Source organism: Homo sapiens, chromosome 1 (assembly GCF_000001405.40).
Source record: "Homo sapiens chromosome 1, GRCh38.p14 Primary Assembly".
Lineage (NCBI taxonomy): Eukaryota > Metazoa > Chordata > Mammalia > Primates > Hominidae > Homo > Homo sapiens.
Genome location: NC_000001.11, coordinates 117,737,144 through 118,313,859, shown reverse-complemented (window position 1 = coordinate 118,313,859; position 576,716 = coordinate 117,737,144). Strand labels below are relative to the sequence as shown.

Genomic DNA, 576,716 nt, shown 5'->3' with positions numbered 1-576,716 from the left:
TGGTTTTATGTCTAACATTTAAGTTGTTAATCCATCTTGAATTCATTTTTGTATAAGGTGTAAGGAAGGGATCCAGTTTCAGCTTTCTACATATGGCTAGCCAGTTTTCCCAGCACCATTTGTTAAATAGGGAATCCTTTCCCCATTTCTTGTTTTTTTCAGGTTTGTCAAAGATCAGATGGTTGTAGGTGTGTGGTATTATTTCTGAGGGCTCTGTTCTGTTCCATTGATCTATATCTCTGTTTTGGTGTACCATGCTGTTTTGGTTACTGTAGCTGTGTAGTATAGTTTGAAGTCAGGTAGTGTGATGCCTCCAGCTTTGCTCTTTTGGCTTAGGATTGACTTGGCGATGCGGGCTCTTTTTTGGTTCCATATGAACTTTAAAGTAGTTTTTTCCAATTCTGTGAAGAAAGTCATTGGTAGCTTGCTGGGGATGGCATTGAATCTATAAATTTACCTTGGGCAGTATGGTCATTTTCACGATATTGATTCTTCCTATCCATGAGCATGGAATGTTCTTCCGTTTGTTTGTGTCCTCTTTTATTTTATTGAGCAGTGGTTTGTAGTTCTCCTTGAAGAGGTCCTTCACATCCCTTGTAAGTTGGATTCCTAGGTATTTTATTCTCTTTGAAGCAATTGTGAATGGGAGTTCACTCATGATTTGGCTCTCTGTTTGTCAAAACAAACTGTTTTTTAATCGCAGACTTGGTCTGTACAAGAGCAGCACAGAGGGCCAGGCGCGGTGGCTTATGCCTGTAATCCCAGCACTTTGGGAGGCCAAGGCGGGTGGATCATGAGGTAAGGAGATTGAGACCATCCTGGCTAACACAGTGAAACCCCGTCTCTACTAAAAATACAAAAAATTAGCCAGGCGTAGTGGCGGGCAACTGTAGTCTGAACTACTTTGGAGGCTGAGGTGGGAGAATCGTATGAACCCGGAAGGCCAAGCTTGCAGTGAGCCGAGATCATGCCACTGCACTCCAGCCTGGGCAACAGAGCGAGACTCTGTCAAAAAAAAAAAAAAAAAAAAAAAAAAAAAAGGGGCAACACAGAAAACAAAGGCAAAAGTGGCATAATCTTACATTGGAAACAGCACTGGATGAAAAAAGCACCACAGGTTAACTTCCAGCTCTGCCTCTTCTTGTAATGGTGGGTCCTTATATAAGTCACCTGAGCCCTCTGGACCTGTGTCTTCACAGCTGTATATTCTGAAGACAATGGTATTTATAATACTTCCATCAGAAGTTATTCTGAAGCTTTAGTCCTCATCTGCAAATTGGATCAGAAATAATTTACAAAATGTCTAGCACATTGACAGTTATTTGATCAATAAGTTTTATGCCAACATGAGATAATGACAATATTAAAATGGATGTTTTTTCCCAAGCTAAAACAGCTTCAAAATACCTAAAGATGTTGGATCATAGTAAAATAGCTATTACCTTCAGCCAGCTTTACAGGATATTCTACCTTACCTAGCCTTTTCCTGACCTTTAAGGAGGGATAAAGCACAGGTATGACTGCCAAGCTTCCATCTTTCCCATACCTACCTTCCTGTCTTCAGAATACTTCAGTGTTGCCTGGGCTATTATTGCTACCAGGAGTGGCCAAGTTTCCATGCTGCTCTGCTGCTTTGAAGTGCCAACCCATCCCTGATATTTCATTGCTTTAGGTTCTGGGTGGAATCATGGTTTCCTTAGCATGGACCACAGCTGGGCTCTTCCCCAGGGTCTCCTGAGCACACAAACTGCACTCATTTGCCCAGCTACATCTCTCCTTCACTCCGCTCGTTGTTTTACTACCTCTCCCTACATTCACTAGTGGAACTTTTTCCCAAATAATGTTAACAAACATTCCTTTCCTGGTTTTAGTTTGCATGTCACTACATGATAACCCTAATCATGTCAACATGATGTGAAAGGATCCTCTCCAATCACACAGCCGAAGAAATATCTTCACCAGACCATTCTCTTCTTTCCCCACACTGATAAAGCCATTTGAATGCTAAAGTAAGTTCAAAACAAATAATCATATACTTTCACGGCTACATAATTCAAAGTGATTGCCCAAAGAGTCTGAATATGCGGCATATCAATTTAATTTAATAGCACATTTGTATAGTGTTTTACAATGAAAATAAACAGAATTTTTGAATGTATGATTTTGTTCTAATAACATACAAATTAAAAAAAATACGTATTTTTCACCCATTTTTACCTTTAAGAAATGTAGTGTCCATAAAAATTAAGTGATTTGTCAGACTTCTCATCAGTCAGTCAGACAGAGATATTTTTAAAAAATCCTCACCTATGTTGAATGCATAAAAATTTCTCTCTCCCCAAATATAGCAAGGATAACTAAATACAGAGCCAAGCTTGACAATGAAAATACCTAGGAACCCAAAAGGATGAGAGAATTCCTTGGTTTTATTAAATCAAAGAAGTAAGTGATACTAATTCTGAGGGGCTCACCGGGAAGTTGGAGAGCTACAGTTTTAATGCCCACACAGAAGGAGAGTCCCAAGAGTCTGTCCCAGACAAGACAGAGGGAGGAGGTGAGCAGCAAGAAAGTTAAGAATCTGCCTGGAGTTGTAAATGGAAAATGTATGAGAACTAGAAATTCAGTCTCGTGTAGTATGTGGATGTGAGCTTCATGTACTCATATGGTTAGAGTTCCCACAATTGGAAAATTAATTTGAAAACTAAAGTGAGTCCAGGGAACTCAAAGGGCTCCTACAGAATACCAAATACAGGAATGTTCCTCCAACCCCAGACATACAAAACTCCAAAAGAAAAGAAAGTATTTTTTGCTGAAGATGATGTTGCAAGTACATTAATTACAAATCTTATGATCAAATGAATCAACATTTGGAGTGACAGCAGATGCTTACTACAAGAGGGAAAATCTGCACGCCAAGAACCAGAGATGACAGAATAATCTGAATTAAACTATAAGTATGTCTAAAATGGTCACAGATATAAAGAAATGAATATAACATAAAATAGAAACAGGATGATTTTTTAAAGAAAGTAAAGGTAGATTTGAAAATTTAGTAAGTAGAATTGTAGAAATAATCATTGATATGAAAAGCTCAATATATGGCTAAAATAACAACTAGATACAACTGAAGATAGAATTAGCAAGTTAAAATGAAAAATGTAAGGGAATCACACAGAAATTCAACAAGAAAAAAATAACAGGATGGAAAATATAAAAGAGAAGTTAAGAGACAAAAAAGAAAGAAATGAAATTTGTTTTGTCCATCTGAATTCCAGAAGGAAAGATGAAAGAGAATAAAGAATGAACTTTTGAAAATATCATGGATATGGTTTTCCAGAATTAAAGAAAAATGTGACCTCAATGAAAAAGCACACTTAGTTTGTAGCAGGATAAATAAATTTAAGTCCACGTTTAGACAGGCTGTAGTGAAAGTACAGAGCATCAAAAATTCGAAAAGCCATCAGAGAGAAGCAACAGGTTACTCTCAAGGGGATGGCAATTAGAATGGCAACGGAATTCTCATCAGCAACAACAGATACAGGTTTAAAGAAAAATAAGAATATTTAAAGGGCTGAGGAAAAATAACTGTCCATCTAGAATTCTATAAGCAGCTAAAACATTGTTAAAGAATGCAAACAAAAATTGCATTTTCAGACATAAAAAGACGGCATTTACTACCCCCAGTTCTTTGCTAAAAGGATTATAAAAGATTATACCTTACCAAAAGGAAATTTTAATCTGAAAGGAAAAAAAGAGTTGGAAAACAAGGTGTGCAAGTAGCATAGAAATTGGTAAACAACTTACTAAATCTAAATACTTTGTATCTGTTAAAAAATGATAATGACCAAGGGGAATGGATTTAAACAAATGTGGAACTAAAATTTTAGGCTGTAATAATATGAAAGACGTATGCTGTCCTCAATCCTTATATTATTTAGGAATAGATAAAGATATTGGTTAACTTTAAACTCTAATTCTGCATGTTAAAATGTGAAGTCATGAGTGTACCACAGTGTATATATATATGGTCCCTGACTTATGATAGTTTGACTTATGATTTTTCAACTTTACAATGGTGTAAAAGTGATATGCATTTAGTAGAAATGATACTTTAAGTACCTTATAACCATTCAATAAATTACATGAGATATTTGACACTTTATTATAAAATAGGCTTTGTATTATATGATTTTGCCCAATTGTAGGCTAATGTAAGTGTCCCAAGCACACTTAAGGTGGGCTAAGCTAAGCTTTGATGTTTGGTAGGTTAAGCGTGTTAAATGCCTTTTTGACTTGATATTTTCAGTTTACAAGTCAATCCAATGTAACCCCATCCTAAGCATCTCCATATCCATTCTACTGTTTTTGCTTTGTTTTTTTGAAACGGTATCTCGCCCTGTCACCCAGGCTGGAGTGCAGTGGTGTGGTCATGGCTCGGCTCACTGCAGCCTCAACCTCCTAGGCTCAAGCAATCCTCCCACCTCAGCCCCCTGAGTTGCTGGGACTGCTAGGCATGCCACCACATCTGTCTAATTTTTGTATTTTTTTTTATGCAGACAGGGTTTCACCATGCTGCCCAGGATGCTCTCCAACTCCTAGGCTCAAGCGATCCACTTGCCTCGGCCTCCCAAAATGCTGAGATTACAGGTATGAGCTGCCACACCCAGCTCCATTTTACTGTTGATAGACATTTAAGTTGCTTCCGCTTTGGACTTATTATGAATAGTATTATATTGCTATAAACATTTGTGTGCATGTCTTTGGGTGAACATATGACACTCTATGGCAAAGGAAATGAATGCAAAACAGCAATTCACAACAACATAAGTTAATCTTGGAAGAAGGAATATATACTTAAATAACTTTTTTTTTTTTTTAATTTGAGACAGGGTTTCTGTCGCCCAGGCTGGAGTGCAGTGGCACAATCTCAGCTCATTGTAACCTCCACCTCCCAGGCTCAAAGCAATCTATGATTCCACTTTTTTTAAGGTGCTAAAACTAGAAGTCATGATAGTGGTACCTTGGAAAGGAGGAACTGACAGGGAGGGGTACTGGGGACTTTATGGAGTATAAGTAATATTCTATTTTTTGACATGGATGGTGGTTACATGTCTGTATTTATTTTATGATAATTCATATAGCTGTATAAATCTAATGTACATTTTTCTGTATGTGTATTATATACACTTCAAAAGACTTTTTTAAAGTCTGTATGTGTATTATACACACTTCAAAAGACTTTGAAAGATGGTGGTTACATGTCTGTATTTATTTTATGACAATTCATATAGCTGTATAACTCTGATGTACATTTTCCTATATGTGTATTATACACACTTCAAAAGACTTTGTTTTTTAATGTAAGATTGTCATCAAAATAATGTAAATAAATTGTATAACTTTAAAACCTAGTAGAGGAAAAGGAAGAAAAAATGTGATTAAACAACAAAAGGTAGAAAAGAGGAAATAAAATAGACTTTAAAAAGCAATACTATGGCACAAATAGTTTAAGCTCAAGAACTGCAGAAATGTGAACAGGTTACATATCTACCAAGAGACAGAAAGTGGTGAAATTAATTTTAAGAAACTAGCTAAATGCTGTTTATAAGAGACACAATTAATATGCAAAGAATATTTCAAAATGAAGAATGTTATGATATATATATTAGTTATCTTTGCTGCTGTAACAAATTACCACCAATTTAGTGGTTTAAACAAAACGAAAGTGTTACCTTCCTAGTGTGTAGGTTAGAAGTCCAAAATGGGTTGCACTGAGCTGAAATCAAGACACTGGTCAGCAAGACTGCTTTCCTTTCTCAAGGCTCCTCACTTTTTCCAGCTTCTAAAGGGCCTCCCACATTCCTTGGCTTGTGATCTCCCTTCCCCATCATCAAAGACAGCAACGTGGGTTAAGTCCTTATCATATCACACAATCCTGAACTTACTTCTGTCATTACATCTATTTCTCTGACTCTGTTCTTCTGCCTCCCTCTTCTACTTTTAAGGGTCCTTGTGAATGCATACCCAGAATAATCTCCCTATTTTAAGGAGAAATCTTGATTCCATCTGCTACCTTGATTTCCCTTTGCCATATACTATAACATATTCACAGGTCCTGGGGATTAGAATGTGGACATCTTTAGGAAGTCATTGTTCTGCCTACCACAGATATATTGGGCAAATAGTTACCAAAGACAGCTGGTATAGTAGTAGTACTATCTGGAAAAATTGTGTTTAAATCAAAATATATTAGTAAGAAAAGGGAGAAACTACAAAATGATAAAATCTACCAAGAAGATATACAATGTGATTGTCAATAAGAAGTAAAGCCAAGACTTGGACCTAGGTTTGTGTCTACTGGTCCAATGTTCCTACGAACAAAAACCTCTAAAAAACACAGACTAATAAAAACTTCTACTTGAAGCCCACTGTGCAAGTACTGGGAAATTTCTTGCCAAAAATGAAAATAATAATTATAACCTACACCATAGGGCTGTTGTAAAAAATACCTTAGGATTGAGGCACACTGCAGCTATCATATAAATGTTAAATAAAAATAATGTTTCCTGTATCCTTAGTAGGGTTGGGCAAATCCAGATGTATATTATACTTTTCACATATTTCAAAATATTTTCAAATGTTTTGGTTCGGGTTCAATAAAAACCTCAAGTACATTTTGCCAAGTGCTTTTTCCATTAATTATTCAATCCATTTGTATTTCAAGGGAAATTCAGTCCACATGTTTCTAATTCATTTAGCACTAACTCATCAAAATATTGTTTTTCTCAGTGCTATTTTCTGTCCAAAAGGCTTTTCGAGCCTTCTCTTCCTATTTTTATTTCTTAGAAACAAAAAGATAAAGCTTGCCAAGGGCAAACCCTAGTAAACTAACAAAAGATTTACTAAACACTGCCTCTAGAATTCATTGAGTTTGAAAAGACTTCTATCAATCCACCCTGGTCCATATCACTTCTCTCAGCGACTCCCCGGCTTCCTTGCCTTTTCCTTTCCTTTGACCAAGTTCTGTTTTGCTCATATTGTCCCATTACAGATTTCAGGTTTTCTATCACCCAGCATCCACAGGCCTAAAGACACCTTAATCCTCTTCCCAAATCCCTTCCCTTTAATAAAAACCATCCTAGGCTGGGGCCAGTGAAATAATCAATTTGTATCTCTTTCCAGAATATTCTCATGGGATCCATGGCCAGGCTTAAAAATAGATAACTTTTTTTTTTTAAAGTCTGATATTTTTATGTGTGTACTTTGTATGTGTGTGTCTGTGTGAGAGAGAGAAAGAGAGACAGAGAGATACCTTATGTGTGATTGATGTCTTAACTGTGCATAAAGGGCGCAGAAGTTGATGGTATCTTCATTCTGAATGCTCCAAAAACAGCACAAGCTGTACTTATGGTTCCCACATCATTTATGGAGTATTCTTGCCAAAAAGGTTTAACCTGAACTGAATCATAAGGAGATTGTGGAACATGCTACAAGATAACTTGTCTGAACTCTCCAAAAATGTGATGTCGTGAATGACAAAAGCCATCAGGGAATTCTTCTAAATTAAAGGAAACTAAAAAGACAATATAACTAATTGTAATATGTTATCCTTAATTGAATTCTGTATTTTAGAAAAATAGTTATAAAAGGCATTCTTGAGACAATTGGAGAAATTTTAATATGTTACATTTCTTAAGTATAATAATGATATTGTGATTACATAGAAGTGGGTCATTTGCTTAGAAAGTAGAGTTTGAAATATTTAGGGGTGAAGTGTCATGCTGTCTACAACTTTAAAGTTGACTGTTTCACCACATAATGCCAAGTACGATATGCATAAATGTTAGTTATGTTAATTACAAATAGTTTAGAAAATACATATATGTATAAATGTATATACATTTGTATATTTATGAAGAGAGAGTAAGTAAATATGAAAAAAATGTTAACAGTTGGTAAATCCACATATACCTACTCGCACGAACATACACCTACACCCACAACTATACACACACACATACAAAGGAAATGTGGTTGTAGACTTCTAACAGCAAATTTGTAAAATTCATCTCAAATCAGAAGTCAATTTGCCTTTTAAAAAAATTGAAATATTTAGATTTTCGAGGTTGACTGATTCACCATCTAATGGTTACTTGTAATATGCATAAATGTTAGGGTTTTAAAATTTATTTTGATGATAATATTGCAAATGAGTGTTGTTGCTGTATGTGCAAGTAGACATTATGAAACAGGTCATGTCAATGATTAATGGAGTGATGGGCTCCTAAAAGTTAAAGGACCACGTGGAAATATGTGTATATACATTTTTCCTGGTAGACTATACATAAAATTTACAAATGTACAAAGGAAACTAAGAAATGTTCAAACTGCTTTAAGTATCTAAATGGGTATTCTTTTTATTAAGAGAAATCTCACAAAAACCCCCAATTTGTCATTGCTAATAATGCTTGTGGCACTTTATAGCAAGGAGTTCACAGAAGCTAGTAGAAGCCCTTTAGTAAAACTGAAGCCCTTTCACCAGTTACACCCAATAGGTGTCAACATGTGTAGAAACTGCTTCTTGAGAGGCTCAACACATTGGAAAGATATTTAAATGATCACTTTAGGAGCCAGGAAAAAAGGAAAGGGAGATAGTGGGAAAATTAGTCAGCCAAGAGGTTGAGCTTGTGCCTTTGAAAGATTGCAGCATGCAGCCCCCCAGAGTATGAAAGGAGAACTGACTGTGCCTTCTAATTAGAACACGGCGAACCTTTGCAATGTGACTTTTCTTTTGGAAGGGGATTTGGGACATCACTGGTTTATGTGACACAATGTACACCAGGTGGTCCTAGTTAGGTGAGGGGTTTAATGTAAAAATAATCCTTCTTTGGCTTTATTCAGTACAATAAAACCACTAAGACGTTTTCCCATATGAAGTATTTCTACAGGCACATTCAAAATGTTAATCCCCTTTTTTATATGCATTTTTCATGACTCCTAAGACATTTACCAGGTTGGGAAATCTGCAAAAACTGGTCCCTTGACAAAGTCATGGATGCTTTTTACCACAACAGGTTTGTTTTGTTTTCATGTGAGTCCAACGTACTTTCATAACATCTTTGACTATGGATGTCACAAATAGGATCAAATATTATTATCCTAACCTTACTACTGAAGGCAAGGGTCTCACAGTGACTCATAAAGGCTATCAAATTCTGAGTTAGTATTGCACCTTCATACCGAAGAGAGCAGTCTAGAATTTGCCCATGCTGAACATTTTTGTAGCATAAATTTCTTCTAATGAAACCAGTAATGAACAGTTTTGTTCTACAAATATAAAATAATACAATATGTATTGTTCATATAGGTATATATGTGAACATATCTATGATACAATATTTGATATTTGGGTCAATCATCTGAGGTCCTGAGCATTTCTGGAGTGTTTATAGAATCTTCACTGAAAGATAAAAGAATAGTCAGGAGGGATTTACTTTTACATGCTGAGTAGAGTGAAAGTGATTCAGACCTAGATTTTAATTTTGAAGCCGTCATTATTATTATGTGACCTTGAGAAAAGTTATTCAGTCTCTTTGAGCTTTTTCTGTTTCCTCATCAGTAAAATGCCAAACACTGTGACCTCATTGTATTTTTATGAGAACTGAGTGAGACATCTTTTGATTACTGTCATTTAATTAGATTACTCAATTAATTCTTTTCCCAACATCCTTCATAGCAGAGTTCACCTGCATATCCCGGCCATTTAAAATAAAAATACATACTCTCTTTTCTATTTCAAGTGCCAATCATCCATATGAGTACATATGGGTATTTTAGGCACAGCAAAAAGAATGAAACTACAGCTTTTGTTCATGTCCTATACCACATTAGTAAAAGTGTCAGGAAACAGTACATATGATTAATGCTGCTGAAATGGGCAGGAAATTATTCAGGTGGATTCAATCAACCCAGCCAAACATATAGGTAGCTTATTAAAATTTAGACAAAAGTCTACAGGCACTTAATACATAACGATGACTCTAGATCTAAATTAAGAGCGCTCCCCACCCCCATACACCCCAGCCCTTGCAACTCACTTCCTGGAAGCAGCCACTCTTCTTATAACTAGAGTTATTGACCTGCTTTTCAACTTTTTTTTCCCTCTCTGAAAGAAAGACACGTGACCTTTCCTAAACCCTAACCCAAACCCGCTGCTGAAACACTGTGCCATTGAGCTGGCCCTTGAGGCTGTCTCTTACCATAGCAAAGGCAACATGAAATTGATGTGCTGCTTATTTTCAACTACACCTTCAGACCTGTGCTCTCCTCGATGTGGATGAGAATTTTGAAGAAAAAGAGGCACAGTATAGATTTAATGGAAAAAGATAGTTATCCTGGAAAAAAAAACAAACAAACATAGTTTTCTGGATAAGGGTTCTTGCACTTAGCTCACTGGATGTGCCTTAGATATTTAAAGCAGTCATTTCAGATACACAAGGTAAAGTGCTTTTCAAAGTTAAAGGTCTTGTGTTTACTATTACTGCAGCAGGAGGCAAGGGCTTTTCCCTTCCTGCTCCTTAGATCACTTCACCTAGTCTCAGGAGAGACAGGCCTCCTCCACTGGCCAGCCCCCAGCCTGAAATTCCCTTAATCATCACTAAAGAGTTCACTCCTTTTAAAATCAGTCAAGAAAGACAGCTTCACATGGCAGTAAAAGTCCAGTTCTGTGATTTACCAGGAATAGGACCTTAATAATAATAAAATGACCTGTCTGTATAAAGTGCCTCCCATTCAAAGAACAACAAATACATTTGTGCTGTGTGGGTCATTTGAGAATGCAAGAAGAGTAATGATTTTTAAATAGAAAATTAAATACAAGACTAATGGTTACAGTGTTAATTGACACATCAGTTGTAGACTCTGAGTAACTGTGAGGGTTAGATATGATCAAGAGCTGTGGAAAGTCTAATAGATCAGGTTTTAGTTCTAGTTCTTGCATTCACAAACTAGGTGCTCTTGAGAAACTTATTCAACCTCCCAAGGTCTCCATTTTTCTCATCTGTAAAAGGAGGGTATCAGCTTGGATCAGCATATACTAAAGTGTGTTCCCGGGAGCATGCATTCTACAAATTTTGCCTCCCTACCCTTACTTCCACCCCCATAAACATAAACAATCTTTTGTGACATCCATTTGTTATACAAACTTATGTTGTAAACATCCAAAAGAGGTATTTATGTTCAACATTTTCTAAAATTATTTTCCTACAAAATCATTTTTTGAACCAGGAAGGCAACAAAGTATTTAGCTGGCAGCATACCTATATCTGTACTAGTGAGGCTTTTAAAATTTGTTTTATTATAGTATTATTTGGTTGCCAGATATACTGAAAACAGAAAATGGGCAGTTTCAGCCTACTGCATTAGTTATTTTCTCCTCAGTTAATAGCAATTTTGATTCCTCCAAGCTGCCACTTGGCTTTGGAAGGTCTTCCTGAGTCATTCACCAATTGTCTCAGTTAAAAATAGTCCCCTGTCATGTGGGAGCCATCATGACCAACAGCAAGCATGACCTTATTTAACATTACACACGCAGCCCATGAGCTTCTTTCTCTTAGATGTCTTTGAAAAGACCAGCAAAATCTAAAAATTAACCTGGGTAGTGCAGATATAAGCCATTTTCAAGTAAGGCAGGAAAAGACTTTTCAAAAACAAAAAACACTCCTGACATAAGACCCTTGAAAATGGTGGGGGGCGGGGCAGGGGTAAGGTTGTAGAGGGAATTTTTTCTTGTTAATTTGGTTTTCCTGTTTTGTTTCATTTTGTCCTTAAACACTGAAATAATTTGTGTAACAAAAAGCAAATGCCGTTCTTTGATAGAATGGTATGGTGGTGGTTTCTGAGGGATGAAGGAAGGGGGAGTGTACTCTGCTGGCATGCATCTCTAGATTCTTGCCGAAATTTTACCACTTGCTCATTGTGGCTATGACCCAATCACCTGCCTTAGTGTGTATGTGTGAGTGTGAGTGTATTTTAATGATTTTTAAATTTTAAAGTATTAAAGTACTACAAACTCAACTCACAAACTTCAGGAAAAAGAGGAAAGACTCACTCTTAATACCACTATCTAAACACAGGAATTATGTTTGTGCATGTCCCTCAAGTCTTTTAAAATATGCTTATTATTTACATGGTTGTAATTCTAATGCATGTGAAATTTTCCATTTAACATTCCACTTACATTATATCTTATTTCATTTACGTTATGTCATACGCTTTTTCCTAAGATGGCACCCAAACCTCACAGCTATCATTTTATAAGGGCTATCTAAAATGGCATCAATTTACATTCTTGGCTATTCCTTTATTGTGGGACTTTTCATCTGCATCAAGGTTATAAATTACTATGCAATTAACATATTTGTGCGGTTGCCTTTTGTATATTTTTGGGTAATTTTTAGGATATATTTATGGGCATGAAATCACTGGGTCAAATGAAATGAACTATTTAGGGGTCTTGGTATAAAATACCAAATTGCCTTCCAAATTAGTTGGGTTATTTTAATTTTGCCACAGTGTTAATAGCCTTAGTTGTTAATGTTTAATTTTTTTTTTACTAACTTGAAAGCATCTTTGTTTTTACTTGCATTTCTTTGATTATTAACATGGGTATATTAACATTGAAAAGCAGGTCCTCACCCTATCACTGTAAAAATGGAGTTCCCTGGTAATGCTTGCCTTCTCCTTAACAGTATTTTAATAATTTGCAAGTCAGTAAACCCAGTGCTCTGACCCTCAGGCCAAAGTCAGGCCTCAAGTTACAGGGCAATCAATCAAGAGAAGCTCTAAGCTAGGCTTCCAGCCCTGCCCCCTGCCAGAACAGACTAAGAAATTGTTCTTTTCAAAGATTGCCCTGGGTTTGCAGCAAGGCACTATGCAGCTAATATTTTCCTAAAGTTTGATGTTTTTCTCTGCTCTTATTATGACATTTTAGTTCTATGTACTAAATACTCATGAAAATCTATTTTGGGCCAAATAGTGTGATAGGCCCTGTAGAGTAAAAAATGAATAAGACCTAGTCTTCCTCAACAAGATTAAAATCTAGTACAGTGGTTCTCAAATGTGGCTAAAAACAGAATCATCTGGGGGAACGTTCAAAAAAGTACAGTTTCCTGCATTCATTTCAGACCTGCCAAATCAGAAGCTTCAGTCTTCTGTATTTCTAACAAGCCACACTGAGGTACAGAGAGGCTCAGGATCCAATGACCTAGAGTCTGCTTCTTGGTATTGTTTTCCAGATAGCAATTCTAAAGCAAAAATATAAGCAGGCAACTATCTGTGGGAGGATGTGTGAAGGGAAGAAGGGAAAAATCAGCTTAATCCTGGAGGAATGATTGATCCTAACAGAATAAAGAGCAATTGCACAATGCCTATTAACTGTTTCCTTTGGAAAAGACCCTTTCAAACCAAAGGTAATAATTATTATTCTGTTGTAATAGAAAGAGTCCTAGACCTACCTTTTGCCTGGGCAGTTGAAATTATGTCTTTATTTTCTTTCCTCCATTGATAATCCAGCCTCCTTGCCACTAGAGTAATCCTCCAAAGCACAGATGGGATCCCCATTGCTAACCCAATAAACCTTCACCTTCTTAACCTGACAATCTAGGTTCTTCATTAGCTCTTCCCAAACTACCTGTCTTTCTTACAAGGATAAACTCAGTTGTACTATTATTGGATAAGTTTTGCTTAGAGGGCAACCTGTGAGCCCTCCATTTCAGCCCCTCAGTCTAAGTCTCAATTTCTGAAGATGCTCAGCACCCTCTCATCCCTCTGCACACCATTGATAAGGCCATCCTTGTCACCTTGAACGCCCTCTTCCCATATCTAGTCCAGCTCATATCTCACCTCCTTCCAAAGCTCTACATCATCCCACCAAGTACCTCTATACAAGTCCCTCCTTTTATTTTATCCACCATTGTTAGCTACCATTTGTTGAGTATTTATTCTGTTATGCACTCTACTAAAAGTTTTACACATACTAGTTCACAAACTTACCATGAGTTAGGTATGCCCATTTTTCAGATAAGGGAAAATAAAATCCAGAGACATTAAATGCAGTATATAAGTTTAACCTGCTACTAAATGACAGCATAGACTCAAACCCAAATCTAACAACAAAGCCTACACTATAATAATATTCCCTCTCTGCCATCCCAATCTCCTAGGACCTCCCATTGCTCTTTATTTATTTGAGAAGCATCACATCCACCTTATGTTAGAGTTAAGTTTAAATGAATTGGGCTCCATTTATGCATAGCAGTCTCTCAAGGGCAGGGAACTGAACAGGTGGTTAATGCTTAATATTTTCTAGAATGCTTATGTTTTGCATTTCAAGAAGTTCTTGGTGAATATATGCAAAATGAATATAGTCATACTTCCACCAATAAAATTTTGCTGTGAAATACACAAATTAACTACTTTTCTCTCAAATCCATTATTATTTGTCTTGTTTATTACACTGACTCAGGGATTCTTAATATATTTGTCCTTAAAATACAACAAAGCCAAAAGGCACAGTCTGAGACCAGAGTCAGTTTATAAGCAGTTATTACTCTTATCCTTCAACACCAGCATTATAAAAGGTCCCACTGGATTAGCACCTAAAATGTCATGCATTTAAATCACTGTAATATTTTTTCAAAGAGGCCTTGGCTATGATACCACATATATTCTGATTAATAAATAGAAAAAAAATAAAACGCTTATGTGAATAGTATCTACTATGAAATCTGAAATGAAATTTAACAAAATAAATTCTGTTCTCTCTTCCACAATTGAGGGCCCATATCGCATCTTCCATGGGTCTAATGTGCCGATGAAGGTGCAAGATTATAGAATCCCAGGGCATTACAGTCATCTCACTGTCAAAGTGACCACTTACTCTATGTTTTCCCAAACACAATGGTTTGAAATGCTTTCAAATTGTGTAAACTGTGTTTCTGAACCTTAAATGTTTCTTTGCCATTATAAGAAAATGTACAAAAGGGTCTGCTTATAAAAAAGAGAAAGAGAGAGAGAGAATGAGAGAGAGAGCCAACTCTCAAAGGCCAAGAGAATGCCATCAAGACAAGGGTTTCTTACAAAGGGAATAGTGTTGAGGCCAAGAATGGGTTAACCCTGAGTCACTCTCCTCCCACCTCTTCTTCTTTCAGCCTGGCAGATACCATACAGCTGTTGAAAAGTATCTGTCAACAAAACTATTACTGTCTTTCCTGGGATCAACACTATGTCCTGGACCCTCAAGGTCAGCAGAGCCGCCTTACGAACAAGGGCGGGCGAAAAGCAGAACGCTCACAAGACCAGTGAAACCCAAGCAATGCTGGCAGGTGGAGGGCCTTCCCCAAATGCTGCAAATTCTAAAGGAAAAGGTAGGGCTCAAAGGGCAGAGGCTACCCAATAAAAGAAAGACATATTTCCCCACCCTAAAAACTCTTTTCGGGAACAGCCCAAGTTCTTGGTTACCTTTTTTCCCTTCTCCCTTCTTGCTCCAGCTATTGCTTCCATTTACAGTTAAGAAAAAGAGTTGTTGCTAGAAATAAATAACTAGAATAGTACAGTAAAAATATTGGCTAGTGGTTAAAAGGCAGTTACTCTGTGTTCTGTGCCATGTTAAGCCCTTCCTATAAATCATCTTCACGCACACACAAAACCACGCACACAGACAAATGACAACAGCAAAAAATAAACCCATTGAGGTAGATTCGGTATTTTTACAGATGAGAAAACCAGTTTGAAGAGTTTAAGTAACTTGCCTGGGGTTTCTGAATTAATAGATTGTGGAGTTAGAATTTGGTTCAGTTCGCACAAAGAATTGATCCAAAGTCCATGCATTTAATAAGTATATTTCTGCCTTTCCTTAATTCTCTTCCACTGTGGGAGCAGGAGATGTCCCAGAGAGGGTTTAACATAGGAAACCCCAACCTCCCAGAATTTCTTGGGTAGCAATTTATGCCACCAGAAAGCTGTGATCCAGAGAGGACTCTCAAAGTCATAACATAACTACTGGTAAGATATAAATCATACAATCTTTCTAAAAGGCAATGTCCCAATAGTCATCAAAAATCCTGAATAATGTGATACCCCTTGACTCAGCAATTTATCTAAATAAAGTGAGAATATTCACAAAAGTTTAGGTAGAGTCATCCATTGATGCTGTTTATATTAAAAATCAAGGGGGAAAATCCCACTGTTAAAAATCAAGGTACTGGCAAGGCATGGTGTATCACATCTGTAATCCCAGTACTTTGGGAAGCCAAGGCAGTCAGATTGTTTGAGCTCAGGAGTTTGAGACCAGCCTGGGCAACATAGTGAAACCCCATCTCTACAAAACATTCAAAAATTAGCCCGGTGTTGTGGCATGTGACTGTGGTCCCAGCTACTTGGGAGGCTGAGGTAGGAGGATCGCTGGAGCCCAGGAGTTTAAGGCTGCAGTGAGCTTTGATCGCACTAATGCACTCCAGCCTGGGTGACAGAGTGAGACCCTGTCTGAAAAAAAAAAGAAAAAAATTAGGGTACTAGTTAAAGAATACATTGAAATACAATACTGTAAACTCATTTAAAAAAAAAGTTCTGGAAAAAAATAGATTGGCATGGAAATACATTTATAATAGATTGTGGTGATTAAAATAATTTATAAACAGCATATAAGTATGATTCTATTTAAATGTGTATGTGTATATATAATGAAGAATATATATATGCATATTCTAAACAGCATAAGTATAATTCTACCTTTAAATAGAATCATACTTATATACTGTTTAGAATGTATATGCTACATTATACACTAAGCCAACAACAAATATGGGTGGGTCCAGAGTTTATTATTATAGAATCAGAAAATCCCAGTTTTGGAAGATCTCTTAGACGTGTTTTAGTCCAGGAGTGCCCATCCCAGCATCCGTGACAGATAATACCCAGCATCTGACCAAGGGCTTCTACTGTCACAGAACTTATTAACACCTCCTTTGCCCAGTTCCAATGAATGATTATACAGCACATGTGGTTTACAAAATCTGTCTGTGCAGAACAGACCTACGTCAACATGCTTCAGTAGAAAAAGGAGGTGGCAAATGTGATCCTTAGAAATGATTAGCTGCTAAAAAGCCATTTTCTTCCATAACTTTCTCTTCACAGAAAAAATGTGGTATAAATCCAACTAAGTAAAGCTAATAAAACAATTTGAGCTTCTTCAGTCACCAGCAATAACAGTTCCAACATTTATAACCACGTTTGAATCTGTAACTGTTCTGATAACTGCCTCCAAAAGTCTTTATTTGTTTACATTAGTGATACTTCTGGAAAATTCTTCCAATAAAAACCAGGCCCCAACAAGAGAAAAAAAGGGCAAAAATAAGAAGCTTGCATTATTGAAAACCAAGAGCTGAACTAGTTCTTCAGGGTATGTGAGAATGTTCTTGAATTTTTAAATTTGTGTTCTTGCTTTATATTCAATGTATATCACCAAGCTCTGCAGCACAGCTGTAGCCAAAGTTCAACAGATTGTTCTGAAACTGGACATCTATGTCATAACAGAGAATTGTTTAATTTGGAGTGGCAAGGTAGGCATAGAATGACTGTGTGTTGTGGGAGGGAAGGTGGCATTGGCTCATGTAATTCATTCATTCATCCATTCATTCATCCATCTTTTTATGTGCCAGGCATTCATCTAGTCACTAAGAAATAAGGCAGGTGACCAACATTTTCTCACTTTGGGCAGTTTCCAATCTAATATAAGTGCTATGATGGCTAATCCCTGAAGGATGGAATGATAACATCCAGGAAAAGAGAAGCAAGTGTAGTATTTCAGGAAGAGGAAAACGTATCATCAAAGATCAGTAAACCAAAGTAATCATTGAATAGCCAGAAGAAATTTGGTGTTGCTGTGGAGAGAGAAGGTACCAGGTAAGCAAAGATCAGACCATGAATATTCTTGTAGGCCCAGGTCAAAGTCTAAATTTATGCTCAGGTTAATGGGAAGTCACTGGTGAAACAGTGTAGCATAGTGAGAGTCACAATTTTGGAATCAATTCCTGAGTTTGAAAACAATCTCTGCCCTTACTATCATCTTAAACCATATGAAATTGATAATATTTGGCCACTTCTTACTTACAAAAATGGCAATATTATAGTTCAAACAAATAAAAAAAAAAAGAAGAAGAATCAATTCCCATCTATGAAGTATTCAACTGAAGCCTGCTGAGGTCTCATTCATTACAGCAAGGAGTGGGAGAGCCCATCAGAAGTCCAGCCAAAAGGGCCAGGCAGGTCTGCTGACTCCTCTCAGAAAATGACACCCGCCTTTGCTGGTGGCACAGGGAGGCTATGCTTATGCCCGGGGAAGGCACTGATCTCAGCCTTCACTCAGTATCCTCGGAGCCCACCTTCCCTGCAGTGCCTGTGCCTGCTTCTCCTGTCCCTGTTTTGGGTCAGAAAATGTATAACTCTGCAGAGCCTGCTGCTTGTGTCATCCCCCAGCTATCTGATCCTGCTGGAGGAATTCCTGGCAAACAAGGCCCCATGCACACACAGGCCTCTATTTTTCTTTCTCTTGCTCATTCACTTTTTTTTTGGCTCAGGAATCTGCCTTCTCTGGTAAGGCAGGGATGAGCTTTCTGAATTGTGTTTATTTGCTGGCGCTCTGGTGTGAAAGCACTCCCCGTCAACTGCATATTAATCTTGTCATCAGTCTGTATCTATTTTCCTCTGCCTCCCTCCATTGGCCTAATTTATGACTTTCCCTTCCCTTACTTTCTATTGTCACAATGACAAGGAGAGCTCTGTTACGGGTGCTCAGGCCTAGGACAGCCACAAGACCTGTCCTAATAAGATGAGAGGCAGAGTGATGCAAAATCCTGCAATTTGTGTTGCTGGGCTGAATTTAGACCAGGCCTTCTCTAGTTGATTGTGTGCCACTGAGCCAAGTATTTATTGATGTCCCATAACATGCTACACACTTTGTTTAGTGCTATCAGCAAATAAAGAACTAGGAAATCTGGCCCCATCTTCTAGTGGAGAAGGCATCTGGAACAACACAAACAACACAATCAGAATGTGTATTTTAATTGCAGAACCACAGACATTAACACCACAGACTTGAGTTGTTTCAACAAAATGGGTCTAAGTTCCAGTTCTAACACTTTCCATGTGTGTGACTATTTTTGTGTCCATTTGTGATAAACGTGTTAATTATCCTTCTTTAAACCTCAGTTTCCCCATCTCCAAAATCCATGAAATAATATCGATGCCATAGAGCAGTTATGAGAATTACATGACAGAATGTAGTCTTAGCTCTTGTTTTAACGTGTTGCAAATACTAAGCACCCAATATATGTGATAATTATTATTTAAAAAGAAGAATGAGAAAAAAAGAGAAAGGGAAAGAATTACTGCTATAATTAGGAAATAGTTAATGTTTTTGAAGCCCTGCCAATTAACCGTGAGCCTTATGTTAATATGGAGTTTTTTATATAATTAGAACCTTAACAACAAACTGTGTGTTTGAAATCTTGACAAAATCTCAAGTTGGGCAGCGTCATCCTGTCACTGCCCCTGGAATTAGACTGGGGCTCAGACATTTAGTGTGCCTAAATCCTTGAGTGCTGTCTTCAAGGACTATGTATCTTGAACTGGGACTTCTTTATGACTCGTGGCTAAAATGAGTCCTCATGAGCTAAGTCAGATTCCATGTCCAAATCAGTGCTGCTCTTAGTATCAAGGTCAACTCGTGGCTATTTTTCTAGTCATCTTCTGTGACAAAGGTCATAGTCACTGTGACAGTTAATACTGAGTGCCAACTTGATTGGATTGAAGGATACAAAGTATCGATCCTGGGTGTGTCTGTGAGGGTGTTGCCAAAGGAGATTAACATTTGAGTCAGTGGACTGGGGAAGACAGACCCACCCTTAATATGGTGGGCACAATCTAATCAGCTGCCAGCGAATATAAAGTATGCAGAAAACCGTGAAAAGGCCAGACTGACCTAGCCTTCCAGCCTACATCTTGCTCCCATGCTGGATGCTTCCTGCCCTCAAACAGCAGACTCCAAGTTCCTCAGTTTTGAGACTCAGACTGGCTCTCCTTGCTCCTCAAGCTTGCAGACAGCCTATTGTGGGACCCTGTGATCATGTAAGTTCATACTTATTAAACTCATATATATATATATATATAAAGAATATGTGTATATATGTATAAAGAATATATATATATATATCCTTTCAGTTCTGCTCCTCTAGGGAACTCTGACTAATACAGCCCTGAATTAGACTAGCCCAACATGCTGTGAGGACTTAGCTTGGATTGCAGAAAAAGGGGACCCCAGTGAGTTCCAGAAGAAAGCTTCGGCACACAATATCTCCCTTGATGGGCCCTAAGCCCGTTTCCAAAGACCTGGTGTCCCATTCCTCCCAAGTGGCAATTTCAAACTGAGGTGTATGATTTCTCTGTGGAATCACCCTTTGTCTGAATGTTTTTGTGAAATTCTGAGAGACCATAGGAATTTGGATAGTCTCTGGATTCTGATAGTCTTTAATTTAAAATTTAAAAGCAATCCCGAAACTCACTCTGACACACTCATGTACGAGGAGGACAGAGGGAATGAGACAGACGGCTAAGCTATGCAAAGCTTGCCTATCTCTCTGGCCTTTCACAGAATATCCCTCTTGCTTTTCACATGTTCCACCCCGACCTGGCTGATGCTAACTCATCCTTCAGGTCACAGCACAGAAGTATTTTGGTTGAGGAAGCCTTTGCTGACCCTTCATACCTGCCCACCTGAGTGCACTCCACTTTCCCCCACATCAGTGCATTTATCGCACTACATCTGAATTCCTTGTTTGTTTTCCCCGCCATGCTGTAAACTCAGTGATAGCCAGGACCCTGCTTGTCATTCATAGGCATTATTTGCTGCTGCTCCTTAGTGTGGAGCCTGGCATTAGATGTATATATATTGAAGAAAGGAAGAAGGTGGGGAAAGGAGGCAGCATTATTGGATACATAGTGATCAGGCCTCAATGAGAGCAAAGCATCAACTTCTTCAATTCTGGGCCTGTGATGCTGACACCAGAGGATGGTCCCTACATGTCAGAAAAGCACCAGAATCAAAGGGTCTGAGCATGGACTTCCCTGGACATGATTGAAGTGAGGAACTATTGCAGTTTGTTTGTCTGCATATTGTACCTTTAGCACTAATCTCAGGTTGCTGCTAACTTGTATGCGAGTTTTTCTGTCATCCTGAGAAGTCTCATTCTGATTTCTAGTTGAAATTTTGAAAAGTATAATTATTTTTCAGTCCACTTTCCGCTCATGGCTAGGACTCACTTTTGACAAAGACAATTAAGAGGTGAGATATATGATTTTCTGGATGTTGATGGAAAAAAGCATTTGAGAAATAAGCAACACCCAAATTCAAAAGTAAATCGCTGTTCAAAAAAGATCTTTTAGTAACAGATCTGTCTCTCTCTCTGTGTGTCTCTCTCATATGCACAAAAACAACACACACACACAGAGTGGCAAATTAGAAGCTGAAAGACATCACAGAAAAAGTAGACAGACATCTAGATCCAAACTTACTAATTTTATGCCCCTAAGCAAGTGATTTGATCATGCTGTTTCTCAATCCCATCACCTATAAAATTAGGATAATCATGCCTATCTGATAGGATCGTTAAGAAGATTAAAAATAATATCTGTAAAGCACCTCACACACAGTAGGCACTCAATAAAAGGCAATGATGATGAGGAGGATGTCTGACACTCACAGGGAAGAAGCAGAAGGAACACTGAGTAACCTGGCAAAACAAACCCATTACAGCCTACAGGGAAATCCCAGGCTGGGACATGAGGTAAGTGAAAGCTCTGGATTCCTGAGACGGTAACGTGCAAACACCATGGAGACATCTGATTACATGACTTAGCACTGATTTGTGGGACTTGCAGACTGTCCAGAACTCGGGGGCCTTCTCTAGTCCTGGTCATAGCTGGCTGCGAGTGTTGGCGGAAGCCTCTGCACAGTGACACTTCAGAAGGCAAACTGGCCCTGGCTACTTCTTTGTAAGTAGTAATTCAGACATTCCCAAGGGGTTCGCAGCTCCAACCAAATACTTTAGTATACTCCATTTTGTCCATTTGTGTTTATAAAACTGGTGGCTTCCTAGCTGAGGATGTAGCAACACTTTCTCCTTCAAACCATCAACCCTGTAAGTTGTTGGCCTGCAGAAGTCCTAACCCACAAAGACAGACAGTCTCTGCCCTTTTCCTCCCCTCAGCTGAGATCCCTAGAGTCCTCAGATAGGATCATTCTATGTCTGAGATCTTCTCTCTCAGTTTCTTGTGACCTCCAGGAGTAACTCAGGCCCAGCTAATTTTCCTCTATCCTACTGCATATTTTACCTATATAAATATTGACAGAATTGAAATCAGAGTATATGTACAAATTTCCATCCTGCTTTTTTCATTTAACATGTTAGTGACCATCTTGCATCTTTTAAAACTTTTGGTACGTGTTATTTTTAGGACAGCATAATATCTCATCACACGAAGGATCAAAATCTACTCAACGTTTCTCTCCTATTGAATATCTAGGTTGCCACTCCTCCTCCTTTTCTCGCTAATATATTTAACAAAGTTTCTGCAGGGTCATGAAATACATGCAGATGTGTAAGCACCGAACGGGAGAGGATTTCTTTAAGGAAGATAATGGAAAGTATTGAGTGCCCTGATTTCACCGCCCTGTTATAAGAACTGGGGGTCATTTCATGAAGTAAAAGGACTCAAGTAATTAAAATAATTAAATAAGTCAAGTTAGTGTGAGTCAGTTGGTGTGATTTGCTCTCACCAGGGAAGTTCAAGTCAAGCACTGTACTAGAGTTTAAAAACAACGGAGTCATTTAAAGACCATTCCTTGCATTCATCTCAGGTCAACAGAGGATAAAGATCAGAGTAATCAGGGCTGAGGTTTCAGAACATGATGTGATTACGATGGTGTTCACCCTGTCATGTAGAGCCTTCCCAGCTGGCATTGGGTGTTACGAAATTCCCTTCCTCGGGCATGTGGAACCTTCACCACATGAGAGATTGGTGGGGACATCCCTAAGGCCTGACCTGTTACTGTGTTCTCTTAAAAGCATCATGGAGTTCAATGATCTCTTTTCCATCGAGAGAAGGAAAGCCTTTCCCCGCTGTGCCCCTGCCAAGGGCCACAAGGGACTTGATGGGGTAAAACACAAGGTCTGGTGTACGGTTTAGAAGAGGCTTGTGCCAAATTCCTTAAAACAAATTTGGAGTGATTCTAGCCCAGAACTCTCCTGCCAGGAGTAAAGGGAGACAATAAAAAAATCAAGTCTGCTAATCCTACCTAGAACTGCCCAAGACTACTTTGGGCTGGGGACACACATGCTCAGCCTTCAGAGATGCATATGGGTGCATTTTGTTAATCCCCATCACTGCGTGTCAGGGATAACTGATCTATGACTAAAAATAGTGTGAGGACAGCAATACCAACCATTTGGGGCTGAACTGAGGACACAGTGGAAAACTTGACAGCAACACAGTAGAATCTTCCTGGCCCCAGGCCACAGGCTCAAGGGCAAGAGTCCGGGTTCATCTGCTGGAGAGCGTGATTAACAGGCTCACCTTACAAGGGCAGGCTGATCTTCTAACACTACCGGGCACCTCTGAGTGTAGGGTAAAGTGATAGGAACTGGGCATGGCATGGTGTAAGACATAGTTCTCTGGAAAAATCCTACAACTGAGTGACACTTAAGAAGGATACAGAAAATAAAATAAAAATGATTCTGCTTCATTTCACTGATTTCAGTGTGAAACTTTGTCTCCACCACCTACGTGAACAGGGAAAGAAATCCAGACTGTAAGAGCAGAGGTCCATGCCCATTCTTGGCCCTGGTATAATTCTTTGGGTGGGAGGGAGGGACCTTGGTCAGAAAGAAGCCTCAAGGTCACATTTGCCAATCTGTTCAGATTAGTTACGCGTACTTAGTGCCAAAATTTACTGGCAATGTTTTCTGTATAATTATAGCATCATTGAATCTCAGTGTTTTTCCACTACATAATTATGACATGTCTATTGATATAGGTTGGATGTTGTCCCTCCAAGTCTCAAGATGAGACATAATCCCCAGTGTTGGAGGTAAGGCCTGATAGGAGGTGTTTGGATCATGGTGTGGATCCCTCATGAATGGTTTAGTGCCATCCCCTTGGTGCTGCCCTTGTGATAGTGAGTGAGTTCTCGAGAGATCTAATTGTTTAAAAGTATGTGGTACCTCCTCTCCCACTCTCTATTGTCCCTGCTTCTGCCGTGTGAGATGCCTGCTGCCTCTTTGCCTTCCACCATGATTGTTAAGCTTCCAAGGCCTCCTCAGAATCTGAGCAGGTGCGAGCACCATGCTTCCTATAAAGCCTGCAGAACCATGAACCAATTAAACCTTTTTTCTTTATAAATTACCAAGTCTCAGGTGTTTCTTTATAGTAACGCAAGAACATCCTCACACACCTACTATGTGCCAGTTATGGTGCAAAGAACATTTTTAAGATTGCCTTAAACCCTTGTTACAGTGATCTTACCCAAACTGTATTTAATAAAAGAATAGTTCTTAGGAAAACTGCTAGGTATTCTCAAGAAAGAGCCTCATGCCATATTCCCTCAGAATGGCAATTGGTGGCAATAATACAAAGTCACATCGAGACATCCCTTATCCTCCTCAGAGTTCCAGACATAATTGATAGTGACAAAGACACTCATTTTACTTCCCAGAATATAAAATCCTAAATGCTGTTGAACAAGGCATTCAATGGAGCTTTTACCTTCCTTGATGGCCTCAGGCCGCAGGCCTCGTAGAGTTACATAATAGCTTACTTAAACAAGTTCAAATTCAATTAAATAAAAAAAGTCATATTTCAATCATCAGTCAAACATTAGTGATTAATTATAACAAAGAGTATAGCTCCATTTTTTTATTCGACGATTGACAGCTTTTAAGCTTTTAAGCATCACCCCTGGTGTCTATTATCTGGGCAAGCAGAAAAAAAAGCTTGGGTGCTTCCTCCTTTCAGCACCCATGGGAGGTTCAAACTAGACAAGCCCCTACTTGAATGCAGGGACCCTTCTCTGGGCCCCACCCCATCACCCACCCGTTTTACCTATGAGAGTTTACCTACAAAGGCACTTAACACAGCTCCTAGCCCACAGTACAGTAAGTGGTATATAGGCGTCAGTCGCCGTGATTATTGTGATTGCTGTCGTTGTTGATGGTTTTATTGTGAGAGAAAAGGACTGGCTATCCCCTGACTTGTGGCTTTCACTTCAACTTTGTGCCATTCCTGGAAAGCATACAACATGATTTACTTTCCCAACTTCTGCTTTTCCCTGAAGATTAATCCCTTATATTAGATATGGCTGGTTATTCAATCTTCTAGTGGACAATAAATTCTTAAATCTCTTGGGGGAAAAGGCCTAACTTCACATCAGCCTCTCTGTGAAGCTTTTCCTAACTTTTCCTTGTGGAGTTCATCACAAGCACCTCCTTCAATATGGTCCCATGACCCTGCTCTATCAGAACATTTGCCACTCTGTGCTGGAGTCTTTATGTACTGGTCTCTTGTCCCCACCAACCTGTGAGCTCCTTAGGGAAGGAACTATGCTGGCTTATCTCTGAATGCTTTTCCATTTTTTTCACTGTGGAGAAAAGCAAAGGGAACAAAGCAAAAATGTCACTTTTATGCATGCTGAAATTGAAAGTTTTGAGATCTCTCACTCTCCTCTGTGTGTGTGTGTGTGTGTGTGTGTCTGTGTGTGTGTGTGTGTGTATTTCCTGATGAAAATATTCATCGAGCAATTAAATCAGGCTGGGGTTTGGAAACAGGTCAGGGCTAGAGATAACAATTTAAGGGTCATTTTTACACATTGCTTTTAGAAATGTTAGGAGTAGAAAACGTCACCGGTGATGAGATTTTAGAGAGAGAAGAGGAGGAGGAGAGGGTAAGAAAAGAAACCTAAGGAATCTGGAGTTTCCAAATGTTTGCCCCTTATCTCTACAGATAGAGAAAATTGCTCCTTCTTTGAATCTCTAACAGATTCAAGCCCTCTCTAAGCTCTGGGGCCAATTTTGACCTTAGGGAAATTTAAGAAACTCTGAATCCTTTCTAACCATTCATTCATCTCTGCAGCTAATCCCGGATATGAACCAGTCCTGGGAAGTGTGTCTCTCTTGCCTTGTTCTCCAGGGTCTCATTATGTATGATAATCTCTCTAGAATCTTAATTCGACTTTGTCTTGGCCATGAGGTGCAAGCTAGTCATGATAAGTGTGCAGGGTTGAGATAAGAGTGATTAAATGGGACCGGGGTGGACTGGTGATCCAAAACAAAAATAAAATATGAACAGGATGCCAAAGCTTCATACATTAATCAAAAACAAAGGAATGAGTATGGAAAGCAAAGGCTAATATTAGTTCCTGAGCTGTCACAACAAAAGGAACAGAGCACATATATAGCACGTGTGGGAGCTCCTAAAGTCAAGAGCCAGAAGAATTTGCCAGTATCAATACAACGTGAGAAACAAGGCACTCATATACCCTGCTAGAGGAAATGGTATCAACCATCTTGGATAGAAATAGGAAATAAATTGGGAGATATATTCTATATATTTTTTTAAATATATATATATATGTTTTAAATATATATATATATATATTTTAAAACATATATATATTTTTAATTATATATCAGAGAGAGATGGGTTCTGGCTCTGTCACCCAGGCTGGAGTGCAGTGGCATAATCTCGGCTCACTGCAGCCTTCACCTCCCGGGCTCATTCTCCTGCCTCAGCCTCCTGAGTAGCTGGGATTACAGGTACCACCACACCTGGCTGATTTTTGTATTTTTTTTTAATTATACTTTAAGTTTTAGGGTACATGTGCACATTGTGCAGGTTAGTTACATATGTATACATGTGCCATGCTGGTGCGCTGCACCCACTACCTTGTCATCTAGCATTAGGTATATCTCCCAATGCTATCCCTCCCCCCTCCCCCCACCCCAAAACAGTCCCCAGAGTGTGATATTCCCCTTCTTGTGTCCATGTGATCTCATTGTTCAATTCCCACCTATGAGTGAGAATATGCGGTGTTTGGTTTTTTGTTCTTGCGATAGTTTACTGAGAATGATGATTTCCAATTTCATCCATGTCCCCACAAAGGACATGAACTCATCATTTTTTATGGCTGCATAGTATTCCATGGTGTATATGTGCCACATTTTCTTAATCCAGTCTATCATTGTTGGACATTTGGGTTGGTTCCAAGTCTTTGCTATTGTGAATAGTGCCGCAATAAACATACGTGTGCATGTGTCTTTATAGCAGCATGATTTATAGTCCTTTGGGTATATACCCAGTAATGGGATGACTGGGTCAAATGGTATTTCCAGTTCTAGATCCCTGAGGAATCGCCACACTGACTTCCACAATGGTTGAACTAGCTTACAGTCCCATCAACAGTGTAAAAGTGTTCCTATTTCTCCACATCCTCTCCAGCACCTGTTGTTTCCTGACTTTTTAATGATTGCCATTCTAACTGGTGTGAGATGATATCTCATTGTGGTTTTGATTTGCATTTCTCTGATGGCCAGTGATGATGAGCATTTCTTCATGTTTTTTTTGGCTGCATAAATGTCTTCTTTTGAGAAGTGTCTGTTCATGTCCTTCACCCACTTTTTGATGGGGTTGTTTTTTTCTTGTAAATTGGTTTGAGTTCATTGCAGATTCTGGATATTAGCCCTTTGTCAGATGAGTAGGTTGCAAAAATTTTCTCCCATTTTGTAGGTTGCCTGTTCATTCTGATGGTAGTTTCTTTTGCTGTGCAGAAGCTCTTTAGTTTAATTAGATCCCATTTGTCAATTTTGCCTTTTGTTGCCATTGCTTTTGGTGTTTTAGACATGAAGTCCTTGCCCATGCCTATGTCCTGAATGGTAATGCCTAGGTTTTCTTCTAGGGTTTTTATGGTTTTAGGTCTAACGTTTAAGTCTTTAATCCATCTTGAATTGATTTTTGTATAAGGTGTAAGGAAGGGATCCAGTTTCAGCTTTCTACTTGTGGCTAGCCAGTTTTCCCAGCACCATTTATTAAATAGGGAATCCTTTCCCCATGTCTTGTTTTTCTCAGGTTTGTCAAAGATCAGATAGTTGTAGATATGTGGCATTATTTCTGAGGGCTCTGTTCTGTTCCATTGATCTATATCTCTGTTTTGGTGCCAGTACCATGCTGTTTTGGTTACTGTAGCCTTGTAGTATAGTTTGAAGTCAAGTAGTGTGATGCCTCCAGCTTTGTTCTTTTGGCTTAGGATTGACTTGGCGATGCGGGCTCTTTTTTGGTTCCATATGAACTTTAAAGTAGTTTTTTCCAATTCTGTGAAGAAATGCCTTGGTAGCTTGCTGGGGATGGCATTGAATCTGTAAATTACCTTGGGCAGTATGGCCATTTTCACGATATTGATTCTTCCTACCCATGAGCATGGAATGTTCTTCCATTTGTTTGTATCCTCTTTTTTATTTCCTTGAGCAGTGGTTTGTAGTTCTCCTTGAAGAGGTCCTTCACATCCCTTGTAAGTTGGATTCCTAGGTATTTTATTCTCTTTGAAGCAATTGTGAATGGGAGTTCACTCATGATTTGGCTCTCTGTTTGTTGTTGGTGTATAAGAATGCTTGTGATTTTTGTACATTGATTTTGTATCCTGAGACTTTGCTGAAGTTGTTTATCAGCTTAAGGAGATTTTGGGCTGAGACGATGGGGTTTTCTAGATATACAATCATGTCATCTGCAAACAGGGACAATTTGACTTCCTCTTTTCCTAATTGAATACCTTTTATTTGCTTCTCGTGCCTAATTGCCCTGGCCAGAACTTCCAACACTATGTTGAATAGGAGTGGTGAGAGAGGGCATCCCTGTCTTGTGCCAGTTTTCAAAGGGAATGCTTCCAGTTTTTGCCCATTCAGTATGATATTGGCTGTGGGTTTGTCATAGATAGCTCTTATTATTTTGAAATACGTCCCATCAATACCTGATTTATTGAGAGTTTTTAGCATGAAGGGTTGTTGAATTTTGTCAAAGGCTTTTTCTGCATCTATTGAGATAATAATGTGGTTTTTGTCTTTGGCTCTGTTTATATGCTGGATTACATTTATTGATTTGCGTATATTGAACCAGCCTTGCATCCCAGGGATGAAGCCCACTTGATCATGGTGGATAAGCTTTTTGATGTGCTGCTGGATTCGTTTTGCCAGTATTTTATTGAGGATTTTTTCATCAATGTTCATCAAGGATATTGGTCTAAAATTCTCTTTTTTTTGTTGTGTCTCTGCGTGGCTTTGGTATCAGAATGATGCTGGCCTCATAAAAAGAGTTAGGGAGGGTTCCCTCTTTTTCTATTGATTGGAATAGTTTCACAAGGAATGGTACCAGTTCCTCCTTGTAGCTCTGGTAGAATTCGGCTGTGAATCCATCTGGTCCTGGACTCTTTTTGGTTGGTAAGCTATTGATTATTGCCACAATTTCAGATCCTGTTATTGGTCTATTCAGAGATTCAACTTCTTCCTGGTTTAGTCTTGGGAGAGTGTATGTGTCGAGGAATTTATCCATTTCTTCTAGATTTTCTAGTTTATTTGTGTAGAGGTGTTTGTAGTATTCTCTGATGGTAGTTTGTATTTCTGTGGGATCGGTGGTGATATCCCCTTTATCATTTTTTATTGTGTCTGTTTGATTCTTCTCTCTTTTTTTCCTTTATTAGTCTTGCTAGCGGTCTATCAATTTTGTTGATCCTTTCAAAAAACCAGCTCCTGGATTCATTAATTTTTTGAAGGGTTTTTTGTGTCTCTATTTCCTTCAGTTCTGCTCTGATTTTAGTTATTTCTTGCCTTCTGCTAGCTTTTGAATGTGTTTGCTCTTGCTTTTCTAGTTCTTTTAATTGTGATGTTAGGGTGTCAATTTTGGATCTTTCCTGCTTTCTCTTGTGGGCATTTAGTGCTATAAATTTCCCTCTACACACTGCTTTGAATGCGTCCCAGAGATTCTGGTATGTTGTGTCTTTGTTCTCGTTGGTTTCAATGAACATCTTTATTTCTGCCTTCATTTCATTATGTACCCAGTAGTCATTCAGGAGCAGGTTGCTCAGTTTCCATGTAGTTGAGTGGTTTTGAGTGAGATTCTTAATCCTGAGTTCTAGTTTGATTGCACTGTGGTCTGAGAGATAGTTTGTTATAATTTCTGTTCTTTTACATTTGTTGAGGAGAGCTTTACTTCCAAGTATGTGGTCAATTTTGGAATAGGTGTGGTGTGGTGCTGAAAAAAATGTATATTCTGTTGATTTGGGGTGGAGAGTTCTGTAGATGTCTATTAGGTCCACTTGGTGCAGAGCTGAGTTCAATTCCTGGGTATCCTTGTTGACTTTCTGTCTCGTTGATCTGTCTAATGTGGACAGTGGGGTGTTAAAGTCTCCCATTATTAATGTGTGGGAGTCTAAGTCTCTTTGTAGGTCACTCAGGACTTGCCTTATGAATCTGGGTGCTCCTGTATTGGGTGCATATATATTTAGGATAGTTAGCTCTTCTTGTTGAATTGATCCCTTTACCATTATGTAATGGCCTTCTTTGTCTCTTTTGATCTTTGTTGGTTTAAAGTCTGTTTTATCAGAGACTAGGATTGCAACCCCTGTCTTTTTTTGTTTTCCATTTGCTTGGTAGGTCTTCCTCCATCCTTTTATTTTGCGCCTATGTGTGTCTCTGCATGTGAGATGGGTTTCCTGAATACAGCACACTGATGGGTCTTGACCCTTTATCCAATTTGCCAGTCTGTGTCTTTTAATTGGAGCATTTAGTCCATTTACATTTAAAGTTAATATTGTTATGTGTGAATTTGATCCTGTCATTATGATGTTAGCTGGTTATTTTGCTCATTAGTTGATGCAGTTTCTTCCTAGTCTTGACGGTCTTTACATTTTGGCATGATTTTGCAGTGGCTGGTACCGGTTGTTCCTTTCCATGTTTAGCGCTTCCTTCAGGAGCTCTTTTAGGGCAGGCCTGGTGGTGACAAAATCTCTCAGCATTTGCTTGACTGTAAAGTATTTTATTTCTCCTTCACTTATGAAGCTTAGTTTGGCTGGATATGAAATTCTGGGTTGAAAATTCTTTTCTTTAAGAATGTTGAATATTGGCCCCCACTCTCTTCTGGCTTGTAGGGTTTCTGCCCAGAGATCCGCTGTTAGTCTGATGGGCTTCCCTTTGTGGGTAACCCGACCTTTCTCTCTGGCTGCCCTTAACATTTTTTCCTTCATTTCAACTTTGGTGAATCTGACAATTATGTGTCTTGGAGTTGCTCTTCTCAAGGAGTATCTTTGTTGCGTTCTCTGTATTTCCTGAATCTGAACATTGGCCTGCCTTGCTAGATTGGGGAAGTTCTCCTGGATAATATCCTGCAGAGTGTTTTCCAACTTGGTTCCATTCTCCCCATCACTTTCAGGTACACCAATCAGACGTAGATTTGGTCTTTTCACATAGTCCCATATTTCTTGGAGGCTTTGCTCATTTTTTTTTATTCTTTTTTCTCTAAACTTCCCTTCTCGCTTCATTTCATTCATTTCATCTTCCATCGCTGATACCCTTTCTTCCAGTTGATCGCATCGGCTCCTGAGGCTTCTGCATTCTTCATGTAGTTCTCAAGCCTTGGTTTTCAGCTCTATCAGCTCCTTTAAGCACTTCTCTGTATTGGTTATTCTAGTTATACATTCTTCTAAATTTTTTTCAAAGTTTTCAACTTCTTTGCCTTTGGTTTGAATGTCCTCCCGTAGCTCAGAGTAATTTGATCGTCTGAAGCCTTCTTCTCTCAACTCGTCAAAGTCATTTTCCATCCAGCTTTGTTCTGTTGCTGGTGAGGAACTGCGTTCCTTTGGAGGAGGAGAGGTGCTCTGCTTTTTAGAGTTTCCAGTTTTTCTGTTCTGTTTTTTCCCCATCTTTGTGGTTTTATCTACTTTTGGTCTTTGATGATGGTGATGTACAGATGGGTTTTTGGTGTGGATGTCCTTTCTGTTTGTTAGTTTTCCTTCTAACAGACAGGACCCTCAGCTGCAGGTCTGTTGGAATACCCTGCCAACAGGGTGAGGTGTCAGTGTGCCCCTGCTGGGGGGTGCCTCCCAGTTAGGCTGCTCGGGGGTCAGGGGTCAGGGACCCACTTGAGGAGGCAGTCTGCCCGTTCTCAGATCTCCAGCTGCATGCTGGGAGAACCACTGCTCTCTTCAAAGCTGTCAGACAGGGACATTTAAGTCTGCAGAGGTTACTGCTGTCTTTTCGTTTGTCTGTGCCCTGCCCCCAGAGGTGGAGCCTACAGAGGCAGGCAGGCCTCCTTGAGCTGTGGTGGGCTCCACCCAGTTCGAGCTTCCTGGCTGCTTTGTTTACCTAAGCAAGCCTGGGCAATGGCGGGTGCCCCTCCCCCAGCCTCGCTGCCACCTTGCAGTTTGATCTCAGACTGCTGTGCTAGCAATCAGGGAGACTCCGTGGGCGTAGGACCCTCTGAGCCAGGTGCAGGATATAATCTCGTGGTGCGCCGTTTTTTAAGCCGGTTGGAAAAGCGCAGTATTCGGGTGGGAGTGACCCGATTTTCCAGGTGCGTCCGTCACCCCTTTCTTTGACTCAGAAAGGGAACTCCCTGACCCCTTGCACTTCCCAAGTGAGGCAATGCCTTGCCCTGCTTCAGCTCGCGCACAGTGCACGCACCCACTGACCTGCGCCCACTGTTTGGCACTCCCTAGTGAGATGAACCTGGTACCTCAGATGGAAATGCAGAAATCACCGTCTTCTGCATCGCTCACGCTGGGAGCTGTAGACCGGAGCTGTTCCTATTCGGCCATCTTGGCTCCTGTCCTGATTTTTGTATTTTTAGTAGAGACGGGGTTTCATCATGTTGGCCAGGCTGGTCTCAAACTCCTGACCTCAAGTAATCTGCCTGCCTTGGCCTCCCAAGGTGTTGTGTTGGGATTACAGGAATGAGCCTCTGTGCCCAGCCAGGAAATATATTTCAAAAGACCTGAAGATGTATATCCTCCTTAATTTTGTTATTCCACATCTAACCACTTAATGTAAGAAAATAATCTTTAGCATGGATGTTAATTTATAGGAGTGTTCATAGAAGATAGAATGGAGAAGAAAATGAAGTCAATTGCTAAATTATGTAAGAAGATAGCTGGGTCACTAGATAATATTAAGGAGCTTGGAACATTCCTCTTGAACATATCCTCATGCCTTTTTTCCTTGCCTCCTTTACGTCTGCTGAAATATGTCTCCCTTTCAATGTGGCCTTCCCTAAACACTCTCACCTCCCATCCCTCCACCCTATTCCTCTTTTCTATTTCATTTTTCTCTATAGCACTTATAGAACACTTTCTGTAGCACTTTCAAACACACTATAGAAACTATTTTGTCTCTCTGTCTGAATGGTAATCTCTACAAGAAAAAGGCCTCTTGGTCTGTTTTATTCACTGCTGCATTCCCAAAGCCTGTGAGAGTAAGGGCACGCAGGGCATTTCCAAGGTTCTTTGGGGGGCAAATGTGGAAAAGAAAAGTCTGCCTCCTGGGCAGCATTTATGAGTACAGGCAGTCTCACAGTTTTGGAGGTGGGGAAGACGGGGAGGGAATGGGGTGAGAAAAGTTTGCCCACCAGTGGCTCTGTAAAAGGGACTGGGCCTTGTTTCTGCCTCAACAACCCAAACACACAAACAATAGCCATGTTTGCAAGGGTTTGGCAGATGAGTGACTGTTACCTGAGTAACCTGAGGTTGGGAGTTCGAGACCATCCTAACCAACATGGTGAAACCCCATCTCTACTAAATACAAAGATTTTGCTAGTGTCTCCTGTCACACTTCTCCCCTCAGTCTCCAACTTTTTCACCTATAAGTCCCTCTCCCAACTCTTTTCAGCTTTTGCTGCTTATTCCTCTATCTCACGGGTTTTGCACAGAACCAAGAGGCAGTCTCTCCACTGGTAAGTTTCCCAAATCATATGCACATGCAAATTACGATTCCAAGGCTAAAGTTTTGCTAAAATCTTGGTAAAAAACTACTGGGTTTCTGTAGAAGAAATTTCATCAACACATGTAGGGAAATAATCCCCATGTAGGGGAAGCTTAGTTGGTTGATTATTCAGTCTTATCTTTTATTTTTCCTATTTGGTATGGAGGCAAGAATAGCTGGGAGGTAAGTGTTGGCAGCTTTGATAGAAACAGAGGTCCATAGGGTCCAATTATTCTTGGATGCCAAGAAAACTAAGGTGTTAACATTCCAGAAGGATCTAACAGAGCCCTGGTTAATCCATCTCATTCCGGCATCAGGCGAGTGAAATAACCAGACCTTAAACCATGTGTCAGCCATCTCACCAGTAAACTTAGATCAACCATTCAAGCACCCATGGCTTTGTGATTGTTCATCACAGAATGCCTGTGAAGTAATGTAATTTACACTTCTGGGTTCAATTAAATCAGGCATACCATAACTGCACGGACAGGTTAAGTTTCCAGGATAGTGACATCAATGATACAACTCCCAAATTCAGTTTACCTATTGTCCTTCTAAAATATTAAAAGGCACAGAGGAGCCAAGATGGTCAGTTTGGTGTGCAAATTGCCTGGACAAAAGTGGAATTTTACAGCTATGGATAATGTCATATTGTGTTTTCCTGTCATCAAAATTGGTCCCAGAGAACAGCACATCAGGATGTGTCAGTACTGTATGTAAGATGACTGCCAGCTGCCCAAAGTTTAAAAAATAAGATGAAAAATTTTTCTAAGAATAGTGCTTTATACCTTCTTCAGGCTTTCCATCAGGAAAAATCTCAAAACATTTGACTAAGTTATTTATCTTTAATTCTGTTTTTGTACCAGATTTCATAAAAAAAATGAACATTTATTGACTCTTGCAATTATGGAGGCTGAGAAATCCCAAAATGTGCTGTCTGCAAGCTACAGACCCAGAAAAGCCAGTGGTGTAGCTCAGAGAACCAGAGGCCCAATAGTGTAAGTCTCAGTCAAGGGCAGGAGAATACTGATGTCCTAGCTCAGCAGTTGGAAAAAGAACAAATTCTCCTTTCCTCTGACTTTTTGTTTTATTCGGGCCCTCAAAGAATTAAATGATGCCCAGCATATTAAGAAGGGCCATCTGCTTTGCTTAGTCCACCAATTGAAATGCTGATCTCATCCAGAAACATCCTTATAAACACACCCAGAAATAATGTTGAATCTGGGCATCCTGTCAAGTTGACACAAAAAGTTAACCATCAGAAACATCAAGAAAAAACTGATTCCATAAATTTGCACAACTTTCAAAGGAAATGATCAAAATCTCATACAGAACTCACGCACTTGCATGAGGGACATAAAAAGTCAAGAGGTATATATTTGAAGAAAATTTATTTGGAGAGAGCTGTGCTATGTGTCTCCCATCCCACTCCTCCACAGGAGAGATAGGTGAAGGTACCACTTCCTAAGCCCAGATCTGAAGAGAGGGGTTTTTAAGAGACCAATGTGAGATCTTAACAGAAGTCCTTGGAACTTAGGGGGATAGATATAATGGTTTGGTGTTTGAGCCACATCTGAGGAGTATAAATAAAAAAAAAGCTGGCTGAAACTGAATAGAGGGCTCTAGCATGAGAATCGACTACACTCCTAGAGTCAAGAGGAAAGAATTGTGCATTTTCTGTGAACCAGATGATTGGAGAGGACTGCTTGGAGAGAACATTAGACCTCAGCAGGAGGGAAGCTGGAGGTAGATTACTGGATACCTGGATATTATGCAAGAAGGCAAATAATAATACATGCCAGACAAACTTTAGGTGAGGGAACCCTAGTGATAGCCGAGGGTGGGGTCATCAAAGAATTTCCAAAAGCATCCAGGTAAGGAAGAATCAGGTCCCCAGAGTACCAACTTGGGGCCACATCATAATTCCTAATCCTCTCACCTCTGCCTTCTTCCCTCTGCTCTAACCCTGGGGAAACCAGAAGCACTAGTTGGAGAAGAAGGCTAGCTACATGAGGAAAGAAAACCAGCCAATTGTACCTGCCTTCAGGAACTGACTGCTTACTTCCTGCTCAAAGAGGACCTAGAGGCAGGAGGGTAGAAGCATCAAGTTTAAATAAATTTCTACAATTTTAATTCCTGAATTGAAACTGTATTTGTGATTCTAAAGGATGTAGCATATGTACTACCTACGAGTGATGAGAGAAGTAATGAGATCTGGAAGGCTGAATAATGGCCTCCTAAAGATGTCCACATCTTAATCCTTGGAACCTGTGAATATGTTACTTGAATGGCAAAAGAGACTTTGTAGATACAATGTAGTCAAGAATTTTGACTTGGAGAAATTATCCTGGATTAACAAGCATGGCCCAATATAATTGCTGGGGTCCTTATGAAAGTTATGTAGGAGGGTCATAGACACAAAAGGCAATGTGATTGCAGAAGAAGAGGGACAGCAAGAGGTGGAAAGATGCTATGCTGCTGGATTTGAAGATGGAGGATGGGACCACAAGCCAAGGAATTTATGCAGCCTCTAGACTCTAGAAAAGGGCAAGAAAACAGATTTTCTCCTAGAACATCCAAAAGGAACACACCCCTGCAGACCTGTTTTAGGACTTCTGACCTCCAGAACTGTAAGATAGTATATATGTGTGGTTTTAAGCCACCATATGTTTGGTAAGTTTTTAAAGCAGCAATAGTAAACTAATACATGCGATTTGCTCAAGTTTTCATGAAGATGCAAGGGAAAAGCCTTATTGACTAAAATTAAATGAACAGGAGGAAACAAAGGGAAAAAGGCTATTTTGTGATTTTGTATCTCACAAGGCAAGTTTGTTTAATGTAATAGGTGCACTTTGTCATCTCCATTAGTATTCACAATAACTTTGTGATTAGCTATTACAGTTCTCATTTTAAAATGGAGAAACTGAACATCAGAAGTTAAGAAACTTGCCTAAGGTGACACAGTCGGCAAGTGAGACCAAAATAGGGAAAGAACCTGCACTACTGGTGGTGCCCCTGCTGGTACAAGCACTCTCTCATCAACCTGGCTCCAAAGCCCATCCCTTTGTCATTGCACTATGCCATCTTTTAGGTGTTATATCCCAGTAAACCCATTGTTAAGTTGAAAATATTGTAAGTCAAAACTGCATTTAATATACCTAACCTTCTGAACATCATATCTTAGCCTAGCCTACCTTAAATGTGCTCAAAACATTTATATTACCCTACAGTTGGGCAAAACCTTATAACACAAAGCATATTTTATAATAAAATGTTAAATATTGCATGTAATTTATTGAATACTACACTGAAAGTGAAAAACAGAATAGTAATATGGGTACTCAAGTATAGTTTCTGTGAGTAACGCTTCTGCACCATTGTAAAGTTGAAAAATAGTCAAAGCATTGTCGAGTCTAGCACTGTCTGTTTATGTAATGTGGGTACAAGGAAACTCTGGGGAACGCTGGATATGCTCATGATCTTGATTGCAGTGATGGGTTGCTGGCTGTATACATGATTGAAACATTTCAAATTGAACATTTTAAATGTGTACATCTTATTATATGTCAATTATACCTCAATAAAGCTGAAATAGGAGAAAAAGATATATTCAAAGATATGTTCAACAATAGTCCTTCTGTCTCCTCCTTTCCCTGCCCTATGGTCTCTCCCTCAGCCACCCCATCTCTGGATTGACAGCCCAGTCTGAGCTGTGTACTGGCTCTCTTCCCAGTCTTTTCCCCGTAGGGGATCCCTGTCTTAGTAACTGTCTCCCTTCAGCTACAGCAGCAGGGACCTTGCCAGAGACAAATTGAACATTCTTCAGCATGCTGCTATGAATACAAAATGAAAATCGATCGTAAAATCTTCACAAAAGATGACGTTGTTTCAAAAGTTGTTACAAAGTACTATAAGCATCATAAATCATTTCGAAAAGACAAGTCAGGCTGGTGAATTAGCATTTCTGTGAATTAGCCATTTAAAAAATTGGTTTTCAGGGAACCGTCTTTTGTTAAATTAACTAGAGCTCCCCGGCATCAATATCCTTCTTTTACTGAGGGAAATAGATGGACTAAAAAGAGTATTGATCTTACATGAATTACCATAAGAATCTGTATGACCCTCCTAGAAGACAGATTTTGCATTTGCAAAAGAATCGAATATGTTATTATTTGCAAGATTCTCTTGCCTGAAATTTATATTTTATTGATTTATAAGGTTTTTATCTTTCAAGTTGTAGCTGGAGAGCCAGGTAAAGTACTAGAAGAATTCATAATTCAATGGAATGCTACTAGAGTTATTACCAGAGCTAACTGGTAAAGGCACCAACACATATTTAGAATTGTGACTAGAGCTGATCGAGATGATGAGAAGTGAAAATTCAAATATGCATTAAAGAAATAAATTCATTGAAAGCAGTCTGAATGGTGGTTTTTATAATTCTATCCACCTCAATTGGGTGAAAAACTTTGAATATGTTTGCGGAAGAACTAGAGAGAAGGGTACATTAAACATAGGGATAAAAGATGTGACATCTATCCCAACAAGGGATACACATTTAGTCTTTGTTGACGTAGGAACCATAAAGTAGGCTCAACAGGCCATCAGCACCTCTGGCAGCATCATCTTACATGATGTAGTACTACAGAGGTTCTATGTACTGGTCTGCCTAAAAAATAAACTGCAACTTGGCCTCATATATTTCCATTCAGTAATTGCAAATCTCCCAAGATGGTAAAACATCTGAAAGTGTGTTATTGATCATCTGTGGCACCAACAGAATTATCTTAGATATTTAAAACCCCATATCTCATATTCTTCTCTTGGATTCTTAACCTCTGCTTGAATGAGACCTCTGCTTGCTTAAGATAGAAAAATCATTCCTCATCATAATGAAAGTGCCTTTCAATCCTGAGAAAGATTAGAATTTAATATAATAATGAAGTAAATCAACACATACTACAGTATTTTTAAATGTTTTTAGGAATAATAATACATATGTTTGGTATTTAATATGTCTTTAATGTCCAAGAAAGTCTGACATATTAGCCAAACAAAAATCCAGTTACATGGTAAAGGAGTAGTGCCTTTCATAATAACTGTTCACACTGCTTTAGACAGTTTGCAAAAGGAAGCACAAGTCTTTTCTAACTTCTGATAGAATGGTAGATTAAAGATGGTTTGTGCTATGTTATTGCTTTATTCTTCTGCCAGGAGATTTTTGGGTCTCACACAGCTAACAGCATAGTAAACCTAATTGAAGAAATAGTGATAGATTGGAAAAATGTCATACAATTGTTGTTGTCAATGGAACTATCAAGATGAGGCAAATTAAGAATCACAAGCATAAGACATTTATTCACACCTTTCAACAGAGGGTTCAAAAGAAATTACAGCATAGCACAATATAGCAGAATCACAGGCTGACCCAGAAAAACAGCCACTATCATCAGTCAATTGAGTTTATAAGCATCTTGTAATATAAACAATGTTTAGAGAAGATGAAATCATAGCTAGTTCAAGTTAAAAAACGGTTCCAACAATGACAACAACAAATAGCCTGAACCTCATAATTTGTAGGTGGCAAGAGTAGATAGTAGAACTTAGCAAAAACAATAATTGCTAAAAGAAAGTAGTTTACTGAAACCTGCTGCAAAGTAATCAATCAAAATGCCCTGAGCATTCAGTGTTTCTTTCATGAATGCTGCAGTAAAGAACGTCCTATTGCTCAATTGCATTGATGATTTTAACATTACCTGCCTGCAAAGAAAACAGGTAGAGAGGAAAAGGCAGAGGTAATTCAGTTATCTTGAAACCCAGTGATATAGCTTCATTGCTACATTTCTAGATCAAAAGAAAAAAATCTCAAGCAATTGAGAAAAGCAGAAAGTGATTGCAAAAGTGTTAGAAATAAATTATAACTAAAATAATCATTTAAGTCTACTTCTGAAAATGTCCAGAAAGAATCTTTAAGTAGTACACAAAGCTTCCATTTTATTGAAGTAGTGCACAAAGCTTTCCCTCTTATTGAGGGATTTCTTCAATAAGACTGTCATAATCATTGGCCAAATCTTCAAGTTTAGAAGATAAAGAAAAGTTACATTTTTATTTTAGTTACTATTATAGAGATAAAAAAATCTTTGTAACTTGACCCTGCCAAAAAAAATTTTGCTTCTCCACTGATCTTAGTTAATAGTGGTTATCTCTATGGTGTCACAAATGAGTGGTATTTACCTTGGGAGTAATCTAACAACTAACATCTCCAGAAACAAACGGTTTCTACATTATGATGTCAAACTTTTCAATTTAACTAGTAACATTTTTTTTCTCATCATTTGGAATGTTGATACTTCAAAAAAAACTATCTTAGAGTAAGTTAGACATAGTTATCACATTCATCTTGTGCATATATGAAAGGAAAATATAAAGAAAATACATTGTCACCTATGACTTTCTGAGTCCAACTCATCTAACTCACTTTTTGTCCATATTTTGCCCGACAATATCACCTTCTGTACCATGGAGAATATATATAACGCAGTATTTCTTAAAAGAATGCTCCGTGATGCCCTTCTATTTGGTCAGCAGGGAGTTTCTGACACATTGATGTTTGATGCTTCAAGAACAGTCCTGCTCCACCCATGAAACGATTACATCATTCATCCTTATCTTGTTGCTTTGAATTTTCTATAATTTTTTCTAAGGATTTGGAGACTTCCCCTGCTTCAGTTCAATTGCTTGGAGAATAATAGGCAATCTTTTTGCACATACCTTTCCAACAAATATCACTCTCCTTTCATCTTGTGGGTATGCACGAATGATATTTTAAATAATAAATTACACTTTTTGAAAATGTCTAGTTTATTCTTATTCCAAAGTCACATTTGACTTAGGCCTTGATTTTAGTCAGATATTAATTTTAACTCCTAGCCATTTGGCATTCTGTCAAAATGTATATTTGGTACAACTCTGCCTTTTATGAACCCTCTTCTTTGCCATCTCAGCTTTCATTCTCCCACACTCTTTTTTTTATTTCAAACAGAATATCACTAAGTTGAGGTCTTCCCCTCTCTCATGCTGCTCATAAGACCCAGGGGAGGCAGTCTCCACCCTCAGCTTCAAGGGCGGGCCTAATTGGTCTTAGAAAAATCCGATTCCCCTTGTCAGTGATTGATTCAGAAATTAACAAATTACCTAAATCTAGCCAATGAGATGTGAGAAGGGATTTGCTGGAGGTTTGGGGAAATGTTTTTCTTCTGTCTAAAAGAAAGCCAAGGGCCAGGCACAATGGTGCATGCCTGTAATCCCAGCACTTTGGGAGGCCGAGGTGGGTGGATCACCTGAGGTCGGGAGTTCGAGACCATCCTAACCAACATGGTGAAACCCCATCTCTACTAAATACAAAAAATTAGCCAGCCGTGGTGACGTATGCCTGTAATCTCAACTAGTTGGGAGGCTGAGGCAGGAGAATCGCTTGAACCCGGGAGGTGCAGGTTGCAGTGAGCCAAGATTGAGCCTCCATCAAAAAAAAAAAAAAAAAAAAAAGCCAAAGGAGGCCTTTCTCCCTCTGCAGCTAGATATAAAAAGGAAAGTAGCCTCAACTGCTACCAGCAGCCATCCCATTGCCATGAGAGAAACATGACTTAAAATGAAACTGACATGGCTAGCAGCACAGCAAAAGAGAATGAACAGAACCATTGATGACAACATTCAGTCATTAGATGACCCGACTCCAAAGTCTGTCCTATCTTTGATCTTTCATTTATGTGAGCTAATCTGTTTCCTTAAACATCACACAGGTATTAAGATGCTTGTGGTTGAACCCATTCTAATTGATATAAACTCATTCTTTTTGGTTGATCAGAATGATACTTTAGGCTAAGTCCCTTCAATGATTTCTATACAATAGGGGATCTGAAATTATTAGCAAGGCAAATCAGAAATTTATCTGATGCTTTTTCTGATTTTAGCAAGATGAGATCTAGCAAGACATCTGGACTGCTGAATTCTGCCATCAATATTTTAACTTGGCTCTACCAATTAGATGATCTGACTCAATAAATGGCAAATTAGTCACTTAGGGTGATGGAGATAGGCCTGGTCTAAACATGCTTTGAATTTGAGAAGTTTACTTTATCTTCACCTCGGTGAACCGTTGTTTGCATTATGCTTCAAGTTGTTGTGACTTTGAGTCTAGTGATGTCTACATGTAGCTTAAATAGTTGTGTGAGGTGATGCTGACTTATCAACTTTCAAATCCAAAAACATTATATCTTTGTTTACAGTACATGCAAAGTCATATTTTACTTTCTGATTAAATTTGAATGACTTTTTGGTTCTCTAGTTTCTTCTTCCATGATTTTTTTCTCTTTTCTAACTCTTGCATAGAGCAAATATTTACTGATTTTCTGCTATGTGTCAGATATTCAGATTCAAAGATGAAGAAGATGATAAAGACCCACACCAGCCCTCAAAGCCTTATGGCCCAGAGCAAACCCAGAGATGCCACGAGAAAAGCACAGTGAAAAAGTGTAAGCCAGAGGCTGTAGAGAAGGAGGGGGCAAATTATCTCCCTGCGCCCATGTATATATATTTTCTGTAAATCCTTTGACTTCTGCCATAATGTGTTTTTTAATTTGACCAAGGATTTATTTAAATATTGATTATCTTCCCACCCTTGACTGCTCCCTCACCATATCTATTGAACAGAGGACAGTTTCTTCTAGACAGTTTCAAAAACAGCACAAACACTTAATAAAGATTGCATTCCATGCCTATCTTTCTCTCTTGGGCCTTCTTCTGGAGCTTTGGGGTGAGAACTGGTAAGAGAGTAGAAAGTGGGCTAAGAACCCTCTGACTATGAATCTTTAGTGTTTCTCAGACATAACTCATAGAAATGTACCTCTCTGCTTGGTGGACATGTCATACACTTTTCCCTTTTTTCTTCTTTAAGATGAAAACTATGAGAAGACCATCCATCCTCTCCATTAATATAGGTAAATCCAGTGTGTAGTTTTCTTCTGCTCTATTTTCAAAATTTCAATCACAGAAATAAAGGTACAGCATCTCAGTTTCTGCTCTATCTAAAAGAGCATGAAAGTAAGTTACCCTTCCTATAAGTAAAATTTTGTTATTCTGACAATCGTCATGGAGAGAAAAGACTCTTATTTTAATGGGGACTGTGTACCCTGACCAAGTAAAGGGCCTAGACTTCAAAATCCTTTGAGTGCTAACATTAACTCTTTCTTACTTGCCCCTTTAAAGTGAGTCCTATGCTTTAAAATGCTACTTCATTTGCTATTATGTGTTCCTGTTCTTACTTGCAAAAATATTTCCTTAGTTGCCTTAACCAGGCATGAGCGGTGTTGGGGAGACAGTAATGTCAGTGTCCACCACATTCAATGGGACCCTTTCCTACTTTAGAAAGTCTTGGGATCAAGCATGAGCAAGCTTTGTAGTAGGAAAAAAGGAGCAACCATGGGTTGGAAATTGCCCTGGTGGGTACAGACAACCAGATGAAGAAGGGGCTCTGGATGCTGGAAAGTGTATCAATATAATTACTGACAGCCCTGGAACTAAGGTTATCTTCTTAACTGAAAGAAAAGCATGAGTACCCCTAACTGCAAACAAGGGGAGAGAAAAAATAATGCAGCTATCAATAATGAATTCCACACTATGTGACAAGCACAGTGCTAGTCTGTTTCATGTATTTATTAATCTTCAAGTGCTCCAAGGGCTCCAAAATGCCTCCTAGCTAGTGACTGGCAGAACCAGGAATCAATCCAGCACCATCTGATGCCAAACTTACCTTTAAATTATCCTTTCTAAAGTACACCTCTCTGTGTGTTTATCCTTTTCCTGAACCTCAGGCAGCCATGTTTATCCAGCCCCTGCAAGTGTAAAATTGATGACATAATCATGTGATGGTGTCTATGGGACTATTACAGGAGGATTAGGCTATTATCAACAAATCAGGGACTAGTATTGTTTTATCAGCACGGGAGTGTTTTCAATTAATTTGTAATTAAATAAGGGAAGCAATTTACTGGGTCTTGGAGGAGTCAGGGCTGTGGAAGGTTTATCTCATCAGTCTCAGCTGTGCATTCCTCCTGCACCGGCTCATTGTTTAGGTCACAGCAGTGATACATGATCTGACCTATAGAAGTAATTCAATCAAACATCAATATTTTTCTTCCTTTAACCCATGGTGCTATGACGACTTGAGAAATCTGCGTTGAATAGCCTCCACCATGAGTCCGTCAAGAGCTATACCTCTAGCCTTACTGCTCTCTCAAGCTATTCCTGCCAAAGAACCTGGCCGTGTTAGGAATGACCAAACTCGTTTTGTCTAGGGTAGAAAACAAATAAGCTTCATGGGTTCAGACTTGTTTTAAATGTCTTTGCACCTAAATTTCCTAGGCAGTTTTAGCCTCTTTACACCCAAGATCCGATGCAATTCCCTCTTAATCATCTTGCAAAGTAGGCACTATTATCCCCATTGTATTCTATGAGCAAGTTTAGGTTAGTTGATGGCTAAGCCCGGGATAGTACCTAGTTCTGTAGCCCTCTCAGGGCCCAGAGCTTTTCCTGTTTGGTTCAGGCATACACAGACCATGAAGAGTGAAAATATGGCTGGTCCTCCCCAAGAACCAGAGGATATTGTCATCATTTCTTGGTGAACCCTTCTGTTATTTATACTATCTTAATCATTATCTAGTTATTCACAGGACTTGGCACAAATATTTCAGTAAATTTATGCAAAATAATAATAATCACTATAATAACAATAGTGATGAAAACAACAAATGCAAACCTGACTGTTTACTAGGTTCTAAGGACAATTCTAACTGCTTTACATATATTAACTCATTAAATCCTCATAAAAGTTTTATAAGTTAGATGCCTATTATTATACCCACTTTACAGATAAAGGACATAGTGACAAAGGAGTTAATCAATTTACCTAAGGTTACGCTCTTACTTGTGGTGAAATTGGGTCTCAAAACCAGGAAGACTTGTGGTGAAATTGGGTCTCAAAACCAGGAAGATAAGAATTGTCTATGGTAGAGGTCTTCAAAGTGAAACATTACTAAAAAGTATTAAAATGTATCATTATATTTACTATTTATGGTAAAGTTATTATATTTATTATTTATCTTTAAAATATCCACTCATAGTTAAAATACTGTTTGTATCAGTATCCTTGCTCAATCTGAATGTCTGGTAGTCAAACTTAATATGCAAGAAGCTATAAGGAAAGAATGCTAATCCCCCACACACACCTGAGTGAAGTGATATATACCCTCACTATACTGTCAGCTGACTGTAGTTTACTTGGACTTGGTTTAGTTGCATACACAAATTACAATATCTGCATTGATCTCAACCAATTCTCCTAAGGTGGACAAGTAGCCTTAAAAAAAAAAATGACTCCTCCAAGGAAACTTGGGTTTGAAGATAGTTCCCTTAATGCAAGCATAAGGAAACAAGAAGAAAATGGCAGAGTTGACACTTTTTCACTCCAGAGAGATAGCCACATTACAAAACACATCTAATCATATCTAATATGCTATGGTTTATTTTTGGCACATATAGATTGCAAAAAATGATTGAATCTTTTTGCACAAGAAGATTCAGAAACAAACATGAGTGACATTCATTTAGAAAATATATCATTTAATCTAAGTTAAAGTTCATGCTTCACAGAGTACTATATAATTGTACTCTGCAAAACTTAACTTATTAAATCATAAGGCCACAGTCTTCTTAAAATAACAACAAACTTTTGAGGGAGATGCTGATGTTTCTTAAGCAGATTGGAGTTTTCTGGTTTTATTTGGTTGCCATTCCCCACAGTGGACAGTAACTGTTTACAAACTTTTTTTTTTTGCAATTTCCACATTCGTCATCATCTTTCTTGAGATACAAATTTACTTCTTAATATTTCATTAAACTTACACTCCCATTTTTAACTTTCTGCTTCTCAAAAGGTTTACTGCAAAAAAAAAAAAAAAAAAAAGTCTTGCGGAACAATAACATAGTTGGAGACTTATACCACACAAATAAATGACAAAATCACTATAACAAAGAAACTTCAGATTGTTCTCCCTGTACTCTCTGACAAAGCTATTAGGTTATATTTTGTGCAGTTATTGCAGGGACACCTAACCAACGATTTTCCATGTTTCCACTTACTGTAAATGACTCTCTTTCATTGTCTAGTAGCTTTGAGCATCTCTTAAGTCATGGTATAGTCCATGGCATAACTAGCTGGTACACAAAGTAACTAGCAGCACCAGTGGCAATGAAAACTTCTTCCCCCACCACCAGACCAAAGGTGACCTTGGCCACATGAGCCACTCATATCCAAGAGCTCTGTGACTTATCAATAAGCAGCTTGAATGCTGTCCTGGGAAAGGTGATTTTGTTACATTGCACCAAGAAGGGTTAGGAAAAGAGAAACAGATTATTGCTAGTATCCTTCCAATTTTATCATATGTTAAAGTGAGAATTCTGTTTATTAATCAAGCTTCTCATGTACTAGTAAATGAGACTAACTGTGGTAGAATGTGGGAAGGCTGGGGGTGGTGGTTCACACCTGTAATCTCAGCACTTTGGGAGGCCGAGGTGGGGGGGATCACGAGGTCAGAAGTTTGAGACCAGCCTGGCCAATATGGTGAAACCCCATTCTACTAAAAATACAAAAATTAGCTGGGCGTGGGGCTCACTCCTGTAGTCCTAGCTGCTCCAAAGGCTGAGGCAGGAGAATCACTTGAAGCCAGGAGGCAGAGGTTGCAGTGAGCCGAGATCGCGCCACTGCACTCCAGCCCGGGTGATGGAGCAAGACTCTGCCTCGAAAAAAAAAAAAAAAGTAGAGGTCTACCAAACCCACCTTAGCCTACTTTAATAAAATTAAAATATGTCATTGAAAGAAAACAAATCTGGAATAAATGCTAAACCTGACAGGATGCCAGAACAACAGATGTCAACTGGGATTGTGCCAGGTAAACCAGGATATATAGTCACATTCTTTTTAAGGTCCCTTTCAAGCCTCAGCGACTGCAATCCGATGATAACTAGGAGTCAAACAACTACTCACCTCACTGGAATTCTGAGACCAGATGAGTCCCGAAATGACCTGAGTCTTCCCCATTAGTAGTCAACTTCCACCTATTCTTTCAAAACTTATTAAGCACCTGATTAGTAAGAGACACTAGACTAGTTTCCTGACCTCAGAGAACTCACAGCACAACAGGGAAATTAGAAAAGAAAGCCAGCAGTTCAAGTTCAGCTCACTGTTTTGCCCCATCTTGGATCTTATCACCATTTTTTGGTTTGTTTGTTTTCTTTACATTTTAAAATTAGGTTCTTTATTATTGAGAAATTCAAATCAAAATCACAATGAGATACCATTTCACACAAGACAGAATGGCTGTTATTAAAAAGTCAAAAAATAACAGATGCTCGTGTGGTTGTTGACATATTTTAAAAGTTAAGCATAAAAGTATTATGTCACAGATATCACAAATATATTTTCCAGTCTGACTTTGTATAGTCTTTGCTCAAAAAATTTGTTTTTCATTTTATGTAATTGTTATTCTATTCTTTATATTTTTCCAGTTTTTATTTTAGGTTGAGGGAGTACATGTGCAGGTTTGTTACATGGATAGATTTTGTGTTGCAGGGGTTTGGTAGCACACATTATTTTGTCATACAAGTAGTAAGCATAGCACCCAATAGGTAGTTTTTTTATCCTCACTCTCTTCCCATTCTCCACCCTCAAGTAAGTGCTGGTGTCTATTGTTCCCTTCTTAGTGTCCATATGTACCCAGTGTTTTGCTCCCATTTACAAATGGCAGCATGCTGTATTTGGTTTTTTGTTCCTGTGTTAATTGGTTTATGATAATGGCTCCAGCTGTATCCAAATTGCTGCAAAGGACATGATTTCATTATGTTTTATGGGTGTATAGTATTCTGTTATGTATATGTACCACATTTTATTTATTCAGTCGATGGGCATCTAGGTTGATTCTATGTCTTTGCTATCGTGAACAGTGCCGCGAAGAATATACATGTGCATGTGTCTTTATGGCAAAACAATTTTTATTTCTTTGGGTATAAATGGGATTGCCGTCCATTTTTGTTTTTGTTGCAATTGCTTTTGGAGTCTTGGTCATGAAACTTTGCTATGGCCTATGTCTGGAATGATATTTCCTAGGTTTTCTTCTAGAGTTTTTATAGTCTTAGGCTTTATCCATTCTGAGTTGATTTTTGTATATGGTGAAAGGAAGGGGTCCAGTTTCAATCATCTGCATATGGTTAGGTAGTTATCCCAGAACCACTGATTGAATAGGGGGTCCTTTCCCTATTGCTTGTTATTGTTGACTTCGTCAAAAAATGAGATGGTTGTGGGTGTGCAGCTTCATTTCTGACTTCTCTAACCTGTTACATTGGTCTATGTGTTTGTTTCTGTACTAGTACCATGCTGTTTTTGTTACCGTAGCCTCATATTATAGCTTGAAGTTGGGTAGTGTGATGCCTTTGGCTTTGATCTTTTTGCATGTATTGCTTTGGCCATTCAGGCTCTTTTTTGATTCCATATGAATTTTAGAATATATTTTTCTAATTCTGTGAAATATATTGTTGGTAGTTTGATAGGAATAATACTGAATGTGGAAATCACTTTGGGTAGTATGGCCATTTTAACACTATTGATTCTTCCTATCCATTAGCACAGAATGTTTTTCCACTTGTTTGTGTCATATCTGATTTCTTTCAGCAGTCATCCCCACTTTTTAATAGGTTGTGCTACCCATACACATTTACCTGGCAGAGTCTTTGTCTGTCTCGTTACCTCTGATGTATGCAGAACCCAGAATAGTACCTGGTGTACGGTTAATTATTCAATAATATCAATTTAAGGAATGAACGAATGGAGTTCTGACAGAGATAAACCCAGGTGACTTGGAACAGGCATCTAACTGAGGTAGGAAGTCAAGGAAGTAATGGGTGAGCTGAACGTACAGGGCAAGGAGGATTCAGCAAGTTAGGAAGGGCAGGAAAGTGCTTTCCAGGCATTGAGGAATAACATGTGTAAATGCCTTGACATAGCAGACAGTGTATGCTTGGGGAACTGCAAGTTATTCTGGATGACTGGGAAATAGGGTGGAGGCATAGTAGGAAATGAAGCTATGGGCGGGACCAGGTAAAGCTTAGGAATCTGGAATGGCCTTAGTAATGAGGAAATAAGCCTACAGTCATAACACCCTGAAAGCGCTCAATATCATCTCATCTCAGAAACTAAGTAGGGTTGGGCCTGGTTAGTACTTGGATGGGAATAATGAGGAAATAAGAGGTGATTTGGGATACCACTCAGAGATGTAAGCTGGTTTTCTGAAGATATGAAGTTCCAATTATACCCCAAGACTCCCTGGTCATGCAGAACAGTGATGCAATAAATAGAGGAATCTAGAGTAAATTTAGCTATTAACTCTTGGAAGGAAAAGGAATCAGACCCATCCCAAGTTCAACAGTAGCGGACCTTTTATGGAAAGACCCAAAGCCACATTTGTCTCAGTGCCGTGTGTTACATTTGGGTCAGGAATGGTGGAGGGTCTGCTTTCAGGCACTCAGCCTCTGTCTACAGAGAAGTAAATAGCTGAAGTAATTAAGTGACTAATTAAATTAAAGAGTGATGAAACTGATCTGAATTCTTCAGATTTTCTTTTCCCAGCATGTTCTTTGCCTAATTGCCTTGATTTTCCAGTGAATTGCCACCCTCTATGGAAGAAACCTTGACAACGTGAGTACAACTAAGCAACAGGAATTTTTTGCAAGTTTGAGTGAAAGGTGTCTGGGGGAGGAAGAGACAGAGAGAAGGTGCAGAAAGCAGAAACAGGAAATGTCTGTTCTTTTGACTGCATCTTTGTCTATACTATTTCAGAAATATCTCCAGCATTTTTTCCTAGTGTTATCTCTTGCTTAGAATAACATGAGAGTTTCCTTGTTAGAATTTTCTCTCCAGTGTCTAACCATTGCAATAGGGTTAGTTCTCAGAAAGCACAATTCCACTAATTGCATCCAGCTTCATCTCCCACCATCTCTTACTTTCACCCAACTCTCCGTGAGCCAGCCTGACCTAATTAGCATTCTCCAAACATACTCTGCACTTAAACACTTCCATATATTTGCTTTTACCACTCCATCTCCCTGCAATATCGAAATTTTGCCCACTTCAGAATGTGGTTTAAATTCTTTGAAAGTTTCTCTGATCTTTTAGCTAAAGGGGACCCATTCCTCTTCTCAACTTCCATGGCAGCTTACCTATACTTTTTCTCAGCACTTAACACTTCACTTATATTCAGGCTGTGTATATAACAGGTTTATTTCACTTACCTTTCCTTAAACTCTGTGCCTTACCCATGTTTGTATTTCTTAGACTTTTCTATCCCAGTGCCTGACTCATGTGGGAAGCCAATAAATGAATGAATGAGCCCAGGTGTCTGGAGACCTCCCTCTACCAAAGAGGTGTTTAAAGCTGATGGCATTTTTTAACAGAGATAGTCCAGCCACAGTGCATCTCTCCCCCAGCTGCTGGCTTATGTGGTACTAAAGTCCCCAGCTGCGCACAGCTGTGCCAGTTGGGGACCATCTGAGCATCTAGCTACATCTGCAAAATGAAAATACCCAGGCAGGGGTGGGGCTTGTCTTACTGATTACTATTTTTGCTTTAAATAGTTGCATCCCTGGGAAGTCTATCCACATTTCTCGCTTCTGGGTGGGCTTCTGAGCATTAGTACCACTTGTTAGCTACAGTCTGAAGAAGTGCTTTGGTCTTTTTTTTCTTTGTTCCCTCCATAAGAGAAATCCTAAGTCTCTGGGCCAGTGAATTTTCTGGATTCTCTGCAGATAGTGGCTGGTGTCATGATGTGCATAGTGAGAACACCTGTTATAGCGAAGGATTATTACTTAAACTGTGTCTTATTTTGAAAGAATTTTGTAAAAGTTACAAAAAAGACATGTAGTACAAAGGGAGGTAAGTGAGAAAATTAATGGAAAATAAAAATAAGTGTAGAACACTAAGGTGATTAATGATTAATATAGGAATGATTGATGTAAAACATGAAGGCCACAGGATCCTGTATATTTGCTGCAGGTAGACTGCAGATCTCACTCCAAGATTCTTAGAAACCAAAAATAAAATAGGGAAAGAAAAGAATTATATTATTGTCTATACCTTATCTCATAAACACTGTGATTATTAGAATAACAGTGTCCGTAAGATAAGAACAAATCAAGTGCTCAAGGGGAGCACCTCCTTCCCCGTACCCAAAGAAAACGTTATTTTGTGAAGTCACCTACATGATGCAGAAAACATTGTCCTTAGTAACACAACATAAAAATGTGAAAAACACCACAGCTGAGTCCCTGGGCCAGATTGAAATCTAATGATAAGGAACTGCTGTAGAGATCAGTGGTTTTCTCCTGCTCCTTACAATTTCAGCCCAACAAACATTTTTAGAGCTGCTACTCAGTGTCAGCCAGGAATAAAGGTTGCCAAGAGCCAGAGAACAGCAGAATATGCCAAAACCATCTGCATTTCCTCTTTTTTAGGAGGAATGGGTTTGTGGTAATCCAGTAACTCTCTTTCACTCTGATTCCTGGTGCCTCGTGGTCCCTATGGCATGAAACCAGGTGATGTCCAGAGGACAAGACAAAGATAACTGTCCCACATGTGGACAGAATCTGCATCTACCAAGGGTGGGCAGAATGGGGCAGTGTTTTATATAACAATAAAGTTATTATAGCTCTTAGGTTGTGCATGAACTGGGGAAGGGGGGTAATGGTACACAGATGAACCAGGTGCACACATCATTCTTAGAAAGCTCACAGTCTAGTAGGAACAGTGGAGAAATAGCCAAAGACACCAGTGTCATGTAGGTGTCGGAGGGGAGCCCTTGGCTAGACATGAGCTTTCCCACCACAGCTCTTTCAAACACTCACACAATGCTCCTCCACACCCAAGGATCTCCTTCTTGTTAGCAAATCCCACTTCCCCAGCTCAAGGAGAATAAGAGAACAGAAAGTACAAAAGCTCTAGCAAGACCTTTAAGGCTGAAGTAGAGTGAGTGAGAAAGAATACTAAGAAATGAGGCCAGAGAGATTTCTGGGGCCAGGCCGCAGGGGCCTTGCAGGCAGTTGTAAGGACTTACACTCTGAATGACATGGGAAGCCATTGGGGGATTTTGAACACAGCAAAAATATCTAGATTGTATTACTAAAGAATGCCTCTGGCTACTGTTTTAAGTATTCACTGTAGGCACGCAAGGGTAGAAGCAGGGAAAATAAGTAGGAGGTGATTTGGGATCATTCAAAGGAGACATGAGAGAGGTTAGAGTGGCAATGGTAAAGTGGAGTGAGAAGATAGAGCACACAGGACTGGGGAAATGAAAATCACCAAAATTGGGCTTCAAGAAAATTTATCTGACAGCGGGGAAAGAGGAAAGAATGTGTTGATAATGGGAAGAAATTGGAAGTCCTGAGAGACAGTATGTCTCAAAAGTGGTCCATAAATCGCCTATATTCAAATCACCTGCAGAGCTTAATATACAGATTTCTGGGTCTCCACCCAGAGCTACAGAATTATAATAATGATGCAGGAATCTTTGTGAGGGCCTCACTAGGTATTCTTTTCCATGCCAAAGTTTGGGAACCGCTGAAGTCCTTAAAACTAAAAATCAACACGGTGTTAATTGATTAAATTTCAAGTTCAAAGAAAATATTTTGTAACAGATGGATATTGAAGCTTTTTTCTTCTTCTTCTTCTCCAAAATAACATTTGTCCTAGTCAGTTTTGGTCACTATAACAAAATGCCACAGACTGGGTCACTTATAAACAATAAAAATTTATTTCTCACTGTTCTGGAGGCTGGGAAGTCCAAGATCGAAGTGTCAGCAGATTCAATGTCTTGTGAAAGCCCATTTCTCATAGATGGCTGCCTTCTCACTGTAACCTCACATGGTAGAAGGGGCTGGAGAGCAATCTGGTCTATGAAAGAACTAATCCCATTTGTGAGAGCTCCACCGTTATTACCTAATCACCTCCTAAAGGCCCTACCTCCTCATAGCATCACCTGGTTAGTGAGGGGATGTTATAATTTTAACATGTGAATTTGGAGGAGATATAAACATTTAGTCTATTGCAACACTACTTAATAGTCATACTGGAAGTTTGGTATATATACTATGTGCTAGATGCAGTCCTATATAAATTACCTAAGTACCGGGGAAAAATTGTGACAACCTCATCCCCACTTCCATCCCACCTATCTAAGACAAGTGGATGCTAAGAAGAGTCCTTTGCTTGCTGAGTGGAGTCATGGGTTTTGAACTACTGATTAGAGGCTGAGAGGGTGCAACAATGCTCTGCATAAGAAAAAGGGTAGAGAGAAATTCTGGGATGATCTGGGTTGGAGCCAGAGCCTCAGCAGAGCATGGGAGCCAGGGAAGAAATGAAGACCTAAAGGCTGGCCCTGAGGAGAGCTGGAGAGGGAGGAAAGATGAAGTGGCAAGGACCCAGAGAGGAGCTCATGGGAATTAGCGGAGATATTTAAACAGGATACAAAGCTTTAGGAACTAATTGTTTCAGTGAAATAAGTGCTCTTCCCCACCACCTCCTATCAAATTCTTATCAATATTACCTGTTAGATCTGTTTGAGGGATGCAATGACGTGCTTGGTTCTGCTATGAGGTGATACAGGCCAAGAACAGAGGCTGCCCATTTACCTTCAGTTTGCACCCCACCCACTCATTCAAGCTAATCCAACTCCACGGAGGTTGCCCACTTCACCCACATGAGACTGTCCTGCTCACCTCCACGTTCCCGCCCATTGAGCCCCTTGTGGCATTCCCGGAGTCTGTGTGTTAACTTTATTTATTGCCTCAGTGTTTTCCAGGTCGAGAATCTGGAATTAGCATAACCTTTAACCCACAGCAGCTGCTGATTTATCACAAAATCTGTTAGAGTCTCTTCCAGATGTTGATGTTTCTGATATTAAGCCATTTAATTTGAAATTGGCTCAGCTGCAAAATTAGGTTAAAGATTTTTATAGTCACAGTCTAAGGCAGAAATTTTACACTTTTTATAAATCCAAGGTGCAAGGGGTACAAAGCACAATTCAAAGACGATTAAATTCCGGACCACTCAATGTTACAGTGTATCTGGAAGAAGGCTAAAGGGTGGGAGGCAAATGGATTGTTCTTGCCTGGGGAGTCACGACTGAGCTTCAAGGATGGCTGCCAGATCTGTAAAGAGACTGCAGGTGTGTGGTGGCCTCGAGGTAGCTCAGATGAGAAGGGGCAATCCCCCACACAAAGAAGGAACATATACATTTTTTGTTCTCAACTCTATCCTGAACTCCTGGAATCACTGCTCGTGCTTAACTGCATGCCAAATTAAACTTTCCATCGTTAGGTTGTCCTGGGTACCTGTCCGAGTCTCTAACCTACTTAGTGTTATGTAAAAGTTCCAGAACCCCCACCCGTCCTGGAGCCCTGCCAGGAGAAGGTGAGTGGTAGTGGCTGTGGCTGTGAGGAGCAGTGAAGTGTGTTGGAAGGAGGCCTTACTCAAGTTTCATCAGAGAAGTGGGCATTTGAGGTAAGGATGATGAACATACCGATGAAGCAAAGACCAGGGTGGAAAGCGTCTCAATCTGGCCCCCGAGTGCCCCTCCTGCCTTGATATTTCGCTGCTAGCATCCAGGCAGAATCAGAAGCTCAGGGGAGGTGAGCCCAGAGAAGGCACAACCCTCTTTGTATTTAGGGCTTTAAGAGAAACATGAGCAAAATGGAACACATTTGGGGACAGAGGTGTCTGGAAGAGAGAAGTCTTGCCTGAAATTTCAAGAGAAGTGGACTGTAAGGGGTAAACTATGTGACAAATTTTTAAAAACATCAATACCAATACTTTTTACCAATGTGAAAAGACAACGTGACTTGTTCTGTGAGCGACAGAAGATTTCAGGGTTCAGCAAATGGCAGATACAGAAAAGTGAATCCTTAGGTAAATTAAAAAAAAAAAAAAAAAGCCATCTCTATCTCTGGAACTTCCAGAACTGCCTGGATAACCACTCAACAAATGTACCAGATGGGGAGCAGGCTGAGGCATTGGATGGGGATTTTCTTTAAAGGACCTTAGAGGTTCTTCAAATCTATGATCCTAGACTCAGGTCTACTCTTCTAATGTTTTCTACATTTTATGTGAAACTAAGCCTCTGGTTATCTGGTCATTTGATAAAAAAGTAAAACTCTTCACTCTAGAATATTGAGAATATGCGAAAGGTACTATATGGTTAGTGTTTTGAATCTTTCAGAATGACAATTAGTTCCTAAATGCAAAATATGTGTTTTTCATTTAATTATATTAGGGGACATGTTAGGCAAATTATGCAGACTGAAAGAATTAGATAGTGTGGATATTTTAAAATATTTGCCACAGCTCTTCTGCCAAGGAGGAGTCAGGTTTCTAATTCTTTCCCCTTTGAATGTTTTGCATCTGGATTTATTTATGCTGGGATAAATGCTCACTTCCTGACCCACAATTCTTCATGGTAACAATGAAGCATCCACCCAGGACAAGCATCTTCACCTCAACTTTGGTCAAACTCATGACTCAAAGGTTCTTTTAATGCAAGGGTTGAATCTACAAGACTCTACCATTCTTATAGACTGCACACAGTCAGACTATGGGAACTATTTTTTTAATTAAAGCAGTGTGATGAAAGTGTTGATTGTAGGGGGAGTCACTCATTATCCAGAAGTATTATCTGCACTGCCAAACATCTGGATTTGGTGAAGAAACATCTAAGTGGTTCAAGTGAATTTTTCTTTTTCGTTTGGGTGTTTTGGTGTCATGTAGACTCAGTCTCAGTCAAGACTTGGAGGAAAAACCTGGCAGAAAAAAAACAGAATGACTTAATGCTAGCATAACAATCTTAAAAGAAGAAAGATTTTTTGTTTATGATTGCCATGATGCAGGAGACACTGGAAGAGAGCCATTCTTCTAAATAAGTCAGAGAGTAATAACCAGGTCACAGAAGATAATGAACTATACCCCTAGACCTCTTTCTCAATTCTGGCAAATGAGTGGTAAAGTGGTATCGATGGTACAAAGTAGGATAAACTGTAAATCAGGTTAGCAGATATTTGGAAATCCTGAATGCATAAAGTTTAACCAAAAAAAAATACCTACAATCTTGAGCATAAATAGAACACATATGAAAGAAACCACTTACAGCCTTTCTGAAGACTAGCGAGGAATGGACAAAAATCCCAGGAATTGGGCTAAAAATAAATACTATTAGACCAAGCCGGGAAAGGAGGAAAGTGATTCTGAACATTATTCTTCGTTAAAAAAAGAACTCTTTAACTGTTGAAGATGGATAATCCCCACACTCCTGTAGGCCTCTTAGAGGCTCAAGAAAAGGGATAGAACTAGGCATGTGCACTGTGGATGCATTTCCATCAGGATGAGACTCTCAAGGTTAGAAAATTCAACTGGTACTGCAGTTGTGCAGCTTTATCAAAGCAAGGAAATTTATATTATTATTCCCTTTTCATTCATTCCCCATTCCTTGTCTTTTCCATACCATCTGCAGGTTAACACAGCTCTCTGTGTAACCTCTCCACTCATGATCTGGAAGGCCAGGACCTTGGGTGCTGGTTAGTCCCATACCCTGCCCTGCCAATTGCACATAACTTCTTGAGGCCTGTTTCTTCACCTTTAAAATGGGGATGTTAAATAATATTACTTTAATCATAGCATCCAGAAACAATAGGCTAGTATCCATAAGAACTAAGAAATTATTAAAGAAGCAACATTTGGAATATTTAAATGCATTTGCAATGTGATATTTCTGACCAAGAGGCAAGGGCAACTCAGAATCTAAGTACCATCACTGAGGCCCAGCATTGGTCTATAAGGTAATAGGTAAGGAGACATGAAGGAACATACTAGACCCAGTGTTCTTTAAAAAATATTAATGGGACATGTAGATTATACCAAGCTAGAAGAAGCAGACCCCAGTGTGGGCATGCAGTAAACACATGAATGATATTAAGAGATTATAGAAATGTGGGTGGGAAAGAATGAAATAGAATTCAACTTGGAAAAATGCAAAGTAATGTATTTGGGAGCAAATAACCAGAAACACATGAGTTTGCAGTGTTTTATGGCAACAGAATTAGCTGGAGACAGAATCATCCTGCCAGTGAATGGAAGATGGATGATCTCTGCACCCCTAGGGGAGGCCACACTTGGAATTCTGAGTTCAAATCTTCCCCTTCAAAAGTAAGAAATGAGAAAGAAAAATAAAAAAGAGGTCAGGAGAATGCCAAACTAATAATTAGGGAATTAAAGATGGTTGATTTAAGATGAGTTTTTAAATTTCACACCGGATGGGCTGGCAGGTATCAGGCTGTGACAAGAACATAGAGCATTGTAGATCAAGTTTAAAAACTGGTGTGAAATTGGGGAATATTAGAGAAGGAGGTGGTCTTAGAAACCTACTCCACCACCCCCACTCCATGTTACAAATGAAGCCAAGATTCAAAGAGTTCAGAAAAGGATGTCATTTATTAAAGTGATTTCTTAAACAATAGAACTGAATAGGAAACCTCAGGGCCTCTTGGTTATTGCACCCCTAGCCCAGTAATTGCACCCCTAGCCCAGTAATCTCTGAATGTGGCATCACTTTGATGTGTTCTTGCCTTTGAACATGAATTTATTCTGCCCTTGTGCTGGTTCCTATCCCCCAGGGCCCTCTCCCTGGTCCTCTGTTTTCTAAAGATTACCCTCCCAGGGCCCACACCATCACCTATAACATGAGCTCCTTCTTCACCACACAGGGAAGGTTCATGCACACAGCCTGGCTGCTGGTGAGGAAGCTTGTTTTAAACACGTCTCTCCTTCAATCAGAATTAGTTTTCCCTCCTGACTGTCCTCTTAGGCCTTTTCCATTTCCACTAAAGCAATGATCACACTGGGTTACAAATCTGTTCATGCTTCCACACCATGACATCTGAGGGGAGGGGCAGTGTCCCAGTCATCTTCACATCTCCAGCATTTAGCTCAAGGCCTGGCATAAGAAAATGCTTTCTCATGGATGTTAAATGAATGAAATATTCTGTTTTCTTCCCATCACTCACTTGCAAACCTCTGTTTCAAGACAGAGATTTTGGGAGGCTATGTGTAGTGGTGGTGTTAAAATGTGACATTATTCACTACTTTCAGACACTTAACACCATCAGAGCAGAAGTCTTTTCCAGAAATCAAACCTAATCAACCCATCAAAATGTATTCGCCCTCCCACCAGCACAACTGATTAGGCAATTCCATCATTTTGCTTTTTCTCAAATGTGTTTTCTATTTCACAATGTATTTCTCCACTAAAGGCAGATTCCATAGTGAAATAAATCAGAAACATTTGGTTAAACAGAAGTAACTTGCTTTTCTTTACCGTCCTGCATATTACGGATCTCAAAGCTAGGGGTTACCCAGTTTGATCTCAGAACCCTTTTCTCATCTGTTAATATATTAGCTTCAGGGAGTCATGTTTTGTGGAAAACATTTTGAAATATGTTGAGCTTTCTGGGCAGGTGACCATGTCACATGTTCTTGTAGTCGTATAAATAGCCAATGCTTACTGTGTGTCAGACCCTGATGCAATACTTTATGTGTATTAACTCATTTAATTCTCATAACCTTATAGGAACAGCTATTACTCTTACTTTATAGATGAAAAAACTGAGGTATAGGGAGGTGAAGAAATTTGCACACCATCACATAGCTAACAAGTGGCAGAAGCAGAATTTGATCCCAAAACTTTGGACTCTAGTGCCCAGTACTTTAAGCTAAAACCCCATTCCCTATAATTATCATCCCAAGTTGACCCCTGGGCACTGTGGAATGATTCCCAGCCCTTATGGCATGCAACCCATTTAAATATTTGAAATATTTCTGTGGCCTCTCTTCTCTGAATCTTCAACTACAATCTACAATCATTCCTCAAATGACAAAGTCTGAAATTCTTCTACCTTCTTGATGATTGGCCTCTGACACATAGAATAGATTCTATGTCCTCAGTAATTTTAGGTCTCAGAAGTAATCCAGCCAGCCTGATGTGGTTTAACTAACACTAAGAACAGTAAATAATTGCCTCTCTCTAGAAACACATTAGGTTTGGGGAGTCTTATTTGTATGTTTGTCTGTTTGGGGTATCCAAATTATAATACTGGCTCATGTTTAGCTAAATAGTAACTAAAACCCCAGGTCAGCAAAGCATGCATTTGAAAATATTTCACAAAAATTTTCACTTTTGTAAATGACAAAAACAATTAATGAGCAAAGACTGCCCCCAGCTAAATGTCCCCACTTAGGCAAATCTGCAAGTATCACATAGGCCTCACTTGGGACAATTCCTGTCTCCCATTTGCACAATTATGACCGTCAGTAACCAGCTGGCAGATGTTACCAGCCCTTTCTGAAGGGAATCATGAGGATACCAGTTATGGCCTGGGAAATGGTTATGTAAGAGGAACTGCTTTTAATGAGGCTCCCACTGACTTAATATTAGAAGCAGTGTGGGAGAGAGGATGAAAGAAGGAAATTAATAATTTTTAAAATTATTAATTAAATTATACAGATACAAAGAAACGTGGGTACAGCTCAATGGACACTCAGAAACATAGCTCCCTCTCTTGTTCCTCTAGAATCACTTAGTTCAGAAAAGCAGATTGTGAGTGGTCCATCACCTACGTAGAATGGTCAGCCCTCCACTTGAATGGGAATTTCCTCACTTGGCAGATGGGGATTGAGTGTCTGTTGGCTAACATTTTTCCTCTAATTACTAATTATACCAGAGAAAGGGGCTTTATGAACAGAGTCCTGGAAATGTGAAATTTGATCAGTAGAGATTTGCAGTAAAGACGGAAGATTGATGTGTGACGTCAGACAGCTGGCCAGGAGGCCCATCGGGCAAGGAAGCTAGCAGCTGCTTACAGCGGATTTGAGAGGGTGGAGGGAGAATCCAGGAAGGGGGGATCAAAACTGGATCTTGGAGAGGAAAGATAAGGAGAACCATGTTAACAATTTTGCTTCCCCCCCTCCCCTTTGTGTCCTTTCAGATAAGAATACATTAATCCTCTGAGTTTGAGGCTATGTCCAACAGGTGGCAAGGCCTATTCCTGCACAGGAGACAGCTGCTGGGACTAAGGGAAGATGCCAGAAAAAGGGAGCTTCAGGTGGGAATCCGCACAGAGCAATTAACCTTCACCCTGAAACACACCGGACTCCACTTCCACCACTCACAAAGGAGAGCACAACACTGAAGGCCAAACACTCAAAGCATTTCCTAGGGCAAGGATGCTGAAAGGGTCATCCAGGGACCAGCTGCAGCAGAATCCCACGCTCTTCTGTTTGACAATGCGGATTCCTGAACCCCAGCCCAGGCCTCCAGAGTCTGAATATCTGTAGGTGGAGTAGTCGCTGCTGCCAGTCACTTTCTCTTACATCATCCCATGTATTTTCTTCTTCACAACTAAACCATTATCTAAAATGATATCATTCATTTACTTGTTTTCTGCCTTCTCCACGTTAGTGTATGCTCCCAAGGAGCAGGAACAACCTGCTCAGAACAGTATCTAGCACAGAGGAGGAGCTTAATAAATAAATCAATAATAGGTGAATTGAAGGGAAAGAGGGAGGAAGGGAGGAAGTTCAGAATGGCTTCCCTAATTAATAATAAAGCTGAGCTGAGCCCAATTCCTATGCCCTGGGGATCTTCAGGGAGCAGAAATCAGGGCAACAGCCAAGAGAAAAGGAGGTTGCTGCCCATCAGGCGTTAAAAACATCAACATAAAAGACTGAGGATTTTATATGAGTAATGAGCCCTTAATGTTCCCACATGCACCCACACACACCACAGACTCCTGCAGGGAAACATATCACCACAGCCAAACACAAAGACCCCACCGCAGCCAGGCAGTGTGCATGGACCAGCCCCTTGCACCTTTGTCTCCGGAAAGCCTTTAGTGCACACCTGTCATTATTCTGAAGTTGCCCTTAAGGCATCAATATGAGGCAAACATTGACCCCTTTAATTTTATTTAGTTTTGTAAAATATTTTTAATTTTAATTTTTCTGGGTACATAGTAGGTATGTATAATTATGAGGTCCGTGAGATGTTTTAATATGGGCATGGCATGCACAATAATCACATCACGGAGAATGGAGTATCCATCCCCTCAGCGTTTATCCTTTGTGTTACAAACAATCCAATTATACTCTTGTAGTTCTTTTAAGCCACCCCGAATTTTAGAACAACAGAAATTAAGGCACTAAAAGTAATGATAGTTTGCACAAAGACAGAAAGTGGGGAAAAGTCTAAAACCTGGCTTTCTTGCCTCATAAACCAACTGTCTCTTCCAACCTTACTGCTTCCTGCATTTTCTCTGATGCTTATTCTTGAAACAGCTACATGCTGTTTGAGGCTTACTTTTGTAACTGGCAAGAAGGGAGGAGGATGTTAGCGTCATACCATGCTCAGTAACACACATTAAATTTAATCTTCCTGTGAACCTTTTTTCCTACTTTTATACAATCAGGTTGATAATATTGATAATACTATCTAAGGAGATGACTAAAGCACTCACAAACACAAGCTAGTGCTCACAAATACGGTGTATTAAAATGTAGCACCTTTCTTATATATACATATAATGCTTTCTTATACTCCTATTCTATTAAATCAGTTTTTCAGATCCCCATCCCCTTGTAATAAACGTAGCCTTCTCCTGATTTGAGTCTCCCATAAATGGGAGGCTCAAGCATCAAGGGCTCTAGGATCTGGCAGGGCTCTGAAGAACCATACAAGCTAAGTCCTCCCCTCCACACTGTCCTGGACAAGGCAACAGAGGTCCAGACACTTCACATGGCATGGGAAACGACATGGCCAGTTCCTGTTTTTTGCATCCAGGACTTCCCATAGGAACCCCAGTGTCTGGCATAATAACTTGGAACACTGAGGCAGGACTTGGTGACACACCTGATATTTGTCCTCTTTATTACTGACTGATTAGACACTAAATCCCTATAACCCCGAGGCTTTAGACATCTTTAGAAATGTCTGCATGTTCTTTTGTCACTACACATATTCCTTCATCCTTAGGGGAGCTATACCCATGTAGAAGCAACCAGAGTCATGGTGGTTATGAACACAAGGGAGTTGTAGGGGACCCTTACTGGGACAGATGTGGAGAGCTGAGTGGCTGAGTTTGCTCTTGCTCCTCCTAAGAAGCTGTGTAAGAAAGACCTCCCTCTCTAATGGGTCGGAGAAGGAAATTTGAAGCCTTGCTCCTGGGAAGGTGACGCTCACTCCTCAGACGCTGCACTATCCTCTTCCACAGCAGCTCTGAGAGGCATCATTGTCACAGCTGTATCAGCCCAGCATCAGCACAAACCAGGAGAGGATAAAGAAGCAGGCCATAAGCAGGTCCTCTCCTCTCATTTGCCAAGGGAAGAAAACTGACAGGCATTCCCTGGTGCAGGACAAAGGAGGCATCAGAAGGCCAGGAGCAAGTGGCTCACTCCTGTAATCCCAGCAGTTTTGGAGGCTGAGGCAGGAGGATCACTTACACCCAGGAGTTCGAGACCAGCCTCAGCAAGACCCCATCTCTACAAAAAATAAAAATAAAAAATAGCCAGGAATGGTGGCACATGCCTGTAGTCCCAGCCACTCAGGAGGCTAAGGTGAGAAGGATCCCTTGAGCCCAAGTTCAAGGCTGCAGTGAGTCACGATTGTGCCACTACACTCCAGCCCAGGCAACAGAGTGAGGCCCTAACTTAAAAAAAAAACAACGACAATAAAAAAGTTATAAGTCTAATGTAGCACCATTCTTCCATTGAGCTGGAGAGCTTTGATAGTCATGGAGCTGGGCTACCAAGTTTGTTGTGTTTTATGTATCTGCTCTCAAAATATTTTTGAGAGCTAAGCAGGATTCAAAATTATTATCTTTTTTTGAGGATAAAACAACTAGGAGTGTCTTTCCCCCTTCTCCACTCAGGAAATTCCTCTTAATTCCTTACAATTCAGCTCATTGTTAAGGACCTCTGGGATGCATTGTCAAATTCCCCTACACAATCTTCTGAAAGGAATGAGTCTCTTTCCTGTGTGCTCCCACGACATTTGGCATACTCCTCAGTGGCAGTGCTGTCCGGTGGGGTGCTAATTATTTGCTTTTCAAGGCTATTTCCTCAAACTGTGCTTCTCTCCAGAGCAGGGGTCAGGTTTCCTTTATCTTCGTAGGCTCTTCCCCTCCTCACCCACCTACCTTTACCTCCCTACCTCCAAGTCTAGTTTTAAAGCCTGGCATATCAAAGGTACTGAAAGAACAGGAGAAAGAAATAAAAGAAGGAAAGTTAAGTAGCTTACCCAAAGTCACACAGAAAGTCAGCATCAGAGTTCTGACATTTACTGCAGCACTCAATTCTAAACTAGGCTGTCATCAGGCTGATTTGATGGTTCACAAAGAGTGATATATTTTTAAGAATGATTTTACTACTAAAGAAATGAAGAACATACAGCCCAGGCCAGTAACTTTTTAAGTATGATTAGATGATGGCTTATGGGCTCCATCTAAGCTTTAAATCAGGATCATTTTCAGGTCTAATGGAAATTACATGGTGGCTTTGGCTTCACAGGGAAGGAACTTGGAGCTAATCAGCCTCGGGAATGCCACCATCTGAGATGCCAGGGCAAAAACAAAGAAATGCCATCGATTAAGAGTCTCCATCAAGAAAGTTCCAAGGCTGCGAGGCTGCTGAGATGAGATGGGACTGGAATCCTAGCCACAGGCTTAATTGCTTTGCAAGAAGCCACAGCTGTTGCTGCAGGGAAGCGCAGGCAAAATCTTGTTTTCTTACTTTCAACTTTCTGCTGACCTTGTTAGAGATTGCTTCTGAACTGCCTGATGCCCATGCCTATCTCGAATGGTATTTCTTCAGTGTCTCGTGTCTTCTCTTTGCTTTTCCTTCTATGCCCAGCACTTAATGTAGTGCCCGAAATGTAATACTCACTTGAGAAATACCTGTTTGATTAATTAAGCACAAGAAGAAGAGTTTTAATACCAAATGACAGTTCCCTGTCACCCAAGAGCAGTACCCCTTTACTTTTTGAACCAAGATTCCTCTTAGTCCTTTCACTAGAATATAGGAACATGAAGAAAGGAGAAATAGCATAAAAAACATTGGAATTTTCTTCAGTCTATGACTGTGTCTGCATCAAAATTTTCCACCCATATTCCATGACCAAATCAACTGTTTTTGAGACTTCTTTCTTTTCCTCTTGTAAATGACAAGCAATCCTTGAATAACAAATGACTTATCCCACATTTGTAAACTCTCTGGCCTTTGAAATAGCTAAAATGACCTAAGGCCTAACAGAAGAGTGGCATGTATGGACTTTACCAGAAGTTGGACCCATGGGGTAAGATCTAGAGAGTTATTGGCTTAAGTGGTGTTAAGCAGCCTATGATTGGAAAATGAAATGAAATAGAATCCCCTCATAGAATCAAGAATAGACAGGCCTCATCCTAAAATAAACAGGCCAAAGAAGCATGGGTGGCAATGGCCTAATCCTCAAACCTGTTCTTCCCCCTTTATTTCACTTAGGTTTCCAAACATTTGTTTCTGCCTTCTATCTGTAGCCTTAGATCCAAACATGTTTTAAGACTCTCTACTCTTAACATTAAGCAATCTGCTGAACTCCTTGTAAAACTCAGTACAGTAGGAAAAAGCTCTGGTTCATAATGAAAATTTTTGATGACTTTGGTTCTTCTGTGTTGTGAAAGGATTTCTACCACTTTATACATTTGGAAATTGGGGTCATCTTTTCCTTGTAGATGAAAAAAATACACTCTTTAGTATATTGCATAAATAATGTTTTTGCATTCACTTCACCAGCAATACAAAAATATTTTCTCTCTCTCCTCTGGAGCAAAGAAAATGATTGGTTTCACCTGGGTCCTCTGAGCGCTACGGGAACTCCAGTGGTTCCCAATGCTTTCCTGGACACGATACAGGGGAAACTTAAATAAAAGAAATATATTCCTCAGAAATATATTCTCCTATAAGTCTACTACATAATAAAAATAGTAATAAATAGCTTACATTAATATAGCACTTTATAATTTACATCATTAATGTTTTGTCAATTGATCCACATCAAAGGAGCTAACTATAAATCATATGGTGTAGACAGATTTTATGGATGACAAAATTTATGTTCTGCAAGCTTAAGCTACTTGCTAGAGATACACAACTAAGCTGAACAAAATTAAAATTCACATTTATTTTGGCCGGGCACAGTGGCTCATACCTCTAATCCCAACACTTTGGGAGGCCGAGGCAGGAGGATCACTTGAGACCAGGTGTTCAAGACCAGCCTGGGCAACATAGGGATACCCTGTATCTACAAAAACTTTAAAAATTAGCTAGGTGTGGTGGCATATACCTATGGTCTCAGCTACTTGGGAGGCTGAGGCAAGAGGATCACTTGAGCCCAGGAGTTTGAGGCTGCAGTGAGCTATGATTGTTCCACTGCACTCCAGCCTGGGTGATAGAGCGAGACCTTGTCTCTAACAACAAGAACAACAAAATTTGTAATTCACATTTATTTTGTTATTCTGGGGATTGTTTCCCTGTTATTTTCCCAACTGTGATAAAGAAACTTAAGAGGATTCATGACGAAACAAGCACATGTTGCCATCAGTGTGTTCTAGGTGAGCAGGGAGTGGGAGGAAGAAAAAGGCTGTATTCCTGAGACAATAGCTCAGATGGTGGTATTGTGTGGCATCATCTGGCCTATTGGTGGCAGCACTGTTTAGAGAGCAAAGTGGATACAGCAGGGCAGGGAAGATACAAAAGGACAGATATTTGCTCCCTGAAATGTTTGATAGTTAGACTTGGCCTAAAAAGCAATGGAAAACTGATACTCAAAGCCTGTCTTTCATCGTGTCTCAAGTCTCTGAGATCAACAATGTCAGGGCTCTGACTTTCTACTTCTAGTTTGGGATATTGCTTCAATATTCGTTTACAGCTGCCACCTCCCGCTGACAGAGCATCACGGATGAAATGAAAAATGAAGACTCCAGCCATTTGTGGTTATTAAAGGCTGTGTAGTACCTTTTACAAGAATTGGGTGATTAACATTCACAATCTTGGCCTATTTCCAACACAGAGGAAAGAACTGTGCTTCCTCATTGCCTGCTTACCCTGCAATTTCCACTGGGTCTATTGCACAGAATCACAGTGGAGGGATGTAGACCCTGGTAGACTGGTCAGGGTAGCGTTGTTGTGAAAAACCCATTCTTACCATGTTTTAATTTAGGACATCTGAGGACCACCTGGATGCAGGAAACCAAATTTACTCCTGCCTTCAAAGGAGGGGAGAATCAAGGCTTTAGGAATAATTTACTTCAATCAATTTCAACTTCACTTCCCTGGGCTGTTTTGTAGAACCAACACCTTTCTCCTCACTGTGAAAGACTCTGACCCTGTACAAGAAGCAGATGCATTTTTCAGAACACCTGGCAATACCTACCTATAGAAGAGGCTTCACTCTAGGCCCTGAATGGCAGTTTTAAGGCTAAAATATTACACCCATATTTTAGTTTCTTTAAAAATAAATCCTCCTAGAATTCCTCTAAATAATAATAAATAGCTTGCCAAACAGCCAGATGACTCTTAGATTATATCTGCAAGTGTAGAGAGAGGGAAAAGAGAAGGAGAAGCAAAAGAGAAATTGTGCCAAGCTTGGGACTCACTCAGATATCATGTGTTTTGAATTTCAAATCTCCTGGTATATCAGTTTGCATATCCTTGGCAAAAAAAAATTGAATCACTCTTAGTATGACATATTAAATGCCTTACTGGACATCAAGCATTACTTATTGAGTGACCTGAGTTGAGTGTAAATGATTCTGAAACAGTGCTAGGTTCAAACTATTCAAGGTTCACAAAGGGAAAACATTATATAGAACATGGGGTTGGGGAACTAAACATATTCCTAGGGATAAAGTAACCCCTTGGCTGTAGTTAGTAAAGTGTTAACAGAAAAGCAGATGCAACCCTAAAAGATTTTGACTTTGGAAAATAAATGTTCACTGGAAGAGATTTTAATTTGTTTCTTTAATAGAAAGACAATAATAAGAATTGATGGTTATTGGTCAAGCAGTTAACTCCCTGGGCTTTTTAATAGCTAATATTTGTGAAATGCATACAGAGTGCAAATTTCTCCTCTAATGATAAAGAAAGTTGTCAAGTCTGTTAATTTTATTGCCATTAATATTATTTTTGAGAAGCAAGCAAATGATGTCAAATTTTCTCAGTAAGTGCTCTGCTTCCTTACTAATTTTTTCCTTTTCATAAACTTCTAACTAAAATATCTTTGTATGCCACTTGGCGGAGTTTTCACCAGGACCACAAAATGATGTCCACTTCAATAATTTTGTTCTGGTCTTGCTCACTTTTACCTGTGCTACTTCCTCCTCTTCCTACCAATGTCTGTTTCTTTTTCCAGTTTGCTTTATGGCATATCTATTAAATACAGGCAACTATCTGCAAAATATTCCCCCTTATCATAGGTTCACAGTAAAGCAAACCCACAAATAACTAAAAAGTAGCGTAGAAAACTTTGAGCACCAAGAAGAGGCCTATGAGACATTATTTGATATTTTTCCCTTTCACTATTGACTAAAAAAAGATGTAAGCACCTTTGGTTGTTTCTTCAATGTCATTAGATTTAGTGTGTAAGGGTTGCTCATAGAGAAGGTCCCGTGTTCTTTTTATATTTCAGAATGATGTTTTTATCAAAGTTGGGCAGTGCATTGGGGGCCATTCTTCCATGCAATGAAGTTCTCAACAGTAATTTTACTGTTCTTAACTAAAATGAGATTGCAGGAAAAAAGTAATCATCTGAAATAAATACATCAAAATTCTTTTTGCTAACAATTAAAATTTTCTTGTCTTTCATTCCTTCAACAATACACATTTTAAAACTGCAATCATAATGGGTCTCTTGAAGCCTGAGTAGAGAGAAGGAAGGAGAGAGGCAGAAGGAACAATTTTAGACATGAAGTACATGGAAGATCTCTCTTCTAAGAAGACAGCTGAAAAGGAAAAACTTAAAGAAATGGGAGAAAAAGCCACAAAGATAATTAGACAAAGAGCATTTGAGGGAGGGGAAATGGCACCTGCAAAGGCCCTGTGGCAAGAATGTTTGTGACACGTTGTAGGAACAGAGGGAGGCCCATGTAACAACAGTTGAGTGGGCAAGGGGAACATAGAAGACTAGAAGGTCAGAGAAGCCTCAAGGGACAGATCACACTGCACCATTAAGTCGGGATAAAGATTTTAGATTTTGAGTGAGATGGAGTGCTAGGTAAGGATTTGAGGAAGAAAGAAGACATGCACGGACAAATTTTAAAAATATCACGTTGGCTACAGAATTGATCATTAGGGAGCAAGGATCGAAACAGGATGAGCATCTAGAAAGATAGCACAAGTCCAAATGACAGAGGACGACGGCTTTGACCAGAAAAAATGCCATGGAGATGCTGAGGTGCAGCTGGAGTCTAGATACCTATGAAGGAAGAACCAGGAGAATTGCTTTGGGTTGGATGTGAGAAGTGCTTGAAAGAGAAAAGACAAGTATGATTCCAAGGTTTTGCCCTGAGAAACTGAAGAAACATTTATGGTATGAGGAAAAATACAAAAAAAACAAGGGTGGAGGCCAATTCAAAGATCAAGGGTTCTATTTTGGGCAAGACAAATTGAAAATGTTTATTGATGTTTAAACAGAGAAATCTATATATAGTTCAGGGGATACATTTGTGAGTCTTCAGTGAAGAGATGGCTTTTAAAGCCATGACACTAGAATGAGACCACCTGAGAGTGACGGTAGTCAGGGAAGAAACCTAAGGACTGAGCCCCAGAAACCCCAACATAAAAGGAGATGCTGAAAATGAGAAGAAACAAGCAAAAAAGAAAGAGTAACCAGACAGAGAATAGAGTGACCAGAACCTAAAAAGGAGTTTCAAAAGCCAAGACAAGTATTTCATCAGAAGCCAGGTCAAATATGCTGACAAGTGAGGAAGATGAGAACTAAGAGGAGCCCGCTTAATTTGGCGACGTGAGGTCACTGCTGAACTTGGAAAAGGCTGTTTTGATGCAGGGGTGGGCCTGAAAGCCATACTGGAGTTGGTTCCAAGGAGTCTGAGAGGGGAATATAAGGAGCAATGAGGAGAGACTACTCACAGTTTCCTGTGAAGGGGAGCAGAGCTGGGCGGTCAACATGAGGTCAAGGCAGCACATTTTTCTAATAATGGAATACAGTATAGCTCATGTGTATGCTAATGTGAATAGTTCAGTAGTGAAGAAAAAATGATGATGTGGGGAAAATGTGAAGGATTTGAGGAGAGATGCTGTATTATTTTGCTGGGCCTGCCATAATAAAGTGCCATAGACTGGATGTCTTAACAACAGAAATTTATTTAATCACAATTTTGGAGGTTGGAAGTTCGAGATCAAAGTGCCAACAGGGTTCATGTCTTCTGAGATTTCTCTGCTTGGCTTGCAGATGTACGTCTCCTTCTGTGAGAAACAAATTCACCTGTCCAAACCAAAGAATGGACTCAGAGACCCCGAGAGCACCGAAAGTGAGACTTTTAGTTACCATCTTGCAAGATCAGGTGTCTGATGGGCAGGCACACCCAGCACAGTTACAACAAGCAATTTATCCCCTAGTGCACAAGTCCCTCCCCCAGTTCCTCATAGGCTGAGTACTATGGGGTTACAATCTTCCCAGATGACACCTATCAGTTGTTGGGTTGGGGCTTTAGGTGTTTTTTGTTTGTTTGTTTGTTTGTTTAGGGTTGTCTTGCTGCATTTTGTTGCAGCCCACAATGCATTGCAATGCTAATCAGCTCAGGAGCTCTTTAAGTATTTGACTTATGACCTAAGCAGCTGAGCAGGTTGATAAGAACAGACAAAGTGAGCTATTTTTCAGGCTAGTAAGTTTTCATCTTAGACTAAACTTTTTTGGTTCGGATGAGGGCAACTCAGGGGGTTGAGGCAGGGGGTGCCTGACAAGCAGGCGTTGGCTATCCAAGCAGGTGCCTAGTATATCCTATTTTTTCTGTAGTTTGCTGACCTAAGCTGATTTAAGTCACTTTGTCTTGGAAAATGACTACTGTACGCATTATTTCCTTCACTTCTGTCTTCACATAATCTTTTTTCTCTGCATGTCTGTGTCCTAATCTCCTTTTCTTATAAAGACACCAGTCATATTGGATTAAGAGCCACCCCAATGACCTCATTTAACTTTAATTACCTTTTTAAAAACGCTTTCTCCAAATATGGTCATATTCTGAGGTATTGGAGGTTAGGACTTTAAGAATATGAGAGTAGATATATGTAGCTTCATAGGTTTGCTAGTGGGAACATATATCTGAAGACAGTCTGATCAGTAGCTGAGAAGAAAATTGGAAGAGACATTAGAGGTTTCAGGAAAAAGAAAAAAAGGTAAAATAGTCACCTGGGATGTGGTGAAGTGACCAATAAAAGGAAATGGAGTGGAATTACTGGGCAGCACCAGGGCTCACCTGAAGTTAGTGGTCACAACTTGAAGGTGAGACCAATCCATAAGGTTGTGTATGTGTGTGTGTCTGTATTCTTCCTCCAGTTATGTTCAGCTGCTTAGGAATGATATGAAGCAGGAAAAGATTTGGGTTGAAGTAGAGTTGTTTTGGTTGAAGCAGAGTTGGATTTTGCTAGATGAATGTGCTGGAAGGAGGGAGGGACAAGTGAGTCGAGTATATATACAAGGTCATAGTTATACCGATAAATCATGGCATCAAAATCAGGAGGAAAAGAGGTGAAGAAGGATAATCAGCAGTGAAAACAGAGTAGGAGCAACAGAGCACAGCTTCCTGTGGAGCAGAGGAACTGTTGGAGACAGAAAACTAGGGAGAGTAGAGAGAATGGGTTAAAACAACAGGACATGCTAGATGTGAAGAGGAGCGATTGAAATGAGGTCTGGAATAGCTGTAGTTATTGATCATGACAACTCTGCACTATAGAAGAATGAGTGGCTTAGTAAGAGTAGGGGAAATCAGAAAACAGATCATTCAGAGCATGCATTGCCCCTAAGGATTTGAAAATGTCATGAATTCTTAGGTGCATAGTTTAAAGAAAGGGGAAAAAATATCCAAGACATAAAGGGGAGTGAGCTATAGATCTGTAGCTGACTCCAACAAGACAGGGTAGTGTTCAGCAGAGCATGACAGCATAAGCTTGCAGTGGGCTGGGCAGGGAGGGCTGGTAGGAGGAAGGAAGGGAGAATGGTCTGGAGGTGCCAATGAAGACTAGTTAGGAAAGAGTAAGGAGGACACCTCAGTCTGCATGGGTGAAGGATAGAAAACAGGCACTGCCTGAGAACAATATAGGGAAAAAGTCCTCAGGGAAAGGCCAGGTTTTGGTAAAGATAAGAAAGTGAAGGCATTGAGAACTGGAAGTTTTTTGCTGAAGACAGTGAGTTTCAGAGGGTGCAGTGAACGTGTCTGGGAGGAGAACTTTGTAAATGGGTCAGTCTAGGGGAAGAGGATCTAGTGACAAGGAATGATCTGAGAGCCTTGGGCCTCCAGTCTGGTTGAGGTACAGGGACATGGGGAGAGAAGACATAAATACTGGCAGTCCCTAATACTGAGATGGAAGGGTTTGTGTTTGGAGTGGAAGGTGGGCAGAGGGTAGTGTGGAGGTTGCTACCTGGCTGCTCCCCTGACACAAATGCCAACTAGGGAGAAGGGGGAAGCAGCAGCATGAGTTAGGTGTCAAGTGCCAAGTGCTGGAATGCAAAGATGTTGCTGCACTTAAGAGCCCAGAGAACCTATGAGAGAAAAAGAGGGAGGAGTCAGGGAATTGTTCAGCCCTGATCCCTATGGAATTACTGTACATTCAACAGTGAGCTGCAGTCCTTCAGAGCATAGATAACAGGTCAAAACAGTGTTGACTCCATCTGTGTGCAGGTGTGACTATAGAGTGGTGAGGATTTTTTTTAATTTTTTTTAATTTTTAATGTTTTATTTCAATAGGTTTTTGGGGAACAGGTAGTATTCAGTTATGTGAATAAGTTCTTTAGTGGTGATTTCTGATATTTTGGTGCACCCAACACCCAAGCAGGGTACACTGCACCCAATGTGTAGTATTTTATCCCTCACCACCCCCCAGGTTTGCCCCCTGAGTCCCCGAAGTCTGGTGTATCATTCTTATGCCTTTGTGTCCTCATAGCTTAGCTCTCACATATGAGTGATAACATATGATGCTTGGTCTTCCATTCCTTAGTTACTTCACTTAGAATAATAGTCTCCAATTCCATCCAGGTTGCTGCAAATGCCATTATTTCATTCCTCTTTATGGCTGAGGGTATTCCTCTTTATGGCTGAGTGTATTCCATGATATATGTTTGTGTGTGTGTGTGTGTATATATATATATATATGTATGTATACATATATACCATATTTTCTTAATCCACTCATTGATTGATAGGCATTTGGGCTGGTTCCATATTTTGCAATTGCAAAATATGTGTTAAACATGTGTGTGCAGGGTATTTTTTTTTACCTAGTAGTGAGATTTCTGTATCAAATGGTAGATATACTTTTAGTTCTTAAGGAACCTCCATACTGTTTTCCATAGTGGTTGGTACTAGTTTACATTCCTACTAGCAGTGTAAAAGTGTTCCCTTTCACCACATTGATGCCAACATCTTTTTTTTTCTTTTGGGCCATTCTTGCAGGAGTGAAGTGGTATCATATTGTGGTTTTGATTGGCATTTCCCTGATAATTAGTGATGTTCAGCATTTTCCCATGTACTTGTTGGCCATTTGTATATATTCTTTTGAGAATTGGCTATTTGTGTCCTTAGCCAACTTTTTTATGGGATTTTTTTTTCTCAGTTTGAGTTATTTGTAGATTCTGGGTATTAGTCCTTTGTTGGATGTGTAGACTGTGAAGATTTTCTCCCTCTCTGGGGGTTTTCTGTTAATTCTGCTGATTATTTATTTTGCTGTGCAGAAGCTTTTTAGTTTAATTCAGTCCCATCCCATCTATTTATCTTTCTTTTTGTTGCATTTGCTTCTGGGTTCTTGGTCACAAAGTCTTTGTCTAAGCCAATGTCTACAAGGCTTTTTCCAATGTTTTCTTCTAGAATCTTTATGGTTTCAGGTCTTAGATTCAAGTCTTTGATCTGTCTTGAGTGGATTTCTGTATAAGGTGAGAGATGAGGATCCAATTTCATTCTTTTACATGTGGCTTGCCAATTGTCCCAGCACCGTTTGTTGAATAGCATGTTCTTTTCTCATGTATGAGTCCGTTCTCATGCTGCTATGAAGAAATATTCAAGACTTGGTAGTTTATAAAGGAAAGAGGTTTAATTGACTCACAGTTCTACATGGGTGGGGAGGCCTCAGGAAACTTACAATCATGACAGAAGGCACCTCTTCACAGGACAGCAGGAGAGAGAATGAGCGCTAAACAAAGGGGGAAGCCCCTATAAAACCATCAGCACTCATGAGAACTCACTCACTATCATGAGAACAGCATGACAAAAAGCCACCCGCATGATTCAATTATTTCCACCTGGTCCTGCCCTTGACATGTGGGAATTATTACAATTCAAGGTGAGATTTAGGTGGGGACACAGAGCCAAACCATATCATTCTACCCCGACCTCTCCCAGCTCTCATGTCCTCACATTTCAAAACATAATCATGCCCTTCCAACAGTCCCCCAAAATCTTAACTCGTTCCAGCATTAACCCAAAAGTCCAAGTCCAAAGTGTAATCTGAGAAAAGGCAAGTCCCTTCTGGCTATAAACCTGTAAAATCAAAAGCAATTTAGCTACTTCCTAGATACAATGAAGGCACAGGCATTGGATAAATACACCTGTTTCAAGTGGGAGAAATTGGTCACATGCAAGTCCAAAATCTAGTGGTGCAGTCAAGTCTTAAATCTCTGAAATGATCTCCTTTGACTCCATGGCTCACATCCAGGTCACACTGATGCAAGAGGTGGACTCCCATGGTCTTGGGCAGCTCCATCCCTATGGCTTTACAGGGCACAGCCTCACTCCCAGCTGCTTTCATGGGCCAGTGTTGAGTGTCTGCAGCTTTTCCAGGAGCACAGTGCAAACTGTCATTGGATCTATCATTCTTGGGTCTGGAGGATCATGGCCCTCTTATCACAGCTCCACAGTGCCCCAGTGGGGACTCTGTGTGGGGGCTCTGACCCCACATTTTCCTTCCACATTGTCCTAACTGAAGTTGTCCATGAGGGCTCCACTCCTGCAGGAAACTTCTGCTTGGACATGCAGGTGTTTCCATACATCCTCTGAAATCTAGGCAGAGGTTCCCAAACCTCAATTCTTGCCGTCTATGTACCCACAGGTCCCACACCACGTGTAGGCCACCAAGACTTGGAGTTTGCACCCTCAGAAGCCACAGCCTGAGCTCTATGTTGACCCCTTTTAGCCACAGCTGGGATGTGGGGCACCAAGTTTTGAGACTGCACAAAGCAGCAAGGCCCTGAGCCCGGCCCATGAAACCATTTTACCACCTAGGCCTCTGGGCCTGTGATGGGAGGGGCTGCCATGAAGATCTCTGACATGTCCTGGAGACATTTTCCCCATTGTCTTGGTGACTAACATTTGGCTTCTCATTACTGATGCAAATTTCCACAGCCAGCTTGAATTTCTTCTCAGAAAATGGGTTTTTCTTTTCTATTGCATTGTCAGGCTGCAAATTCTCTGAACTTTTGTGCTTTACTTATGTTTTAAATGTAAGTTTCAATTCCAAACCATATCTTTATGTGTACACGGAACTGAATTATTTTAAGAGCACCAAAGTCACCTCTTGAATGCTTTGCAGCTTAGAAATTTCTTCTGCCAGCTACTTTAAATCATCTCTCTAAATTTCAAAGTTCCACAGATCTCTAGGGCAGGGGCAAAATGCCACCAGTCTCTTTGCTAAAGCATAGCAAGAATCACCTTTATTTCAGTTCCCAAAAAGTTCCTCATCTCCATCTGAGACCACCTAAGCCTGGATGTCATTGTCCATATCACTACCAGCATTTTGGTCAAAGCCATTCAACAAGTCTCTAGGAAGTTCCAAACTTTCCCACATCTTTCTCTCTTCTTCTGAGCCCTACAAACTATTCAAACCTCTGCCTATTTCCCAGTTCCAAAGTTGCTTCCATATTTTCAGGTATCTTTACAGCAATGCCCAACTCTCTATGGTACCAAGTTACTGTATCAGTTCATTCTCATGCTGCTATGAAGAAATACCCAAGACTCAGTAATTTATAAAGAAAAGAGGTTTAATTAACTCACAGCTCTGCATGACCTGGAGGCCTCTAGAAACATACAAACATGGTGGAAGGCACCTCCTCACAGGGCAGCAAGAAAGAGAATGAGTGGCAAGTGAAGGGCAAAGCCCCTTAAACCCATCAGCTTCATGAGAACTCACTCATTATTATGAGAACAGTATGGAGGAGACTGCCCCATGATCAATTATCTCCTTCTGGTCAAGCCCTTGACAAGTGGGGATTATTAAAATTCAGTGTGAGATTTAGATGAGGAAACAGAGCCAAAACATATCACCCCACGTTATGTTTTCATTTGCTTTGTTGAAAATCAGTTGGCTGTAAGTATTTGGCTTTATTTCTGGGTTCTCCATTCTGTTTCATTGGTCTATGTGCCTGTTTTTATACCAGTACCATACTGTTTTGGTGACTATGGCCTTATAGTGTAGTTTGTAGTCAGGTGATGCTTTGTTTATGAAGGCTCTTTTTGGTTTCATATGAATTTTTGGATTGTTTTTTCTAGTTCTGTGAAGAATGATGATGGTATTTTGATGGGAATTACATTGAATTTGTAGATTTCTTTTGACAGTATGGTCATTTTTACAATATTGATTCACCCATCCATGAGCTTGGGATGTGTTTCCATTTGTTTGTGTCATCTGTGATTTCTTTTAGCAGTGTTTTGTAGTTTTCCTTGTAGAGGTCTTTCACATCCTTGGTTAGGTATATTCCTAAGTTGTTTTTTGTTTTTGTTTTTGTTTTTTCTTTTGCAGCTTGGTCACTGTTAGTCTATAGCAGAGCTACTGATTTGTGTATGTTAATTTTGTATCCTGAAACTTTGCTGAATTCCTTTACCAGTTCTAGGAGCTTTTTGAATGAGTCTTTAGGATTTTCTAGGTATACAATCATATCATCAGCAAACAGTGACAGTTTGATTTCCTCTTTACTGATTTGGATGCACTTTATTCTTTCTCTTGTCTGATTGCTCTGGTTAGGATTTCCAGTACTATGTTGAATACAAGTGGTGAAAGTGGGCATCCTTGTCGGGTTCCAGTTCTCAGCAGGAATGCTTTCAACTTTTCCCCATTCAGTATAATGTTGGCTGTGGATTTGTCATAGATGGCTTTCATTACCTTAAGGTATTTATCTTCTATTCTGATTTTGCTAAGGTTTTAATCATAAAGGATGCTGCATTCTGTCAAATGCTTTTTCTGTGTGTGTTGAGATGATAATGGGACTTTTGTTTTTAATTCTGTTTATGTGGTGTTTCACATTTATTGACTTACATACATTAAACCATCCCTGCATCCCTGGTATGAAACCTACTTGATCATAGTGGACTACCTTTTTGATATGCTATTGGATTTGATTAGCTAGAACTTAGTTGAGAATTTTCACATCGATGTTCATCAAGGATATTGGTCTGTCATTTTCTTTTTTTATTATGTTCTTCCCTGGTTTTGGTATTAGGGTGATACTGGCTTTAGGATGATTTAGGGAGGATTCCCTCTTTCTCTACCCTTTGAAATATTGTCAATAGGATTGATAACAATTCTTCTTTGAATGTCTGAAAGAATTCAGCTCTGAATCTGTCTGGTCCTAGAGTATTTTTGTTGTTGTCCATTTTTTATTACCATTTCAATCTTGCTGCTTATTATTGGTCTGTTCAGAGATTCTATATCTTCCTGGTTTAATCTAGAAGGGTTGTATATTTCCAGGAATTCATCCATTTCCTCTAGGTTTTCTAGTTTATGCACGTAAAGGTGTTCATAGTAGACTTGAATAACCTTTTGTATTTCTCTGGAATCAATTATAATATCTCCCATTTCGTTTCTAATTGAGCTTATTTGGATCTTCTCTATTCTTGGTTAAACTCACTAATGGTCCATCAATTTTATCATTTCAAACAACCAGCTTTTTGTTTCATTTATCTTTTGTAATTTTGTTTTGGGTGTGGATTTGGATTTGGATTGTTTCTGTTTCTCCAGTTCCATGGTGTGTGACTTAGGTTGTCTATTTTTGCTCTTTCAGGCTTCTTGATGTAAGCATTTAATGCTATGAACTTTCCTCTTAGCATTGCTTTTGCTGTATCCCAGAGGTTTTGATACGTTGTATCACTATTATCATTCAGTTCAAAGAATTTTTTAATTTCCGTCTTGATTTCATTGTTGACCCAATGATCATTCAGAAGCAGGTTATTTAATTTCCATGCATTTGCATGGTTTTGAGGGTTCCTTTTGGAGTTGATTTTCAATTTTATTCCACTGTGGTCCTAGTGAGTACTTGATATAATTTCAGTTTTCTTAAATTTACTGAGACTTGTTTTGTCTATGGTCTATCTTGGAGAATGTTCCATGTGCTGATGAATAGAATGTATGTTCTGCCGTTGTTGGATAGAATGTTCTGTAAATATCTGTTAAGTCCATTTGTTGTACAGCATAGTTTAAGTCCATTTTTTGTTGTTGTTGTTGTTGTTGTTGTTGACTTTCTGTCTTGATGACCTGTCTAGTGTCTCAGTGGAGTATTAAAGTCCCACACTATTATTGTGTAGCCATGTATCTTATTTCTTAGGTCTAGTAGTAATTGTTTTATAAATTTGGGAGCTCTGGTGTTAGGCGCATATATATTTATAATTGTGATATTTTCCTCTTGGACTAGTCCTTTAATCATAATATAATGTCCGACTTTGTCTTTTTTAACTGTTGTTGCTTTAAAGTTTGTTTTGTCTAATGTAAGAATAGCTACTCCTGCTTGCTTTTGGTGTCCATTTGCATGGAATATATTTTTCCACCCCTTTACCTTAACTTCATGTGAGTCCTATGTGTTAAGTGAGTCTCTTGAAGACAGGAGTAACTTGCTTTGTGAATTCTTACCCATTCTGCTATTCTGCATTTTTTAAGCACAGCATTGAGGCTATTTACATTCAATGTTAGTATTGAGATGTGAGATACTATTTTATTCATCAAGTTACTTGTGGCCAGAATACCTTGTTTTTTTAATACTGTGATATTGCCATATAGGCACTGTGAGATTTATGCTTTAAGGAGGTTTTATTTTGGTGTATTTCAAGGATTTGTCTCAAGATTTAGAGCTTCTTATAGCAGTTCTTGTAGTGCTGGCTTGGTAGTGGAGAATTCTCTGAGCATTTGTCTGGAAAAGACTATATCTTTCCTTCATTATGAAGCTTAGTTTCACTGGGTACAAAATTCTTGGCTGACAATTGTTTTAAGGAGGATGAAGATAGGGCCCCAATCCCTTCTAGCTTGTAGGGTTTCTGCTGAGAAATCTGCTGTTAATCTGATAGATTTTCCTTTATAGGTTACCTGATGCTTTTGCCTCACAGCTCTTAAGGTTCTTTGTCTTGATATTAGATAACCTGATGACTATGTGCCTAGGGAATGATCTTTTAGTGCTAAATTTCCCAGGTGATTTTTGAGCTTCTTCTATTTGAATATCTAGATCTCTAGCAAGGCTGGGGAAGTTTTCCTCAATTATTCCCTCAAATATGTTTCCAAACTTAGATTTCTCTTCTTCCTTGGAAACACAATTTGTTTTCAGGCTTGGATGTTTAACATAGTTTCCATACTTCTTGGAGGCTTTGTCTATTTTTTAAATTCTTTTTTTCTTTGTCCTCGATGGATTGGTTTAATTTGAAAGTCTTGTCTTTGAGCTCTGAGGTTCTTTCTTCTGCTTGTTTGATTCTATTGCTGAGACCTTCCAGTGTATTTTACATTTCTCTGTGTCCTTGATTTCCAGAAGTTGTGATTGTTTTTTATTTATGCTATCTATTTCACTAAAAATTTTCCTTTCATGAACATTCTTCTGTATTATGGTTTAGACTCCTTTCTTGGACTTTACCTTGGTCTAGCATCTCCTTGATTAGTTTAATAATTGAGCTTCTGAATTTTTCTTCTGGCGATTCAGAAATTTTGCCTTGGTTTTGATCCATTGCTGGTGTGCTGGTATGATCTTTTGGGGGATATTAAAGAACCTCATTTTGTCATATTTCCAGTATTATTTTTCTTGTTCCTTCTCATTTGGGTAGACTATGTCAGAGGAAACATCTAGGATTCAAGGGCTGCTTTTCATATTATTTTGTCCAATGGGGTGCTCCCTTGATATGTATTCTCTCCCTTTCCCTAGGAATGGGGCTTCTTCAGAGCTGAACTGTAGTGATTATTATTGCTTTTCTAGATCTAGCCACCAAGTGGAGCTAGCAGGCTCTGGGCTGGGTACCAAGGTGTGAATGTCTGAAAAGAGTCCTGTGATGTGATCCATCTTTGGGTCTTTCATCCATGCATATCGGCATCTGCTCTGGTGGAGGTAGCAGGGGAGTGAAGTGGACTCTATGATGGTCCTTGGTTGTGTTTTGTTCAGTGTGTTGGTTTTGTGTTGGTTGGCCTCCAGCCAGCAGGTGACGCTTTCAAGAGTACATCAGCTGTCATCCTATAGGGAGGATGCAAACTTGCCCTAGAGACACCTGGTTAAGTATTCACATTTCTCAGGTGGTAGGCAGGGCCAAAGAACTCCCAAGAGATTGACCTTTGTCTTGGCTACCAGGGTCAGTAGAGAAAGACCTCAGGTTGGGGCAGGGATAAGGGTGTCTGAGCTCAGCCTCTCCTTGGGTAGGGCTTGCTGTGGCTGCTATGGGAGATGGGGGTGTGTTTCCCAGTCCAATGGAGTTATATTCATTCGCAGGGGGATTATGGCTGCCTCAGCTGAGTCATACAGGTCGCCAGAGGAGTTGAGGGAAGTCAGTAGTCATAGGTCTCACCCCACTCCCACACAGCCTACAGCCCTAAAGCCCAGTCTCACTCCCACCATGACCCTGCAACAGTGTGTCTGGAGTTGGTTCCTTCCAGTGGGTTCATGGTCTCACTGACTTCAAGAGTGAAGCCACAGACCTTTGCGGTGAGTGTTACAGCCTTTAAAGGTAGCACAGACCCAAAGAGTGAGCAGCAGCAAGATTTATTGTGAAGAGCAAAAGAACAAAGCTTCCACAGCATGGAAGGGGATGCAAGCAGGTTGCCACTGCTGGCTGGGATGGCCTACTTTTATTCCCTATTTGTCCCCTCCCATGTTCTGTTTCTGTCCTATCAGAATGCCCTTTTTACAATCCTCCCTGTGATTTGCTACTTTTAGGATCCTGCTAATTGGTACATTTTACAGAGCGCTGATTGGTACATTTTACTGAGTGCTGATTGGTGCATTTTACAATCCTCTTGCTAGCTACAGAGCACTGATTGGTGCATTTTTACAGAGCACTGATTGGCTCATTTTACAATCCCCTTGCTAGCTACAGAGTGCTGATTGGTGCGTTTTTACAATCCTCTTGTAAGACAGAAAAGTTCTCCAAGTGCCTACTCGACCCAGGAAGTCCAGCTGGCTTCACTTCTCAATCCCCCCTCTAAACAGGACACCCCAACTGCTATTGGGAATTGGGCGATGACTGCTCTAGTTACTTCCTGCTGGATAGGGGCAAAGAAGGGGCCCTGCAGTTGTAGTGTCCTCCAGAGGGGAACTACCTAGGCCAGTCAAAGGGCCAGTGGGTCAATCCAGGAATCCTCAGTAGAAGTTGTGAGTTGAGCTCATTTGGGGTTCCATTTGTAAGACCATCTGTAGCTTGATGCCCTTGATCCTGGAGGAAACAAATTTGACAAGGAGGTTAAAAATAGAGGGCCCAAAGGCGAGTAATAGCAAGATAGCTGTCACCGGACCTAGAAAGGGGAGAAGCCATGTCACCCATCTCTAGAGTTTGGCATAAGAGTTTGAGAGGAATTGTCTGATTTCAGAAGCCTTTTGCTATAAATGCCAGGTGGTGTCTCTTACTATCCCTGATTGGTTAGTGTAAAAGCAACACTCTTCCCCTAAGAAGGTGCAAAGTCCTCCTTTCTCAGCAGTGAGGAGGTCTAGGCCTTGGCAGTTTTGGAGAGTCACTGCTGCCAAAGAGTCTATTTGGGATTCTAGAGTAAGGATAGATTTTGTTATTTCTCACAAACTGTCTGAGAAATCCTTTGAGAGTGTGTGGTAGTAGGATAGTGAAATGAACAAACCAGCTATTCTAGTTAATGTAGCAATGGCCATTCCTAACCATATAAGTAGGGGTATTAGTTGTATGGCCCTGTGCTGATGGACTTGAGCTTTGAGGGGCACTGATAGGGTCTGATTTCCTGGGGCAATGTCAATGTTGGGACTTAGGAAGACTAAGGTCCGGGTGCCTGTCCAGTTGGTGGGGAGGAAGATATAGGTTGAAGTTCCACATAAGAATATGCCTTGGCTGGATAGACAGAACTGGTTGTGTATGTTAAAAAGGTGTGTGAGTTTGTTGTTTTCATTTTCCCATACTCCTAGAATACTTGCAAGGTAGCTCCGGTGAGCAGCTGGAAAGAGGATTGGGAGCAAACCGAGTGGTTTCCTGTGTTCTATTTTCCCACTGGAGAAAAAACCGTTTTGTATCTACTAGGAACCATTCAAGAGAGTAATTGAAAGAGGGGATGAGAAGGCATTCACTAGTGGTGGGGGCACTGCTTCAGGGGGTCCAGAGGTCCAGAGGTGAATGGTGATACAGGGAGTATGTTTGCCATTACAAAACACAGGCTGTTTGTTAAGCAGGGAGGAAGTGATGATTTTTGGGGGCCCTGAGAAGTGGGCAAGCCATCTGAATGTAGCTGTTTGGGAGACTCGGAAGTTACTATGACCAGCAGGGGCTGGAAGTTGTAGGGTGTAATTACACTGATGGGATAGTAGGTGTCCTAGAGGCAGGCCTGATAACAGTTGCATTGGATGCATAAAGGGGCTTGGAAAGTTAAGATGGTATTCATGGTTACAGGGCAGTGTATGGTTTTTTCATTGCTCATGTAATAGGTGATGTTGGCTAAATGCCAGTCCTCTGTGGGATAGTGCCCTATTCTTTGTTCCCCCAGAGGGTCCTTATGGTGGACCAAGAGATTATTCCTTTGGCACACCTCACAGGCTTTGACTACTTGTGGGATGGTCCAGAGGAGATTTGGCCCTGTAAATAGGGATTCAGCCACTTGAGTGTTCTCAATACACATATGAAAAGTTTAGTGGAGGGTTTTAAGTATTTTCCACTGGCTGGCTTCGGGTATGAGTGCCTTTCCCTCTTCTGTCATTAACCACCCTGAGGGGAGAAAACTATGCCCCCGTGAAAGTCCCCATTCTATTTCAGTCAGGGAGTACTGGGGCTTAATCTCTTAGAGATGGTTGTTCCATACCAAGGATCTTTCCATAGGTATTTCTAATGGGAGATTCCTCCTGGCAGCAATTTTGGCCTCAGTGTCTGCCTGACAGTTTCCTTCTGCCTTTTCTCCTTCACCATTTTAATGGCTTTGACAGTGTAAGACTGCCACCTCCTTGGGTTTTCACACTGCATGCAATAACTCCATGATTTCCTTGTAGTATCTAATGGGGGCTCCCCCAGAGGTTAGGAACTCCCTTTCTTTCCATATTGCAGCATGGGCATGTAGGATTAGATAAGCATACCTGCTATCTGTATACACATTTATTCTTTTGTCCTTTCCCAGTTCTAAGGCTTGGGTAAGCACCACTAGTTCTGCTAACTGGGCACTGGTCCCTGTGGGAAGAGGCTTACTTTCAACTACTGTTACATCACTAACTATAGCATAATCTGCCCTTCATATCCCATTCTCCACAAATGAACTTCCATTGGTATGTAGGTTAAGGTCAGGATTAACTAAGGGGACTTCTAAGAGATCCTCTCTGGAGGCATAAGTCTGGGCTACAATTTATTGGCAGTCACGTTCAATTGGTTCTCCATCTTCTGGGAGAAAAGTGGCAGGGCTGAGGACTGCAAGTGTGCATATTTGAAGCACCAGTTCCTCAAGGAGTAGCACCTGGTATCTAAGCAGGCAGTTGTCTGATAGCCATAAACTTCCTTTGGCACCTAGTATGCCATTTACATCATGAGTAGTCCAGATGGTGAGACCCTTTCCTTGTGTTATTTTGATAGCCTATGATACTGAGATGGCCACTGCTTCAACTACCCATAAACAGTGAGGCCAGCCTTTTGCTACTACTTCAATTTTCTTACTTAGGTATGCCACTGGCTGTGGGGTTGTCCCACGAGTCTGAGTAAGGACTCCAAGAGCTATTCCCACTGTCTCTGTGATGTATAAAGATAAGTTCTGTCCTGTGGGAAGGCTTAAGGCTAGAGCTTGTACTAGGGCCTGCTAAGGTTTTGAAGGCTGTTTCTGCCTCTGATTCCCATTCTACTAGATGAGTATTTGCCCTCTGGGTCTCCTTGATTATAGAGTGGCCTGGCCATCTCACTGTATTCGGGGATCCATAGTTGGCAAAAGTTGGTGATTCCAAGGAACCCCCACAACTGTTTTAATGTCTTAGGGTGAGGATAAGCCAGTATAGGCTGTATTTGTTCCTTGCTGAGGGCCCTGGTTCCTCTGGCTAAGATTAGGCCTAGATATTTGACTTGTTGTAGGCAGAGATGGGCCTTCAATTTAGATGCCTTGTACCCTTGATTAGCTAGAAAGTTCAAGAGATCTAGAGTAGCCTGCTGGCATGAGGTTTCCAAACTGGTAGCCAAAAGTAAATCATCCACATACTGAAGGACCAGAGTGTCTGGACTTGAGAAGTGGTCTAGATCTTGGGCCAGTGCCTGACCAGACAGATGAGGGCTATCCCTAAACCCTTGAGGCAAGATCATCCATGTGAGTTGGGCTGTGTGGTCTGTGGGATCCTCAAAGGCAAAGAGAAACTTGGAGTCAAAGTGCAGGGAATGCAGAAGAAGGCATCCTTGAGGTCCAGAACAGTGAACCATTCTGTTTCCTCTGGTATTTGAGATAGCTGGGTATAGGGGTTGGGTACAACTGGATATAGAGGAATTACTGCCTCATTGATGAGTCTAAGATCTTGCACTAGTCTCCACTGACCATTCAGTTCTTGTACTCCTAGAATTGGGGTGTTGCAGGGACTGCTGCATTTTCTTACTAAGTCTTGAGCTTTTAAATTTCTAACAATATCCTGTAATCCTTTATGAGCTCCAGGCCTTAAGGGATATTGCCTTTGATAAGGAAAAGTGGTGGGGTCTTTTAGCCTGATTTGTACTGGCTGGGCATTTTTTGCCTTTCCAAATTGTCCTTCCAATGCTCAGACTTCAGGGTTGATTCCCTCCTTAAGTAGGGAACAACAAATGGGTAACTTGTTCCCCATATTCATATAGATAAAAGCTTCAGCTTTGGCTAATATGTCCCTCCCTAATAAGGGTGTTGGACTTTCAGGCATAACAAGAAAAGCATGTGAAAAGAGAAAAGTCTCCCAATTACAACTGAGGAGGTGGGAGAAATACCTGGTTACAGGCTGTCCCAGGATTCCTCGGATGGTAACAGACCTTGAGGACAGCCATCTGAGGCAGGAGATTAACAGTGAGAAGACTGTGCCAGTGTCCAGGAAGAAGTCAATTTCCTGGCCCTCAATAGTTAAATGTACCCCAGGTTCTGTGAGGGTGACAGCATGAGCTGGTCCTTGCCCTGAGCACCCTCAGTCCTATTGTTGAATCATCTTGTTGGGGGCTTCTGGCCCAGAGAACCTTTGTCCTCTGGGGCAGTGTGCTTTCCAATGATTGCCTTGGTGTAGTGGACATGGGCGAGGGAGCAGCTAGTTTTTCTTTGGACAATCTTTTTTTAAGGTGTCCTTGCAAACCAGACTGATAACAAGCCCTACCAGGTGATTGGCCTGTCCCATTTTCTGTACTCTCTTAACCACCAAGATTTGTTTGTCTGAGGGCCATGACTAAGGCTGTGGCCTTTCTCCTATCTCACTTTTCCTTTTTGACCTGTTTCTCCTGGTTCCTATTATAGAACACCAAGGTTGCCAGGTTTAATGATGCCTCCAGATGTTGTTCAGGGCCCAGGGCTAGCTTTTGGAGCTTTCTCCTGATATCTGTGGCTGATTGGGTACTAAACTTATCTTTTAGGATCAATTGACCCTTGAGAGAGTCAAGTGACAGGGGAGTATATTTACTTAACGCCTCCCATAGCTGCTCAAGGAAGGTGGAGGGATTTTCTTCCTTTCCCTGAGTTACGGTGGACATCATTGAATAATTCATGGGCTTTTTCCTAATTCTCCTTAGTCCTTCTAGAACACAGGTCAGCAGATGTTTACAACTCCAGTCCCCATGATCTGAGTTGAGGTCTCAGTGGGGATCCATACTGGGCACGGCTTGCTGACCAGTAGGGAATTTGTCCCTTTATTCAGCTGTCCTTCTATAATTTACTAGACTAAGATACCAGGTATCTCCAAACTCTCAGGCTGCAGCTAAAGCTGCATTCTTTTTGTTAAAGGCCAGGGTTTGATTTAACAATAGCATGACATCTCCCCAAGTGAGGTTGAAAGTTTGCCCTAGACCCTGTAGGACATCTATATACTAGCAGGATCATCTGAAAACTTCCCCAGGTCTACCTTGATCTGCTTTAAATCGGAGAGGGAGAAGGGGACATGTACGCGGGTTGGGCCAAATTCCACCCCCCCAAACAGCTTGAAGGGGATATAACTGATAGCCCGGGGGGTTTTGTGGTCCCTTGGAGATTTCTTTCCTTGTTTCCTTCTTGGTGGGGGAGATTAGAGGAGGCTTATCACTAATAGGAAGAGGAATTGTAAGGAGGCTAGGATGTGGAGGTAAGCTGAGATGTCCTCCTGTGGGATGTAAATTGTAAGCTTTGCATAGTTGTGGATTATCCTTCAATGAAAAGAAAGCTTGGACATAAGGTATTTCACTCCATTTGCCTTCCCACTTACAGAAAAGGTCAAGCTGCAGGATAGTGTTATAATTTATACTTCCCTCAGGTGACCATTTTTCCCCATCAGAGAGAGAATATTGGGGCCAGGCCAAAGGGCAGAAAAAATAAGCTGCTTCTTTTTCAGGATTTGTGGGTCATTGGTCCCAATGGCTTAGGATGCATTTCAAGGGTTAGCCTGTTGATGCCTGAGTGTTTCCCATCTGAAAGAAAAAAACACCCATGTTTTTTTTGTTGTTGTTTTTTCCCTGCCCAAGAACCTGCAATGGTCCCTGGACCCTGCTGTTCAGAATAGTTGCACTCACCGAAGCAGCAGCAGAAACACTAGTTTTCCTCCTAGACCACAAAGAGGACTGAGGAAGGTCAGATTTAGTGGCCCTTACCAATGCTTTCTCAAAAACCTGCACCTTTGCCTTTCCTCTTAGACCACAAAGAGGACCAAGAAAAATCGGATTTAGTGGCCCTTACAGATGCATTCTCGAAAACCTGTTAGAGTCCTAAACGTTCTCTCCTGTTAGTATTGGGACCTTACCCTTGTCCTATAAAGATGATATGCCTTGAAATGGAGTGGAGAGCCATACCTGAGGGAGGGAAGGGATCAGGGTTGAAAGAGTGACACCTTTTGTCCTCACTTCTCACCATATGAATAGGAAGGATGTCTACCCCAATTTTGGAGTCTATAATTTCTGAGGCTCCCCATACCCTAGCATTGGGAATAGACTTTGTTAGGCCTGCTAGTCTGAGGAGGAATCCTAAAATTCCAGATAGTCCCCCTACTGACAAGGCTTTGGGCAAAAATTATGTCTTTCTGATTGGCGAGGCTGAGTGCCTAAAGAAGGGAACAGGGTCTGGAAATTTATACTAGAAATCATTCTTATAGGAGAAACTAGAAAAGCACCAGAGACAGGGAGTGTTTTTTAGAAGCAAGACTAGCCTCAGAAAAGAGAAGCAGGAGGAAGTTTGTCTGACAGGCTTTAGGACCCAGGAGGCAAGGGTCAGGAAAAATAGGATAGATGGACAAATCTTGTTTGAGACACGTAACTTTGAGAGTTCTGCTCATGGCTGTAGGGCCAACCAACTTTTTATCAGGACCCCAGAGCTGAATGGCTTTCCTCTTGGTCTACCCTCAGCTCAGCCTGGAAGTACAGAAAAAGTGGAAGCTGGTTCCAGGCAAGCCAACACTCCCAACTCTGAAAAGTTGGGGGTTGTTACAGAGCCCTTTCCCAGAAAGCCTGACACCCATGTCTTTAGTCCAGCAGCCATGCTAGTCACTTTTAACTGGCCGACAGGTGCCCGGTGGTTAGCCCCTGAATTCTAAGTAAAAAAAGACAGAATAGCAAGTGAAAGGGGTCCAATGGGACTCACCGCATGGTGATATCCTAGACAAGCCCCTAAGATGTGTCCAGAGTTGGTTCCTTCCAGTGAGTTGTGGTCTCTCTGACTTCAAGAATGAAGCCGTGGACCTTCATGGTGAGTGTTACAGCTCTTAAAGGCGGCATGGACCCAAAGAGTGAGCAGCATCAAGATTTATTGTGAAGAGCAAAAGAACAAAGCTTCCACAGCTTGGAAGGGGACCTGAACGGATTTCCACTGCTGGCTTGGGTGGCCAGCTTTATTCCCTATTTGTCCCCTCCCGTGTTCCATTTCTGTCCTATCAGAATGCCCTTTTATCAATCCTCTCTGTGATTGGCTACTTTTGGGATCCTGCTGATTGGTGTGTTTTACAGAGCGCTGATTGTTGCATTTTACAGAGCACTGATTGGTGCGTTTTACAGAGCACTGATTGGTGCATTTTAAAGAGCACTGATTTGTGCACTTTACAATCCTCTTGCTAGCTACAGAGCACTGATTGGTGCATTATTACAGAGCACTGATTGGTGCGTTTTTACAACCCTCTTGTAAGACAGAAAAGTTCTCCAAGTCCTCACTGGTATGTTCCTGTGGTAGGTCTTGGAGCAAAAGTTCATGATGTGCGTCTCCACACGTTGGTTGCTCTGTCCTTCTGAGCATGAACTGCAAGGTAGTACTGCCTCCTATCCTCCATCTTAATCCAGTGGGGATTATTTTTAATGTGGCTTATCAATTTTATTTATTGCCATTCTTTGATGTTCCCATAAACATTATGATTGCCTGCCAGGAAATTATACTCAAAATAGGCTTATGGGCACTTAGAATAGTGCCGAGGAAAAAATGATAATTAATAGTACTGAGCTAAAGGTAAGCCTTTATCCCTTTCCAAATGTGAGGCATAGATGTCCTAGTTGGTTTTTTTTATTTTTTAAAGATAACATTCAAATGTTGCTACCTTTCTGCTGAATTACTTGAGTAGAACCACTTCAGCAACTTGTATGTGCATGTGTGTGTGTGTGTGCATGTGTGTGTGTGTGCATGTGTGTGTTCATGTGAAACATTCAACTAATGCTCAAGCAGCCCTTACAGTGCTTGGAACTTACAAATGAAAGCTTTCCTCTAGGAAGCATCTCTCAGGGAAATAGGTGCAAGAGGAATACTGATATTTTAACCTTTGCCTCACCTTAAATTTTCAGCAAAGCACAGTGTTACTTCCTTTTAGTGCTAATTTTGGAGTAGTTACTATTTGTCTTCCTTATATCCTGCTTGATATTTTCCTTCTACAGTTGGGAATTAGGGATTCCAAACACCAGGAGGAGAGGAAAAGCTTCTATTCTCCTCCAACATTGTACTCGAGAACAGACCTCTCTGAATGTAGCTAGATTCTGCAAACTTCCCTAGCATCCAACTTCCTCCTCCAAAAAAAGGAAAACAATACAGTTATGTATTTATTTATTATGTTTACTTATTTGAGACAGGGTCCTGCTCTGTCACCCAGGATGGAGTGCAATGGAGCAATCTTCAGTCACTGCAACCTCCACCTCCCTCTTGGGTTCAGGTGATCATCCCGCCTCAGCCTCCCAAGTAGCTGGGACTACAGGCACACACCACCACATCTGGCTAATTTTTGTATTTTTTGTGGAGACTGGGTTTTGCCATGTTGCCAAGGCTGGTCTCAAATTCCTGGACTCAAGGGATCTGCTCACCTCAACCTTCCAAAGTACTGAGATTATTGGCATAAGCCACCATGCCCAGCAGTTACTTAGATGCTTATTTTATGTTCTTGCATATCCTGCTAAAATATAAACTCACCGAGAGCAAAAGACACATATTAGTGTTTTGTAAGCATCCCCCATTCCTCCACCACCCTCAGAATATGCTTAACAAATATGTTTGGAATTCAATCTGCATTAAACTGCTGATCTATCAATAAAGAATCCATCCTCATTCTTATCTCCTTGAAGAAAGGAAGGCAAATCTATACAGCAAAAAATGGATCAAACCAAGGATCCTCACAAGACCTTGGCTCTTAGAGCTTCTAGAATCAGCTATTGAACAACTATCAACTTAAGTGGATAGCTGATGCATAAACAGTTAAGAGAACCGCAGGTATTCAAATATTCCCAATGCAGGTATTTGAATGATGTTGTTAATTGTCCCAAGTGTGCATTTTTAATAGCATATACTCATACATATACAAACACAATGAATATACATAGTTTTTATTCCCTCAAACCCAGGGAAACAGATTACTGTGAATCTACTACTCTAATCTCTCACCTGTGGTCACTTGGTGGCCACAAACACCTGTTCTTCTCTAGGTCTCACTGAAAATATCTACAAGTGGTGGAACTGAGATTTACAGCTATCAACCTTGACAGTTTAGTCACCAATAAAAGCAGCTCCTCTATGCCCCACACTCACTCCACCCCAGGCTGAGTCCATCAAAGGTGCTGTGTATTTCATGCAAATTTCCATGACAGCAGCTCTATGTGGTCCACGCATAGTTTGCCTGAGCAAGGGACAGAAGGTCTATCCTCTTCCTCCCAATGAGCTGATCCTATTTCTCCTAACAACTGGTATGGGGCTGCCCCCTGGAGGTTTAAGAAAGCCTGTTCCCTTCAAGGCAGGCTAGAGGGTCTAACTAGAGGCATTTCAGATGTTGAAACTGGCAGACATCATCTGACCACCTAATCCAACCTTTCAGAAATGAGGATATCCAAGTTCAAACATAGGGAATCAACATGCGCAGATGCAATACTTTTCAAAGAGCCCACCGAGCAATGTGATCACCAGGAAACTAACTTACTGCAGCTTTTTAAAACTAGGGAAAGTGGCCTTACATTACCTACTTAAGATCCAGATTGTTCAGGGAGTTCGTTTCTTGATAGCATTTGTTGAACATCTACTGTAGATAAGACCATGACCTCCAAATGTGTATATATGCTATGCCTAGAAAAGCCATTATGTTTGGATATCAGTGATTTTCTCCAGCTGGCAGGATAATAATTGATTTCTGTTTTCTCTGAGAGAATCAATGAAGAAAAAGAAAAGGAAAAGAAAGCACACTATTGGAATCCTAGGAGGCAGATTCCAGTTCTTCTTAACTGGTGAGTTTGAAACCAACACAAGCATTAAAGAGAAAGGAAAAAAAAAAAGGCATTGGCCTGTAACTGGTGCATATAAGATTCTTGTGCTCCCCTATAGAGGGAAAAAATGATTTAAGATTTGTTATCATTTCTAAGCAACAACATACTCTTGAACTCATTTTGAAATAGCTACAACTCTATTTTTTTAAGATGTAAGTTGCTGGACTTTATTGCACATTGACTTAAACTGAAAGTTGTCCAAATGCCTTTGAATAAGAGATTTAAAGATGAGGGCCATACCACTTTCAGAGGGAGACTTTCCTTCTCAGTGGAACTAAGCGGTATTTCCAAAATATCTGGCTGGATCTTAAAAGTCATTCATGACAGGTGATAATTGATTACATATTGAGTTTTGCCAGAAACTCTAATGTCATTGGCATATAGAGACATAGCATTAACACAGTGTGTATGTGCAGAGGACTGGAACACAAATAGAAGGCTTCATAAATTAAATTTAATGTTTCGTAGCTCTTCTTTAAACAAAGTAGGTGTGGAAATTATTTTAAGTTAAAATTTATTTCTGTGCAAAACAAAAATCAGTCTCTAAGTGTATATGGGGAATAAGAAAGCAGAATTTAAGGTCAAGTGTAACACTAATTGAACGTTAAAAGAAAGAAAATATGTTTTAATATTTAAAAGAGTCAAATATTGAAATTTCAAATAATTTCAAACATGGGCTACACATAAAATAATAATAAGATAATTATGACAATAACAATTACACATGCACATACCATTCAATAGAAAAATTGTCAGAGGGTGACTTTTGATTGGATAAATTGATCCATGCAATTCACCTGAAACTTAATATCATCATTTCTATTTTATTGAAAGGTCAAATGTCTCCTGTCATTCAGAAAAATTTCTGCTAATATGCCTAAAAAGAGAAGAATTTGGAGATAGATAAGGTAACTCAGTGAGTTAGAGTAAAATTAAACTCTCACATTTAAGACCATTGCAATTCATTTAAAACATCTTCAATTGCATTCTGCCTTTTAGAACAGAAGTGACAAACCAACTGACCATGGGTCAAATTAGGCCCAGACTAGCTTTATGAAGCCTACACAATAAATTTTGTTTTGTTTTGCTGTTGTAATTTTTGTTGTTCCTTTTTAAGACTTTTTCAACAGCCTTACAAAGACTATATACTTTATCAATTTATCCACAGGCTAACTATTGTCATATCCAGGCAAATTCACATATTTATAATAACTGGTTTCTATGTGCATTTTTGTTTGTTTTTATTTTGCTTTGTTTTGATGTCTGCTCCAGAGCAGTTTATTTCTTAAACTGCCAGCTCCGATTCATTTGAGGCTGTGAAATATATTCAGTGGTTCCTGGATCAGCATTGTTTTCCACAAACTAGAATAGAGTAGAAATTAGCAGAGCATCACAGGTATAAAGGTAAGCCTTATTTTCAAAAACTGTCACCTCGTGTGTGTGTGTGTGTGTGTGTGTGTGTGTGTGTGTGTGTGTGCATATGCACATAGATTATATACATAAGGGAAAATGCAATTCTTACACTGGCCAATAGTCCACAAAGCCTAGAAAACACCGTTCTAAAGAGTCTTAGAGGGATTAAGATATTCCTTAAGATTATATTCAGATTATGTTTTAAAAAAGAAAAGAAAAGAAAGAAATGCAAATTGAATGCTGGCTCAAGTGAGCTCAGAAAAGTCTTAAAAGAGCTTTTTACTGTAAAGTCACTACTATCGCAGGATTTAAAATTTTTAAGTCATTGACATAGATCCAAATACAGACAAGGAAAATGTTTACCTTTGTAACATATCAGCTCTCACTTAATGATTTATGGTAGCAAAGAAAACACATCTGGAACCTTGGAGAGAAAAAAAAGTCTTCAGATACATCAAATATTTTAAAGTGGCAAAGGATAGTTGCTCGAGAGTTTGTAATAGTAAAACATTTTATAATAATTTTAAAAACTGATTATACCTTCCACAGATTATACATTCTACAAATTATATTATTCCACAAATATAGTACAGATTATATTCAGTCCACAAACATTTATTTTCTACTACTACATAGGCCAAGAATTTTTCAAACTCTTCTGCCTTCAAGGAGCTTATATTTATAAAGCTTGGGATACATTCTTAAAATATTTAATTGTCTACAAAATCCTTTAGCCTTTTCTCTTCTCCAATTTAAGTTCTACCCACTTTCTCTTTACCTTCCCTATCAATTCTCTCTTGGTCACCATGGCTAAAAGTGAAGAACTACTTCTCTTACTTCCTGCCTAGGCCACCCATTTAGCAGTTATTGCATGAGACTTTGTGGCACTTCTTCTATTGCTTTAATAAATAGCATTTAAATCTTGTTGATAAGCACAAAAATCCCTAAGTATTTGCAATATTTTCCTTCCCTTCCCTTCTAAGGAGGATTCTTTGTTACACTGCTTGCCTGTTGAGTCCTAATGTGCTGAGCAGAGTAACAAGACAAGATGCAGAACTCAAAAAGGGGACAGAATGCTATAGACTAAGTTACATAAGAAAAAGCATTACTGTATTCTGACAATAAGAGAAAAAAATCCAAAAAGTGGGGGAAAGGAGTTGCAAAAGAGGGAATGATGATGAATTAATTAGGAAATCCAGTTTGTCTAGAGTTTGGTTGAGATAAGTAAAGGAGTTTTTTGGAAGTTTTCTGAATGTTAGGAAATTTCTCCTTTGCTACCTGTTCAAGAGACCTTCGGGGAAGGCTTTTTATTACATTTCAATACTTTTTACAGTCATATTTGTGGGGTTTTTAGCTACTGCACTGTGGCTCTAGGCACTCCAAATTTACTTGGGTTGTAACTATATTACTTAACACTTTTGAGAACTGTGCTCAGCCTTCCCAGTTAGTTTGTGACGTTTGAAGAAGGGGTTTTAGACTCTTTTTGCTGGCCCATGACACTCAACTTGTAGGATTCACACTTTTTTTCCTCTGTGGTGAAGGTTCAGGGCATTCGAAGGTAATTCTCAACCTACCCAGAGTACAGGGTTTTGGCCTTTGACACCTGTAAAATCATCTGGGAAAAGACTGATCATACCTACATATTTGTTGCTTAACTTGCCTATAAGTATTTCAGAAGAAAGAATCTATAAAAGTCAACAAAAATATAATAGAGAAATTACTTACAGCAGCCGGCACACTATCCTTTCCTACCTTGCAATATGTCAAAGAAAATTCATATATTTAGATTTATTATCCATAAATCTTTTTAGTATTCTGTCCCATTCTCTAAACTCAATCTTGAAGACCAACCTCTTATATAACATCAAACAGAATCATTCTTGGAATAAGGCTCTCTGCATTAAAAAGTGGCATGTCACATGATCCTTCTAACACTGCAATCCCATGTAATAGCACAAAACATGTCAGTCACCACATGTAACCTATGAGTTCAGGAACAATAATCTATCGAGTATGTGCAATGCTATGTGAGAAAATCTCAGAGAGATGCTCTTATCATATTTTAGGAAACCATTCTCTAGCAAACAGAACCAAAAACACTTGATATTTTGTGTCTTAAATCCATCTTCTACTGAAGGACTTTACCAATATAAACATTAACTGTATACTTTGTAATCATTTATTGTTATGATAATATTTACTGCTTTTAGGATCTCTTCTTAGATGAATTGACATCTCTAAACAACTAATTCCATTTCTTTAAGTTGTTTGTATCGTTCAGCACTAGCCAGTTACCAGGATAATAACGGGCTTTTCTTTGATGTACCTCAATCTGCACATCTGCTTCAACTCCTCCACCAGATGTTCTTATTTATTTATATTCATTGCTTAAATTTTTGAGATAATTCTGCTCTGGGGAAAGACATATTAGTACAATAAACTCAATAAACTATATTACACAGGATGTCAAAATAGCTAGTATAATCACCAGAATAATCATAACTATCTCAATCAACCAAAAGTGATATGATTCTAGAATATTCTTAAATGTGTATTTATAATAAATTTCTAAATCCTTTTTTAATTCATACATAAGGTGACAATAATATTGAAGTACCCATTGGCCCAATGCAAACAGCCTTTTAAAATTGTTTCAGCTGCTGCAAATTGTCTAATATAATCAGCCCAATTACATCTATCTGTGACCATTTAGTGCCTATAACTGTATCTGAATCACCTCTAAAATTATTTCCATAGCAAATAATTCCTAGTGTTGGTATATACTGAGCACTTACTATATGTCAGGCACATGATATACACATTACAAACATTTCATTGAATCCTCTTAACACTCTCTTGGTGCAAGTGCCATTATAACCCCCACTTTACAGATGAGGAAACTGAGGCTCCATAAGGTTACGTATCCAGTAAATGGCAAAGCAGGCATCAGGCCTAGGACCACCTGGTTCTCTCCTAATCTCTGTGTTTCTATTGAACACCACTTCAATATCAAGTAGAATAATTTCATCTATAAACTAGACACAAATTATTAGGTACAACTAATGAGAAAATAAATTCCTTGTAACACCTCCATGCATGAAGTCGCTTTGGTTTAATTGGTGAAATTTGAGGTAGGAGGCCAGTTGATGGAGTTCCCATGGACCCTTGTTTCTCAAGCTGGGGCACACACACTTATGGATAAAGTGTATCCTCTTGGAACATACTTTTTCCCCAATGATAGGTAGCTTAAAATAACAATTTTTATTAAAACAAATACAGACATATTATGGAATGAGTCAAAGAATTTCTTGAATTTTTACATTAAAAGTGAGATTTCCAGAAGCTTCCTCTCTTGAGGAGAATTGCCCCAGCTTTCCTAGGAGGTAGGTATTTGCACTCTTCTGCATTCAGGGTATACTGACTGACAGCTGTAGGAGCAGGGGAGCCCTTAAAAAGCCTTAAGTAGTTTCTTCACGGGCATTCCATTCTGGTAAAGACTGACATGAAAGAAACAAGACCAGAGGCAGAGGAAAAGTTAGAAAGTCCGACAAAAGGGCAAAACACAGGTAAAGGACAAAAAGCAACACAGCTCTCTCTCTCTCTCTCTCTCACACACACACACACACACACACACACACACACACACACACACACAGCCTGCAAAATGAAGATGTAAAAGATTTAAAGGATGCATATCCAAATCTCACCTTGCATCCACCTTGCCCCCACCACCTACTCTGGCTCTTGCTTCCTCACATTAAGCATGGGCCATGTCAGTGTAGGCTTGGCCTGGTTTGCTTGTTCAGCCTGCCTTACAGGCAGAACCCCTCCAGCAATTATCTTGGCCTAACATTTTCACACCCTGGGCACGTTTGCTGTGGTCCTTCGGCCACGGCCAATTATGTTTCTGGACAAGTCATCAAGAAGTTTGCGATGTCTGCATAATGGTGCTCTCTATAGTCTAATAGGAACACATGTTTGGAGAAAGAGAGTTTCACAGGGGAAAGAAATGTTTTAATTTTTTCTCCTTTTCAGCTGAGGGTTGTTGTTTCAGGATGTGAGTGACTTCCATTGGTGAGAGAGATTTATTACTTCCTGGAGAAGGCAATTTTCTCTCAAGTGTGAACATTTAGACAGGGGCATCCAAAAGAGTCACTAATTTTTGCCTTTGTAACTTAGAAAGAGAAATTTAAATGTGCCCAATTTCCCCCTCTCCTCAGGAATTAGCAGTGATGTGCTCCCCAAAGCCACAAGGCACACAGGGCCACTGTGTTCCTTCCTTGCAGTGAGAGTACAGGGTCACCAGCTGCAGCAAACAGTCTCTGTAACCACAAACTAACACAAATTCTTTAGTGACTCTTGTAAATTCATTGCAGCAAAGACACAATAACATAACTGCTTACACAGAAGAAACCCTAGGCACGTCTAGTACTACTTCCCTCCTTATCCTGTCCTCCAGCATATCCCAATGGTGGCTACAAAGCTGTGTTTTTGTATTATGATGGTTTTACTGAAGAGTGGCAAGGAGCTTTCAATAGCCACTAAGCGTTCTTTCTCACTCTACACCTTCCCTCCCTGGGAAATTTCATCCATAGCCATTGCTTTCTTATCACTTACAGGCAGATGATTGACAAATCCATGTTCATATCTATATCCATCTCTCTGTGCTGAGCACCAACCCATACACCAGCCTCCTTAGCAGCCATCTCACCTCAGATATTCAGACTCTTCAAGTCAAAGCCTGAGCTCATCACCATCCTTCCCAACCCTTTTTATTCTGCTGTGTTCCATGTTTCAGTGATCAGCACCACTATCCTCTCATTTTCTCAATCCAGGAACCCTGAGCATCCTATTCCTCTCTCTCTTAACACCCAACTTGTTCAATTGGTCTTCATCCCAGGCAGCTCCAACTCTTAAACAGTTCTAGAGGCCGTTTGGTTTGCTTCTCTATCCCCACCACTACTCAACTGGTCTTTCTGCCTCCAGCCTCTTTTCCTATCTAATTCCTTATCCCTGTCTCCATACTGCTACCGGAGGAATCTTCTTTTAAAAAGCAGATCTGGTCATACTACCTCCTTTATAAAGAAAATTCCCTGATGGATACCCATTAACGTAAGAAGAAAGTTCAAACACCTTAACATATTTTATAAGACACTTCTGACCTGAGGTCCTGTTTATTTCCATCATTCACATCTACAACCTTAACTCTACTTCCAAATCCAGACATTATGAAATTATGTGCAATTTCCTGAAGTTCTGTCTTTTGTCCCCTAAGCCTTTGCACATATAGTTACAGAACAGTTTCTATCCTCTTGCTTGTGGCTAAACTCAAGCACACTGTCAGATTACAACACACTCAAGGCCTGGGAATAAGGTGAGTGCCTGCTTAAATGTAATCCCAGCACTTTGGGAGGCCGAGATGGGCAGATCACTAGGTCAGCAGATCGAGACCATCCTGGCTAACATGGCGAAACCCCGTCTCTACTAAAAATACAAAAAAAAAAAAAAATTAGCCGGGCGTGGTGGGCGCCTGTAGTCCCAGCTACTCGGGAGGCTGAGGCAGGAGAATGGCGAGAACCCAGGAGGCAGAGCTTGCAGTGAGCCGAGATCGCGCCACTGCACTAGCCTGGGTGACAGAGCGAGACTCCGTCTCAAAAAAAAAAAAAAAAATTTGTACCAAAAGTGTCTCTCTTGGCACACCCTAGTTCTAGCCCTACATGTGCTTAACATCTTCTTCTTCCTTGACGTCTATTATTTTCTTTCCCATAAATGAGTTAGGTGCCCCTCCTATGTCCTCCATTTGTACCCACTCTTCACTCCTACTGTATGTAATATTTATTCTGCCGTGTTGTAATTGGATTTTTACTTGTTTGTCTTCCTCATAAGACAGTAAATTCTTTGAAGTCAGGAAGCTCATATTAACCATACTTATCACAGTACTTGATATATAGTAGACAATGTGTAGTGTATAAATTAGTAAATGAATATACTTTTAGCCCTGTATGTCTGTATAATGGCATACCTGTACAATCAAAAACAGTTTGACTTGAGAGAAACCCCATAAATCATTAGGTCAAACCCCTCATTTTACTAATGAAGAAACTGAGGTCAAGAAGGTCAGGTCAAGGCTGTTTCTCAGAATTTCATATGCTGGAAAGATATATCCTAGTATCTGATTTTTAGCAGATAGCAGTTGCCAGTGTAATGAAACATAAGCTATTCACCAATGATATTTAATATTCAAGCCAAACAATGTAATATGTCAATCAAAATTATTTCATAACTCCACATGAAATGAAATAAATCAGGTTTTCATAACACATCTTTAAGTGCATATGTAAGCCTCCCTTACTACACACCCACCATATTTCACAGTTGAAACAACAGGGAAAATGCCAGAAAGAATAAGTAAAGATGCAGCTAGAAAGAAGAATGTTTACTACTTTGTGATACTATGTAGGTAAGCGAGACCTTTCCCCCTACTTTGGGAGATGAGGGTACAGATAACATTGGCCAATCTCTGAGTCATTACTCCTCTTTAAAGTCTAGAGCCATGATTACTCTAAGAGTGTCGCTAACAGAAATAGAGGATGAGGGCAGAGGATTTTCATGAGTATGCAGTCAAAGCATGGAGTTTCTTATACAGAGTACTTATTTTTGTATGTGAAAATATTAATGTAAGTATTATATTAAGGAATTAAATCTTTCATATTTGGAACCCTCAAGCAAAGGCATTAAATATCATTTAATGAGTAATGATTTGTTAGGCTTTTAATTGTATATCAAACTCCCAACAAATCAAATTGGAATCTATTAGTTTTGTCCTCATGAAAGAGGATAGTGGTGACAATGTGGAAAGATACATGGAATTTTTTTAATATAAAAGAATGCTGGAAAAGAGAAGAATGCTGAATTAAGTGCTTTCTACATTTACATGCCAGCAAGTCACAGCTGATCAACTTCCTTATCAGCTAATTCACTTGAAAATCTAAAGGGCACAGAAGTCTGCTAGATGTCATTGACTAAGGTAAAAGATGCTTTTGGCAAAGATAACAGCTAGAAAAAAACAAACTCAGAAACATGATCAAAGCCAAATACAATAAACCCAAAGTTGGTATCATATTGAATGGGAAAAAAACTGAAAGCCTTCTCCTAAGGTCTGAAATAAAATAAGAATGCTCACTTTTACCACTTTTGTTTAACATAGTACTAGAAGTACCAGCCAGAGCAATTAGACAAGTGAAAGAAATTTAAAAAGCATCCAATTTGGAAAGGAAAAAGTAAAATTATCTTTGTTTGCAGATGATATGATCCTATCATATCCTAGAAAAACCTAACAACTCCACCTGAAAACTTTTAAAACTGATAAATTCACTAAAATTACAAGATGCAAAATACACATACAAAAATCAGTAGCATTTCTTTTCTTTTTTTTTTTTTTTGAGACTGAGTCTCGCTCTTTCGCCCAGGCTGGAGTGCAGCAGCGCGATCTCGGCTCACTGCAAGGTCTGCCTCCCGGGTTCATGCCATTCTCCTGCCTCAGCCTCCTGAGTAGCTGGGACTACAGGCAGCCGCCACCACACCTGGCTAATTTTTTGTATTTTTAGTAGAGATGGGGTTTCACCGTGTTAGCCAGGATAGTCTCGATCTTCTGACCTCGTGATCCAACTGCCTCAGCCTCCCAAAGTTCTAGGATTACAGGCATGAGCCACTGCACCTGGCCAAAAATCAGTAGCATTTCTATATGCCAATATTGAACAATCTAAAAAAGAAATCAAGAAAGTAATGCCATTTACAATAGCTACAAATGAAATAAACTATCTAGGAATAAACTTAACCTAAGAAGTCAAAGACCTCTACAATGAAAACTGTAAACATTGATGAAGGAAATTGAAGAGGACACAAAACAGTGGAATGACTTTCCATGTTCATGGATTGGGAGAATCAATATTGTTAAAATGCCCATACTACCTAAAGCAATCTAAAGATTCAATGCAATCCCTATCAAAATACCTATGACATTTTTTCACAAAAATTGAAATAAATAATTCTAAAATGTATGTGGAACAACAACAGACCTAGAATACCCAGAACAAAACTGGAGGCATCACATTACCTACATCTAAATTATACTACAAAGCTATAACCACCAAAACAGCATGATACTGGTATAAAAACAGACACAGACCAATGGAACAGAAAATAAATTTTACAGTGAATTTATCTTCAATGAAGGCCCCAAAAACATACTTTTGGGAAAGGTCATTCTCTTCAATAAATGGTGCTGGGAAAACTGGACAACCATATGCAGAAGAATGAAACTAGATTCCTTTCTCTTACCATATATAAAATATATAAAATAAAAATATATAAAAATAGACTCAAACATATATAAAACATATAAAATAAACATAAACTCAAACATATATAAAAATAAACTCAAAATGGATTAAAGACTTAAATTTAAGACCTGAAACTATGAAACTACTATTAGAAAACACTGGGGAATTACTCCAGGACATTAGTTTGGGCAATGATTTCTTTAGTAAGACTTCAAAAGCACAGGCAACCAAAGCAAAAATGAATAAATGGGATCATATCAAGCTAAAAGCTTCTGCACAACAAAGAAAACAACAAAGTGAAGAGACAACCCACAGAATAAGAGAAAATATTTGCTAACAATTCAACTGGCAAACGATTAATAATAAGGAGCTCAAACAATTTAAACAGAAAAATAATCTGATTTAAAATGGGTAAAAGATCTGCATAGATATTTCTCAAAAGAAGACATGCAAATAGCCAACAGGTGCATGGAAAAATGCTCATCACTAGTCATCAGAAAAATGCAAATCAAAACTACGATGAGCTGTCATCTCACTCCAGCTAAAATGGCTTTTTTTGAACTAAAGTCTTGCTATGTTGCCCAGGCTGGAGTGCAGTGGTGTGATAGCAGCTCACTACAGCCAGAAACTACTGAGCTCAAACGATCCTCCCACGTCAGCCTCCTGAATAGCTAGGACTACAGGAGCATGCTACCATGCCCAGCTAATTAAAAAAAAAAAAATAGCAGTAGTGTCTCACTGTATTCCCAAGGCTGAATTCAACTTCTAGCCTCGATAATCCTCCTGCCTCAGCATTCTGAGTATCTGGGAATAAAATGGCTTTTATCCAAAAGACAGGCAATAATAAATACTGGCAAGGAATTAGAGAAAGGAGAACCCTTGTACACTATTGGTGAGATTGTAAATTAGTACAGACACTATGCAGAACAGTATGGAGGTTCCTCAAAAATCTAAAAATAGAACTACTATAGGATCCAGCAATCCCACTGCTGGATATAATCCAAAAGAAAGAAAATCGGTACATCAAACAGACATCTGCACTCTCATGTTTATTGAGCACTATTTCAATAGACAATATATGGAATCAACCTAAAGGTCCATCAATGGATGAGTGGATAAAGAAAATGGGGTACATATACCTAATGGAATATTATTCAGCCATAAAAAAGAATGAAATCCTGTCATTTGCAACAACATGAATGGAACTAGAGGACATTATGTTAAGTAAACAAGGCACAGAAAGACAGATATTACACATTCTCACTCATATGTGGGAGCTAACAAAAACAATAAATAAACCCTTAGAGAGTAGAACAATGGTTACCAGAGGATGGGAAGGGTAGTGGGGAATGGGGATACTGTGGGAATGGTAATTGCTATCATCTCACTCCAGCTAAAAGGGCCATTAAATAGAAATACAAAAATATAGTTAAATAGAATGAATAAGATCTAGTGTTCTGTAGCACAAATAGGGTGATTATAGTTAACAATAATATGTTGTATGTTTTTAAAAATAACTAAAAGAGTGGAATTGAACTATTCCTAACACAAAGAAATAAATGCTTGTGATGATGGATACACCAATTACCTTGCTTTGATCATTATACATTATATGCCTATATGAAAACATTACATATACTCCATAAATATATACAGTTATTATGTATCAATAATAATTTTTAAAATATAAATTTTAAAAATGAGCTAAAAATTCTGATATTTAGGGTGTTCTGGCAAAGACATTATTTTGACTGCCTATTTCATGATTTGGAGAAAAACATACCTAGTAAGTTATCTCTCTACCAAATTTTTTCTCTGCAGAAATTGGGAAATAATTAAGAAACTTATGGAGTTCTCATTTACTAAGGGTCCTACTGTTTCATTTCCAGCTGCCACCTTGACTCTCTCTGTAGAGACTTAAAATCAGTGACGTGCTATTAAACTTTTTCTTCCTGTGTCATAATTTTGCTGAGGCCTGGCTGCTTGGTTTTTATAAATAATTTTTAAATTTTATTTTTAATTGACAAGTAATAATTGTATATATTTAAGGAGTATGATGTGATGTTTTGATATGAGTATTTAACAACTACCTTGCCAGGAAAAACAAAAATGCCATGATTTGTAACATTAGACAATTTCTATGGTGTAAATACTTCTACCATGGCCAATGACAAGTTATCAAGGTGATGTCATTAAACGTAGAGTTGGGAAAAAATGTGCACAATCCAGGGTAACAAGCCAGTACAAGGCAGCTCCATACACCACACAACTGCCTCAAACCCCGGGGCTGCCAGATCCTAAAGAGAACGCTGCTCTCACCAGAGCAGGTCTTCAGTCTTCCTTGCTTCAAGCCCAATTATCCCTGTATTAGTCATGACTAATTAGTCACAACTAGGTTATGCTGCATAACAAATTAGCCTTGAAATCTTAGTGATTTAAAATAACAAAGGCTTGTGTCTCATTTATGATGAATATCCAGCATAGGTCCATGGGAGAAGGATACTCTGCTTATCAAAGTTACTCAGGGTTCCAGGCTGGTGGGGACTTTGCCATCTGGAAAGTGCTGGTGTCAGTGAAGGAGAGCCTGGAGATTTGCACATAGGCTTTTCACCAGTTCAGCTTATGTTTCATTGGTCAGAACTAGGCTCATGGCCCCACCTAAGTGCAAGGGATTTGGCAAATGCGAAACAGCAGATGGAATGTTTGGTGAGTACCACTGTCTCTATTACACCCATGATGATTTCAGCAGGCATCAGAACCTCTTGATAATTCAGGACATAACACATTCAGGGGAACCAGTAGGCTTAAAGGAAATAAAGGACCTGACTGTGAATGCCTCAGGAAAATGAGAAACTCAGCAAGAATCTTCAAACACTCATTTTTTTACTCTTGATAGATATTAATGTGCTAAACCAATCATTCTTCTTTGACTGGAAAGGAAACTTACAGCTCAACAAAAATCCTAGGAAGGTTTTGCCCTGGTCCACTTTGCCATACTTGCAAGATGATGCAAGTCATCATGAATTTGCTTGTCTAAATAATAAACTAGCAATTTGAGGTTTTTCTAAGTCTAAAGCCCAGAGCCCCTTTGCAGGAGGATAGAATATTCCTGGGAGAAAAACTCCTCAGAGTCCCAGTCTCTTTGAGACAGGGAAAGTCTAAGACTGGAGAGACTGTGGGGTCCCAGAGACTCTTTCCTAAAACCACAGTGTTTCATTCCCATTCAACAGACGTGTATTTTGCTTGCATCCGCCTTGCGCAGTGTTGGTGGGGGAGGGTTATGCTCCAGGAGTGCTCTGTGCATACACTCACTTGCTCTCGCTCCCTTGTGAGCATGCCAGCGCCTCTCCTCTGCCCAGGCTTGCATGGGCCCTCCACATGTTGCTCCTGATCTGCTGGTTTACTGTTCAAGTTCCAGCATGTATTCTTCACAGTGTGATATCCCACCCCAGGGTGTTCTTCTTCATGAAGCAAAGGGTTGAGTTACAAAAGCCTGCAGTTGCGAAAGGGATGTGGAGGCTTCCTCTAGGCCATTTACAGATGGGAGAGCATCAGGTTCTTCAAACTCTTTCAGTTTTTCCTATGTCTCTGGGTTGATCAGACGCGGCAATATTTTAATTATCTCTATTCTGAAAGCAAATAGCTACAAGTCTAGAGCTAGGAAAATACACCAAAGCAGGTATGAAAAAAATAGTGATTTCAATCTAACTTCAGCCCTTAATTAATTATGGGCATGTGGACAAGCCTCTAGCATCTCCATTTCCTCATTTACACATTGAAGGTTGTACTACAGTGATAGTTTTCACACTTTCAGGAACGGATTTGCATAAGGGAAGAGAAGCAAGTGGGTAGGGCTTCAGGACCCCATCCTGATTTTCAACCCAAGCAGATAACTTTTTTTTACCATATTAGGTTTTAGAGTACATTTTTGTTTTGTTTTTAAAAATGGCATCATAGCTTCATAAAAGTTGTTCTTAAGAAAATGTTTCTAATATTTTTTAAGTTTAAAAACCACTGGAGTAATTCAACTGCCCGAGAGAGCTATAGAAAATAAAGTGGACTTGTAGCACATGTGTCCCAGGAGATAAGGCTCTATGGCTTACGTGGCACTCAGGTAAGACATGTCCCTCTCTCACATAAATGGTCAGCCAGGCTCCCAGTTCTTCCACACTGTCCAGACTTCCATAATTGCAGGCTTCCAGTCAAGCCTCTTCATCTACACCCTGCCAGCATGTTACAAAGAAGCTCAGACTATGTAAGCAACATGAAGCTTAATGGGTAGTAGGACTTCCCTGAAATTAAGGTAAAAGACCGCAGCCTGCCCAGAGCGCATGTGGTTTGGAATATTTCCACTGAATATTAAATCATACAAGAATTTTCACTCATCTTCATCTTGGAGGTCACAACATGACTTTCCTCTAATGAATTCTTTATATTGGCAGCTCTTCTGTTTTCCTCCCTTCCTCCCCTGGCTCCTCACTTCCACCTCTACCCTCCTCCCCGTCTTGCTGGGAGCAGCCCTCTCTTTTAGTCTCTGTGTGGGAACATATGGTAATACTTTCCCTTGATTTAGGCCTTGAATTTGGTCTACACCTGTGTAGACCTTCAAGTAATGGCTCAGCAGGCATCGCAGGAGGGTCATGCTCCAGAAGTGCTCTGTGCATACACTCACTTGCTCTCGCTCCCTTGTGGGCATGCCAGCACCTCTCTTTCTCTCCCCAGGCTTGCATGGGCCCTCCAGATGTTGCTCCCGATCTGCTGGTTTACTATTCAAGTTCCAGTGATGTATTCTTCACAGTGTGATACCCCACCCTAGTGTGTTCTTCATAAAGCAGAGGGTTGACTTACAAAAGCCTGCAATTGCAAAAGGGAAACAAAAAGAGAACTGAAAGATAAAAAATAATGGAAAGAATTTTTTTTTTTTTTTTGAGACGGAGTCTCACTCTGTCTCCCAGGCTGAAGTGCAGTGGCATGATCTCCACTCACTGCAACCTCCGCCTCCCAGGTTCAAGCCATTCTCCTACAAGTCCTCAGCCTCCCAAGTAGCTGGGACTACAGGCGCCCACCACCACGCCCAGCTAATTTTTTTGCATTTTTAGTAGAGACGGAGTGTCACCATGTTGGCCATGCTGTCTCAAACTCCTGGCCTCAAATGATCCACCTGCCTGGGCCTCCCAAAGTCCTGGGATTACAGGTGTGAGCCACTGCACCTGGCTGGAAAGAAATAATTTGTACTGGGGGAGTTTATCTACCACAAGCACTATCCTGACTTAATCTTGTGAGGGCAACATGGTTTGCATCTCATAAGTGAAAAAACAAAGCTCAGAGAAGTCAAATGATATGTTCAAGGTCACAGAGCCAAGGAGTGGCAGAACCAAGATTTAACAACAGACCTTCTTATTTCAAGCCAAACATTCTTTCTTACTTCCCAAGCAGTAGTTATTTATTTTTGGAGCTATCCAGCATATAATAACTATAAACCCAGGTACTATAATAGGTGCCTCGGAGACATGCTCTCATTTTTGCAATAGCACAGCAAGGTGGGTTTTAGTATAGTCAGCTTATAGATTTTACAGAAAAGGAGCTCATACAGGTTACCTGCCCAAGATCACACAGCCAAACACAGAAATGATCATGAAGCTTTCTTCCCCCAAATCAGTCACTCTCCAGGATTTTCAGGCATCAACAGACCACCATCGCATTCAATGCTTTCATACCAGTGAATCCTTACCTTAGCAAACCAGGCCCATCATGATCTGGTTTCTGTCCATCCTTCTTTCTGTTCCCCCATTTATACCAATCTTTCCCACCAGATGAAGCTCCTTGTGGTTCCTCAAACTACTGTATCACCCTAGTACATTATACATGCTGTTTCCTCTTTCCATCTTTGTCTACTGCTAACTTCTACAATACTCATCCTATGCCCCATTTTGTCAGAAGCCACCCACCATGTGTCTCACCACCAACCATCTCATCACAAAGGCAGACTTCATTACCAGTCCTATTGCTCTTGCAGCACCCTATGAATACCTGTACCAAAGCACTGAAAACACCATTGTGTGATTGTCTGCTGAGTCAGCTATCACCACCACAAGGCCCAATCCTCCTTGAAGGTATAGGACACATTTCATTTAACTTTGCATTCCCAAAGCCTACCATAATACCAAAAAGAAAGTAGAATTTAGAAACTTTATTAAATGAATAACAAAATGGGAAGGGAAGGGAAATAAAATAAGAAGGGTAAAAGGGTAGATGTGAAGGACTAAACTCAGGTCTGTCTGATTCTGAACTAGACAAGACTACTACCATTCCATACCCAACCCAATGCTCCCCACTTTATCAAAGTTGTGACTCTTCTCATTCTCCCTTCTCTTTTTAAATTCTTTTCTTCTTTCCTTTTCTTTTTTTTTTTTCCTTTTGAGACATGGTCTTGTTCTGTCAGGCTGGAGTGCAGTGGCACAATCACAGCTCACTATAGCCTTGAACTCCTGGGTTCAAGCCATCCTCCCACCCCAGCCTGCTAAGTAGTGAAGTTGCAGGTGCACACCACCACACTCAGCTAATTTTGTTTGTCTGTTGTTGTTGTTGTTTTGTAGAGACAAAATCATTGCCCATGTTCTTCTCTTTCCACTCAGGTATGGAGGCCTCCATTCTTCTCTATGGCTGTCAAGACAGCACATGTGGCTTTGCTCATCATCAACTAGCTCCCTTCTTGGATTTTCCAGAGTTTTCCATCTGACTTCTTTTTGCATTTTTCTGTTTGAATCCTTCTATCCAAGAGAGTTCATCTAATAAAAACAAAAATAAGTTAGATTCTGATATTACTAAAGGACAATATCTTAACAATGTCCTCGCCAAATAAATATTTAGGGTTGAACAGGATTTTTAATTTAGAAAACAACCTAATATAGCTTTTGGCACTTCAGATTAATTTATCTGTGGAGTATCTTCCTTGCAAAAAAAAGTTCTGTATTTTAATCTTTTAGTAACAAACTGCACTTTTAAACCACTTTCACTATATTTTTCATATTATAAAATATTATGTATTTATTGTAGAAGATATAAGGTATAAATATACACAATGAAGAAAATTCTAATAAATCATAATCATACCATTCAGAGATAATCACTCTTATTTTAGTATTATCCCTTTTATGCATATATAATTACAGCCATGCATCACTTAATGACAGGGATGCATTTGAGAAATGCATCAATTGAGCAATTTTGTTGTTGTGCACACATCACAGAATGTAGTTACACAAACCTACTTGGCATAGCCTACTACACACCTATACTGTTATGGCATAGCCTATTGCTCCTAGGCTACAAACCTGTGTAGCATGTTACTATAATGAATGCTGTAGGCAATTGTAATACAATGGTAAGTATTTGTGTATCTAAACACACAGAAGGTATGAATTGCCCTGTGATGTTGAGATGGCCACATCACTAGGCGATAGAAATTTTTCCACTCCATTATAATCTCATGGAAATGCCACCATACATGGAGCCCACGGTTGACCAAATGTTATGTGTGTATGACTGTATTATAAGAATAGCTAATATCTACTCTAGGAATGCTGTGAGCCAGCACTGTTCTAAGCATGTTATGTGGATTATTTTAGCCCTCAGAACAATCTCATTAGATTGGCAAAATTATTATCTCCACTTAACATATGGAGAAACTGAGGCATAGAGAGGTGGCTTGCCCAAGGCTACATACATATTAAGTGGTAGAGCTGTTACTTGAACAGAGGCAACCTAGCTCCTGAGGATGTGCTTGTATCCCATAAAATATACTGCCTCCCACACTGATATAAACTTGAGATCAGACTGTGCAATCTATGTTGGTAACTTGCTGATTTGTAGTTAATATACCTTGAAAAGTTTCCATGTAATTTAATATTCTTCTGAAGCATCATGTTAATGAGTGCCTAATCTTTCATCATTTTGATGTGCCATTATTAATTAAACAAGTTTCTATTGTTAAAAGCTTAGTTTATTTTCCAACCTACCATAAACATACTGCGACCAACAACAGTACAACTAATTTTTTACTTACAACTTAGAATTGAAATTATTGGGTTAAAAGATAGCAACTTGACACCTACCCACCACTCACAGCCTCCAATGTAGCTCAAAAATAAGTAAATAAATAAATATAATGAAATATCCCAGTAATTGACCACTACAGTTGCTGACTAGCACAGCCTGCATTCTGGGGCTTTTCTGCCAAGTTCTTCCCTATTCTTGGAGCTGGTCATAATAAATGGATAAAAAAAAACATCCTAAGCCAGGCATGTGCTGTTGTCAAAGACTGTCCACATACTTCTCCTTGGACCAGTGCCACCACCTGCTGCTGGGGAACATGCCTCTCTCTGCCTTTCTCCTCTGTCAACACCACACCAGAATGAGTTATCATTTGCAGTTCAGCAGTTGGTATCACCAACATAGAGGCCCTTCCCATTTGGAATCCTTACCATTGGAATGACAGCAGGGAAGAGGAGGTGCAGAAAGTTGCTAGAGGAGAGGGGGATCCCTCCAAGTCAACCTGTCCCATTAACCTACATAGCCTATCCATGGAGGACTCAGAGGAGGGAAACAGCAAAGGCGACTTTTAAAGAGACACTCCTTGGAAAGTGGTGATCCTCATTTAGGACAAGGAGATCATGTAAAATGACCTCAGCGACAAAAAAAAAAAAAAAAAATAGAGATAAACAGCACAGCATGTCTGAGTGTTAATTAAGATGGTGAGGATCTTAACTGGAGAGCACTTCATGACCTAATTAAAATGAAGAAGAAAAAAATTTAGAAAACAACACACTATGAAAGAACACAGCAAATACCGATGAGGTGGCTGGCATCCTGTGAGTTTTCTGTCAAACCATTTTGTCATAAATTTTAGAGCCTCCTCATCTGGATGCCACACGTGGAATGATGAGTAATGCTCTGACACATTTATTCAAGCATATTTTATTGAGTCTTTAAAACTAACCAATCTTACCAAGCACTTTATAAAACTCTTTTCATACACATTATCACGTCTTATCCTCCTAACAACTCTGTGGGGAAATTACTATTATTACTTAATTATTATTTATGAGTTACCTGAGACTAACGAAAGTTAAGTAGCTTACCCACAATCACACAGCTAGAACTGGGATTTGAACATGGGCCTCTTGACTCCAAATCCTCCAACACCTACTATGTGCCTAACAAGGCAGGCATCAAAGACCAGCGAGCCCTTAAAGAGATTGCATGAAAGTCCGTTGTGGGAGGAGACTGCCTTTTCTGTGCTTGGGACCAACACCCGCAGCAATCAACTGAACGAACAGTAAGCCCGGAGTTGTACTGTGTGCCTGACACTGACCCAGGAACAATGGAAACAAAGAGAAAGAGATTGTAACAACTGGGGGATCCTTCCCTTAATCATTAGGATTACCCAATTAAGACATTGAAGCAATTACCAAAAAGAGAAGTTGTTAATGTTGGCTAATTAATGAACCTTTCGTAAAGGAGGCAAGGCTTGATGTAAGAACAAGAGAGAAGGTATCATTTCAATGATGGATCAGCATGAGCAAAGTCCTGGAAATACTGACTAGCTGTGATGCTGCGCAAGGGATGAGGAAGATGAAGAGCTATGATGTGAAGAGCTATTATTCAAAGACAAATTTAACTGGAATACAGTGAATGTGTTAAAGAGAAGAAAAGAGGGATGGGGAGAATGGGACCAAATTATAGAAGGCCTAGAAAGCAAATGAATTCTATCCTTTCAACAAAGATTTACTAGGTTCCTTCTATATGCTAAACCCTGGGGATAAATAAATATGAATAGAGCATGGTATCTTCAGAAGTAAGGAGTAACAAAATGAAAGTTTATCTCCAGATAACGTATAATCTCATAACCAGTAGACAGAGCAGAAACAAGTAGGCAACAGAAATGTTACAGATCCACCCAGAATGGCAAGGTGGTTTTGGGGATATTCTCTATGGTAGGCTACAGGTAGTACTTTCAGAAAGAATTGGGTATGAAAGAGTTCTGGTGTCAGTGAAAGGAACTAGCTTTTACAGAAAGATTCCAATGTATGGGAATATCAAAGAAGGCAGAGTAAGGGGCAGGAGAAGCTGGAGGAGAAAGGATTCCAACATGAGAGGAATGTAGGAATGTATTGTTACCTAGATCCTGAACAGAATAAGAACCCAGGAATGGGGAAGTAAGGTAAAAACCCAAATACTAGAATTAGGGCAAAGGAGCAGCTCTTGGAACCAAGGAACGAGGCAAAAGCCTGGTGATGGGAAGCTGGCTGCAAAGTCAGTCCAGTCCCAGAAGCATGACTGTCCACTGGACATGTGTCCCTGCCCAAATCTCATGTTGTAATATAATCCCTGCTGGGCACAGTAGCTCACATCTGTAATTCCAGCACTTTGGGAGGCAGAAGCGGGTGGATCACTTGAGGTCAGGAGTTCGAGACCAGCCTGGGCAATGGCTTAGTAGAAACCTCATCTCTACTAAAAATACAAAAATCCCAGCTACTCGGGAGGCTGAGGCAGGAGAATCACTTGAACCCAGGAGGTAGAGGTTGCAGTGAGCCGAGCTCATGCCACTGCACTCTGGCCTGACCAATAGAGCAAGACTCTGTCAAAAAAAAAAAAAAAAAAAAAAAAAAACAAAGGAAAGAAAAGAAAGAAACCAGAGTTTGAAGGTTTCTTTTTCTGAATCAGAGAACAGTTTCACCCTATCCTCCCACTGATCAGCTTCTTTATTGCTATAACTTAGAAAGAAAGAAAGAGAAAGAAAAGTCCCCAATCCCCAAAAGGTGAGACCTGGTGGGAGCTGAATTATGGGGGTGGATTTCTCATGAGTGGTTTAGTACCATCGCCTTGGTACTATTCTCATGATAGTGAGTGACTCCTCATGAGATCAGTTCATTTAAACGTGTGACATTTCCCCCTTCATGCTCTTGCTCCTGCTCCCACCATCTGAGATGCCTGCCTCCACTTCAACTTCTTCCATGATTGTGAGCTTCCTGAGGCCTCCCCAGAAATAGATGCTAGCATTATGCTTCCTGTACAGCCTGAAGAACCATGAGACAATTAAAACTCTTTTCTCATAAATTACCCAGTCTCAGGTATTTATTTATAGCACTGCAAGAATGAACTAACACAGCCTGGGTCAGAACTGAGTCTCTAGATGGAGTGTAGGCCTATTGGAAAGCCTAACAGAATTCCAGACCCAGAAGTCAAACCCATCATGGTGCATATTCCTAAAATTTTCCAAGAGGAGCTTCTGTAATCTGTCTTAACACTGGCGATTTTATATCTGGCCTGTCTTTATTTGAATGCATTCTTGATTCCAATCACACTGTACTCATTGCTGTACCCTACCCACATGCCAACTGACCAGCACACCACACACACACACACACACACACACACACCACAGTAATTTCCTCTTCGAAATTTTGCTTGGGCCAACTCTTTCACCCATGCAATGTTCTCTATCTTCATTCAAGTCCTTTCTAGCTCTTTTCTGAAACTACCAGAGTTTGGAGGTTTCTTTCTCTGAATCAGAGAACAGTTTCACCCTATCCTCCCACTGATCAGCTTCTTTGTTGTTATAACTTAGAGAACGTTTTATAAGCCTGAATGTTGCTTCCTCATTTTGGTTACTGTCATTTAGATTTAGTTTCTAGGGCAATTCCTTCTGAATTTCAACTTGGGAGATTGGGAAAATATTTATCCCTTCTCCTTTCCCAGGCTGAAACAGGGAGAGGAATCCTTTTTTCCTGACATTAAAACAGCATCCACAACAAAAAACGAGATAGATCCCAGTGAGAAGCGAGAGGTCAGAAGAGGAGATAGAGAAAGGGAGGTTTCTGACTAATATGGGAGATGAAGTAGAAGCATTAGTTGCTAGAATAAAATAAAACAGCCACGGAGATTTTATATGTGTGAGATAGTGTTTATCAGAGACCCTCAGCACAACCTTATTACAAGTTACTGGTGAAATATATTTATAAGGGTAATGGAGAAGAGGGAGGAGGAGGAGGAGAGAGAGGAGGGAGAGGGGGAGGAGGAAGGAGACGGGGAGGAGGAGGAGGAAGGGAAAAGAATAAAGAAGAAGAAATGAAAATGAAAACCTAATATTTACTGAATTTATATGTGCTAAGCACTGTAATAATGTTCCTTTTACCAAGGCTTCCTACAATCTGTTTTTGGCACTATGGGTAAATGGTGTTTTTCATAGTATATGTAAAAATATTTATTGAAGTGAGAACCAGTAATTTGGTCTTCTTTTTGGTGAGTGTATCCCTGTGAAAACTTATAAAAAGATTTTTCTCATTGTGCCTGCCAACCATAATCAGAATCATGATTTTAACCAAAATCATGGTGACAATATGCAATACATGAGGAGGGAGTGACTAACTCAATTTCAGAGCTGCAATATTCTGAATTGGATATTTCAGCTGAACTTAAGTCTTATGAATTTCTGCAAAGCAAAGTTTTGAACTCTTATTTATCTCAGCGTGAATCCCAATTAGCAAGAATTAAATTGTGTAAGTACATGTCTTTTCAGATAAATACCTATCTTAAGGCTCTAATGAAAATGAAAAGGGTAAGTAAAGTAAAAAATAAATATTCACTTTATGTAAAGCTGGGAACATTCTGAATTTGAACTTAGGGGTTTGGAAAATATCTGTCCTTTCTCCTTTCCTGAGCTGCTAAATAGAATCTAATAAGTATAGAACTATCCGTATTACAGTTGTGATTTACAAGTATTTCAGACAGATACTTTTACATCAGCATTTCAATGGACACTGGACATGCAACTCATTGAGAAAAGTCAGGTATTTCTAGTTTAAGAAAGTTTGACAGGAAGTTGAATAGAGTTCTTCGATTATTCCATACTATGCCTGGATATAAATGCAGAGGCAAAAGGCAATTATAAAGGGAATCTGAATCAAGACAAAATTAGTTTCCCCTTAGCCAAACAAAGAAAATCCAAAAAGCTCCCCGACATTCCTCCACTTGGTTGCTACAACTAGTCTTTCTGTTTTGAAAATCTAAGCCCTAGTACCTTCCTCCTCATGCTTTTCGTACTTTTCTTTTCTGCTCTCTCCTACTTCAAAATGCTCAAGAAATGCAACACAGAGTCATTATACCACCAGCAGCCCACTCCATCTCTTTCTAACCACCCTCCTTCATATTTGTTAGTGCATTGTTCATTTCTCAAAGGCAATGTAGGGCCCAATACACCAGAAAAAAAAAAAGAATAAATCCAGTGCATAGTTCCACTCAAATCTGAATTTTTATATCTATGTTTTTCCCACAGTAAGTGACTTTGTACAGTTTGTTGCTTAGTAATGTGTGACCTTTGACTAAAGGATTTCCTCTGCCCCACATATGTGCTCAGTATCCCTCTCTCATGTGGTAGATAATGTCTTTGATGGCAATGGCATTTATTCCACACTGAGATTTATTCAATCTCAGTCTCAGAAGATCCTTCTGTTGTATTTTGGCTTATGTGTGTTGTCTAATTTTTGAGAGGGAGGGGATTAGGGTTAAAGACCTTGGGCTCTTCCTAGGAATAGTCCTATGGTTGAATTTTTTAGATATTTTACCACCTTATATAGGTTCCTCCCTTATATCCAAATATTTCTATCATTGGACAGAATTAGTTCATTTTTAGGGTGGAGAAGCAAAGTATAAAAATCAATTTAAGGAAAAATAAATTCATGCAAACAAATTCACATTAAAATATACATACTTTCTTGGGTGTTATAAATACACATAAGCCTGCAAATATTGAAGCAAAATTATCAGACTTTCACCAATTGGTCATAGGAATTCTTCAATGTGGGGATAATTAATTTAAAAGGAAAGCAGTTACATTCTGTTTCATAGTTTTATTGTTTCATTTTTAAAGCTGCCTTGTCAAGGATAGACAATTTGAAGAAAGATTATAAAATTTATGTTTCTGACAGCATGATACACTAAATACAATGAACAACCTTCTTCTTACAAAATACTTTATGATTCTGAATAAAATAATTTTTAAAAATATATAATTGAGCTGACAAGTATAGAAGGGAATTCATCAAAGGCCAAAAGACAAAGTGAAAGCAGGAAACCAGAAAGATAAAGAAGCATCAAAGTGACCATGAGCTTCCATTTTGGCAACCCTGAGAAAAGTGGAGGGACTAGAGAAAATAGCCATAGCCTCTACACATAGGCAATCTATAGCAGACTCCCACATAGAGCTGAGACCCAAAGGAGTATATATACCCTTAGTAAAACGGAAAACTGAAATGCATACGTACATAAATCCCACTCCACAGACAATGACAGCAAAGAAATTTGCTTGTCCCAGCTCTGGAGCAGAGTGAAAAATAAATTTTTCCTGAGATTTCAAGCCCACCTTCACACAGGTTTGTAGTAAGTGATCCACAAAACTTCAAATCAAGAATTCGCATACACATATTTATGAGAGAAAGACACCTTCAATCCAGGCCTGAAATATTTCATTAATATTAACTTATAGAAAATAATAATAAAATGCACAAGGAGACAACAGTCCTTGAATAAGAGTAGAAACAAAGAAGATATATTCAAGCACACCTAATGCTTCTAATGGTAGAATTATCAATTAAGAATATGGAGTAAGTATGCTTAATATGTCAAAAGAAATAAAAGAGAACAGTAAGTGGATCAAGGAATAAGATACTCTCTAAACAAAGTACCAGGTAGATTTAGAAAAAGTGAATCATATAGAAGTACAAGAGCTGAAATTTTAAAAATAAATAAATAAAATACAATAAAATGTTAAACAGCAGATTAGACAGATAAAGAATTCAAAGAACATCATTTTAAAAAAACTATTCATAACACAATTAAATAGAAATCAAAATTAAATAGATAACTGGGGGAAACTCACCCACATTTGAAAACAAAATCAAAATGCTAATAATTCATGGGTCAAAAAATAAATTACAATGAAAATTAGAAATTGTAAAGCACTAAATAATAATAAATCCTCTATATATTAATGCTTGTGATATGAAGCCAAAGTAGCAATTAGAGGGAAACATGAGGGCTTAAATGATTATATTACCAAATTTAAAAGGCTAAAATTAATGTGCTAAGCGTTCAACTTTATAAATTTGAGAACAGAATATAGAAAATAAAAGTAAGGAAATTAAAAAGGGCAAAACATAATGAAACAGAAAACAAACACGCAATAGAGAGGATCAAACAAGCCCAAAGTTGTTATTTGAAAGACTAGTAACATTGACAAATTTCTAGAACATTTACTCAAGAAAAAAGAAGGCAAATATAATGACCTTCAGAGTGAAAGAGATATAATGATAGATTTTCAATGAACAGCAAAGAAAAGTATTAAAATCATTAAAGCTTTAAAAGCATGAAAATCTTTTCAGTAAACAGAAAAGAGAAGCATTAAAATCAGAGGTACTTTACAGTTTTGCATCAATAGAGATTGTCTTCATAAGAGAATAACACAGGTCCTCCAATTCGAGATAGCAGTAGGTGATAACAAATCCCATATGAATTTACATGTGAGTGGCAATCATAAGATGCCACCCTAAACAAAGCACCTTGGTAATACCGTATGATTCTTTACATAATCCTATACTCAAAAATGAGATGTGAAAGACCTTTCAAATGTGCAACACAACTGGGAGGTACACTAACACTACTCTTATTTAGCACTAAGCCACTCTTCTGCTGGAGTGTTTTAACGAAAGGTGAAAACCCCACAGGGCAAAGAGCTGACAGAGGAGAAATGAGGGTAGAGAGGAAAACGAATGATTAATAGAAAGTAGTGCCATCTTGGAAGTGGGAGAATGGACTATGGTGGGAAAATGCAGAGAGATATGGAAATAGGCTGTTGTGATTGATGTCATTCCTTGGTAGTACCAAAGAACTAAAGTAAAAATGTAACATGTAAACTGGATTCTAAGCTACATGAGAGTAGGGATAGTATCCGCCAGACTCTCTAATCCTCAGTGCTGAGCACAGGGCCTGGCATATAATAGACACTCAACAAAATTTGTTCAATGAATCAATAAGTGAATGAATGAATAGCTAATAAAATATTAGCAGGCTAGAAGGAAACATGTGGTACTGGATTAGAGTGGGAAATATCAGTGTGAACTCGTGTTTACCTTAATATAGACAGAAATAGATAAAGAAGTAATTTTGTGTATATATATATATGTGTGTGTATACATGGGTTATTTCTTAAATCAGTCCACTGAGAGGGCCTAGAAACAAAAGATACTCCAGTAGCAATCAGCATGTTCAACCATTCTCCAGGAAAGAGAACCAGGGCTCCTTGGAAAACTGGCTGCTTCTAGGACAGGGTCAGGTAATATGCAAGATGAATGAGGCTGAAGCATCTGTAGTGCCAGAAAATAAAGAAAAAAAATCCAATAAAGGGGTATATTAAGGAGACGCAGAGCCAATTAAAAGACCTCGCAAATATCAAAGCTAGGGCAACTGACTGAACAATAAAGTAAATAAATATTATAGTACATTGGGAATACAACCCAAAGGATAAACATTCATGAGTCATTACTGAGGTAAGCAAATGACTGAATAAATAAATTAATGAGGTAGAAAATTTCCCATACAGAAAAATTTCAAGTTATTTATGTAGGAATAGATACTACCCCCCTAAAGCATGTTGGAGTGTAACTTCCCATACTTTAAGGGTGAGCTGCACGTAGTGACTTCCTTCCCAAAAACACAGTAAGGAAAGGTACGGGGAGGGGAGTAACTTTGTAGAGAAAAAGCCTAATAAACTACCTCAGCCAGGACATCAAGGTTAACATCATCGATGTTAATTCATGTTAACAGCATGTACCCTTGACATGATGTGATGAGAATGGCACTTCACATCTTTGGTCTTTTTCTCCAACCTTGTAACTCCAGGCTAAGCATGAGAAACACTTCACAAATTATCATACCACCTCAAAATTGTCAAAGTCATCAAAAACAAAGTTTGAGAAATTGTCAGTCTGCAGGAGCCTAAGGAGACATGACATCTGAATGTAATGTAGTATCCTGGGTGGGCTCCTGGAACAGAAAAAGGACATTGGGTTAAAACTATTCGTTAGCATATTAATATTAGTTCATTGTTGCAACAAATATACCATACTTAATTTAAGATGTTACCAATAGGGGAAACTGGATGCGGATACATGCAAACCCTCTGCACTATCTTTGAAACTTTACTGTAAAACTACAACTATTCTAAAATAAAACATTAATGTTTAAAATATTAGCTAACATTTATCAAGGGCATAGTATGTGCTATGAACTGTTCTAATCATTGATAGCTACGACTTTCACCTTCACAACAGTCCTACAATGCAAACATAATTATTCCCATTTCATTTTTAAAAACAAAACAAAAAAGTGAAGCAAAGAGGGGTTAAATAATTTGCTCAAGGTCATCAAACAGCCTACAAGGAGCGGTGAAGGGAATTGAACCCAGGAGAAAGAATGTTGTTCTCTTAGCACAAGATGCCCTGTGAAAGTGCCTCTCAGCCCTGTGATTGGATTCTCCAATTTTTAATTAGCCTCCTGTGTTGAAGAAGGAGTATATGACAAGTTGAACAGCTAATATCAGGAGGAGTTTTAGAAACTGTGATAACAAATAGCTTAATAGGGTTTCAAACGACTACCAGACTGAACAGGGAGGGAGAAGAGATTATGGGTATAAATGTGAGTAACTTAAGCTTTATAAAAACAATTTCCATAAAATGAGGAATTTACTTAGTGGGATAAAATTGGCAATGGTTATTACCCAAAAGTATAATAGTGGAAAATAGCCACACTCTAAAGGATTAAGACAGCCGGCTCAGGTGAAGTGCATACAGTTATTCAAAAATAATCATAAAAGTTTTAAAATGTGGATTATTGGCAAATTGTGTAACTTGATTTTGAACAAAAATAGAAGCCTAAAGATTATAACTAACCAGCTTTAAGAAAGAAAGAAAGACAGACAGAAAGAAAGAAAGAACCATGGGAGCATAAAGAAGGTACTGCTATTTACAAAACAAAAAGTAAAGCACAAAAATCAAAGCATAACAGACAATGAAGTTTTGTTTAATATAGTTGAAATATAAGAAAGAGCCAATAAAGCTGTTATTTGGGTGGGCAGAGTTAGAAACAGTTGGCTCCCATAAAGGAAATGGCAGAAGACCTGAACAGATTCATTCAGAAGTGGAGCGAGACAGAGAAACCAGCCTACACCACCACCTTTAGAAGCATTATTTGTTCTGCTGATAGACTTGTGCATTGGCTGAAATTTTGTTTTTGAATGAGTCTTTTCTTAACGTTTTCCTTTGCTTCCTACTGTCTGACTTCAAGTGCTTTCTTTTTTCTCATATCCTTTCCTTATATTCATTTTTGTCAACCAAATGGTAAAACTTTTGTTGGACGTTTTCTGAGAATGTGTATTTGAAAGCGGACAGAAATGCAATATAGGGCCTTTCCCTCAGTATGACATAATCCTTCCTCCCTTTTCAGACTGATGCATTCACAAAACATGCTTAAAGTAGATTTTAATAAGATGATTTCCTTACTATTACATTTTAAAACTTAAAAGATGCCAGTGTTGTGAAAATTTCTTTATACTGTGCATAGAAGCCAGTGCTCACTGATATCTTTAAAAAATTACAGGCCGGGTACGGTGGCTCACGCCTATAATCCCAGCACTTTGGGAGGCCAAGGCGGGCAGATCACGAGGTCAGGAAATCGAGACCATCCTGGCTAACACGGTGAAACCCCGTCTCTACTAAAAATAGAAAACAATTAGCCAGGTATGGTGGCAGCGCCTGTAGTCCCAGCTACTTGGGAGGCTGAGGCAGGAGAATGGCGTGAACCCGGGAGGCGGGGCTTGCAGCGTGCTGGGATAGCGCCACTCCAGCCTGGGCAACGCAGCGAGACTCCGTCTCAAAAAAAGGAAAAAAATTACAAATAAGAAAATGTATACAATAAAAACTGTGTATTGTAATAGATATGATTTTCGCAGTTTACACGATTTAAACAAAATTTTTATTTTTATATTTTAGGGATACATAATATTTGCACATATTTCTAGAGAACGTGATATTTTGATACAAGCATACAATGTGTAACGATCAAATCAGGGTAATTGGGATATCTATTACCTCAAACACTTATCATTTCTTTCTGTTACAAACATTCCAATTCCAGTCTTCTAGTAATTTTGAAATATAAAATTAACTATAGTTGCCCTATTGTTCTACCAAACACTAGATTTTATTCCATCTATCTGTATTTTTGTACCCATTGACCAACGCCTCTTTATTCCCCACCAGTCCCTACTACCTTAATCAGTCTCTGGTAACCATAATTCTACTCTCTATCTCCATGAGATCAATCTTTTAGCTCCCACACTTAAGTGAGAATATATAATATTTATCTTTCTGTGCCTAGCTTATTTTGCTTACTGTCCTCCAGTTCCATCCATGTTGTTTCAAACAACAAGAGTTAATTCCTTTTTATAGCCAAATAATATTTCATTGTGTATATGTACCCCATTTTCTTTATCCACCAATCCATTGATGGACACAGGTTGATTCCATATGTTAACTATTGTGAATAGTGCTACAATAAACATGGGCATGAAGACATCTCTTTAATATACTGATTTCTTTTCTTTTGGATATATACCCAGCAGTGGGATTGCCAGATCATACAATAGTTCTGAGATTTTTGAGGAACCTCCATACCGTTCTCCATAGTGTCTGTACTACTTTACATTCTCACCAGCAGTGTACAAGATTTCATCTTTCTTTACATCCTCACTGGCAACTGCTATTTTTTGTCATTTCGATAAAGCCATTTTAACTGGGGTGAGATGATGTTTCATTGTGATTTTGATTTGCATTTCTCTGATGTTTGGTGATGTGGAACAATTTTTCATATACCTGTTGACCATATGTATGCCTTCTTTTGAGAAATGTCTATTCAGATCTTTTGCTCACATTTTAATCCAATTATTTGACATTAAAAATTTTTTTTGCTATTGAGTAGTTTGTGTTCTTTATATAGTTTAGCTAACAATCTCTTGTCATTTAAATAGTTTGCAAATATTTTCTCTCATTCTGTGGGTTGTCTCTTCACTATTGACTGTTTCATTTGCTGTGCAGAAGCTTTTTAACTTAATAAGATCACATTTATCCCTTTTTGCTTCTGTTGCCTGTGCTTTTGAGGTCCTACTCAAGAAATCTTTGCCTAGGCCAGTGTTCCAAAGCATTTCTCCAATGTTTTATTCTAGTGGTTGTCCAGTTTTCCCAGTGCCATTTATTGAAGAGACTGTCCTTTCTCCAGGGTATGTTTTTGCAGCCTTTGTTGAAAATAAGTTCACTGTAAATACATGGATTTGTATCTGGGTTCTCTATTCTGTTTCATTGGTCTATGTGTTTTTATGCCAGTACCATGTTGTTTTGATTACTATAACTTTGTAGTTTAGTTTAAAGTCAGGTAAGGTAATATTAATACCTCTGTCTCTATTCTTTTTGCTTGGGGTTGCTTTACAGCAATTCAGAGTCTTTTGTGGTTTCATATAAATTTTAGGATTTTTTTTTTCTATTTCTGTGAAGAATGCCACTGGAATTTTGATAGGGATTGCACTGAATCTTTAGGTCACCTTGGGTAGTACGGACATTTTAACAATATTAATTCTTTCAGCCCATAAATCTACCACATATCAAACTATCAGAAATGTAATTTTTTTAAAAAAATCACTCTTACAGATCAGTTTGACCCAAGAACAGTAGGAAAAATTACCTTCATAGGAAATGCATTCAAGTGAATGTAGCTAAAGTGGAGTAGGTAACTACTGCTGACCTTTTCTTCCCTAAATCCAGCAAGCATTTTTCAGTCTTTCTCACTTGACCTCTCAGTAGCATTTAACACTGCTGGACACTCCCACATTTTAGAAATGCTCTCATCCTGTCCTTTGGCTCCAGTGACACACCTCTTTGGTCGCATATCTATTTTCTTTCTCACAACCACAGTCTCCTAAAGGTTCAGCTCTAGATTCTGCTCCCCTGTTCATTTGGTGGTCTCTCCAGGCAAACTCAACCTCATATGCTGATGATTCACCCATGTCTATCCCTGCTGTGAGCACCAGGCCCACATATCCAATTGCCTGAGACATCTGGATGTCTCAACGGTACACACACTGAACATGTCTAAAACCAAAATCATAATTTCCTCACCTACCACCCAACCCCTCCAGAACCTTCTTTTTCTAGCATTCCCATCCCTCTAAATGGCAACACCGGTCAACTAGGAAATACAATTTTATTTAATCAGATAAACATTTTCTTACCAAGAGATGAATATAGTATAAAATACTAAGAAAGAGCATTTTATAGTTATTAGGTAAGCAAATGATCTGTGAGCTTGAAATATAGGAGGAAATGAAGTAATTGGGTCCTACTGAATGATAACCCCTTCTCAATAAGTGGGGCACTATGGTATCCTACAGCCTTTGGTTGGGGTTCCCTCCATAACAAGATATTACACGAAAATTGGAATCTAGCAAAGCAAAATTAATTCATGGAACTATGGTTTGGCATACATGGTAAGACAGAAAAAGGTGAGTAACACAGTTGCATTTAACATTTACAAGATCATAGTCAGAGACAAACTTCCTAGGAAGTCATTTGGAAATCTTCCTAGTGGTATTCTGAATTTTTTGAAGAAGGCTGAGGGTTAGGCTGGAAAAAGGAATGAGAAGTTGAAGACGGATGGGTAAGAAAAGTGGTAGACACCACTCTTCACCTAAGCCACATATACAGTGCTACCAGGTCCTCAGAGCCCCATTACCAATCATCTGTTCTCTCCAAAAGAATGTTCCATGATCTGGCATAATATTACTTGGTGTAGTCTGTTAGATTGGAGTAGGTTTACCTCAACTATAGCTTTTGGACCTTGTATACAGCAAAAAGAAAGTTATTATTTAACATAGCACACATTTATAAGTAACAGACATCTGATAAAACATTAAGAAATCAAACATTTAGGTAAGCATTTAGAGAAATAAATTACATGAGTTATGGATTTTGAAATGGTTCCCTAAGGATTCAGGGCAAATCCCTTCACTGAAGATATTAAAATTAGATTCAAAGAAGGACTTGAGAGAACACTAGAGTGAAAACTCCCACACTAACAAATATGAAACAGATGACTTTTAGCTTTGTCTATTTTTACTATGTACAGTTGTTATTTTTCTGATTCATTAAATGTAGATTTGGTATTCTAAACTCTCTCACTACAAATAACATAAAAATTAAATCAACAGCACTTAATTATGGTTCCAGACACTTACAGATATATGACAAGACATTCAAGGCCAAAACTATAAACTACAAATACTGCTTTTATCATTGACAGAAACTGAGGGTTCTTAGGGTAGTTCTTCTCTGGAAAGTGATCTACTCCCAGGCTCCCCAGAATTCACACGGGATTACAAATTGCAAGCACTGCAGCTGATTTTAATTGCCACAGTGATGCATAGGGAGAGATGTGATATCTGGAGTAACTGGCTTCTAAACAATGAGGGGTTTTAAAGATTAAAGTCAACACTTTAAATAGCACTCAAAAATAAATAGGAAGCTAATGCTGACCATAGAATGCAGGTATAATATTCTCCATATGTTTTGGACCCTGTAGCTGAAAGACACCTAGCCCTTTGTATCACACACAATAAAAACTCAAAGACAGGGCATTATAGCACTCTATTTTGAAGGTTAGAAATGCAAAGATCATGGTGTGAACAAGACATATGTATACCGAGAGGTGTTCTTGGATGTAGGATACCAACTGGAGAAATCAGTAGACATCTGTGAGGCCTTCTTAACCCAAGGCAAGTTGGTTGCTGCAGCTAAATGGATTTTGAATACCTGGAATCCTGGCCTAGAAGTGACTTGGTCTATAGTTCCTGCTGTTACCTGACAACAATGGAAGTACTGGATGCATCAATAGTTGGCTAAACCTTTCAAGTATGAAAAGTAATATGGCTGACTTCACACCTGAGTAAGAGTGAATTATAAGATCAAAGCATAATACTTGAAGAAATAACTTATTTAGTAATCATAGCCTAAAGAAATCATGCATCCCTGAAAGTGGACAGTCTTTGGTAAGCTAAACATATCAAATGCAAACTCATACTGGAAAAACTAAATCAAACAAACCAGGAGTAACCCTGCCAATGTGAAAGAAAATTTTCCAAATAGTATAGTTTTGTTTTAGCCACTGACATATGGGAAAATTTATGTAGTAAAGTATATGCTTATAAAGTTTCAACTTATATTTAGTGGGGGAAACAATTTATTATACCAAAAAAGCATAAACGTATGACAGATGGTAATGCTTTTTTTCTGTTCTTGGCAGGGTCCTTTTTTGGCTGAATGACTTTTGCTACTTCAAATTGTGAACATTGTCATTCACACCTATTTTCTGAAATTAAACAGACCAATTCTATGACGAAACCCCTTATAAATTTGGTTACTGTATAATATCTTCCCATTTTGTATCATAAATTATCTAGAGCACCACTTTCCCTAGAATAATGGAAAAGGCCAAAACTGGGCAAAAAGCATTCTGTAATAAAACCTTTATTTTAAACTCCTTAAATCAATTTTGGAAAACCTTTTATATTTAAATGTTTTCTGGTAGGACTTTACCAAGGAAACTATAAAAGATTATATTAGAAATACACTCTTCCATTCTGAAATATTTATTTTTGGCTTTTAAAATGTTCAACTCCTTTAAATCATTTTCAAAATTATAAATGATGTATATGGATAGCTAGGTGATGGATCTAGTTGGTTTATCTTCCGAAAAATAGGAACATTTTTTCCTAAGTATAGGTGATATAAGACTAGTTTCTTGTATTACTTAACTATGCAAACCATTTGTTTAAAGTAAGAAATTTATTTACTAGATAAAGAAGCGAAAGAATGTACTGTATATGCAAATGGAAAGCAAGGTAAAGGGTGAGATCGAGATCTCACTAGATGCATGGGGTAGTGGGGAGGTAGGGATTAGATCTTCCTGCCTCTCACAGTGGCCAGCATTGTGTATTGCCTCCTTGAAAGTAACAAGGTTTTTCTCTCAGGCAGTTTCAGAAAGGCTGGCTGGTGTTAGATTTATTAACAGGTGATTCTCAGATGAAAATGATAAAAAATGTTAGGGTAGTTACGGTAACCCTTGCTGCTGTAGCAAACCCCAGTACTTCAGCAGCTTTAAGAAAAATGTTTAATTCTCACCTACATAATAGTCCCAAGCAAATGCTTTTGGTGGGAGGAGCAAGATGATCTTCAGGGGAAGGAGAGACCTCTGTGTCACAGCAATCATTCAGAGATTCAAGGTTTTCAATGCCACCCCAATATCAAGCAAAAAGGGTATGAAGAATGCTGGGGGACATTTTTCAAGGCCAGGCTTGGCTAGAACTCAGTCACATGTTCACATCTAAGAATAAGGAAGGCCAAAAAATGTCTGACTCCCATATTAGGAGAAAATAAAAGGAAATGTCTGATGAACAACTGGATAGTTTCTGTCACAATAAATATTGCAAACATCTTACTGCTGCCAATATTGTGGTTGGACAGCTGTCACTTGTTAAAAAAAATGGCTAGTGACACTATCTCTGCAATTTTTAAATAACACTTAATTTTACTTTTTTTCTGCTTATTCTATTTTTTCCTCTTCTTATCTGCAACGTATTTTATTAATCATCTGCTAGTGATCTGGCAAAACTGATTGCAGGTAATGGTTTATTTTGAAGTGTGCGTTCACATTCAAGAAGAAAGAATATTAGTAATGTAGCGAGACACGCACAAACAGCTAAATTTTTTAATAAAATATCCCGGAATGCCAACAAACTTTTTACTACGTTTTAAATAAAAAGGCAGGACTTTTTTTCCCCCAGTTTAAAACTATGAGAACTTAATCAAAATTTAGAATGATCTAATTAATGATTAGGTAGATTTTTTTTTTTTTGGTCTGAAAGAGACTCAACTTTATTTTCTAGCCATAATACAAAGAAAATTTTCATCTTACAAATGCTGAAAAAATTTTGGTGAGGAACAAAATTTTGGAGAAAATGCTATGAAAATTAACAGCAGCCTCGGTGTTGTTATAGACTCTCAGGAAAATTCTTTTCTGGCAGATCTCTCTCTGGCATTACCATGCATCAGTTATTTTATTTTCATGACAAAAGAGGGCTTCCAGATGTAAATTATTTAGCCTATGGCCAGGCTGCCATAGGATCTATCTATTCCCTCCCAAGAAGATGAACTGTATTTATTCCAGCAAGAAATAAAAACTCGTATTTTTCTGTAAAGTTTCTGTGAAAGACTGTTTCTAGAAATTATTTTTCTTTAATACAATGGTCCCTTGGTATCCACAGGGAATTAGTTCCAGGACCCTTCACGTTCTCAGATAGAAAAATGTCTGATATTCAAGTCCCTTAATGATGTGTCTGCATTTGGTTCCTGCCGGTGGGTTCATGGTATCGCTGACTTCGAGCATGAAGCCCAGGCTTCCACGGTGTTATAGCTCTTAAAGATGGCATGGACCCTGTCCGGGTGCGGTGGTTCACGACTGTAATCCCAGCACTTTGGGAGGCTGAAGTGAGAGGATCACGAGGTCAGGAGATGGAGATCATCCTGGCTAACACAGTGAAACCCCATCTCTACTAAAAATACAAAAATTAGACAGGTGTGGTGCTGGGCGCCTGTAGTCCCAACTAGTCAGGAGGCTGAGGCAGGAGACTGTTGTGAACCCAGTCTGCCTCCGCTGGGAGGCAGAGCTGGCAGTGAGCCGAGATCCACCATTGCATTCCAGCCTGGGAAACAGAGTGAGACTCCATCTCAAAAAAAAAAAAAAAAAAAAGATGGCACAGACCCAAAGAGTGAGTGGTAGCAAGGATTTTTGTGAAGAGTGAAACAGCAAAAGCACAAAGCTTCCACAGCATTGAAGGGGACCCAACAGGTTGCCGCTGCTGGTTGGTGGTGGACAGCTTTTATTCCCTTATTGTCTCCGCCCATGTTTTGTTTTTGTCCTATCAGAGCGCCCTTTTTTCAATCGTCACTACGATTGGCTACTTTTAGGATCCTGCTGATTGCTGCATTTTACAGAGTGCTGATTGGTGCATTTTACAGAGCACTGATTGGTGCATTTTTACAGAGCACTGATTGGTGCATTTTACAATCCCCTTGTTAGCTACAGAGCACTGATTGGTGCATTTTACAATCCTAGCTACAGAGTGCTGATTGGTGCATTTTACAATCCTGTTGTAAGAAAAGTTCTCCAAGTCCCCACTCAACCCAGGAAGTCCAGCTGGCTTCACCTCTCAATAAAATGGCCTAGTATTTGCACATAACCTACGCACATCCTCTCCTACACTTTAAATCATATCTAGATTATTTATAATATCTAATATTATGTAAATGCTGTAAAATAGTTGTTATGCTGTATTTTTATTTGTATATTTATTTATGTTTTAATATTTTGGATCCAAAGTTGGTTAAATCCAGGGATGAAGAACTGTGATGATGGGAGGGCTCACTCTAACTATATTAAAGAATTAGGGTGGAAAGATAAACTTCCTTTCATGGTCCAAATTACGAACAAAAGTTGAAGCATCATCATTAAAATTTGCCCCCAAATGAAAAAGGATGCTAGTGGCTGGATAGCACTATCCTCCTTCCCTCAATTTATTCCTCAAAGAAATTAAAAGGGTTAGCAATTAAAAGGTTTAGAACATCCCCCGTGGAAGGTCACCCGTTCATCAGGTTGTGCCCAGGGAAATTAAGTTTCTGGCTTGCATCACCTCACTCATCTGGGCCACTGGGATAACTGAAGCATCTCACCTCTAGGCAAAGTGCAGGGCCTTAATGGCTAGTTAAGCCCTGGTCAGTGCTGAATTCCATATGACTAATGAGACCGCAAGGCACCTTTGGTTGCGCTCTGCCCCAGGGTGTCCTCAAATTTGTCTCACTGCAATAAAAAACAAAAGTAAATCTAGCTCCAGAAGGGGGTATCCCTCATTTTGGCAGGCCTAAAACAGTAGTAGACAGCAGTGTAGCAGTTATGCACACTAGATCTGTGACTCAGATAATCCTGGGATCTAATCCTGGCACCATCAATCAGACACTGTGGGAATTGGATAAGGTGGTTGTGAGAATTAAATGAAATAATCTTGTATATAGCATATAACCAGTGCCCAAGAAACAATGGTTTTTATTACTATCATTATTTTGGGAAACTTGTCCAACCAGGATATTTTAGATATTGATGAGTGCAGGGTGGGAAAAAAGGGGAAAAAAAAGTCTACTTACCAATCAATAAAAGGCAGTTTAAAGGACTGGAGCTGTTTGGGCAGATAAGTACATTAATCCCACCTACAGTTAGATAAGGGGTCACGTGGAAGGGTGATTGGACTTGTTTAGTAAGGCCCCAGAGGCGGAGGCTGAAACAGTGCAGAGGGTAGAGGTCAAGGAGAGACAAATTTGGATTCATATAAGGAAGCATTTGGGGCAGATTAGAGCGGTTGGGAAAAAACGGCATGGGCTGCCTCCTGAAGGGGTCAGTATTCCAATCTTGGTTACTCAGGATCGGAAGAAATCTTGATGGAGGAGTCCTGGATGGGATTCCAGAGATTTTGAGTTTCTAGACAACGCCTCAGACCGTAGAAGAACGTAGCCCGACCTGCGAGGCCAGCCTCGTCCTGCCCTCCTCCAGTTGTGCAGCTTTCCTGCTGAAAAGTCCTAAAATTTGACCGGGGGACTGGGAACCCCGCCCCCAAGCTGCCGCGCGCTCTGAAACTCCGTTGCTGTGGAGACGGAGGCGGTTGACCCAAGGATTCCGAACGGTGTTGGGGGAGGGGAGCCGACGTGGTTCAGGAACTGGGCGTGGCTTCGGTTACTGTGGTAGCGGGGACGCTTAGGCAGGGCCTGCGCCCAGTTTAGAGGCCAATGCTTCTCCCGTCCTTTGCATGGCACCCAAGAAGGAGAAAGGAGGAACTGTGAACACCAGTTCTAAGATATGGGAACCCTCGCTCATAGCTGCACAGTTCAATCAGGTGAGCCTTGAGCCCTTTAAGCCCTCCCTGCCCCCGGCAATGCCAGAGGCCCGGCCAGACCCTCCTAGGCGACGCCTTAAGGCTCGCCCTCTCTTCCGTATCTCTCCGTGGCCTGATGGTTCCAGGACCCAGGGTCCCAGGGACAGGAAGTGCTTGATAAACGAACGGAACTTAAGGGAACACCCACCAGGTGAGTCAGTGTGATTTCAAAGGTTGGTGAGAACTGCCTAGTGGGGAAGAGAGGAGGTGTCGCTCTGACACCTCCAGAACCTTTTCAGTGAAGTCGTCCAGATGGCACTCCACAATTGTACTGGAATTCCTTTTATGGACTTTTTGTTTTCTCCTGAAACCTTCTAAAGGATGAGAATCGCATCAAATCATCTGTGGCCTGGCCCATAATAGGGCTTTAATAAATGCTGAGTGAAAACAGACACGGAGTGCCTAGAATTACACTGTATTTAGTACAAGCGAGCCTTGTATAGATAGGAAAAGATGATTTTTTAATGTAATGCCCTGATCCCACTATATTAAAGTTTTGACATATTTTTAAGGTGTGGGAGATCAGAGCAATGAGGGGTTGGCGGCCAACTTACCCACAGAATGCCACAAAGGCACCAGGCAATCTACAAACCACCTACCACAGGACTTCAAAGTGCATGAGATCCCAGAATTCACTGGCTCCCCACCCAGCTTCAGTAAATGAGGAGCCCAATAGCTCTTGTCACCTGCAGCTGGAAATCCCCTTCTACATTAAGCTGTTTCTACGTACAAGTTAGCATTTGGGAAGAGAAAAGTTGTTTCTGGAAATTCCAGCCCGCCATTATGAACTACTTTGAAAAGTGGGGAAAAAAAATTTTTTTTTCATTTTATATATGTCTGTATGGTGCACTAGAGAGTCAGTACTTAAAGGGAAAATGGATCTAAAGTCTTGTGTTGCCTTCATGAGAAATTTTTACCTGTCTTTATTTTCCACTATAACTGTTTTTTTTTCCTATTAACAGTAATTCTGTTTGATAAGGAAATTAGTCCTGATGAAGAATTTCATGAAAGTAGTTGTGATACTCCTGATGCTGATGTGATGTCATGGAATTTTGGGTCCTTTCTATAACTTTAGTAATGCTGGATGTCAACTCAGTAATCCCCAGTTACATTCTCAAATTCTCAAAGATGTTTTTCAAAGCACTTTGTAAAAGCACCCTCTCTTTTGCTTTTATAAGTCAGCGCTAGCCAAAATAATTTTTTCTCCATTTTCTTTGAGATTGTGTAGGCCAAGTTTGGTCTTGGAGTGAACATTTCTGCTTGAATTATAAACTGCTGAACAACGGAGTTTGATGGAGGTGCTGACACTGCATTAGCTTTAGTGTTGCAAATATGAAGCTATAATTTTCCTAGTTGAATGGAAAACCTAAAGGCACTATTTGTCCTTATGGCTTGAAAACCTGAAATAATATTCAGCTTTCTTGATCCTACTCAAACAATATAACTTCAATAAATCTTATGTATTAATAGAAAGAATTTGAACTCAAAGTAATATGTAGTTTTAACTATAAACAGTGAACTCAATTTTCTTCAGTTTGTTGGAATACACATTTTCTTATTGCAGGAAAAAGACAACTACCCTCCACCTCCTCTCTCATTTTTCTCTGCTTGATTTCATGTCTGATCTAAAAGAATAATTCCCAGATTAACCCAGCAGTTCAATGCCCAGAGGCGTGCCCTAACCACCAATGAAACGGACTCTGAATTTAGGTTATAGATGACTGTGGGTGTGTGAATTTTGAGCACACGTAGTGTGCTCTATTGTTTTAGTATCCAGAGAGTTTCTTTCCATACACTTGTTACTCATGTCCAAGTATGTGTGGTTGAGTGTGTGTGCTAGTTTATGTGTTGTATTATGTGTGTGTGCTGGGGGTGAGAGAGAAGGAAAGAATTCCTCCAGTCTTCCATAAACAAGTTTTTAGAAGTAACTCATTGGATAACCCAAATCAATAGTATTTTTGAACTCATGTTCATGTTGGGTAGGCTTTAAAGAGAATAAACAAGTTCACATTTTGGTTTTATTGAATTTACCTTGTATCACTGTCTCAGGTTGTCCTTTCAGGCTGGAATAATTATCAGTTGTTTCATACATTTTAGTTGGTTTTAAAATATAAAATGATAGCAAATAATACAAAGCATTCTATCACTAAGCACTAAATGATTAAATAGAGACTAGAGGTTAGGAAGATGAATATGGGCTGGGATAGTCAGGAAATGATTTGTAAAATATTTGCCTTCACCTGGGCTCTAAATAATGGGTGGAATTTGAACAGGTAGAATGAAGAAGCATGATTATTTTAAGTAGGGAGACTAATATGTGCACCAAGTAAATCTGATACATTTAGATTGGGAGAAAAATGTACGTTAGACCACTTCTGGGTCTACGTTGCTCCTAAATTAATTCCGTCAAGGAAATGGTCATTTACTATCTTTGCTATCCATATACCAAAATATTTAACTTACTGATATGAGTGAAATATCACATCTCAAATTATATAAAAAGAAAATAGGTACATTGGCAATAAGATAAAAATACCCTTTTGTGTTAGTATGTATGTGACATAGACATTATATTTATGATCTCTAGCAGCATTAGAAAGTCAAAGATGCCTTGGTATCATAGAGATTAAAATCTTTCCATGCAATGGTCAAGGCAGGCTCTATTGGCCACAGTGATAGGAAGAAGTGTTAACCTTAGCACTCGGTACTATTTAAACAATATTAATTCCCCATCCTTCCCTCTCCTCACCCCCTGGAAGCTGCCATTGTACTTTCTTTCTCTCCAAATTTGACTACTTTAGGTACTTCATGTAAGTGGAATCATGTAGTATTTGTCTTTTTGTGACTCTTATTTTTACTTAACATAATGTCTTCAAGGTTCATTCATATTGTAACATGTCTCAGAATTTCCTTACTTTTTACATTTTATTTATTCATTCATTCATTGATGGGCACTTGGGTTGCTTTCACCTCTTGGCTGTGGGTGTGCTAAAATCTGTTGGAGTCTCTGCTTTAAAATCATTTGGGTATGTGTACAGAAGTAGAATTGCTGGATCATATGATAATTCTGTATTTAATTTTGTTTTGAGACGGGGTCTGTGTGGCCCAGGCTGATCTCAAACTCCTGGACTCAAGCAATCCTTCCACCTCGGGCTTTCAAAGTGCTAGGATTGCAGGATTAAGCCACTGTGCCCAGATTTAATTTTTTGAGGAACTACCATATCATTTTGCACAGTGGCTACATCATTTTGCATTCCCACCAACAATGTACAAGGATTTCCATTTCACCACATCTGTGCCAGCACTTTTTATTTTTTATTTATTTATTTTTTGGTGAGGTTTGTTTTTGTTCATTTTTTGGTTTTGTTTTTGATTTTTTAATAATAGCTGTCCTAACAGATATGAGATGATAGCTCACTGTGGTTTAGATGTTCATTTCTCTAATGATAAGTGATGTTGAGTGTCTTTATTCTTTGTCTCTTGTAACAACTTTTGACTTAAAGTCTTTTTTTGTGTGTAATAGTTGCTTAACTTCCCCTGCTCTCTCTTGGTTACTATTAATATTTGCATGGAATATCTTTGTCTGTTCCTCACTTTCAACCTATGCATATCCTTAGAGCTAAAGTGAATCTCTGCACACAGCATATACTTGGATTCTGAGTAGTTTTGTTTTTTTTTTAATCCATTCTGCCAGTCTCTGTTTTATTATTGTAGGGTTTAATACATGTACATTTAAAGTAATTACTGGTATGAAAAGACTTACTTTTGCTAGTTTATTATTTCTTTTCTATATGCCTGACAGATTTTTTTGTCCTTTGTTACCTCCATTGGTGCCTTTGTTTAGTTGATTTTTTTGTGTGACATGTTTAGAATGCCTTTTCATTTTCTTCTGTGTATATTCTATAGATATTTTCTTTGTGGTTACCATGGGGATTACATATATCATAAAATTATAATAATCTGTCTTAAATTGATACTAACTTAATATCAATTGCTTATATAAATTCACTTTACAGCTTCACCTTCTGCATGACTTATGATGTCACAAATTACATCTTTATATACTATGTACCCATTAGCATAGATTTATAATTAATTTTATACATTTTTCTTTAACTCCTGTAGAAAATAAAGTGGATTTGCAAATCAGATTACAATAATACTGTTAAAAATAAATTTGTCCATGCATTTTTTTACCAAAGAAATTTATATTTTTTATAGCTTTCAGCTACTATCTAGCATCCTTCATTTCAACTTCAAGGACTCCCTTTAAAATTTTTTTATCAATTTTATTTTTGTATTCATACGTAATAGAGGTACACATTTTAGAGGTACATGTCATAATTTAATACAATCATATAGTTTGAAAAGATCAAATGACTATAAGTAGGATATTCATCACTTTAAATATTTGTCTTTTCTTTATACTAGAAACATTCCAATTATTCTCTTCTAGCTTTTTTGAAATATATGATAGATTATTGTAAATTATAGTCACTCTACTGATCTATTAAACACTAGGACTTATTTCTTCTATCAAACTCTATATTTGTACCCATTAAGCAAACTCTATGCCCTGGCTTCGCTACTTTTCCCAGCCTCTGATAACTGTCACTCTACTCTTTATCTTCATGAGATCTACTTTTTTATTTCCTACATAAGAGTGAGAACATACGATATTCATCTTTCCCTTATTTCACTTAACATAATGAACGCCAGTTCCATCCTTGTTGCTATAAAGGACAAGATTTCATATTGTATGGCTGAATAGTATTTCATTGTGTATATGTACTGCATATATACAGTTTTCTTTATTGATTCATCTGTTGATGGGAACTTAGATTGATTCCATACTTTGGCTATTGTGAATACTGCTGCAATAAACATGGAAGTGCAAATCTTTCTTTGATACATTGATATCATTTATTTTGGCTATATACCAAGTAGCAGAACTGCCGGATTATATGGTAGTTCTACTATTAGTTTTTTGAGGAATCTCCCTACAGTTTTCTATAGTGTCTGTACTAATTTACATTCTCATCAGCAGTATACAAGAGTTCCTCTTTCTCCACATCCCTGCCAACACTCATTATTCCCTGTCTTTTTGATAAAAGCCATTTTAACTAGGGTGGGATGATATCTCATTGTAGTTTTGATTTGCATTTATCTGATGATTAGCGATGTTGAGCATCTTTTCATATACCTTTTGGTCATTTGTACATCTTTTTTGAGAAATGTCTATTTGAATCCTTTGCCTATTTTTAAATCAGATTATTTGGGGTTTTTTCCTATTTAGTTGTTTGAGCTCCTTAAATACCTGGTTATTAATCCCTTGTCAGATGGATAATTTGCAAATATCTTCTCCCACTCCATGAGTTGTCTTTTCACTTTGTTGATTGTTTTCTTTGCTGTGCAGAGCTTTTTAACTTGATATGATCCCACTTCTCTATTTTTGCTTTGGTTGCATATGCTTTTGAGGTCTTACACAAAAAAATACTTGCCTAGACCAATGTCCTGAAACATTTCTCCAATGTTTTCTTCTAATAATTTCATAGTTTCAGGTATTAGATTTAAGTCTGCAATCCATTTTGATTTGATTTTTGTTTATGGAGAGAGACAGGGGTCTAGTTTCATTCTTCTGCATATGGATATCCAGTTTTCCCAGCATTTATTTCCCATTTATTGAAGAGACTGTCCTTTCCTATTGTAAGCTCTTGGCACTGCTGTTGAAAATGAGTTTACTACAAATTCGTGTATTTATATCTGAGTGCTCTATTCTGTTCCATTGGTCTATGTGTCCATTTTTATGTGAGTCCCATGCAGATTTGTTTACTATATTTTGAAATCAGTTTGATGCCTCTAGCTTTGCTCTTTTTGCTTAAGAATCCTTTGGTTCTCCTGGGTTTTGTGTGGTTCCATGTAAATTTTAGGATTTTTTTTCTATTTCTGTGAAGACCGTCATTAGTATTTTAATAGGGATTGCATAACTGTAAATTATTTTGGATAGTATGGATATTTTCACAGTATTAATTCTTCCAATCCATGAGCATGGGATATCTTTTCTTTTTGGTGTATATCCTCTTCAATCTCTTACATCAGTGTTTTCTAGTTTTACTTGTATAGATCTTTCATTTCTTTGATAAAATTGATTCCTAGGCATTTTATCACTACTGCAAATGGGCTTACTTTATTGATTTTTTTTCAGATTGTATGCTGCTGGTGAATATAAGTGCTACTGATTGCTGTATGTTGATTTTGTATCCTGCAACTTTACTGAATGTTGATTTTGTATCCTGCAACTTTACTGAATATATCAGTTCTAACAGTCTCTTTGGTGAAGTCATTAGATTTTTCTAAGTATGAAATCATGTCTGTGAACAATGCTAATTTGACATATTTCTTTTCAATTTGGATGTCCTTCATCTCTATCTCTTGCCTAATTGTTCTGGCCAAGATTTCCAGCATTATATTGAATAAAAGTGGTAAAATTCAGCATCCTTTTCATCCTATTCCAGATCTTAGAGGAAAGGCTTTCCATTTCTTCCTGGTCAGTATGATTTTAGCTGAGGGTTTGGCCTTTATCATTTGAGGTATGTTTCTTCTACACCCAGTTTTTTATGGTTTTCATCCTAAAGGGATGTTAAATTTTGTCAAATGCTTTTTCATCATCTATTGAAATGATCATATATGTTTTGTTCTTGGTTCTGTTCATACAATGTATCATGTTTCTTGATTTACATATGTTAAGCCATCCTCGCATTCCTGACATAAATTCCACTTGATAATGGTAAATTATCTTTTTAATGTGTTGTTGAATTTGGTTTGCTAGTATTAGGTTGGTGCAAAAGTAATTGCGGTTTTGGCCATTTTAATGATATTTATCACTTTATCAGTGATACTGACCTATAGCCTTTTACGTTGTTGTTTCTTTATGTGGTTTTGGTATCAAGGTAATGCTGGCATCACAGAGTAGGTTTGGAAGTATTCTCTTTTTCTCAATTTTTTTGAAGAATTTGAGTAGAATTGGTAAGAGTTTTACTTTAAATGTTCAATAGAATTCAGCAATGAAGCTGTCATGTCCTGGGGTTTTATTTGGTGGGAAATTTTTTATTACAGCTTCAATCTTATTATTCATTATTGGTTTGTTAAAATTATCTATTTATTCATGGTTCAATCTCAGTAAGTTGTATGTGTTAGGAATTTATCCATTTCTTCTAGGTTTTCCAATTGTTGGTGTTCAGTTGTTCATAATAGTCTCTCATGATTCTTTGCATTTCTGTGGTCTTAGTTGTTATATCTCCTATTTTGTTTCCAAGTTTATTTACCTGGCTCTTCTCTCTTTTTTCTTAGTCTAGCTAAAGATTTGACAATTTGTTTATCTTTTCAAAAAAACCAACTTGTTTTATTCCATTGATCTGTATTTTTTTAGCTTCATTTTCATTTATTTCTTCTCTGATCTTTATTATTTTCCTTCCGCTAATTTAAGGTTTGATTTGTTCTTGCTTTTCTAGTTCTTTGAGATGCATGACTGATATGGTTTGGATCTGAGTCCCTAACCAAATCTCACCTTGAATTGTAATCCCCATAATCCCCATGTGTCAAGAGAGACCAGATGAAGATAATTGAATCATAGGGGTGGTTTTCCCCATGGTGTTCTTGTGATAGTGAGGGAATCTCGCAAGATCTTATGGTTTTATAAAAGGCTGTTCCCCTGAACTGGCTCATATGCTTTCCCACCTGCTGCCATGTAAGATGTGCCTTTGCTTCTCCTTCATCTTCCACCATGATTGTAAGTTTTCTGAGGCCTCCCCAGCAATAGAGAATTGTGAGTCATTAAACCTCTTTTCTTTATAAATTACCCAGTCTTGAGTATTTCTTCATAGTGATATGAGAATTGACTAGTATAATTATTAAGTTGTTTTATTTGAAGTCTTTCTACTTTATGGATACAAGTGTATTCCAATAAACTTTCCTCTTAATATTTATTTTGCTGTATTCCATAGATTTCAGTATGTTGTTTTTCCATTTTCATTTGTTTCAAGAAATTTTTTAATGTTCTTAATTTTTTCATTGACCAATTTATCATTCAGAAGCAAGTTGTTTAATTTCCATGTGTTTGTGTAGTTTTTGAGATTTCTCTTGTTATTGATTTCCAGTTTTATTCCTTTGTGGTCAGAAAAGATGCTTGATATGATTTCCACTCTTTTTAATTTGTTGAAATTTGTTCTGTGGCCTAAGATTTGGTCTGTACTGGAAAGTGTTCTGTGTGCTGCTGAAAAGAACGTATATTCTGCAGTATTTGAGTGAAATGTTGTGTAAATATCAGTTAGGCCTATTTGGTATAGTGTGTATTTTAACTCCAACTTTTTTTGGTGATTTTTTGGTCTGGATTATTTGTCCATTACCGACAATAGGTCCTCTATAATCATTGTATCATAATCTATCTCTCCCTTTACAACTATTAATGCTTGCTTTATGTACTTGGGAGCTCTGATATTGAATGCATATTTATAATGGCTATATTTTCTTGTTGAATTGACATCTTTATCATTATTTAGTGACCTTGTTTGTCTCTTTGTGCAGTCATGATTTGTAATGTATTTTACCTGATATAAGTATAGCTATTCGTGCTCTGTTTTTGGTTTCAGGTTGCATGAAATACCTCTTCACTTTCAGGTTATGTGTGTCTTTATAGGTGAGGTGGGTTTCCTGTAGGCAGCATAGAGTTGGGTCTTTTTTCTTTATTCATTGAGCCATTACAATTAGAGAATTGAGTCAATTTATAGTCAATGTTATTAAGGACTTACTACTGCCATTTGTTGCTTGTGTTCTTGTTTCATAATTCCTCTTCCTTTCTGTCTTCCTTTGTGATTAGGTGATTTTTCTCTGGTAGTATATTTTAATTTGTTTCTTTTTATTTTTATGAATCTATTATAGGTTTTTGCCTTGTGGCTACCATGAGGCTTACAAATTATTTTAAAGAGATGATCACTTAGCTTAGAAAAGTATAGAAACAAACAATTTAAAAAACCTTCACACTTTAACTCACCCCCCATTTTGACTTTATGTTGTCTCAATTTGCATATTTTTAATATTGCCTATCTCTTACCAGGTTGCTATAGCTATTATTGTTTTTAATAGATTTGTGTTTTGGGCTTCATACTAGAATTATTAGCTGATTGCACACCATAATTACAGCATTACAGTATCCTGGGTTTGTTTGTGCACTTAATTTTACTAGTGGGTTTTATACCTTCAAATATTTTCTTTTTACACATTAGTTTTTTTTCTTTCACATTAAAGAACTCCCTTTAGCTTTTCTTTTAAGATGGGTCTGGTGATGGTGCATTCTCTTAGCTTTTGTTTATTGGGGAAAGACTTTATTTCTCCTTTGTATTTGAAGTGTAGCTTTGCTGGATAAAATATACTTTGATGGCAGTTTTTTTTTTTTTTTTTTGTACTTTGAAAATGTCACCCGAATCCCTCCTGGCCTATATAGTTCCCATTGAGAAGTTTGTTACCAGATGAATTAGAACTCTTATATGTTATTTGCTTCTTTTTTTTCTTGCTGCTTTTAGGATCATCTCCTTGTCCTTGACCTTTGAGAGTTTGATTATTCTATGCCTTGGGGTAGTCTTATTTGTGTTGCCTAATGCAATGAACTCCCTCAGCTTTTGGTTTTCTGGGAATGTCTTCATTTCCAGCTGGGCGCAGTGGCTCACGCCTGTGATCCCAGCACTTTGGGAGGCTGAAGTGGGTGGATCACCTGAGGTCAGGGGTTCAAGACCAGTCTGGGCAACATGGTGAAACCCCGTTTCTACTAAAAATACAAAATTAACTGGGTGTGGTGGTGCGTGCCTGTAGTCCCAGCTATTTGGGATGCTGAGGCAGGAGAATTGCTTGAATCTGGGAGGTGGAGGTTGCAGTGAGCCAAGATTGCGCCACTGCACTCCAGCCTGGGCAACAGAGTGAGGCTCCATCTCAAAATAAATAAATAAATAAATAAATAAGAGTCCCCTTCCACCCAGACCTTCCAATCTATTCACATATCTGCTGCCAAGTGGCTATATGAAGTTTTAGATATCATTATTTAGAGTGGCTTAAGGTAGCAGAGGCTTGACTACCTGGGACTGTCTTCATTTCTTCTTCATTTTTGAAGCACAGTTATGCTGAATGTAGGATCCTTAGTTGACAGTCTTTTTCTTTCAGCACTTTAAATATATCATCCCAGTGCCTTCTGGCCTGCAGGGTTTCTCCTGAAAAATTTGCTGATAATCTTATAGATAATCCCTTATACATAAAGGGTCACTTTTCCCTTGCTGCCTTCAAAATTCTGTCTGTCTTTAGCTTTTGATAATTTGATTATGTGTCTCTTTGGGTTTATCATACTTGGAGTTTGTTGAGCTTCTTGGATTTTTATATGCATGTCATTCCTCAAATTAGAGATGCTTTTAACCATTACCAATAAAAGTAATCTCTCTACCTCTTTCACTCTCTCTTATCTTTCTGGGATTTCCATATGCATCTACTGGTCTGCCTGGTGGTATCCCTTAAGTCTCTTTTGCTCTATATACTTTTCTTCATACTTTTTTCTTTTTGCTTATCAGACTCTATAATTTCAAATGGTCTGTCTTCGAGTTCACTGATTATTTCCTCTGTCTCATCAAGTCTTCTGCTGAATCCCTCTAGTGAAATTTCCAGTTTAGTTATTGTATTTTTCAGCTCATGAATTTCTGTTTGGTCCCTTTTAATAATTTCTTTTTGTTGATATTCTCATTTTATTCATATGTCAGTTTCTGGATTCCTTTAATTCTTTAATTGCATTCTCCTTTAGGTGTTTGAACATATCTAAAACAGTTTTCTTTTTTTAATTTTGTCTTGTAAATCCAATGTGTGTATTTCTTCAAGGACAGTTTCTGAAGATTTATTTTGTTGATTTCAATGGGGCCATGTGTTCCAATTTATCTGTATGCCTCATTGAAAATTGGGCATTTGAAAAAATAGCCACTTCCAGGTTTTGAAGATTGGTATAAAGATTTTTCACTAATTAGTGGGTTATGTCCTGAGCCTTAGCAACAGCCCAGGATAAAGGCTTAAAATCTTCCCAGGTCTTTTCTGGGCATGCATGCATTCTTCCTGGCTCTGTGTGTGTACTTTTTTTTTTTTTTTTTTTAGACAGGGTCTCGCTCTGTCACCCAGGCTGCAGTGCAATTGCACAGTGTTGGCTCACTGCAGCCTTGACCTCCCAGGCTCAAGCAATCTTCCCAAGTCAGCCTCAAGTAGCTGGGACCACAGGTATATGCCACCACACCCAGCTAATTTTTGTATTGCTTTGTAGAAATGGGGTTTATTTTAATAAAAACAAAGTTCTCCCATATATGACTGCTTTTAAATATGTCTTAATTTCCTAGTGTCTCACAACAGTTTCCTCTCAGGGCCTTAGATGTGTCGTTGTATTCCTCTGCCCATAATCTCTTTCCTCAGGCATCCATGAGTGTGCCATTGCCCTGAAGCTTTCATGTACCGAAAAGCATGCCACTGACCACAGCTTCTGCCAGCCTGAGTTTCGAGCTGTCCTGCTGTTCCCTGTCTGAGCTCTGAGTCAGATCAGACATAAAACAGTCCCTTGGGCTGCCCACTGAAAGCTTAGAACATTGCAAATAAGATATACTCTACTCCTCTGGCTCACAGATGGGAATCAGGAATTGGGCTGCTTTCTCCCATCCATGATACCACCACACCACCTCAGGGAGGACATGAAGCAAGGGAGAGTAAAAGTGCCACAAAATTTTCTACTGTATTACGTGTTGAATTTTCTTGATTGGTCATTCATTTGTTAGATCTTCAACTGATTTCATAACTCCTATACTGCTACGTTAGTCTCTACGGTTTTTTTTTTTAATGGTGGGCAAAGAGGGACTGGAGCTTTCTAGCCTGCCATCTTGCTGATGTCACTCTGATCTAAGATTTTTTTTTAATAAATTCTGATTTTCTTTTTCATTTTTTCCAAGCCTATCATATGGGAGGTGAAGCTGGGAAGAGAGAGATGAGTAAAAGCTTTGTTCATGACAATTTATAAAAAATTTCCAGACTTGTTTAAATAGTATAGCCATTCCCTCTAGAAGCTTATGGATTGCACACAAAGCCTATCTCTGAATAATGCAAATGTTCAGAGATGGCAAAGCTATATATTTCAGTTAGAACTCTGTGTTATGGTCAGAATTTCTGTGCCAACACAAGAAAAAAAAATCACACAATTATTAATGTTAAGTGAAGCATGGTACCAGTAAAGAGAATATCCATAGACCAGACGTAAATTTTTTTCATTAAAATATGGGCCTTTTGTTCCCATATGTGTTCTTCAGAATACCAGGATTGCCTGGAAGCTTGTTTAGGTTCTTTAGACATCTTATAGGTAGAGTTTAGATTGGAGTTTTGTCAATTTTAATCATTAAATACTTTTATATTTGCAGATTATCTGAAGCTGGTATTTTTTTTCTTCCTAACATTTGAAGTCACATTTTTACATGTAGCAAAAGGGCATCTATACTTGTGAGACCAACTATTGGCATGACAGTTATTCCATTCCTTTGCTGTGACACTACAGGAAACATTAAATGCACAGAAAAAAGTTTATGGCAACCCATGCACCTCTTAACCCAGCCCGACCCACTACTCCAGTATTCATTAATTTCATTCTGCAATGATGATTTCAGTTTCCTAATACTCAAGGGATTGAAAACTCCTATTAGTATTTGCCTAATTTTTATCAAGAATTTACTTTATGATAAAGCTTTTAATTCTTCTGTAGTATAAATATCTACATATTTTAAAATATTTGGAAACATCTACTATAATATATTGAGGTCCTAACTGAGACTGCTAGGTCTTGCTTCCAATTTCTGTATTTTCATTCTCAGTGTAGGGTTGCCCTTTTTTCAAATAAGAGATAATATTTGCATAATTATTACTTTTACAGGCTGAAAAACACAAAGTGATTCTACACATTATAGTGCTGTCCTTTACAATACTCATTCAGAGATGGAGACTCCCAGGGTATCTAGGCTAATTTGATCCTTTTACAAAACTGACAATTTAGGAGTTTCAAGATCGGGTCCAAAGACATGTAGTGATTTGTCACATCAGGAACCAAATCTTATATTTTCTCACTATTCCATTCTTCCTCCTTAACAGTAAGTTGTGACGATCATAACATTTTACGTGGACCTTGCAATTCAACACAAAATGTTAAATATTTGGTCTCTTACGTCACTCTCTACAGCAGTGCTATGAGGTAGATATTATTAGAGTAAAGGAAGTTATTTAATAAATGTCTATTGAAAATTTTTCTATTAATACTTAAACTTGATATTAAAGTGTCGCTTAAAACCAATAAATAAGTATGAAAAGAGCACTTATTTTACCTGCAACATCGGACTTCATCCTTAGTAAATCTTTTATCCTCTGACTTTCACATTTAGAGGACAGAAAGACCATAGCATTTTCTTGTTTATACTCAACTTGTAGGCTTCTTACTGAGAGCATCTAAATAGAACAGATAGAGATATTTGAGTTTATAACTCCATACTCTATTGTGAGACACATAAATTCTGGTTAGGAAAAAGTTATTTTTCTAGCTCCAAAAAAGTACAGAAAATGGCCCTTCTGATACTTGAAAGCATGCCATATTCCCTGGTTGTGCCAGCCAAAACTTGTCTCACATCAGGAACCAAATCTTATATTTTCTCACTATTCCATTCTTCCTCCTTAACAGTAAGTTGTGACAATCATAACATTTTACATGGACCTTGCAATTCAACTTATTATACAACTCATTGACCATGATCTTTCCCCATATTCAGTCTGCCTCTAAGTCCTCTTGATTTTTTCTATAACATCTCACTTCTACCTCCTCCTTGTCATTCTCATGCCTTCATTATAGCCTAGACTCACATCATTTGATCCCTAGGTTTTTAAAAGAGCCCTTTACTTCTACTCATCTTGGAATTACCTATTTCTCAAACCATTTATCTTTCCTAAACGCTGCACACACCATGTTAATTCCCAGTTTAAAAATTGAAAGTGACCATCTGTAATCCCTTTGAGCAAAGTCTAATTAGCCTGCCTGCTTCTGCTCTTTCTAGTCTGGCTCCAGACTAAAGCCACAGGATATCCCACAAGATAACCAAATTGAGTTGTTACAGGCAAGATAGTTCCCTCACTGCTGTATAGGCACATAAAGGAGGCAATGAGCTCCTGGAGAAAGTTCCACTTTGGGTAAGACAGATATTGATATTGAATCCTGATTGTCAGCCATGTAACAGGGTAACCTCGAGCATCTTTCTTACCCGCTCTGAGATTTATTCTCCTTTTGTCAGATAGAGACAATAATATCCACGTCAAAAGCTTGCTGTGAATATTAAATGATGTTTATTTCATTTCATAAATATTTCCATAAAACATGGCATCTAATACACCTTCAATAGATGACTTATCTCTCTCTTTTCTGCTCTCTCACCCAGTCTCCTTGCTTGACATGAACTTCTACCTTTCCACTCCTTGCTCATCCATCCAATCTTTGAGGCTCTCTTAAAGCATGTCTTGCAGCAAGCTTTCCTAGCAACCCTAACCCACTGTTTCTCTTCCTTCACCTTGGTTCTAGGATCTCTCTTATAACTTAATACTTAGTTACAGAATGTCTTGAAGTAGTTGCTATGTATTTCATGTTTTTTAGAACACAAGTATTAATAGAACATGAGCTGCTTAAAATCACATCTTACTCTTCTTATATGTCCCCCAAAATAATTAGCATGGTTTTAGGCATGTAGTATACACCCAAACTCTATACTGAATTAATTCACTGATTTACTTTGAAATATGAAGAAATGTATGTTTTGGGAACCAGGAGAGCTAGTTGAATTAGATGTTTTACAGAAAACATTTGTATTAAAGGCATCACAGCAGATACATAGGATGATTATGATTGTGTCCTGAGAAGAACTATGCAATGACCCATTTCACTTTTCAGAGATATTTCATCTGCCAACCAGAAGGCATTTAAGTTAAAGTTCTTTAGAACATTTAGTTTACAGCCTTTTCTTATTATACTTCTAGTTGAGGAATCACATTTTAATTTTTAATTTTTTTCTATTATTAAACATAGCTTAGTGACAATAGCTGAGTTGTGCTTAACTTAGAAAATAGTAATGGAAGTTCCTAGAGTTTTGAACAAAGCTTCTAATTCTTATAAAGGGCTGGAAAGTGGATATGAGTTCAAGATAGGTATTGTTGAAATGTTAATATCACAGTCCTCTTAAATAAGGAAAGTTATATATAGATGATAAACTGGGTCTAAGTAGGATTTGGGAAGGAAGAGTTCAGTTGAATTGAAGTGCATGAAACCCTTATAAATGTAGTTTATCAAAAAGGAAAATGCATTTTATTGGACATAACCCTTGAGCAATTTTTGAGAGGCAGCAAAGAGTTTTTCAACTTTTTGATCTTAAACAGCAAGCTATTTCTTATGTTAATGTGTATTTAAGACTTACTGGAAATACTCATAATATGAGCTGAAGACTGATGTCTGGCAGCAAGCAGATTTCTGGAATTGAGTTGGCTTTTATTACTATATTTTCTGAAATATGCTTTCATCGATATTTACAAAACAAATTGCCAGTTCACACAAAGGTTGTTTTAATGAAAGCCAATGAAAACAACTGAGTTGCTAGGAAGAATGTTAAGAGGGAAATGGACTTTTCATAACCTCACATTATAATTCCACTTTTTGGACAAAACTGTATTATTTGAATGAGTTTGGAACTGAAGGGAATTAGTATGTCAAAATATCCACCTAGATGTTATATGTGATCATTTGTATTGCAAGTGAAAAATATTAAATATAAGTAAAATATAAGTGTTGCCAGTATGAGTTTGGCAACATCCTAGGAAAATGTTAGTTAAGAAATGGTGACTATTGACCATGTTTCAGCTCTAGCCATAGAAACCATCAGTAGCTCCCAGTTCCCACAGGATAAAATCCAAGGTGTTCTGCCCAGCTTTCACAGCTCTGCCTAATGTGGCCTTTCTCTGCCTATCTATCTTTATCTTCCTCTACTCCAGTCAAATGGTCCCCAGGTACATGCTGACTATACCCATGCAGTTTCCTGGCCTGAAGATTTCCCTGCCTCCATCTCACTCTTTCTCATTAAAATCCTCTCCTGTATCTTTGAGAAAGAAATTCAGTTCACACCATTAGGGCCCTCACTGACATCCCTGCTTTCACTAAACTACTTCAATGATTGTTACCTTTGTTATCTCCTTTAGTTGTTGCCCAAGAATTTAAGTGTCATCTACTGTGTCTATATTCTCTTACAGAATATATGTTCCAGCACTGCTAATGCCTGGGACCTAGCAAAAGTTTAGAATTTTGAATTCTCTCCTTGCTGGCTATAGCACCTGATAGTGATAAGCACATAGTGGTCTTTGAAAAATATCTACTGGATTAAATTCACTGATTATTTGTTACTACCGTAGCCTCATGGCCTGTTTTCTTTTTTGAGCTCCAGAATCAGCCAACTCATTGGTCACAGTAACTTAAATTCAATATCTCCAAATCTTAGTTACTGCATCTATAAATCAGGAGTGTTAGTCATACCTCTCTTACAGATATTGAAAACGTTGCTGAAAAGAATTAAAGGCATCTAGATCATAGTATCAAAGACCCAAACTCCAACTTTTCCCTTAAAACCTATTCTTTGCAGAGTAGTCACCTTCTCATTGAATGATGTCACCACTCACCCAGACAGACACTAGGGCCCAAGCCTTCCATTCATTATTTTTTCTCTTTTTCTGTACCCATAATCAATTCCTCAATTCATCAATATAAGCCCATTCTTGTATTGCTATAAAGAAATACCAGGGACTGGATAACTTATAAAGAAAATAAGCTTAATTGGCTCACAGTTCTGCAGGCTTAAAGGTAGCACAGCAGCTTCTGCTTCTGGGGAGGCCTCAGGAAGCTTCCAGTCATAACAGAGAAGGCAAAGGAGGAGGAAGTGTCTTACATGGCAGGAGCAGGGACAAGAGAGTGAGCGGAGAGATGCCATGCCACACACTTTTAAATGACCACATGTCACGAGAACCCACTCACTATTGTGAGAATAGTACCCAGAGGATGGTTCTAAACCATTCATGAAAAATCCACCCCCATGACCCAGTCACCTCCCACCAGGCCCCACCTCCAACACCGGAGATTACAACTGAGCATGAGATTTGGGTGGGGACATAGAACCAAGCCATATTAATCAGTAAATCCTGTTGACTCTGCCTTTGAAATGTACCTAAAATCTCTACTCCTGTATCTAAAATCTATTCAAGTTAATTATCATCCTCAAATTATTACTTCTGATGTTTAGTTTTACTTTTATTTTAATTATAATGCAATTCAATTTTTTGTGTGAATAGTTTTTAATACACATAGTATATAAATGTAAGATTAAATATTTAGAATGAAAACCCACAGTAAAGAGACTTCAAAATTTGGTTATTTTTCTTAATGTTTCTTTAAGTATCATAAATAGGTAAATATTCTAAATTTCAGGAGATTAAAAGAAAAAATCAGTCACAACTGGAGGCATGTTCTGATATTGTACAAAAATCATTATAACATAAGTAAACAATTTGTATTTCTAAAATGAAAAACAACCTGAGTCTACTTAAAAATTGATTAATTTATTATTGCTAATGATATAAATGTTGGATGGAAATTAAGTTCAAATTCTATGTTGTTAGGAGCTGAACGGCAAAACACTTTTAAAAAAATCAGAGAATTTGTTAAAGCTCATGTTTCTAGTAAAGAAATTTTGCAATCATTAATGAAAGAAAACTTAAAGAACATCATGTATCAGCTTTATGCATTAAAGTTTTTGAAATAAAAATTTTATCAAAGTGTATCAATAAAGTAATTAAAAGACATTTTTGAACATATCATCAGAACTTTTAACATAATGTGTTATGTAGTTAAACATAAGTGAGCATTGTCAGACATGAAATATTTAGTTGAGCCTCAAAAAGTAATATCTACACAGATGTACCATTGCAATGTAGATTTATGGTCCTGACTTTGTCAAAGCATTTGTCTACTGAAATAAGAAAGCAAACTTTTTGGAAAACGTATAGTACAGTGAAATTTTAATCACTATTAATAAAGCTTTAAATATTTTATGTAAAAGTATTTTAATAATATTTAACATGCAAAATTTTAAGATGCTGAAGATGGTAAAAGTTTTTTGTTGATCTGGTGGGGCTAGACAAAATAGCACCTGCAATAGCTCAAACAATATCATTGATTACCAAGAAAAATGGTTTCAATGATAAGTATTTACACAAAAATTGTGCCAAGGTGGTGACATGCAGAAGGTCTGGAGTTTTAGCCTGCAATTTTAGAAAAAAAAATTAGACAAAATGACAAGGAAATAAATCTTCCAGCACTGAACCCTGTGCTTTTAAGTTTTACTGTATAATTTATTTCATGTCTTGTATACAAATAGTTAAATAAGATCCATCTATGGATGATTTCCAGGGATCCCCACTGTTAACATTTCTCTGTCCAGAGAAGTGCCCAATTAACCTTACCTTTGTCTTTAAGCCAGTTTTCTAGCCATGACAAAACATTTCCTATACTTCCATGGTAACTCAATATTTTTCATACAGAAACTTGTAAAATGCTTTCAAAATGTTTGAGTGAATTCTGTTTCCTGGCTTTCCCTTGTCCTCACCCTTCACCATCATTATTCTTTGTGTTGTTCTTAGTGTGTTTTCTGTTAAATATGATTGTAATGTGCCGGTTTGGGTGGCATAGACACTGTAACACTTTCTCCAGCAGCATATATTGAGTAGAAATAGAAAGAAAACCTCCACAATTATACAAACACCAATGAAAAAGCATGTGATCCTAAAAATGTATATGACTTCATGTATGTATATAATATTTGGGTTTTTGTTAAACTAGTTTAAGGTTAGTAATATTAAGTTCAACCACCTCTGTCTTCACATCAAATATTTAGGATGCTAGGTAAAAAGAAAGATTTCGGCCGGGTGCGGTGGCTCACGCCCGTAATCCCAGCACTTTGGGAGGCCGAGGCGGGTGGATCAGGAGGTCAGGAGATTGAGACCATCCTGGCTAACACAGTGAAACCCCGTCTCTACAAAAAATACAAAATTAGCTGGGCATGGTGGCGGGAGCCTGTAGTTCCAGCTACTTGGGAGGCTGAAGCAGGAGAATGGCGTGAACCCGGGAGGCGGAGCTTGCAGTGAGCCGAGATCGCGCCACTGCAGTCCAACCTGGGTGACAGAGCGAGACTCCGTCTCAAAAAAAAAAAAAAAAAAGAAAGTTTTTTTTTTTTTAATTTACACTTGTTGTTACTGTAACTGTCAAGTCAAAGCACCCTCTAAAAAGCCTATTGTTTAACTTGCCATGCATATCTTATGAATTTGGCACCAACCTAAGAAAATATGTGAAAAATGGTTTATTACAGTCATATTTCAACTCTTGATGAAGTAGCGTCGTTGTCTGGGGTAAATACCCGAGGTTCTTTGCCTCATGCCAAGGAAATCAAGGACACAGACACACATGGAGTGAGGTTAAGAGTGGAGGTTTAACTGGTAAAAGAAACAGAAAGGAGAACAGCTCTCTCCTGCAAGAGAGAGGGGCGCCCAAGTGGGACTTCTGGCGCCCTTGCACCAGAAGTTTCGGCATCACTTGGGAACTTGTAAGAGATGAAAATCCTTAGGCCCCAACCTAGATTTACTGAATCAGAAACCCCAGGACGACCGTGATGATTTGTGCTTTAACAAGTGTGAAACTGATCCACACTAGCACTCAAGACATGCTCTAAGGCCGTGATCACAGTGCAAGTATTGCATTACTTGTGTAATACAGACACTAAGTTTTCATAGGCAGGCAGAGGACACTGTTGGGCTGAGACACTTAGGGAAATAGTCACAGGTGAGGCAGGACTTTGACCTGGAAGGAGGGCATTCTGAATAAAAGGACCAGGCTGAGCAAGGCAGAGAGCTGGGAAAACACAGGACGTGTTTGAAATACCACAGGTAACCACTAACAATAAAGTGTGTGCTTTACACAATGGTTATTCCTCAAAACAACCAAAAAAGTAGTATTCCCATTTATGTGAAGAAATTCAGACTCAAGAATTTACACAGAGCAATTTGCCTGAGAGCAGTAAGAGTTTAGAAAAGTAATGAAGATATGGTGTTAGAAATATGTTAGGAAGAGAATGTAAAGGGCTTTGAATTCCACACTTCAGAGTTTGGGCTCTACATGAAGGAAGACACAGAATGATAAAGTTTATGTCTCAGAAAAACTAATAGATTGGAGATGAGAGTAGCTGGAAGCTTAAACAGACCCTATAGATGGTGTTTTCAATAGTTCAGATTCAAAGTGGTTATAGGTAGAACTAGGAGAATAGTGATGAGAATAAAAAGGAAGAGACAGATTCAAAAAGCTCTTGGAAGAGGGCAACTGTGATTGCATATCTGAGAGAATAATGGGGGAGGATTTTAAGTTATGATGACTGGGAGAAATGGCCAACTTCAGACTGACTGACAAATTTAGTAGAATGAACTTAGTTTTTATTGTTTGTGATAGGGAGGTTTTTTTGTTTGATTGTTTTGTTATGTTAGGGTTTGGAGAGATATGAAGAGCTCAGTTTTTAGACATGCTGACTGTGAGATTATGGCAGAACATTAAAGTAGAAATGTTCATCAAGAAGTCAAAAATACGGACTATATAGCTCAGACTGCAAAGTTGGAGATGTAGACTAGGGAATTGTCAGAGCAGAGGCAATAGCATGGGAGTAGTTATAATATCCATAGCTAATATGTGCCAAGAGAACAGAATTCTGTGGGATACCTAAAAGGTCCTTGTTTATGGGACAGAAGAAGAGAAAGAGCCTGATGGTCAGAGAAGGAACAGCCAAAGGAATAAAGACAGAATGAGAACGGGGTGGTGTCATAAGAGTCAAGTTAGAGAGAAGGTCACAAAATGGCAATTCAAGTCCCCAACATACAAACACCTTGGGAGAATAGGCAAGGCAACCATATCTGGTAATGAGGACATAATCAGTGATCTTCCAGAATGCAATTTCAATAGGGTGTATGGTGGTGGTGCTGGTGGTGAGGGAAGAAGTGTAGTGGGAGTGTGGGGATTAAGGACATTATGGCCTTTCAGGATGTGGGAGCTTTTGGTGTAGGTCACATGTTTGGGGGAGTTTGACTATGAAGTAAAAAGGTCATAAGGGAAAATGGTTAGTGGGGAGTCTGGGCTTAGGTGAAGATGGCCATGTATGTGTGAAGTAGGGATAGAGAGGAAAGAGGAGTGGATTGAAAACAAGGCGAGGCGAGGGAGAGATGGGAAAATTGAAGGAACACAGTTAGAGAAGAGGTCATTTGCTCTAGTAAAAAAAAAAAAAAAGGAAGAAGGAATCAGAATGTCTTCTTCAGCCCAACAAAAAGGAGTAAGTTCTTGGGGCCAGTGAAGGATGTTTTCAGATGGAAAATGTAAAAAGGAGAGGAAACCGCGGCAGGAAAACCTTGTGCTTCTCAGGCAGTGGGAATGAGGTCACCACATAGACAGACAGTGGACAAGCAGGACATGGACAAAGAATTCCTTCCACTAATTCTTCAAGTGACCTCTGCTCGTGAGGCTTTTCCTAAGACACAGGGAGAGATGGGTTCTAGGTCAATGCGTATCACCTTGTATTATAAGTGTTTCTATATCTGTTTCCTCTACTAAACTGTTGGTCTTTTGAGAGCAGACACTTTTTTTCAGTACTTTTTTAAATGCAGAAAAGCACGAAAAGATAATGTGGCAAGCACATTTGTACCCTCACAAAAAATTATTTTCTTTTTTGAAATAAACCTGTAAAATTAAAGCTGAAGAACTCTTGTCCTCACCCCCATTCTATGTTCCATTTCTTTCTCTTTCTTCTCAGAAGCAAACACTAATATGGATGGAATACATATCCTCTTAGCCTATGTATCTATTTATCTATATTCATGAATAACATATAGTATTGTTTATTGTATGATTTCACTAATAGTTAATATTTACTGTGTGAGTACTTATGTTGCATGTGCTGCCCTAGAAATAAAGGATGTAAACATAAATAAGACAAGAGCAATTAAAATAAATGAACTAAATCTGTATATCTCAACATGGATAGACATCAAAACATAATGTTGAAGGAAAAAAAACAAATTGCAGAATTAGTTAATACAATATGAAACAATTTGGGCTCCATGTTATTCAATTTTGCATCCTTCATTTCTAGGGCAGCACATGCAACGTAGGTACCCACGTAGTAAATATTAATTATTAGTAAATACATTTGGATGAACAATATGATAATAGAAATGAACAATTTGTACAGTGCTTCATAGCTGCGAAATACGTTTACATGTAATCTCTTTTCACCTTTTTTGTGTATTTCTCTTCCCAGGCTGATGCTGTTTAAGGGAAGTGATTATGCCTTATGCCTATTCCCAATGCCATGCCCATTTCAATTTTTGTAACCCCTCAGTAAATATTAGCTGAATGAATGAAGGACTTTCTGCTCTAAGTATTATTATTATTTTGCTAAGGTCCAGGTTGTGAGTACTTAAATGTTTTTCCAAGGCCATGTGGTTGGAATCAGGACTAACAATCAGGTTTTCTGATACTAAATCCAGTGCTCTTTTTATTACACCATTGAAAGAGCTATTGTAAGGACTCTATTAGGGAATCAATATGAGAGGAATAATTATAATGAATTACTGCCCTAACGTATCCAATAAATAGATTCCATGTACCTGTGTAATTGGAGAAAATTAAGAACCATAACCAGATCTAGGGCTTGAAATTTATTCTAATCATTGACTGGGGATACTTTGTCACGTGGTCCTTAAAGGGGTTTTATATTATGAAGGAGATATGTGAATTATGAGGGTGTGTAGGATTACACAAGTGAGGGAATGAGTGGGAAGCAGTTTCACTCAAGTAGAACTGCTCTTGCTAAGGTCAGCAGTGACCTTCTAATTGCCTTTGACTACATACACCATTCCTCCCCTGGCTTTAGTGACACCTTCCCCCCAGTTCTCTTTCACCTGTCCTTCTTGTTTGCCTCCTAAGAAACCCTTCCCTGGCCGGACGCCGTGGCTCACGCCTGTAATCCCAGCACTTTGGGAGGCCGAGGCAGGCAGATCATGAGGTCAGGAGATCGAGACCATCCTGGCTAACACGGTGAAACCCTGTCTCTACTAAAAATACAAAAAATTAGCCAGGTGGGGGCGGGCGCCTGTAGTCCCAGCTACTCAGGAGGCTGAGGCAGGAGAATGGCGTAAACCCGGGAGGCGGAGCTTGCAGTGTGCCGAGATCCTGCCACAGCACTCCAGCCTGGGCGACAGAGCGAGACTACGTCTAAAAAAAAGAAGAAAAAAAACCTTCCCTATTAAAAAAAATGATAATTGCATGAAACTCTAAAGAAAGTTACAAGCATTCTCAGAAGAAAGATCTCAGGAACTACTTCAGACACCTCCACCCTCCACAATTTTATCTTCCCTCCCACTAGGATTGATTGATCTTGATTAATACTTTTACCCTCCACTTGTCTGTTTAAGGTCTGACCTCATTTTCCTTACCCTATGACAGGTCTCCACTGCCTTTTACTTTCCTAGCACAATTGCTATGTCCTGAGCAGCTGGAGAAGTCAGGATTACTGCACAGCTCCAGCTCTGGACACTAATTCCCTCAGTAAAACCCAGTCAGGGCCACTGATGTTAAATAGCCTTTACAAGAAATAGTCTCTAGAAATTTATTTCATGATACAAGCATTGTTTGCTCATTTTCACACTCCCATCTTAGTCATTTTGTGTATCCCTTAGTTTGTTACATCATATACATTTAGTCATACTAATGTAATAAATGCTTGTTGAGCTGCACGACTACTCATTTTTGTTGAATTGAGGTAGGGCACAGATTCCCTGACACTATTCTTGCTCAAGTTACAGTCTCATAGTTTTTCTGACACACCCCTAGGGAGTTATTGGAGAAATTCCCATCATTCCCTGCTAGCATAATACAAACTCAGCTCCCTAGAAGATCTGGCACTGCTCCCTGGATCCTCTTTCTTTAACTCTTCTTTCTCACCCTATCATTTGAAGACCATATTTGTAGACCTAAAAATCAGAACACATGGTCAGACACATCCTGCTTTCAGATATTAGGGATATTATGAGATATGTAATTGGGCTGCCAAAATATTCCCATTGCTTGGACATTTTATTGAATTTGGGGAAGAATAAGATAGAGTTAGTGTAATCAGGGCAATCTTGTGTTTGTAGAAGTAGCCCTGGATATGCCCCACTCAAGATGGATGTAGAAATTAAATTATATCCATGGCTTTGTAGTAAACAAGGGATAAATGAAGACGCTTGTATTCACTGTAAGAAAATAAGTTGTCCATGAGATTGAATTAACCAAGCAACAGCATGGATGGCTCATGAGAATGAGTATTGGTCGGTTATTTTGTTTCTTCTGGGTAGCCCTAGTGCCAAGGCACAACAAATCCATGAAACATACACAAAGCTTAATGTATAAATGACATTTACAATACAGGAAGGAAGATAGAAAAACAAAGCAAAAGGGCTGCAGTAGAGTAAGTAATGAGCTAACATTAAGTCTTAAAAATATATCTTATTTTTTAATGTGGAAGATAGTGATGCAACATTGAAGGAACTCAATCAAGGTCAAAGAAGGTCTCGTGCTTGAGGAAGGAGTTGATGAAAGGTTGTAGCTTTTAATATATGATGATGAAAAGAGATCTCCTTTTAGGGCGGGTGAGTCTCTGATTCCAGTTTTACATTTCTGGAGCAATTAGCAGGACTCCTCTTGGCTTTTCTTGGTCTCCTCTGTTAGAAGAATGTCTCTGATATGTAATATTTGTTTCAAAACCCAAAGAAGCTCGTTTCCTTTTGAGGTTTGCCTTACTTTTTATGTTCTGAAGTTCATTTTGAACCTCAGATTTTGCTCCAAGCCATAAAACTGGTTGGATTGTACTAACATAATGGAGCCGTAATTTCAGCCCACTGTTGGGGGTGGGGAGATAGTTAAGGTGTGTAGTGGCTCTGTGGTTTCTCTGTGGAGTAGAATTCCCTGCAAAGCTTTTCCATGTGGTGTTTTAATAGCTGTCTTAAAACTCTCTGATGCATGGAGCAAAACCGAATTAAGCTCATGTGCTAGATTGGTGGGATGGGCCAAGAACTCTGTGAAAAACGAAAGAAAAACAATCAAACAGCCTAAGCCAGAGGCTACACGGTACAAAGAAGATCCCCAGGACATATCTAAATTCAAAATTCAAAATTACTGCAGCAGTCACCTCTTTTAACCCATTTTTGCAGAACTTTCTACAGGAAATTAGAATATTTCCCTTGCATATATTAATATTTTACATTTATGTGGTACTCAACAAATTTACAAAAGGACCCTAAGTGTATTCATTCTTGGGTCCTGCAATAGTCTTTTGAAAGTTGTATTAATAGATTCATAATTTTAAATGAGAAACTGAGTCACAAAGATAAGCCCAAGGTCATTTGGCTAAGAAACCACAGAGGCAGAATTTGACACTACCCAAACCTCTCTGCATACCTACACCAGAACTTCAATAATTTTAATTAGTCACATTTAATATTTATGAAGACAAGGAAAACCAGCCAGACAGTGTATACATGCACAGTAAAGCTGTTTCTAGACTACTGTGTTTTCATCAGTGAATATAAGCCATGTACAGTGTTGTCTAAACATCAAAGGAATGCGCTCTTTCTCTAATTCAAATTCTGGGTGATTCAGAGGCATGACTCCTTCCAAAGTGCTGAGTTTGGCTGATAAAATGCCACATACTCAGTCAGCCCTCCCATGCTAAGCATGTGTAAAAGTTCTCTTTAGTGTGTGGTTTTGGCTGCTAAGTTCAAGAAACATTTATTGAATGCTTCTATATGCTAGGCACATGGGTGAAGCAGGAAGTTGTCTAGGGGTCTGTTCTGGTATAATTCTAGGGGAGCCTTTTCCACTGGACCAGTCCACAGCCTTAAATACCGCCATTAGCAGGGCATCACTTTGAGTTAGTCCAGGAGTCACTGGGATTCCTTTTTGGAAATGCAGATATTAGAAGAAATACTTCAAAATGGTCCTAGCACTAAAGCCTCTGGGTGTGTATATATATATCTATAATCAAATCAACTCTTAAGACTCTGAGCTGAATAGCAGGTAATACCTAGGAGAAGGAGTTAGTAGATTCTGCTAAGGTCTGTAATGAGCCCTGTGAAGCCAGAATATAGCGGCAGGCCAGGAAACGTGTCTTATTGCACTAAGGCTCCCTATCAAAAATAAACTTCAATTTATTTCTTTTGTTTTTATTTTAAGAACTAGCGCTGCATGACATCCATGTTTTAGACCTTGATGCCCAAAATTGATCAGATTAATATTTGCAGTTCAACCAGCAAACAACTGATTCATTTTCATATTTTTTAAGCCAAGTAAGCAGATCCACATCTCTAATGAAAAGTAGCCTGAGGCTGCTTTCTTCCCCTAGTCCTCTGTATGGCCACCTCAGAGGTGATCATCTTCATAGTCAGCCAGTGCACAAAATCTAAAACTCAGTGTCTTCTCATTTGACTCTAATTGATAATTGGTTTGTTTCTATGGTTGGTGATAGGTTAATGTCTCTGGCAGACTTGCACAGGGCACAAAATGACTTGAAGATTTCTCCTGCCACACTCACATTCTCTTCCATGGCTCTGAAAAAATTATTATACATTCCTTTAGAATTTTAAACATAATATGTTCATGATTCTGGCCCTCTCTTCCAAGGACCCAAAATACTTTAGAAACACGTCAGTTAACAAGTTTATTATTATCCAAGAGAAAATTATTATACAAACTCTTGTTCAAACTCATATTTGCCTTTTTGTGATGCAACTGTTGATATTCTGATTGATTTTTTTTCCCTGGGTCTCCCATAAGTTCTTCACACATGAAGCAGCTTGCATGGACTAGCCATGTTTGTTCTAATGACCAACAAGAGCAGAAGCCCCCCAAAATAATATCTTTAAGGATGGCTAGGATTATTGCTAGGTGCTGTACTGAGAAGGGCTTTCTATAGGTTTTCTCATTCAATCTTCACAACAATCCCAATAGACAGGTACTGTCATTATCTTCATTTATGCATGAGGCACAGAGAAGTTAAGTAACTTGCCCAGGGACACACAGCTGGTTTACTGAGATTCGAATCTGGGCTCAGTGAATCGAACCCAGGCTCCTAATTACTGTGCCACAGTGACCCATGCTTCTTCAAGGGGCCACCACAGTATGAAGGAATCTAGTCATTTGTTGGCAGGGGGTGCTTAGGGATCTCCCAGATCATTGGCCCCATTGTGCAGATGCCTGAGTGGGGAAGTAGGGAAATGGTCAGGAGGAAAGGAGAGCCCTGGAGTGGTTTGCCCCTGCTCCTGTCAGTGGTCTCTATACTTGCCTTGTCACCTGCTTTTCATAGAGCCCATTTTGAAGGATATTACTTAAGGCTAGGTCACACTTGAAGCAACATCAGCAGACTCTTAATTATAGATCCACATAGCGCATTGCTGCAGAGTGTGTCTTTGGGATGGGGGTGGGGTTTGTATGCAATAGAGGGAATAAATCTGCTTTGCCCTCCTTAATATTTTCTCTGAGACAGCTTTGGTCTTCCCAATGAAAATCATAACTAAGTCAGTCTTAGACATGCAGCTCTTCCTGGGATGGCAGCTGTGATATGCTGGTAAATGTTTAGTAACCTTCTCCAAGTGAACATCTCTGATTTGTAGTGTTTGTCATCTCCTTAGTTTGAGTACTCCTACTGTAGCATATTTCAAATTATTAAGGCAATCACACTGAAGAGAGTTGGGAAGAGCCATGAGCAATCGGCTTCAACACATCGCTAAACAGAGGTCAAAAGATTAGGGTGAATCAAGCAGTAGTTGCTGCAGGAGGCAGATGTCAGGTTATAGCCCTCTCCCAGATTATGGAACATGACAGCACACACTGTGTGCTGCTTCAGTCTGCCTCCCTTCTCTCCCCACTCCACCTTGATATTCTTCCACCATAAATCAAACTCATAAGAATTTCTAAGGCACCCTGAAAAAAAAAAAGAAATCACAGAATTTGCAGCCTATAGGTAGTAGGTTGAGAAAGGAAGAGGGAGCAGGCCATCAAGATGCCTTCTAATAGGAGACGGGAGAAAGTAGGAAGGAGAGAGAGGGGAGGAATGGTTTTATAGGCAATGCAGATTTGGATGTGAGTCTTTGGCTTTTTTCTCCTATCTGGAGGAGCATCCTCCTTCCCCTGACATCTGCTTGCATGTCTAAGTCACTCCTGGGAAATATGTCTAAGCAGAGAAATGGCCTCAAGGCCCAATTCCCAAACCATTGTTACTGACCCCTGGTATGGACCATGTTAGATCAGATATAGTGTATTCTCCTCCTAAAGGACTCCAGGGCCATGGACTGAATACCCTGCAGTTTCCTGACATGCTACATTCTAGCACTTTATGATTTGAGGGTCAAAACCATCTCAGGATCCAAATGTACTCCCTGTTGCTTTGAAATATCAGCCAACAGATATTTATGTATAGAGCCCTGCTCCATTTCCCATTCACTGCCAGGCACCACAAAGTGCAAAAGCATAGAAAACATCATTTCTGACCTAATGAGTTTACAGTCTAGATGAGAAAACATGACAGCCACATATGTGGTCCAATTCCTAAATAAGGATTACTTTAACAGTATTATCTAATTAAGTGAAACTATAGCACTTATAATAAATTGTGTGAGATATATAATTAGAGTCTATCATAATAACTACTTGTTTAGTAAAGACAATAAAAAGATTAGTGCATAGCATGGTCGTTAATAGTATTCTTGTTTATTATATAACAACGTATGCCCATTTTAAACATACATTTTCAACCTATTTTACAGTTAGAGTCACACAAATATGATTGTAGCAGCCAGTTCTATGTAATAAAAATATTTCTTCTGCTGGCCAAAAGCCCATACCAACACTCCTTGCTGATGGAGATCCAAGACTTTTTTTGAAGGAAAAACCTGGTATGAGAAAGACATTCACAAATCCCTGTCCATTTTGCAGTAAATCTGCTTAACAAAAAGGTTATCGTCTCAGCAGAGTATTGACATAAAGTACAGGTTTGCATATCTGTACAGTGTTAAGTAGCTCTTAATAAAACCAGACTTTTTGAATGTTGCATTGATTTTACCTGGGGCATTTGTACGTCTTCTCCTAATAAGGGCGCTGACCACTACTGGTTCATATAGCTTATCAGGCCCTGTTCAGTTCTGGGTATAGGACTGTGAGACTCTCATCTCGAGTCCTTCAGGGACACAGGCGCCCTATCATACTAGCAAAGGCAGCAGAAGAGGGCTTGCAAGTCCTGCCCTTGTCTTTCCCTAAATCAGCAAGTTGCTGGTGCTAATAGAGGGAAGCAATTACAATCCGATTGTCCAAAAGCTACTTTTCACTTTTGAAAAGGCTTTTGCAATTGTTTAAGAATATGAAATGCCTAAGTAAAATTTGGAGAATTTGCAATATATGAAAGAAAAACAGTTGTAAATTTACCCTGTGTCTCTGGGACAGTAGGCTTATATGAGACAGCCAGTTTCTCTGCATTTACATGAATACTTTCCTGCCTTAGGAGACTACTATGTAAGTGTCTGGGTTAAGAAGCCCTCCTGCTAGGCCTCAAATTAGGTGAGACTGGTAAAGTAAATAAAAGGAAATGGATTGTGTCCATACATGACTTCATTCCATCCTTTGAATGGCTTTATCAATCACTAGGAGGGGTGAGACTCAGCAATGATCATGTACAATACATGCCTCCAGGTCATAGACAGCTGACTTGATTTCCTAAGCAGCCGACTTGATTTCCTAAGGTGCTTTCGGTGTGACAGACCCAGACCCTCTTCCTTCACCATTGGATATATCCAGTATAGCTTTTCTGAAATTATTAGTCTTTTCTTTCTCTCAGCTCTTGCTACTAATTACACCCAAACTTCTTAAACTATCTTAAACTTAAACTTCTTAAGATAGTTTAAGAAGTTTGGATGTAATTAGTAGCCTGTGGTGAATTGGGTTGCACACATTATACTTTCATTTGCCCACAATGGTCTACCCTTGTTTTCTCCATACTAAATTTCTTTTTCTGTCCTGTGAACTTAAATTTAAGGACTTCATTTAGCTGCATGTTGGGATAGGATATGGGTGGAGGGGTGTTTTTGATTGTATTTTGCCAAATCTAATCTGTGTCTGATTTTTTTCAAGTTTTTTATTTCTAAAAATGCCGCCAGTTGGTGGAAGTTTGGAATCTCTGGTTACCCTGAAATACTAAGAGAAACACTCAGAAATTGTATTTGCAGAGAATTGCTTATTTAACTATGCTGTCCAATTAGACATGGGGAAATGACTTGTTCTTCATTAGTTGAATATTGCACATTTGCTAGCATCTTACTGCCCCCCTGCTGCAGCTCACAATGAGTGCATCCTTCTCTGTAGGCATTCTCAGTTTGTGTTATTATTGTCTGACTGGTCCCTGTCATGTTTGCTCAGGTTCTGGCCATGTGATTAGACACTAAACCATAACTCTGACAAAGTTATGAGTCCTGTTTTGCCACATAGATGCAATTTTAAAGCACACATTTAGTGGGCAAGAGACCATAGATGGGAAACTGGGACAGAGCTCGACTCTTAAGACCCCTTGAAATGGGGAGACGTGGCCTGGAACCCAGCTCTCCTAGAGAGCTCTAAACAAATCTGAACGTGCTCTCGCCTGGGCAGACTGTCTCAGAGTGACTTCAGGGACCCGTGAGTTTCGGTACTGTGCCATGACTTGGAGGAACAATTTTATGTTAAGATGTCTCCTGGAGCAAAGGAAGGAACAAGAGCTTTGCGCTTGAGAGAAAGAACCTTGGGAAATTTCTTTAACCTCTTTGATCCTTTGTAAAATTATAATTTTTAAAAAAGTAATTATATGATGTTTTAAGGATTTAATATCTAATCTCTTTTTTTTCTTTTTTCTTTTTCTTTTTTCTTTGAGACGGAGTCTCGCTTTGTCACCCAGGCTGGAGTGCAGTGGTGCGATCTCAGCTCACTGCACTGCCTCCTGGGTTCATGCCATTCTCCTGCCTCAGCCTCACAAGTAGCTGGGACTACAGGCACCCTCCACCACACCCGGCTAAATTTTTGTATCTTTTAGTAGAGATGGGGTTTCATCATGTTAGCCAGAATGGTCTCGATCTCCTGACCTTGTGATCTGCCCATGTCAGCCTCCCAAAGTGCTGAGATTACAGGCATGAGCCACCATGCCCAGCCTACCTAATCTATTTTTGAAGGCCTATACACATGTATACATTTGAGATAAATATTTCCCTGATAGTTTTATTATGGCCAAATAGTCTGTTAGGTGCAATTTAAGGATTATGGAAAGACATTCTGAGCCCAAAGACTTATTCCCAAAACTGTTCTGAAATGATCACAAAGTTGTAAGCCATGTCTGTGGTCTCCATGAGGTTCTGCCAAAATGACCTTGAACAAGTCATTTAACTTTTTTGGACCTTTGTTTTTCCATCTATAAGATAATAGTGAACCTATCTTGTAGGGTAACTTAGGGATTCAATGAGATAACATATGCCTGACGCATGGCAGATTCACAATAATTGTTAGTTCCCTCTTGCCCCTCCTCTCTTCTTTTATTTTCTGGTCTGAAATGGTCAACACCTGCCTTGACACCAAATACTAATAAGTAGATGGGTAATGGACTACAATACCCTCTTTCTCAGTTGCCCCCCAAAGAGCAGAAAGACAGCCTTTTCTTGTCACCATTAACTTTCAAATATTGGCAAGGAAACTTGCAGTGGACAGCGGGATAAGGGGGTAAAGGTGGTTATTAAAATCTTCAGTTTTGGAAGGTGTAGTCATCAGGAACTTCAAGGTATTGCCTGTACTGTAACTGTGTGTACTTTATTGTGAAATGAAAGAGATTTTTCCCCTTTAATGATGACTACAGTTGCAGCTTTGACTGAGGAAGCAGACAAGAGAAAAAAGGCATCTAATTCAGGAAAGGTCATTACACATTATACATATCATATCTACTTTTAAAAGTCAGAATGTTTAAAAAATAAATGGTCAGTCTTCCCCTGGTGAATTTAGAGACAAAAGAATGTTTTCAACTCATTATAACAGAGGAAACCACACAAAGTCACACCTACCTGCATGCATGCATGCACACACACACTTTGCAAGTAAAATATACATTTTTATGCTTTTACATGTGTTTTCTGTTTTGGTGGTAGCCTTGAGAATTGGGTGAGTCTTGTTAGGTAGTTAGTAGACTTCCATGGAGCTAAATAAGAAGGATTTAAGGACAATTGCTCTTTGATGGTAAGAAAGAATTAATACTAAAGTATTTTCTCCCACCTATACCCTAGTTTTGTCGTCAACCTGATTATAAAGTGGGCAGAAACCAGAGGAACCAAATAAAATGATGCATTTTATTAAATTTGTGTGACCTTTTCAAATCTTAGACATTGTTTTGGTATTCACCAGGAGACCATTTTACTATATTTGAATCAGACCTCTAGAGAGGAGCTAGAGAGTTGCTTAGATATTGCCCTGTCCAACCCCTTTATTTTATGAATGGGGAAACTAAGCCCCAGAGAGGTCACATGACTAGAGTGCCCTCCCTTATTATTCCCTCTCTTTTCTGATGTCTTTATCGTGTTTGTTTGTTTCATCTCTCCCTAAAATTGTTAGTGTTCAAAAGCAGGAATACTGATTTGCGTGAGTAGCTTTCCCCAGCATCTCACAGTTGGTAATGTGAGGTAATCCAGTGAGCGCCACTCTTAATCTCCCAACAGAAATTACAATTACAATAAACAAAGAGAAAAAAGTACTGCATGTAATTCTTTAGTAACTAATTTTTTAAAATTATTTGATGCAAAATTTCATGTCCAAGTGTAATATTTTTGCCCATTTCTTGGGAGTGTAATTAGCAGTAAGATTCCTGTGTTACATTAAGAGAAAAAGATGTGGTTCAGTTCTCATTTGGCAGCTCATCCAATATGACCCAACATTTAACAGTTTTTTTCAGCTGCTTTTATATTCCTACCACTATTTAGAGTCTTGGGATATACCAGGGAACAAAATAAAGATTCCTGTTTTTTGAGACATCTTAATGTATATTTGTGACATAGGAATGAATGATTGCTTTCCAACACCAGATTATTCTTGGACAACATTCTAGTGAAAGTGTCGTTTTAAAAAATTGTCTTCCTCAAAATAAAAGGACTAGTTTCTCCAGAAAATTGTTTTTTGGTCAAGTTGCATGAAATTTGGCACAATACTGCCGCCTTGCGGCTACTTCAATCAGAAAACCACATACATTACAAGGTCACCTCTGTCTTTCAAGTAAGATTTACAGGAAAATTATTCTGCTTCTCAGTGGAAATATTTGACACGAAATGACCTATTCAGGAATATTTAAAATCTAATTCCGTCTGATTTTTAATAGAACGATTGGCAGGCCTCCATTGCTTTTGTGGTTGGGAACCAGATTGAAGATGATCTTCTCATCCAAGCCCTTACCGTGGCTGTCCAGGTCCCTCAGCGTAAACTCTTCAGTATGGTGTCGTGGCAAGACATTCTCCAGCAGGTACCTGTCCCTTCCTACCTCAAAGCCACCTGAAGACTTTTTTACTTAAAATAATAGAATAGAATTATAAAATAAACTATCATATTCTTGGGCTGTTTTGTAAATTTTGATGGATTATTTTAAGTAACTATTTAGCCAGAATAAATTTGAGTTGTTCAATCTGGAAGAATTTATTTTTGTTTATTAATTTTGTTAATTCAATATTCATTTATTTGACAAAGATTTCTGAGGTCATACCAGGCACCATGCTAGGTTCTGTGACAAAATATTTAATTCAAGTTAAATAATTATAAAAGACTAGACTATTTAAGATTCCAGGGAGGTACATGACTAATTGGAAAATGAAGGCTACAGAGAATCATAGCTGTCAGAGGTCAGAGGACAGCAATAATATAGAAAAGATCTGCCAGGTGGCACATACCCATACAATTACTGACAGCTTACGAAGTAACTATAAATATTTTACCTAATTCATGGGTACCTCTTTCTTGCTAGGTTCCCCAACCCTTCAGATCACCTAGATATTTGAAAGTTACATATATCTAAGTATTCTTCAAATAAGGCTTTTTTCATCATAAGTAAATTTAATTTTCTTACAGATTAATGAAATAAATACACTTGTTGGATCTGCTTCATCTAAAAAGGCAAAAAAACCTGTAGGTGGTAATGCTCCTTTATATTATGAGGTAAGTGAAAGTGTTTATAGAAGATATTTTTGTGTTTTTAGAAAAAAGAATTGAAGTAATAATTTGATAGCCATTTTTAAATTTCATTCTTTGAAAATAAATGCCTGCTCCTCATTGGAGATATTTGTTCCTGATGGTGAACACACACAAAAAAAATCTGCCTCCTTTTAAAATTTTAAAATTTCAAAATTTCCCTTTACAAATACAATTTCCTAGATCGTTTATACCATCATTGCATCTAATTGAAATAATTGAAAAATATAAATCAGAAACTTCTATAGACACAAAGTATTGGGTCATACTTTCTCATGATAATTGCTGAGTATGTGACAGCATTAAGGAGAGTCATATGATCAGTATATTACAAAGTGTTAGTTTCTCGAAAAAAACAATGTAAAAATGCGCCAGAAAGTGTTTCTTGTATAAGACAGAGGTACAGCTGCAGTGATTTTCCATCAGTTTGTGAACTTGGTGCACGGTTTATATCCCACTTTAATCGATATGAAAATAATGATACTCTTCGGATTAATGGTCCGTTCCATTTCCAACAGCTGCTTAGTATAAAATCTGGCTTGGCTGACCCAGTGGGCTTGTGCAAAGGACGTAGGACTCATTCTCCGTATAAGGGGATTTCTTCTCACCCTGCCTTGTTAATATCTAACTTACAGCTTTCAAGAAACTATAAAAATCCAGTGATTAATTAGAATATCACTTAAAATTTGTCAGGCACTGTTTTATGGAGCAGCCGACCTAAAACATAAAGAGTTTTGAATCTTTCTAAGACGAACTTGTTTGCACTTTATTTCAGTGATGACTAATAAAGTTTTTATGTGTCTCAGGTCTTGGGTGATTACATACGGTCTATTTAGTATTGCTTGAGTACTATCTGAACAAGTTTCATTGGATTTATTCACAATAGACAGTGCTGTGAATTTTATAGCATTAACTCTTGCTACGCGGCGCTCACCATCATGCCAAAGTTATCTGTGCTTTTGCAGTCAAATAATATACTTTGTCTCTTTTTTATAATGTTCCGAATGTGTGTGCTCCACTTGAAACATTATGTGATACGTGGATTTAAAATACTGGAATTTTTCTTGTGAGTGGCTATAGAAATCCACATCCAATTCTCAGGCCTGGGATCAATTAACCCCCCAAAAGATTCTTTCTTCTTCACAGATACTCAGTAAAAATCAGAAATGATAGCAGCCTAGTTTTGATGTCTAGTCTGGACAGGCATTCTGACTTGGATGTGGGATAGCACAAGATTACAAACCCAGAGTTAAGTTAGAAAGCCATTCCTCTCCAATATGTGCTGAGACTCTTGGTTGCATATTCTTCACTCAGGGGGTCCATTTCACATCTGGCTCTACCACATTCTTCCAGTGGAGCATTTGGGCAATAAGCCTCCCACACTCGCTCACATACACTCTTCTGAATGGTTCCAGAAGAAAAGAGAAGGTGGGTGGAGTGCCATGGAGACTGAACCTGAGGTGCACCAGACATTCATTAATGCCAGTCGCTGAAGCAAAACTAATAAAGACCATAAAACAAATTCAGGCTCCTTGTCAGCATCAGCCAAGGACAGGTTGCACATCTGGAGAAGAGGGGAATATTTCCCATCTCAGTCCCTTCACATTTAGGACCTGCTCAAGCACTCTGCTACCTAGTACCTCTCATCCCAAGACAATTGAAAAGTCACTGGCAACCCCTGCAGAGCTGCATGGTAGTTGCGAGTGGTGGCCATGGAATAGGCCCAGAAAGTCTCTTGGGACTTCTGGACCTTTGAGACATGTGGACAGTGTGCTCATGAATCTATTTCTGTTTAGAATCTTGCATGGTTGTACCAACTAGTGAGAGGTGAAGCTGCCTAGGCTTCTGGGTCGGGTGGGGACTTGGAGAACTTTTCTGTCTAGCTAGAGGATTGTAAATGCACCAATCAGTGCTCTGTGTCTAGCTAGAGGATTGTAAATGCATCAATCAGCATTCTGTAAAAATGGGCCAATCAGCACTCTGTAAAATGGACCAATCAGCAGTCTGTAAAATGGACCAATCAGCGCTCTGTAAAGTGGACCAATCAGCAGGATGTGGGCAGGGCCAAATAAGGGAATAAAAGCTGGCCACCTGAGCTAGCACCTTGCAGCAGGTTCGTGTACCCTTGCCGAGTGTGGAGGATTTGTTTTTTCGCTCTTTGTGACAACTCTTGCTGTTGCTCAGTGTTTGGATCTGCACCAACTTTAAGAGCTGTAACACCACGAAGTCAGTGGCTTCATTCTTTGAAGTCAGTGAGACGAGGAACCCACTGGAAGGAATCAACTCCAGACACACTAGGACACTTGATAGTGGTAAACTCCTGAGGAGCGAAAGTCTTGCAACATCCCATTTCTCAAAGGAAACTCTGCACTGTGGGAGAAGAGATAAAAGATAATCTAACAAATTCCTTTTGTTACATGGTAACTTTTTAGAAACCTCCATTTTGGAGATAAGGAACTCACGATATAACAGCCATGCATTTAAACACCTGTATTTACTTCTACTTGTAGGGTACTCTCGTTAGCTTTAAATCAAAGCCTAGTTATTCTTATTTTAAACACAATTTTAATCAATTAGGCTTTCTGGTTTCCTAGCCTGTGGTTGATTAGAAGCAGCAAACTAAAGTGAGACTTCTGTATAGTATACTTCATCCATGAGTAGTAAAATAGTGTCAGAGCCACATTGCATATTTCCAATAATGACTCCAAATGTCTGGGCTAGCAAAGACCACATTCCTAAGTGATTTGCTCAAGTTTTCATTTGGATGGCATGGTGTTGTGTACACACAGCCTCATTATGAGATTGTGTAATTTCCCCTGAAACCTTAGAATTTCATCTAGCCATGGCATTGTATATATGAAAGTCTTTATTTATAAACCATAGTTCTTTGAAAAGCTGCTTAGATTTGTGCTAATGTAATTCTGTAGAGACGTAGCTGCAGCTCATTTGTTCATTCACATTCTCTTTTTGGAAAGCATGTTTTGCTCTACTAGGAACTGTTTCAAGAACTCATGTGGGAATGAGAACAGAATATTATTATTTGTGTATATTCTCAGGAATGTTGGCTACTGCTTTATCATCTCATTATTATTTAATAATGAGGATGAAGATGAACCCATGCACTGGCATATAAGCACCATTTCCCACATGTGAATCCTACTTGAGGATATGGACACATTTGAAAATATACGCTTATTGCCTGCATTATATAGTAGCCGGTTTTACCGAATATTAACAAACATACTCGTTAAAGCACTAGTGCCAGGCACTATCAGACGATGAAGAGAGAGGAAGGAATATTAATATTATAAAGACTCTAACCTCAAGAAGCAAAGACTCTAACCTCAGGAAGCTTAAGAACAAGCTAGAGAGAAAAAAGGACAAAATGTATATGGACATAAGCCTGGCGCGTGGTAGGCATTCAATAATAGTTGCTGCGTAAGTGAATAACACAATGCAGAAAATAGTGAAGTTCTTGAGAGACAGGTAAAGTGTATAAGAATTCAAAGGAAGATGAGATTATCATTAGCTGGGGTAGTTGGCAGGGAGGGGTGAGACCCAGAGACATTTTTGTGGAAACATTGCCATTTGAAAGGAAAGGTCCTGATAGTTTTGATCTTTTACATATATTACATCAGTTAGCCCACATCACAATTCTAAAAGGAAAGATAAAATCTCCATTGTGTGCACGGGGAAATGGAGGCATAGAGAAGGTAGGAAGTCTGCTCACTAGCAAAATGAAGAATTTGGATTTAACCAAAGGTAAACCTATAGCACCAAGTTTTTCTACTTTATCACCAACCAAGTAATCTTTCACTGGTCTACCCCTTGGATAGGTAGATCTTGACTTTCAAATGTGGAAGAGGGCATTCTAAGAAAAGGGAATAGCTCAAGCAAGGCCATAGGAATGAGAGAAGACCGAATTAATGTGTACTACATTTGTAGTTATATGGTATAATATATGCTAAATAGGAAAGATGAATTCCGTACATATTTTGATGGCAACTTTAAAATCCTAAAGATGGAAATCTATGAGGAAACATTTCAAACACTGGAAAAAGTACATGGTTTAGATTCATGCCTGAACTTAAGTATACTTGCTACCTATGCACAAATAATTTTCTGTGTATGTATGCTTTATGGCCCACATAGAAAATCTGACCTGTTCATTTACAGGTATAGTCAGTCCTGACCAAAATTAAAAAGGAAAATATCAGTAGTCATTCAAAACCAACTGAAATGTTCTCGATGAGAGAGTTCTACGTGTACCATAGATGCCAAGATTCTCCCAGTTGTGACTAAATCTGATACACAGTAAGTGAACTTTATGGGATAAATGTGCAAATTTTAGGTTTGACATTATCACTTTGGTAAATCAGAAAAAGCTACTAGTTGATAGGGGTTTACTTATCCAATTTATCTGAAATCAGAACCAACCATCCTAAAAGTTTTTAAATTCCACTTCATGTTTCTTTTCATTTCATGATGGTGGTCACCATGCCTACCAACCAGGAAATGAGCCTTCATCCACACAAATGGGCCGTGATTTATGTGCCTGTGACTTATTTATAAAAGACGCATTAGGTCATCACAAAATGAAAAATAAAAAAAATGAAAAGCTTACTGAAACAAAAATTGTCTATAAAGAATAAAAGTTCTTATGCTCTAGTTGATGACTCACTTATTTCAAAACAATTTTCCAAGTTTCTGTACAATAAAGAACTTGAACTATCCTAAACATTATGTGATATGGTGCAATTTTGTAAATGCAAATAATTATTAATTTTTTTTTTACTCCTGTCAGTAAAAAAATTCTCATATTTTTAAGAAAATAATTTTTAAAATAACTTTTTAACAAATATATCTTAAAATATTTCTACGGGCCTTTCTATTGCAACCGGGAGACCATCAAATGTGGAAAGATTTTTCTGATATTAGATTTAAAAATAATGGACCAAATGCAGTTTAATAAAATGTAGAATGCAAATTAGATCTTCAGATCTAATGCATTTCACCATACTTTAAGACACTATGCTAGTGCCTCAGATTAGTATGCCCAGATGTAATAGTTCCATTTTTTGACTTCTGTTTCCTGGATGTATAGAAATTTTTCTCAGGTCTTTTCCAACATGTATTTATTAGTAATTGACAAGTGAGAACACAGGCTTAATTATAATCTATTTTGCCACTCTTTTTCAGATTCCTGATATGAAACTCATTTTTTAAACAGTGCCTTGAATTAATAGTCAATTTAATAGAATTGTAAGCCCTTATATTGGGGGTGGCCCTTGTCAGAATGAAAAATGGAAAACTCATGCTTCAGAGATAGGTACAAATAATATGTGAAAACATTTAAGAGGTTTGAAGTTATTAAAATGGCAGCTCTACTGGGAACAGAGAGAGCAGTATGTCATGGAAGAAACGAAGGAAAAGGGAGACAGGAAGCATTCTCTGGCCTTTTCAATCCCGCGCTTTAAAACAAAACAAAAAAATTCTGGAAGAATTGGAAGCTAGCCAACCTAATGCCGTTATTTCATAGAGCTTAGGGACACACCAGGAAATTGCAGGCCAGTTAGTTTAACTTCACTTGTAGGAAAAGTATTAAAAACTGCTGCAGGAGATCAAGTAAAAGGATGCTTAGAAAAGCACAGCTTGATTAAGGCAAGCCTGGCCAACGTGATTTTCGGAAAGGGAAGGTCATGTCTTAGGAACTTGTTGAAATTCTTTGAAGCTATTATGGCCAGTACAGTCTTCAAAGAATACAGCAAGACTCAGAATCTGCGGATCTTTCCGTTCCACATCAGTCCTTCAGGGATGCCTACAGAACGTGGCCCACACCAGGGCCTCGGCACTCCACATTTAGAAACCACTATCAAAATAGCAGAAATAACCCCTGATGGAACATTTTTTAAAGCTGGAACCAATTAATACAACCTGATATTTATAAATGTAAAATAATGAGACTTGGAACAAAATTTGGGAATATCAAGCTGTAACAAAGAAGTGCTACGTTGGGACTATAAAAACAATCTAGGAGTTCTTGTGCCAAAATCTGGGTTTTGGAGGCATTTCTTACCCGAAGAAGGAAAGAAGAGGAGAAATAGTAATGCTAGAAACGGTTACAAAGGGCTATGAAGAGTTACAAATGAATGACTTTTGTCAAGATGGGGAAAAGAGCAGTCAGATGTGTTAACAGCCCTGGGCCCCCACATTTCTGGAGGGCACCAAAGCAGCTCAGCAGAGAAAGTCAAGTTCAAGCTAGTCACTGAGGGGCAGAAGGTCAGGGCTCCATTGCTTTAGGAATGGGCTCCCAGGGTGTGAATACGTTTGCCTCCCAGATCAGAAACCTGGAGTTCTATTTTCAAAGAAAAGCAGAACTCAAGTAAAGGCATTCAAAAACAATTCAAATCATGCCCCAGCTCTCTTCCACCCTGGGGGTCAGGCAGCTGGCCAAGCCCATGTGGCAAATAGTTAGCAGTCCAGGAGAGGGGAGGTAGACACTGGGGAGGTGTGGTGGTGATGCAGTGGAGCCGGGGATCCAGCAGCAGGAAGCCCATGCCACACAAGGACTGGGTTGCTGGCTAGGACCTGCAGGCAGTGGGCAAGGCAGGAATCTCATCAGGAGTTCCAAGACAGACCTCAGTGGAGGGCCAGCCACAAGAATAAAGTGAGGTTCAGCTAATGAAGAGAAGTCATCACAGCTTCTCCTCCAGGTCTGGGCTGGGGTGGTTTCTGAAACCTCTTAACACCCTATACTCTACAGACACCAGGATTGGAGGGGTGCTGGGGAAGGAATCAAGAAGATTGTATCATTCTGTTTCTGTATTTAAAACTGTGAAAAATCAATAATTACATATGGTGATAATAAAAGTTACCACTTATTGAACACATGTATTCCAAGTCTTGTGTGCTGGGTAGTTCATATATATCAACTAACCTAATCTCTTTTTTTTTGGCTGGCTTTTTTCTTTTTGTGGGGAACAGGAGCGTGCTATGTTGCCTGGGTAAGTCTTGAACTCCTGGGGTTCAAGCTATCCTCCCGCCCCTGCCAGCCCAATTACTGGGATTATAGGTGTAAACCACTGCACCTGGCTAACTTAACCATCTTAACAACCTTTCAGATACCTATGAATGATGAAATTTGAATCAGACTGGTTAGGTAACTTGTTGATTCAGAAGTCTGTTTTTTCTACTTGCATCACACACAAGCTGAGAATAAATAGTTTAAATTCTGGAAGTGACTGTTGTGGTTTAATATGTCTTCAATATAAGCTACTGCTAGTTACTTAGAATTAAGCTTTAAATCTCTCAGTAGTTCTATGATATGTTTATTACTTTTCCTTCTACTCAGGCAAAAACATGAAGGTATATCTGCAGATGATGAAGAGATCAAATAATTTCAGTTGGAGCTTTTAAGCCACTTCGATGAGTGGCTTTTGCCCACATGTTTGGGTCAACAGGGTTTTTTAATTCTTATGGTTAAGATTTATATGGTTAAGTGACCATGTCTTTTCTTTGGAGGATGAAAGAAAGAAAGATGGAAAATAAGAGGGAAGTTAATACATATTCAGCAGAGATCAAAGTGTGGAGAGACCTTTCTAAAATCTCACTAATTAAAACTAATTAGAGGTAAATTCATCTCCAGAGTACCTACCACTAGTTTGGTGAGCGATATACCTAGTGGTTAAAAGTATGGAACCAAACCAGACTGCCTGGGATCATGTCCTGGTTCCACTGCTTGCTAGCTGTGTAATCTTGCACGAGTTACATAACCCTGCTGTACCTCTGTTTTCTCTTTGTAAAATCCTCGTAAATGATAGTATCTATCTTATAAAGCTGTAGTGGTGATTACATGGGATAGTAAATATAAAATACTTATTACCTGGCACAGACTTAAGTGTCCATAAAGTTTAGCTATTACTATTACTATTATTTTTAAAATTTCTATTCTCAGCAATATTCAACATCAGAACATGAAAATACTAGAAACCCATTTATGAGCAGGCTTTAAATTTTTTTTATTATGGTAAAAATATGTAACATAAAATTGCCATTTTAACCATGTCTAAGTGTATAATTCAGTAGTGTTAAATATATTCACTTTGTTGTGCAACCAACGTTCACAACTTTTTCATCTTGCAAAACTGAAGCTCTATATCCATTAAATGACAACTGCTGATTTCTCCTGCACCCTGGCCCCTGATGACCACTGTTCGATTTTCTGTTTCTACGAATTTGACGACTCTGGATACCTCATATAAATGGAATCATATAGTATTTGTCTTGTTGTGCCTGGTTTGGCATAATGTCTTCAAGGTTCATTCATGTTGTACCATGTGTCAGAACTTCCTTCTTTATTAAAGCTGAATAATATTCCAATATGTATATACCACATTTATCTTATGCATTTATCCATTAGTGGACACGTGGGTTGCTTCCACCTCTTAGCTCTGCTATGAACGTGGGTGTTCACATTGTGAGGAGGTTTTTCTCTAAGTGGAGTATGATTACTGAAAGTTAAGTAGACATTTAATTAAGCAAGTAAGGGAAGAAAAGAAGTTAATCAGTGGTCAAAGGATATTTGCAGTGTCCCATTATACTAGTCCTCATGGCCGTGATGGAGACTAATATACATTATTCTTCTTTGTTATGTCATGTAAGGGGTCAATATGACGGAACACCTTAAGAAACAAACAGCAGTAGTAACCATTTCTAAAATAAATAATTTTAAAAATAAAATTTCATGTTTATGTAAAAAGATGATTTTCACACTGCTTATTAAATCTTCACGTGAACTGGGCAGAACAGTTAAAATTAATCTCCATAGTGCAAATGAAGAAATGGAAGCCCAAAAACTTAAATGATTTGTTCACAGTCACCAATGGAATCAGCGTCAGTTCTTCTAATAGTCTAGAGCTTGCTCTACACCTGGCAGAAGGGAGTTCTCATTCATTAAAAAGTTCTTGCTCATTTATTTACCACAAGAAAATTGTATATAATGGATAAAGATTTGCTTTATTACCTAGACATTTATTTTAATGTGCATTAAAAAATAAAATTAGACTAACTTGCAACTCCCCCAACACTGTGCTTCGGACAGAGCTACCTTATTTTTTTAAAACTTGATTTACAGTCAGCTTAGAGAAAATGATTAGGTTTATAGTACAGGTGGTACATAGCTTTGGCTAAATCATCAAATGATAGTCAATGACTAAGGTTTAGGAAATGTTTCATTTTCATGCATTCCATAAATATTCAAAGGTCTATTATGTACAAAATCTATGATTGGATTGACCTTGGTGAACAAAATAGTTATAACTGCCTGGCCTCATATAATTTACATTTGAATGGGGGAGACGGACATTAAGCAAAACTCAAAACAAGCAAACAAATATATACACAATTTTGAGTTAGTTTCATTGCTTTAAATCAGAGAGAATTACTGAGGAAAACACTGTAGGCTGAGTGTTTGGAGATGAATGAAAGGAAAAGAAGATCCAACTGAAAAGAGCAAGGGAAAATATTCAGGCAGAGGGTGCAAAAACCCTAAGGCAGGAATAAAGAAGGCCCGGGTGCCTGTAGCACTGAGAGTGGGAGACAGGAGAAGCCCAAAGAGGCCACATCTGCTGGCTGGTGAGTCCTTGTTAAAAAGGAGTTTGCCGTTTTATTTCATAGGAAATTAGAAAGCCATTAAGACTTTAAAGAGGAGAATGACACAATTAAGTTCTTTTAAAAAATATTTTCTGGCTGCCAAGTGAAGAATAAATTAGGATGAAGGCAGGCAAACATGGAAATGAGACCAGTTAGGAGGCCACTGGGGGTATCCAGGTGGCAATGGGGAGAGCACACAGATTCAAGGAGAATATTTAGAAGGAAGAATTTGGCAGATCGGTGCCCTTGTGAGATGTGAGGGGTGAAGAAGAAGCTATCAAGAGTGAATCCCATAGTTCTGGCCTGAGAGACTGAATAAAAATATCCTTTTTTTCTTTCTTTATGTTTTATAGTTTCATTCCTTTTTATTGTAAATTGACATTTATAATTGAATACATTTATGGGGTAAAAAGTGGTGTTATAATTTATGAATACAATGTGGAATAATTAAATCAAGCTAGTTAACATATCCATTACCTCAAACATTTAACATTTTTTGTGGTGAGAACATTTGAAATTTAACAATTTTGAAATGTACAATTCTCTATTATTAACTATAGTCACTACACTGTGCAAATTTAAAAAAAGAAAAAATGTATTTTTCCTTTTAAACTGAGATTTTCTACCTTTTGACTATTGTCTTAGTCTGTATTCTGTTGCTTATAACAATACCTGAAATTGGGTAATTTATAAAGAAAAGGAATTTATTTTTTATAGTTAAGGAGGCTGAGAAGTCTCAGGTCAAGGGCACCCATCTGGTGGGAGCCTTCTTCCTGGTGCGACTCCATGCGGAGTCCTGAGGTAGCACAGGAAATCACACGGCAAGGGGGCGAATATGCTAATATGCCAGCTCAGGTCCCTCCTCCTCTTTTTATAAAGCTACAAGTTCCCCTCCTGTGATCATCTATTAATCTATTAACCCAGTAATCCATGAATGCAAAGCCCTATCTGGTCACTTCTTAAAGGTCCCACCTATCATACTGCCACAATGGGGATTAAGTTTCAGCATGAGTTTTGGAGGAGACATTCAAACAATAGCAACCATCATCTTTCCATTCCCCCCACCCCCCAGTCTCTGTAACCACCATTCTACTTTCTGCTTCTATGAGTTTGATTTTTAGATTCCCCATGTGAGTGCATGCAATATTTGTCTTTATATGCCCAACTCATTTCACTTAGCATAATGTTTTCTGATTCCATCACAAATGAGAGTTTCCTTCTTTTTTAAGGCTGAATAGTATTCCATTTAATGTATATACCATATTTCTTTATCTATCCATATGTTGATGAACGCTTAGATTGATTCCATACCTTGGCTATTGTGAATAGTACTACAATGAACATGGAGGTGCAGACACCTCTTTAACAAGTTGATTTCAAATCTTTTGGGTAAATACCCAGAAGTGAGATTGCTGGATCATATAGTAATTCTATTTACAGTTTTTTGAGGACCCTCCATAGTGTTTTCCATAATGGGCTGTCGTAACTTATATTCTTGCCAATAATGTACAAGGGTTCCCTTTTCTCCACATCCTGGCTGACACTTGTTATCTTTCATCTTTTTGAAAAAAATTATCTGACAGGTGTGAGATGATACCACATTATGGTTTTAATTTGCATTTCCCTAATAATTAGCAATGTTGAGCATTGTTCATATATCTGTTGTCTATCTGCATGTCTTCTTTTGAGAAATGTCTATCCACCCCAGGTCTCTTGCCCATTTTTTTTAAATTTTTTTTCTTGTCCATTTTTTAATTGACTTTTTTGTTTTCTTGTTATTGAGTTGTCTGGGCCTTTTATATATTTTGGATAGTAACCCCTATCAAATATATGGCTTACAAATATTAAAAATATCTTCTATTACAGAGAAAATTAAAGGAAGTCTAAATTTGGGGGAAGTCTGAAAGTATAGTTTGAGATAGTTTAAGTCACATATGTCTGAGGGGTATCTAAGAAGAGATATCAGGAAGAAAGATATTTTTAGTGTATTTTTCATTTTTTGTATCCTTATGTGCCTAACTCAGTGCTGATACATAGTAAGTATTGTAGAAGCGTTTGTTGTCTGAAAGAATTAACTTACTAAGAACTAATAACAAAATACCATTAAAGACTATAAGAAGTAAATAATGAGCCATTTTAACGGTAGTAATTCAGTAGTAATTGCTGGTGCTTTCCTGGGTACCAGCAATTTTGGTCCTTTCCATTTTCCCTTTATTGGTTCCACATTTTCTACAATGGTTTGTATATGTGGGTGGCATCCCAGTGGTTCACAAAGAAATTTGGTTGGTTTCAACTAGCATGTGTGTATATGTGTGTATATGTGTGTATATGTGTGGTTTGTGATGTAAATAATTTTTCTTCTATAAATATAGGTCAACATTTTTGAAAAAACACTGCCTTAGAAACCTTGAAACCTATTCTCTATTACATTTCCTCTCTCAGCCTCTCACTTAATCCTGGGCTAAATGATACAGTGTTCACTCATCCCCAGTCTTTCCTCACCCAGCAGACATTTGCTGGGTTTCTATTATCTGCTGGGTAATGGGCACAAGATTGAGTTAGACATGGTCTCTGCCCTCAAGAGCGCATAGTCAATAATTTTGCAAACAACGTATTTGTTTCCTATTATTTTGTGACATTTTATCATAAGAAGCCAGATATAAAAGCTGTATATTTAAGCCGTGGTTATAATTGAGTCTGTTCTTCATTGAGCTCTGTGGCTGACCTCACTTATTGTTCACAACTTCCAGCCAAAAGGGTCATGATCCCCAGACAGAGTATATTGGAAAGGAGAAGGAGGGAGAGACAGAACACTTACCCAAATAGTCAAAGATGCAACAAAAATACAGAAGGCCTTGTTTCCTTAGAGGGGGAGAAAATACAGTTGCAATTGAAATATGGTAACAATTTTCATGCTTCTGCATGTTTTTAATGTGACCTCTATTTCTGAAATTCTTTCTCCTCCATCTTCAGCTGCAAGAAAAGGAAGAAGAAATACCAAAGTAAACATGGGTATAGGCTGGGAGGATTGACTATTGGATAGAAATTCATTTATATATTGAAAAGGTACTGTGCATATTATAGGCACTCAATATTAATTTGAATGAATGAATTTCAGATATATTTATACATTAAAATAATTTACTCTTCTATTTCACAAACATGATTGGCCAAAAAAATCACTCTGCAAGGTAATTGAAATATGATTTCTATATTGCTTCAATAAATACTTTAAAAATAATTACGGATTTAGTAGTTTGAAACACAGGAAACAAATCCTACACAAACTCTTACTCAGAAAAACTGAAATTGTTCAATAAATGCCTTCCTTTAAAAGTTTATATTTTAACTTCATACATATTTGGATCACAGTGCTCATACCATTTGAAATCTGCAGAACTCTAATGGTGAGCTAGGCCAACAGGATGCCCTGCATAGTACCTGGTACCCATGAAACACTCTTACACTAACAAGCTTATCATTGTCCTCATGAGCCTTTATCAGAAATTCATATGGAAAGACATTCTATCTGGGCTTACTCATTCATCAGGCAATCCTTAGTTAGAGATTATCCTCATTATCAAATGAATCACCAAATTATTTTCATTATTTTGAATTATTATTGTTTCATTTATCCCTGGAGTTGCAGAGAAGCCAGAACAGTCTAATAACATGTCACATAGTCACAGGCCACCACTGCCAAGACCTACATCTTTTGTGAAGAGCTACTCTTGTTGCATGCTCAAAGATCCATTTTAGGAATATCATTGAGGGAAAAAAAGATACAGGCTCTATCTGGATTTAATGCAAAGGCCTAATATATTACATTTCGTAACTAATGAGATTTTGAGGAATGACAGCAAATTTCTGATTTGCTCTTTCCCCCAGTAAAATGTCTGCTTTGAGTTATGCAGAAAGAATTCTTCTTCCTGCCAACTTGTTTCAATTCCCTATGCAAAAGCATCCACAGAACATTGTCAGGGCTTTCCTATGGAGGTTCATTTCATGATTCCTCCATCATTAAAAACACACACACACACACACACACACACACACATACACACACACACACTTTACCCCTTTCTTTAAAACAAGCAAAGGAAAATGCATTGGTGAGGTTTGTATGTGGTGCTTTCCCTTTCTGAAAGCAGAGACAAGTATTAGTCATCAGATGGGGAAAAGAGTTTCTCCGTTTCACCCTGGGCCAGCATCCTGTTTTATGCATGCAGGCCCGCCCTGTGTGTAGGTGGAGAAGGCAGTTGCCGTGTGATGTGATTTAAGAGGTGCTGGAAGTTCTGCCTGTCCAAAAATAGCCCCCACACCCGCCTGTTGAATTCAGGCACAGTGTCCATAAAACCATGGTTTAAATGAAATGAAACTGCATTTTTAGAATGTTAACCCATTATATTCGTTATCCTTTCAGTATGCATTTATTTATCAGAGATAAAAGCTGGATCCTGAGGGGATGTACATGCATTCGGGGAGAGTGAGGAAGCGGTTAGCAAAGTCTAAGGCTAAGAGTAATGATGCAAGTCACTGGAAGCAATTTCTGCATACCACGAGTGCATTTGTTAAAATTAAACTTCTTCCATATTCATTCAGATGGTCCATCAGTCTTTTTTGAATCAATATTTTCTGGAACATGACATTTTCTCAAACAGGCAATGCTCTTTGCTGGAACCCCTAAAAAGAATTTAAGAATGATAAATAACACACATTTGGAAGATGGTTTTTAGAGTCCAAAATACTTTCACAGTATGTCAAATTTTGATCCCACCAACAACCTTGTATGGCAGATTTAAGGCTTACTATGCTCATGTAGAAAATGAGGAAAGAGCCTCAAAGAGGTTAAGTGACTTGCCCAGTGCCTGCAGTTATTAATGACAGTACCTCGCAATGGAACCCAGTCATTCTGACTCCAAATCCAAAGTTTGCTCTCTTCCTTCAAGCTCTTCAGGACACAATCCCTGCAGTCAAGGAGCTGACAATTAACTTTAACCTGCTTAAAGCTATCTGTCTAAACTAAAGAGCGAGACCTGGAAGCTTTTTCCAGTAGTAGTAGTAAGAAAGTGTTTCCCATTGTCTTAAAATTTCCAGTTGCACTGTGCCAAAGACTCTGCTCACACACATTTGGCCTCAGAAATTTGCGTGAGGTTTTACAAGTTTACTCATAGCATTCCCCATGCAGAAAACATCTCACATTTAGAATACTGACCACTTTTCACAAACTTGTCAAATACAACAGTAAACCAAGTCAGGGAAAATAAAAATGTGAATGGTCAGAAATTAACTTAAGATATTCTCCAGAAACACTTAGAACCTAGGGGTGATTTTGAGAGTGGGGTTAGGACCTGAAGTGACTGCGAAGCCTAGGATTTCTTTATCAAAACAGATGTGCTTTGCTCCATAATTGAACACACCATACCCCACACACACACACACACACATACACACACACACACACACACACACACACACACACACACATTGCTTGAGCTGATAAACCACAGTTTTGTAGTATCTCCAGCTCATTCCTCCTTTGGTTCTGGCACAGTAAGTTCATAGCACTTCCCATGACACCAGACACTTTTTTCTGAACTAGTGAACTAGCACTGCTTGCTTTCCTGGCCTTTCAGCAAGCCTGGTTTGGTGAGAGGAGGGCTGGCTGGATGTCCGCCACCACCTGCTGATCACAGGGGTCCCGTTTATAATACAAAGCATAACCCACACAGCATTTGCAAAGATCTGGGTAATTTGTGTGCTAATTCTTTTATTCAGCACATATTTTACTGGTGGCCTTCCATGTGCCAATCACAAAGTTAATTCCAGCCTTCAAACAGCTTCCAGTCTTATGAAAAACAGATAGGGAAATGAACAGTTGTATCACATTTTAAAAGGTGCAATGAGTGCACCGAGCAATGCTTAAATCTTTTTAAAGTTTTGAGAGTCAAATTTTAGGAAAATGGCTTGAAAGCTGAATGAAGAAGTCATGAAGGAGGAGAGGAATTCTAGGCAAAGGAATCAGGCCATGCAAAGTCAGGCAGACAGACAGCAAGGTATGACCAAGGAACTCTAGATGGTATCTCTGATGTGTATAAGGAGGGAAATTGGAAGGAGTAGCCAGGAGTTAGTCTGGACAGGTGGCTCAAGGACAAATCATAAAGGGCCCTAGTATGCCTTGCTAAGGAGTGTATGGTTTATCCTTTAGGTATGGGGGGCCATTGAGGAATTCTGAGCAGGGGAGTAATATGCTAGGCAAAGATGTTAGAACCACAGTACGGGAATAATTCCATGGGAAGTTGGAGGGGTGGCACTGTTAAAAGCAGTTCATTGCTGGATGCATTTAAATTGTACATATATTTTATTAGCTGTTTTATTATTATAGCAATGCATGTTAACTGCAGAAAATTTGGAAAATATAGAGAAAGCATACCTCATATATTAGGTAGGTACTTAAGTAAGGAAAATATTCCACCACTCAGAGATGTATACTTCTTGTTATAAAATAGGAATTATATTATATATGCTCTATATCATATCATTTCCACATACTGTGATGTTAGCATTTTTCTAAATCCTTATTCAGTGTATATATAATAAAAAGCATGTTTTTCTATTCACTAATTTATTTAACCACTCCCCCTTTTGCTAAATTTAGACTGTTTACCAATAGCAATGACCCTGATTGTTTCCTTATGAAAATTTCATAAAGTAGAATTACTGGGTCAAAGCATATAATTCTTTTTAAAGCTCTTGACATATCTTGCCAAAGTGCATTCAAGACAATTTGTATGAATTTACAGTCCTTCTGATAGTTCCAATTTATCCATGCCCTCTTCAACCTTTTATTTTTATTCTAGTCAATTTGACAAGCAAAAATTATAAGGTTGAACATTTAATCATATTTTGATTGGCTGTGTTTTGTGAGTATGGAATTCTTTAAAGTGAAATGATGGTGTAATTTTGTTTTCAGACTCCTTGAGATAATGGGAGGGACTCTGTATTGTCAAAATTCAGGCTAGGGAATATTTCCTTTAAGTAATTTCACAACAGATATTAGGTGCTGTGAATAATACAAAAAGGATAAGCCATCGTCCGGGCCCTGCACAAGCTCACAGCATCCTTCAGAAGAAGGACATGCAGGCAAAACTTCTAACAAAGGCTCAGCTGCAGGAGGTGCCTCAAGGGAAATATGAACAAGGGCTGTGGCAATGGGAGCAGGGAGAGTGATCCCAGATGAGGAAGTCTGAGGGGGTTGATGCAGGAACCTCTTTGGCATGAGACCATCTAATTTCCAACCTCTTCTTGCCTCCTTGTACCAGTGGCATGCCTCAAAAATCACCTAAAGAGTTTGTTTAAAATGCCAATTCCAGATCTTAGCCACCATGATGGGGATTAGGAGTATCTTCAGGAGAATCCAGGAACATACCTTCTGAAAAAGCACCTAGGTACTTCTGAGCCTGCCCTTCTCCAAGGGCAGCCACACTTACGTCCACTTGCCGCTCACAGTGCCAGAAGGGGGATTGCCCTCCTCAACGATAAACTCTCTCTCCATCTGCACTCTGGGCCCCCTCGCGACCCACCCAGAACTGGACTGTGGCACTGCTTATCAATTTCCATTGCCCATCATGCATTCATTCAGTCTTTCCTTCATTTTTGAGCACTTGTGCTGGCCACTGTTCTAGTTGCTGGAGGATATTCATGCCTTCAGGATATTCACATTCTCCAATCTGTTGGAGCTCTGCCCAACTCACAGTGGTCAGCGAAGGGTTAGAAAATGTTCATGCTGGCTGGGCATGGTGGCTCACACCTGTAATCACAGCACTTTGGGAGGCTGAGGTGGGCAGATCACGACGGCAAGAGATCGAGACCATCCTGGCCAACATAGTGAAACCCTATCTCTACTAAAAATACAAAAAAATAGCTGGGTATGGTGGCACGCACCTGTAGTCCCAGCTACTCAGGAGGCTGAGGCAGGAGAATTGCTTGAACCCAGGAGGCAGAGGTTGCAGTGAGCTGAGATTGCACCACTGCACTCCAGCCTGGCAACAGAGCAAGATTCCATCTAAAAGAAAAGAAAAGAAAAGAAAATGTTCACGCTTTGCCTATTCCCCTGCTTTGCAAGGCAAGGATGGCACTGCCTGCATGCCCAGAGGTACCTAATGTCTTTGTCTTACAGCCTCTGTCTAAATTAGAATACTTCTGCTAAATTAAAATACTTCTGCTAAACATGCATGCTTCCAGTACTAGGTGTAGTTTACCATTACACAAAGCTAGAGGGGGAAGATACATAGTGGAAGCTCTGAAATACAGAAAGATTTTGAAGTTTGCCATGGGTTACCAAAATATCTAATAAAGCCTGGGGTTTTGCTCATATGAAGATAAATAAAATGCCTAAATTCATAAAGAGATTATATATCTGATCGTGTCACCCTTGGTTACCTCCCTCCAGTATCAACCTCATCCCCCAGCCCAACCCGGCACCCACAGCCACTTTCCAGTTTCCTGAATATGCTACTTTCTCTGGCCTCAGTCCTTCTTCCTGGGTCACTGCCTTTCTCTGGCCTCAGTCCTTCTTCCTGGGTCACTGCTCTCCTCTCGTCACTCTTCCCCAGTCTCATACCACCTGACCTCAGTCATAGCCACCCCCACTGATCCTTCACATTTCAACTCAGGAGTGACACCTGCAGGGAGCCTTTGCTGACTCTCCCAGTGTGGAGAAGGCACCCTCTGGGGCCACCACAGCACCCTCGCTTACCTCCACTGCTGGGCACAGCATGCGATACTGTCCTGAATGCTCCATGTGCCTTGTAGATGATCTCCCCAACTCCACGAAAAGCTCACTATGGGCAGGGCCTGCTTCTTTTGTCTTTGAATATCCAGCATTGGGAATATAATGGGTGCTCTGTAAAAGTTTGATGAATTAATGGCAAGGGGAATCCTTAAAGTGTGGGCCAAGTTAATCCATAACCAAGAATGGCTCCATCTCAACAGTTCATGAAAAGAGGACATCACCAGGTTGCACCACAGGAAGAGTCCAGCTATAGAAAATCCTCTGAGTAAGGATGAACAACATCAACAGTGCACCCTTCAGGGGACCACAGTTACCTCAGATTTGATCCAGGCCAACCAGAAAATCCAAGCATGGGGGACTCACAATAGGAAAAGCTCTAGGTAGTGGTGAAATTTGCAGTTAAACAGCATAAAACATGGTACACAATGGCCATCTGATTTCATTCAAAAATTATCTAATCATCTACTATGCTCCAGGCTTTGAATTTAGATCAACGAAAAATAGTAGATAAAAGCCAATATCCTGGCAGGACTTACTTTTTAATTGGGGAGAGGAAGTAATGGAAGAGATAAATAAAGTATGTATTATGTTAGATGGTAATAAGAACTACAGAGCAAAAGGGAGGAAAGGGTGAGAAGTAGAAGAGTTACTAATCTGAGTAGCCAGGGGAGCAAAACTGGATGGTGACACTTGAATAAAAATCTGAAGGAGGGGATGGAGCTATGTGGTCATCTGGGGAAGAGCCTCCCGAGCAGGGGAAACTGCAAAAGCAAAGGCTCTGAGGCACATTTGGTGAACATCAAGAAGGGAGTGGAGCTGAAATGGAGTGATAGAAAATGAAAGCAACAAGAGATGTGGCCAGTCCATGTAGGAACTAATCTGAAGCCACAAAAAGAATTTTGAAAGGAACCTCAACCAGGCAGTATGAGTGCTGGGTTCAGAGTCTAATCCTAAGGAATCTATATCCTAAGGAAGTGTCTAAACTGTGATCTGGCTCACACCTCATAGCTCATTGTGGTTTGAGTCCATGATAGGAGTCCACTAGAGAAAAGACTAGTCAGTTCCAGAAGTTAGAAAAAGGTACACAAAAGAGAAGCAGACATCACATTGGCTGGAAGAGCAGATTCTAAAAACATGGTGCTGTATCTAAAGATTAGTACCACCACTATTTAACCCCTGTGTTCTTGGGAAAGAATCTTGGTCTCTGAACCCCATGAAATAATGTTTGTAGTACGGTGTCTAGCATAGAATATGCACTCAATAATCCACAGTATACTAAAATATTTATCATTAGGTTATTGGATCCTGAATAAGAGATGAATAACCATGTTGGACATGGCCTCCTGGTGGGGGAATTAATGTCTTTGTTGCTTCTGATAAGATTGGCTCAGAAACTGGGGTGAACATGAGGCTCTGGGAAGGTCATCAGTGGATGAACTGGAAGGACTGGGGAAAGTGGGGTTGGGGATGGAGTTAACTAATGCCATTCTACCGCAGTCTTGAGATGGCTCCCCTTGAACTTGCTGTCTCAGGGTGGCCAGCTGTCCTGGGTGCCAGGGACTATCCCAGTTTTAGCACTGAAAGTTCAATCCCTGGAAAACCCCAGAGTTGGTCACCCCAGTGTCAATATGTAAATGACCTTTGCATAATTCTTAAACTCAAAAGTACTTAGGAATCCCTAGAAAGCTTATTAAAATGTCATACTACTAGGCCCAAATCAATTCCAGAGATTGATTTAATAGTTGTGGGGTAGATCCCAGGTAACCCATATCTTTAACTAGGTTCCCAGAGGTTCTGGGGTAGGTGGCACACAGCATACACTGGAGGAAAACTGTCCTATGGGAAACTATGCAGCATCCATCTGCTCATTAAGGGCTTTCCCAGTAGTCAGCCAGGAGACATACCCTGTATGCCTCCTAGAGCTAACTAACAAGTCAAAGAGATTAAGGGGGAGGACAAGGAAATTCAAGGAATAAGCCCTTTTATAAGCAGATTTCATTCAGATTAATACTTAGAAATTAACAACAGCCTAGAACATCATCCACATCAAGCTGGAGAAACACTACAACTTTTTGATAATTGTGGAGAAACCAAGAACTTAGGGTAAATGAAGACAGGGCTGATACACTGAATACATTCTTTGTCTAGCAGGACATTAGCAGAAATCCCACTCCAGGACTCCAGGCTGTCCTCTGAAAGGGGCAGCTTAGTAAGTCTAAATGGAAGAAGAAGAGGAAGAGGAGGAGGAGGAAGAGGGAGAAGAAGAAGACAAAGAAGAGGAGGAAGAAGAAGAAGGAAAGAAAGAAAAAGAAAAAAACAAAGAAGGAAAGAAAAGAAAGGGAAAGAAAGAAAAGAAAGAAAGAAGGGAAGAGGAAGAAGAAGAAGGTAGAGAAAGAAGAAGGAAGAGAAGGAGGATGGGCAGGGGGAGGAGGAGGAGAAAGAAATTAAGGAAATATAAATGCATAACTGAGAGTTAGCAAGGGCAAGGGTGAAACTGACAATATGTGGGCTAAATACATTATTATGAAAGGCCACATAAGAAACCAGGTACAAAACAATGGTTCTCAAATCTAGCGTATATCAGAATCACCTGAGGTCTTGTTAAAAGCAAACACTGCTGGCCCTACCCCCAGAGTTTCAGATTCAGCAGGTCTGCGTTGGAGCCCAAGAGTTACGTTTCTAACAAATTGTCAGGTGATACTGATGCTGCTAGTCTGGGAAACACATCTTAGTATTGTCTGGTTAATTTTTAAAATTCTATTAATTAGAAGGCATAAATCTCTCCATATCAGTATCAATTTGTTCATCTTCTAAGTTAACAACAACAAAAATTAAAGTTGGCTTAAACAATTAGGAAATGTACTGGCATGCAGACGTAGAAGTCCAGGCAGGCTTCAAGGTCAGCTTAGTTCAGGGGCTCCAGCCCACTTCCCTGCTGTGCTCTTACCCCTTCCTTCATCTGTGTAGGAGCTTCAGCTTCCCGAAGAAGGTAAAGTGGCTGCAGCAATCTCATCCCTTAAGACTCTTCCCAGAGCTTTGTCATGACCAAGGAAACCAGATCAAGCAGCCCCAGAAAACCATGCCTCATTCTACTGGCCTGAACAAAATCACATGCACCTCTTGAACCAATCATGGACAAGGGGGGTTAGGATTATTTTTAGTGTGAAGGGGCCCACCCATGGAGCTGTGTTTCCCCTGAGTCACATGAGCTGAATGAGAGAGAGGGCAATGCCTGAAAAAAAGTCAGATTCTCCTATGAAGGAAGGTGACATGATGGAGGAGCAATCAGCAACCTCTAGTCTGAGAAGTGGAACATGGTATCCAAACCAAAGGCTAAATTAACACATCTAGTGCTCCAGTGTTGGGGTGCAGGAAGTTCAGGGACCAGCCATATTCAGATAGCTAAGCAGGCAGCATGAGTCAGTCAGTAACTAGTAGGGTCTCAATCACTAGTCTCAGACTGAAAGCAGGATTTTTAGGAAAATGATTTAAGATTTAAAGAGAAGGAAGGTAGAAAATGGAGGTGGCTGCCAGCCTGAGTCATTTCTACGAAGCAGGGAAATACTGAAAGCCTTTCCTCTAAGAACTGGAACAAGATAAGGATGCCCACTCTCACCACTTCTATTCAACATAGTACTGGAAGTCCTAGCCAGAGCAATCAAGTAAAAGAAAGAAATAAAGGGTATCAAAATTGGAAAATGGGAAACCAAGTTGTCCCTCTTTGCAGTCGACACGATTTTATACATAGAAAAACCTAAAGACTTCACAAAAAACTTTTAGAACTAATAAATTTGGTAAAGGTGGATATAAAATCAACATACAAAAATCAGCTTTTCTATACACCAATAACAAACTAGCTGAAAAATCAAAAAAGCAATCCCATTTGCAACAGCTGCACAAAAATAAAGTAAAATGCCTAGGAATCTTTTTTTTTTTTTCTTTTTGAAATGGAATCTTGCTGTGTCGCCAGGCTGGAGTGCAGCGGTGCGGTCTTGGCCCACTGCAACATCCGCCTCCGGGATTCAAGCGATTCTCCTGCGTCAGCCTCCCAAGTAGGTTAGACTACAGGCATACGCCACCATGCCCAGCTAATTTTTGTATTTTTAGTAGAGACAGGGTTTCACCATGTTGGCCAGGATTGTCGCAGTCTCTTGACCTCATGATCCACCCACCTTGGCCTCCCAAAGTGCTAGGATTATAGGCATGAGCCACTGTGCCCAGCCACCTAGGAATCAATTTAACCAAGAAGATGAACTATCATTACAATGGATACTACAAAACACTGTGAAAGGAACTGTAGAAGACACACAAAAAAGAAAAGATATCCTTTGTTCATGGATTGGAAGAATGAATCTTGTCAAAATGACCATACTACCCAAAGCAGTCTACATATTCAATGCAATCTCTACCAAAATACAAATGACATTCTTCAGAACGAGATAGTTTAGATATTTGTCCCTACCCAAATATCATGTTGAAATATAACCCCCACTGTTGGAGGCAGGGCCTGGTGAGAGGTGTTTGGATCATGGGGTTGAATTCCTCATGAATGGCTTGGGCTATCCCCTTAGAGATAAGTGAGCTCTTGCTCTGAGTTCACATGAGATCGGGTGGTTTAAAAGTGTGTGGCACCTCCCCACACTCCCATCTTGCTCCTGCCTTCACCATGTGAAGTGTCTACTCCCACAGTTGACTGTGAGTTTCCTGAGGCCTCCCTAGAAGCTGCGCAGATGCCAGCACCCTACTTCCTGTACAGCCTACAGAACTGTCAGTCAATTAAACCTCTTCTCTTTATAAATAATCCAGCCTCAGGTATTTCTTTAGGGCAGTGCAAGAAAGGCCTAATACACAGAAATAGAAAAAAAAATCCTAAAATTAATATGGAATCACAAAAGACCCCAAATTCTCTAAAGCGATACTAAGCAAAAAGAACAAAGTGGAGGCTTCATACTACCTGACTTCAAAATGTATCCCAAAGCTACTGTCACCAAAATAGCATGGTACTGGTATTAAAAGAGATACACAGACCAATGGAACAGAATAGAGAACCCAGAAATAAATCCATAGTTACAGTCAACTGATTTTTGACAAAAGTGCCAAGAACATACAATAGGGAAAGGAAACTTCTTCAATAAATGGTGCTGGGAAACTGGATATCCATATGCAGAAGAATGAAAGTAGACCTCTTTCTCTCACCATACACAAAAACCAACTCAAAATGGATTAAAGACTTAAATGTAAGATCTAAAACTATAAAACTAGTAGAAGAAAACATTGGAGAAATACTTTAGGACATTGATATAAGCAAAGATTTTTATGCATAAGACTTCAAAAGCACAGGCAAAAATAAAGTAAAAATAGATAAATGGGATTACATCAAACTAAGAAGCTTCTGCACAACGAAGGAAACAATCAACAGAGTGAAGAGACAACCTATAGAATGGGAGACAATATTTGCAAATTATTCATCTGACAAAGGACTAATATTCAGAATATATAAGGAACTCAAAAACTTAACAGCAAGAAAATCTAATTAAAAAATGGATAAAGGAGGCCGGGCGCGGTGGCTCACACCTGTAATCCCAGCACTTTGGGAGGCTGAGACAGGCAGATCACAAGGTCAGGATATCGAGACCATCCTGGCTAACACGGTGAAACCCCGTCTCTACTAAAAAAAAAAAATACAAAAAAATTAGCTGGGTGTAGTGGCGGGCGCCTGTAGTTCCAGCTACTCGGGAGACTAAAGCAGGAGAATGGCATGAACCCAGGAGGTGGAGCTTGCAGTGAGCCGAGATCGCGCCACTGCACTCCAGCCTGGGCAACAGAGCGAGACTCTGTCTCAAAAAAAAAAAAAAAAAAAAGGATAAAGGATCTGAGTAGACATTTCTCAAAAGAGAACATGTAAGTGGCAACAGCTAGATGAAAAATGTTCAACATCACTAATCAGGGAAATACAAATCAAAACCATAATGAGATATGATTTCACCCGTTAGAATGGCTATTATCAAAAAAAAAAAAAAACAGAAAATAACAGAGGCTGGTGAGGATGCTAAGAAAAAGGAACTCATAGACTGTTGGTGGGAAAGGTTTTTAGTGCAGCCATTATGAAAAACAGTATGGAGATTTCTCAAAAAAACTAAAAATAGAACTACTATATGATCCACCATTCCCCTATTAGGTATTTATCCAAAGGAAAAGAAACCAGTATATTAAAGAAATATCTGTACCCTCCTGTTTACTGCAGCACTATTCACAGTAGCCAAGATATGGAATCAATCTGTGTCTGTCAACAGATGAATGGATAAAGAAAATGTGTTATTTATACAAAATGGAATAGTATTCTGCCATAATAAAGAATGAAATCCTGTCATTTACAAAAACATGGATGAGCCTGAACAATCTAATGTTAAGTGAAATAAGTCAGACACAGACAGATAAATACCACATGTTCTTACTCATATGTGGAGCTAAAAGTGAGCTTATAGATGTAAAGAGTGGAGTCGCAATTATTACAGTCAGGGAAGGGGAGGAAAAAGGGGAAGAAAGGGAGAGGTTGGTTCATGGATACAAAATTACCACTAGATAGGAGGAATAAATTCTAGTGTTCTATAGCACTGTAGGTGAATATAGTCTAATAACTTGTATGTAGTTCAAATAGCTAAAAAAGAAGATTTTGAATTGTTCCTAACACAAAGAAATGATAAGTGTTTGAGGTGATAGATATGCTAATTACCCTGATTTAATCATTACACACTCTACACATGTGTAAAAATATCACTTTGTATCCCGTAAATATTTACCATTATTATATGTCAAAAATATATATATATATATGAATACAATAAAAAATAATACAAATTTTTTAAAAAATTGATATGTGCTCAGGCCAGGAGACGAGCAATAGCTGGAGCTATCAGGACTGAGGGTCCTGAGTCACAGGTCCCCACTAGGTCTCAGGAAAAAAGAAACAGCTCAGCTATTTAGAGTTGAGGCATCAGGTAGGAGCAAAACTAGTAAGGGTAGCAAGAATATTTAAACATAAAAACCTGGGCTAAAAGGCTCTCAGGCTCTTGCAGCTAAGATGGGGATTGGCCATGGAGACTGGGGAGGGACTAGGACACATCCATGCCCAGGAGAAGAGGGACCGTGACCCAAGATGGGAGTCCAGTAGCTCCAGCTAAGGGGTGAAAAGGCCCACTGTGAGGCCACACAATATGTTGACTAGAAACAGGATTCTGGAACCAGATAGCCTGGGTTCAAATCCCATCTCTACTAATTACCGGCTGTGTGATCACCAGGCCTCAGTTTCTGTATCTAATAAAATAGGTGATAGGAATACTCACCTCAAAAGTGTAGGTGAAAATTAAATGGATTGGAATATGTGAAGTGCCTGGAACGGTCCTTGTCCAGCACAGGGTGTGTGCTACATAACCATTTGTGTGTTACACAGTCTGAGCACCTACTACTACTTGAAATATATTCCTAAAGCTTTGTAATTGCAGCTATAAACAATCAAAAACATTTACCTTCAAGCCAAACAACAAAAAGCTCTAGAGATGCCATTCTTATGTTTATTTAAGGAGTGAATATACTGTTTGTCTATATATGCATCAGATTCTGTGAGGGGATTTCAAAAGATGAATCTGAAAGGATTTAACCTTCCAAGCTAGTAGAGGAGACAAACCCTGTGCACAAATAATTTTAATACAAGAGACAGCTAAATCCCTTAGGAAATATACAAAAAACGTTGTAGGGTTGTTCAGAAGGGAAGGTCACTACAACTGCAAGGACCAAGAATGACTTCAGAGGGGTGGGAGCATCTTAGACTAAGGAAAAGATCTTAGTCTAAAAACCAAAACAAAACATTGCCATGATAGTAGAATCGTTTGTTGCTAATACACACCTAAAGAAAAGCCCTTAACTTGGTATGTCATTCTTCCATACGTTATCACATTCAGCTTCATGTGCCTTTATACATTTTGCAAGTATACAAAAACAAAAACACTCCTTAATAAAAAGGAAGCTTTGCTTTTTCCTTCTTTGAAGAGTAATTCCAGCAAACATTTCTAAAATAGTCCTGTGCTTTTTGACATGCACATATTGGTTGTTCAAAATGTACACCTCCCGTAGGAAATTCATTACATTTTAAATTATACATGTCTGTTAAAGCATAGATCTGTTCTACCTTCCATGTATTTGTTATTGCTGCTTCTGAAACTTCCTTACAGCCCCAAAGAGGTCTTAATCCCTGTCAAATGTTATTATGTTACCAACTTTTATGTAGTCTTGAAAGGGGTTGTTTATTTAGTTTCAGTGACTCCTTGTTACTGCCAAATATTATTTCATTTCAGCACAGATGTAAGGGGTCCAATGACTGGAATTATTTTACAGCCCTGACATTGTCGAGAGATGGATACCAGTTTAATTATGGACAGCTGAAAATGATCTAGGAGTCACCTGCTACAGATATTTATCATCATTATGAATTTCTCACCAAGCTGTGGTCTGAGCACTTTCATAACGTTCCATTTGCGTTAGACAGACAGTATGATCTATATGGAACCTATATCTTCAGTCACCTTTAAATTTATGTATAGACAGTTTAATATTGCTTATTTTCTTTTCCTCTTCTCAAAGTGAGAAAATATGTTTCAGTCATTCCTGTTCTTTTTCTTCTCTTTTTTTCTGTTTCTCTCCATAGCCCCCTCTCACTGCTACCCTTATCCTTTCAGCTGTTTTTCCAATTATGCCTCATTGGAAATTACTCATTACTTAAAGAATGTGAATTGGATAGACTAGACACATACAGGATCAAGTAATGCAATAACTACAATATAGTTGGCCCTAAATAAATGCAGAAAGAATGAAGGAGGGAAGGGAGCAGAGGGAACAGGAAAGGAGGCTGTAAAATTACAGAACACTATTGATGGAATTCCTCCATCTCACATTTGAGAAGAAATTAATAGCATATTTTTTCCTCTACATCCTCCCCATTATACACTGCACCAAAATAAAATACATTTTTACACCTTTTCTTTTTATCTCTGCTTCTCTCTAAAGATATCTCAATTTGTCCTTTTCAGATTGGACAAAGGGTTAAATAAAAGGGGTAGCCAGGTTATGGCCAGTTGATAATAAATTCAGGTCACTGTCTCACTGCCCAGTTGCTCCTCATTCCATTCCATTCTCTGCTCTCACAACTTGGGCTGTGGAATCTTCAAGAATCCCAACTCTGTCCTGGATGTATGAATAACCATAAGTACTGACTTTAGTGAACATTTATCATGCATATGTCATTCACCATGCAAAGTATTTACATGGGTCATCTCATTTAATTCTGGGTACTGAATTATGAAGTCAGCACTACTCATATTCTCTTTCTGTAGTTCTTTCTGTTCTCAGTTGGGACAACTTTGCCCCCAAGGGAACATTTGGCAATGTCTGCAGATCCCTTTGATTGTCACAGCTCGGTGGAATACAGGGATTCGCTAAATATCCTACAACTCACAGAAAAACCTCCTATGGTAATTACCTGGCTCAAAATGTCAATAGTGCCACCATTGTAGATGTTAAAAGGATGAGGTTTAAAAGGGTTAAGTAACTTGCCTGAGGCTCTGCAGTGTTACGTGGGAAGACTGGAATGCAAATAGAGCCTGTACTTTTGCATTAAGTTGCACATATGTAGTTATGGCTTCCGCAACTGATTAATCATATCTTGTACCAAAGGAGCTAAAGTTCCCCATTGGAATCTTATGTGAGAACATCTCAATACAAGTGGCCCTTTTCAATCATTTGCAAATTATCTGCTCTTCCATCATTTTCATCAAATGTGCAGAATCGGGCCCATCTAAACAGCCTTTCACTCTAAACAGAAAATTCTGTAAACACACACACACACACACACACACACAGACACACAGACACACATTGGGGCAATAGTTCCTCTGACTTTCTAATGATATAAGCAAATATAACAAGATGTAAGATAAAAGCAGAATGTATATCATGCTACCTAAGCAATAAACTTTAAAGATAGAATATATGGCAACATAGCTTACTATGATGAATAAATTGCATGTATTTAATATGACATATTTAATAATAAACATAGCCCCTTGTATGCTGCAGGATAATTAGATAGAAATGGTAAATAGTCATCAGTATTCTTTTTAAAATGCCAATAAAAAATATTCATAATGTTTTTCTCTTTTTATCAGCTCTTCAATATGTGCAAATCAGTTTTGACAGTGTTTTTAGATATTGAGTATATTTTAATAATCTGAATAAACATCAAAGGCAGCTGTGCAAACACACATATTTTGTGCACACATGGACATGCACTCATGTACACCAGTGATCCCCAACCTTTTTGGCACCAGGGGCTGGTTTTGTGGAAGACAATTTTTTCACAGAGTGGGGAGCAGGATGATTTCATGATGAAACTGCTCCACTTCAGATCATCAGACATTAGATTCTCATAAGGAGCACACAACTAGATCCCTCACACACAGTTCACAATAGGGTCCACACTCCTATGAGAATCTAATATCACCACTGATCTGACAGGAGGCAGAGCTCGGGCAGTAATGCTCCCTCACCTGCCACTCACCTCCTGCCATGTGGCCCAGTTCCTAACAGGCCATGGACAGATTAGGAACTGGCCCTAACCAGGGGATGGGACCCCCTGATATATATCACTAAAGTCACACACCACATGCCCACACACCTATACAGGCACGCATAGATAGGTCCCAGATCTTACTTGCCAGAGCAGATTTCTTTTGCCTTTACTCCTCTCCCGCAATACAGAATTGCTGCCTCCCCTTTGTTTGGCTCCAGCCCTCCACCCACCCTCTCTGATGCTTATCCTCCTCTGACCCTGGCTGGAGGGGAAGTTCCATTTTCCCTTCAGAGCCTTTCCCCTGAATAAGCTAGTCCTAGAATGTAACAGCAACTCCAGGCAGGGAAGCCCAGGGGTGCTGCTCTCACCCCTGGCCTATAAGCACCACAAATGCCAAAACTATGTTTACCCAGAGCCAGACAGGCATTTCAAATTTCCAGATTACCTCTTACCCCTAAATTCTAAACTGCCACACCTGTTACTTATTGCTCGAAAATACTTCATCAGCCACTAGTTCCTTTCATTCTATAATAAATAAAAATCTCAAAATATAGCTAAACCACTGGTATAAATAAACTTTATTCAAAGTGAGCTACCAAGTTAAATATTTTCTATTTTCATGGCAGGAAGGATTTAGTAAGCAAAAAGGTATCTGGTAGCTAGAAGTGGGAGGGGTGTAACAGAGGGATTTTAAAAGGTAACAGAAAGGAGCCAGAAGCAAATTCTGTATTCTTCCTATTCTTGCCCCATACCAGCCCTGTTTATCTAAATCCAAACAAAGACAAGTTTCTTGTGTGGCCACAAGCAATATCTTAGCTTGGAAGCCATAGATTTTCCTTACTCCTCACCTTTAGCACTGTATAAATCTGAGTACGCCATTGTTATTCAATACATGTATGTAAGCATCTCCTGCATTAATAAAATTTGCCAAGGATGGTGCTGAAAAGGTATCATTCCTTTCAGTTTGGGCATAAAATAAGAGGGATAGAGTGATAGGATGATTAAATGAATATTATTTTAAATGAAATACTATATTTCACTTTTCCCTATCATATAGACCTTCTCTGACCAAAACAGTAGCCACTAGCCACTTGTGGCTATTTACACTTTAATTTTAATTTTAATCAATTAAAAACAAAATTAAAAATTTGTTTTTTTTTAATCTCACTAGCAATATTAAAGTACTCAATAGTCACATGTGGTTTAGTGGCTACCATATTGTACACTACAGATAAAGAATATTTTCATCATCACAGAAAAACTATTAGCACTAATATCAACAAATAAAAGTTGGAGAATACTCATTGTTTATATGGGAAGTGGGGGAACGGACCCTTTCATACAGTTTTGGTGGGAACAAAAATGCTACTAACAAAAACACACATGCACTTCATAGAAAAAAAGGAAAACTGAAATTGTTTAAATGTCTGTCAATGGGGAGCTAGTTAAATAAATGAGCAAACACCCACACAATAGAAGACTATGCTATTTATTAAAAACCATATACGTAAGCAAAACTTATCAGCACAGAAAGCTGTCCTGGATGTGTTTTTATGTAAAAACACAAACCACAAAGCACTTAATATGAATAGTATAATCCCATTTGTGTTTGAATATACATATATGTGTGTATATTTTTTACTGTGGTAAAGAACGATTATACTCTTACTTTAAGTAAATTTGATCAATCATATATTAGAGAAATGAGCTACCCAAAAGAATGTGTGCTGAAAGCCTGTTTGCCCAGCCTTGTGCTAGCCTAAATTGAGTCAAGCTCTAGCTTATGGATTCTGCTTCTGTTTGCTGAGGTCTTCATATATCCAAAGCAATCCTAAGTTATTCACCTCCCCAAAATAGGTTGAATATGAAGTCATATGTTGTGAATTTTTACAGTTACTGCAATAAACACCATGGGCCTCCAAGAAAGTCCCTGAAGCCAAAGGATTCTTTTAGTCGGAAACTGGTGGATATTTGGAGCTCCTGGAGGGAAAGTGCTCTCCCAGGCCATCTCTCTTCTACTACCCCTCTTCTCTCTGCTTCACACAACCACAGCTTGCCCTTTCCTCTGCCACCTCACTCCCATAACCTGTTCCAAGCAAGAGAAATCCAGATCCAAATCTTTACACAACCTCAGAATTCACTCGAGATTGAATATGCAGCAGGTTAAGCAATGATTCAAGCTGCTTCATATGACTTCTTGTCAACACACAAGGGAAATCATACAGCAGGCTTCATGGGAGTCCATTCTATCTCTCTCTCTCTATCTTATATATGCACATATATGCATATATGTATAAATGTGCATATGTATATATGTATGCACACACACATACATGCATGCATATATTTGGTTTCCATGAGAGCGCCTAGGGCAATTCTAAGCATTGGGCTTGTGCTTACTAATGTAGGGAGGTTCTAGAGAGAAGAGGAATGCTTAGAAGGAGAGAGGACACTGGTGTCTGTAGGTGGACCTGATCCTCAGGCAAGGAAATAATTTGGCTCATTTGGTATATTTTTGTTGGATCAAATCATTAGATAGTAAATATGATGTAATTCTTTGAGCCAGGACAATGATAAAGGAAATATTTTTATTTCTTAGTGTGTACAGAATTACAAGCTCCCTAACAGAAAAATAGCATCTAGACCCCTTAAATATCTTCACACAATACAACATGAACATGGCTTCTGCCTCAGCTGCACTCTTTGAAGCTTAATTTCCTCATTCACCAATCATTCCTGGAACTGAGTGACCTTTGGTCTTTCAGCGTAGAGCCTCTCTCCGGTCCTGGCAGGCCTCTCTGCCTGGAGAGCTGACCTGAAGAGGTCAGGAGACACAGGCCTTGCCTGGCAACATTTTTCTCCATTTTAATAAGTCTCATTTGCCCGTTAAGACTCGTGCTTTTTTGAGTTCCTGATTCACGCCAAGCACATTTACTTGGCATTTTGGCTTAAAGAGAACTAAGGTTTTAACCCATTCAGGACTATTTTTCTGACTAGTTCTGGAAGCTTAAATTTTTGCCTAATTACTCCCCAAGCACTGCCAGCTCGCTGCTCACATGTTCTCTTATGTCTCTCATCCCCCCTATAACTATAGCCCTGGCTAGCTTACCCCCCAGTGCACACACATATGCACAGGTACGCACACTTATTTTGACATAGATGATGGGCAAATTATCTTTACAGTGCTAGAATGTTGGAGATTTATTCTTTTAATTAATACAACTAAGGCCAGGGAGGAGAAACCTTTGGAGATGTTATGTGAAAAGGTACATTTCCTTTAAATTCTGTCTCTTTAATTTTTTCTTCCCTCAAAAACTTGTCCTTCAAACAGATTCCTGAAAGATTTGTTTTTCATCTGAGACCAAACTACTGGCTACTGATAGGGTAGAATTGTTAATTATGGGACATCAGAAGAAAGAATTTTGAAATGAAATTAATTTGTAAACATTTTTCTTTTTCCGCCTCTTTTGGGAATGACCCATATACCATGAAAATGTTGTCTCAGATTTTGAGTTCAGCATAGACTTTCATTTTCATTAATTATTCCAATAATTCACAATATCATTCCCTTTGGGAGACGCACAGAAAGAAAGTGGCATTTAGAGAGTCAAGCCTTTTCAGAGCAACCCTGGGGGAGGCCAAGTATGCCTGGCCTCTGCCATTCCTAGTGGTGCCAGGGGCAGGCTGTGCCTTTATGCAGGATGTGGCGCATCAAGTCTGCCTCCATGTGGGCCGCCCCAGGGCAGTTCGGGAGGAGGACACCACCCAGGGCACTCCTCAAGGCTGCCTGTCCACCACTGCTCTCTCTCTCTGTGTCTGTATGTCATGAGAGCATGTGTGCCTGGCAAACTGGTGAAGCCCCTCATCTCCTGTCTCCCCATGTCAGGGCAGGACCTCACTGTTACTTTGATGCTGTGCCAGATTTTTGTTTGAAACCACACCCCACAGATAGTTTTAGACAAACCAGTAATAACTATTATGACCTGCAAAATACTTTTCTCTCAGGATGTTTTGTTATGCTTTGAATACATTTTAATACAGTGAGGTAACATTCATAGACTCCTAGAGAAATCACCTCCAGAGACATCCCATCCATTGCCATGACACCAGGCAGGCTTCACCCAAACCCCCCAGACATAGGTGAATATCCTGTTTTCACAGGTCGTCAGGAAAAGAGACTCCACAACCACTCTGGGGTAACACTTTTCAGTGTTGACTTCCCTTCAGCGCTGTCATTATCTTTGTATTAGAGGGAAACACTAGACTGCCATGACCTTTAAAAACCCACATTTGAATGTTTTGAATCAGATGTCACAGAGCCTGATTGTCAGCACAGTATTTAGCTGGCATTGAAAAATGCAAACCAAATATTGACATCTACTCTTGGGGTTGGACCCAGTCAGACAGCTTTCACTTTACAGTAAACGCCTGACCTCCATCCCCTTAGGATCCCCTTCCACGTGGGATCTGGTCATCATTAAATGGTGAGGTTCTGCAGGTGTACTGCTATGTTTTTCTGCTCCCAAAAATCACAGCCATCATGTCTCTTTCCCTAAATTGTGTTAGCAGGAGCAGAACTGCCATAAAAAGCAAAGCACTGTATTTCCTAGAGTCCTTGCAGGGATTTCTGACTTGCAAAGATTTCTGACACTTGGTTAGTTCCTTTGGTTTTTAGAAAAGGCAGCTTTAAAGGAATCCTTTCTCTGGCCTTCCCCTTCTGTGATGCAATGCGGGAACCCCAATGTGATCTCTATGAGGTCCAGTTACATTTTGGCACATGGTAATCCATAGAGCCTTCTGCAGTTAGAAGAAAATAGGTACCTCCCTTTCTTCCGGCTATTTCCCTTGGCGAAGTAACAAGTCAAAAGCAACTGGACTGGTCAGGAAAGTCCTGACCAAGAGCTCAGACAAGACACAGCTCCGTGAGATGCAGTGTGCACAGTCATTGTCTGAGACCAAGGGCCTGAAATTGACACCATATGCGCCCCAGGAGTGATTACTCCAAGGGGGGAGAAAAGCAACATGTCAGAACATTTTAGTAACACCTAATTCATCCCAAGGTTATAAATAAATATGATGCTTGCTTAAAAACAAAAGTCAAAAAATACTTCAACTAGATTACTTCTGTGACAATGCTTCAGGCAGAGGTGAACTTTATTAGGGAGACAACATGAATAAAGAGAAACACATAACAACTTTTTATGGTATATTTTACGTGATTTTATTTTTTTTGCAGTAAATAAAGTGGTTATAGGGCTCCAAGGAAAAGGGCCCAGATGTTAGAGCGTTGTGTGAAATTTAGGGGAAACAAGCTGTAAAAAACACAGTCATAAAACAGGCTGTCAGTGCCACACATCTGGACAATACAGCTGTATGTTCCTAGTGGCTGTCGTCACCCAAAGAAAACTCAATAACCTTATTTCACCCCAATTAGGCTGCATACCAACATGATCAACATTAAGTTGCAAGGGGGAGCAACATTCATATGGCGCCTTTGTGTCAAACAGCTTTTATCTTTCATTTGAATTTAGTTACAAAGAAATAAAAGACTGCTAACATAGTCATTTCCACTATTATAAAACCCTGTTTAATTTATAATATCCTAATAAGTCAAAGTTTGACAGTTTGGACTACTGGCTATGCCAAACAATAGACTTTCTGTAGCATGAATCACCCTATCAGTCATCCTAAAATGGAGCCCAGCCTATCTTTTCTCTACCCTTTTCCTGGAGTCTGAGTCTAACACCATCGTGGGAAGCACTCTGCCTTATTGGAAAAAGAAGTCGATATTCAGACAATCCAATTTATTTAAAGTAGAGGGTAAATGCCCCTCTCTGTAGCATTGAGGCATTTTTTTCCCTAACTTTTTTTTTTCAGCCAGCAATGAAGTATCTTTCCAGTATGACAAATAATATAAAATTTCCTTTCATCTTTTCATCACTGACAGACTGTGCCAAAGGTTATAAAACATCACTTTTTCTAATAATTGTGTTTCTGTATAGGTGTTAACGGCAGCAAAAGCAATTATGGATAGTGGAGAGAAATTAACCTTACCACTGATAGGGAAACTCTTGAAATTTCAACTTCTCCAGATTAAATTTAAGGACCAACAGCGACGGGAAAATGAAAAGAAGGTACTGTACGATCTGGTGGGTTTTCTAAAGAGGGCAAGTGGTGAATGAAATGGAGCCAGGTTTCTCCAGGGGCACTTCCTCTCTTCTTAAGCCTACCATTAAGTGTTACCTGGCAAATTTGGCTGTCACCTCAACTTCTTAGGGAAAGGCTGTCCAAAGATCTGGAGGAATTATGATAAACCCATTAAAAATAGGTTCCGTAAAATATGAAAGTAACAATATTCAAAGCATGTGCCCAGGATTGTTTCTATGGCAGTATATTTATATAATAAAGTTGTAGCCAAGAAGGGACCCAAGGAAGAGACAGGGAGTCGGGAAAACTAAATATGAAAAGGACAGTTGGGGGGAACCCTCACAGTTCGGGTCTAACTATTTAAGATAGTTTATATGATACTCTATAGAAGTGCCTTTTAAAATAATAGGCATATCTGCACCTTCATAATAATCTGAATATTTCAGCAGCAATCCATCACTTCTACTCCTATATTGCACATCTGATAATTTCTTCATACCTGGATTTTTCATTTAATTTGCTTATAGAAATCAATCTGTGTGCTTTCCAAAGACTCATATTTGCATATGAAAAATATTTTAAAATGCTGTTAGCAAACTACTACCAGGTTCACATCCATGTGCTACCATCATAACCCAAAATAAGATGTTTTTCTTATTTTCCAAATCATGCTGAATTATGTTTGGAAAGCCAAATACTTCAGTATATACATATGTAATGTTTGTGTGTGCATGTGTATGTATGAAATGGATTTGCATATGAAGTCATTTCTTTATGCCTTAAGTGGAAAAGGCAAAATCAATTCACGGAAGAAAAAACAGAAAAGTGAAAATGCTCCAATAGTGCCTTCTTCACCTTTGCAAGACCCCCAAAATCTAGGTTTCCTATTTGAATTGGCCCCTCAACAAGGTAATTGTAGAAAAAAATAATAATGCCACCTTCCATTTTCAATATAGGGCTTTATGTTTTTTAGAGATATTTCCCATATAGCATGTTATTAGTGTGGTACATATTGTGCCTAGAAAAATTCTATTCATATTAACATAATTGATAGTACAGTTTTCCATCTAGTGAAACTCTTTCCATCGTGTTGGGGGAGTTGTACCTTAAGAAATACTCAGGGTAATTAAGACTTGACAGAAGAAAAATTGGAAAATTTGAAACTAGTATAGAAACATCTCTTGCCTGTTTAAATTCCAATGCCATATGGGAATCTGAATTATAAAAAGTAGACTGTAATTCTTGCAAAAATTTCTGCACTTTCTGTTTGCTTCGCCCTTTCCCACAGCAGTTAGAAATAGTGTGCTAAAGAGCGTCAATTTACTTGTTTACCACTTATTATGTCACTAATTGTTTATCATAGGAGTAGACTGTAGATTTCCTTTAACAAATTTTAAGTAAAAGCAAATAAAATATTCTAGTAGCTTGGAAAACGTTTTTAAAGCTTGCAACAATATAAAAATATTTTTGCACCATTATTTTACTCAGCATTTCTTTGAAATGTGAACTCTAATAATACAATTAAGAGGTTCTAAAGGTATGGAAATAATCTTTATCTGTTGAAAATTTGAGAGTCCTGGGTAACTGGGGCATGAACCTTAGAGTTTTTATTTTCTTTTAAGTATTAGATACAGTGAGAGAACTTTTGAGCAATTAAGAGCCAATGATTACATAATCTAATATGACATCTCCATTATTTTGGGTTCCCAAAGCACCAACCCCAAATCTCTGAGTCACAACCATATGAGTAAGTGCTAAATAAATTGATGAAAACTCATTGGAATGGAATACAATCGGGAAAATACTCTTGGTAAAGGGGAGATGAAGGCAGTTGTTTGTGGGATGATATCATTGATGTTCATTTCAACCACACTGCCTAAGAGGTCAGTTGAAACAATCAAGGTTAATGCTTGTCAGCCAAGGAGTTTGGCAATAAAGAAAACAAGCAGAAAGTATGTAAAACTGACACCATGCTGTGGATTAGAATATGAAAAAAAGAAAAGAGGACTTTAGCTAATCTTTTCATCTTTCCTGAACCCACAGTGAGATTCCGAAATTTCTACAAGGTTAGTGACTGACTCCTCAACTTTTTAACATCAACATATCTGTGTAGATGTTGTCTTTCAAATGTTAATTAATTGCTTACCTCTGTACAACCCAGAGTGTTTTGTATCTTCTATGTTTAATTTTTGAAATTGTATTTTTAAGAATCAGTGCTTGAAAAATATCCATAATAGAAATTATAGAAAATCTTGGGTGAAAGTGAGGGCAAAAATAAGTAATATAGCTAGGTACCTGTTCTAATGTTTTAAGGTATCACTACATATTTGATCCTGTTTTAATCAATCAAAACTTTTTAAAAAAAGATAAATAATATAGTTTTAATTGCCAAATACAGTGAAGAAATATCATTATTTTCAACTCCACTACTTTTAATAACATTTTAAACTGGGCTATGGTTAACATTGCTTTTGCTTTCTGCTTTGCAAGAAAGCTTGCTGGGTAATTCATATTATAAGAAATACAAGAAAGATATTTCTAAAATGAACAGTGTTAATGCCTTCAGCATGTAAATTTCTGGGATACAAATGCCGGCCTCTAATTGCAAATAACTTAAATCTATCCGAAAACATTTATTTATTTGAAAATACCTTGTTGATGAACTCCAAATATAAATATCATGAAGAAAATGCACTGTATTTCCATAAATATATTTTAGTATTTTAGAACTTCTGAATACGACTTTCTCACACAATAATTCTAAATTAGTTTGATTTTATTATATCTTAAAACTTAAAGTGTTTTGTTTAGAAATATATTTTCTTACATCCTTATCGCAACATTTGCTTTTGCATTTTTATTTCTATCTGTTAATAATTTATCAATTCAACAAACATTTACTGAAAGAAACATTTACAAAAGCAATGTACTGAACAAATATATTCTCATCATGTTCCTTATAATTTTAAAATAAATTGTTTGGTTTCCATTCTGATCCATTTTAATTTAGTCATTATCTGAATATTATATATCTACTCACATTTTTGTTTCTTTTTAACTTCAACTTTTGTATTATATATTAATTATGAACACATTTAAAGTCAAGACAATTTTGAACCCAAATATTTTATTATATTGAGAATTCAACTAAAAGAAAACACTTGATAATTAAAAAAATGAAAAAAAAGCTTCGATACAAAAAGTCATTAACTATTTAAATAATTGGCCAAATAAAATCTAGTCTTAGGTTCCTTTGTGTTTAGTTCAGAATGTTTGTACAGGTTTTGGGAGAAGATCCAAATATATTCCAACTGTGCTTTTAATTTATGAATTCAAATAAGTCGTCCATATTTCCTTAGATGTTTTTAGAAAGCATATCTTTTCTATAAAAAATTAGTTCTTTCTTTTGCTAGCTCATATGCATGGTACAAATTGCCCTATTTCCTGATATACTATAATTGAAGAGAAGGAAGATAGGCGGTAAAGAACTAGGGTAACTTTTTGTAATACTGGTAAACTATTCTTAAAACAATTCAAAATTAAAAGTGCCTACGTTTGATAATACATCATGATGAAGCCACAAGCAACCCAGAGCCTCCTCCAAAAGAGAGACAAAGAGAAATGAGAGTAGTTTTCACAGACACCTTCCAGCTTCCTCCAGTCCAAACTCCGAAACACTGGAAACCAGCCAAGGTAATGCCATTTGTGTGTGTGTGTGTGTGTGTGTGTGTGTGTGTGTGTGTTGTTTTAAAAGAAAAGCCATACGGACATACCAGGAAATTACAGGCTGGTTAGTTTTGATTCAGTTGTGGTTAAAATCTTCAGAAACTATTTTAAGAAATCGAACAGAGAAAGAGCAGGAACTCAGTTTAGAAGGACCCGTGTGGTTTCAGGAAAGGAATAACTTGCCTCACTAACTGGATGGAATTCTTTGAGGGTGGATTATCGAAATGAGGATCCCACTAAAATGGATGTTGAATCTAATGAGCTTCAAAAGCCAACAATTCAGGAGAAATAATAAATGACCCCCCCAGATGGCTTATCCATAAAATAGAGTAGTCCTTTCCTAATTGGCTTGCTTTTAATTAATGAAAACTTTTTACAGACTTCAGGAAAAATGCAAAGAAACATACATCTTTAACATACAGTAGTACTTTAAAATATGGAAAAGCTATGATTATAGCAGCTAATAATTATAGTTAGCTATCATTATTGACTATTTGGCACAGAACTAAGCCCTTTGCACATGTTATATCATTTAATCTTTTAAATGACTTTATGAGGTACAGAGTATTATTCTGAGTTTGCAGATGGGGAAACTGAGGGTATGAAAAGTTAAGGAATTTTCCCAAGGCCAAACAGCTACTCTCAGTGGAAGAGCTGGGATTCAAATCCAGAACTGTCAGACTCCAAAGACCATGCTCTTAACCCCCATACATATCCTTCCTAAGTGTGTCTCAATAATTATGAAATGGCACTCTTGGCTCACAATCAGTAGAGTGCTTGCCCAGAGACATTTCCCTGTAGGACCAATGGCTGTGCTCAGTGATGTACTCACAACCATCTGGTTCCATTAATTACATTGCATTTAACATCCTCAGGTTAAATAGGGGGACAGTGGTCAAGGGAAGGAACAAAACTCACCAAGGAGGAATGCCCTGAGCTAACCAGCCACTGATTCCAAAGGAAATCCTGACTTAATTTCCAGTCCTGCCCCCCACGCAGAAATGGCTCAGTCTCTGGGGGAATCTCTTAAAACTGGACATCCAGAGATTATTCCTAATGTCCTTCTGCATGGTAAGGTAGGATAGCATTGGCTGATCTAGTACTAAAGTCTTTCATAGACTACATAGAAAATACAGAGAAAGAAAAGCAAAACATTTGCAATGTGTAACCCTATTATAATTAATGTTAAGATTTTGGCATTTTTCTTTCTGTTTTTTTCTGGGATTTGCTTCTTTACGCAGCTGTAATCATTGTAAAAATGCACCCCTTTTTCAGTTAAGATAGATTATAATTTCTACTCATTATCACAGTGTCCACTCTATCATTATTACTGGTTTTGTGATGTTTTATTGACTATCATAATTTTCTTAACCATTTCTCTATCATTGAGCATTTAAGTTATTTCAATTTCTTTTCATAATAAACCATGTACTTTGCAGTATAGAAGTCTCCATATTTTGGATAATATTCTTAGCATAGATTTATTAAATTGGATTAATGTTTAAAAATGTTCCCATAACCTTGTATGTTCAAAGTGAGCCCTATGGCCACTTAGACCTAGTTCTCCATTTAAAAAAGAAAAAATGGCTCCTGGTCAAATGAGCATGGAAATCACTGTGTATTAGATACAACTCTTGAAGATATTTAAGAACATAATAGCTAATTAAAGATGAAGGAGTTTTGTGAAAACCACTATATTTAATATTGTTTAACCTACGGTCTCTCAAATTTATGTGATCTTATACCTTTGTTTAGCCTATCTCTTGTCCCCTATGATAGCTTGTTTATGAGATAGGGTGATATCTTGAAAGAGAACTAGAGGAACACTCAGAAAACCCAGTTTCTCATAAACTACATAATAGAGTGAATTAGTTACAAACTCTGTGAGTATGTTTTCTTATCTATATCCTCAACAATACTATTCTGAGGATCTTATTATAAATTTTATATGAAACATTGTTATACATGAATATGTATATGCATTATTATTATTATTATTATTATTATTATTATTTTGAGACAGAGTTTCACTCTGTTGCCCAGGCTGGAGTACAGTGGCACGATCTCGGCTCACTGCAACCTCTGCCTCCCAGGTTCAAGTGATTCTCCTGCCTCAGACTCCCAAGTAGCTGGGAATACAGGCACGCGTGCCACAACACCCGGCTAATTTTTTTTTTTTTTTTTTTTAGTAAAGATGGGATATCGCCATGTTGGCCAAGCTGGTCTCAAACTCCTGACCTCAGGTGATCCACCCACCTCAGCCTCCCAAAGTTCTGGAATTGCAGGTGTGAGCTACCACACCCAGCCTACATTAGGCAGGAGAATCGCTTGAATCTGGCAGGCGGAGGTTGCAGTGAGCTGACATCGCGCCACTGCACTCCAGTCTGACAACAGAACAAGACTCCGTCTCAAAAAAAAAAAAGAATAAGATGAAGTATAGATATATATCATCAGTTTCACTGACATTTACCATTTATCTTCCTTTCATTGTAAGGAATTAGGAGAATGAATACTTATTAATTATATTTGAATTTTGACATCAAGAAGTCATTTAGAAATAAAATATGATCTAAAATATTTTGAAGCATCCAATAACTAGGTTGCCCTATTATAGAGAAGGAGAATTTTTTATTTTTCCCTTTAAAAAGTGAGAATAACTTAAGATTAAGTGTTCTAGATAGGTGTCACTTTATATTCAACTGAATATGTGAAATGCCAACACTTTTTTTGGTTATTGCTGAGACAAGAATCTCACATATGCTATGTAACTTAACCGGTTAAGAAATCTCTGTGCCTATCCAAAGCCGTCTCACAGTAGGAGGCATCTAGATGCTTTCTGCACATACTGCATTAAAAAAAAAAAAAAGTAATCTGTGGCAAACTTGACTCTTCCTTCATATGCTGGGGAACATGTGTTCCTCAAACATCGTGGAGAGAGGCACTTTTTGGATATGCCCCTCCTAAAATTTGCCTTGAATTGACAAGAGTTCCCTCTGAATTTTTAAAGTTGTGAGCTAATGACCTTAGTATGGGAACATGCATGCCATGTTATCCAGAAGCAAGAAAGGCCAGAGAAAGAGTTTGTATGAACTAACTTGAGTTTATAACTTAGGGGGTCAGCTTTGCTGAATGCGCCTGATCTGGTTAACTCCATTCCCACTCCCAGATTTCAAGACATAAACCCATAAGTGAGAAGGGTTTACTCAGAATGTGAGAAAAAGGAAATGAAAGATAGGAAATGATTTTCCTATGATTGGGGCTTGGTACAAAAGGATATTTCACTTTGAAACCAAGGTAGAATTCTAGGGGCCAACCAGTCAATCACTCTCCAGAATTAAAGGGACAAAGAGACTGTCCTGGTTCAACTTCAGTATGAAGGATGGGAGGAGTGAGGGATAGACTGAATCCAGGAGAGGAATAAGTAGACCACCATTATGGTCAGCCATGGGGAGAGAGCAGAATGCACTGGGTAGGGTAAAGAACATGTTCAAAAATCCACCAAAGACATCTCGACCTGGATCCGGAACCCAGGAAGACCTAGGTACTTCCATTCAGTTTTATTGTCTACATATATTTTCTCTGCACCAGAGAATCCTTTCTTTACCCAGGAAATTCTTTACATAGTAATACATATTCTACCAACTGAAGATATAACACTGTTAAATGGAAAAATGCAGGACACCAAGTTATATAGAGAGAACAATAACAGTTATGTAAAAATGATGCAGAAAGTTAATTCAAAAGAATGCATTGCACATCTTCTTCACTCATCTTCCCCAAGTGGTAGAATTGTGGTGGCTTTTGTAAGCTCTTTATATTTTTTTCCAAATTTTTAGTAATAATTTTTATAAGAAAAAGTTATTTACAGAAGTAAATAAGGATTTATAAGGGTCCTCTTTAAAAATACTTTTAGCTGGGCATGGTGGCATGCAGCTGTTGTCCCAGCTACTCGGGAGTCTGAGGTAGGAGGATTTCTTGAGCCCAGGAGTTTGAGTCCAGTCTGGGCCACAGAGTGAGACTCATCTATAAAAACTTTAAACATTTTTAATACTTTTGCGAAGGTGGGGGAGGTAAATATTGATAATTTTAATGTTAATGGAAATTAGTTTAAAATATACTGTTCTCCAGTCTCCCAAGTTTGGCCTTGCTAGAGGAATGCAAAGGCAAAAAGAATGGGAGAGAAAGGAGAAGTGAGCAGAGAGAGAAAGGGAAGTGAGCAGGATGAATGGCTGAGGTGGGTGGAGTGCTCTGGAGAAAGAAAAGGGCATCAAGCAAGTGTGATTCAGCCCCTGGGAAGACAGAGTAGAGGGAGGCAGACAGGTATGGAGAAATCAGGAGAGCATCAAAGACAGACAAGAGTATCATGGAAATAAAATGAGTTTAGGGTTTGAAGTCAGACCAGCACTCTCTACCACAGTTGTGTGTCTTCGGACAAACTCTGTATTAATTTATAAAATGGGGATAAAATTACCCATCTTACAGGTTGCCTTGTGAGATCAAATTAAAGATGATGATGTCTGGAAACTATACTCTGCTACTAGAATTTAGCACTTCCTTTGAATGTTTGGTTGTAGTCCGCCCTCCTTTCTGCAGAATCCCAGAATCCCAAGAACCAAATAGAAGAAAGGGCCAGAGAGTTCCTGAGCTTCTAGAACTCCAGTCTTTGCTAAAATGGCTTCAAAGGGATGAGACTTATGTGGCTGCACAGGCTCTCACACCCTACCTAGGAGAACCTGGAGGGCCAGAGGGCCTCTTACTGTCTAACACATGATGGGGAGGAGTATCTGTGAAATGATGAAATGAATGAATGAATGCATAAATGAATTAATGTTTATTCTTCCAGGTAAACTTTAAAATAATTTAATCTAAAATGGTTTCATCTTTTTAGATCAAAAGATCACCCTGAGATTTTATTTAAAATTGCAGTTGTAAAAGTTTCTGGTATGTTTTTGATGGCTACATTGGAACTTTTCTGTAGCAAGGCCAGCTGTCTACCAACATGTTGCACAGGGTGTTGCAAATTAGTAAATTTGCTATGATCCAAAGCTTGGCTGTTAGAGAGCCCTGCATGAGTCTTACCAGTGCTTCCAGGCCAACTGCACTCAGGGGCACTGACTTGTGCCTTACAAACCCATTAAAAAAGAGCATGGGTGACTGGCCTGGCTTTGCCACATATTAGCTTTGAGTTTGAACAACTACTTGCCCTCACTAAGACTCAGTTTTCTCCTCCGTAAAATGAAGATGGTGCTCTACCTATTGTAGTTATTGTGAAGACTTGACGAGATAGAATATTTGGACTATAGTAAGAATGTAATAAATAGAAATGTAATATTGATAATGATAAGGATGATAATAATAGTGACAATGACAGCCATGATTAGAATAGCCCCTTGCTAATTTACTACAGTAAATATTACTGTCAGTTTTGTGGGACAGACCCATCAGCATTAACTGAAAGTTTTCTCCCTGTAGACAAATTGTACATAGGAAGGCAAACTGTCAGAAACTTATGTAGTACCTCAAGTCTTAACTAGGGAGTTAGTTTAAAGGTTTACAGTCCTGATGGCCTGATGCAGCCCCCTGACCACATGGCTGTAACTCCCAGGTTACCCAGACCCTCCTATCTGTCTATCAGGAAATCTCTGCCCTGGACAATTTGGAATTAACACTGTTATTCTCTGCCTCTCTGATTTCTCTGATTCTTCTTTTTTTTTCTTTTTTGATGTTTTTTATTACTGAGTAATGCTCTTCTTACTGGCCTCTTAGTTCTCTAATGATTATTTCCTCCACTCCACCTCAGCCATTGCCTCCCTTGAACCTTGTCATCACTGAAGCCCTCATCACCTCCAAAGTCTTGAGATGTCCTGTTCTCTAACCTTGGAAATTTCCTATCCTTGTCTCTTACTCATAATCCAATATCCTCCTACATAATTTCTTCAACCACATTATAAATCCCAGTCCATAAATCCCAACACTTTCTATTCATTGTCCTCTCCTGCTATTTGTTTGGCTTAGGTTCCATGATCCAATCAGTATTATCGTTTCTCTGCTTACTCTTGATTCCCCTTGCTCTTCTCTCCTTCCATCACAATCATTTCGCAAAACCCCTCCCAGGATGAACTCAGTGATCCATCATTTTCATTTCTATTCCTGAGCAGCTAAACATAAATGGAGGAATTCACACAATTAAACAGACTGATTTCATGTAAAATTAACAATCTCAACATTTTCAATAAGTTCTCACCACTGGCAGAGTCCTACCATATTACCTCGGTAAGCTTGCTCCCCCACTCTCTGACATAAGATAACTCTTACGTCATCTTCCCTATTCAAACCTCCTGCCTCTTTCCTGCCTTTTCTCAGTTGATGACTTTGCCTCATGCTTCACTTGAAAAAATTGAAACATTTTCTCAACACCATCAAGATGTCTCTGTTTCTGGCACCCAGCCTCTTCCTGTTGTTCTTAGTTATGAAACTAAGAAATTCCCTCTCCTTCTATCAAGGTCCAGTCATTGGCACATTCTTTTGTTCTTATCCCATGTTGACTTCTAGAGAACTTCAGTCTCCTCAGCCCCGTATCTTCACTGTCTCCTTCTCTACTGGATCATTCCATCAGCCTGCAAGCATAACATCTCTTGACTTTACATATATACATACCTTGACCTCATACCCCCTTGCATCCACTCACCCACTGAACAACTCAGAGCTCTGGTTCTGCTTCACAACCAAACTTCCAGAAACAGTTGTCCATAAAAGTGGTTTCTCTATTGATACTGCCCTCCTATTTTCCACCTCCACACTCCACCATAATTGCTCTTCTTCATGTTACCTACAACTGCCAATTCTTGTCTTTTTGACCTTTTTGGTTTCTTAGTTCTCTAGCTTCACACTATATATTTTTCCCTATCTTTTTATCCACTTCGCTGTCTCTTTCTGCTGGCATCTCTCCCTATACCCATTGGTAAGCATTGGAGTCTCTAGCATGATCTCGGACTCAATTCTCATATTTCTCAAGAAACTTCACCCATGGTGATTCATCTCTTCCCATGCGATTATCTACTATTTGTATGTTATGCACACCTGCATTTGTAACTCTAGCCAAATTTCTCTTCTAGGGAGAGAATGTGTGTATTGAACTACCTTCTTGACCTCTCAAGAGGCATCTCAAAGTTGACATAACACTGTTAATATTCTGTCCACCTTAAGTAAAACTCATTTATCACCCAGTCTTCTCTATCTCTGTGACACCATCAACCACCCAGTTGCTCAAACTAAAATCCACAGCACTATCTTAATGTACCTTCTTATTCAGACTTCATATCTAATCTTTCAACCCATGAAGTTTCAATATCCAAGATACATCTCAAATCTATCTTTCTTCACTCTGCCAACACTTTAATCTAAGTCACTATTGGGTTTTCTCTGGACTATTGCGAGAGTTTCCTTACTAGTCTTCTGGTTTCCAATCTTGCAAAATCATAGAGCTCCTCTACTTAAAACCCTTTAAAATCTTCCCATTGCATTTTAGTTAAGACATAAACTTGTTATTTCTACCTCCAAAGCCCTGGATGGCCTGGCCCATGCTGTGCCTCACACACCTCATCTTGGGCTACTCTGCACCTCCACTGCTAATTTCCCTGCTGGGCTCATCTCCTTTCAGTTCTTGGAACACACGCAGCCTCTTATGCCTTAGGATCTTCACACACACACACACACACACACACACACACTACATTTTCCCTGCTTCTCATGTGTATGACTCTTGCCTTTGAGATCTTCGCTCAAATGTCACTTCCACAGAGAGTCCTTCATCACCTACTTATGAAAGTGTTCTCAATTGTGTTTCTATAACGACACTGGGTTTTATTCTTCATAGCAGTCACGAAAATTTATAGTTACATTTTTATCTGTTTGTTTGTATTTCTTTTTCTCTTTCTTTCCCCATAGGCTGTGAGCTCAAGGGGCAGAGCCGAGCCCCATTTTAGGCACCAATTTATACCTGGTGCAGAGAGAAATGCTAGGACCCTTTCACTCTTCTGTACCTTACCTGTGCTCTCGTTGCTGCCTCTACCCAGTGTTTGTGAGTGATACCTGCAGCCTTTACTGATGTTTCCCTCTGCTGCTGAGGAAGGCTGGGACAGAAACTGAAGCTCATAAAAATATTCACTGAATGAATGAATGAATAGATGAATACCAGCATCCCATACATTTTCAGAACTTCCATTCTCATTGAAATTCTATTGTTAAGATTACCGCATTTGTGTCATTGGGGATCGACTAAGGGAGATGTGTGTAAAGCCTGGCAAGCTTGACTTTGGCAATGCCCTCTTTTCCTTCCAATCCCCTTTTTCTGTCTGGCATGGAGCGGTTTCCCTGGACCTCCACTTCCACTCCAGGGATGTATTTTCTTCTTCGCCCCTAGCTCTTCAAAGGAGTTAATTTTACCATTTACATATGCTCTAGCCAGTTGGATTTTTCTTCACTTTCTAGAAATGGGTGAGGCCATTTCATAGTCTGTACCTGCCTCCACCCCAGGCTGTGAGTGACACTTGAAGCCCCTGCTGATGATGTCCCCTTCTGCTGAGGAGCAGGTACAAAGGGTGGCAGTTTCATCACCACTAGAGCCATAGGTGCTAGAAGCCATGGGCCCCTCTGGGTGCCAAAGCTAAGAGCCCTTAACATCCAGAAGCCACATGGAGTAGTGTAGGGGAAGTGCTCCTCTCCCCTTCTGCGTTACATTCTGTTAGCTGGATGTCAAAGCAACATATCTTCTCAGTACTGCCACAACATTTCAGTGAGTACAACTAATTTGTATTAATAAACACATGAACTGAAAGTGTAATTACATTATGAAGTACTGCACAACATTTTTGGCAACTGTTGGGAAAGAAAGAAAAGCGGGGTGTTGGGGCGGAATTAATGTTTACATGGTACATGCCAATCTAAGCATGCCCCAGAGCATCATGGAAGGAATTCATCTTGCCAACTGATGTTTTATTCTGACCCCATCTTTGAAGGCATCAAATAGCAACCATTGGTTATGTCTGCACATTCTTCAGTAGGATTATAATAAAAATACTTAGTTAATGCTAAGTTCCCCAAATAATCTTTTAATCTTTATTTAAAAATTGGTCAATACATTACTTGTACTATGAAATGCTTTATCAAGGAGATTTTAGCAAAACATCTATTTTCCTTTTTATTTTTAATTCTTGTTTTGTTTTTAATAACCAACCCCACCTCTCTCTGAGACTCAGACAGAGGCTCCCCAGGGCTAGACTAAAAGATAAACCTAAATTCCTGACACCATTATGTACTCAGAATTATCTTCCCGCCCTGCCTTCAAACCACTGGGGTGGCTTCTTAGGCCACACTTGGCTCTCCCATAGGACTGATTCTCTTCCAGAAGTCTCTGTGTAACCAGCTTTCTGGCACCCACTCCTCCAGTCCTCATGCATAAATGTGCCTTGTCACAACTTAGTCTCAAGCTGGAATCTCCACTATGCTGACTTATATAATGAATACCTAAAAAATAAAGAGTATACAAGTGATTGAATGAGATGAAGAATTAATTCACCTGGCAGTAGAAAAGCCATTGCTTGCTCACTGTTTGATTTGGAGAAAAAAGTGTTCTCTCATTCCAGGTAATAGAAGACAAACCTAAGTTAGAAAAGGATAAAGGGAAAGCAAAATCTCCCAAGGAGAAAAAGGCTCCAAGTGCCAAGCCTGCCAAAGGAAAGGGAAAGGATCAGCCTGAGGCAAATGCACCAGTGAAAAAGACCACCCAGTTAAAGCGGAGAGGAGAAGACGACCACACCAATCGTTACATTGGTCAGTAAGGTGCTGCTGCCGGCGGTGCCTTTCACGAGTGAAACACAGTGGCAATAAAATGAGACCAGTTAATTTGGTGACTCACATAGAGCGCATAGTTTCCTGACGCCAATTCCCCCACAATCATTTTGCCCTAGAGACACTAGAATTTTCCTGCCTCATGAACTGTGATGCGATTGGAGCAGTCATCCCAATAACTATGCTTAGTCTTTCCCAGCCTTTTCACTCATTAGAAACATAAATCACTTACTCCCATGACACCCTGAGAGAAAAAGACTTCTATTTGCAATTCATTTGTGTCTGCAAGCAAATTTTTCTTGAGACAGGGTCTTCCTCTGTCACCCAGGCTAGAGTGCAGTGGCACAATCATGGCTTATACTACAGCTTCAAAATCCCAGGCTCAAGCCATCCTTCCACCTCAGCCTCCCCAGTAGCTGGGAATACAGGAACATGACCATGCCCAACTTATTTACTTATTAATTTATTTTGTAGAGACAGGATCTCTCTATGTTGCCAAGAGTGGCCTTGAACACCTGGGCTCAAGTGACTCTCCCTCCTCAGCCTCCCACAGTGCTGAGATTACAGGCATGAGCCACTACACCTGGCTCTCTTAAACAAATATTTATTAAGCATGTGTCTTGCTAGGCACATTTACACAGTGCAAATAAAGGCTGAGATAGCCAGTTGACTGTGCTGCCAAGGAGCTTACTATCTTGTTGGGCACATATAGGAAAGTCAGACATAATTATAAAGCAAAATAAAAAGTGATTATGGTCATGAGTGAAACACAGTGGTAATAAAATCAGATCAGTTAATTTGGTGACTCACATAGAGCACATAGTTTCCTACCCCAACTCCCCCACAATCATTTTGCCCTGGATAGAGACACTAGAATTTTTCTTTCATTTTAGTTTCTTAATATAAAAATGATTCATCCTAGGCAGCTGTAAGTAATTCATTCCTGCCTTCCCTTGAATGCAAATGAGCTACCTGTTGTTATCTGCATATTTAAATGAGATAGCAGAGGGCTTTCCCATCCTTTACCAGTTGACTCCCCTCATGCATCTCTGCTCTAAATCCAGTAGACTTGGAAGAAGTGATATTATGAAGTCCATGGGCAATATCAACATTGATTAGTTTAGTGATAGAAGAAAAGTCATAACTTAAAAATGAAAAGTTGTGCCTCTGTTGCACTATTTATATATTGATCTTAATGGGCTTTTGTGAAATGTAGTGCTTTTTTGTACCATGTGCTATCAGTATTAAAGTATAACAATTATTCTTACCCTGCAGAATGTCACATTCTAAAATAAGATCATGTCTTAATATTAATAAAATAGTATAACCAGGGCCAAATAAAGGAGAAAAATGTTAGGAAAGTAAGTGCACACTATGTATTTTAAATTTTTAATGCAATAAATACATAGTTACTACATAATCCATACTCGGGATTCACACCCATTGACATAAGTGCATACAACACTTTTTAAGGGAGCATGTCCATATTCATTATTTCCCTCTCCTGTAAACACCTCTACTTATAAAATACCACAAAGCTGTAGCTATTTCTAATTCAGGAGTAAAGCCAGATGTTGCTCAAAAGAGATTAGAACCCAAAAAAGTTACAGGCTAAACTCTTAACAAAAACCCAAGCACACATTTTATATGACCACAAGCCCCATATAGGTTTGTCCTTCTATTACGCCTATGTCGCATTTGCAAAAGTGATTTAATATTTTGTAAAATAGTCACAGCCGTCTTACTGGAAGGGCAATAATGAAAAACAGTCAACATGACTGCATTCCAGCCAACTGGATCATTTTTGGCAAGCCAGAGGGATTATAAATGCATGCATAATGTATATAGCCATTGAACTGGCTGAGTGCAACCTGCTCTCTTTTACAATGATGGCTGCTCTTCTTTATGGTATTTTGAACAGACGATGAGCCAGATGATGGTGCCCAACATTACATTATAGTTGTGGGCTTTAACAATCCTCAGCTATTAGCAATTATGGCTGAGCTTGGCATTCCTATAACCAGCGTGATTAAAATATCTTCAGAGAATTATGAACCTCTGCAGACACACCTGGCAGCAGTTAACCAGCAGCAGGAAGTTCTTCTTCAGTCAGAAGGTATGCAGTCTGCTACACAACTTACTGAGTCCTTCAATATTACCCACTGTCCTTAAAGTACAAATATAATTTTCTGTCCAAAACATAGTCTTACAATTAGTACATTATTAAATCTTTTCAAGACTTTGATTTGCCATTTACTCTGCTTGCACCAGCCAAGTGTTGTAAATTTTGCAAATTAAAATCATACCCTGTATTTATATCCCCTGTATCATACCCTGTATTTATAGCCACAGAAAACAGACTGCAGTTCAGAAGACTTGGTTATCCAACTGCCTTTTCTGGAGTATTTGATCTATAAGTTTTACCTAAAGGATGCGCTGGATGAATCACTGTTAATAATCTGTTCTTGCAGAAGTCACAGTTCAAGTAGCCCAAGGGAGGTCACAGCCTTAGATTCTTGCCCTGTTCTGCTATTGTCTTATTATGAGAAATCACTGGGGTGCTATCTTCCTAGCCTTAGACTAGCAAGTTGTGGGATGAAGTTCCAATCATGCTACCATTTAGCCATTTTGAGCCTTGAGGTCTTCATCTAAGAAGATTATCCTAGATGACTTCTGTTGAAGGGAAGCAAAAAGCCACTGTATACTTTAGGAAATAGAACTAGAATTTGGTGTAAGATTGTGTTACCAGATGCCCAAGTTTTTTCTGCCATATGCTGTTGCTTTTATTGTTATTTATTAATAATATCATTTGCACAGTGTTTTGTATCTTATGCAGCCACATCCCAATTTTTATAACACTACATTTTTAAATTGCTGCTCTATAAAGTTAGAAATAGCTACCCTTGATAATACTAATAGGTCTCATATATTGGGCACATGTCTTGGGACTAGGCTCAATGCTAAGGACATTAAGTACATTGATTCATGTGGTTTTCACAACAAGCCTAGGAAGTATGTTTTATTGTTTCCATTTTACAAAAATGGACTCTCAGTCTAGAGGCAGCTATTAAGTTAAAAAGTTGAGGTTCAAACCTAGGCTATTCCTGATGATCTCAAAGGATAGTTATAATACTAAATGGTTTATTATTGAAGTGAGAAAATGCTGCATAAGCTCCAAACACAGTCTCTCTGTAAAAATATTTAATATATAAAAATAAAATATTAAAAAATAGACTTTATAATAGAATAATGAGATCTTAGTAGTAGAAACTACTATTTAATTATAGATGTAATAAGCATAAATATTTCGGGCAAATTTTTAAGCATAATTTTATGGAAATCTGTCATTATTTTACAGTAAAAGTACAAATACCCAGAGAAGCCTATTGCTATTTAATGTGACCAAAAGGTAACTGAAACATACAACATTGATCCACTCTGTTTTCAGCAATATAAGAAGGAGAACCAGATAAACTGCATTTGTAATCAGTTATGTAGCAGACACTAAGTTGATTTAAAAAGTGATATGGCAGAAAAACTGGTCCTATGTAGATTGTCATCTAAGAGTGATGGAAATCTTGAACATATTTAGCTCCCAAAATGTGTGACGTAGTCATAATCTTCCTGGGCCTCAACTATAAAATGAAGGCATGAGATAAGTTCATATTTAAAATGAATCTCAGAAATAAAGTTCTCTGATTTCACAATTGTATACTCCGACTTCAAAAATTTATCAAAATTACATTCCTTTATTTACATTTTCTGGTACTGTACAGATATCTTGCAATGCATATGACTCACCATGTTCACTTAAAGTGGGAAAACATTTAACACTCTCATTTGGTAATATAAACATGTTGCTATTATTAGATCTAGAAGCAGAAAAATTGAAGAAAGAAAATGCCATAAAAGAGCTTAAAACTTTCTGGAAGTACTTGGAACCAGTCCTGAATAATGAGAAACCTGAAACAAATCTCTTTGATGTTGCTCGACTTGAGTACATGGTCAAAGCAGCTGATTTTCCTTCTGACTGGTCAGATGGTGAGATGATGGTTAGTACACACATTACTGAGAGTGCATGGTTTTAACATGTGACACAGTGGTTCTATTTGCTCCATTTATTCATCACATAGATAGTTACTGAGCGCTGATTACAAGGCATTGAGCTAGGCTCTTTTATCTTCAGGATAATGATAATATGGAATGCTCAATGATAGTTATAGTCTGATTCATTAGCTTTTAGTGTGTGAATTAACAACAAATAATAAGATGTAGTAGATGAGGATCAAAAGGATGGTGATTCTTTTATATGGTGACACGTGGCTTTGTTTTAAAACTCAACAATGTTCTAGACAGTAATTAGAATCTTCATATGTATTAATTTTAAAATAGTAAATTTCATAGTTTGTTAAATTACATGTCTGACTTTTTATGTTTCAGTTCATACATTGCTTTTCTAAGCCCTTGCTTTTATTCCCCCCTTTTTTTTTTTTTGAGACAGTCTTGCTCTGTTGCCCAGGCTGAAGTGCAGTGGTGTGATCTCACTGCAACCTCCGCCTCCTGAGTTCAGGTGATTCTCTTGCCTCAGCCTCCCATGTAGCTGGGACTACAGGCACGTGCCACCATGCCCAGCTAATTTTTGTATTTTTAGTAGAGATGGGGTTTCGCCATGTTGGCCAGGCTGGTCTCGAACTCCTGACCTCAGGTGATCCACCTGCCTTGGCCTCCCGAAGTGCTAGGATTACAGGCGTGAGCCACCATGCCTGGCCCCAAAATCTTATTTTTAATATATTTGGCCAAGAAGGTCTATCCTAATAGGATGACTTGACTTTGGCCCTGTAGTTATCAGGCATTTCCCAAGAGTGGGGTTTACTGGCCCCTGCTATTGAGGAGTTTGCAGAGAGGCAAGACTAAAACCGTGAAACAGAGAAGCAGTGGTCAAGGACCCACATATCTGGTGCTCAGTTATGTGAAACATACTCTAAGTTTCCTACTAATTCAGACAAAGAAAAAATGGAATGATTGGAAAAGTAGTGAATGACAGATGCATGATGGCTTTTTAACAAAACGGAAGGTCAAATGACTACTTATCGAAGATGTTGTGGAAAGTATTCAGGCATCCCTCTGCTACAGAAAATCTCTCAGGTCTCTTTCTAGTTGACCCTTATCCCAACTAACAGGGGCCTCGGAGTGTTGAATACCCTGCAGGACGATATATTTCAGCGTTAAGGGAGCTGAAATGAAAGCAAAGTCCTAGGGAAGGACCATATCAAGTGAGTGCTCTGAAAAAGGCTGGGCAAAGTGGAGTGTGGAGGGTGGATGGGTGTCTGCACAGTGACTGTGGGTAGCTGACAAGAAAAAAAAAAAAGCCGACTGTCTAAAAGAAGAGTGAGATCAAAGCCTGGAACTGTTTCTACAGCTGAGGGTAGGCTATGGGGCATGGACACTTCTGACTCTGAGTGTCCCTGGTTCTATTACCTTGAGATGGATATGCACTTAATGAAGTAAGTGAAAACGCTGAAGAGGGTGGCCAGACTTGAACCCTGAAGGATGGACAGGACTTGAATAAGTAGTAATGGAGAGATCAGTTTGAGTTATAAAGACTCTCAGCACAAGGCATTAGATGTCACTATGTAGAAACACCACACTTAAGTCTGATATCCTGGTGAATCTCAGCCTTGTTCTCTGCGTGGAAAATGAAGCTGAATGTAGAAAAGCTGTGATAGAAGGCAGAGCTGGTTCTGGGAAAGACTAGAGACTCCAAACTCCCTTTGTCCTTGCCCCTCCCCACCCCTTCATCTAGATGTGTTCAGCTTTCCTGCTTTGTCTTCCACTCTCCTGCCTCCTAAACCTGACCTCAGAGAAGGACCCACTGTCCTCTGTCCTTCACTATTTCATGTTGCCTTGGGTCAGTATGTTTCCCTATCCTGGAGATATTGGCATTCCAAGTAACATATGAACATTCCACCCTATTTTCTTGAAACTCTAGATTATACTAAAAAAAGTGACATATTTAGGGGGAAGAGGCTATTTCCTTGGGATCCTGAAATCCCACCTCAAATCCAGCTTCTTACTCTCTCTTCCACAGACCAGCTGTTCTCCCAAGCATGTAAAATCTCTGGTTAATAAAACCCACATCCACAAATTTAAATTTTGGAGAAACACTGCTCCTCTCATTTGGGCCAAGGCCTGGCTACATACCCTATCAGGAACTTGTGTATATTTTTTGTTCAACAAGACACAGGAGATCCCAGCCTTATAATCCCTGAACCATAATTCATTCAGAGGAGGCTGCTTCTAAGTCAGCCTCAAGCCAAGTACCTTTTGCTCCATCTCTAGCTAGGGCTCCCTACTGTGTGTCTTCTTTACTTTCCAGGCACAGGCTGCATAAAGCTGAAATGCAGAGTCTAAAATCGTGTACAGTCCATTGCATCATCAGAACATAGATGTGAACACTGTGGTATACAATGGCAACTTCAAAGGACCGAGCACCATTTCTAGCACTCTGCTTCTCACTGCAGTGTCCACATTTTAATCACTTCCTTTTAAAGAAAGTGGTAGTGGCTATATTTTACTTTTAAAAATACAGAATGGAACAGTTTAAATGGCAATTAAAGTTCAGAAAAATTATTTTATGTGGAAAAATATTACCAGTCTAGTTATGGTAGAACATTCCTGACTTCAGAATTGAAACATTAATGTAAAGGGTCTCTAGTTGGGCCATGAAGGTAACTGTCAACAATGAAAACATTCAGGTCTCTACAGAGCCAATTAGGTCTGTGTTGCCCAGCTTCCCAGACTGATCTATTAGTCAATTTGCAGGTATTTACTGAATGTCATCTTATACCAGGGCTGTGGTCTGGGTCCAACTGTAGTAATCTTTTAAAGCCCATGCATGCTTCTGTAAGATATGGTTTGTGAGTGAAGCACTCAGCATTGAGGATGATGGGGAGGGAAAGTCTTGAAAATGGTTCAGTCATTAAATTGGATTCTAGAAGAAAAGGCCATTGAATTTAATAGGTAAGATCACAGTTCATTTTAAACAAGATCATTTAATAAGCATAAAAATTATAATCTACCCCTAGTAGAAGCAGATCAAATGCATAGTGTCACACTTTAAGCTATATCTGTAAATTGATAATGGCTTCATATCCAAGATAGGATCCATCCAAGGAGCCCTCTTCCCCTTTGATTGGCGGAAAGCATTTGCAACCTTTCCAACCTTTGGCTGCAAACAAGCAGGCTATATTTCTGTTGAACCAAGGTAACAAAAGCTTTACATCAAATAAATGCCCTTCAATGCATGATAACTGTCCCTGGAAGACATTGGCAACATTTCAAGTTAAGACCCTGGTTGCTGAAATAATTTGTTGTCCTTAGCATGTGATTTGCTGTTTCATTTTAAAATGAATTAACTAGGTTAAGCTAAGGGATCATTGGGCAAAAGCTTTCTCTATTTCCTAGAAATAAAAACAAAAACAAAAACATATTTCTATGCCAGAATTTGGGCAAGCAATACCAGATTGAAGCTTGACTGAAGAAGCCTTGGTCTTAGTGGGAATGGGAAGCCAGCCAGCAACCAGGTGCACCATAGTGATTGGCAGAGCTGTGCACGTCACTGGACTTCTGCATACAAGGAACCATCTCATACCACCTTACTTCTTGAACTCAGACATAGGATGAGCCTATTTCATTCTTCTTTGCTTCCAGGCAGACAGACCCAGCCATCACAATGCTTTCCTACTTCTGGAAACAAAAGCCCAAGTAATAGAGGTATCTGAGCTACAATTTGCTTGTCAGCTCATAAAACTTGTGGGTATTATAGAAGCAATAGTCTATTAGGATTTCTTAGTGTTTTGCTGTAGAGGTAGAACAGGTGAAAGGAAAGAAGTGGAGCTTGGAGGAAAAGAAGAAATACTGATTGCCCACATACTTGTGTAGATGCAACGTACTTGGGTAGATGATCCACAAAGCAGAGTCAGTGTTTCCATTGTGTTCCTTGCATAGCCAGGTAAGAAATCATCTATAGCTTGTCACTGGCTGAGGATATTAAAGTTACCTAACGTGTTTAGGATTTGAGATACTAAGAATACAGGCCACACTGCTGAAACTCATGACTCAGTTATATTTCTTTTAGTTGAAGCATTAATTAGGCTCTTAAAACATTAGGCAGCCATACGGCCCTCCAAAGGAAACAGTCCATATTGCGGTAAACAAAGAAGAAGAAGAAAGGTTCAGGAATATAAATGGGGTCACCATGGTTGGGATTCAGTGGTTTGGAGATTTAGGGGTTTGCTTTCCTGTATAAAGTTGATGGGCATAACTGTTAAGAGATATATACCATATATCTGATTCCAACAGTGTAAAACTAGTAACCAATTGCCATTAAATCTCTCACTTGTAGCTGAAATTGGGCACTGATATTTTTGAAAATATTGCCTGCTTGATGTATGACATCCTGGATTGGAAAAGGCAGCACCAGCACTATTTGGAAAGCATGCAGCTTATTAATGTTCCACAAGTGGTTAATGAGAAACCTGTATTAGAAGCCATGCCAACTTCAGAGGTAGGCATGGGCTCAATGTCTTTAGTGGGATGAATGATTCACTGAACAACTTTATTTTCATATTTATAAGGCATATGAAGAAAAAGTTACATAAATACTTACATTAAGGTCATACTGCCTACTGGCATAAAAGATAGCTACATGATGGGGGCTTTGTGAAGCTCCTCAACTACCAGACATTTACAAAGGCAAGGATGGAACCTTCTTGTCAGCACTTGGTACAATGAATAACATCTGTGACAGGAAAGATATTGACAAAGTAATTGCAGTATTTATTTAGCACCTGGCTATGTGCTAGAGCTGTGCAAGATGCTGGCAATACAATAATGAAAACTCATTCCCTGTCCTCCTCATTGAGGTTAACTTTTAAAGAGGATGGCAGTCAAGTCAACAATGATTTCAACGTAGCATGATGAATGCTGAGAGCAGTCATCTCAGCTTGCAGTAGAAGAAATAAACTTGGTCACCTGATCTAAACAGGAGTAGAGCAAAGAGAGGGAAGTCAGGAAAACTGAACCAGGATTAGCGATGTGGGGAAAGATGAGTATGAAGTGCCTAATGGAAAGCATGATAGGGGAAAGGGATATAATGATATTCTCAAGACAGGGGCAAAGATGTACAAAGATATGGAGGTCAAGGAAAAGCAGTATTATGGCACAAGCCAGGAGCACAGGGTAGTTCAGTGATCCCAGGCTGCATGTGCAAAGTGAAGAACAACAACAGAAACTAAACCTGGAGAGGCAGGAGCCAGGTCATGAATCTCCTTTGGTGCTAAGTTGAGAGTCTGGTTTATATCATGTAGGCAATGGAGAACTGCTGAAGGATTGGGAGAGGGAGAATGGGATGACTCTGAGTCACCCAGGGGAAAAAAGAAAAACCTGTTTGATGCTCAGTGCCCCATCACCCCATCACTTTCTCCACAATTGCTCAGTGGGTTCTGGTAGGAAAAACTGAATAATGTCTATACCATTACCTTCTTTCCTTCATCAAGCAAAACTCTTTTCCTTTGGTTCTAATATTAGCAGATGATTTTGTGGTGTGAACATAATTATACAACCTGAGTATCCTGTTGGATCTCATCATACCAGCATTTGATGAGGGCATCTCTCAGCTGGGTATCTCAGTTGTTTCTTTTTAATTATTCTTTTTCTAGGCTCCACAACCTGCTGTACCAGCTCCTGGAAAGAAGAAAGCACAGTATGAAGAACCGCAAGCTCCACCACCAGGCATGTATGAAATCGGCTGCTGGAGGATCAACACCATGAGCTGGCACTTTAAGAGATAATGACTGCCCTCCATATTACTTTCAGCCTCCCTTCACCTACAGCTCCTGCATTTATTAGTGCATAGTCATAGTTTGAAATTATGCATGAAATTTTGATGGAAATAATGGAGAACACAACTTAATTGGGCAATGGTATTTTCTATATTTTACAGTGACTTCAGTCATCACAACTGAAGTAGACATGAGATATTACAATTATTTGCTGAATCCAATTCGAGAGGAATTCATTTCTGTGCCCCTGATACTGCATTGTATGCTGGAACAGGTGGGGAGGCTTTTTCCCAGGTTGTATACTTGAGTAAGTCGTTTCATCTTTCCTGGCTTCTGTTATTTTTACACTATTTTAAAATTATACTCATAATACCTAAGTGCATTCTCCTTTATAAAGATTAGAATAGTTCAGATGAAACTAAAGTCTGCTTAAATCTTCAGCTTCAATTCTCTTTTCTTTTGCTATGCTCTGAAGCCATTTATGTAACATTCCCTGAAGTTTTGGTAGAACATATCCTCAATACTCTGTGTCTGGTGTCATTTTAATGGAAGAGGAAAAGGAAGAGAACATGGACAAGTGGGTGAGGTTGTTAATAGTCTTTATCTTTAAAATTTCTTTCATGCTTGTAGATTTAACTAGATTTTTGTATTTCTGAGGCCAATTTTTGTCATCAGCTTTTTTCTTAATGAATATGTCTTAATAAGTATTTTATTGGAGTTTTAAATCTGATACAATGTGCTTTACACTATTCACTTAAATATGTTTTAAAATTTCCTCTGTATCTGGTCATGTACCTTTCCTCATGACTGATGTTATTTATTTGTGCTTTCCTTTTCTTGATCATGATTGTTAAGGGCATAGCTATTGTATTGGTCTTTTCAAAGAACCAGGATTTGGTTTCATTGATCAACACCTTTTTACTTTTTATTTTATTAATCTCTTCATTAATTTCTTCATCTATTTATTTATATATTTGTTATTTATTTAATTATTTTTAAGACAGGGTCTCTCTCTGTCCCCTAGGCTGGAGTGCAGTAGCACAATCATAGTTCACAATCTCAAACTCATGGGCTCAGTGTTCCTCCCACTTCAGCCTCCTGAGTATCTAGAACTACAAGCATGCACCACCATGCCCAGCGAATTTAAAATAATTTTTTTGGAGAGACAAGGCCTTGCTATGTTGCCCAGTATGGTCTTTAACTCGTGGCCCCAAGCCAACCTCCCACCTAAGCCTCCTAAAGCACTGGGATTATAATCATGAACCACCGTGTCTGGCTCATCTCTGTCATTTCCATCTTTCTACTTTCTTTGGATTTATTTTGTATTTCATTTTAATTGAAAGCTTACTTCATTTATTTTTAGTCTTTTTGCTTTATTTAAGGCTATACATTTCTTTTCGAGTGTTTCTTTGTTTGCATCCTGATGCTTTCAGTGTATTCAATTCTAAATCTTTTATTTATTTACATGTTTAACCCATGAATTATTTTGATTTCCATTATTTACTGATGATTTCTAATTTTTTAACATTATAATCAGTAGGCATTTTCTGCAAGTTAGCAAATTCAAATTTCCTGAGGCTTCCTGTGTGACCTGATGTAACATGGTCATTGTGAAGGTTCTATGTGTATCTGAAAGAGTTTGTGATTCATACTAGTAGCACATATGTAGCACTTACAGGCGCCAGGCACTGTTCTAAATGCTTTCAATATGTTAACTCATGTAATCTTCAGAACAATCCTATGAAGTAGGAACTGTTTTTATCCCCCATTGTATTAGTCCATTTTCACACTGCTGTAAAGATACTACCCCAGACTGGGTAATTTATAAACAAAGGAGGTTTAATTGACTCACAGTTCCGCATGGCTGGAGAGACCTCAGGAAACTTACAGTCATAGTAGAAGGGAAAGCAGGCACCTTCTTCACAAGACAGCAGGAACAAACTACCACTTTTAAAACCATCAAGTCTCATGAGAATTCCATCATTATCATAAGAACAGCATGGGGGAAACCACCCTCATTCTCCCATCACCTCCCTCCCTCGACACGTGGGGATTACAGTTTGAGATGAGATTTAGGTGGAGATACAGAGCCAAACCGTATCACCCATCTTACAGATAAGGAAACTGAGGCACAAAAAGTTTTTCAAGTTTGTTCAAGTAATAAGTAGCAGAAATGACTTAAAACCTAGTGAATCTGCACAGAAAAGTATTTGGATGCCATTTCTGCATTGTCGTCTTCCTTTTAATGTTGCTGTTAAGAAGTCTGATGTCAATCTGATACTTTTTTCTTTGAAGATAATCTTTACTTTTCTTTCTAGCAGCTGTTAGGGTTTTCTCTTTATAATTGATAACACAAGACTATGTCTAGGTATGATTTTATCATACTTGTCCTTATGGTGTAAGGGAATTATCATCTGATTTCCAGTCACATTCTGTGTGAAATAAAAATTCCTTACACTGTCCCATAAAGGCCCTAAAAATAGGGTTCTGAGATGTACCTGTCATCTCACCTCCTACCTGCCACCACACACACACACACACACACACGTCATCTACATAGGCCTTCTGGTTTTTCCTCAAATATGTTGCTTAATTCTATCTTAACCTTTTACTCTACCTTCTCTGCCTAGAAAGCTTTCTCTCTTTCTGGAGGGTCTCCAGTAGAAGTGTCAATCCTTAGAGAGGCCTTCTCTGACCACCTGATCTAAAGAACCCTCTCCCCACACAACACACAGCACTCTCTACCACATCACCTTGTTTTATTTTCTTATCAACAGCTTTTCTTTTTGCAATATATTGATCAGCTATTTTTTTCTTCCCTTCCCCGTCCTCCTACTAGAATATAAACTCCATGCAAGCAGTAACAATGTAGTCTTGTTCGTTGCTGTATGCTCAGCACACAATAACCACACCTAACCCATAGTAGACACTAAATACATATTTGTTAAATTCAGAAGATTCTAAGAAAGTCTTCTATCTTCAAATATCATTTTTCCTATCGATTTACCTTAATTATTATTGAATGGGTGTTGGAGTTTCAGGGTTTTTCTCTTTGTCTTTTAAGTTTTCTTTCAATTTTATCCCTTTGGGAATTCCAGCTTAACTTCCTACTAATGCTTTCTTCAGGGAGTCCAGTCTGCTATTGAAGTTTTGTTTTGGCAGTAATGTTTTTAATTTGTAAATTCTCTACTTTTTTTTTACAATTGCCTATTCTTGTTTTTAGTGCATGGATGTGACACATTTTTTCTGTTAATACATAAAAGGTTTATTTTAAAGTCCTTTTCAGACTCTATCATCTCTGATACCTCCCATATACATTTTTCTGGTTTTTGATTGTCTTAGTTTTCTAACCAATTAGATAATCACACTAATATTTGCCTTTAATTGCTCCATGAAGTTTTTAGAAGATCAATAGTTTTATTATATCAATAAATGATAAAAGTACAAAAGCTCTCTAGAACTTGCAGTATCATTATTTTATTTATCTTATCCTTTCTTGTTTTATTTTACTAAACTTAAAGCAACAAACATTTATTAACCATCTACTATGTTCCAGGTACCAAAGAAGACAGTTAATGAGCTCGGCGCCTAACAAATAGAAGTCAACCAGTAGATCCATGTTGAATGAACGAAGGCTTAATAATAATAAGGGGATGAAAAAACTGAAATATAGGAGTGATGGGATGATACTTTATAGGATGGGATGTTAGAATTGGACATTTCAGAGAAGAAACAGATTTGAGTGATCTTTTATGATTGAAGTGGGTCAAAGAAATGATCAGAGGATAGAAAGTGGAAACAGTGAGTGACTCTTCTGACAGTAGGGTGTTTCTACAAGGTAAAGAATAGGATGCAATTTTGTTATTCTAGAGCAGTGGTTCTCAACAGGAAGTGATTTTGTTCCCAGAGGACATTTGGCTATGTCTGGAGATATTTTTGGTTGTCACAACTGGAAGGGTGCTACTTGCATAAAATGGGTAGACACCAGGGACATTGCTAAACATCCTATAGTGCACAGGACAACCCCCCACAACAAGTAATTATCTAGGCCAAAATGTCATTAATGCCAAGGCTGAGGAAACTTGTAGAGGGATAGGAAATCATAGAGGATGATTATAGGATATAGGGTAAAGGGAAAAGCTGTAAATTAGGTGCCTAACTTGATTATGTTTCAACCTCTTTTACTTGTTTACCATGAAAAATTGAACAAGGCACTTAATCTTTCTAGACCTCACTTTCCCCACTTAAAGGAGACACTATTACATTTACTGATCTCATAATCTAATAACTTTTCTATTTTTGAAGAAAGAATGAGGATTGGGCCTGAACCCCAGTTTCTTCCACTCAATATCCTTGAGCTTTGGCCAGTCACCCTAGTTTTCTCCTCTATACAATGGAAAATAATATCTGTCCCCACAAGATTGCTGTGAGGCTTAAATGATCACATGTGAAGATGTGTTACATAGTACCTGGCTTGTGATAGACACTTAATAAATATTTAATGAATCCAAAGTTATATGAGCACTCTTTCCACTGCTTTAAGATAGAGTAAATATTAAGAAAAAATGTTATTATTCTATTTGACTAGAATCTTCATGAAATATTTTTATCAAAAACTTATTGTTACCATTTTCATGTTATCTATTTTAATAGAAATATTAAATTTATATCTACCTTAATGCATGGATTGCGAACACTTTTCCTTTTACTTGGTGATCACTGATAGTTTCCTGCCATTTTGTGTCATCAGTGGTACTTGGGTCCCAGAAATGGACTGGTTCTTACTAAGCAGTGGGAATGCAGCAATGAGCAGTGAGTATCACTAAAGAGCGGACCCTTACACCAATTCCTCTCATTGTTGATTTCAACAGGTTGTTGCAACTGAAGAAGATCTCGTCCCACCCAGTCTGCGGGAGCCATCCCCCAGAGCAGACGGGCTAGACCACAGAATCGCAGCTCACATTGTGTCCCTTCTGCCCTCACTCTGTCTCTCAGAGAGGGAGAAAAAGGTCAGATAGCCTGAGATAGCAGAGTCTTCATGCTTTGGAAAAGTATAGATCCTCTCTTTAAATCAATATTGTTTCAATTTGCATAGAATCTTCATGACATATTTTTATCTGAAGAAGAAAATGAAAGCAAAGCAGTGCCCAAAGGCCCCCTCCTACTGAACTATCATGATGCACACGCCCACAAGAAGTACGCACTACAGGTAATAATAATCAGGTTAGCCCAAGGAAAACCGATGTGGGAAAGTGTGTTTATAACTATTCAGTTGAAAGAAGCTAATTAGATAACTTCATCAACACTAATTAAAATGTAATGTACAAAATAGATACTTGCATACAAAGTAGGACCTGGAAAATGGACCTAGATACAGAGAAAAATGATGTCAGCCGAGGAAATTTGCCTGATTATTGAGGTCTAATTAACAATTCAATTAATTGTTACCACCACTAAATTTTCATTAAAACCTTATAATTATTTGCTTCAAATATCTGCTGCTATGAAAAACTAGTAGAAGCCAGAAAAGGATCTCAAAAGAGAGAGATGAATATATATGAGACTTTGGCAGTTTGTCACTGTGAATGAAGAATCAGTCATTTTTGTGCACCAGGAAATCCTGGCAACATAGGAACTAGCTTTTTGACCTTCAGCAAAATCCCAAAAGTTTGTCTTTCCCAATTACCATTGATTTCCCCTGTTCCCAAATAATGAGGGTGAAGGTATCATGTTTAGCCTTCTCCATATGCATAAGGCACTTAACAGCTTACTCTAATGTCTTCTGTCATGTTGCTCTTTTTCATCAGGACCAAAAGAATTTTGATCCAGTTCAAATTGAGCAGGAGATGCAGTCCAAGTTGCCACTGTGGGAATTTCTTCAATTCCCTCTACCCCCACCATGGAACAACACTAAACGTCTAGCTACAATTCATGAGCTTATGCACTTTTGTACGAGTGGTGAGTCCATTGCTTTGTCTTAGCTTAAACTCAATTTAATTAATGGTCATATATGCCTCTTAAAATTACACCCTTATTTACAAAAAGTATTTTCATTATTGAAAGACCTTTCAGAGGCTAAGGTGGGTATTTTGATTGACTACAACTTTCTTGTTTGAATAATGTCATTAGCAATGTTATCATAGCTATAATGCATAACACTCTTCAATTTGATACACTGGGGTTTTTTTCCCGTTGTGTTTTCTTAACCACAATAATTCCCTTTTTTCCTCGTTTTCCCCCATCTCTGTCCCAAATACTCCCATTGACGTCATTGGAGATGATGTGGTAATCCCATCCTACTTACAGAGAAGTAAAGGGCTGTGTGTGTGTGTGTGTGTGTGCGCGCGCGCACGCGTATGCACGCACGCATGCACGCATATAATTTCCAGGACAATGCTGTCCTTCTGTCTTCTGCCTGACCACTGCACTCTTTTATCATCATTGCAAATCATGTAAAAATTACAGTAACATTGCAGAGACATTATCTGGAAAGAGGGAAGAGCAACCTGGACCATGCAACTTTGCTCCAATTCAGCGATACCTGTCTTTGAATTTTCATCTTATATCCTCTTGTTGCAGCCACCCACAATCAATAAAACACAGGTTCCAGAAGAATTTTTCTTCTGTCTCTTTCCATTCTGTCCTTTCACAGTTCTTTCTTTTTTTAATTAGAGAAGAAAAAAAAAGAAGAGGATCGAGATAATCTGAATTTGGCAGGAATGTTCACCAGGGTAAAACTAATGTGAGCACTACCGTGGACCATCTCTGCACATGAGGACAGGAAGGAACTAAGAAAGAGTGTGACTTGGGAGGCAGATGTAGATATCTTGTAACCAGTGCTACTGGAAGCTCATATTTAATCCTATCTTGAGAGAAAATTCTGAGCACACTATTTATAACCAGAAATTAAATTTGTATCTAGAAAGATGAATCATAGAACCATAAAATTTCCTAACTGAAAGAAACCTTGGAATTAATCTAATCGAAATCTATTTTCAGATAAGAAAGCTGAGATCCTAGCAGGGTTAAATTATTTGTTTTAGGATTATAACAGTGGTGGAAAAAAAAAGAAAACATTCTGGTCTCTGGATACCCAGTAGAACACAATTTCCTTACATTACTGAGCAGGAGTCAGGAAGAAAGCCACCTCAGAAGTCTGATGGTACAATCTGCAATTTTAAGCACCCGCTCTGCACCTAGAGATACACAGATGAATAGAGAGCCCACTGTCAGCATGTTGCTGAGCAGGAGTTGACTCAAGCTAACAGCTTCTCACAGCAGGAAGAGCCATTTTATGCTCTTTGAAGACAGTGGGAAGAGGGGTCATTAAGATACAATATCTAGAATCACGTCTCATCTGAGTTCACTGGGATTTTGTGATATAGGCAGTCATTTCCCAAAGCAAATTCTCATTCCCACTTAAGGGAATATGTAGATACTACCTATAAGAAAGGACATTAACTTCCACAGACATCTTTACTTGACAAGGAAGCATTTGACCTAGAAAAGAAAAGAGCATGTGCATATTCTTCCTTACCATTTCCTTTGTAAGCCTAACCGAACTAAAAAATATTTTTATCTTGATTTCTTTTTCCACTTTTAAGTAGGCTTAGTAATAGAAAAAGCCAGGAACTTCTGAGTCCTACCATTGACTCCTGGACATGCAGGGTATAGCCTCGAGGGCCTGGTATGTCATTTCTGTTGTGCACATAACTACCCCCTTCCTGAGTAGGGGGTGAACTTCTGTCCTTTTTCTGTGTCCTGCCACCCTCCACTTCTCCTTCTGGCTTAAGATGTGACTCCATTCTCCCTTCAGCTCAGCTCTCTACGCAGCACAGCATTTTTGTTCCTGCTGCCACCATTGAAACCTCACACATATGCTGCTTACATGCCCCATCCTGGACCCTTGGTGCTCCTCCCCTCTTCCTCTTTTCCCTTTTGCCACATCATGCTTAACAAGTCCAAAACCAAGCTCTTGATTCCTCATCCCTAAATTTGTCCCTTCACCATCTCCCTTATTTCAATGAATGACAACTACTTTCTATCGAAAACCTTGGAGTCATCCCTGCTGTCTCTGTTTTTGTTTTTGTTTTTTTGAGACAGAGTCTCACTCTGTCGCCAGGCTGGAGTGCAGTGGTGTGATCTCAGCTCAATATAACCTCCACCTCCTGGGTTCAAGCGATTCTCCCACCTCAGCTTCCTAAGTAGCTGGGATTACAGGCGCACGCCATCATGCGCAGCTAATTTTTGTATTTTTAGTAGAGATGGGCTTTCACCATGTTGGTCAGGCTGGTCTCGAACTCCTGACCTCGTGATATACCCACCTCGGTTTCCCAAAGTGCTGGGATTACAGGAGCGAGCCACCGCGCCCCACCGCTGTCTCTGTTTTCTCACACACTGCAATCAATCCCACCATACTCCTCACTACCATCCCAGCCCAGTCCCCCACCACCCCTCAAGTGGACTATTCCAATAGCTTTCCAGCTGGTCTACAGGCTTTCAATTTTTTACCAACAGTCTTTTTTCCACACAACCACCTGAATGGCCCTTCTAAAATGTTGGTTGGATCATGTGCCTTTGTAACTGAAAACTCTGCAGCAGTCACCCAGAATAAATCCTAAACTGGGCCAGGTGCTTGGCTCATGACTATAATTCCAGCACTCTGGGAGGCCGAGACGGGTGGATCACTTGAGCTCAGGAGTTTGAGACCAGCCTGGCCGACATGGCAAAACCCATCTCTACAAAAAATACAAAATTAGCCGGGTGTGGTGGCACGTGCCTGCAGACCCAGCTACTTGGGAAGCTGAGGTGGGAGAATCACCTGCACTCCAGCCTGGGTGAACCTGTCTCAAAAAACAAAACAAAACAAAAAGCAACAATAAGAACCTAAACTGTCTGCCACCTACTTTTTGAGCCATCACCTATCAAGCTGTCATGTTCCATTCTCCCTCATCTACACTGGCCTCACTGTGATTCCTTGAACATGTAAGTCACACCCCTGCCTCAGGATCGTTGCATTTGCTGTTTTCCCTTCCTCAGTCACTTTCCCCCAGATATCCATACAGCTTGCTCCCCTACTTCCTTCACATTTTTGCTTAATTGTTCAGAGGACTTTTCCATGACTGCTTTATATAAACTAGAAGCCCCTCCCTGACTATTATCACTTTTTGTCCCCTCAGCTGGCTTTATTCTTTTTGTCATCTCTTTTATCTCTTACATTTATCTGTTTCCAACGACTAGAATGGATATTCCATGAGAGCAGGGAGCTCACTATTTTGTTCACCATTGTGTTCCCAGCTTTCATTATAGTTAATGATGCCTAATAGGGGCTCAAAAAATATTTGAGAAATGAACAAATGAGCAATCTCTCCTTCCTTCTGTAACTCTTTTACCTCTTCCTTGTCTCTCTTCTGAATCTCCCTGTTTTTTCCCAAAGGACCTGCTGCTTTTCTCATCTTTGCTGGAGAGAAAATGGAGGTTACTTCTGAATTATTGATCTGCATCATTTTATTTTTTTCTGATTGAATTCCATGTTTATTTGTTAATTCTACTTCTCCTTCCTCTACCTTGGAACTTCTAAAGTGTAAGAGCCAAATCTTGATTCTTTCAAATCCCAGGCACCTGTGACAAAGCCTAATACGTAGAAAATAATAACCAATGAAAGAGTGAGCAAGTGAATAAATGCTGTAAAAAGGTAAATACACAATTATAAAGCCTGCTGAAAGCTGATAAACTTTGAAGTGCAATTATGGAAAATACTGCAGCAGTTTATGTGCACAGGAGGAAGCCTTTCCTGAGCCCAAATCAATAGAAAAACTCAGTCAATATAATAGCCTATATTAGGCATAAGTAAATAATTTCTCTGTTTTAAATTACAACAGGAGAAAAGGGTGCTTTCACTCAAAAATAATAAGTTGTGTAAGCATATTCAACCAATATGGTACCCTGGAAAGTCCATGCAAATGAATCTGGACACCTAATATTGATTGAGCTATGAAGCAGTTTGGGAGCATTATAATTTGCTAAATTTTATCTTTACTGTGTTGTTTGCTTATCCTCAGGTACCTTTGATATTTGCGGCAGACTGGGGAGCCAATGTTTAAAATCAGCTCAACAGCCATTGTGGCGTGACTCTCTTGTCTTTCTGGTAGACAGACTCCCTGGTTATCCCTCTGTCAACCCTGTACCATGTGCTAATAAGAACATTTCCAGCAGCACTGGTTCTGCTTTCTTACAGATGTCTTGAGCTGGAATGAAGTAGAACGAGCCTTCAAGGTGTTTACTTTTGAGAGCCTGAAGCTCTCTGAGGTTGATGAAAAAGGGAAACTGAAACCTTCTGGGATGATGTGTGGGTCAGATTCTGAAATGTTCAACATACCGTGGGACAACCCTGCCAGATTTGCTAAACAGATAAGGCAGCAATATGTCATGAAAATGAATACTCAAGAGGCCAAGCAGAAAGCAGGTACACTGCATGGAGGGAATGGAAAGCATTCTTGTATTTTATGATCGTCAATTTTTCTCATATTGTATCTCATGGATGTTCCTTACACTGAATAGATATTAAAATCAAAGACAGAACACTATTTGTGGATCAGAATTTGTCAATGTCTGTGCAAGATAATGAAAGCAACCGAGAACCTTCAGATCCTAGTCAGTGTGATGCTAACAATATGAAGCATTCTGACTTGAATAATCTCAAACTCTCAGTCCCTGATAATAGACAGCTGTTAGAGCAGGAGAGCATCATGAAGGCTCAGCCCCAACATGAGTCTCTGGGTAAGTTAAAGTGTGTGTGTGTGTGTGTGTGTGTGTGTGTGTAAGACACTATTATAGTACACATAAATCAAAAAATGTTTAAGATGCATTATTTGAATTTAAGTTATTTGGTTAATTAAACTTTCTTACTGAGTATTGTTGTTCCATAAGTTCTCTTTATTTCAACCCTTGTTTTTAAAAATATCTTAATTCCTCTTAGTCCACACTTAACCTTAGTAAATTTAGCACAGCAAACATCATTAAAACTTTCATCATTAGTGTTACACAGTTATTGTGATTGTGTGCTAAAAATTATAAACATTCATCTGCAAAACAGAATGAAATGTCCAGTACAGAGCTTGGTTCAAAATCAATGCTCAGTGAACATCATTTCCCCTCCTCTCCCACTTATGGCTCAGGCTATTACTGTCATTGTAGACTAGCATTAAAAACAGTGCTATATTAGTGCTATATGAGGAGGTGCAAAAGAAGGATATTGGTCTAAATTTATACTGAGCTACCTTACACATCACTGTCAGATTAATCTGTGTAAAATATAGCTATTTTGTTTCTCTACTTACAGCTTTCAAAGGCTTCCTACTATCTGCAAAATAGAACACAATTCCTTGGCCTACTTCTCCAGTAGTATCAAATTACTTTTCCCAAAACCTTTTTCCATCTTTTTGCTGTTGCTCACACACTCTGTGTTCTAGCCCAACAGAATTAGGCCTATTTACTCTGCACAGCCTGCTCTTTTCAATCTCTGTGGTACCTTTCCCTCACAATATATCCTCCACCCTGAGTTCTCTTTTTGACTATGACTAGGATTCAGTGGCACCTCCATGAAGTCTTATTGGATGTGTCCATATGGAAATGCCTCTCTTAGCATTCCAGGGTCATAATTAAGCTACACTTCTGGTGAAGTGCTGTGGCTCACTCCTATAAACCCAGCACTTTGGGAGGCCAAGGCAGGAGGATTGCTTGAGGCCAGGAGTTCAAGACCAGCCTGGGCAAAATAGCAAGACCTCACCTCTATAAAGAAAAATAAAAAAATTAATCTACACTCTCGTTATGGCATTAGTTATTTTCTTTCAATTTTATAATTATGTATATGCCTATATTAAGGCCTCCATTATACCATAGCGTCTTAGTGATTATAGGTTTATTTTAACATATTAAACAACACCTAAATTTAACACCTAGGTCAAACATTAAACAACACCAAATTTAACATATTAAACAACACCAAATTTAACACCTAGGTCAAGGAAAAATTACAATAGAAATTGGGAAATATTTCAAACCAAATGATAATGAAAAACTGAGTATCAAAACTATAGAATGCAGCTAATGCAAGAGGTACTCCAAAAGAAGTTTATAGCTTTAAATAAATATTTTTCTAAAAGAAGCTAAAGATTAATTAACTAAACATCAACCTTAAGTTAGATAAAGACAAACAAAATAAATCAAAATAAAGTGGAAGAAGGAAAACAACAAAAAATATTAAATCAAGGAAATAGAAAACATAGATGAAAATTACGTCAATGAAATAGAAAACATAGAAACATAGGAAGAACAAAAATGCAAAAACTTGGTTCTTTGAATAGACTAACAATATTGATAAATCTTTTATATAAGGTTAATCATAAAAACCCATGAATAACTCTATCGAGAATAAAACTATATCAGGAATAAAAATCATATAAGGAATAAAGAAACAGAGACTTCCCTCAGATTCTACAGAAATTTAAAAGATTGCAAGATAATATAAACAACTTTGACTAAATGTGAAAGTAAAATGGGCTGTTACTGGAAAAGAATAACTTACCAATAATGACCCAAGAAGAAATAGAAAACCTGAGTAGTCTTATATCCAATTAATTATATCAGTAATCAAAAATCTTCCCAAATAGGGCACACTTAGCCTGAATGATCTCATTGGTAACTGATACCAAACACTAAGAAAGAAATAATTCTAATCTTAACAAAAATTATTCCAGAAAATAGAAAAGTAGCATATCCTCCTCTATTCATTTTATGAAGCTAGCATAAACTTTATAAGAATACTGACAAGGATAGTGGTACAACTGAAAGTTAAAGTAATTCATTAAATTAAACTCATTCACGAACATAGATGCAAAAATTCTAAATAAAACATAGGAAAACTGATCTAACATATACTAAATGATAATCATATATCACAAACAGGTTGCATTTATAACAGGGATAGAAGGAAAATATATACATTGTAAAATCAATATAACATCAATTAACACATTAGTGAGAAAAGTCATATAATCTCAATAGAGCAGAAATAGCATGTATAACTCTGTAGCAATTTATGAAACAAATCTTATTAAACTAGCAAGAGAAGAAACACTACTCAATCATATAAATGTTATTTTTCATATTACTACAACAAACCTTATATATCAAGGTGAAAAGTTGAAATAATTCCCTTTGAGATCAGGAGAATATCCACTATAAACACTTGTATTCAATATTGCATCAGAGGTGTATGCCAACAAGCAAGACTTTTTCTCTTTTAGATAAAAGCATAAGGTTTGAAAAGGAAGAAATAAAACCATCATTATTTGTAAATACTGTGTATGTAGAAAACTCAGAACAATACACAAAAAAATTAGAATTAATATGAAAGTTTAATAAGGAGGCTGTGCTTGTTAAATGATACACATAAGATGTCTGGAGTGCTGAGACTTTACTGTTATAATTATTCATTGTATTAAACATTTGTGTTTCATGCACTTTTCTTTGTGTGTTATATTTCATAATTTTAAAAACATTTAAAAAATAAGTGGTTATGGGCCAAAATTGGATAAAAAAAGAAAAAATAAATTTTAAGAAAGTGATAACATGAGAGAATAAGTGTTAAGTTAGTATTGACTAATGGTCATCTTACCCTTTTCATTAATCTAGAGGTGGGTCGAAAAGGAAGTAATCAATGGAATAGGATTGGTAGAGGAGGCAATTGGAGTGAATGGAAGAGGGAAGAAAATAACATTTATTTAATATTGCTCTGCTATATCTCAAGTACATTAACTAATACTTACATAAACATCAGCCTATGACAAAGATACTATTATCCCAATATCCCAATTCTACAGATGAGGAAACCAAGACTTAGAAAGTTTAAATAATTTGTTCAACTACATACAAGTAGGAAGTCAGGATTTGAACAGAGGGCTAACTTCAAACCAGTGCTTCCTCCACTGTGTCTTGCAGCTTCCTGAGTTCCAGAAATTCCTGGTGATGCAGCTAATGATTTAGCCATGCTCCTAGTCTCATTCATGGTGATTTTTATGCTGATTTTGTTGCCTTTGGGATTTCCTTCCTTCTAACTAGGGTAGATTCCCTATTTCTTTGTCCTAAGTACCCTTACCTATTAGCCTACCTCTCAAAAAATTTAAGCCAATAAATTAACCTGAGTTCTTATGGCGATAGTGTATCCTATGGGACTACAAATGAATGACAGGGAAGTCACTCTGGGTTAATATAGAGTCAGAATAAGCCAGGAGAGGTGTAAGGCCCAAGGTGTTTTCTTTGTTTTGTTTCATTTTTTTTTCTTTAAAGCAGCTGGATAGTTTTCCTTAGGCAACTTTTGCCACCTGGTGGTCAAACTACATAAATTGGTGTGCTGGATTCTGGAATAAAGTAGATTATTATATGAATAGTAACTTCCTAAATTCTCAGGGTTGAAAATGCTATAGTGGACAGTGTATCCTAGAGGCCACGCAATCTGGAGGGTGGATCTCAGGGCCATAAGTGTTTCTCCGTGGTGCATTTTGACCTACTTCCAGGAGCCATTCCATTTGAAAGGGGGAGGGCATCTGGGCTTGGTGTCACATTGTAGCTGTTGTGAGTATGGGACTTTGTTGTTGTTGATGTTGTTGATTTTACATTTCTTTCCCTAACTCTGAATCATACTTACTTCAAAGCCGCCAACTTTAATTCTCTTTAAACAAGGCAAAAATCATTCATGTATTTCCTGCACAACCATTTTAGCATCAAATACATATAAAAGCCTTTTCCTGGACATAAAGGGCTGAATATTTGTGCTTTTCTTAACCAAATACTGGATTTCCATCTGAGACTATTTTTGAACTTGACAGGGCCTAGTGGATATTTATGAAAAACCTGAGAGTTGATAACCGCGAGGTTTAGATGTGCCCTTTATGCTTGTTGGGTGTTTTTTTAATAAAGTAACTGCTTTGCAGAGGGATCTTGTTATCTCTAAAGTAAAACAGATTAGGAAAGCTGTTTTTCAAAGGGATGAGAAAGCATCCATTTCCAGATGTGTCAAAAACTACTGAATCACACTGTCAAAGGATTATGTGGTTGAAAGCAAAAATCAGAAAAAGAAAAAAAAATGATTTTTACTCTACTATTAAATAAATAATTCAGATTACTTTTAGAATGTTCTTTCCTTTGACAAAATAACTGATGCATAATTTTTAGAACATATTTTCTAAACTGGAGACTTTTTCTGCTGGATCCTTAAACATAGGAGGGAATATCAAATCTCCCGGAAATCTGGCAGACCACAGAATAGAATAATTTTTATCCACAGATTTCATATCAATTGCTTCAAGGACACATGAGACATCATGGTCTATTTAGAGTTATAGTTGGCCTGAGTTTTCTCTTCAGTGGATGTATTTATATAAATGCTGAACTGAATTGGCTGTATGGTTTTCCCCTAAATCAAAATGGAACGTTCATGCTGTCACCTTCACCAGCCCAAGGCAAGATGGAACTAGTAGCAAAAATGTAAGTAGCTGTGCTCCTGAAAGAAAGAAAAACACTGGCCTGTCCTTCATAGGCACAATCAGCTTCTCCCTCTAGAAGCCCAAATATGGTACTCTTTGCCACAGAATAAAAAGTTGTCTTATGCTTGCCACAGAATAAGGCTTTGTTGTAGGTTTTTTCCCACATTTCTAATTTCTCTATATGGCTCTAGGTTAATTTCCACGTTTAATATATGATGTAGATTCTTCTCATTCAATCAAAAGGAAATATTTACTGAGTTCCTGCCAGATGCTGGGTGCTCAGAGTACAGTTAAAAATAATAATAATAATAAGATGAAGTTTCTATTCTCCAGGAATTTACATATGAGGTGGAGAGACAGACCATAAACAAGTAAGTAGCATTAGGCATAGATACATGCTATGATAAAAAAAACAAACAAAGCAGAGGATGAGGCAGAAGACTCTTGAGAAGGTGATACTCGACCAATATGAATGAAGTCAGGGTCTGAAAAAGGTGAACAGCTAAGGGCAAAGCATACCAGAGAGAAAGAAAGTGCAAGACCCTCAAGACACAGCAAGCAGGCCAGTGTATCTGGAGTAGAATGAGCAAGGGAGAGTCAAAGAGTTGTGCTTAAAGAGTTAGGCCAGAGCCATTTCCTGTACAACTTTGTCAGACATAATCTTCATTTATTCTAAGAGTGATAAGAAGTCAGGGCTGTTCAGTTGTTCAGCAGCATCAAAGTATATTCCCACAAAATCCACCTCCCACACACACATACTCTATTTCTGTGATCAAATTTGCAAAATGCTATATACATTATCCATTTCTCAATTAGAGATTCACAATAACAAGAGCAAATTACAAATTCTAAGACATTCATAGTGAGATGTTCGTTGATCTATGTTAAACTTATTTATCATGGAACTCTTTCTTCTGGTGATGCAGAAATCAACAATATGAATGTGTTCCTTCCCTGTTCATTCACATGGCTGTTTGCTTCATAGCCAAGGATGATATCACCATCCCAATCATCATATAAGTATACTCTGTCATTACTAGGAAAGCTAGTGTGCATGACTCATATTGGTCCATAGTGTGCATGACTCGTATTGGTCCATGGAGTCCAGGTACCGCTTCATTTATTTATTTAACTTTTGTTAAGCTTCATTTGTAAATTAGCAGATGCTCATTAAATAATTTTTAAGTTAATAAATGATTAATGAATGGAAGGGAAGCTCTGCAGAATGGTGAAAGCGTATCATTTTCCAATAGGAAGTGCACTTATCTGCCAGTGCCTCTTTGCACGCATGGCCTGCCCCCACCCTAGTCTGTCATCCACAAGATAAGATCCACAGAAATTTAAAAAGGCTTTGTGATAGTCACCAGCACAAGAAGACAAATCATGTGTACTAAGAAGTTGATTTAATCAGTAAATAATTACAACTTTTAAAGATAAAGGTATATTGTTAGAAGTGAATGATACAGTCTGAAAGCAGAATATCTGGTATGATTTAAGATATATCACACAAGAAGCTAGGTTCTTTTCAAAGAGCTTAGTATAATTTTTCTAGGTAGGCACAGATTTAGAATTATGGACACAAACACCTTTCTGGAGGCACAAAACATGCCTTTCAGGCATTGCCTTTTCAGCACAGAAACATAGATCATATGGGCAACAAAAAAGCACAGCATTAACCAGCAGGGCAAGAACAAAGCCAGAACACAACTGGATGTTGGTGTCTTTGATTTGCAGAGCAGACCACAAACAATGAGATCAAAGATGATGCAGTCACAAAGGCTGATTCTCATGAAAAGGTAAGGAATTATTTTTCTGAAAATGTAGATGACAAGATGATCTGAGAAAAACCATGACTTGGAGTAAGAAACACTGAAAAAGAAAAAAGAAGATACTTAGAAGGAGAATACTGAGGCTAGAAAAGAGGAACTATTCGGACATCCCCAGAGCAGCTCCAACTGGACAGAAAGGAGTTAATATTGCTAGGCGGCTTGCGCATAACTTCCCAGCTCCTTGCTCCTCTCTAGACAGTGTGGCTTGGCAACCTCACAAACACCTGCTCACCATACAGCCCTGTAGAGCTAACGTTGTCTTGAAGAGAGTTCAGAAAACCTGCCTGTAATTGCTAACAGGACTCAGAAGAGTATAACCTAACAATAAAAATATTTAGATTATGTTGCCCATAAAAAAAAAAGTCAAAGGCATACTCTTTTTGGCAGCAGCTCTCCTAAAATGTTGCCATATGGATTTATACATATGCAGATTTCCCCAATTAGATGGAGTACATACTGGTTAGTTGACGGAGCCCAAGAGGGCTCCATTTGGACTTAAACAAATTAAAGCTGAAATTGTGTTCCTATGATATTTTAGAAACCCAAGAAGATGATGGTGGAAGCAGATTTAGAGGACATAAAGAAAACACAGCAGCGCAGTCTAATGGACTGGAGTTTTACTGAACATTTTAAACCGAAAGTACTGCTTCAGGTATTTATGGACTGTGATTCTCTAGGAGACGGTCAGATAGGTCTGGAGAGTCTGCTGTGATTTAGAACAGTTCACCTCCAGGTCATTCTCTCAGATCTAGTTCAGATCAATAGTCTCCTTTACTTCAGCTATAAAATAAATTTACTCCCAGCTTGAGCTATGCATTCCCAGCGACTCTCTAAAATAGTTTAAAATATACTTTATGAAAGAATGCTTTTATAAAATATTTTAAGAAAAAAAGAAATATACAAGACTGCTGCATATATATATTTTTTTGCTGCTGCATGTATTTTCTAAAAACAAAGTAAGGTTTTATTGGGAAAAACCTTATTTTTTTCCATATTGTTTATCCATTCTACTCAATTTCACCACATTTCACAGTATTTTCTGTTTTGATTAACAGTTCAATGGAATCTGTGGTAGCCAACATTCATTGAGCACTTACCATGTGCCAGGCACTGATTAATATGTATTATTAGCTCATTTAATCCTCACAATAACCCTGTGAAGTAGAAACTATGTAAGCAGTAAGAAACTGAGGCACCTTGACCAGTAGTGACTTTTGTCCAAGGTAACATGGCAGCTAAGTGAGAAGCTAGATATAAACCCAGGAAATCTGGCCCTGGAACTTGTACTCTTAACCACTCAGCAAAATAACAAGTAATCCCAAACCTAAATCCTTTTGTTGTGTTTAGCTTTTACACAAAAACTTGTCCTCTTTTGGTTTTGTCTTTTTAATTTGATTTTTATTTTTATCAAAGTTTTACAACGTTTTTTAAGCCAGAAAGTTCTACAAAGTCTTACTATGAAAAATAGCAGCCTCCTTCCCCCATCCCCACCCCACTCCACCAAGCCGCAGTTCTCAGAGGCAAAAATCTTCAGTGCATTTACCCCTTTCTTTTGTTACTTTACTCGGTGATCTCTAAATAGCAAGTATATTTTGTTTAGTTTTAGTTTTGTGACATCATTACCAATTGATTCGCTCTTGAGAACACAGCTTTGCCCACCCCCATCCAACACACATGTGCATGTACAGGTACAGGCTCACCCACCCCCACATTCACATTAGCACTTCTCCATTCTCTGATACTGTTAACAATATCGTAATTTTTGGTTAGATAAGTATTCAGAACTCACTTTATTTCAGTTATGTAAGTGCTATTCACAGCTGAACTGTGTGGTATTCTATAATTACATTTCCTGTATGGGTACCATTTTTATTTTCTCTGCAGTTAATAATTGCCTCTTTTTCTATTTGTTTAGTTTACTATGTATTTATTATTAACTTATCCCCAAATTCTCTACTACTGAGTAAGTCACTCAATACATTCAAACATAACAGATATTCTATTAGTTTTATTGTATTAGTGATATCTCTCCCATATTCCCTAAGCTTGCTGCACAGCTGTGGTCCTGGGCCTCCCTTTACCGTCATCCGGGCCACACCCATTCCCTTCCTTTCCAGTTAGATACCTGTTGCCTTCATCCCATGTGTTCCCTCTCCGGTTACTCTCTTTTTTGTAGAGAATCATCTCTTCCAGTAGCTTCCTTAATTAAGATAGACGGGAAGTAAATTTTTGAGGCATTCAATATTTGAAAACAGCTTAATTCTATCTTTATATTGACTGACAGTTGGGCTTTATAGTAAATGCTAAATTAAAAAGCATTTTTTCTCAATACTTTAAAGACAGTTTTTGACAGTGTTCTGACTTCCCAGATTGTCCTTAGAAAAATAAATAAATACAATTCTGATTCCTAATCAGTTGTTTGAGTATGTTGTGATCCTCTCCCTGGAAGATTTTAAGATCTTCTCTTTGTTCCAATGCTCTTGATTTCCTGTTGATATGCCTTTGTGTGGTTCTGTTTCTATGTATTGTTCTGGCAAGCCGGTGCAATCCAGAAATTCCTGTATTTATATTTTGGGAAATTTTCTATAATCATTTCTTTGATAATCTCTCCTCTCCATTTTCTCTGTCCTTTTTTTTCTGGAAATCTTATTACTCTGGTGTTGGACCTGCTAGACTGAACCTGCAATTTCCCTTTCTTTTTTCTTTTAGTTTCCATCAATTTATCTTTTGGCTTTGCTCAATTTCCATTCATTTCTTATATTGAGCCCTTTATTCCTGTTATTATCATTCTGATTTCCTAAAGTTATATTTATAATTTCAAATTACCTTTTTAAAGAATCATTTCACTTTTTCTTTTTTTTGAGATGATGTCTCGCTGTGTCGCCCAGCCTGGAGTGGCATGATCTTGGCTCACTGCAACCTCTGCCTTCCAGGTTCAAGTGATTCTCCTGCCTCAACCTCCCAAGTAGCTGGGATTACAGGCACTTGCCACCACACCTGGCTGATGTTTGTATTTATAGTAGAGATGGGGTTTCACCATGTTGGCCAGGCTGGTCTTGACCTCCTGACCTCAGGTGATCCACCCGCCTTGGCCTCCCAAAGTGCCGGCATTACAGGTGTGAGCCACTGCATTTCTGATATAATACCTTCTCTTATCTCTATGAGGATATTAAAGTCCTCTGAAGTTGTCTTCTCCATGAATTATCTCTTTTTCCTCCAAGTTTCTTTTCTCATTTTTTGTCTTTTTTGTTTCGTCTTCATTTTTCACATTGGAGGGTAATATATAATATTGTCCTCTTTGCTCATATTAATAATGAAACAATAAAAATATGATAGGAAGTGCTATATGAGGTGGGGTGGGGGGTTGTCAATAACTGAGTTCATTGTTGGGTGATTTGACTGGGAGATTTCCATAGGAGACTCACCATTGTTGGTATGTCAGTTCTGTTTTCTTGGGCCATTTAAATTCTCCATGAAAAAAAAAAAGTCTAATTTTCTGTCTGAAAGACATAAGCCTTCCTGTCAGTGTTTTGAGAGCTAGGTAATGAGGGAAGGGTATTAAGCTTCTGACATTTATTATCTAGATCTGCATTATCCAGTGTGGTAGCCACTAGTCACATGTAACTTCTGAATACTTGAAATGAATCTAGACCAAATTGAGATGTGCAATAACTGTGCTATACACTATATAAGTGCTATTACACACTCAATTTCCAAGACTTTAAAAAGGTGGCATTGATTACTTTTACATTGTTTATATGTTGAAATGATAAGAATTTTTATCTATCAGGTTAAATATAATATATCATTAACATTTATTTTACTTGTTTCTTTTTACTTTTTAAAATGTGGCTACTATAAAATTTAGAATTGCACATGTGGCTCACATTTGTGGCTCACTTTATATTTCTATTGAGCAGTGCTGATTTAGGCTTTTACACAATTCCCTTTTTTTCTAGAATGTACTTCTCTGTCAGTGTGCGTTGGGTCCACTGTTCTTAGAACCCATTCATCTACCATCTGTAGTTACCCTCTTCCCCTCTGCTAGAGTGGGAGATAGGCAATAGCCCAGTTGCTCAGAATTTTAATGGAATCCAGGGGCCTAACTGCTTCTTAAAAAGATTTTAAACTAATCTTCCTATTTTCAGTGCCACTTTCACCCCACTTGCAGAGGTGACTAGTATTTCCATATCCTGAGACTTTCTATATTTCTGCACACAAATGGGGTTGCCTGTGGTCTCTCCTAAAATTAATCTTAGGACTTGGCTTTCTGTATTCTGCTAAGTCATTTAGCATTTATCCTTCTGCTTTCCAGCTTCTAAAATTCCGGTGCCTTTATCTCCTCTCCTTCAACAAGTTGAAGTTGGCTTTCAATTTTATGATATTAAAAAAACAAACAAAATGTTACTGTTCTTTTAATGAGGCGTTAGAGAGTGCAAATGTTCAATCTTTTCTCTGTAACTGAAAGTTTACTTCAGACTTTATACTATTTCAGTTTTTCTCAGTCCTTACTGCTCCATGAAGCTGCACTTTTCAAGGTAATCAATAATCTTTGTCTTGCCAAATCTAATGGACACTTATCTTTCTTCATCTTCCCTGACATTTTAACAGCATTGCAGAGCTTATCCCTTCCCCCATGAAACACTCTGCACTCTTGGTTTCCTCAGTGTTGTATTTGGAATTTTGTTGACTTTTCCTCCTTTACCCAGCATCTAATATGGAAGTGCCTCAAGGCTCTGGAGCCTCCAGGAAGCCCTAGAGCATCTTCTTGCCTCTGTAAACACCCTTCTTTGATGATCTCATCTGTTATATACTATCTAATGCTGATGCCCATATCTTTTAAATTATCTCTCTCTAGAGATTCACATTATTATACCTTACTCAAAATTCTACCTGAATTTCTGATCAAATTTAGTATCCATCTCAAATTTAGTATCCTATATGACACTCATATTTTTCCCACCTAAGCATTTCTTCCCTTGTCCATCTCAGAAAAGGTCACCATCATTCAAGTGCTCAAGCAAAAAGCCAGAATCATCCTTTGTTCCAACCTCTCCTTTATCCCTGATACCTAATCCATCATCAGTGTTTAAGGGGTATACCTCCAAATATATCTTCAAGCTCTTCTGCACCACAGCTACCACCACTTTTTTTTTTTTTTGAGACGGAGTCTCACTCTGTCGCTTAGGCTGGAGTGCAGTGGCATGCTCTCGGCTCACTGCAACCTCCGCCTCCTGGGTTGAAGCAATTATCCTGCCTCAGCCTCCTGAGTAGCTGGGACTATAGGCACGTGCCACCATATCTGGCTGATTTTTTGTATTTTTAGTAGAGACAGGGTTTCACCATGTTGGTGAGGATGGTCTCAATCTCCTGACCTCATGATCCACCCACCTTGGACTCTCAAAGTGCTGGGATTACAGGCGTGAGCCACCACACCCGGCCTACTTTTATATGACTACCACCCTCTAATTCCACCACAATATCCTCCTGATTACCTGCTTCCACTCTTGCCCTGCTCTAATCCATTCTCTATATATCAGATATTCCATTAATTTCATCTTTTCGGACACACCTCCTTCAACTCCAAAATAATCTATAAAGCCACAGGTCTGTAGTCCCAACTATTCAGGAGGCTGAGAGAGGAGGATAGCTTGAGGCTAAGCTTTAGGGGCCAGCCTGGGCAACATAGCAAGGTCCCGTCTCTAATTAACAACAACAAAAAAATCTTTATCATATTTTAGAGGAAAATCTTATCTATTTTGTTTATTTTTGTTTTCCTAGTACCTGCACAGTGCCTGCCACACAATAGGTACTCATTTTTAATGAAAAACTTAACTAAATAACTAACGTAACCAATAATATTAATACAGAATAAAAGACAAGCACCAATTAGTAAAAAAGGGGAAAATAAGATATGAAAACTTTACATATTGATTGAGAGCAGCTATAGTTCTGTGAAACTTAGTGCTGTATTTTTAGCACCCCCAAAGCAATATGAAAACCCAAAGATTTCAAAGCTCTTATTATCTAAAAGAAAGGATATATATTCATCATAAACGCAATGGTTTTCTGGGTTTATAGTGTGAGCAGAATTTGCTTTTCAAAAAAACATCAGTAAGTACTAGATGATACCCTACATAACAATATTTTAAAATGCAAAGATATTCACCACATGTATGTTTCTTATGTTGGCTCTGAGGAAACAGATGTAAAAGTGCCACTCCATAAAGACACTCATTCAGGGGACTAAATTGGGGAAGCAAATGTATTGTTTTGATTATGCTACCAATGTAGAATTGAAAGCAAAATTAAAGCAGCCCTTTTCTAACATTATTATGTTATATATATATATATTATATATATATCACTCCATGCCTTCAGATATGCAAACAATAGAAAACCAAAAGCTGCCTCAGCAAATTGATATTGAAAACAAAAACGAAAGCCCACAGCTGTCTAATTTATTTTTCCTATTGACAATTTCCTTATTGTTGATTGGCAAAGGAAACAGGATAAGCAGCTGCCCACTGTGTCTCTCTACTGGTAGCTACCACCGCAGTGCATGCTGAGGATGGTATGTTTTAGAAAGGGCCAGAGTTGGAAGGCAGGTAGAAACGGTATGTGTCAGAAAGACCACTCACTTCACTTCATCTAACACAGCATGGTATAGTGGAGAGAATGCAAAATGGTAAAATTTAGAGTTGGAAAACAGGGATGAGCCCTGGCACCATAACACACAGTGTTCTTGGACAAGTCCCTTACTCTCTCAGCCTCAATTTATGCTGAAAAAATGAGAATTCTAATATTTTGATATGGGAAAAATAATCATACCTACTGATTTAGTCCGCTTGGGCTGCCATGCCAAAATGCCATGCCTGAGTAGCGTAAACAACAGAAATTTTCTCACAGTTCTGGAAGCTGCAAGTCTGATGTCTGGGTGCTGGCATGGTTGAGTTTTGTTGAGGACTCCCTTCCTGGCTTGTGCCTTTGCGTTGTGTCCTCACATGGCAGAGAGAGTAAGAGGGAGTGGGGATGGAGAAGGGAAAGAGGGAGGGAGAGCAGGTTATCTGCTGCCTCTTCTTATAACGGCACTAATCTTATCTTGACGGCCCTAGTCTCATGACCCCATCAAACCTAATTACTTTCCCAAAGCCCCATCTCCAAATACCATCACACTAGCAGTTAAGGCTTCAACATATAAATAGGGATGGTGAACACAATTTAATTCATAGCATCTATTTATGTGGAGTTTTAAATGATGATAAAATTAGATGGTCTATATCAAGGCATGGAAAATGCTAGATAAATGACTGCTGTGCTTAATTATTACCTACCAACCTTAATGAAGAACACTTGTAGCAAGCGCCGCTCTGCCTGATGCCTAGTATTTGTTTTTCTAAAGTGTTGCTGAAATGCTTCCCAAGCTAGCTACCATTTATGCTCTCACCTTCTAGCAGCTAGGAAAGAAACCTCTGGGAATTTCAACTTGACTAACAATGTAGAGGTGAATGTAGGAAAAAAAGGGAGTAGAGAAATGCCCTAGTAGGAGACCCTTCTCTTGGGGAAAATAAAAAAGATTCTACAATGCAATTATTTTGATTTTCAGGTCCTTCAAGAAGCCCATAAGCAATATAGGTGTGTTGATTCTTACTACCACACCCAAGACAACTCTTTACTTTTAGTCTTTCACAATCCAATGAATAGACAACGTTTGCATTGTGAATATTGGAACATTGCTCTCCACTCCAATGTTGGATTCAGGTAACAAATTTGGAAAGTTTAGTTAATTAGTTAGTTGGGTTTAGTTAGCTTGCCAGTTACTTAGTTACTTAGGTGTTAGTTCCTTACCCTAAGCTAGGGGGTTCAGCTCAATGAAAACATTTGTGTAGTACTATAGATTCAATTCAGCTCACTAAATTGAATGTCAGCATGTGCTGGGCACTGTATGGGCATTGGAGCTATACCACTAAAGAAAACAGGTGTCATTCTTGCCCTCGTGGAATCTAGTGAGGATGTTGTTAAATTACATTTGATTCATTTAGATTCCAGTAAAACTGTCTCCAAAAGATTTCAAGTAGGAACTATAAAACATGACATTCTGCATGTTGGGTTTTTTTAACTCTATTTTATCTGGGGAACATTCAAAAATAGGTCAGCTGAGTAATATACCAACAGAGCAGTCAGGTTTCCAGCAAACTGAGAGCCTAGGGGTTAGTGATTTTTTCTTTCCAGCTCCTTAGTTATTCCCTTTTTCTCTTAGAACTTTGTTCTCTCTTCTCATTAAGTATGATGATATTTCACTGTTATTTCAATACTGGTTAATGTATTTTCAGTATTATTTGTATAGCATTTTTTTTAGTTTTAAAGAATACAGAAAGATTTACAGAATGGACTTACATAATAATTGGGGGAATATACTGTATGTGGGCACACACACATTTTAAAGTCATAAAATGACTTTAAAATGAAGGAATTTGGTAGATATACTAATATAACACCTTGAACAGTTAAGCTGTGTTTGTCTTTGTTTTGTTTTTCGTTAACAATAATTACGCATTTTATCCCTTTGCCTTATGTCTTGGCTAGGATCTCCAATTTAATTTTGAGGAGAAATCCTTGTCTTATTCCAGATTTTAAAGGCAATGTTTCGAATATTCAACAATTAAATTTTTTTTTTTGCTCTAGGATTTATGTAAATATTCCTTATTAAGTTAAAAAAACTATTTCTAGTTTGCTATGAGTTCTCAATGGTCATTAAGTCATATCAATTAAATGATTTTTCTGGATCAATTTAGGTGTTTATATTTTTTTCTTTAATCTATGAAAGTGCTAATTTCATTAACAGATATTCTAGTGTTGAACCAAACTTGCGTTCCTGTAGTAAGCCAGATTTGTCCATTATGTTATCTTCTTTATAATTGCCACATTTGCTTTGCTAATGTATTGTTTAGAATAGTTACATGTGTATTCATGGGCAAGATTCAGCTATAATTTTTCCTTGCTTTAAATATTCCTATTTGGTTTTAGTATTGAGATTATGTTAACCTCATAAATTAACTGGAGAATGTTCTCCCTTTTTATTTTTATTTTTTCATTTTCTGAAATAGTTTGTGGAAAATTAAGGTATATGTTCCTTTGGCATTTGGTAGAGCTTGCAGATAAAAACATACGGCCCAGGGAAGATGTTTGATTACTGACACGACTTCTATCATGGTTATTAGACTCTTCATGTTTTCTACTTAATTTTAATTAGGTTTATAATTTATATTTTTCCAGATATTTGACCATTACACCTGTTTTCAAAAGTATTGACATAAAGTTCATTAAAATATTCTTTTACCTTTTAAACCTGTGTTACGTGTGTCTATATTCTTTTTCGTTCTTAACATTTTTAATCTGTGATTTCTCTATATTTTTCTGGATCAAACTTGCCAAAGGTTTGCCAGTCTTACTAATATTTTTAAGAAATCTGTTCTTGCTTTCTAACTCTTTCTCCTTTTATCTCATTTAATTTTGCCAGCATCTTGTTTATTTCTCCTCTTTAATTTCCTTGGATTATTCTGATGTTCTTTAACTTCTTAAATTAAAATCCTATCTTGTGATTTTGAGTTGTTTTTTGTTAGTTTTTGTTGGCTTTTTCCTTATTAGCATTTAAGGCCAAATCCCTCCCTAAATACCGCCTTAGCAACACCTCAAAGTATCTGACTGATAGTATTTTTATTATCTTTCTTTTTTTATTTTATTTTATTTTATTTTTAATTTTATTATTATTATACTTTAAGTTTTAGGGTACATGGGCACAATGTGCAGGTTTGTTACATATGTATACATGTGCCATGTTGGTGTGCTGCACCCATTAACTCGTCATTTAGCATTAGGTATATCTCCTAATGCTATCCCTCCCCCCTCCCCCCACCCCACAACAGGCCCCAAAGTGTGATGTTCCCCTTCCTGTGTCCATGTGTTCTCATTGTTCAATTCCGACCTATGAGTGAGAACATGCGGTGTTTGGTTCTTTGTCCTTGTGATAGTTTGCTGAGAATGATGGTTTCCAGTTTCATCCATGTCCCTACAAAGGACATGAACTCTTCATTTTTTATGGCTGCATAGTATTCCATGGTGTATATGTGCCACATTTTCTTAATCCAGTCTATCGTTGTTGGACATTTGGGTTGGTTCCAAGTCTTTGCTATTGTGAATAGTGCCGCAATAAACATACGTGTGCATGTGTCTTTATGGCAGCATGATTTATAATCCTTTGTGTATATACTCAATAATGGGATGGCTGGGTCAAATGGTATTTCTAGTTCTAGATCCCTGAGGAATCGCCACACTGACTTCCACAATGGTTGAACTAGTTTACAGTTCCAGCAACAGTGTAAAAGTGTTCCTATTTCTCCACATCCTCTCCAGCACCTGTTGTTTCCTGACTTTTTAATGATGGCCATTCTAACTGGTGTGAGATGGTATCTCATTGTGGTTTTGATTTGCATTTCTCTGATGACCAGTGATGATGAGTATTTTTTCATGTGTTTTTTGGCTGCATAAATGTCTTCTTTTGAGAAGTGTCTGTTCATATCCTTCGCCCACTTTTTGATGGGGTTGTTTGTTTTTTTCTTGTAAATTCGTTTTAATTCATTGTAGATTCTGGATATTAGCCCTTTGTCAGATGAGTAGATTGCAAAAATTTTCTCCCATTTTGTAGGTTGCCTGTTCACTCTGATGGTAGTTTCTTTTGCTGTGCAGAAGCTCTTTAGTTTAATGAGATCCCATTTGTCAATTTCGGCTTTTGTTGCCATTGCTTTTGGTGTTTTAGACGTGAAGTCCTTGCCCATGCCTATGTCCTGAATGGTATTGCCTAGGTTTTCTTCTAGGGTTTTTATGGTTTTAGGTCTAACATTTAAGTCTTTAATCCATCTTGACTTAATTTTTGTATCAGGTGTAAGGAAGGGATCCAGTTTCAGCTTTCTACATATGGCTAGCCAGTTTTCCCAGCACCATTTATTAAATAGGGAATCTTTTCCCCATTTTTTGTTTTTGTCAGGTTTGTCAAAGATCAGATGGTTGTAGATAGGCGGCATTATTTCTGAGGGCTCTGTTCTGTTCCATTGATCTATATCTCTGTTTTGGTACCAGTACCATGCTGTTTTGGTTACTGTAGCCTTGTAGTATAGTTTGAAGTCAGGTAGCGTGATGTCTCCAGCTATGTTCTTTTGGCTGAAGATTGACTTGGTGATGCGGGCTCTTTTTTGGTTCCATATGAACTTTAAAGTAGTTTTTTCCAATTCTGTGAAGAAAGTCATTGGTAGCTTGATGGGGATGGCATTGAATCTATAAATTACCTTGGGCAGTATGGCCATTTTCACGATACTGATTCTTCGTATCCATGAGCATGGAATGTTCTTCCATTTGTTTGTATCCTCTTTTATTTCATTGAGCACTGGTTTGTAGTTCTCCTTGAAGAGGTCCTTCACATTTCTAATTTCCATTATCCTTTCTTACTTGACCCATTAATTACACAGAAATGTGAGTTTTCATTTTAAACACTTGGCTATGTGTTACATTTTTGTTAACAGTTTATAGTTTAAAGATATAGTGGAGATGTAACATATTCTATGGACTACTGAGGCTATGAATTCATTAATACTTGCTCTGTTGTTTAATATGTAGTCAGTTTTTTAAATGCTCAAGGTTTGTATGACAGGAAGGAATGTTCTCTAATTTCTGACCGTAGTGATGTATTTTTTAAATCTTCCACAATCTTTTGGATTTTTGAGGACTTGGTCAAAAATTCCATTAATTAATGGGAAAAAACATTTTTAAAAAAACCACAATATTATGGTGAATTTTTCAGTTTTTCATTATAATTATATCAGCTTTTGGCTTCATGCATATGGAGGTTATATTATTAAACAAATACAGTATTAGAATTGTTATATCTTCCTGATGAACCTTTTATCCTTAGGCATGTTCCTCTTTATTTCTAGGACTACTATTTGTTTTCAGGTTTATTTTGTCTGATAACAATGTTGATATGTTTGACATTAATGTATCTATATAGATTTTATGAGATATATTTTATCTGACATTGATAAGTTATACAAACCTTTTTCTTTAATTTTTTTTTTTTTTTTTTTTTGAGATGGAGTCTCGCTCTGTCGCCCAGGCTGGAGTGCAGTGGCGGGATCTCGGCTCACTGCAAGCTCCGCCTCCCGGGTTCGTGCCATTCTCCTGCCTCAGCCTCCCAAGTAGCTGGGACTACAGGCGCCCGCCACTACGCCCGGCTAATTTTTTGATTTTTAGTAGAGACGGGATTTCACCGTTTTTAGCCGGGATGGTCTCGATCTCCTGACCTCGTGATCCGCCCGCCTCGGCCTCCCAAAGTGCTGGGATTACAGGCATGAGCCACCGCACCCGGCCTTTTCTTTAATATTATATCTAGCATATCCTTTTCCACCCATATATGCCTTGTAAAATAATATGTGTACCTGGGATTTTTTAAAAAATTTAGTCTGACAGTATTTTCCTCTTGGTTGAGAATTTAGTACATATTTTTAGATTGATTTCAACCACCTAATTTTGTCCTTTTATTTTCTCTTTTTCAGTTTCTTTACTTTGTTCGAGTTCCATTTTGTTTATTCTCACTAGTGACAGTTATATGCTATGTTGTTTGATTCATTCTTTAGAAATCGTGATAAGTATTTTTTAGCTTTATTGAGGTATAATTGATATACATAAAATTGTATACATTTAATTTACACATCTTGAGAGGTTGAACATATGCATGAACATATACCATCACCACAACCAAGGTACTAAACATACCCATTATGTTAAAAAAATGTCCTCATGTCCATTTGCATTGTGGTTTTTTAAAAACATTGAACACGTGATCCCTTCTTTTAACATATCTTCAAGTGCACAATACCATATTATTAATGATAGTTGAAAAACAATTCCATACACCCATACCAGCCACTGTAAACCACCATTCTCTTCTCTGCTTCTATGAATTTGACTGTTTTAGATAACCTGTATAAGTGGAATCAGCCGGTATTTGTCATTCAGTGACTGGCTTATTTAACTCAGCATAATATCCTCTAGGTTTATACATGTCACAAATGGCAGGATTTCCTTCCTTTTTAAGGCTGAATGCTATTCTATCATATATACCACATATTTAAAATCTATCATCAGATACTTAGGTTGTTTTTTTATCTTGGCTACTGTGGAAAACATTGCAATGAAGATGGGGGTCCAGATAATTCTTGAAGATGCTGATTTCAATTTTTTTTGCATATATACTCAAAAGAGGGATTGCTGGATCATATGGTTGTTCTATTTCTAATTTTTGAGAAACTTCTATGGTATTTTCCATAGTGGCTGCACCTTTCTACATTCCTACCAACCATATATAAGGGTTCCAGTTTCTCCACATCCTTTCCAATGCTTGGTATCTTTTGTTTTATTTTGTTTTGTTTATAATAACCATCCCAGTATAAGTGAAATGATATCTAATTGTCATTTTGATCTGCAAGTCCTCGATGATTAGTGTTGAACACCTTTTTATATACCAAATCTAGCCAGTAAAGACTGGAGGAGGGAACTGCTTCTTAAATTGCAAAGACAGCAACAGAAAACTTCAAGGAACATGACGAATTCAGGAAATATAAATGTGACCAAAGGAACACATTTATAACACAATTGAGAATACTGTACCCAGCAAATGTAGCCTTCAGAAATGAAGGAGAGATAGTCTTTCCCAAACAAAAGCTGAGGGAGTTCATCACCACCAGACCTGCCCTTCAATAAATACTCAAAGGGAGTTGTCAAGTTGAAATGAAAAACACTAAATAGCAATGTGAAAACTTATAAAAGCATAAAACTTACAGGCAAAGGCAAGTATACAGTCAAATTCAGGATACTCTAATACTGTAATGGTGTTTCATAAATCACATTTAACACTAGCATAAAAGTTAAAAGACAAATGTATTAAAATAACTAGTTGTGATGATTCATTAATGGATATGCATTACAAAAATATGTAAATAGTGATGTCAATAACGTAAAATGTTGGGAAGGAAGAGCTGCAGCTACATGGGAGTCTTAGGCTGGAGTATCATTTGAGCCTAGGATTTGGAGTCCAGCCTGGGTAAGATATCAAGACCACATCTCTAAAAAATGGAAAAAGAAAAAAAAAACTTCTACAAATATGTGTTTTGTGTAAAATCAAAGGCAAGTTTTATCAGCTTAAAATGGACTGTTATGCATGTAAGATGTTTTATGTAACCACAAAGCAAAAATCTATAATAAACACATGAAAGATAAAGAGAAAGGAATGAAACAATAACACTGCAAAAAAATCAGCCAGTCAAAAAGGAAGACAGCAAAAGAGTAGGAAAGAAACAAAAGAACCATAAAACAAAATTGAAAATTATTCAACATAATCAAGTGGAATTTATAACTGGAATGCAAGAATGGTTCAATATATACAAATCAATAAATGTAATATGCTATATTACAGAATGAGGGTAAAAGAGGAAACAATGAAATAAATGGCAATAGTTTATTAATAATTACTTTAAATGGATTAAATTCTCTAATTCAGAGTGGACTAACGGATAATAAAACCATATCCAACTATACTCTGCCTGCAAGAGACTCACTTTAGATTTAAGGGCACAAATAAGGTGAAAGTGAGGAGAGAGAAAAAGATATTCCATGCAAATAATAACTAAAAGAGATCAAGGTTGTCTACACTTATATCATATGAAATAGGCTTTAAGTCAAAAATTGTTACAAAAGGTAAAGAAAGACATATAATGACTACATCATTATATAATGACAAGGTCAGTTCTCCAAGGAGATAGACCAATTGTAAATATGTATGTACACAACATTGAACAGCAAAGTAATATAAAGCAAATATTAACAGAACTAAAGGAGGAGTAAACAGTAATACAATAGCACTAGGATTGGATTCCTAATTTTAAGTGTTCTTACCCCACAAAAAATGATAAGTATGCAAGATAGTATGTATGTTAATCAATTCAATTTAGCCATTCCACAGTGTGTACATATTTCAAAACCACATGTTGTACATGATAAATATTTACAATTTTTATTTATTTAAAAATAAATTAAAATTCAAAAAATGGATTACTGTCTTAAAGTATACACAAAAATCAACTCAAAATTGGTTAGAGATTTAAATATAATTCCTTCACATTACTTCACAGGGAAACTCATTTTGAGCTTATGGCTTCCTAGGGGCTAGATGATATGACCAAGGAGAGAAATGGTAATATGAAGAGATCAAGGATCAATTGTCTGTAACTTTTTCAATTCTTCTAAAAGTAATCCTCTATTTAGATTTGTTAATTCTTCAATCAATTTGAGTAATTTCTGCTTTTCTAGGGAATCATGCATGACATCTAGATTTTCCAGTCTATTGGCATAAAATTAAACAGAGTATTCTCAAGATTAATGTCTGTTTATGAGAAGGATGTGTTCATATCTTTTTATGATTATGGATTTATCTACTCCCCTTTCTATTATTTTGACATGTGTAGCATGTGTGTGCAAATTTATTTTTGAATCCTTCTTAATTGAGGATTTTTATCAATCTGATAAAATGTCCCTCTGTTCCCTTTAATACTTTCTACCTTGTATTTAATAATGTTTGATATTAATATTTTTAGATGGTCTTTCTTTATATAAGAATTTATTGGTATAACTTTCCCAATCATTTTATATGTCAGGTAGGTATTGTATTTCACTAGGTTAGTGTAGAGTTGATTACTGGGGTTAAACTAAGAAGAGGATTACTTTTCTCCTGTAGCAAGAAATCTGGACTTGGGCAGTGCCTCAGAGCTAATACAACCACTTGTAAAAGTCATCAAAGACCTAGGCTTCTGGCTTCTTAGTCTGCCATCTGCCACACTTCTATCTTTCTGCATAATTTCGTTTGTATGTACATCTCTTTTAAATAGCACTTTGAGGCCAGCCCAGTGGCTCATGCCTATATTCCCAGCATTTTGGGAAGCCAAGGCAGGAGGCTCGCTTGAGAACAGGAGTTTCAAACCAGCCTGGGCAACATGGCAAAACCTGTCTCTACAAAAAATACAAAAATTAGCTGGGTCTGGTGGTGTGCACCTGTGATCCCAGCTACTTGGGAGTCTGAGCTGGGAGAATTGCTCAAGCCCAGGAGTTTGAGGCACCTGTGAGACATGATTGTACCCCTGCACTCCAGCCTGGGTTACAGAGCAAGACCTTGTCAAAAATAAATAAATAAATAGCAGCTTGCATTTTTTTAGTTACTCTGATAGCCTATGTCTTTTAAAGGATTTTCATAATAATTAAAAATAAAGTTAAGTATTTTAAATGCTAAAGAATTTAATCCATTCACTTACTTTTATTGAAAATGCATGTGGTTTTATTCTTACCATTTAATTTTATAAATAAATTTCTATGTAGTATTAATCTATTTTCTTTCATTAGACTGAATATTCTAAGTTTATTCTGAGTGTGTGATTTTTAAAAAGTTATACATTCTATTCATATTCTGCTAGAGGTTATACTTACCCTTTTAAATAACATTGAAATATTTTTATCTTATATCTGGAGTTAATGAGTATTAATATTATTTTACAAAAAAAAAATTTTAATTTAACATAATTCCATTTACCCCCAACAAATCCCTACTTCTCATTTTGAAGTTGTCTAGAACTATTGTTTCTCATTGTAAAGTAATAGTTTTTAATCACAAATAAGTAGCATAGTTACATTTAATTGTAAATCATACTGCTTTTTTTCTTGACCTTTTAACTTATATCCAATGTTGTCTTATTTCTCTGATTTATTTTTTTAATGCAACTGGAATACATTTGTGAGTAAATAGTTCAGAAAGTACCTATGTGTGATAAGCTTTCTGAATCATTGCATATTTAATATTTATTTTGTTCTCTCATTTGAAGACTGATTGAGCTGTATATGTAAGTCTATATTTCCTTGGTGTAGGTTACTTGTAAGTATTCTGATTTTTATTTGACATGCAGACTCATTAAAAAGGTCTGAGCAGAGGAAAGACATGATCTGATTAAGAGTTACAAGGATCACCCTCATTGCTATGTTGAGAATATACTTTGGGGGCCCAGGGTAGGAGCAGGGAAACCAGTTGGAGGCTATTGCAGAAATCCTAGCAAGAGATGGTAATGGCTTAGACCAGGCCAATAACAGTAAAGGTGGTGAGAAGTCAGCAGATTTTGAATATATTATAAATACATGTCTTTTAAAATTATTTTTAAATAATTTACAAAATAATTTAGATTTCCTGACAGATTGGAAGAATATAAGAAAATAAGAAGCCGGGCATGGTGGCAGGCACCTGTAATCCCAGCTACTCGGGAGGCTGAATCAGGAGAATTGCTTGAACCCGGGAGGCGGAGGTTGCAGTGAACCAAGTGGTAGCGCCACTGCACTCTGGCCTGGGTGACAGAGCGAGACTCAGTCTCAAAAAAAAAAAAGAAAGAAAATAGAAAATAAGAGTAATCAAGGAGAACATCAGGGTATTTGACCTGTTTAACTGGAACTGTAGACTTGCCATCAACTAAAAATGCCAGAGAATTTGGATGCTGCAGGTTGGAGTAGATCCAGAGTTCATTTGGGGACATGTTGAGTTTGAGATATCCATTACCTTCTAAATGAAGATGTTGGGTACCCCCATAATTCATAGTTTACATTTATGGTTTATTTCTCCAAAAAGGATGAAGAATTAAAGAAAACTATTAAACAACCTGAGTATATAAGCCATCTAGCTTTATTTTTTCAAAACCTTAAGCTGCACTTTCACATAATTTGACAATAACCAATTTTTATTGTCAAATTTAAATCTTATAACTAATGTCCTCAGAAACAACTCTCTTTGGACGTTCATATAAGTGTATATAATATTTAATTTAAATAATTACACTAGTCAGTATAAGTGATGTGAATGAATTTGGGAACAAATATGACTGCTGGTAAGCAACAAATTGCCAATGAAAGCATAAATGCACAAGCAGTTAGAGAATAGTATTTAAGATGTTCATATTCATAAGGTCAGTGAGTTTCATAGCAAAGCTATAGTGGTTTAGTTAATCCAGTGAGTATTAATTGGTCTCAATTTTAAAAGTTCCTAATGTGCTATAAAATTGCCCAAAAAAGAGATTGCATTGTATTATTCTCCAACTAACAGTGGTGAAAGTGATCATCTCTTCAAACTGTCATTAACTCTTGGTATTATTAAACTTATTAATCCTTCACTTCAGTGGAAAGATCTTATTTCTTTTTTTATTTCTTAAACCCAAAGCCTAGTGAGTCAGATGAAAGATCTCATTTTTAAATTTACATGTCTTTAACTGTTGATGAAGGGCAGTTTTCATATGTTCACTGGATATTTGTATTTGACTATTTTGTACAAAATACATCTAGGATGTATTCAAACTCATTATATTTTTGACATGAGCAAAAAGTTTATTTGCACAGTCAATATCCTTAGTATTTATTGACTTTCATAGTAACTCAATTGACGTCTGCTATTGGTTTGTTTAGGAATTATTTGGAACTTGTTGCAAAATCTATTCAAGATTGGATTACAAAAGAAGAAGCTATATATCAGGAATCTAAAATGAATGAGAAAATCATCAGGACCAGAGCTGAGCTGGAATTGAAATCTTCTGCTAATGCCAAACTTACTTCTGCTAGCAAAATTTTTTCCATTAAAGAATCTAAAAGTAAGTAACCAGTTCAACTTATACGTAGAATAAAATTCAAGAACGTTCTTCTCTCTCTTAATTTAATCAAGACTGTGAATATTTTCAATATTAAAAAGAATTACCCAAAAAAGTTCCTGTGACTCTTCACTTTCTCTAGTAAATAGAGTAGCTGCATTCCAAATATGGGATTGTACCTGAGTGCAATAATAGAGTATTTTTTATATTGACCCCCCACTTCTTGTCAAATCTGGAAGATTCCATCTGTTGTGCAGATCAAATGTTACATGTTAGAGAAATGCCAAATGCCTTTATTGGTAGGATTGGTAAATTAAGCTATCTAAGATTTGTTGACAATATAAGAGGTAAATTCAGAGTTAGTAGATATCTATTTGAATAATTATAGATTCCAAAATTGAGACTAAAACAAGATATTTCTTAGAACAGCAAACAGAAGGGTCCCAAGACTAACTGGGTGTAGGAATCTAAAGATAATGGGGAAAGAGATTTTTGGAGGCCTCTGGCAGGGACTTGACAGGATATTGGATCAATATATATACCTTTGTTGTTGATGATGTTGTGGTGGTGGTGATGTTGTGTTATTGTGGCCTTGAGGCTGTGGGCAGAAGGGGAAGATGGTGACAAAGAGAGTAAAATAGACTTTTAGAAAGATACTTGATAAAGAAAAGAAGTGAAACGTTGAGATAATTCATCTAGAAAATAATCATGTTTCATTAAGTTTGTGCAAAGGAAATGGACTCCTTGTTAATAATATTCATTTATTATAGCCAAAGTGAGAGGGATTTCTCATAAAGAAGCAACGCTACATAATTTCCAAAATTTTGGCAACCTCTATCAATTACCAAAGGAGTTTGTACATGGCATGATTTTAAAGTAAACCATATAAAAGCAAGTTAATGATGAAACTTTTACCATATTGACCAAAATGGTTGTATAATCTATCAATTCTGGGTCCTGATGGGGACCCAGAAGGAGAGCATTAAGTACCCCCCAAAAAAAGAAAAGAAAAATAAATAGATAGGACTATATTTTTTAAAAAAATGGGTAGGGCTGCCCTCTAACACTCATGTCTAGGGCCACACCTCCCTATTAGTAAGAAAAAAATGTGAGTTTACTGCCTTTTCTTTATAATTCTACTGAAAAGACCAAAAACCTGTGAAAATCTAGATAATGGTTAATTTGGGATTGGATGCACCTGATAGATATTGCATTCAATTTCAGGTCTCTCAAGTACGGAAAAGTATAAGTCTTCAAAACAGAATGACTACAATGGCAAAAGAAGGGCTTCAATATGGATGGAAATGTTAGATTTGTTCTGTGTAGTCTTAAAGTGGTAAACTAGGATTATTAGGTGAAAGCTTTAGAGAGAGAGAGAGAGACTACAGTTCAATAAAAGCTGCAACATATCAACACACTGAGAATGGAATGCACTGTCCCCAGAAACTTGAGTTCCCCATCACTGATGTGGCTCAGTCCCATTTCAGATGTTCATTCTAGAGATGGCAAGAAAAAAACCAGAGATAAATAAATGAGAAGTTGAACTTGAAAGCCTTTGAGATCTCATCTAACCCAGAGATTTGGGCCTTCTATGATATCTTATTTAAGAGTTACTAAGAAGTTTAATTTTATCTGATTATAGGTAACAAAGGAATCAGCAAAACAGAGATATCAGATCAAGAAAAAGAAAAAGAGAAGGAAAAGATTCCTTTCATTTTAGAAGGCTCTCTCAAGGTAATCCAGCTTACATAAAGTTTAAAAAACAGGCAAAACTAAAGTATTACACAACAGGATAGTGGTTGACTTTGGGGCAGTGGGAGTGGATAGTGATTGGGAAGAAGCATGAAGATGGCTTCCTGGAAGCTGGAGACCATCTCTTTTTGACCTGCTGATATTTACAGGAGTGTTTGATTTGTGCTATTTGTGCGTTTTTGTGTATATGTTATAGCTTATTTTTAAAAGGTTTTTAAAAACGCTGTCATTTTTTTCCCATTATGGTTTCAGGGCTTTTATGTTATTGATTCTACCGGGTTGATTCCACTTTGAGATATACATATATATTTTTATGCATTCTCTTAGAATATTTTTATAGATTTATTTTTTATATTCAGATATCTATCTGAAATGTATTTTTATATAGTATAATGTAAATGTATTACTTTTTCTTTGTCCAGATAGGCTATTTTACTAGTACTTTTAAATTAAATATAACATTAATTCTCCCCACTGAATTTGGGTGTTGATTAGATCACATATTAGGCACCCATTTATTCCTTGAATTCAATTTTGAATGTTGTGTTCTGTTTCAGTCACCTACTTAATTATTCCTATGCATGTACCATGATATTTTAATTATGATAGCTTTGTTGTAAGCTTTAATATTAGGTAAGCAAGAGCCAACTTCCCAACCCCCATGAGCATGCAATAAACATTTAAACAAAGTTGATTAATTTTGGTAAGCCTCCGGTTTCTGGATATTAATAGTAAAGAAAATTACATGCCATACCATCAACTTTATTGTTAATTGCTGCCAAACTTTATTAATTTTTAAACTATTTGTTTTGAGACTAACATTTGTTAGTTTTCCTCTTCTGTTGATATATTGAATTATAGAGATTGATTTAACAACACAAGTTGCATTTGCATTTCTATAAAAAACTCATCCATTGTTTCCTTAAGTTCAGTTCTCATCCTACATAACTACATATATCATAATCTCCTAAGGGTGTCTGGTGGGAGGAGGGTCTTAGTAAAATTCACATTCCTTTACTCCATCCTAACTGCATCTTTGAGAGTAGAACCTAGTAATTTTAATTTTAATAATCTCCTGGGAACATCTTTATGTACATAATAGATAAAAATTACAGTACTATATGTTCATGGCATATTATTATTTCCATAAAAAACTGGGTTTGATTTGATAGCATTTTATTTGGAATTTTTATATCCATGGTGAATGAAATTGGTCTACAGACTTTTGTATTGTCATTAACAAGCATTGTTATTAAGGTTATGTTGGCTTTTAAAAACATATTTTTATTACTTATTTTTTAACTGAGAAAAAATGGTATCTATTTCTGGTGTACAACATAATGTTTTGAATTATGTACATATTATAAAATGGCTAAATCAAACTGATTAACATATGCATTACCTCACGTAGTTATTATTTTTATGTGGTAAGAATACTTAAAATCTAATTTCTTAGCAATTTTCAAGTATACATTTCACTGTTATTAACTATAGTCATCATGTTGTACAATAGATCTCTTGAATTTTTTCCTCCTGTCTAATTGAAATTTCACATCCCTTGACCAACATCTTCCCGATCCCCTTTCCTGCAGCCCCTGGTAACCACCATTCTACTCTCTGTTTTTGTGAGTTCAACTCTTTTAGATTCCACATATAAGTGCAATCATGTGCTATTTGTGTTTCTGTCCCTGGCTTATTTCACTTAATGTCATGTCCCCCAGGCTTATCCATGTTGCTGCAAATAACAGATTTTTCTTCTTTCTAAAGGCTGAATAGTATTCCATTGTGTGTGTATGTTTATTATATATATAATAGTTTATATATTATAATAGTATATATTATATAGTTTATATATAATAGTATTATGTTATATTGTATTATACTATATATAATATATAAACCATATTATATATTGTAATTATACTATATATTATAACTATATATACTATTATATAATACTATTATATATTATGTATTTTGTGTATATATACATACATAATACATAATGTAGTATGTACATAATGTAATATATGTATACATAGTATTATATATATTATAATAGTTTATGTATTATAATAGTTTATATATTATATTATAATAGTTTATATATTATAATAGTACATATTATATATTATATATAGTTTATATATTATAATAGTTCATATATTATAATAGTATATATTATATAGTTTATATATTATAATAGTATTATGTTATATTATATTATACTATATATAATATATAAACCATATCATATATTGTAATTATACTATATATTATAACTATACATACTATTATATAATACTATTATATATTATGTATTTTGTGTATATACACATACATAATACATAATGCAGTATGTACATAATGTAATATATGTATACATAGTATTACAGAATATATACATAAAATAGTATTCCACTGTGTGTGTGTGTGTGTATCTCAAATTTTCTTTATTCATTTATCTGTTGATGGATGTAAGCGTCCTAGATATGGTTGATTCCATATCTAGGCTATTGTAAATAATGCTGCAATAAACATGGGCATGCAGATACCTTCTCAGGATACTGATTTCAAATCCTTTAGATATATACCCAGTAGTGGGATTGCTGGATCATATGGTATTTCTAATTCTAATTTTTGAGAAGCCGCCATACTGCTTTCAATAGTGGCTGTAGTAATTTATATTCCCATCATCAGTGTACCATGGTTCTCTTTTCTCCACATCCTCCCCAACATTTATTATCTTGTCTTTTTTCTCATAGCCATTCTATCAGGTGTGAAATGGTATCTCATGATGAGTTTAATTTGCATTTCCCTGCTGATTAGTTATGCCAGGCATTTTTTTTCATGAACCTGTGGGACATTTGTAAGCCTTCTTTTGAGAAATGTCTGCTCGGGTCCTTTGCTCATTTTTTAATTGGGTTATTTGTTTCCTTGCTACTGAGTTGAGTTCCTTAGGTATATTTTTAGATATTAACTCCTTATCAGTTGCAGGTTTTCAAATATTATGTCCTATTCCATAGGTTATTTCTTCGCTTTGTTGATTGTTTTCTTTGTTGTGCAGAAGGTTTTAGTCTAACGTGATGCCATTTGTCTATTTTTGTTTTTGTTGCCTGTGCTTTTGAGGTTATATTCAAAACATCACTGCCCAGAACAATGTGACAGAGATTTCTCTTGTGTTTTCTTCTAGTAAGTAGTTTCATAATTTCAGGACGTACATTTAAGTCTTTAATCCATTTTGTGTTGTTTTTGTGCATGCACATTAGAGTCTAATTTCATTCTTTTGCATGTGGATATCCAGTTTTCCCAGCACCATTTATTGAAAAACTTGGTCTTCCTCAATTTTGTGTTCTTGGCATCTATGCTGAATATGAATTGACTGTACATGTGTGGATTTATTTATGGGCCCTCTATTGTATTCCATTGATCTCTGTGTTTATGCCAGTACCATGGTGTCTTGATTAGCATAGCTTTATAGCTAACCATTTTGAAATCAGGTAGTGTGATACTGTTACCAGTGGTGAATCCATATGGGTCTGCAGCAACCTCAATTCTTGCCTCCTCAGAAGAAAGAATTCAACTGAGGGGCATAAGGCAGAAGGAGAGTCTGAGGTAAGTTTTAGAGCAGAAGTGGAAGTTTATTAAAAAGCTTTAGAGCAAGAATGAAAGGAAATAAAGTACAATTGGAAGAAGGCCAAGCAGGTGACTTGAGAGATCAAGTGCACAGTTTGACCTTTTGACTTGGTGTTTTAAATGTTGGCATACTTCCAGGGTCTTGCATCACTTCTCCCATGATTCTTCCCTTGGGGTGGGGCTGTCCACATGTGCGGTGGCCTGCTAGCACTTGGGAGGGGAGCATGCACAGTATGGTTTCTAGAGTTGTACACATGCTTACTTGAGGCGTTCTTCCCTTACCAGTCTAGCATTCCTAGAGAAAGGTCATATACCAGTTAAACTCCACTATTTTGCCTCTTAATGCACATATTTGAGCCCACTCACCCAACTCCTGAGGTCTCGCTGGGAAGCTGCTGATCACCAGTTTCAGGTGTTTTCCATCTATTGGGAGATGCCTCCTTCCCTGGCACCAGCTGTGACCACCTATTATTTTAGAGAGACAGTTAACAACTGCCTGGCCATCACCTGATGGTCATCTGGCATTCCTGCTGTGTGTGATGGGGGGCAGCCCACATCTGCCCTGCTCATGCCTGACTAGCTACCTACTGTAACAATATCTCTAGTTTTTTTTATTTTTCCTCAAGATTGTGTTGGCAATTAGGAGTCTTTGGTGATTCCCTACAAATTTTAGGATACTTTTCTATTTATGTGAAAAGATGACATTGGAATTTTGATAGGGATTGTATTGAATCTGTAGATCACTTTGGGTAGCACGGACATTTTTATTGTGTTGAGATACATTTCCTCTTTATCTACTTTGTTGAGAGTTTTTATTATGAAAGGATATTTGAGTTTGTCGTATGTTTTTTCCACATCTATTGTGATGACCATGTGATTTTTATCTTTCATTCTGTAATATGGCATGTCACATTTATTGACTTGAATAGGTTGAATCATCTTTGCATCCCAGGAATAAATCACACTTAATCATGAGGAATGAGCCTTTCAAATGTGCTGTTGAATTCAGTTTACTAGAATTTTTTGGAGGAGTTTTGCATCTAACATCACCAGGGACAACGGCCTGTCATTTTATTTTCTTGTAATGTCCTTGTCTAGCTTTGGTATCAGGGTAATGTTGGCCTCATAAAATGGGTTTGGAAGTATTCTCTTCCCTTCAATTTTTTTCATAGGGTGAGAAGAATTTGTATTAGTTCTTTAAATGTTTGAGAGAATTCATTAGTAAAGCCGTCAGGTCCTAGGCTTTTCATGATGGGAGACATTTTATAACTGATTCAGTCTCTCAGTTGTTATTTGTATGTTCAGTTTTGTATTTCTTCATGACTCAGTCTTGGTAAGTTGTATGCTTCTAGGAATTTATCCATTCCTTCTAGGTTATCAATTTGTTGATGTGTAATTATTCATAGTACTCTCTGTGATCCTTTGTATTTTATTTTTTATTTTTATTTTTTTTAGATGGAGTCTCGCTCTGTCGCCCAGGCTGGAGTGCAGTGGTGCAATCCCGGCTCACTGCAACCTCTGCCTCCTGGGTTTAAGCAATTCTTGTGCCTCAGCCTCCCGAGTAGCTGGAACTACAGGCATACACCACCATGCCTGGCAAATTTTTGTATTTTTAATAGAGAGAGGGTTTCACCATATTGGCTAGGCTGGTCTCGAACTCCTGACCTTGTGATCTGCCCACCTTGGCCTCCCAAAGTGCTGGGATTATAGGCGTGAGCCACTGCGCCCGGCTGATCCTTTGTATTTCTTTGGTACCATTTGTAATGTCTCCTCCTTTATTTCCAATTTTATTTGTTTGAGTCATCTCTCTTTTTTTTAGTTTAGCTAAAAGTTTGTTCATCATGTTTATCTTTTTGAGAAACAAACTTAGTTTCATTAATTTTTTAACAAAAAGTTGAATTATTTTATTTATCTTTTCTGGATCTGAAGGCTTCAGCCTGAAGCCTGGGTCTGCTGAGGTGGGCCTGGAGCTTAGGTCTGCTCTGACAAGCCTGGATCCTGAATCCGCAGCAGCCAGCCTGTCACCAGAGTCCACTGGGGTAAATCTGTTGACTGGGTTCATGGAGGTGGGCCTGGAGTCTGGGTCCTTGAGTGCTGACCTGACACTGAAGCAGACCTTGAGCCTGAGTCTGCAGGAACTGGTCAGAGACTTAGATGGGCCTACAAATAGGTCCACAAGGATGGGCATGGAGCCTGAGTCCATGGAGGCAAGCCTGGGTCCACTGGAGCCTGGGGCTTTCGGCACCAGCCTGGAGCATGGGGCTGACTTGGTGCTGAGCCATGAGGACAGGCCTGGGTCCTAGAACCATGTAGCCAGCCTGCACCTGACTCTGCAGAGGTGGCCCTAGAGCCAAGGTTCACAGGAACCAGCCCAGTGCTCAGGTCTATTGGGATGGGCCTGGAACCTCAGTCTGCTAGAGCAGGCCTGGACCTTTTGTCTGCTGGAACATGAGGCCTCGGGCTGGTCTGAAACCTGGTGCCACAGGGGTTGGCCTGGCACTGTGGAGTCTGTGTCCACAGGGGCCAGCCTGGAGGCTGGGTCTATGGATATTGACAGGTGCCGGGGGTTCCTGGAGGATAGGTTTTGCACTTGCCAGCCTGGAGTCTGGGGCTGCAGAGGTTTGCCTGGTATTAAGGCAGACTGGGTTCTGAGTCAGCAGTGGCCAGTCTGGAGCTGGAGAGCATGGGTGCTGGCCTGACAATGAGGAGGGCCTGGAAGCCGGATCTGCATGAGCCAGACTGAAGTCTGGGATCTGAGGACTGTCCTAGCACCAGGAAGGACCTAGAGGTTGAGTCTGCTGGGGCAGGCCTGAAGCCTGGGGCCATGGGGAGCCAGCTTGATGCTAGAGGCAGCCTGGAGTACGCGACCACTGAGGTGGGCCTGGCAGTGAGGTGGGCCTAGAGCCTGAGTCTGCAGGGGCTGGCCTGGCATTGGGGCAGGCATGGAGGGGTGATCTGCAGATACCAGCCTGGTCTTCTTAATTCCAAGCTACATTAAGATGCTATACTCTCTCACCTGGTTTTCCTGGCTCTTGTGAAGGTGTTTTCATGTGTGGGTAGTTGTTAAAATCTGTGTTTCTGTGAGGGATGAGTTCTGGAAAGTCCTATTCCACCATCTTGCTGATGTCACTCTGTGTTGACTTTAAAAAGAATTGAGGAAGTGCAGGTGTAGACAAGATCAGCATTGAAAAAAATCACTGGCATTCCTATTCACCAGCAATAACCAATTAGAAAATGTAACAAATAATAAATTTTATTCACAAGAGCAACAAAAACTATATTTTTAGTGTGTTTCTTGTAAACAAGGACTATAAACTAGATTTTTAAAAATCTTGTCTGATGAACACACGTTTAGCAGGAGAGTAGATTCCATTTATATCTATTCTGATTAATGACATGTTTGGGATTTCTTCAACTAACCTATTTTATATATTCTCTATGATCCTTTCTTTTCCTCCTTTCTTGCTTTCTTTGTATTAAGTTTATTTTCCTCTTTACATTTTGCATCAGTTTGATAATAGGAAACATTAATATTCACTCTAAATAAGTGAAATGTTATTCCCCCCACACACAAAAAAAGAATTCTATTTTTCTTGTTACTAAAAATTGTACTCAATTATTTGTCATAAAATAATTGTATAAATTTCTTTTCTCTCTCATTGCATAAGTACCTACATGGATGTCCTTGATTTTGCCTCTTGGCCCTAAAATATTGACTCTCTGGCCCTTTATAGGAAAAGTTTAATATGTAGGCACCTTTTTTTTCCTCCTAGTGGTTGCTCTAGAAATTTAACTTGTTATATCATTTCAATTTAACTTAATTTCAGTATAATTTAATAAAATCTAAACTTAATGAAATATTTTTTTCTTTCAGAACAATACCAGGAACTATTAAAATGATTTAAACTGAGGCTTAAGTTTTATCTTGATTTTTTTGTGTTGCTACAAATTAAACATTATCATTGTAATTGTTTCATTTATTTATTTATTTATATTTTATTTTTTGTTTTGGGAAAAGGGTCTCACTCTGTCCCCCAGGCTGGAGTGCAGTGGCGTGATTATAACTCACTGCAGCCTCAAATTCCTGGGCTCAAATGATCCTCCTGCCTCAGCCTGCCAAGTAGCTAGGACTATAGCAGTGTGCCACCATGCCCAGCTAAGTTTTTAACTTTTTGTAGAGATGGAGTCTCACTATGTTGCCCAGGCTGGTCTTGAACCCCTGGCCTCAAGCAAACCTCCTCCAGGGCCTCTCAAAGTGCTGGAATTACAGGCGTGAACCACCGTGCCTGGCCTCATTGTAATTGTTTTATATAGTCCATGTTGTTTTAACTTTGTCTCCGTGCTTACCATTTGTTTTCTTGGGCATTTCTTCTTTATGTTCTGGGAGTATTTGCTCTAGAAGTTCTTTTACTGGGGTTTGTTGCTTTGAACTGTTTTACTCACAATACTTCTGAAGTAAATTTGTGGGTGTTTTTTTCCCCACACCGACTGAATCTGCAACTTTCCGAACACCAACTGGGTGTCCTACAATTAAATTCCATTCTGATACTAACTACCCAGAGTTAGCACAGACCTCGTAGATTAACTCACTCCCACAAGACTGCTTCCTTTTCAGATGCCAATCACAAGTATTGGGTGCCTAGAGTATGCACACTTCTGTCTGACTTGACTACTCATTTGGAGGTTTCCACAATCACCTCCTTGGGTTCGATAACTAGCTAGAAAGCTTATGTCTCATAAGACTCAGGAAAACACTGTGCTTACTATTCTGGTTTATTATAAAAAGATATTATAAGGATACAAATGAACAGCCAGATAAAGTGGTAAATGCAGCAAGGTCCAGAAGAGTCCCAAGCACAAGAGCTTCTGTCCCCATGGAAGTGGAGTGTGTCATTCTCCCAGAGCATGGATGCATTCACCAACTTAGTTCAGAAGCTCTCCAAACCCTGTTGTTTAGAGGTTTTTACGGAGGTTTCGTTATGTGGGCGTGATAGATTATTAACTCAATCTCTGGCTCCTCCTCCCTCCTGAGGGGTTTGGGGATGAGGCTGAAAGTCCCAAACTTCTAATTAAGGTTTGGTCTTTCTGGACAGCCTACATCCTATCCTGAAGAACATGACAAGAGTTGCCTCATTAGAGCAAAAGATGCTCCTATCACTTATGAAATTCCAAGGGACTTAGGGGCTCTGTGCCAGTAGCCAGGAATGATGACCAAATATCTGTTTCTTATTATACCCCAATATCACAGTTGCTATTAAACTCAGTTTTTGCTTATCTGAAAAATGACTTTATTTTGCCCTTACTCATTAAACATAGTTTTCATTTATAAAATCCTTGGTTGGCTTTTTAATTTCCTCTTATCACTCTTGTGTTAGTCTGTTCTCACATTTTTATAAAGAACTACCTAAGACTTGGTAATTTATTAAGAAAAGAGATATAATTGGCTCACAGTTCTTCAGGCTGTACAGGAAACGTGGCTGGAGAGGCCTCAGGAAACTTATAATCCTGGCTGAAGGGGAAGGGGAGGCAGGCACATCCTCCATGACTAGAGCGGGAGGAAGAGAATGAAGGGGGAGGTGCTGCACACTTTTAAACAACCAGATCTCCTGAGAACTCACTCAGTATCATAAGAACAGCAAGGGGAAAATCTGCCCCCATGATCCAATCACCTCCCACCAGACTCCTCCTCCAACATTGGAGATTACAGTTCCACATGAGATTTGAGCAGGAACACAAATCCAAGCCGTATCAACTCTGAAGATATTTTTCCACATTTTCCTTGCTGACACATTGTGGCTGTTAACAAGTTGATTGTCCATCTAATTTGTCATTCTTTTATGGACAGTTTATCTTTTTTTTTTTGGAGATGGAGTCTTGCTCTGTTGCCCAGGCTGGAGTGCAGTGGTGCGATCTCGGCTCACTGCAACCTCTGTCTCCCAGGTTCAAGTGATTCTCCTGCCTCAGCCTCCCGAGTAGCTGGGATTACAGGCGCCCACCACCACACCCAGCTAATTTTTGTATTTTTAGTAGAGATGGGGTTTCACCATGTTGGCCAGGCTGGTCTCGAACTCCTGACCTTGTGATCCACCCGCCTTGGCCTCCCAAAGTGGACAGTTCATCTTTTCTCTCTAGCTGCTCTGAAAACATTCAGCGGTGTGCTGGTAAATGCTTAAGCAGTAGCTCTCTAGGAAAACAAAAGTATACATATATGTACATAAGTTATAAATGTTTCTGACACACAGTATATATAGTACAAAATTTACATATAATAATAAAGCATATAATATTATTTATGTAAATTCCATATAGCTACCCATAAATTCCAGATAGCATTTTGATTTCTACAAACTGATTTTTGCTAAATTGTTGTATCCTTAGCCAACCTATGATTACAATTGATAAATACATGTAGTTCTAATATGAATGTTGATATTTTTATTTATGTTAACAAGTAAGACAAAAGTGAAACAAAGAAAGGATATGTCTCACTCATTTGTCAATAACATTAGCAACTTTTTTGCTGAGTCAAGTAATAGTTTTTTAATACTGGACGAATATTTCCTCAACTTTCTGTGCTAGTAACAATATAACAGCTAGTCTGCATTATTAACATGATCTCCATCACTTCCTTAAATCTAGATAATAAACAATCAATCAGTCCTGACTTGTAGCATTTGCTGATATTTCTAGTATAAGTACCCCTACAATAGCTGATTTGAAGCTACCATGTGACAACACTGAAGTTGGCAGTGCTATGCAGTAGCACACCATTATATAATGTTGTCACGATACCATTACAATTGACATAAATAAACTCCAGAGCATAGACAATAGTGAAATGTCACAAAATACTTACGTTGTGGTAAGTTTTGAGTCTTTATTGCCTTTGTTTTTAATATTTTGCTTAATTGCAAATTTATATAATTTTTAGATGATGGTCATGTTTAACAGTTGGCTCACAAAATTTCTAAAAATTTAACAATAATCTCTTTTAAGTTAATGTGAGCTAGGTCCGATACACCAATGTTATTTCCTGTTTTTGATTTATTGGTCTTCCTTAATGTTAGGATGAACGTCTTTCTTCAACTCTCGAAATGTCTCAGGCATTATCTGTTCAAATACTGCCTTTTCAAAAATTCAATTCCATTTTCAGGAAGTCTTTCAAACTCACTTTGCCATTTTTGATAATCCTCTCTTTGTTACTTATGCTTTTAATACTTCTTTTTATTTATTTGAGCATGTTTTAAAACTTACCTTATATTCTCTATTTGGCAATTACAATATCTGTAGTCTTTGTAGATATGATTTCACAGTTTGTTTCTTACTCAAAGTGGTTTATTTCTGCATGTTTTGTGATTTTCATTTGTGAGCTTATATCAAATCATAATGTTAACGGTGGAAGGGTCCAGGTTCTTGGCGTCTTAACAAAGAACTGAACAAAATGCATAAACAAAGCAAGGAAGGAATGAAGGGATTTATTGAAAATGAAAGTACACACCACAGTGTGGGAGTAGTTCCAGGCATAGGAGCTCAAAGGCCCCACTACAGAATTTTTGAGAATTTAAGTACCCACTAGAGGATTCCATTGGTTACTTGGGGTATGCTCTATGTAAATGGAGAGAATGAAGTAAAGTTATAAAGTCGTTCACTTGGCCTACACCCTAGGAGAGGATATTTCCTGTCATAACTGAAGTGTGAATCAGCCTTATGTTCCCTGCCTCTAGACCCTATTTTCCTGCCTCGATGACTGTTTTAAAATAAAATGTTAAGGTAATCTGTATTTTGGCCACAAGTCTATGTGAGGACAGGCTTGTGGTTAGGAGTGCTTAGGGGAGACTTACCCTCCATCATTTTACCTATGTTATCCATCATTTTTGAATTATTTTATCCCAGGAATGTTTCTCTGAACATCTAGTCTTCCACACTGCTAATAAACTATCTTTAGGACCTAAATTAAAGATCGGACTCATGTGGAGGATAGGAGACTGGGAGACCAGTTAAGAGGCTGCTGCAATGGTCCAGGCTAAAGATAATGAAGACCTGAACGAAGGAAATTGCAAAATAAACCCTGAGAGAAGAAGCTGAAGTGAGGAGAGATCTCAAAGGGGGAATTGACAGGATTTAGCAGACAGAAGTTGAGTGAGAAAGAGAATTAAGGATGACGTCAAGGCTTCTAGTTCAGTATTTTGATTTGTCAGAGATACACTAACAAAAATCATGTTAAATATTCTTCAAAATGAACCTGAATGGAACCTATGTTTAATTCGTTTAAAAATCCTGTTAAATTTCTTAAATGTGTTTACAGGCATGGAAAGAAGAGCAACATCGATTAGCAGAAGAGGAGCGCTTAAGGGAAGAAAAGAAAGCAGAGAAGAAGGGTAAAGAAGCTGGTAAAAAGAAAGGCAAGGATAACGCAGAGAAAGAGGATAGTAGGTCTTTGAAGAAAAAATCACCTTACAAGGAGAAATCTAAAGAAGAACAAGTCAAGATCCAAGAAGTAACAGAAGAGTCCCCCCACCAACCAGAACCTAAGATAACTTACCCGGTAAACTCCAATTCTGTAAAACTTAGTCTCTTTGGGCTATTCCTAATTGTTTTGGGAAAATACGGTTATTATAAGATTCTTTTGTTTTCACTACCCCACAGTAGGCCTAGGGTTTCTTCTGGTATTAATGAGCTCAAACCTGTATTCCACCCCTGATACCTAGAACCTTGTTTCTAACCAATCATCAAGATGAAAACACCCTCAGGTCAGTTTTTATTTGAGTGCCACGAACCTAGCTAAGGTCAATAAACACAGAAATTTGACACAAAAGCATTCTTATAGATATATGTAAATAAGTGAACACAAAAGTTGGCTTTATCTGTCTCAGATGATGAGACTTGCTGACTACATTTTGTTGTCTCTGTGGGCAATCATGTTTCTGGCTTGTATGCTTTTGTAAAACCTTCCCTTTGCCAGTTCTCTCTCAGCTAGCTGTTATGAGGGAAACCTGATGGGAAAAAAAAATGGAAAGAAATCTAACATCCCCTGTGCTTTGTAGCTACTCCTCTAAAACAGTTGTTCTCAAGTTTTAGCATGCATTAAATCCCCTGGACCTCTGTTAGCAACACTCAGTAAAAAATGTCTTCTACATATGACCTCCTAAAGTGGAGTGTCCACTCTCCACAGCATCAGTTCACTTTAAACAGAAAATTAACAACCAGTGAATGGGAACTTGATTTCTTCTTGAACTGCCTTGACAACAGTATGATGATTCAGTTTTCACTAGGTTATGAGAATGTGCCAATGAACAGAGTTTAACATAATAGATCTTAATTCTGCCTGTTATAACACCATAGATGTTTCTAAAAATAATATGAACACTGGCCTCTGAGTCTGCAAAGTGACAGACATATCACTTAGCAGAAATTAAGCTTCTGGCAACTTTAGTTGGCTAACACTGATAAGTTGATTTTTTGTCTATTGCAGCTTCACACTCAAAGCATAATATTTTCTCTTCTAGTTTCACGGATACAATATGGGAAATATACCCACTCAAATCTCAGGGTCAAATTACTACCTGTATCCTTCTGATGGGGGGCAGATTGAAGTGGAAAAGACAATGTTTGAAAAAGGTACATTTTGAAAGCAACTGGTTAATGATTGGAAACATAATAATGCATTTCAGATAACCAGGGGCCCTCTACTCCTGAGTTTGATAGGCGAGAGTGTTATTCTGTCCCCCACAATACATTTAGGTGCCACAGTCAGCATTTTCAGACTTCACACTTTCTTCTATTATAATTGACTCTACAAGGCATAGGCCAGTCAAGGGTTTAGCTGGTACATGCTAATATGACCATTCCAGTTGTTAAAATATTAAAATACTTCCATACAATTGGTAAATAGTAATAGTAACTGCAATAAGCAATTAATTAATAATATTCATTACAGCACACCTTGTTATCCCAGAAGCCAAGTGCATTCTGTGAGTTTACAGCATTTTTCTGGTGTAGCTCTGGAGCACAGAGTTTGGGACCTGCTTCCAATATCCACCTATTGTAGCTCTTACTAAGATTTGCATATGCATACAATGCGTATAAGTTTCAGGTGATTCGTAGTAAATTCAATATTTTCTCCTAGTTCTGTCAATTTTGAGGGATGATAGCTCAATCCAAATTGAAAGGAAATAGCCAATTTTTTTAAAACAAAAAGAAGGGAAATGAGTCCAAACACTAAAAAAGAGAATGCGTTGTTGGAAAAATTTTTATTAACGACCACAATAATAATAGCTACTATAACATAATTTTTATAAGTTGCAAAACCATTTAACATTAATTATATCATTTGATGAATCATAACATTGATTATAGGCATACATTGCCTCAGCCAGTTCATTTTCTCTTCTGAAATTGAGTTTGAAATGTGACTAGAAGGCCTGCAAATACCTCCTTGGTCTACCTGCCATTCATGCCTGGAATTCCACCATTACTTTATTTCCTTAGGCATTCTTTTATAGAGGTGACATCTCTAAGCATTTCCTCTCCCTGGTTTTATATTCTATGCTGCCTTTTTATTTTCGTTTCAGGGATATCTATTCAGGTTGGTTCTATAGGTAAATTGTGTATCGCAGGGCTTTGGTATGCATATTATTTTATCACCTAGGTAATAAACAGAGTACTCGGCAGGTAGTTTTTGGTCCTCACCCTCCTCCCACCCTCAAGTAGCCCTGGTGTCTATTGTTCTCTTCTTTGTGTTCATGTGTGCTCAATGTTTAGCTGCCATTCCTAAGTGAGAACATGCAGTGTTTGGTTTTCTGTTCGTGTGTTTGTTTCTGTGCAGCATTGTGTAACCATCTTGTCGAGGAGCTTAATGTGGCATCCTAATCAGCCCATCTTCTATTCTATGGTTCCTCCTCAGGCCCAACTTTTATCAAAGTGAGAGTGGTAAAGGACAACCACAATTTTATGATTCATTTAAATGACCCTAAGGAAATTGTGAAAAAGGAAGAGAAAGGGGATTATTATTTAGAAGAGGAAGAAGAAGGAGATGAGGAACAAAGTCTTGAAACGGGTAAGCTGCTGTTTAGTGGTTTCTTTCTTCTGACTAATACTCCTGTCTCTGTCCACTCCACTCCATTAAATGAATGGCTTATTGCATGTTCTTTTTCTCAAGTTTCTACCAGTACACTCTCTTATTAATAGTGCATGAAGTTGCCTATTTTCCTGAACTGAACCCTAATGGATATTAAGCGTTATCTTTTTTCTTTACCAGACTTTATTTTTTATAGCAGTTTTAGGTTCATGATGAAATTGAACAGAAGTTACAGAGATTTCTCAATGCCCTCTTCCCGTACACATGTCCAGCCTCTTCCACTATTAACATGCCTCACCCAGAGCGGTACATTTGTTACAGTTGATGAACCTACATTAACATATCATTATCACCCAGAGTCTAAAGTTTACATTACCCTTGGTGTTGTGCATTCTAAGGGTTTGAACAAATGTATAATGGCATGTGTCTACCATTATACTATCATACAGAGTAGTTTCACTGCCCTGAAAATCTGTGCTCTGTCTATTCATCTCTCCCTCCTTCCTAATCCCTGGTAATCACTGATCTTTTTACTGTGTCCATACTTTTGCTTTCTCCATAATAGCATGTAGTTGGAATTATACACTATGTAGCCTTTTCAGATTGACTTTTTTCATTTAGTAATATGCATTTAAGTTTCCTGTGTGTCTTTTCATGGCTTGATAGCTTATTTCTTTTGAAAACTAAATAATATTACATTGTCTAGATGTACCACAATTTTATTTTCCCACCCACCTACTGAAGGACATCTTGGTTGCCTCCAGCTTTTGGCAATTGTGAATAAAGGTGCTACAAATATTCGTGTACAGGTTTGTGTGTGGACATAAGTTTTCAACTCCCTTGGGTAAGCACCAAGGAGTGTGACTTTTGGATTATAGGGTAAGAGTATGTTCATGTTGGAAGAATCCACCAAATCGTCTTCCAAATTGGCTGTACCATTATGCATTCCCACAGTAATGAATGAAAGTTCTTGTTGCTCTATATCCTCACCATTATTTTCTGTTTTAGATTTTCTCCATTCTATAAGGTGTCTAGTGGTATCTTGTTGTTTTAATCTGCATTTTCTGGATAACAAATAATATTGAACATCTTTTCATATGCTTATTTGCCATTTGTATCTCTTCCTTGGTGAAGTGTCTGTTGAAGTTTCATGCCCATTTTTTAATCAGGTTTTTATTTTCTGGTTATTGAGCTTTAAGAATTCTTCATACATTTTGAGTAATAGTCCTTTAACAGATGTCTTTTGCAGATATTTTCTTCAACTCTGTGTCTTCTCTTTTTATTCTCTTAAAGCATTACCTTTTGTTCCATGGTTCATTTGAATTTCCCAGTCTAAAAATTATCTTTGCATGAGTTACATTATTTTAAATCAATATTGCCCCATCTTTATTATCTGATAATAGAGAAAATGGTGAACTGAAAATAAAACAAGTCAGAAAATTCACAAATTCTTTACATATACCTTCAGATGTGTGTTTTCTATTCATGATAGCAAAGAAATGGAATCAACCTAGTTGCTCATTAGTGGTGGACTGGATAAAGAAAATGTGGTACATACACACTACGGAATGTTATGCAGCCACGAAAAACTAAAACATATACTTTGCAGCACATGGATGCAGCGGAGGCCATTATCCTAAGCGAACTAACACAGGAACAGAAAAACAAATGCTGCATTTTCTCACTAATAAGTGGATTTAAACACTGAGTAAACATGGGCATAAAGATGGGAATGACAGACAGTGGGGCCTATTTAAGAGGGAAGGTTGGGAGAAGGGTAAGGATCAAAAAACTACCTATCAGGTACTATGCTCACTAACTGGGTGATGAAAGTGTCTGTACACCAAACCCCAGTGACATGCAATTTACCCATGTAACAAACCTGCACAGGTACCCCCTAAACCTAAAAATTGAGAAAAGAAAAAAAAGTGCCTTAACAATTTTGTTTTAAAATTATGTTTTGACTGAAACAATTTTTAAATTCTTTAAACTTTTAAATGTTTTAAAATGTAAAAAAGTTTAAGTGTGGGAATTTAAGAAAATGTTTTAAAATGTGGGGAAACTGAAACTGAACTGATGGTTTTAATTTTAAAAGCCATGTGGATGACCTACCAGATGAATAATCTGCTTATGGATATGCCATCAACCGATTGATTTCCTCTCTTCACTTTAACCTAAGGTCCCTAAAACAAGAGTTTCATATTCTTGTCTTTGTAATTCCACCCTACCTCTAACAACCCTGAGTGCATGGTCAAGCTAAACCAATTATTTTTTAAGTTGATTGTGGTAGAGCAGCTATGAACTCCATTCCCAGCCTTCCCACTGAGTCTTAGTTATATTTATTTTGAATTAAATGAAAATGTTCTTGATTCGATTTTGTATTTTAGAAGTATCAGATGCAAAGAATAAAGCTTTCAGCAAGTTTGGATCTTTTTCTGCCACCTTAGAAAATGGAATCTGCCTCTCGATAAGTTACTATGGATCAAATGGAATGGCACCAGGTGAAATGAACACAACAGCAAGGATAAGTGTGCCCCACAGCCAAGGGTCCCTGCCACTGCCCATTCTCAGTCTGCTCACTTGTCAATAACATGTTATGATTTAATGCTCCTCATTGTTTTTCCTGCAGGATGGTAATAGAAGAGGTGTGTGTGTGTGTGTGTGTGTGTCTATATATGTGTGTATACAGTATATATATATATAATCTTTTATACATAGATACAAAATAAAAATGCTTTGACATTTTATATAATCTTTTATATAATCACTTATACATATAAGATTACTTGTGTGATTATATATATACATGTATGTATACATGTATATACACACATATATACCAGTTATCCTTGTTAACTACCCCATAAAAATGAGCCTTTTGGTTGGGTGTAAAAGAAAGCATAAATTGCCAAGGAATCCTCTTGGTTTTCTTTGTGAATCCTGTTATTATAGAACGGTTCAGTGTGCTTCAGGACGTTAGCCTTAAAGGAGCTATTCAGTGGACATATTGAAAGATTTCTGTACCCCACTTCCTTCCTTCCTTCTTTCCTTCTTTCCTTCTTTCTTTCTTTCTTTCTTTTTCTGAGACAGGATCTTGCTCTGTCACTTAGGCTGGAGTGCAGTGGCACAATCATGCCTCACAGCAGCCTCAAACTCCTGAGCTCAAGCAATCCTCCCACCTCAGGCTCCTGAGTAACTGGGACTATAGGTGCATGCCACCACACCTGGCTAATTATTTTTGGTAGAGATGAAGTCTTACTATGTTTCCCAAGCTGGTCTTAAACTCCTGTGCTCAAGTGATCCTCCTACCTTGGCCTCCCAAAGTGCTGGGATTACAAACGTGAACCACTGCACCTGGCCTTCTACCCCATTTTCAATAAATAAATTATCCAACTGGAAGCTGTTTCTTTACAAACCACAAAATAGGATATCACTTTACGAAGAATCAATTGGGAAATCTGTGGCTTCCCATGCATTTTAGAGGGATCTAACCACAACATATTTTCTTAAAGCATTATAAAATCAAAGGATAAACTCTATGATGTATAAACTTAAAACTTTATGTTAGAGTAGATCATAGTGATCCAATTACCTGTCTTTCTATATAGTTTCTTTTTTGCAGAGATAAATTTTCAATGGATGATTATAATCTTATTTCTTACCTTGTGTCAAATATCCTAGTACTCTACTGAGTTTGAGAGTCCATTAGATTTCTTAGTATTTTTGCTTTATTGGAGATTTTGTGTTTTAATTTTGCCTTTGCCTTTGATTTGTTGTTAAGTCAGCAACTGGAGAAGTCATTTGATGCCTAACGAATTACATATTAAAATCCGTTATCACTACCCAGTCACTAAAAATTCCTACCTCTTCTTAATATAGGTTATCATTATTTTGGCTTAAGATATTTATACCTGCTATCAATTCTGTTGCTCCTACTCCTGAGTGATTTTATTAATCTTGATTTAGTCCTTAAATTAATATGTAATCAGTCCATTTTAAACAGATGTTCCTAATTTCAAGTTATGAATATGGCATTTGAAAATGTTTATAGTGTAGATAATAAGTAACATTTTACATCCTATATGTTTTTTTAAAAAGTTGAAGGTATAAGTCTTTGTAAAAATTATATGCGTATGTATATACACACACATTTCCTAAGGATTCATATATAACTGATATTTAAGAACTTTTTCTGCTAATGGCTTAACAAGTTTCCATTCCAGTTCTCCCCCTTTAATTGGGTAGGCACAGCTAAACATAATTTAGTATCCTTTTGGACAAAGAAAAAGTAGACAGTACAGCTATGAAATAGGCAAAAATATAAAGAAACCCAATCAAATCTTTGGACATTACTTTGTACCTTCTTGCTAAGAGGAATAGGTCATTCTTGCTTCTTACTGCCTTTCAGGGTGCCTACTGAATATACCTAAAATTAAGAATCTTAATCTTAATCTTAATCAGGCCCCAACTTATGTTTTACATTCTTTACCCAAACCCTGGATGACAACGAACCCCATCTATTTTCCCATAGAGAAGTATACCTTCCTACCCTATTATTTCTGTGCCTTTCAGTTCCTTGAATAAACTATGCTGTCTCTTACATCTGCCCATTTTCTCATGCTGTACCACTACTCAGAATACTTTCTCCTGACATGTGCACCACTACTTTCAACAATTAAACTCCCTCCCATTCTGCAAGCTACAGCATAGAGGTGTTACTTGCTCTGAGAAATGCTTCCCAGAGCAAGTGGCAGTAGCATGTGAACTGAGTCTTTGGAGGTGAGTGAGAATTGCCTATGCAAAAAATTGAAGGGAGGGAATTCTAGCTACCAGGAATAGCATGTGTAAAAGTCCAGTAGTGTAAAAGCATAGAAAGGCTTTTCCATTTATGGAAAGGTGAAGTGTTCAGTATAGCCACAGTAGACTGTACAAGGACATTTTGCAGTAGATACCCTTCTTCTGGGTTCCTAAGGCACTCAGTATTTCCTCTATCACAGACTGAACACACAGCATTGTACCTGACGGGTTCTAATCTGAACTACCCACTAAATTATACCCTCCTTATCTGTCTCATCCATCATTGGCTATCCATTTCATGGTACATAGTAGTAGGTACACAATAAATATTTACTGAATATTAGTAAATGGATGGGGATGAGGAGGGGAATTTCCAGATGCCTGAAACTGAACGCCATTCACTTGTTTATATACTGTACTTTCTGTGGGTCAAGCAACTTGCTGGCACTGAGCCACTAAGATGAATTAATTCGTGGTACATCTACACAAAGAACTCACTGTCTAATGAACAAGGAAAACATAAATAGAGCAATAATATCTGTCTTAGTGCTGGAAATTATACATAAACAGAGTACTGGGGACAGTCAACACATACTTGAGAGAAATTGTAGCATTTCAGATGGGACTTTAGAGCTGAGTGGAACTATCCAGGCACAGAAACAAGGAAAGGGAATTCTAGAACTTAAGAACCATGTTAATAAACACACAATTGTGTCAAAACATGGCATCTTCACAGAAAGGTGAAAAGTTCAGTGTGGCTGCAGTGGAGGTAGGTGAAGACCAGATTGTGAAGAATGTTATATGCCCTACATAGGCAGTGAGTGGCAGAGGACTTTAAGTAAGGGAGGTGACATGATCATATTTTACTTTAGGAGCATAATTTTAGTGGTAGTTTGGAGAGTACACTGAAGTGGTGGTATTGGAAGTGCTATGGTATCAGTTAGCAAAACGCTGCAGAAGACCCAGCAAGCAATTATGGGACCCTGAAATAAGACAATGGGAATAGATAGAAGAGGCATAATTTGGGAGGAAGATCTTAGGCCTTGATGGCTGGTTGGATGTGTAGGATGAGTCAAAAAAAGTAAATGCAAATGATCTCAATGTCTAACTTGGGGAACAGACTGCATAATTGCTCATGGCATTAACTGAAATTGAGAATGTAGGAGGCTTAATCTGCTTGGGAGAAGAGAGACTTAATTGAGTTTGAAATGTCTGTAGCACCACAACCAGGAGATGCCTTAAAAAAGTGAGAAATATAGGTCTGGAACTGAGAAGGAAGGTCATGCCTTGAGATGTTAATTTTGGAGTCATTAGCATGTAGATGACAATTGGAGCCCCAATGGTGAATGAGATCATCCAGATCTAATATATGTAAGAGAGTTGCTCAGCCCTGGCTGTGCATCACAGTCACATGTAGGGTTTCACAAATATAAATGCCTGGGCCTCATCTTCAATGAGTCTGATTCAGTAGGTCAAGGTGGGGCCCGAGCATGTTGTTTTTCTAATTTCATGAGTAATTATTACAGGCAAGGAGGATTGAGAACATAATAAACCCTGCAACCTAAAAACATTTAGGGGATTGGCTGAGAATGGTGGTTCATGTCTGTAATCCCAGCACTTTGGAGGCCGAGGTGGGCGGATCACTTGAGGTCAGGAGTTCGAGACCAGCTTGGTCAACATGGTGAAACCCCGTGTCTATTAAAAATACAAAAAAATTAGCCAGGCGTGGTGGCAGGTGCTTGTAATCCCAGCTGCTCAGGAGGCCGAGGCACAAGAATCACTTGAACCCGGGAGGAGGTTGCAGTGAGCCGAGGTTGCACCACTGCACTCCAGCCTGGGTGACAGAGTGACACTCTGTCTCAAAATAATAATAATAATAAATAAAAATAAATAAAAACATTTAGGGGACTGACAAAAGAGTAAGTAGAGGAGATTGAGAAAAAAAATGACTAGAGGTAAGAGATTCAGAGAATGTTTTTCTGGAACCTAGAGGAAAATAAAATTCATGACACACAGGATGCTTTAGAGCTCCCCACATAATTACTCCTAGCATGAGCTCTCCTTTTAGAATTCTGGTAATCCCTTAAAACCCAGCAAGTGTATCACATACAAGTTTCTCTTCTGGATTTTCTTGTTTGTACCACTTATTTTATTTATATTTAGTAGTCTTTATGTTTGGTTATTTACACAGATCTTATTTAGACTATTTTGATGCTATAAGGACTTTTGCACATTTTTTTCATTATTTTCTGCTGCTCTAAACATTTTATACATAAGAAGAGCCTCTCAAATATTTCTCAAATAAATTAAGATATAGTTAATGCCCTATCATTAAGGAGTTTACAATGTAGATGGGAAGGCAAGAACATGAGAAATAGTGATTCAGTGAGGCATATCCAAGTAATAAATACCTCAAATTTTCTAACTACAATCCTGATTTGTAAACCAACTTCATTACTCCTGAAATCTATCCAACTGATAAATCATATTTAGCAAGGTAAAAATTGTTGTCAACTTGTGTAAATTTTTGAGTTGTAAATGTTATTTCACAAGGATATCAAATATGAATGTTGAATCAACTTCATTTTTACTTTTTCTGCTTATAGAAGATAAGGATCCTGATTTAGAAACAATATTGAATATCCCTTCAGCACTCACTCCAACAGTGGTTCCTGTTATAGTGACCGTTCCTCAAAGCAAAGCTAAAGGGAAAATAAAAGGCAAAGAAAAACCCAAAGAATCCCTTAAAGAAGAAGAACACCCAAAAGAAGAAGAGAAAAAGGTAAATGAACCTTGCCATAGATTCCCAAACTCTGTTTCTGCTTCAGTGTTAACTTTTTTAAAACCATGACTTATGTCAATAGTGTTATTATAGTGCATACGTTTTATTGTGCAGATACATTAACGTCCCTTGTAGTCTCAACTTTGAATAGACAAGAAGGATTTGTACCCAAAAGTTGGGTTACCACTCCAGGAGACATATTGTCATACATAAGTTGTCTCAGGTCATTCATTCTAAGTTTGGAAAAACTTAGTTCAACCTTTTTTCCACTCTATTTCTTGGGTTTTCTTTGCTTTTCGTTGGTCAAGTTTCTGCCATTCCTTATTTTTAATACTTTGTTTAGCTCCACTGTGATAAATAACAAATGGAAGAAAAATATATTTAACCAAACAATGGAAACAGTTTCATTTGGTAAAGTTGGTCTTAGATATTGATGTGCTAAGAATCTAACAAGACTAACAGCCCACCTCTGATTAAAGAGTAGTCCTCAAAAAAAAAAAAAAAAAAAAAAAAAGAGTAGTCCTCCTATTACCCCTAGCCCTTCATCATAGTAAACACACACACACACACACTTTGACTCTAAACAAAGATCTAATAAAACAAAGATCAAAAGATGGTTCTGCTTTTCCACTGTTGGTGGGAGTGTACATTAGTTCAACCATTGTGGAAAACAGTGTTGCAATTCCTCAAGGACCTAGAACCAGAAATACCATTTGACCCAGCAATCTCATTACTGAGTATATACCCAAAGGATTATAAATCATTCTACTATAAAGACACATGCACACGTATGTTTATTGTAGCACTATTTACAATAACAAAGACTTGGAACCAACTCAAATGCCCATCAATGATAGACTGAATAAAGAAAATGTGGTACACATACACCATGGAATACTATGCAGCCATAGAAAAGAATGAGTTCATGTCCTTTGCAGGGACATGGATGAAGCTGGAAACCATCATTCTCAGCAAACTAACACAGGAACAGAAAACCAAACACCACATGTTCTCATTCATAAATGGGAGTTGAACAATGAGAACACATGGACGCAGGGAGGGGAACATCACACACTGGGGCCTGTCAGGGGGTCAAGGGCAAGGAGCAGGAGAGCATTAGGACAAATACCTAATGCATGCAGGGCTTAAAACATAGATGTCGGCTTGATAGGTGCAGCAAACCACCATGCCACCATGGTACATATATACCTATGTAACAAACCTGCACATTCTGCACATGTATCCCAGAACTTAAAGTAAAATAAATAGTTTTGGAAAAAAAAAAAGAAGGTTCTAAAAGACCGGCAACAAGGAAACTACTGGTTAAGTCTTGACTATTGGTACTTACTACTAAAAAAGTACAGTGTACAAATAATCAACTACTGGAAGATAAAATGTTTAAAAATACCCAAGAACCTGGGTTTCAGACTCTGGCCTTGTAAAAGTTACAAGGTTTAAATATGTCATTGCCTCTGTACCACATTTACATAGTTATACTAGATAAAATTTCTCATGCCAGGCCCCTTGACTCTTGTTAAGTAAAAATGTTCAAGTGTTAAAACAGAATAACTCCAGGTAATTCATTTAAAATTAATTTGGCCAAAGGCATCTTGCTAGCAAACCAATTTGTTCACTTAACATTTTTAAAATAAATGATAATGGAAGGGTGAGGATGATACTAGTTTTATGTGTGCTGACAGATTTGACGTGGCAGGTTTGCATCTTTGAGCAGTTTTGTTCATTTTACAGAATTTCATAAGCATTTTTCTCTTATTTTTGCTTTGTGTTTTAAATTTATTTTTAGCTAATTATTTATGTATTTTTCCTCTGTTAGTGACAAAGAAAAGGCAGAACAACTTAAATGTTCAACAATAGACGACTAGTTAGAAAAAAACAAATATCCACAAATTGGGTACCGGTGGAGTGATTTTGGTGGTTAACAAAAGAGAACCAACTGGAAAAATTGAAATGATTATCATTAGGGAGTGTTTGAATGTTAACAAGTAAATTTCATTCTTAAGTACATATAACCAAACAAGGGATTTAGGCATAGCTGACATAAAATTAATTAGGATTTTAAAGTAAACACACCCAAACCCTCATTAATTTATAAATAACTTTATAATTGTCTTTTATTTTTATTACTTTCATTTGCTACAAAAGCAGTATGTGCTCATTATAGAAAACAAAGGACAGATATCCTAATAACATAATATCTCTAGCATCCAAATTGTAAGAATACACCAAAAAATATGTTGGAGATGTTGGTCTCTCACACACTTTTTCTGTATTAGTTTGGACTGCTATAAAAAAAATACCTTAGACTAGGTGATTTATAAACAATCAAAATTTATTGCTCACAGTTCAAGAGGCTGTGAAGTCCAATATCAAGATATTAGCAGATTTTATGTCTGGTAAGAGCCTGTTTCTCTTATTTTATTTTACTTTATTTTATTTAAGATGGACTTCTTGCTCTGTCACTCAGGCTGGAGTATGGTAGTGTGGGCTCAAACTCCTGGGCTCAAGCAGTCATTCCACCTCAGCATCCCAAGTAGCTGGGACCACAGGCATGTACCATCATGCCTGGCCAATTCTTTTAATTTTTAAAGAGACTGGGTCTGACTGTGTTACCCTGGCTGGTTTCTAACTCCTTGCCTCAGGTGATCTACCCAACTCACTCTTTCAAGTAGCTGAAATTGCAACCACACACCACCATGCCCAGCTATTCCTCATAGAGATGGTTCCTTCAATGTGTCCTCACATGGCAGAAGAGGAAGAGGCAAAGGTGTTCCCATCAACCTCTTCTTTAAAAGCACTAATCCCATTCATAAGGGTGGAGCCCTCATGACTTAATCACTTTCTAAACTGCCCCACCTTTAATACTGTCACATTGGTTATTAGGTTCCAACATACGAGTTTGGATGGGGGACACCAACATTCAGATGCCAGCACTGCCCTTATGCCTACATATCCAAACAGAGGCATCTTTCAAGGCCCACTTCAAGCCCCAATTATTCCACAAATCCTTTCCCAATTGTTCTTATTAACTTTCACTATATCTCTATTTTCTGAGAAAAGATGTGCCAACTGTTGTTACTGCCATTTGTCTCACCTATGTGCCAGTCTGCAAGTAGAATATAAATTGCAAAACCACAGAGACTCCTGCGTCCTTGCAGGGGCCACCTAGCTCTGTGCAAGTCATGTCCTGAGCACTCAGCATATCCTGGCTTAGTCAAAATAAATAATAGCTCATTAAGAAAATGACAGCCCATTATTCACATGCTGAATTATTTACAGGAAGAAGAAGTAGAACCAGAACCTGTTTTACAAGAGACTTTGGATGTTCCCACCTTCCAGAGCCTAAATGTGTCTTGCCCCAGTGGGCTCCTGTTGACTTTCATTGGACAAGAATCTACAGGTAAGTGCTATATGGGGTAGGGTGGGGAAGCAGGGAGCAAAATGTCACGTAGAAAACAGGAAATTGTGTATTTTCATGCCAGTTAAACATACATCTTGTTGATAATGAACAATAGACTGTTTTCACATTTGTAGCATTTACTATGGCCAGGCACTGTCTAAGTACTTAGTATATATGTCAAAAATACAAATACTGTGATCTAAATACTAACTACTCCATTTTACAAAATAAGGAAATCGAGGCTTCAGGAGGTTCAGTTACTTGCCCAAGGTCACTCAACTCCCAAGTGGCAGAGCTGAAATGCCATTCTCAGCCCAGTGATGACAAAGCCAGTGCTCTTAAAAACTTGTGTGTATCCCTGTGTTCTTGCCTCTACAGAGGGTCATGGGTGCAGCATGTTGCTGGTCTGACCAAAACAAATGACACTGGACACAAAGTACATAGAGATAGATGTAGATTAAATAGGTTAAGAAAATCAAGGCTTCATTTTCATGTATCTATATATAATTTTATAGTGTTGGTTCTGTACATGGCTCCTAACTTCTTCAGCTAAATAAATAAGTACAAGTAAGATTTCTTTAATTAACCTGATGAGGCATCTGCATTTGTTACTGAATTTGAATATATTTAAATAGAAACTCACTGTTGCAGTAGAAGTAGAAGATGCAACAAAGCAGGCACTGAAGTGGGAGTTGAGTTCTAAAGCTGACCCTGACACCAACGAATGATGTGTCCCTTTTAAGTTACTTAGGGTCTCAGGGTCATGTTTTCTTATCTGATAAATATTACATAACATCAGCAATTCTTTACAGTTTCACAACTTAATATCCTCTTTTATATAATTCCCTTATGTATACCACATTTGAAAAGTGTATCAAAGAAAAACGCTATGCTTATTTAAAAATAATTTAATGTTTTATTTACTTCCCAGCTCCCTCCCCCGCAAAAAAGCAGAAACTAAATGTTGAAGTTAAATTTCGCTTCTCCTTAGGCATTCTGAATTATTAAAAATAGCCCATGGACCCTGTTCCCTTCCCAAGCATCCCTAGTGGTCCAGGTTTTCCCACTGTGCTGCATGTCTTCACTGGGTGTCTTCCACTCAGACAGTCTTCACTGAGTGTCTTCCAGTCAAAGAGCTATGAGTGTACTCAAAGAGATGTTGCTTTCAAATTCAAGGATATATTTCTTTGATTGTTTGATCCTGTTATCAAACCCCAGCTTAATACCCCTTTCACCTGTCTTTTCTATTAGTTTCATTATCTATCCTAATATTTTCCTCCTTATGTTAGGGTAGACAATGTAGTTAATAATAGCTCATCTGTTTAAAATCTTCCATATACTATGAAAATCCTAATTCAAGTCTGAACATAACAACATAAATACCAAAGTAGCAATATCTTCATCGGGTCAGTCTTGGACTTTAGGGAAAGACAGTTATCGTAGCATAAGAGGAAAGAGCCTAGACTTGAATCCTTTCCTGAGTGACTTTTTATTTTTGGTTGTTAATGGTGGTTGCTTTTGTAATATAAGAAAATGATTCAAATCTTCCTTCTCTTACTTACTGGCTGTGCGTCCTTAGTGCTGGATGGTCACTAAGTGTCTTCCAAAGTTATAACTTGCTAAGTTAATAACCTCTCCAAGCCTCTATTTCTTCATCTGAAAACTCTGGAAAATTAAAGTGCCTATTTTAAAGGATTGTGAAGGCAGACTCAATAAAAGATACATATATAAAGCATTTAACATATAGAAATATCTCAATAAATGTTTATTGGTTTATCATTATTAGTAGTACTTCTGTGATTTAAGGGGTGCCATGATTTTCCCACTAGCCTGATATATAGTTCTTAAAATGCTATCATTATGTGTTAATTCCTTTGTGTTAAGGCTTTTTGGCCCCAATAAACCACATTATAAATTAAGAGGAATTTATTCAGTTAGCAAAGCCTGCTTAGGTACGGTATGCCAGAATTTCTCCATAATAGTGCTTGCTTTTGAAGGAGCTTATTAGGTGCTTTTCTCCTTGATTGCCAGCTAACAGCAAAATGCTAGATAAATCTGGATTTGGTTAGAGATGAGGGGATTATTTTAACGTTAACTTTGAAAGATGACAGATGACTTAGGAAAGGCAAGCCTGAGGGGGTGACTTCCCCTGGGGCTATGGGCAACCAGGAAACACCAGGGCAGCGTGTGTATCCAGGGTGGAAAGTTTAGTCAAAGATGAGAGATAGGCACCAGTGGGCAGGAAGAGGAAACACCTAATTCAGCAAAACTCGGCTTCCTTCATAATTTTGCCTCAATTTGTCCTGGATTTTATTAGAGAGAGTGGCTTACACATGGAGAAGGTACCTACTAGGTGTTGTAGATGACCTAATTTACTACCTTTGAATGTAACAAGGTCATCAAAGAACCAGTATTCTAGACCATCTGTCATAACATGGAAACTGCCCTATTATTCACATGCAGACAAAAGAAAATAATTAAGCACCAGGCATGGTGTCTCACACCTGTAATCACAGCACTTTGGAAGGCTGAGGTGGGAGGATCGCTTGAGGCCAGGAGTTTGAGACCCGCCTAGCCAACATAATGAGACCCTCTGTCTACAAAAAATAGAAAAACTTAACAGGGTGTTGTGGTGCAAGCCTGTAGTCCCAGCTGCTCAGAAGGCTTGAATCCAGGAGTTTGAGGCTGCAGTGAGCTATGATTGCACCATTGCACTCCAGCCTGGATGACAAAGCGAGACTTTGTCTCTATTTTTAAAATAAAGAAAAGAAAAGAAAAAGAAAATAATTAAGCAAGATGATAAAATCCAGCCCTGCAGCATTGTCCAGTTCACAAGAAGGCTTTATTCTTTTTTTAGGTCAATATGTTATAGATGAGGAACCCACCTGGGACATCATGGTCCGTCAGAGCTACCCCCAGAGGGTGAAGCACTATGAGTTCTATAAAACGGTGATGCCACCCGCAGAGCAGGAGGCTTCAAGGGTTATCACCAGTCAAGGCACTGTTGTCAAATATATGTTGGATGGATCCACACAGGTAAAAGAATGTGTTAGAGAAATTATTCTTCCCTGTTCCAAAGTAAAAGACAACTTATGGGTAAGGAACTGTTCTATAACAGGGAAAAGGAACAACTCACTAGAAAAAGGAATGACACCTTCAAATGACAAATGATAAATAATATAGTTAGAATTAAAAAACACTATATGCAGAGCAGGATACAAATAAACTTGTCATTTCTCTGCATGATGTAAGATTGCAAACTGAACAGTTTTTTCCTTTTCTCCCTCTCAAGCTATCTTAAACTAATTTTAAAAATTTAAATAGTGAATTCATAATGGTACTGGAGGACAACAAGGCATGTCATCAATAATAGATCAGAAGATTTCGATAATTTCTTTTAAAATGCAGATCAGATGAGATCAAACTGATGGAGAAATATGCACAAAGTTAAAACATACACAAGAGGAAAACATGCAGCAAAATTAAACATCGAAATGGGAATTCTAACACAAACATTTTGCACATGGATCTCTGAGCTCAGAAAATGAGGGTAGTTCCCCAGGTAACTCACTGTCACCCAGAGGATGGGAACGAGAAACCTTAAAAATCAGAAGCCATATGCCCTGCTCTTTCCTTCCCCAGTGATCACAAAACAGGAGCTCCTGTGAGTAGACACTACACCACCAAGAAGTAAAAGGGATTCTCAATGAGAAAGATGACCATGCACTCAAGAATCATAAATCTTGGAAAGAAAGCAATCCCATAAAAGTAAAGTACATAATTCAATATCTAAAAGAAATAGCACCTGAAATTAAATACTTTAAAAAATTAAAAGTTGGTAAAAGTGATATAGGCAGACCTGAGAGGTTAACAGTTCATAAAATAACAACTTTTTAAAAAGTCGCTAAGGAAAAATATCAAGAGTTCTTAGAAATTAGAAATAATTGTGAATGATCAAAAATGGGAAGGGGTAGATTTTGAGGGTGAGAAAAGCTGAGAGATATGGAAAAAGGGTCCATATGATATAATTTCCAGAAGAAAAAAATAGTAAGAATGAAGGGAGAAAAGAATCAAAGACATAACATAAGAAGTTTGCACAGAGCTTAAAAAAAATACTTCAGATTAAACAGGGCAACCGAATGATAATAAGAACTGATATTAATTATCTTTAAAGGATTACCTAAATATGCCATCATGCAATTTTAGGACTGCACAGATAGACAATCCCAAAAGTTTCCTGAAGGAAACAAGTTACCTATACAAGAATAAAAACCAGATAGACATTTGACTTCTCATCAGCAACAGTGACGTTGGTCCTTGTCATGTTTGTTGGGAGTGTCTAGGTACCAACAGCAGGTAGACATATCTGTGGTACCTAGAGACACTGTACAAACTAGATAGATATTAATAGAAACTACAAATTTAAATATGTGATAAAATTTTAAATACAGTTGTTAGAAAAATTGAAATAGAGTATATAATTTCCCAATCGCAAAGGAGAAAGGTGAAGAATGGAAAAAATAAAACTCAAATCAATCCAAGAAAAGATGGAAATAAAAAGAAAAGAAACAAAATAAAAGGTAAATAGAAAATAGAAAATAATATTATTATGGTGGTAACTAGGCTATTGTCTCTGAACTCCAAATCTACCTTTCTATAATCTACTTTGTGCTGCTGGGTCTGGAGGTCTGCAAACAGCATTTCTTCTGTGGATCATTTTGAAGCTATTTCCATTTGACACACAGCGTTTATTGTTAAACAACCTCTCTCTTGCTTCTGAGAATGCTGAAAACTTTTGTTCATTCTTCAGATTCTCTTTGCAGATGGTGCTGTGAGCAGGAGTCCCAATTCAGGTCTTATTTGTCCTCCTTCTGAAATGCCAGCAACGCCTCACAGTGGAGATTTGATGGACTCTATTTCTCAGCAGAAATCAGAAACGATACCATCTGAGATTACCAACACAAAGAAAGGTAACAATTGAAGCCTCTCAGTTTATTATGGATTTAGTAAAGCCTTCAAGGGCTTAATAAGTGTTCAATATTATTATTATTATAATACTTGCAACCTCTTCTACAAATATATTTATATATTCTTATACATACATACATATAAATGAATTCTTGCTATCACAGAATTACGTACTGTTTCATGAACTGTTTTTCTCTTAGTAATAAATAATTAACAGTTTCATATGTTGTTATACATTCTTGCACATCAGGTATAATGCCTAAGCTGCTGTTTTAGGGTTGACTGGGCAGATTGGTAATGTCAAGATTATGAATAGGCATCTCTGTGATTCTCTTGAACTTTTCCTCATAATTGCAAGAAGGTATATCAACTCCAGGCATGAGGTCCTCATTCAGCAACTTCCAAGAAAAGATGGCAAATAAATGCAAGAGCTTTCTTCAAGTGTCTCTGTTCATCAGGAAGCAAAAGGAGTTCCAGAACTCCACCTGTCACCCCAGCAGACCTGTCTTTATGTCATTGACTAGACCTGGCTGGGGACCAAGATTAGAAAAACAAGTATCTGACATTTTTGGCCTCTATCTCAGGAGACAGCACTACTAGCAGGGAAAAAAGAAGGTGAACAATACTTGGATAAGCAATGAACAGTGTCTGCCATAATCTAAATTGCAAGACTGCTGTCCTGAGAAGTGTTTTCAATGTATACCCCTACCACTACCACATGAAAATGTCTACTTCCTCATACCCTCACCAATGCCAGATATTATCATTCTTTTAATCTTATTCAACATGATAATCAATGCATCTTATTATGTTGATTTGCATTTCTTTAATTGCTGGTGAGGTTAAACATCTAAAGATGTTTCCTGTTTGTTTTGTTTCATTTTGTGAATTTCCTATTCATGTCTTTTCTTGGTTTACCATTGTGATGGTCATCATTTTCATCTTAATTTGTAAGATATATTTTTATATAGGAGGTGTATATTTGTGTAACAGGAAAAAAATCTGATATTTCAAATATTAAATCAGCTAATCCTCTGTGAGGCATATATTTTAATAATCCCCAATTTACAAATGAGAAAATTGAGGGAGAGAAGTTAAGTAATTTCCTTGAGGTCTCTTAGCTAGCAAGTGGTAGAGCTGAGATTTGAGTCTGGGTCCCTAACCCCTAAATTACGCTGCCTCTCCTGCCTTACAAACTTTTCTCAATTTCTCATATGCCTTTAATGATCTAGATTTAAATCTAGAAACCTGGATTTACTCCTTTTTTGTCAGTTTCACACATCTCACCACAGTACCCAGAAATATTGTGTGGAAGCAACTAGATTACTTTTTAATTACTCAATATTTAGTAAAACAGATTTTCCTTGAGTAGTAGCAGAAGGTTTCTGGTTAGAGAAGTATCCAGATAGCTTTCCAAATTTCTCGGCTCAAGGGTTCCCTCTTTTGTTGATACAGAGGACTTGATATAAGACTAGTCTGTGTAGCCATTTTTCTAAGAGCCTACCCTGGTTCTGGAGGACTTCTGCTTCTAGCACAGTGTCCCCCAGATTTCTTCACAGCCCTTCCATCCAAGATGATGCACTCACTTTTTAAATTAATAGACTATTTTTAGAGCAGTTTTAGGTTTACAGAAAAATTGAGTGGAAAGTGCACAGAGTTCCTGTTTACTCTGCTCACAGTTTCCCCAATTATTAACATCTTGCTTTAGTGTTGTATATTTGTAACAACTGATGAACCAATCTTACATTATTATTAACTAAAGCCCATAGTTTACATTAGGGTTCACTCTTGGTGTTGTACATTCTATGTCTCATGTATCATACAGAATAATTTTGCCAACCTAAAAATCCCTCTTCACCTATTCACCCTTCTTATTCCACCCATCCTGAACCACACACACACTACCCCACCAAACACCTGGGAACCACTGACCTTTTTATTGTCTGTATAGTTTTACCTTTTCCAGAATGTCATATGATTAGAATCATACCTTATGTAGCCTTTCTAGACCAGGTTCTTTCACTTAGTAATATGCATTTAAGATTCCTCCCTGTCTTTTTATGGCTTGATAGCTCATTTCTTTTTATCACAGTTTAATTGATATTAATTTAATTGATATTACATCAACTAAATGAAATATTATAGATAATATTTTATCAAAAACTTTTTAAGTTATAAAACCACAAAGCAACTGTTCCTGCTGAGATTCAGCCATTTTTCTTGAATTGTTCCTCAGATTGTTACAATTCTTTGGTTAATTTTCAAAGTTCTGAAAAAGTTTATTTTAGACTTTGTGGGCCATATGGTCACTGTCACAACTACTCAACTCTGCCATTGGAGCATAAAAACAGCCATGGGCAATATGTTATTAAATAAGCCTGTGTTCTAATAAAACTTTATATGCACTAAATATACTAAATTTGAATTTTATATAATTTTCATGTTATAAATTATTACTATTCTTTTGATTCTATTAGCTATTTAGAAATGTAAAAAGAATTACTACTTCACCGACTGTAAAAAACAGACAGCAGGCCTTATTTGTCCATAGTCCACAATTTGCCAACCCCTATTCTATATTTTTACAGATTTTTTTAATCTACTACATCAATTTACTTAGCAAAAGGATGTTTAAATCTCCTGAAAAGCTAGAATAATCTCTTTGGTGCTGCGTTCCTTATAATTTAATCATTATTTCTTAATTTGTGAAATAAATATGTCTTTTTTATAGTTCTGTCATTTTTCTTTATATATTTTAAGGATATGATGATAGATATTCATACATTTAGAATTATTGTATCTATCTTCACTAATTTAACCTTTCATCATTATGCAATGACTTCCTTTCTTTCTTTCTTTTTTTTTTTTCTTGAGACACAGTGTCACTCTGTTGCCCAGGCTGGAGTGCCAATGGCGTGATCTCAGCTCACTGCAACCTCCACTTCCCACATTCAAGCAATTCTCGTGCCTCAGCCTCCCAAGTGGCTGGGATTACAGGCACGTGCCATCAAAGCTGGCTAATTTTTGTTTTGTTGTGTTTTGTATTTTTAGTAGAGACAGGGTTTCACCATGTTGGCCAGGCTGGTCTTGAACTCCTGACCTAAAGTGATCCGCTTGCCTTGGCCCCCCAGAGTGCTGGAAGCCACTGCGCCTGGCCTGCAATGACTCTTTATTCTAGGATTCTTTTTACCCTAATGTCTATTTTGCTTATTTTATTATAGCTACCCCAGCTACTATTTAATACCTTACCGGTATAACTTTTTCCACACTTATATTTCACCTTCTGTGGTTTATGTTTAAATGTGTCTCTTATAAGCAGCAAATAGGTGAATATTTTAATAATTCAATTTGAAAACGTTTGTCTTTAGGGGTTTCAGTCCATTTATTGCATATCAAATAATTTCTAAAAATGTCTTTATGTTGTCCTCATTCTTGAAAGATAATTTCACGAGGTATATAATTCTAGCTTATAGATATTTTCTCTCAGTACATTGAAAATATCCTTTATACTCTCTTGCTTCCAATGTTGCTGTTGAAAAGTTGGCTATCATTTAAGTTGTTGTTGCTTTGAGGATAATCTAACGGTCTTTAAAATATTCCCTGTGATTTTTTATTACAATTTCAATAAATTTGACTAGGTATGGATTTCTTTTCATTTATCAAAGTGGGAATACATTGAGCTTCCTGAATCTGTAAATTTGTGTTTTTCATTGATTCTAGAGATTTCTCAATAATTATCTCTTCAAATATTGTTTCTGATCCATTTCTTTTTTCTTCTCTGCTTCTGGAATTCCAGTTAAACATATTTAAGAGGCCTTGAACTTTTATTTATTTTTTTTTTACTTCTATGCTTTGGTTCTCTGAGCTTCATTCTAAACAATTACTTTAGGTCTTTCAGTTCTCTTTTAAGCTGTGTTTTGTCTCCTGCTAAATCTGCATGTTAATTTTTTAAATTTCAGTTATTACATTTTTTAATATCTAACACTTCTTTGTTTTGTTTTATAATCTGTCTTCTTTTTAGTCATATTTTTGGCCCCTTTTTATTTCTGGAATCACATAAAGTATGCATTTTAGATTCTGTGTCTGATCATTTCAATATCTAAAGTATTATAGATCTAATTCCATTTTCTGTTGCTTCTTCTGGCTCTCACTTGAATTGCCTTGTTTCATTGTGTCTCGGTACTTTTTGACTATGAGATGATAATTTTTTCTTATTGCTTTAATTCTAAATTCTTGAGCTGGTATAAAAGTGCATTTTTTTTTTTTTTTTTTGAGACATGGTCTCACTCTGTCACCCAGGCTGGAGTGTGGTGGCATGATCACAGCTCACTGCAGCCTAACCTCCTGGGCCCAAGAAATCCTCCCATCTCAGCCACTAGAGTAGCTGGGACTTGTCTTTAGATGTTTTAGTCCGTTTATTATATACCAAATATTTTCTTAAAATGTCTTTATGTTGTCTTCATTCTTGAAAGATAATTTCACTAGGTATAGAATTCTAGCTTACAGATATTTTCTCTCAGTACATTGACAATATCCTTTATATTCTTTTGCTTCCAGTGTTGCTGTTGAAAAGTTGGCTTGCATCACCATGCAACAGGCATGCACCACCATGCTCAGCAATTTTTTTTTTTTTTTTGTAGCAGTGAAGTGTCACTATGTTGGCCAGGCTAGTCTCAAACTCTTGGGCTTAAGCAATCCTCCTACCTTGGCCTCCCAAAATGCTAAGATTATAGGTGTGAGCCACTGTGCCTGGCCAATAGTGCATTTCTTTATAAAGGACTTTGGCTTCAGAAAGGACTTTAGCAGTTGATAGGGGAACCAACAGTCTTGGATCACTTTAAATTATTAATTTAAGGAATTTCTGGGGGTGCCACTCAAGTGGTATGAATTTTCACTTCAAACCTATATAAGGATCTACTTGTGGTTATACAACCTCTTAAGTACTTTCTTGTTTTCTCTGCTCAGCACCAAGTTTGAACACAGGCAAGCTTTCTGACAGTTCTAGAGTGGGGTGGGAAAGGACACGAATGATTTCTGTTAATAATCCACACTTAGTCTGAGAGTGTAGTCATTTGAGGGCCTCATATCAAACCTTCCATCCAGATTGTGCAGGTTCTGGCATTCATTTCTGCCTAAGTCCCACAATGCTAAGAAAACAAATACTCAGAATCACACAGTTTGACAAAAACCCACTGGACAAAATCCAACTTCAGAGCTATTTTACCTCTTTGGCTTCCTACATTTACTTAGTCCATGGCTTGTGCTGATCTTACTTATAGTTGCCAGCTCAGAGACACTTTCAAGAAGACTGATTTAAAGATGTTTTCTAGCAGTTATGGTTCTTTTCAGTGGAATTATTGGTATCTAGTCTGTGATGTTGCTGAAAATGGAACTCCAACCCTGCTTGTTTCCTTCCTCTTACCTTTGAGCTGATCCTTGGCCAGTTTGCTTTGTTGACCCATATACTTAATGGAAGAAAATAGATGATTAAGATTTCAGGATCTGCATGTGATTCTTTCTCTTATCCTTTCACTGCCATCCTCATCCTTTCATATCCAAATTTGTTCCCCAATATACATTTGTATCAAAATTGTACCTGTTTATCTCTTCTGCCAACTTGAATTTCTAATACTTTAAAACCTTCTAACTGTTCTTCCTGCTTTTATTAGTATTGATTTTGCATCTTCCTGCCAAAAGCATGTAACTAATCTTCCAAATACCTCACTTTCTCTCTTATAACACTTTAGTTATTAAATATCACCTGTAGGAAAAATTCCAAGGTCTCTAACGTACTGCTAAAGTCCCCTCAATTGAATCAGTGCCTGCCTCTCCTGTCCCTTCACTCAACCAAAATCTGCTTGAAATGTATCATCTGGTCACACTGGTCTGCTAGTAGTTGTCTGTGTATACCATGCTATTCTTTACCCCATTGTATTTCTTATGTTCCTTATGTTGGAATGCCCTTTCCATAGCTCACCTTTTTTGATTAGAAAAAGTAACAAGAACAGAAGGAGAGGGGAGGGAAATAGGAGAAAAAGGGAGAATATAGAAAAAAAGATAATTCCTAAAGTACTTCCTACTATTTCTAGAGGAATTATTCTGAAAGCGATACCATTTTCACTCTCTACTAATATTCTAGAAGTATAAATATGTCCAAATCAAATTTTAGGGCAATGAAAAGGCTCAACCTGATTTATCTGCCTTTGGTTCTTCCCATTAGTTGAGTCCCTATCAGTTAGGCCGAGATGCATGCCCTGCTGCACATTTCATGGTCTGAATCTGGAGAATCTTCCAAGAGTTAACATTCCTTTACTATCATTACTTGCAATTTGTTTCAGGGTCTGAGTTTACCTCATCATTGAGATGTGATAACACTGTCAAGTCTCATCTACAGATTACTCATTATTATTCATGGAAATGGAGTATGTCTACCCTGATAGAGCAACTGAAATATTGGTCAAGGATTTCCATGAGGGTGTCTTCAGTTCTCTCCTCCTGTTCCAAATGAGTGGGAGGTAAAGGATGGAGAGGAAAATGTATCAGACAATTGTTGATGTACTAATTAAACTGCACAAACTCCTCTCCCCAGGGATATGCGTGGCTGGTGAGGTTTCCCAGATCCAGGGTTGAAGAAAGATGTTTCCTGTTATTACTGACAAAAGGGCAAAATCAGGGGAATCAAGAGTTAAAAATTTAGTAACTGTTATAGTCCAATATGTCAAAAGGAGGCTGAAAGTTTGACAGATAAGTGAGAGCAAAGGTAGGCTTTAAAAACCAGAATACAAAACCCAAAATCTGGGACCCAGAGAGAAGTATGCAAGACCCAAAAGAGTACAGAAGTTGACCAGAATATTTTTTGTGCCCTAGACAGTGAGCTGTGTAAGCATGTGTATGTCTGGGGGAAAGTGGTGGGAATTTAGCCATGGTTTAAGTGCTAAAATTACGCTATTCATAACCTGATACTTTTCCCTATTGAGAAATAATATAATTGATGAATACCACTTAGAATTGTCTATGCCACAGTATCTGAGGTAGTTTGTACTGTGTCAAAACATAGTGAATGATGTATATAATTGATACTATAGTTATATTGTTGTTGTTTGATTTTACTTGAACTTCACAGGAAAAAGTCACAAAAGTCAGTCATCAATGGCCCATAAGGGTGAAATCCATGACCCTCCTCCAGAGGCAGTTCAAACTGTAACTCCTGTGGAGGTTCACATAGGCACCTGGTTTACAACCACACCTGAAGGAAATCGGATCGGCACCAAAGGATTAGAAAGAATAGCAGACTTGACCCCATTGTTATCCTTTCAGGCCACAGATCCTGTCAATGGAACGGTATGACAAACTATTGTTTATTGCAAAATTTTCTAAGTCATTAGTATTCTGAAACAACACCCAAAAGAGTGCCTAGCTGATAATATTTTTTCAATAAATGTCTGTTAAGTAGTGGATGGATGGATGGGTGGATGGATGGATGATTGGATTCATTTTCCAAAATCTAAAAACATCTTGTGGTGTATTTGCCAAATGGAGAGTATCATTAGGGACTATTTTTGTGTGTTGTGGGCACAACCACGTCAGAACAAAATGCTAATTTTTGAGGTGAGCGGCAGTTCATGAGTTCTCTATGCCATTTTTAAGATATATGTGATTAATGATGTCGTCGTGTGCTTCCTTATGCTGAATGTATGTGTGTAAAATGTCTTATCTTCTGGAAGTGAGAGGCTTCTGGAAGTGAGTGTCTCATTACTACTTATTTGTGCCCACTTGCAGTTGGTGAAAGGAGTTTGTTCATGATCCTTTGATTTGGAAAAACTTATGGTATATTGAAAGAGATAAGACACACATTAAATAACTCAAGAATCCAAAACTCTAGAGAAACTTTACAAAAACTTTATTTGTAGCATAAGAATACATGACAAATTAGTGGTACAGAACATAATGGTTCTGTTTATTATATGAAAGCAAAACTCCTGGAATGAACAATAGCACTTTCTGTGTGCCAGGATTTTTTTTTTTTTTTTTTTTGACACAGAGGTTTGCTGTTGTCGCCCAGGCTGGAGTGCAAGCTCACTGCAACCTCCACCTCCTAGTTCAAGCAATTCTCCTGCCTCAGCCTCCCATGTAGCTGGGATAACAGGCACCTGCCACCACGCCCGGCTAATTTTTGTATTTTTAGTAGAGACAGGGTTTTGCCATGTTGGCCAAGCTAGCCTCCAACTCCTGACTTCAGGTGATCGGCCCGCCTCAGCCTCCTAAAGTGCTGGAATTACAAACATGAACCACCACGCCCGGCCCTCTATCTACCAGGATTTCTTTGGGGACTTTTATACACATTATCTCATTCAGCCCTCACACCAAATGTGTATTACACAGATGAGAAATTGAGCCTTAGGAAGTTAAGTAATGTGATCAAGAGTACATGTTCAGAAAGTGCTGAAGCCAGGATTAGAGCCAGTTGTTTGTGACCAAAAACTGAGCTCTTTCCATTCCTTAGCTATTCCTTTAACATCTTATATGGAGATTTGCAGCACCCTCTGAATCTAAACAAAATGAAGACGTTCCTAAGTGCCTTAACTCTTGTGTGTGAACTTCCTACCCTTGTTTAAAACCATGTGCTGCTGTAAAAAGCAAAATGCCAGCTTGCTATTAAGATGGATTACATGATCTAACCAAATATTTTTTCCTCTTCAGCCTACTTCTGAAATAATTTTATAATCTCTTACTTTGTTTGCTAGTTGCCTTTTTTTGTAAGACTCAAAGTACATATGATCTCAGAAAGGTTTTTTGTTCATTTGTTTCCCGAGGTTTTTTAATGTTTGTTTTTGTTCCTTCAAGTAACTCACTTTAATTCGGCCCCTGAGGTAGATTATTTGGCTTAATATGCAAGTTTGATTAACATTTCTTTGTTAACTTTTAATTTCCCTCATTCATCTCTATCACCATTTTGGAAGCATGAACCAGCATCCAAGAACCTGGATTCAAGCATGAATTAAAAACACCAAATGCCCAACAGAATAAGAGCAATAATAGTGATATTTACTGAGCACTCACTGTGTACTAGGCCCTGTTCTCTGCATTTTCCATATACTAACTCACTCAATTCTCACAACAAACTACTATTGTTTCCATTTTATAGATGAGGCAACTAAGCTACAGAGAGGTTAAGTAATTTGCCCAAGGTCACACAGCAAATGGTAGAGCCAGAATGTAGACCTCAACACTGTGTCCCAGATCTCAAGAAACTGGCATATGAAACAAAATTGAAAATGACATGAAATATTACATTCTAAAGGAATGAGCACTGCCCTTGGGGTGAGGCAGACCTGTGTTTCAAGCCCTAGCCATAGTCCTTACCAGATGTATAACTTTTGGCAAGTTTCTCATCTGGTTTCTTATTCATAAACTGGAGATAATAGTCATTACCTGTTGAGAAGATTAGTACCAGACCTGGCACTAACAGGCATTCAGAAATATCCTTGTTACTGTGTTATTGCCACCACTAAGAATGATTATCCTATTCTATGGTGACCAGAAAATGTCACTGTTTATGTGGCGTTACGAAATGTTTCAATAATTCTAAATCATAATATGTAAATATCTCTACTAGATAAAAAACCGCTATCAATAATTACTAACATGATGGCCAAGTGTGACGCACTTTACCAGCATCATCTCGTTTAACCCACATAACATTTCCAAGAAGATACTAGTGTTGGCTCCATTTTGTGGATGAGTAAACCAGACAACAAACAGGTTAAGCAACATCCCTAAGTCTACCCAGCCATTTGCGGAGTCGGGATTCAAACTCAGCTTAACCCCAGAGCTCATGCTCTCAACCACCACATTACACAGCAGTATTTCTTAGTATACATTCCTGGCTGAAAGCACCAATGATAAGAACCTAAAATAATGATCGGCATTCATTTCTCTCTTAAGTAGTGACTGCCACCTACCATAAAGAGCTAAACAGGTGAAAATCACCTGCTCCCAATAGCCATGAACTTTGGAGTCAGAAAACAGCTAGCAAACTCACTCTCACGTCCATCCAGACCTTCAGTGAAACATTATGTTCCTTAGAGTTAGAATAGTGTAAGTTTAGAAAATGCCCAATGATTGAAATATGCATTATGCAATTTACAGTACTGCAGTTGCAGGTTGAGCTTTCCAGAAGCAAACACTGAGGTGAAGTCCCAAGTGCAAGATTTTAATAGAGACATATATGTGAAAGGAGGAGGGAGAAAGCAGTAATGGGCAGAGGTAAAAGCTGAACTATGAGGCAAACACAACAGAGCCATGGTTAACCCAGTGCAGAGCTCAGGAGCAGCAACCCACGCACACCGCTTCTCATACCCCTCAAGCTCACAGGCATGCAGCGGCACTGAGCAGCAGATACATGCACAGGTCAACTTGACATAGAGAGGCTACAGCCTCTGTCCCCTACCAATCTTCAAGTACTGCTCTGATGACATTAGCCCGACACTTGCAGGCCATCTTGCAGTTCACCCCATCTGGGGAAGTTCTGCAGAGCAGAGGTTTCACAGCACACAAGGCAGCCACAATATGCCGCATTTATCATTACTCCGTAGTTTCCAAGGAAACAGGGCCTGTGGTCATTTTTCCAGACAGACCTGGGTTAACCCAGTCCAGATGTTAAGTGTTTCCTCAAATATGCCCTGATACTTACTTGCTGCATGACTTTCAGCAAGCTTCTCAACTTCTCTAAGCCTACATTTCCTCATCTATAAAATGAGGGTACCTGCCAAGATTGTTATGAAGGTTAGATCAGGTAGATGAGATAAAACTTTGCCTATAAATAAATAACTAGGACTTTGATGGTGCCATCTTCGTATTCAATGGATAAAAATAAGTACACTTGGGATGAACCATGTGGCCAAATGATTATGTCCTGCCTCTTCATGTTCAGGTTATGACAACTCGAGAAGACAAAGTTGTCATAGTTGAAAGGAAAGATGGTACTCGGATAGTGGATCATGCTGATGGTACCAGAATCACAACCTTTTATCAAGTTTATGAAGATCAAATTATTCTGCCAGATGATCAAGAAACAAGTATGTTTTATTTTCTGAGTACATGACAATATTTTATAACTCTTTAGCGTAAGTTAGATAGAATCCTCACTGACTGCTGAACATACACATAAGAAAAATAATTTTTTGGTAAAGTTAGCCAACTAAAGAAAACCCATGCCATCCAAAGCAGGGTCTATAAGGATTTAGTAGTATTATTATTATCATCATTACTTATTTTGATATTTGCTTTATAAAATTTAATTTATTCTTTTAATTGACAGATATTGTGTATATATATATATAATAAATAATATGATGTGATGAAATAAGTATACATTGCAAAATGACTCAATCAAGTGAATTAACGTATGCATTACCCTCAGATACTTATTTTTAGTTGTGAGAAAACTTAAAATCTGTCTACTTTCTTAGAAATTTTTTTTGACCAGCAGCACCCAGCAGCCAAAAGTTTCTCCAACACACTCCTCACTGTGTGTGTGTGTGTGTCTGTGTGTGTGTGTGTTTTATTTATGTATTCATTTATTTAAAACTTTTAAGTTAAGGGGTACATGTACAGGTTTGTAATATAGCCAAATTCATGTAACAGGGTTTGCCGTACAGATTATTTTGTCACCCAGGTATTAAACCTAGTACCCATAAGTTATTTTTTCTGATCCTCTCCTTCTTCCTACCTTCCAGTAGGCCCCAGTATCTGTTGTTCCCCTCTATAGGTCCATGTGTTTTCATCATTTGGCTCCCACTTATAAGTGAGATGAAGCGGTATTTGGTTTTCTCTTCCTGTGTTAGTTTGCTAAGGGTAATGGCCTCCAGCTCCATGCGTTTTCCAGCAAAGGATGTGATCGTGTTTGTTTTTATGGCTGCATAGTATTCCGTGGTGTATATGTATGCCATTTGCTTACTCCAGTCTACCACTGATGGGCATTTAGGTTGATTCCATATCTTTACTATTGTGAACAGTGCTACAGTGAACATATGTGTGTATGTGTCTCTACAGTAAAATGATTTATATTCCTTTAGGTATATACCCAGTAATGGGATTGCTGGGTCGAATAGTACTTCTGTATTCAGGTCGTTGAAGAATCACCACACTGTCTTCCACAGTGGCTGAACTAATTTAAATTCCCACCAGCAGTGTATAAGCATTCATTTTTTGCTGCAACCTGGCCAGCATCTGTTACTTTTTGGCCTTTTAATAATTGCCATTCTGACTGATGTGAGAGTGTATCTCATTGTGGTTTTGATTTGCATTTCTCTAATGTTCAGTGATGTTGAGCTTTTCTTCATGTGTTTTTTGGCCACGTTTATGTCTTCTTTTGAAAACTGTTCATGTTTTTTGCCCACTTTTTAATGGGGTTGTTTGGTTTTTTGCTTGCTAATTTGTTTAAATTCCTTACGGATGCTGGATGTTAGCATGTATGAACCTTTGTCAGATGCATAGTTTGTATATATTTTCTCCCATTCTGTAGGTTGTCAGTTTAGTCTGTTGATAGTTTCTTTTGCTGTGCAGAATTTCTTTGTTTTAATTAGATCTCACTTGTCAATTTTTGCTTTTGTTGCAATTGCTTTTGGTATCTTTGTCATGAAATCTTTGCCTGTTGCTACGTCTAGAATGGTATTGCCTAGGTTGTCTTTCAGGGTTTTTATAATTTTGGGTTTTACATTTTATTCTTTAATTCATCTTTAGATAATTATTCTATATGGTGTAAGGAAGGGGTGCAGTTTCAATCTTCTGCATATGGCCAGCCATTTATCTCAGTACCATTTATTGAATAGGGAGTCCTTTCATCATTGCTTGTTTTTGTTGATTTGTTTAAGATCAGATGACTGTAGGTGTGTGGCTTTATTTCTGGGCTCTCTATTCTGTTCCATTGGTCTATGTGTCTGTTTTGCTGTTTTGGTACAAGTACCATGCCATTTTGGTTACTGTAGTCCTGTAGTATAGCTTATAGTTGAGTAGCACGGTTACGGTTGCCTCCAGCTTTGTTCTTTGTACTTATCATTTTTAATTGTGAGAATACTTAAAATCTACTCTCTTAGAAATTTTCAAAATACAATATGTTATTTACTATAGTCACCATGTTATACAGTATATCTCTTTAATTTATTCCTCTTATATAACTGAAATTTTATATCCTTTGACCAACATCTCCCCAATTCCTCACCCCAATGGCTGGTAACTACCATTCTACTCTCTACTTGCATGAGTTCAACTTCTGTAGAATCTGCATATAAGTGTGCTATTTGTCTTTCTGTACCTGGATTATTTTACTTAAAATAATGTCCTCCAGGTTTATCCATATTGTTGCAAATGACAGATTTCTTTTTTTTTAACACTGAATAGTATTCTATTGCCTATATTTACTTTATTTTCTTTATTTTCTTTATTTTCCTTATTTATTCATCCATTGATGAACATGTAGACTGATTCCAAATCTTGGTTTTTGTGAATAATGCTGCAATGAATATGAGGATGCATTAGGACCTTTTATTATGATCATTATCTCAACAGAGATGGGAGTGATAACAGCTCTAGTTAGCTGATGGTTAGTAATAGTCTTTGATTGGTGGCAACTAAAACCTAATAACCATATTCATCTGTCCTAGATACTAGCTTTCAGATGTTTCCTTTGATCCTCAAGGCATCTAATTTGCATAAATAGGTGACCTCAGATAGGTCTTCAGTCTCAGCATGTCTTTCGTCAGAAAGGTGGCATCAGAAAAAAGGAAACGGTAGCTGCTAATTAACTGGAACCTGCTCAAAGACTCTAAAAGCCTTCCACTCTTCTGAACCTTAATTTAAGAAATATTTTTAATGAGAAGTTATTCCGTGAGTTCCCTTTCCTTAATGTCAATGTTTTTATTGGATATATTTAAGATGTACAAAATGATATTTTGATATCCATATACATAGTGGACTAAGTGAAGCAAATTAATATATCTCTTACCTCATATAGTTTGTGTGTGTGTGTGTGTGTGTGTGTGTGTGTGTGTGTGTGTTATGAGCACCTAAAGTCTACACTCTTGGAAAATCGTCATTATACAATACAAGTTATTGACTATAGTTTTTATGCTATACATTACATTCTTATACTTATTCATCTTACATAATTGTATAATTGTAACTTTATATGCTTTGACCTACATCTCCCCACCCCACCCACAAAATCATGCATATCATATTATGATGCACTAACTTTATTTCTGCTTATAGAGAGAGGGACACTCATACACATTTGCACAAGGAAACAAATACAGAGGAGTGACTTGCAGCATTGAGTATAATATTGAAATATTGGGAAAATATAAATGTCCATCAGTGGCAGAATAGAAAAACAAAATGTGGTAAATTCCTACAAAATAATACTATAAGGTTGTTAAGGGGAGTCATACACACACAAATAAATATATCTATGCACACATATATGTATAGATAGATGGATGGATACATATAGATCAAGATGGTTCGAGGTCTTGAAACTGTATTAAATGAAAAAAGCAGGTGTAGAATGACAGTACAGTAATTACATAAATACATAGAGTAACATATAGCTTACATACATTTAAAGCACACACATTTATATTGTTCATGATATATATGTACATAAAAGTGTAAAAATGAATTTCAAGATAGAAATAAGCCCAGATATAAGGAGAAACTTCAATATTATCTGTAATTTTTATTTTACATATGTATTAAAAAGTATAAATTTTAATTGATGAATATCTGAGTGCTTAAATTATATTTTATGCTTTTCAATTTTTCAAGTTGAAAAATCAGATGTTCTCAACTCCTGCAAATAAATAGTGAGAATAAGACAGCATACTAAATTAAGAAGATTTTTTCTGGAAGAATTATTATGAATTGACAAGAACAGCAGGCCACACTCCAACCCTGTGGAGTTCTCAGTACTTGCTCTAGACTTTACAATTGTGTTTTTTCCATGGGGAATCCAGACAGCCAGGAAACAGCAGCAAAATCAATAGGCTGAGGTCTGTTTTGCAATGTCTACATCCTATCAGATCTGCTTACCTTGCATTTGCTTGTAGCCGAGGGTCCTCGGACTGTCACCAGGCAGGTGAAGTGTATGCGGGTAGAAAGCTCACGCTATGCCACTGTTATCGCCAACTGTGAGGACAGTAGCTGCTGTGCCACCTTTGGAGATGGAACAACTATTATTGCAAAGCCACAGGGAACATACCAGGTAGGTCTACGAGGAAAATGAGAAGCGCCAAAGATGAGTGTCTATTCAGCTGAGAAAACCCACTTCTCTGGGGCAGTAAAAATGCCTGCAATGTACACTGCTGTTGCTTTCATTCTCTTATAATACTAACATCTTAGAATATACTTCTCAAACTCTTATTTATTCATCCCTTTTTACATCCCATGCCAGAAAAACATTGTCCTGCTTGTTTTGCAAAACTTCGGTAGTTTTGGACCAAGGTTATAAACCAAAATGTGTTAGTTGAGGATTTCTTATGTGCTAGGCACTGTGGGTGTTAGAAACACTTAGATGGTTTGGCTTGTGCCTAACAGACCAGCTTCACCTCCTGCCGCCTCGACCCTCATTCTCATTATCCATCCTTCCCACCTCCAGTCAGTCCTCACTACTCTACTCAAAGTCCTAGCAGCACAAGACAGAGCACATGGTGTGTGTGGTCCCTGGAGGGCAGTTCTCCTAGCTGAAGCAAAGCTCTGTCCTTGGAAGGCCAAGGAGGAGCAGTTAGCACCTTCCCTACCTTTCTGCATTTCCCCTTTAAACACAACCATCCAGTGTCAGCATGCAGTTCCTTTAGCCTTAAAAGGACTTGCTTTCAGCTTTTCACTTGCTGGAGAAAGGACACTAGAGCAAAAATATTGCAAACAATGTCACTAGATACTGAGAGCTAAAAGCTAGAAGATGATAGACAAAGATCTCACTGGCAAACATTTGTTACTGTGAAAGTTGCTGAAGTCAGTTTATCCCTCTCATCTCTTCTGATAATGTTATCCTTCCACCTCTTCATCCAGTGTAGATTATTATGGGGCAAGGAAGGTGCTGGAAGTGAGAGATGAAAGAAAACATAGATATAAATTTTCATGTTTTTGATTAGGCAATAGTTTCTTAGATATGATGCCAAACATACAAGCTTTACCAAAATCAAAAAAAAGTTTGTGATTCAAAGGACACCACCAAGAACGTGAAAAGATAAACTACAGAATAGAAGATGTTATTTGAAAATCATATAACTGATAATGGTCTCATGTACAGAGTACCCTACAACTTAGAACTCTCATAACTCAACAATAAAAAGACTAATAACCCACTTTAAAATGAGCAAAGGATTTGAATTTCTCCAAAGATATGCAAATAGCAAATAAGCCAAGAAAAGATGCTCAACATCATTAGTTGTGAGGGAGCTGCAGCGCAAACTGCAATGAGATATCACTTCACACCCACTAGAAAACTGTAATCAAAAAGACAGATAATCACAAGTGTTAGCAAAGGTATGGAGAAATTGGAACCCTCAGAAATTGCTGATGGTATAAGTCACTTTGGAAAGTGGTTAGTCACTTGGAAAATGGTATAGTCACTTTGGAAAACAACTTGGCACTTCCTCAAAAGGTAAACTTAGTTGTCATATGACCCAGCAATTCCACTCCTAGGTATATATCCAAGAGAAAACATACATCTGCACAAAAACTTGTACACAATATTTACAGCAACATCTTTAATAATAGCAAAACTGAAAACAATGCAAATGATGGCAACTCATAAGTGAATAAAGAAAATCTGATATAGCCATACAATGGAATATTACTTATCCATAAAATGGAATAAAGTACTGTGTGCTACAACATGAGTGAACCTTGAAAACATTATGCTAACTGAAAGAAGCCAGACACAAAAGGCCACAGAGTACATGCTTCCATTTAAATGAAGTATCTAGAATAGGTATATCCATAGACAGTAGATTAGTGGCTGCCAGGGCCTAAGGCCTAGTGATCCAGAAAGATTTCTAACAGGATCAGCGTTTCTTTGGGCGATGATAAAAGTGTTACGGAATTAGTGATAATGGCTTCACACATTTTTGAATATACTAAAACCCACGGAATTATACACTTTTAAAGGGTAAATCTATGATATGTAAATTATATTTCGGAAAAAGATCTGTTTGAACCAGAATTCATTACATGAAGTCTATTACTTAAGGACCGTGTCAGCCACCAGAGAGAGGAGAGATGAGTTTCTAAGAGCACTTATCGCACAGTTTTATACCCTTTCAGAGATGCTTCTTATCCAAGATCATGAGCAACCCCAAACATTTAGAATAGGATGAATAGGGCCAAACATGTATGTAACCTCAGCTAAAATATGTTAAATATTAGAAATAAGGGGGCATAAGACAATTAGTTAGAAGAGATATTAAAGCGAGCAGATAAGATATGAGGATACAGGAGAAATGATATCCTAACTATTCAGTTTGCCTCTTTATCGAGTAGCCCTTTCCAAACCTTAAGTCCTCCCTTGATTAATGTTTTCCTCCTGCAAACACAGTTTGTGACTAGGATCTATGGGTATTCTTTCTCCTAAAATGGTTTTCCAAGTCCCACATATTTAACAAGAAAATTTTAATAATTTCTGTCTTTCTGTTACTCTTTCAGGTGTTACCTCCAAACACAGGCTCTCTTTATATTGACAAGGATTGTTCAGCTGTGTACTGCCATGAGTCAAGCAGTAATATATACTATCCTTTTCAAAAGCGTGAGCAGCTGCGAGCTGGCAGGTACATCATGAGGCATACTTCAGAGGTTATCTGTGAGGTTCTGGATCCTGAGGGAAACACTTTTCAGGTAAAGTGCACCTTTGGTATGGAGAGAGAGCCTGTGGCTTTGCTTTTGAGATATTTCACACTACAAAGCTTCCATGTAGATTTTTACCTTAGTTGCCTTGGGATTAATTATCCACTTACTGCCAATACTTTGGGCAAGCAGTAATGAATGTCAATACATTTCCTTTGATTCTTAAGTGTACTTTCATGGAGAATGGCAAGCCGAATAATTGGTGGGATAGAAATGTTAGGGCTAAATAAATAATTAGAACAGAAAGGAAGAAACAGTAGCAGACATCTGAAAATAATGCCAACATAAAGAATGATGTGGCAATGGTCCTTATCCAAGTTGAAGTCAGAGCAAACACAAGACAGGAGGCAAGTTTCTTTGAGTAGTCACAGAGTAAGATGGTAAGAAGGATACAGTAGGGTTGAAAGTGGGGAAGTGGACCAACATCCAAGCTGAGTGCCAAATCAAGAACACAATCCTGAAGATGGCTGAATAGGAACAGCTCCAATCTGCAGCTCCCAGTGTGATCGACACAGAAGATGGGTGATTTCTGCATTTCCAACTGAAGTACCTGGTTCATCTCACTGGGACCAGTTGGACAGTGGGTGCAGCCCACGGAGGGCAAGATGAAGCAGGGCAGGGCATCCGCCTCACCTGGGAAGTGCAAGGTGTCAGGGGATTTCCCTTTCCTAGCCAAGGGAAACCATGACAAACTGTACCTGGAAAAACAGGACATTCCTGCCCAAATACTGTGCTTTTCCAATGGTCTTAGCAACCAACAGATAAGGAGATTCTCTCCCATGCCTGGCTTGGTGGATCTCACGCCCAAGGAGCCTTGCTGACTGCTAAACAGCAGCCTGAGATCAAACTGTGAGGCAGCAGCCTGGCTGGGGGAGGGGGTCCGCCATTGCTGAGGCTTGAGTAGGTAAACAAAGCAGCCAGGAAGCTCGAAATGGGCAAAGCCCACCACAGCTCAGCAAGGCCTACTGCCTCTAGTCTCCACCTCTGTGGGCAGGGCTTAGCTGAACGAAAGGCAGCAGACAACTTCTGCAGACTTAAACATCCTTGTCCAACAGCTCTGAAGAGAGCAGTGGTTCTCCCAACATGGCGTTTGAACTCCGAGAAGGGACACACTGCCTCCACAAGTGGGTCCATGACCCCCGTGTAGCCTAACTGGGAGACACCTCCCAGTAGGGGCCAACAGACACCTCATATAGGCAGGTGCCCCTCTGGGACGAAGCTTCCAGAGGAAGGATCAGGCAGCAATATTTGCAGTTCTGCAATATTTGTTGTTCTGCAGCCTCCACTAGTGATACCCAGGCATCCAGCAAACTCCAACAGACCTGCAGCTGAAGGACCTGACTATTAGAAGGAAAAGTAACAAACAGAAAGGAATAGTGTCAGCATCAACAAAAAGGACATCTACACCAAAACTCCATCTGTAGGTCACCAACATCAAAGACCAAAGGTAGATACAACGACAAAGGTGGGGAGAAACCAGAGCAGAAAAGCTGAAAATTCTAAAAATCAGAGTGCTTCTCCTCCAAAGGATCACAGCTCCTTACCAGCAACAGAACAAAGCTGGATGGAGACTGACTTTGATGAGTTGACAGAAGTAGGCTTCAGAAGGTCAGTTATAACAAACTTCTCTGAGCTAAAGGAACATGTTCAAACCCATCGCAAGGAAGCTAAAAACCTTGAAAAAAGCTTAGACGAATGGCTAAGTAGAATAAACCATGTAGAGAAGACATTAAATGACCTCATGGAGCTGAAAACCATGACATGAGAACTTCATGACACATGCACAAGCTTCAATAGCTGATTTGATCAAGTGGAAGAAAGGGTATAAGTGACTGAAGATCAAATTAATGAAATAAAGTGAGAAAAGAAATTTAGAGTAAAAAGAAACAAACAAAGCCTCCAAGAAATACAGGACTATGTGAAAAGATGAAATCTATGTTTGACTGATGGACCTGAAAGTGATGGGGAGAATGGAACCAAGTTGGGAAACACTCTTCAGGATATTATCCAGGAGAACTCCTCAACCTAGCAAGGCAGGCCAACATTCAAATTCAGGAAATACAGAGAACATCACAAAGATACTCCTCGAGAAGAGCAACCCCAAGACACAAGTGTCAAATTCACCAGGGTTGAAATGAAGGAAAAAATGTTAATGGCAGCCAGAGAGAAAGGTCGAGTTACCACAAAGGGAAGCCCATCAGACTGACAGTGGATCTCTTGGCAGAAACCCTGCAAGCCAGAAGAGAGTGGGGGCCAATATTCAACATTCTGAAAGAAAAGAGTTTTCAACCCCAAATTTCATATCCAGCCAAACTAAGCTTCATAAGTGAAGGAGAAATAAAATCCTTTACAGACAAGCAAATGCTGAGAGATTTTGTTACCACTAGGCCTGCCTTACAAGAGCACCCGAAGGAAGCACTAAACATGGAAAGAAACAACCAGTACCAGCCACTACAAAAACATGCCAAATTGTAAAGACCATCTATGCTATGAAGAAACTGCATCAATTAATGGGCAAAATAACCAGCTAACATCATAATGACAGGATCAAATTCACACATAACAATATTAACCTTAAATGTAAATGGGCTAAATGCCCCAATTAAAAGACATAGACTGGCAAATTGGATAAAGAGTCACGACCCATCAGTGTGCTGCATTCAGGAGACCCATCTCATGTGCAAAGACACACATAGGCTCAAAATAAAGGGATAGAGGAAGATCTACCAAGCAAATGGAAAGACAAAAAAAAAGCAGGGGTTGCAATCCTAGTCTCTGATAAAACAGACTTTAAACCAACAAAGATCAAAAGAGACAAAGAAGGCCATTACATATTTGTAAAGGGATCAATTCAACAAGAAGAACTAACTATTCTAAATATATATGCACCCAATACAGGAGCACCCAGATTCATAAAGCAAGTCCTTAGAGACCTACAAAGAGACTTAGACTCCCACACAATAGTAATGGGAGATTTTAACACCCCACTGTCAATATTAGACAGATCAATGAGACAGAAGGTTAACAGGGATATCCAGGACTTGAACTCAGTTCTGCACCAAGCAGAACTAATAGACATCTACAGAACTCTCCGCCCCAAATCAACAGAATATACATTCTTCTCAGCACCACATCACACTTATTTTACAATTGACCACGTAATTGGAAGTAAAGCACTCCTCAGCAAATGTTAAAGAACAGAAATCACAACAAACTGTCTCTCAGACCACAGTGCAATCAAATTAGAACTCAGGATTAAGAAACTCACTCAAAACCACACAAATATATGGAAACTTAACAACTTGTTCCTGAATGACTACTGAGTAAATAACAAAATAAAGGCAGCAATAAAGATGTTCTTTGAAACCAATGAGAACAAAGACACAACATACCAGAATCTCTGGGACACATTTAAAGCAGTGTGTAGAGGGAAATTTGTAGCACTAAATGCCCATGAGAGAAAGCAGGAAATATCTAAAATCAGCACCCTAACATCACAATTAAAAGAACTAGAAAAACAAGAGAAAACAAATTCAAAAGCTAGCAGAAGGCAAGAAATAACTAAGATCAGAGCAGAACTGAAAGAGATAGCGACACAAAAAACCCTTCAAAAAATCAATGAATTGCCAGGAGCTGGTTTTTTGAAAAGACCAACAAAATTGATAGACCATTAGGAAGACTAATAAAGCAGAAAAGAGAGAAGAATCAAATAGACACAATAAAAAATGATAAAAGAGATATGACCACGGATACCACAGAAATACAAACTACCATCAGAGAATACTATAAACACCTCTATGCAAATAAACTAGAAAATCTAGAAGAAATGGATAAATTCCTGGACACATACACCCTCCCAAGCCTAAACCAGGAAGAAGTTGAATCTCTGAATAGACCAATAACAGGCTCTGAAATTGAGGCAATAATTAATAGCCTACCAGCCAAAAAAAGTCCAGGACCAGACAGATTCACAGCTGAATTCTACCACAGGCACAAAAAGGACCTGGTACCATTCCTTCTGAAACTATTCCAATCAATAGAAAAAGAGGGAATCCTCCCTAACTTGTTTTATGAGGCCAACATCATCCTGACATCAAAGCCTGGCAGAGACACAACAAAAAAGGAGAATTTTAGACCAATGTCCCTGATGAACATCGATGTGAAATCTTCAATAAAATACTGGCAAACTGAATCCAACCGCACATCAAAACCTTATCCGCCATGTTCAGGTCGGCTTCATTCACAGGATGCAAGGCTGGTTCAACATACGCAAACCATTAAGCATAATCCATCACATAAACAGAACCAACAACAAAAACCACATGATTATCTCAATAGATGCGGAAAAGGCCTTCAACAAAATTCAACAGCACTTCATGCTAAAAACTCTCAATAAACTAGGTATCAATGGAACGTATCTCAAAATAATAAGAGCTATTTATGACAAACCCACAGCCAATATCATACTGAATGGGCAAAAACTGGAAGCATTCCCTTTGAAAACCGGCACAAGACAAGGATGCCCTCTCTCACCACTCCTATTCAACATAGTGTCAGAAGTTCTGGCCAGGGCAATCAGGCAAGAGAAAGAAATAAAGGGTATTCAATTAGGAAAAGAGGAAGTCAAATTGTCCCTGTTTGCAGATGACATGATTGTATATTTAGAAAACCCCATCATCTCAGCCCAAAATCTCCTTAAGCTGATAAGCAACTTCAGCAAATCTCAAGATACAAAATCAATGTGCAAAAATCACAAGCATTCCTATACATCAATAACAGACAAGCGGAGAGCCAAACGTGAGTGAACCACCATTCACAATTGCTACAAAGAGAATAAAATACCTAGGAATCCAACTTACAAGGGATGTGAAGGACCTCTTCAAGGAGAACTACAAACCACTGCTCAACTAAATAGAAAAGGACATAAACAAATGGAAGAACATTCCATGCTCATGGATAGGAAGAATCAATATTGTGAAAATGGCCATACTGCCCAAGGTAATTTATAGATTCAATGCCATCCCCATCAAGCTACCAATGACTTTCTTCACAGAATTGGAAAAAACTACTTTAAAGTTTATATGGAACCAAGAAAGAGCCCACATTGCCAAGACAATCCTAAGCAAAAAGAACAAAGCTGGAGGCATCATGCTACCTGACTTCAAACTATACTACAAGGCTACAGTTACCAAAACAGCATGGTACTGGTATCAAAACAGAGATATAGACCAATGGAACAGGACAGAGGCCTCAGAAATAACACCACACATCTACAAACATCTGATCTTTGACAAACCTGACAAAAATAAGAAATGGGGAAAGGATTCCCTGTTTAATAATGATGCTGGGAAAACTGGCTAGCCATATGTAGAAAGCTGAAACTGGATCCCTTCCTTACACCTTAGACAAAAATTAATTCAAGATGGATTAAAGACTTACATGTTAGACCTAAAACCATAAAAACCCTAGAAGAAAACCTAGGCAATACCATTCAGGACATAGGCATGGGCAAGTACTTCATGACTAAAACACCAAAAACAATGGCAACAAAAGCCAAAATAGACAAATGAGATATAATTAAACTAAAGAGCTGCTGTACGGCAAAAGAAACTACCATCAGAGTGAACAGGCAACCTACAGAATGGGAGAAAATTTTTGCAATCTACTCATCTGACAAAGGGCTAATATCCAGAATCTACAAAGAACTTAAACAAATTTACAAGAAAAAAACAACCCCATCAAAAAGTGGGCACAGGATATGAACAGACACTTCTCAAAAGAAGACATTTATGCAGCCAACAGACACATGAAAAAATGCTCATCATCATGGTCATCAGAGAAATGCAAATCAAAACCACAATGAGATACCATCACATGCCAGTTAGAATGGCAATCGTTAAAAAGTCAGGAAACAACAGATGCTGGAGAGGATGTGGAGAAATAGGAACACTTTTACAGTTGGTGGGAGTGTAAACTAGTTCAACCATTGTGGAAGATGGTATGGTGATTCCTCAAGGCCCTAGAACCAGAAATAACATTTGACCCAGCAATCCCATTACTGGGTATGCACCCAAAGGATTATAAATCATGCTACTATAAAGATACATGCACACGTATGTTTACTGCCGCACTATTAACAATAGCAAAGACTTGGAACCAACCCAAATATCCATCAATGATAGACTGGATTAAAAAAATGTGGCACATATACACCATGGAATACTATGCAGACATAAAAAAGGATTAGTTAATGTCCTTTGGAGGGACATGGATGAAACTGGAAACATCATTCTCAGAAAACTGTCACAAGGACAGAAAACAAAACACCACATGTTCTCACTTATAGGTGGGAATTGAACAATGAGAACACTTGGACACAGGGCGGGGAACATCACACATGGGGGACTGTCGGGGGTAGGAGGCTGGGGGATGGATAGCATTAGGAGAAATACCTAATGTAAATGACAGGTTGATGGGTGCAGCAAACCAATATGGCACATGTATACCTATGTATCAAGCCTGCACGCACATGTGCCCTAGAATTTAAAGTATAATAATAATAATAAAAGAACACAATCCTATTCACAATAGCCACCAAAAAATAAAATACCTAAGAATACAGCTAACCAGGGAGGTGAAAGTTCTCTACACTGAGAATTACAAAACATTGATAAGAGAAATCAGAGATGACACAACCAAATGGGAAAACATTCCATGATCATGGATAGGAACAATCAATATTGTTAAAATGGCCATACTGCCCAAAGCAATTTACAGATTCAAGACTATTCCTATCACAGTACCAATGACATTCTTCACAGAATCAGAAAAAGCTATTCTAAAATTCACATGGAACCAAAAAAAGAGCCCAAATAGCCAAAGCAATCCTAAGCAAAAAGAACAAAGGTTGAGGCATCACATTACCCAACTTCAGCTGTACTACAGGGCTGCAATAACCAAAATAGCATGATACCAGTACTAAAACAGATGCATAGACCAATGAAACCAAATAGAGAGCCCAGATATAAAGTTGCACACCTGCAATCATCTGATCTTCAACAAAACCAACAAAAACAAGCAATGAGGAAAGGACTCCCTAGTCAATAAATGGTACTGGGATAAATGGCTAGCTATATGCAGAAGATTGAAACTAGACCCCTTCCTTACACCATATACAACAATTGTCTCAAGATGTATTAAAGACTTAAATGTAAAACCTAAACTACAAAAACCCTTGAAGAAAACCCAGAAAATACCATTCTGGTCACAGACTCTGGCAAAGATTTCATGGCAAAGACACCAAAAGCAATTGCAACAAAAGCAAAAACTGACAAATGGGACCTAATTAAACTAAAAAGCTTCTGTACAGCAAAAGAAACTATCAACAGACTATCAACTGACTAAACAGACAACCTACAGAATGGGAGAAAATATTTGCTTCTTTGTCTTTCAACACCACGACTATCCCCTCACCTCTAGGTCAGGAATTGGCAAACTATGGCCACTTGTTTATCTATAGCCCATGAACTAAAAATGGTTTCATATATGCGTAAATGGTTTTTGAAAAAGCAAAAGAAGAAGACACAATAAAATTATAGGAAATACAAATTTCAATGTCGTTTTATAAAGTTTTATTGGAACACAGTCATGCTCATTTGTTTACATACTGTCTGTGGCTGCTTTGCACAATAATGGCAGAGTTGAGTAGCTGCAACAGAGAATGTATGGCCTGCAAACTCAAACTCTAAAATATTTACTATCGTGCCTGTGACAAAAAAGATTTGCCAACCATTGCTCTAGGCATTTATCTTTTTTCTTTTCTTTTTTTTTTTTTTTTTACTTCTCATTCAACAGTGAAATTTTGTCTATCAGCTAGTAGGTATGAAGTTATTTTTTAGATTTGGAGTTATACAACAGAATTCCTAACTTTGTTTTGATATGTAGATAAGCCCTGATCCAGCTTATTTTTTCTTTGCTAAGTAACTGAAACTCTTCACAGCATGAGTTCAAACTGACAAATTTCAATTTACAGCAAATTGAAGTAGAAACTTAAAGCTCAAAACCCTCTAAGCCAAGCATTTTTCTGGGCATTGATACTCCTCTTGGGCATCCCCTTCAGTGGTCTTGCAGCATGAATCACACCCCTTCCTGGAGAGACCCGGGCCATATTTAGACAGTAATAAAGGACTAGAACATTTTTTCTCATATTCATACTAAATCTATTTCCCAATGTATTCTACCCATGAGCCACAATTGTGTGTTTGACATCCCAGATTATAAGCCCCTTCCATTCAAAGGTCCTTGCAAATAATTCAAGACAACTATTGCATGAGTACCCATTCCTCCATGTTTAAATTCCCAATTTCTTGAACCTATCTTCACAGTATGAGGTTTGGAGTATCCTCCCCATCCTATTCACTTCATTCTGAATATGTTTCAGTCTGTGTTCCTGTTCTAGGTGTCATTTATAAGTAGAGTTATGCTGCTAGGTTTTTACTTTTATTAATGCAGTCTCTACTTAGTAAACAATACCTTGCAAATAAACATCTCCAATTTTGTGAGTAAACCCACCAAATCATCTGTTTTCTCAAATTGAATCAGCAGAAGTTTAAGCATTATGACTTTCTTTTCTTTTAGTTGCTTACATACTTTATCCCTTAGGTCATGGCTGATGGTAGCATATCAACTATATTACCTGAAAAAAAATTGGAAGATGATTTAAATGAGAAAACTGAGGGCTATGATAGTCTGTCCTCTATGCACCTTGAAAAGAATCATCAGCAAATCTATGGTGAACATGTCCCCAGGTAAAAGAATAATACTATAATTTTACTTTTAATTCTGAGTTCAAGGAGAATTTTAACGGAATACTTGAAGTGATTATATTTTTATTTCTTCAAATAGGTTTTTTGTTATGTATGCTGATGGATCAGGAATGGAACTTCTTCGAGACAGTGACATAGAAGAATATCTATCTTTGGCATATAAAGAATCAAATACTGTTGTTCTCCAAGAGCCAGTGCAGGAACAGCCAGGTAGAGGACCCATACTGTCTGGAATGCACGGTGTCTCTTTGCCAATTCTCATCCTCCTTACTATCCAGTCTATCTTCATGTCATCTTACTTTTTCCGCTTTGCTCACTTTTCTGCTCTACTTTGGAAAGTAGAGCAGAAATAAGTTGACATGAATAAGTCATGTCAACTTATTTATATAGCTACTTGAATTTATGTGTATATCAAGATACATCTGAGCACCAGTCTGCATACGCTGAGTATGTATCCCTCTTCTCCTATACGCAGATTTGTATCTGTGTTTAGGTATGTACCAAAGTTCTGATTTATGAGTTCATTTCATCTTGGTAAGAAAAAACAAAGAACAGTGAGATATCTCTTGTAAATTCATTTTTTGTCATTTTGAAGATATTGCTTTGATGAAATTGATAGGTGAGTTATAATGCCAACCTGAAATACCCGGTAACTTATATAAGCTACATTCATTGGGTACTTACATTGTTTTCATCAACTTCAAAGAAATTGGTGTTTGCCAGAGGTTAGAGATACATAAAACATTAAGTAAGAACCATCCAGTATATGTAATATGTGTATTTAAATATAGATATTAGCCTACATATTATCTGTGTACAAAACCTATGTGCTGTGCCTAGGTTTGTGTGTGTGTGTGTGTGTGTGTGTGTGTGTGTGTGTGTGTTATTTCATCTTTTTTCTGTGTTTTGGGATACATTTTGTGTGCATTTATAAATATGCCTGCATTTCTGTGCCCTTATAACTTTTAGTTTATCAATGCACATGTGCATGACATTAATACACCTTGCTCTTTGTGAATATGGAATATGGGGGACTCTGACTGACCCCCAGTCAGTGTGGTGCATGTATGGAACTGTGGGAGAATAAGAATTCATCTCACATTGGTTTGTTAGTCATTTAACTAACCTCTATTTGGCAAACCACCATGTACTAAACACTGGCTGGGTGTTAGGAATACAATGGTGAACTAAAACAGGCATGGACCCTGTTTCAGTGGAGCTCTTAGGTTACTGGGAGAGATAGATGTTAACTATAAAGTCACACAACTGTATGATTATAAGTTGGGATAAGGTCTCCGAGGGGAAAGAACATAGTTCTATGAGAGAATCTAACAGAAGAAACTGACATAGTCAAGAAGGCTTCCCTGAAGACACCTGAGCCAAGAGCTAGTGGGTAGGTAATGGTTAATTAAGGTAAGAGAGAGAGCTTTTTTGGAAAAGAAAACATAAAGGAGAAAGCATAAAGCATTGGAAAACACGGGTTGGGGGAAAGGCCAAAGTAGCTGAAGCACAGAGGGGAAGAATAGTACAAGTTGAGGTAGAGGCAAAAGAATGTTAAGGACCATCTTTTATCTCATGAGCGATGTGAAGGCAAAAAAGAGTTTTCATCATGGACTAACATAATCAGTCACCCTGACTGCAAGGGAAGGTTCATTCACAGAGTATATATAGGTGGCAAAACCAGTTGTTGCTGTAGTCTAGAGCAGGATCTTTTTGAGGCACATAAAGTAGGGTTCACAGAGAGGGAAAAAGATGGACTCAACAAGTTTATTGGGAGAACTGACAGAACTTGTATGTGGTTGGTGAGGGACGATGAGGTGTCAATGAATACTTCCAGGTGATCTAAATCTAGTCTCTAGGTGTCACAGTGCCTAAAAGCTTCATCCTTCTTATTTGATTGTAAGGTTCCTAAGTATAGTCATTGTGTCTCATTAGTCTTTCATGTCTAAGTCTGTTCAAAAAGAGCTTGTTGAATTTAGTCAATGCGTTTTCATTTTCTCTGAGTACTTTCAATGGGTAATGGTCTTCTGACAACTTTCTTTGAACCAGGCACCCTAACCATCACAGTCCTTCGCCCTTTCCATGAAGCATCACCATGGCAAGTAAAAAAGGAAGATACAATTGTCCCTCCTAATCTCCGGTCAAGGTCATGGGAAACATTTCCCTCAGTTGAGGTATATAATTTCTTCTAAAAAGTCATTTTATTAGCGTATACATCCATCCAAGGGCAATGGACCAGAGTCTTAAGTCTTCTCCCATATATTCATATATTTTCATTCTTATGTAAATTTTTAATGTGCTCAAGGAGTTTTATATTTGAAGATTCTAACATTTGTAGATGTGGCAACAACATTTCAGAGGAATACTCCTGGCTAGCTCATTTCAGTTTTATTTCTTTTATCCTGTATTGCAGGCTTGAACATCTTCCTATAATATGCAAACATTCTTTCTGAGTAAGCCAGGTTACACCTCTGTCATGGAATTACTGATATTATATCATACAGAAATCTTTCCTTCTATCATTTCTTATTTGTTAATTTTAACACACAATTTTGTGCCTTTTACTCTCCCTTTTTTTCTTCATATATTAAAAATGCACGAACTGACCATCTAAGAACAATATGAAGGATTTTACGCACATTTGCAATTGCAGTGTTAGAAAGTAAACATTGTAATTATGTCAGTTAAGAGAAGCTCCAGCTAAATTTTTTAAAAAAATAAAATATCTTGGGTAAGAATCAATGAAGTCCTGCATCTTGCATAATTTACCATTTCATTTTACAAGCAATTTATGTCACATGTCCAACATATTGTCAGGTGTTAAATAATTAAATCAGTGAAGCTATTGATGGTATGATCAGAGATTGATAGTAGTGTTAATTGAGATAATGTTTTTGATTGTCATCATTTTTGCTGTCCTACACTAAACCTTGTAATAGCAAACACAAATGATGAACATTTAAGATTACAATGACCTCCTAGCCCTGTGGTTAAATTTGGTGACTATAGTCAACATGGTAATATGAAGGTGACTTGAATTCTGGTCCTGATTCTACCCCTTATTAAAGTGGGATCTTGGACAAGTCACACTGGGTCTCCATTTCCTTCTCTGAAAATGAGGAGGTCACACCAAATGGCACACTAAGGCTATATCCAAATTTTAAGTACTACATGATGACAAAGGGTATGCCACATCTAAGATTATTGAAGGAAGTTTATTCTCATCCTCTGAAACCCTTATGCTCTGACCTTCTACATCTGGTAGGAGTGGCACAGGCCTGCAAAGCCCCTAAGTGGCTGTCACAGGCCAGGCCTTTTGAAATGAAGCACATCCAGCACACCTGAGAACATAGTAGGGCAGCAAAGCACACTATTCCTGAAAATCGATCACAAGTATAACATATAATGTGAGTTTACTCTAAGGTAGATTTTTCTGCCCCAGGGATCCTCAGACTCTGGAGGCATGCTTAGTCTAGATTAAGCTCAAAGATGGCCCAGATCTATGGAATTATTTCTCTTGCAAAGAATCTTTCTAGGTCAAAATCAACACAGAACCAGAAAGTGAAAGACTGCTCAGTTCCAAATGTCTTCAGCTACTTGTGGATACTAAGAAATAGCCACATCCATTTGTCATAAGCTAGGCTGCTATTACATTGCTTAGCACTCTTCTACATCCTACCCAGGACACCATGCAACAGGATTTTTAAATATCCAGTATCTTAGTAACATAAATAAAGAGGAAAGCAGGCCCAGTTCTGTTATCGATTTTCCTTATATTTGCAGAACTTTTTGAGGTTAAGGATTTTTTTTCACCACTGTGTCCCTAAAAAGTTATTATGATATCTATGTAATAAATGAACAGTTAAAAAAAATTTGAATGTGAAAACATTCTGATTTCTTTGGTGGTGTTATTGCTTTGTTTTGTTAACAGAAAAAAACTCCAGGACCTCCGTTTGGTACTCAGATTTGGAAAGGCCTTTGCATTGAGTCCAAACAGCTAGTGAGTGCCCCGGGTGCCATACTCAAGAGCCCCAGTGTGCTACAGATGCGCCAATTCATTCAGCATGAGGTCATAAAGAATGAGGTGAAACTGAGGCTGCAGGTTTCCCTTAAGGTAATGGAATCTAGGTGACCTGACCCAAAAGAATCAGAAACAGAGCAATCATTGCTTTTGGTTTCCTAAGAAACCTGAAATTATGTAATTCTACCAATATTTGTCTAGTGCAACACAAGGATGTCAGTCTTTCAGAGTAGAGGGTTGAGAGGTAGAAAATATTTAATGGTTCCCATAAGGTGTAGAAATTATTAAGAAGCCCCAAAGACATTGAAAAAGTAAGAATTTTTTGTAAATGATTACTATATAGTGCCCTCCATCTTTGTCACTGTATAGAAAACTGATATAGTGACCACTGGAAAAAGACAGAACTACATATTAATATATTTGTCCACAGAGTAAAAGCCTTTGGAAGCGGTCTAAGAATTTGTAAATATATAGTTAATTGTATGATCATGTCTATAACATCTCAAGTTTGTTAACTCCCTCAGTACAGGGATTATATGTGTTTTGTTTATGGTTATATACCTAGCACCTGGCACAGAGCAGGGTATTATTAGTTATAGAAATTGATCAAATACTTATGAAAAAAATAAAGTACGTTTCTCTTCGAAGCAAAGACATGAACTAGGCAAATTCCATTTACAGGTAAAATAAAAAAACTATACCTGAAAGGATCCTACACATCATCTAACCCAATTCTGTCCATTTTATTGATGAGGACACTTAAGTGCACAGTTAGAAACAGGGCCTCTCTGAGGCCCCCATGCAGTTCTATCCTGTGGCCCTTAAAGCTTTGCTTTTGCACTTCTCAGGTTTTTCCTATTAACATATTAAGAAAAAGTCTTTTCAGGTTGTTTGACTAGTAAACAGTTGTTGAGCACTGTAAACCTATATATTCTTCATTTTTTGTAATATTTCAAGTTGATGACCATTTTTGTATCTCTCTCTTCCTAATTCCTAGTTTTTGTCTATGTATTTTATTCTGCTGATTTAGGATTACATAAACTATATTCTAAAGAAAGAAGATGAGCTGCAGGAAATGATGGTTAAAGATTCCAGAACTGAGGAGGAGAGAGGCAATGCTGCTGATCTCCTCAAGCTGGTTATGGTGAGAAAATGCCTTGTATACCCATGTTCTTACTATTGTTTCAATATTAAATGTTTCAGGACAAAATATCGTAAGAAATAGCTGCTTCTGCCACTTCCATGAAGCATTTGCTCCCTCCTCATAATTTTCAATTTTTGTGGAAATCCATTTGTCTATATATTGCATTTTCCAAATACATTTTAGGCTCTTCATAAATAATTCACAAGGCCCTTAAATGAAACTTTTATTGTCTTCAAAAGAAATTGATATTTATTGAAATGCTGAATGAACTAATGAATGAAATAGGAAAGAAGAAGAAAAAGGAATTTTTACAAGTTAAAATCATTTCCATTTTTAGACATTAGTGAAGTAGAAAGAATGACCTAGAAAAATTAATTTTATATCAGTATTTTTAAACTAATTCATTTTATAGTAGTTTTTACAAAAGATCAGCTTGAGAGAATGTTTCTAAACAAAGTAAGTCTTGTAAGTAATATAATCATCATAAGTAATTCTATCTTCATTTCAGTCTTTCCCTAAAATGGAGGAAACTACAAAAAGTCATGTTACTGAAGGTAAGTTGCATTTAATATTCTTCTGCAGTATATTTACAAGTTTCAAAGGAATCATCTTAAATACACTTATCGGTCATTCTCTTATCTGATAACAAGACACCATGTACATATCTCCATTCTTGTATCGGCCATGTTGTGTTGTGGTGGTTTATATTTGTAAGTCATTCTGCCTGTATTGTTCTGCCTGAGCTTTGACATCCTAGAAAACCATGATTTTCTCTCATTCATCTTTAACTTTCATCCATTAAGTGAAAAATGTTGACATTTGACTTTTATGTTAGCCTCAACTATAATGAAGATATAGGAAGGAAACAGTCAACCAACCAACAGCCTGCCCTCCCACACACAAAATTTTTGAGCAACTACACTGTTATAACCAAAACTTTGCACTGTTTTACACTGTATGTAGTGCAAGTAGTTTACTCTTAGATCTCATTCAAAGAATATTCATTTGGAGGTATATATACACAGCCCTAACAAATGTGGTTAGATGGTTTCATAGCTCACAGCAAACAAGCAGTAGGAATTTGGTGCGTTTTTGTTTTGTTTTGTTGGCGATATGGCAAAGATCATAAACTGGCAGCCATGCGCTTCATTCAGCCCACAGATAGGTTCTGAGTATCCTCCACAGTGTGGGCTTGTACAGTTGTTTTTATTGTTGTTGTTGTTTATCCAGATTTTTCTCCTCTTGAAATCTCACATTATTACATAGTAAATTTGGCTGAAGATAATTGACAGCTGCTTCTTTAGAATGACCATCACAGGAGTCCATCACAACCCCCTATGTCTCCGTGTCCCTATACTCTGTGGTCACCCTTTTACCCTGGGCAACTCCTGTAGTAGGGTGGCCAGATTTAGTGAATAAAAATAAAGAAGGCCTAGTTAAATTTTAGATGAATGACAAATAATTTTTTTTAGTATAAGTACACTATAGTTTGGATGTTTGACCCCTTTAAATCGCATGTTGAAATTTGATCCCCAGGCCCGGCCTGGTGGCTCTTGCCTGTAATCCTAGCACTTCGGGAGGCCAAAGTGGGTGGTTCTCTTGAGCCCAGGTGTTGGAGACCAGCCTGGGCAACATGGCGAAACCCCATCTCTATGGAAAATACAAAAAAAAATTAGTCAGGTGTAGTGGTGCATGCCTGTGGTCCCAACTACTCTGGAGACTGAGGTGGGAGGATAGCTTTCGCCTGGTAGGTGATGGTTGCAATGAGCAGAGATCATGCCACTGTACTCCAGCCTGTGCAACAGAGCAAGACCCTGTCTCAAAAAATAGAAAAGAAAAGAAATTTGATCCCCAATGTTGGAGGGAGGAGGGGCCTAATGGGAGGTGTTTGGGTCATGGGGGTGGATCCCTCATGAATGGCTTGGTACCTTCTGTCCTCTTGGTGGTGAGTGAATTCCCACTCTATTAGTTGCCATGAGAGCTGGTTGGTAAAATGAGTCTGGCATCACCCCTCTCTCTGTTGCTTCCTTTTTCGTTATGTGATCTCTATACATGCCGGCTCCCCTTCCCCCATTTCCATGAGTGGAAGTAGCCTAAGGTCCTCACCAGAAGCAGATGACCGCACCATGCTTCTTGCACAGCCTGCAGAATTGTGAGCCAAAGAAACCTCTTTTCTTTATGAATTACACAGCCTCAGGTACTATTTTATAGCAACACAAAGCAGGCTGAGACACAGTGTGTCCCCAGAAGCCTGGGATATACTTATAATAAAAAGTTGTTTGTTTATTTGAAATTCAAATTTAACCAGGGGCCCTATACTTTATCTGGCAACGCTACCCTGTAGCTTTTGAATTTTTAACCTCTGGGACAAGGAACAGGCACAACAAAGGAAAACACATAGGTTTTCCAAAAGTGAAATACAAACTAACGTATTTTTTTAAACAAACAGTTCCAGGAAATAAACAGCTGTTGCATACCTGACATGTTAATTAAAATGATCCTAAATCAATATTTTCCCATAGTATTTCCTAAAACACTCATCTATGAGAAGACTCCACCAAAAATGAGTTTCATATTAAAATAAGTTTGGATAATGCTTCATATTGTCTTATTTTCTTAGTGAGTCACAATGACGTTAATTAATTAAAGATGCGGAAAAGTAGTGAAACCTATTTAACCTTGGATAAATCAGTGTTTCCCAAGCTCATATAACCGTGAAACATGAAAATCTTTTCCTCTTTTTAATCTCCCATTGACATCCCACCAAGAGCGTGTTTTGTGAATAAACTGAGAATCGCTGCCTAAATTGTTGAACAACCATTGTCTTATAATCATGTTCTTAGATTCGGGAACAGGAAAATATCCAGAAAAACAATTTCAATGTTATGGTTAATTTGTTTTAAGGTTTGCTGCTTCAGATATGAGGAAATTCAGTTAAGTAGAACACCACTTCCCCTAATAATATGGGATAAATGAGATATCACTGCATTTTACATTTTGACTATAAGTTGTGTGTTTTCTAGTAGGATATTTCATAAAAGTAGTCTAGTTTTCTGTTGTATTACAGCTTGGTCATGTAAGTCCTAGTAAACACTTGATAGATTAACTATATAGGCTCTTAACAGGCATCTCAAATGAGTAATTGTGTACTGATTGTGTGTTGCCCTATAAAGAAGTGGGGATAAAAGTTAAATACATCTATGTTTAAAGTTGCAGCTCACCTAACTGATTTATTCAAGCAGTCTTTGGCTACGCCTCCAAAATGCCCACCAGACACATTTGGTAAAGATTTCTTTGAAAAGACATGGAGGTAAGCTAATCCAATAATGTGTTCTAATTAGTATTAGGTATGCAGTGATTGAGGAAATGGAATATGCAGGTGCTATAACTTTTGGTGACTACATCAATGAATTCACAGCCCTTCATCTCCCATACTATTAATAATTCATCATATAGTGGTGAGGGTTTTTGGTTTTGTTTTTAAGCTGAAATCATTGCCCCTTTTCACCATACTTTCCTTTCCTTTCACATAGACACACAGCATCCTCAAAACGCTGGAAAGAAAAGATAGACAAAACGAGGTAATTATACCCCAAAACGCACATAAGGACCTGAAAGGGCCCAGAGTAATAGACTGAGAATGGGATAGGCCAAAATGTCCTGCCAGGCACCCAGATGTTATTTGATTCTCTTCTGCAACATGTCTACCAAGTGGTCATTCAGCTCTGTGTGATGACATCACTGTCTCTTGAGGAAACCCATTTGACCATTAGATAGATCCTCTTCCTCTCCTAAGCAAGAAAGCTCTCTAGGCCCTCAATGTGCTTTAGGTGATTCTGATATACTAATAAATATTCTGGAACTTAATGCAGAACACAGTCATAAACTTTCAAGGTTCTTATAATTCACAGGAGGAATGTGCTCTAAGCATTATATGGTTTGGTTTCCTTTTAGTCCTAGCTGGGGATTTCAACTCCAGCTGTCTTGTCAAAGAGAAAAGAAGCCAGATATATTTGTTGACTATGTAGCAGTACTCATGAAACTATCTATTGTACACATTTGCATGGCTTCTCTTCAGGATAACTTCAGGATTAATATGTTTCTTCATAAAAATGTCAGGGTTGTCTTGTGAAATGTGTTAGGGGAGTGCTGAGATAAGACTTTAAGCCTCATGGGTCACCTCCCCTATACAAGGTCAAACTAGAAGGGATATACTGTCTGCAGGGAGGATAGCTTAAGTTTTGCGTGACATGACAGTCTTTATAAGGAAATGAAGACCCAAATAAATGGCTAAACCTGAGTGTCTTTATGCTAGGTTTGATGAAGAATGGACACTCATGGAGAAATATGATAGGGCAAAAAAGCACAATCTAATGGTAATAAGCTGGGGGGCTATAGCAAGGTCTGTTGCTCAGATTCCTCTCTGTGCATCTGTGTCTTCAGAGATAAGGATGCTCCTTTCCTGTGGGTATTTCAAGGGCACCTCTCATGAGAGAGTCTTATGAGCTGCTTCAGGGGAAGGTCAGAAAATCCTTTCTAGGTTTTATGTCCTGCTTCAGGGAAGAAGAGCAGAGGGAAGGTGAGAGTAAATTTCCTGTTTCTGCCATTTTCTCAAATTCCTTCAGCTGAAAATATTCAGTGTGTCAAGGTGCCATATTTTAAGGTAGTGTTCCCTGAAGCACATTATTTTCAGAATATCCCTAAAGGCTTCTCCAAGAGACAGTGATTGCCTGAGAGGAAGGAGATTGAGAGATGGGGTATAGGATGAGATGGAGACTTCATTATTACATACTCTTGAGTGTTCTTTAAACTGTGTACATATGCCTGTATTATCTATACAAACTTTTTAAATTTTGAAACATTAACAATTTCAAGTTTTAACTTATAGGTATATAATGGCAAGCCAGTGAAAGTTTTTTGAAGAAGAGTGAAACATATAATTAGATGAGTGTCACAGAAATACAAGTGTTGGCAATGTGGAAAATGAACTGGGTCAAGGAAAGAGAAAGTTTCAAGGAAATAGAAGCTGGTCAGCAAATGTCAGATGCTGTAGAAAAATCAGAAATGGGAATGAAAAAAGGAATTTGAGTTTATCAGTTACAAGGTTGATTAGTTTCTTTTGTGAGAATAATTTTAAGAGAGTGGTGGGCAGCAGCCAGACTGCCGTAGATCGATGAGTGAATCCAGTGAGGCAGTAGAGATAAGAAACTTTTAATGGGAAGTGAAAGTTGTTTAAGTAAGTTTGTATTTTGGTCATGCCTGTCTGATATTTCCAGACAGGTCAACTAGTATAAGAGCACTGGTCACAGATCCAGTCAGTTACAATTTGATTACTTACAGAACGTATGATGCTGGCTGGTTGTTTCACTTCAGTAACATTTACTTCAGGAGTTCAGTTTGCTCATCAATAAACTGAGGCTAATTGGACTGCCAAATATCTAAGGTCTCTTTTAGCTCTCACACTGGGGGACTGACGGCTGACTAGCATGTGCAGTTGTCAAGACCATGGGTTTGGAGGCAAGCAACCTGGGTTTTAATTTAGATTCCACCCTTTATTGGTAATGTGATTTGGAATAGGTTACTTAACCTCTCTATGCTTTGGTTTTTCAACTCATAAAGTGAGGATAAAAATAGTAACTCACAGGGTTATTGTAAGATTAAATGTAAAATATTTTGCAAAACTTAAGTTTTTTAGTGCAATAAGCACTTAAAAATGAAAAGTATTTCAGGGAGGATTGAGTTCAGCTACATTTAACAGAAAACCTCCAAATCAGTGCTTGTATTAAAAAGGGGCTTATTTTCCTAACGTGAAAAAAGTCAGAGGTGGGCAGTTGATGGTAGGAAGCACCACAACATCATCAGGAATTCAGATTCCTTCTTTTTATCTGTTCCATCATTCTTAGTACATCATTTCCATGCTCAAGCTTACTTCATAGTTGCAAAATGATTGCTGCAGCCCCAGCCATTACATTCATATTTCAGGAAGTAGGGAAAGACATGAGGCAAGGACCAGGAAAAGTTTCCCAGTTGAGTCAGCCCTCTTTAAAAGCTCCTGGACTCTTACCCAATGACTTAAGTTTACATCTCATTGGCTTTCCCTATATAATGTCTCCCCAACATAGGGGTTCTGGTATTGGAAAGCAGTACTATCCTGATTGCTTTTCTTTAACTCTATAACCACTGACCACATTATTCACAAATCATGCCTCAAGTTTTTGTTTTTGGTTTGTTTGGGTTTTTTTGTTACTACTGCTACAGAAATTATGAAAACCAGTAGACTCTAGCTGTCATTTCAACCTCAGAGAATTGAAAAACCTCAAAAAGTTTAACCATTACAGGGCTATGTGGTTTTTAGCCTTTTGAGATCAACTACAAAATCAAACTAACACCTGGTATCATTATTTCTTATCTTACATGAGAGTCTGATTTTTGAAGTAGGAAATGTGAGTGATTCTAAAAGAAGAGAAAATTAACCAAAACAAGTTGACAAAAATATCTAATAAATTAATTCTTGTCAGTTTTATTGTTAGTGATTGCATTCATTTTTGTGGGATTTAGAGCTAAAGCACAAACAAACAACACTTTAAAATATTCTATGTCTTCTTTTGCATCATCATGGAAACATCAACCAGGAAGGAAATTGAGACAACACAGAATTACCTAATGGATATTAAGAACCGCATAATACCACCCTTTTTTAAATCTGAATTGAACCAGTTATATCAGTCTCAGGTAATTGAATATAATGAACTATAATCTAATAAAAGTTTTTATAAATTTGGTATATTGCATATGTTATTATGTAATCTGTCTTTCCTGATGCTGTTTAATTCTTTCCTGCATCGACCTGGCTGACTAACCTGTACCCTTCAAATCCATATTCTCACAAGCATGTGATAAGGAAGACTAATTTCAGGCCTTGCACCTAAGTAGAAGTTCTCTGCAATGTATAACTATCACTACCCCATCCTGCCTTTCAGTCTCACTATTACTTACCCTCTCCCATCTATGTTAAGCCTTTTTAGGCAGAATCTTTCCTATCATTGATTGTCCTCTGATAACCCATTTTGAAGTTTTTATTCAGTTAAAATTTCCTCACCCATCAGCTGCTAAGATAGCACTAAGAGATTGTGAGTTCTTGGAAGCTCAGGGAGGGAGAACGCTCTTCTCCTGTTCTATTTCAGCCTACCTGTAGGACCACAGCCCCGACCTTCCCATCACTGGCCAAAAGTTCATTAAAACCCTGAAGCAAAGCGAATATTTTCATATGTTCAGAACGCCCTGCATTTCTATGAAAATTTCAGAAGAAATTACAGGAAATTATGACTAGTTAACAAAAGCTAGAATTGGGTTAATCAGTCTCTTGTAGAATTTTAGTTTGTAAACTTTATTTTCAGGGCATTAAAAATATGTTTTCATTATTGCTTATTAATTTAACATATTTGCGACAGTTGAATTTCAGCCATGTATAAGTCTAAAATAAGTTTTTTTTTCCTTTCAGTATAATCACCTGGACAGTCTTTCCAAAAAACTGCCTTCTTTTACAAAGAAAAATGAAGATGCAAACGAAACAGCTGTTCAAGATACATCTGATCTTAATCTAGGTAATATGTTAGCATAGCACATATTCCTATTAAATGTCCGTAACTGAATAATACCTAACAGTGGCCTCTTAGGACATAACCAGTGATAGCTGATGACATAGCCTACAGTGACCTGCATATGACAGATCTGGCTGAGTTATATGAGAAAACAAATATGTAAATAACATTTAGTTTTCATCCTGTATGCTTAAAATTGGCCTAAATGCATTTAGGAGACCTGACTAATTTAAAAAGCAAGGAAGTAATGAAAGTTCACTGGGGAACAAGACATTCATAAGGTCTCAAAATATCAACCCACATATTACTTACAAATTATAAGGAGGAAAATGTATCTTTACAATGGAGACATTCAGCATTTTCTACCTTAACTAAGTCATCAAACTCCTACCAACAATGAGACAACCTAGCAGTAAGTGAGTTCTCATGTAATGCAACACAAAGTGCATAGATCCTTGATATGGTTTGGTTTTGTCCCCACCCAAATCTCGTCTTGAATTCCCATGTATTGTGGGAGGTACCTGGTGGGAGGTAATTGAATCATGGGGGCAGGTCTTTCCCGTGCTGTTCTCGTGATAGTGAATAAGTTTCATGAGATCTGATGGGTTTATAAGGGGCAGTTCCCCTGCACAAGCTCGCTCTCTATTTTCCTGCTGCCATTTATGTAAGACATGACTTGCTTCTCCTTGCCTTCCACCATGATTGTGAGGCCTCCCCAGCTATGTGGAACTGTGAGTCCATTAAACCTTTTTCCTGTAGACATGCCCAGTCTTGGATATGTCTTTATAAGCAATGTGAAAACCGACTAATACAATCCTATAGAGAATTCTTGCCAAAAATCCTTATCCAGAATCTAATCAAGAGGAAACAGAGAAAAATGTCTACCAAAATGCAGACATTCTATAAGACGACCAGCCCAGCCTCTTCAAAAATCAATGTCATTAAAACAAAAAAGATGGGATGATTGTTCTAAACTAAAACAGACTAAAGTGATATAAAAACTGAATGTGAAACCTAAGCTTTGATTGGATGCTTGATTGAGGAAAAAACAGCTATAAAAGATATTTTGGAGAAACTGCACAAGTTTGATTAGGAGACTATGTAAGAGAGGACATTGTTAAATTACTGTTAATTTCTTGGGTATGATGATGGTGCTGTGAATATGTAGGAGAATGTCTTCATTCTCAGGAACTGCATGCTGAAGAATTTAGGGATGAAATAAAATGTAGTGTTTCTCTCTAGTAAACTGAGTAGTTAAAATACCCAGATAGGGGGCCGGGCACGGTGGCTCACGCCTGTAATCCCAGCACTTTAGGAGGCCAAAGCGGGTGGATCACGAGGTCAGGAGATCGAGACCATCCTGGCTAACACGGTGAAACCCCGTCTCTACTAAAAATACAAAAAATTAGCCAGGCGTGGTGGCGGGTGCCTGTAGTCCCAACTACTAGGGAGGCTAAGGCAGGAGAATGGCGTGGACCCAGGAGGTGGAGCTTGCAGTGAGCTGACATCGTGCCACTGCACTCCAGCCTGGGCGACAGAGCAAGACTCCGTCTCAAAAAAAAAAAAAAAAAATAAGCAGATAGAGGAATTTTCTACTGTACCATACGATACTTGAAGTTCAGCTGTCTATAATGAACGCATACAATAGAAATATCTAATTATGACAGAGTTGGTAAACCAAAGATTAAGGCTGGAACAATGACTTATAAATGTGATGGGGAGAAATCAGGGATCAGAAATTGGTGGCTATTAGGTTGCGTCTCAGACCTCCTGCAGCCTGGGCAGTCAGCACTAACCAAACACTGCTTATTCTCCTCTTGAAATGGAGTGAGACTGCGGAAGTCTTTTCAGCACAGTACTTGAGGCAACCAGGACTATTCAACCAGGGTTGGCACACACACAAACTGAAATGTATTTGCCTCCTCAATCCTAGATAAATTTCTTTAAAATTTGTTTCCTATTGTACCTATTTCTTAAAGAGATACATTTAACAAAGAGCTACGTTTTCACAGTAATGAATGAATTTAAGTTTGGAAATTTCTGAAAAAAGATAACATCTCAGTTGCCGTTACCAGGTAAAAGTAGAAACAAATTACTTGGCCTCTTCTACATAACACAACAAGGTGACAACTCTACTATTTAGTCATAATGCCCATAAAGAACCAGCTAGCTCCTAGGGAGTACAAACTTTGCAAATACTTTACTGTTTGTTAATGGCAAACATTATATCATATTTTAAGAATCCCTGCCTCTTAATGGCTTTCTTATATTTAGTCTTTCTAAAGAGAGTGGCAGAAAAGGTACCTCATTCATTGTAAAACACCTTCTTCAATGTTTGTTCATGCAAACATTAGTAGTCATTATATCATTTTACAAAATATCACTTTATAAGGTTCATTTTGGGTTTTCTAGATTTCAAGCCACATAAGGTTTCAGAACAGAAATCCTCAAGTGTGCCTAGTCTTCCAAAACCAGAGATTTCTGCAGATAAGAAGGATTTCACTGCTCAGAACCAAACTGAAAATTTAACAAAATCTCCTGAAGGTATGGCAGTCTTTTTTATCTTATTGCTTCTTGAAACTGAACATTATGTCTTTTTGGCATATGGGAGATGGCGCTAGGAGGCGAGGTTGAGAGTTACAGAAAAAAATCGAGAGGGTCACGGATCCTGGAGCTATGCAGCTTTGCAAAGGCTTCTTAGCACATCGAAGTATCTCAAATAACATTTTTGAGAATGACTGCAAGTTCCAGACTGAAGGAAAGAAATACAAAGAAATCCTTTTTTGATGTTATTTTATTTCATTTTTACCTAATTTTATCCCTTTTAGTTCTCTGAGAACTTGTATGATTTATTGAAGATCAGATGACACTGATAGCTTTTCTTGAGTAACCAGAAATTTGGTACTTAGATTTACCTGTTATCTCAGTACTTTCTTGGTCCTGCAGGTGCTAGAAGAAAAATGTAAGATGTAGTCTCTATCTTACATAGCACATAATCTTATTGGACTAGCAGAAATTGAAATATAAAATAATACAGGATAATATCTAGTTACAGTGGAGTCACATTATGCTAATTTCGCTAAGATAATTCAACTAAATATAGTTGATCACAAAAGAGAGATAGAGAGACTAATTTGCATTGTGTAGATGATTTTGCCACCACTTGGTTCCTGTGGGCATGTTCCATGCTGAATGTGAGATGGGAATCTACTGATGGGTTTCAGTTATCTCTTATAGAGCAAGTATTTTGCCACATTTAAGTGTGAATTAAAAGATTTACCTGGCCAGGCACTGTGGCTCATGCCTGTAATCCCAGCACTTTAAGAGGCTGAGGTGGGCAGATCACTTGAGGTCGGGAGTGCAAGACCAGACTGGCCAATATGGTGAAACCCTGTATCTACTAAAAATACAAAAATTAGCTGGGCATGGTGGCGCTTGCCTGTAATGCTAGCTACCGAGGAGCCTGAGGCAGGAGAATCGCTTGAACCTGGGAGGCAGAGGTTGCAGTGGGCTGAGATCATGCCACTGCACTCCAGCCTAGGCAACAGAGCGAGACTCCATCCCAAAAAAAGAAAAGAAAAGAAAAAAGAAAAAAAAGATTTACCCCATACAAGACTTTTGTGTTTCTGACTTAAACTTCTCTCCTACAAGTTTTATTCATTCAGTGGATAATTACTCAATGCCTACTGTGTGCTAGGCATTGTTCTAGGCATGGATATACAATAGTAATGAGGGCACAGTCTGATGGAGCTAGACCCCTCCCATATCTGATGGAGCTAGACCCCTCCCATATTATGGGCAAACCTAGACAATATGTAAACAAATAAATAAGTCAGATAAATTCAGGTTGTAATAAATATTATGACATAATAAAACAGTACAATGTATGGACAGTGACTTGGGGAGAGGGGCAACATTCCATTAGGAGATTAGAAGGCCTCATTGTAAAAAAATAGTTGAGTTGAGACAAGTATAAGAAGGAGTCAGCCCTGCAAAGATTAGGAGAGCAATAGTTCATGTAGTAAGAATAGCAGGTAAGAAGTTCCTGAGGGGCAGAAACATTAAGGAGGCATGTAGCTAGAACAAATTGAGCAAAGGAAAAAGTAAAAGAAGATGAGGTCAGAGAGTGGGGCAGAGATTAGATCATGTAGTACTTCTCAGCGCAGTTTTATTCAAACGTCAGCGGAAGGTTTTGAGCAGGGTAGTTACATGGCTAATTTTTATTTTAAAAAGATCACTCTGTGAGGATAACAGCTCGTGGCAAGGAAAGGGAGGAGTGAGAAAAAGAGCAAGCAAGGAAGAAGCAACTGAAGTGGCACATGCGAGAGTTGCTGAAGACCTGGGCTATGGTGGGCGAAGAGGGAATGGTGAGAAGGAAATTAATAGGAACTATATCATGAGGGTGGAGCCAATAGAATTTGCTGCTCAAGAGGATGCAGGAGTGAGACAAAAAGAGGAATCAAGGATGATTCTTAGGTTAAACTGATTGTGAGGCTGAGAATTTGTAGTTTTGATGAGTTCACAAGTGGTGCTGATGTTGCTGATATAGGTTTATGCCTTGAGAATGGCTGTCCTGAGGCGAACTCTAGAAGGTAAAAGTCAGGCAGAGGAAGAGCTAGTAAAGGCCATTAAGAAGACGCCAGTAGGCCAGGCGCGGTGGCTCATGCCTGTAATCCCAGCACTTTGGAAGGCTGAGGCGGGTGGATCACCTGAGGTCAAGAGTTTGAGACCAGCCTGGCTAACATGCTGAAACCCCGTTTCTACTAAAAATACAAAAAATTAGCCAGGCATGGTGGCATGCACCTGTAATCCCAGCTACTCAGGAGGCTGAGGCAGGAGAATCGCTTGAACCAGGGAGGTAGAGGTTGCAATGAGCTGAGATCACGCCATTGCACTCCAGCTTGGGCAACAAGAGCGAAACTCCGTCTCAAAAAAAAAAAAAAAGAAGAGGAAGAAGCCAGTAAGGTAGCAGAAAAACAGGAGTGTGAAATCACTGAGTGTTTGGAGTGTATCAAATGCCCCTGCAAGGTCAAATGCCCCTCACCCCTGCAAGGTGAGGGAGGAAGATGGGATTGAACAAGATGAAGATCACTGGTGAACTTAACAAGGGCAGTTTCAGAGCATGGAGGGGATTGAAGCCTAAGTGAAGTGGGTAATAGATAGAATAGTGGCAGCACAAATGTACACAGCTTTACCCTAGAGTTTTGCTTAAAAGACTAGAGAAATGGAATTGCATATAAAAGAGGAATATGTAGTCAAGGAAGAGATATTTTTCTAAAGATTAGGCATACTAGAGCCTATTGATTTGCAAATGATGATAATTCCATGCCAGAGAGAACTTGATGATGCCAGAGAAAGAGGCACCTAAGGTGCAAGACCACAAGGTCCTAAAGAAGATGGAAGAACATGGCATCTGGGGAAAAACTTGAGTGACAGAATTAACCTTAGATATGAATAAGGTCACCTTCTCCATAGTGACAGGAGAGAAGAGAGAGAGTAGGGATACATTTGCAGGCAGGTTGATAGGTTTGGTGTGGGGAAGATGGATGAGGGAATTCCTGTCTGATTGCAAAGGAGTGGATATAATGATAGAGCATCAGATCTATTCCAGATAAGCAGGAAAGCAAAACAAGAAGGGAGGGACTGCTTGTGTAAGGTGAAGTGTTGGTGAGAGACCTCAGTGAGGTCAAATAATCGCCTGCTGGATATGACAGAATAATAAGCTAGAAGAATAGGAGGTGGTAATCCAGAAAGGGTACTGGAAACAGATTTTGAAAATGGTAAAATGATCGGGGTTGGCAAGGTAAAAAATGTGGCCATGAGACTCTGTGAGGTGGAAAAGATGAAGAAACGGTGTGATCAAGAATCAGATAAGACAGGGTGTTGGATGGATCATCCAGGTGATGTCATCAGGAAAGATAAAGTGGGAGACCCTCTCAGGTGTTAAAATCACCAGTGAATAAAAGGAATGATCGAGAGTGGTCAGTAAATGACAACCACTTGGAGAAGTAGTAACTAATACAGTCTGATGGCACAAGCTTCAAAGAAACAAAGCTTTGAAGGAGGAAAAATAAATTATTTGAAACACCTACTGCACCCCCAGATACCGAGGTACTTGAGATAAGGGACAATAATATGACTCCACTGTAAATGGAAAATTAAATTTTGATATAAAAAGTTTAAAGAAATTCAGAGTAGGAAGGAATTAACACAAAGCAGTGGAGAAAGCTTTATGGGAGGAATGGTCTTGAAAAATAAACAGAATTTCATAGATTTTAAGATTTAAGAGGTGAATCACCTACAACAACCCTCATTTTACTTAAGGAAACTGAAACCTGGAGAAGTCAAGTGACATCTAAAAATCATACAGCAAATTTGTGACTGAGCTAGGGCTGGAATGAGTTTTAAGACTCTTAATTCTCTATATTATGTTACACTACATTCCTGATGTAGGGAAGAGAAAAGAATATTTATTTTATTAATTTCTTTTTTTGAGAGGGAGTCTTGCTCTGTCGCCCAGGCTAGAGTGCAGTGGCACAATCTTGACTCACTGCAACCTCCACCTCCTGGGTTCAAGCAATTCTCCTGCCTCAGCCTCCTGAGTAGCTGGGATTACAGGCACCCACCATCACACCCAGCTAATTTTTTTTTTTTTTTTGTATTTTTAGTAGAGACGGGGTTTCACTATGTTGGCCAGTCTGGTCTCGAACTCCTGACCTCAGGTGATCTGCCCACCTCGGCCTCCCAAAGTGCTGGAATTACAGGTGTGAGCCACCGTGCCCAGCCTGAATATTTTATTTAAAATAAAATGAATGTGTTCAAAAGCTTGAAGGGAGAAATGAACAGGAAATCAGTGTAAGTAAATAAGAGAGTTTTTATTTGGTAATAATACAAGATGATGTCTGGAAAATACAATAGAGTCAGCTAGAGAAGGTGTGGACTTGCAAAATAAAACATGGGTTCAGTGCTGACTGTGATAATACTGCATGGAAGCACTGCCAAATCCTGTAGTGGCTTAAAACAACCAGTCTGAGGGCCTGTGGATGTCCATGGCAGCTCTGCCCCAGACTGGTACAAACCAGGGCAGTTTACCCTGGGAAAGGTAGTTGTTAACCATTCACCAGCACACCTCCGGCTGCAGGTAATGTTCAGGTGTATTCCAAGAATGCCACACTGTGGGAGCCAAGGAGCCACCACGTCAGGCAAGCCATCCTCACAGCAGAAGGTCAAAGCTCAAGAGAGTCCAGCAGAAGCACATGCTACCCCTCACAGCCTCTGCTCAGCCTGGCACACACTGCCATCCACAGACACATTTGTTGGTTAAAGCAAGTGCCGTAGCCAAGCTCAGAGTCAATGGAGCAGAAATATCTTCCACCTACAGGGAAGCCATCCTCAATGGGGAAATAAATAATTGTGAAGAAATAATCCACCTTCCTCAGCATGGTAACAAGGAACCACTACTGGTTCTTCACTCGGCTCAGGTCCAGCAGTAATATTCAGACGAATGCAATAGTTGGATTGTACCAGTTGTTCAAATACTAAAGGACCTCTGTGTCAGCTGGTAATCAGCCACTGCTCCAAGACCCTCAAGGACTCCCTCCCCCATTATCCTGATCCCTGGAGGGTAGGCTCAGTGGAATAATCATCTGCATGTTTTATGGGAGGCAGTCTAGTATAGAGCAGAGCTAAGAGTACAGGCTCTACCTGGGTTCACATCCGGGCTCCTTGTGTAATAGCTATGTGACACTGGGCACATTATTTAAACCCTTTATCTCTTCCTATTTCTCTTCTGTAAAGGGGAAATAATGCTATATACATCACAGGGCTGTGAGAATTAAATTAGTTAATGTATGTAAAATGCTTAGCACAGTGTCCAGCTCATGATAAACTCCATACCATATTTACTATTAATAATAATAGTATGAGCAACAAATTAGTACTTATTAGACTGATACATGCATACACACAAAGCCGTAGTACACATACGGCAAGGATATGAACAAAAACTATACCAAACTACTGGAATGCTTGCCTCTGCAGAGAATAGTGATCAAAGGGAATAAATACATAAAAACACTGATCACTGAGTTCCATTCCCAGATATTCTGATTCTGTTTTGGTCAGGAATAGGGCTTTACTGGCATGTGCCCTGGAAATCTCTATTCTTCCAAAAGCAGCCCAGCAGACGGTGATTCACGAATGGGCTTGGGACACCCGGAGTAGTAAAAGGAGCATGTTCCTTGTGGTTCCAACACACTTAGGTCCACATTCTAGCCCTGACCCTCATTATAGTTTGTTGGACAAGTTATTTAATCCTCTGATCCTCTGTTTCCCCTTTGGTAAAAACAAACAAACAAGCAAAAAAAACAGAGACACTACTACTATATTAGTTAGGACTTCTCAGTTTACAGCCATGAGAACTAAAACTCAAATTCACTTGAACAACAACAAAAAAGGAAATTTATTGGTGACCAAAAGCAAACCACAGAATAGTGGCTGTGTGACTGTGGTGCTAGCCCAGGGGCATTTGGCTTCAGGTACTCTGGCTTTCCAGGAGAGTATTTGTGTCTGAATGCCTGTTTCTCTCCACATCCCCCCTGCCTCCACCATGACCCATCCCTACTTGTTCCTGTTTGGTTTTATCCTCTCCTACAAAGGACAGGCTATTTCCATGTGGCAGAGATCATGACCATAAAGGCCTAAGATTCTGATTCTTCCAGATCCATAACCTAGTATGCAAGATGGGGTTATCGCTGTCCGCTTCAGTGGAAATATCCAGGGAAGGGCCCTCATTGACTGGGCTTTGCTCCTCATGGTTGGGACCAGGGACGTCCTGGCACCAGATGTGTGTGGCAGGAGTTTGCATAGAGATGGAGGATGGGAAGAATGCTGAGCAGTCCAAGATTATCACTGCCAGAGCCCCCTCATTCCGGTGTAAAAACATGTGTGGCACTCACCTGCAGATCGTGGACACTCAAATATTAGTCCCCTTCCTTTTCCTCTCTTCCTGATTTGAATGCAGGAAAGGATTTTTAACTACCATGATCTAAAATACTATTCTTATTTCCACCTCCTGGATCTGTGGAACAAAGACACACAGCTACTGCTGCATGGATTTCCTACACTTGCTCATTCCCTCATGTAACTGAGGAAAAGAACAACTCACCAAATTTAGTGATCTGAAGATCTAATTTTCTGGCTTAATTTATCTATACTTAATAAACCACTTTTTAAAACTATGAATATAGTAGTAGAATCAAAGAAATGCTTGGGATTTTTTTTTTACTCATTAGTTTTAATAAATCTTTCAGAGTTAATGTTGTATTGTATTATATAATGTTGATTTAATAGAAGGAACCTTGAAGATCTGGGTATAATTCAGTTCATCCTAGACAGGCCACTTGACTTCTTAGAATCTTATTTTTCTCATTTATTAAAAAAAAGATGCTAATAGCATCTGTACTGCCCACCTTATACGGTTGTTGTGAGGACCAGTATTAGGTCATGTATGTAAAATCACTTTCTAAAATGAAAAGGCATAAAATGAGAATTAACAGAAGACTTTTCTCCTTTTAAATAAGCTGTTTACACTAAAAATAGAACTACAATTTGACCCAGCAATTCCATTACTAGATATACACCCACAGAAAAAGAAATTGTTCTATCAAAAAGACACATACACTCACATGTTCACTGCAGTAATGTTCATGATAGCAAAGACACGGAATCAACCTAGGTGCCCATCAATGATGGATTGGATTTTTAAAATGTAGTACGTGTACACCATGAAATACTATGTAGCCATAAAAAAGAATGAAATCATGTTCTTTGCACCAACATGGATGCAGCTGCAAGCCATTATTCTAAGAAGATTAATGACAGAAAACCCAAAATCACATGTTCTCACTTCAGTAGGAGCTAAATCTTGGACACTCATGGGCATAAAGAGGGGAACAAGAGATGCCGGGGACTCTGAAAGGAGGGAGGAAGGGAGGAGGCAGGCTGAAAAATGTCCTATCGCATACTATGTTCACTATTTGGGCAGCATGATCATGCATTATACCCTTGTAACAAACCTGCAGTAAATCTAAAAGAAAAATTGAAATTAAAATAAAAATAAATAAATAAGCTCTTTGAAAAGCAAAGAAAAAAAGTTTCCAAGTTGGTTTCTGTTGTCATACATTCTGATATTACTTCAAATGTGTTTGAATAAAATGTCCATGTGGCATAATTTAAGCTTTCTCTCTAACAGAAGCAGAATCTTATGAGCCCGTGAAAATTCCAACCCAGTCCTTGCTGCAGGATGTTGCGGGACAAACAAGAAAAGAAAAAGTGAAGTTGCCTCATTATTTGCTGAGTTCCAAGCCTAAGTCTCAACCTCTTGCAAAGGTAAAACAAACATTGGAACAAATTCCCCACAGCCAATCAGCATTTGATGGAATTCTTTATTTTTTATTTTTTTCAATCCTGCTCCTTTTGTAGATTTTATGTAATTCTGATTCATTGAAGTTATTAGTTTCCGGCCACTGTGTACTGCTATTGACCGTATCTACCATCTCACCATGAAGCTCTTTAAACTTACATCTCACACATGTAAACTCAGATGGTGCTTTGGTGGAGCTGGCTCATACAGGCTGCTGGGAGAAATTTTATGAGCCAGTTATCAAACCACTGATAGCTTGAAATCAGCCATGCTGGGAGTACTAGCACCACAAAATTGATAAACACTAGAAATCAGAATTGTTTTCAGAGAGCCAGTTTACCAGCATACTACTACTGGCTAAAGGAATCATTGGCCACCGTTGCCATGACTCTTAGGATAAAATCCAAATGACTTAGCATGAGGATAAGGCCCCATTTGCTTCTTCACCCTCACCCTGAGTCAAACTCACTATAATTCAGCCATTGTAGATTTCTCTTCATTCTTTAAAAATACCAAGGTCCTTTCTTGCTCAGAGCCCCTAAGATTAAGATTCCATCCAGTTCTGTTGGGAAACCTTCTGGAGTCCACCAGTTTTGATAATTATCTTTTTTTTTCTTCCATGGCATACTGTGTTCATCTTCATCACAAAATTTATTGTAATATACATATATATATAACTGACAATATATAAATTACAGTACGTCTCAAATTTTAATGTGCATATGAATTACCTCGGGATCTTGTTAAAATACAGATTCTGACTCACTAGATCTGGTGTAGGGCATGAGATTCTGCAGTTCTAACAAACTCTGAGATGATGTCAGCACTGCTGATGTGAGGAATAATAAGGGCACAGACCAATGTTTCTCAAAGTGTGGTTGCCTGACCAGCAGCATTGCCAACACTAAGAACTTGTTATAAATGCAAATTCTTGGGCCCTGCCCCCGACCAACAGAATGAAAAACTCTGGGGGTAAAGTCAGCAATCTGTGTATTTATGAGTCCTCCAGGAGATTCTGATGGAAGCTAACGTTTGATGACCACTGGCACAGATGAAAGAGCACAGACTCTAGAATCAGGCAAACTTGAGTCTGAATCTTTGCTATGCCACTTACCACTTGAACAATTATCCATCTTTCAGTTCTCTGAACTTGACTTCCTTATCCTTAAAACAAAGCCTAAAATACGTCCTCACAGGACTGTTGTAAGGATGACATGAGACTGTAAACATTCATTTCCTCCAGCAACCCAACAGTTATTTTCCTCTGGTGACAGGGACTTTTTTTTTTTTAATCTTGGGAACTCAAAATAGAACCATTTTATTAATTTTTTCTTAATGCAAAGGTGCAAGATTCTGTTGGAGGAAAAGTGAACACATCCTCTGTTGCATCTGCTGCCATTAATAATGCAAAGTCATCCCTTTTTGGGTTCCATCTTCTCCCATCATCAGTCAAGTTTGGAGTGCTTAAGGAAGGACATACCTATGCCACAGTTGTAAAGCTCAAGAATGTTGGAGTGGACTTCTGCAGGTGAGGCCAAGGGACCAAAGGTCTGCTCAGGTTACCTTTCCCTACCCTGTGACTTGTCTTTGGTCACCTCCATCAATAAATGTTTATTGAACCGAACTGTAATTACTCCTTGAATCTTCACATTATTCATTCAGTCATTTACACACTAACTCATTCATTCATTCATCAACAAATCAGTGAGTGTTTATCGGGTTCCAATTATATGGTAGATACTTCCTTGCCCTCCTAGTCATCATTATTCATACTTTGGTAAAAGCAACTCACATCCTGATTTCTACTAGTGGAAAAAAAGGGGGAGGTTGTACAAAAGTGTTACAGCAACTAATGCACAATAATTGAAAGTCTTTTTCTCAAATCCACTAACTATAATAATACTAGCTGATGTTTGTTTGCACATTATGATCTGAAAGGTGCTTTTAATTACATTGTTTCTGCATAATGGAGGGAAAGACCTTAGAGACTACTATAAAAGGAGAAACTGTGTAACTTGTTGTAACATCTTGTCAGCTAGCAGAGGCCAGACTTCAGATCTCCTGAGTCCCACCATATACTTTGCTTTACTAATGCTTTGTTTTGTGTGAAATTTCAAACCTTTCCATTGGATCGGTAAACCATATACCTCTACCAAACCATTCCCAATTACAAAATGTCCACTATTGTATCTTGAATTAAACATAAGCATGGGTATTACTTCCATTAAAATGGAATATATGTTTATTTCAGTTGCAGCCATTTTCAGAGTTGAGTGGTAAGTCCTTCAAGAATGTTTGTGATTCTGGATTGATGATTGGAAATCAGATAAAAAAAAAACGATAGAAGCATCCAGTTTGAAAGATCCCTGTCCCATTTCAGTTATTTCAGTTGAGGCAAATCCCCAGCTTCAGGAATAACCTTTGCTTCCTGAGAAACAATCTGATGTGGAACTCAGGCCACCAAATCACACGATTGTTTTTTAGGTTGTTGCCAACAAAGTGGGTGGGAAGAAATAGACAGTCAACCTCGAACTAATAAAACTCATTCGTGCGGGTCCTGTCGCTCCAGTATAAAATTTTAGTTTTGGAGATTTCACTCCTCAGCTTGTTAATTCAGCCACGATAGAGCAGACAGCAAGGTTGATGGAGGAAGAAGCAGTGTTGGGGTCAGAGTGGAGGCAGGCTTTCCTTGGCATTTTAATTTACTCCAGGTCTTTAACCTTCAAGCAGACCCCACAAACCACAGGAAGGGAGAGAGATCAATAAGCACCATGTGTGAGCTCGGAGCTTTTCAAGTTCTTCGACATCTTCTGAGCCTTTCTGTTTCTCCTCTCCTCAAACATGCAAACCCCATACCAAGACAGAGCAAGGCTGGCTCCCATGCTCCACTGCCTTCCAAAAGAGCCTTTATTCTTCAACTTAATGACCCGGCTGCCAGCATTTGCGTTCATGCTGGCAGCTACGCTGAAATGCACGCACCAGCCAAACAGTCCCACTGCCCAAGCCTGGGCTGCTCGTCAGCAACCAGTAACAAAGGGTTGAAACTCAGGTTGGAGCCCGTTTTACGCTGATGAAAACTGTTGGAAAGGCAGTTGTGAAATGGGCCCCAGATTCTTCTCCCAATTGAATATTAAAGTTGTTTTTCTAATGGTATGGACCCCCGGCTCCTGTGTAGCAAATATTAACACCTTCCTTATTTTATAACATCCCAGCTTATTCATTGCTCATGGGTTTCATTATGTCATAAATTTATTTTTATCTTTCTGCCTTGTAGGTTTAAAGTAAAGCAGCCCCCACCCAGCACAGGACTGAAAGTGACTTACAAACCTGGACCTGTAAGTCCTATATGTCATCTGTTGTGTGTGCTTGCGTGCATGCAAGTGACTATGTATAGGTTTCCAGTGAAGTGGGCTTTGAAACCATTCTGCCCATTCCTTTTAAACTATGTATAAGTCTACTGTTTTTAATATCATAAGCAAAAGATTTCTCGTAGTGATACAGTATGTGGCTTGATGGCATTCATTCCATGTAGTAACCATGAGACCAATCCAATGCATAAACAGAGTTAAACTGCCAGCTATAGAAACAATTCTGAAGCTCACCTCACTTGTCCCAATATTACAGTTATTTACCATTGTATAAAAACTACCTTTTCAAAAAGTAAATCCTTATGCGAAGTGAAAAATAATTATTCCGTTCTTCATATTTTACGTAAATCTGGTTTGCTCTCTTGGTATTTGTCAGAGAATATTATTTAATGCCATACTAAGAAATCATATTTGTTTATTTATATTTATTTATTTATTTATTTTGAGACAGAGCCTCACTCTGTCACCCAGGTCAGAGTGCAATGGCATGATCTCAGCTCACTGCAACCTCTGCCTCCTGGGTGCAAGCACTTCTCCTGCCTCAGCCTCCTGAGTAGCTGGGATTACAGGCGCATGCCACCACGTCCGGCTAATTTTTGTATTTTTAGTAGAGACAGGGTTTCACCATGCTAGTCAGGCTGGTCTCGAACTCTTGGCCTCTCTATCCACCCGCCTTGGCCTCTCAAAGTGCTGGGATTACATGCATGAGCCACTGCGCCCAACCAAGAAATCGTATTTATTAAACTCATCAATTGCCTCATTTCTCCAAAGATCTCTGAAAATACAAAATACAAAATGTCAACCTGTTCTGACTTTATTTGATACATCCTCCAAAATGGCATGTTTAGTAAAAAAAAATGCATATTAATAGCATATTCTCACTTTAAATTATAATTTCAGAAATATAGGATGATGTAAACGTAAGTTCATCTTAAATAAAGTCACATTTGTCTTTATCAGTGCATCATCTGACTGCTTTAACACCCCTTTTACTTCATACTTCACTCAGCAAATTTTGAGTTCCTCCCATATGCCATTTAAAGTGGTCAGGGCGCAGAGGATGTTAAAAATGAGTAAGACACGTAAGCAGCTTACAGAGCCAGGCACATAGTGGGTACTCAAGAGAGGTGTGATTGAATGACAGAATGAAGTGAGTTAGTCTGGCAGATGTATGACCCATTCATCACAGATGCGAAGAGTGCATAGGCCTGTGAGAACAGTGCACAAAAGTATCCAGTCCTGTTAACAAGCACCCAATGCTCCCTGAGTCTGAAGCTCTTAAAGCAGCCCCAGTTATAGGCTCACACAGAAGGGTTGGTTTGGTGTAGCACCAAGTCAGTTGGCTTCTTGTCACGACTATGCCATCAAGCAGTTCAGTTAATGCTCTGAGCCTTGTTTTCCTCATCTGTAAAGTTCAGACCAGATTATTTCTTAGCCCCTTCTAGCTGTAATATGCTCTATAGAAAACAGTATTATACAGGCTGAAACTCCAAACAGAAACATTTTGGGATTATATCCACTAATTCATGAGTACTCTCCTGAAGTAATTCATCACTGTACTGTGTCAAGATTTCAGAACCTTCACAACATAAAGCAAAAGACAAAAATCAAAACAAGCCCTTCTTCCACTGTTCTGGGAAGTTAGCAAATCTCATTTTAATTTAAAGTAGGGATTATGCCAAAAGCCAAAATGGCTGTTGGATCAACTTTTATAGGTACTAAAAACCCAGCACGTAGTCTTTGAAGCTCACTCTATACCATAAGGTTTTTTTAGTTTATTTTTTTAAGTTTTTGATAGTAGGTTTTGGCTCTGGCAAAAAAAATATAATCTGTAGACTTCCCCATATGTAAATCTAACCACCGTTCAGCTTGGTTAGTTGCCAACACTAAATGAATCTGCTCAAAGCCTGGGCAAACCTGTATGATGGCAGTATTCCAGCTCTCTTCATGCTGAATTTCATCATTACCCAGCCCTGCTCCAACTGCTGGACTTGGAGGAGAAGGGTCTGCTGCTGGATATCCTCCAGTATGCATATGCTCACAAGTACATTGTTGAAAAAACTGTGAAACATTTTCCAATTCTACTATTTATAAAACTATATTGAAGAAAACATTCCATTTGTATCTAATTGCTTTTCATGTGGTAGTTTCAGATTTATTTTTTTCTAGATAACTGTTCCCAAGTCTGCTTTTTAACCCACCTCCTGGAGAGGCAACTTAGAAACATAAATAGCTCTCTCTTTGCTGGCTAGTGTTCTTTTCAAAGAACAAGGCAAGACGCCCATGCCTTGCTGTGTTCCTTCTTCCTTCTGTATCAGGTTTCTTCTTTGTTGGTGCAATCCTCTTCCACGGGTTTTCAAACTAAGCAGTTGGGCATTTAAACTAATTTTATCTCCCTCTACTGGTTTCATTATTTTATGCATCCTGCATTAGGAATACCCTAAAGTCACATTTGTCCAACCCATGGCCCAGGACGGCTTTGAATGCAGCCCAACACAAATTCCTAAACTTTCTTAAAACATGATGAGATTTTTTTGCGATTTTTTTTTAAACTCATCACCTGTCGTTATTGTTAGTATATTTTGTGTGTGGCCCAAGACAATACTTCTTCTTCTAATGTGGCCCAGGGAAGCCAAAATATTGGACACCCCTGCAAGGAACAGGGTAGGAAAGTTATGGTAGTCACCAAGTCTGTTAGATGAATTTTTTTTTTTTTTTTTTTTTTTGAGATGGAGTTTTGCCCTGTCACCAGACTGGAGTGCAGTGGCGCGATCTCGGCTCACTGAAACCTCTGCCTCCTGGGTTCAAGCAATTCTCCTGCGTTCAAGCAATTCTCCTGCCTCAGCCTCCTGATTTATATTTATATTAGATTAAATTTATCTTTGTCTGCAGTAGCCGCTATTGCAGATTTCACTACTGAAAGTCACTACCGACATTCAAAAACTAGCACAATTAGGAGTATTGCAAAATTTTGCCTTCAGTTCCACTTCCAATAACCTGGCATTTAGCTTCCTTATGCTTTTTCCTAAATAGCACCTGGTTTGCCCCTTCAACAATTTACCCTGGCTCCCCTTTACTTAATGGAATTCTACCTTCATTATGAAGTAATTCCGCTAAATGCTTATAATAACTACCATTTGTTAGTGCCAAATTTATAGATGAAGAAACCAAAGGTAAGAGAGTTTAAGTAACTTGCTCAAATTCATATTATTAAAAGCAAGGTTTGAACTCAGAGTTGTCTGGTCCTAAAGCTACCTTGTGTCTTATAGGTGGCAGCTGGTATGCAGACAGAACTGAATATAGAGTTATTTGCCACAGCTGTTGGAGAGGATGGGGCCAAGGGATCAGCACACATCTCTCACAATATCGAGATTATGACAGAGCATGAGGTTCTGTTCCTACCTGTGGAAGCAAATATCCTTTAAAGTTCAACTTGAGTAATCATATATAGTGCAGAAATTACACGAGTGAGGAAAACATGGAAGTCAAAATGCATCTCTACTTTATTAATTCTATCTTCAAAATCAGAGTTAAATTTATTAAGACAAAGAGCATCTTCATTCATCTTTGAAAGCACCTAGCCAAATCTAAAAAAATACCTGACACATAGTATATGTGCAGTAACTTCAGATTGAATAAATGTAAATGTTATTGGCTATCTACGGAATATCAGACAGAATAATAAAACAGCAAGTATCTATCACAAAAAAATTATAATTTTATGGAAGGATAGGAAATACCTTATTATTATAAAGGTTGGGTATTCACTGAATTATGCATGCATTCCTCCTTATCAGTGTCTTCAGCCAAACAGATATTAGATAGATATCAAGAACCTATTACCTCCAAGGTACTGTATAAAATAGTTTATCATATATAAAAATGGATAATTGGACTCTGTCTTAAAAGGTATTATATAATTTGTAGCAGAAATAAAGTCTTCACATTTTATTTCTATTTTGTACTTTCTCCAGTGGCATGAATTGTGTGCTGCTTGTGTTACAGTTCTCTATTTATTTGATTTTTGAGCTGGATCTTATAGAATGTGAAAACTTGATTGACGGGAACTTTAAGTAAAAATAATGAACAAAACCATGGCAACAGGAAAGCTCCAGGTGTTTGGGATGATTGGCAGGGAGTTCAACTTGCCAAAAGCTTGAGTATTAGGAATATAGTGGGAAAGTAGGTTGGAGTCAAGTTATGAAAGATCTTAAATCCTTGGCTTGAATTTTATTATTTAAGCAGCAGTGAACCACTGCAGATTCCTGACCCTGTGGGTGACATGATCAGCATATCTTTATTAAGATGAATCCAGGGTTATTGTGCAGGACATGTCAAAGGGGAACAACTGGATGTGTAAAAGTACCATTAGAAGTCTACCTGAATGGGCCATGTGTGAGGACAAGAACTGGGAGTGGGGGAACAGTCAACATAAAAGAGGGACATGAATGAAAGACATGGTGGGGGAAGGAAACTGCAAAATCTGAGGTAGAAGCCATTGATGGATGGAAGAAAGAGGACATCGAGTTCAACTTCAAAGTTTTGGGCTGAGGTAATGAATCATGTATATGTAATATTAGATCTCAACTGAGAAGTCAGAATTGGAGATATAATAATTTTAAGCATCGTTTACACAGAGGTGATGGCTGAATGTATGGGCAAGGAACAGAAATCTGGAGTCGGTTTAGGGAGCAGGAGGAAGAAGAGCCAGTGGAGACAAAAGCAGCAATTAGAAAATGGTGAAATACTTCAAAAGCCTTAGGAAGAATTTCAAGGAAAAGACGGACACAATTGACGGATGCTATTGAGATGTCAAAGAAAATTCAGATTTAAAGTGTTAAATTTGGTTGGGATAAAAACTAAATTGCAAAAGGTAAAGAATGACTGTATTAAGAAAGCAGAAACATTAGTTATGGATATTCTTTCAAGAAAATTTATTAAAGGAAAGAGCAAGAGAATATGTTACTCAAGGATGCAACAGAATATAGGAAGGATTTTCAGTTTAATGTAGACCTACATGTTTGTAGGCTGAAGAGAGTGGAGCAGAAGATATATATTAAAAATATGAATGAGTAGAAGTGATTGAAACTGCAATATCCAAAACAGGGCAAAAGAATAATAAAAAACAGAGCTGAAGGGTTAGTCTTGGCAAGGGAGAAGCTGAAGATAGCTGATGATTCAGATATTCCGAGGTGAAGGAGAAAGTTAAAGGAACTTGTGTCAGATAGCACTGATGTCAATAAATGAAGTTTAGTTCATTTGTTCATTTATGCTTTCAAAGATGCCGAAACGCCTGCCTTTATGTAGCTTACATTCCAGTGGGAGGACAGACAATACATAAAGTAAGTAAACCATAAACAATGATGGCAGTAAGTACAATGGAGCAAAATATAAAATAGGAAAGGAAAGTCCTCACTGGGAAAGTCTCTCTCCCTTCCTCTCACCTTCCTCCCCTCCCTTTTTCTCTTCCTTTGAGTAATGACAGGGTTTTTCCATTGTGACAGAAGGAAACTAGCCAAAGAACTAGTTTTTTCCTCTGGTAACTAAATCAAGTGCCCTTACCCTCTCCACACAGGTTATTAGATGCAAATACCTGAGTCACTGCTGCTGATCATAGCAATGAAATCATTTGTATTTATAATAAATTTTCTATTTCCCTGCTTATAGATTAGAGAGAACCTGTCAGACACAGATAAAGGGCAAAAAATCTTATCAGATCTTTTATCTACTTACTTACAGTGTCAACAATGATCTGTCCCTCTCCCCACCAAAAAAAAAAAAAAAAAGCATGAAATCTGATGTAGATATGGTTTGGGGCTTGACCATACTGATGGCTCCTTATAGAAAGCCAGTCACAGTTAGGAGAGAAATGTACACTAGGGAGAACAGAAGACATTCTAGACATTGGCATATCCATCCTCTAACCCCCAAGCCTGAGCATGCAGAATTTGCATTGGATAGACAGTTACCTAAAATTGAACTGATGTTGCCAGAGAAGAAATTCTATGATTCTAAAATGTTATTTAGGTTTATATATGCAAATAATTTAGTCATGAAAAGCACAGCCCTTAACAAGTATTTTACCTGTTTTAACAAGCAGCAATTATGATAAACGACCAAAAGACTTTCCCCAGGGAAAAGAAAATCCAATGGTCCAGAGAACTTCTACAATTTATTCCTCCACACTTGGAGTCTTCATGTCTCGTAAAGTTTCTCCACATTAGGTACAGTAAGTAATAAATGGGAATTTGATTGTCAAGCATTCAAATTTGAGGTATTAGACCCCAGGTTTCTTCCCCTCTTCTTATAGTCAGAAACCTATAAGCCACCTGGCCTGAATGAATGAAAATATTTGTTTAGGCCGGGCCCGGTGGCTCACACCTGTAATCCCAGCACTTTGGGAGGCCGAGGTGGGTGGATCACAAGGTCAGGAGATCGAGACCATCCTGGCTAACTTGGTGAAACCCCGTCTCTACTAAACAATAGAAAAAATCAGCCAAGTGTGGTGGCGGGTGCCTGTAGTCCCAGCTACTCTGGAGGCTGAGGCAGGAGAATGGCGTGAACCCAGGAAGCGGAGCTTGCAGTGAGCCAAGATCGTGCCACTGCACTCCAGCCTGGGAGACAGAGCGAGACTCTGTCTCAAAAAAAAAAAAAAAGAAAATATTTGTTTAAATAACTATACTAGTTGCTTCTTTATATATATTATAAAATGTAATGCTCATGCAAGGTAGAATTCAGTGCTTTATACCCTAATCTTGGAAGACACATCCCATTATATTTACTGTATTCTGTTCACTAGAAGCCAGTCACTAGGTCCGACCCCATACTCAAGGGGAAGGGATACACAAGGGCAACACTGCCAGGCCCTATGTAAGAGTTGGGCTCAGTGACTGTTACACAATGTGTACTGTGTTCTAAAAACATACCAGGGCTGCTTGGATCCCAAAAACCTCAGAAATAAAGAGAAAGGACTTGAATATATGGTGATACTACCTTTAAGAACCTTAGCCCCATCTCAAACTTAGGAGCTTAAATTGTGAGGAATGGGGGTGGATTGCAGACAGTAACTGTAAGCCAATGTGGTTTCTTCATTAAGCTTCTGCTCACAACCTCCCTCTCTTTCTGAAGACTAATCTGGCCTGAAAAGGCTGCATTGAGCAGGCTCATCATTTACAGCTAAGTGAATAGAGTCCTATATACAGTCCTGTACCTACCAACAGATACCATTGCTTTCCTGGGCACTGTCCTAGATCTCTGCTGGAGATTTGCTAGATATCTTTAGAATGAGATATAATTTATGACATTTGCCATTGAGAAACAATTTAATACCAAATATACAAAGCACCTAGCTTCCAGCCAGTGAATTTCAAAATTTTTAAGCATATTTTCTCTAAGTGGATGGATATATACATTTTTAAAAATAAGCCTAAATGTTTTACTCCCAATACATCATTCAAGAGCCTTTTTTTTTTTTTTCAATGGAGTCTGGCTCTGTTGCCCAGACTGGAGTGCAGTGGCACAATCTCAGCTCACTGCAATCTCAAAAGGCTTTTCTTTATGGTACTACAGAATTTCTATAGGTAACTTACTTCACAATATGCAAGAGATATTAGTCATTAGATGGTTTTTATATTAAGGATTATATACAGCCAATGGCTGACTAAGGCAATGAATACTGACTTAATGACTAGAAATTTGCCTGGCTTAAAATTTACTTTATAATGCACCTATTGACCTTAAACTTTTAGAGTTAAAGAGTTTCAAGTATTTTGACCAAAAATTGTAACTTGGCTAGGTTCTGTACATGTCACTTTATCATAAAAGTTCTCCTTCTCTTCGATTAGTATAACACTTAGCAGACAGAAACATCTTTACATTCCCTAGCACTATCAGGCTTTTGAGTTATAAATGGTGGCAAAGCTACGGGAAAACAGCAACTTTTAACATAAGAGTAATTATTGATGATGTATACATCTCGAATGCCCTCCTGGAACTTGTTTTGGTTTGGAAACCATCAAAAATGTTACTAGAAAGTGACATTTATGTTCTGATGAGCAACTCTAAGAAGGATATTGAATCAACTTCTGTTCTCATAAAAAATTAAATTTTTTTTCAAGAATTAACTCCTCTCCCTGGTGGCAGGAATAGCTGCCTAAACAACACTGACTCCTTGGAAAGCACCTAGAATGCATTATCCTGCCTGCCTATTCTCTTGCCTTCATAGTTATGCCTTCAGAAACTCTATGCCAAAATTCACTTATTTATTCTGCCCAACAAATAACACCACTGCATCCCTTACTCACTTCAGTGATTGTGTTATGCTCAAGAACATTAAGACTTGTGGTTTGGGACACAAATCGGCAAGCCACAAGGACTGCATATCTGAGCCTAGAAGAAAATGGTGGCCCCACAACACAGTAACTTGGTTGCAATGACCAAATTCAGACAGAAACCATAGTTTTAAATCTTTGGGATTAACAACAACAAAAAAGATAAAAAGCAAAACTGTCTCAAGAAGATACAGAACATCTAAACAGGCCTGTAACAAGAAGTATGATTTAGTCATTTATAAACTTCCCCAAAAGAAAAGCCCAGACCCAGAGGTATCTGTCAATATCTTTTCCTAGAACATTCCCCAAATCCTTACCATGAAGATATACAGTAGACAATCCGTTGAACATGGGTTTTAACCACTTGGCTCCACTGTTATACAGATTTTTTTTTACTATTATTATTTTGGAGATGGAGTCTCACTGTGTTGCCCAGGCTGGAATGCTGGTGGCACTGTCTTGGCTAACTGCAATCTCCGCCTGCCGGGTTCAAGTGATTCTCCTGTCTCAGCCTCCTGAGTAGCTGGGATTACAAGCGCCTGCCACCACGCCCAGCTAGTTTTTTGTATTTTTAGTAGAGATGAGGTTTCACCATGTTGGCCAGGCTGGTCTGGAACTCCTGACCTTGTGATCCGCCTGCCTCGGCCTCCCACAGTGGTGGGATTACAGGCGTGAGCCACTGCACGCAGCCCAGATATTTTCAATAAATATATTGGAAAAATTTTTGGAGATCTGAAACAATGAGAAAAGTTTCAGATGAAAAAAATTAGGAAAAAAGTAGTTATATCATGAATGCACAAAATATATGTAGATACTAGACTATTTTATCATTTACTGCCATAAAATACACGCAAATCTATTATCAACATTAACACACACAAATACAGATCATACATGGTGCAATTCACAGTTTTGGGAGAAATGTAAAATAATGTAAAGATGCAGTATTAAATCATAGCTGCATAAAATGAACTGTAATACACAGTATGTTACTGAAATAATTTCACAGCCACCTCCTGTTGCTATGCAGTGAGCTCAAGTGTTGTGCGTATGCACTTAAAATGCTGTGACACTAATCACCTGTGCATGAACAACTCATCGCCCCAGTAAACTGCATATCACAGTGCTCCCAAAAAGCAGAGAAAAGTCATGACATTACAAGAAAAAGCTGATGCTTGATAAGTACCACAGATTGAGGTCTGCGGCTGTGGTTGCCTGCCAATCCAGACAGACAATTCATTTTATAAACAGATGACATACACTTATAGTATTGATAAACACAGTAAATATATTTTCTCTTCCTTATGATTTTCTAAGTAACATTTTCTTTTCTCTAGCTTACTTTAAGAATACAGTATACAATATATATAATACATCAGTCAGGCTCCCAGTCAATAACAGGCTACTAGTACTTAAGACTTTGGGGAATCAAAAGTTATATGCAGATTTTTGACTGTGCGGGGCGTAGGGGTGGGTCAGTGCCCCTACCACCTGCATTTTTCAAGTGTCAACTATATATATGTATGTGTACATACACATACACATACACACACACACACACACACACACACACACACACACACGAGTGTATTAATTCCTCAGAAGCCCAGCCAGGCATCTTAGCTTGGCTACTTTTTAATTAGAAACAACTATTTTATTCAGAAAAGTATAAACAGTTAGCAATTAGAATCTTCTTATATACAGACATAACTTGCAGAAGGTTAAGTCTGAGGACGCTGTTCTGGGTAATTTTTACAGTCCTTTTTAGCTCTAAGATCCATGACACTGCATTTTTATGGCCAAAGGGCAATCAATTATGCACCTGGTTGTCTCAATAGGCAGTAAAACCTAATATAAATAAATGACAAATCATCTGCCATAAAAAAATACGAAAAACTTTTGAAATGTTAATTTCAACTCCAATGAAACAAATACCTAATTAAAACAATTATTTATTCCCTGCTAGAATATAAAGGGAACAACAAGCTTGAGCTGCAAGGCTCAAGCTTTGAGAGCACAGAAAGATTTTTAAACTAATAATGCATTTTAAGTCCAAGAAATGGAGCCAGCCCATAATCTCATGTTGGAATTCCCTCAGGCAAAGCTGGAAACCACATCCTGATATCATCTGCAATGCGATCTTCTGTTATTTGGTATTTTTAAGATGACGCCAACTCTTCTGTGCTTAGTTTAGGAGTCCTTTAAAGGAAAAAGTTGAAAAAAAAAAAGATACCACATTTCAGTTCTAAGTCAACGTTAGAATCAACTTCTCCCTCTTTTTCCTCTTCCTCTTCTTCTCTTCCAAGTGGCTAGTAGCATCAGCAAAAAACATAACTTCACTTTTTGCCTCGCATTCCCTCTTGAGATAATCAAGACCAGCCATATTGAAGCCGATAACATCCTGGAGTGCAATACAAGAAATATTAAAAAATTTTCTCCCACTTCAATTCATTATAGCAGCGTATGAGAGTTAGGGTAACCAAAGCTTCAGGTGTTGTTACTTATCTTTCCCTCATTAAGAACTTTTCTTGTTTGTTTTTTCTATTCCTACTAATTCTAACAAAAACTATCTCAAATATGGATTTATCGGTGGTGGGTATTGCTAAAGACAAAGCACAGCATACTATACTATTTCTAAATCACACTAGGAATTTGCCTCATTATTTTATCTCTATACAAAGACACTTACCCGGACTTGGCTGACTTTTGAAATAGTTGTTTCCCTTAATTTTTCTATCACTGGCACAAGCATTTGATTGCTAGTGATCTGTCCAAAGTGAATCCTGATAGAAAAACAAAACACAGCCATGTTGCAGAGAGGTTCTAGCCCTACTTAACCCTTCTAGAAACAGTAAACAGACACAATATCAAAGCAACAACAAAATATACATTATAGAAATGTTTCGAGCAAAAAAAAAAAAAAAAGCCAAAGAAGTTTCTTTCTCTACTATTCAGTTCAATTTGATGACAACTTAAAAAATACTGTCCTAAACCTTATGACACATTCAACTCATTTGCAAAGGCTCTTCTTCCAGCCCAGCAACCTGCCAGTGGCTACAGATTTTGACAGTGGTACTTTAAGGAAAACTCAAAGACAGAATGAGCCTTCTAAGAAATGCTAACTTAACAAAGATGCATTAATACTTCTAATAAAGCCACAGCAAAAAAGAGACATTCGTGAGATTCAAACTCTGACCTAGAGTACCAAGATATCCTTGATGACCCTACCATACCTGTCAGGTAGTACCCATCCATAAGCCTCTGATACGCTATAAGTATTCACAGTGTTACTCGTAGAACCAGCAACCCTAATTCAATAGCACGTATACCATAGCAGTAAAAAAAAATTGTTAGTAACATGGTTAAATATGAACTTATGTCTTTACAAGTTGCCCCAAATTATGAATATGGCAACAGAACATATTATTCTTCTTCTCTTGCTACTATCCTGGATAGAGTATAAGAAATGGAGGGTTAAGAATCATAAAACCAGGCCAATTCACCAAATACCTATTTGGTCAGTTCACTACATATACCTGTTTAACTATTTGGCATTGGCTGACCAGTTTTTGTCTTCATAACAGTATTTGAAGGAATGTTCAATTTGTCTCCATCCCTGTTCTCTGCTGTAACCGCTTGAGAATGAGGGTGAGAGATGAGAAGAATATCAAGCCTTTGTGCATATATTCTTCTCAACTACCTATTAACAGAATCTTCATAAGTAAGAATATAGCCTAATGAACATATTTGCTTTATGTTCCTTAGTTTACCTCTATATATGCCCCTACATTTCCATTTGCACCTGTAGAGACCAAGAGAAATAAACTGACTTTCTTAAAATGTTGGTAAAGGACAAAGCAAAACCTGTTAGCTTACACTAAACACTTTAAAACAGGAATGTCCATCCTTTTGGCTCCCCTGGGCCACACTGGAAGAACCGTCTCGGGCCACACATAAAATACACTAATGATAGCTGATGAACAACAACAACAAAGAAATCACAAAAAAATCATAATGTTTTAATAAAGTTTACAAATTTGTGTTGGGCCACATTCAAAGCCATACTGGGCCACATGTGGCCTGCGGGCCACAGGCTGGACAAGGTTGGCTTAAAAGAAACAACAAATGAGGCAAACTGGCCAATCATAATTGGCTTTTGGCAAACTGACTAGAACCAGAGCTATCTTAAGATTGTAACATGGAGGCCTATGACTGAGTAAGCATTCCTGAGCAATGTATTACCATGACTTCTTACTTAAAGAGGTGGGTCATCATGATCCTTGTTTTAAAGGCAAGACTGATTGCTTGGGCTGGTAGCAAACTTCTGGGCTCAAGCAATCCACCCACCTCAGCCTCCCAAAGTGCTGGGATTACGGGTGTGAGCCACCGAGTTCGGCATACTATTTCTTAATCCCAAAGTGTTGACAGCTTCAGTTAAGGTACTACTGAAGCAGTTCTGCTGAACAGACATGGTATTCTTTGGAAAAGGATGTTACCTAAGGAGGAAGAAGAGGCACCGGCATATAAGTTCAACATCAGAGCCCAGCTGAATGAATTCGTTAAAGAGTTTAAGAATGTCTGGGACATAAGAGAAAGGCAGCACAAGTAGAGATTCTTCCAGCTCACTGAAAAAGAAAAAATAAATATAAAAATGCCACATTTGTTAACGTTGTTAACATGGTCAATTTTTAAATCCTTCCCTTTATTATTTTTTCTACTGATTTTATACTTGGATACATCTTGCCTAGAGTTAAATATTCATCTGTAAGCTAGATGACTCTCTTTGTTTTTTGTATTTAATATCTTAATCTATTTGGAATGCATTTTGGTCAATGGCATGATGGGAAAATCTAACTTTTTTTCCTTCCAGATAAACAATATCTCCAAAGCCTTTTGTTGAATATTCCATCTTCATATGATATTCTTTTACCATATATTGAGTCCATTAGAGTCTATTATGATGACTGATCCTGACATGATGATTGATCCTGACACCAATGCTACACTATTTTAATTTTGCTAATTTTGTAGCCTTTTAATCTGGGAAAATAGTTCCCTCTAGAACTAGCTCAAGTATTATTATTTCATCAATTCCAATTTAAAATCTTAAGAGGATATCAAATGGGATTACAAACCTATTAATTAGGAAAAGTTAAATCTTTAAAACACAGAATCTTCCTATCTTGAAATGTATTGTAACCTCCACATTAATCAATTTTCTTTTACATTCCTGTAGTGAAGTTTCATCTTTATCCTAAGACAAGTGTTGTTTCTTGTAAGGAATATATATGTAGATATTGTGGTTCATTATGAAAATGATAGCCTTCAGTAGTTCAAACTCATAAATAAAATCAAAAGGAAAATCACAAATAATATAACAATTATTGCAAAAATGTATGACAAAGAAAATAAAGTATGGTGCCCAGGCTGGTCTCAAACTTTTGGTCTCAAGTGTCCCAAAATGTTGGGATTACAGACATGAGCCACTGTGCCCAGCAAGAATTCTTTAAAAACCAGTAAAATAATACTTAAGAGCAAAAAGAGGTAACTAAAAATTCACAGGACAAAATACAAATGGTCAACAAATATGCTGAAATGTTAACTTCATTAATAGTCAAAAGAAATGAAAATAATAAAATATTACCTTTTGGCTCACACACTGGCAACAAATTTTTTAAAGCCTGCTAAAAATCAGTATAATCACCCTGGAAAGTAATTTGGCAATATAAAACTTTAAAAGCTTATGCCTACTGGTCAGTTATTAGGCTGCTAGGACTCTTAAGAAAAATAATCAATAATGATGACAAAGATATATGTGTAAACATATTCAGTGAAGCCACTGATAATAGCCAAAAAGGAGAAACAAATGCAATATCGAGTAATTATTCATACAATGGAATAATTCTGAATCCAATGATTTTTTTTTTTTGAAGAATATGAACAACAAACAAATGTTCAGGAAATATGTGAAAAAGAACAGAATATAAAACTTTATATAATATTCCAATTGTGTATGTACATAGAAAAGAAGCCAAAATATAAAACAAATTAACAATTGGTGCTTCTAATTGAATTATATATTATTTCATCGCCTACAACATAAATCACTCCCCTTTATTTGTCCTTAAAAGCATCTCTCTTCATACTTTAGAAGGAACTTCCTAGTTCTAGCACTTCAAAAAGAACATTATAAATTATTTTCCATCAAAACTTTGATATAGTTAAACCTATAAGATAACCATCAATTATAATTTCTATTTATTTCCCGTTCAGATAAGCACTTCATAAATGTTTGCTGACAGATTACAAAAATTGTGCGCAAGGACTCACTCACCTCGACTTGATCCCTTTAAAAATCTCTAATACATAAGCTGAAGGCTATAAAGGAAGGATTAATACCATTAGTGATACTCTTGGTTGGTTTCTACTAAAGTTCTCTAATTTCTATCTCCTATAAAACAGGAACCCCTCCTTCTTACTTCAGAAAAAGTATTCTAAAATGGCAAGATCTGCATGAGTTTAGAGTCAGTCAGATCTGGGTTGACAACTGAACTCTGCCCCTTACCAACTATGCTACAAGTCAAGCCAGATTCCTTATCTATAAGGTGAAGATACCCTGACTCACAAAATTACTGTGATGAGACATGCAATAAAATACTAATTAGAGATTACTAGATAAACATACATTCTCCCATCACTCTTCCCCTCTCTCTCTTCTTTATCTCATCAGACTGATTTCTGTCAACTTTCCTTCTGAAGGCTGATTCAAAAGTTAATTTAGATTAACAGAATCTTCAGAGGGCTTTGGACACTGAACATAAACAGGCACTAGAAAACAGAAGAATGCCAGTCCAGTCCAACCAAAAAGGCTGGCTTGGGAAGTCACACTAAAGTGGTCCTTTTGAAATACAAAATATCCTAGAGAATGCCAAGATTCAAAAGAGACTTTTGAAGACAAAGTATTCCCAATAATCCATCCCCAAATCATAATGCCTCTACTTCCTTTCTTGTCCTTGTAAGTAACCTTTTAATAAACAAAGGAAAACCGTTAGACATTTTACTCACTGAGATACTGCCATAAGCCATTAGGATGGGGTTGCTGGGAAGTGGAACCTATGAAGAAATTATTAAATCAAGTCATTAAAAAAACTGAGACTTAGGTAGCACTTGTTATAGACAGAGTGGTAACTGTATTTTATAATTTTGAAAAGGGAAAAAAGAGACCCTAAAAAACTGACAGAGTGTAAAAGAATTATCAAACCTGTTAGTTTCTATAGTACTCATGAATGAGCTTGGACAATGTATTTTATCTAGAAATCTGAAATGGTTACCCTGCCTCCCAAACCAACATAGAACGTGGGTTTCTACTCAAGACAATAATCACCTCAATCTGTAATTTCCTTTCCTTCGCTTTCATTAAGACCAAGTTCCCTTCTTCCCACACTTCCTCAATTTCTTCTAATATAGTGAGTTGGAAAGATTCTATTCCATTTATTGCATATCCTGATCTTAGTTAATAAATCCCAAAACAATGGTTTTTCTCCTTGGGAATTCCCTTTATTGATACTGTAACTTACTGTACTCTCTTATTACCTCTTTCCCTGCAGCTTTACAAATGGCTTTGTGTTCCTTCATTTTTGCAGTTTCTTCTCGGTACAACTCAATAGCCTCCATAATCCTCTCAGCCTACAGAGGATGAGAAAGGAAAGAAGTCATCACAACATACTCCATCATCCCAGGACACTGAAACTGGAAGAACTGACCAGAAATTTGCCAAATGAAATAGCTTCAATCTGTTTAATAAAGACGTGCGAATAGAGTGCCAAAAAGCATTTAAAGACATTTTTGGTTTTCTTATTTTTTAATGTACAGGGAAGAGACTGAGTGTCATGGACTCAGGTGGGATGATATCTAGACACTCTGAATAGGGCAGGTCCCAGGAACACCTGAAAGGAGCACATATTGATCAAAGAGATTCAGGACTACTCCCATCTTTGGTTACAAGAGAAGGAAACAGGTTATAATCCCCATCTTTAAATCTCATCAACTTTTTGCCAAAAAAATGGCTTTCTGGTTGATACAGAATAAAACTTTTACTAAAAAGTTGAGATCTTATTAAAAAACGAGATACCACATTCTATATCAACTTACTGCTTTCACTGTTTCAATAGTTTTCTTTCCAGTAAAGTAACTGTCACCTTGAGTCTCTCCTGGAACCTGCCAGAAACAAAGAAATCCTTGAATAACACTGTTGACTGTTGAGTTAAAGAGCTGATAAATTAATCTTACATCCATATGAGAACAGCTATTATTATTTTATGAAAATACTAACAGTGTTATCAGCTACCAGTAACAGAACTTAGCATATGTATTATTGTAAGAACATCCTGCAAATGTTTAAAAAGAGAATATCCAAATTTTCTAATTTTTATTTTTGTGCTACAGTGAATAAAATAATTCCCTAAAGTCTCAATTGACAGAATAATTATTCAGTAGCAAATTTGGTCAATCACTTGAACCACAAAATTAGGATATACAGTTGAAGAGAAAGAATTACACAGATTCTTTATCAGCTGGTGATACCTGCAACTTCTAGCCTCAATTTTAATTCTATTAGAAATTCTGGACATTATAGTCAATTTCAATAAGATAACTATATATGGGGCATAATCTCAAGGTCCCCAAAATTTACTTACTGCTGGTTGGTCTTCTTTGGCCACACTCTCCTCATATTCTGCTTCTCTTTCCTGCCATGAGATAGATATACATTAATTTGAGAGAAAAAAACATGGTCTCTATATGAAGAGAAATGAGGAAGCGAGAAGCTGCTCCTTTGACAACATAATACCCTAATGGCATCTTTATCTCTGCCTAGCTTCTGAAATGGGTGACAATGGTCTTGAAAAGATCTCCTGAAGGTTCTTGGACTTGGCAATGCATCAGGTGTAACTGCACTAGACAGAAAACTTCAACTAGGACAGCCTGTCAGATACCTACTGGCATATTTGTAACCAAGCCTAAAGTTCTTACCATCTCCCTTTCTTCCTCAAGAATAAGAGGCTCCCTTGTTCTCTCCCAAAGTCTCAGAGATTTGTCATGGGACGATGATACAACATAGTCTCCACTGGGGCTTACAGCCAAACACCATATTTCCTGGTGATGACCCTGGAGGAGAAAAAAAAAATAAAGAATACCTCATTCATTGACCACTACTTAGTGGGTAATGTAAATATTCTTAAAAGTATTTCTTAAGTACCAAGCAAGCACAGAAGGCATGTGGTTACCTCCAGAGTCTGTATGTGTTCAAATTTGTCTGCATCCCACTGTTTAATCTTATGATCTTTTCCGGCAGTGAAGAAGAGGTGAGACTTGGGTACAAACTGTAGGTACATCACACTGAAAAGTGACAGAAATATTAAAATGTCATCAAATTCCAGGTTAGTAAAAAGAGTTTTACACACATAAATAGCTTTTGACTAGCTAGTTCTAGGGTGTCTGACTATATTTTAGAACTTGTATCACTGCCTGAGAACACTGAAAAATAGACACAGATGCTCAAGGAAAGTGATAACTTACAGGTGACTCAAAGGGAGACATTTGAAAAGACTATACATACCTGTCATCATGTGCAAAGAGAGACTTGTGGCAGTCCCCAAAGTCCAAACCCCAGATTTTCACATTCCTATCAGCGGAGCCAGTTGCTATGAGTGCTCCATCCTATGAGAAATAAAAGTAAAACACTACCTTGATTTTTGAATTCCGTATATGAATAAAAAGCTAACCAGAATATTTAACCCATTTCTTTCAAACACATTAAAATGAAGCCAAAAAACTGATTTTCATCTCTACTAAAAACACTGAATTCTTTGCTCTTACCTACAGAGGAACTTAAAAAGCTTGTTAAGTAAAAGCACGAACTCTGTGGCTTAAATACTTTCGTACTGTCACAGGGCAGTGCTGTGCCTTGACATAGGGTTATCTATTTACTTCGTTAGATAGGAAAAAGATTTTCTAATCTCTGGCATGGGATTTGGAAAGAAAGTGGGAGAAAGAAACAGAAGAGAAGCTGAGAAAGACTCTACTAGAATGTTTATGTAGCCCACATTCCCTATCAGTATTTCTCTTATCTCTCCTATTTCAATGCGTGGTCCAAATGGTTGTCAACATAAAAAAAAAAAAAAAAAGAAATACATTTAACATTGTAACTTAACTTTGTTAGTGCACTGACCACAGACAGCTATGAGGTCAACTCCTTTCACACAGAATAGACTTTTTTTTTTTTTTTGAGACGGAGTCTCACTCTGCAGAATAGACATTGTTTTTAATATACATTGCCACTCCTAATCAAAACTAGGTATTGGGAAATAAATGATTTTGGTCAAGAGACCAAAAGTCTACATAGTGTAAAATACCGTAACTATCCAAATATAAATCCGAGCTCCTCAGCAGCATTATCCTTCAGAATAAAAAGGAATGCCTTTTTAAAGTCTTTCATATTTTAGTGTACTCTACCAATTATAGTATTTTAAACAATAAAGTACTATTTGGGAGAGCTACAAGAGGGAAAGAGATAATATTTATAAGGATTGATTGAGATGATATTTGCAAAATTATTCTGAAAACATTAAAGTAATATATATAAGATACAATATATATTAATTTGAGACTGTTTTTGGAGAAAGATATATAACAGAATGATGATAAAAACAAATAATCTAAGATGAAGACATCAAGCCAGAATTAAGAAAGTATCTGCTGTAAAAAAGACAACATATTACTGAGACACTATTTAAACTACTTACATGAGAGATGTCCATGCATATAACAGGCAGTTTGTGTCCATACAGTGACAGAAAAAACTAAACATCAAAAAAACATAATTAATGTCTGTCTATAAAATATGGGTATAATTTATTACATGTAGGTCTAAAATATAACTTTAAACACATTTTTAAATTGCTTTATATCTGTATTTTCAAAGACAACCCACAAAAGACAGCTTGGCAGGAGTACCTGTGTCCACTACACAGACCCTCCATGTGCTTGCCAAGAATACTGCAGTATAGTGGAGGCAAGGAAGCCCCCAGAAGCTTACTGCCTCAGTCAGATCTCTGTATCTCCTCACTGAAAAGATTCCAGGGCATTTGTTTCACAAAAAAATTTCCCAGGCCCAACCTGGTCCTATCAACTCTCTGGGTATAGGGCTCAGTAATCTATATTTTTAAAAGCAACCTAGATGATCCTAATATATAGCCAAGTGTGAAATCACTGCCCAGGACACCTAGCAATGCTCTTATAACTACTTAGTATGACAGAATTTTCTGTCCACAAGATTTTTTGAACATATGAAATATAACTTGCTTTAAACAAAATTCATGAACCATAGAATTATTTTAAAATGCTAGCTTCCCTAGCATAGTTACATTGCTTTGATTCACACACACATTTTTAGAAATGTACTATCGCTGGGCACAGTCAAGGCCACTTCTTTATAGCCTCAACCCAAATTCTTAAGGTCAGTCAGTCAGAAAGGGAAAATATCCGCAGGCATAACCACTGTACCTTTAAAGTATCAACGTAGAAAATTTTCACAGTACAGTCCAGCAAAGACACAGCCAATAGCTTTTGATTGGGAGAGTAACTGACACACAGAACATCTTCATCTAGTTGCAAAGTTCGGGTTTGCTTCACAGAAAGTCTAGCACCACAAAAAACATCAAGAAAAAATAAATGAGTATACAAATTCAGACAAATCCTAACTCTTTAGAGCACAACAAATGATATAAGACGTCAAAAGGCCATTCCATAGCTCCCCATTTTCACTCCAAAAAATGGACACAAAAAATGTCTACTCACCTCTTTTGGGTACTATTTTCATCTTTCACTAACTCAAAATCCCAGAATTTGACAGATTTATCTGCACCACCTGTCACAAAGCCACGCTGAAAATCAAATGAAATTTCAATTAAAAACTATTTTAGCATAAAAACTTTGCTATGAAGATACATTTTAAAAGTCTAAGAAAGTATTTTTATTTAACGTCATGGGATAAAAATTAAGAAAAACGTGGTTCTCCCTAGCCCCTTTCACTGATCTTTTGGGTCTGCTGCCACAAACCTTATGTGAAAATTCCTACCATCGACTAACATAGGCAGAAATAATAACTAATGAAAAGTTCTAGTTATACTATTATCTAGCATCAAGAAGAAACAAAAACTCTCAGTAAACCAGTTTGAAAAATATACATAGAATGGATAATCTAGATTTGTTTAAAGTATTCACCTCAGAAGGATATAAATTTAGTCCTGCAATGTCCCTACTTAAAATAGTTTTGAAGCTGTTTTCCGTTATCAAGAAAATTAGTCTCATTACATGGCAGTGTTAGTGTAAAGTACATAGAACACTGGATCTCAAGTGTCTGTCCCTCATAGATTTATAACACAGGAAACAACCTTTCCGTAAATCCCTAGTTTTGTTGAAAAAAAGACCACACAGTTTATGGAAAAGATAGAACACTCTACAAATGCAAGATTTATTACTATTTTAGACTCACAGCTGTTTCGTTTGGACCCCAAGTGGTATTAAACACTCTAAACTTCAGTGATTTTTTCCAAAACTAAGTTCTACTTTCAACGGATGAAAATTGTCTATCATTGAGAATATTTAAATAAATGGGCCAAAATTTCTTAAGGTGTTGTCAAAAAAAAAAATCTCAAGATTTTCTAAGCAACAGCACCATTATTAGAATAAGCATACTTTTGCCAGGAACTGCTCTGAAGGTGAGCACATATTTATTGACTTGTAAGGGCTGACATACTTGCTAAAACTACTTAGCTTATACAGTCATAGATGTTTGTTTGAGGAAAAAAGGGGAGCAGCAAAGTCTATTCAGTTCTCTGCATCATGTTGCCCAAGAGAATATTCCCCCTTAAGAAGTATTACAAAACATTGGCAAAAAAATCATGATGGTAAGCAATTTGATGTCACGCTGCTGATAAGCAAAAGTAGCCAAACAAGATTTCATTTCATAATGACAGGTGGTCATTTATAAGAAGGCATCATATACAAACACTAAAGATTAGACCAAAAAAAAAAAAAAACCTCAGGCTTTCTTTAAAGAAACCCTGAGAGAAATCAGGGTAGCCACAGGGCTGAACTCCAGGGCTTTAAAATCTGGTTTAGTTACCTGATCTGGAGAGAGGGACATGGACCACAAAGCTCCATCATGTGCATCTATTGTCTCCAGCAGATTCCCTGAAGCCAAGTCATAAAGCTGCAGCTTCCCTGTCTGGGAAGACACAAAATGAGCACAGCTCCAATGAACATACGTACAACCTCCATGATTCATGACTGCACAATTTAGAAAAGACTTCATAACCAAGCTGCAAAAATGTGATCCATTGCTTAGGAAATGGATCCCACATTCCATGTTCTGTATTTCCTACCTGATTAAATACTATTAAATCCCCTACTGATGTGCTGGGTTAACCTTGGCAGGGCTACCATAGTGTAGAAGTATGGAATAATACCACCATGCAGTACTGGATGCATTACTTTCATTGGTTACACAACTTCACAAGGAAAATATCATGACCATAGGCAAATCAGAATAAACAAAATAGCAAATGCAAACCTAAAAGCCTTTAAAGTTTAGCCAATCCTTTAAGCGGATGATCCTCTATAGTTATTGGCTTAAGCAACCACCTCTTTTCCATCTGCTTTTGGTTTCCTCCTCTGCAATACATTGACAATAAGAAATGGGATCTACCTACAGCACTAAGGAAGGCAGTGAATTTAAAAAAAAATCATAATGGCATAGAAAGCAATCACTCTAAAATTCCTATTTAGAGGTCTGTATATGCCATAGTCATGGTGTCAGCATGTAACACACACAGAGGCAAAGCCTGTTTTACGATGAGCTTCTGCACAAGGTGGTACAGACAGCATAAGCTAAAAGACTTGAGTACCAGGTCTGCTTTGTGCCCATTGGTAAATTCATCCCCATGAACCTAGTTTTTCATCTGTAAAATGAAATTTATATCACCAATGTTTCAAAGATGTTGTCAGGATTAAATGAGATAATGTACATTAATTGCCTAGCACAGCCAGTAAGCCGACAATTGCATTTTAGCCACATGGGTAGTCTTAAGCAATTAAAAAACTACTTTCCCGACGGCAAATCAGAGATGGACATTTGTTGAAAGAGTGAAAAAGGAAGGAAAGTTTTGAGATGTGAATACTGTTTCCTGGCATTGTTCCTAAAATCTCTCCAGCCTACATTTTTTTGTTGAAGCAAGAAATATCCATTGTGATCCATACATTTTGTAATAAAACTCATGTACATATGGCTTTGTTTTATGGGAATAATAATGACAAATACTTGCAAAGCACTTTTCAAAACACTCCATAGACCTTGTTCCATTTTATTCTCACTACTGGTACAATCACTACTGCTATGTCTGCTACCAGCTCTATTATCGATTAGCTATTCGCTGCAGGCTAGTTTCTCTGCTAAGAGTTTTGTATACTTCATCTCTGTGAAATGGGTCAGTAACGTCATTTTCCACGAGAACACCAAGGCTAACAGGGTTAAGGTCACATAGCTAGTAAGTGCCAGAGGCTGGTACCAGTCCATCTGGTACGAAAGCTGCTGTCAAAAAGCAAGTGTCGTCATCCCATAATATAAAGGAACACACTATGAGCAGTTATGTGACTTGCTCCAAATTACTCATTTTTTTTTTTTTTTTTTTTTGAGATGGAGTCTTGCTCTGTCACCCAGGCTGGAGTGCAGTGGTACTATCTCGGCTCACTGCAAGCTCCACCTCCCGGGTTCACGCCATTCTCCTGCCTCAGCCTCCCGAGTAGCTGGGACTACAGGCGCCCGCCACCACACCCACCTAATTTTTTGTATTTTTAGTAGAGACAGGGTTTCACCGTGTTAGCCAGGATGGTCTCGATCTCCTGACCTTGTGATCCGCCTGCCTCGGCCTCCCAAAGTGCTGGGATTACAGGTGTGAGCCACTGCGCCCGGCCCAAATTACCTATTTCTAAAGGGCAGAAACTAAATCCAAATCCATATCTGCTTATTTCCACATGGTTGTCTCCCAATCTGACTAGCACCTAGGAATAAGGACTTGATCAGTTTGTCTTTACTGAATGCTTCTGTCTGCCAAGCATGATATTAGGTACTTAATATATTTAATTATTACCCTTAATATATTTTATCATTAATTAAAACACAATTACATATGCGCCCATAAAAAGACACATGAAAGGATGATCACCAAAATGTTAATGGTAGTTATCTCAGGGTCATGATTTTAATTTTCTTCTTCATAATTTTTAAAAAATAAAGTAAAACTTCAGTAAACAAAATATGTAATAAACTAACATCCTCCCAGATTACTTAGCTCCAGTCCATTTCCAATATGCTAAAAAGAAGAACCAGATTTCTTAACTTTATGAATTTTGAGTAGAAAAGATCCAGATATCCCAGAAAAAGTCTCCATTTACCTTTGTTCCTATGACTACCTGTCTATCACCAGGTACAAAGAATGAGCAAAGTGCATATTCACAGGTCATTGTGCGAATACACTGCAGTGTAGACCTATGAGAAAGAAAAAATAAAGAACTCATGTTAAGAGAATCTGCATCCCCATTTTAGAGGTCAGTGTGTAGGTTTCAATGCACTTAGACAGATCAACATAAAAGAAGATAAAAGTCTTAAAAACCCTTGACTCACACACAATTATAGTCATGGGAGAAAATACTAAAAAGCACCAAACTTTGTTTACTTTATAAGGCCTCCAAATCCTAAGGAACAGAAATCACACAAAAGCAGAGTAGAAAAGTGTCTGCTGGGCTCCACGGAGCCCAATCTGCCATTACCAAGAAGTGAGTGAGTCTGAAGGATTACAAGTCAAATTAGTACATCATTACATATCCCTACATTTTTTATAGGACCACAAACATTAATTAATTAATCAAATATATATCAAATGTCCACTTAACAAACATTTACTGAATGCCCACTACATTACCAGGTACTGTTCTAGGTGCTGGAGATACAACAGTGGATGAAACAGCAGAGGTTCCTAATCTCATAAAGGTTAACATTCTTTGGGAATAATAAATATCTAAATATTTGGTATATCAGGTGTTAGGTGCTATAGAGCAACATAATGCTGGGAGAAGAGGATGAAGAGTGCAAGGAGTAGGGTAAGAATGATAGGACTGTCATCTGATAAGACACAGAAAAAGCTTATGGATAAATGGGGAAGATGGATTCAGGCAGAAAGAACAGGGAGCACAACAGCCATAAGAAAGGCACATTCTTGTTCTGTTGAAGGAATAGCAAGAAGACCAGTGTGGCTCTAGTGGAGCAGAAAAGGAGAGTAGTAAGAGATAAGGTGTGTAAGGTAGGTAGAGTGAGATGGAACTACTGGAAGTGATCTAACTTCCACTATAAAAAGATTACACTGGCTACTGTGTTGAGAACAGACTATAGAGGGGCAAGCAAGAAAGCAGGGACACCAGTCAGGGGGCTTTACAATAACCCAGATGAGAGATGACAGTGGTTTGAATGGGGTAGTGGCAGTGCAGGTGGTAAGATGAGGCTGGATTTGGGATCACTTTTGAAGGTAGAGCTGATAGGATTTGCTAATAGATTGGATGAATATGGGATACGAAAATCAACAATGGGCTGGGTGCGGTGGCTCATGCCTGTAATCCCAGCACTTTGGGAGACCGAGATGGGTGGATCACTTGAGGTCAGGAGTTTGAGGCCAACATGGTAAAACTCTGTCTCTACTAAAAATACAAAAATTAGCCAGGCGTGGTGGCACACGCCTGTAATCCCAGCTACTCGGGAGGCTGACACAGGAAAACCACTTGAACCCAGGAGGTGGAGGTTGCAGTGAGGCGAGATCACATCAATGCACTCCAGCCTGGGCGACAGAGCGAGCCTCTGTCTCAAAATAAATAAATAAATAAAAGAAAATCAAGAATGGCTACAAGGTTTAGACTACAACTGGTAGCAAGTAATCATTTATTAAGATAGGGAAGTCTGAAGGAATAGCAGGTGGGAAGATTTTTGGAGACATGAACAACGTAAGTTTGGTTTGGGACACATAAAAGTTTGAAATGCTTAATTAGACATCCAAGTGGTGACACAAAGTATTTGTATATATGAATTTGATGTTTAGGGAGGAGGTTAAAGCTGGATATAAATTTATGTGTCATCATACAGAGAAAGCTACATGACAGATTACATAAAGTGAGTTTAGATACACAAAAGGTCCAAAGACTCTGCCCTAAAGCACTCTAACACTTAGACGTCATAAAGATAAGAAAGATGGAGCGAGGACTGAGAATAAACAGACAGCAAGGGAAGGGGAAATAATGAAAGTCAAAGAGTGTGTCAAAGACAGAAAGTCATCAATTCAAGGACAAAGCATAAAATAAAGCTTTTAGCTCAATGGATTTGGAAACAAGATCACTGATGACAATGACTGTTTTGGTGAAACAGTGGGGACAAAAGCTTGATGGGAGACAGATGAAGACAGAATGGAGAAAACAAATCAGAGAATGGGGTAGTAACTGGAGAGCAATGCAGGGGTGAGAGAGGGTTATTATTTCCTTTAAGGTGGGAGATATGATCATTAGCTTCAAGGTTTTGGAGGTATTTGATTTGACAACAGAAGCAAGGTATAAAACAGTCATCTGGGAAAGTAAAAGAAGGGTGAGAAATTAGGGTACAATTACTGGGCAGCAATAACAGCCTGCTTTTTATTAAGTTTAAAGAGTAGGTAGTATGGTTGTGTGTTTTTCTCTAGCCAAGTACAGTTACAAGCTCTAAACATGGAATAAGCTTGCCTTTTTTTTTTTTTGCACCACATTTTAAAAGGCAACTTTTTCTTCTCTAAGCTCCACAGGCTAATGGCCCAAATGCACTAAAGATAATTGTATTTAGGGCCTTAAGGAGTTAATAACTAACCCTTAAGAGTACCAAAAAAAATTAAAAGAAATACTACTAACTACAGCTATATAAAACATCATTTCACGAACCTGTTCCATATTTTAATGGAATCAGCTGCAGCTGAAAGAACAGCAATATTGTCTGAGCTGAATGACAAAGTCCGCACATCACTGCGATGACCCCCAATAGTGATTCTGCTTGTCCTGACAGGCTGAGGAGTAGGCAAGGATGGATTCAGTGAATACAATTCCACCAGGTTGTTCTGCAGCAGGAAGACAGCCTTTAACTCTCCGTGAGGTGAATGAATCAAGTCAAAGGACCTGTACAAGAAAATAATCATAAATGTTCTAGCTACCATCTTAGCTCACAAGGTTTACTTTTTCCAGGAAAAGGCTTTACAATGTCCTCTATCTATATAAAGTTTGAATAACTATAAACAATTTTTCAAGTAAGAGTGCCCTGAGGCTGGGTGCAGTGGCTCACGCCTGTAATCCCAGCATGTTGGGAGGCCGAGGCGGGTGGATCACTTGAGGTCAGGAGTTTGAGACCAGCCTGGCCAACATGGCGAAACACCATCTCCATTAAAAATACAAAAATTAGCTGAGTGTGGTGGCACAAGTCTGTAATCCCAGTTACTGCGGAGGGTGAGGCAGGAGAATCGCTTGAACCTGAGAGATGGAGGTTGCACTGAGCCGAGATCATGCCACTGCACTCCAGCCTGGGCAACAGAGCAAGACTCCATCTCAAAAAAAATTAAAAGAGTGCTCCGAGTATTGAGTAGTAGCTGAGTAGGCTTTTAAGTAAAAAAAAAAAAAAAAAAAAAAAACTAGGCTCAGATCCTGGTTCTGATACATACTTTGGTTCTGTGTATGTATTCTTTATAAGTGACCTTATATCCTTTCTGAACGTGGGACACACTTTTCTTTTTCTTAAATTAGCTGCAGGAAAAGACAGTAAATGACTAGCTAAAAAGGGTACTATAATAATCCAAATACAAGACAAAAAGTGGGCCCATGATTAGGACAACAGGAGCAGAGTGTGACACAGATGTCTCATGACCACCGTCTCCACATATATAATTCATACAGACAGCTTACAAATAGCATGAAAAAGCCAATAATACTTGGTAGCTTACTATTTCTATAACTTCAGATAATTTATTTTTACTCACTTGATTTTGGCAGAAGTTTTTATATTAGTCACCCGCTGGATTTCATCTTGCAGACTCATTTCAACATTAACCTCAGGATCTTCCTCCTCTCCTTTGCTAGAATGTAATCTAGAGGGAAGAAGAAAAGTATATCATGCTCTTATTTTTCTAGAAGCAGCTTTGCTCTTACTTGAGTTCAAAATCTGGCCCCTTGACCAACAAACTGTGTTATTCTGGAAAAGTCACTTAACCACACAGGATTACCATGATAATTAAACAATGTAGTATAAGTGGAAATGCTTTGTACACTACAATGTCATAAAGTATTATTTCACTTAATAGGTACCCTTAAGAAATGGATTCTGAATGCAATAGCCCATAAAATTTCTTGTAACAAGGTCCTTGTAATTCCAACTATTCCACTGAAATGTCTCCGGTTATTTTTCTAATTTCAGGACTTTTTAGAAAACTCATTAACCTGCACTTAACAATCCAACCATGTTAAATAAACCAGAATAGGTATCAAAAGATTTGCCAAATCAGATGATTTTCTGTCTCTCTGAGACTTGACAAATTTGGGTTATCGATACCTCACAAGTTCTTTAACTTTTAATGGTAATTGATAAGACAGTAAATATGAAAGAAGCCAGTTTTTTTTCAGTAACATGGGGCCTACCCAGGATACTTCATTATTAATGTAAGTATTAAGAAAACATACTTTGCTTTCTTTCTAGCTTTCTTCATCTTCTTATCCATTTTCTTCTGAATTTCCTTTTTGGAAAGGATACAAAACAATTCTAGCACAGAGTCAGTTCCCTAGAAAGGCAAAAGGTTAATGTGAGTCAAGGAGAGGTAATTTGTAATTTACCTAATTCTCAATTAAAAGTAAACAACAATATTTATTTTTCTTCCCTTAGTAGTTGTATTACCTTGGACAACTTAATCTCTCTGGGTTTGCTATCTCATCTGTAAAATGAGGATACCATTTCCTACTTGTAGCATTGCTCTGAAGGCTGAACAAGAAGTTAAATGCTCTTAAATTGCTTAGAAGAGCAAGCATTTAATAAATGGTTGCTAATAATAATACTGGTACAAAAGTAATTGCAATTATTACTTTTTAAATGGCAAAAACCACAATTACTTTTCCACCAACCTAATAGTAATTATTAATATTTTTGTTGTTATGCTAATAAAGCTAGAGATTATAGGTCCACACAGTACCATATAATGAATTATTAACATGAGTCAAGAAAAAGTCATCTTTACATTGAATATGAAAGAATGAGTGTTTGGAAGGAACAGCCTAGTCCTTGTTATTTTCTCCTAAGTATGGTACTCACATGGCAAGCAAGAATCCTGCCTGTCTTGTCGACTGCAAGGTTTACAACTCTGTCTCTTCCTTCCCGCATTATGGAACCAGCTTTTCTGCATGAAAGGATTCGCTACAGAAGAAGCAAGAGCAGATGAAGGTTAGATGTAAGTTCTGCTGAACTTCTGAAAAAAACATAATTCTAATAAGTGCAAGTGACAAAAATATTCCCTAAAGTGATGATTCCCTAAAAATCTGCAATTCTTACTTTCCCATTATTCAACACAATTAAACTTAAGAAATGAAAATGAATTACATCCTCAGGGGCTTCATCCGTCTCAAAGGCACCATCCTCTGCCTCAAGAGTATCTTGTATTCCAGGAGAAGATCCTTTGATTTTCTTGGGGTCTGGTTCTTCCGGGTCTTCAATCTGTTTTATAAAAATGAGAAAATAAAAGCTGAAATAGTATGTTCCAGGAGGCATGTTGTTGTTGTTGTTGTTGTTTTGTTGTTGTTGTTGTTGTTGTCGGAGACAGAGTCTTACTCTGTCGCCCAGGCTGGAGTGCAATGGCATGATCACATCTCACTGCAGCCTTGATCTCCTGGGCTCAAGCCATCCTCCCACCTCAGCCTCCCAAATAGCTGAAACCACAGGCACACACCACTGTGCTTGACTAATTTTTAAATTTTTTGTAGAGACAGGTTCTTGCCATATTGCCCAGGCTGGCCTCAAACGTGTGTGTGGACTCAAGTGATCTTCCTATCTCAGCCTCCCAAAGTACTGGGATTATAGGCATGAACCACTGTGCCTGGCCCAGGAGGTAACTCTTAATCCTGAAGACTTAGAAATCTTTCTTATGGCCAATAACAGCTTCTAATCAGTGATCTCCCTTATCAAACCTCTTCAGTAGCAAGGCAGGTATCAGAACTTATTAAAAACTGACTACATAATATACAAACAAAATATTACTTATTATACTATCTCCAAAAACTTTCTATAGCATAAGGACTACTGTTTAGTGACAATGGTGAAAAAATAATGACCCCACTCTTCACTAACTTCAAAATTTTCTGTATTTAGGTGAAAGGTTGACCATATTATAGAACAAAAAATTCAAATTGGCATTAGGAATTGCAAAAGCATCGCAAGACAGGTAGATACATTTTCTCCTTAAATAAAGAAAAGATAACCCCTAGCCTACTAATGTAACTCCCATCGAAATGGCTGCTGGACCCAGCACACACCGAAATTCAGCTAAACCTAAGGTCTGCAAGCTTTTCTTCTATGTAAATTCTTTGAATGTCTAAGAAAAAGTTATAGATCTTTTCAGAATATACATATTTATAAACATAAAATTCTACATATATATTTGAGGGGAAAGGTTCACAGATATTCTGAAGGCCATCCATGGACACCCAAAGGTCCAAGAATATCTGATTAAGAGTGCCACAAACTAAAACATTAGTATTACCAGAAGCTGTAAGCCTAAAGCTAACCTGAGCTCAAATAAATAAGGATAATGAGCATATAAGGAAGAAAAGCTTTTTTAAGTGTTGCAGGTTATTGGTGTGATAGAATTCCTTCTAATATGATGTGAAGTACTGAATAATTACATCTGATTCTAAATCCAAGGTGCTTATGAAACTTCTAAACATATTGCCCATGATTTTAAGAAGTAATTACCTCTTGCAGATAAGCTATGTCCCATACCCTCAGTTCACTGTCTGAGGCCCCAGTGATGAGTCGCTTTTCTTCTGACAACAGAACCAACCCCCATACCTATAGAATATAAAAAGATTTGAGTAATACGATTTTCAAGAGATTCCAGGTAGCATAATATGACATTCCAAAAGTCTGTTACACCGTAGTAAAATGTCTAGCAATTTAAAGGCAAAGAAAAGGCATATCGACAACCCTTTCAAAATGCACTAAGAGAAGTCTCACTTTTACAGAGAAAAAAATGGCCTGCGGTGAAATTGTTACTTTTGTGATACTAGCAGTTTGTCTCTAACCTCGTATAATCAAATTAAGATAATGGCTGTTCAGCATAAATCTTAACTAGAATCCACTCAAATGATGATTTTAAGTCTTCTATTTCTTTGCTTTTAGCAGTGTCTAGCAAATAAAAGGTGCCCCACTAATGTCCATTGCATAACTTTCAGCTTCAAGTATCCGGGAATTAAATAATGAAAATAATATTGTTGCAAATCAACAAAGAATTTAATCTTCTTGTCATTAATTCTAGGTATTACCTTCCTGAATGCCTGATATGAATAAAGCACTGAGGATGCAAAGATATATAAAAAACAGTCCCTGAACTCAACTGAATAGATCTCTGTTCAAGTAACTATTTTAACAGCTACCACGTGCTGCTTACCTGTCAATAAGCTAGGTGCTGCACATATAATATCATTAAACTTCCCTACATTCATAAAAGTGGACACTTATTATTTAGAAATGATGAAACTCAGGAATTAAAAACCACGCAAGGCCAATTTTTACTACATGTCAGAGCAGCAGTATCTGCTCCAATGGCTGGCATTGCTTCCATCATACCAGCCTCACTGTCCCTCAAGATGGCATATGATAATTACTGTGTGCACTAAAAACAAAGAGCCATGAAAGGGGAAGAGAAGACCACCACCTTTTCCCTTTTGCCTTCCCATTATTTCCCTGGGCCCATGACCCTACACTTACCTCAGTCCGGTGGCCAACCATTGTTTTAAAGCAGTGCTGAGTATCAAGGTCCCACCATTTCACCATGGTATCTTTCCCACTAAAAGAAGAAACAGGAAAAAAATATATAGCCTGTTTAGGAAAACTCATTCAACGAATAGGGAGATCCAAAACTCACTGTTGCTTTAAAAGGAACATATGCTTCAATAATGTCTAAAGCTCCGATTCTCTCTGATCTTACTTTTGAAAAGCAAAGAATCCTAACTTTCCTTGTAGTTATTCCTGTGCAGAAAATAAAATGTTCCACCTATAAGCACAAGAATGACTTTAGATGCAGAGTACCAAAGAATACAGAATTTGATCCATCAGGCCTTCCTCCTATCATTTCCATCATCACAGCACTGGCATTCCCCTCAGACAGTCTACCATGGAAACATCTTAGACCGCTCCCACTCCCTTGTCTTCCTGTCCAGTTAGTCTCTTGTCCTGAAAATGCCTCCTCTGTGAAGTTTCTAAGTATTAACTCCTCTAGTCCATTTCTGTACACTAACCTGAACTTAAGTCCTACTACCTGGATTATTTTAACAGCTTCTCATTTGGTCTCTTTGTCCATTGCTGTTCTCTCATCCCATCCAATGTGCAACTGTCAGATAACCTTAATTTTTAATATTTGCACTAGCTCAATGTTCCCTGTAGAATCAAAGTCAGGCTCATTGGCAGCAGTCTCAAAATTTCCTATTTATTTGTTCTTAACCCCCTAAATATAACCTCTCGCAGCCAATGGCCTCTACTACTCCTGCTCAAACACCTCTTCCCTACCTCCTCACTACATAAATCTAATATAATCCTCCTTCATGAGCAAACTGGAAAAAAACACCGCTCAAAAACCTGATTTACAAAGTCCGTCCCATATAACCCCACCTTACAGTGTTATTTCTTTGCCTTTATATTCCCTAAGCTGTAATATATATTTTTTCTATTAGAACTATAGAATCATTCTCTTACAGAACCTGTGTTATCTGAACAAGACACTAATTTACCTGTATCCTATCCCACAGAAACAAATCCACCATTGGTAAAGCATTTAGTGCTCACAGCTTTTTCTGAGTCATTACTATGGTTCCTCTAATTAATGCCTGGCAAACCTTGGTATCCCAGCTTTTCCTAGGTGGCCATTCTTTAGGAATATTCATTATTATATTAGGTTGAACAATATAAAATTGTTGATATTTGATGATTTTTTATGTACACAAATAAAAATTTCAAATGGTTCATCCTAATAGGTGTTCAGAAGGCCTATGAAGTACAGTACATCTCTCCTCAAAAGGCAAGCCGAATTTAACACCTGGTATTCATATCTTCCCTCTGCTCCATATTCTGATTCCTGGCTTTCTAGAGATCTAGAAGGTAGACAAAGCTCATTCTATAATGAGTTTCAAAAGGCTAAGAAACACAGAAAAACTGATATCAAGAAAAAAGAATGACAAATTAGAAAAATGATTTTAAAAATAATATAGCTTTGGATAGCTCTACGATACTACTTAGAAGAAATGGAAAGAAGGAATGCAGGAGAACAGGAGAGAAAACTAATGCATAAGCATGAGCACACTGCTCATGAGAGAAATGAGTAAGGAATAAAGCAAATTCTCTCTTCCTAGAAAATAACTGGAAATTAAACCATTATTTCTTTACCTAGTAACTAGCAGGTTCTTTTCTCGTAGAAACAATGCTTGTGTGATGGCATCCTTGTGCCCCTTTAGACGGTACAGACCACTTTCATTGATCACATCCCATACAATAATATCTGTGTCCTAAAGGGATCAAATAATACAGATGAAAAATAATTTTCTTTACCATATATGGCCCAACTTGACAAACAATGAGACTTAATTATTAAAAAGGCAATACACAGTCCTTACAGAAAATTTGGAAAGCATGGGGAAAGTACAGGGGAATAAACACCAGCCTTATTCTCACCAACCAGAAATAATCCCCAGACATTGTTATTGCTCTAGTCTTTATGTATAATCCAGGTTATTTTCCTATTAGAAGACTAAAATCATGCCATTCATATCATTTTACAACCTTTTCTTTATTCATTTAATATTATTTCCATTTCTTCCATGTTATTCCAGAGTGTTCACATTTTTAATGCTCACATAATAATCAATTCTAAAGTAATAGCACAACTTATTTAAAAATTTTTCTGTTTCAGACATTTAGTTTCCAACCTTCTGCTGTTATAAATATGCAGAAGTGAACATTCTTATATACAAATTTCTGTATGTATCTCTGATTAGAAAAAACTAAAATGAAAAGCTCTTGGGTTATATGATATGTTTATTTTTAAAGTTTTGGATTCATACTATCAAAATGATCTCCAGGTTGGGTAAATCTATAGAACCAGCAGGGATATGTATGACAAGGCCTGTTCCCCATTCATTTAACTCTATTATTAGTTTTCTCAAAAACTACTACAAATATCATAAGTAAAAAATGTTCAGTCTTAATATTTATTTTAATTTACATTTTTTATGAATACAAATGAGAAATATTTTACATGCTTTATGGTGATTATTGGCCATAAAGTATCTCTTTTGAATTGCCAATTCATGACTTTCTTTTGTCTATCATTCTTAGAGTGTCATCTCTTATTTGACTGTAAGTTATTAATAGATGAATGATACTAATCCTTTCTTTTTATATTGAAAATATTAAATATTTTAACTTTTTCAGTGTCCTCTGACTTGTTTTTAATGTACAAATGTTTCAAGTATTCCAATCTACCAACAGTTTCCTTTTTTAATTTATTTCTTTGCTAATAAAGTCCTTTTCTACCTTGCTATCGGATATTTACTTACATATTTTCTAGTTTACTTTAAAATGCTATTTTTTAATAGTTAAGTCTTTAATCTTTGTTTCATTTTGGTATATAGCATGAGGTAAAGCTTTAATTTAAAAATTTCGCTCAAATAGCCAATTGTCTAAGGACTGTTTTATAAGTAATCTATCATTTTTCTACTTATTAAAATGTCGTCTTTAAAATATACTAATTAGGAATGTAATCATGGATGTGTTTCTGAGATTTCCATTTGGTTGCAATAATCTATTTTGCATTGGTACTTGCATTGAAGTATCAATATGATACTTCTTAAATTATGGGTTTATATGACATTTTAATATCTAAAACCCCTGTTTTATTATTCTTTTCTTCCCAAATTTTAGTGTTTCCAATTCCTTTGCTTTTCCATATTAGGTCAAGTTCTAAGTAACAACTAAAACCTTTAAGATATCTATTTAAATATATCTGTATCTATATAAACATATGTCTAAACATAGCTTTAGCTATATAAATCAATTAGAAAACACTACCATCTTTTCAATACCTTGTCTTCCCATTCAAGAACATGGATTATATCTCTATAAAAGTCTTCTATTCCATTCTTCAGTAAAGTTTCATGGTATTTTTATGTCTGTTACTTAATCTGTTGTGAATGGAATCTTTTATATTTTCTAACTCATGACTTGTGAGATACAGGAAATTCTACTGACTTTACAGAAGTCAATGGCAAATAATTATTTTGTCTCTTCTTTTCCAGTCTTTGTTTTCTTTCCTTATTTTACTGTTTTGCGTAGCACTTCCACAATAAGAGTTATCATGGCTCTCTTCATCTTATTCCTACACTTAAGAGGCTTTTATCAGAAAATATGACAAAATGAACAAAAGGAAACAAAATGAACCACCCAATTCACACCCATCCTCTTCACTCTATCATTATACTACTTTGTATATTGACAGCCCATTGTTTTACCTGACAATTTTTGTCAACAACTTGCTTCAGCATAAGCCTTACATTCCTTTAATAGATCAAAGCCTGGGCTGATTCAAAGGCTCACCTTGGACCCAGATGCCAGTCTGCCTCCTAGCTGATCATACTTCAAGGTAGTGATAGCTGCTTTGTGACCATTGAAGGTCACATTTCCTTCCCCACTCAGGAGACTGAAGATTCGGATCGACCCATCCTCATACCCAACAGCTAAGTGTAGCCCATCTGGGGAGGGGCATAAGCAAGTAACTTCTTGTTTAAGCCCCTGAAGGATAAGAATCTGAAATCATAAAAATTAAAAACAATGTAGAAGAGTTAAGCATGAACTCAAGGGAAAAGCATAGGAATACTCAGGCACAGTAAAATTAAGAGCACCAATAATTCCAAATTACTCTTATGAATAAAAATGAAACTCCACAATCCATTTCAAGTTTTTTAATATAGAAATTAGTATTTGTACTAGGCAATGAAACATTTAAGAAAAGGCTTAATTATTTTCTCCAAAGCCCTACGTTGTTGTAATACATATAAAAACTCCCTAGGCAATAAAATAAATTTAATCCCTTTAATCTAATTCTTAACCCTAGAACAACACTACGTGATTTTCAATAAAGGTTTATAAATTCCTTTAACTGAGACCCATTTTATAAGAAAATAATCTGTGTGGCAACAGAGTACTGCAGTGGTTTTAACCACAAAGGACTCTTGGTGGCAACAAGAATCAAAGTACTAACCTCTTGGGAATCACAAAATGAATGGACAATATCAAAATGCCTATATTTGGTTTGGCAAAAGTGGTAGGCTTAGGGAATTCAGTCACACAAAGTATCAAAGTCTACTTTAACAACACTTGGGCATTATCCATATTAGAAAAAGATTCTGCCAAAATAGACTAACCTTCCTTTTACATGCCTAATATTTTATAACCAGCTATAAGCATAAGTCGAGCTTGAAAAATAGAATTGGTAGAGAAAAAATACATCAGGAATAAATAATTACTGCAAATAATGACCTGTAAATATTCCAACAAATAGACATCTAAGAAATAAGCTCCTATTTCATTGTGGTTTTCAGAATTCAGTGGCGAAGAACACAAAGGAACTTGATGCTTGGCTAGCTAGACCTAAAGGAAAAAGATTTTTCTTCTAAGGGCACAGACACAAAAAAACTCATGATAAATAAATCAGAGCCCCCCCACTTCTACTACCTCTCCATCCTCAAATACCAATAAATCAGTATCAAACTGGTCATTTTAGGCTCACCTTCTCTCCTTTCCTTAAGTCCCAGATGAAAACGTGTTCACAAGCTGGTACTGCCACATAACGTCCTTTCTCACCACGAAGTGTCACAAAGACAATATTACCTTTTTGGCTGCCGATAACGCCAAAGACCGCACTAGCAACATAGCGTAGGTACTGCTTGGTGAGCCCCATGTTGTGATGTCTGATACCACAGGTGAAGCAATCTGTGCATATAAACAAAGAAAACTCAGCTCCTTGGGTGCCTTGGTTCTACTAGGTTAGTAAACACCAACTGTTTTTTTGTTTTTGAGACAGAGTCTCACTCTGTTGCCCAGGCTGGAGTGCAGTGGTGGGATCCTGGCTCACAGCTGACTCCACCTCCTAGGTTCAAGCGATTCTCCTGCCTCAGCCTCCCGAGTAGCTGGGACTACAGGCATGTGCCACCATACCCGGCTAATTTTTTTTTTTTTTTTTTTTTTAGTAGAGATGGGGTTTCACCATATTGGCCAGGCTCGTCTCGAAAGCCTCACCTCAAGTGATCCATCCGCCACGGCCTCCCAAAGTGCTGGGATTACAGGTGTTAGCCACTGCGCCAGAACAACACCAACTGTTGATCATGTCATTAAAAGCATGTAACTTGTGACTTCTTAATCTTTATTTACTCTAAATGAATCATTGACCTAAAATACCTGGACATCATTTTTTATTCAGTGTTGACTCAATATAATCCCTCATTCCTCAAGTTCCAAATTAGTCACGTTGTCATGCCCACCTCATGCATATCTGACATTATAGGCTCAATGCAGCTAAACTGATTTACTTCTGCCCATTAAACCAGCATCAAAGCTTTTACACAGAGATTGGCAGTCTGAGACTGAACATATTTTTCAATGAATATCTATTGAAAACCTACCAATTAGACAGGCACCATTCTAGACACTGGAAATACACTATTAACAAGGCAAAATCCCTAACCTCATGGTACTTACCTTCTTGTACAGTGGTTCTCTAACTCTAGTATACATCCAAATCACCTGGAGGGCTTATGAAAACATTGCTAGAAAACACCATCTCATCTCTTCTCCCAGCACCTGTTTCTGATTTCATAAGTCTGAGGTAGGGCCTAGAATTTTTCATTTCTAACAAGTTTCCAAGTGATGCTGCTATTGCAGTTCTTGGACCACACTTTGAGAACTACTAGTACATGAAAGTCTGTCCTTCATTTCAAAATCAGAGCAGCCACTTACCCTTGGCATAGAAAATGGTTGAGCAACTTGGCACACTATTTTTGGAAAGATGCCATAATTTCTGCACTTTTATTAAATTCACTGAAAATCCATAATCCACTGGTTATTTATAAAAGGGACAAGAGGTGAATGAAGGAGATAACAAATCAGTCCCATCTGTTCTTTACATGGAAGAGTAAAAAGTATCCCCAAAAAACACCCATGCAACTTAAAACACACAAAAATAAAGAAGTTACAGTCTTTTATGAGGAGCTGTTTCTTTTTGCTATTGTTTTTTGTTTCTTTGGTTGGTTGGCTTAACTCTACAGGGTCTTTCTAATTATCAAATGCTGTTTTAGTCTAACACAAAAAAAATTCAATCTCAACTCTCTGATAATATTTTCTGGTAATAATCACTTACTGGCCTCATTGCTTCTCTCACAGGAACCAACATAAAGCCAATTTAAAATCAAGGAAAGATAATATTAACATGGTGATAATGCTCTTAGCCTAGGCCATTTGATTAATTCTTTCCCAATTCCTCTTATTCCTCCAGACTCTGTAGTTGTTCCTTATGTTTGTCTGTCTTTGGCCATCTACCACCTCCTTCTACAGTGTTTTCCTTGGAGAATTCATATAGCATGCCTAGGTCCAGGGACTCCCATCTGTCTATTTCCAGTCCTTTCCACCTACATGAATACTAATTATAGAGTTTCCAATATTTACTGAACATCTCCACTTGAATACCTTATAGTTTCACATTTAACATGTCTATAACCAAGCCTACCTTACTTCTGGTACCCCTCTCTTTTCTTCTGACACTAAGACACAATTTTCCCAGCTCTTCAGGCTCAAAACCATTTAATAACCTTTGAATTATTAATAAAAAAATATTATTATAGCAGCCAAGATTTAGAGAGTGCTTACGCTATAGTAACTGATAACATTATGCAATTGTTTAATTACATACAGCAATTAATGAAACCGAGCTAACATATGCAAAGCACTTAGAAAAGCCTCTAGCACATTGTAAATATGAGCATAAAAAAATTATCCATAAGGACCTGGTATGGTGGCTCATGCCTGTAATGCCAGCACTTTGGGAGGCCAAGGCCTAGGAGTCAAGAGTTTCAGACCAACATAGGCAACACAGCAAGAACCTATCTCTACAAAACATTTTTTAAAAAATTAACCAGGCATGGTGACGCACTCGGGGAGGCTGAGGCAGAAAGATCACTTGAGTCCAGAAGTTCGAGGTTGCAGTGAGCTATGATCACGCCACTGCACTCCAGCCTGGGTGACAGTGAGACTCTGTCTCTAAAAATAAATAAACAAATTCTCCACAATAACACCACAAGGGAAGTCACTCTTCCTATCTCTATTTTACAGACAAGGAACTCAGACCCAGAGATGGCAAATTGCTAACTCAAAGTCATTTAGCAGCTAATTGCCAAAGCCAGATCCCAATCCAGCCAGTCTAACTCCAAAATTTCTGCTTTTAACCACTATGCTAAACTGCTTCTCTTTGCCTCTTTCTCTTTAGTCAATTCCACCTGACTGTTACTCTGAAACAGGATCCCTTTCTCTCCAGCACTTTCAGTTCCAGCTCTTTATCACTGGATTACTGCACTGATTTTCCACCTAGCACCTCCGCCTCCATGTTTTTCACTCTTTTCATTTAAACGTCATAATACTACCGACTAATCTTTTCAAATGAGCTTTCCCTATCCTAAAGCCTTGAAAAGGCTAAATCGTTTGCCAGTTTCCAAAAACTCATCCTATCTAACCCCCGTATTTCTCGAATAAACCTTCCTGTCAGGCTGGCTAGTTTCCTTCCTCGTCCCGCGACCTTGTATTCTTCATATTATTCGTTTTACTTAGAATAACATCCATGTTCTCCTCTACTTCTTTTAACTAATATTATCTTCTGAGGCCCACTTCCTTTCGAGTAAGCCCAATTCTAGCAGCCTTTTTTCATCGCCTCGATATTTAAACTACCTCCCATACAACTTGCACTGTTCACTTTGTTCCACGTGCACAGCTTTCGCCTCCTTTCTGACAGTTCACGACCAAACCTTCTTCCGAGACCCCATGATCTCCGCTTCCTAACCTACAGCCCCCAAAACGATGTTTCCAAGATGCACTGAAGGCCTGGACCGTGGCAACAGACCTGCCACACATTCCTAAACGAGTCTTCGGTCAGGGGAGGGTGACGGAGGGTTCCACACACCGAACACACGGTCATATCATCCTCAGGCCAGCCCGTGCACACGCACGGTCAGGCAGCTCTGCTCAGCACCCGCAACCGCGCCGAGTAGCTGAGGGGCTTCCAAGTACTGCTGTGGGGACGCCCGTAGTTACCTGAGTTCCCCCAGCCCTAGCAACCGGCCTTTAACACGCCCGTCTCGGCTGCTGCTGACATCACGAACGCCTCAGCCAGAATCTGCAAAATCGGAGCCGCAGATAATGCTCTCCGCCCCAACCACGCACCTCCAGGACTCACCTCAGCCTCCACGAGGCTCCCAGCCGATTGGACCCGCCCACAAGACCTGCCCCTTCCGGGTCCGTTCCGGAAGCCTCTTCCGCCAGAGGTTCCCTTTGCCTTCTAGGAGGAAATGACGGAGAAAGCCGGGCGCTGATTGGTGAGCTCTGGCCAGGAGCGGAAGCCGGTGTTTCGCAGCCCAGAGCATTTGCAGCTGGTCACTCCAGTCTCCTGGGACTTTGACTCGCCGTACTCGGCGCGCTCCTGCTGAGGGTCGCCGGAGATGTCGCTCGGCCGCCTTCTACCAGGAGCCTGATCCGTGCCGCCCGCCGCCCGGATGGGACCACCAGAGTGCTGTGAGAGGAGGGACTGAGGCCGGGAGGGAAGGCGGGGCGGAGAGGGCCGGGGGCGCGGTCCGAGGCGCTCGGGACTCGGCCCTGGTCAGGATTGCAGGCTGAGGGTTAGTTCTGTCACTTCTCTTGAAGAACGAGCCTGGCGCCACTTCCTCGCATGTTGGTTAGGTTCTTTCCCGAGGCGTTGTCGGGGACGCCGTCTCTACGAGAAGTGAAAGGGTGGGCAGTCGGCGGGCACTAGGAACAGTGGTGCTGTAGCCAAGGAGGCGGGCGCCCTAGGGTGCAGGTGAAATGGGGCAGGCGGGAGCTCTTGCTGGTTGTAGTCCCAAAGACAAGTCCGTGTTGCCGTTCCTGTGGACTGGACATTCTACGGAACCGAGAGCACCTCGGGTGAGGGGTGGGTAGACGCTGAGCCCAGGATGGTGCGTTGTCTAGGTTCCCGCAATCCCTGGAGTGACACTGGCCTGGCTTTGTGTTTCCGCTCTCTGGCCGCTTGAGGGGGAAGTGACCAAGGCTGACTCCTCCTTGTTTGCTCACTGAGACTTAAGTGCTCTTTCACCAAGTGGGAATTAGCTTTTCTCTCTTGCATTTCTGCTACTTTTATTCTTGAGCTGCATAGAAGTGTTTAGAAATGAGTTCTGATGTCTAGAGCTGTGCAAAATTAAAGCTAACATAGCTGTACAAAAGAAGATCCTGCCGGCGCTTCTTGAACAAGGTATCTGCAGCCAGCCTAGAAATTAGACTTTTGTCTACATTATCTGATTTTCTTTAGAGTTTCCTGAGCTTAATGCATGTTCAGCTAATCTTCCATATTCAAGAAAATTGCAATAGCAAAGAATGCGTATGATGAGACTGTGGACAGCTGTAGCAGCATAGGAGTTTTGAAACAAGATTGCTGTGTATTGGATAAATGAGAAGGGAAGAAATTGTGGCCACAAACTATTATTTTAATAAGCTTGGTGGGAAAGGGAGCATTTGAGTGGGTATGTATGGTTAATATCCCTGACAGGTGCTGTGCATTATATTATTATGGGGAGAAGTGTGTGCTTCAATGGAAAACTACATAGTTTAGATTCTATCTTAACACCCCTTGGAATAACTAATTCTAAAAAAGCTATTTTTCAGTTACGTAAACTAGGTAAGTGACATCAATGCTAAATAATTATTGTCAAGACATGCGAATTCTCTCAGAGATTCAGTGGAAGTTTTGCCTCCTTTTGCACATTTATTTCAATATTCCTGCTCTAAGGTGTCTAATTCTGGGATTTTCTTTATCTTCTCTGCCTGGTTCCATTTTGAGTTAAATAAAATCTTGAACACGGGTTTGGTTTTATATTTGAATGAGTCATGATTTTACCTTTTCTTAAAAAACTATCTTAATATTATTAAATATTATGGGATGGGACAACCACAGATGGAAAAAAATGATTTTAATAAGAGTTGGTATCAGAGCAACTGTGAGTGGTAAGGTAATGCATCTTACAAAATTCCTTATACAATGTTTCAAGGATGTAACTCTACTTCCTTATTTAAGTTTCAAAATGCCTAATATATCAATATTTACAATTAAAACATAGTGCAGTTCATTTAATATGAAGGGGTACTACTAATTTACTGTTAGGATATGTTCTTTGGGTGCTTTTGAATTATGATGTTAAATTTGACCCAAGCCATTGACAAGCTTAGGAATGTTCTTGTTATACTGTATTTATTGTTGACATATTTGACTACTTCAGTTAGTCTTCCAATCTGAAAATCTTTTTTAAAAAATGTCTTTCTGATGGCATAAAATGATTCTTAAGTATGGTGTTGGATGGTGGCATAAAATGATTCTTAAGTATGGTATGCACACATATCCTCATGTACTCTGAACTGTTAAATATTGAAATACAAAGTCATAAAGAATGGTAAACCCGGTAATTAATGGCGGTCAAGTGCATGCACCAGCTCTCTTTGTACTGTTGTTATCCAGGCTGGTCTGATCAATGTAAGCATTTTGAAAGACAGGTAAACAGGTTAAAAGTTACCATTTTTCTCTCTTAAATGATATCATTTTCTTTCTATCCAGAAAAAAAGTTTTTTTTGAGATGGTGATCCAAGGTATTATGCCCAATTTTGCCCAGTTTTGAACAATAAAATCTGATCTCTCTAGCCAATCCAATTATTCATATTAAGCAGTATTTAAAGGACTTCTTAAACTAAAAGATGACAGGATTTGAGGAAAAAAAAAACAAGTTACAGTGTAATGAGAGCTGTTTACACTGCACCATTTGAATTATAAAAGATACATAGTGGGTTATCTTTGTCTTTAGGTCCTCTTCACTAAAGTACTGAAGATCATATGGATATGGAAATAGATTTGATTCATTATGGAATCTTCTGTTTGTCCCATGTAGACTTTTTGATCCTTGGAAATTAATGTCTTGCTTCAAGAGCCTTTTTTTTTTTAACTAGGGCTTAGTGTTTGTTTATGAACTTATTAAAAGTACAGAGCTGATCAACTGATTTTCAGTGGACAGTCTTGCTCTCCTTTAATGTTAGCAAAAATTCTGGCTGTGGCTATAGATTACTGGGTGTAGGAGCCTTCTCCTCCTCCCTTTGTCACTTAAGCAATCTGTTTGCATTCTATCACTGAGATTCTAATTCAAATTTATTTACAAATCTACTTGTATGAGCTCATATACAAATATTCTGGGGAGTGAAAGGATCTGTATCTTTCATGTGATTCTCAAAGGGGCCTGTGACCTTGAGAATGTTAAAAACCACTGTTCTCTCAGGGATCAGGTTTTTCTGCCTAGCTTGGGTTTGTGGCTCCATTTACTGTATGTATTACTAAGGTGTATATGTGTTTAGGGGAAGGAGAGATTCAAACCTCTTTTTGGTGAGAAACATCAATTCTGTTTAGAGATGGAGTTGAAAAAGAATTCAACCTCTGTTAAATACTGTGACACTTCATAAAATGCCATTAAATTTTGTCCTACAATAAGAGCTATGAGCATTACTTTTACTTATTTAACATCCAATATCTTGTGGGTCACAATTACTTAAAAGCTAGGAAAAGGATCCAACAAACTCTACTGACCAGGTATGATCAGGGATATAGGAGAACCACCAGGGTATAATGTCAAAGAAGATAATAGAGTTTTGAGGAGGAAATGATCAGTAATAAATGTGGATAAAATTGGATTAATTCTTGGATTTGACATTTGGGAAGTTATTGTTGAATAGAGTAGTTTTCGTATAGCTGTAGAGCGGAAGCAAAACTGCAGTAGGTTGGGCAAATGTACGAAGAGGAAGTAGAGCTACAAAACAAATTACTCTTAAAAAGTCAAGTGGTAAAAAGGAGTTTAGTATTCTGAAGAAGAAATGAAGTAGAAGAAATAAAGGAGGAAAACCTTTTTGAGAACAGGAGGATTGAGAGGAAGGAAAAAGCCAAGATGTAATTGTAAAAGGAGAATTTATGTTGTAACACTCTCTTAAGAGGAGAAATGGTCAAATGAAGGAAATTGATTAAATTAAAGTGATTTGGTGGGCTTAAACGTGTGGAATATACCCTCAAATCGTCACTTGGAAGTTGGAAACAGTGAATGATTTTGAGTTGGAGGGAAGTTAAGGTAATTGTTCTCCTATGCAGTTTTGACACCAGTTATCTCATTGAATGCTCACAATAATCTTAGGAGAATTACCCTTATTTTAGAAATTAAAAAACTGGTTCAGAGTCAAAGATAACAAAACTATTAGATGATGGTCCTGGATCCAAACTCAGACCCTATGATAACAGAGTCCAAATTCTCACATCGAACCATACTGTCTCTGCCTCACTGTGTAATTGTGTGTGGAAATATTTACCTTAAAATACTAAAGAAACTGGATTCAAAATTGTACCAGTATGATTTTACCTATCACAGAAAAAGGTAGTAACTACATCAAAAGTTGAGGAATTTTTTCCTCCCCCTTAATTTTGGTTTCTTTTCCTTCTTTTTGTTTTGTTTCTTTTTTGAGATAGGGTTTTGCTCTGTCACCGTGCTGGAGTGCAGTGGTGTGATCTCAGCTCACTGCAATCTCTGCCTCCTGGGCTCAAGCAATCCTCCTACCTCAGCCACCTGAGTAGCTGGGACTACAGATGCATGCCACCACACCTGGCTAGTTTTTTGTATTCTTGTAGAAATGGGGTCTCACTATGTTGCCCAAGCTGGTCTTGAACTCCTGGGCTCAAGTGATCTCCCCGCCTCAGCCTCCCAAACTGCTGGGATTACAGGTGTGAGCCACTGCGTCCAACCGATTTGGTATTTTTCAAATGTTCTGTAAGCATGTATTACTTAGAGTCAGAAAGAAAAGTTATCTTAAAAAAGCAATTTTGTCCTGAAAGTTGGCATTCAAGTTTACAAACTGAAAACTGTGTTTGTGTTTAATGGATTTGTTTTTAGATTATAGCTAAGAGCTTTTTTATGACAATGACTCATTGTCATAAAAAATCTGCAGGTAATTTTTTGAAATTATGAACTTTTGTCAAGCGTCATTCCATTGAGCATGAGGCAATTTAACCATGATAGAAGAGTATATAGTCTTCATTTGTCCTCTGTTCAGCTTGTCTATTTCAAGTCTGAATACTTATGAACAGATCAACAAAACTTGTGGAAAGACCAATTTGATGGACTAAACACCAACTTTTAGGTAAAATTAATTTCTTTATTTCAAAGTAATTTCAAAGGTGTATTTAGTGTCAAATAAGAATAGTCTTCTCATACAAATTTATCATTGTTTAACCTACAAGGCCTTTCTGAAATTGTTATATAAATGATCACATTTCCTGTTCCGCAGTGTTGATTTAGGAATTAGCATATTTCACTAGATCCATGTTTTGTTCCAATTAGCATCCCATGTCTCTCAGCAGGAAACATCACGGAATGTATTGTGGAAGGGCATGCTTGTTTTGTTTGACAACAAACGTGAAAACCATACTGAAAAACTTCTCAAAAAACTTCATGAGATCATGTCCTTTGCAGCAACATAGATGGAGCTGGAGGCCATTATCCTAAGCAAACTAATGCAGGAACAGAAAACCACCTACCTATGGTCTCACTTATAAGTGGGAGCTACACAATGAGAACACGTGGACACAAAGAAGGGAACAACAGACACTAGGACCTACTTGAGGGTGAAAGGTGGGAAGAGGGAAAGGATCAAAAAACTACCCATCAGGTACTATGCTTATTACTGGGGAGATGCAATAATCTGTACACCAGACCCCTGTGACATGCAATTTACCTACATAACTAACCTGCACATGTACCTCTGAACCTAAAAGTTAAAAAAGAGAAAGAACTAAGAGAAAAGAAGAGAGACTCGAAATTATGTGCCTCCTGATGAAAGATACACCATCTCATATAATCTTGCCAGAACTGACTACTAACAAGAAATTTTCAAATAACAGAGAAACTTATTGAACTATGCATGAATATGCAAGCAACAATATCCAGACTGTGGGACACTACAGTTTCAGCAGATAAATTTTACAGAAAAGGAAAGGTTGGATGGGGGACTTGTAGATTAAAAGAGATTTAAGATATACATTAAAATGTCTTAAATGGCTAATATTAAACTATGGTTTCTAGGGATGCACACTTAGGTGAAAAGGCTATATGAGTATATAAGAAAAAGATTAAAAGTTCTGATAGTAGTTACTTTGGGGGACAGGAAGGGGTTGAGATCATGACAGATCACATGGAGCTACTTCTGGGTGCCTGCACAGTTCTATCTCCTGACTTTGGTGGTGGTTCTAGGGGTGTTCCCTTCATAATAGCTCATTAAACTGCACATTTATTTGGGGGGGAGAAAGTTCACATGCCAACTTTCTTTCCCTGATCATCTGTCTGCCCTTATTTATTTCATGTTACCAACAACCTCCAACTTACCAAACCCATTAATCAGTTCTTAGTGTTGTGGGAAGTCAGGGACCCCAAATGGAGGGACTGGCTGAAGCCATGGCAGAAGAACATAAATTGTGAGGATTTCATGGACATTTATTAGTTTCCCAAATTAATACTTTTATAATTTCTTATGCCTGTCTTTACTGCAGTCTCTGAACATAAATTGTGAAGATTTCATGGACATTTATCACTTCCCCAATCAATACTCTTGTGATTTCCTATGCCTGTCTTTAATCTCTTAATCCTGTCATCTTCATAAGCTGAGGATGTATGTCACCTCAGGACCCTGTGATGATTGCGTTAACTGCACAAATTGTTTGTAGAGCATGTGTGTTTAAACAATATGAAATCTGGGCACCTTCAAAAAAGAACAGGATAACAGCGATGCAGGGAACAAGGGAGATAACCTTAAAGTGTGGCTGCCTGTGGGCAGGGCAGGACAGAGCCATATTTCTCTTATTACCAAAAACGGATAAGAGAAGTATCACTGAATTCTTTCCCCAGTAAGGAATATTAATAATTAACAGCCCTGGGAAAAGAATGCATTCCCAGGGGAGGCCTCTGAAATGTCCACCGTGGGAGTGTCTGCCTTATGCAGGTGTAGATAGGGATGAAACATGCCCTAGTCTCCTGCAACGCCCCCAGGCTTGCTAGGATTAGGAAATTCCAGCCTGGCGAATTCTAGTCAGACCGGTTCTCTGCTCTTGAACCCTGACAATGCGTGCACAGCGGGACATGGAAGTTCATTAGTGATTCTAGTTTCACCCTGACCTTCTGCCTTGTGATCTTTTGTTGCCCTTGAAGCATGTGATCTCTGTGACCCACACCCTATTCGTACAATCCCTCCCCTTTTGAAAATTGCTAATAAAAACTTGCTGGTTTTGTGGCTTGGGGGGCATCATGGAACCTGCCAACATGTGATGTCTCCCCTGGACACCCAGCTTTAAAATTTCTCTCTTTTGTACTCTTTCCCTTTATTTCTCAGACCGGCCAACACTTAGGGAAATAGAAAAGAACCTACATGAAATAATATTGAATTATCGGGGGCATGTTCCCTTGATATTAGTCCTGTTATTCAACCTTTCAGTATCATTTAACTGATACTTCTCAAGTATTGCTTGAAATGTTTTCTTCACTTGGCTTTTAGGCCACCATGCTTTCCTGGTTTACCTTCCTTTCTTAGCATTCCTTCTCTCTCTCACTTTCTGACTTGTCCTCTTTCCAGCCTCTAAGTTTTGTTGTAGGACTCAGTCCTTGGATCTGTTTTCTCTATTTGCATTTACTCTCTAGGCTATCTTGTCCAGTTTCCATAGCTTTAAATACCATCCATATGCTGAGAATTCCAAATTTATATCTTTAGCCGCATCTTCTGTGAGCTCTAGCCTCATATAACCAATTTGCATGTTTGACATAAACACTTGGTCATAGAATGAGCATCTCAAATGTAGCACACCCAAAAAGACATAAGAAAAAAAAACCATTGGTTATCACTCTACCCTACAACCTACTCCAGTTTTTCCCTTCTCGGTAAATAGCATAACATTTACTCAATTGTGTAAGCAAGTAATCCAGAAGTTATCTTTGGTTCTGCTCTTTCTCCCTACTGTCTATATTCTTAAGTCTTGTTGACACCACCTTCAAAATACATTCCAAATCTAACATTTCTCATCACTACCATCTCACCTAAATTATTGCAGTCATTTTCTATTGATCTCTGCATCTACTCTTGCCCCATCTCAGTTTCATTGTAGCTACAGTATTCTTTTCAAATATTATTTATATTTAATCATTACCATGATCAAGATCCTCTAATAGCATCCCTCATATTTAGAATAAGATCTAAACTTCTTACCATAGTTTACAAACAGTATCCTCTGGTTTTTCCCTCTCTTACCAACCTCATCACCTACCACTCATTACCTAGCTTATTCTGCTTTTCCTAAACTGGCCTCCTTGCTCCTCCTGTAATATACCAAGATCCTTCCTGCCTATTTGGCCTTTGCACTTGCCATTTCCTTTGCCTGAAACATCTCCCAGAGCTTCATGTGGTTGCTCTCTCATTGTATCTTTCTACTGAGATGTTACCTGTTCTCTCATAATGCTTACTTCTCTAGTCATTCTGTTAGATACCCGCTTGTTTCTTTATCATTTGTCATCTTCTGTCTTCTCCATGGAAACATATGCTCCTGAAGGGCAGGGACTTGCTCTTATTCACCAGTGTGTGCCCAGTGCCTAGAATAGTATTTAACACATAATAGATGCTTGCAAATATTTTTTTTTTAGACGGAGTTTTGCTCTTGTTGCCCAGGCTGGAGTGCAGTGACACAATACAAAGATTTATTCGATGAATGAATATACCATTTTACTGAAATAGATGTTTGACTCATAGGCAAATTGATTCTCCTTTTCTCTAGCAACAAAGAATTTCCCATTGCTTCTCTCTAGTACTTGACGCTGTGTGTCTTCCAACACCCTCCTCTTCTAATGTTTGTATTTCAGTACCACCAGCCACCTACCATATCACTGTCTCACACACCATATCCTGTAAATTGTCAACTCCTGTTCATCCTTCCTTTGTATTTTGCCTCTTAAATGTTTGCCTCCTTCTGTATCTCCTTTCCTAGTTGAAACCTTTATCATCTCTTACTACTTGATTGCAGTAACCTCCCAGCTTTTCATTTTGTCTTACTCAGTACATCCTCCACATTATCATCAGACTTTAAATTATACATATGGTTTATCTTTGTATCTCTTGCAGCATCTATTACTTTTTTTTTTTTTTTCAATAGTAGGCACTCAGTGAATGTTGAATGAATAGTCCTGTTTCTGGAAAGTAGAATTGGTGGGCCTGTGATTATTTTAATGGCTGTAATTCTTTGAAAAGAATTTATGCTTAAATAATCACTCTTTAATCCTGTTTTAGAAATTCTGTAGCAATTCTTTGTTGTCCATTGTTTTTAATGGACTTTTTAAGTGGCTATAATCACACAATATACTATTGGGATATTTCACAGTGGAATTTTGTTTACTGCTTTAATAGAATTCAAGTAATATCTGTGCTTCTCTATTAAAGTGATTCTTTCTTTTCTCTTAAAGCTAAAGTCTCCAGTGAATATTGAATTGCTGAGGATTTTGGGAAAAGACAAATCAAAGTTCCCATTCCATGGATCCCTTAGGTGCACCTTCCCAGTTTGTGGATGTGGATACACTACCAAGCTGGGGTGACTCATGCCAAGATGAATTAAATTCCTCTGATACTACAGCTGAAATATTTCAGGAAGACACTGTTCGATCACCTTTTCTTTATAATAAGGACGTCAATGGAAAAGTGGTTCTTTGGTAATTTTTTGATTACATCATATCATGAGGAGATAACACTTTCTCATAATTTATTCTAACCTCTTTTTTAAAGCCCTAGCATTGTTGAAATACAGCTTTGCGTATACGTATATGACTTTATTGAGGTATAATTGACATTTAATAAGCTACATATTTAAAGTATACAATATAAGTTTTGACTTCTGTTAATACATCCTTGAAGCCATTACCACAGTCAAGATAGTGAATATACCTGTCACCTCCAAAAGTTTTTTTTTCTGTTCCTTTGTAATTCCTCCTTCCTGCCCTTCCCTCCCTCCCCATCCCCAAGCAACCACTGATCTTCTTGTCACTATAGGTTAGTTGGCATTTTCTAGGGTTTTATTTAAATTGAATTGTGTGCTTTTTGGTCTGTTTTCAGCAGAATGATGGATTTAAGTTCATCTGTGTTGTGTGTATCAGTAGTAGTTCATTGCTTTAAAAAACTGCTTTACTGAAATACTATTCATATACAATATAATTCATCAATTCAAATTGCACAATCTAGTGATTTTTAATATATTCATAGAGTTGCATAACCCTCACCACAGTCCATTTTAGAACATTTTCATCAGCCCAAAGCCCCATTAGCAGTCACTCCCCATTTTTCCTTAATCCCTCTGGGCAACCACTGATCTACTTTCTTGTCTCTACAGATTTGCCAATTCTGAACATTTCATATAAATGGAATGAATACAATAAAATTTGTGTTTCTTAGTGACTTAGCATAATGTTTTCAAGGTTCATCTATATTATAGTACAAATCAATACTTTATTCTTTTTTTTTTTTTTTGAGGAGTCTTGCTCTGTCGCCCAGGCTGGAGTGCAGTGGCGTGATCTCGGCTCACTGCAAGCTCCGCCTCCCAGGTTCACACCATTCTCCTGCCTCAGCCTCCTGAGTAGCTGGGACTACAGGTGCCTGCCACCATGCCCAGCTAATTTTTTGTATTTTTAATAAAGATGGGGTTTCACCGTGTCAGCCAGGATGGTCTTGATTTCCTGACCTCATGATCCATCTGCCTCGGCCTCCCAAAGTGCTGGAATTACAGGCATGAGCCACCGTGCCCGGCCAGTACTTCATTCTTTATTAGGATTGAATAATATTCCATTGTATGGATATACCACATGTATCAGTTCGTTAGTTGATGGATATTTGGATTGTTTCCACTCTCTGGCCATAATAAGTAATGCTGCTATTTCTAAACATGGTGGTTTTGTGAGTTTCAGGGTTATAACAATTGCATTAAAGATCTAAGATGCCAGATTGTTTTTTAAGTCAGAAATTTCTTTTCTACTATTGCTTAGCTTGTGAGCTAGCAAAACCAACATTTTGAAAAAGACAAGGATAAAATGTTTTGAAATAATTAGAAACTAGGTTTCTTTTCTTCTTTTTCCCCACACTTGTTCATTCTTTATTGTTTCTTCAGGAAAGGAGATGTGGCATTACTGAACTGTACAGCCATTGTGAATACCAGCAATGAAAGTCTCACAGATAAGAATCCTGTGTCAGAAAGTATCTTCATGCTTGCAGGGCCTGATTTGAAGGAAGATCTCCAGAAACTTAAAGGTGAGTGAATTTTCTTTCATATATTATTGCTTAGAAAACATTCATTTTGATGTCCTCCACCTTAAAGAGGCATGTTTTGTGGGAAAATTTTGTAGATGTAGCTGTTTTTCTTTTGTTAAAACTAAATAAAAACTGCTTTTGAAAGCTCCATTTTAACAAAATTCATTACATTTTGAAATGTGTTAAAAACTGAGTCCTGAGAATTTACTACCAGTAAAACTTCTTTGTCCTGTCCTGAATTTTAAATGACAATCACTGTAGCTGTGTCTTTGGTAGCATTTTCTTGGCTGCATATTTTCTTGCACAAAACATGCAAGAAAAGCTTTGTGAGATGACTCTCCTCGTGAACTGAAAAACTGTTAAATTACCGAGCTTGCATCCCTTTGTTATTTGTGCCCAAATGAAATACTGTGAAATTCAATCTTCCCATTGTATAAAAACTATTTATGAAATACAGCAATGTTTCTTAAAATGTAAACAGCAAAGTTAACCTATATGAAATCTTGCTTTCCTTCCCTTCTATCATTTAACACTGACAACTGGTTTCTAACCTAATAAAAATATTAGAACTTGAACAGGAATACTGATAAGTGCTGGCTCTATGAAAGAAGGGATAGAATGGGAAGAATTGCATTTTTTGATCCAGAAACTGAATTTTGACTGTAAGGACAGAGTGGGGGAAATGGCCGTAACTGAACTGCAAAACAAGATACCATGAAGAACATGTAGAAACTAGAAAGGATATTGAAGATAATACTGAGAAGTTCTTTGCTGAAAGGAACAGAGAAGCTGGTCTGGAAAAATTCCTAATGGCATGTGTGTATGCTTACATACACATAAGAGCTAGACTTATGGATAATAAAGAATATAAGAAAATTTAACACAAATATACAAGTAAAACCTCAATGTTAAACTGCATGTTTGAGCATCTCCAAGCTGAGATTCATGTTATAACTCTGCTCTTTAATAACTGTGTGACTTAAGACTGGTTACTTCACCTCTGAGTCTGAGCTTCCTCATCTCTAAAATGGGGATGGTAATAGTAGTTCCTACCTCAGTTCCTGACATATAGTAAGAGCTTAATAAATATTTGGAGATGGAAAAAACTAATATCTTGAAGACTAAATTAAATAATGGACATTAGGTGCTAAGCACATCCTAAGTGTTCAACAAGTATTAGTTATTAGGTGTTAGTTATTAGGCCCCAGTTGTCTGTTTAATGAATCAGTGCCAACCTTTAGGTTATTACTAAAGGGCTGCATACTTAATCCTATCCCCTTTTTACATTTTTATTAATGACTTAATAAAAACAAGCATGACTCCAAATTTCTAGATGATAGAAAGCTGAAAAGAGTAACAGGAGATACTGGATGATAGACTAAAGATTTTCATGTGACTGGAAGTATAAGCCAAAAAATGAAAAAATTAACAGAGATGAATATTAAAGTTTTGCAGTAAGTTTAAAATGATAGGGAAACATCATTTGATTAACACTTTCTGTCTCAGTAAAATGGCATTATTTTCCATTCCATTTTTCTTTTTCTTTCTTTTTTTTTTTTTCCTGAGACAGAGTCTTGCTCTGTCACCCAGGCTAGAGTGCAGTGGTGTGATCTTGGCTCACCACAACCTCCGCCTCCCAGGTTCAAGTGATTCTTCTGCCTCAGCTTCCCGAGTAGCTGGGACTACAGGTGTGTGCCACCATACCTGGCTGATTTTTGTATTTTTAGTGAAGATGGGGTTTCACCATGCTGGCCAGGCTGGTCTTGAACTCCTGACCTCAAGTGATCTGCCTGCCTCGGCCTCCCAATGTGCTGGGATTACAGGCGTAAGCCACCATGCCCAGCCTCCCATTCCATTTTTCATTCAAGGAACCTTAGGATTAACACTTCGCTTTTTCTTATCCCTCACATAAAGTCTATCACCATGCCCTAAATTAATCTTAAATCTATTTCTGTCTGTCACCATTGTCTCCAGCAACTAGCATATGCAACCATCATTCCCTGCCTAGACTACAGCCATATCCTCTCTCCCAGCTGGTCTCCTTACATCCATTCTTCGTTTCTTAAATCCATTGTCCACACACAACCAGTAAGTGTAAACCCCTTATTGTTCGTTTACTTCAAACTATTTAGTGGCCTCTCATTAAACTTAAATTCTAAACTCCTTAAACTGATCCCCATGTCCTTGCAAGATCTTACTCACTTTTCTCCAGGCTTATCCCATGCCCCCTTTTCCTTTCCTTACCATGCTTGAGCCAAACTGATCTCTTCTCACTACCTTGTCACAAGCTCCTTTCCAGTTTTGCACTTGATGTTGTTCTTTCTCTCAGTTGTCAACCCTTATTCTTAAGTCTTGGCTTGTATCTCTTCCTGAAAGCACTATTTCTTTTTACTTCAGAATAGATCAGACCACCCATAGTATGTGCTGCCAGCCTGCAGTACTTCTCTCTTGTTGGCTTATCACAATTGTAATCCTGTAAATTGTCTTGTGATAACTGTATCCCCATTAAACTGTAAACTCCATATGGACAAGAACTGTATGTCTTTTATTACTACTATAAGTTGGGGTACCCCTAATAGAAAATTACTAACATGGTGGAAACCACATTATTTAAAGAGCTAGGATTAGCATAGAGAAGAGAATATTTGGGGGAAACAGTACTTATTTTCAAATACTTGAAAAAGGATCATATTGAAGAGGGAGAATGATAATCATGGTGTGTTCCTAGAATCCTTGATAGGAAAATACATAAAACCATATGTCAATTCAGTTAGTATCTAAGCATCAATACTAAAATTAGAATAGGCAGGGTTGGCTTATTGTACCTAAATTTCCTCCCTGAAAAAAATCAGTCTTATATTCACTTTGTGAATTTAGAAATTTTATGAAACTAAACCTATGTGAGGTTTGTTTGTTGTATGAACCTGTATGTGGGTGTGGATGTATACATACATTCTTATATCTTTTGATACCAAAATAATTATGTGTATGCTACTCTCAAAATAAGGTAATCATGTACATATTCTGCAATTTGCCTTCTTCAGCAAATGAATTCCACCTTTTAATTTCTGAAATTACATCTACTACCCAGACCATATTTAAAATTTCCAGCTGATCCAAAAATGTCCTTTGCAGCAGCTATTTTATCCAAACCAGTATCCAATCCAGGACCAGACATTGCATCTTTTTGTTATGTTTATTAATTTGTCTCTGTGTGTGTGGTATTTTGTAATCCAGCACAGTCCCCTGTCTATGACACTGACTTGTTGACTGAACAAGGCCACTTATTTTTCACAGTATTCCTCCTTCTAGATTTGTCTGATTTACTTGAGGTGCCATTTAGTTTGTATTTCCTATAAACTTGACATTATGTCTAATGGAGTCAAGTTTTGCCTAAAATATTTCATAGGTGATGTTGTGTTGTCTGCTTAATGTTGTATCATGTTAGACCTGTTAGTGGACTGTTACTCATATTAAGATGGCTCTCTTAATTGGAGTGAAGATAACAGTTTGACCCTTACATTCCATTTTTTTCTTGCCAAGGTCCCTCCTGGAACCCTCCATCCTCCCTTTCCTCTCTAGACTGTTCTCTGTGCCTGCTGCACAGTTACTGTTCTGGAACTTTTTTTTTTAACATCATCCTGGGAAATCCTTTTTTCTGTTTGGTGGATTGGATCTCTCATTTTTGTGAGTAAATCTACCAGGAGATTTTAAAGAAGAATGCAATAGGGTAAAACTACTGAGATTTTACTTCCACCTTCGTACTTAATTGGTAATTTGCTTAGAAATAGAATTCTAGTTTGGAAATCATTTTCTAGAAATTTGAAGGCACTACTCCTTTGTTTTCTACTTTGATTAGTGCTGTTGAGAAGTCTTGTGCTATTCTTATCCCTGATTGTTTGTATGTTACTGGTTTCTTTCTGGAAAGCTTCTGATCTCATCTTTGTTTCTTAGTGCTCTTAAATTTTACAGGGATTTGCCTTCATATGGTTTGGGTGTTTTATGGGCTCTTTGAATCTAGAAACTGATGTCTTTCCATCCTGGGAAATTTTTTTGTTTTATTTCATTAATAATTTCCTTCCTTCTGTATTCTCTGTTCTCTCTGAAGAAATCCTATTAGATGTTGTATTTTCTTGTTTAATTCTTCAGTTTTCTCATCTGTTATCTCTTATTTTCAATTTATTTTTGTTTTATTTTCTGGATTCCTTCAAGTTTAGTTTTAACCCTTCTATTGAACTTTTCATTTCTGCTGTCATATTTTTCACTTGGCTATAGCAGTTACATAAGTGCCATTTCCTGTTCTCTGAATAGTTTGTTTTTATGACATTCTGATTTTAAGTTTTTTTTCCCCTGTGTTGTCTATTTCTTGAGCATGTGTTTAGTCTCCCCTTTTAGTTTTTGTTAGAGGCTTTTCTCACTTTCTGGTGATCCTTAAGTGTTAGCTGGATTTAAGATGGAAGAACTGAAAAGTTCATGGGAAACTTTGTACACATGGGTGTCTAAGTCATTTCAGGCTGCTATAACAAAGTATCCTAGGCTGAATGGCTTAGGAAGAACAGAAATTTCTGGAGACTGAAATCCAAGATCAGGGTGCCAGCATAGTCAAGTTCTGCTAAGGGCTGTCTTCCTGGCTGCAGACTGCTGAGTTTTCATTGTATTTTCACGTGGCAGAGAGAGGGAGCAGACTCTCTGGAGACTCTTACAAGGATTCAGATCTCATTCATGAAAGCTTTACCCTCATGAGCTTATCTAATTCTAATTACCCCCAAAGACCCTACCTCCTAATACCATCACATTAGGGGGTAGGGTTTAACATATGAATTTTGAGGGAACCGAAGCATTCAGTTCATAACAGTGGGCAACGGTTATTGCCTGGTGGGTCTTGAAGCATATGACAGAATGGGACTCCTGCCTGTTATTTTATTGGGGAACTTCCCCAGTTATCTGTAGGTCCTTTAGGTTTGGGCCTCTCAATTTCTTGGAAAGGAATCCTCCAGGAGTGTAAGCCTAGATGTCTGTTTTGAAAGCCATTTAGGGGCAGAGGGCTAGACCTTTCACTGTTAAGTATAACACTTTAACTAAATCCCCTCTTTTCAGCTGTGCCTGGGGTTCTGGAATCCAGAAACTCTCTAGTTGAGCATCTCCAGAGAATAAACTTCTTCCCTGCTGCTCTGGTGGTAAAAAAAAAAAAAAAATCATCACCTTACTGTGCTGGCTGGGGGAGGGGTTGTTGCAGATTTGACTGTTTTTATACAAACTTTTAACTGGACCTCCTCTTTTTAGCACCACATCCCACTTGACAGCATAGCCTTTACAAGTACTTAGGGCTCCAATTTCTGAGCCTTTTTAGCATTCTCTAGTAATAATAACAATAATTTCTTATGCATGTATGCACTTTGCATATAGTAACTCGTTTAATCCTGTGAAGTAAGTACTACTAGTATCCCTCTTAAATAGGAAATTGGGTTGTAACAAGGCTAAGCCCCTGCCCAGAGTGTCTTGACAGGAACTCAGGATTTGAATCAAAGCAGTCTGTCTTGTATCCAACACTGCTTTTCAGTACAGATCAACTTGCTTCGTATTAGTTATCTCATTTCTGCAAGCAATTAGGTTTGTCTGCTCTGTTGAGTCAGTTACTAGTCAGTTGACATTCTACCTTCCAAAATTTTGATGATGCTTATCTGCTTCATGGTCTTTCTCATTCTCTTTATCTGTCTCTGTGCTTATACCTATTGTATTGCTTCACTGTCATTTTGGGAACAGAAGTAACAGAGATAAATGCTTGTGTTCAGTCTGTATTTTTAACTGAAATTTCTCAAAGTTCTCAATACTTTCTCTGTTTCATGCTTTCATTTGTTTTTGTTTCTGTTTTCCTAACACATCCAAACTTATGTGTGTTTCCATTGTTTTCAGGGTGCCGAACAGGTGAAGCAAAATTGACAAAAGGATTCAATCTAGCTGCCCGGTTCATCATTCACACAGTGGGACCTAAATATAAAAGCCGCTATCGCACAGCAGCTGAGAGTTCCCTTTATAGCTGCTACAGAAACGTACTTCAACTAGCAAAGTATGGTCTACTCATTTTCTGGACATAGCATATCATACATTGTTAAAGGCCCCAGTTTTTAAAGATAAAGGCCCCAGTTTTTAAAGATTAAAAACCTAGCAGTGGAAGTCAAATTTTGAGGGACTTAGGTGATTTAGGAGGACCCTGACAATAGAATTATCTTTTCAAACTTAGCGGGATAAATGGGATAGATTTGAGTGACTTGAGAATTTAACCTTTTCCCATTTTTTATTCAGTTTTTATGTGAGATATATATCCTCCAAAGAGTGCAATTAAATTGTATATGAATAGAATTATTGAGTGGTACAGTTGGGTTAGCTATTATAGTAGATTTGTTGAAGAGGGAGGAAAGGAGAAGTTGAGCTAGATTTTGAAATTACTTATATATTGTTGTGTATGTATTACTGATATTTCTAGTGCAATTTTTGTGTTTTCCCTTTGTTGCAGAGAGCAGTCAATGTCTTCTGTTGGCTTCTGTGTCATCAATTCTGCAAAACGTGGTTATCCTTTAGAGGATGCAACACACATAGCACTTCGTAAGTAATATCAGAGATGCTGTACATGAATTGAATCTTAAAAATTTTTTAAATTCTGGGCATGGTGGCTTATACCTGTAATTCCAGCGACTTGGGAGGCTGAGGCAGGAGAATCACTTGAGGACAGAAGTTTAAGGCTGCAGTGAGCTGTGATTGCATCTATGAATAGCCACTGCACTCCAGCCCGAGCAACATATAGTGAGACCTCATCTCAAAAAAAAAAGGTTTTTTTTTTTTTTAATCATTAAATAGTTACAGCCAAAGAATATTCATTGATTAAGTGATTGTGGCTCCCTGGAGGGAAGTTTTTATTGGCAAGTTGCAGAGCTCTCAATTTACTTTTTCAGGTTGGCATTTTTATCCATTTGAATAACGGGTCAGAAGACTTGCCTATTAATTTTTTTAATTTAACAGAATTTAATTGAGCAAAGAATGAGATTTGAATTGGACGGCCCCCAAAACCAGAATAGATTCAGAGCAGCTAGCCTCTTGAATTTGAAAGTGATGCTAAGTTAGAAAGTATGGCTAATGCATTGAGTAGTTAAATCAGAATTTAGAATAATCTTAACAGTCTGTAACAAATGCAGTCAGATTTCATGATATCATATTTGTATAACACTTGGCAGTTTAAATAGCCACATTCACACATGCTATTTGAATGTAAAATTCTGCATTTAGGTTTTCAAAAGACTGGGCTCAGTCAATATGAGCCAAATGCCTGTATGTCACATAAAAATATGGCATTCAGCTAAAGAGAGTCCATGATCTCACTGTATATATGCAGATTTAGACCACATCTTGAGTTTTATATATATTTCTGTGTGTCATATTGCATGAGACACTGACAAACAGGAGGACAAACAGTTTGAAACAGTAGTGGTGTTTCTTCTAAAGAAGAGCATGCTTTTAGCAAATATGATGTCCATCTTCAAATATCTGAAGGAATCTCATTTGGACTTATTCTGTGCTACATTTTTCAAGCAGCAGTTCTTTGGGATATTGTCATAAACTACGATGAGCATCTGGTGAAAGAACACTATGGACCCTTTGTCAAGAAAAATGTGCATAAATACAGAATTTGCATGTTATTTCAGGAAGTTTACAGATCCTCATCAGGATTGTAGATAAGAACTCCAACTGTACAAGGCAAGGTCTAAGACCAAGTTATAAGGAAGAAAATGTTGGTCCCACTTGAAGTAGTACTAACTGTAACAGCAAAGTATTTTAGCGAACTTCTTGTCACTAGGAACATTCATGCAGAGGTTACAGGACCATCTGTTGCAGCTGTTATAGAAAACACTTCTCATTTCAGAGACGAACTATACTAAATCATCTTTAAGAGCCCCTGTTATCTCTAGAATTTAAAGTCGAAGAGCTGAAAGCCTTATATCCACAAATACCAAAAAGATATTTGAATGTATAAGTTATTATTATGTAGCCTGGAGTTTAGGGTGAGTATCTGTTCAGTCTTAGTCTTATTTAATTATAACCTATTTTAAAAACCAATATTCTAACTGCTCAAGGATTTTATAGTAAATTTGTATATTTTATAATTAAGCTTATATACATTACATTAGACTGAGCTTGAGGGGCAGGGATCTTATCTTTTTATCTTGAATGCTTGACATATGGTACTTGCTCAAGAAATATATATTTTTAAAAGGGACAAGTAAATTCCACTTACTTTACTTAACAACCCTGTGTTTTAGGTAGTGTGGTGTCCGTTGTACAAATAAAAGGTCTCAGAAATTTCTCCTGTTATGAGGGTTATGCAGACTTGGAGCATATATCCAGACCTTCTGACTCCCAGGTCTAGTAACCTGTCTGTTATACTAGATGATTCATTATGCTTGAGTTAGAACTGCTTCAGTGGAAGACTACTATGTTATTACATGCCTATCTTCTAAATGGTACCTAACGAAAGCAAAATTCCTCCCTTGATATAATTGCTCCTGACAAGGCTTTTGGCTGGTCTCTGCATTCTCTGATTTTACTTAGTCCTTGTCATATCATCTCATAGCTTCTTTTATATATCTATTTTTTATTAAGGTAATCATAAGGATTCTATTTTAAAGAGGCAGCATTATTTTGTAGAAAAGGTTCTGAATAGGGGGTTAAGAAGACTGGTTTTTAGTTCTAATTCTACCAGTCCAACTCTAGCTCTGTGGCCCCAGACAAATCACTTGATACAGTACTATGAAAGAGGTCAACTTTGAGAGTAACAGCAGATAAAGATCAATAATGGGTATAAGGGACTTTGATGAAGCAGTTTCTAGAAATATAATTAGCAAAAAGGAAATGTACAGCTCTTAAAAAGTGGGCACATTTGACTTATTAGGCCTTAAATCTAGTGGCAAAACTGTAGCATTTCATTCAAACACTTACACAGAAGATGATGCCTTTTGCTTGAATACTTTATCAAGCATTTGGAAAACAAATGGCTTATACACTTTTGTAACATATATGGGCCAAGAACAAATCTAATGATATAACTCGAAGTCCTTAGTATCAAAAGCTTTCTTATTAAACTATTATCAAAATTTATTTCATTTGAAGCCTAAATAATATGTTTTTGATAGATATATTAAGACACGTGCTTTTTTTTTCTTAGTTCATGTGCAGTTTGTTTTTCTCCAGAAAAAGCCTAAAGAAATATCTGCATTGAAATAAATTTATCAGGTTATTTATTCATCCAACAAAAATTTAAGTGACTACTATGTGCTGTATACAAAATACTACAGTGGTGAGAAATAAGATGAAGGTGTTTGTTCTCGTGGTGTTTCCAGATGGGGAATTATAATGTCCTAGATGTCATTCTTACAAATTATAGGGTATTCACTAGGTATTTAAGCACAGGACATTGTGGTTGGTTGCAGAGTATAGTGCACAGATGAAACTTTGAAAGGAAGAGCGTGGCCTGGCCTTTAGTACTAAAACCTTAGAGTCATGACATTAGTCTTCTTCACTGCTTTTGCAGAGTTAATTTTCTAAATGAATTCCACTGAGAGAATTCAATTTGGTTGCTATTTGGTATTGTATTTTATCTTCCAAAGGAAATAATATAATTATATTCTGGGAAACTATTATGCATGAACATTACAACTTGGTGTCAAATAAATAGGAAACAGAAAATCTTTATTTATTTATTTATTTATTTATTTATTTTTTTGAGATAGAGTCATACACTGTCGCCCAGGCTGCAGTGCAGTGGGGCAAACACAGCTCAATGCAGCCTCAACCTCCTGGGCTCAAGTGATCCTCCCTTGTTAGCCCCCCAGGTAGCTAGGACTACAGGCATGCGTCACCATACCTAGCTAATTTTTTAAAAAAAATTTGGTAAACACAGGGTCTCGCTATGTTGCCCAAACTAGTCTTGAACTCAGGCTCAAGTAATCGTCTTGCCCTCACCTCCCAAAGTGCTGGGATTATAGCCATGAGCCTCCATGTCCTGCTGAAAATCTTTTTTTGAAAGTTCGTTTTTGAAAAAGCATTAAAGCAGAATAGAGGAAAAAATAAAAAGTAAATTTGTCATCTAACAGGAGGAGAGTTATGAGTGTTTGTTTAGTCCTTTAACAAATAGGTTTGCTCTGTTAGGTTCTTGAGATACAGTGTTGAACAAAGCAGGCAATATGTAACTGAGCCATAAATTGTTAATTCAGTTACTAGTTACTTTTGAATGATTGCATATCACATCCGTAAGGTGTGCTAGGCCCCAAATTAAAGTAATATTAATATAAAATATACTTGGTCTTCAAAAAGCTTAGTCTAGCTATAAAATGTGAGAAATTCTTAAAATGAAGGGTGTTCAAAAGATTCTAGGAGGGGCATAAAGAAGGGTGGAGATGGCTCTTGGCTAGGTCTTGAAAAATGAGTAGGAGTTCACCAAAAGAAGAGAATGGTGGATGAGTGGTACTCTAGTCAAAGGTAGGCACATGCAAGCAGAGGCAGGGCATCATAAAAGTAAGTGGTATGTTTTGAATACAGCAAAGTAGATTTGGCTAAAGCATAAGATGTGGGAGGAATAATTGAAAACAGGACTAAAGAGCTGAGTGGGGGAAAGTGGACAGTTGGCGTTGGAGTATAGAGAGTCATGCTAGGGTTTTTGAATCTTAACCTGTAAGTAGTGCAGAGCATCACCAGTGTTTATTAAAAAGGGTAACATGAGAAGATAACTCGGGTAACATGAGAAGATAACTCAGGCAACAGTGAGTATGTAGACTTGCGGAAAAAAGACGCAAGGAGAGCAGTTAAGAGCTTATTACCAAAGTCTGTGTGAGCCTTGAGAACCTGAAAGCAGCCAAAAGAAAGGAATAAATGTTAGAAATATTAGCAATAGAATTAAAAGTCATGGGAACTATTTGAAAATGCAGCATGAAGGAAGAGGTAAAGGAAGCATCAAAGACAATTCAGGATTCTAGCTTGGATGATTGGTTGGATGTTGATATGTAACCAAAATAAGGAATGTAGGTAAAAAGGACCAGGTTTGTTCGGAAAAAGATGGCGGTCAGGATTTGGACCTGTTGGGGTCAAATTTGGCTACACTGAATTTGAGGTCTCTGTGAGTTATCTAAGCAGATATACCTAATAGGCATCAGGTAATTTGGGTCTTTTCCTCAGAATAAAGAATATAAAGATTTGGGAGCCATCAGCATTTGAGGTAATACCTATCCAGCACATCAGTGAGCTAAGGAGAATAAGTATATCAAAAAAATAAAAAATATTGAAGGCAGAACCCTGGGGGACAACATTTTTAAAAGATGAGGACATGTGTGTTAAGGGCTAAAGCTAGGGAGAGATCCAATGAGTTAAGAACTGAAGTAAAGGCCAGTAGGTCTTGTTATTAGAAGTTGATAAAGAAGAATTAGGATGACATAGAAATTAAGAAAAAAATAATTGAGCTTTGGTTTTGTGGAGTTTTGTCAGGGTCTGAAGGACTGGGTAGGATATCTAATACTGTAACTGAATGAATGGAAAGACACTTGTGCTAGATCATTCTGGCCCGAGAGAGGCCCCAGGGAATAAGAAGAATATACTGGATAAAAGAGAATTGTATAGAGTCAGCATCTTCTACGGCCAGTCACTGTTCTTGGCATTGGAAATAGAGCAATAAATACAATAAAGCATCTTCTTTATGGAGCTTTCATTCTAGTGAATGAGGCGGAGAGGGCAGGGAGGATAACAATACACAAGTAACTTCATAAAATGTCTATCACAGTTGCTCTGGAGGAAAGCAAATCAGAATTTTTATACAAGTAGTATGGGCAGGCTTCACTGATAGGGTATTACTAAGCAGAGTGCTGAATGAAGTGAGAAGTGATCCATTACAAAACTAAAACATTGAAGAGCTTGATTTTTCTTTATGTATAAGTAATTTTTTATTTATTGAGTAATCTTTCTATTCTTTTCCTTAGGCACTGTAAGAAGATTCCTAGAGATTCATGGGGAAACCATTGAAAAAGTAGTATTTGCTGTCTCTGATCTTGAAGAGGTATTTTGCTAACTGTTACGTTATTTAAATCTTATTTCTATCTTTAAGCATTTGACTTTGGCTTGTCACTACATATTTACTGAGTTTCCAGCAGACAAATCCTAATGATCTATGTATGTATTTGACAGTGGGTCTTACAATCATTCATTGAAAAAGACTATATTGGAAACTAAAAATAAGTCAAGAAGGAGCATTTCGTTCATATTTTTTATAACTGTTGTTGCTGTAAGTGAAATCGTACAAAGTGGAGTTGTTCTGCTTGGCCCTTGTGTTAGCTCTCAAAGCAACACCTTCTAAGCACTGCGTGTTTGGGGAGCATAACTGGAAAACTACTGTGCCAGAAAAGCTTTGGTGTCTGCCTGACCAGGTGACAGCCTAGTCTAGTGGCTGGCACTGTGAGGTTTATGTGTTTTGTTATATGTAGTTAGGTTTAATATATTTCAACTTAATTTCAAACCATTTTAGAAAATCAGTTTATTCTTATCTCATTACACTTTATTTTAGAGTGCTTTGTCTAATTCAGCTTCCAATATTTCCAAGTTTTGTATTATTGAGCAAGTTAACCTCTCTGCTTCAGTAAAATAGAAATACTGATAGTACCTCTATCAGGTTTTTCTTGATAATAAAATAAGCTAATACATTCGTATTAGCTATCTATTAGTGAAGTATCTATTCAAGGCATATATAGCTACATATATAACATATATATGTACTTTTGAATTTGCTGAAAAAAGGCACATTTACTTTATCTCGTTTCATCTGGTTTATTTATACATAGAATCTTCCAGTGATCTTTTACTGAGTGTTAGCATGTAACAGGTTTGCTATATTAGGTCCTGGGAATACACCAGTGAAAAAATCATGGTTGTTTCCTCAAGGAGCCTTTATCATTTTGTGGAAATAGATAATTCAGATAAATTCAGATAATTGTGATAAGTGCATTAATGGAGGTGTGGGAAGGATAGGACATAACTTTAGCCTGGCACGGGGTTAGGAAATGCTTCCCATAGGAAGTGATACATAAGTTGAAATAATTGTAAAAGGTACATAAGATTTGCCGAGGGAGAGAGGCAAATGACAGCGGTCATACAAGCCTGAGCAAAGGCATAGAAATAAGACATAGCATCAAGTGTTTAGTATTGCTGTTGCATAAAATGTGAGGCTGAGAGTGGCGAAAATGAAAGTTAGATAAGGATAAGATCATTCAAGGCCTTGTGTCACATCCTGTAAAATTTAGACTTTATTAATTATGCAGTGGGAAACAGAAGAGCTTTACACAAACAAATGATGTCATCTAATTTCTGTTTTAGCTGTGTGGAGGATGATTTGGAAAGGGAAAGACTAATGGCAAGAAGAGATAACAGGTGGTTGCAGTACTCCACATGAGAAATGATCAGGCCTGAACAAGGGTACTGGTAGTGTTAAAATTTTAAACATTTAGTAAATAAGTTCAACTGGAGTTGGTGGTTGATTAAATACATACGGGAAAAGGAGTTAAACATGACTTCTAGGTTTTTGGCTTGAGTGACTAAATAATGATGCCACCATTGAGATAGCAAATAGAAAGTGGGAAAAGTTTTGGAGATGGGATGAAGACAAATTATTTTCTGAACACGTTGAGTCTTAGAGGATCAGTGGATCATCAGGGCAGAGGCTCAGCGAACCATTGTGCTTATCAGTTTGAAGCTGAGGAGTGAAGTCTAGGTTAGAGATTTGTGCATTTTCATAGGATAGGATACAAATGAGATATGGCTCTTGCTCTCAGGGAGTTGGCGGACTAATGCTGAGACAGCCAGGTAAACAAAGATCACCCTACAGTGTGCCAAATGCTCTGCTAAGGTATGCACCACAGTGCCGTGGCAACTTACCATGACACCTGACCCAGATTTAGAGGAACAGAGAATAAAAGTCTTTGCCCTCAGTATACCTGGGAAAATAATCAACATTTACCATCTTTTTCTCAAAAGTCATTTGTGAATAATTTATGAATAAAGGGATAATGAAAAACAAGTTTATTAGACATTTTAGTAGAGGTATTAGACATTTACCTCTTTGTATCAAGTAAATACTGTTGCACAAACATAAAAGATGAAAGAATACTGTCACACATCCTCTTAGTAAAATGAGATTGTCCAGGTTCCTATCACAAAATAGTATGTGATTAAGTTCTTCCTGTTGAATGACTGAATGAAAATACCATATTTCCTTTTTGTCCTTAGAAAGACACAATGGCTCATGCCTGTAATCCCAGCACTTTGGGAGGCTGAGGCAGGTGGATCACCAGAGGTCAGGAGTTCAAGACCTGCCTGGCCAACATGGCGAAACCCCATCTCTGCTAAAAATAAAAAAAAATTAGCTGAATGTGGTGATGGGTGCCTGTAATCCCAGCTACTAGGGAGGCTGAGATATGAGAATCACTTGAACCCAGGAAGCAGAAGTTGCAGTGAGCTGAGATTACGCCACTGACTTTAGTCGGGGTGACAGAGCAAGACTCTGTCTCAAAAAAAAAAAAAGAAAAAAAAATCATAAACTCATAGATTATTGAATTTGAGAAAGATAACCTAGAATATTGTTGTCTGAAGACTCAGAGTCTGAGATTTTACCTTATACAGTAAATCTTATGATCATCATTAGAGGGCTGCTGTCTCCTTACATTCATCTTTGATTTATTTAATGATTCCAAAATGTTTTCTTCATTTGTCTTCTCTTTACTATTATGGACTGCAAATAAAAAATTACGAATTCTCAACTCTGTCCAGTAAAGTTAAAAATATACTACCTGCCAGAAAACTATAGAGCAATATCTCTTATGAATAGAGATGCAAAAATTATCAAACCAAATCCAGCAACATACAAAAGAATTGTATACTACCCCAAAGTAGGACTTATGTCAGGAATGCAAGGTTAATTCAACATACAAGAATCTGAATCAATGTAATATATCATACTAATAGAATAAAGGATAAAAACCACAGGACCATCTGAATAGATGTAGAAAAGAACATTGAAAAAATGTAACACTCTTTCTTGATAAAAACAGTCAACAAACTAGGAATAAGAGAGAACTGCTTCAGCCTGAAAAAGGGCATCTATGGGAAACCCATAGCTAACATACTTAATGGTAAAATACTGAAAGCTTTCTGCCTAAGATCAGAAAGAAGACAAAGATTTTTGCTCTTGCCAGTTCTATTCAACATTTTACTAGAGTTTCTAGTCAAGACATTTGGCTAAGAAAAAGAGATAAAAAGCACCCGAATTGAAAAGAACGAAGTAAAAGTATCTTTATTTGCAGACGGCATGATCTTATCAAAAATCCTAAAGAGTCCATGCCAAAAAAAAACCAAACAAACACTGTTAGAACTAATAGAGTTCCAGTGGGGTTACAGGACATAAGATCAATATGCAAAAATAAATTGTATTTCTACACACTAACAATGACCAATCCGGAAACAAAAATTAAGAAAACAGTTCTACTTAGAGTAGCATCAAAAAAAGAATCAAATATTTGAACTATACTTAACAAAAGAACAGTAAGATTTGTACATTTAAAACTATAAGACCTCTTTGAAAGAAAATGTTAAAAACACAAATAAATGGAAAGACATCTATGTTCACAGATTAAAAGACTTAATGTTGTTAAGATAACAGTACTGACCATACTCCCTACATTATATTACAGACTTAATTCCTATCAAAATCCCAACTCATTTTTTGCAGAAATTATCAAGTTGATCCTAAATTTCACATGGATATGCAAGAGACCCAGAATAATCAAAACCATTTTGGAAAAAAAGAACAACATTGGAAGATTCACACTTACCAATTTCAAAACTTACTACAAAGCTGTAGTAATCAAGACTGTGGTACTGGCATAAGGATAAACGTATAGGTCAGTGGAATGGAATTTCTGACAGTGGTTTCAAGACAATTTAATGAGGGAAAGAATAGCCTTTTCAACGAATAGTATTGGGACTACTGGATATCCACATGCCAAAGAACAAAGTTGTATTCCTACCTTATAGCAGATACAAAAATTAGCTCAAAAGGAATCTAGGACCTCAATGTAAGAGCTAAAGTTATAAAACTCTTAGAAGAAAGTGTGGGTATAAATCCTCTTGATTGTGGATTAGGCAGTGGTTTATTAGATATGGCACCAAAAGCACAAAAAGCCAAAATGAAAGTGGATAAATTAGGCACTCTTACAATTCAACAAAAGACAAATAAGCAAACTAAAAAGTGAACAAAAGTTTTGAACAGACATGTTTCATGCCTAGGTTTTAATTTACAAAGGTGACTGAGTGATGAGACAAAGAGGTCTATGGCAAGAAACATTGTTTAAAAGAAAGAAAGAAAGAAAAGTTTAATATTTTGCATAGTTCTGCTAGAAAAGAGAGGCATGGGTGCTATGCAGGGCCACGGGAGGAACAGTAGGTTTCAGTCAGGAGGCAGAAGCAGGAGTGTGAGGAAATCCTGAGCCAGAGCCTTTATTGAGTTTTCCTTGGGAAAGGCAAGGCAGGGCAGGACTTACAGTTTAGGACTGGCTAGTTTGAATAATTCCAGCAGACTCTGGGCTATAGGAGTAATCTCTAGATTCCTGATACCTGGCCCTGGATGATTTAGACCAGGAGAAATATTTGCATGGTGTGTAAGAGTTAGATACGGAAATGATTAGGACTGTAGATTTGGGATTGGTTGGTTGGCATATGCAAGATGTGCTGTTTACTATCTTTAGGAATTAGTTATCCCTTACAGGGACAGTCTTCCCAGGCCAGAAAGCTTTAAGATGTGAAAACATGATAAAATAGAAAAAAAAAATTAAACATAATTAACATACATTTATTTGAAGAAGATACACAGCCAGTAAACACTGAAAAGGTGCTCCACACCATTAACCATTAGAGAAATACAAGTCAAAACCACTATGGATACCACTTCACACCCACTAACATGGCTATAATTACGAAGGGAGACAATAACAAGTGTTGGTGAGGATGTGGAGAAATTGGAACCCTCGTAGATAGTTAATTGGAATGTAAAAATGGCACAACTACTTTGGAAAACAGTCTGGCAGTTCATGAAAAAGTTAAACATAGAGTTACCCTATAATGCAGCAGTTTGACTGTTAGGTGTATACAGAAGAGAATTGAAAACATAAGTCCACACAAAAACTTGTACACAAATATCTGTAGTAGCATTATTTATAATTGCCAAAAAGTAGAAACAACTGAAATGTCATCAGCAGATAAATTGATTAAAAAAAAATGTGGTGTGTGTATGTGTGCGTGCATGTGTGTTAGAATATTATTCAGCCGTAAAAAAGGAATGAAGTACTGATACATGCTACAACATGGGTGAACCTTGAAAACATCATGCTAAATGAAAGAAACCAGACACAAAATGCCACATACTGTATTCCATTTTTATTTTTATTTATTATTTATTTTTTGAGACGGAGTCTCACCCTGTTACCCAGGCTGGAGTAGAGTGGCACGATCTCGGCTCACTACAACCTCCAAATCCCAGGTTCAAGCCGTTCTCTTGCCTCAGCCTCCCAAGTAGCTGGGACTACAGGCACCCGCTACCACCCCCTGCTAATTTTTTGTATTTTTAGTAGAGACGGGGTTTCACTGTGTTAGCCAGGATGGTCTTGATCTCCTGACTTCGTGATCTGTCCGCCTCGGCCTCCCTAAGTGCTGGGATTATAGGCGTGAGCCACCGTGCCCGGCCTTTTTTTTTTTTTTTGAGATGGAGTCTCACTCTGTCACCAGGCTGGAGTGCAGTGGCGCAATCTCGCTCACTGCAACCTCCACCTCCCGGGTTCAAGTGATTCCCCTGCCTCAGCCTCCCGAGTAGCTGGGACTATAGGCACGCGCCACCACGCCTGGGTAATTTTTTATATTTTAGTAGAGACGGGGTTTCACCATGTTGGTCAGGTTGATATCAATCTCCTGACCTCGTGATACCTCCACCTCAGCCTCCTAGAATGCTGTGATTACAGGCATGAGCCACTGTGCCTGGCCCTGTATTCCATTTTTATGAAATGTCCAAAAATAGGCAAATTCATAGTGACAGAAAGATTAGTAATTGCCAGGTGTGGGAGAGGGAGGAATGGTGAATGATTTCTGATGGGTTTTAGAGTGATGAAAATGTTCTGGAATTAAATAGTGGTGGTGATTGTACCCCCTTGTACCCCCTTTGTGAATACTGTCTGTGAAAAACCACTGAAACTGGGTATGGTGGTGTACACCTGTAATCCCAGCTACTTGGGAAGTTGAGATGGGAAAAATGCTTGAGTCCAGGAGTTTGAGAACAGCCTGGGCAGCATAGCAACACCTCATCTCAAAAAAGAAAACGAAAACAAACACTGAATTTTGTACTTTAAAAGGGTGAATTTTATGGTATGTGAATTCTGTCTCAGTTTTTTTTTAAAGATTGTATCTCAGTTTTTTTATAAAGGCTATAAAGATGATGTCTGCAATCTTATATATGTATTTAAAAGATGATGCAATACTATGGGCAACACAATATGAAAATGAAAGAAAATGATTTCTTGAATGATTTCATTGTCCTAGGTGATTCCATAATTTTTTTGTTACTATTTTATTTCAGTCTTTTTTAGTATAGTTTGTAATAATTGATGAGTAATTCTAGGTAATGAGAAAACAATTCCTAGGAAGATGAAAATGCAAAATGCTTCAAGATATAGGACAAATAAGAGCACTACATGCCTTTAATGTATTGCAGATTTATTAGTCCAGTGGACCAATCGATATGGGAATTACAAGATAAGATGAGTTTTATTCTGTTTGGTTTTTTTTAAGTAAAATTCATCTTTTTTCTTTGAAAAAAACTTTTAAGAAAGAATAAACATCATGAAAGAGAAATCCTTCACAAACAACTCAGAAGCTAAACATGGTTGAACGGACCCTGATGGCACACTGAGGGTTAAGGAAGTAGCTAGCATCTGAGCCAAGTCTTGAGAGACTGGTATCATTAGGAAGTGAAGGTACGGATGGGGACAGGAGTGGCAGGACTTATGCATTCCAGGTTCAGTGACCTGGAATTGTTAGGATGGGCATCACATTTAACTTGGCTAGATAACAATATCCTTATCTTTAACACAAAAGCTGATTGAGGGTTTCAGACAGTATCGAGTCTGAGCTCAGAAGTGGTAAAGTCTTTATTCTTGATGGAGGTTGTCTTCACAGTGTATGAACAGCACTAAGTACTGCTGAGGTCTTCTTTGTTTTGTTCTATTTTTCACAGAATGTCTTGCTTTTCTGACACAGGGTACTTACCAAAAGCTGCTACCTCTCTACTTCCCAAGGTCATTAAAAGAGGAGAATCGATCATTGCCCTACCTACCTGCAGATATTGGAAATGCAGAAGGGGAGCCTGTGGTACCTGAACGACAGATTAGAATAAGTGAGAAACCTGGTGCTCCAGAAGGTGAGTTCTAGAGCTCTAACTTTTTAAATCTCCCTCTTAGGGCCAAAAATAGGCACCAATCACCAAAGAAGTAAGAAATTCAGCTTGACCTTTGGAAAGCTCTCTATTACCATGACTACTATCAAGACCAGTTTAGAAGTTTTCAAGTTCTATTCTTGAAATTAAAAATAAAAGTATAGCTAGATAGATATACGTCAAGTCTGTGTTAGACAGTGGGGATTAAGAGGTGGCTATAACAACATTCTCACCCTAATGGAGGTTATAGTTTCATGCAGAACACTGTTGAGATAGTAAAGTACGTTATTGTCTAACATTTTAAACAGCTTTCAGTATCCTCTAAAAATCATACTTAACATTAAATACTAAGACAAGAATATTATAACCATTCATTTTGTTTCTTTGGGTTATATACTGTTGTAGGTTGGAGCAGTAGGTAGAACGTGTTAGGATGGGGGCCTTCTGAATCTGCTCTGTGTGACATCTTGTAGTGATGTTCATGTGTACATGTTTAAGGTCTTAAGTCCCTTCTGTGGAGATATGCCTCACAAGCTTCAGTGCTGGGACTGAGTCTTGAAATCCAGCAGTTTAGGGAATTACTGTGAAATTCCTAGAGTGAACATTTCTTTTAAAAATGAGCACCAAGCCAAAATCTTAGGAAGCAACTCAAGATTTTATCACAAGTACATAAACTTTAATCAACTGGAGGGAATTATAAGTGGTCTAACATCAGGAAATGTGAAATATCTGGAAACCAAACTTTGCTGAAGGGGTAGTCATGCACTTTGGGTGAGCCTCCAGTATAGTATATCCTTGAAATAATGCAAAGAGTTGTTTTGAAATCCTCATGCCTGTGACTACCATAGAATTTTTCTTTCATAAAATGCATTTAGTGTGATAATGAGTGGTGAACAGCAAAACCACTTTGAGTGCTGGACAGTAGATAAGACTAATTAATTTGCAAGAAGATTCTCTTCTGTCCACCATTCCCAGAGTGTTTTATTTGCATTCATATCTCAGAAAATACTTTTTGTGATAGATGTAGGCCTTAGCATTCTTAAATATTTTCAAGTAGAATGTTAAATCGTATCTCAGAAAATACTTTTATGTTATAGATATAGGCCGTAGTGTTCTTAAATATTTTCAAGCAGAATGTTAAATCTGTTAAAATATATATAACCAAGCTTTACTTGAGGGGTGTTTTTAATGAAAGCAGGCCCTTCCAATCTATTGGCCTGTCAGTTTGAGGAGCAGTGAAGTAGACGTGGGGAAACTCCAGCTGATTGTCCACCAGGTTGGAATTCAAGTGCTGGCATTGCCTTGGGAATTTCCCCATGGTACGACGTTTGTTTTGTTTTGTTTTTGCTTAACAGATCTACCAAGACAGTGAATACCACACTAAGAGATAATCTGTTCCCAAGAGACTGATTTCTACTAATCCAACTCACAGTGTTTGTATGGACAGATTAGAAAGTTAATTTATTAATTTGTAGTGAAAACTATAACTCTTATGGACCAAAATAACTAGGTTGGTATGACAGTGTAGAAAACCAGGATGCTAAATTATAACTGAAATATTTCTTAAGGAATGTGGATCATACTCTGTGATCCTGGTACATCCATGTTGGGATGTCACCTTACAGAAGAGCATTTATGCAATCAAATGCTTCCTCCTTCAACAGTGCTATATAAACCTTCCCAAATGCTTGTTTTTTATACTTCTTTTTTGTCAGATGCTGTGCAATGAGCCATCTTTAAAGCCAGATACAATCTATTTACTTCTGTCTTTTTGTGTGTGACTACATTCTACTCTTTTCTTCCTAGGGTTACACCCAGGTCACCCTGATTGGATTTCACATATTGCTAAAACCTTTGTCACACATGGACAGGCAGTTTCTTTCATTATTTCAGCTTTACAAATGCCTAAATCTGATTACAGTTTCATTCTCAAAAATAACCTTGACCCCAGTTTTTTGAGTTACCTCACTGTCATCCTTACTGCAGCATTCACAATGTTTACTATCTAGTTTTAGCATAAGCTCTCTATTGATAGTTGCATTTTTGTTACAGATAACCAAGAAGAGGAGGATGAAGGCTTGGGAGTTGATCTCTCTTTCATTGGCTCTCATGCTTTTGCTCGAATGGAAGGAGATATTGACAAGCAAAGAAAACTGATCCTTCAGGGACAATTATCAGAGGCAGCTCTGCAGAAGCAGCATCAAAGAAAGTAAGACAACCCTTCAGGACTGTTAGATACATAAGGACATCAGAAGCAAGAAAGGAACCTTGCATCTGATGCATGAGCTACGTGTATATATAATGCATTCCAATTTATTTTTCATGACAATCAGTGAGGAAGATATCGTCCTCATTTTGGAGGTGCAAAAACTCAAAGTTAAGAAAGTTATCAGTGGCCACAGTTAATATGTGGTGAAACCAGTGGTCAGATACATGTCTGATTTCAGAGCTCCTACCCTGTCTACTACAATAGTAATGCCTCCATGCGAGGTTTATATTCTAAAAGGAGAAATTAGAAAAGGGAAAGGCAGTTATAAAGCTTTTACTTAGCTCTACTATGTTTATAATTAAAGCATAATCTACAGTTGAATTAAATTTAAAAGAGCCTTATTTCTCCCTGACTTATCCGAAGGACCTTACAAGACATCCAAACCATTCCATTTCTTCCATATGTCTTCTAAAGCAATTTTGAAGGAATCCTTTTAAAAACATAGAAGCAGCTTTGTACTTTTGGGTAAGCTTTCCCAAAGATCAAGTCTTTGTAAAGCTGGCTGCTTTTCAAAAAAGTCTAAAGAAAATTAAAGTAAACAAACTATAAATGTCTACTATCCATTACCTTATAGGGTTGATGGAGGGTTAGCACCTCATAGGGTTTTTGTGAGCATTAAATGAGGTAATGTAATGAGCTTTAGCACAGAACCTGGTACTTGTCAAGCTCTTAAAATTGTTCACTGCTGTACTGAGCAAATCATGGCTTGTTTTATCTTTGAGCTTTGGTACTTGCCATTCCTTTTGAATGGGCTACTCTCATCCTTCAATTTCTGTCCAGATTTCAAAAGCAGTTGCCTCTGGAGACCTACCTCCCAAGTCTGGAACAGATGCCACCTCCTGTATGCTTTTTTCATACCCTGTACTCACCCAAAGCATAGCATAGCATTTTTCACGCTGTATTGTAATGATGTCTGCATGCTATCTGTCTCCACTGATAAAGTGGGAGTTGGACTACATGAACTCTCCAGTCACTTTCAGAACTAGTATTTTGTGTCTCCTCAATCCCAGGTCTTCCTTTATTCTGATTTTAATTTGAAAAACAAAAGCGTATGAGCCACTAGGGGGCACCAAGGAACAGCTTTTCCAAGTGAGGCAGTCACAGTCAAATGATACTTTCAGTGGTTTCTAAACTTGGCCATATGTGTAAGACTCATCTGATGGACATTTTTCATTAAATACGGTGCCTGGGCTCCTCACATTACTGGGATCTGGGACTTCTTTAGTATCGAGTCTCCTTTGCACTCTTAAAAATTGTTGAGGACCCCAGAGAGCTTTTGTTTTTATGGGTTGTATCTATCAATATTTATCACATGAGAAATTATTTATTTATTTTAAAATAACTTTTTTATTGAGAAAGATAGCAGTGTTTTTTTTTAATCTTGCAAATTGTTTAATGTTTGATTTAATGGAAGACAGCCAGATTGTCCTATCAGCATTCAAACTGCTGCAGTAAGTTGTTTTGACTAATGTATATGAAGAAAACCTGACCTCACTGAGATTTTAATTGGAAAATGGAGGAGTATTTTAACAGCCTTTTAAAATAATTGGGATATTCTTCTTTGATACTATACCAGAATTTGATAAATAGTAGTGTTTTAAAACATAGTTGTAATGCAGAATCTCAAACTGTATCCATGAATTTTTTTAATTCTATTATATTAAAATGTGGTGTTCTGTACTTTGGACAGATTTTATAATAGGAATGTATAGCATGACTTTATAACATGATACGTTAGCTTTTTGGAAAGTATTGATTCATTGAATTATTCAGAGCTCCAAGTATTGACACATTTCATTACACAGTATCAAAAAATTATATTTGTTAGTATCGATTGTATAGTATCACCAATCTCATCAGAAAAGTATTTAATATTAGGAACTGTCAAGCTTCTGATGACAATAAAAATGTTTCAAATATGTATATATTTAAAGCTCAAGTTTTATCATTGGCAACAAATACTGTTGATTATTTTTCTTGAAATGTCAGGGTCACTTTATTCATTTTTGGGAAAACACCTGCCACATATTCATGTTGAATAACTACAGTTTGCCAGTCATTCTTTGAAGTAAAAATGGTGTTGCATGAAAAAAAGCAACTAGTCCAGCTCACAACTCAATCAAATAGTGCTTTTCTTCAAGGCAACTTCACACTTCAATATGCAGAAGTACTTTATGTGTTCTTCCATTTTGTCTTCCATTAATTTAAAAAGATGGGTTCTCAAGAACTGATTTAATAAAATTAATAATCTTTACTTCTACATCGAAGACATTCTTAAATGCAGCTGGCCTTTTTTGTTTATTGGTGCCACTGCCTTGATTTGTGGTAAGGCTATTACCAGCTGTTTTTACCCATTAGTTGCTTTTGCACTATCAATGTAAATGTCTATGCAGTGAAAAATGCAAATAATGTTATTACAAAAATAGTTTTAAACTTACAGCCTCCTAAAGGCATTTCAGGATCTCTTTAAGAAAAAAATTGGCCAGACATGGTGGCTCATGCCTCTGTTCCCAACTACACAGGAGGCTGAGGAGCCCAGGAGGTGGTGGAGATTGCAGTGAGCTGTGATCACACCACTGCACTCCTGCCTGGGCGAAAGAGAGAGACCCTGTCTCAAAAAAAAAAAAAAATGTTATTGAGACTTATTTTTCTTTTTCATTCACATTCTCTCACAGTGTTCAATGGAGTTTTCTGGAGGCCACTCACTATGTGATATTACAGTAATTTAAATGCAGACGCACATATGAGAATCTAGCAGAAATTAAAGAGATTTGCAAGTTAAAAAATACAACTCTTCTCTAAATACAGCTTTTTTAAAAAAAGTTATGTTCACAAAATAGGTTTTTCATTGTTTTTAAATTAATGAATATTTTTTAAATTTCTCTGTTTTTATTTCTAATGAGAACTGGTAGATATAAATGACACAAACAAAAGATGTTTAAGGTCCTCAATAATTTATAAAAACATAAAAATGTCTGTGTTTTATATAGATATATTTTGGTCCTGAGACCAAAAAGTTTTAGAATTGATGGCTGTTTATTGAGGAGTTTATGATATAACTAAGCTATGTCAACTGTTTGCATGCTCAGCCGTATTTGAGATTGTAGGTTGTAGTTTTTAAAATTTCTTTCTCTTGATATTTCTAAATCGGGCTTTTATTTTCACATATTGAGTCTGGCTTCTGTTGATTATGTTAATTAATTAGGTTGAACAAATGTAAAAGTAAGTAGGTTTTTAGTTAGTAAATATCTTTTCAAAAGCCTTCAATTCTTCCATCAGTAGCGAAACTAAAGGTCACATGGATTGGCAATAGTTTTATGTCACTCCTTTCGTAGCACTGCCTTGTCACCTCAGTATCTCTTCAAAATAATTGTTTTTAACATGAAAAATTAGACGTGCTTTCTAATCCAGGTCTGTCATCCAGTTGTGATTCTGATTTGGGTGTATCATAAGGTAGACATTGGTTTACTTACCAAAATTAGGAAGCAACCTAGATACTCTTTTTCAAAAATACTGCTTTTGAAACTCTTCAAGTTATTTTACAGGAAGATTTCCTTTCCTTTTTTATTAGTATTACTTGACTGGCTTAAGATTCAATTGCCTGTGACTCTTATGTCATTTTTCTCAACAAAATCATTATCTTTTTCATTATTAAATACTTATTAAGCTTTTACTAATGTGCCAAATGTTGTGCTGGATACTACTGGTAATAAAGTGACAAGCAAGACAGATACAGCACCCGCCTGCATGGAGCTTAGGGTCTTGCAGAGGAGAAAAATGTTAAACTAATTAGTATATGAATAATTGTTTAAATTACTGTACAGGGTCAATAAGAGGATACAACAAAGATCTTAACTAAATCTAGGATGGGTCAATTGTATAAGGTCTGGGAAAGCATCTGCTAATTCCAAAGACAGAATTTTCCCTGGGCGATGATTATACACAGATGGGTTAGTTATTAGTCTTTTAAGAGTGATACAGTTTAAATTTTTTTTGTCATTCAGCTGCTGGCTGTACAGGTGGATGGTAATTTATTAACTGGAAGAAACTGGCTTATATTAGCTTTGTGAGAACAGTGTCCAACCTCAGTTGGTTGCAACCCATTGAGAAACTAATTAGTGTTTCTGCATTTAGAGCACTGTAGTGGCTATTTTTTTCTGCCATTTTGACATATTTTGTACGATTATTTATCCATGATTATTATATTTACTCATAAAATAATAGAAGTTTGTTTATTTGGAATAAGAAAGTACTCTATATAGGATATTTAGGAAATATCCTGTAGGAAACCCAGAAACTATTTTGAGTTCATATTTTCCTTTTAGCTTTGTTTTGATTTTTGGATTGGAACAAAAGATTGCATGTCTTCCTTTAAACAAAACAAAACACTATAGCAAAAAGTGAGGTGCTGTTTATAAGAAATGTAATAGAAAACATGAAATATTCTTTGAATAATGAAGTTTAGAAAAAAAGGAGGGTATTGTCTATTGAGTGAGAAGAGTAACAGTCTTTTTGCTTTTACTCTTTCTTCCCAACTGGTGATTTTTTTAAAATAATGACTAAATAATCAGACTTACACAATCTATAGTGGTAATGGCAGAGACTTAATTAGAATAAAGAAGAAACCTGATGAAGATTGCAATCATGAGTTGTTGCATGGTCCTTAGAAACCAGAACAGGACCAGTGTCTCAGCAGTGATTCTAACCTTTTAAAAATCATGAACCCTTTAAGAATCTGATGTAAACTATAAACTTCTCCCCACAAATATGTTCATAGAGATTTTGTCAACCAAAGTCTATCTTTAGATCTCAAGTTGTTAATCATCAATCAAGGTTTAAACATTTTAGAGTTTATACTAATTCTGTGTTCACACTATGGACAAATCAACTTTAGATAGATTAAGGACTTAAATTTTTAAAAATTCTGAAACCTGTGGAAGAAGTTAAGCTAGTATCCTTCAAACCTTAGAGAAAGGGAAGATTTTTTTAAAGACATGAAAAGCATTTACCACCAAAGAAAAAATAGTTTTGACTATATTAAAATTAAGAACTTTTGAAAGTAGAGCCAAGCTTAAACAAAGTAAAAAGCAAGTTACGGAATGGGGGCAGATATTCACAAAACACACAACAAATGATCAGCATCAAGAATGTGTAAAGAACTACAACTTGGTGAGAAACAATCAAATAACCCAATAAAAAATGGAAAAATGATAGGAACAGGCATCTCATAGAATCAAGTCAACATGAGCAGAATCTCAACCTCATTACTGACCAGAGAAATGCTTTACCATTTCTAACCTATCCAACTGGCAAACACTAAAACATCTAATAGTAGCAAGTGTTGGTGAGGACAGGGATTCACAGTCTCATATGCTTCTTATAGAAGTATAATTTGGTGCAATGCTTTGGAAAAGAGGTTTGTCCTTATCTCCTAAAATTAAACATTCCCTGTAACCTAGCACTTTCACTCATTGGTACCTACTCAAGAGCAATCATGCACATGTATACCAGGAGACACGCAAAACAAGTTGATTGTAGCCCTCTTCACAATAGCAAAACCCTGGAAACAGCCCAAGTGCCCATCAGTGAGAGAGTGAATGAAAAAAATCTATAGTTTTTATCTAGTATGAATACATGATATATACAGATTAAGTATGCCATATCCAAAATTCTTGGGACCAGAAGTGTTTCAGATTTCTGATTTGTTTGGATTTTGAAATATTTGTATCGTACTTACCAGTTGAACATCCCAAATCCCAAAAATCCGAAATGTTCCAGTGAGCATTTTTGTTTTAATTGTTATGTTGGCACTCAGAAAGTTTTGGATTTTGGAGCATTTCAGATTTTGTATTTTTGGATTTGGGATGCTCAACCTGTGATTGTCCAAATCAATCAACGACATTGAAATCCAGTGATACGGATGAATGTTAGCAATATGATAAGTCAAAAATGTAAGACCCAAGAGATTACATACAGCATGATAAGCTTTTTTAAATAGTTAGAAACAAACAAAAAATAATGTCTTACATTGACTACATGTAGATGAATTTAAAACAATATAAAAAGGAAAGCAATAAATGATTAACCTGGAATTCCAGATAACGGTGGGAAGTAGCACATGGTTAGATGAAGGTTATTGTGAAAGTGCTAATTTTTGTTATAGTGGTAGATTTTAGGGTGCTTATTACTTCATTAAAGATAAATAATTATATAACTAGTCTTCTAAGTGGACCATGCATATACCAGTTATGCGAGTGTTTTCAATTAAAGATGATGTATTCCATTTTGTACACCTGAGTTCCAGTTAAAAAAAATTTTTTTCAGAGTTCATTGAATATAGATAGATATAGATATAGATATAGAGATTGAGTGTCAGGAACTACCCTAGGAATTGGCTAGAAATGAGAGACAAATATGACATATTGTCTATCTGGTGGTCTAATGTAATAGAAATAGCCTTTTCAATAAGTGTGTAAAATCTTGCACTGAACATGGTAGAAGTCTTTGGGGATACAAAGAAGGGAGCATTTGTTTCTACGACATGTCTAGAATTTGCCTCCACTCTGCTCCTTCTCACCCCACCTCCTTCCCCACCACCAGTCCCCTTCTCAGCATACATATTTGATTGATAGAGTATTTAGACTTCTGGTTACCTGTCTTGTTCTTATTACAAAGTTAATTTTCTTCGTACTGTAATATGTCTGTCTCACATATGCAACCTTAAACTCAAGAGCCTTTTTTAATTCATCTCAGGCCCCAAAATACCTTACATAATACTCATGTTTATTATTTCATTTAGCAAAGAATTTAGTACCTACTATGATGCAAACACTGCATTTATTCAATAAATCTTTGAAAAATGAGCCAATGGATACATGAACAGAGTATAGAAGTTAATAGGTATTAATTGAATCCTGTTATATGCTTTGTGCTAGATACTGTGGTGCCCATATGATGTAATATACATTTTGCTGTTTAGTCTCATTATAAACAATTAGTATATAATAGAATGATTTAAAAAACATAATAAACTCTATACTTTTATTCTTCACTGCCACATTTTTGATGTCATAATTTACGTTTTTATATTATTTTTGTCTCTTAACAAATTATTGTTGCTATTATTAATAGTTTTGTCTTTTAACCTTCATACTAAAGATATAAGACAGTATGTTAAGTGAAATAAGTCAAGCACAGAAAAACAAATATAGCATGATCTCACTTATATGTAGAACCTAAAAAAACTGAACTCAGAAAAACAGAGAATAAAGTGGTTATCAAATGCTGGTGGTATTGGGGTGGGATTGGGGAGATGTTGGTCAAAGAATACAAAATTTCAGTTAGACGAGAGGAATAAGAGATTTATTATATAATACGGTGACTGTAGTTAATAAGAATGTGTTGTATACCCGAAAATTGATAAAAGAATACATTTTAACTGTTCTCACCAAAAAAAAATGATAAATATGTGAGATAATGGATATGTTCATTAGCTTGATTCAGCCATTTTACAATGTATCCGTATATCAATACATTACATACATTATTTGTCAAAGAAAATAATTTTTTAAGTAAAGAAATAGAATTTTGATTTAGTGTAAATAGGAAATGACTGTATGAAAATATGGAATAGTGCATATGATTTAGGGAGAACTACAATAAACATAGGCATTTTCTTGACTTTGAAATTATATTTTGAAACAAAATTAAAAGCTACTGTCTTTGACTTTTCAATTTGCATAGATTGGTAAATCACAAATTTGAGAAGGCAGTCTATAGAACTAATGCAGTAACACTGTGTTTTTTACAAGCAGTAACAATATCTGTGAAACTAACAGGCATGTCACTTGTTGATTTCAGTCTGTATGTGACAGACTTCCCATTAAATATTTTCAGTTGTGCAATTGTACTTTATAGCTGAAAGGTGTCCCTCCCATATGAACACCATTTTGCAGGTGAGGAAACTGAATTCCATAAAGGTAAATGACTTTAGTAAGTTTGCACCGAAAGCAGTAGGATTAGAAGCCAAATCTCCCCTCTCCTAGTTGTGCTTTTTGTTGTTGTTGTTACTGGATATTGCCATATATGATTTAGACACTTCAGAGTTGCTTTTCCTACATTTAGGTGTCTTGAAAGCGTTTTCACAATCAAGTAATTGGCACTTTTAATTTCAAGAAATTAGTATGATATAGTAGAAAAAGCACTGACCTTTCCGGAAATCTAGAGACCTGAGTGCAACTTCAAATTCAACTCTACTATTTAATAGGCTGGGAAGTCTGAGATGAACTTGACCATTAATCTTTTGCATGTCATTTCCATCTGCAAGATCTTTAATGTCTCTTCCAGCTTTAACATCCTCTTAGCCAAAGCCAAACTGCAGTCCATATGATCTGGTCTGTGGGATATCACTACAACTAGTTTGACTAACTGATGATTAAATATTCCAGGACTTCCCAGATAAATTTACCCAACTCCTTTGTGATCCCACATAACATGTACAGCACTTGCCTGTTTTTCCCCTGAAAAGTGAACTTCTTGAGGGAGGCAACCATGTCCTTTCATGATAGTATTCTCAGTAACTATCATAGAGTAAGCACTCAAATCCTTGTTGAGTGAGTGAGCATCTGTTTTGAAACTCTGCCATTGCTTTAGACTTTCTCTATGCATGTTTTTAGTAAAGGAAAACAATAGTATTTTAAAACAAGGTTAGTTTGAATACTTGGTATCTTAGCCATTTACCTGTACAACCTTCATTTGATTATAAGGATTTTTAAAATAATGAACACCTTCCTTTCTCAATAATTCATTTGTGTTTATTTTATCAATAACATGTAGTAGAGATTCTACATGGCTTAATGCTTCTTTAACTCCTTCCCTATTATAATGAAATATATACTTGAAAATTTTTAGGGTCAGGGAAGGGTATTAAAAATTGGTCCCATTTGTAAATTTAATTTCCAAGGGTTTATTATAATGATTATATCATTTATTTCCCTAGTTATAATCGCTGGTTATGTCAAGCAAGATCTGAGGATCTGTCTGATATTGCTTCTCTAAAAGCCTTATACCAAACAGGTGAGCTTAAATATATGGTAACTTATTCTTTCACTAATTAAGAGCCCTACCAAGCATGCTATTTGAGAATTCATTTTTCTCTGATTTCATTTATTGTATCTATGAACAAAATGGTTTTGTACTAATAAAGATAGTTTTGCCTGTCATCAAGATCTTAAAAATAACATCCCAATCTATAACATTTTCAACTTACAGTTCTGCATTGGCCAACTTTATTTCATGCTAGTGTCCCTTTTAAAAAATGTTTCTGCTTTTAAAAGTACCATATGCTTGCTACTACAAAATTCAAACCTTACGTAAATATATGATGGAGAGAGTGAAAGTTCCCAGATTCCCACTCTTTCTGCATTGTATTTCTTTTACAGACGGTACTTTTTAGTAATTTTCAGATTTGAGTGCTATTTAGTTTTGCCTGGATCAAAGTTGTAGTGAGCTTAAGCAAAAAGCTGTTTATAAAAAGTTTTTGGGGGCTGGGCATCGTGGCTCATATCTGTAATTGCAGCACTTTGGGAGGTGGAGACAGGAGGATCATTTGAGACCAGGAGTTCAATACTAGACTGGGCACCATGGTGAGACCCCATCTCTACAAAATAATGAAAAAATTAGCCAGGTGTGGTGGTGCATGCCTGTAGTCCCAGCTGCTTTGGAGGCTGAGATGGGAGGATTGCTTGAGCCCAGGAGTTGGAGACGGAGGCTGCAGTAAGCTATGATCACACCACTGTACTCCAGCCTGGGGACAGAGCAAGATCCTGTCTCTAGAAAATAATAAAATATTTTAAAAGATCTTTGGCTGTTTGTTCTTGATTTAAAATCTTTAAGAGGTCTTCTCTTAAAAGGGCAGTGATCAAAACCCTCATGAAGCTTTAAAAAATAGGTGTTGTCTGCAGAGTAGAAAAAAAATTGGAAGATGAAATTTGAGCAACTTATACTTCCTTGTTTTCAATCTTTTAAATTCACATAGAATATTTTATAAAGTCAGAGCCCAAGACAAATAGTATTCTTGGAATGAAGTTTCTGGGTGCTGATGACATTTCCTGTTTATAGGTGTTGATAACTGTGGTCGAACAGTGATGGTGGTAGTTGGAAGAAACATTCCTGTAACATTAATAGATATGGACAAGGTAAGCCATAAAAAGGCTCTGTTTTACAAACAATGTTGATTGAAAAAATAAGTAGTATATGAATTTGGAATCAAGGCCTACAATATGAATCAAGGCTGAATTGTGTATCACTGACAGAGGAGCAGACCTGGTTCTATGAGTGGACCTGTATCATTTCAGTTCGATTAGGGGTTTGATTTTTCTCTGTCCAAGAAATAAAAAATACTGGAATACAGTAATGTGATCTCCAAAACCACAACTGCTTTGTTTTGGATATGATGTAACTAGTAAGTGGTTGGAATCATTCTGTATTATAATTGTGTAATCAAATTCTTTTTTGAAAAAAGAAAAATTAATGTTTGAGTATCTATTAGAAGAGAAAAAAACAGAAATGTAGTTTACCCAAGATAGCATAATTCTATAATCCCTTCATTTGGAGGCAAAGAACAGAAATAGATGATTCATAAAAGAAAAATGGTTATAACTGGTAGATAAAAATAAGAAAATATTCAATGTGATTAGTAGTCCAAAAAAGGTGAATTAAAATGAGATGCCTTAACTCTTAAATAATTATTGTCATCAAAGATGAAACTATAAAAGTGATCACACCCATTAATCTATTAATTTCATTTCTGAAAACTTACACTAAGGAAATAACCCAAAGTGTGGAAGTAGCTATAGGCCCTGACACTATTCAAATCAGAATACTCATACAAGGGACAATTGAACCCACAAGATAATTATGTAGAGAATCCTAGCACATCAGTTTTGTTAGGAACTGACTTCAAAGGATGATAACTTTAACTGATCAGTAATTATTAACCATAGTAAAAAAAAAATTGTATACTTAAAAATGCAAAATTACACAGAATTTAAGATAAACCAGTTGGACAAAAGCTGATAATTACTTCTGGCTAAGTCCTCAAACTCTTAGGCACTGTTGTTGGGTAAAAAAAACTGTGAAAGCACTGAACCAGGCATATTATTCACAGGGTCATTTGTAGCAAAAAGTTAAAACTTAAATTCCTCACAGATAATTATGGTACATTCAAATAGGATATTCTGTGACCCTTATAAATTATGGTTACAGAGGCAAGTACTGTAGAGAAGTGTTTAGAATATAATAGGAGAACAGTGATACATTAATTTGTATCTACATTGACCTTCATTGGGTTTTTTGTTTTTAAGCACAAAAACAAGGAAAATATCTCAAGGAAAGGGATTTCATGGTTTGGGGGAGAATTTGTCTTTCACATTTTTTCGTCATATATAGTGATATAGTTATATAGTGATAAAAACTTAAGAAGTTGAATTTGAAGCCAAAAAGGAGTATCCTAATTGCCCTGGGGTGGGGGGTGGAGAATGGACAGAAAGAAGATGAAGCAGCAATCTGGTAAGAGGATAAAAAAGAATAATAAAGAATAATAAAAATATGCACACAGCCAGGTGTGGTAGTTCATGCCTATAATCCCAGCACTTTGGGAGGCTGAGGCAGGCAGATCGCTTGAGCCCAGGAGTTCGAGACTAGCCTGGGCAACATGGCGAAATCCTATCTCCTATCTATTTTGTCCGAAAAATACAAAAATTAGCCAGGCATGGTGGCACATGCCTGTAGTCCCAGCTACTTGGGAAGCTGAGGCAGAAGGATCATTTGAGCCCAGGATGCAGAGGTTGCAAGATCTCCCAAACCAAGGTCATGCCATTGCACTCCAGCCTGAGTGACAGAGAGCGACCCTGTCTCGAACAAACAGAACACACACACACACACACACACACACACACACGGAGGGAATAAACTGATGAAAATTATACCGTTAGTAAGTTTCTGTTTGTAATCATTTATGTTCTTAATAATCAGTGTGACCCTCATTTTCATAATAATGTGATTAATACAAATAAAACCATAAATCTTTGCATTTGATTTTGGTGTGTACTTGCATGGGGTTCTGGATATTCATGATGTATCATTTCCTGTAAAATATTGAGATAGATGGTGATAATAATAATTGTTACCAAAGCAGGTAATGAATGGAAAGATACTGTGTTTTCTTAATGCCCTTCTCTATCTGCTCTAGTAGCAGTTGGATCCTAGTCCATGTTAATCCAACCATGTTAATGTCAAGGACTCATCTGAAGAGGAATTGGAAAACAGTTTGTTTTACAGTAATCCTTCAGTTGTTACCTCTTAGCTTTTTCTATGTGATTGTTTACAGCTAAACCACTGGGTCATACTGGCCCTGCCTATATTGTATCTCTGTTTTGTTTTTAGTGTTTCTCTTAAATTCATCATTTTTGTAATGGAATATTTCTATAACCAATCTGGGTCACATTAAATTTGAATCTTTCAGAGCTCTAGAAATGCTTCCCAACCTATTGCCATCTACTGATTAAACCTGCTGTCAATGTCCTCCTTCAGATCAGCACTAAAGATCTAAAAAAATTAGCTCTCAACGTGAATCATGTGAGGCACCACTCATTACATCTTTTTATAGTAATTCTTGGTTATGTGCAGGCCATGAGTCTATTTCTGAGTAGAGACTGCAAAGACTTTGATTGAATTCAAGCGGAAACTTCAAAAATGATTAAAAGTATAGAAATTCTACTTCTAATGATTTCGATATCATTGTCCTGGAGAGAGAAAACCTGGTAGTTGATCCAAGAACTTTTTCCAGTATATGAAGAATTGTTTTAGAGGATAGAGACTGATTGTTCTCCTCTATCACTTAGAATAAGACAGAAAGGAATTGTACTGTAGCACTTATGAGAATTATTAAACACTGGGATGATTCACTTTCCTGGAGCTCTTTTTAAAGAGAATGGATATTCATCACTCTGAGTTATCCATTTATGATGACTAGGGCATAGAGTAGGTTAATTTTCTATTTTGTTTTGTTTTGTTTTTTCTTGGTCTCTGTGAAATAGACTACTGTTCAAAATGATCTTCACCTTTATTCCCCTTTTATCTTTTAGGCTCTCTTATATTTCATTCATGTAATGGATCACATTGCTGTGAAGGAGTATGTATTAGTGTATTTTCACACCCTGACCAGCGAATACAATCACCTGGACTCCGACTTCCTGAAGAAACTCTACGATGTTGTTGATGTCAAGTTAGTTATTTTTGCAAATTATGAAGGGGAAATAGTTTCTTTCTTTTCTAATATTAAGCAGTGGCAAACATTGCTTTGTATTCTGTGAAAGGATATTTCATGTAACAAAGACTTTTATCATACCTAGATTAGATACTTCAATCATAGGAGACCCTCCGTAACTGAAACTTATTTTGCATTAAAGTAAATTCATATGTAAACTTTTTACATTACCAATCTTTGTGGATAAAATAACAAAAATACTACCTTCTATTTATATGATGTATTATACTTATCAAAATACATTTATAAACATTATTTACTTTGATCCTTTAACCCAGGAGTTGGTTAGGAGAGATATTATCTGTGTTTGAAAGATGGAAGATATTGACATTCTGCAAGGTGAAGTATGTGCCCAAAGTCTCACAACAGTAAATGCAGAATTTGGACTTGAACCCAGGTTACTGACTTGGAGCTAGAAAATTATTTTCATTAAAGCATATTTCCCTTGAAATGATAATGGAAATTTTAACCAGAAAATACATGATACCCCACTATAGCAAAGATGAAATGTAGTGTTTTACATTTTTTCTTATTTTTTTTTCTGAATAAAAAGTGGCACTCAACCCTCCTGTTAGCTGTTCTGTTATTTGTAGCATCACAATGTCTGTGTGGATTGCATTGAAAAGCCCATTTTACAGTTAGGGTACAAAGAAGGCAAGTTACCATAAATTTCCAGCTATCCTACTTCTCCCATTAAATCTCATCTTATTTAGGAATATTAAAGCTTTCATTAGCCAATAGACACCTTTTTAGCTTACTCTGAATGTGGGTTGTATATATGTAGTTCTGCTTCTACCACTAACCAGTTCTTAAACGTGGAACAGGCCTCAACTGTGAAATAGTTTGTACTATTTCTCTGACGTCCTTTCCAATTAACTTCACGTGACCCAATGTTGATTACTGAACTGTTGAAAAAATCTCAGGCACACGTAGAGAGGCCAGATGGAATAGTGGATAGGAGAATGAATCTGGAGTGGTATTGCCTGGGTTCAGTTCCTGGCTCTGCCACTTGATGACTGGGTGACTTTGGGAGGGCAAAAATAGCTGCAATAATAGTACTGAGCTCATAGAATTGTTTTGAGAATTTAAGTAGAAGGCCTCTACAATTTCTGGGGCACAGCAAATTCTGTTATAATATTGTTATTATAACAGATTGTTACAACAATCTGTTGTTGTAATATGACCATTGAAACTTTTAGTTTAAAATTTTGCTATAATTTTAAGTGGTTTAGCTGCTGTTTAACTCTGATCCCAGAGATTCTAGCATCATATTAAAAAATGACACACCATAAATTTGTTTCTTAAATACAAATTTACTTAACTTTGTCCTACCTATAGCAGCTGACAGAAGCACTTAATATCTCCTATAAAAGAGATACTTTAAAAAATGGAATGTTCTCTGAATTGTTTTTGGCATTCACCTAAAATTCAATCTGTAAATTATAGCTGTCTTTATTTTTCTCTGAATATATTTATATACTCAGGCAAATAGTTAATAGTCTATAATAGTAATTGGTTTTAGGCATGAACTTATACTGATTTTTTTTGTCATTTTATTTTTGGATCAGGTACAAGAGGAATTTGAAGGCTGTTTATTTTGTACATCCCACATTTCGTTCAAAGGTACAGTATTTTTCTCTTTGGTTAAATCTAGAATTTATGTGCACTGCATGCCCAGAGTATTAAGATAATAGCTCAGCAACTTAATTGTTGCTGTCACCATTGTGACTGCTAATTTCCTGGTTTCTAAGTGATCTTGAGTTGTGGTCCTGATGTTTTGGTTGTATGTGACTCCAGCGCCTTTGTGGGCAACCCTTATAAGCCGTTAGCCCATCAGTCCCTGCCTGTTTTTGTGCTCTTTGTTCATCTGGGCCTCATTTATGCTGTTGTTACAGAATACACTTCCCTCCTCTGCCCATGGCTACCTCCTGTTTGACCTTCAGGTCTCAGCTGTACTTTCTGTAGAAATCCTTCCCTGACCAATCCTGCAGCTAGTAGCTGTTCTAGCATTGTAACCCCTTAAGATTCTGTAGTCTTATATCATTGTTATGTTTTTATTTTAATTGCATGTTTAATTTTCTTCCTTATACATGAGCCAGCAAGATCCATGAGGGCTAGAATATAGCAGTCTTGCTCACAATTATATTCCCACTACCTAAGCCTACATCTTGACTTCATCAAGATATCTAGTCTCTTGGTCTTTTTACTTTCTGAAAATATCATCTTGCCCTTATTTTCTTCTCTATCAAGCTAAAAACTGACATTTCATCACTTCATCCACTCTTGTCAATGCCTAAATTAACCTATGACCTGTTACCCTTTCATCACACCTGCCCATCAAAACCTAAACTTGAAATAATCCATTGTACTGCTTTCTTCACTCAAAGAAACCGTCAGTAAGGAGCTCTTTATCTTTACCTTCCCACTCCAAACCTACTTGCTAGCTGTTCTTATCATTGCCTCCTTTTTCTCTGTCACAAAAATGTGTTCCATCTTAATGAACACATTTCATTAATGTCCTTCTTAATGAAGGACAGTCCCTTTCCCTGTGCTGTGAATCCCATAGTAATGACATTAGCTTAAGTTTTCTGAGCACTTGCTATCTGCCAGTTCCTCCCATGAATTATCTTGCTTAAGCTTTGCAGTATACCTGTGAAATAGGTGGCAGTAGTTGTCCCACCATACAGGTAAGGGAATTGATGCTTAGAGAGATTAAGGAACCAAGATAACCAACAGTTAGTAGCAAAGGCTGGATTTGAATCTAGGCATTTTAATCCCAGACTGTAAACTACAGAGTGTATTTCCATTTCCTTAAAGAAGCTCTCTTCAACAGTTAGTGTCTTTCTCCTCTCCCGCTTTGCTGGATCCAAATTATCTACCAACTTTTAAAAATGCTAAGATCTATTTTTCTCTCCTCCACTTTACGACCAAAATTGTTTAGTATAATCTTTGTTCTATGCTCACCATCTCCATTTCTCATGTACCTTTTAAATTACTCCAGTGTGGTTATCCTGCTTTGCCAGCTGAAGCTTTTCACACCAAAATCATCCATAATTTCTGGGTCACTAAATCTAATAGACACTTTTCTCTCTCTCTGTTACCTGCATTCCCTGCAGCCTTAAACACAGTTGATCACTTCTCCTTGACACAGTTTGTCTTGGCTTCTTTGAAACTTACCTTGCCTGGTTTCTCTCCTACTTCTAGCTGCTGCTTCTCAGTCTCATTTGTCAGCCTCTCTCTCTCTCTTCTCATCTCTTTTTAGAGACAGGGTCTCAGTCTGTCACCCACACTGGAGTGCAGTGGTGTGATTATAGCTCTCTGTGACCTAGAACTCCTGGCCTCAAGGGGTCCTCCCACCTTGGCCTCCAGAATAGCTAGGACTGCAGACGTGCACCATCATGTCTGGCTAATTTTTTTTATTTTGTATTTTTATAGAGATGGGGTCTTGCCCTGTTGCCAAGGCTGGTCTCAAACTTTTGGCCTCAAGTAATCCTCCCATTTTGGCCTCCCAAAGTGCTGGGATTACTGGCATGAGCCACTGCACCTGGCTTCCTGCTTGCATCCTTTGAGTGTTAGTGTTCCCGTGTTTCTCCACCCTCATCTTTAATTCTATACCTTTTTTATTCCCATTTCTTCAGTGACCCTCCAAAATATATGCAATCTTCAAACATATATCTGGGGAGGCAATAAAGCCTAATGTTTAGAACCATGGTTTCAAGATTCAGATTACCTGGGTTCTAATCCCAGCTCTACCAGTTATCAATTTATCATCTCAGGCAAGTAGTATAATTTGTTTGCTTTTATTTTATCCCCTATAAAATGGAAATAATAGTACCTATCTTTTAGGGTTATTGAAAGATGAAATGAGTTAATACATGTAAAATACTTAAAACATTACCTGACGTATAATAAGTGCTCAGTAAATGTACACTATCATCATCATTGTCATTATCATCATCATCATCATCATCATTATCATTCTTAGGCTTTAGACCTTGGTATTGAACTACTGGTTAGATATCTCTACTTAGGCATCTTATAGGACCCTGAAGTTCAACATTTTTAAACAGAACTCCTCATGTACTCCTCTTCCACCTATTCCTGAACTGCTATTTGTGTTTTCTGTGTTAGCAAATGGGACTTCTGCCTACCCAAGTGCCTAAGCCAGAAACCAGAGAGGCATTCTGGAGCACTTTCTGTACCTCATCTCCTAGCACATTGCATCAGTTCTGTGTGTTTACAATTGCTCAAATTTATGTCTGTGTCTTTATTCCCACTGCCTCTACATTAGTTCATCCCACTATCAGCTTTTACTTGAAATGACACAGCAGCCTCCTAATTAATTTTCATGTTGTCCTGCCTCCAATATTGCACTGCTCCAAGAACCTTCAGGCATGCCTTGTGAACGATTTTCTGATAATGTTATTATAAGAAGCCTGCAATATTTACTATAATGGTCCTTTTCAAAAAAGTTTGCTATTTCCTGCATACGTTACCTTCTTCTGTAAGTAAAATGGGGATAGCAACAATATCATACCTGCCTCATAGGACTATTGTATAGTATGTTGATAAACATGGACTAATTTGTGATTGCCAATTTAGATAGATAAACAGTAATTTTTAAATTCAAGCCATTACCTAGTTTATGTCAGTATTGTTTGGTATCAAGAATTTTTTATCCTTTTTTTGGGAACCAACAAATTTTGCAGACTAGCTTTTAGAGAGGGATTGCATGTTGTCAAGTGAAATGAGCAAAGATGGCACCACATCTACAAGTGATTCACTTTGATGGACTTCGAGAAAGAAATTCATGCCAAGCATCAACTGAAAATATATGAGTCCCAAATATTGGCACAAATTTTCTTTTCAGTCTCATTTGAAAAATTCACAGTGTGAGATTTGGAGATATTAACCATTTTCAGAAGACTGGAACACCAATTATTCTACCAAATAATGCAGCGGTTTTGACTACAACCCACAGTAAGAAGCATGTAGTACAGCACTAACACACTACACGCATGGGAACTTATATACATGTAATGGAAACAAAAGCTTCATGAAACAAAACTCATTCTTCTTATAGTCTCTAGTCAGTGTTATCCTCGTTTCTTCTTTTTAATGTTATTAATAATCAACTAAACTGATGATTGCAAAATTCAGATTGCGCTTTGAAAACACTAGTTATTTTAAGACTTTGAAATATAGTTTTTATCTACTATAAATTTTCCAAATTGTGTTTATGTTTCTAACTATGGCAACTAGCTTAAATTATTTTTTCTCTTCTATTAATCAGGTGTCAACATGGTTTTTTACCACCTTTTCTGTCTCAGGACTGAAGGACAAAATCCACCATGTGGACAGCCTCCACCAGCTGTTTTCTGCCATATCACCAGAACAGATTGACTTTCCTCCTTTTGTCCTTGAATATGATGCCAGGGTAAGAAGTACCAGAAGTTCTCCCTCACCTGGTATGGTATATTAACTGTTCTATAGAGCAGCACTTACGAGCACAACATCCTGTCATTACCAGATATTAATGTAAATTAGTGAGTCTTAATAAACTTGGTAATATCATTTAACATACTTTCCCTATGATAACTTTAGGAAAAGGATTTGTCCCAAGAGAGGCATTTTCTCCAGATAAACGTTTCAGTGGGAGATCTCTCTGCTGTGAGTTCAGAACCAATTTTCGTTTGTATTGTAAGTTTTCTACCATATTTAAAACAGATACCTCTGCCTAATTTTCTTAAGATTGAATGGCTTTCCATCTACACAGAGCCAGAAGAATTTATTGGTGATCACTTTTAGAATTAATTGCAAATCATGTGGCCTATCTCAGTAGTCTTTACCCTGCTAAAAGTTTCATTTATCTAAAAGGTTGTATAATGTTTTTAAGAGCATCATCTGATAATATTATTGTTGTTATTTATAGATGCGTTTATGGATCTGTTACATAAGCACTAGTCACAGGACTACTCGTGAATTTCATCAATTTATTCTATTGTGTTTATTCATGATATCACCTTAGTAATTTTTGAAAAAAAAAAAGTAACACACTTGGCCAAAAGCTCATCAAGCTGATTGTTTAACTGTTGCTGATTGCTTATCTTTATATTGTATGAACCAGGGGATAGATTTGAAAGTTATATTAAGTTTGAAATGAATTATTCTTCCCTAATTATTGTGCAGTGTTTATACAGCAAAATAAAAATTCTGCAACACAATTTCTCTCTAACATTTCTCTAACTTTAGCTATAATTTTTTTCCCCTTATGTGCAGAGTAAAGTGTATAATGTGATCTAATGGCTAATAAAATTTCATATTTGGCTGTTATACAGAGAGGATTTGTAACTGGAGCAGCTGGATCATAGATACAAAAATTGTTGAATATAGGAAAGAGAAAAGAGTACATTAGTTTGTATTTACTGCAGATTGCTGGAGTAGAAAATGATCTTAGTGTTTTTCCTTTGAACTCTACATCACTCATCTTAATGCTTAAAAAAATGGATAGCAGAAAATGTGAAAGGCACTAAGCAACATTTTTACACTCAAAATTTTGAAGACAATTCATAGCTAGTATCTGGATTTATCATTTATTTTCTGGGATAGAAATATATAAGTTGGGTGTTTGATTAGGAAACCTAAAGGACTGTATTTTAAGCCAAAGCATTTTCTATATACTTAAGGGCCTATAAAGCAGGCTTTCATTAAATATTAAGTATAGCTCCACCACACTCAAGCTTGGTTTTGTTTTTTGTTTTGTTTGGTTGTGTATTTTGGCTGTTTTATTTTTGTATAAATACAAGCATAATGTAATTAATCAAAATTAAGTAGACTAACTTATAATCTAACACTTGGCTCATTGGATCATCTCTTTGTACCTATGCTAGAGCTTTCTAAAATTGAGATGTTAGATCAAAGAGAGGCATAAAAATGGGGAAGAAACAAAAGAGGGTTTCTTAGTCCATTTCTTTGTTGCTGTAAGGGAATACCTGAGGCTAAGTATAAAGAATAGATTTATTTGGTTCATGGTTCTGCAGGCTGTATGAGAAGCAGGGCACCAGCATCTGCTTCTGGTGAGGGACTCAGGCTGCTTCCACTCACGGCAGAAGGGGAAGGGAAACCAGTATGTGCAGGGATCTCATGGTGGGAAGGGAAGCAAGAGAGAGGGAAGGGAGGTGCCAGGCTCTTTTTAACAACCAGCTTTCACAGGAACTAATAGAGCAAGGACTTACTTATTACCACAAGGACAGCACCAAGCCATTTATGAGAGATCTGCCCCACCCCATGACTCAAACACCTCACATTAGACCCCACCTCCAACACTGGGGATCAGGTTTTAACATGAGGTTTAGAGGGTCAAATATCCAAAATGTAGCATTTTGCCCCTAGCCACCCAAACCTCATGTTCTTCCCTCATGCAAAATACAATCATTCCATCCCAGCAGTCCCCAAAAGTTTTACCTTGTTCCAGCACCAACTCAGAAATCCAAAGTCTCATCTGGAGACTCAAGGCAAGTTCCTCACAGCTGTAAATCTGTAAACTCAAAATCAAATTATTTGCTTCCAAGATATAATGGTTGTACAGGCACTGGGTAAACATTCCCATTCCAAAAGGGAGGAATAAGAGGAACAGGCCAAAAGAAAGGGGTAACTGGCCCCTTATAAGTCCAAAACCTATCAGGGCAGACACTAAATCTTAAATCTCCAAAATAATCTCCTTTGGCTTTATGTTCTGCATACTGGGCACACTGGTACAAGGGGTGGGCTCCCAAGGCCTTGGGCACCCCCACCCCCATGGCTTTGCTGGTTGCCACCCACATGGCTTGCTCTCACAGGTTGAAGCTGAATGCTAGAGGTTTTTCCAGGCTGAAATTCTGGGTCTGGACGGGAGCAACCCAACCCCACAGCTCCACTAGGCAGTGCCCCAGTGAGGACTGCCTGGAGGTGCTCCACCACTGGAGCAGACTTCTATCTGGGAACCCAGGCTTTCTGATGTATCCTCTGAAATCTAGTTCCAAGCTGCCAAGCCTCCACCACTCTTGCATGCTGCATGCCTGCAGACTTAACACCACATGGAAGCCACCAAAGCTTATAGCTTGCACCCTCCAGAGCTGTTGCCTGAGCAGTACCTGGGACCCTTTGAGCCATCGCTGGAACCAGAGGGGCTGGGATGCAGAGAGCAGCATCCTGAAGTGTTAAAGCCTTGTCGCTCCCAAACCATTCTGTCTTCCTAGTCCTCTGGGTCTGTGATGCGAGGAGCTACCTCAAAGATTTATCCTTGCTAATCTCTCTAGCAAGTGGTTGCTCCACAGCACCCCTAGATTCCTCTCTTGAAAATGTTCTTTCCTTCTCTACCACATGCCTAGGCTGAGTTTCTAAAATTTTATGTTCTGTGTCCTTTTTAATTATAAATTCCAACTTTTTGTCATTTCTTTGCTCTCATATCTGGTTATAAGCTGTTAAAAGCAGCCACACCACTTCTTGAATGCTTTACTGCTTAGAAATTTCCTCCAGCAGATACCGTAGGGTACCAGTATTGTTTGGCCTTCCATAAAACCCTAGGGGATGGACACAGTGCAGCTAAGTTCTTTGCTAGGGTGTAACAAGGATGACCTTTGCTCTAATTCCTAAGTTCCCCACTTCCATCTGAGACCTTATCAGCATGGCCTTTACTGTCTGTATTTCTATCAGCATTTTGGTCACAACCACTTAACCAATCTCTAAGAAGTTTCAAACTTTCCCTAAGTCTTTCTGTTGTCTTCTGATCCTTGCAGACTCTTCTAGCCTCTGCCCATTACCCAGTTCCAAAGCTGCTTCCACATTTTCAGGTCTCTTTATAGCAACACCCCACCCCTCAGTACCAATTTTCTGCCTTCATCCATTTTTATGTGGCCATAAAGGAATACCTGAGGCTGGGTAATTTATGAAGAAAAGAGGTTTATTTGGCTCACATTTCTGCAGGCTGTACAAGAAGCATCACACCAGCATCTACTTCAGGTGAGGGACTCAGGCTGCTTCTACTCATGGTCGAAGGGTAAGGGGAGCTGGTGGGTGTAGAGATCACATGGCAAAAGAGAAAGCAAGAGAGAGAAGGAAGGGGCATGCCAGGCCCTTTTTAACAACAAGCTTTCATAGGAACAAATAGAGTGAGAACTTATTACCACAAGGACAGCACCAAGACATTTATGAGGGATCTGCCCCATGACCCAAACACCTCCGACTAGGCCCTACTTCCAGCATGGGGATCAAATTTCAACATGAAGTTTGGAAGGTCAGATATTCAAACTATAGCAGAAGATATCAGGAGATGATGTGGAAGGGTCAGGCAGAGAGCACATCGCTGGATACAGTAACTTTACATATTAGTGCTGCAGGTCTTTGGCTTTGTAGTCAGTGAAGAGTGTTCTGCAAGGGAGAATTGCCATTACATTGCTGTTTAGACAATGACTGTAGAAACAGCACAGAGAATGACTAGAGAGGGAAGGGTAAGTCCATGGGGGAAAAGATGAGGTCTATTAGTAAAGGCTGGCAGAGAAACGAGACTATATTGTTAGGGCAGTGGTAGTGATAATGGCAGGGATTTGAAGATTTTAGAGATATTTAGAAATAGACATTTTAGGAAATAAAATTCACAGCATTTGGTGACTGAGTAGCCACTAAGGATGAAGCAGAAAATAAGTTTCTGCTTTGGGAGACTTGGTGGATATGTTGCTACCACCACAGAGAAGCAATTTGGAGGAAAAGGATTGACAGATTAGGGGGAAAGGACAGGTACTGTGTTCAGTTTGTGACACAGTAGGTTTGAGATGCCCCATCAGTCATTGAAATGGAGATACCAGTAGGTAGCTGCATGTTACCTTGTAAGGAAACATTTTCCTTTGTTAGGAAGAATTAAAACTATGATCAGAGAAAAGAAATGAGTATAGAGTTGGTTAATTTCATTATCATGTTCAAATTGTGCCTTGCATATAGAAGGTTCTTTATTTGGTTAAGGAGTGAAGTGGTTAGTATCTGTTTAAAAAAAAAAAGAAACCCAAGTTTCAGTGGGCTTCTATTTTTCTGGGATTTATGTGACTTGGAATAGCAACATCAATTTTATAGGATTAAAAGGGACCTTTGAAGGTAATCAGAAGCTATTTTTTAACCTATCTAGGTAACAATGATACTGAGACCATTTCAGAAAGAGAGTTATTGGCATTCTTAAAAACACAGAGCAGAGAATATACAGTTTTTCCTGGCAACAATTCTTAAAATTTCTATGATTGTTTCCAGAAATAGAAAAAATATTTGATTGCTCAGCAGTCTCTTGCCCAGTGTGAAATTAATAATGGAAATTCTATTTCATGGCATTAAGTATTGAACTTGCTCTTCTTAGTTTGTCATAATTTAATGTAGGTGTGAAAAACTTAGAAAAAATTGGTAATAGAATAGAGAACTCCTAAAGACAGATAGTGAACTTTTCAGATGAAACTCAGAATAGATTCATCTCTTCAGGGCATGTTTCTGTAAGTATAGCTTCCATGCATATTGAAGATAAAGGATTTGGTCAGTGAAACATTTTTATAGGTATTTCTTTTTTATATAAAATTATTTTATTTAGTTTTTTAAGTTCTGAGGTACATGTGTAGGATGTGCAGGTTTGTTACACAGGTAAACATGTGCCATGGTGGTTTGCTGTACCTATCGACCCATCACCTAGGTATTAAGCCCAGCATGCATTAGCTTATTCCCCTAATGCTCTCCCCCCACCCTCCCCCAACAGGCCCCAGTAAGTGTTCCCCTCCCTGTGTCCATGTGTTCTCATTGTTCAGCTCCTACTTGTAAGTGAGAACATGCGGTGTTTGGGTTTCTGTTCCTGCATTAGTTTGCTGAGAATAATGGCTTCCAGCTTCATCCGTGTCTCTGCAAAGGACATGATCTCATTCCTTTTTATGGCTACATAGTATTCCATGGCATATATGTACCATATTTTCTTTATCTAGTCTATCATTGATGGGCATTTGGGTTGATTCCATGTCTTTGCTATTGGGAATAGTGCTGCAGTAAACATACATGTGCATGTATCTTTATAATAGAATGGTTTATATTCCTTTGAGTATATACCCAGTAATGGGATTGCTGGGTCAAATGGTATTTGTGGTTCTAAATCTTTGAGGAATCACCACACTGTCTTCCACAGTGGTTGAACTAATTTACATTCCCACCAACAGTGTGAAAGTGTTCCTATTTCTCCGTACCGTCACCAGCATTTGTTGTTTCTTGACTTTTTAGTAATCGCCATTCTGACTGGCATACGATGGTATCTCATTGTGGTTTTGATTTGCATTTCTCTAATGATCAGTGATGTTGAGCTGTTTTTTTAATATGTTTGTTGGCCATATATATGTCTTTTTTTGAGAAGTGTCTGTTCATATCCTTTGCCTGCTTTTTAATGGGATTGTTTTTTTCTTGTAAATTTGCTTAAGTTCCTTGTGGATTCTGGATATTAGTCCTTTGTGAGATAGATAGATTGCAAAAATTTTCTCCCATTCTGTAGGTTGTCTGTTCAACTCTGATGATAATTTCGTTTGCTGTGCAGAAGCTCTTTAGTTAGATCCAATTTTTCAATTTTAAAAAAAGGTTTTATTAAGGTTTTTCAAGTTTTTAGAAATGTAGCCTATCCTAGGATTTGTTTCTACCTATTTTTTTTATTTTGTTTGATACATGGTTAGGTTTATAATTGGAATGTAAGTTTTCCTAGATGTCTTGTTTTCCTGGTTATGGCCCAAGATCAATTCTTGCTCCAAAGCATTTGTGCTGAAGAATGGCAGAGTACCTGATTTATTTAGTCTCAAACAATTTCACTGCCTGCTATGTTCAAGACCCGGTAGGTTTAATGCTCTGTAGTAGCTATAATGTAAATGTACCATGAAGAAATGCTATTTTCTTCTACTTATTCTTCATTTCAAACTATTGTCTTATACTAGTGCTAAGCATTATCTGTTTGTGATTTGCTGAAAAACAAATTCTTTGTCAAAGAAATACTTTCCTTAAAAATGAGAAAGCAATCTTAAGTCTCATAAATCTAATCCAGGATCCTTCTATCATAAACTTAACTGTCTTGATTTTTACTGAGATTAGCCAAAATCAGAGCCAAAAAATTCCCCCTTGCACTAATTTGTTACCCTTACATTGACATTAAAGGTTTGGCATTTAATTCTCCATCTTGATCTTGAACTAAATTTCCTGAGAACTGTAATTGTTACAAGCCTTGCCACTCAGGCATGTCATGAAGACTCACTTCTGCCAAAATAGTTATAGCTATTAAATTCCTCTGTGATAACTTTTTTGTTTTCCTAACTCTAAATTAAGATTTGGCACACAGTAAGACAACACAATCTAACAAAAAAGAATCTGGATGTTAGATTTAAATAGATTTGAATTTAAATTCAGGCTGTGCTGGTTACCAACTAGGTAACTTTAGGCAAATTATGCAATCTGTGTGATCCTCAGTTTCCTCTTCTGTAAAGTGAGGATGTTACCTACTTCATGGCATTATGTGAAGATTTAAAGGGATGACTTTAAAAGCGCCTATAAATTGTCTGGCACATAAAATATTCAATAAGTGGTATTATTCTTAAAAAATATTATGATCCTATTGCCTTTGTCTGTCTTATACTCTGAGTGATACTAGTTGAACTACCTAATGGCTGAGGGCCTGCTTAGTGCCAGACATGTGCTAGACATTTTATATCACTACCTCAATGACTGTAAATCCCTTTTTTTCACATTTCCAGTTAAATTGGTTCTGTTACTTAAATGTTCTTCTCCTTTTTTCTTTCCACAGGAAAACGGGCCTTACTATACATCATATCCCCCATCACCAGATTTGTGACCTGCCATCTTTCAGTGCTTCTTGGTTCCCAGGATGCCACTTCCTCCACGAATAGCTACCTGTTGAAGTGATATTCATTGTTGCTGTACAGATCCAGAGAGCCTTTTGTCCCCACCTCTCTGGTATTTTTTTATTGACTGTATATTTTCTGGCACATAAGCAATCTAAAAATGGTAGGCCATTCTGAACTGCACACATTTTAAATTTGTATATTTATATGAAATGGAAATGTTCATTTTTAGATTGTTAATAGAAATTGGGGAGCAACTTTTGAGTATCTTTAGTTTCCTGAAGGACACCGAATTCTCCATTAGATAAACCACCAAGACTGTTCACATCATCTCTCTAACATTGCACGCTTCCTTTGTGTACTTAAGTGATTCTCGAAATATACAGAACCAATGTATGCTAACCAGATGCATTGTTTGCTTCAGATCCATGGTGTTAATACCATGTATATTTTATAAAGATAATTTGGCTGTGTTAAAAGAGAATTACCTGAGTCCAAGAATGTGGAAATGTATCTGACAAAAAACATCAAAATCATTAGCAAAACATAGGACTTAGAATGTTAATGTACAAGTTAAGACTAAAGTTTAAGGACTAAGGTTCCTTGGATTATATGACTTGTTAAGATTGCCACAGTTCCGATCTCAACAGTGTGGGGTGAAACAAGAAGACTGTATCTTCAGCCTTTTTCCTATAATCATGGATGATTTGGTCTTATTCAAAAGGACCGCACATATTAGTACTCTTAAGAGCATCTTCCAAGACTCCAGCAGTGAGCATTTAGAGAGTGTGTTGTCTTCCAGAGTCATGAATGATTTTGTTTAGCTATCAGGTCTACTACCTCTAAGGACATTTCATAGCAGCATCTCTTGAGTTGCCTGCATCAGTGTGGAGGAAGTGTGTCACAGTGAACAAATCCAGGGAGCTGATAATTGGCAAAAGACCACTTTTACCACTCAGGCTCTATTTGTGCCTTAGCTTGGTTATGAGTAAAAATTAGAATTATGCTGCCTACCTCACAGAGGTATCATGAAGATAGCATTTAGAAAGGGCTTTGTTGTGGTGGGGTATCTTCAGTTAGTTTTTAAATGGGAATAAATATATATGAGGGAATGCTACACAGCACTCCTCTTGTCCTTGATACCATTTGAGTGATTTTTCTTTTTGTGTGGCAATACCTGTTAGTGTAAAATTCCAACCCTGATGACCTCCTTCCTCTTTTGTCCAGAATCTCTTCTGGCCTGCTCATCCCCTGATGCTATACTTCAATAAGAGGCATCTGTTGGCCATTTTAAACATTTCTTCTTGAATTAAGGTCAAACCATTATTATTCCCATCTGGGTAGCTTTGTACTTTTTTTGATTCCTACAGCCACCTCCCCACAGCCCCATCTTCCTCACCCCATCACGTACATTGGCAGTTCAGAGAAAAAAAAAAGCAGAACCTTTCTGTTCTATCATGTGCTCCAGATCAGTGCTTCCAAGGGTCCCATTCTTTTCTGCCCAAACTAATTCTTCATTGGAGATCAAAGAAACATATTCTCTTCATTTATGATAGGGAAATGCCCCTATAGTGCATTAAATTCATCCTGTATTTTCCCATATAAACAAGAAGAGACTTTACATTTTTTAGATAAAGGTTCTTATCTTTTGCATGTATTGAACACATTTTCTTTGTGTCAGACCTCAAAATTACTTGATCCTTATATATACATCTATGTTAAGATTTTCTCTTATGTCCCCTAGGTCATCACATCCAGGCAGCCAGTCAGATGTCGGATGTTAAGCTTTCTCTCAAACAGTACTTTTTTTTTAACCCCTTGGGCACTGTACCTTAAAAGTCTGCAACTTTAACTTCATCTTCTACAGTCAATCGTGAGATCATATTTGAGGTATCTTCTTCACAAGGAGCAGCTATGAAAGTCTGCCAACTTTTCTTTGTTAAAGGGGAACTTGGCTACCTCAAGAACCTGGCCCAAACCATTTTCTGTAGAGATAATAGAGGCCGTAAGCTACTTTGCCAATTTGAAAGGAAGCAAATTTATATATACAATTTCTTACAGGCAATGATTTTGAAAGGATGTTCCTTTGCTATATTCATACCAGTATATTAATGTTTAGTAACACAAGCAGGATTCTACATATGCTGAGATTTTAGTACAATTGATGTCCTAGGGTATAAAGGTGATACAGAACTATATACATATCAACTGTGTTTTATAATTCAATGATGACTAAAGAAAGATAAGGACCACTCTTCTCACTGAAACTAAATTTGATGTGGGACCAAGTTCATGCTTTTATAGATGTCTAAAGTGTTATAGAATGAAGTTGCTTCAAAGTACCAAATCCTAGAGGAGAAATATAATGACCTTGATATTGAAATGATTAAGCAACATTTGGTATACCAATCTGCCTTTGTGAAAAGGTTTAGCCTGAATAATACATGCCATTTTCAAGGACATATTAGAGGATAAAGGGGATACTGGATGGAGATGACCACCAGCATCTGATGTTAATTCAAAGCACCACCAAGTCTTTAATTTAATTAAACTTTGGTCATGCCAAATGCTAATTGAATTGTTGAAGACACAAGTTATAAAATATTAATTTATTAATCATGCAAGGCATAATATGATTTTTAAAACAAGTACACTTCTTGCTTCCACGTGTATTTGGGTTCTTAATTCATCTATATCCAAGTTTCTTGATAGTGAAAATTACCTCTTAAAAAAGGTTCAGCCTTTATTAGACTCGTGAGGGCAAATGGTACATATTTTAAAGACGTTTTCTCCTTTAATGTATATTATGTTTCATTGGCGGATGCTTTATATTTCCTTTTTCTTTTTCTTTTTTTTTTGGAGACAGTCTTACTCTGTCACCCAAGCTGGAGTGCAATGGTGTGATCTCGGCTCACTGCAGCCTCGGCCTCCCAGGTTTAAGTGGTTCTCCTGCCTCAGCCTCCCTAGTAGCTGGGACTACAGGTGCCTGCCACCATGCCTGGCTAATTTTTTTTTTTTTTTTTTTTTTTTTCAGTAGAGACAGGGTTTCACCATGTTGGCCAGACTGGTCTCAAACTCCTGACCTCAAGTGATCTTCCTGCCTCGGCCTCCCAAAGTGTTGGGCTTACCAGTATGAGCCACCGTGCCCATCCTGTATTTCCTTTTTCAAAGGAATACATCTGCAGTATTTTGAGAGTAATTAGCAGAGGGTTTTTTGAGTATTTTTGGTAGGAAAAATAGATGTAGTTTTTTAATCAAATTTCTGAAATTGAAAATATCACTTCTTTTTAAAGAGGGATAAGTATAGTCACTCTAGTAGAAAAACATGGCTTGCCTATTTCCTCTTCTTTTCTGTTTGCTTGGATATTGTTTAATGAATTCAAACTGTAGGTTTAGTCTTGTCTTTATAACAGTTAATGGAGAAGTGATAAAATTAAGTATTCAGCATAAACTAAAGATCACTCTTTGTATTTCCCCGATACATTGACAGTATGTATGTATATAGAGTTTAAATTGCTTAATATATGCACAGAAATGATTAGAATTTGAAGTACTATATAGAGGAGAGTTACATGGTTCTAGTGGCAGTGGATTGATTGTATTAAGGACCAAAAGAACTGCAGGATAATATAAAAACACCTTGAAAACTGGAGTTAGTTAGGTTTCTTTTTCTTTTTCTTTTTTTTTTTTAAAGGGCCTTACTGTACTTTTTTTTTTTTTTTGGTCACCCAGGCTGGAGTGCAATGGCACGATCTCGGCTCACTGTAATCTCTGTCTCCTGGGTTCAAGAGATTCTCCTGTCTCAGCCTCCCCAGTAAGTGAGATTATAGACATGCACCACCATGCCCGGCTAATTTTTGTATTTTTAGTAGAGACGGGGTTTCACCATGTTGGCCAGGCTGCTCTCGAATTCCTGACCTCAGGTGATCTGCCCACCTTGGCTTCTCAAAGTGCCAGATTACAGGCATAAGCCACTGTGCCTGGCCAGGTTTCTGATTATAGTTTTCTTAAGTTGTAATCATCATAATTAACGTGCGCTAGAGTGTTTTAACTGTGCTGGCACTAATGCTTCTTGGCATATAATTAACTCTTGTTTTGCAAAAAGACCATGAAGAATGAAAGGAGGGCTTTACCTTACCTTAGTCATTTTGGGTGAATACCGTAAACTGGGTGGCGTAACAAAACACATTTATTTCTCACAGTTGGAGGCTGAGAAACCCCAAGATCAAAGTGCCATCCAGCGCAATTCCTGATGAGGGCCCTCTTCTGGCTTCTTGCTGTATTCTCACTTGGCAGAGAGAGAGAGACATCGTTACTTTCCTGTCTCTTCTTATAAGGGCACTAATCTCATTCATGAGGGCTCCACCCTCATGACATGATTACCACCCAGAGGCCCCACCTCCAAATGCCATCACTTTGTATGTTAGGGCTTCAACATATGAATTTGCAGACGAGGAGGAGAACATAAGCATTCAGTTCATAACATACCTATAATCTAGGTCATATCATAAACCCAGAGATGATAAGGATTGCCTGGTAGGCCTAACCATATATACATATACATGCATGCACACACACATATATGCATAATCTGCCTTGTTTTACATTCTTTGAGTCGGACTTCTGTGGTCCATATGTAGAGAACATAGAGCAATAAATAACCTAGTTCAATCTTTGAGTCTTACTGAACTAGTCCTTAAACAGATGGTATCAAGATCATTTTAGATATTAGTGACTCTCTTGTATATTAGTTATTTTTTACACTTTTAAGAACAGCATCTTTGAATCTTTTCAAGTACAGTATGCCTTAAATGTATAGGACCACTGAGTTCAGGAAGAAAAGCATAGGTATTCTGTAGGTGAATTACACTAACAAAATCACAACTGCAGAATGTGATCTGATACTTTTGTTGGACAGTAAAGCTAATACATTTTATATACACAGTCATACCTTTTTTTTTTGTAATGTGTTTCGTTAACGTAAGCACACAGTCATCACAGACTGAGACAGGACTTTGTTAGACCAGATCTTGTGAGCTAAATATTTAAGAGCTTAACATATATAAATGATTTTAATTGGTATTGGGCGAAGGAAACCTAAAAATGCTTAAATTGACAGATCTTACAATTTGCTTACTGAAAATTCAGAAAGCTTTTATGAAAACTTTGTATTTTAAAATATTTTTTGCTCATTCTGAATTAGAAGTTAGATCCCTTTTAAAGAGGGTCTCACTCTATACAAATATAGCCTATGAAGAATCAATAGTGAAATAATAGTGTTTATATTGAACCCCAGGATGGGACATTATTTTTTGACCATTTACATGAGGTCTTTCTCTAATTACCAAAGTTAACCTTAAGAGTAGTTAAAAACTCAGTGAATTTTAGTCAACATTCTCTGTGGAGACCTGGACTAGTGTTTCCCAAACTTTCATGTGCATGTATCAAATCAGCTGAGGATATTATTAAATGGAGATTCAGATTCAATAGTTCTGGGGTGGCCTCTGGGATTATCAGTTTCTAACAAGCTCTTAGGTGTTATCAATTCTCCTGGTCCCCAGACCATAGTTAGAGTAAAAGAGTATAGACTGCATTTAGCTTCCAGATTTTCTCTTTCAAGGAAAGGAGACAGAACTGTCATTGTAATTCTTCCTGTGGTCCAGGCACTCTAACGTTCATCGTCTCTTCTAATGCTCTTACAAATCCTGTGAGGTTGGTGATAATAGAAGTTACCTCCTGAAGACGACATTCACAAGCAGGACCGACCGTGTAGACCAGTTTTCTCAAACTGAATAATGTACTTCACTTTTTAATAAGGAAAAAAATCTCTTAGCTCCTCAGTTTTTGCTTAATTTATATTTATTATAATGTTATCTAAATATATATAAACATAAAACTAGGTATAAATGCTTTATGTTTATATGTCTTGCACAAGTATAAAACCAAAACAAGTTTATGGGTTAACACAAGCAAAACTATAAAACTAATAAAATTTAAAATAGTATTAAATAGTGATGTTTTGACAAAATGAAATTGTCACTTGTAATGTGATTATGGTACTGAGTGCTACAGTACAGGCTCTTTTCAGTTCAACAGGCATGTACTGCCATGTACTATGTGATGACCCAATTCACCCTGTTTTCTCCTATTCAGACTATTACTTTAATTTGTTCAGCACATAGTGATGTTATTTGGTCCTCATCTAGCCTGAATCCATCATTCCCCTATTAAAACAGCCTCTGTTCTCCATAAGCCTTCCACCACTAATGTAGAACTGGGCCTTAACAGGGAAGTCAATACAAATACAAACCTAAGCACTGAGATGGTTCTGCCAATATTTGGTTTTAATACAATTATCCAAATAATTCAGAGCATGAATATTATTTTAAAATGTTTCATCAACATGAATAATGCATAATTCTCATAGTAAGTTCATGGGCACTTTCCTACACCCAACACATATATACTCCACAAGGATTTTGCATGGACCCCAGTTTAAGAAGCAACAATTTAGTGGTCAGTAGCATTGGCGCTTTGGCTTCTGACACACTCAGACCTTGGGCCTGTTTCTCAACTTTTTCTGAACCTCAGTGTTTTTGTGTATTCAACAGGGATAATATTAATTGAATAATTAGGAGGAACAAATGCAATAATGTACATAAAGCATGCATAGTAGTGTTTATAAATAGCAGCCACCACTGCTTTGATTAGAAATAATAACAGCTAACATTTGAGGATTTACTGTGTGCCTTGAACGCTGCTAAGCTCTTTATATATATTACATATTGAGTGGTAGAATCAGGATTCAAATCCAGATCTGACTCCAAAGCGCATGCTTTTATAAAACATAATTTAAATATAGAATATCAATGTAAATTGCTTATTTAGAAAGTTTATTTTCTTATATTTTCTCAAAAATATTTATTGTCAAATCAGTGATTCTGTAGAGGGGTAAATAGCTAAATTTCCTTTTAAAAATTGTATGATGTGCTGATTTCAAATTGATGTGAAATACAGATTTCATTTAAAGGCAGTCATGCCAGATTGTGCTACAGTAAAGGAATATTCAGACCATTGGGCTCAACTTAGCATTATTATTCTCTTGCATATTTGTGATCAGTAACTAATAACATGAGATTCTCCCTGAATTGCAATATAGCTTTTTTTGCAGAAAAAGCATTCCCCCCATCAGTATTATTCCATGTCAGTTTTGTGAAATAGTGTGCAAACATCCTAATGTTCATATGTAAAACATCTTTCAAAACTTTAGTTTTTAGTCAGTCTTCTATCTTTTCTTAGTTTTCTAAGGTAAACTCTGCAATTCTGTAAAAATGAAGAAACATACTGTAGGCTGGATTTTTGTTTGTTTTGCTTCGTCTCTGTTTGGGTAATGGGAGGAAATACTAGTAGAGAGTTGCAAAAGAAACTACTCCAGTAATTATTTATTAATGAAGATGGTAGTTATCAAATTTAAAAATTTTCTCTACTTACTAAAACATAAATTTGCACAAATTATTAAAGTAGTAGAGACATGAAATATGAGGCTGTTATTGAATTTTGTTAATTAAGATTATTTTTAAAATATGTCCCTTTATCCCATCCTAGATAACAACACAATAATAATAATCTATGTTGTGGAAATTATTGATTCTTTTCCATTGCAGCTTCTTTTCTACATTTCTAGAGTCTTCAAGTTTAGTGAATGAATTTCTCTCCATATGTGCAGGTTATCAAGATAGAACATATGTTTTCTGTAATACTTCATCACTGCCTCAACATATCATACCATAAGAAAATTGCTTGGCTGGGCACAGTGACTCATGCCTGTAATCTCAGCATTTTGGGAGGCTGAGGTGGGTGGATCACCTGAGGTCAGGAGTTTGAGACCAGCCTGGCCAACATGGTGAAACCCCATCTCTACAAAAATTAGTCGGGCATGGTGGTGCACGCCTGTGGTCCCAGCTACTCAGGAGGCTGAGGCAGAAAAATCGCTTGAACCTGGGAGGCGGAGGTTGCAGTAGCCAAGATCGTGCCACTGCACTCCAGCCTGGGTGACAGAGCGAGACTCTGTCTCCAAACATAAAAAGAAAAAGAAAAGTGCTCTGGCATAACATTTATAGATACAGCCCAGTCTTCCTAATTTTCTTCATTTCAACAATGTTATTTGACTTGAGTTATAAGCCTAGTTCAGTTAAAGTTATGGTCCTCTTTCTCTTATTGAATACAAATAAGACATTTTTATATAACTTTTCCTTTACTACTTGAATGGGATGGCCTCTAGTCTTTTGCTTCTTTAAAATCCAAACTTACTGTTTATTAGTAGGTTTATAAAGCATTTGACTATTTATGTTTTCTAGTTTAGATGTGTCTGGTATTTACATTTTGAAATAATATAAATTATAAAATATGTTTTTTGAAATGGGGGTTATGTTATCAATTTTATTTCTAAAAGTAAATTAGGTGTTAAAATTTATTATGAAAGGGGATACTGGTTCTCAGACAGTTCAGAATCACTGAAACCCCTTATTTTACAAATGAAGAAATGGAGGCTCAGGCAGGTTAAAGCAGATTGGACTAACGCCAAATCATGTAGATTCTAGGTACTGTCGGTGACATTGCCACTGATAGCTTGAGCTGTTTGGTTGATAACTACATTTGCACAGCTGTCAGACTTTAACATTCCCACTTATGTCCTCTAAAGAAGGGGGATTTTAAAAAATTCATTATTTATTTTTTGTTTACATGACATTTGCTTAGCCAAGTTCCAGGGGAGGACCAGAGTTCAGGAACTAGCAGCAGAGGTTAGCAATCATCATTGTGGGATTGTGAAAATATTTTGAGGTGGGTTTAATGTTAAATTTAAACATTTGGGATTTTTTTTTTTTTACACAAATGCTCATTTACTGTCTCATCCCTTAAATAGAAATTCCTCCTTTCAGCAAAGTTAAACAGGAAAGCAGCATTTAGAATCACCTCTTGGGCAACCAAGTAACACTAAGAAAATGTTTATCTGAATATGATGAACTTACACCACCTAGAAAACTGCACAGACTTGGGCAGTGATACCCTATCAAGTGCCAAAAGTATGCCAAGATAAGCTTCATAATAAAATTATGGAGGCTCTCACAAGAGAAACTGAATTCTTACCTATGAGCTCATTTTTTCTGACATTAATTTGATAGCATGGAAATTCTAGCTTGTTCTTGCCTGAAATGGGCAAGATCACAATACAGAGAAAATCTATACTTCTTCTACTCATTCAGCAAATCATTACTAAGGATCTATATGTCGAAGTAATGCTAGCTGCCATAACAAACAATCTGAAAATGCATAATGGTTTAACCACAGTAGAAATGTATTTTTCACATAAAGCCTAAACAGATGTTCCTGATGAGCAAGCAGCTCTTCTCCAAGTCCTGATTCAGAGACCTAAGTATCTTCAATATTGGGGGCCTGCCAGCTTCAACATGTGGCTCCCAAAGGATTCGTGCTTTTCTGCTTCAAGCTGGCAGATGGGAAAACAGCATGGAGGACCTGCCCACAAAGTTTTTATATGTCAGAACTGGAGGTGGCACATACCACTTCTGTTCAAATGCCATTATGTAGAACTCAGTCACTTGGCTACACTTAAGTGTAAGTTTAGGAGGCTAGGAAATGTAGTCTGTGGGCCCAGGATGAAGAGAATAAGAGTTTGGTGCTAGCTTTCTGCAATAAACTTTTGGGCTGTCTGCTAGGTGCTGGAAACAAAATTATAAAAGAGATATTCCAGCTAAGTGCAAATAAATTGCAACATAGTGAAAAAAATGCCTCACTACAGATATAGCAAATGTCATTTCACAGAGTAAGTCAAATGACACATGATCACAGTTTTGCCTCAAACAAAATCCCATGGTATAACTTGGGACACTGAACTGAAGCTCTTAGTTTCTTGAATCCCTATCACCATATGTGCACATACAGGCTAATAGGTTATAAATATTCTGTGTTCCATTTCAGATAACCACAGTAAAGTGAATACTGCAATAAAGCAAGTCACCAGAATTTTTTAATTTCCCAGTGCATATAAAAGTTATGTTTACACTATACTGTAGCTTATTAAGTGTGCAATAGTATTATGTTTTTTAAAAGCCAATGTACATACCTTAATTTAAAAATTCTTTATTGTGAAAAGATGCTAACGATCATCTGAGCCTTCAGCGAGTCGTAATCTTTTTGCTGGTAGAGGGTCCTGCCTTGATGTTGATGGCTGCTGACTGCTCAAGGTGGTGGCTACTAAAGGTTGGAGTGACTGTGGCAATTTCTTAAAATAAAACAGCAATGCAATTTTCCACATCCGTTGACTGTTCCTTTCACAAACGATTTATCTCTAGCATGCAATGCTGTCCTTTAGCATTTTACTCAGAGTAGAACTTCTTTCAAAATTGGAATCAGTCCCCTCAAACCCTGCCAGTGCTTTACCAACTAAGGTTGTGAAATCTTCTAAGTCCTTATTGTCATTCCAGCAATGTTCACAGCATCTTCAATATATTCCATCTCAAGAAACTACTTTGTTTGCTCATCCGTAAAAAGCAGCTCCTTATGCATTAAAGTTTTCTCTCGAGATTGCAGCAATTCAGTCACATCTTCAGGCTTCACTTCTAATTCAAGTTCTCTTGCTATTTCAACTACATCTGCAGTTACTTTTTCCATGGAAGTCTTGAACTCCTCAAAGTCATCCATAAGGGTTGGAATCTACTCCCAAACTCCTATTAATATTGATATGTTGACCTCCTCCCATGAATCACAAATGTTCTCAATGGCATGTAGAATGGTGAGTCTTTCACAGAAGGCTTTCAATTGACTTTGTCCAGATCCATCAGAGGAATTACTATCTGTTGCAGCTATTGCCTTACAAAAAATGTATTTGGTAAGTAATAAGACTTGAAAGTTGAATTCACTCCTTGATTCATGGGCTGCAGAATGGATGGTGTGTAACAGGCATGAAAATTTCATCTTGTAAATCTCCATTAGAGACTTTGGGTGACCAGGTGCGTTACCAATGAGCAGTAATATTTTTAAAGAACTCTTCTTTTCTAAGAGGTAGATCTCAACAATGGCTTAAAATATTCAGTAAACCAGCCAGTCGCGGTGGCTCACACCTGTAATCTCAGCACTTTTGGAGGCTGGGGCAGGTGGATCATGAGATCTGGAGTTCAAGACCAGCCTAGCCAACATGGTGAAACCCTGTCTCTACTAAAAATACAAAAATTATCCAGGCATGGTGTCACACGCCTGTAGTCCCAGCTACTCTGGAGGCTGAGACAGGAGAATTGCTTGAACCTGGGAGGCAGAGGTTGCAGTGAGCCGAGATTGCACCACTGTACTTCAGCCTGGGCAACAAAGTGAGACTTTGTCTCAAAAAATAATAATAATATTCAGTAAACCATGCTGTAAACAGGCTGTCATCTGGGATTTGTTGTTCCATTTATAGAGCACAGGTAGAGTAGATTTAGCCTAATTCTTAAGGGCCATAGAATTTCTGGAATGGCAAATGAGCATTGGCTTCAACTTAGTCACCAACTGCATTAGCCCCTAATAAGAGAGTCAGACTTTCCTTTGAAGCTTTGAAGCCAGGTATTAACTTTTCTCTAGCTATGAAAGTCCTAGAGGCATCTTCTTCCAATAGAAGTCTATATTCTCTACTTTGAAAGTCTGTTGTTTAGTGTAGCTACCTTCATCAGCTAGCTAGATCTTCTGGATAACTTGCTGCAGCTTCTACATCAATACTTGCTGCTTCACCTTGCACTTTTATGTTGTGGAGGTGGCTTCTTTCCTTAAACCTCATGAACCAACCTCTGCAAGTTTCAGACTTTTCTTCTGCAGCTTTCTCACTTCTCTCAGCCTTCATAGAATTGAAGAGAGTTAGGGTCTTGCTGTAGATTAAGCTTTGGCTTAAGGGAATGTTATAGCTGGTTTAATCTTATATTCAGACCACTAAAACTTTGTCCCTGTTTACTGATAGGGACACATTTCATCACATTTTGTGCTCACTGGAGTGCACTTTTAATTTCCTTCAATAACTTTTTTTTTGCATTCACAACTTAGCTGTTTGGAGCAAGAAATCTAGCTTTCAGCCTGTCTAGGCTTTTGACGTACCTTTCTCCCTAAGCTTAATCATTTCTAGCTTTTGATTTAAAGTGAAAAATATGTGACTCTTCCTTTCAGATGAATACTTAGAGGGCATTGTAAGGTTATTAATTGGCCTAATTTCAGTATTGCTGTGTCTCAGGGAATAGGGAAGCCCAAAGAGGGCGAGACACAGTGGAACAGCCGGTCAGTGGAGCAGTCAGAGCACACAACATTCATTGATTAGGTTTTCCATCTTATATGGGTGCAGTTTGTGGCCCCAAAATGATTGCAATAGCAACATCAAAGATCATATTAGTATAATAATGAAAAAAATTGAAAGTCTTGCAATATTGACACATCAGTATTGCAATGTCTTGCAAAATGTGACACACAGACATGAATTGAGCATGTGCTGTTGGAAAAATGGCACTGATAGACATGCTTGGTGCAGGGTTGCCACAAACCTTCAATTAAAAAAAACCTATTTTTTCCAAGCACGATAAAGCAAAGCACAATAAGATTATGTATGCCAATATTCTAAAACAAACAGGATGGAGGAGCATCTAGACATTCTTTACTGAATCTTGTAATAATCTTACTACTCAAAGGAAGGTCTGTGGATCAGGAACATTGACATGTTAGGAATATAGACTCTCAGCCCCCACCCCAGCACTACAGAATCCGATTTCATTTTATCAAGATGCCCCAGGCAATTTACATCTACATCAAGGTTTAAGAGTCCTTGTAATCCTGGCTCTGGCATTTACTAGCAGTGTGATGTTAGATTGCATAATCTCTGTGTCCACTTTGTCAACTGTAAAATAGAGGGTGGAGTACAGGAAGACAGGGTGCATGTAATTGGATATTGGGATATCTCTAGAGATAAGGTACACAAATGTTAAATAACACCTCTTGCTTAGTAAGCATTGGTTATTTTCACGTGCTAAGTACTTTCAAAAACAACTGTAAGGGGATACAGCTTTCAAATTCTCTTAAGTATTTGAACTCATCGTCTTTAAACCCTTACCCTTATTTATGTCATATTAAGGGTTTTTAGCCTATTGAAATGTTGGGGAGGGTTTTTATTCATCTGGTTTAGTCTTTCTTCCTTAGAGATGAGTAAGCACAGGAAAAATAAGCATTTCCAAAGTCAGCAAATAGTGTTTGTCCTAATAAGCCCTAATATAGACAAATGGCCATAACTTCAATCAATGAATTATCAAGTTATAAACTTAAAAATATACACAGAAACAATCTAGTAATTTGTCGAACCTTGAAGGACACTGACTGCTTAATGGACTTTAGTCATAATATGTTGTAACCCTAGATTAACTGAAATGGGTGAAATGGATATGTATATATAGAATAAGTTTGTGCAAAGAGAAGATAACCTGGTTTTCAACTTCTTTGAAAACATGTTTTAGTATAATCTTTGTGCATCGTTTAGTAAGTATAATATATTCTATTAAGTTTCATGTTTGTCTTATGTAATGATTTGGAAAGCACATCCAGGTCTTTCAGTGTCTCGGGCTCATCCTTCTCATACTGTTTCACTTCATCCTGTGTGGTCAGTGTAGAAGGTTATCAGAGCAGAATCTGTACTGCCCTAAGAACAAGTCTGGGACTTCCAGAGCATCTTTAAAGTAAGTTCCTATTATCAGTTTATTTGGCTTTTGCCTCTTTTTCTAAAAGTAAATTATAATGTTAAAATTCCAGTTTAATTAAGGTATGTTTACTGATGTTATGGGATGGCTTACTTTAGACTCATCAAATTCTGTAAAACTGGAAAAGAAATTGAAAGGCCTTAATTCTTACAGCTTTTACTCAAGGAAATGAGCAAATCTAGCACCATTTACATTTGAGTTCAAATAGGAATAAGGTACTAACTTTAACCTCAATTGTTGAATTATACCATTGATTTGTTGGAATCATGGATCAGTGGGAACTTTTCAAATTAAGAGGGAATTCTTTTCTGTTCCCATCTATGTCAAAACTTGTATATATTTCTATGCATTCAGACCCTGCTTCTCAATTCACAGAGAAATGAACTTAAAGTTTGGAAAGGAAGCATGAGCATGCTTCACAGTTGTTTTCTTTGTAAAGCACTTAGTACAAGACCAGAACTAAGGGGTGCTCAATGCTTTCTTATTAAATGTATCTTATTGGTATGGAAAAAGGTGTCCTAGCAAACCTATTTAAAAAAAAAAAACCTATTTATTTATTTATTTATTTTGTAGAGTCTGGGTCTCGCTATGTTGCCAGGGCTAGTCTTGAACTCCTGGCCTCAAGCGATCCTTCTGCCTAAGGTTCCCAAAATGCTGGGATTACAGCATAAGCCACCACACCTGGGCAGCAAACCTAATTTTGAGCCTAACATAACACCTGTGGGAGTTAAGCAGGAAAGAATTAAGAATCCCCCCACCCTTTTTTTTTTTTTTTTTTTTTTTGAGGCAGGGTCTCACTTTGTTACCCAGGCCGGAGTGCAGTGGTGTGATCGTGGCTCACTGCAGCTTCGACTTCCTTGGCTGAAGCGATCCTCCCAACCCAGCCTCCTGAGTAGCTGGGACTACAGGCATGCATCACCACACCTGGCTGACTTTTTTATTTTGTAGAGACAGCGTCTTGCTATGTTGCCCAGGCTGGCCTCAAACTCCTGGGCTCAAGTGATCCTCCTGCCTCCACCTACCTCCCCAAGTGTTGGGATTCTAGGCATGAGCCATTGCATCTGGCTGTACCTGGGCTTTTTTGTTTATTTGTTTTGTTCTTATGTTTATAATCATTTATTTTATTATGACATGTACCAAAATCAAACTATAATATCATAATCCTGTACAATATTCTCTTTTGATGTAAAGACTCATGACATATGCCTATTTCTATTCTAATCTTATAGAGTATATCCTTTTTTGGTATATTTATTTTTATTTTCTTTCTTCTTTTTTAGCAGCTTTATTGAGATATAATTTACATATTATAAATATCATCCATTTAAAGTGTACAGTCCAGTCATTTGTAGTACACTCCAAGAGTTGTATAACCATCACCACAATCTACTTTTAGAACAGTTTCAACATCCTAAAAAACTCCATACCCATTTGCAGTCATTCCTTATTCCCCCTGTCCTCCATGCTTCCTCCCGTGTCTGGGTTTTACTGCAGTGTGTGCTCCCTCTTAGACACTTCTTCATACTCATAAGTATTTGTTGAATGAATTAACAAATTAACACATGGGGGTACATGTGATATTTTGATACATGTAGGGCATTGTATCCACACAGAACACTAGCTATGAGTGGTAGCTAAGGTTAGTTGAAAGGGCAGTGGAATAGGTGTCAAAAGACTTGATTCAATCCTACCTCTGATTCTTACCAGCAGTGTTGGGCCAGGTTCAGCATCACTTGCCCCTTCCAAGTCTGTTTTCACATCTATAAAATGGAGATATCAACATCTGCTTCACAGGGTAGTTGTGAGAATCAGTTGAGAAGATCTGATCACAGTACTTGGCAACAGTGCTTGGCCCACACTAGGAAGGTAATTATTGTTTGTTCAGCAATGGAAGATAAACTCCTAGGTTCGTGACCAGGGGAAATATCTGCTACCAGATTAGAGATTAAGGAAATCTTGTAGCAGGTATTTTCCCTGGTAGGGGTTCAAAGTAATGTCATAGCACGTTTCAGTGCCTCAGTCTCTCTAGTTTACTTTTTCAAAGAAGAGAATTCTAGAGTAAAAATTACAACTACTGTGCCTACCTTTCCTCACAACTGCTGCCTCTACTATTTCTACATAATAGCTGTTTCTTCTCCACATGCTAATGTTGATTCTTCCCGTAGAGCACACACTTTCTTATAGGCAAACACCATTCATCAACTATGAAGAACTGACCTAGGATGGATTACCAGCTCCTCATCCCAACCTCAGCAGTATTTGTCACTCCTTTCCTTTACTGTGGGTGCAGAAACCATCTCCAGGAGGAGAAGCTGTCTAACAAACACTGACAGCCTGGGAATGATTGCTAGGCTTTCTTTCAGGGTCTAAGGAACATATTTAATTGTCTTTGCAATTCTTATAGCTGCCACCTCCCTCTGCCCCCAGAGTTGGCTTAGCAGATTTGCTATGCATGTGCATCTTAAGAAAATATCTCCTATGCAATAGTAATGAAGTAGTGGTAGCTATCATTTATAGTATGCCAGGCATTGTAAAATATATATTTTTTTGCATTGTGATACATATATAATATAGTATCCAGGCATTGTAATATACATATATATGTATGTGTGTGTATATATATATATATATATATATATATATACACACACATACTAGTTTATTGAGGCTTCTGTGTGACCTAATATATGGCCATTTTTGACTGATACATAATAGTTGCACATATTTTGGGGGTACATGTGATATATTGATACAGGTAGGGCATTATAAATATATTGTCTTTACAATAACCTGGCAATTATATTGAATATTGTCAATGAAAAAAAAACCTCTCAAGTTAGGTATTTTTCTCATTTTACAGAAGGAAAAAAGTATCTTAGAGAAGTAATGAAACTAGCTATAAGGTAACATCAGGGAATAGATTTTGGAAAGGCAGAGATTAGGTAAGCCTACCTATACAAAGCTTCTTACTGTTGGGCTATCCATTATGTGATATTGGTCTGGTAGGTAGAAGTATAGGCTTCAATTAAAATTGTAGCCCAGCTATTTACTAGCTTTGTGGCCTCTGATATATTTCCCAACCTTGTTGAATTTCACTTCTCTCAGATGTAAAAAGTACTTGCTTCTTAGAGTTGTTGTGAAGCTCAAATGACTTAATACTTCTAAAATGCTCATAAATATTTATTGTCTCATTTAAATATTCCAATTGCTGTGATCAAAATGTTTCACTCTGCACACTTATCAGATACACTTGATTTTTTAATTTTAAGGTATATTCATTACTCATTTAGAAGATGTATATTTGGTATGTCTATCCTACAAGAGAAAATTACATTTTAAATCAGGGTTGGCATACTTTTTTAGTAAAGGGCCAGATAGTAAATATTTTAGGCTTTGCAGGCCATATGGTCTCTTGTCACAACTACTCAAATATGCTGTTGGAGCATGAAAACCATTACAGAACAGTACATTAACAAATGGGTGTGCAGTGTTCCAGTAAGACTTTATTTATGGAGACTGGAACTTACATTTCTAATAATTTTCAAGTTTAAACAAAATACTATTTTTCTTTGTGTTCAACCACTTAAAAATTTAGAAACCACACTTGAGGGCCATATAAAAACAAGCAGTGTGTCATAGTTTGCCAATCCCTGTTTTAAATAATTCAATGGTTCTTTAAAGCTGATGAATCCAGCAGAGCCCTAATTATGGAAAAGCATTGTGGAAGAGAGAAATCAAGAGCCAGCCAATCTGTCAGCTAGTTAGCCCCGAGCACAGCTATATTAATTACTCCCTTGCCTAACACAATTCATGCAACTCCTTTGAGCTTAACCTTTTCATCTATAAAAATGGAGTAATGATAGATCTCCAACCCATACCTACTTTATCCTGGTGAAGGGAGTTTAGTAATAATTAAATAATAATTAAATTACTGAATTTTTATCCCTGTGCTAGATATTTGAGTCATTTAAGTTCTAATCTTTTTATTCCCACTTTATAGAGGAAGAAATGGAAGTTCAGGGAGCCAAAAAAAAAAAAAAAAAACCTGTTCCAGGTTGTCACACCAGTGTCTAAGCCCAAGTGCGTTTGACTCAAACTCTCATAAACTCTTCCAACCTCCTTAGTAGAATGGAAATTCCATGAGAGTGGAGACCACACTGGACTTGCTCTGCACTACCCCAGTGCTCAGACTAGTACCTGGCATATAGCAGGCACTGAATAAATACTTGTTGAATAAATGAATGAATTTATGCCAGTGGTTCTTAATCTTAGGTTAGGGATGGCTTTGAAAAAATCTTAAAGTTATGGATCATCCTTCCAGATAAATCATATCTCAAACTGAGAAACCTTGCATTTAGGATTTGGCAGACTATTGAAAGAAGATGCTATTCCCCACACTCTGAATAACATTGATTAGAATTCTTTTCATAGGCATGGAAACAGGATTTTTAGATGTCTTGTTTCTTTCTTTTTCCTGTGTTCATGTTGAGGGCATTACATAGGCCTAAAATGTTTTTTTTTTTTCTGTCTCTACAGTCTGCTCATAGCTCTTGGGCATACTTTTTAAATCTCTTGAGTCTCTTAAATGGCACCTTCTCAAAAACTAATACTTAAAAATGACTTTTGTTGGATCCAGACTACTTCAAAATGAAAAGTGAGAAGGCTATTAAGCCTAATATGCAATTTTTTGTCTTCAGAAATAGAGCTGTTAGGGAAATACCCACCCTTCATTGCCCAAAGGCCAACCAAGTCTGAAGCTAGTACATTGCTCAGAACAGACCTGCCATTTCTGCTTCTTGTCATGACTTATAGCTTTATTTTCTACTCAGTGAGAGGAAGTTATCAGTATTCAGATGTTACTAAGTTCAGGTGTTACTGGTTTATATTCGTTCTCCTATAAAGCATCTGTTGTTTTCATACCCTTATCATTTACATCAGGACCTTGAGATCATGACGCAGTCCAGGTAAATAAGATTAAGGGTGTTTTGTTTTCACAGAATGGTACAAAAGCAAAATCTATTGCTTAGAAAAAATTAAAGTACTGCTCTCACCTACTTCCCCTTTCCAACTTTATTTTACTGCATTCCCCTAAAAAGTTCCATTGTCAAACCTAAGTATTTTCTTTCACTGTCCCTGGGATAAGTAATTCTATTCACATTTTGGTCATGCCATGCCATTATTTTCTCCAAGACACTTATTACCAGGCCACACTATTCAGCCACATCAATTGTGAAAAATACTGAAATACTTCCTTCCATATAAGCTGATAAATAGCTGCTGTCCTGAGCCAAGTACCCTTTGCTACCTGTCCCCCTTCCTCCAGATTCCATGGATCTCCCCACAATCGAACAAGCAAAGAGTTAATACCTCATGTCCTTCCAGGACCCTACTCCAAAACTATGGCCAACATCTCTTCTGATTGGTCAGTGCCAGTGCCATGCCAGTTTAGATATCATGCCTATTTATCACCATATATATATATGAATGACTAGAGGCATAGACTTCTCTGTTTTGTTCATTGCATTATCCCCAATGTCTCCTTGAACAGTTTCTGACATATAGTGGGCTCTCAAATAATTATTGAAAGAATAAATGAAATGTGCTTTTGCATATGGTACCAAAAAAGATCTAAGACAAGAGAACCACTTGATCAATCAGGATTTGGAAACCACTGGATGAGTCATAAGAGCAAGGAGGCCATATGAGTTAAGTTAGAATGCCTTTTTGGGGACAGCCAAATGGAAAGTCTTTCCTTCAGTTTGGAGACTTGATTCACAGTGTTAACCCTTAATACTTTCCTTTTTTCCAGGCAAGGGAAATATAAGTGAGTATTGGGTTTCAAGTCCCAAATTGCCTCACTAATGACCAGATACTAGGCCAGGAGATAGTTGGCTTACACTTTAAGCCTACAAGGCATGGAGGCCTATGGTAAGGCTGTGAGGTGATGATGAGGCAATCTTGCCAAGGAGTTTGTGCAGCCTTCTGTAATTGTGGAGATTCAATCACCCAGAATAACTAAAATGAACCATTAAGCCTAACTGGCCAGAGCTGTTCCTGTACTTCCTGACAGCTGGGCCTCTGCACACACACAGGAGAAAGAATGAGCACCAATGGGTGCTTAATATCTACTTGTAGAGCTACCCACAGGTAAAGCTCACCTACACAAACCTGGGCACCATCATCAGCATGTCTCCTTTCCTAGGCTAGGAAACAAAGAAGAAACACATGCATTTCACCCCACCTTAGCAAGAATCCAAAGAATTTAGTGTGGCATGTTATTAAAAAGTTCTCTGATATTTCCTGCCTTTTCTTAATAGCTGCCTGTGACTGTCCCTGAACTTCTTCTGAACATATTTCTAGCCCGTTCTACCCCTTCTTTATTTTACTCGTTGATGTATAACCTATTTGTTCTAAATATGCCTTTTTAAATGTTCTAGTAGTACCTGCTAAACATGGCATTTTACATTTTGGTGATCATTTAGTTCCATGATCATCTTCCTAATGTCTCCTTCTTTATGTAACCATCCAAAGATAAAAATAGCTCTTAATCAGGCCCCATTTTCTTGGGGAACTGCTGAGCATGTGGATGGTCACCACAAACTATTTTTTGGATATGTTTCTACTCTTAATTGCACCAAAGAGTTTCTGTTTTGTCTTTCTCAGGACAGCAAAATATCTCAGGTAGAACAAGGTGATGCTCTGCCCTCTTGTTCTGACTCTCATCAACAATTTTCCTTGGAATGGTCTATTTAGTGCCATGATTTTTGGTTGTTGTTTTTGGTTCTTTTTTGCTCCTTTTTTGGTAATTTTGCTGTTTAAAATGGTCCCAAGTGTAGTGCTGAAGCGCTATCTGGTCTTCCTTTCTGTCTGGTCTTCCTTTCTGCTTTTACAGAGAAAATACATGTGTTAGATAAGCTTTGTTTAGGCATGAGTTTAGTGCTGTTGAGTTCAATTTTAATGAATCAACAATATTTGTTAAATAAGATGTCTTTAAACAGAAACACACATAAAACAATATTATATATTAACTAGTTGATGAAAATGTTGTGACCAGAGGCTCACAGGAACCTCACTCTGTATTTCCCCTAGGAGCAGTGTTTCAGTATTCACTAATTCAGTGTTTATGATGACTTTATAAAACATTACTGCAAATAATGAGAATTGATTATAGCTGTCAGTAACTGAACCCACACTACTGTGTCCAACTAAAGAGCAGGTTTGCTAAAAAATACTTATTAAGCAGCTACTATGCACTACACTCTAGGGATACAGGTCTTGCACAAGATGGTCATAGTCCTTAGCTTTATGTATCTTATAGCCTGATGGTGATGTTAAATTTTTAAAATACCTTACAAATATCTGCACTAAAATGTAATCAGCCACCTGAAAGCTCCTCTTCACTTGGTCCTCCATCCAATGAGAATCTTGATAGGCAACATATTAATATATCTTTCCCCACTCATAAAAGAGGTCTAGAAAAAGCCTACTCCAGGTATTGCAGAAAGGTTATTTTGAATGCTAACCGATCACAGCTGTTTGCATCACTCTGCTGAAAACGACTATCATGACATCCTGTATTGAGAAGAAAAAAGTTACTGAAATCTTGTAGTAACCGCTTATATGCCTTGTATTTGTCTAATTCTGTATGGCTTCCCTATGTTTGATATTTCAATGTTTGGAAGCAGATGGTGTCATTGGTCCACATACAGCATGGTGAGATAGACTTTCTGCTTAATCAAGTCTCCACCATGATTCTAGACTCTCTTGCTGTGCATTTAACTGCCTTTCCTATGATTCTGAAAATCATCCTTGTCCAGAACTTCCCATATTGTACTCTGTAATCCTGTATGAACATCTGATCTTTGAATTTGTTTTTGGGACCACATTCTTATCCTCAGAAGGGGAGCCACCAACTTCCTACTTGTATTTATGATTATTCATTCTCTGCTCACCCCTCCCCCTTCCATCACTCAAGAAGCTAATGTATGAAAGCCTTGTTTTCTTTTAGATCCTCTCCCTTTCATCATGCTGGTTTGTATCACCCAGCTGCTTGTGTGATCCAAGTTGGTGTGGGACCCCTCTGGGTCACTGGAGACCAGTGACCTTCTTGTGAACATGGCAACTAATTTCAGTTGTCACTCTGACAATTGCTGTAGCTTCAGGCTTCACAGTACAGAATCTTAGCAGCTGTATTTCTATTACTGCAACCATTTCTGTACCTATTTACTACTTGGGCAATCCTTGCAGTCATTAGATTTGCCAGTCTTCTCCAAATCTGCAAATAGGTTCTTGAGTTCTGCTACAAAATATTTTCTTTAAATTGCTAGAGTAATAAGAGGAGTTTTATTAATCCTCTAGATGGGTTTTGGTGAAAGACAGCAACTTCCCACCTAGATGGTGAACTTCAGTAGGGCAAAGTATGCATTGTCTGTCTCCAATACTATCTGGTGCTGAGCAGAATACTGGCATTTAATATGTGTTTTTTTTTTTTTTTTTCACTAGCTGATGGGGCTAAGTGCCACCTTGGATTCTCACATTTATTGAAAGCCCTGCTTACTTCTTGTATGATATATAAATATGTAATCCTTTATTACATTACTTTTTTAATGGCTTATTCATTGCCACTATATATGCGAGTGGTATTTAACTGTTTCACACCCATTTTTATGTTTTGTTTGACTTTATACAGTATATAATATTGAAAGTTATCAATTTTCTTAATGAAAAGCCACGCATTATAAAGCCATCTCTTACAATTATGTGGTGAAGGTAGGAAGAACAGAAAGCAAGAAAATCAATGTCTTGCCCTTGTCTAAATATTTAAATATAAGGGGAGGAGTTAATATGACTTCTCGTATTGAGTGAGTTATTTGTAAAGATTGAAAGGGTGGATATATTTTCACTAAGAATTCATTATTTGGTGAATGAAAGAGTGTCTGTCCCATTTTAGAAAGAATGCCTTAATATTGTGCTGTGTTTTAGGGCTTGAAGATTTTTTCTTCTACTACTACCACTTCTTGGTTTGCTTGTTTATAGCACTTACCTTGATTGAGTCTTTCAAAAAGAATACATGCTCTAAAATCAGAAGACCCTAGCTTCTCGGGGTTTTTTTTTTTTTTTTTTATGTGGCCTTTATCTCTGTTCTTTGTTCTCTTCTTATCCCCTCAAAATATAGCTGCAGGTAAATTGTAAACTATGAAGCACTATATCCAACTAGCAAAGTATCATTGTCATCATCACTATCACATCCTTTGTAAATCAAGACCAACCGCATAACCCTAGATATTTAAAGAAATTACCAGAATTATATCTTTGGGAAATGGTCTCTGTCAGCCCAAATCTAATATAATAAATGCAAGCACTTTGCCCAGGCAAATTCCTGAAAAGAACACAGTGCCACAGAAACAGTTCAGAAAGTCCTGTGAGTCTTGGTCAATGATTATCTCCTGTTGCAGAGTTAACATGCTTTGGCAACTGACCCGGAGGTGGGAGAGCGAGAAAAGAAGTGACAAAAGCATCAAGATTCCTCAAGTAGATACGTCCTGAAATGAGTTGGAGTAGACTCAGATGTTGTGTTCAGAATAAAAGCCAGGAGATTTGACTATCTCCATACCAGATTATTGCTGTCTTATTTGAAGAATCTTATTTTGCTATGAAGGGTTGAAAACAAACATTCCTGCAGAGAGCTGTTAGTCCTGACCTTTGCTGAGTACATAATATTCTGGGTGAACTATGAACAGAAATATTGTACTGTACTTTCTTGTCTTATAGTTAGAAAAGTTTTCAAATAAAAATTTTGCACGTGTGATATGACAGTTGCAAGTGAGCATTTGAGGAAACTAGAACTTTATTGCATTGGAGGCTATTCCAGGGAGATTACGTGGTAGTCACTCTACATAGGATGGCTTTATTTGGTCAAAATTCTAGTGAGGTGTGACCTTGCAAAGATTTTTCCAGAGTATTTCTGGAGGATGCCGAACTTGAGTGAATTGTTAACATGTCTAACAGTATTCCTGTGGTCACTCCTGAATTGGATTTTTAACTATGTTAGCTCCAGATGCGAAGAAAGTATATAATAATAGAAAATGACTGTTCTCCATCTTTTAAACAGAAAATTTTGTTAATAAAAATTTCTTCAGGCCATCTCACTACATGGTCCCCGAAGCACTTTCTCCTGAGTAAACCAATAGGCTCTGACTCTTTCTCAACCTCTTATGATAAAAACTGTTTTGATGTACTGTTGGATTCAGTTTGCCAGTATTTTGTTGAGGATTTTTGTATCGATGTTCATAAAGGATATTGGCCTGAAGTTTTCTTCTTTTATTGTGTCTCTGCCAGGTTTTAATATCAGGATGATGCTGGCCTCATAGAATGAGTTAGGGAGGAGTCCCTCTTCCTCAATTTTTTGGAATAGTTTCAGCAGGAATGGTACCAGCTCTTCTTTGTACATCTGGTAGAATTCAGCTGTGTATCTATCTGGTTCTGGGTTTTTTATGTTTAGTAAGCTATTTATTACTGACTCAGTTTCAGAGCTCATTATTGGTCTGTTCAAGATTTAATTTCTCCCTGGTTCAGTCTTGGGAGGGTGTATGTGTCCAGGAATTTATCCATTTCTTCTAGATTTTCTAGTTTATGTGCATAAAGGTGTTCATAATATACTCTGATGGCTATTTGTATTTCTGTGGGGTCAGTGTTAATATCCCCCTTGTTTCTGATTGTGTTTATTTGAATCTTCTCTCTTTTCTTCTTTATTAATCTAGCTAGTGGTCTGTTTTATTAATTTTTTTCAGAAAACTAGCTCCTGGATTTGTTGATCTTTTGAATGCTTTTTCATGCCTCAGTCTCCTTCAGTTCAGCTCTGATTTTGCTTATTTATTGTCTTTTGCTAGCTTTGGGATTGGTTTACTCTTGGTTCTCTAGTTCTTTTAGTTGTGATGTTAGATTATTAAATTGAGATCTTTCTAACTTTTTTGATGTGGGCATTTAGTGCCATAAATTTCCCTCTTAATACTGCCTTAGTTGTGTTCCAGAGATTCTGGCATGTTATTTCTTTGTTCTCCTTAGTTTCATAGGACTTCTTGGTTTCTTTCTTTTTGTATGGAGTTTCGCCCTTGTGGCCCAGGCTGGAGTGCAGTGGTGCAATCTGAGCTCACTGCAACCTCCATCTCCAGGGTTCAAGTGATTCTTTTACCTCAGCCTCCTGAGTAGCTGGGATTACAGGCACCCACCACCACACCCAGCTAATTTTTGTATTTGTAGTAGACAGGGTTTCACCATGTTGGCCAGGCTGGTCTCAAACTCCTGAGCTGAGGTGATCCACCCACCTTGGCCTCCCAAAGTGTGGGGATTACAGGCGTGAGCCACCACACCCAGCCAGGACTTCTTGATTTCTGCCTTAATTTCATTATTTACCCAAAAGTCATTCAGAAGCAGGTTATTCAGTATCCATGTACTTGTATGGTTTTGAGTGAAATTGCATTGTCTTGATTTCTAATGTGATTGTGCTGTCTTCCAAGAGATTGTTTGTAATGATTTCATTTCTTTTGCCTTTGCTGAGGAGTGTTTTACTGCTGATTATGTGATCAGTTTTCAAATATATGCCATGCGGCAATAAGAAGAATGTACATTCTGTTTCTTGGGGATGGAGAGTTTGGTAGATGTCTATCAGGTCCATTTGATCCAGTGCTGAGTTTGGGTCCTGAATATCTGTGTTAATTTTCTGTCTTGATTATCTGTCTAATATTGTCAGTGGGTGTTAGACTCCCACACAATAATAGTCGGAGACTTTATGTCTCTTTGAAGGTCTCTAAGAACTTGCTTTATAAATCTGGATGCTCTTGTGTCACGTGCATTTATATTTAGGATAGTTAGATCTTCTTGTTGAATTGAACCCCCACCATTATCTAATGTGCTTCCTTGTCTTTTTTTAATCTTTGCTGGTTTAAAGACTGTGTCTGAAACTAGAATTGCAACACCTGCTTTTTTCTGTTTTCCATTTGCTTGGTAGATTTTTCTTCATCCCTTTATTTTGAGCCTATATATGTCATTGCATGTGAGGTGGGACTCTTGAAGACAGCATACCAATGGGTCTTGGTTCTTTATCCAGTTTGCTACTCTGTGTCTCTTAATTGAGGCATTTAAATCATTTACATTCAAGGTTAGTATTAATATGTATGGATTTGATCCTGTCATCATGCTGTTAGCTGGTTATTTTGCAGACTTGTTTATATGGTTGCTTTGTAGTGTCACTGGTCTGTGTACTTCAGTGTGTTTTTGTAGTGCCTGGTAATGGTCTTTCCTTTCCATATTTAGTGCTTCTTTCAGAAGCTTTTGTAAGACAGGTCAGGTGGTAACAAATTTCCTAAGTATTTGCTTGTCTGAAAAGTATCTTATTTCTCCTTCACTTATGAAGCTTAGTTTGGCTGGTTATGAAATTCTGGGTTGGAATTTCTTTTCTATAAGTATGTTGAATATTGGCTCCCAATCTGTTCTGGCTTGTAGGGTTTCTGCTGACAGGTCTGCTGTTAGTCTGATGAGCATCCCTTTGTAGGTGACCTGACCTTTCTCTTTACCTGCCTTTAATATTTTTTCTCTCATTTTGACCTTGGAGAATCTGACAATTATGTGTCTTGGGGATGATCTTCTTGCAAAGTAACTTCTGGGGTTCTCTGAATTTCCTGAATTTGAATGTTGGCCTCTCTAGCTAGGTTAGGGAAGTTCTCATGGTTGATATCATGAAAAATGTTTTCCAAGTCAGTTCAATTCTCCCCGTCTCTTTCAGGAACACCAGTGAGTCATAGATTTGGTCTCTTTATATAGTCTCATATTTCTCAAGAGGTTTTGTTCATTGATTTTCATTACTTTTTCTCCATTCTTCTCTGACTCTCTTATTTCAGAAAGCCAGTCTTCAAGCTCTGCAGATTCTTTCCTTGCTTGGTCTATTCTGCTATTAATACTTATGATTCCATTATGAAATTCTTGTAGAGTGTTTTTAAGCTCTATCAGGTTGGTTACATTATTTTCTATACTGGCTATTTTGTCTGTTAGTTCCTGCATTGTTTTATTATGATTTTTAGCTTCCTTAGATTGGATTTTAATGTACTCCTGTAGCTCAGTGATCTTTGTTCCTATCCATATTCTGAATTTTATTTCTGTTATTTCAGCCATCTCAGCCTGGTTCAGCACCCTTGCTGGAGAGGTGATATCATCATTTGAAAGAAAGAAGGCACTCTGGTTTTTTGAGTTGTCAGGGTTCTTGCACTAATTCTTTCTTATTTTTATGGGCTTATCTTACTTCGGTCTTTGAGGTTGCTGACCTTTGGATGGGTTGATTTTATTTGAACGGGTATCCTATTTGATGACCTTGATTGTTATCAAATTGTGATTGTGATATAAGGTGGATTCAGCTGACTGGCTTCATTTCTGGAAGATTTTAGGGAGTCAGTGCTCAGCTCCCACCTCCTGGCCTGTGTGCTCTAACTCTGGGGAACTTGTATTGGGGCCTTGACTTTGTTCTCTGGCTCCTTAAGGTTAAAAATCCACTGTGCTGGAGGTGGCCAAGTTGCTCCCAGACTGCTGGTCACTACACTTCAATGGGTGGTGTCATCCAAAGCATTTTATAGTGCAGTGACAGCAGGCTCCATCCTCATTCACACATGTCAGCAGTAATGGTAGCAGCAGCAGGGTGCCTGCCTCCCTGTGGTCATTCACCACAGTGATAGAGGTAATGCAGCTGTTGGGGAAGACGGCCAGAGGGGCCCCTGCTGGTGACTGTGTGCATGGTCATGTTGGAGGTGGTGTTGACTCAGGAGCAGGACACTAGTGGGCACAGGTCTAGGTGCCTTCTTTGTGCTCTGCAAGCAGGAGTGGTTGCTCAGGGTGGGGGAGGATCTGCTGTTCTCTGCACAGTATTAGCACAAGGGTGGGGCACTGGAAGGGGTGGGGCTGGCTGGCTCTGTGCCCACCAAGGCTCCATCTGCAATGGTGGTCAGTAGAATGAGGTGAGGCAGACTGCACTCTCATGTGCTAGCAGGGCAATAAAAGCAAAACCCACTCATGCAAACACACACCAGCAAAACATTTGGGGAATTGCCATGGGCCCTAGGGGGGAAGCCGCAGTATGGGGAGGGAGTATGTGGGCTGGTATGTGGCAGTAGGAGCCACCCTGTTGGAGCTCTCTGCCAGTCAGGCATGGTCTGCCACCATAAAAACCATGGTGTGGGCCCCCAGGGCACCTGAGACTATTCTGTAAGCAGGTGTGGCCAGGCTGAGGCCCCAGGAGAGGCCACCATACCAAGGGTTGCTCAGGTCACACTGGCCCCATCTGATGGGCAAGATTGCCCTGCAGAATTCAGGACCGACAGTTCCCCTAGGGCTAAAGTCTCCTATAGGAACAAGTCAAGCCTAGTGGGATAGCTGTTCCTGACTGTGCTCTGCTACAGACACGCCCACACCAAACCCTCCAGGCTCCACTTCAGCTGGCTGTCCCTACCACTTCTCTAAGCAGCTCTCTGCCAATTCAAGTGTCCATGGTGGTTGAGAGGTCTCTTCCTGCCAAGGTTCCAGAGGCCCATGGTGAGAGTGGGTTGCTCCTTGTCAGTTCAACTCATTCGTTCCCCTAAAGCCATTGGGAATCAGGAACAAGTCCAAGTGTGCTGTATCCCCATGTAGGGTTTCCAGCTTTCTCCCCTTTCAGCCCAGCTTCTGTGTCTTCCCTTCATTCATAGTGTCTTCCCTTTGAAGATCTGTTAGGAGCATGCTAGTCGTCTCAGTCCCTTGGTGGAAATGATTCCACCTGTCTGTGTCTAGTTGGCCATCTTGCCCTCCCCCTCTACTTTCCTTTATTTTACCTCAAAAGAAAACTGAATTTAACCCAAAGCTGCTTCATCTCTTTGAATTTATACTGTTCCTTTGAGTATCCTTAAAGTCCCATTATAAGCACTACCTTCCATAAAGCTTTGCCCAGTTCTTCTAACCTCATTGATCTGCCTCTGCTGCTCTGCTCTGAACTTAATCCCTATTTTTAGGCCCTTATCCTTAACCTTGCAGAAGAGTCGCTTGTGTTCCTGTCTTGGGTCCCCCTATGTTTCCACAGGCAGAAAACTGCATGCCTTATCCATTCCTCCACTCCCTATGGTGCTTAGCTTGGCATCTTCCTAACACAGGCTAGATGGGCTGTGTCTGTTGCCGCATATGCACATTGTGAAGCAATATGTCATAGACCTCCAAGATAACTAGTATCATCTCTTCATTTTAACATGAGAAAACTGAGATGTACAAAGGCACTCAAAGGTGCAAACTCAAGGTCATTGGTGAGATGGTGGCAGAGCTAGGTCACGTGACTCCCTGTAAATTACCACCTTCTAAAATGTAGAGGGAAATATGATGTCATGGGAGAGTATTTTGTGGTCATGAAATAGTATGGATTGCCTATATCCTGATGGAAATAATACAGCAGAGGGGAAAATCGATGATGCAATGATTGTAAGAGGGAAGTTATCAAGTAGGTAAAAGGGGGAAAAATCCAGTACACAAATAGAGGACTTAGAAACTAGCCTGGACAATTTACCTATAGTGACAGGATGGGATACTGAGTGTGTGGGCATAGATGTAGGTACACTGGTAGATATCAAGAGCATGTGGAGGTTTCCTTCTGAACTTTTCTATTTTTCTATTGAATAAGAAGTATGGTTTACAGATAAAAATGGTTTATGGGTAAAAATGAGGAGGAGGCAGAAGACATTGTAGGTTTGAAGAGAGAAGAGATAAAAGTTTTTCTAGGAGAGTGGGAAAGGGAATTGATGAGGGAATCATAGTATGATTTCAGGCAGCTGTGACCATTAAGGTTTGTGGTCAAACAATGTTTTTCAGTGGAGATGCTGTCAGTGTTTCAGGCAGGCATCTTCCTTGGCATTTAGCATCCCTGGCCCTTGGTAGTACCCCTCAATCATTGTGCTGATCAAAATGTTCTCTGCCCCACTTCCAAACACTGCCCAGGGAACTGAACCTTTCCTGGTTGAGGACCACAGAGAGACCAATCACAAAGTTGCATAGTTTTCTTCAGTCACATTCAGATGTTGGCAGGGACTATGCAAAATCTGGGTTTATGAGTGTTAGGGTTAGACAGAAAAGGACAGTGAAAATAGACAGAGTCAAAGGAATTGAAAGTGTATGTAATGCAGTAATTATAACAGATTTTATGAACAACAAAATACCTCTGCTGGCCTGAGGCAACTCAGGACACCACAGTGGGAAGGGAATTCCTGGCTACCATTGATGAACATTTGGACATGTGTCCAATTTTGGGCTATTATTAATAAAGCTTATATGAATATTTTACACATATCTTTGGGTCGACATATGCATTTATTTCTGTTAGTAATATACACAGAGAAATAGAGTTCTCTTGGGACTTGCTTGATCAAAGGGAATACGTATCTTTAGCTTTATTTAAAATTGCTGTATATTTCCTTAAAAATTACACATACACATACTATGACTTAGCCATTCCATTTCTGGTATTTACCCAAGAGAAAATAAAGTGTATGTCTGCACACACAAAGACTTGCAAATTAATATTCATAGCAGCTTTATTTGTAACAGCAAAGAACCAGAAACAACCCAAATGTTCACCAGCAGGTAAATGGATAAACAAATTGATGTGTAGCCATACGACAGAATAACATTCAATAAAAAACAAAGCAAACAAAATGACTTCTGATACACACAACATGGGTGAATCTCAAAATAATTGTTTTGGGTAAAGAAGCTAGACACAAAGAATACATACTATGTGATTTCATGTATATAAAATTCTAGACAATACAAGCTAATTCATAGTGCTAGAAAGCAGATCAGTTGTTGGCTGCGTGTAGTGAGGATTGATTAGAGAGAAAGGGAAGAATTGCAAAAGGCATGAGGAAACTTCTGGGAATGTGGACATGTTCATTTTTTTTGGCATGGTAATGGATTCATGGGTATATACATATGTTAAAATAAAAATATCAAATTGTACACATTAAGAATGTGCAATTGGGCTGGGCATGGTGGCTCACGCCTGTAATCCCAGCACTTTGGGAGGCCGAGACGGGTGGATCACAAGGTCAGGAGATCAAGACCATCCTGGCTAACACGGTGAAACCCCATCTCTACGAAAAATACAAAAAAAAAAAAAATTAGCCAGGCATGGTCGTGGGCACCTGTAGTCCCAGCTACTCAGGAGGCTGAGGCAGGAGAATGGCGTGAACCTGGGTGATGGAGCTTGCAGTGAGCTGAGATTGTGCCACTGCACTCCAGCCTGGGTAACAGAGTGAGACTCTGTCCCAAAAAAAGAAAAAAAAAAAAAGAATATGCAATTGATTGTATATGAATTATACTGAAAGCTGTGAAAAATTTTTAAAAAATGACTGAGGTTTTCCACAGTGGTTGAACTATTTTAAATTCCTGTCAGCAATGTGTGAGAATTCTAGTTGTCTACCACATCTTTACCAAAAATTGATCTTAATTAGTGCCTTTAATTTAACCATTTGGTTGTAGTGTAGTGGTGTCGCATTGTGGTTTTCATTTGTATTTTTCTGATGTCTAATGATATAAACTTCCTTTTTCATATGCTTATGAGTCATTTGAAAACACTCTTTTGTTGTGTGTCTATTTCCAGTATTTCTCCCTTTTTATTGAATTCCTTAAATTTGTAGTTCTGACTAAGTCCCTTGTCATATGTATTACCTATCTTCCAAAAATCTTCTCACAGTCTGTGGCTTGCCGTTTCACTCTATTGTCTTTGTTGAATAGTTCTTAATGAAATCCAATTTATTACGCTTTTCTCTTTAGCACTTTATATATCTTGTTTAAAATGTTTTAACCTATCTAAAATAATGAAGATTTTTTTTTTCTAGAAGTTTCATTGTTTTAGTTTTCATATGTAAGCTATCACAATTTTTATTTTGGTGTGATGTGAAGTAGAGGATTAATGCTTCTTTTTATTTTAATGGATTCCAATTGACACAATACTGTTCAATGAGAAGACTGGCTCCTCTTGCACTCAATTGCAATGGCACCCTTGTCACAAATCAAGTGACCAAATGAAAACCATTTCTTATGCTTCATTTGTAATTTTTCTTTGCCATGTTTATAGGTTTTATATCAAGAATGTGCTGATCTCGTAAAATACGTAGAGACCAGAGGGTCTCCTTTATATGCTCTGAAACATCTGTACTTTAGAAATTATATATTCTTGACAATTTTGAAATACTTAACCCGTAGTTCTACATGGGGGATAAGGTAAAAAACAAATGAAATACTTAACCTTAAAGCTATTTTTATCCAGTCAGCGTCCAATCAAGGAAACAGAAACCACTCGAGTATTTAAATAAGAAGGTGATATGGTTAGGCTTTGTGTCCCCACCCAAATCTCATCTTGAATTGTAATCCCCATAATCCCCATGTGTCAAGGGAGAGACCAGGTGGAGGTAATTGAATCATGGGGACGGTTCCCCCATGCTGTTCTCATGACAGTGAGTGAGTTCTCATGAGATCTGATGGTTTAATAAGGGGCTCTTCCCCCTTCGCTTGATACTTCTCCTTGTTGCTGCCTTGTGAAGAAGGTGCCTTGCTTCCCCTTCATCTTCTGCCATGTTTGTAAGTTTCCTGAGGTCTTCCCAGCCATGCAGAACTGTGAGTCAATTAAACCTCTTTCTTTTATAAACTACCCAGTCTTGAACAGTTTTTTATAGCAGTATGAAAATGGACGAATACAGAAGGAATTTAATGCAGGGAATTAATTATACACATGATGGAAGGAGCTGAAAAGCCAACCAAATGGAATTTGCAATAGCAGATGCCCTCCCACTTCTAACCAGCGGGGAACAAAAGGAGGAGGTGATATCACTGCAGTTGAAAGGTTGAAGTCATCAAGTGGAAGCTGGAACCATGTTGATGTGACTAGAAGAAGCTGAAACTAAGAAAAGAGGTAACCAGTGTGGGAGACTCCACCAGAGGCAGAGTAGAATGGGACAAAAACAATCAAACAAAAACTTAAAAACCTGGCTTATCCCCTCCCCTAGTCTCCAGCCTCTTGCTGTTACCTCCCGATTCCTGAATCTACCAGAAGCCAGCTGACATTGGAGCCTCGGAAGCATGCCCTGCAAGGGCCAGCCTCAGGAGGATAATGCCTAGAAGGGGAAGGTTACAGAGTGATCTAGGGGCAGAAGGCCCAGGACTAGTACCCTATCTGACCCAGACCCTTTCTCTGGAGTTAGTAATTGGTTTTTCTTCTAATTCTTGAGTCAGTTTTGGTTATCTCTATTTTCCAAGAAAATCATCTATTTTACTGAGGTTTTTAAATTAGTGTAAAATTATATTTTATCATGTAAAATCTCCGTGTTTATAGTTAATTTCTTCTTCTTATTCTAATTTTGTGTATGCATAAGCTTAAATATTTTTCTGCATTTGTGACAATTGCCTAGGGACAGGCAATTTTATTTAACATGTTCCTCTGACCCTTGTCCATTCTTTGATTAATAAATAGGTCTAGAAGCTGATCCAATTCAGGATCAGTTATTTTGGCATAAGTCCTTCACAGGCAGTATGTACTTCCATCAGGGGCCATGTAAACATAAATGTCCTTTTTGATGTTAATAGCTATTGTTGACTATTGCCTAGATACATTAGGAGTTGCAAATGCTGAAAAACTAATTTTATCATTCTTTATTTGTTTATCAACTGGAACAATTCTTTAAAGAGAAGCTATCCCTCATCACTATTTGATCACTCTTAACTGTCTGTTGACTTGCATTTTTACCCTTTTATTTTTACTTTTCCTTTATACCTGACTTCCTTTACCAAAATAATAATCTTTTCTCTAAAGGTACAGACCCCAGAATTTTTGCAGAGATGCTTATGTAATTTTTAATTTAATTTTTTTGGTAAACAATACAAAATTCAAAAGGTTTAAAAGGGCATAGCATAAAAAGTAATCATTTTCCCCCTACCTCCAGCCACTCAGTTCTCTCTTTGGAGGCAACCACTGTTACAAATTTCTTATGGTAGTTTCCAGAGATATCAAAACTATATATTCAAATGATAAAGCAAATGGGTTAAAATGACAATAATGAGTGAATCTGGGTAACAGGTGTATAAGTGTTCTTTATATTGTTTTATTTGTACAACTTTTGTAAGTTTTAAAGTATTTCTAAGTAAACAGTAATATGCACATTAAATAATATATATTATATATATACTTTTTGTTTAGTAACTCAAATGATACTAACTGTACACGCCGTCCTGCCCCTTGCTTTTCTCATTAAACCATATTATCTTGAAGATCTGTCCATTAGAACATATAGAGATGGCCTCATTCTTTTTAAAGATTGCTATCATTGCATGTATGGGGATATGATATAATTTATTTTAAAAACAGACATTTAAGTTGTTTTAAATCTGTGGCTACTACAAACAGTGCTGCAGTGAATGCCTGCATACACAGTCATTTCTCATGTGTGGGAGTGTGTCTGTAGAATCAATACCTAGAAGCTCAACTGCCACATCAAAGAAAGGGTATGTGAACTTTTAAGTTTAATAGTAATCACCAAATTAACCTCTCTAGGGAATATTCTAAGCCAGCTGACTCAGGAGCCCAGGAAGCACACCTTGCAAGGGCCAGCCTCTGGAAGATTTTTTTTTTTTTTAAGACAGTGTCTTGCTCTGTCGCCCAGGCTGGAGTGCAGTGGTGCGATTTCAGCTCACTGCAGCCTCTGCTTCCTGGGTTCAAGCAATTCTCCTGCCTCAGTCTCCCAATTAGTGGGGATTACAGGTGCCTGCCACCAAGCAAGGCCAATTTTTGTATTTTTAGCAAAGATAGGGTTTCACCATGTTAGCCAGGCTGGTCTCAAACTGCTGGCCTCAAATGATCCACCCACCTTGGCCTCCCAAAGTGCTGGGATTACAGGCTTGAGACACCACGCCCGGCCTTGGAGGATAATTTTTTAAAGTGCTGGCTTCCTCAAACTCTGAGCTACACAGTGAATTTTAGAACTCTTTGGTCATTTCCAATCTGATAGTTGAAAACATCAAATTTCTTTGTAGTTGTAATTTTTTACATTGCTCTTTTGTTTAAGAGTTGTCATCTTTTCTGTGAACTACCTGCTTATATTCTTCACCTTCTCTGTTGCACTACTGGCACTTTTTTTTTTTTTTTTGATGGAGTCTCACTCTGTTGCCCAGGTTGGAGTGCAGTGGCACGATCTCTGCTCACTGCAAGCTCTACTGGCTTTTTTATAGATGATTTGTAGGAGGCCTTTATATATTAAAGTTAGCCTCTTGTCTGATGTATTATAACATTTTTTAGCTGGAAATAACCCTACAATAATCTAGTTCAGCACTATCATGTTCCAAGCTTTAAAATTGACTTAAGGCTGTTAAATGACTTACAAATGTTAGAACACAGCCCAGGATTTTTGACTTTTAGTTTAATAATTTTTGCAATGTACCATGCCAGCTCTAAAGAAGAAAGAACCAATACCCATCCTCTCAAAACATGTAAGCATTGAGATTTCAAGATTTTGCCCCTCAGTGTCCCCATTTATCCTTGCCAATCCACTTAGGGACACAGCTCCCAACTTAATGTATACTTTCTGGATTCACCAGACATCAGTCTTCATCAAATGTCTTCCACCCCATGAACAAAACGACTTCTTGACTTTTCCTACAATTTCTCATTCTTGAGTCAGTTCTTCAACCTGGACTTACTGAGCTCCTGTTAAATGAAGATTCCTGCATTGGGCTTGATAAGAAGATACAAAAGAAATGGAAAATTCATTCCCTGCCTTACCGAACAGTCCATTTGAGAAAACAAAGCAAACACCAAATTTATTTGAAAATGAGCTCATAATTACTTGCTAATGCTCAAGGCAAACAAATCAAACAGGTGATTAAATGGATTTGTATTAATCAAAAAAGGATCCCTGCAAGTGTTTACTGTAGATTTAGAAAGAAGCAATGTATATGGATTATAACAATATCAGCTAACACATTCGGTACTGTCAAGTCCTCAGCATCACAGACATCATCTCTTTTAATCTGAATGTTGGTACTTTTTTCTTTTCCTCATTTTACACATGCATAAACTGTAGAATAATAGACTAAATGACTTGTTCAGACAGCCTGGAAAGGGCCCAGGGCTTCTCTCTCCAGGACGTCTGGTCTATCCACTATGGCATGCTGCTTCAGTTTGGCAAAGAAATAGACAGAAATGGGGCCGGGGTTTGGGTGGAATGAATTAGTAGAGAGTCAGATTTGACCTCCGTTAAGAAACCCTGTAGTAAAGTGAGAAGACTATAATTTTGGATTCAGACTAGATTTGAGTATGTCTTGCTACTTATAAATTGTGACCCTGGCAGGTTACTTATCGTCTGAATCTCAATTTTCTCAAATGCAAAACACAGTTAATAGTATCTACTCCTCTTTAGAGTTATCTGACATATAGTAGGTGTCTGATAAATGGCAGCTATCTTAGCAAATATTGGGCTAGAATGAGAAATAGATTGTTTTTTTTTTCTTTCATATGTTGTTGATTGACTTGGTTGCTGCAAAGAGAGTAAAGGACAAAAGTCACACAAACCCCAAAAAGGTTTAGAGTACTAGGGGAAAGCACCATGATTATTTCCTCAAACTCTTAACTTCTCTTCTTCCCCACTGTCCTAGCAGGAAGGTTTTTATAGGTGTAAGGAAGAACTTCCAGAGAAGAGTTGAGAAACTCTTGCTCTCAAAAGGCCAGATTGCTCAGGATTCAGTCCTACTTAGTATAGCAAATGAGATGAAGTGCATACAAAGTGCACTGCAATTGTTAAGGTAAGTTCCGGACTTGATGAGAGAGTGGGCTCAACATAGCTGTTGCCACTTTCCAGCTGTGTATTTTTAAACAAATAAGCTCATGGCCTTGCTCCAGAGACACCTGCAAAGTGGGCTAGTAATTCCTACCTCATGGGATTTCCAATGATCAAATTAGATAATTCAGTGAACAAACACTTATAGGATACTCACTGTGATGGTTAATTTTATGTCAACTTGGAGAGTGTTTTTGGATGAGATTAACGTTTAAATCAGTGAACTCTGAGGAAACAGACCCTCCAGATGTAGGTGAGTCTCATCCAATCAGCAGACTGCCATCGGGTCTCTGCCTCCTGTCCACTCTCCTGGGACTCCAGCATGCTGCAGATTTTTGACTTGCCATCCTCCATAACTGCATGAACCAATTCCTATCATATATTTCTTTCCATATGCTCAGCCCTCCATATCCATGGGTTTCACATCTGTGAATTCAACCATGGATCAAAAATATTTGAAAAAAAGTGCATCTATACTGAACATGTGGAGACTTTTGGTCATTATTTTCTAAACAATACAGTATAACAACTATTTGCATAGCATTTCCATTGTATTAGGTATTACAAGTAATGCCATATCTAGAGGTGATTTAAAGTATATGGGAGAATATGTATAGGTTATATGCAAATACTATGCCATTTTATGTCAGGGACTTGAATAGCTGCAGATTTTCATTTCTGAGGGAGGTTCTAGAACCAAACCCCCATGGATACCGAGGGATGACTATATATATGTGTGTGTGTGTGTGTGTGTGTGTGTGTGTATATATATATATATATGTGTATATGTGTATATATACATATGTGTGTATATATATGTGTATATATACATATGTGTGTATATATATGTATATGTATACACACACACATACACAGTGGAGGCTATACTCCTATTGGTTCTGTTTCTCTGGAGAACCTTCACTAATACACTTACTAGGAGTCAGGCACTGTTCTAGGCCCTGGAGATGCACTGAAAGAGACAGACAAGGTCTCTCAGGGAACAGATATTTTTGTGGAGAGGGAGTCAAACAATAAATAAGCAAATAAGGCAATATCAGGTAGTGATATGAATAAAATAAGATGAGGTACTAATAGTGAGTGGGGAAGCTTCTTTGGATTGGGTGGGCTTGGATGAAGCATATTAAAGACAGGGAATTGTAATGGTTTTTAGGAACAAGCTCAACAGCTTCCAGCTTGAGCACCTGCAGCTTCTCCAGGTACAAGGTGCTTGAACAGAGAGGAAGACAGTGTGCCTGGGAACAGCACAGGTGAGAGAAAGTGTGATAGGAGATGAGGGAGGTAATGTTGCAAGGGCTACATCAGATAGGCCTAGTATTCTTGTGTTAAAGAATTTACATTTGTATTCTAAGTGCAATTGAAACCACTGAAGGATTTGGTGTCATGCTCTCTTCTCTTTCTCTCTCTGAGATAGATAGACAGATATTGTGTTAAGTTGTTCCTGCGTTATTATAAAGAACTACCTGAGATTGGGTAATTTGTAAAGAAAAGTTTAATTCATTTAACTTTCTTTTAATTAAACTTCTTTTAATCATGCTGGCTCATGGTTCTACAGGCTGAACAAGCATAGGATCAGCATCTGCTCAGCTTGTGGGGAGGCCTCAGGGACCTTTTACTCATGGCAGAAGGCAAAGCAGGAGCTTGTATGTCACATGGTGAAAATAAGAGGAAGGGGGAGGTGCCACAAACTTTTAAACAACCAGATCTTGCGAGTACTCACTATTGTGAGGACAGCACCAAACCATGAGGGATGTGCCCCCATGATCCAGTCACCTCCCACCAGGCATTACCATTCAGGACATAGGCATGGGCAAGGACTTCATGTCTAAAACACCAAAAGCATTGGCAACAAAAGCCAAAATTGACAAATGGGATCTAATTAAACTAAAGAGCTTCTGCACAGCAAAAGAAACTACCATCAGAGTGAACAGGCAACCTACAGAATGGGAGAAAAGTTTTGCAATCTACTCATCTGACAAAGGGCTAATATCCAGAATCTACAATGAACTCAAATCAATTTACAAGAAAAAAACAACCCCATCAAAAAGTGGGCAAAGGATATGAACAGACACTTCTCAAGAGAAGACATTTATGCAGCCAAAAGACACATGAAAAAATGCTCATCATCACTGGCCATCAGAGAAATGCAAATCAAAACCACAATGAGATACCATCTCACACCAGTTAGAATGGCAATCATTAAAAAGTCAGGAAACAACAGGTGCTGGAGAGGATGTGGAGAAATAGGAACACTTTTACACTGTTGGTGGGACTGTAAACTAGTTCAACCATCGCAGAAGTCAGTGTGGCAATTCCTTAGGGATCTAGAACTAGAAATACCATTTGACCCAGCCATCCCATTACTGGGTATATACCCAAAGGATTATAAATCATGCTGCTATAAAGACATATGCACACGTATGTTTATTGTGGCACTATTCACAATAGCAAAGACTTGGAACCAACCCAAATGTCCAACAATGATAGACTGGATTAAGAAAATGTGGCACATGTACACCATAGAATACTATGCAGCCATAAAAAATGAAGAGTTCATGTCCTTTGTAGGGACATGGATGAAGCTGGAAACCATCATTCTCAGCAAACTATCACAAGGACAAAAAACCAAATACCGCATGTTCTCACTCATAGGTGGGAATTGAACAATGAGAACATATGGACACAGGAAGGGGAACATCACACACCGGGGCCTGTTGTGGGGTGGGGGGAGGGGGAAGGGATAGCATTTGGAGATTTGGAGATATACCTAATGTTAAATGACAAGTTACTGGGTACAGCACACCAACATGGCACATGTATACATATGTAACTAACCTGCACGTTGTGCACATGTACCCTAAAACTTAAAGTATAATAAAAAAAAAAAAGAAAATATTTCTAACAAGTAGTCACTCCATAACCTGCTTGGATTTTTCCCCTATAAAAGCCTTTTCTTTCTTTGCTATGGGCTAGGCTGCAAATTTTCCAAATTTTTATGCTCTGCTTCTCTTTTAAGTATCAATTCCAACTTTAGATCATTTCTTTGTTCCTGCATCTGAGTTAGGTTGTTAAAAGCAGCCACACCACATCTTGAATGCTTTGCTGCTTAGAGATTTCTTCCACCAGATACCCTAAATCATTACTCTTAAGTTCACATTTCCACAGATCCCCAGGGCATGAACAAAGTACAGCTGAGTTCTTTGCTAAGGCATAACAAAGGTGACTTTTGCTCCAGTTCTCAGTAAGTTCCTCATTTCCATCTGAGACCTTGTCAGCCTGGACTTCACTGTCCATATCACTATCAGCAATTTGGTCACAACCATTTAACCAGTCTCAAAGATGTTCCAAACTTTCCCTCATCTTCCTGTCTTCTTTTGAGCGTCCACACTCTTCCAACCTCTGCCCATTGCCCAGTTCCAAAGGTGCTTCCATATTATCAGTTATCTTTATAGCAAGACCCCACTCCTGGTACAAATTTTCTATGTTAGGCTGTTCTTACATTGCTATAAAAAATACCTGTGACTGGGCATGGTGGCTCACACCTGAAATCCCAGCACTTTGGGAGGCCAAGGCAGGCGGTCACCTGAGGTCAGGAGTTCGAGACCAGTTTGGCCAACGTGGTGAAACCTCATCTCTACTAAAAATACAAAAAGTAGCTGGGTGTGGTGGCACATGCCCATAATCCCAGCTATTCAGGAGGCTGAGGCAGGAGAATCACTTGAACCCAGAAGGTGGAGGTTGCAGTGAGTTGAGATCATGCCACTGCACTCCAGCCTGGGTGACAGAGTGAGACTCCATCTCAAAACAAACAAACAAAAAGAAATACCTGAGACGGGTACAAGGCAAAATGAACTCTACGTAAAAAGAGAAAAACAACCAACCCCTGAGACTGGGTAATGTATAAAGAAAAGAGGTTTCATTTGGCTTACAGTTCCACTTTATAGGAAGCATGGTGCTGGTTTCTGCTCAGCTTCTGGGGAGGCTTCAGTGAGCTCTTACTCATGGCAGAAGGCAAAGTGGAAACCCACACGTTACATGGCAAAAGCAGAAGCAAGGGGAAGGGAGGAGGTGACACACACTTTTAAAAAATCAAATCTCACAAGTACTCACTATTGTGAGGACAGCACCAAGGCATGAGGGATCTGCCCCCATGATCCAATTACCTCCCACTAGGCCCCCCTTCCAACATTGGAGATTATATTTCAACATGTAATTTAGACTATAGGTAGGACAAATAACTAAACCATTTCAGACATAGATATCTTAAATTGAAGTGAAATTTACATAACATAAAATTAACCATTTTGACGTAAACATTTTCAGTGACATTTAGTGCATTCATAATGTTGTGCAACTGCCACTGATTTATATTTTGAAAACATCCTTCTGGTTGCTATGTGGAAAAGGGATAGTGGGGTGGTCCTATGGTCTGAATGTCTGTGTCCCCCCAAAGTTCATATGAAAATCTTAACGTCCAATGTGATGGTGTTAGGATGGAGAGCCTTTGGGAGGTGATTAGGTCAGGAACCCTGATGAATGGAATTTGTACCCTTATAAAAGAGGCTCCAGAGGACTGCCTTCCTCTCTCATTTTTTATTTCTTTTTTAATAAAGATGAGGTGTCATCATATTACCCAGGCTGATCTGGACCTTCTGGGTTCAAGTGATCCTCCCACATCAGCATCCCAAAGTGCTGGGATTGCAGGTGTGAGCCACCATGTCCAGCTTGCCTTGTTCTTTCACCATGTAAGGACACAGACAGAAGGTGCTCTCTGTGAACCAGGAAATGGGGCACTGTTTCTGCTGGCATCTTAATCTTGGACTTCCCAGCCTTCAGAACTGTAAGAAACAAATTTCTGCTATTTATAAGCCACCCAGTATATGGTGTTTTGTTTTAGTAGCCTAAGTGGACTAAGACAGTGGGGGAGCCAGGGAACAAGAGAAGAAACATGTCTGGAGGCCAGCGCTGTGTCCAGGCAAGAGATTATGGTGGCTAGGGTATAGCAGAAAGGATGAAGAGAAATGGCAGATCTATAGGGCATATTTTTTAGGAAAAGTCAACAGGGCTTTCTAACAGATTCAATGGACCATGTAAGAAAAATATGATATATATGAAAGTACTCTGTAAACTTCATACACTTGAAATGTTAACATCATTATGAAGAACAGGGCTTCATGATCATTAAAGAGAAAGAGCTTGACTGGATGGTCTCTCAAGATCCCTCTGAGTCCTGAAATCCTCTGATGCTTTAAAGGTGGGTAAACTGCCTTTGGTACAAAGGGGAAGAATTATTTAAAGATTTTCTTGATCCCATGCAGTGTCCAAGTGCTTTCAGAGGACAGTCCAGGGCATCATCCAACCACACACTCAGTGAGAACAGGCAAAGCCTGCCTTCCTCCAGCCAGCAGGACTACGTCATGGCCTGGAGGCGAGCATGGGAACTGGCAGGCCTGGGCTCAGCATCCCAGACACTACACTCCTAAGAGGGAAGTGCCCTGACGCCTGGGCTCTCAGACCTCAGCGATGTCCAGTAAAAACACACTGGGTGGTGAGGCCTGGGGCCAGAGAAGGGAAAGTGCTTCCAGCAGTGCAGCCCTGTGTGGATGACTTTTGCTGGCAGTGAGCATGCCTTAAAGGCTATAGCACAGCTCCCAGAGTCCCCAGGGGCTGGAGGCTGAGATCTTTCACACAAGTGAGGCTCATATCAGACCCTGTCAGTATCCAGATCATGTTCAGGTGGCAAGGGTCTTCAAGAAAGACACTCTCCAAAAGACACTTTTTTTCCTCCCTCCTTTCTTCTGCTTTGAAGAGTGTGCCGTTAATCAAAATCTATGTGGTTTATAATCTTCACAACCTCCTCTGGAAAAACTGACCTCTTTTTCATATAAGATTTAGCTTTAGATAGTTAGGTTTCAACTGGGCTGGGAAAACTTTTCTTAACAGAGAGTTTCTCCCTAAGCAAATAAAGAAGCTGAATTAACTGTTTAAAGTTCCTGAGTAATAATACCACTGCTATTATAACTTGTGAAATGGTCCTTCTTCCATCAGAGAGAACAAACAGCTCTTAGACACCACCAGAACGATGGTTTTCAAAGTGTGGACCCCAGACTAACAGCACTGCCATCTGCGTCTCCTAGCACCTGTTAGAGATACAAATTCTAGGGCAGCATTCCTGACCTACTGAATGATAAACTCTGAAGGTGGGGCACAGAAATCTGTGTTTTAAAATGCCTTTAAAGAGGTTTTGATATACACTCAAGTTTGAGAACCACTGCATTAGAGAAACAGAGAAATGTGGAGCCACAGAAAGTCTGAGTAGAGGAATTAGGTATGCACCTGATCACATGATGGATGGAGAAAGGAAGGCCACAGAGAGAGAAGGTGACTTGTCCTAGAAGACACAGAGGACAGGTCACCTTTTGGTCTCTGGGTTCTCCCTCCCTTCCCAAAGGAAGACTCAGATTTTTCTTTTGAATTATATTTTTCCCAGAAGTTTTAGCTGTTCACTTTCCCATTAACTTTTAACAATTTACTCCATGTGTTTACATAAATCTGGTCATTTTATAGTGTAGAAAGTATATGACACTGAAATGCTCAAGAGATCTCAAAGAGAATGTGGCTTAGGTTGGGTTCCCTGAAAGCAGACTTGGTGACAGAGACTAGCATGCAGAAGGTTTATTGGGTATGTTTCCAGAGATGCACTTACAAGGATAGGTGGGGGAGAAATTGACCCTTCATATGTTGTAACTGAGGCCTTACCAATGCTACAGGGAGTGCTGGAGCTGAGATGAGCCTTCAGAATTGTCTCCTACTAAAGCCAAGGGCCCAACCATTGTATCTCTGCATCAGGCAGTCATTGGCTATTGAGCCATGCCTGGGAGGGGCCTTAGTCTGGAGCCAGATAGTTCTCTGCCAAGGTCATTGCCTAGGAAGGGACACAGCTGTGAGCCATCAGCAGCTGGAGGCTTGTGCCTCAGCCCTGAAGTGGGGATCTGGACACAATATGAAAGTATTGTCCACAGAAGGCATTCCAGATTTGGGATGGTTGGGGCAGGGTCAGAAAAAATCACCTGCTGAAAGTAGAGACAGAAAACCCCAAGACACGATATCAAAAGAATCTGATCCTAAGAGAAAATGTGTTGCTCATAAGACTAAAATATTTATCATCTCTGCTAAATGCTCCAAAATCTAGTAAAGAAGATGATGGTATGTGCCAGAGCTTTCCAACAGATCTGTCAGGGCCAACTGATGAGCAACAATGAGTCACAGATGTGTGGGGATTTTTACTTCCTGTAGATCTCAGGGTGGCAGAACAGGACCTGGGATGGCTAGAATCCTTCTGTCAATTCATACACATATTGTTGCATGAGTGCATTATTTACAAAAAATTAGAAAGCCCTAGCTTATAAAAGAAGTTGTCATCTACCCAATTGTGCCCTATTATATCTGGCATCACAGATGGTCTGCATAAATACTCTCTAAACTGGTGGGTGACCTCAAGCACTGTGCCAGGGTGAGAGCCCTCAAATTCTGAGAACCAGTACTTTTTATTCAGAAACGTCTCCAGAGCGCAGAAAGGCAGTGAATCCAGCTACTCTAGAATGATGAAATAGCCTTATAAACAAGAACACTCTTGAAACTTTGCTCTGCTTTTGTCTACATCAAGAAAATCTCCTTTATATTTCAGCATCCCAAGTAAGATTATTTATCCTCAGGGGCACTCTCAGAAAAGGTTGGGCACTTATGATCCTACCTGATACCCTCATTGATAAGTCTGTATTCATTTGTCAATCAGGCTCTTACTTAGAGAATCAGCTCCCCATAGCCTTCTTATCTCTGAGGAACTTAAGGAATTAAGTTCCCAACCCAGCAAACCTGAGGGCCAACTCCTGGCTCATGGTGACCTTAGGCAATTTACTTTCCCGGCAGCATCATTTAATGATTTCCCTAAAGGAAACATCTCACACAGAAGGGACTAGCCATGGGGAGACCACTGTTTTGCCACTGGGTACCTGAAAACTTCATCTGTCCAGATCTGAGCAGGATAAAAAGGAGTTTGGAGTCAGACATCTGGTCAGTGAGGCTTTTGCTGGCTCCCTGTGAGAATAGCTGAATCCCTGTGGCACCAACACTTAGGTAGCATGCTCTGCAATCACTGGTCCTGGGGACAGACTAAGGGAAACGCTGAAAGCATACTCAGAGGGTCAGTTCAGATGGGAAAAGTAGCTTTCCTAAGGTTGTAGGGGACAAAGGCTGCTTCCCACAGAGCCTGCCTCAGGGGTTTGGAACCGGCCAGGGCAACAGGCCAGGTATTTCAAGCCTGTTGCAAGACCATCTGGGGAGACTGGATGGAGTTGGGATTTTGTTCCTGCACCCCATCTTCCCATTCTATCTCTCATCATTTTGTAGGGAAGAAACACTAGGTCTTCCCTGTGTGGTTGTGAGCTTTGACCCAAACCCTTGAGCTACCTGGCCCCAGAGCTGCCCCAGGATTAGATCTTAGGTGTATTTCAAACTGTTTTTGTCTTCCCACTGGGCTATGGGAAACATGGCCCTCTTGATTTACTTTCTGAGGAGAAAACTGAGAAGTAGTAGCGGACTGAATACCTAGCATCTCTACCAGAGGTTCCCACTTAGTGGCAGGAGAATTCCCCATGTACCTAACACGCATACAACAGTTTCATTCTGTAACACTAGAGAAAGGTGTGCTGGCCTCCTCTCATGTGATACCATGGGGTTTTCTCTGACAGAGCTCTGGGAAAGTCTGACCAATGTTTTACCTGACCTGCTGGACCAAGGCCACTGAACTGAGGGAAAAAGAAGTGGAAAGGGGAGAGAGCCAGATCTAACTATCGAAATTTAGCCTGAGTGCCTGTCTCCAAGGAAGGATTCTACTGGGACTGTTCAGCCAACTTCAGGGAGAGAGGTGTTGTCCCTATCTGGAGTCAGCCAGAGCCCACTCCCTAGTGCCTTGGAGCAGCCAACTGAACTCTGGTATTTGCTCTCACTGTGCTTTTATACTTTGCCAATCGGTTCCACCCTAGTCCTGCTGGGAGACAGAGCAGCCACTGCCAAAGACTTTGTCTTTCTTAACCACAGTCCCCATAGCATCCAAGGACCTCTGGCTCTGAGGTCCCACCAAATCCCTGGCTTCCCTGGGACAATGCCAGAGGAATGCTATCACTGACTTTGACACTGACATCACCACAAGTTGTTGCTCTCAGTTAAGGCAAAACTAGCTTCTATAACAATCTTCCATCTCTCAGTAGCATAAACACAGTAGATTTGTTTCTTGCTCATGTTAATCCCAATCAGGTACTCAATGGGTTGCCTCTCATGTGATAATTTGTGGACCGTGGGCCCAAACTCCTCCTGGTTGGAGGCCTAGCTATTTTCTTGAGTCTTGGGGTCCTTTGCCTTTAGCTGGAAGACAAGAAGAGAGAAGGTAGAGGAGACATACCCACTTCTTAATCAGTTTGGTCTGGAGGTGACACTCATCATTTCTGCTTACCTCCCTGAGATGGGGACTAGTCTACTTAGTCCATGTGGCTCTACCCAGACACAAGGGGAGTTAAAGAGTGTAGCTCCTGGCCAGAGCACCCTCTGCAAGACCTCATTATGAGAATGGAGCACAGACCTCAGAGCACAGAGAAGTGATGCCTGGCAGTGGCAAACCAAAGAAACTGAGGAAATGGGATACATTACTGGGTGTGAGTGTGAGAAAAGACATGGAACTATAGGGAAGCTAGAGTTACAAAAGCTCCAAGAGAAGGAACAAAGATGAGGAGAGCCACCTAAGTTGGAGCTCTGGAAGAAGGAGAAAAGGTTGGAGCAGCTGCTATAAGATGTGAGACTTTAGAAAGAGACTACATACAATTATTGCTAACTGTTGTATGGTATGATTTCTCCCCTGTCAAGCTCCAGTGAAGGTTTTGGGGTATGAAAGGACAGAGGACAACCTAGGGTTATTGAATTTAAATAGTTTAAAATCAATAGCTATTTTAAAATTAGATAGTGGTGGTGGTTGAACACCTTTGTGAATATACTAAAAGCTACTAAATTATACATTTTAAAGGATGAATTTTATGGTATGTGGATTATATATGAATAAAAAATCGTATGAGAAAATGATAGCTACCATTTCTGGATGCTTCTTTTGTGCCAGGTACTTTACACATTTTGATAATCTCAAATTCTTAGTTTAACTGAAAGGTAGGTATGAATGTCTCTGTTTTATAGATGAAGAAACTGAGATTCACTGAGGTTAAATGACCCAATGTCACACAAATGGTAGAGCCAGAATTCACACCCAACTCTGCCTGGCTCTGAAGCTGGCTGGCATTCTCTCCACTGCCCCTTGTGGCTCCCCAACAATAATCACTGTCTGTATTGAGCACCAGATACTGAGCACTTTGACTATAAAACTCAAATTCCCTCAGCAATCCTGGGAAGTTAACAATATTCTTGACTTTATAAATGAGGTTACCAATGCTTGGAATTGTCAATAATTGCCACAAACTCAGCTACTAAGTGGCAATGCCAGTAGCTGATTTCAAATCCTTTCTGATTTCAAAGCCCTTCAACACGCTTTCTTTTGGGAGTCCATCAGCACTCCTCTATTTACAGTGGCAAACACATTTCTCTCTATCTTCTTAACAAACCTTGCTTTTCACTGCCTGATTCAATTCAGCTCACTTTATGGAGTGCTTTTTAAGTGATAAGTATTAGGCTACGATGGCTAGTCATTGCTTCTTCACTAGTTGAGGTCCATCTCCTTTTTCAAAGTTGGATTCAAAGGTCCTTTCTCTATGAAGTTTTTTCTACCCAACTGTGTTCACATTTATTCCTTAAACAGGAAGATGATTGATTTGATTATACCTATGCTACTCAAAGTGTAGTTTTTGAATGAGTCTAGTCTGAGATGGTTGTTGTCAGTTCATGCAAGATAAGTAAAGAAATGGAGTGTAAGTATTTAGAAACTATCATAGCAATTTAATATTGCTATAATATCCAACTGCATAATCAGCAGGCTCATATTTTGTCTTTTTCATTTTTCTAGTAATTTATTTTTATTGTATTTTACAAAAGAATCAGTCTGCCACAGATTGGAAATTCTTTTAAAAAACAATCCTGTACCACAAATAATTTGAGAAACACTGATCTACAAATGGCAAATATAGGCCAAGTCTGGCCCACCACTTAATTTTGCAAATAAAATGTTATTAAAACACAGTCACAGCCACTTATTTACATATGGTGTATGATTGCTTCCATGCTATAATGGCAGCATTGAGTAGTTGTGACAGAGACCACATAGCCCACAAAGTCTAAAATATTTGTTTTCTGGACCTTTAAGGAAAAGGTTTACTGACATCTGATCTAGACCACTTGTTCTCAATCATGATTACACTTCAGGAATTCCTGGGAGACATTTTAAAAATACCGATGGCTGGGTTCTGTTCCCGGGGATTCTGATTTCATTGGTTTATGGTGCAGCCAGTGCAGGTCATTTTAATGTTCAGCAAAGTTTTAAACCACTGATTTAGATCAGTAACTTTCAACTTTGGCCTGGAATCAGAATCACTGAGGATGCCAGGGATTCACTCTCAACCTACTGTATCAGAATTCTGGGAAGTGGGGCCCAGGCATGCTTGAATGTGTTTTTGTTAAGTAAATCCTCTGCAGGTAATTGAGATGTTTAATAGGGATTGAGAGACACTGGTATCAACCCAAGAGCAATGATTTTTAAAACTGTTACATATATCTAAATTACATGAAGAGGGTGCTAAGAATACAGACTACCAAGCCCCACATCGAGTGAGTCTAATTCAGCAGGTCTCAGAGAGATGTGACCCAGGAATGTGTATTTTTAGCAAGCTGTAAGAAACATGGCTGTGCTGCAGCCAAGCAGGCACAGGCTGAGGTAAACATCCTGCATGACTCAGCAGGATTGGAGTGCAGGCACACATTCTCATGCCTTATATAATCACAGCTATCTAAACATAACATAGAGAAGCTCATGACCTGGCTCTCAGCCACTATTGTTTGTAAGGTGTATAAATGTAACACTGACACTGAGAAAGAGCTGCTAAATAAAGCCATATCTCATCTACCTGCTGTCTCTCGAGTGTTCTTCTAGCTCCCTGCCCCCTATCCACCCACTCCCCTCAGACCTCAGCTGGGGCTCGAACCTGACAATTGGCATAGTCAGCAGGATGAGGTGAGTGGGTCTTCATTCCTTGAGGCTTCCAGGTCAGCTCTGTGGCCACAGCACGGGCTGTGGTACCCAGTGGCAGAGGTGCTGCTTGGATGGGCCCCAGTGGAAACATAGGAGGCAGTGGACTGGTCTCCCACGAGTGTGGAGAAGGCACTGGAGCAGCTGGAAGCACACAGCTTCAAGAAGGAATGCACTTTTGCCGGCAGAGTCGATGGGCATTTCTGACTGCACTGTGTGAAGTATATACTCAGTCCTTGCAGGACACAGTGCAGGTAAGGGATCTTCAGACACAAGCTAAGTGCCTGGGGGCCAAAATGCACAGCTTGTAGTACAGCCTGGGGATGAAGGACTTCCAGGCTCAAGCAGGGTGCTTAGAGGCCCAGATAAACAGCCTGGAACAGGAGTTAGCAACAGCTGTTAGTGCGACCTGAGCCCATCCTCCCAGCCGGACACTCTCATTGGGTCTGATGCCGAGGAGGAGGAGGCTCTTCTGCTGCTGGCTTGCCCCATGATCCATCAGAAGTAGAACGCAAGCAGCCAATGGAGCCCCAGGGGAGAGCCCAGGGACTCCCACAGTGGTGGAACACACCTCTTATAGTGCTTATAACCCCACTGAGTTGTGTGAGTTAGGTAAACGCGCCGGCAGCCCCTCCCTGCCTGGTTACTCCATCTTTGGGACAAAGGAACTGACAACATTCCCTGCTCCACCTCTGATAGAGAAGCTGGCTTCTATCACAACTCACCCCTCCCTTCATTAGTGGCTGCAGCTGTGCCAATGGTCAGCACAGGGACAAGATGACCACACTTTAATTGAGTGGCTAATGGGAGCCACATGGACTGTTTGGAATGATGCCAGAGAAATACCAGAAACTGTGAGTAAATGGCAATCATATACTGATTTGGTGCAGATACTCTAGGAGATGGGTATGCAGCAGGCTGTGTTTGATCTGAATACCTGGGGGCCAGATGATAAATGCTTTGCCTCCCACATGAGGGATCTGGTGCTGGGCTCAGCATCCCCAAACTCTTTTGGCTCTCTGGCCTCTGTTCTCACCCTATATGTGGGGCACCGTATACATGAAGTGACTACCGCTATGGCAGCCCTTGGGGAGGCAGAAGGCCATTGGCAGGACCAGGGACTCCATGCCATAAAGAAGGGAAAGTCCATGCTGTAAAGAAGGTCCACAGGTAACTATCCAAGGATATAACAAGGGGCCCAGTGGGTGACCCACAAGCCAATGTGGTTTGATTTACTTTCAGCTAGGGTTGCTCAAGAGACACTTGACGGGCAACCCAGTGAAATGCTGTTGGCTCTGTGGAGGCAATTTTCCCCAGAGCAACAATTCTGGAAAATGCCCAAGAAGGGGCAAAACAGTTGTTCAACCTAATCCTGTCTAGACACTGCAGCTCAAGGACTATTTGCAGACAGGCGAAGATATGGCACCTTTCTTGTTTGATTAGGGAACTGGCCAAGATGCCTGGCTTTGTGGGAGTTGGGGAGTGGATGACCAGAGGCCACATGTGGAGCTGGCAATCCACTGCTCCCCAACTAATGTACAGAGGGTCTTGGCACTGGTAGATACTGGTGCAGACTGCAGTCTAGTTTTTGGGAACCCGGGTAAGTTTCTGGGCAAAACTGTATTCATTGACAGTTATGGGGGCCAATCAGTAAAGGTGAAACCTGTCTCTGCATCTTGGCATTGGCCGCTTGGATCCCCACCTATACTCTGTGTATGTCTCTCCTATACGTGAATATTTTCTGGGGATGGACATTTTGCATGGTCTGGATTTACACCTCACGGCCAAAGAATTCAGACTCCAAGTTTGCATAGTAAAGCTGGTACTGCGTGGACATACACATCACCAGTCCCAAGCTCTGCCACAACCCTGATGGGTTACCTCCACTCATCAATACCATTTGCCAGGGGGGCATACAGAGATAACTAAGACTACTAAGAAGTTAGATGAGGTGTAAATAGTGCGTAGCATTGATCGCCCCTACAATTCCCTGGTATGGCTAGTCAGAAAGCCTGATGGAACTTGGCAGATGACAGTGGATGATTGGGAACTGAATAAGGTGACACCTCCTCTGCATGCAGCTGTACCCTCCATCATGGATTTGACAGACCACTTGACAATGGAACTAGGACAGTACCACTTTGTGGTGGACTTAGCTAATGCATTCTTCTTCATTGACATTGCTCCAGAGAGCCAGGAATAGTTTGCCTTCACATGAGAAGGATGACAATGGACTTTTACCATACTGCCGCAGGACTATGTGCATAGCCCCACCATTTGTCGTGGTCTTGTTGCCATGGAATTAGCTGCCTGGAAATGTCCAAAAGGGGTCCTCCTGTTTCATTACATTGATGATATTATGTTAACCTCTGATTCTCTTGCAGATTTAAAAGTGGCAGTGCCCCTCTTGTGGCAACATTTGGCAGCATGTGGTTGGGCCATCAACAAATCCAAGGTCCAATGGCCTGGATTATCTGCGAAATTCTTAGGAGTTATTTGGTTGAGTAAGACAAAGGCCATACCAGAGGCCATCATTGAGAAAATCCAGGCATACCCCCGACCCACCACGATGAAGCAGCTGCAGACTTTTGTAGGCCTCTTGGAGTATTGGCGGCCATTTGTGCCCCATTTGGCTCAAATGATAAAACCATTGTATGGGTTATCAAAAAAAGGGGCTACCTGGGATTGGGATAATGAAGCTGGAACAGACCTTCTGGCCGCCAAGTGGGCCATTCAGCAAACACAGGCCTTACAAGTAATTGATCAGGGGTGCCCATTTGAACTTGATGTACATGTAACCACAGACGGTTTTGGCTGGGTCCTATGGCAGCGCATGGAGTGCTTTAGAACGCCAGTAGGTTTTTGGTCCCAGCTGTGGAAGGGAGCTGAGCTCCAGTACTCATTAATACAGAAGGAATTAGCTGCTGCATATGCTGCTCTTCAGGCTTATGAGACTGTGACGGATTGGGCTACAGTCATCGTGCAGATGAGTTACCCAATAGTCGGGTGGGTACATTCCTGAGTAGTGACCCTCCAGACTGGGACAGCACAGACAACCACTTTAGCGAAGCGGGGTGCCTACTTGGAACAGCAGAGTATGCTGACTACAACTCCCTTAGCAGCAGAGTTACAAGAAGCCTTGGGGCCTATAGTCCTAATGGAAGATAAGGCCATGGGGCCTGAGGCACCCCTAGACCCTGAGCCATCACTGTTAAAGAAAGGGTATCCTCTCGTTCCTGATGGGGCATGGTATACAGATGGGTCCAGCCAGGGTGCTGCTGCTGCCTGGACTGCTGTGGCAATCCAGCCGACACTGACACCATATAGTTTGATACTGGGTGTGGACAAAGCACCCAGTGGGCTGAACTCAGAGTGGTTGAGGATGGTGATTCCCAGAGAGGAGTCACCTATGATACTTTGCACCAATAGCTGGGGAGTCTATTGAGGTTTAACTTTATGGTTGACTACCTGCAAGTTACAGAATTGGCTTGTAGGCCATCAGCCCATTTGGGGACAAACTATGTGGCAAGACCTCTGGGAAACAGGTCATCAGAAAGATGTAACTATCTATCACATGTCAGCCCATATGTCTTTGGTCACTCTGGTAATGATGAGGCAGATGCCTTGGCCAAGGTCAGGTGGTTAGAGTTGGCACCTATATGAGATGTAGCCTTGTGGCTACACAGGAAACTGGGACAAGCGGGGGTTAACTGATGCAACAGGTCAATAGGTGCTGGCATCTGTCTTTGCCCTCACAGGACATTTTGGAGGCCTGCCAGAAGTGCCCAGCATGTGCTCAAGCATACCTGAGACAAAGACAACTGCCCAATGTGACACAACAAGTGACAGTAGGGCAGATGCCCTTGACCAGATGGCAAATAGATTACGCTGAGCCACTGCCAAAATTGCAGGGCTACACATATGCGCTGATGGCTGCAGACATAGCCACCGGCTTGTTGCTCATCTACCCTTGCAGGTTGGCCAACCAGCAACACAGCATTCGAGCCCTGCAACACTTAAGTGCCTTATATGGCCTTCCTCTGGCCATCAAAAGTGATAGGGGAACACATTTTACTGGACATCAAATACGACAGTGAGCACAGCAGATGGACATACAATGGGAGTTCCATGTTCCTTATAACCCACAAGCCGCTGGCATGATTGAGCAATATAACAGACTCCTGAAGAACAGGTTATGTTTGCATGTTACTTCCCCATCCTTGGGGGCTGGAGTTCCAGGTTGGACCTGGTGCTTCAAATCTTGAATAAGTGGCCACAGAAAGGCAGCCCAGCCCCGGTGGAGGCACTGTTACACCAGCCCGCTGCCCCCATCCTGCTACAGATACACACCAAGAATGACCTCCTCCGACCAGGTATGGGGACAAATGGTAATCTGTTGTTGCCTGCTCTGGTGCCCCTGAAGGGAGGGGAACAGAAAACCTGGTGTTGGCCATGGACCCTCCAAGCCCTCCATTACAGATGATTGGCTATTGTAGCCCCCTTAGGGGAGGGCATGCAGTATGACTTACATGTGACTCCTTGGGTATTTAATGTGTGGCCTTCATGATTGACCATTGGTAGGGGAAAAGTAGGGAAGGGACCCTCCTCTGGGGAACATATGTATGGCCTATTATGTGTGGCCTATTATGTCTGTGTGGCCTATTATGATCTCCCCTGTGACTTTAACACAGCTACGAGACCCAAAAGAACCATGGGGAGCTAAGAAGGTGTGGTATCATCAGCCAGGGCAGAAGTCCTTGATGGTTGCATTGTTATCCAGAGATAAAAAGTTGGCCTGTATTTTGCCTGAGTGATGTGATTTACCGCTATAGGTACCGGTTCCTGCTTTGTCATTTCAGCTGTAGGTTGGCATGCTCCAACAACATCATGGACTGGGCCCACACCTACACCGAGTTGACCAATGTCTCCAACTGTTGGATCTGCACCGCCCTTCCAGCAGCAGCTGCAGACAGCTTGCCCTGGCTTGTGCATCCAGCTTCTGTGCAGAACCGGACATTGCTAAAGACTTGGGGTCCCACGGACAATGGGTGGGATGCAACATGGAGGCTTTGGATAGGGGGTGTCACAAAACCCATGGCAAGCTTGCCCCCTGGCTGACTCATAACGTCCATGAGGGCTGGCTAATGGGAGAACACATGGTGCCCCCATTGCAGGTATCACGATGTATAGAGCAACACTGGGGTAAAGTCATTCTGGGATGGCTGCTGGCTGAGGCCTGTGCAAATGTAACACATGCCACACACCTTGCCAAGACCAGGCCCCCATGGACTTTGTAGCCCCTGGGAGTTTATGGGTCTGTGAGAACACAGGATGGCCATATCATGCCAGCCAACTGGACTGGACGTTGTACCTGGGGGTGACCTTATATGCCTGCCACTGTGCTCCCACATTGCCTAGTTGCCCGCATAAGTGGGAGGTGCTGCGTTTCTGCTTTTTGTGAGTGTGGCGGGCCCCCTGGTGGTTCTATCGCTTAGCAATAACTATCCCTGGGGTAAGTGTCATCACTGTAGAAATGTAGGTTACAGCCTTTGCAGAGCACGCAGCTTGGGCCCTAAATTACACCTGAATTGCCCTCCTTTTGCTAACCGATGAAGTTAATCAGATCAGGAAAGTGGTGCTGCCAAACCGGATTGCCTTAGACATAGTTACAGCTGCCTAAGGTAGCATCTGTGCCCTTGTAGGGACGCAATGTTGTACATTCATCCCTGACAACCACCAGAACATAACGACAGCTTTACAAGTGGTGTCACGGGAGATTAAGGTGATTGAGAGCCTTACTGACCACCCCCTGCAGAGATAGTATGCATCTCTGAGCTCTGGTCTAAGTTGGGCTCTCATAATCATAGATAGCATAGCAGGAATGTTAGTAGTAGGTTGTTGCTCTCTGTGTTGTGGCCTATAAGTCCAGGGTGCTTCCCTATGTGCTCAGGTCCCCACTAAGAGGATCCTCTCGGCCTAGGGAGTGGAGCATAGGGAACATGGCTGCACTGCAGCCAAGCAGTCATAGGCCGAGGTAAACATCCTGCATGGCTCAGCGGGATTGGAGCAAAGGTGCACATTCCCATGCCTTATATAATCACAGCTATGTAGATATAACTTAGAGATGCTCATGACCTGGCTCTCGGCCACTACTGTTTGTGAGGTGTATAAATGTAACACTGACACTGTGAAAGAGCTGCTGAATAAAGCCATGTCTCATCTACCTGCTGTCTCGAGAGAGTTCTTCCAGCTTCCTGCCCCCAGTCCACCCACTCCCCTCAGACCTCAGCTGGGGCTTGATCCTGACACAAACCCTGACAAAGTCTTCTGGAGCAGAGGGCAACCTTGGCCCACACTTTGAAAAACACTGCCCTAGTGCAATAGCACTTGGTTTCTGTCCAGGCTCCCACAGAATGATTTAGATTCTGTGACTCATATTTTTCCCTTTGTAAAATGAAGAGAAGATCCCTCCTGAGCTTTACTTTTTCAGGCCTGTCCAAGTCCTGAATATGTTAACACATATGAAAGTGAAGAGTAATGCGTATAGAGAAGCATATGTATGCTCCCTGAAATATAAATAGCTGATAATGTACCTTGTTCTATCTCCAAACAGATTTACATTTATTCCAAAGAATTCTCCAGGGGTAGAATTTGTGCAGCTAGAATAGGCTCAGAGGAGGAAGTCTGGGGTTTGTATGGGACTTTTTCTGCATCCTTTCATTCATGTCCATGTAATAATAATAGGAAGGAGAAGAAAAAGAAACTTACTATCCTAAGCCATTCACACAGATGATTTCCATTTAATTCTCATATTAGTCCTCTAAATTAGATAGTATCAGTCTGCTCACTTTAAAGAGGAGGCAGATACAGATCAGAGGAGTTCAGTAATTTGTCCAAAGTCATTGACAGCTAGAATGTGTCAGGGCAGGAATTTAGGGCCCAAGTCATCAGACTCTAGAGCACACCTACTTAAACACACTGCCATTCTCGACTGTGTCTGTGTAAAAACCACCTTAACCAGTGTCTTAGTCCATTTGGGTTACAATAACAAAACACCTTAGACTGAGTAGCTTATAAACAACGTAAAGTTATTTCTCACTGTTCTGAGGACTGGAAAGTACAAGATCAAGGTGCTGGCAGATTCAGTGTCTGATAAGGGCTCATTTTTTGGTTCCTTATCATTGTATCCTCACATGGTGGAAGGGGCAAGGCAGTTCTCTGAAGTCTCTAAAGACACTAACTCCATTTAGCAGGAATGTGCCCTCATGATCTAATCACGTTCCAAAGGCCCCACCTCCTAGTATTATCACATTGGTGATTAGGTTTTCAACATGAATTTTGGGGGGACACCAATATATAGACCATAGCAACCAGAAAAGGGAAGAGAAAGCTTTCTGAAAACAATTCAGCCACCTATATGCTTCCTTCTAGTGCAGTATTTGCTCAGAATTCCTAACTGTGGAGCTACATGCCCTATGTAATCCTCTACCTGAAGTCCTTATATAGGCATGATTTAGGCTCTGGATGATACAAACACACTTGGAAGGACTTTCTTTGCCATTCAGTGGTTGCCATTTCTGAAGTCATCCCACGACCTGACCATTCATTATTTGGGAGCTATCAGCAGCAAACAGAACAGAATTCTCAGCATAGGAAGAGAAGCAGAATCATAGGAGAGAAACAATCACTGAGTATTTCCTCCCACCCTACCAGGAGAACATGGCAAGCCTGGGGACTCAATATTTCTAAAGATTAACTCTGCAACAGTGGAGAGTGAGGGCAGGGCTGTGAAGAGGATCTTCCCTGTGATACCTCTAAGCATACCATCTATTTGATTGAGTGCAGTTGAAAGTAAATCTGCTTTAGTGAGTTTTGGGGTGATACAAGAAATGAGGCAACATAAATAATGGACCAGGTCTTTAATCTGTAAGGTCATGGACCATTTGAGGGTTGGTCCAGTTGCAGCTGCTAGAGGCTTTGTCCAGGAGCTGCTGGGAGTAGGCATCTTTGTTACAGATAAATTTGTTTTGTTTGTTTTGTTTTTTACAGTTTCTGACCCAGGGAAAGGGAGCTGGCTAAAGCGGAGGTCCCCACCCACTACCCTGTCCTACTCCTACCTCCCAATTCCCTCCTCTGTCCCAATCCCTCAGATCCAGGGAACTCAGAGTCCCTTTTCTTACCATGCATTTTAACTTTCCTTTCCCCCTTCCCCTCACTACCCTGATCAGTCCCTCCTCTCTGCTCCCTGCAGCAGAGTGGCCTTGACAGCAGCAGTCAGGGTATGGCTGTTGACCTGCTGCTGACCTACTGCCTTCCAGGCCAACCATCCTCAACACAGTTCACCAGAGGAGCCCAGAACACTCTGGTAACCTGCTGTAATATGGAAGTACCTTCCAGTAAAGAGAGCCTTTTGTTGATCTAACTCAAGGGTCAGCAAACTATGGCCCAGTAAACTTTTACTGAAACACAGTCACATCCATTCATTTACATAGTGTCTATGGCTGCTTTTCTGCTACAAGCCCGAGTTGAGTAGCTGTGATAGAAACCTCATGGCCTGCAAAAAGCATAAAATATTCACTCTCCAGCTATTTACAGAAAAAGTTTTTTGGCTGTCACCCAGACCAGGCTGCCATGGTTCTGGTATGCAGAAGTGGTTCTTGGGTGTTTTCTTCAGAAGTTTCTTGAACCTTTGAAAGACAATTGTGGGGGCCATACAAAGGAGAGAAGAGTAACAAAAGGAGACATGACTGCTATCTTGCACCCACAAAGCAGATCAGTCACCCCCATAGTGAAGAGTGTATTCCTGCTTCAGGAGAGAGAGCAAGGGGTGGAGCACTTATCTGCTGGTTGAAGCAGGGCAATACTTCCCTATACAAAATCCCTTTAATTTTCTCACCACTCAGCTCAGCGAGGGCTTCTTGGTGGTACAGGAACAGAAACAAAAGTGTAATGGAAGCTGACCAGGAATCCATTAATACAAATCTCTGTAGCTTTTCTCTAAAGGGGAACATATTGGTAAAATGCAAGTTTCCTGCAGCCCTTTGCTGATCAAACCCAGGATAGAGTTCATGGCTTCCACTCGCTCTGCATCCTTTTCATCTAACAATAAAACTACTTGAGTCATGAGTAGTCAACCCCTCCACCCACAAATAATTGGCCATGTAATGTTAGGATAATTTTAATTTGAGGATTAATTAATTAATTTGAGGATCATTAATTAATAATAATATTATTAATCATAATAATAAGGATGCAATATCCACTATTACTAGTCTGTCATATATTGAGACATCATATATTACCTACACTTCCAAGAATTATGTGTTTTACCTCATGTATGGCGATTTGACAGACTCAAAATAGTGCCAGATTCTGCCCATTTCTTCTTTACTTCAAACCCGTGCCCCCCCACTACCACCACCACCCTGACTATCCCCATGGTTGGTTGGACGTTGCCCCGTACCTGGCAACAGAACACAGATTAACTGGGGCTCCTATTGGTCTTGCTCTGGAAACATCTCTGAGGCGCGGTAGTACTCAGATGTCTCAAGGGTCCCCTCCCAGTGCTCTGTGGAGGCCAGATCATAACTTAAAACATGTTCTTCATCATCATTGCTCTGGAAGTTGCCTCTGAACTACTACAGTACTCTGCGATTCATTCTAATATCATGATGGTCTCTAAGCCATCGTGGGGCTCCAGTCTCTTTCTCGTCCTTGACCTGGATGAAAACTGTTGGTCTTGGAGTCCCAGGGAGAAAGCTTACTGCTCCTCTTTGATGACATACTATCTTTAGAACATGTCTGCTACTATTGCTGATGCTCCTCAGATAATCCTAGGATGCCATTCATTTATTCAATTATTCAAAGAGCATGTTGAGCAGCTCCTATGTGGACAGAGTGAACAAGAAAGTGTCTTGACTTTAGAGGAGGCTTCAGGCTAGGTAGGAGAGAGACAAAAATAACACATAACATAGTCATAGAGCCCAGGGTGCTGTGGGAACTTGGATTTGGAAGTGATGGTTTAGGAAAGCTTCCTGGAGAAGTAACATCAAGATGAATTTTAAAAGACAAGTAGGAGCCAGGAAAAAAGATCTAGGACAGGGAAGGAGTTGTAGGCAGAGGAGCTACATATACACTGGGCTAGAGGCTTAAGAGAGAGTTATGGGGGTTGGAAGAAAGTATGTCTCTGTCTTTTTTGACTTGTGGCACATGCAGATGTACCTATGGTGCCCAAGACTTCAGGCCCTACCAGAAGCCTAGCAGCACAGGTGATAGCTGCCCTCCATGAGAACTCGGACTCTGCCTGGGAAGGTACATTCCTGGTGTTGCTTCACGGTGGAATCATTCTTTTCTCTTCCTAATGCTCCTGACATGGGCTATGGGTCCACCTAACCCTGGCCTGACTTGACCTTCTATTAGCTGAGAGATATTTGTCTATATCGTGCTAACGTTTAAGGTTATGTCCTTAAGGTAAAAAAACAAGCCTCAAAATTCCTATCTGTCACCTTTCTAGATGCTCTGTGGCCTCTCAGCAAATTAGACCACCATCTCACTGTATGGAACGGCAATGATCCAGTTCCTCCAGCACCATGTCTGGATCCTTGGTAATGTTCACTAGACTCTACTGGGCCCTACACTATTCTTACATAATTATGATTAACAACTGGTTGAAAACTGTGACTTTTACTTGTCCCCACATTGATTGAACTAAGAGAGACATGAAGAAGATTGAGGGCCCTGCTCCAATTCTCAGAAAGAGAAAACATCTAAAACAATTAATCTGTGGTTTGTGCTTGGCTTTATGACTTTCGTGAGGTTTGTTCAACTGATGCCAGCAACATCTGGAACTGAAAGCATGACTGGTCGTATTGCAATAAAAAGAGGCTTACTTGGTTAGGTTCCCCTGCAGGAAGAACTCCAGGAGGGAGAGCAGCAGAGAGGGTGCAAGGCCACCAGAGGCAGCTAGCGGGCAGAAGGCATGTGGTTTCTGCCTAAGGAGAGAGCAGCCATTTGATCTGGTTAAGGCAGGACCCAGGAGGTAGAGAACCACCACCCAAAAGCAGGTGCTTTACAAGGTTCTGGGCTTTAACCCAGCCAGTCCCTCTCCTCTTGCAGCCTCCTCACCTTTCACTTCTAGGCTTTAGGACTCTCCCCAAATATCCCTCAGCAATAATCTACCCACACTCTAAGCCAGGCTGCTGACCCTAAACTGACTCCCCCAGTCTTCTCAGATCAAAATATTTCTGACTACCAATACATTTTTTTTAAAGCCCCAGTGGGCAGAGAAAAAATGCAGGAAAGGGTTATGTTAGAGTTTTAAGACAATGGGGTAAGGGTGACTTTTCCTGTCATAAAAATTCTTTTACAGTTATTATGATCATATTTTGTTAATAAAAGGAATATTGTTTTTATTTTGTTCTCTTTCTTTCCAGATTTTTAAGTCCACTACATTGCCAATCTTTGATATATTTGGTCAGTGTTATATGCTAATTGCTTAAAGCCCACCACTCCCAGAAAGAACTGTGCTTTTAAGGTGAATTTCTGGAAACAACTGATGTACAAATAATGTATTTCTAATATCAGCTCAGTAGCATGGCTGAGTTTTTGTAAGGATTATGTGTAGAATCCCTGAACCTTAACAGCTGGTAAAAATCTTGCTATTCATTTAGTAAAACCTTCCACCCAGTGGTGGAATTCTCTCTGCAACACACAGAACTACTTGATCACTTCCAGTTAAGGGAACTCTTTCCGTGGGAAGCAGTCTACTAAGCCTTTGGATGGTTTTGAATGTTAAAAAGTTCTTTTCACTAAAAGAAAACCTGCTTTCCTGAAGATTCCTTTTACTGAACTATGTTAGGCTCTGTGGAGCAACTCTAAATAAGTCTAATCCTTATTATGGTAGTAGGTTGCCAGCTATTTGCTTTTACCAACAGTGCTGTTTGAATGTTCTTGTCCTTGCCTCCTAGTGCACAGAAGCAAGAGTATCCATAACTAGATGTGGAACTGATAGACCACAGGATAAACAAATGTTCATCTAATAAGAATAACCAAATTGTTTTTCAACGTGCTTGTATCATTCTCCACTCCTACAATGTGATTTGTATTTTCTCTTTCTTTGTAGTATCTTTGGATGAAGAGAAATTTTTAATGTTAATCTTTTCTTTTATAGTGTGTTTTGTCTTAAGACATTCTTTCTTATCCCAAGGTCAGAAAGACATTCTCCACATTTCACTTCGCATTTTTAAAGTTTCATCTTTTATGTTTTATTTTATAATACATCTAGAATGGATTTTATGTATGGAGAATTCTAGGGAACCAACTTAATATTTTTCTATATAAATAATCAATTGTCCCAGCACCATTCGTTGAACATTTCTTTCTTCCCCCAACAAATTTGTGGCATCATCTATATCATTTATCAAAATTCCATATATGTGTAGGCTTTTTTCTGGGTTCTCTATTTTTATCTAGTAATCTATTTGTCTGTTTCTATAGCTTTATAAGTCTTAACAACTGATAAGGCAAAGATCCCAATGTACTCCCTCTTTCATGTCTCTTTGCTCTTACATGTACATTTTAGAATCAGCCTGTTGAGTTCCAAACCTGTTGGAAGTGTGATTGAAGCTGCATGAATCAACCAACTTGGAGATACTTAACATATTTATGACAATGAATCCTTCTATTTATAAACTAAGCAATCTCTCCATTTAGGTTTCCTTTCCTCCTAATTTTTAAAATTTCTAACTACAATTCTTGTACATCTTTTGTTATATTTATTCTTAAGTACCTTATTTTTTATTGCTCTTACAAATTATTTCCTTTCTAAAAATCCTTTTGTTTCTTGCTGGCACATAGATATATAAATTTACCTTTTATTTTGCTTTTTAAGTCAGTCACCTTGCTAAATTCTATTATTTCTAATTCTGTTGTTTGAGATTTGCAGTGTAAACAAATCTATTATCTGAAATTATCAATTTTGCTTTCTTTTCTATTCTTATGCTTCTATTTGCTTTTTGTTGTCTTATCATGCAGCTAGAATCTTTAGTACAATGTTGAATAGAAGCCATAATGGCAGACATCCTTGTCTTCTTTCTAATGCTTCTGGCATCCCTCATTAACAATAATATTTGATGCAAATTTTTGCTAGATAGTCTTTATTAAGATAAGAATATTTTCTTTTATTCATATAATTTACTAAGAATCATGGAATGGGTGTGGAATTCTAGAAAAATCTCTTTTTTTAAAAAAGTTTCACTGAGATATAATTTACAAAAAATTAAATTCACATTTTAGATGTACATTTCAATAAATTTTCACAAATATATGCAGTTATATACCACCACTACAATCAACACATAGATCATTACCATCACCCCAAAAATGTCCTCATGCCTCTATGCAGTCAATCCCCTCGTATTCTATTTTTTAATGAAAGATTTAATTAGTTAATATTTTATTAAGAATTTTTGTGTGTACATTCATTAGTGGTTTTGTCCTGTAGTTTTACTTCTGTTACTGTATTTCTCTGATTTTGGTATTGACATTATTCTGGCCACATAAAATACATTGGGGAATATTCCTTTTCCTTATATTTTGTAGAAGAGCTTCTATAAAATGGGAATGATCTGTCCCTTGAAAATTTGGTAGAATTCACCTATACAATCATAGGCTATGTTGCTTTCTTTATGAGAAAAGTTTTAAATACTGCTTTAACTTATTGTATAAGGATAGAACAATTCAGGCTTTCTATTTCTTCTAGACTCAGTTTTAAAGTTCTAGGAATTTATTCATTTTATGTCTCTGTTTTCATATTTATTGGCATAAAGTTGTTCATAATAGCTTTTCTTTCTAATCACTGCTATATGTAATTAACGTTTAATATTGTTTAATTATGCATTTTCTTTTTTACTCCTTATCAATATTGACAGACATTAAGCAATTTTATTAACCTTTTCAAAGATTTAAGTTGTGGCTTTCTTGATCCTCTTGAGTGTATCTTTGTTTTCTATTTCATTGATTTCAACTCTTATCTTCATTATCTCTTTCCTTTCTTTGAGTGTATTCTCTTTTTCTGTTTCTAATTTCTTAAGCTCATTACATTTAAGGCTTCTTCTTTTCCAAAATAAACATTTAAGATTATAAATTATTCTCCAAGTTCTGTTTTAGCTGCATGCCATGTTTTGATATGTATTATTTGCATTATTATGCTGATCTGAGTAATTAAATATGCAATACAATTTGTTCTTTGACCCACAATTTGTTTAGAAGACTGTTTTAAAATTTTCAAATGTATGAGGATTTTTTCATCATTTTGTTATTGACTTTCACCAAATTGCACTCTTGTCAGAGAATGTGGTCTTTATGTACAAAGTTTTACATTTGTTGTAGCTTGCTTAACAAGATTATGATCAACTTTTGTGAATGTTGAGAAGAAGGTAATTCTCCAATTTGAGGGAGCAGAGTTCTATGTGTGATCTACATATTAGATCAAGATTATTTACTCAAATCATCTACATTACTATGTTCTTTTGGCATGTGTAACCTATAATATTTCAAAGAGATGTGTTAAAACATACTTTGATGAAAAATATGTCAATTCCTTCTTTAAATTGTATCAGTGTTTGTTGTATATATTGTTCTATATGCTTCCTTTGTTTTAGCATCAGCCTAAGCTCAATATTTTGAGATAAGTGCAGCTATTGTCATTTGTCCTCAAGGCAACCCCACACCACCTGGCTGCCAAAACACTATAGTTCATATTCTCTCTTTCTCTGTCTCTCTTTCTCTTTCTCTCTCTCTCTGTCAATGAATGGAGGGCCATAGAAGATTCTTTCCTAATAGATCAGCAATATCTCTAAATATGCATTCTATTCAGGATCTAGTTATTCTGAGATAAAAGGGTATCTTGGAATACTAGTAGTCATAATTCCAGAAGTAAAAATAACTTAAATGGCTTCTTAACCATTTCAACCCTGTTATTTAGACCATTTTCTTAAGGAAAAATTGAGATTAAAAAAAATGGGTGATCTGTTGTGTTTGATTGTAGCAATGCTGACTGAGTATGTTGCAAATTTGGGTTAGTTGGGCATTTGTGTGGCCCATAGTACCATGCACTAATTATCCCCCAGTTGAGCTCCTCTCAAATTACCAAAACAGCTCTGTGTCAGCTCTTCTCTTTCCTACATCACCCCAGGCTCCTTTCTCTCAGATCAAAGTCTCACCATCTGCTTTATAAGTAACAATTTTCCTTTCATTCTTTTCCCAATTTTTTTTCCTGTCTCATGGGAAGATGTATTCTTTCTCTTTTCCAATGCAAACTCTTTCATTGTGATCTTGATATCACCCATTCCTGTTTTCTCCAGCCTTTGCCTTCTTAGTTATTCCCTCTTATCTCTCTCTCTCTCTCTCTCTCTCTCTCTCTCATTTCACTGTTTTGCCCAGACTGTGGTCAGTGGCGCAATCTCGTCTCTCTGCAACCTCCGCCTCCTAGGTTCAAGTGATTCCTGTTCCTCAGTCTCCAGAGTAACTTGGATTACAGATGTGTGCCACCATGCCCAGCTGATTTTTATATTTTTAGTAGAGATGGGGTTTTGCCATGTTGGCCAGGCTGGTCTCTAACTCCTGGCCTCGAGTGATCCACCTGCCTCAGCCTCCCAAAGTGCTGGAATTACAGGCATGAGCTATCACTTCTCTCTTTCTAATATTTTCTTCCCCTCAGTTTACAAACATTCTCATGTATGTTAATTTTATAACTATCCAACTTTGACCTCCCCTTGCTCCTTCACATAGAGGGCTAGTAATGGATTTTCATTTGTATTGGACTCTGGGTGCTTTGACATTCCTTCCTGGTTTCCTTAAACTTGCCTACCTTCAACTTACACACCTCGGGAAGCAGCCCATTCATTAATATTTCCTTAATTTGAACATCTAAGTAAAAAATCAGCCTTCTGCTAAGACGTTGATATAATTTGGATATTTGTCCCTTCAAGTCTCATGTTGAAATTTGATCCCCAATATTGAAGGTGGGGCCTGGTGAGATGTTTTTGGGTAATTCATCCCTCATGAATGGCTTGGTGCCCTCCTTGTGGTAATGAGAGAGTTCTTGCTCTGTTCATTTCCTCGATACCTGGCTGTCAAAAAGAGTCTGCCCCTTCTCTCTCTCGCTCCTTCTCTTACCATGAGACATACAAACTCCCCTTCCCCTTCTTCCATGAGTGGAAGCTTCCTGAGGCCCTCACCAGAAGCAGATGCTGGCACTGTGCTTCTTGTACAGTCTCCAGAAATGTCAGACAAATAAGCCTCTTTTCTTTCAAAATTACCTAGCCTCAGGTATTCTTTTATAGCAATATGAAATGGATTGAGACAGACTCTATCTGACACAATAGTCAGGGACATTTGATGAGTTACTTAACCACTCTGACCTCCAACTTAACCTGTAAAATATGCATGTATATAATCTTATACAGTTCTTGTGAGGTTTAAGTGAAAAGAGACAAGTAAAAGCAGCTCAGTAAATTTTAGTGATGATGATTATGTCTTAAAATCTATATTTTACCTCCCCTACTGAACCTACTCTTTCAGAGGTCACTATTCACCAAATCCATTAGCTTGCATACTTACAGAAGCAATTTAGGAAGATCTTGAAAACATATAGTTAAGAAAAAATGAGGAATCAAACTCAGGAAACTAGAATGATTAGTGTTAAGTACTTCAGAGTTAACCCCATGAGTCCAGTTACACCCAGATAGCATAGGCAACCCAGGTGGATCGGCACTGCAGCCTTTTCTGACTATGCAGAAAAAATGGGCTCATCCCTGCTGACCTCACATGGGCCACCTGGAGTTGATTTTTGTTTTGTTTTATTTTATTTAAAAAAATAGTTTTATTGAGGTACAACTGACATATAATAAACAGTACATATATATTGTATAATTTTGTAAGTTAAAAAATGTCTTAAGTGTGGTAAAATGCACCTAACATAAAATTTACCATCTTAACAATTTTAAGTGTGTAGTTCAATATTGTTAAGTGTATTTACATTGCTGTACAACCAATCTCCAGAACAATTTCATCTTACAAAACTAAAACTCTATACCCACCATACAGCAGCTCCTCATTTCCCCCTCCCCCACACCCTGGCAACCTCCATTCTACTCTCTGTTTCTATGAATTTGACTATTCTATATAACCCATATAAGTGGAATTATGCAGTATTTGTTTTTTTGTGATTAGCTCATTTCACTTAGTGTAATGTCTTCAAAGATCATCTATGTTGTAGCATATGCCAGAATTTTTTTCCTTATTAAAGCTGAAAAATATTTCATCGTGTGTACACACAACATTTTGTTTATTCATTTATCTTGATGGACACTTGGGTACTTGGGTTGTTTCTTTCTTTCTTTCTTTCTTTCTTTCTTTCTTTCTTTCTTTCTTTCTTTCTTTCTTTCTTCCTTCCTTCTTTCCTTTCTTTTTTTCTCTTTCTTTTCTTTCTTTCTTTCTTTCTTTTTTTTTTTTTTTTTGAGACAGGATTTCACTCTGTTGCCCAGGTTGGAGTGTAGTGGTGCAAACACAGCTCACTACAGCCTTGACCTCCTGGGCTCAAGCAACCCTTCAACCTCAGCCTCCTGAGCATCTGGGACTACAGGCCTGTGCCACCACATCTGGCTAATTTTTGTATTTTTGGTAGAGACAGGGTTTCACCATGTTGCCCAGGCTGGTCTCGAACTCCTGAACTCAGGTGATCCAACCGCCTTGGCTTCCCAAAGTGCTGGGATTACAGGCATGAGCCACCATGCCCAGCCTTGTTTCTACTTCTGAGGAGGTTTGAGTAAGGACATATTTGCTCTATACCTTAGTCCAGCCTGACCTTTGTCAATAAGACATATCACATATCATCCAATGGACCCTTTATATGAATTGACCAAAATATTGTGGTCATCCCCTGTTTCCTACTTACTGTGTCACTGCTTAGGCTTCTGTGTGTGCCAGTTTTCAAAATCTTGAACTCTTGTTGGATGAATCTCACTGCCTTCAGCCTGATATAGTGCTGGCTTCAGGAAACCTCTCTTAGATCATTCTTACCCTAACTCTTGTTCTTCCACACTGTTTTTGTTAGTCTGACAACAGCGTAGGACTGGTGGATGCCTCTCTGAGTAAGCCTTTCTGGGTCAAATTAATTCCCCTTTTCACTGAGACTTGGCAAGCCCTGTGATATAGTTAGAATAAGGAATGCTATTGCTTTCTAGCCAAAGTGATATATGTCTTAGTAGATTTCTTTTAATTAGTAGTGACTGGGGATGTTTTTATGTCTCTGGATGAATCCTTCCCATCCAGAGTAATTATTATTCACTTGAGAAAGCAAACTAAAATTTTATGTTTCTCATAAATGTTTGAAAAGAAGCCACTTCATATTCCAGGAGAGGAAATCACAGGCTTGCCATGTGGACGGTCTATTTGAGGGCTCTTGGCTTTGAAATAAACATCTATCCAGTTTAGCCTCTGTGTGAGGAGCAGCATTTGATGCCACTAGGTGAGAGTACGCACAAGCTCATCCCTGCAGAACTCTGCCAGCTACTCCTTTCTGCACTGGTGGGCCTTATTAGTGTCACATGATCATTTCAAATAGGCCAAGTGGCTTTTGATTTCTAAGTCCCCTGCTTCTCTGTGGCTTATGCCATTCTACAAGAATCTAAATTCTATGATAATATAAGCTTATATAATACTACCAAACACGAGAGCACATTTTGTATTTCACTAGTCTAAGTTTGAGTACCTAGTAATTTTGAATTACATGACTAATCAACCAGTTGTCCTGCTGTGAACCTATCCCTTGCAGCCCTGAGTGTGGGTGGAAGACAAGGGTTTCCCCTCGGGTAGAGATGCTACACAGATGTCCTGGAGGAAGCGAGTATTTTTCGTAAATAGAGGGAAACAAAAGGAAGAATTGTACACATCTCCTCAAGAGGGCTCAGCTGAACAGGAAGGTCTGGAAATGCCTGAAGCTACCCTCAGTAAGAGGCAGGAGAGCAAAGAGAATGAAATGTTACTGCAAGATTTATGAAGGACTTGATTTATAAAAAGCTCAGAACTGATTTAATTGGGGCCAAGACCTCAACTTGAGAGGGATCTGACATACAAAGAATGTAGTGAGGCTGCTTTGCCCACCACTGCAGCTGGCTTGGATGTCACAGGCAAAATACATTTCTAAGGACATAAAAGTTGCCTATACATATACCATCTTAATATAATTTCCAATATTTGTAGAGTGAACCATAGTCTTCCTCACTGCTTAATTATTTGATTTTCATTCTCTGATCTCAGAAGAGAGTCATTTTCTTTTTCCTCTTACAAAGGATCTATTGATAAACTGGTTCCAGCTTTGTCTGTTCCATTCTTGGGTATGTGTGTCTTAATACCTCAGTCTCTTCTTAATCCCTCAGTCTCTGATTTGACAAGAATATTAGGACACCAAAGGAAAAACAAACAAATAAAAAAACTCTACCTAGAAGACATGCTGAATAGTAACAGAGAATGAGGTAGAATGTTCCCCTTTCATGACCCAAGAACTGATGAAATTTAAATATTATCATAAACTTATTGCCTCTGAAATACCTATGCATGATAGATACTTGGAGAAGGTCACAGGCCCAGTTTTGTCAGGCAGTAGTGAGAATACATTTAGGGTCATAGTTCAAGGCATAGTTCTGGTTGAAAGAGTTCATTGAAATACAGATTTAAGTCCATGCCTGAGAGGCCTGATTTATTCAGCTCTAAAGTTCTAAGGCCATTATCTTGACCCATTAGCATATATTTATGTAGGCTATTTGATTAAAATATGAAATTAAATGATCAGAATGTATTTTTCCAGTAGCACCACCCAAAACTTGCATTAACTGATGAGCTCTGATTTTTATCATTTGATTTAGTTAACTCCACAAGTTTGAACCTACCTCTATGGAACAAAGGCCATAATCTATCATACTTTTTAAAAAATGGACAATCTTCTACTGTAGATTATTAGCTTTTCTGGTATTTCAGCTAAGCTTCATGCACATTTACTCTAACACATTATAGGTCTCGGTGTATCAATCTGATATTTTACAAGAGGAGCAGAATCTGCTAAGAATACAGGCATATGTCATTTTATTGCACTTCACTTTATTGTACCTGCAGATATTATGGTTTGTTGGTTTTTTTCTTTTTTTTTTTTAAGACAGAGTCCCACTCTGTCACCTAGGCTGGAGTGCAGTGGCACAATATTAGCTCACTGCAACCTCCTCCTCCCAGGTTCAAGTGATTCTCCCACCTCAGCCTTTCCAGTAGCTGGGATTACAGGCACACCACCACACCCAGCTAATTTTTGTATTTTTAGTAGAGACAGGGTTTCTCTATGTTGGCCAGGCTGGTATCAAACTCCTGACCTCAAGTGATCCACCCCCCTTGGCCTCCCAAAGTGCTGAGACTATAGGCATGAGTCACTGCACCCGGCTGGGTTTTTTTTTTTTTTTTTTAAACGAATTGAAGGTTTGTAGCAACCTTGTGTTGAGCAAGTCTATCGGTATCATTTTTTCAACAGGTTGTGCTCATTTTGTGTCTCTGTGTCACACTTTGGTAATTCTTGCAATATTTAAAATTTTTTCATTATTATTATATCTGTTATGGTGATCTGTGATCAGTGATCTTTGAAGTTACTTTGTCATTGTTTGGGGTGCCACGAATTGCACCCATATAAGAAGGCAAACTTAATGGATAAATGTTGTGTGTGTTCTGACTGCTCCACTGACCAGCTGCTCCCCCATCTCTCTCCCTTTCTTCAGGCCTCACTATTCCCTGAGACACAGCAATATTGAAATTAGGCTAGTTAATAACTCAACAATGGCCTTTAAGTGCTCAAGTGAAAGGAAGAGTCATACATCTCTTATTTTAAATCAAAAGCTAGAAATGATTAAGCTTAGGGAGAAAAGCATGTCAAAAGCTGAGATGGCCCAAAAGCTAGACTTCTTGCCCAAAGGCAAACAGTTAGCCAAGTTGTAAATGCCCATGAGTTCTTGAAGGGAATTAAAAGTGCTACTCCAGGGAACACACAATGATAAGAAAGTGAAACAGCCTTACTGCTGATATTGAAAATGTTTTGGGGGTCTGGATAGAAGATCAAACCAACCTCAACATTCCCTTAAGCCAAAGCTTAATCCAGAGAAAGACCATAACTCCCTTCAATACTATGAAGGCTGAGAGAAGTGAGAAAGCTGCAGAAGAAGAGATTGAAGCCAGTAGAGGTTGGTTCATGAGGTTTAAGGAAAAAAGCCACCTCCATAACATAAAAGTACAAGGTAAAGCAGTAAGTGCTGATGTAGAAACTGCAGTAAGCAATCCAGAAGATCTAGTTAAGATAAATAATGAAGGTGGCTGCACTAAACAACAGATTATCAGAGTAGACAATACAGCCTTCGATTGGAAGAGGATGCCGTCTAGTACTTTCATAGCTAGAGAGAAGTCAATGCCTTAAAAGCTTCAAAGGACAGACTGACTCTTATTAGGGGCTAATGCAGCTGGTGACTTTAAGTTGAAGCCAACGCTCATTTACCATTCTGAAAATCCTATGGCCCTTGAGAATTATGCTAAATCTACCCTGCTGGCTATATAAATGGAAGAAGAAAGCCTGGATGACAGTGCATCTGTTTATAGCATGGTTTACTGAATATTTTAAGCCCACTGTTGAGATCTGATCCTCAGAAAAGAAGATTCTTTTAAAAATATTACTGCTTATTGGCAATGCACCTGTTACCCAGGATCTCTGATGGAGATATACAAGGGGATGAATGTTGTTTTCATGCTGGCTAACACAACATCCATTCTGCAGTCCATGGATCAAGGAGTAATTTTGACTTTCAAGTCTTACTATTTATGAAATGCATTTTATAAGGCTATAGCTGCCATACATAGTGATTCCTCTGATGAATCTGGGCAAAGTCCATTTAAAACCTTCTGGAAATAATTCACCATTCTAGATGAAAAGAACATTTATGATTCATGAGACGATGTCAAAATATCAACATTAACAGGAGTTTGGAAGTGGATTCCAATCCTCCTGGATGACTTTGAGGGGTTCAAGACTTCAGTGGAGAAATTTACTGCAGATGTGATAGAAATAGCTGCAGATGTGATAGAAATAGCAAGAGAACTTGAATTAGAAGTGGAGACTGAAGATGTGACTGAACTGCTGCAATCTCGCGACAAAATTTTAATGCATAAGGAGCTGCTTCTTATGGATGAGCAAAGAAAGTGCTTTTTGAGTGGAATCTATGGGTGAAGATGCCATGAACATTGTTGAAATGACAAGCATTTAGAAGATTACACAAACTTAGATGGTAAAGCAGTAGCAGGGTTTGAGAGGATGGACTGTAATTGTAAAAGAAGTTCTACTATGGGCAAAATGCTATCAAACAGCATTGAATGATACAGAGAAATCTTTCATGAAAGAAAGTCAACTGTTGGGGCAAACTGTATTACGGTCTTATTTTTTTTAATTACCTCAGTCACTCCAACCTTCAGCAACCACCACCCTGATCAGTCAGCAGCCATCAACATCAACACAAGACCTTCCACCAGCAAAAAGATTACAAGATTACAACTAGCTGAAGGCTCTGATGATTGTTAGCATTTTTTTTGCAATAAAATATTTTTAAAATTACATTGTACATTGGTTTTTTCAACATAAGGCTATTGTACACTTAATAGAATACAGTATAGTAAAAACATAACTTTTATATACACTGGGAAACAAAAAAATTGTATGACTCCTCGTGTTACTGCAATATACATTTTATTGCTATAGTCTGGAACGGAACCTGCAATATCTCCAAGTTATGCCTGGAATATAAGACTGTTTACAGGCCACTATCTACTATTGCCTTGAACACTCCAATAATTCTAATCTCCACATGGCAGCCAGAGTTCATTTTTCTGATACTCGAGTCTGATGGTGTCATTCCTCTTCTTAAGACCATTCAATGTTTTCTACTGTCCTTGGGATAAAATCCAAACTCCTTAATGGAATACTTTCAAGGTTTAGGCATTCTTTCCAACCAGACGAATTAGGCTAACAGCAGATACTGTATTAATGGCTCCTCCTAGACAATGGACCAGCAGCAAGGTCCCCAAAAGTCCATGTTAGGAGAGAAAGAGGAGTGGAGTTGAGTCAGGGCATAATCCAAATAGCATGTATGTTACACCAAACAGCAAGAGCCTGGTTAATAACCAGGCCTCAGGTTCGCATTATGTAGCCCCTCCTGTCTCCACTGTCCTTCAGCTGGACTAGGTATTTCCTGGATCTTCTCTGCTAAGGCTGTAACCTCACAAGTAGATTTTATCTTTCACTGGCTTATTTCTTTCTAAGATCCAGCCATGCCAGTAGGGATCTAATTAGGATTGACTCAAACATGAGAAAGTCAGACTTAGTAATTGCAAATATTCTTCAGACTAGGTCTCAACCCATATAAAATTATTTCTTGTTGCATATACCAAAACATCTTCATTTTCTGAACCTAAATGTGGTCAAAATGACTTTTAAAGCATTTTTCCTGTTTTCCTTAGGCTAGAGTGAGTTGTTTCTGTCAATTACAACCACAGTCCTGACACACTGCAATTATTCAAGGCACCTGTAGGATGACTTTGATGTAGGTTGTCTGCCATAGAGAGTTAACAGATATGTGTTCTCTTTTATACTGGCCTCTGCAGACAGTTGGGCCATTTATCTAACTTTTGTAGAAAATAAGAACTATTTTAAAATTAAGATCATTGTTTTGAGCAGTTGGTCTCCAAGTGTTAATTGGTCATCCTGTAAGTACCATGTCATTTACATGATAACAAAGAGAAGTGCAATTTAATCAATCACTTAAGTACACAATTTGCTGTTTTATCCTGATGGCTTCACTGTAAAGCTATGTTGTTCCCAACTAGTCCTCCCATTAGAGTGTTTTTGGGTTTATTCTGCATACCTCTGGGCCAGCTCTGTAGGAGCAGATAACTATTCCTACCCATGGAAGTCTTATTTTTATTTACATTAAAAAAATTACCTTCTGGCTAGGCACAGTGGCTCATACCTGTGATCCCAGCACTTTGGGAGGGTGAGCAAGCGGACCACCTGATGGGAGTTCGAGACCAGTCTGACCAACATGGAGAAACCCCGTCTCTACTAAAAATACAAAATTAGCTGGGCGTGGTGGCACACGCCTGTAATCCCAGCTACTCGGGAGGCTGAGGCAGGAGACTCACTTGAACCTGGGAGGCGGAGGTTGCAGTGAGCTGAGATAGTGCCATCGCACTCCAGCCTGGGCAACAAGAGCGAAACTACGTCTCGAAAAAAAAAAAAATGACCTTCTAAGGCAGTGGTTCCCAAATTTTAGCCAGCATCAGAATCACCTGGAGGGCTTAGTAAACCACAGAATTCTGGGCTCTACACCTGATATTCAGATTCAGTAGGTCTGGAGTGGGAGCCAGATAATTTTCATTACTTATATGTTTCAGGTGATGGGATGCTGCTTGTCTGCTATCACAGACTACCCACACTAAAATAGACCCTCACTGGGCACAATTTGTCTTCTCTTTGGCTCTTCATAAAAGCCTTATTGGGAGAGGTAATCTACCTGGAGGACACAGTCAGCTATTCAGCATATCCACTTTTCTAGACTAGGGGTTCCAAACTCAAATGCATGCAGGGGCCAGGGAGATAACCCAAAGGAGGACAGGGCAGTGGATGGGAAGATAGAAAAGGAATGTGCACATTTATATGCATATGCTGTGGAAATGGTGAGTACTAAGGAAAACTGGAGAGTGTGGGTCCCACCTAAAGGAATGTCATTCTATAGCATGGTGGTTTAGATCACAGACCCCTGAGGAGGTTTCACTGCTTACTAGTAATGTGCAATGTGACCATGTGACAAGTTTAGGCAGGTTTTCCAACCTCTCCATGCCTCAGTTTCTTCACCTACCTTACAGGATTCTTAGGAGGATTAACATAACTAAATAATTTAGAAGACAAGATATTAATACTATATTAGTAATAATATCAAAGGCTTTTGTAATACTACTATATTTACATGGCACTAGTTGAAGCGCAGTATACTTGTTAATTTATTTAATCTTTACAACAACCTAATAGATAAGCACAATGAATCACATTTTACTGATGAGTAAACGGAGGAACAGAACAGTTAACAAGTTCCCACAGCTAGTAAGGGGTGGAGTTGGAGGGCAGCTAGACAGGCCGGCCCCAGGGTCCTGCTTTCACCGCCACACACTGGCACAGAAGCATCGCCGTTGCTCTGTAAAGGAGCAGCAGCCACTGAATCTTGGCCAGTTGGTGCTGCCATGTGGAATATGAGTTCAGTTTTAAGTGCTTATTTCTTTGTTATCTTTTAAGAGATGCTAGAAATCTCAATTTGTGTGTGCGTGAAATCTCCTGTTGTTTTAGTGTGGCTTAATTTTTCAAATCACTTGGGAGAGGGCTCAGAAAGAATACATCTTTGGGCCACTTTAGGTCTGCAGGCCACAAGCTTACAAACTCTGCCTCCACCCTGGAGGTGTGGAGGGTCATGTAGTGGCCAGTTATTCAGCTGGACATGGCTAGGGCAGAGCAGTCCTTTTGTAATGCTGGATGTTGTGCCTTCCTAGTAAGTCAATTCATTTCATAACACTTTGTAACACATTTGTCCTTCGGTAGCCTCTGCTTTGAGCCCGTGGCCTTGCAGCCCTTCTCTTTCTTTCCTGTCATGTTTTCTCAGACCCAGACCATAGAAATGTCTCACTTGTCTAGGTTGCACCTAATTCTTCTCTACCGAAACGTTGATTCCTCCGTCCTTAGGATGGATAATGATTACAATTTCTGAAATAACAACAGAACAATGTCAGTAGATAATATCGCCATTAAACTAATCACTTGTCACTTCTTAAAAATTCCTTGATTGGGATCTTTTTTTAATGTAAAATAAGCACCTCCCTAAATTTCCAGTACTTGAGATGTGAAATTTTGTCGAACATGATTACTTAATGCAAGGAATACCTGAAGAGCGAGACCACAAAACCAGGTGAATCCTTCTTCCAGCAGCAGAGCCGTAACCATGGCTTGAATCATAGCCCACATAACTGGCCTGTCCAATCAGAAATACTAAGGTTAGATATGTGTCATGATGACATATCATTAGTTTCCTAAAATAAATAGAGGCTATTTGTTCCAGCTGGATCTTATTAGTGGCTTTTCTATTTTGTGCTTGGTCAGCCCCCGGGCCAACCTCCCAGGCTGAGCTGCTGATAAGGCCAAGAAAGGCTTTCCCATGCACCAACTCTGCTGGGACAATTGATCAAGACCACAGAGCACTAGTCAGCCTGGTGGTGAGAGTGAAGCAGTCCTCTCACAGAGTGGTATGAACAAGCTATAGCCCCTGACCTGGAATCAGATTCTGAAGCAAGTTTCTCAATATATGGTCAAGTAAACAACCTTTTAAAACGTTTATATGATTAGAAATGTGAATTTTTATTCATAAATTTGTCTTACTACTGCATGCAGAATTATCGCCACATTCAACAGTTGCATTTCTGTCTTTGAAATATTTGCTTTTCTGAGGGTGGTATGTTTGAAGACATCAACTAAAATACTCCCTGTGGAAGAACACTTAGGACATTTGTAACTTGCGCTTTGGTTTAACTCCTCAGAGCCAAATCGAATCTCATATGGAAGAGTTTAAAGACATTTAATGTTGTGGAGCAGTTCATTGTAGCTGAGAGAAAAGAAGATGGAAGCGAAGGAAGAAGACTAGAGAAAGGGAGAGGGAAGTTGCTGCTATGAGCTTAGAAAGGCCTAGAAATATAGAAGAACTGGGTGAAAATTCTAGCCACTGCTGGCTTTTATTTCACTTGTATTTGGCAATTACTTGATTCTAGGTGCCTTACCATAGAAAATATAATTATAGGTCATTAACTTTTATAATTTACTGTGATGTAGCTGAATTTAATACAAAAGCTTGGCACAAACCCATCAAGTATTGAGTCCCTTTCTGGATGAGGACACATAGAGAAGTTCAATTTAGAATGAAGACTCTAAAATTTCCCAAAGAAAACCTGCCATCTTGCTGTGGGAACCGTAATCTAGGTCTCATCCTCAGCTTTGCAAGGTCCACAACCCAAGCTTTTTAGCTCACATGGAAATGACTGGGCTCAGGGGGACTGATTATATCAAACAACTCATGAGAAACTAGCTCCCAATATATATAGTCTCTGAGGAAATGTGAATATCCATGTTGGCTGGTCAGCACCATCTCTCCTCTGTTTGAAAGTCTACATGGAAAGCCAAATTATTATCAGAAAGTTACTTCATGAGCAAGGAATTTAGCCGGGAGTGAGCTGAGCTCTTAATGCATCTCCATTGCCCCAGGAGACTGAGTGCTGGAGCTGCAACAACAGACAGTTTTTGTTTCCTCTTTCTCTAGATTCTGTGCTTTCTCTCAACTCTTTCAGTAACTGTTCTTACCTCAGATTGGTAAATGCCACTTATAGGGCAACAACTTTCTTCCACATTGCTATGCCTTTATTAGATTTCTAGGCTCTGCTTTACATATTTAAATTGGGAGATAACTAGTCCCTAGGGAACTTCTAAAGTTATTATTCCAGTATAAGGCATTTATTTTCCTGGTTTGCCCTTGTGAGAAGGAAAACTGGTTCCCCACTGCTCAAGTTTTAATGCAGAGGGATTTCCATTAGGGTCATACTCCTGCCTTTTCCCCTAAGGAGGAGAATGGACTTATCTCGTAGATGAATTTGAGAAATGGTCTTGAGTGTGGGTGATTCTGCCTCTTCTAAGACCCCTCTTCAGATCTGCAGCATGGCAAGAAGATAACACTGTGATGCACTCTTCAGCTGTGTAACAAGAGTCTTGTCCCTACAAAGCAAGGCCTCTGTCAGTGACCAGGTGCATAAATCTGTCTCATCCAGAGGGAGAAAAGGGTGTAATTATTAGAGCCATCTGTGGCCACCCTACTATAGCTTCCCATAGTGGCGATAAAGAATGTGCCAGCAAGCACACAGCGCCAGATGGATGGACTTTTGAGCGCTCCATTTACCCCTTGATTCCTGAAGCACTGGAGGCCCTTGTTAGCACTCAAGCTGCAGAAAGAACTCTACTGTTGTTTTCCTATCATTTCGTTTTTGTTGAACAATGACAGAACACATTGACTTGAGCAGGGACCAACTTATATTGGATGAATAATTGTTTTATTATTATTTAACTTTTTCCTGTACTCATCTTGCCACCTTTATAACATCCAGACCCTAAGAAACACTAAAGCTATTTCCAGAATCCTAAAGATGGTTAATTCCATCTTGATACTTTTGGTCCCCTCTTTTACTCTTTTCCTCATTCTAGTTGCTGACCAAATGCATCTCCCTTGGGCCCTGATATGGTTTGGTTTTGCATCCCTGCCCAAATCTCATGTTAAATTGCAATCCCCAGTGTTGGAGGAGGGGCCTAGTAGGAAGTGATTGGATCATGGGGACAGATTTCCCCTTTGCTATTTTTGTGATAGTGAGCGAGTACTCAAGAGATTTGGTTGTTTAAAAGTGTGTGGCACCACCCCCACCTTCCCCCTGCTCCATCCATGTAAGATGTGCCTGCTTCCCCTTTGCCTTCGGCCATGATTGTAAGTTTCCTGAGGCCTCCCCAGCCATGCTTTCTGTACAGCCTGTGGAACTGTGAGCCAATTAAATCACTTCTCTTCGTAAATTACCCAGTTTCCGGTATTTCTTTATACTAGTGTGAAAATGGACTGATACAGGAGCTCTATTCTCCATTTACGTTCAGCTTCGTTCTTCTCACTCCTTCTTTTTGGGCTTCCTGCCATTATGGCCTCCATTCTTATGGCAGGAATTCTTTCCATTATACTCTTTCAGCACTTTCTTTCATCATTTTAAACCTCTTCTTGACACTCCTCTAATAGTTCTCTGTCCTACTCCCAACCCCTCAACAACCTTTAGGGAGGGGCTCATCCTCCCATCTCCAGGGCTCCCAGAGCTGTAAATCAGAACTGGCATTTTCCCACCTCCAGACAGGCCCTTCTAACCCAGTGTTCCTCCAGACCTGATTCAAAGTCCACCTGAAGCTCATGATATCTTGTCTTTCCATTCAGACCCTGCACCTTTAAGCCAAGCAGACCACATCTTCACCACTAGATCTTTCTTCTAATGCCTTCATCCCTTATTATTTTGAATTCCTATATAGTTCTTTGTCTTTTCTAGATGAAGCTAATCTTGTAGAAAAAAATGAAATTTTCTATTCCCAGAACTGAGCAATTCTTAGATTTGGTAGTTTTGCCAAATTTCCCCAAAGGAAACAAACCATGATATAAACACATTGTACCCTTAATGAAGTATCTTATGCTCCTAATGAAGTAAAAAATGCAATATAAAATTTTAGTGTCTCAGAAAATGGTGCTGAAAAAACTGGATATCTACACACAGAAGAATGAAGTTGAACCCTTACCTTACATCATATTCAAAAATTATGTCCAAATACATCAAAGACCTAAATGTCAGAACTAAAATTATAAAACTCTTAGAAGAAAACATATGGAAAAACTTTTGTGACATTGGATTTGGCAATGATTTCTGGGATGTAACATCAAAAGCACAGGCAACAAAATAAAAAAAAAACAGATAAATTGAACTTCATCAAAATTAACAGCTTCTGTTCACTAACACATACTACCAACAGAGTGAGAAGGGAACTCAGAGAATAGAAGAAAATATTGGTAAGTCATATATCTGATAAGGGATAAATATCCAAAATATATAAAGAACTCCTCTACCACTACAACAACAAACAACAAAAAAATGGTCAAAGGACTTTGTATTAGTGGGGTTCTCCAGAGAAACAGTAAGATATACATAGATGTATAGAAAGAGGTTTATTATTATTAGCTCATATAGTTGTGGAGGCTGAGAAATCCCATATTCCCAGTTCCAATCTACACATGAAGGCCTGAGACCCAGGGGAGCCACTGATGTAGTCCCAGTAGGAATCCAAAGGCCCAAAAACCAGGACCACCATTGTCTGAAGACAGGAGAAGATGGATGCACCAGCTCAAGAAGAGAGAGCAAATTCACCCTTCCTCCACCTTTTTGTTCTATTCAGGCCCTCAAGACATTGGATGATGTTCACCCACATTGGTGAGGGTGATCTTCTTTACTCAGTCTACAAATTCAAATGCTAATCTCTTCTGGAAACACCCTCACAGACACACCCAGAAATGATATGTTACCAGATATCTGGGCCATCCTTTAGCTCAGTCAAATTAACATATAAAATTAACCATCACAGACTTGAATAGATATTTCTCTAAAGGAGATATACCAATGACCAAATAGCACATGAAAAGATGCTCAACATCTCTAGTCATTAAGGAAATGCTAATCAAAACCACCATAAGCTACTACTTCACACTCATTACGATGGATGGCTATTATGTAAAAAAGATAAAATAACAAGTGTTGGTGAGGATGTGGAGAAATTGAAACCCTTGTTCATTGCTGGTATGTACGGAATATAAAAATGGTGCAGCTATGTGGAAAATAGTATGGTGGTTTCTCAAAAAATTAAACATAGAATTACCATATAATCTGGCAATTCCACTTGTGGGTATATACCCAAAAGAATTGAAAGCAGGGACTCAAAAACAAAAACACCTACGTTTACAACACCATTATTCACAATAGCCAAAAGGTGGAAGAAACCCAAGTGTTCACTGATGAATGAATAGATAAATAAAAGTTGAGACACACATACAATTCAATATTATTCAGCCTTTAAAAAGATGGAAATTCTGAAACATGCTACAACATGGATTAACCTTGAAGGCAGCATGCCAAGTGAAATAAGCCAGACACAAAAAGACAAATATTGTATAACTCCACCTATGAGGTACTTAGAGTAGTCGAGTTCAGTGACAGAAAGTATAATGGTGGTTTCCAGGGGCTGATTGGAGGGGAGAATAAAGAGTTATTATTTAATGGGTACAAAGTTTCAGTTTTGCAAAGTAAAAGGAATTCTGGAAATGGACGGTGGTATGGTTTCACAACAATGTAACAAACGCCACTGAACTGTGCATTTAAAAATGGTTCAAATGATAACTTTTATGTTACGTGTATTTTATCACGATAAAAATAGTCTCCAGGGAATCAATTCATTTCCATATATGGAAAACAATTTTATTGAGCAGTTACTGAGATAACGATGTGATGTCTATATTTCAGTCCCTCACTCTACAATCTGCCCTCATGGAGCTTATATTTCAGTAGTGAGAGATAGACAATAAATAAGATAAATAAGTAAAATACACAATATATTAGATGATGAGTAATGAGGAGGAAAGGAAAATGGGGAAGTACAATGGGGAATATTGTATGTGCATGTGTGTGCACATATGTATGTTAAAATTTTAGATAGGGTGGCCAGAGAAGGCTTCACTGCAATGAAAAAAAAAATGAGCAAAGCCTTGAAGGAGGTGAGGAAGCAAGTCCCATGAATATCTGAGGAAGGGACATGTTCTAGGCAAAGAGAACAGTAAGTGCAAAGGCCCTGAGACAGAAGCATGTCTGGTATATTTGAAGAATGTTAAGAAGCTAATGTGGTTGAAGCAGAGTGAGTGAGTGAAAGATTAATAGGAAATTAGACCAGAGGGGTAAGGAGTTGGTGGGAAGGAGTGTGAAGATCATGTACAGTCAGTTAGGTCAATGTAAAAATTTTGGAGGACTTTTCCAGCCAGACAAGAAACAGATAGAATTTTATTCATTGTATGCAAAGAATCAGTGTGGCATATTTTAGAGTTGCAAGCTATTCAGCATAGCCGGAGTTCAGTGCTGACTGGGAGCAGAATCACTGGGGAAACAGTAAAAGAGAAGGCTGGAAAGGAAGGCAGAAGCCAGGTAATGAAGGGGCCTGTAAGTCACACAAGGACTGTATACTTTCTTCTATGGGTCCCTGAGGTCAAGTAGTTTTGTTTGTTTGTTTGTTTAAGGGGTCTTGCTCTGTTGCCCAGACTGGAGTTCAGTGGCACGATCTCAGCTCACTGCAACCTCCACCTCCTGAGTTCAAGCGATTGTCTCGACTCAGCCTCCCGGGTAGCTGGGATAAGGTGCCCGCCACCACGCCCGGCTAATTTTTTGTATTTTTAGTAGAGATGGGATTTCACCATGTTAGCCAGTATAGTCTCAATCTCCTGACTTCGTGATCTGCCCACCTCAGCCTCCCAAAGTGCTGGGATTACAGGCGTGAGCCACCGCGCCTGGCCCCCAAATAGTATTTTTTGAAAAGTATTCTGATTGTTGTGGGGAGAATAGCATGGAGAGAGAAAAGCCTTCAGACAGAGAAACCAATTAGGAGATTATTAGAACTGAAAATAAATCAGTAAAAGGGAATGAAGAGAAGGGATATATTTGAGAAACATTTGGGAAATGTTGATCAGACTCAGTTGAATTTGTGAGATGATGAAGAGGGAGAGTTTTAAGAAGATTCAAGGGAGGATACGGTTTGCTGAACTAAGTAAATGGTGATATTCACCAAAATAGGAGGGAAAATAGAGAAGTTGCTTTGGAAGAGCAGAAAATATGAGTTCAGTTTGGGACATGTATAATTTGAAGTACCAGTGAGAATCCCAATGGACATAATCAGTGGTTACCTGGAAATCTGGATCTGATATCTGAGAAAGCAATTGGGTCTAGAGATACGAGTTTGGGGAGCAGAATATAACAAATAATCTATGCATGTGTGAGAGTGAGATTGTATAGAGCAACAGTGAAAAGAAAGAAAAGAAATAGGTAAGGATTATTGGAGGGAGAAAAGCCTGCAAAGGTAAGACTGGCAAGAAGTGGTCACAGAGTGTTTGTCCTAGAAGCCAAGAGAGAAGAGAATTTGAACTAGGAGGGAGTGGGTAACAATATCTAAGAGCATTAGAAAGTCAAATAAAATAAGGATTTCAAAGTGCCCTCTGAAGTTGGTGAGCAACTGATCTGTGTCTGTAAGAGTGGTTTCAGTCTAGTGACAAGATGGAAGATTAATCAGCTATAAATGGCAAAGGTGAATCTTCCCCAGCTTCTTTGGGCCTTGTTCTTCTAATCTCTTTCCCATTGTTAATTTGGCTAAAAGAAACTTTCCTAGACATTGTATCCAGTCTTCTTTAGTCTGTAGTTCATTTATTGTCATTTTTGACAATGCTTATTTATTGTTTTTGCCTTGGATGTTTGTTCATGGTTGTATTTCAACCGGAAGTTGACAAGAGACACATCAGGCTGTAAACTCTATTCCCATGTCCACCTCACATTATAGTCAGCATCTTGGAAGCATTCTTCTTTTTCCTACTCAGCCTCAACCCGTGTTATCTTCCACTCACTCCTGGCAAACAACCTGGCAGTAAGGAAAGAGATAAGCAAAGACTGAATCGTCGTTTGACACACTTAGTAACTAGAAAAAATATGCTGTGAACCAAATCACGCATTCTATAAAATCTTTCCAACAGCAAACTGCATCTGACACTAGCCCAAGACTAAGAGAGTGGGAGCTGGAGGAGATCTCCCTTCAGTTCTGCAGACCTTACTAGATGAATTACTGCTAAGCAGTGCAAACTGAACTGGGGTGAAGAACATCAACCTCAATTTCATGTTTAAATTTGAAAGAGGGAAGCTGTAGTCTACCAAGAAGACAGTGAGGAAAACAAAATATGTGTTATGAAAAATTACTGTATCATCAGGAAAAATAGAGCATAGTCCCAAAAGCTCAGAGGAAGATCATTTTTCTCAAGAAAAAAAAAAAATCCTAAAAGTCCTCCAAAAGACAAAAGAGGATGTGGCTTCTATGAACTAAAAGCCAGAAATCCAAAGGAAAAATAGGCTAAATGAAGGAGGAGACTGGAAGAGAGTTGGTTAAAATAAAAAATAGATGTAAGAAAATTAAAAATGCAACAGCAGAGATTTACTTATTGTGGGGATGAAGGTGGTTGTATCACTACTGCTGTAACTAGAGAAAAATACCAGCTACATGAAAAAAAAAAATCATACATTATTGAAAGCCACTGAAGAGCTGTGGATGCAAAGAAGTACAAATAAATTTCAGAGAGAAATGGGGCTTTCCTAGATGAGCAGAGGTGGCAGCTGCTATCATCCCTGAGGGCATTACCTCTACCTGGGGGCACAGGTGGGCTAAGCAGTGAACTACCATTGGTGAAGATACTTGGTTAGGTCAAGGAAAAGCTAGCTGAGCTCTTGTCAGTGCACGTGGGCTGGCATGGTAGCTTGGAATCTGGTGGGGTCCCAAACACACAGCTAGGTCTTGTTACCCACCAAGTTTTCCTCATCAGACTTCTGTTGAATGAGCAGTGATGAGGCTGGTCTAGAAATGAAATACAGGAAAGATTTCATAGTTTTGTGATACTTATATCTCAAAGCCCTGACATTTAAAATAAGAGGTGAACTAAAGGGTGAAGTTTAACCCCAACCCAATCTATCAATCCTTGACTAGATAGAAGAGGTAAGCCTTACATACCACCCACCTGAAAGAGGAAAGGGCAAGGCTTTTCTGGGGGTAAATATCTAATTCTGCCTCTACTGTTCTCATATTTATAACTTCTGCCATGCAATAAAAAAGTCACCAGGCAAGCAAAGAATCAGGACATGTGACATACAATCAAGAGAATAAGTCAAATAAACCAGATGCACAAATGACCTAGATGTTGGAATTATTAGGTATGGACATTAAAATAACTTTTACAAGTATATTTAAAACAAAGAACAAGAGATATACAAAATGAATGAAAAAATGGTGGATTGATTGAGATAAATAGAAATCCCAAAAAGAAACAAATGGAAATTGTAAAACTGAGATATACAATGTCTGAAATGAAGAATTCATTTGCTGGGAAAAGCAGGAAAAGGATTTAGTGAAACCAAAGACAGGTCATTGTAAATCATCCGAACTAAAAAAGACAGAGAAAAAAGTATAAAGTCATAGTAAGAGAAAGGAGAAAGAAAAATATTCAGAGACAGAAACAGAGAACAATAAGAAGGCAGAAGAAATATTTTAAGAGAAAATAGTTGGGAATTTCCCAAAATTGATAAAACTCATCAACACCCAGATATTAAAAAGCTTAGTAGAACTTTAAGTAGCATAAATACAAATAAGTCTATACCTAAAACACTGCATAGTCAAACATCTGTAATCAAAAGTTAAAAAAAATATTAGAAACAGCCAGAAAACACACACATACACACACACTACAGGCTCAGATGGCTCTACTGGTGAATGCTATAAAACAGTGAAGGGAAAAATCATACCAATTCTACGAAAACTCTTCCAGAAAATAGAAAAGGAAGGCATACCTCCCAACTCATGTTATAAGGCCAGCATTACCCTGGTACAAAACCAATAAAGTATAAGAAAACTACATACAAAAATCCCTCATAAACACAGATGGAAAATTCTTAACAAAATTTTAGCAACAACATATAGAAATGATAATATAACATGAACAGGTGGGATTTATCCCAGGATTGCAGGGTTGGCATAGCATTTAAAAAGTCAATCAACGCAATCTACTATATTAACAGACTAAAAATTCATACATTTGTCTCAACAGATATGAAATATGGATTTGAAAAAATTTAAGACACATCTATGATAAAAACTCTAGCAAACTAGAAATAAAAGGGAACTTTTTCCTCCTAATAAGGGGTATCTACAGTATCATACAGCAAAATATCATACTTAATGGTGAAAGATTAAATACTTCTCTCCTGAATTCAGGAAAAAGGTTAAAATGTCCACTCTTGGCCACGTGTGGTAGCTCACACCTGTAATCCCAGCACTTTGGGAGGCTGAGATGGGCAGATCACTTGAGGCCAGGGGTTTGAGACTATCCTGGCCAACATGGCAAAACTCTTGTCTTTACTAAAAATACAAAAATTAGCCAGCTGTGGTGGCATGCACCTGTAATCCCAGCTTCTTCGGAGACTGAGGCACAAGAATCACTTGAACGTGGGAGGCGGAGGTTGCAGTGAGCTCAGATCACACCACTGCACTCCAGCCTGAGTAACAGAGCAATATTCTGTCTCAAAAAAAAAGTCCACTTTTATTTCTTCTCTTCAACATTATAGTGGAAGTGCTAGCCAGTTTTATAAGAAAAGAAAAAGAATTTAAAAGCATAGAGTTGGAAAGAAAGATGTAAAGCTATCTTTCTTCACAAATTACATGATTATCCATGTTTAAAATCCTAAAGAATCTACAAAAAAAAGTTACTTGAACTATAAGTGAGTTTAGCAAGTTTGCAGGATACAAGGTTAATTTACAAAAATTAGTTTTATTTCCACAAATTATTGACAAAGATCAGAAATTGAGATAAAATGCTATTTATAATAGCATCAAAATATGAAATACTTAGAAATAAATTTGACAAAAGATGTGCAGATCTGTACACTTAAAACTATGCATCATTGCTGAGCAAAATTAAAGACATAAATAAATGAAGAGATATACAATGCTCATGAATTGAAAGACTCGATATTATGATGTCAATTCTCTCCAAACTGATCTATAAAATTCAACACCATCACAAAATTCTAACAGGACTAGTAGGAATTGACAAACTGATTAAAAATCAATACGCAACATTTTTCTCCTTCACACTCTCACCCCTAACTCGGATCACAAGTTTTGTTGTTGATTTTAGTTTTTCCTTTCATTTTCATTTTCACCTCTGTAGACTAGGAATACTGCATCATAATATCCTCTTTCATTAGACAGCATTTGGCCTCCTTTCTTTCTTCGAGCCGTAATGGTTGTTGCAAAGAAACATGATTAGGTATGATTGAAAATGACAAAGACATAGTTTATTAGTTTCAAAATATGTTCACTATGAAAAAGAATGTATGAAAACATAGAATGGGCTGACTTGAAATGGACTGATTTCTTAGTCTCTGGACTATCTTCATTCAACCCTTATTCACCGAACACCTACCATGAACCAGACAACCACACACTGAGAATATAGCAATAAATAAGTCAGATATGGTCTCCATTCTCATAAATCCTGAGACCTATTAATAGTAGCATGTCCAGGATACTGAGATTTCCATATAGAGTAGAGATTTGAACTAGGTGACCCCAGAGTTCTCTTCTGAAGGTCTATATATGTATGATTCCAGAAAAACAAAAACAAACAAACACAACACCTTTGTCTTCTAATAAGACAAACACTCCTTTTGTGCCCTCTGTGTCTGGAGCTTGACACTCGTAGACTGAGTGCAGAAGGAAAAAGAACCCCAACACATACAAAATCCCCCCTCCAGCTTAAAGCAAAAGAATTTGCCTATCTCCCTCATTAATCAAATCCATCTTGTCCATGAGAGCTCCTGTGGGCCTCTGCCAGAGGGAAATGTCAAACACATGCTCTCTCTCAGGGCATGCTTACTCTCAGGAAAGCATGGAAGACACTATGTCAGAAAATGCAAACCTATTTCCAGGAAAGTTTACCTTTTGGCATTTTGGGAAGCATGGCTCTAGATGCTGCTTTAGAGACTCTCTGCTTCAGGAAAGTGAGGCAGCTGTGAGCCAATCCAAACTAGAGTAAGCAGATGGCCTGGCATTCTGGAAACATTCTAGGAATATTACTCCAAGAACTACCACAAAAATGAGAGAGAGTTCCAGGAAAACAAGGAATTGTTCCTAGACTGATGGCTTAGCCACACTAGGCCAGCAAAGAGGCATCTGTCCCCAAGAGCAGACTTGCTGGAGTCAGGGTAGAGGAGGCAGCTGGCTCTCCTTGCAAACTAATCAGTTTGATTCTCCTCGCCTTATTGGACATGATCCCCTTGGCTCCTTCCCAAAGACACCCCTTGGTCTGTGGGCCAATGTCCTGTCCCAGCTCCAATATCAGACTCGGGAGCAAGCTTGAAGTATTTCAGAAAAGAACGTGAATGGATGGCAAATTATCATCCCATTAACAGTTTTGCCCAAAGTGCTCCATATCTTTGTTCATGCTTTTTCTTCTTCCTGGGATGTTTTCTGTCTTCTCTCCTGTTGAATCCCTACTTTTCGTTCCACAGTTATCTCCAGTGCTACTTCTTTCATGAAACTTTCCTGGATTCCTTCAGCTCCAAATAATCTCTTCTCATAGCATTCTAAATTCTCCTATAGCAAATATTATACTTTTTATTATAGCAATTTGTACACACCTTACCCTGTTTTCCTCCCTTAACTTTTAAAAAAATTAGATCCCCGAGTACTGGGGATCCTATCTTCTTCTTCTTTATATCTCATTTAGCCCCTAAAGCCCTTGTGTTTTCTTCCAACCACGCTGCCTTTGCACATGGTAGGATTAAGAAAAACTCTGGGGAATGGAGATGAGAAAACAATCCTCATAGCAATCAGGGGTAAAAATTAGAACCTTCCCACTCCTGCAAATGACAAGATCAGGTCTCTTCTACAGTCTCTCTGAGGTCTATGAGGGCCTCTCTGTCCCAAAAATCTGAAAAATTAGGAAACTCAACTCATACTAAGTAATGCCTAATTCATTCTGAATTGCTGGGCAATAAGCAGTTCTACCTAACTGAATTTTCCGGATCACTGGAGCTTACCTATCAGAATCTAAAAAAAATTTTAAGTGATTTACAAAACACACTTTTCTAAAAGCACTTGAAATATCTCTGGAAAATTCCAAAAGAGATTGGTTATAGTTGTATCCATGGAGGATAACTGGGAGATTAGGGAATCAGGGTGGGAAGGAAATGGATTTCTCAGTACGTATTTGTGAATTTTGGATCATGCTCATCAACTATGTGTTAATTTAAAATTAAGGACACACTTCCTTACTTCCTTAAATATAGTTGCTAAACCTAACTTTCCTTTCTGAATCATGGTCATTATTATAAATATTATTGTCTTGCTACTAAATAGTGTAATTCCAACAAAGGATATTAAAATAACGTAGAGTTATTTGCTTCTACACTAAATAGCTCCCAATCTGCTAAGCCTCCAGAGGCTTTGGGTTTTGTTTACTTTTTAGGTTTTCTCTCTCTTCCCCGGCAGCTATCACTTTTTGTGGTGATCAGAGTGACTGCTGATAGTAACCACCACCCTACTTCTGATTTGCTTCTTTTGTTCTGATGTAACTTGAAAGTCAAATGATTTCAGATGATAAATAAGATATATTAAATAGAGACGAGAAGAAGAGGATTCTAGGAGTTTGGTTTTTTGTTTGTTTTTAAATGCTACCAGCTATGTGGGCTAGAGCAGATTGGCCTGAATATGCCCCCAGGTTTATCCTCTGGCTCAAAATCACATGGTCCTTGTGCTAGGCAGCCTGATAAACACCAAAGTAGTTACCTGGTTACCAGAGTGCCGCTAGAGGCAATGGCTTAGAAAACTAAAGATAACCCTCACCCTACTCTCCGTGGAGGGCACAAGGAGACTACTGAGATTACACCAGGAACTCAGACAATGTGGAAGAATGATGTCGTATGATATGTGGACTTCATGACACATGATGTCTTTTTTGATCTCTCTATGGCTTTTCTGCTTATTTCTATTTTTGGGGAGTGGTGGCAGGGATTTTGGGGTTTTTTGGTTTGTTTTTTACTATATTCTAGATATCTGAGAGACTACATAAATGTCTTCTAGATAACTAGAGTTACTATTAATATCATCATTAAAATTATCGTTTTTCTTTTTATCTGAGTGAGGTTTAAAAATTACAAAAAAGCAACCTAGCTAATTAACTGGGGACATGGATTTAAGCAACACCACCTCCAGATTTAGGTTAAGCAGCACCTTTGTTATGCTCAGATCTGCCACCAAGAAGGTGGGGCCTTGAGCATTACCACCCTGGGAGAAAGTATAAAGCATTTGAAAAATTATTGGAGAATTTAGAAGAGATTTGAAAATCAAGGTTAGAGAGGAAGAAGATGCCATAAATATGGTGTTAATGTTCAAAAAGGAAAGCAAAAGAAAGCTAATTGTGGAACTTACTGGCTAGTAAATTAGATAGTCACAGTAATAAAACAGATGTTAACAGTGAAAATCCATCGCCATCTGGAAAGGGTAATGTCACAGAGGATTTATGGAAAGAAGTGAGTTCAAGCAACTCGGCAGAGGAGAAAAACAGCGAGGCCAGGTTTTTAGTAAATGGTTTGGAACTTGGGTAAAAAATTTTGCTCACCCTGCCATGCCATTTCTCCTCTAAGGCCAGCTCAAATTGCCTTGGATGAGAATGTGGTCACATGGACTCAACAACTGGCTGGGAAGATCATAAATAAAGAATAATGATATACATACCCAGAAACAGCTCCAGTGAGTGGAGTTGGGGGAGGGGGCTAAGTGCACTTCCCCAGAGAGCGGGGTCAGGTCTGGTTTCATTTAACATCTTTGCTAATGATTTGAAAGCAGGAACAAACAAATGTCAAGAAAATGCACAAAGCACATCAACTAGAGACAAGGCACACATCAACTAGGAATGTTACGGAACAGGACTGAGGCAGTTATGAAAGGGAGCTGGAAATAACCTAGGTCAAAGCAGCCTAGGAGAATAATCTGCCATGGTTTGAATGTTCCTCCCAAAACTCATGTTGAAATTTAATTGCCGTTGTGACAGTATTAAGAGGTGGGACTTTTAAGAAATGATGAGGTCATGAGGGCTTTTCCTTCTTGAATGGGTTTATGCCATTATTGTGGGAGTGAGTTTTTTATTCCAGGCATTCGGCCACCTTTTGCTCTGTCTTGCATGCACAGCTCCTCATCATGTGATGCCCTCCACCATGTTATGATGCAGCAAGAAGGTCCTCACCAAATGCAGTCCCTCAATCTGGGACTTCCCAGCCTCCAGATCCATGAGCCAAATAAATCTCTTTTCTTTATAAATTATCTAGTCTGCAGTATTCTGTTATGACAACAGCAAGTGAACTAAGACACAATATTAAATTAAAAAACAGTCACTCTTCAAGGTTGTGTGGAGAAGGGGTGATAGCTGGAGGGGAAGAGTAGGAAATAAGGGTGGCCAAGAGCTGCCCCAGGGACAAATAATGTTTAATAGCATAGCATGGTAATGAGGAAGTCCAACAGAACAGAGGTCCAGTTTTGTACGTATGTGGCTGTGGTTCAATAAATGTGAAATGATAACTGTCCCATTTATTCAGGGTCAGAGGGAGAAGAAAAAATGGTAGGAGTGTTCAGATTGGATTTTAGACGTTTAACCTGAACATTCAGACCAAAGGGTGTGCATCTGTGCACTCTTGTGTCAGACTTCTAGAATATTTGAAGTCCCATCACCTAGCACAGTACTTAACACATAGTAGGTGCTCAGTGATTGTGAGAGAAATGCAGGAAGTATATCTGTGATCATCGAGTGATAATGGAGTGAGCGTTGCAGCCAAGGGTTTTTGCATCCTTGAGATTTGGGGGTCTCTGTGATTAAAAGAAAAAGAACCAGGAGCCACTAGGTGTTTAAGCAAATAGTGACAACCGCCCCAGCTTCTGCTCTGGGGCCCTACCTGCCCCATCTCTGCCTGTGAAAATGGAATTGTGGTGTGTCTGCAACCCCTCTGGCTCTGCCACCCGTGCTCCTGGCCTTGCCTAAGTGACTAGTCACCTATGATCAAACAGTACTGTCTTGTGCTCTGTACCTGCCCCACAATATTCTGGCTCTATCCAGGACCCCGCTTGGATTCATGAATGGTATCTTTATTTTCCCTAACTCTGAGTCAGCAGCTCAGAGGAGAGGCCCAAGCTTCTTGTCCCACCATCACCAAATGCAACACCACTGAATCCCCCTGTACCTCAAAATCCACTGTGCCTCTAGACTGTCTAGAGTAGGGCTTCTTAAACTTTAAAGTGCATAAAATCTCCTGGGCAGGGAGACTCTGAATTTCTAACAAATTCCCAGGTAATGCCAGTGTTTTCTGTTATAATACATTTGTTTGCATTTTCTAGAATTGTATATAAATGGAATCATATAGTATGCACGATTTTATTTGCCTGGCTTCTCTTACTCAGCATAATTATTTTAAATTCATCCATATTTTTGCATACATCAATAGTTCATGCTTTTTTATTGCTGAGTAGTATACAATTTGTTCCCCATTCACCTGTTAATGGAGATTTTAGTTGTTTCTAGTTTTTGACTGTTACAAATAATGCTGTTATACATTTGTGTGTACGTTTTTGTACAGCTATATGTTTTGATTTCTCTTGGGTAAATACCTAGGAGTAGAAAGGCTAGAAGTTCTGTAGGCATCTATTTAAATCTTTAAGAAACTGACAAAATGTTTTCCAAAGTGTACCATTTTACATTCCAACCAGAAATATATGAAAGTTCCAGTTCCTCCACATTTTCATTAACACTTGATATGGCCAGATGTGTAAATTTTAGCCATTCTAATAGAAGAGTAATTATCTCTTATTGTGGTTTTAATTGCATTTCTCTAATGATTAATGATATTAAACATATTTTCATATACTTATATGCCATCTGAATATCTTCTTCAGTAACGTGTCTGCTCAAATCTTCCACCCATTTTTTTTTCTTGTTATTACTGAGTTTTCAGAGTGCTTCATTACATCCTGGATCAAGTGTTTTCTTAGATAGAAGATTTACAGATATTTTCTCCCACTTGATGATTATCTTCTCATTCTCTTGAAAGTGTCTTTTAAAAAGTAAATTTCTGTCCATTTTGTCGGTAGAGGCAGAAGGAGAAGGTCGGATTGTAGAAGCTGGGGTGGCCGGCAGCTCGCTCATCGGTGTTCGTGGGCTTTGTCGGTCCGTGCCTCGTCTCTCCCTGGAAAGGGAGGGAGGCTTCAACGTCGAGAGGGAGCCGCTGCCGCGTTAGTTCCGAGCTTGAAGTCACTAGGACTTCTCTCAAACTTGAGTGCTGAGGAGACTCAGATGTTGGCCTCAGCTCCTAGGCTGAACTCAGCAGATCGGCCCATGAAAACTTCTGTATTGAGACAAAGGAAGGGATCTGTCAGAAAGCAACACTTGTTATCTTGGGCTTGGCAGCAAGGAAGAGGACAGGTAGTGGAGATCCTGCAATCTGAAAAGCAGACTGAAAGGTGACAAAGAAGCTGAAGATGGGTGGTAGAGAGAGGTATAACATTCCAGCCCCTCAATCTAGAAATGTTAGTAAGAACCAACAACAGCTTAACAGACAGAAGACCAAGGAACAGAATTCCCAGATGAAGATTGTTCATAAGAAAAAAGAAAGAGGACATGGTTATAACTCATCAGCAGGTGCCTGGCAGGCCATGAAAAATGGGGGGAAGAACAAAAATTTTCCAAATAATCAAAGTTGGAATTCTAGCTTATCAGGTCCCAGCTTACTTTTTAAATCTCAAGCTAAACAGAACTATGCTGGTGCCAAATTTAGTGAGCCGCCATCACCAAGTGTTCTTCCCAAACCACCAAGCCACTGGGTCCCTGTTTCCTTTAATCCTTCAGATAAGGAAATAATGACATTTCAACTTAAAACCTTACTTAAAGTACAGGTATAAAATAAGACAAATGTTTAAGTTTAGTTATGTTCACAGATAGTTGTCAATTGGTCTGAAACAAATTTGCTAGGGAATCTATTTGTGTAGAACTAATTAATGTAAAAAAAATAGACTTCATCTCGTGTTGTGTGCACTGTGATATAATGGTAGTATCAGTGCAACTTAAACTAATGATTGTAATTGATATTAAGTGTTCTCAACTGAGTAACTTTTAAGTGGAAACCAAGTTTAGATTTGGGGAGTGGTAAAGGAATCAGCTTTTTCTATTGTTAGGGGAAGATAGTAATTTATCATTCATGGACCAGTAGATTGTTGAAAGTTGGTGAATCGGATTATAAGCTTCTGGCTAACACAAGGATTCAGAATTAGGTAAACATCTGAAGGTTTAGTATATTAGAAACACCCAAACCAGTAATATGCTAACCTGATGCACTGCTGAAAGAAAATGTGAATTTTTCGTAATAATTGCATTTTAGTGAATTGTACAGTGGGTGGAAAGGGCATTTGGAGCTCATTAGAATGAGACATAGTACACCCCAATGGCCCTGTTTATTAAATGTAGTGGATTAAGTGTCTGTCAACAAATACACCAAAACCATTTTTTATAGAAACAGTATTTAATGGTCACTCAATAGCTTTCAAAATACATTTTTGTATTACAGCACTGCACAAGCTATTCTAATAGTGATCTGGCCTCCTCATTCCTGCCAAGCTTGCTTTGGGGAGTTGGATAATGTGAAAATTTTAAGTACCTAGGGGAGAAAGAGCCATGTAAATATCTGTAATAAACTTGTAGCATATGTAAAGTTTTCTTGGCCTTTATCTTACAAAAATGGAATATTTTAGTATGAATTTGCTGAATGTAAGACCGTGGACTGTTTTTTATAATATGGCCTAATTTTAAAGGTCCAAAATAACTTGTTTTTAAAGTTTGCCCTTGTGCTAAAGTGCCAGTGTATGTATGTTATACTTGATTTGGTTGTAAACTATATTTCAAAGTAAACCCTAGTGTAATAAGTTTTATAACTAAAAAGGTTTAAGCTGCTAAAACTATTTTTAAGAGATGTGAAATGCAGTATGGGACTATCTTTTTTTCCTCCTCTAAGCCCAAAGATTAACTAGAGTCCCTCCAACCTTATAGATTTTTGGCTTTCACAATCTTATAACCTAGGATACAGGTAGTTTCGAGTATGGTGCCAGTGATGTTTTGTTTTTGTTTGGTCAAGGGGTAGGTGCAACCCAATGGACCACTTATGCAAAAGATGTAAACTCTTGCATAATACATCGATAACATGTTTTGCCAACTTTAAATGCTTAAACATAAGCGAAACCAGTAGCAAGTATGTGGGTCAGTTTAAAAATTTTGATTGTTAATGCCCTATTTTCTAATTTGGCACCTCTTTTGATGCCTAAGCAGGTAAGCAGATGCCTAAGCTGTATTTCTCCAAATAAATCAAGAGGAAGTACTGCCCAAGTTAAATATTGATAGCCTAAAGACAAATTCATGTAGTACTTAATGTACATGATATGAATTTGAAGCATAAAATTAAATTTTTCCCCATTGAAAAAAAAAAAAGTAAATTTCTAATTTTGATGAAGCCCAGTTAATCAATTATTTCTTTTCTTTTAGCATTCTATCTAAAAAATCTTTGCCTAACTCAAGATCACAAAGACTTTCTCTTATGTTTTCTTAATTTTTGTACACAGTATTAGGTATTAATGTTCATTTTTTTGGCATATGAATATCCAACTATTCCAACATCATCTGTTGAAAAGACTGTCCTTTCTCTACTGAATCCCTATCTTTGTTGAAACTCAATTGATGATATGCATGTGAGTCTATTTCTGCACTCTTTATTCTTCTTTTCACTGATCTATCTTGACATCAATATCATACTATTTTGATTACTATAACTTTTTTTTTTTTGAGGTGGAGTCTCACTCTGTCGCCCACGCTGGAGTGCAATGGCGCAATCTCACCTCACTACAACCTCTGACCCCAGGGCTCTAGTGATTCACCTACCTCAGCCTCCTGAGTAGCTGGGATTACAGATGCCCGCCACCAGGCCTGGCTAATTTTTTTCTACTTTTAGTAGAGACAGGGTTTCGCTATGCTGGCCAGGCTGATCTTGAACTCCCGACCTCAGGTGATCCACCCGCCTTGGCCTCCCAAAATGCTAGGATTACCGGCGTGAGGCAGCATGCTCAGCCTGATTACTACAACTTTATATTAAGTCTGCAAGTCAGGCAGTGTTAATCCTCCAACTGTGTCCTTCTTTTTCGAATATGTTTTTAGCTATTCCAGATGTTATGAATTTCTGAATAAATTTTAGAATCATCTTATCAATTACTACCAAAAAAGGCCTGCTGGGATTTTGATTGGGCTTTCTTTGATTCTATAGATTAATTTAGGGAAAATTGACATTTTAAGAATATTTCATCTTCTGATCCGTGAACAGTGTCTCTCTGCATTTATTTAGATCTTCTTAATTTCTCTCAGCAATGAAGATTAGGTATGGTAGATGCAGGCTATAAATCACAAATTGGAGGTTCATTCAAAAATACACACACACACACATTTTTAAATTTAATTTAATTTTAAGTTCTGGAATTCATGTGCAGGACATATAGGTTTGCTACATAGGTAAATGTGTGTCATGGTGGTTTGCTGCACCTATCAACCCATCACCTAGTAATTAAGCCCTGCATGCATTAGCTATTTATCCTGATGCTCTCTCCCTCCCCCTTCCCCCACTGGCAGGCCCCAGTGTGTGTTGTTCTCCTCCCTGTGTCCATGTGTTCTCATTGTTTGGCTCCCACTTATAAGTGAGAAAATGCAGTGTTTGTTTTTCTGTTCCTGTGTTAGTTTGCTAAGGATAATGGCTTCCAACTCCATCCATGGCCCTGAAAAGGAAAATATAAACATATATTTTGAAAACATAGTGTTGATTGAAAAAAGTACAAAATGATGAGATGTATGGCACAATAACGTATAAAAATTTAAGATGAACATATAACCCTTAAAATTATATTTTTTCACAAATATTTTGCACAAATATTTGAAGACAGGAAAAAGTACATTAGAATGAATGACTTTGTGGTATGGAAAGGGAGGGAATGGAAGTCAGAATCTGGGTTGAAGGAAAAACAAAAGAGGGACCTTGCAGGAACATGAAAATAATGCACCAAGAAGTGAGTATGGTTAACAACCTTCTATAAACCTGTAAACCAAAAGTATTAATAATATTGTATACTATGTAGTGTTTTTGTAGACCCTACTGTATATTATACATAGACAATCATGTCATCTGCAAATAAAGACAGTTTTGCTTCTTCCTTTCCAATCTGAGTGTCTTTTATTTCCTTGTCTTGCCTTATTGCACTGACTGGAACCTCTAGCACAATATTGAATAAAAGCAATGAAAACAGGCAATCTTTGCCTTGTTCTTGGTCTTAAAGGGAAAGCATTAAGTCTTCCACCATTGAGTTTGATGTTAGCCATTGGCTTACATAGATGTTCTCTGTCAGGTTGGGGAAGTTCTTTGCTGTTTTTGAGTTTTTTTAATCAGAAAAAGGTGTTAGATTTTATCAGATGTTTCCTCATCATTTATTGAGATAATATTTTATTGGATTTTCTTTGTTAGTCTTTAGTAAGATAAATTACATTGATTGATTTTCAAATGTTAAATCAAACCCTGCATTCTAGGGATAAACACTACTTGGTAATGTTGTATTATTCTTTTAATGTATTGTTGGATTCACTTTGCTAAAAATGTGTTAAAAATTTTTGCATTTCTGTTCATGATGGATGTCGGTCTATAGTGTTTTTTTCTTGAAATATCTTTGTCTGGTTGACGTATCAAAGTAATGCCAGGCTTACAGAGTCATTTGGAAAGTATTCCTTTTACTTCAACTTTCTGGGAGAGTTTGCATGGAATTGATATTACTTCTTCATTTTACATTTGATAGAATCCCCTCAGAAGTCATTTTGGCATTGAGTTTTCTTTGTGGGAAGGTTTTCAACCATAACTTCAATTTCTTCAATAGATATTGGACGATTGAATACCACTTTCTTCTTGAATAATCTTTGGTCATTTGTGTCTTCAAGAAATTTGTTCATTTCATCTAAGTTGTCAAATTTATTGGCATAAAGTTGTTGAAAATACTTCCTTATTGTCTTTTCAATATCTGTAGAATCAATAGTGCTATACCCTTTCTCATTACTGATATTGGTAATTTGTGTCTTCTTAATTTCCTGATGAGTCTGGCCAGAATTTTATCACTCTTATTGAGTAGTTTTGTTTCTTAGACTTTGGTACTATAGGGAGGATCAACATTTTTATTAAACAAACAAATATAAAGCTTTGAACCTGTTGAAGTATCAATCAGACTAAGTTGGCTACTATTTTATGGCATGCTTTCCCACCCTTTCTCTGCCAGACCCAATCTATTCCTCTACTCCTTGCCCAAATCTAGGTATAGCAATTCAAACAGGTTTTAAACCTTTGCTAGCAGAACCTTCACAGACTTTTTCAGTGATAATTCTGTTAAACTGATAAAATAGCACTGCTACCTAGCATAGTGATGGTTTAAAGCAACCTGCTATACTTCCGCCCTCACAAATCAATACCATTTCTCCCTACTACTTGATCAAAGCAACTAGAGGTGAATGGGATGTGAGGTGTAGAAGAGACACTTCCCAGAGTTGTGGCCACAGAGAAGCAAGAGTGCCAGGCCCAGGAGTGGATAAATTGAAAAGGAGTCAACATTGCCCTTTACTTATAATTTTTGTAACCTATTATTGTGTAAGACTGCAAGTTGTTAAGCAGGAAATAGTGGGCAATTCTTCACACTGTAAGCCAAGAAAAGATGGAAAAAGAATAAAGATAGGTTATAGAAGCTGTTCATTATCCTGTGTGTAATTAACAGTTGTCATCAAGGTTTCTAATCATGGAAATGATAGTATCCAACCTATATTTTCAGGAAGTCCTCTCTGGGGATAGTGTGGAGAAGCGGCTGAAAGGGTCCAGGACTGGAAAAGAAAGACTATTTAGGAGGATATTTGTATGACTCAAACTTGGATCAAAACTGATTAGCAGTGGGCTATTCATTAAGTATAGAGTGAAGGTAAATACAGGAAAGAGGACTGTTTAGGGGATCTCTCATTGCTTATACATTTGCTGGCAGGACTTCATAGAACCATAAAATATATCCCGTCAAATGCATACTAAATGTTTCCTCCAATTCAACTTCCACCTAGCTAGATAACAAAATACTCACAGCCATACCAATGTCATCTGTCATGAGGGCAAGTGTGATGGAGGTTGAATTAGAGTAGAAAGAAACTGCAGTTTTATCTTACTCTCACAAATAATGCAAAATCATTTGAGCATAAGAACTCATTGTTGGGCTCTCTCTCAGGGCCATATAAAGGCTTTGTGCTAGTGAAGGGCCCTGGAAATAAGCTTCATAAACATGACGGTAAGTTCATTTTGCCTGAATTTTACAATAGCATCCTAACTGGCCTCCCAATCCATTTTCCATATAGTAGCCAGAGTAATCTTAAAAGACAAACTAGATGACATCAGCAAGATGACAAAATAGAGGTCCCCAGCCTACACACACACCCTACACACACACACACACACACACACAAAACCACTTAAATATTTGGCAGCTATTTATAGACAAAGTGTCTTTGTAGGAGTTTGGGGATCTGGGCAGAAGGTTGCAAAGCCCTGGTGGCGCCCAAGACTCGGGAGGGCTGCTTTGAGAAGGCAAGCCAGCACATTGGTGACAATTCCACTGGCCATAGTTCCAGCTGTGGGCTGAAGGAGCTCCATCCCTCTATGAACTCAGCTCCAGCCCCCCTTGTTCACAGTCCTGACACCAGCCCCTTCCACCAAGGGACCCAGGAGAAGTCACATCCATTCATGCTCCCCATAACAAGCCTGCCAAACTTGAACCTGATTGTAGTCCCTGGAGCAGTTAAATGACCTGGCTTCAGCCCACTCTATCATTGTCCATGGCAGTCTTGCCCACCCAGAGACCTGCTCAGGAACCTAATGGAAGCCACACCAAAAAACAACCAGGTAACAGACCTGACAACTTTGGATCCAACTGTGGTTACTGAAGCAGTCCTGTGACCTGGCTTCAATTCCATTCTACTGAAGTTCAGAGGAAGTCCTGATCACCCAGAGACCAGCCCAGCTACCTAACAGGAGCATATTTAGAGACTCAAAGAAGCCATACCTCAACATGTTCCTGGTAACCAGGCTTGCCAACCACAGACCTGACAGTGAATCTGGAAACAGCCATGAGACCTGGCTCTAGCCCCACCTAACTACAATCCTGGAGTTAGTTCATCCAGGAACACGGCAGGAAAAAATCTTTACCTACTGAAATCAGTTTTATAAAGACAGGAATAAGTGTCTTCTTCAAATGCATAGACACCAATGCAAGACTACACAGATCATGATGAATTAGGCAAACATGACTGCAGCAAAGGAAACTAATAAAGTGCCAGTAATAAACCATAAAGAAATGGAGACCCATGAAATCTTTGACAAAAAATTAAAAGTAATCTTAAAGAAGCTGAAAGAGCTGCAAGAGAACACAGATAGATGACTAAACAAAAATAAAAAAAAAATACATGAGCAAAATTAGAAGCTTAACAAAGAAATAGAAACCATAAAAAAGAACCAAACAGAAATGCTGGAGCTGAAGAGTACAATGACTGAACTAAAAAATTCAATAGAAAGCTTAACAGTAGACTCTCTCATGCAAAAGAAAGAATCAGTACCTTAAAGACAGGTCATTTGAAATTATTCAATTAGAGGAATGAAAAGAAAAAGGAATGAAAAAGAGTGAGGAATGTCTACACGACCTCTGAGACACCATCAGGCAAACCAATATACACATTATGTGAGTCCCAGAAGGATTAGAGAATGAGAAAGTAGAAGAAAAATATTTAGACATAATGACAGAAAACTTTCCATGTTTGGGGAAATGAATATCCAGATCATGATGCCTAGAGAACCTCAAATAGACTGAACATCAAGAGGTCTTTACTGAACCACATTGTAATCAAACTGTCAAAAGTCAAGAGGAAGGAAGGAAGATAGGAAGGAAGGAAAGTGGGAGGGAGGGATGGACTAATTAATTGGAAATGACTTATCAACCATAAGGGAACCACCATAAAACTATCAGAAGATTTCCTAGCAGAATCCTTGCATGCCAGAAAATATTGGAATAATATATTGTAAGTGTTGAAAGAAAAAAATACTGCCAATCAAGAATATCATATGTAGCAAAGCTATCCTTAAGAAATGAGAGATAAAGACTTTCCCAGACAAACAAAAGCTGAGGGAATTAATCACCACTAGACATGACTTACAAGAAATCCTAAAGGGAGTTCTTCAAGTTTAAATGAAAGGACATTATCAACATGAAAGTACACAATTCACTGGTAAAGGGAAGTATATAGTCATTTTCAGAATATTGTAATATTGTAATAGTAGTACACCTTTAACTCTAGTATAAAAGTTAAACGAAAAAAGTATCAAAATCACTATATCTACAATGATTTGTTAATGAACACATAATATAATAAGATGGAATCTGTTACTTCAATAACATAAAATGTTTGGGGGGAGTAAAAATGTGGAGTTTTTGTATTCAATTGAAATTAAGTTGTTATCCAGTTAAAATATACTATTGTAACTATGAGATGTTTTATGTAAGCTTCATGATAATCACAAGGAAAAAAATCTGTAGTCAATACACAAAGGATAAAGAGGAAAGAATCAAAGTGCACCACTAGATATACATTATCAAATCTCAAAGGAAGACAGCAAGAAAGAAAAAAAGGAACAAGAGAACTGCAAAACAGTCAGAAAACAATTAACAAAATGGCAATGGTAAGTCCTTGCTTAATAATTACTCTAAAAGTGAGTAGATTAAATTCTTCATTCAAAAGATGTAGGACTCCATTCCAAGATGGCTGAATAGGAACAGCTCCAGTCTGCAGCTCCCAACATGATAAACACAGAAGACAGGTGATTTCTGCATTTCCAACTGAGGTACCTGGTTCATCTCACTGGGACTGGTTGGACAGTGGGTGCAACCCACAGAGGGCGAGCCGAAGCAGGGCAGGGCATTGCCTCACCCAGGAAGTGCAAGGGTGAGGGGATTTCCCTTTCCTAGCCAAGGGAAGCTATGACAGACTGTACCTGGAAAAACAGGACACTTCCACCCAAATACTGCCGTTTTCCCACAGTCTTAGCAACCAGCAGACCAGGAGATTCTCATGCCTGGCTCAGTGGGTCCCACACCCATGGAGCCTTGCTCACGGCTAGTGCAGCAGCCTGAGATCAACCTGCCAGGCTGTAGCCAGGTGGGGGGAGGGGCATCTGCCATTGCTGAGGCTTGAGTAGGTAAACAAAGTAGTTGGGAAGCTTGAACTGGGTGGAGCCCACTGCAGCTCTGCAAGGCCTACTGCTTCTATAGACTTCACCTCAGTGGGCAGGGCATAGCTGAACAAAAGTCAGCAGAAACTTCTGCAGACTTAAACCTCCCTGTCTGACAGCTCTGAAGAGAGCAGTGGTTCTCCCAGCAGAGCATTTGAGCTCTGAGAATGGACAGGCTGCCTACTCAAGTGGGTGCCTGACCCCGTGTAGTGTAACTGGGAAACACCTCCCAGTAGGGACCAACAGACAACTCATACAGGTGGGTGCCCATTTGGGATGAAGCTTCCAGAGGAAGGATCAGGCAGCAATATTTGCTGTTCTGCAGCCTCCGCTGGTGATACCCAGGAAAACAGAGTCTGGAGTGGACCTCCAGGAAACTCCAACAGACCTGCAGCTGAGGGACCTGTTAGAAGGAAAACTAACAAACAGAAAGGAATAGCATCAACATCAACAAAAAGGACATCCACACCAAAACCCCTTCTGTAGGTCACCAACATCAAAGACCAAAGGTAGATAAAACCACAAAGATGGGGAGAAACCAGAGCAGAAAAGATGAAAATTCTAAAAACCAGAGCACCTCTTCTCCTCCAAAGAATCACAGCTCCTTGCCAGTGATGGAACAAAGCTGGACGAAGAATGACTTCGATGAGTTGACAGAAGTAGGCTTCAGAAGGTCGGTAATAACAAACTTCTCCGAGCTAAAGGAGCATGTTCTAACCCATTACAAGGAAGATAAAAACCTTGAAAAAAGGTTAGATGAATGGCTAACTAGAATAAACAGTGTAGAGAAGATCTTAAATGACCTGACAGAGCTGAAAACCATGGCATGAGAATTTCAGGACACATGCACAAGCTTCAGTAGCCAATTCGATCAAGTGGAAGAAAGGATATCATTGATTGAAGATCAAATTAATGAAATAAAGTGAGAAGACAAGTTTACAGAAAAAAGAGTAAAAAGAAATGAACAAAGCCTCCAAGAAATATGGGACTATGTGAAAAGACCAAATCTACGATTGATTGGTGTACCTGAAAGTGACAGGGAGAATGGAACCAAGTTGGAAAACACTCTGCAGGATATTAACCAGGAGAACTTCCCCAACTTAGCAAGGCAGGCCAACATCCAAATTCAAGAAATACAGAGAACACTACAAAGATACTCCTCGAGAAGGGCAACTCCAAGACACATAGTTATCCAATTCACTAAGGTTGAAATGAAGGAAAAAATGTGAAGGGCAGACAGAGAGAAAGGTCGGGTTACCCACAAAGGGAAGCACATCAGACTAACAGTGGATCTCTCAGCAGAAACCCTACAAGCCAGAAGAGAGTCAGGGCCAATATTCAACATTCTTAAAGAAAAGAATTTTCAACCCAGAATTTCATATCCAGCCAAACTAAGCTTCATAAGTGAAGGAGAAATAAAATCCTTTACAGAAAAGTGAATGCTGAGAGATTTTGTCACCACCAGGCCTGCCTTACAAGAGCTCCTGAAGGAAGCACGAAACATGGAAAGGAACAACAGGTACCAGTCACTGCAAAAAACATGCCAAATTGTCAAGACCATTGATGCTATGAAGAAATTGCATCAATTAATGGGCAAAATAACCAGCTAATATAATGACAGGATCAAATTCACACATAACAATATTAACCTTAAATGTAAATGGGCTAAATACTCCAATTAAAAGACACAGACTGGCAGATTGGATAAAGAGTCAAGACCCATCAGTATGCTGCATTCATGAGACCCATCTCATGTGCAGAGATACATATAGGCTCAAAATAAAGGGATGGAGGAAGATCTACCAAGCAAATGGAAAGCAAAAAAAGCAGGGGTTGCAATCCTAGTCTCTGATAAAACAGACTTTAAACCAACAAAGATCAAAAGAGACAAAGAAGGCCATTACATAATGGTAAAGAGATCAATTCAACAAGAAGAGCTAACTATCCTAAATATATATGCACCCAATACAGGAGCACCCAGATTCATAAAGCAAATCCTTAGAGACCTACAAAGAGACTTAGACTCCCACACAATAATAATGGGAAACTTAAACATCCCACTGTCAATATTAGATCAATGAGATGGAAGGTTAACAAGGATATCCAGGACTTGAACTCAGCTCTGCGCCAAGCAGAACTAATAGACATCTACAGAACTCTCCACCCCAAATCAACAGATATACGTTCTTCTCAGCACCACATCGCATATATTCTAAAATTGACCACATAATTGGAAGTAAAGCACTCCTCAGCAAATGTAAAAGAATAGAAATCACAACAAACTGTCTCTCAGACCACAGTGCAATCAAATTAGACCTCTGGATTAAGAAACTCACTCAAAACCACACAACTACATGGAAACTGAACAACCCGCTCCTGAATGACTACTGGGCAAATTACAAAATGAAGGCAGAAATAAAGATGTTCTTTGAAACCAATGAGAACAAAGACACAACGTACCAGAATCTCTGGCACACATTTAAAGCAGTGTGTAGAGGGAAATTTATAGTACTAAATGCCCACAAGAGAAAGCAGAAAAGATCTAAAATCTACACCATAACATCACAATTAAAAGAACTAATGAAGCAAGAGCAAATTCAAAAGCTAGCAGAAGGCAAGAAATAACTAAGATCAGAGCAGAACTGAAGGAGATAGAGACACAAAAAACCCTTCAAAAAATCAATGCATCCAGGAGCTGGTTTTTTGAAAAGATAACAAAATTGATAGACTGCTAGCAAGGCTAATAAAGAAGAAAAGAGAGAAGAATCAAATAGATGCAATAAAAAATGATAAAGGGGATATCACCACTGATCCCACAGAAATACAAACTACCATCCAAGAATACTATAAACACCTCTACACACATAAAGTAGAAAATCTAGAAGAAATTGATAAATTCCTGGACACATACACCCTCACGAGACTAAACCAGGAAGAAATTGAATCTCTGAATAGACCAATAATGGGCTCTGAAATTGAGGCAATAATTAAGAGCATACCAACCAAAAAAAGTCCAGGTCCTGACGGATTCACAGCCAAATTCTACCAGGGGTACAAAAAGTTGCTGGTACCATTCCTTCTGAAACTATTCCAATCAGTAGAAAAAGAGAGAATCCTCCCTAACTCATTTTATGAGGCCAGCATCATCCTGATACCAAAGCATGGCAGAGACACACTCACACAAAAAAGAGAATTTTAGACCAATATCCCTGATGAACATCGATGCAAAAATCCTCAATAAAATACTGGCAAACCAAATCCAGCAGCACATCAAAAAGCTTATCCACCATGATCAAGTCGGCTTCATCCCTGGGATGCAAGGCTGGTTCAATATATGCAAATCAATAAACAATCCATCACATAAGCAGAACCAATGACAAAACCCACATGATTATCTCAACAGATGCAGAAAAGGCCTTCAACAAAATTCAACAGTTTTCATGATAAAACTCTCAATAAACTAGGTATTGATGGAATGTGTCTCAAAATAATAAGAGCTATTTATGACAATCCCACAGCCAATATCATACTGAATGGGCAAAAACTGGAAGCATTTCCTTTGACAACCAGCGCAAGACAAGGATGACTTCTCTCACCACTCCTATTCAACATAGTGTTGGAAGTTCTGGCCAGGGCAATCAGGCAAGAGAAAGAAATAAAGGGTATTTAACTAGGAAATGAAGAAGTCAAATTATCCCTGTTTGCAGATGACATGATTGTATATTTAGAAAACCCCATTGTCTCAGCCCAAAATTTCCTTAAGCTGATAAGCAACTTCAGCAAAGTCTCAGGATACAAAATCAATATGCAAAAATCACAAGCATTCCTATATACCAAAAACAGAGAAACAGAGAGCCAACTCATGAGTGAACTCCCATTCATAATTGCTACAAAGAGAATAAAATTCCTAGGCATCCAACTTACAAGGGATGTGAAGGACCTCTTCATGGAGAACTACAAACCACTGCTCAACAAAATAAAAGAGGACACAAACAAATGGAAGAACGTTCCATACTCATGGTTAGGAAGAATCAATATTGTGAAAATGGCTATACTGCCCAAAGTAATTTATAGATTCAATGCCATCCCCATCAAGCTACCAATGACTTTCTTCACAGAATTGGAAAAAACTACTTTAAAGTTCATATGGAACCAAGAAAGAGCCCGCATTGCCAAGACAATCCTAAGAAAAAAGAACAAAGCTGGAGGCATCATGCTACCTGACTTCAAGCTATACTACAAGGCTACAGTAACAAAAACAGCGTGGTACTGGTCCCAAAACAGATATACAGACCAATGGAACAGAACAGAGGCCTCAGAAATAACACTACACATCTACAACTATCTGATCTTTGACAAACCTGAGAAAAACAAGAAATGGGGAAAGGATTCCCTATTTAATAAATGGTGCTGGGAAAACTGGCTAGCCATATGTAGAAAGCTAAAACTGGATCCCTTCCTTACACCTTATACAAAAATTATTTCAAGATGGATTAAAGACTTAAATGTTAGACCTACAACCATAAAAACCATAGAAGAAAACCTAGGCAATACCACTCAGGACGTAGGCATGGGCAAGAACTTCATGACTAAAATACCAAAAGCAATGGCAACAAAAGCCAAAATAGACAAATGAGATCTAATTAGACTAAAGAGCTTCTGCACAGCAAAAGAAACTACCATCAGGGTGACCATGCAACCTACAGAATGGGAGAAAATTTTTGCAATCTACTCATCTGACAAAGGGCTAATATCCAGAATCTACAAAGAACTTAAATAAATTTACAAGAAACAAACAACCCCATCAAAAAGTGGGCAAAGGATATGAACAGACACTTCTCAAAAGAAGACATTTATGCAGCCAACAGACACATGAAAAAATGCTCATCATCACTGGTCATCAGAGAAATGCAAATCAAAACCACAATGAGATACAATCTCATGCCAGTTAGAATGTCAGTCATTAAAAAGTCAGGAAACAACAGGTGCTGGAGAGGACGTGGAGAAATAGGAACGCTTTTACACTGTTGGTGGGAGTGTAAACTAGCGCAACCATTGTGGAAGACAGTGTGGTGGTTCCTCAAGGATCTAGAACTAGAAATACCTTTTGACCCAGTGATCCCATTACTGGGTATGTTCCCAAAGGATTATAAATCATGCTACTATAAAGACACATGCACACATGTGTTTATTGCGGCACTATTCACAATGGCGAAGACTTGGAACCAACTCAAACGTCCATCAATGATAGACTGGATTAAGAAAATGTGGCACATATACACCATGGAATACTATGCATCCATAAAAAAGGATGAGTTCATGTCCTTTGCAGGGACATGGATGAAGCTGGAAACCATCATTCTCAGTAAACTATCACAAGGACAGAAAACTAAACACCACATGTTCTCACTTATAGGTGGGAACTGAACAATGAGAACATGTGGACACAGGGCAGGGAACATCACACACCAGGGCCTGTCGTGGGGTGGGGGTTGGGGGAGGGATGGCATTAGGAGAAATACCTAATGTAAATGAGGAGTTGATGGGTGCAGCAAACCAACATGGCACATGTATACCTATGTAACAAACCTGCATGTTGCGCACAGGTACCCTAGAACTTAAAGTATAATAATAATTTTAAAAAAGATGTAGAGTGACACCTGCCCTCATATGTTTATGACAGCACTATTCACGATAGCAACATCATAGAACCAACCTAAGTGTCCATCAGCAGGTTGACTGGATAAAGAAAATGTGGTTCATATACACCATGGACTATTATGCAACCATAAAAAAGAATGAAATCATATCCTTTGCAGCAACATGGATGGAGCTGGATGCTATTATCCTAGGTGAACTATCCCAGAAGCAGAAAATTGAGTATCGCATATTCTCGCTTATAAATGTGAGCTTAACATTGAGTACACATGGACATAAAGATGGAAATGATAGATATGGGGGACTCCAAAAGAGGGGAGGAAGTGAGGGGAGTGAGGGTTAAAAGATTACCTATTGGATACAATGTTCAATATTTGGGTGACGAGTACACTAGAAACCCAATCCCCATCATTAGGCAATATATCCATGTAACAACCATGCACATATACCCCTGAATCTAAAATAAATAAATAAATATTTGATGAATTGTAACTAAAAAATATATAGAGAATGAATAGCTAGAAAGAATAAGATCATCTGGGTGCAATGGCTCATGCCTATAATCCCAGTGCTTTGGAAGGCCAATGCAGGAGGATTGCTTGAGCCCAGGAGTTTAAGACCAGTCCTGGAAACATAGCAAGATCCTGTCTCCATAAAAAATTTAAAAATTAGCCAGAAGTGATGGTGCACATCTGTGGTTTCAATTACTCAGGAGGCTGAGGTGGCAGGATCGCTTGAGCCCGGGAGGTTGAGGCTACAGTGAGCTGAAATCATGTGACTGCACTCCAGCCTGGGTGACACAAAAAGACCTTGCCTCTAAAAAAAAAAAAAATTTGTTTTTGAGACGGATTCTTGCTCTGCTGCCCAGGCTGGAGTGCAATGGCACAATCTCGGCTCACTGCAAGCTCTGCCTCCTGGGTTCAAGTGATTCTCCTGCCTCAGCCTCCTGAGTAGCTGGGACCATAGGCATGTGCCACCATGCCTGGCTAATTTTTGTATTTTTAGTTGAGATGAAGTTTCACCATGTTGGCCAGGCTGGTCTTGAACTCCTGACCTCAGTGATCTGCTCGCCTCAGCCTCCCGAAGTGCTGGGATTACAGGCATGAGCCACTGCACCCAGTCAAAAAAGTTTTTTAAAGAATAAGATCAACTATATGCTATTTATAAGGGATTAACTTTAGATTTAAAAACATACATAAGCTGAAAGGGAAAAGTTGGAAAAATATAGAAATGGTAACTGAAAGGTGACTAAACTTAGACACAATAGACTTTAAGTCAAAAGCTGTCACAAAAGACAAAGAAGGTCATTATATGCTGATAAAGGCATCAATTCATCAAGAGGATATACTAATCATAAATATATGTGCATCCAACAATGGAACACCTAAATATGTAAAACAAATATTAACATAAATGAAAGGAAAAGTAGATAGCAATACAATAGTAGTGGGGGATTTCAATACTTGATTTTCAACAATGGATAGATCATCTAGACAAAATCAATAAGAAAATAGCAAAGTTGAACAACACTATAGACCAAATGGACCTAAGAAACATACAGAAAATTTTATTCAACAGCAACAGAATATACATTCTTTTCAAGCACATGCAGAACATCCTCCAGGATAGATCATCTGTTAGCCCACAAAACAAGGCTTAACAAATTTAGGACGTTTGAAATATATCAAGTATCTTTCCCAACAATAATGGTATGGAACTAGAAATCAATAACAGAAGAAAAATTGAAAAATTCACAATATGGGGAAATTAAACAACATACTCCTGAACAAGTAATAGGTCAAAGAAGAAATCAAAATGGAAATCAAAAAATACATTGAGACAAACAAATATGAAAACACAACATATCAAAATTTATGGGATGCAGCAAAAGCAATTTTAAGAAGGAAGTGTATGGTGATAAATGCCTATGTGAAGAAAATAAAGATCATAAATAAACAACCTAACTTTATACATCCAGGAACTTGAAAAAGAAAAGTAAACTAAGCCCAAAGTTAGCAGAAGAAAGGAAATAATAGAGTAGGACAGAAATAAATCAAATAAAGAGAAAACATAGAAAATATCAATGAAACTAAGTTGGTTGTTTTAAAAGATAAACAAAATTGGTAAACCTTTAACCAGACCACAAAAATGAAGAAACTAAAATAAATAAAATCAGAAATGAAAGAGGAGACATTAGAACTAATACAAAGGACCATAAGAGACCACTATGAATATTTATACATCAACAAATTAGATAACACAGAAGAAATGAATAAATTCCTGGAAACATACAACCTACCAAGACTGAATCATGAAGAATTAAAAAACCTGAACAGACCAATAACAAGTGAATCTTTTTTACCGAGTAGTAGATCTCAACAGTGGGCTTAAAATATTAAATAAACCATGATATAAACAGATGTGCTGTCATCCAGGCTTTATTGTTCCACTTATAGAGCACAGGCAGGGTAAATTTAGCATAATTCTCAATGATCACCAGATTTTCAGAATGGCAAATGGGCATTGGTTTCAACTTAGTCACCAGCTGCATTAGGCCCTAACAAGAGAGTTGCCCTGTCCTTCGAAGCTTTGAAGCCAGGCATTGATTTCTTCTCTCTAGCTATGTAAGTCCTAGATGGCATCTTCTTACAATTCTGTTGGAAGGCTGTATTATCTGCATTGAAAATCTATTATTTGGTACAGCCGCTTTCATTAATTATCCTAGCTAGAGCTTCTGGATCACTTGCTATAGCTTCTACATAAGCATTTACTGCTTCACCTTGTACTTTTATGTTGTGGAGGTGGCTTCTTTCCTTAAACCTCATTAACCAACCTCTGCTAGCTTCAAACTTTTCTTCTGCAGCTTCCTCACATCTCTCAGCCTTCATAGAATTGAAGAGAGTTAGGGTCTTGTTCTGGATTAAGCTTTGGCTTAAGGGAAATGTTGCGGTTGGTTTGATCTTCTATCCAGAACACTAAAACTTTTTCTACATCAGCAGTAAGGCTGTTTCACTTTCTTATCATCTATGTGTTCACTGGAATAGCACTTTTAATTTTCTTCAAGAACTTTTCCATGCCCCTGGGCTGGCTTTATCTGCTGAGAGGTGGAGGCCTGGAGAACTGCGTAGCCCTCTGTAGCCATTTGCAGCAGCCCTTGTAGGAAGGGAGAAACGGTGAGGTGGGGGAAGGGCTAGATTTTCTGAATCTCATTGGCCTGGCTCCTGAGCCAGAGGTGGGGTGGGGTTGGGTGGAGAGAGAAAGCAGCCACAGCACACATTGCTGAGCCCAGATGGTGGATTCATGAGAACCATTTAATTGCCCACAGAGAGAGGACATCTCACTTTGGCAGAGGACAGGCTAATCAGAAGCAGCCCCCAGCCTCTCCTCCCTTCTTCTCTCCCTCCCTTTGTGAATTCAGCTTGATGGATACAAGGAAAGGCTCCAGCACTTTGATACCTAGCCACACTGCCCAGCCTCAGCATGGGACTTTCCGAAACAACTCAGGGATTTTTTTTACTGGGAGGAGGGAAGGGAATTTCCCGTGTAAGCTCACCTTGGCCATGCCCCCCCACCCATCATGAACCAAACTAGCCCAGCTCTCCCTACACCCAGCCAGAAAACTTTTTTTTTCTTTGTGACAAAAGGATTCATGCTGGGAATACTCTCTTAAAAAAAGCAAGTGGGATTAGACACAGCTTGGGGTTCAGGAGGTAAACAGATCAGGTTGCCAATGAAATAAGTCAGGCATCTATCATTTCACAGAGTGCCTCTATCATATAAGAACTGCATGACCTCAGGAAAGCCAAATAACCACCATGAGGTTTAGGTTCCTCCTCTACAAAATGAAGATGAAGATACCTACCTGATGGGACCTGAATGGGATGCCTGGTGCTCATTCAGGGCATTATTTTCCCTCCCAGGCTGATGGGATGCTAAGACCAAAGATTAGGCTCAGTTTTATAGTCCTCCTCGGCCAAAAGTTGTGTTGTTCAATATATAGATTTTTCTGCCACCTCCTTTACTATCTGGTTCCTCGTTTTGTTTTTTCTACTGTGTCAATTCTATTATCCTTATTATTCCTATGATTTTTATTGTAAAGTCTTTATAATCCAACCAGGATGGTTGATTGAAAGGACAGGTTGAAACCACAGTGGATTTTGTAACACCAGATGGGCTTCTGAAACATGTTGCATGCAAATTGTCATCTTGAGCAGAGAATCATATTTAAATATGATTCAAATAGGACTAGGTCTGGTATGGTCCAGCTTTTTTTTTTTTTTTTTTTTTTAACCTTCAGCAACTGACAGGTGTTTTCAGAAACTTCTAGTCCTGTCCCTGGGACCCTGCTATTATTCTTTGACTGTGGCCATGGGACTCCCCCACCCCCAGCCATTCCTCAGAAAAAAAGATGGCTGAGAGCCCCTCCCCTCTCCTGTCGACATGGTGGCAACCTAATGCCTGAAGCGATGGTCTCTATCCAGTCCCAGAACATCATTAGCCCCCTTTTCTCATTGCTGAGATAGGTTTGAAGGCTGGACTGGTGAGAGTGAGGTGGGGAAAACAATATATATCTTCTTTTCTCTCTAGCTCATCCACTTACTCCCACATTCCTTCTCTCTTAAAGTGTCCCTACCCCTCTGAAGCCTGGGAAGAGGATTTGAAGTGCGCTCCAGAGTAGTCATCTATCGACTTGACCTTCAGCCTCAACCTGCCAGAGCGAGTGTGGACGGGGGCAAACCGGCCCATACCAGACCTGGTCCTGGGATCACAAGAGCTAGGTTCTGTTCCAGCCCCAGCCTCACAAACTGTGTGCTACCGGAGAAGTCACTTATCCACTGTGTGTGCTCACTGTTTGCTTAACCCTCAAATCAGTGGGAAGACAAATGACTCCAGGCTGTCCAGGGAAATGTGGGAATTGAGAGTGGCCACTAGGTGGCAGTACTCAGAAAGACACGGTGCGGGAGCCCCTGACAGACATGAGGGCTCTGAAGCGCTTTAGCCTCAGAGACAGATGCCCAGGTTCAGCCTGAGGAGAAAGCCGCGACTTCCCTCGCCCAGTAAACGCATTTACCCTTCCGCGCCCCCTGCTGCAGCCGTGGGAATCGGTGCACGCCCCTCCTCCTCCCTCTCCGGCTGACCGTAGGCATCCTTTAAGACCCTGGTGAAGCTCTCCCTGACAAAGCCTCTCTCCCCACTTCTCAGGGCGAATCCTTGTCACCTCTGTCTCCCCGCCGTCCTTAATCCACACCTTGATCAGGACACCACTCTAGAGAGCTATCATTCCCCTGTCTGTCTCCCTGTGAAGTTCTGGAGAGCAGACATCAAGTTTCCTTCACCTCTGTCTCCCCAGTGCCCGACATGGGACTGGCACAGTGCCTGCTGCTATGTATTTGTCTTCCGGATGAATGAGTTCATGAATAGAGCTTGAGAAGATCAAATTAACCCCTTTGCAATGACTTTCGATCTCCTTTTTTTTTTGGTAACTCAGTATTGAGTTATGCTTTTCTTGATTTTGATCAGCAAATATTACTTTGGTGGGGTTTTAAGCATCTCTTAGCTGTGAGTCTCTTGGTTCAAACAAAAACCTATGACAACCTAAATATATAAAATGAATAAAAGTAGAGCTACTTGATTTGAAGCTGGGTGGGAAGGCCTGGAGTCTATACTGCTCCTACCTCCATCCCCTGGTTGGTTAGGGAAGCCCCCCCTTAGAATCTGAGGGCTCTGTAAACAAGTTTTTTAAGCACCACCTTGGTTGTCGTATCAGTTCTTCTTCTATTTATCTCCAGTTTCCAGAAAAGCTAAATGCCTGGGGAAGGACTGAGTTTCTTGAGGGCAGGAGCTGTGTTTCCTATCACAAGGCAGCCAGGGGGACAGTGCATTCAAAGGGTGTTTGACTCGCTAATGAAGTTGAGTTGAATTATAATAATAGGGTTCAAAGACGAATATTGCTTTAGAAGTTGGAAAGAAGTGGCCTTTCCTGGCTTTCCCCCAAAGGAGACATGGGAAGGTGACTAAGGAGCTGGCTGGCTTGACCATCACCTCTGAAGGACTCCTGAGTTAAGTCGTTGTAATCTCTGAATCAGAGGGGCCTAGGAGTGGCCAAGTGGTCAACAGCTCTTGCTTCAGAACTGGATGATTCAATCCATGCTGTAGCTTCAATTTATCTGTGTGCTCCACTGGGTTAGTGTAAGGCAATGCAAATACTGAAAGCTCCAATAAATCACTGTTATATTGAAAAATCTTAGTTAGAAGGTGCTACTGGATTGAGCTAGGCTGATCAAGGAAGTCTTCCTCTAGCATTTGTGATGGAGAGCTCACTCCTGTGAGGGGCAGCATGGGCCATTGCCAGAGGGGACTCCCTTATAGTCAGCCTCTATCTTCAACCTCATCTCTGATGGCTCTTCCCCTCTCCACATAAATGTGCTCAGGTCTCTCAATGTCCTTAAAAAAATTCCACCCTCAACTGGCACCTCTTTATAAATCTGTCCTTTCTTCACAGCCAAGAGTCTTGATAGACCAGCCCATGTTCTGTCTCCACTTCCTCTCCTCCCGCTCCCCCTCAGCTCCCTGCAATCTGGCTTGTGTTCTCACCACTCCATTGACCTGCTCTTGACTGGATCAAAACTGCCCTGGTATTGTGAAGTTCGATACTTGAACACTGATGGCTTTTTACTTACAACTCTTGCATTTATTTTTCATGCCAACTCTCTGCTGGTTTCTTTCCTCCTTCTTTGGCTGCTTCTTCTCAACTTTCTTCTCGGTTTGAGCCCCAACGAACCCTCCATCTTCTTTTCATTTTATCCCAGCACTCTCCCTGGGCCATCTCATCCATGTCTTCAGTCACTAATATTATCTTTTACGTTATCATCAGCAGTAGCATCAGGCCTTTTTGCTTGTCTCCTGTATCCAATTCATAGCAAAATCATGTCAATTCTACCTCCTAAAATCCACCCCAAACCATCCCTCTTCTTCATCCTCTTGCCACTTCGTAATTTATGCCTGGTCTCTTTTAGACTTCTGATGCACCTTCAGCACTGGTCTCTCTACTTTCAGTTTTGACCCTGTAAAATTCACCCCACATGATGCCACAGATCTAAGATATAAATTAGACCATGGCACTCAATCAATTTAAACTTTTCCATGGTGTTCACTGCCTACAGAATAACATCCAAGCTCATTAGTAGCAAGACCTTTATAGAAAGCTCTCTTTACACAAGGCCCACCATCACCTGGCCCTCTCTGTACCTCTCCAGGCTCATTTTCCTTTATTCCTTAATTTGAACTCAGTCTTACAGTAATGTTAAATTGTTTCAAGTTTCCACTGTGATGTCTTTCAGACATTCTATTTATTCAAAATAGAATCTCCTTCTTACCTTGTAATTCCTTTGCATTCTTTAAAACTCAGCTCAGCTCTCACCTCCACTGGGGAGCTTTCTGTGACTCTTCCTAATCTGACTAGGTGCCTCTCATAGGTTTTAATAGCAGCCTGTGCACACTTCTCTCTTAGCAGTAATGAAACTATACTGAGATTGGATACTTGATGGTCATCCCCATAAATTATACACTGTAAGCTCTTTTAGGACAAGGGCGTTTTAAAAGAAATATGTTTCCCCTGTAGCGTAGAACTTGGAAGGTTGTAAGTGCACAATAATACATGGAGTAAACTAGTATCACCAAAAAATTCTTACTTTTTTCTCCTTTATGGGTATAATTTGTGATTGTAAAGTTTCATTTTGAAAATCACCACTATTCAGAGTACTGATAGGCACATTATTTCTGTCTCTTGTGCTTATAAATTGGAAAATGACACAGTCATTTTCTCCCAATGCTCCTCCCATTTTTACATCACCAAACTTGTTCTTCTTTGATGGTGAAAGTGAAGTCCAGTGTATTATCAACTTTGTTAATGCATTCACATACTACACAATAAAAATGCCAGTGAAGTAGGTTGAAAACTTATCAGATGCTCTCCTTTTAGCAGAATTAAATGTCCAGCAAAGAATTTAGAACACATACCTCATGTCCAGTGTCTTAGCTTTGGAGCGAGCTTCTGTGTATAGACCAGGAAAATATCATCTATGTCCTTCTTTCTGTCTAGGCAGCATATAGACTATTCCCACAACATCTCTCCTGTTTTCGCCTCACTTTATTATCAAATAAATATTCTATCCCTGTGTCAGTCGGTGCCCCCCCCTCCCCACCCCCTGCCCCAGGCCACTTTTCATAGGGCTGTCCTGGGGAGTGATGTTTCTGTATCCACATAGCTCTTCTCTGCCTTTTTTATTTTTCTACATGAACTGGAGAATTGGTAACTAACAGACTTTAGAGGTCAACTCTGTCATTTCATTAATGAGAAAGCATAGCCCGTACAGGTAAAATGATTTGCCTAATATGAGTAATATTAACAACTAACATTTATTATATGCTTTCTGTGCTACATACTTTACATGTATTACCTTATTTAATCTACGTGACAACCCAATAGGGAAGTATTACTAGTATTCCTATTTCACAGACGAGGAAAATTAAGCTTGGAGAAATGAATTAATGTGCCCAAAGTCACACATCAAGTGAGAAGTAAATCAAGGATTCCAACTGAGGCAGTTTGACTCAAGAGCCATTTCATTTAACCACCAAGCTCTGCTGCCTAATACCAGAAAAAAAGCTACTTATTTTTCCATTGACTTAAAATATATTTTATCTTCATCTCTGATTGTTCTTCATTTGGCAATAGCTAGAGAATGCTGGCCAAATTGTTAATGGGCTTAATGGTCCACAAACAAGCTCTGCAATGTATAAGAGAGAACCTATTTCAGATGTTAAGAATTTTTATGTAATTCAAATTATCTGCAATGTGAGCATAGGCTTTCATATATCAACGTTCTTAGAATAAGAGCCACCTGTTTTAGAAAGGAGCAGTCCAGAAGATAGGAAGCACTATTTGTAATTAAAGTGGAAAATTCGCCATGGCTGTGAAGTTAAATTCAAAAGGGGCTGATTAAGAAAAGTAAAGAGAGTACTATTAGTCCTTTTAGTGCAAACTCTTTGTTTGCCCAAGCCAAACAGTTGCCATTTCTGAACAGAAATAAAACACCTGTTGCTTCAGAAAGGAAAATTTCAGACCTGGCTTTTTAGAGCTATTGCTGATAAGAGCTGACCATGAAAACCTTCCAAAAATGGACATCTGGGGCCAAAAGTTTATCTTCCCCTCTGTTTATTTTTCTTTATCTGTCCATGTACCTTAGCTGGAAATGTGGCTTGCAACTCTAGTCCAGGACTCACTCCCCTCTTCACTTCTGGAAGGGGCACTGGTTTCGGTGCAGCTGCTCTAGACAAACAGTGAGGCTCCCACTGGCATGATGAGCTCTGGCTCTAGGGGAACACAGAGAGAGGCTCTTCTGGTTTCTCCCCTCCTATGGTCTATCCAAGGGCCCTGACCGTTGGATTCTGTGGACTCTCCTCTATCCTTAGTGGACAGTGATTACTTAGAGAAAAACCATTTGCACAAACCAGTTAATGCCCAGCCTCAGCCCCGGTGCTGCTAGCCAGCTGACTCTATCCTCTTAAAGAGACACATTGACCATTTTCTCCTGCCATCAAGAGTAGGGATATTGGGGAATGTGTTCCTTCCTCGAGAGCAAACCACTTGAGGTACAAATCTGATTTTATCACTCTCTTGCCCATAGATGGCGCCCCATCACCTGTAGCTCTCCCGACTCCAGTGGATTTTGATTAATTGAGCCAGGAGTCCGCTCAGGAATTCGCATTTTTAACAAGCTTCCTAGGCGACCAACTGTCCCAGTGTACCTGGGACTGAGGTGTTTTCCAGGACTTGGGGCTTTCAGTGCTAAAACTGGAGAAGTCCTGGGCCAAATGGAATGAGTTGGTTAGCTTGTTTCTGGATAATTGTGATTTACAGCAGGAGTCTGCAGACTACAGCCCACGGGCCAATCCAGCTCTACACCTGTTTTTGTAAATAAAGTTTTACTGGAATGTAGACATGTTCACTGATTTACATATCTGCTATGGTTACTTTCGTGCTATAGTAGCAGAGTTGAGTAGTTGCGACAGAGAGGATATGACTCAAGAAACCTAAAATATGTATTATTTGCCCCTTTACAGAAAACATTTGCTGACTCCAACAATCTAATCCCTTCATCGTGAGTGGGCTGCCTTCCTCTCCAGCCTCATCTCCACTCTTCCCTTCTTCACTCTGATGGCACGAGGCATACTAATCTATTTATAGTTCCAGAAAAGTGCCAAATGCTCTTCCTTATACATGTTTCTTTTATCACATGCTGTTCCCTGTACCTGGAATGCTTTCCTCCCCACTGTGCTTGACTAATTCCTTCTGGTCCAACAGGACACAACTCAGGCAGACCCTTCTCCAGGAATTCTTCCCTGTCTCTGTCCCCACCCCCAGCCAGGTTCACTCGCACATGAAGCCTCCGGCACACATCTCAATCATTGCACTCACCACACTGTGCCAAAAGTGATTGCTTGCTTATTTGTTTCTCTATGAGATCCTTCAGGAAAAACACTGTGGCATATTCACTTTTATGACTCCATTCCTTAGCTTTACTCCTAGCATGGAAGAAACCCAGGAAATGTTTGTTGAATTGTGAGCCTATAAAATAGGAATAAGAATTTTCCCCTAGACACTTATCTGTTTGCATATCTTAGCTAGAAACTTAGGTTGTGGCTCCTGCCCGGAACTCACACCCTCTTCTCTTCTGGAAGGGGCACTGGTTTAGGTGCGGCTTCTCGAGACAGTGAGGTCCCCCTCATCCTGCTGGGCCCTGGTCTTGGGGTGGAGGCACATGTGGATAATATACTATTCCCTCCAGTGTGGAAATATACGGTAGCTATTGACTAGGAGTGGTGGCTTTTGTGAGTATACTTTTCTGGTCACAATAAGAATTGGAAGAACTGGGAGTTGGAAAGATTTTTTTTTTTCTGAGAATAATTTTTGTTTTCTTAGAAAACTCAAGGGGAAATATAGGAATCCCCTTTTCTCTCCTGCATTTTATCCTTTTCTTCCCCAGGCCTGCTTGTCTCCAAATATGCCAAATGTGATAATTTTTGGAGCAAACTGAGTTATAATGTGTTCTATGGCTTTAAACTAATAAAATGGCTTGAGATCAACAATGGCATCCAAAAAGTACTTGAAGGCATGCTTGTTTTTCCAAAATTTTTTTTTCTTTTAACAGGACTTTTTCTTTGTCTGTTGCTTTTAAATTCCCAGAAACTGTTTCTCCTAATGTTCTACTCCCAGAATTAGGACCCAAGTGCTGTTCAGTACAGAGTGCTAGATCTCTGTTTTCTATGATCTTCCAGGGGAAACTAAGGAGACCCATGGAGGAGCAGCTCATCCAGGAAACAAAAGGAGCCTGGAAAGCCACAGAGAAGGTAGGCGTCGTCAGGGCCCCAGCCTGAACAAGCTAGATGATGGTAGCTCTAGGTGGCAGCAACTAAGGAGAGAGTCCAGCATGAGGTGGGTTTGCAGGCCTAGACTTCACTCCTCAAAGTGGGTTTGGCAAGAGTTGGCAATCTGTTAGTGTTCAGGCTGCTGACTTTGCCCTCTGGGACCTTTTGTTCCTACAGCTCCCATGGGATGGACCCACTATCCGTCCACAAGGCACAAAACTGTGATAAAGAGAAAGCCTATAATCGAACGATCACAGCACTGGAGTCCCAGCCAGGACACATCCCAGATGTTGGATCCAGGGCAAGTTTTTTACCTTCCCAAGTCTCTGATCCTTCTTCTATAAAATGGGCATAATAGTTTATACCCAGGTTAAAGATTGAGATCATATATGGAAAAGTTTTTAAAGTTCCTGACATATTAGATACCCTAAGACAGTCCCCAAGTGGGGGATGCACGGCTCTGAGAAGATAGACAGAGGCTGTGTCTAGGTGGGAACCTCCGCCCTGCCCAAGAGGGCACTTGTCTGGCCAAGAGTCAAGGATGCTGGACTGAGCCTAACACTGCCTTCTTCCAGACTCCTCCAAAATCAGGACTAGCCTTCTTGGCCAGTGGCTCTTCAGGCCCAGCTGGAAGACAGGAATTAAGCAGACCCTGAGGAACACTGGACTGTTCTTCGTCTGGACCAGCCTGAGGGATTTTTTTTTCAGGTCCCTCTCCTCAGTCATCAGTTCTTTCCCATATTTAATGCTCCCTGGAGGATCTCACCAGCCCCTAAGGCTTCCAACACTCCCTATTATCTAAGGCCTTCCAAATCAGATCTCCAGCCTAGTCCTCTTCTAAGCTGGATACAGATGGACCCCCTATTTGCTGGAAAGCTACACTTTATATACCATAAGCACCCTAAACTCACCTCTAAAACTTAGCTCATGTTCTTTCTCTCCAACACTGGCTTCTCCGCATATGTTCCCAATACAAGTCAATGATATCATTCCCCCTTCTCTTGGCAAAGCCAGAAAAATGTGAAGTCATCCTAAGCCTCCTCCCTTTTTTGCCCCCTCTTCATATCTAGTCAACTACAGGGTCATTTATTTACTCATCAATTCAGCAAACATATATTGAGTGCTTGCCATGGGTAAAGCACTACACTGTGAGCCAGATAAAGAGTAGTGAACAAAATACACACGGTGTCTAACATCTATGAGGAGATAGATGTTCAGTGAATGAATATACAAACATAAGTTCTGATAAGTGTTATGAAGGAAAAGCATAGAGCATTTTAAGGACTATGACAAGAGGAACTGATTTATATTGGGAGGTCAAGGAATGTATATTAGTCCGGAAATCTTTCAATTACAAATAACAGAAACCCAATCTGAACAAGCTTAAGCAAAAAGAAAGAATGTATTGAAAAGATATTGCTGTGGTTCATAGAAGCAAAGAAGAGGTGGCAATCCCAGCTTTGAGAAGGCGGCAAGAGTGGATGATAAGGCCAGGTGCAGGGGCTCACGCTTGTAATCCCAACACTTTGGGAGGCCAAGGTGGGCGGATCGCTTGAGGTCAGGAGCCTAGACCAGCCTGGCCAACACGGTGAAACCTCATCTCCACTACAAACACAAAAATTAGCAGGGTGTGGTGGTGCACTACTGTAATCCCAGCTACTCAGGAGGCTGAGGTAGGAGAATTGCTTGAACCCGGGAGGCTGAGGTTGCAGTGAGTAGAGATTGCGCCACTGCACTCCAGCCTAGGCGACAGACTGTCTCAAATTAAAAAAAAAAGAAAAAGAAAAAGAGAGAGAGAGAAAAAAAAATGGATAAGATTCAGAGACTGGCACACTGTCAGAACTCTCTCTCTCCCCCCGTTTCTCCCCTCCATGACTCTCTGAGTTGGCCTCATTCTCTCCTACTGCAGACAAACTTTCTCCACACATCAGAGAACATGTTTCATAGCTGAGTGGCTCTCTGGTCCAAGGACAAAAGTGTCTTCCTTTTCATCTTCTGGTAGGAAAATCAGAGAAGAATTAGATGAATCATAGGAATAGGATACTTGAACTTGGCCCACTCCAAATCAGTTCCTATCCCCATAGCTAGGAATGGTGGTTCCTTAAAGAAGGAAGGGTAGGATGAGGTGAGGGGAGGCAAAAGACTTGTTTGAGGAAGTGACATTTAAAATAACATGAGACCTAAAAGAACAACAGGATTTAGCCAGGTTGGGGAAGAACATTCTAAACTTAAAAAAATCATTCATTTATGTAGCATGTATTTATTGAGTACTTACACATGCCTGAACATGGATATATAATTGAGCGCAAGAAGATACAGTCCCTGCCCTCTTGGAGTTTATAAGTGCAAAGATTTTAGGCAGGAAAAACTGGACCTCTCAGAGGACTGTAAGAAGGCTCAAGTGACTAGAGGACAGCGAGTGAGGAGATGAGCAGCACAGGTAAAGCTGGCAGAGAAGGAAGAAGTCATAGCAGGAAGGTTCTCGCAGGCCATACTAAGGTTTGGGATTTTACTCCTAGTGCAGTGGGAGATCATTGAAGAGTCTTATACTGAGGAACAACATGATCTGGTTTGTAATCTTAAACTATCACTTTAAACTTGTTTGTTAAAGGGATTTTGAGAAAATAAAAAGTTAAAGGACACTGGTTAGAAGGCTATGGCTATAGGGTAGGCAAGAAAGAATGGTGGTTTAAACTAAACAGACATGAAGAGGAAGGTGCATATGAGATATATCTCGATGTTTTAATAAATAATACTTGGTAATAGATTGGATGTGGGGGATGAAAGAGAAGAAGGAGATAAGACGATACCCAGATTTACAAGTAACTGAGTGGATGAAGGTTCCATTTACTGAGGTGGGGAGACAATAGGAGAATTCCATTTGAGGAAGAAATTTTGACCATGTTAAGTTTGAGATGTCTATGAGACATCTAAACAAAATGTGAAGTTGGCAGATGTGTATATATGTGTGTGTGCGCGCACGCGTGTGTGTGTATGATCAACTGATGTCAATATAGAGACATGGAATGGATAATCTCAATTAAGAATGGTGTAGCATAAAAGAAGAAACCCAGGATGGATCCCTAGGGAGCTTCAACATTTAAGATAAAGATAAATGTTAAGCAAAAAATATCTGGGAAGAAGCAATCAGAGACTATAGAATCAGAGTTTGGTATTGGAAAGCCAAGAAGAGAATATTTAATAATAGAGGTGATCAATGATGTCAAATGCAACTGAGATCAAACAAAACTATCATTTTCAAGTGTCTGTTGAACTTAGCAACCTAGAGGTCATTGATAACCTCCACAAGAGTAGTTTCTTTCTTTCTTTTCTTTCTTTCTTTCTTTCTTTCTTTCTTTCTTTCTTTCTTTCTTTCTTTCTTTCTTTTTCTTCGAGATGGAGTCTCACTCTGTTGCTCACGCTGGAGTGCAATGGCACAGTCTCAGCTCACTGTAACCTCCACCTCCAGGATTCAAGTGATTCTCCTGCCTCAGCCTCTTGAGTAGCTGGAATTACAGGTGCCTGCCACCACGTCCAGCTAATTTTTTGTATTTTTAGTAGAGATGGGGTTTCACCACGTTGGCCAGGCTGGTCTCAAACTCCTGACCTTGTGATCCACCCGCCTTGGCCTCCCAAAGTGCTGTGATTACAGGTGTGAGCCACCACGTCTGGCCCGCAAGAGTAGTTTCAGGGGAGTAAGATGTGGAGGTGGGAGAAAATGAATGGAGTATTAGACCGTTCTCACATTGCTACACAGAAAGACCTGAGGCTGGGTAATTAATAAAGAAAAGAGGTTTACTTGACTCAAGGTTTTGCAGGCTGTACAGGAAGCATGATGCTGGCATCTGCTCAGTTTTCGGGGAGGCCTCAGGAAACTTAAAATCATGGTGGAAGGCAAAGGGAGAGCAAGGCATCTCACATGGTGGGAGAAAGAGCAAGTAGGGGGAAGATGCTACACACTTTTAAACAACCAGATCTCATGAGAACTCACTGACTATTGTGAGGACAGTACTAAGGGGGATAGTGTCAAACCATTCATGAGAAATCCACCCCTATGATCCAATCACCTCCCACCAGGCCCCACCTCCAACATTGGGGATTACAATTCAACATGAGATTTGGTAGGGATACAGATCCAAACCATATCAAATGGGAAGCTTTTAAAATCATGAATAAGACAAAGATGCCTGCTAATGCTGCATTAGTTCACTATTATGTTAGAGGTCATAATCAGTGAAACAATACAAGAAAAATAAATAAAAGGCATAAGAATTTTAAAAGAAGAAACAAATTGGTCATTATTTGCAGATGACATAATGTCTACATGTAAAATTGAGAGTAATTTACTAATTACCAGAATAAGAAAATTTAGCAAAGTTGCTGGGTATAAAAATGATATACAAAAGTCTATTGTATTTGTCTACTAAATCCAAATAGAAATAATAATTCTTTAAAAATTAATATCTATTGTGGCAACAACCACAATAATAAAAAACAGAAGGCACATGTGTAAGATCTTTGTGGGAAAAAAAACACAAAAATTTATTAAAAGGCAATAGAGAAGATCCAAATAAGGGAATAGAAATGCTATGTTAATGATGAAAACCTCAATACCTGAAAGATGTTAGTTTCCTTAAGACATACTTGCTCCACCTTAAACGGAGATTAAGAGATTGCAGCTCCCACTCAAATGGACAGAGTAGTGTGTGGAGGCTTGCCTCGTGAACTTTAGACCCAGAACAACTTCAGGAATAAAACAGGAAAGCCAAGAGAACCCACACACCCTCTGAAGGAAGTGGATTGCTCCTGCAGGCTCCAAGAAACACCCCCACATACTGTGAGTGCCCAAACTGTGGAGGTGGGAAAGGGGGAATCTTCCATCCCCAAACACACACCCTCAGTCAGGAACCTGAAGGTCTAGAACACGGGAGAAGATTCTGACCTTACCTGGAGCTGAGTGAACTTAGAAAGCCAACCGAAATACAGGAGTAGAGGAAGCAGTGAGAAAAGCCCTGTGGACTTGCTGGGTCCCCTAGGAAGCCATTTCTGCCTTGCCTTACAGGGGTCCTTGGGGAGTGCTGGCAGAGGCAGTGGGAAAAGGCCAGTGAGAGAGAAGAAAACCTCCAGCTGAACTTTGTAATAATTTGAACTGATCGAGAAGTCTCCTGGCCAGAACTCAAGAGAGGGCGTGAATCTGGTGTGCAGACTCCAGAGGAGGGGGAAGCACGAATACCCTATTTGCTTTCACAGCTGGGAGGTGGGTAGCCTGGGGCGAGTTCTCAGCCCTGCTCGCCCACTGCCTGGAAACAGACTCAGTGCTGTTGGTGGTGGGCACCGTGGGAGGGGGCTATCCCATTGAGTTTCATGGGAGCTGGGTAAGTCCTGTGACTGCAGCTTTCCCCCACTTCCCTGACAACCTGCATGACACAGTAGAGGCAGCCATAATCCTCCTAGGAACAGAACTCCATTGACCTGGGAACTACACCCACATCCCCACAGCAGCCACAGCAAGACCCGCCCAAGGAGAGACTGAGCTCAGACAGGTCTAGCCCTGCCCCTACCTAATGGTCCTTCCCTACCCACCCTGGTAGCTGAAGACAAAGGGCACACATGCTCTTAGGAATTCTAGGGCCTTGCCCACCACCTGTTCTTCCCCATAGTACCACAGCTGATGCTCTCTTGAAAGCACCATCTCCCAGCAGGAGGCCAACCAGCACAAAAGATAGTGCATTAAGAAACCAAAACTAAGGACCCTCACAGATTCCATTTCACCCCCCTGCCACTTCCACTGGAGCAGGTGCTGGTATCCACCACTGAGAGACCCACAGACAGTTCACATCACAAGACTCTGTGCAGACAACCCCCAGTACCAGCCTGGAGCCTGGCAGACTTGCTGGGTGGCTAGATCCAGAAGAGAGTTAGTGATCACTACAGCTCAGCTCTCAGGAAGCCACATCCATAGGAAAAATGGGAGAGTACTACATCAAAGGAACACCCTGTAGGAAAAAGAATTTGAACAACAGCCTTGAGCCCAAGACCTTCCCTCTGACAGAGCCCCCCGAAATGAGAGGGAACCAGAAAACCAACCCTGGTAATATGACAAAACAGAGTTCTTTAACAACCTCCCCAAATCACACTAGCTCACTAGCAATGGATCCAAGCCAAGAAGAAATCCCTGATTGACCTCAAAAGGAATTCGGAAAGTTAGTTAATAAGCTAATCAGGGAGGCATCAGAGAGAGGTGAAACCCAATTTAAGGAAGTCAAAAAAAAAAAAAATACAAGAAATGAGAGGAGAAATTTTCAATGAAATAGATAGCATAAATAAAAAACAATCAAAACTTCAGGAAACAATGGATGTACTTACAGAAATGCAAAATACTCTGAAAAGTCTCAGCAATAGAATCGAACTAGCAGAAGACAGAAGACAGAACTTCAGAGGGTGAAGACAAAGTTTTTGAATTAACTCAATTCAACAAAGACAAAGAAAAAAGAATACAAAAATATGAACAAAGCTGCCAAGAAGTCTGGGGTTATAGTACATGAACAAACCTAAGAATAATCAGCATTCCTGAGAAAGAAGAGAAATCTAAAAGTTTGGAAAACATATTTTGGGGAATAATCGAGGAAAACTTTCCTGGCCTTGCTAGAGACCTAGACATCCAAATACAAGAAGTACAAAGAACACCTGGGGAATTCATTGCAAAAAAGATCATTGCCTAGGCACATTGTCATCAGGTTACCTAAAATTAAGATGAAGGAAAGAATCTTAAGAGCTGTGAGGCAAAAGCACCAGGTAACCTGTAAAGGAAAACCTATCAGATTAACAGATTTCTCAGCAGAAACCCTACAGGCTAGAAGGGAATGGGGTCCTATCTTCAGCCTCCTTAAATAAAACAATTATCAGCCAAGAATTTTGTATCCAGTAAAACTAAGATTCATAAATGAAGAAAAGGTTACAGTCTTTTTCAGACAAACAAATGCAGATAGAATTTGCCACTACCAAGCCAGCACCACAAGAACTGCTAGAAGGCGCTCAAAATCTTGAAATAAATCCTGAAAACACATCAAAACACATCGTCTTTAAAGCGTAAATCTCACAGGACCTATAAAACAAAAATACAATTTAAAAAATCAAGGTAAACAGGTAACACAGCATGATGAATGGAATGGTACTTCATATCTCAATACTAATGTTGAATGTAAATGGCCTAAATGCTCCACTTAAAAGATACAGAATTGCAGAATGGAGAAGAATTCACCAACCAACTATCTGCTGCCTTCAAGACTCGTCTAACACATAAGGACTCACATGAACTTAAGGTAAAGTGGTAGAAAAAGACATTCCATGCAAACGGACACCAAAAGTGAGCAGGAGTAGCCATTTGTATATCAGATAAAATAAACTTTAAAGCAACAGCGGTTAAAAAAGACAAAGAGGGACATTATATAATGATAAAAGTCCTTGTCCAACAGGAAAATATCAAAATGCTAAATGTATATGCACACCTAATATTGGAGCCCCCAAATTTATAAAACAATTTCTACTAGACGTAAGAAATGAGATAGCAACACATTAACAGTGGGGGACTTCGATACTCCACTGACAGCACTAGACAGGTCATCAAGACAGAAAGTCAACAAAGAAACAATAGATTTAAACTATGCCATAGAACAAATGGACTTAACAGATATTTACAGAACATTCTACCCAACAACGGCAGAATACACATTCTGTTCATCAGCACATGGAACTTTCTCCAAGATAGACCACATAATAGGCCATAAAATGAGCCTCAATAAATTTAAGAAATTAACTTCAAAAGGAACCTTCAAAATCATGCAAATACACGGAAATTAAATAACCTGCTCCTGAATGATCAGTGGGTCAACAATGAAATCAAGATGGAAATAAAAAAATTCTTCAAACCAAATGACAATAGTGACAAAACCTATCAAAACTTCTGGGATACAGCAAAGCCAGTGCTATAGGAAAGTTCACAGCTCCAAATGCCTACATGAAAAAGTCTGAAAGAGCTCAAAGAGACAATCTAAGGTCACACCTAAAGGTGTTCTAGAGAAGCAAGAACAAACCAAACCCAAACCCAGCAGAAGGAAAATAACCAAGGAAAGACCAAAGGAAATAACCAAGATCAGAGCAGAACTAAATTAAATTGAAACAAAAAAACACAAAAGCTAAATGAAACAAAAAGCTGGTTCTTTGAAAATATAAATAAAATGGATAGACTATTAGCAAAATTAGCCAAGAAAAGCAGAGAGAAAATCCAAATAAGCTCAATTAGAAACAAAATGGGAGCTATTACAACTGATACCAGAGAAATACAAAAGATCATTCAAAGCTACTATGAACACCTCTACATGCCTAAACTAGAAAACCTACAGGAAATCGATAAATTCCTGGGAAGATATAGCCCTCCTAGCTTAAATCACAAAGAATTAGGTACCCTGAGCAGATTAAAAACAAGCAGCAAGATTGAAATGGTAACTAAAAAATTACCGACAAAAAAACCTCAGGACCAGATGGATTCACAGCAGAATTCTATCAGACATTCAAAGAAGAATTGGTACCAATCCTATTGACACTATTCCACAAGATAGTGAAGGAGAGAATGCTCCCAAAATCATTCTATGAAGCCAGTATCACCCTAATACCAAAACTAGGAAAGGACATAACCAAAAAAGAAAACTACAAACCAATATCCCTGGTGAACATAGATGCAAAAATCCTTAACAAAATACTAGCTAACCAAATCCAACAACATATCAAAAAGATAATATACCATGATCAAGTGAGTTACATACCAGGGATGCAGGGATGGTTGAACATACACGAGTCAATAAATATGATACACCACATAAACAGAATTGAAAACAAAAATCACATGATCATCTCAATAAATGCAGAAAAAGCATTTGACAAAATCCAGCACTCATCAATAATTAAAACTCTCAGCAAAATTGGGATACATGGGGCATACCTCAATGTAATAAAAGCCATCTATGACAGACTCACAGCCAACATAATACTGAATGCGGAAATGTTGAAAGCATTTTCTCTGAGAACAGGAACAAGACAAAGATGCCCACTCTCACCATTTGCATTCTACGTGTGCTGAATGGAATGGTACTTCATATCTACATAGCACTGAAAGGCCTAGCCAGAGCAATCAGACAAGAGAAAGAAATAAAGGGCATCCAAATCAGTAAAGACGAAGTCAAACTGTTGCTGTTTGCTGACGATATGATTGTTTACCTAGAAAACCCTAAAGACTCTTTCAGAAAGCTCCTAGAACTGATAAAAGAATTCAGCAAAATTTCTGGATACAAAATTAATGTACACAAATCGGTAGCTCTTCTGGTAATGGCGACCAAGCTGAAAATCAAATCAAGAATTCAACCCCTTTTACAATAGCTTCAATACATACATACATACATACATCATTAGGAATAGACCTAACCAAAGAAGTGAAAGACTTATATTAGGAAAACTACAAAACACTGCTGAAAGAAATCATAGATGACACAAACAAATGGAAATACATCTCATGCTCTTGGATGGGTAGAATTAATATTGTGAGAATGACCATACTGCTCAAAGCAATCTACAAATTAAATGCAATTCCCATCAAAATACCACCATCATTCTTCACAGAACTAGACAAAAAAATCCTAAAATTCATATGGAACCAAAAAAGAGGCTGCATAGCCAAAGCAAGACTAAGCAAAAAGAACAAATCTGGAGGCATCACAATACCTGATTTCAAACTATACTATAGGGCCATAGTCACCAAAACAGCATGGTCCTGGAATAAAAATAGTCGCATAGACCGATGGAACAGAATAGAGAACCCAGAAACGAAGCCAAATACAGCCAACTGTTCTTCAACAAAGAAAACCAAAACATAAAATGGGGAAAAAACAACCTATTCAACTAATGGTGTTGGGATAATTGGCAAGCCACATGTAGGAGAATGAAACTGGATCCTCATCTCTGACCTTATACAAAAATCAACTCAAGATGGACCAAAGATTTAAATCTAAGACGTGAAACTATAAACATTCTAGAAGATAACATTGGAAAAACCCTTCTAGTCATTGGCTTAGGCAAGGATTTCATGACCAAGAACCCAAAAGGAAATGCGACAAAAACAAAGATAAATAGCTAGGACTTAATTAAACTAAAGAGCTTTTGCATGGCAAAAGGAACAGTCAGCAGAGTAAACAGCCTACAGAGTCGGAGAAACTCTTCACAATCTATACATCTGACAAAGGACTAATATCCAAATCTACAAGGAACTCAAACAAATCAGCAAGAAAAAACAATCCCATCAAAAAGTAGGCTAAGGACATAGACAATTCTCAAAAGAAGATATACAAATGGCCAACAAACATAAAAAAATGCTCAACGTCACTAATGATGAGGGAAATGCCAATCAAAACCATAGTGTGATACCACCTTACTCCTGCAAGAATGGCCATAATAAAAAAATAATAGATGTTGGTGTGGCTGTGGTGAACAGGAAACACTTTTGCACTGCTGGTGGGAATGTAAACTAGTACAACCACTATGGAAAACAGTGCAGGCATTCCTTAAAGAACTAAAAGTAGAACTACCATTTGATCTAGCAATCCCAATAGTGGGTATCTACTCAGAGGAAAAGAAGTCATTATGCAAAAAAGAATCAATGTTCTTTTGTCACATGTTTGTAGCAGCACAATTGGCAATTGCAAAAACATGGAACCAACCCAAATGCCCATCAATCAACGAGTGGATAAAGACACTATAGTTATATATACATGATGGAATACTACTCAGCCATAAAAAGGAATGAATTAATGGCATTTGCAGCGACCTGGATGAGATTGGAGACTATTATTCTAAGTGAAGTCACTCAGGAATAGAAAACCAAACATCGTTATGTTCTCACTATAAGTGGGAGCTAAGCTATGTGGATGCAAAGGCATAAGAATGACACAGTGGACTTTGGGGACTAGGGGGAAAATGTGGGAAGGAGGTGAGGGATAATAGACTACTAATTGTGTTCAGCTATACTGCTCGGGTGATGGGTGCACCAAAATCTCACAGATCACCCCTAAAGAGCTTACTCATGTAAGCAAACACCACCTGTTCCCCAATAACCTATGCAAATAAAAACTTTTAAAAATAAAAATAAAAAAATACAAAGATTAAAGGACAGGAAAATACTGGAGTCATTTAAAGCTATGTACATAATTTAATGTTCTCTGGGCAATTCTTTCATCTTTCCAAAAAAATGCTTCGCAACTCCAAATATCTATATAAAAGGTCTTCTTTACATCAAAAAAGGAGATTAAAAATAAAATAAAATGAATGCAGATGCAGGAATGTATATAGATCTGGTAATAGACAATAGATATTTCTTAAAATTCCATGTGGTCACTATCATATTCATTTTTACAGGCTGCTCCCACTTTCTAGAATTTTCTTCCACCTTATCTATTTGACAAGCTTCTATTTATCCTTTAAAACCCTGGGCAACACTGATCTCCCCTGCTTTTCTCAGCCTCCACAAATAGAATCTCTTATTTATTTAATGAGCTGCTTCTGAATCTTATGCTTACTTTGATTATTGCTCAGGACACAGTGCATTCTAAGTATGTATTTATGTGACTGCCTGAAGCTAGACTTTCACCAGCAGAGCTCATGTTCTAGGGAATAATCAGAAAAGAAGGTCAGCTATGGAGTCTCCAAAAGGTCTGTGTAAGTTCTCAATAAATATCTTTTGAATCATAAAGTACATAGACTTAGCCCACGCCCACAGGGAGAATACTGAGCAAATCATCTGCTCTCCACTGTTTTCTCCCACCATCCTGATCTGGCTCCTGTGTGACTCTGGAAATAGCCTGAGAATCTGAGCATCTGGATGCTGAAAACCCAGGCGTAGGAGCACTCCCAGTGGGAGAAGTCAGAGGATCGCCTGCTCCAAAGTCCCTGGCCAGGTGCTTCAGTACCTTTCACACCAAACAGACTGTGCAGAGAATGACTATTTTCCTTCCCAAAGGCTCTCTAGCCTCCACAGAGCATTCCTTTTGGAACAGAATGACCAGGGCATTGTTTACAGATTGCAGGAGAGGCGGGACTGGCAGGAAACTTAGAACTAGTCACAAATACTGCCATCAAGTCACCATAAATCAGAAATGCAGGAAAGAAATCTCTTGAGATAGCAGTTTTAAGCGATGAGGCAATATGATTTATTTAACAAAAAAATTAACTTCTCATTTAGTTTTAAGCAACGAGGCAATATGATTTATTTAACAAAAAATTAACTTCTCATTTAGTTTTAAGCAAACCCATAAATTTTATCAAGGCAAAGGAACCTGTATACTCTCTATAGTTGTTGTAGTATAAATTCTGTATTTATGGAACAACCTTGACTTCCACACTTGAGGACAGTTTGTAATCTTGAGGACAGTAACATAGTTTACAAAATTATGCATTGACACAAAGCTTTACAGATGATAGGGCCCACTGAGGACAAACTGATAGATGAATGTGGTGAAGCAGAAGATATATAGAGAGATATATAGATATGGTTAACAACTTCATGTTTTAGTAAAGTAGGTAAGAGTTCTCCCAGTCATTCCCAATAGTGTTTGCTGGTATCACATTCTTAAATGTATAAAAGAAATTTAAGCATTTTGCCTTAAAATGATTCTAATGAGGCTCTCTCTATACTGGTTCCAAGGGCTGGGACACAGCTGATGATGTGATGCTGAGCAGAACTGTTCTCTAGAAGGTTAACAAGACTTGTGTTCTAAAAGCAAATACTCTGAGCATCTACATGTGCCAGGTTATTGTCAAGGCACTGGAGGTGAGCCATGTATAAATCTTTGAAGGAAACCACAATCTGTTGTGGAAATAAATTTGCACAAAAATAAAACCAAAAAGGGATAGAGAGGAAAGCGGAAACACTGAATGAGAGTTGAGCTTGTAACTCCTGGTCCTGGGTTGCAAAAGTGGCCTCTGCTGTTGGAAATATCGAAGAAGGACCTAATTGGAAGAAAAAGAACAGAACAGATGGAGAGGCCACAGTTTTGTTTTGTTTTGTTTTGGTAATAGTGCTTTTTGCTAATTTTTTAATCAAATACATGAACATGCCTGAATGGTAAGGAGATATTTATAATGAAAAGCAACACACTGCCCACCTCTATTGATGCTTCCTAGAGATAACCACGTTTAACTCTTTTAACTGTTTATTCTGGATATACAATCTGCCTCTACCACTATTTCTTAATTTACCAATTTGGAGTCATACCCATTGACTTTCTGCTCTCCTGGATGAGATTTAAGTCTCTAGCTCCATCTTTGCCAATCTAGATCCTCCAATGTAGTTGTCAGTATTTTAAGTTCCTTGAATAAAGGAATGAAATAAAGTATTCATGACTTTATTTCTTTTCCATTCACCATGACAGTATTTTCCAATTCCGCATTGTTATAGACAGTCTGTGTCCTCCAAAAATACACATGTTGAAACCCTAATCCCCAATGTGACTGTATTTGGAGATAGGGCCTTTAAAAAGGTAATTGAGGTAAATGAGGTCATAAGAGTGGGAACATAATCCAATAGGACTGGTGTCCTTATAAGAAGAGGAAGAGACATCAAGAATGTGCATGTGCAAAAGAAAGGCCATGTAAGGACACAGTAAGAAGAGGGCCATGTGCAAGCCAAGGAGAGCAGCCTCAGGAGAAACCAACTCTGCAGACACCTTGACCTTCGACTTCCAGGCTCCAGAACTGTGGGAAATACATTTCTGTTCTTTAAGCAACCCTGTTTGTGGTATTTTGTTATGGTAGCCCTAGCAGACTAATATACCTACTTTGTAATATTAGAATCATTTATTTGCATTATAATAACTATATTTTTATTTTCCATAACTTCTTTCTGTTCCATGATTGTCCCTTTTTCATTTGATTCTGATCTTGTTTGCTGGCTTTGATATGTCTCAAAATCATTCGAAGAATAATAATTATAAGTTTTAAAAAGTTTTTTCTGCAACAAGGATTTCATTTTAAAGGAATAAAAAAAAGAACGGTAAGTAAATAAATGTTTTTCTTTTCTCCAGCTATTTTCTTGGTTTATTTTCATGTCTCTCTTTTCTATTGCAGGACTTCCTCAAATGTCTGGAGACCTTTAATTTACCCAAGAGAAATTACTGTTACAATTTGGGAAATTTCCTTTCTGCTTTTTCTTTACTAGTGTAACTTTATGTATAAAAATGATATAAAATATTGGTATGAACATCTGGGGCTCTAAAATGTTACAGATGTCAGTGACACACTCAGACCTCTCAGACACTCAGAATATTTCCCTTTGCCTTCTTAATGGAGAAAACAGTGATTCTATTAAACCTGCCTAAAAATAACTGAATATAACAAGAAAACTACAGAACAATATCCCTCATAAACATAAATGCAAAATTTCTAAACAAAATTTAAGCAAATCAAATTTAACAATAAGTTAAAATATAATGGATTATGACCAAGTGGAGTTTATCCTAAGAATGCAAACTTGGCTTAACATTAAAAAACCAATCAAGGTAGCTAACTGTATTATTAAATTAAATGTAAAAGGAAAACCATACGATCATCTCAATAGACATGGGAAAAGCATTAGACAAAAATTAATACCCGTTCAGGAAAAATATTATCAGCAATTTAGAGATGTAAAGGAAGTTCTAAACCTGATAAAGGGCATCTATGGAAAAAACAAAACCCTATGGCTTATATTTGCTATAGAAAGACTGGATACTTTTTCCCTAAGACAGTGAAAAAGGCAAGGATGTCCATTCCTACCACTTCTATTCAACATGATAGTGGAGGTCCCAGCCAATGCAATGAGGCAAGTAAAAGAAATAAAAGGCATACAGATTGGAGAAGAAGAAGTAAAGCCAGCAACATACGGAGACACTATCACTACAAAAAATTTAAAAAAGTAAATAGCCAGGCATGGTGGCATCCATGGGTGGTCCCAGCTACCTGGGAGGCTGAGGTAGGATCCCTTGAGCTCAAGAGGTCAAGGCTGCAGTGAGCTGTAATTGTGCTACTGTGCTCCAGCCTGGGTGACAGAGCAAGACCATGTCTTAAAGGAAAAAAAAAAAAAAGGAGAAAAAGAAGTAAAGCTAGATTTATTCACAGACAACATAACCATCTATGTTGGAAATCCTAAGTAATCTACAACAATGGTACTGTAAATGATAAATAAGCTTAGCAGGGTTGCAGAATATAATGCCAATATACATAAATCAATGGCATTTCTTTGTATTAGAAATAAGCAATTGATAAAGGAAATTTAAAACAATACCATTTACACTAGCATAAAAATATGAA

At 38.4% G+C, this 576,716-nt stretch overlaps 3 protein-coding genes, 2 long non-coding RNA genes and 2 pseudogenes across 21 annotated transcripts, besides 6 other annotated features; 5 read left to right on the top strand and 2 right to left on the bottom strand.

The window, feature by feature from the left end:
- Positions 49,371–49,488, top strand: RNA5SP56 (RNA, 5S ribosomal pseudogene 56; annotated as a pseudogene).
- LOC105378930 (uncharacterized) lies at positions 106,809–128,630 on the bottom strand. Of its 2 annotated transcripts, XR_947746.3 has the most exons (4): positions 128,047–128,630; positions 127,579–127,705; positions 117,464–117,733; positions 106,809–107,421 (listed from the first exon to the last, which is right to left on the bottom strand). It is a non-coding gene; the product is annotated as an uncharacterized LOC105378930 (long non-coding RNA). The 2 variants fall into 2 exon arrangements; XR_947745.3 differs by lacking the exon at positions 127,579–127,705.
- Positions 128,632–360,270, top strand: SPAG17 (sperm associated antigen 17). Of its 15 annotated transcripts, XR_946574.2 has the most exons (50): positions 128,632–128,789; positions 162,491–162,631; positions 163,231–163,317; positions 198,419–198,550; positions 211,934–212,120; positions 214,060–214,254; positions 216,009–216,190; positions 220,543–220,704; positions 221,858–221,930; positions 222,142–222,254; positions 226,852–226,989; positions 227,076–227,189; positions 227,788–227,938; positions 232,218–232,445; positions 232,541–232,759; positions 239,260–239,321; positions 239,893–240,006; positions 246,961–247,115; positions 257,946–258,127; positions 259,767–259,858; positions 271,818–272,057; positions 273,019–273,130; positions 274,416–274,568; positions 276,977–277,090; positions 281,993–282,168; positions 285,466–285,586; positions 288,444–288,622; positions 290,397–290,556; positions 297,678–297,895; positions 301,488–301,632; positions 305,662–305,816; positions 308,258–308,446; positions 317,117–317,262; positions 317,360–317,490; positions 319,330–319,454; positions 321,212–321,394; positions 322,332–322,445; positions 322,954–322,999; positions 325,656–325,755; positions 325,979–326,026; positions 329,078–329,177; positions 329,947–330,049; positions 332,459–332,590; positions 340,299–340,435; positions 341,813–341,997; positions 343,744–343,804; positions 347,107–347,251; positions 349,922–350,061; positions 358,630–358,772; positions 359,811–360,270. XR_946574.2 is itself a non-coding variant. In NM_206996.4 (49 exons), exons 1-48 carry the CDS (start codon positions 128,703–128,705, stop codon positions 350,059–350,061), a joined length of 6,672 nt encoding a protein of 2,223 aa, NP_996879.1. In that variant the 5' UTR covers positions 128,632–128,702; the 3' UTR covers positions 359,811–360,270. The 15 variants fall into 15 exon arrangements, 14 of the variants coding, with proteins under 14 accessions (NP_996879.1, XP_006710490.1, XP_006710489.1 ...); NM_206996.4 differs by lacking the exon at positions 358,630–358,772; XM_006710427.4 differs by lacking the exons at positions 214,060–214,254; positions 358,630–358,772.
- Positions 309,308–309,823: an enhancer, noted in NCBI's record as "H3K27ac-H3K4me1 hESC enhancer chr1:118546660-118547175 (GRCh37/hg19 assembly coordinates)". NCBI's record gives its function as "activates a minimal SCP1, AML or CMV promoter by ChIP-STARR-seq in naive H9 embryonic stem cells {active_cell/tissue: H9 hESC(naive)}" and the evidence as "EXISTENCE:reporter gene assay evidence [ECO:0000049][PMID:30033119]".
- WDR3 (WD repeat domain 3) lies at positions 347,317–384,121 on the bottom strand. The gene is made up of 27 exons (NM_006784.3): positions 384,078–384,121; positions 380,370–380,572; positions 379,178–379,387; positions 376,973–377,091; positions 375,302–375,380; positions 374,288–374,383; positions 372,920–373,033; positions 372,635–372,736; positions 372,013–372,110; positions 371,316–371,423; positions 370,234–370,464; positions 367,681–367,774; positions 365,354–365,455; positions 364,024–364,109; positions 363,730–363,865; positions 362,970–363,026; positions 361,784–361,884; positions 361,452–361,563; positions 361,198–361,332; positions 360,864–360,914; positions 360,319–360,384; positions 359,761–359,853; positions 359,233–359,280; positions 358,502–358,545; positions 356,664–356,792; positions 354,857–354,950; positions 347,317–354,568 (listed from the first exon to the last, which is right to left on the bottom strand). The coding sequence occupies exons 2-27, from the start codon at positions 380,538–380,540 to the stop codon at positions 354,413–354,415; spliced, it is 2,832 nt and encodes a 943-aa protein (NP_006775.1). The 5' UTR covers positions 380,541–380,572; positions 384,078–384,121; the 3' UTR covers positions 347,317–354,412.
- Positions 383,969–384,138: an enhancer, noted in NCBI's record as "active region_1589". NCBI's record gives its function as "activates an Ori minimal core promoter by ATAC-STARR-seq in GM12878 lymphoblastoid cells {active_cell/tissue: GM12878}" and the evidence as "EXISTENCE:reporter gene assay evidence [ECO:0000049][PMID:35858748]".
- Positions 383,969–384,314: a biological region, named in NCBI's record as "Sharpr-MPRA regulatory region 13757".
- Positions 384,020–384,314: an enhancer, noted in NCBI's record as "tiled region #13757; HepG2 Activating DNase unmatched - State 1:Tss, and K562 Activating DNase unmatched - State 1:Tss". NCBI's record gives its function as "activates a minimal TATA promoter and a strong SV40 promoter by Sharpr-MPRA in HepG2 and K562 cells {active_cell/tissue: HepG2 | K562}" and the evidence as "EXISTENCE:reporter gene assay evidence [ECO:0000049][PMID:27701403]".
- GDAP2 (ganglioside induced differentiation associated protein 2) lies at positions 384,239–450,375 on the top strand. Of its 2 annotated transcripts, NM_017686.4 has the most exons (14): positions 384,239–384,412; positions 393,436–393,678; positions 395,124–395,263; positions 401,177–401,330; positions 401,778–401,866; positions 407,278–407,354; positions 414,644–414,803; positions 416,871–417,027; positions 426,086–426,162; positions 427,207–427,283; positions 430,233–430,372; positions 431,983–432,037; positions 435,708–435,851; positions 443,244–450,375. In NM_017686.4, exons 2-14 carry the CDS (start codon positions 393,503–393,505, stop codon positions 443,289–443,291), a joined length of 1,494 nt encoding a protein of 497 aa, NP_060156.1. In that variant the 5' UTR covers positions 384,239–384,412; positions 393,436–393,502; the 3' UTR covers positions 443,292–450,375. The 2 variants fall into 2 exon arrangements, with proteins under 2 accessions (NP_060156.1, NP_001129061.1); NM_001135589.3 differs by lacking the exon at positions 443,244–450,375 and having other exon boundaries at positions 435,708–437,148.
- Positions 470,446–471,111: an enhancer, noted in NCBI's record as "NANOG-H3K4me1 hESC enhancer chr1:118385371-118386036 (GRCh37/hg19 assembly coordinates)". NCBI's record gives its function as "activates a minimal SCP1, AML or CMV promoter by ChIP-STARR-seq in primed H9 embryonic stem cells {active_cell/tissue: H9 hESC(primed)}" and the evidence as "EXISTENCE:reporter gene assay evidence [ECO:0000049][PMID:30033119]".
- Positions 474,327–475,526: an enhancer, noted in NCBI's record as "CDK7 strongly-dependent group 2 enhancer chr1:118380956-118382155 (GRCh37/hg19 assembly coordinates)". NCBI's record gives its function as "activates an origin of replication core promoter dependent on BRD2, BRD4, P300/CBP, MED14 and CDK7 cofactors, with strong dependence on CDK7, by STARR-seq in HCT116 cells {active_cell/tissue: HCT116}" and the evidence as "EXISTENCE:reporter gene assay evidence [ECO:0000049][PMID:35650434]".
- Positions 492,059–498,429, top strand: LOC105378929 (uncharacterized). Its single transcript, XR_947744.3, has 3 exons — positions 492,059–493,060; positions 495,965–496,579; positions 497,066–498,429. It is a non-coding gene; the product is annotated as an uncharacterized LOC105378929 (long non-coding RNA).
- PNRC2P1 (proline rich nuclear receptor coactivator 2 pseudogene 1) lies at positions 534,959–537,337 on the top strand (annotated as a pseudogene).

What these genes read in the sequence shown, in the direction of transcription:
- SPAG17 (NM_206996.4), top strand. Translation starts at nt 128,703, where the DNA reads ATGGCACCCAAGAAGGAGAAAGGAGGAACTGTGAACACCAGTTCTAAG. An exon ending in TCTCAGAGAGGGAGAAAAAG is followed by an intron (nt 226,990 to 227,075) that starts GTCAGATAGCCT and finishes CAATTTGCATAG; the next exon opens with AATCTTCATGACATATTTTT. An exon ending in CAAAAGAAGAAGAGAAAAAG is followed by an intron (nt 282,169 to 285,465) that starts GTAAATGAACCT and finishes AATTATTTACAG; the next exon opens with GAAGAAGAAGTAGAACCAGA.
- WDR3 (NM_006784.3), bottom strand. Translation starts at nt 380,540, where the DNA reads ATGGGGCTCACCAAGCAGTACCTACGCTATGTTGCTAGTGCGGTCTTT. An exon ending in TCTACGTTGATACTTTAAAG is followed by an intron (nt 363,027 to 363,729) that starts GTACAGTGGTTA and finishes TTTGATGTTTAG; the next exon opens with TTTTTTCTGTCACTGTATGG. An exon ending in TTTAAAGGGATCAAGTCGAG is followed by an intron (nt 356,793 to 358,501) that starts GTGAGTGAGTCC and finishes TTTCTTTTTCAG; the next exon opens with TGAGCTGGAAGAATCTCTAC.
- GDAP2 (NM_017686.4), top strand. Translation starts at nt 393,503, where the DNA reads ATGGATCCCTTAGGTGCACCTTCCCAGTTTGTGGATGTGGATACACTA. An exon ending in AGATCTCCAGAAACTTAAAG is followed by an intron (nt 395,264 to 401,176) that starts GTGAGTGAATTT and finishes CATTGTTTTCAG; the next exon opens with GGTGCCGAACAGGTGAAGCA. An exon ending in AAAAGCCTTATACCAAACAG is followed by an intron (nt 426,163 to 427,206) that starts GTGAGCTTAAAT and finishes TCCTGTTTATAG; the next exon opens with GTGTTGATAACTGTGGTCGA.